The sequence below is a fragment of the Rattus rattus genome, chromosome 4 (genome assembly GCF_011064425.1).
Source record: "Rattus rattus isolate New Zealand chromosome 4, Rrattus_CSIRO_v1, whole genome shotgun sequence".
NCBI classification, from domain to species: domain Eukaryota; kingdom Metazoa; phylum Chordata; class Mammalia; order Rodentia; family Muridae; genus Rattus; species Rattus rattus.
Genome location: NC_046157.1, coordinates 180,607,615 through 181,184,330, shown reverse-complemented (window position 1 = coordinate 181,184,330; position 576,716 = coordinate 180,607,615). Strand labels below are relative to the sequence as shown.

The 576,716-nt window shown below is 42.1% G+C and overlaps 5 protein-coding genes, 1 non-coding gene and 4 pseudogenes across 10 annotated transcripts; 5 read left to right on the top strand and 5 right to left on the bottom strand.

Moving 5' to 3' along the window:
• Positions 1–177,807: 177,807 nt before the first annotated feature.
• Mettl4 (methyltransferase like 4) lies at positions 177,808–197,972 on the bottom strand. Of its 2 annotated transcripts, XM_032901761.1 has the most exons (8): positions 197,430–197,972; positions 194,046–194,108; positions 190,596–190,965; positions 189,478–189,547; positions 185,184–185,358; positions 183,169–183,275; positions 182,715–182,806; positions 177,808–178,573 (listed from the first exon to the last, which is right to left on the bottom strand). In XM_032901761.1, the coding sequence occupies exons 1-8, from the start codon at positions 197,820–197,822 to the stop codon at positions 178,425–178,427; spliced, it is 1,419 nt and encodes a 472-aa protein (XP_032757652.1). In that variant the 5' UTR covers positions 197,823–197,972; the 3' UTR covers positions 177,808–178,424. The 2 variants fall into 2 exon arrangements, with proteins under 2 accessions (XP_032757652.1, XP_032757653.1); XM_032901762.1 differs by lacking the exon at positions 182,715–182,806.
• A 1,954-nt stretch (positions 197,973–199,926) lies between these two features.
• Positions 199,927–231,321, top strand: Ndc80 (NDC80 kinetochore complex component). Its single transcript, XM_032901760.1, has 17 exons — positions 199,927–200,063; positions 201,264–201,373; positions 202,957–203,034; positions 204,272–204,395; positions 204,489–204,661; positions 205,904–206,006; positions 210,719–210,808; positions 212,066–212,159; positions 213,754–213,860; positions 214,884–215,028; positions 217,513–217,718; positions 219,231–219,383; positions 222,137–222,226; positions 225,718–225,810; positions 226,905–227,035; positions 227,915–228,017; positions 230,286–231,321. The coding sequence occupies exons 2-17, from the start codon at positions 201,273–201,275 to the stop codon at positions 230,421–230,423; spliced, it is 1,929 nt and encodes a 642-aa protein (XP_032757651.1). The 5' UTR covers positions 199,927–200,063; positions 201,264–201,272; the 3' UTR covers positions 230,424–231,321.
• A 22,013-nt stretch (positions 231,322–253,334) lies between these two features.
• Positions 253,335–381,242, top strand: Smchd1 (structural maintenance of chromosomes flexible hinge domain containing 1). Its single transcript, XM_032901759.1, has 48 exons — positions 253,335–253,856; positions 264,826–264,901; positions 266,513–266,674; positions 273,204–273,286; positions 273,960–274,090; positions 277,242–277,356; positions 277,453–277,572; positions 282,315–282,481; positions 285,858–285,948; positions 286,488–286,698; positions 289,440–289,560; positions 294,593–294,776; positions 295,950–296,144; positions 297,447–297,560; positions 298,232–298,338; positions 299,141–299,223; positions 299,428–299,541; positions 304,195–304,272; positions 304,680–304,799; positions 309,718–309,862; positions 319,800–319,896; positions 325,146–325,218; positions 326,344–326,483; positions 327,200–327,334; positions 329,358–329,585; positions 332,676–332,824; positions 333,678–333,766; positions 334,318–334,436; positions 335,916–336,083; positions 339,708–339,833; positions 341,842–341,921; positions 342,124–342,281; positions 343,554–343,669; positions 344,679–344,743; positions 350,937–351,024; positions 351,599–351,730; positions 351,981–352,133; positions 356,170–356,296; positions 356,446–356,565; positions 358,524–358,609; positions 359,700–359,822; positions 360,446–360,636; positions 362,230–362,339; positions 362,478–362,548; positions 371,738–371,909; positions 375,978–376,136; positions 376,856–376,970; positions 380,335–381,242. Exons 1-48 carry the CDS (start codon positions 253,671–253,673, stop codon positions 380,360–380,362), a joined length of 6,021 nt encoding a protein of 2,006 aa, XP_032757650.1. The 5' UTR covers positions 253,335–253,670; the 3' UTR covers positions 380,363–381,242.
• On the bottom strand, positions 370,036–371,216 carry LOC116899718 (annotated as a pseudogene).
• A 19,411-nt stretch (positions 381,243–400,653) lies between the features above and the next one.
• Positions 400,654–400,802, top strand: LOC116899946 (annotated as a pseudogene).
• Positions 400,803–404,146: 3,344 nt separating this feature from the next.
• On the top strand, positions 404,147–462,685 carry Emilin2 (elastin microfibril interfacer 2). Its single transcript, XM_032899792.1, has 8 exons — positions 404,147–404,265; positions 404,349–404,543; positions 435,735–435,910; positions 439,799–441,715; positions 458,336–458,704; positions 459,031–459,063; positions 459,639–459,767; positions 461,769–462,685. The coding sequence occupies exons 1-8, from the start codon at positions 404,147–404,149 to the stop codon at positions 462,104–462,106; spliced, it is 3,276 nt and encodes a 1,091-aa protein (XP_032755683.1). The 3' UTR covers positions 462,107–462,685.
• Positions 462,686–465,004: 2,319 nt separating this feature from the next.
• Lpin2 (lipin 2) lies at positions 465,005–538,727 on the bottom strand. Of its 4 annotated transcripts, none has more exons than XM_032901757.1 (20): positions 538,601–538,727; positions 502,851–503,051; positions 495,284–495,379; positions 492,282–492,583; positions 486,279–486,386; positions 485,316–485,439; positions 484,147–484,486; positions 481,854–481,953; positions 477,632–477,819; positions 476,488–476,581; positions 476,044–476,113; positions 473,872–473,961; positions 473,040–473,122; positions 472,028–472,172; positions 471,370–471,518; positions 470,788–470,874; positions 470,093–470,245; positions 469,641–469,755; positions 468,473–468,576; positions 465,005–468,180 (listed from the first exon to the last, which is right to left on the bottom strand). In XM_032901757.1, exons 2-20 carry the CDS (start codon positions 503,040–503,042, stop codon positions 468,036–468,038), a joined length of 2,685 nt encoding a protein of 894 aa, XP_032757648.1. In that variant the 5' UTR covers positions 503,043–503,051; positions 538,601–538,727; the 3' UTR covers positions 465,005–468,035. The 4 variants fall into 4 exon arrangements, with proteins under 4 accessions (XP_032757648.1, XP_032757649.1, XP_032757646.1 ...); XM_032901758.1 differs by lacking the exon at positions 538,601–538,727 and adding an exon at positions 538,289–538,368; XM_032901755.1 differs by lacking the exon at positions 538,601–538,727 and adding an exon at positions 513,939–514,067.
• LOC116899717 lies at positions 519,069–519,665 on the bottom strand (annotated as a pseudogene).
• Positions 519,656–520,376, bottom strand: LOC116898597 (annotated as a pseudogene).
• A 1,573-nt stretch (positions 538,728–540,300) lies between the features above and the next one.
• Positions 540,301–540,407, top strand: LOC116899747. The gene has a single exon (XR_004387762.1). It is a non-coding gene; the product is annotated as a U6 spliceosomal RNA (small nuclear RNA).
• Positions 540,408–576,716: the final 36,309 nt, after the last annotated feature.

Here is a 576,716-nt window from a genome sequence, read left to right as displayed (position 1 = left end):
AACCCCCAGTGTAGGGGAAAGTCAGGACAGGGAGGGAGGAGGAGGGTTGACTGGGGAGAAGGAACACCCTTATAAAAGGGGGACACTGATGGGATAGGGGGCTTATGGACAGGAAACCGGGAAAGGGAATAACATCTGAAATGTAAATAAAAAATATCCAATAAAAAAAAAGAAAGAAAGAAAGAAATGGTGTCTAATGAGAGCTCATTCAATGGTTGGAATTGTGACCAAAGATGGTCACAGGACTCTAGTCCCTTCCTCAGCCTGTCTTTCTCTTACTGGGACAGGAGATAGGCAATTGTCTGCACTCCTGCCAGTATATCCTGTCTCAGCACAGGAGTAAAGCAGCAGGGTCAACTGATTCTTTGTAACTTGATTACCCAAGATACTGTTCTGTAATGGAAGGAGAATAACAGATAACAGTGCTAGCTTATACTACTGTTAATCAGTATCTGTTATATGATTGACCTTTGACACCCTAAGGTTCACTAACCAGTTAAAATTGGGAAGTCCATTTCAACTGCCGGAATTCCTTCAAATATTATGTGTCTTCAGAGAACGAAAAATGCAGGAGCACCCTTCCCTAAGGTAGCCCCCAATGCCTGCATGAGTGCTTAAGGAACAGAGTGAGAGTGTGGATGGCCAACAACACGTAGAGCTACACACATTCATAAGGTAACTGTAATAAAGAGTCTGGATTAACTAGAGCAGTGGTTCAAACTATTTATGTTGCTGCTGATTAAATATTTTAATTGGACTGAATTGTACTCATTCTACAGGAATCTTGGAAGCTAGAAAATCTCTGGTATTTTATATTCTTCCTCACATGCTTTCACACATACTTTAAATGTATCCTCTATAAATGCGAAGAAGTCTCTAAATTTTTGTGTGACATTTTGTTTCTCTATGAAAAATAATTCTGAAGCCAATAGAGCAAAAAAAAAAAAAGTTAAATCTCCCTGTGTTTTTGCATATTTAAAATTTTTATAAACTTCATCTCTCCCTTCCCCCTAGCACCCACTTGGAGGAATTTATTCTCAACAGTAACAGAACATCGGTGTTTCTCAACTTGCAACCAGATTCCCATTATTAAGAATAAGGCAAAGTGGGTGAAAGGTGATGACTCCCTTCTGTCTGCTGTGCTGTGCAATTAAGCACACAAACGTGTACATAACAGGATCACAGAGAAGAGGGAAATGGAATGGCCCTAAAGATACCTCTGACATTTTGTTCCACATATCTATGTTCTCTGCAATGAGAATTATAAAATCAAAATATTGATCTACTCTGGAAAATGTTGAAGATATTCTATGTCTTGCAACATTGAATAAACTCTTAATGTAAGATTAAACTCTTAATGTAAAAATAAACAAGTATTATCCATCTTATTTTATCCATCTTGTTACTATGTAAAATTATGTGTATGAAAATTGTTTTTAAAACCTTTCATTGTGATTTGTTATTGGTAAAGAAGAAGGAAAGACAAATGAGCAGAAACATTTCTTGATAATATCTGAAATTTTCTAAAATGCATTGAAAACAGCGCACCCTTGGAGTTGAGTCTTCAATATTTGGGTACCGCACACTGGGAAATACTGGGTCACTTATTACTCTGGTCTAGCACACGACTTCCACGGAAAATTGAAAGATATTCCAGCTATTGGAACCTGTCCCTCAGCATCTTTAAGCAGGCAGTTACCCACAGAGAAACTCAACGTACTTTACACCTTTAGTTCCAGAGCCCTGACTCTGACTCTATCTGAGAAGCATGGAGCTATTAAACAGATACATCCTATCCCTGAAGGAGCTGACTTCATTGTCAGTGGACCATGAAGAATTTTCTCTATGAGGAAATGTCACAGCAAAAGGGATGTGGGCAAGTTTGTAATTTTAACAGTGATGTAACCAAGACTGAGACCAGTGATGTTCAGGAGAGAATTAGGGACTAAGAAAGCACCAGGGAGTCTTCCTAAAGGGCAGAATGAAAACCAAATAGTGACCTCAAAAACTATCTCTGAAAAGAAAGCAGCTAGAATCTGATTTTATTGTTTTAGGGCTATTCTTGCTTGAGGAAATTAATGAGAGTAATATAAGACAATCTCTTTGCAACTGGTGTCATTTAAAATGTGGGCATATGCCCACACTATTCCAACCTCTCTACACGGCCAGATCCTGCTCATCCTTCTCCAAGGTCTAATGCCATGAGTCTTCTTGAGCCTCCCCTCAACCTACCAGTTCTAACACAAGTCCCACATTCAACGTCCTGGCCAGGCTTAGCCACATATGCCCGGGGAATAATTATCTAGGCTTTTGTCATTGCCCATCCTGGTTACCAACAACCCATAGGCCCCTGTCAACAACCTCTACCCAGCCAGATCTATACCCACACTCCAGACTTGAACCAGAAGACATATTCTGCAAACCAGTCAAGAAACTTGTCCAACCCTGCCCATCTAAATCATTTCCAACCCCCAGACCAAACCTGCTCACACAGCCTCTCTCTCTTTCACCTCCAACCTGCTCTGTCAGTATCAGACTGAAAACTAACAAAATAAGTTCACAGACTAAGATTTCATCACAAAAATACAAATAATATGAAAGGTACAGCCAGTATCTCCCCCTCAGAAACCAGCCAATTCTTTTGAAATGTCTGTTAATGAGAATTATCTAGATGAACCCCAGGACACACAATTTAAAAGAACACTCATAAACTTCATCAAAAAATTCAAAGAGTTTAAAGACACAAAGGAACAGCTCAGTGAAATTAATTAAAGAGAAAAAACATCTGAGAGATACCCAAGAAAATATAGGTATAAAACTGCATATATGTGTGTATACATGCATATATAATATATATAATCATATATGTGTATATATAATATATATAACCATATGTGTGTGTACTTATAACCATATAGATACAAGAAGCACTAGACAAATAAGAAAAGAAACACCCCATGTCCTGTCATAACTAAAGCACTAAGTTTACAGAACAAATAAAAGATGTTGAGAGCTGAAAAAAACCAACTTAAATATAAGGGGAAATTTATCAGAAAAACAGCTGATTTCTCAGTGGAAACTGAAAACTAATCAGAAGAGGAAAACTCCATTCTAAACAATGAAACATAACCAAGAAAACATTACTCTCCTAAACATGTATGAATCAAACTTTGGCCCACCCAACTTCATTTTAAATAAATTATTAGTGGGTTAAGAGGCACAGATTAATATCAATCTAGTACTTGTAGGTAACTTCAATAACCACTTTCTCCAATAGACAAGTCATCTGAACAAAAATAAACAGAGGAATACCAGAATTAATTGGAATCATATATCAAATGGGCTTAACAACTATCTATAGACTATTCCACCCAACCACCAAAGAATACACATTCTACTCAGTAGTTCATGGAAACTTCTCTAAAACAAGCTACATCCTGAAACACTGAACAAATTTTTACAAGTTCAAAAAGATTGAAATAACTCCTTGTATCCTATCTGACTACAATCCAATAAAAATTCAAATTGACAGCAAACAAATCTCTAGTAAATAGCCAAATTTGTGGAGATTAAATATCTCATTACTGAATGATGAGTGGATCAAAGAAGAAATCAGGAAAAAAATAAAAACTTTTCTGGAAATAAGTGAAAACAAAAACACAACACATGAAAACTTGGAAGCGGTCCCACAAGGGATATTTATAGCTTTAAGTGCCTACATTTAAAAAAGAAGGAAGGATGACTTAATGCAACTCAAATATGTGGGATAAAATCCAAACACAGTTGATTGCAAGAACTAAAAATCAGAGAAAAAAATCAATCAAATAGAAAGAAAGAAAAAATACAAATAATCAACAGATTTAAAAGCCAGTTCTTTTGAGAAGATAAAATTAATGACGCTTTGACCAACTAACCAAAAAGAGAGAGAAAGAGAGAGAGACCAAAAGCAGAAACAAGTGAATGGGGAAACCTTACAACAGACACAAAGGAAATATAGACTACCATAAGAGAATACTTTAAAAACCTGTACTCTGGGAGGAGGGAAGAAGGGTACTGGAGAAAGAAAGAAGCTGCCATTAAAGGAGATGAACCATGAGCACGTGGCCACGCAAAACAGAAAGTATTTGGGGTACACCACTGGAGAAGTAGCCAGTCCAACAGTTAGAAAAGGAGATTAGGGGTTGCCCCCCTCCCGGAATTATCAAAGTCAAGTAAAATAACTATAGTCTGAGTCTCATTCACTTATAAGCTAAATCAGTATAAGTTTAGATTGGTTCAACTACAATTAAGTTGTAGGTTGCCAGCCATAAGTCCTACTTTAATCAGTTTTATGGTCTCTGTTCTTTCATTGTGAGGCACACAGACAGAAAAAAAATATGTAAATGAATTTTTCCACAAAAAAAAAAAAAAGAAACCTGTACTCTGATATACTAGAATATACTGGAAAACCTAAAAGAAATGGATGGATTTCTAGATTCACACACATCATCAATTTAAACAAGGAAGAAGTCAACAATCTAAACAGACTCATAAAAATGAGGAGACAAAAGAATTGAAAAGCCTTCCTACTCAAAAGTCCATGGACCGAAGGATGGACAGCATAATTCTACCAGACTTCCAAAGATCTATAGACAATCCTTCTTAAAATATTTTTTCAAACAATAAGGAGTACTTCTAACTTCCCTCTATGAATCTAGTATTGGTCTAATACCAAAATAAGGTAAAGACACAATAACAACAGAAGAACCAGAAACCAATATCCCTGATGAAAAGATTTTGAATTTCTCAATAAGGTACTTTCAAACATAATAGAGACATACATCCATAAAGTCCCACCAATATGGCTGCCCAAACATGAGCTGGCCATGAAGGATGGCATACCTAACTGAACAAGAAAGGGTCCATGACATTTCAACCCCACACAAAAATCAACAAGTAACTAAGGAACACTTACAGTGTGAGAAATAGCCTTCCCCAGGTAAGAGCAAACCAATTCATTAATCAAGACCAAAATGTCAGCCATGAAAACACACATACAAGTAATATTATACAGGCTAAGAAGGTTATGATTAGGAATATATGTGTGTGTACATATGCATACATGCATGCAATAAAGATGGTGAGAAAGAGGTGATGGATTTGAAAGAAAGCGGGGAGAAATATATGGGACAGTTTGGAGGAGCAACAAAACATGAGAAATCTTGTAATTATAGTATAACCTCAATTTGTTTAATTAACAATTAAAAGATTATCCACCATGACCAAGTTGCCTTTACCTATTAAATGAAGAGATAAATCAACATATGCAAGTCAACAAATGTAACAAACAACACCAGTTATTTTAAAGTAAAAAAATTCATGGTTATTTTAATAGATGGAGAAAAAAAACCTTTGATAAAACACAATGGGCCTTCATGATAAAAGACCTACAGAATATAGAAAGTGGAAGAGCATGTCGCTATAGGACAAAATTTTATATGATAAACCCACAGAAAACATCTCCCTAAATGAAGAAGAACATAAAGCAAACACATGGAAGTCAGGAATGAGACAGGAATGTCCAATATCTCTACCCCTTCTCGGTATTGCGCTTGAAGCACTAGCTGGAGCAATAACTCAAGAAAAGAAAATTAAAGGGATTACAAATAGACAGCTATTCCTATTTGCAGATGACACAAAATTAGACATTTGAGATCCCAGAAATTCTGTTATAAAACTTCTAGAAACAATGAGCAAATCCAACAATGAGGCAAGATACAGAATCAAATTGCCCAAATAAATAGCTTTTTTCTATACACCAACAACAAACACAGAGAAAACAACTATGGACATATTTCCATTGACAATACCCTCAAAAAATATTTTAGGAATAAGCTTAACCAAGGAACTGAGGGACCTCTACAATAGAAACTTTAAACCTCCGGTGGAAGGGATAAAAACACCAGAAAATGAAAAGACATTCATGCTCATAGAGTGGTAGAATTAAAATTAGGAAGATGACCATTCTATCAAAAACTATCAGTGCAACCTCAAACAAACCCCAATCTCATTCTTCATATGATAGATAAAAAGATAGATGATAGATAGATAGATAGATAGATAGATAGATAGATAGATAGATAGAATAAAGTTCATGTGAGACAACCTAATATGGATGTCTCCTGAGAGGCTCTGCCAGAGCCTTACTGATACAGATGAGGATAACTGCAACTAACCATCAGACTGAGCACAAGGACCCCAATAGAGGAGTTAGAGAAAGGGCTGAAGGAGCTAAAGGGGTTTGCAACCTCATAGGAAAAACAACAATATCAACCGACCAGAACCCACAGAGTTCCCAGGGACTAAACCACCAACCAAAGACACATGGAAGGACCCATGGCTTCAGCCACATATGTAGAATAGAATGGCATTATCTGGCATCAATAGGAGGAGAAGCCCTTGGTCCTGTGAAGGCTTGTTTGCCCAGTGTAGGGGAATGCCAGGGTGTTGACGTGGGAGTGGGTGGATGGGAGTGAGAGCATCGTCACAGAAGGAGGAGGAGGGGAGATGGGAGGGGGGAAGGCAATAACATTTGAAATGTAAATACATTAAATATCCAATAAAAAAGAAAATAACATTTGACATTGAAAACTATGGATTTGATATGTTCAAAATAAACCACAGAATTATAAAAAAATAAAGTTCATATGAAAACACAAAAACCCCAGATAACAAAAACAATCCTGAGTGGGGAAAGAAAACATGATGCAAAGATTACCATTCCAGATCCCAAGATACCTTATGGAGCCACAGTGATAAAAGTAATACACTACTGATAGTATTGGCATAAAATAGACATTTAAACTAATGGAATAATATCCCAACCATAAATATGTGTAACTTTAACCATTTAATACTTGATGAAGATTAGAATATCCCTGGGGAAAAGAAAGTATCTTCAGAGAAAAATGGTCATGGGAAAACCACCCGTGTTCACCTGCAGGAGAATGAAATTGGACCTGCTTCTATCACCTGGCATAAAAATGAACTCCAAGTGGATCAAAAACCTAAATGTGAAATCTGAAAGTGCTAGAAGAAAACTCAAGCAATACTGTACGTGCTACAGGGTTGAAAAAGGACTTTCCGAATAGGACCCCATTTGCCAGAGAATTAAGTCCAACAATTGGCAAATGGGACTTCATAAAACCTAAGAAGCATCTTATAGTTAAAGGAATGGTCGATTGGGTGAAGAAGACGCCCCCCAGAATGGAGCAGAATCTTTGCCACCTATACATCTAATGCAATATTAATATCCAAAATATAAAGGAGCTCAAAGAAGAGAGAGAATAAAGAAAATGACACATTCAAAAAATAATGGGCCTGGAACCCGAACAGAGAATTCTCAAAAGATGAAAAAAAAAAAAAAAGACTCAAAAAAATGTCAAAAAAAATATCCATCATTCTTAGCAACTGGGGAAATGCAAATCAAAACTACTCTGAGATTTTATCTTACTCAATAAAAGTGACAAAGACCAACAAAACATCTGACAAGTGCCAGATGGATGTGGGAAAAGGAAGCCCTCATATACTGTTGGTGGGACTGCAAACAGAGTTCAGCCACTCTGGGCATATGCCCAAAGGATTCCACATCCTACACTACAGAAGCATGATCATCCACATCCCCTGCTGCTAGGAATCGGAAACAACCTAGATTTCTTTCACCCAGTGCATGGATAATGAAAATGTGGTATGGAATACTATTCAGTTGTAAAGCTTTGCAAGTTAATAATTGAACCAGAACAGATCCAGTGAGGTAGCTCAGATGAAGACAGACAGATGTTACCTGTTCTCTCTTAGTGGAAGACCATAGCTCCAAATCTTCAGATGCCAGTAGAGGATGGGAATAACTGCAAAAATAAAGTAAAAAGAGACCATTGTTAGGGTGGAGGTTGAAGAGGGATAGTGAGAGGAATAGTCAGGTACCAGTGATCTGATGGGGCAAATGTGGAAAACTGGGATGTTTAATTGAGGAGGTATAAGAGATGTAAGTAGAGGAGAAAGAAGGGTAAAATGACAGTGATGATATCTGAAAAGCCATAAGGAATCATGCTATTAGCCATCTGTCTTAGCATACCTATAATATACATAACTGTGTATACATAAAATATATAATTTAAATGAAATTTTCTAACCTGGGTTTGACAATGTCCCCTCCAAGAGTTAAAAACTAACAAAAAACCCAATAGCAAGCAGGAGAGTCCTCTTTTGAGGTTTTGGTCAGGGTTTTTCAAGAGATTCCCAGAACATTACAGTCTCTTGTTATTATCCTTGATTTCTATCCCGCCCCCAGAGATGGAAGCTAATTTCCTGTTGATAAAGACACCATGACCCTCAGAAACAAGTGTACAATGACCACTGAGCTAGAACTGACCAGAATGCCTCCTCCATGAGGACTGGCATTAGAAGGTGCCAGGAAAGCAACCAGCACTTCTACCCAGCTGTGATGCCTATGAACCAAACATTGACCAACATGGCACCCCTAAGGGTGCAGTAGTTACATTCTCTCATTGGGCTTAAGGCCTGTGCAGCCAGAGAAGAACCATACACCATATTGGAAATGTAGCCAACTAACCAGGTTTAGCAAAGTCATATATCTTGGAGGAGAACCTACAACTGTCACTTTACTAAACCAGCAGTATATATTTAGTATTTATACCTCATCAAGGAAATTTCCATTTGCAACAGAAGGCGACCATTACAGAAAAGAACAACTAATCAAAATACATAACTGTTGTGTTTTATAAAGAAGCCAGGAGTATGTTTTGTAGAGCACTGTATGGTGTGTTGGGAGGGGATACCTCAGCAGGCCCATGCTGAGGCATCCTTCCCCCAGGTACTAGCCTAGTATAGGATAGGGTTTATTGGGGGCCATTGGAAGAAGGAATGAGAATGGAGTAGAGGTAGAGAAAGAGAGGAGACAGAGGAGAGAGGGAGGAGAAGGGGGAAGAGGCCTGCCAGAGCACTTGGAGAGAGAGGGGAAGAGAGAAGAGGAAAGTAGGGAAGGGAATCAGAAAATCAGAAGAAGGAGCAGGGAGTGAGGAGGAGTCAAATAGTCCCTTTTGTACCAAGCCAGGACTATGTGGCTGTTGTTAGGTAACTGTTGGGCAGAGTATAAAAGGAATGCCAACAACAGTGGAGCTCGTTCCCAAGGGATACACCTACAATTTAACCCCCATACTTAAGACTCAGAGATCATTGTGGAAGAGAGAACCAAAAGTAGGATTGGGGAGTTTGCAGCAAGTGTTGTGTTTTATAAAAAGAAAGAGACCAGAGATACGTTTGGTGGGGGTGCAGTAAGGTGTGGGGGAAGAGGGTACTTCTGCAGGCCCATGCCAAGGCATCCCTTCCCTCTGAGTGACCATAGTATAATACAGAATAGAGTTTATTCAGGGTATGGAGAGAGGAGTTGATGGAGTAAAGACAGAGAAAGAGGGGGGAGGGAGAGGGGAGAGAGGGAGAGGGAGAGAGGAGAGAGAGAGAGAGAGAGAGCAAGAACAGGGTAGAGGACAGTCAAGCACATGGAGAGAGGGGAGAGGAATGGGGAGAGAGGGGAAGAGGGTAAGGAAGCAGGAGCAAGAGAGCAAGAGAGAGAGAGAGGAGGGGCAATTAGCCCCTTTTATAGTAAGTCAGGCACACCTGGTTGTTGCCAGTAACTGAGGCAGAGCCTAGACGAAATGCCAACACCAAGGAACATCAAAAAGCTACACCTATAAAATCTTAACAATGTGACTATCTGAACACAGCTGAATAGGAACAGCTGTAGACATGCTAATGTGAGTGAGGAAAACTCAGCAGGTATCACACAACACATACAGAGAGAGAGAGAGAGAGAGAGAGAGAGAGAGAGAGAGAGAGAGAGAGAGAAACTACAAGCAACTAAGGAATGCTGAGAGTGAGAGAAATAGACTTCTGGGCAGAGCATACCAGTTGGTTATCGAATACCAAATGGTCAGACCTGAAAACATACATAAATAAGTGCCATTATAGAGACTGAGAAAGTTGTGTTTGTGTATTTAGAAATATATATGTTCAAAATGACAATTAGTGAAAACGAAGAGGCCAGGAATTTGAAAGAGAGCAAGGAAGAGTATATGAGAGGTTTTGGAGGGAAAGAAAGGAAGGAGGAAATTATATAATTATACACTTTCTCCAACAAGGCCAACTCCTAATAGTGAAACTCCTCATGAACCAAGCATTCAACACAATTCTACTATGGCGGCCATTCCTATTCGAACCACCACAGAAGGTACCCCTACCTCCATCATCCTAGATTAGGCTTTCCTCAACCCCCTGCCCCGTTAGTGCACTGTCAACGTCTCCTGGCATATTTAGCCACAACTCCGTGAGTTTGACAAGAATAACCATGCTTCTATTTCTACTGAAACTTATAAATGTAGATGAATGACTGAAGGAATGAATGAGGCAATGGGAGAATCTTTGGCACTGAAATGATATGACGTCAAACTTCATAAAATAAAAACCTTTAAAAATGGAAGTAGAAATGACAGTTATTCGATCATGAGATATTTTAACACACCACTATCAATCTATGACAGGCCAATTCAATAAAGACAAAAGGAGGGCATAGAAGAATTGAACCATATAACAAAATTACATTAATATATATGAACTCTGTAACCCAGCATTGGAAAATGCTTCTATAAATCAAATGTTCACAAACACAGATCATGACTGGACTACAAAGAAAACTTCAGCATACAGCTCAAAACACAATTTACAGAGTGAGTTCCTGAAAGAAACCCCCACAATCAAAGAGGAGAAGCAAAAGGGGCGAAACTTTGAAAGCAGCCAGGCCATTTTTGGAATTAAATTCTATTGTCTCCAACATAATTTAAAATGCTATGTCACAAGAACAAGTCAATGCAATGGCAGAAAAAGTAACAAAAGCAAGCAGACATGCATGCGAATGAACACAAATTTTCTAGTTAGTATGAAATTCTCAAGGAATTCATAAAATTTCAGGTTACATAAATTAAAATAAAATTAGAACACAAAAAATAACTTAATAAAAATGCTTTTTAGATGTGCGAAAGAAAATGTTCATCCTTAAAAGCAAAGCACTTACAGAGAGACCTGTGGAAAAGATCTTAACAGTATAATTTTATTAGATTTGTTCATTTTAGTGGGGTTGGGGGATGGTCATGTAAGCCATGGCACATATATGAACATCACAGGGTAACTGCAGAAATTGGTTCTCTCCACCATGTCGGCACTAGGTAATGAACTCAGATTTGGCAGCAAGTACCTTTACCCAGTAAACTATATTTCTGGCTCCTGATATTCCAACTTTAAAGATAAAGAATGACAAACTAGAAGGGGGTTATTAAATATTTAAATTGTTAACCTCACTAAGAAAAATTTCAGTGTAAAATGGAGTACAATTTTATCTACTAAAAGTTCTTGGTTTTCAGACCAAAGGCACAAAGTGCTGATATACCACAGGATAGATGAATGTGGGCACATGATGTGTCATAGTTAAGGCTTTATTGCCGTGAAGAGATACAATGACCAAGGCAACTCTTATACAGATAAACATGTAATTGGGGCTGGCTTACAGATTCAGAGGTTCAGTCCATTATCATCAGGGTGGGAAGCATGACAGCTTCTAGGTAGACATGGTGCTGGAGGACCCAAGAGTTCTACGTCTTGATATACAGACAAGCAGAAGGGGACTGGGTTCCACACTGGGCATAGTTTGAACGTAGGAGACCTCAAAGCTCGCCCCCACAGAGACACACTTCCTCCAACAAGGCCACACCCACTCCAACAAGGCCACACCTTCTAATAGTGTCACTCTCCATGGGCCAAGCATGCAAGCACATGAATCTGTGGGGGACCATGCTTATTCAAACCACCACATTATGCTAGGTTAAAAACAACAAAATACATATATGGCCCCATCTATGTGTAACCTATAGAATAGGCACATGTGTAACTTAGCAATAATAGGAAGTAGGAAGCAGGTGCATAGGGAAGTGATCTAAGGTTTCTTTGGGATGGCAATAAAAGCTTTCTTGGACTGGGTAGTGGCAATAGTTGTGCAAACTTGTGAATATGCTAAAAAAAAAAAACACAAAATCAAATAAGGTGAATTTTTCCAAAAATGTATTTTACATATATACATATATATGTAAATATATACATATGTGTGTACATATGTAATATATTGGTGTATATATTAATTAAGACATATTTTGTGTGTGTATATATCTTAATTAATATTTATATACCCAAGAATATATACCTTAGTTTTATTGTTGACTTGTATTTACTCCTTTGTTTCTACAATGCTTGTTCTCAAAGCTAATGAGGTTACAGTGAAATTCCTACTCTAGCAGTCTAAAGCAAAGCTAATTAGACACACATAGAAAACAATTGAGAGTGGTTGAAGAGGTAGCTCAAAGCACTTGCTCCTTCTGAGAACTGTGTCCCCAGCACCCTCCTCTAAAAGATCATCACTACCTCTAAATCCAGCTCCAGGGAATCTGATGCCCCCTGCTGGAGTCCTCAGAGATGCACATGCTTGGCAGGAAGCATGGCAGCAGGCAGACATGGTGCTGGAGGAGCCGAGAGATCTACAGCTTGATCCAAAGGCAATCAGGAGAGACTGGCTTCTGCAGGTATCCAGGAGGAGAGTCCCTTCCACACACTGGACAGAGCTTGAGCATAGGACCTCAAAGCCCACCCCCACAGTGACACACTTCCTCCAACAAGGACACATCTCCTAAATGCCACCTTCCATGGGCCAAACATATTCAAATCACTATGTGACCTAATGAAATAGTCTGAAGCCACTGAATATATATTTATAAAAATCTTAAGAGTCTGTAACTAATATTATGACTGGTTGCTATGTAGCAAATTACCCACAGCATGCAATGTCTTAAGGCGACCATGGTTCACCTTCCATATTTCTGCAGGTCGCCTGTGATTATCCAGAGCTTCTAGTGCTTTTTGTCAAAGATTTTGGAACAAATGAAATGTTCCAACTACCTCTCATATAAAATTATATGCATTTTTATATTTCTATGAATAAGAAAAAGCTATGGTTCTCCCTCAAAAACTATTAGGATTTGTTTCAGAAACCCTACCCATAAAACAGCCCTGAGATTTCACCTCACACCAGTGAGAATGGCTAAGATCAAAAACTCAGGTGACAGCAAATGCTGCGAGGATGCTGGGAGAAAGAGGAACACTCCTCCATTGTTGGTGGGTTGCAGACTGGTACAACCATTCTGGAAATCAGTCTGGAGGTTCCTCAGAAAATTGGACATTGAACTGCCTGAGGATCCAGCTATACCTCTCTTGGGCATATACCCAAAAAGATGCCCCAACATATAAAAAGACACGTGCTCCACTATGTTCATCGCAGCCTTATTTATAATAGCCAGAAGCTGGAAAGAACCCAGATGCCTTCAACAGAGGAATGGATACAGAAAATGTGGTACATCTACACAATAGAATATTACTCAGCTATCAAAAACAATGACTTTATGAAATTCGTAGGCAAATGGTTGGAACTGGAAAATATCATCCTGAGTGAGCTAACCCAATCACAGAAAGACATACATGGTATGTACTCATTGATAAGTGGCTATTAGCCCAAATGCTTGAATTACCCTAGTGCCTAGAACAAATGAAACTCAAGACGGATGATCAAATTGTGAATGCAGATCGCTCCTGAGAGACACAGCCAGAATACAGCAAATACGGAGGCGTATGCCAGCAGGAAACCACTGAACTGAGAACAGGACCCCTGTTGAAGGAATCAGAGAAAGAACTGGAAGAGCTTGAAGGAGCTCGAGACCCCATATGTACAGCAACGCCAACCAACCAGAGCTTCAGGGACTAAGCCACTACCCAAAGACTATACATGGACTGACCCTGGACTCTGACCTCATAGGTAGCAATGAATATCCTAGTAAGAGCACCAGTGGAAGGGGAAGCCCTGGGTCCTGCTAAGACTGAACCCCAGTGAACTAGACTGTTGGGAGAGGGGCAGCAATGGGGGGGAGGGTTGGGAGGAACACCCATAAGGAAGGGGAGGGGGAGGGGATGTTTGCCCGGAAACCGAAAAGGAATAACACTGAAATGTATATAAGAAATACTCAAGTTAATAATAATAATAAAAAAAAAAAGAAACCCTACCCATGCCAAAATGTGTTAATGCTTGATTCTCTTTCAGAATGAAATCACATGTACTTATATGCACACTTTCCCACGCCTTGGACCATCTCTATATTATATTTATTATATTTATTAAATTATTGTACCATATCTGTACCTGTTCAATGCAGACTTAATTTTTTTCCAATATTCTAAATCCATCACTAGTTGAACCAAAAAATATGAGGAAAGACCTGCTTTCAATTTCTTTTTTAAAGCTTTATGATTCTTTCAATTATGGAGATACAGAGAGTGAGAGAGAGGGAGAGAGAGAGAGAGAGAGAGGCAGAGAGGCAGAGAAACAGACGGACAGAGACAGAAAGACAGAGATCCATGTTATGTGACTATATTACTTTTACACTGGAATATAAACATTTTAAAGATATTCTGTCCCTACATCAAAGCACATGCAGTAACTTCCCATGACCAACTATAAAGGGCTACATAAAATTAACTGTGAGCGGGGCACGGTGGCACACACCTTTAATCCCAACCCCCGTGAAATGGAGGCAAACTACAGAGCGAGTTCCACACATCCAGGACTACACAGAGAAGCCCTGTCTTGAAGAGCCAAATAGAAATTAACTCAGAACCAGAGGAAAAGCATGATGAAATTAAGAAATAAATTGGCAAAGAGAAAGACTAGGCAAGCCTGCATTATCCTTTTCTTGGCTTCACATAATAGTAAGATATTTCAATCATCAAATATTTCATAGCAGTCATAGCCATATTGGAAAAAAGCTTAACTATTTTTGCTATGTCATTATAATGTTATTACATATTGAATGTTTCTGCTTCCAAAGAGAAACCAATAAAGCAACAACCGGATAAGGCACTGATTGTGAGTATAGCAAAATATCATTAAGAATCATTTTATTCATTTTTTTAAAGACCAGTTGTGCTTGGTTCTACCCTAAGTCTCTGAGCTATCCATTCTCCAGTTTATGGTCATCCAAACAATGTTGGGTATGGGATCCCTCACATGGAGTAGGGTTGCCTATGCCCAGGACTACTCACTGCCTAACCCTACAATGACCTTGGTGGTTGGAGGTGAGGTGGCGAAGAGTCAGCGACACAGACTCCAGGTGAGAAACATTGCAGCAAGATAGCTCATCTGAACACTGCTGCAAGCTCCTTTAATACCCTCCACCTGAGCAACGTTGGTCTCAAGAAAGCATCTCTTCTAAACAGCAGTTCCCAACTGGCTGGCATTGTCTGCATCAGCAATCCTTGATTTCTCAGGCAGTCTTCAATTAGGTCCTCCTACAGGAGATTCCTTTGCAGTTGCACAGCTCCCAGCATTTGTGTAGAGGTGGCCACCACTGTTCCTCCTACAGAATAGATCTCAAGTTAAATGAGATATTGGTTGGTTACTCCAATGAGTTCTGCACCATCATTGCCTTAGTGTATTTTGTAGGCAGGACAGATTGTAGGTTAAAAGTTATGTGACTGGGATGGTATCCAAGTCTCACTTTCAGTAGCCTACAGGGTACCTTCCTGCACCAAAGATACTAGAACATGGGGGTAAAGGCTCTGTGCAGGCACCAGCTCTACCTCTCTATGAGCTGTATAGATGTTGTGGAAAGAAACCCTCTGTGCTAGCATCAGCCTAGGTTGTTTGGGGATCTCCAAGGAATCCCCTCAGCCAACAACTCAGTGGAATGCAACCCAGAACCCCCACTGAGAGCCTTGCTTGGCTACAAATGATTCCAAGTTCAGACTCTGTAACCTCCATTACTAGAAGTCCTCAATAAGATCACCCTCATAAATACCAGAAAATTTCCACTGCACTCCATTTCCACACTCTCCAGAAAATGTACCCCAATTCCAGCAGTCTCTCCCTGCCCTCTCTCCCTCTATCCCACCCCCCCTACCTGATCCCTCCTGCTCCCATTCCCACCCACCCCTAGTCCATTCACAAGATCTATTTCCCCTTCCCTGAAAAATCCATGTATCCCCCAGAGCCCTCCTCTTTACCTTTCTTCTATGTGTCTACATAGTATATAGTTTGGTTATTATTTACTTAATGGCTAATATACACTAATGTTGCTGTGATCTATCTTATGCATTCTGTAAGGTTGTCTTTGTATTATTCAAATGTTGACTTCTGTACAGCAGAGAACTGAATGCTATCTGGAATTTGACATTGTTATTTTTTATGACATATCACCTGTCTCGGTGTTTTGTAAACATTCTTTTCCATCACCTTCTGGTTGGTTTAATAAAGAGCTGATGGCCTATACTGAGGCAGGAGAGGAAAGGCAGGACATCCAGGCAGAGATTAAAAACTCAGGGAAAGAATCAGGTACAGGGAATTAGCCAGACAGACACAAAGGAAGCAGGACTCACAGTAACTGAGTTGGAGGTAACAGGCCCCATGGTAAACATGGACCAGTATAGATGAAATTATATATAAGCTAGCTGGGAACAAGCCTAAGCTATGTGGCCTAAGCTTTAATAAATAATAATGTCTCTATGTCATTATTTAGGAGCTGGCGGGTCAGAGACAGTCTAATGATACACTTACAAGTAAATACATCTATATTGTCTTTCTATGTCTGAATTTTCTCATTCAGGATGATATTTCCTAGTTCCTTTCATTTACCTGCAAATTTCATAATTTCACTTTCTTAACAGCTGAGAAACGTGCCATCGTGTAAAAATGTACTACATTTTCTTTATCCATTCCTCTGTTAGGGGACACCTATGTAGTTTTCATATTCTGGCTATTAGGAATAACGCTGCAATGAATATAGTTGAGCAAGTGTCCTCGTAGTAGGACAGAGTGTCCTTTGGGTATATGCCCAAGAGTGATATAGCTGGGACTTGAGGTAGATCAATCCCTAATTTTCTGAGGAAGTACCATATTGATTTACACAGTGACTATACAAAGTGATTTACACAAGTTTGTGCTCCCACAAGCAACAGGGAGTGTAGCCCTTGATCCACATCCTCTCCAGCACGAGCTGTAACTTGTATCTTTGATCTTAACTATTCCGACAGGTCTAAGATGGGATCTCAAAGTAGGTATGATTTGTATTTCCCTGATGGCTAAGGATGTTGAACATTTCTTTAAGTGTTTCTCAGCCATTTGAGATTCCTCTGTTGAGAATTCTCTGTTTAGATCTGTACCCCAATTCTTTTAATTGGAGAAGCTTTCTCCAGCAGCAGATGGGAAGGAGAGGATGCAGAGACCCAGAGTCAAACATTATGCCGAGAGTCACCTCTAGGTCCTTCCCAATGGAGCTCGAGGAATTTGTTTGACTGGAACAGGGAGGAAAGATTATAGGAGTCAGACGGGATGGAGCACACCAGGAGGACACCACCCACTGATTCAGCTAAGCAGGGTCCACGTGGGCTCACACTGCAGGGGTCTATACCAGGAGCTCTGCACATATGTTGTGGCTGTTAGCATGGTGCTTCTGTGGGTTTCCTAACTCGGCAGGCATGTCTGACTCCTATCCTACTCTTGGGACTCTCTTCTTCTTCTTCTTGGGTTGCCTTGCCCGGCCTCGGTGTGGGGGCTTTTGCCTTCTCTTATTGTACTATGTTTTGTTGTGTTTGCGTGTTGTCTTTTGAGCCTGCTCTTTTCAGAAGGAAGACAGAGCAGAGAGTGAGTAGATCTGGAGGAGAAGAGAGGGAGAGGGGAAATTGGAGGAGCAGAGGGAGGGGAAACTGTGGTCTGGATGTATTAGTTGAGAGAAGAATCTATTTTCAAGTAACAGGAGGAGGAGGCAAAACATTTGTGTCTTTGGTAAATCTCAGCCACGATGAAATAGACACAACAAAAGTCATGAGGCAGAGACTAAAACTCAAAACTTTTAAAGTATTCATGCTGTCAAAACCTAAAAGTAAAACAGACGTGCTCATAAATAATACAATGAAACTTTTATTTCTACAATTTCATAAGGCAGGGAAAAAAGGAATTTTTTACAAAGCCACTACACTATTTCAACATGATATAATAAATTAATTTTTCATGATTCTGATAGTTACTTCAGATAATACAGAAACAGAAACATAAAGGGAGAAAATATATGCACTCTTTTTATACAAACCTTTCACCAGAAATTATTGTCAAGGACCCAGAGCTGCTAATAAAGGACTTTTCCAGTCGCAGAGCCCAGCGTCACCTGTGACTCCTACTGTGATACAAAATATAGTATAAAGTCATATATTTCTAGAAGACTTGGAAATGGTATTGGTTTGTACTAAAAGCCATGTATTTGACCAAAGAAAATTCTCTCTCAGAAATGATCCCACCATACAACACAGTTTAAGAAGGAATCACGGGAAAGTACAGAGTGACTGACGTGAGCCACTTTCAGATGCGTACCTGTTGGCTCTCAGAATCTCCCAGTTCTGACCTTCTGCTGATGCACACATACTCGTCCCTTTAACTCTAGGCATTCAGCAGCTCCTACCTCCATTCCGTAGATGGATTCTTAGCCATCTTTCTCAAAACGTTCCCAGTTTGGGGGGCAGGGGCGAGAGCTCCAGCAGGTAGCAATGCACGCTTCACAGAATATATTTTAGCATGTGAAATCATTTCATAGCCAGGAAAACAAGCCCTTCCTTTTGGTCAAAAAGACCAATTAGGTTGCAGACACTGAGTGGAATCTCTGCAAGCATTGAACGACGTTTTGTTGTTTTCCTGTGAAAGTATTCCAGACTCGGTTGTGCTGGTTCCCTATCTATTACTTATTTCCAAGAGCTAAGAAGGATAGAGGCTCTGTGAGCTCTAATGAGACCTCAGGAGAGTATTCTGAAACGCCTCTAATCCTGCCTCATATTTTATCATTGCTCATATGCAGCCTTTTTACCATCATTAAGCTTCAAAGCTCTTTATAATAATTATTTTCATTGTCCGTGGATTCTGAGTTCACTATGGTAAAAGATTGTTTTGTTTGCTTGCTTGCTTGATTGCCTTGCGAATTTATCTTAAACTTCAAATTTGTTGTTGCTGTTGTTGTTGTTGTTGTTATTGTTCTACACTGAATTGTTGACTTATCCCTTTTAAGCCCAGTTTTTTATTAACTTACTATAATAAGACAATGAAAGGAATTTAGGATGTGTTGGGTGATATTTTGCTTAATGGTTAGTTTAGTTCTGAAGTTGGAACTGAAAATTAAAACTTCATGATTTTTTTTTTTCAAAGCTGGGAATTGAACCCAGGCCTTTTGCACGCCAGGCAAGTGCTCTACCACTAAAACTGTACCATCTTGTCAGTGACATATTTAAACAAACTCGTTGAAAAGTACCTCTAGGCTCCATGCAGAAGCAAGATTCAGGGTCCTAGTCCACACTTCTAAACTAATCCCTAATCCACCATTTCCCAGGCGCCCTGTGTTCTTAAACCCAGGCAAAACCTTTCAGTTAATCAAGACCTCGGGGTAGGACAAGCTAAGAAGTAGCAGGTCTGTAGTGTGACAGGTTACCTGGAAGAGAAGCCAGCCTCGAACAAGGGTCTGCAAGAGGACCTAACGCTCAATGTTATCTTGCTGAATTTTCTGCCTTCCTGTTTCTTCTCTCAAAAATGCGCACGTGATCTATCTTGCCCCAAATCTCAAATTTAGTGAGCCAAAACTATCTTCTAATAAGAATATCCCATTCTAAAGCCGAAGAGATAGTGTAACTCCTACTCTATCCAGATGTGAAGTCGGAGGTTATGTAAGGTTCTTCAGAGCGGGAGCCGCTGTTGCACCCGGGACGCTATCGTTTCCCATTACTGCCGCTACTAAATTAAGAACGCGCTCAAAACAAGTTCATCTTACTGTTACCGAAACTGAGCATGGAAAGCAATTACCACTTCCTGTAATGATCGCACCGTCTGCCGCATGAGTTTTATTATGCAGCCTTTGTGTGGGTTTTCTCTCTTTTTTTATTTAAACACAAATCATTGTGTCTCCACGGAAGACAGGTTCCCTCCACTTCAGGCAGCAGTGGAGAAAGTCCCATTTAGAAGGCAGCTTTGGAAGATGTTCTTCCTTAACAAAAGGTAATTTTCATTTGCATATGGTTAATAGCACCCATACTTGTAAGTATATGCAACTCTCTAAAAGTTATGGGCTGCTATTGCATTCTTCTATCCACCCAAATCAGTTGACTAGTTCATGAATAGTAAGGTTTATATTTTAATCACCCAACTCTGTTTTGAGATAGGAGCTCTACCAAAAATGAGAAGGCTTTCCCTCCCATCAGTCCATCCAAAAGGAGATGCATTTTATCCTTTCTGTTCGGGTGCTTTCCTATTAAGAAAGGATCATTGTACTTAATCCTACCACAACCCAGTGAGAGTTCTCATTATTTTCACACTGAAATATTTTACCGCTTATGCTTCACCAAATAAGAATACCAAGCATTCGTAATAAGATCACTATCTCGAAAGAAAACTGTCTGAGATATTAAACAGGAAGGCAGAAAATGGAGCAAGACAGCAACACGGCAGAGGGTATGTAAAGAACTGGGGGTGAAGGAAATCTGCTATTTTTCAGCTACACTCAAATGTTAGCTCTAGTTCATTTTAAATGGTTTCACTTTGTTGTTTTGGATAGAGCAACATAGAGCTGTGAATATACTTCAAACCATAGTTTTACTGCTTAACACTTTAATATTTTATAATTTCAAGACCGTTTTGCTGTTGAGTAACATTTTTTTGAGCAATACTGTGTGAAGCAAAGCATTTATCTCAATATAAGTTCAATGGGTTCCAACAACTACCTAAGTCGCAATGCCCTTGTAACAGGGGATTCTTTGAAGTCAGGGATCTGACTGTGAACCCAATCATGGTCCTAACTGCACTTCACTTCTCAGACTTTTTCTTCCTTTGAACCTTTTTTTTTTCCTGGCTTATCTCAAGTTTAAAGAGTGGAAGCCCAGATGATAATTATCTCAAATCAGAGCCACAGCTACTTCTCCAGGCAAAGATGAATGCCTCCTGGTCCAATAAACCTTCAAAAACCACATCCGAGAGAGTGAGTAGTCAAACTCAATCAGAGCTAGCACTGGAGGCAATGTGTAACTCAATCATAACTAGCACTGGACGCTATGTCTTAACTCAATCCTAGGGAGCACCAGATGCTATGTGTAACTCAAATCTTAGCTAGCACCGGATGCCACCTATGTGTGTCTCTTTCCTCATCCTGTTTCTTCCGGGTATACGTCTACAGTTATTGTTCACATCCAAAGCAGGGTTTAGAATACTTTTCCCTCTCTTACCCTAGGATGACAACCACAGAGTAAATTCCTTTCCTACTGTGTTGATAAAAGACTTCCAGGCTCCCCCTTTGCATACTTAGTATCAGTCATTAAAGAACTTAAACCCAAGGACAATTTTACTAGGGTGGGAGAAAGGAACAGGGCAGGTAAGCCATAAATCTGCACCTCAACAGCTTCTGTGGGAGAAGGGTAGAAGCAGAAGAGAGAAACTCGTTTTGAGCTAGCATAAAGAAAACCGACATTTTGGTGAAGGAGATGACCAGGCCATGCAGAGGGAAGACATGGGTGCTTAGAAACCCCAGAGCATCTGCAAAAAAAGGGGAGGGCTTATGCTTCTGGCCAGTTTACAAAAGGAAAGGCAAGAAAAGTAAATGTTCTGCTTTTCTGAGTTAGAGCCAGAAGGTTTAACAATACCGCCATGAGGGAAGCCCTGTAAGTGGCTGTCTGAAGAAAGGGGATTGTAGAAAGAATAAGTACATTACCTTCTTGAGGGGATAATTATTCCTCCACATCCATAATATGTCTTCAAGTGAATCCGTGTCCCTGGAGGTGCACTCTTAGCCAGGTGATTAGTAAACCTAGCTGGATTAATTCTTTTTTAAAGATTTATTTTTATTTTTATGTGTATGAGTGTTTTTCCTACCCATATGCAAGTGCAGGCAGTGCGTGCAGAGGTGGGAAGGAGGTGTCAGACACACTGGGACTAGAGTTAGAGACTCCTCTATCACGTGAGCGGTGGGAATCAAACCAAGGTCCTCGGCAGGAGCATTACGTGTTAACTGTTGAGCTGTCCCTCCTGCCATGGATTAACTCTCACAATAGCACGCAACATTCCAGTCTTTGAAATGGTCAGAATGTCAAGTCTCTACTAGGACCAGAGGTAGGAGGAAGTAGTTTTCTCTTAATGGACCTCAACAAAGCTCTCGTGGGTTTGACTCCCATCATCCACATGGTGACAGGCAACTGTCTCTCAGGCAAGTTCCAGTATATCTGACACCATTTGCATATAGGTAGGTGAAGCACTCATACACAGAAAAATACATTTTTTTTAAAAAAAAAAATTAATCCAGCTGGATTTACTCATCACTCGACTAAGAGTACATGCACCCCCAGGGTCTCAGATTCACTTGAGGGCTTGTTAAGGATGGGGAGGAATGATATGGTATTTCTAACAATAAGGAAGGGCAAAGTTGGTGCATCCCTTCCTCATGTTACCACGGAAACAGAAGTATGTTCTCAAGCCGACCGTGAGGAAAAGGCCTCTCGCTCAATACCATCTCTCCTGTTCTAAACATTGAGTATGCAGAAGGCAATAAAACAAAGGCACTCCACATTTGGAGAATTTATCCTCAATTTTATGTCATTAACTCTTGACCTAATTATCACTGACTCTCAGTAGACAGTGTTTGGTTGTCACCATTATGACTATTTTGTCCCCTTACTTTTAAGATGAAACAGACATACAGGAAAATTGTGCTGCATGTACATTGAACTCTCCACAACTTTAAAAACGCTACAAACCCTGAAGTACAGGCTTGCGAGTATAGACAGTTCTGAGAAGCGTGCATTTCAATTTTTCTTACCTTTTGTCCAACAAACCCTTAAGCAACAACTTCTTTTATTTGCACAGACGTTTTGCCACATTCAAAACAGAATCTTAGCAAAAACCAGCTCAAGATAGTCTGCAGGTCTGGTCTGTGTTGTTCCTGCAAGAAATCAAGTATTTGTTATAGAAATGTTTCTATGTTCACTCTTAGGATAAGTTAAGGGACAAACAGACTGTACAAGTTTGTTTGTTTTGCTATTGCTGGAAGGAAATAGTGCCTGTATTGACCCTTCTTGTTATACCACTACTGCACTGACAACATAGTTACCAAAAGTCCCCCCAAGGAAGGCATCTTGTGGGTGTTTCTTCCCTTTCCAAGTTTCCCTTTCATTCATAAGTGCAGAAGTTGACATCAGTCTCTATTATTTATTAGCTCCATGGATTCCCAGAATCTTAATTTCCTGGTGATTAAAAACAAGCTAATTGAACTCTCCACAACTTTAAAACACTATAAAAATAAACCTTAAAGTACAGGCTTGAAAGTATGGACAGATCTGGGAAACTTACATTTCAAATTATTTTTTTTTCTTTCCTACAACAAACCCTTAAGCAACAACATCTTCTTTAATTTGTACAGACTGTTTTCCACATTCAAAATAGTATCTGAGCAGAAAATGCTCACGTTATTTTGTGGGTCTGTGCTTTTCCTCCAAAGAAAGCAATAATAAATAAATAATAAATGAGTCTGGCTGGAGAGGAGCCTCCGTAGTCAAAAGCACTGGCTGCTCTTTCCAGAGGACCAGAGTTTGATTGTCAGCACTTACGTGTCAATTAAAAAATTATCTGTAACTCCAGATCCAGGGGACCACATGCCCTCTTCTGGTCCCTATGGGCACTGCATGCATTTGGTATACAGACATACATACAGACAGAACACCCATACATATAAAATAAAAATAAATTTATTTTTCATAAAAAAATAAGGTAATGAGCAAACTATAAGAACAGTAACTTTTTATGAGCACTGAGTAATGGAACTTCATTAGCGGGAACACTCTGAACAGTGAAGTACTCGTAGCTGTGCTGAAATCCTAGAATTACAAGCAGACTGCTCTAGCCCTACCCAGTGAGCTAATAACCCTAGAGAAGGCTGTGTCTTCTTCCTTGGCCAACCTTGCATGTCGGAGGCAGAAGGAATGTGACCTGGAGGAGCTGCTGTGCTCAAGTGTGTGCTCGCTGTGAGTTCTCACTCCAGAGGAGAGCCTGAGGGATTTGTCATCAGGGAGCAAATCTGCCCTGCTGACTCTGTTTCCAGAGTCCTACACACTGGCCCAGAGATTTTAGACACACCCTGCAAATGGTCAGGTACATTCTGTCTTCTAAGAAATGAAATTTATGAACCCAAAGATGCAAAGTGTGGGACTCCCAGCTTCCCTGGGGACAAGCATTCCAGAGGGAAATTACAGGAAACACTGCTGAAGGTTGGAGTTTGTAGCAGTAAATATTTTTTAAAAAAAAAAAGATACACCATCCCACGCTATTGCTAGCTCCGGCAGGCCACATGGCATCTGTGGGGTATTTTCATCTCAGTCAGCAAAGTATTTCAACCCGATTCGCTCTGTTTCCAAATTCCACCCCATGCTGTCCCTGGCTACTCTCTGGGCCCTGTAGCAAGCTCACTGCCATGGCTAGCCCCACGTTGCTGCTGTCTACTCCCTGGCCCCAGCAGCAGTCGCCCTCTGTGACTCTCTGCTGTGAACTCTGCTCACAGTCCAAGCATCTGCCCCCTGTAGTTATAGTCACAATTCCCAGTACCCCGACAAGATCAAAACTCTAGAAGCTTGTAATTTATCAATCAGATTTATATCAGTAAATTCTCACCCCACAAAACGTCCACACAATAAACTCTGAACCAATTCATATAAACTGCTCACCTAGATAAGACAGATTGTCCTGTAAAAATCCATCCCTTATGAAATATTCATAACTACCTGCGGCCCTTTAAGGCCACACAGGTGGGTCGTCCTTCTCTGACTCCATCTTGTCCTTTTTCCTCTCCCCTGCCTTACAAAAACTTTGCCCCCGCCATTCTTTTTCACTGTCCAATCACAGGCCTTGCCTTATCTTATGCCTGCCCTCATCTGCATATAGACAGACATCAATCCACAGGGGTTTCCAAGATTCCTGTTTTCGTGAGCCTTGCCTTCACTGTTCATGAAATGACTCAAATATCAAATTCCTCCCTCAGCTTGCACCAGTCCCATGTGTATAATTTTAAAGATGCCATACTTGTGGACCATGGATCATGGCAGTCATCCATTCACAGAAACTCAAGGGACTCATGCTGCACTATTCTAGTTATAGAAGAAACCTACTGGGCCACGCATACAAAATGTATAATATTTCATTGTCTTCTATTATCTTTCCTCACTCCCAAAAAAAGCCCTGAAATCCGTAATAATAACATCTTTGTGGACAATTGGAGCTTGATGAAAAAGGTGATTGGGAGGTAGGACAATATTTCTTGTGAGGTTTTTTTCTTTGCTGTATTTTCCTGGCTTTTTTTAATTAATGTTTTAAGTTGGCATGCAAAGTAATGGGCTCGATCGGAGCATTTTTATCCAAGTGTGTCATTTCATACTGTTTTAATTCATCCTCTCCCATCCTCAAGCCCTTTTCTTTGACTCCATTACTCCTCCCAAATAGGCTCCTCCTCCTTTCATGTCACGTGTTTTCATTATTCTGTTCCCCCCACTCTGCTCTTAGTGCCCCTTTTCCATATCCATCAGAGAGAGAGAGAGAGAGAGAGAGAGAGAGAGAGAGAGAGAGAGAGAGAGAGAGAGACTTATACACTCATATATCTAAATCTAAGTCTAGACTCCTCATATGAGGGTTTCGATTAATAGGAGGAAAAAACAAGCTCACTAAAAGAAAAAAGAAATCTCACTGTGACTTCGTGTTTTGCTTTGTTTCATTGCTTTGAAACAAGGTCTTGCTCTATAGCCCAGACTGGCCTCCCTCAAACTCATGATTCTCCTAAGGAACCTCGCGATTACCAGGATAATAAGCATGAGCTACAGTGATTGGTTGCTTGTGTACTTTTTAACTATACTCCATATTTATGTAGAATATAAATCCCTCTAGCCTATTGGTTAGAGATAAAAAATTAACATGTACATGGTAGAATATAGGTTTTTTTTAAAGATTTCTTTATTTTATGTGTATGAATATACTATAGCTTTCTTCAGACACACCAGATTGTACGAATAATATATATATATATACATATATATATGGGAAAAATATGTTTTTAAGTATACCGGTTAATGGATGAACATGCTCACAGCAAAGTACATCAAATGTTAACATGGCAATTTATTTTATATTCAAATTACTGCTTATAAAATCAACAGCAATCACCCTATCTCAAAAAAAAAAAAAAACAAAAAAAAAAACCCTGCTTCCATGTCAAATTCTACTGCTGGAACTTCGGGGAGCCCTAGTCATTTTCCTTAACAGTTAATTTTTAAGAAATTGATTCAGTTGAGAGAATAACTTGGAAACTATCTTACTGGTTTTGAAACAGTATCCATATGTCCCAGCCTGGCCTGGAACTCACTGGCACCCTGCTTCAGCCTCTAAGTATTAGTTTCATCGGCATCACCACACTTGGCTCTGAGAATTACCTTAAAGCACACAAAGCAAGTAACAGAATTGTAATTTTTCTAAAGAATTTATCTTAAAGCTGTGTTTTGTATATCACCTTCAAAATCAGTTTTGTTTCTCACTCTTTAAATCCCACCTCCTAACAATTTTCTTTACTTGTCTGTTCTTTCATAATTAGGCGTATGTATAAGATTTATATGAAAATGCAAAACAACTTAGGAAAAGAGTGTCAGAGTTCAAGGACATATAATCTTGCATTCGAGACCCGCAGTGCAGTCACGACCTTAAGACAGGGTGCTACCGCGTTCAGAGCCAACAGGTAGGTCAGTGGAATTGAGTTGTCTGTGCAGAAGTAGATGCTCGTGTGAATAATCGTATTGGTCAGCCCAAACTTCCAACCAACGTGTTACAGACTGGACGACCTAAGCAGCAGTGATGTGTTTTTCAGTTTCCCAGTCCAGGATCCAGGTGCGAGCTGGTTTCTACTATGGTCTTTCTTCCTGGCAAGCACACAGTTGCCATCTTGCTGTACCGTGTGTGCTCCCTCGGGGAAAGAGAGGAAGAGGAAGAGCAGGAAGGAGATAAAGGAGAGCAGGGAAAACAGGCTTGCCGACAAAGAAGTTTTATGAGGAAGGTTTCTTCCTGTGATCGTCCATCAAGATTTAACTTACCGTGTTCAATCAATATCATATGAGATTTAATTTGGGTTGTTCAAAATTGAGTTGAGATAAAATACACACCCACAAGAATATACAGCCACAAAAGGCCATTTTGAACCAAAAGCATCCTTTGGAAATTTTAAAGGCTCAGTATACAAATAACAATATACGGATTTATAGGAAAGTTTAAGGAGAAAAAAAAACACTGTTTCTTATATAAAAAATTCTGGTCAGACTGAATGGGGAAGGTACTCCTATTGTCCACAAACTCCCTGGACACCATCTGGTGTGTTCATTAAAAGAATATCTAGGCAGGACAGCCTGCTGTGTGCTGCAGAGGTTGGAGCCCTTCAGACTTAAGGTGCTTTGCAGGTGGTAAACAGTGTCAATTCATGTTCCAGACACTGAGGTCAAAGGGACTGTGTTCAGTCGATGTGCTCTGAAGGGTGCTGGTGGCGTGCGGTCAGACAAATGCCCTTGGAACTTTGTAGTTTTCTTACAGAGATCAAAACTTGAAAAGAAGAAAGTGAAAGTCTGGCGTGACTGTAATAGGCAGGGCACTGTGATACTGATCTGATTTGATAAACCTCTCCTGTTCTTACTTTTGCTACTTTTATACTGATATTCAGGGAACTTCTGGTTTGTTGTCAGAGGAAAGAATACATGTATGTATCCTGAGTTGGGTAGTAGGAATGAAAACTTGTGGTAGGTGATGAGTTTGAATTTTAGTACTTCTTGGTAACCCTTCACATGGATGTCAATAAATGTCTCTATTGCTTTGCTTTTTCACACCTACAAATGTTTTTACTTCACTGAATTGGGTGGGGTGGAATGAGATTAGTTTTGCAGAGGCATTGTGTAGGCAACGAGAGGCATCTTAAATGCAATTGAGAAAATTCTACCAATGTTCACAGGAAGTAGAGTCAGTTACCTGTCACTGTGCTCAAAAGCAGATGACAATGTTCTCGGTTATGCTGCTGGGAAGAAAATTTAGCTATGGTGGCTCATCTCAATTGGTCCCCACTTTCCAGCTTCCCCAAGAATAACAACTGGAAAGGTACAGTAATAAGAATGCTTTCTTGTGAGAACTTGGAGTGGCACATGCAACAATTTAATTTGGTTCAAATGAATATTAAACATAGTATCATATGGGATTGAAGAGGTGGCTGAGTGGTTAAGAGAGCTTCCTGATGGACCCAAGTTTAGTTCCCAGAACCCAGGCTTTGCAACTACCTGTGATGCTAGCATTCTGGAGGATCTAGCAATGTCTTCTGGCCTCTGAGGACACCTACATGTACATACACACAAATGAAAATAAATCTTCAAAATAATGATGTGTTGCTCGCTCTCTCTCTCTCTCTCTCTCTCTCTCTCTCTCTCTCTCTCTCTGCCTCTGCCTCTCTGTCTCTCTGCCTCTCTACCTCTCTGTGTCCCTGATTATCTACCTCTCCGCCTCTCTGTACCTCTGTCTCTGTCTCTCTGTCTCTGTCTCTGTCTCTCTGTCTCTGTCTCTCTCTCTGTCTCTCTCTGTCTCTCTCTCTCTCTCTCTCTCTCTCTCTCTCTCTCTCTCTCTCTCTCTCTCTCTCTCTCTCTCCAGTAATGAGTTAAAAACAAGAGCCATCAAGACCTGTCATGATCAGGGTTTTACTTACTACTCTTTCCTTGCTCCAGGAAATGCAGGTCTTATACCTTACTCTTCTGCCCGGGATTGGGGCCGTGTTGGGATAAGCAACTCCTTGTTCATTTAGGCTGCTGCTAAGCAGAGTTAGACTGGATTCTCACGGTCGCATGGACCTGGAGTGTCTCAAAGGTTCACCATGGCATCACACAATGCTACTAGTGGTTAGTTACAGCTTAGGCTTCCTTGTTCAGCAATCGGTGCTATTGAGAGGTAAGTGGATTCTAAAGACGTTACCATCATCAATGGGTAAGTCCTCTTGTGAGTTTATTGCTGAATGGGCTATTAGAGAGGATGAGGCTTGGTGAAGTCACCTGTGGAATAACTTCCAATGGTACACTTTATTGCTGGATAATTCTGTCTGTCTCTCTGCTTCCCAAACTCCATGAGATGAGATAAACTGTTCTCCCATACACTTTCTGCCATCACAGGCTCTCTACTATGGTGAGTGTCGCTACCCCAAACAGCTGCAGCCTCGGGAGGAGAGTGGATAAGATCTAGGTCCACTCCAAAGCTAGAAATGATAAAACCCATAACTCATGGCTGCCCCACCTGTACTCGGTTCACCTGATGCTGAAGCTGCTCTAGACGCTGTGCTCTACAACAGAGCCCTTTGCTCCACAGAGAATGGAGTCTTGTTCTGTCATGGAGGAGAGGCAACTGTTGAAGTCAGCCATTCAGCCCAGCGCAGTTCCAGACTCCCAGTGCAGCCCAAGGATGGAGGTTGTGGATCTTCGTACAGTGCAAGCTGTATTTCATGGCAGACCTAGACCTGAGTCTCTTCTCCTCCCCCAGAACCATAGCCATCTCTACCTAAGGTGTGTTGCTCTGACTCGAAGGAGAGGTGACAGGAGAAACAGTGGCTTCCCTTCTGCCTTCTTTAATGCATCGTTTCTTTTGTTGTGCTAACCAGGGACAAAGTTCTCTCACTTTGTTCCCACAGCCTAAGTGAAGATCTGTGTGTGATTAGCCAGTCTGTCTATCTCTGAGGAGATGCCCACTGATGGAGCTTCTCAGCCACCATTGCTAGTGGGATTACAAACTGGTAAAAACACTCTGGAAATCAGTCCGGAGATTCTTCAGAAAATTGGTCAGAAAATAGTGGAGGATCCAGCTATACCATTCCTAGGCATATACCTGAAAGATTCTCCAAAATATAACAAGGACACATGCTCTACTATGTTCACAGCAGCCTTATTTATAATAGCCAGAAGGTGGAAAGAACCCAGATGCCCTCAACAGAGGAATGGGTACAGAAAATGTGGTACATCTACACAATGGAGTACTACTCAGCAATCAAAAACAATGACTTCATGAAATTCATAGGCAAATGTTTTGTAGGATGATGTCATTTTGCAGGTAAAAGCAGGTACAAGATAGAATGAGGCCTGTCATTGGACAAGAAGGAAGAATGGATGGGAGAAAAGTTTTAGAGAGTAGGAGGAGACTGGAACCGGGAGAGAAGCAGCAGAGAGAACATGGAGGCTGATGTTAAGGTTCCTCTCTGCACATTTACAGGTTGTTATGAATGTTCTTAAGGGATGAATGTGTACAGAGCATTGTATGTCTAGGTGTGCAATTATATCTTATCAATTGGGTCAGAGGTTATTGTGTTGCGTGTTCTTTCATGTGGCAATTTAATTGAATTCAAGAGAGTAAGTGCTGGCTGGAGACACTAGGCCACCATGGAATTGGGATGTATATGTCTGGCATGGTGGCAACCTGCCTTGGGAACTCAATGGGTAGAGAGATTGTTGCCAGGCTCAGAGAGAAGCCTTCAGCAGTGTGATATGGAATGGAGCAAAGTGGGTGAGATGCTTTGCTGACTGAGATGAAGATGTCTACCAGATGTCTTAGAACACTATGGTGCCAGGTCTAGTGCGGGATAAAAGACAACAGGATGGAACTAGAAAATATCATCCTGAGTGAAGTAACCCAGTCACAAAAGAACACACATGGTATGCACTCACTGATAAGTGGGTATTAGGCAAAAAGTTTGAAATACCCAAGATAGGACTCACAGAGCACATGAAGCTCAAGAAGAAGGAAGACCAAAGTATGAATGCTTCGGTCCTACTTAAAAGGTAAAAAGAATTATTAGTGTGAGATTCACACTGCAGTCCTAGCACTCAAGAATCAGGGGTTGAAGAATAATGAATTTCAGGTAATCCTGAGCTCTTCTGTCTCAAATAAGGAAACAAATTATTAATTAACCAATAAGGAAATGTAAAAGAATATTGATTTTCTTTAGAAAAAGAAAAGAAGGAAATGACTCATGACCACAGCAATATAAAGAAGCTGGTGAATCTACTTAACAAGTCCAAGACATACTACTTAACAAAGTAACCATGTCAAGATTATCTGATGACGTTATCATGGTAACTGATACATGTTTCTTCTCAAGATTCTATTGAAACTTAGTTAAGAATCATAACTTCTGCTTCTTCCTTCAGAATCTTCTTAGCAGTGTATCAATTGCACTCAAATTCTTTCAGGTAAAGGTGTCCATTTAAAGTTATTTTCTGCATTTACTTTGCCAATGTTACTTAGTATAGAATCATTGCTGTGTTGTTGAAAGAGAAACATCCACAATAAATTCTTTTTAGCTTTCAAAAAAAGAATAATAAGATTATCTGCAATAAAACAAACAAAACTTACTAGTAAGAATATGTGCAAAGGAAATCCCTTTTGGAGGGAATGTAAATTAGTACTTTATCTAGCAACTGTGGAAATCAATTTGGAAGTACTCAAAATAATAAAATTAGAATTATGATACCAATACAGTTCTGGGTAAATATACCCAAAGGAATCTACCACAGAGATACCTACACATCGATGTTTTCTGCAGTACCAGTCACAACAACCAGGTCCTAGAATCAGTACAGATGTCTATCAAGAGATGGACAATAAAGAAAATGTTTCATCCAGCCAAAAATAAGAATGAAATTACACCTGTAATTTGCAGGAAATTGGATGGAACTACAGATCTCTATGTTAAGTGAAATAAGCCAGACTCAAGAAACTGTCATGTAGAATCTTTTCATTATAGATACATATATATGAATATATATGAATATATAGAAAATGTAAAACTTATACTGTAATTATATATGAAAGTACATACACACACACGTGTAGAAGGGAATTTATTTGGAAAACAGAAGAGAACCTTCAAAAAAAGTAAGTGGGAGAAGAAAGTGGGAGGGATAAATAAGGTCAAAGTACATGACATTAACGTATGAAATTTCCAGAATAAAAACTACCTCTTTGCATAATTAATATACATTAATAAAGTAAGTAGCTGATTAATTTAAGAAAATAACAGTGAGAGTCAAATCCCTTCATGCCTAGGGTTGCTTGAATTCACCCTCTCATCCCCACACCAGCTCTACGGGCAAACATTTTCCTGATAGAAGGGCTGCCATCAACCTAGTGATAATAGGAAGAAATCTGTGGGTTCTGTCAGCTAAGACTGGAAAAACCAAAAAGAAACAGACTGGAAAATCTGAAGCTTTATCAGCTGGAAGCTGCAGTCCTGCTTTGAGTGAGCAATGGATTCAACCAGAGAAAGCAGTGAGAAGATGACATTAAGCAGTACATTTTAATTTAAACTATGTTGCAAACTGAATGTGGGAGGGTGGGGGCGAGTGTGTGTCAGGTCCTGGGCATGGTTCGGAAATCATCTCTCAGTCAAGTTCTTTCTGGAAATGTTTGAAGATATTAAAACAGGACCTAAACAATAACTACACCAGTTGACAAGCCAAGATGAATGGGAGAGATGACCATCCTGAGATGGAAAAGCTACAGGCGATTAACCACTGTGGAGAGCGGGAGAACTCGTCGTCCCTGGAGATGAGCACCTTAAATGGTTATCCAATCCCAAATGCTCAGCACTAAAAACTCTGTGGGGGAGGGGCGTGCGTATACACATGCAATACTACATGAACTAGGTAGGTTGCATGTATTCACATATATATGTAACAATAATAATTAAAGAACAAAAAGCAATGAGTTTGAAGGGAGCAAGAGAAGGGTTGGATGGGAAAAAAGAAATGGAAAATTAGCTTAACATGACAGTAAAATAAACAACCTATATAACTTTAAAGAATAAGTTTTACCCTAACCTTTAGAAAAACATTTGTCAACTGGGAAAATATACATGAGAGAGAGACAACAAAAAATTCTTCCAAAAGTTTATCAACAGAGAACAATCCGATTTCAAATCATGTTAATAAATATAAATATGACATATATGTTCATTACTATATATTCTTAGAGAATGTTGGCTAGTATATAATGTTACACTTTTGCTTTCTTCTGTTAATAAGAACCTGCTGGTTAATTGGTATATTCGGTCACCAAAATGATATGGTGAAATTATTTATCTGAAATAAATTGACCATTTCGAAGATTTTATGTAATAAAATTAATTTCAGTAAGACATTAATGACTTTGTGAGTTTAGTAGAAGATCTTAAACAGCAGAAAGCAGCACTGGCAGAAATTAGACCATACAGCTGGCTCTGCATGGTAAATGTTTGACCTATTGAAAGGTAGCCAGAATCAAATTAATCTAACTCAAACATATCTCCTATCAGAAATCCACTCTTGATCCTAACTGACAGATGTACAGAAATGCCACTTCCTAGCAACCAGAGAATGTAAATTCCTGACTGATCAAGTTGCCTGATATGTGCTAAGGGCCAAGAACTGGTGTGTGGATTGGTGTCTATATGCAGGTAAGGGCAGGCACCAGATAAGGCAAGGCCTGTGATTGAGCAGCAAAAAAAAGGCGGGGGCAGAGTTTTTGAAAGACAGGGAAGAAAGAGAGAGAAGGAGGAGGAAGAAAGGAAGAGAACATGGAAAAGGAGAAAGATGACCCAGCCCCGTGTGGCCTTAAATAGCCACAGGTAGTTATGAATACCTTATAAGGGATGGATAATTACAGGACAATTTGTCTTATCTAGGTGGGCAGTTTATACCAATATTAATTGGTTCGGAGTTTATTGTGTGGACATTTTGTGGAGTGAGAATGTACTGATATAAATCTGATTGATAAATTAGCGTTTTGATTTTGTCAAGTTACTGGGAATTGTGACTATAACCAAAAGGGGCAGATGGCTGCATGGTGCTGGCATGGCAGTGACCCGCCAAGGAAACTTAGAAAGTCAGGTGGAGATGTTTCCTGAGCTCTGGGCCAGAAAGTCGGCCAAGTCTGGCTGACCGAGATGAACACACCCCACTGATGCCATGTGGCCCAAGACAGTGCTGGCAATAGAGTGGGATGGTGCTTCCATTCTTTAATATGTACTGCTACACTGGTGTTTTATGCTTCGGTTACTTGTCTTGCAGAATGCAGGGAAGGGGAAATGTTGCAGTTCAAATAGACAATTGTCAAAGGACAAGGTTTATCCTTAACATGAGGCACAGCTCTCGCACAGGATTGTTCAACGCTCTATTGCAAGCCTCAGGGACAGAAAGAGTGTCATCCATGAGGTGTGGCACATGAGAGTGGAGAAACTTGAATTTTATAAAAATGCAAGAAAATTCAAATTCATTGACAGAGTCTTGCTATGTGTGCTATAAACTGATTTGGGGGTGTGTGTGTGTGTGTGTGTGTGTGTGTGTGTGTGTGTGTGTGTGTGTGTGTGTGTGATGTATCCAGGTAAAGGCTTAAGCTCCTCTACCTTCACAGCAGCCAACCTGAGATCTCTGCATTCTGAGCTTTGGTCACATTGCCCACAAAAAGAGTTAGTGCAAAGGGGAAACAAGCTAAGACTAAACTAAACAAACTAAGACCTTTCTACTAGGTCTTTTGGAAAAGACCACAAACTGGAAACTTGAAATTGTTGACAAAGTTTTCTTTCTATCTATCTATCTATCTATCTATCTATCTATCTATCTATCCATATATCTATATATCTACCTACCTACCCATCTATTTATCTATCATCTACCTCATCTAGTTACGTACATATATACATACATACATATATAGTACATAAAGCGCAACTTTTAATAATGTAATGCATCCTCCCTTGTAACTAACTCTAACTATCATATATAAAATGTTTATGAGTACTGCCATTGCTTTCCTAGTTGGACTTGTAAAACTGCCTCCTAAAACTCTCTGTATGGAACAGAGAAGCTCCTTTAGGTTGTGGGTGACAGTTAATGTAGCAATGTACACACATGCTAAGAACAAGTGACTATTGAGTGGTCAGTCCTAAAACAAAGATTCTATGCCACCACCCATAAGGTCCAAGGAGCAACAAAGAAGAGGGATTGAGAATTCAGAGTTGGAGGATGTGGAGGAGTGCCACAAAACGCTGCCATCTAGACGTGACATAGCCATTGCAATCAAGAACGAGCAGCCACCGTGGACACCTGCACAAGATGGGGCCCTACCACATCCCCTCAAAGACGGTGGCTGTACCCACATGGCTCCATCCTTTCATGAGGCACCATTGACTGCCAGAAGTTGCTAGAGGAGGGGGGTGTCATTTTCCTCAATAGTGTACCACTGAGGGACAAAGAAAAAGGGGTTCAGGAGAAAGGACCAGGGATGACAGAGCTAATGAGAGGCAAATGCAATCATAGCCCATTGTGCTTGTGTACTCGTATACGAAAATGTCAGAAAATGCTAAGGTCTCTAATGATCACAAACGTGTTCCATCACCTTCCTGATATATTGTAAGCAAATGACAATTAAACTTCAGATTATCTCTAGAGCAAACCAAATGTCATCCAATGGCACCAGAAGAAAGGGGTCCCTATTTCCACCATAAACCTACGATGAGCCATAAACCTAGTAGCTCATCACCACCATCCCAAGGAGTCATGTTGGGGCCACTTTAGCTACTAAAAGAGGGAAGGCTGCCAGAGGAAGAAGTGACCAACTCTAACTGCTGCACTCTGAAGAGACCACATAACACTCTTTCAACTTACAGACCTAGCAGATTACTGACACAGGGACAGCTATGAGGCCGCTGGTGCATTTCGCAGCAGCTCTTGTGATTGTCAAGGTAGTAAATGCCACACCTTAACCAAGACCCCATTCCAACATCTGTATTCTTACCCCTAACTCGGATAATGACAAGTTAGACCACTTCTTAAATAGTTGAGATTTGCAGGCCATCCTTAGTGAGTAGCCTACATCTCATTCAGTTTCCTTAGGTGCCTCTGCGACCAAGGTTCAACTCAAAAAGTGATTCTCACTACCCATTTTCTCTCTTCCTCACTCCTTGGGCATCTTATCAATCAATAACAAGCCTTTCAGAAACTTTTCTGCCTTTCACTGAATTTTCTGCCTGCTGGGAATCAAAGCCAGGGCTTTGCATACACTCAGAGAAATGCTTTGCCACTCTGCTATATCCCCAGATCCTGAAGGTCTCCTCTACCTATTCATTTTTTTTTTCATTTTATTTCAAGGACTCCAAGAGACATAAGCATATATTCTCTGAATTTGGGGAGTGCTGGCTTGAATACAATGCAACAAAAACTGTTCATATATGCTGTGTGCAGCTTACCACACAAAGAACAGGTATTCAACCAACAGCCAGGGAGGTTCATGGTCCACTAAAGCTTAAGTCCAAGTGGATCAAGGACCTCCACATCAAACCAGACACCTCCAAACTAATAGAAGAAAAACTAGGGAAGCATCTGGAACACATGGGCACTGGAAAAATTTCTGAACAAAACACCAATGGCTTATGCTCTAAGATCAAGAATCGACAAATGGGATCTCATAAAACTGCAAAGCTTCTGTAAGGCAAAGGACACTGTGGTTAGGACAAAACGGCAACCAACAGATTGGGAAAAGATCTTTACCAATCCTACAACAGATAGAGGGCTTATATCAAAATATACAAAGAACTGAAGAAGTTAGACAGCAAGGAGACAAATAACCCTATTAAAAAATGGGGTTCAGAGCTAAATAGAGAATTCACAGCTGAGGAATGCCGAATGGCTGAGAAACACCTAAAGAAATGTTCAACATCGTTGGTCATAAGGGAAATGCAATCAAAACAACCCTGAGATTTCACCTCACACCAGTGAGAATGGCTAAGATCAAAAACTCAGGTGACAGCAAATGCTGGCGAGGATGTGGAGAAAGGGGAACACTCCTCCATTGTTGGTGGGATTGCAGACTGGTACAACCATTCTGGAAATCAGTCTGGAGGTTCCTCAGAAAATTGGACATTGAACTGCCTGAGGATCCAGCTATACCTCTCCTGGGCATATACCCAAAAGATGCCCCAACATCTAAAAAAGACACGTGCTCCACTATGTTCATCGCAGCCTTATTTATAATAGCCAGAAGCTGGAAAGAACCCAGATGCCCTTCAACAGAGGAATGGATACAGAAAATGTGGTACATCTACACAATGGAATATTACTCAGCTATCAAAAACAATGACTTTATGAAATTCGTATGCAAATGGTTGGAACTGGAAAATATCATCCTGAGTGAGCTAACCCAATCACAGAAAGACACACATGGTATGTACTCATTGATAAGTGGCTATTAGCCCAAATGCTTGAGTTACCCTAGATGCCTAGAACAAATGAAACTCAAGACGGATGATCAAAATGTGAATGCAGATCGCTCCATGAGAGACACAGCCAGAATACAGCAAATACAGAGGCGAATGCCAGCAGGAAACCACTGAACTGAGAACAGGACCCCTGTTGAAGGAATCAGAGAAAGAACTGGAAGAGCTCGAAGGAGCTCGAGACCCCATATGTACAGCAATGCCAACCAACCAGAGCTTCCAGGGACTAAGCCACTACCCAAAGACTATACATGGACTGACCCTGGACTCTGACCTCGTAGGTTGCAATGAATATCCTAGTAAGAGCACCAGTGGAAGGGGAAGCCCTGGGTCCTGCTAAGACTGAACCCCTAGTGAACTAGACTGTTGGGGAGAGGGCAGCAAGGGGGGGAGGGGGGGGAGGGGAACACCCATAAGGAAGGGGAGGGGGGAGGGGGATGTTTGCCCGGAAACCGGGAAAGGGAATAACATTCGAAATGTATATAAGAAATACTCAAGTTAATAATAAAAAAAAAAAATACACAATTATTTCTTTATTTGTACTATTTAGACAAAACTGCTAATAGGGAATGAGCATTTCTTCCTGGTTTTTTTCATTGTGCTATTTTTAAAGCATTCTGCATTAATACTTTTATTTAAATGTTTTCAATGACTTTATAATTAAAATTCCCTTTTTTACTGATTTCTTCAAATCAATCTAAGCCTTGCAAGTGGAAGACTGTGCACACCGAAGTGAGCTGAATGAAACCCATCTCTTGAAAGCCACATTCAGAATATTGGACATTCAGCTGTTGAATGCTTCTTTCTCTCTGAAAATAACTCTTGATAGAAAACTCTTCACGTTGCAATTTGAATGGTATTCATTATTCTGTTTGGCAAATCACACAAAGTTCTGTGAATCACAACCAAGGTCAACAGTTTCTCCAAGAACAATTTTTTTGTAGTTAGGACAAAGTCTAAAATTTATAGCATTTTAAACAAAAAGAAAACATAGAATCATGTTGCAGGAATTAAGTTTAGGGAACTGTATTAATAAGCTTTTAAAAACTAATTAGATTTTTGAAAAATTCAGTTCTTTGTTAGAGAGAATTCATTGTGTTTCCTTGAGGTTTAAAGTATTATTTCCTGTTTTTGATAAATTCCATGGAAATCTCCCTAGTGCGGTTAGAACTTCATTTTGCTGCTGTGGATTGGAAAATATGATAATTACAAACTTTGTTCCCATTTATGTAAGTCAAATGTGACCCCAAGAGCTTCCCACTCTTCCAGAGTTCACACTAAGTTTCACATATATAATCATATATAATCTTCCACTGATTATATCTAGGCCTGTCGTGCGCTTATGTCATATCATACAGCTTTCTTACTGTCCAAGAATCTACACTTAACACCATTAGTAGTGGCTCTTTTTTTTTTTTCAAGTAATAAATTGCAGTCAATACGTCATTTCTCAGGGTTCATTTCTCTCCTTCCTTAGCCAAGACAATAAATGCTCCAAGCCAAATGATTTTCTTTCATTAACTCTGTTTTGTGGTGGTCTGTTACTGCCCCATGTAAGTATCATGGGTGATCTCTGCTCTTCGTAATCAATACTCACAGGCAAGACATATTTTTCTTCACTGGATTACATGGGAAGGCATTCCTAAAGTCACTAATTAGAACACTGGCCAGACATTAGTTGTCAAACAGTAAGCAGCTGTCCACATGGCCAGGCCTTTCTTTTCCAGACTTTCCACATTTCTACATGTCTGCCCTCCTTCAGTCCCACCGTGTGATTAATAACAATTGTCTGATAAAGAATGAAATTTGATGGGGCTGGAGAGATGGCTAAGTTTGTAAGAGTGTTTTCTGGCAAGTGTGAGGACCTGAGTTTGAATCTTCAATGCCCATGTTTTTTAAAAAAAAATATGGATGAGATAAAACACATCTACAATCTCAAAGCTATATGAGAGACAGAGACAGGAGAATCCCTGTGGCTTACTGACTGTTGGCCTAGTCAAATCCATGAGCCCCAGGTTCAGTGAGAGATCTTGTCTCAAGGGAATAAGATTGAGCCTGACAAAACATAATCCATGATGGCTTTTCATACATATGTGTACAGGCACATACACCAACACACATAAATGTAAATATACATGTATGTATGTACGTATGTATCAGAATGCAATAGTTAGCATTAGCTCATTCAGAATCATGAATTCACAGTAAAAACTAAAACTGAGGGTGGTTTGTATATGCTTAGCCCAGAGAGTGGCACTATTAAGAGTTGTGGCCCTGCTGGAGTAGGTGCATCACTGTGGGCATGGGTTTAAGACCCTCATCCTAGCTGCCTGGAAGTCAGTCTTCCACTAGCAGCCTTCAGCTAGAACTCTCAGCTCTGTCTGCACCATGTCTGCCTAGATACTGCCAAGCTCACACCTTGATGATAATGGACTGAACCTCTGAACCCAATTAAATGATGTCCTTTATAAGACTTGCCTTGGTCATGGTGTCTGGACAGCAGTAAAACCCTACCTAAGGCACTGAGTAATTCATGCTTGAAGGATTATCAGAGGACATCGTTCATCACCCAAGGAATGTTACAGCATTCACACCACAAGATAACCATACAAATTGATAATATACATCAATAAAATTAAACTAAGGTCTATTGGTATGTGTGTGTAAAAAAAGATGTGTCAGAGAACAACCAAATAGAAACGAAAACAAGCCTGAGATAAGACAGGCAGCATAGAGCATAGAGCCTTCTTTCTGAGCTGATCTCACCATGGCATAGAGAAGAGACATTGCGCTAACACCTGAGTTACCTACAGGATGTTCCAGTAATGAGGGAGGCTCCAATCAGGTTACACTCCTCATTCTAGAATGCTTGCATGACTCAGCTGATGCTGTGTGCTTAAAGGCTAATTTTGTTATCTGCTTCTTATTTTTAATGTAATTTTATGTTTATGCCTATGTGACAGAAAATAAATGATAGAAGGATTAGAACTTTGAAATTCTGAAACTTCACCAGGTATAAATAATAACCTCTGTAGTTTCTCGTTGGTCATTCTGTAGAACCAAAAAAAAAAAAAGATAAATAAATCAGCAACAGAACACATATTCCAGGAGACAAGAAATAGGTTCACAAAAAAGCTGCTTTGAGCAATTTTAAATTTAATATTGTATGTAAAAGGGAATTACCTTCTGCTCGTTATCCCCATCTAAGAATATAGGGAAGGTTCTATCCCAAAACACCTGCAAGGAGTGTAATTTGAAGGTACAGGATCTTCCCTAGCTGTTTTTTTTTTTTTTTCATCAAAGCTATCTTGGAGCCAGGATGATGGCTCAGCAGCTAAGGTCAGTCACTCACCGACAAGCCTGAGGACTGGAGTTTAATCCTTGGAACCCATGTGGTATGTAAAGAGAACCAAGTTCCCCAAGTTGTTCTCTGACCTCCACACTCACACTGTGGCATGCACAGATGCACATGCATCCATGTGCATAGACGCAACACATGAATGTTACACAACTATTAAGGCCTTCTCACAGCAGTATCTATCAACTGACAGATAGGGAGCAAAGTAAATTCATTTCAGACTTTCTCCCACTAATCTAAATATAGAAAACAACCCATGGGATGATCTGTTTTTATATGCTCTTTGTTTTCCCCTATGCATTCATACCAGTGGTAAAATTCTACATATTAAGTGGGTACACTAAAATATTAACAATAATTAATGCCAAAATTGGATGATTATACCAATGTCTTATAATGAGCTATGGGACTCTTGGTCAAAACTCTTTCATAGTCAACCCCTTCCGGTCATCTTTAGAAGTCATGTAACTCCTACTCCATTAAGAAATTCTACTGTTGTTTTTACAACAAATGTATCAAGGTGTTAGAGATTCAACCATCAAAAACAGGTAATATATACCTAATCAGAAAAAGAAAAACAGGTTGGCCTCTAGTCTCTGCCAGTCTACTATTTTCCTGAGATTGGGAGTGACTGTGCTGTTTAGTCCCGTAATTTTCCACCTCAAGAATTTTCATCTCAGGAGAACTTGTTGGGTATGTGTGTCTTCGTGCAAGTACACTTACTTGGCAGGCTACTGAGTTACTTTATCTATGTTATACCTTATCTATAAGAACCACCACTTTATGCTTCATACTGGGAATCCATTACTTTGTGACAAAAGGAGGAGACACTTCACTTTTTTATTTGTGATTTCAGGTCTGTGCCACTGAGCCTGGTTTATACAGTGTTAGGTGTTGAACTGAGACTATCTCCAGGGCCTTTGGTTAGCCCCCATAAGTACATGGCAACACTCTATGGTTGAAAACACTATATAGTTTAGCTACGAGACATAGAGAGATGAATCCCAAACTAATCAGGAAACTTCTTCCCTGTTGATTAGCTTTACTGTGTGGGAAGGTGCTATCCAGGCTTCTGAGGAAGAAGAGGCAACGACTTATTGAGTGCTGGTCTCCATATGCTGCCATACAGACCTGGCAAGCAAGTGTGCCTAACTAAGCATCTTCTATCTGGATTTGAGGTCTGTCCCACGTGAGAGGATCTCACGCCTAGCCTTACAATTCTGGTCAAGGTCAAAGGCCCATGACTGAGAAGGTCATGGGCCCTAGGGTCGATCCTACTGTTGGGATTTTGCTAAAGTACCTTTTAGATGTTTATGTTTGTACCCATAGACCTGGGGCGTGCTCATCCTTGGTCAGAGAAACTTCTGCCTGCAGTGGACAGTAGTCAATGGAAAGAGGCATAATTGATCAATTGCTGAAGATAAAAGACTGGATTGATGCACAGCCCTAATGGGACATTGTATCCTTCTCTCCATTACAAGGATCAAGGAGCATTGCAGAAGAGATGGAAAGAGGAGCCAGCAGATGGAGAGGAATGTTGTAGAGTGCCCTCTTCTGGACAAGGCGTGGATAGCACACTCACAGCCACTCAGTAGTTGTAGTTATCTACACAAGCCCTGTACAAAATCAAGCCAGTCAAGCCCTGACTTACGTGGGATAGAGACTTCTAGCCATACTCCTTACTAAGGAGCTATTGGCAGCAATGGACAGTTTCTGGGGAAGGGAGAATTATTCTGTTTTGAGGATGTGGCCAATGGTAGGATTCCAATGATCCTGTGGATGCCTTCACAGCAACACATATTTGGGCAGCACTAATTGTCTTTAATAGGTTAACAAAGGAGAAAGAAAGAAAAGAAAGAAAGAAAGAAAGAAAGAAAGAAAGAAAGAAAGAAAGAAAGGAAGGGAGAGGGAGGGAGGGAGGGAGGGAGAGAGAGAGAGAGAGAGAGAGAGAGAAGAAAGGAAGGAAGGAAGGAAGGAAGGAAGGAAGGAAGGAAGGAAGGAAGGAAGGAAGGACAAAACGGTTGTCAGTGGAGTCAGTCACATGGGACTGAAATCTCTAAAGCCATGAGCCAAAATCGGTTTTTCTTCCCTGGGAATTATTTCGGATATCTGTCTCAGCATTGGAATGCTACACTAGTGCACATACTCCCACTTAAATTCAAGCTCAAACAAGTAATCTTCTCCGAAATCCTCGTCACAGCTTACTTGGCTCTCAGACTTAACATGCTGCAGTTACACTGCTGCTCAGTCCTCAGTGACTTCCCGGGATGTGCCCACTGGTCTCTTATCAACACCCTAGGAATGTACATTCAATCATTCTTCATTTCATGTCAATGACAATTTTAAGATTATTTTCAATATTTCAATAAGGCTATTTATTCCCAGTGAACTAACCTTTGTAAACCACCATGCTTCCTATGCCTTGACTATTTGATTTATTTTCATGTTCTGTTTGGGATTTTTGAGACAGAGTTTTATGGAGCCTGGGCTGGCCTTAAATTCCTATTGTAACTAACTGAACCTGGCCTTGAATTCCTGGCACTCCCACCTCAACCTTTCAAACGCTAGGATTACAGCCATGTACCACTAAATCCAGCCCTTACCTTATTCCATTTTTAAAAGGAGAAATATGTGAACTCTATTGCATGGAAATATCAGAATTTATCATTTCCTACTGAGCTGCAGCTCTATTTCCAAGTTGCCTTTCAGAGGCAATGGAAATTAATAATTTGTATAACTAAGCAAAGATCTGATGTTATATTCTCATGGTGGCGGGGGACCATAATACACAGATCCACTTGAAGATGGAAAAAGCAATAAGTTCTCTTTTTTTTCTTTTTAGAAAAATCACATTATTAATGAAAAATGTTGATGGGTTCACTGCTGCGAACCGGCAACTGGGACATTGAGGCAGGATGTTGATATATTTGAGGCCAGCATGAGTTACATAACAAAGGTTTGCTTCAAAATAAATGTTGCTCACATCAACTACAAAGGCAGAAAGGCATTTAAAAGTATCTTGTCAGTTGAGCCCACTGTTCCTCACACTATGCTCATAAAACACTTTTTTTTCAATGTCAGTCCACATGCTACCAAATGACCTGACTCTTCCCTGCTAGAATGTTAAAGATTTGAGCCAATCTCAGTGGAATGAACTACAATAAATTTTTAAATTCAAACTTCCTGCTGCAGACACCATAAATGCTGGTCCATGAAAAATTTAGACATTGAACCTCTAATTCCACTCATTTGCGTAATCCCTTCTTGAAACTGATCACTAATCCTGTGTATTCTCTGTTTAAGACCTTTATCAGAATGGTAGAATAAAGATATTAATTCGATTGTATTGTTATCACTCTTTTTTTCTTAACTATGATACAGCTTCCCTGAAGAAGTGGTACATACCCTCACACTGTTTTCTGGTATCTAGTCATTAACCACTGAAGTTATCTATCATAAGTAACATTTGTCTGTATTACAGAGTGGCTCAGCCCCTGCTGACTCTGCTCTGAAATTTTTGCACCTGTGATCTGGTTAAAACACTCTGTCTCTATGAGAAGTCTTTCTGTTCCAAGTGGAGGAAGAGCTCTCAAATAGACTCAAACAAATATTTATTACAAATGAAAAGTCAGACTTACTGGTTTTGTGCAGGTGAGTCCAAATGTGTCTGCCCAGATCTTCTACCTCCTTTCTCCAGTTCTTTGGAGTTGGCTCCATTCTTGGGCTCCCTTCAGGGTATCGGTAGCTTTCAAGTTGGTGCTGCTACGTACAGATGCAAGCCCAGATGAATTATCCAAGAAAAGCTCAAAGTCTTTGGCTGATTGTCTTTAGTTAACTTGGCCTAGGTGGCAAGCACTTTACTTAGAAAGGTTCCTATTCTGGAGATTGCGGTTAGCTGCATTTCTAAGCATGAGGGCTAAGAAACAAAGCAGATAGATCTCCAGGCAAAAATCACAGTAAGGGGAATGTGGACATGAAGGAGCAGAGCTAATCTCCTGCTGACACGGTGACAGGAAGACAGTGGATGACTACTGGAAAGGGCATGAGATAGCCTGAGAGTCAACCAATCTTTTATTACAGCTGAACTTTTATGTATGTGTCTCCCTCCTTTGGGTTCCAAAATCATGTGTTTGGTCAAATCATTCCTCCTTCCTCATTTGTCAGAAAACAGCACAGTTAGGTGCATACATCAACATGAGCCTTCCCTCCAGCCCAGACAAAACCATGACCCAAGAATCCAAGGCACTAGGCTGTTCAGGAAAGCTGAGTTGCCTTTTCCTCCGCTGGGGAAAAGATCCCTGCTTTTGCTTCAATAGATGTCTCTGTTGAAGGTCACTCTTATCATCACCATGATACCACTTCCTGTGTAGGCTAAGAATCCATACGACCAGTGAGGTAGCAGCAAAGCTCTCTGTAATACTGCATCCAACTTGTGTTTGAGGAAATTTGTTGTTATTTTTCCTGCAGAAAGTTGGTTGGGGGAATAGTTGTCTAGGCGATTTGTGCATGGATGTCATGACATTTTCCAGTGAAAAACACTCTCCAGAAGAATATCCAACAAGATCCCAACCTGTTCAGATGAACAGAACTGCCAAATTTGTGGCCCACTGGGATAACGGACATGTTAATGCTGTAACTATATTTCTTCTGTCCTTTAACTGCTGCTTTACAAAATCATGCCTTTAATTTAATTATTTTTTTAAATATTGTGACTAATCCGATATCATATGTAAATACCTCCATCAACTTATACTGAATTTTTTTAGTTATCTTAAGTTCTTAACAGAATCCAAAAATGTTCCCTTGACCTAACAGTTCATAAGCCATGGTTTTAACCATCTATGCCCCCTCTGGACATGGCACACGCTAACAGTGCCTGGGTACTAACAGCTCTTATGCCACTGGGAACGGGTTACCAGTCTGTTGTTAATGTCCTTGTCACCTTTAAGCTGTGGTCCTTTTAGCACTCTCCAAGCTGAGTAGTCATGTTCAACAGCATCTGCCTGTCTGTCTCTCTGATAAACACTTGAGAAATGTGTCACAAATCATGTTACCATTTCTCCCCCATTTGCTTCCCTTTATATATTATAATAAAAAATATTTCCCAGAAATGCATTTGGATTCATTTAACTTTAAAACACTATGTTTGCATATGTAGAATATTTTAAACAGTACTAAGATTTTGGTTTTGTTTTTTTGGCTTGCGTTGGGTCAGGTGCAGTGGGTTTGATTTGATTTTCATTTCCTCTGCATTTGCTCCGGTTCATGAGGTTGACATTTTCCCATTCAGTCTTACTTGTTGACTTTCCTTTCACTTAAGGCTTAGTACTTTCTTAAAGACAATTAATGCAAGTAACTCCTCAAAAACCTAAATAATGCCTAAACCTACAGCAACCATTTAAAATCTTTTTGTTATTTTTCATCTGCATACAGACTAAAAAAAAAAGTAGTCAAAAATCAAATATTCCTAATGTTACTAATATTTCAAATCTACATTTACCTATTCTGTAATAGTATATTAAATGCAGGATAACTTTTGTTTGTTTGTTTTAATTAAATTTACCTTAGTTGTCTAGATTGCAAGTGAGAGACAGAAGAGAAATACATGAAAAAAATCATAAGCATGTTTTTATCCCAGCTCATGGGGGTAAAAAACTAATACGCCACCTCCACAGTGAATTTCTAGCGAGGCATTAACTAGGGATTTGTCTCCTTGGTTACTGAGCCAGGTAGAGATTCTAGTAAAAAACCAATGTGACCTATGAGCTCAGGAAAACAAAGAAGTGAAATTTCTGCATGATAATATTTGCAGTTACGACAAAAAGAAATGAAAAGAGTAAAACTGTATGCCGAGATACAGGGTAAAAAAGATGGTTTAGGTTTTTGACTCAGCACTACAGACATTTACACACATACATTTTTAATAACAGCACTGTGCCTTCTGTGTACTGGCGAAGTATTATAAGGCACAGACCATTCCCATCTCTGAGGCAGATTCCCACCCTAGAAAACAACGCATTCTACTTCTCAGTGGTAAATGAGCCATCCGTTAGCAGAGAGGATGACAAAAAGCCACTCAATCTGAAAGCAAAGTATCCAAGTAGATTTTCAGGCAACATGTCTCGGCGATTTTTCATTATACTGTGTCAAAAAGGGTGAGACAGGAGATAAGCCCAGAGGGTCAGAAGAATGAATAGAAATATGCAGTTGTAGGTGGTGAGGGGGAACCTCTAGGAAGTCCCAAAGACCTGGGGTACGAGAGACTACCAGAATTCAATGGGGATGACCTTAACTGAAATGCCCAACAGTGGAGATATGGAACCTAAAATACCATCTCCAGGAGATAGACAGGGCCCCCAGTGGAGAGATGAGATCACCAAACTACCTTCAGGTTTTTTGACCCAGAATTGCTCCTGTTTAAAAGAAATGCAGGGACAAAAATGGAGCAGAGGTTGAAAGAAAGGCCATCCAGTGACGGGCCCAACTTGCGATCCACCCTGACACTGTTACTGATGCCATGTCATGCTTGCCGACAGGAGCCTGGCATGGCTGTCCTCTGAGAGGCTTTACCAGTAGCTGACTGAGACAGATGTAGGTACTTAGAATCAACTGAGGTCAGTGACTCCTATGGAAGAGTTAGAGGGAGCTGAAGGGAGTGGAAACCACATAAGAAGATCAACAGTGTCAACGAACCTGGACAGGAGCATACATGGGGGTCTGTGGACTGCCTTGTCTGGACTCAGTGGGAGAGGATGAGCCTAACCCTGTAGAGACTTGATGCCTCAGGGAAGGGGAACGTGGGGGTGGGGAGAGCACCCCCTCAGAGGCAAAGGGGAGTGGAAAGGGGTGAAGAACTCTGGGAGGGGGGACGGGGAAGGGGGTCAACATTTGGAACATAAATAAATAAAACAGTTTAAAAAAAAATAAAGTTTACCAGAAAAACAATAGATAGATAGATAGATAGATGATAGATAGATAGATAGAGATAGATAGATGAATTGAGCCTGAAAATATCAGCGGAGCTAAAACCAATGACAGAAACAAGGAGGGTAATCTGAAGAGGTAGTGGTTGCCTGCATAATTTTCATCTCAGGTAAGAACTGGCTATTGCTAAATGCACAGACGAGATTCTGGCAGCTAACAAATCAACCCCGGTGACAGACGGGAAATCACAGAGTCATGTGACTCTCTTTGCCTATTGCCCTTGAAAAGCTTGACTGAAATAGTATCCAAGGCTGACATCTCTAATGTTTTCCACCACAACTCAAAGCTGTTCAATGATTTACCCAAAAATCAAGAGCCACTAATAGAAAGTAAAATACCAACGAACTCACTAATTCCTCCTGGATATGTATTTAATACATAAGGTGCTTCAGCCACACCAAGGACACTGGCAACCAGACAGTGTAGCAGCGCCTCCAGGACCAAAGGCAAGCACTCCGGTAAAACTGCAGAAGGCAGGAACTGGGTGTATGGCTCATGCGGAAGTATGAGGACTGAGTCCACACGAAATCAAATCTGAGTCCCCAAGCTGGAGAGATGGCTCAGCAGGTAAGATTACTTGCTGTATTCGCAGAGGACCTGGATCCTCTCCCACTGAGGCCAGACAAGGCAGTTCACAGACCAGCCCATGTATGCTCCTTGGTTGGTGGCTTAGTCTCTGGAAGCTCCCAGGGGTCCAGTTTAGTTGACGCTATTGGTCTTCCTATGTGGTTGCCATCCCCTTCAGCTCCTTCAATCCTCCCACGGCAGCTAACAGCCTTCCACAGACACACGTGTGCTATACATGCACATACATGAGCCAAGTACTCATATCAGAAAATGAGATAAATAAATCTAAAAAATCTTTTAAAGTTGGATATGGTGATGCATTCCTATAATCTCAGTGGTGGGGAAGCAGAGACAGGAGGACACCTAGAATGCTGGTTGACCAGCCAGTCTCTGAATCAGTGCGTTCCAGCCTCAGAGAGATAATTGTCTCAAAAAGCAAGATAGTAAGCAACTGAGAAATACACACACACACACACACACACACACACACACACACACACACACACACGGATACATACACAATCCAAAAGAGAGAACTCTACAGGAGGCTCTGTTAGGAATAGTCGCACTGTCTCCAGAAGGGTGAATGCAAAGTCTTTAATAGGCACAAACATCCTCCATTTTCATTTCCATCTGGGCCTCGCTGACCTCTGTTTTACTTAACAGGTCAAATTCTTGAAATGTTTAAGCTTGCGACTCCGAAATTTAGCACAATTTTCATACACAAACCAAGTGATATTTCTTTCTTTACTTGTAATATTCTTATTGCTGATCAGTCTAGAAACCACCCCCCAAGTCCCATAAATCACATACACAGGCACTCGAAAATAAGACTTGGGAAGAAGAAAAGCAAGTGTGGTTAACACATGAAGCAAGTTGTGAGTCCCTAAAATGGGTGCCCTGCTTAACGGCACCCAAGCTGGAGTAGCAGCAGGTAAGCCTCATACTACCTTTTCCAGCCTCAGACACCAAGCATCCAGGGTCAAAATTTATTTCAACTGCAAATGACCCTGGAATTACAGTCTTCCAATCATCCTCATCCCTGTAAGTGCAGACTTTCTTTTTCCCAGTATAAATTCAGTTTGGGAAACACACAAAACCTGGACCCAAGCAAGGCACTAGACTAAGATTCAATGAGCGTTCACATGCTGCGGCTTATTACAAATTCAACAGAAGGGGCTAAGATTTGTTTAATTCCCAGGCTGGCTTTGTTCGGGCGGCCTTTTGTGGAAGTGGTGGGCTTTCTGCCTGTCTTCCCTGCCAAGGTTCTGAGACACTCCCTACCTGATATTTATTTATCCTTTACCTTTCAGAGACAGCCAAGTCCTAAGGTATTTAAATATATTATCCAGATTATCCAGACTCATTTTTAATAAAAAATAATTGTCTTAGGGGTTGTGATAACAAAATGGCAAGAATGTCCCTGGGAGGATATCCCTGGGACTCTTGCCTGCCTACTTAGTGGGAACTTTCTTTTTCTTACTTACTCCAGAAGATGAAATCACATTATATTTAATTCACAAGAAGTGATTTTTAAATATAATTAAACAATATTCAAGACTTTGTAATAAATAGTCTTCTCTAGAGGTGAGTACTCTGCAAAGAACATCCTTATTCTATGATCCCCATGTTTTCCTGAAGAAGTTTATTACACAGTTTTGGGCCATTGACTGGTTTAATATCAAATACTGATGTCAATAGAACAAACGTTTAACTTGATTCCTGCTCTCTGGGTTTACAATCTCAAGAGGACAAATACACAGATATGTCATTATCGGTTCACTTTCATCAAACATCTCTAGATCCTTCCAGTGGAAGCCAAGGTAAAGATCTGAGGATATTTGTGGGACACACAATCCTGGGGAGCAAGAAGGTGAGAGGCCAAACTGACTCCATCTTGGGACAGACAGGCTTCCATCTTAAGGAAAAGAAAGAAAGCCTGAGAACTGACCTGCAGCAGAACTCAAGCTGCACCCAAGAACCAGGAAGGACCCCACAGCGTGCCCTTGGCCAGAGTCACTCCCTAGCTACTTCCTAGCAACAGTTAATCAAACATTAGTCTGACTGTTCCAGATGTGCTTTCAGACTGTGGTTGTATAGAGTCTAACTTCAGAGCACCCACCTGTCAACTTATAGTCATTCTGTTAGATGTCTGCCAGACTGGAAACCCCCTCCCTCACCCCCTCACTTGCTTCTATTCTTCTATAAAAACTTGTCCTGCTAAGGGTTTGAGGCTGCTCCACCTTCCCTTTCCGTCCTGCTGTGTCAGGGATGGGTTGGAGGAGAGCCCAAGCCCGAGCTTGTAATAAAGAGACCCTAATGCTATTACATAGGAAATGGTTCCTCGATGGTCTTTTGGGGTTCATGAACACTTCCTGGCACAACAAAGGAATTCGGGAAATGAAGGACTGTGAGAAGCAATGAAGAGTGATGAATTATTACCAACTCTTCATGTTGAAGAAACAGCCCAAGGCTGGCTGGACACTGATCAGCTGCTCAGACGTCTCCAGACACTGCACAGAAACTGAAATCTACAAGAAGAAATCTACAAGAAGAGAGGCCATTTGCTTCCTGGCTTCCCCTAGCCTCCTATTCCCTTCTCTTGGCAATGGCCCCATTGTGTTCTGATTCCCCTGCCTATGAATTTGCATCATCAAGTACAGGAGCTTGCAGCTAGTGGTCTCAGGGGACCTGAGCTAAAGCTGAGCTGATAGGTAAGGAAAGGCAGTCTGGAGTCTGAGCCAACAGAGTCGAGAGAAAAACAATAGCATGACCCAAACAAAGAACCATGAACAAAACCACTGATGAGGAAAAAGGTAAACTGATGAGACTATCTTTTTGATGAGGCTCTTTTTTACTGAAAGGTTATATTCATATTATAAACATTATAAAACCCAGAGTGTGGCCACCAGATCTTGAAGTCTATGCCCTAACCCTGAAGTAATGAATGGGTTGGCTGCTTCCCTAACAAGAATGCTCATGTGGGAGCAGGGGCCTTTACAGAGGATACTGCTTGAAAGAAACCCATAAGCCCTCAGACTAAAAAACATCAAACGTGACAAAAACATCAGAACCATTTTCCAAGTCAGAAATGAAAAGGACAAGTAGCCCTCTTTCTTTATTGTGTTTTGTTGGGACCTGTTTATTCTTTCCTGGATGTATTCTCCCAGAAGAGCAGTTAGATAAAGTCAAATATAGGATGGTCCCTAGCCCAAAGATTTTTCACACAAAAGGTGAGATATTTATAGATGATATCAGTAGCCCTCAAAATTCAGGTATCACAAATGATTGACGACAGTGACTTCACCTGTGGATCCATTGTATCATTTCCTCATTACCTGTGCACTAAAGCTTAGGTGTGTCAGGAAAAAAGTTTAAGTAGCAATGTCAGTTTTGTGAAATCTGCGGAAATGGTTTCACTCTGAACACCCCCGCCTTCTCCACAGAGAATGGAGAGTCTCTTCAAGCTTTTTCTAAATCTCTACTTCAGCTTCTCGACTGCTTGTATGCACACGTCCTAGGCACCAATCTCCTTCGCTTTGTTTTAAGCACCATAAGTTATTCTGGAAAAATCAATCACACCCTTCGCCAGAGCTCAAGTGAAAATACAACAGACTGTCTCGTGGATTGTTTCCTGTGTGTAATTCTCAGCTAACCTTATTCGACCTCAATAACATTCGTGAAGTCCAAACTCTTTGATTACTAACTCTATGGTAAACAGTGAGAGACAAACTGGGGATCTGAGAACAGAAAAGACACAAATGATTCCAAAAGCCCAATGAATCTCACCACCACATGTCAAACAGGCCTGCAAGAGTAGTAAGGACCCTCAAGGACAACTGGAGTATTCACAAAGCATATATTTTGGCCAGAGATACTTACATTTCTTCCTAAAACACACATAATTTCTGAGGGGGAAAATTCACAAAGATAAAGGATTCTCTCTTTCATGGCATGTGGAAAATCCCATGTATTGACCATTTTCATCTTTCTATGGTTTTTATTAACTAAATATTCAAATAAAATCTCTGTAACCTCAACCTGAATTTTTACTATTTTGCTTTGAATTTTTGTTTTCTTATGTGGTTTACTATAGCTGTTATAATTTAGAAGATAGCATTCTCCCCACCAGAAAATTTTTAAATCTGACACTTCTAGCAAATTTTTTATAACAGTAACAAAGTTAGTTTTTAAAGTATGAAATATCCTGTTGATGACATCTTTGAAAAATATGTGGAATAAAATACCTAGAGATTAATCTGGCCTCAAAGGTATGCACTCAGTTATGAGTGGGTATTAGCCATAAAATATAAGATACCTATGGTACATCCCACAGACCCAAAGACGCTGAACAAGAAGGAAGACACAGGGAGGATGCTTGGATCTCACTAAGAAGGAGGAATAAATATTCATAAGAGGCAGATGGAGGGAAGGAAATGGGAGGGGATAGGGAGGATAATGGGAGGTTCAGGATCAGGTGTGGGGATGGACAGAAAGATGACTAGCTATCCATGAAAATGAATGGAAATCTGCAACTGATGGGGGTGAGGAGCTAGGGGCATCTTCAGGATGAGATAGAGACCTGAGATAGGGAGGTTCCCATGTCCTTAGTCGTGACTCATGGCATTGGGAATATGGAACCTGAAGAGGCCACTTCCTGTGTCCAGGCAGGAACCCCAATGGATCGATAGAGACACCAACCCACTACAAAACTTTTAACCCCAAATTTATACTGTCTACAAGAAAGCCAGGTATGGGGGATGAAGCAGACTGGAGGAATGATGAACCAATAATAGGCCCAACATGAGACCCATCTCATGGGCAAGCACCAATTCCTTAACACTATTAAAGATACTCTGTTATGCTTGCAGACAAGACTCCACTCAGCAGCTGATTCAGACAGATGCAGACACCCACAGCCAAATAGTGGATGGAGCTCGGGGATTCTTACAGAAGAAAAGGAGGAAGGATTGCAGGCCTGAAAGGAATGGGAACTCCACAGGAAGATCAACAGAGTCTACTAACATGGACCCTCAGGACTCTCAGAGTCTGAAACACCAACCAAAGAACATACACAGGCTAGACCTAGACAGATATATATATTATACCTCCTCCTTAGTGAGATCCAAGCACTTCAAATATATATATATATATATATATATATATATATATATATATATATATATATATTGAAGATTGGTCTTCATGTGGGTCCCAAACAACTGATCAAGGGCTATCCCAAAAGCTGTCGCCTGTATCTGGAATATGTTCTTCTAGCTCGGCTGCCTTGTTTGACTTCAGGAGGGGATGATTCGCCTAGCCTAACAGAGACTTGATGTGTCAGGTAGGAGGATACCAAGGGGGTCCCTACCCACTCAGAGGAGAAGAGGAAAGAAGAAGGGGAAAAGGATTGAGGGAGGGAGTGGGCAGGGGTGGTGGGCAGGCAGTGATCAGGATGTAAAGTAAATGAGAAGAAAAGCATACTATAGTTGAATAAAAGTACATTTTATAAACATAATATAAGATACCTAGAAATTAACCTAACTGAAAAGGTAAAGGACATCCAAACTTTAAAATATTGACCAAAGAAAGGAAGATTCTAAGAGATAAAAAAGAGACCAAATATGATAGTTCATGCCAGGACTTAGGAGACAGAAGCAGGCAGGTGTCTGTGAGTTCAGGGCCAGTCTGGTCTGCACAGCAAGCTCCAAAACAGCTAAGACTATAGAAAGACCCTGTTTCAATAAATAGATGAAAGAGGAGGGGGGAGAATATGACAGAAAGAGTATTCATGCTCATGGAGTTGCAATATTAATATTATGGAAATGGTAACATTACTAAATGAAGTTTACAGACTTAGTTTAAGTCCCATCAAAATTCCACTGGCATCAGTGAACTAGGGGAACAAAAATTTAAAGCAGGTGTGGCCATGCACGTCTTTAATTCCAACACTGGAGAAACACAGTCAGGTGAATCTTTATGATTTCAAGGACAGGCTTAGTCTCTGTAATCACCCACCAGTTATTGAGGGTTCTATATAGAGAAGATGGGTTCCAGCAGGAGAAAGAAGGAGATGAAAAGGGAGGGAAGAGATAGGAAAGATCAAAACTCATTATATAAATGCAAGAAACTGCAAACAAGTTTAAACAATTTTTAAAAGAAATACACTGTTTTCAAAAGATGCAGAGTCTGCTGGAGGAAACAGATTAACCAAATGTGTTTCCAGGTGATTGAGTGCATTGGGTCCCATGGAAATCCAAAGGAGTCCCTCACCCGGTCAGTTAAGAACAGAAGGAAAAAGGACAAAACAGCAACCAGTAGTTTGGGAAAAGATCTTTAGTAATCCTACATCCGATAGAGGGCTAATATCTAATATGTACAAAGAACTCAAGAAGTGAGACTCCAGAGAGCCAAATAACCCTATTAAAAATGGGGTACAGAACTAAACAAAGAATTCTCAACTGAGGAGCACCTAAAGAAATGTTCAACATCCTTAGTCATCAGGGAAATGCAAATCAAAACAACCCTGAGATTTCCACCTCACACCAGTCAGAATGGCTAAGATCAAAAACTCAGGTGACAACAGATACTGGCAAGGATGTGGAGAAAGAGGAACACTCCTCTATTGTTGGTGGGATTGCAAACTGGTACAACCACTCTGGAAATCAGTCTGCAGGTTCCTCAGAAATTGGACATTGAACTGCCTGAGGACCCAGCTATACCTCTCCTGGGCATATACCCAAAAGATGCCCCAACATATAAAAAAGACACGTGCTCTACTATGTTCATCGCAGCCTTATTTATAATAGCCAGAAGCTGGAAAGAACCCAGAAGTCCTTCAACACCTCTGTTGAATACAGAAAATGTGGTACATTGACACAATGGAATATTACTCGACTATTAAAAACAATGACTTCATGAAATTCACAGACAAATAGATGGAACTAGAAAATATCATCCAGAGTGAGGTAACCCAGTCACAAAAGAACACTCATGGTATACACTCACCGATAAGTGGATATTAGCCCAAAAGCTTGGAATACCCAAGATACAATTCACAAATCACATGAAGCTCAAGAAGACCAAAATGTGAATGCTTCAGTCCTTCTTAGAAGTGGAAACAAAATACCCACAGGAGGATATACAGGGACAAAGTGTGGAGCAGAGACTAAAGGAAAGGCCATCCAGAGCCTGCCCCACCTGGGGATCAATCTCATATGCAGCCACCAAACCCAATCACTATTGCTGATGCCAAGAAGTGCTTGCTGACAGGAGCCTAATATGGATGTCATGGATGTCTCTGAGAGGCTCTGCCAGAGCCTTACTAATACTTGCAGCTAACCATCAGACTGAGCACGGGGACCCCAATGGAGGAGTTAGAGAAAAGACTGAAGGAGCTGAAGGGTTTTGCAACCCCATAGGAAGAACAACAAAATCAACCAACCAGACACCCGCCAGAGTTCCCAAGGGATTAAACCACCAACCAAAGAGTACACATGGAGGAACCCATGGCTCCAGCCGCATACCTAGCAGAGGATGGCATTGTCTGGCATCAATAAGAGAAGAAGCCCTTGATCCTGTGAAGGCTCTTTTTCCCAGTGTAGGAGAATGCCAGGGTGTTGAGGTGGGAGTGGGTAGGTGGGAGGGGTAGCATCCTCACAGAAGCAGTGGAAGGGGATATGGGAGAGGGGGAACCAGGAAAGGGGATACTATTTGAAATGTAAATACATAAAATATCCAATAAAAAAGTTAAAAAGAAAAAAAGAGAACAGAAGGACAAAAGGAAGCAAAGAAGAACTGGAGCTAGTAAAAATACTTAGGAGAAAATGGAAGCAAAATATTCACAGGGAAGAGCATAAATGAAACAATAATATCTCTGTGAATATGTATCCTTGTGCACATGCACATGTGTTTGTGTGTACACACATGTGCTAAAGAAGCAGTATATAGTCACAGCACATAAAGTGTGGGACACAGTAAGCAGAAGACGAGATCTTGTAGGCTCCATAGTGGACTTTGCGTTTATCCCACAGGCAATGTATCATTTACAGTTTGTGAAAATAAGTGACCAAGTTAGATTGTGTTACCCACTGACAATGAGTTATTTGGGAAGAATTCAGTGACAGTTTCAGTTAGGTCTTGGTAAATGGGAAAGGTGTTTTATATCCAGAGTCTAGAACATAAGGGCAAGTGTTGTCATGGTGTCCTTTCCAGAAGAGTTCATTATTTTCTCTCTTCCCATATCTATACACTAAAGAGAGTTTGTTATGATTCTTATAGCTTGTAGAATCATCTTTAAGACTTATAAGAACATCCATACATAATGTTGCAGGTTATACAGAAAAAAATAGAGTAGAACCAATAAATATAACTCTAAGAGCATGTGATCTAGATGTCATGTACAGCAAGGACTCTAACCACTATGTCTCAGGGACTAGCAAGCTATAAATTGCCTCTGAAACAGACATCAGCCCTTCTAATATACCATCCATTAAATGTCAGAATCTTCAGAAATATCAAGAACACTCAAGGTCTACCTAGCCTACCTAACTAAATATAGAAACCTTCAGGATGGTTCTTTCAGTCAAGAGCCATGAGTAGGCCAAGGTGCTCATTGAGAGTGACTCAAGCCACATGCATGGGCCAAGAGCTTCATATAAATGTAAATAATAAGCAATGAGGTTCTGGAATTGACATTCAAGTCCTCTGAATCCACCGGCAAACATATGCCACTGATATGACTAATAGCACAGCGGCAGCTAAGATTTGTGTGACACCATCTTCCTGAGAGGCACCAGATGTGCAGTACTGTCTCACACCATGATTGTCTTGGAAATGGAACCTGTCAAAGTACCTTCACCTGTTGATGGACAGCAAAGCTTTGCTTCATTCTGATGTGCAGGTTCCTTTGTTTCCTGACTGTTGGAAGAGCTTGTATCTTACTGCTGGCCTAAACAACTCGAACATGAACTCCTTATGCAGAATTCTCTGCTACATTCTGTTTAGGGTCTAAGGACACAAGGAAGGTTCATTTTGTCCCCTTGCCAGGGGGAGTTCCCATAGTATTAGAGCTCCATCTATAAACAGTCTACAAGGCCACAGACATTTCCTGCCCTAAATATTTCCTCATCAGGGGTGAAAACTCAGAAGCTAGTCCCATACGAATTATACTTGACAAATTCCATTAACTACTTAAGGTGATAGTGTTTGCCTTGTTATCAAAAGTGATTTAAATAAATATAGCTTCTAGAGACAATTATTGAGCTTTTTCATCTAAGCTTGGAATCCTATTCAATACTCCCTGGTCTCTGGGCTTATCTTATCACCAACATGGGCTTAGTTCAAAGCTGTCCCATTAGGTAACAGACTATGTTACTACTTAGACTGGATATAGAAGTTTTTGTACTTTCTGTATGTTTTCTGGGCTGTGATAAATTTTAGTGGCTAGTCAAAGTTTGATTTAGGACCCTGGTCTTTAAATTCTACATTGGTTAATAATTACCAAATTTAATATGCCATCATTCATGTCTGCTGTCAATTAAGGAACACATTAGATTGTTTAATATTTAAGCACAGTTTGCTCAGCACATTTTCTCTTTTTTAACATAAATTCAGAGGATAGAAGCTATTGCCTCTTTGGGTAAATGTCCAAGTGGAAATATAACATGATCTTACACAGAAGACCCAAAGTCGAGAGACTGTTGCCTCCACTCTGTCACTGCTATCACCAAATTTCTGAAAGTCCTAGGATACCCTGGTCCATTACAGAAAGAGAAATGTTTCTGCACATCATACTCTAGTCTTGGTGACTTAAGCAAGAATGCTAACCATTCTGACTTTAGCATCACAATAGGAAGCTCCATTACTGCAAAGAATACTTTTTTGGCTATGCCTTGACCTGCTCCTGGTTTTCTCTGTGGCACTACCAATTAACCACCCACTGGCTCTCTGCTTCAGGTTGCTGTGACTGGGGACACATAAAATCTGACTGATTCACCCTCTGCAGGCTAATTTATATATGTAGAATTACTTCAGAAGCTATGCAACATGATAAACAGAACATCCCTAGAATGGTTTCAGAAGTGCAAAATGATTTACCAGCATGGTGAGGGAACATGTGAAGCCAGGGTGGAAAATGAAAAGTGAAGGCTGTGGATTGACACTGGGGAATTACCACTTCTGACCACTATCTAAGTTTGGTCCTCCTTCCAAGACAGAGATAGTAGAGCTAACTTTAAATAAACTAGACACACAGATGTACTCTTTGTGGGGGTCAAAAAAAAGTTCTGAGTTAATATGAGATAGCAAATAGCTCCCTCGTGGCTGTATTGATGATGGTGGTGGTGAAAGTTGTGATGGTGGTGATGATGGTGATGGTGGTGATGGTGGTGGCAATGGTGGAGGTGATGATGGAGGTGATGATGGTTGTGGTAGAGAAGGTGATGGTGATGGTTGTGGTGGAGGTGATGATGGTGGTGGTGGTAGTAGTGGTGGTGATGGAGGTGATGGTGGTGGTTATGGAGGTGGTGGTGATGGTGGTGGTGAAGGTGATGGTAGTGGTGGTTATGGTTGTGGTGGTGATGGAGGTGATGGTGGTGGTGGTGGTGGTGATTGTGATAGTGGTAGTGGTGATAGTAGTGGTAAAGGTGATGGTGATGGTGGTGGTGGTGTTCGAAGTGATGGTGGTGGTGATGGTGATGGTGGTGGTGGTGATAGTGGTAGTGGTGGTGGTGATGGAAGTGATAGTGGTGGTGATGGTGGTGGGTGGTGATGGAAGGTTGTGTGATGGTGGTGGTGTGGTGGTGGTGGTGGTGGTGGTGATGGTGGTGGTGGTAGTGGTGGTGGTTGTGGTGGTGGTGGTTGTAGTGGTGATGGTGGTGGTGGTGGTGGTAGTGATAGTAGTGGTTTTGATGGTGGTGGTGACTATAAGCATCTTTATTAGAGTTATATAACCTCGGAGATGGAAGAGCTATTAGCCACCATCTCTATCTGCCTCCATCTAACTGCCTTATTCTGAATAAGACGATATCAAGGCTTATGCAGCTGAAACAACAGCTAAACCACATGACTGCTTAACAGTGTGGTCACAAGAAGAAACCCAGGTTATTCTGTGATGCTTTCTTCATTACATCCATCGCCTGTATCTTCCATCATTCCTCCATTATTTTTTTGAATTAGCAATTTGAAAGGGTGTTTTGGTTATTCATTCACTCAACAAATACCGACTGTTTGCTTTGAGCTAGATATATTCAAAGCACCAGGGATCCAACAATAAATAAAACATAAATACCCTGTTTTCATAGAACAAATACAAAAGCAATTGCTAAGGAGAAAATAAATAAAACAAGAATAAAGGAAGTAAAATTTCTAAATATCTAGGGGAAATGTGTTTTAAGGAAAGATCTAAAGAAAGTGAAAGAGCTAGTACTATAAGTATATAGCCATGAGCATTCCAAATAGAGGGCCAAGCAAGTGCAGAGGTCCTGAGGTAATATTTCTTGCTATATTCGGGGAACAGTGAAGAGGCCAGTGTGCAAAAAATGAGTGAATGACATGGTGAAGTCAGAGATGTGTGACAGGAACTAAGTCTGCTCATATCAAGCATTCATAGAAGGGCTGCAGCCGAGATGCTGAGTCCAGTGAGATGCTCCATAGAGCAACATGTTGATAGAATCTCAGGGGGGAAATGCTAATGAGCTAAGACTACAAGGGGGAAAGATTGTTAGGATCATCTGGCAGAGAATTGGCAATGGTGTGGACAGTTCTGGTGACAGCCAGAACCAAGGGGAAAGATTGTCATGTGGACCGAACAGATTCAAGACACGAAAGTCAAGTCTAGCACAGCTGAAATATTTGCTATGAATAACTGAAAGGACAGAGTTTATATCAGCAGAAAGAAGGCAGAACTGGGCAGAAGCTAGTTTGAAAGGGAATATAGTACACATGCTCTCCATGCTAGCCATTCACATAAGGAGATGGTTAGATGCCTGCAGACAGAGTCAACTAATGCTTAACTAGTACAGCATCCAGAGCACAGGTGCTGGCTGACCAGCACAAAATTCCAAACATTTGATTTTACCACATGACTTCGGAGCCAGATGTTACCTAACCAGGAGTTAGGTGTTACCTAACCAGGAGTTAGGGAAAAGAGAGATACCAAAACCATGAGAACGGAATAGCCACCTAGAGACTGAAGATGGATAGAGAAGAGGATTCCACAGCCAGCTCCAGGACTCTTCAGCATTTAAACGTTTGTGGTAGTATGGAATGCTATGGAGCTAGAAACCCCACTAAACCCTGGCCCAGTCTCTCTGAAGGAGTCCCTCTCTCTGCACATGCCTTCATACCTAAACTGTTCTTTCCTTTTATTAGCTATTTTTCTTCAAAATCATATGCTGTTTCATTTTTTATGTCTTTACTTTATAGGACTAGTTATGTTTTCCAAAATACAAATCCTCTCCTATCCTCTGAAAGGAAAGATTCACTGCCATCAGTTACCTTCAAAAGAATACATCTATGCCTCTCAGACTCTGATGGTAGTTTATATGGAGAGACACCAAAATAAGGAAAAGATAGCACACATTTCCTCTCATGTGAGGAATCTAGAGATAGATAAATGATAATGATGATGAAGAGAGATGGAGATAGACAGAAATAAATAGATGATAGATAGTAGATAGATAGATAGATAGATAGATAGATAGATAGATAGATAGATAGATGATAGATAGTAGATAGATAGATAATAGATAGATGACATAGATAGATATATACATACATTCATACATAGATACATACATATATACATACATACATACATAGTTACATAGATAGATAGATAGATAGATATTATAGGTCATTTTATCACAGTGCGAATGCTAAGATTGTATACTGGAAAAACCTGTACCTAGTTGTAGTGTGGCTCAGCCCTGGCACACAGCTTTAATCCAAGAGTGTTGCAGGATACTTGATTACACTGTGAGGTTATGTACTAGAAAAACCTGTTTGTAATTGTGCTGTGGTTCAGCCTTGGCACACACCTTTAATTTAAAAGCTTTCTATTTATTGTAATTGAATAAAGTCAAGCATAGGTGAAGAGGCTGAGCAAGCAACCAGTTGTCGGGGAGTAAACATAGGGGAAAAAACATATAGAGTGAGAGGAAGTCAGAAGGATGGATACAAGAAATACCAAGGACATTCGGTTTGAAAGGTTTTTAAGGCAGTATGGGGAAGAAGTGGTTTTTCCCTTCTTGGATGTCAGTTAAGGAGAAAGGTAGGCTGAGTGCTTCCTCTCCCTCTCTGAGCTAGCAGACTTTCACCACAGCATCTGGCTCTGAAGTCGTCATGTGGTAAAATCAAATGTTTGGAATTTTGTCTTAAAAACAACATAGATTGATAGATTGAGAGATAGATAGATAGATAGATAGATAGATAGATAGATAGATAGATAGATGATAGATAGATAGACAGACAGACAGACAGATGTATGGATAAATATCCAAGAGGGATATGAAAGCAGACAGGGGCAGAGAAAGGGTACCAATGGAAAGAGAAGGGGGATCAAAGGGTAATTATGTCATAGTGAAACTCACTCTTTTGCATACTACAATGCTTTTAAATAAATAAGAAAACCATGAGTCAGTGAAACCATAAAAAATAGGGAGGTACAGAAAGCAAACAATGACCAGGTATTTGTTACCAGTGATGGTACAGCTTCTCAAGATGGTACTGAAGGGCAGGAAGTGGTCCTTTCATTCACATGTGTACAGTGCAGTTAAGTTCTGTTAAATATTCTCCAAGCTGCTTTCCATATAACATGTCATCTAACCACATCTCCAAATCCTTGCAATAACCCCAAGAAGAAAATTTTCTGCAGTTTGCTTTTGGGATTTCTTACAGTGCTGGGGTGAGCCCAGGGCCTTGAGCATGCTAGGCACACACTCCTCCACTGAGCTACATCCCAGCCCCTCACTAGCTACATTCTAAAAGAGAAGAATGACATTTGAAGCATGGAAAATAACTATTCCTCGACTACTGAACTGGACAATTTGACTGTATAGTCCCCACTATAAAGGAGCTCAGAGACTGCAAACTGGCCGTGAACATAGGATACACCTCAAGTCTGTGGTCTGCCGGGTGTTTTGAGAAACAGTGATGGGTTGGTTTTGAATGCCTTTTGGTGGTGTTTGACTTCCCTGTACCACAGCCCACACCAATCACTTCAGCCTTCATTCTCACACTGCATCACCTAACTTACCAGCTGTAATAGTGTGCCTGGGCTGTTGGCTATTACTCCAACAAACTTCTATCCCTGACAGGTTCAGCATGACTTTAAGTGAAGTGCACCCCTGTTCTGTTCCACATGTATACACATATTCTATACATCCTATCAACCAACACCATCAATAGTATCATCAAGTAAAATAACACAACACAGAGATCCTTTCCATCACAACACTTTGAAGGCTTTGCTGTCATTGTTGTTTGAGAGGGTGTTTTGTTTTCATTTGCTTTGGTTTTGTCTTTGGTTTTGATTTTGGTTTTTTGGTTGGTTGGGTGGGTGGGAGGGTGGGTGGGTGGGTTCATTGTTATTTGTTTGTTTGTTTGTCTGAATGAGACAGAATCACATGTAGACCAACCTGGTCCTGAACTCACATGCAACCCAGCTAACCTTTAACTAGCTCCCTCCTCAACCTCCCAAGGTCTAGGATTGAATACATCTTTGAAACACTAGACCCAAATTCATCTGGATACTTTTCCCTACAGAGGTCATTCACAATGCCTGAGACACCTTCCCAGACAGATCTGTCCAAATACAAATCAAATCAACTTCCATGGCTTAAGAACAAGATTGGATACTGTATAAAAGCAGAGCTCTGCCAGGAATATCTGTAATCATGAATTCAAATTTTTTTTCTTAATGACAAAGTGTCTGCAGAGAAAGGTCTTTAAAACCGAAGAAATGAAGTTGGGAGGGGACATTGGGAAGGGTTCGAGAGGAATGGGATGGAGGCCAGGGGCCCAGGGGGACTAGAGTTAGATGTGAGTCAGGTATCGTGGTGCAAGTCTTTGGTCCCAGCACTTTGAAGGCAGAGCAGGAGGATCTCTGTGAATTTGAGACCAGTCTGGTCTACATAGTGAGTTTCAGGACAGTCAGAGCTCTGTAGAGTTAGATATGAACATAGTATTGCAGACATGGAGAAATCATCTTTTTATTAGTCTTCTGGTTTTCATACAAATAGTAGATTTAATTCTGATATTTTCTTACATGTTTATCCTTTTAGTTTCCCTGTTACAAATCATTAAATGTCTAGCACTTATAATTACTTTCTTGTATTTCTGTACCATCAAGACAGCATATTTATTCAATACTGTCTGACTCTAGGATCGAAAAGAGCATTCTGATTCTGACAATTTGATGGAAGGAAACTTGTAATTAAAGTTTGCTGTCAGTTTTTTTGAAGGTTCTTTAACAAAAGTCCAACTGCTATGAAGCTTTCTGGAAATGATAAGGGATGAGGAGTTTATCTGAGGTTCTAGCATCTTGCGAGTATTATCTAACAAAGGCATGAAGACCAATTTTCCAAAGGCTACTCTTTTCTTTTTTTTTTTTTTTCCGGGGCTGGGGACCGAACCCATGACCTTGTGCTTCCTAGGCAAGCGCTCTACCACTGAGCCAAATCCCCAACTCCCAAAGGCTACTCTTTACTCTGCACGTTCCAGCAGAGGAAAACACAACTGGCTGTGACTAGCAGGGGGTTGTTTGTACCTGAGTGGAGAAGCAGCCCACTTATTAGACTCATCAGGGCTCACTTCTTCCTTCTGGAAGCTTTGTTATTTTTCTTCTCTTTACTCATAACATTAAAAGATTATTTTGGTTAGAAAGCTACAGAGCTACCTACAGTGTGTTTAATAACTCAGTTCAGTGATTAGAATACCAAGCACGTACTTGCCTAGAGTTTACAAAGAACTTTAAACATGTTTTAATAATCAAAGACATAATGTCATGTTTCCATGCACAGAGTACATACAATTTAAAAATTATATAGTACTAAGCAGCAATTACATTATCCCCATACAAACATGGAGAAACTCGGAAAATTAAATGATACTCCCAAACTCACATAGCTGCAAGAGATCCCAGAGCAGAGATTCCAACCCATACCCCATGTTCTTTCAGTGAGGTACTTGTCCTTGTATTTTAGCTATCATGATATTCGTAACATAATCCTGAAGCCAGTGGGCCTGACCACTCAGTCATCCATCAGGATTAAATATTGTTTGGGCAGCTTAAAGAAGTCTGTAACAGAATGATGTTGTACTAGTTTCTTGTCTTGTTGTGATAAAATACCTACTAAAAAGGACTTAAGACAAAAAAGGTTTATTTTGGTTCAAAGTTTGAAGATACACTCCATGAGAATTGAGTGATCCTAGGGACAGCAACCTGAGGCAGCTGGTCACACCACCCACAGTCAGGAAGCAAAAAGAGATGAAATTTGCTGCTCAGTTCTCCTTCTCCTTTTATTCCTCTGTATCTTCAACCCACAGAATGGTACCTCCCACATTTAGGGTGGCTCTTCTATCTCAACCTAATCTAGAATATCTCTAGAAATTCATTCTGATGGTGATTCTAGATCCTGTCAAGTTGACAATCAAGATTAATTACCACAGACAGTTACCAGTGAGTGGAGAGGACAGAGGGGAGGTAAGAAGAAGGTGGTCAAAAGAAGAAATTTGGCTATCAGGAAAATGCTCCACCGTTCTACTACATGATAGAGTAACTATAGTTAACAATACTAGGGCTGGGGTGTCCCTCAATGATACAGCACTTACCTGACTTATACAAAGAACTCGATTGATTCCCACTGAGAGAGACAGAAAAATAACATGCATTTCAAAATAACTGAAAGAGAGGTCTGTGAATGCTTTCTTCTAAACGATAAATGTGATAAAAGTATAAGGGAACGATGTGTTGGTCATTCCAATTAGGTCACTACACAATGTATATGAGTGATGAAACATTAACATCATACCATCATACTGCATAGGTAAGTACAATGCATATGCCAATTTGATTTTTAATTAAAAAATGTTAACAATTATTGAAAACATTAACTTGTGTGTCTTGAAGAAAAGAGTAGTGCGTGCCTACAATCCCAGTACATCAGAGTATAAAGGAGGAAGATTGCAGGTTACAGGCCCGGCAGAGCTACATAAAGAAAAAAACAAAAAACACAAACAAACAAACAGAAAAGGGAGGAGGAGAAGGAAGAAGAAATGGAAGGAGAAAAGATTGGAGGAGGAGGAAGAGGAGGAAAAAGAGGAAAAGGGAGAAGGAAGTAATTGGAGCAAGAGAAGAACAAGGTCAGCAGGAAGGAAAACATTGCTCTGGTCTCCATGATCTGTAATTGACTTCTTTCCCCTAGTGCATCAGACTTCTATGGCTATAGTAGGTGACCTAAGATTATCCACTGTTAAGGGAAGTTTATTTGGACTCAGAGTTGGGGGCTCCTGTCCTCAATCTGATATATGTACTGTGTTTAATCCTCTCTGGTGTGTGGGGCGGTGGGCATGCAGATGCAGCCTTTCATGCAAAACAACACTGTTGACTTCACTGCCAGTAAGCAAAAGAAATAGGAAAAGATGGGATGTCGTACAATCCCTTTGAGGTTACAACACCAGTGACCTAAAATCTCCCAGCAGGTCCAGAGGTAATTTTTTACCTCTTCACATTGGCAATGGCTGGGAGCGAATCCTTCACCATTCAGGCACCATGAAAACACTGAAGAGCCCAAGGGTAACTGTCTGTATATGAAAATAAAAGGCTCTAGAAACTTGTCCCTAAAATTTCTGGAGCAGTTGTTTATGAAACACTAGCTCTGTGTGGCATCAAATATGAAGGGACTTTGTGAGCACATCTCCCAGAACACATCCACTGTGCTAACATGCACTATGGCCTTCCTAGAAAGGGACATAAAGTGAAGTGTTATCCAAATATATCAGAATTCACAGTGTATGTACATAGGTTGGGACCACAAGGGGTCCTGCATGTCCTCTGTGAATTCTTGCAACTCACCAAATTACAGGAAAACGTGCTAGGATGCAGTTCTTCATTCCAATCTGAGAGAACTTCATAGTAATTCTGATAGTATAAAATTCAACCATCCAAAACTTAGTATAGAACCAAGATAGAGGCATTTTTGTATTTACTTATGAATGATGTGTTTATGGGAGCGTATCATGAGAAACTAACAGTACTACAAACCTAATGTCCAAGGGCTATTTAGAGCTGCCACTGAGCCCAGGTCCAGCCTGCCACTCACAGGTCAACCCCAGCATGGCAGTTCTTTTGTTTTTAACTCAGACTTACTTCAGAATGATTCCCAACACTGTAAACAGGGAAGGAAAGTTTTAGAGAAAGAAAAACCATACTTGAGCCCTCACCAGCATCCAAGAAAGAGACAGAAAAGGAGAAAAAAAGAATAGTTATGTTACAGTGGACAGACCCAACAGAACCTCAAGGTAGCACCTTGAGACTGCGAGGAGAGGAGAATTCTTGGAAGAGAAAGTACCTTATCTTCATTAAAGGGATGATTAATTATTCTGCCCATCTCTTCAGTACACCTTAAAGTGAACTCACCTTTCTGAGGGCCAGTCTGTAGACCAGGTGATTGACCTACTGTACAACTAGATTAACTTTTGCAGGATGAAGCAACATTGCTTCTCCAGGTCAAGTAGACACCATTCTTTTAGGAATTAACAGCTTTCCTTTAATGGGGTTGAGTAGTAAGAAATTCACAGTTGTGGGTAAATGCTGTACTAACCAGGTACTTGGGGTGGAGGGAAAAAAATTAGAAAAAAATGTCTAGGGCTGAGAATTAAAAGCAGGTACAAGGCAGTCAATTTCTGTTCATTACTTCCCTGAAGACTCATGACACTTTTAAGTGGCTTGTGAAACAGGTCTAATGAGATAGCTCAAAAAAGTCGGTTCCCAGTGGTGTGTTTCCTTTGAAATCCTAATTTTATTTCATTGACAGCAATCTTTGGGCCACCCAAGGAACTTTAATTTTCACTGAAATCACCAAGGAATTATTGTAAGTTACCTTTTCTCACAGGTGGAAATTTTGACTGAGAGAAGGAATGTATTATTTTATAAGTAGATTACTTTCCCTAAAATCAAAAGCTTGCCTTATTACTTCCAACTGTTTAAAAAGCACAATTCACAAAAAAGGGGGGAAATAAAATAAAGTCTATTGTTAAAAAAAAGAATATTTTTGTCAAACACTAGAATGTTAACTACACAAAAGATTTCAAAGACAGACTTTTGTAGGAAAAAAATGAGTTAGAGGGATGGGGTTGCTATCCCACCGTTGAAAATTCTGACCCAAAATTGTTCCTGTCTGAAAGAACTGCAGAGTCAAAAATGGAGAAGAGACTGAGGGAAAGGAGGTCCAGTGACAGGCCCAAAGGGGGATCCAGCTCAGGAGGAAGCCCCAAGGCCTGACACTATTACTGATACTATGGTGTGCTTACAAGCAGGAGCCTAGCATGGCTGCCTTCCAAGAGGACCAACAAGCAGCTAAAAGAGTCAGATGCAGATATTTACATCCGATCAATGGACAGAAGTTGGTGACCCCTGTGGTTGAGTTAGGGAAAAGCTGGAAAAAGCTGAGGAGGAGGGTGACCCTGGAGGAAGACCCACAATCTCAACTAAACTGGACCCCCGAGATTGCTTAGACACTGGGCCACCAACCAGGCACCACACACCAGCTGATAGGAGGCCCCATACACATATACAGCAGAGGACTGTGGGCCTTGACTCAGGGAGAGAAGATGCACCTAACCCAAGAGACTGGAGGTCACTGGGAGTGGGGAGGTCTGGGGGGGTAGGGGTGGGAGAGGGGGGACATCCTCATAGAGAACGGAGGGTGGGGGGGAGGTATGGGATGTGGTACTGTCAGAGAGAAGACCAGAAGAGGGATTAAAAACTAGACTATAAAAAAATAGGTTAAAGAATAAAAAAAAGTGGATTTTTTTAATTTTGTAATTTTTTAAAAAACATTTTCAATGATTTATTTATTCTTATTTTACCTACGTCAGTGTTTTCCCCACATAAGTGTGTCTGTGTTAGATCGCCTGGGAATGGAGTTATTGACAGTTGTGAACTGACACATGGGTGGTAGGAACTGAACCCATGTCTTCTGAAAAAGCAGCCACTGTTTTTAACTGCTGAGACATCTCTCCAGCCCTGAGTTTGGATTTTTATGTAGCAATACAAAAGTCTATGGAGACTGATACTTTCCACCATTCTCTAAGACAGTGGTTCTCAATCTTGGGTGGTGGACCCTTTGGATGGTTGAATGGTCCTTTCACATGGCGGAGCAGGGCGCAAGGCCATTGAAAAACACAGATATCTGCTTTATAATTCATAACAGAAGCAAAATTACAGTTATAAAGAAACAACAATAATGATTTTATGGTTGTGGGTCACCTCAACTTGAGGAACTGTGTTAAAGGGGTGCAGCATTAGGAAGGGTAAGAACCACTGCTCTAAGAGCACGTGGCAATGGCAGAGAAAGGGCAGAGGGAAAGGCCATTATCAGGTGCCACAGATCTCTTTCCCTGAAGTGAAAGGCAGAAAGGCCATCTTGCAGTTTTCCAGCACAAGAAGAACACAAAGTATAATCCCAGAGTCGGAACAAAGGTGTTTGTTTGTTTGTTTGTTTGTTTGTTTGTTTTTATTTTTACCATGTAATTAAATTTTTATTGAATATTTTTTATTTACATTTTTTTTTCCGGAGCTGAGGACCGAACCCAGGGCCTTGCACTTGCTAGGCAAGCGCTCTATCACTGAGCTAAATCCCCAACCCCTTTATTTACATTTCAAATGTTATTCCCATTCCAGGTTTCCTGTCCATAAGCCCCCATCCCATCCCCCTCCCCTTCTTCTATTCAGGTGTTCCCCCTCCCCAGCCCCCACTTAATGTACCTCAGTTTTAAGTGCCAGGCGACACAGTAGACATAGTCCTTGCTCACCAACACCAAACGCAGCCTGTTGCTCAAGTGTCTGGATCTACTGCGCAGGGACACCTCTTTGCATTCTAGCCCCTCGTGTTCTAAAAAGCTGGGGCATCTGCTGTTCAAAACCCAAGGTGACATGTCACTGAGGGGATGGGTCAGTTAGCCAAGGAGGTTGCTTGCTGTCTGGATAACTAGAGTTTAATTCCCAAGACCCAAATGGTAGCTCGCAACTGTAACTCCATTTCCAAGGAATCCAGTACAGTGCCCTCTTCTGGATTCCACAGGCACCAGGCATGAACATGATTCACAGACATCTGTGCAGGCCAAGCACCCATACACATAAAATAAAAATAAATAAACCAAAAGTTAATTAAAATAATGGAAACAGCTATTGAACAAAATGACCGACATCAACCTCTGGTGGTCCACACATCATGCTCACACAGGGATGTACACCTACACGCATGTGAGTATGTAGACAAAAATAAAGAGATACAATAAAAACTAAAGTAACATAAGATACTGGTCTCTATTCCATCGCAAAGTGGTTTCAGCAGGAGCAAGGCCATTTTTCTAGCTGCCTTCATGCTAAGCAGCAAGAGGCCTAAGCCTTGCAAAGTAAGGGTGGTAATTCTCTGCATGGTCAGTTCTCCAGAATGCAGAGCCATCTTCAGGATGGAATCCACTCACACATCCAACCCTGCCCAGTGTCTACTCCACAGAGGACTTACTCCATCTATGCATTTCTCTAACGAGGACTTTCAAGTTGCTAATTCTGTTCATTATTAAACCCGCTCTATGCCGGGCTTGGTAGCACAAGCCTATAATCTTAGGCTAAAAAAAGGGGGATCACGAGTTGAAAGCCAGACTTCACTACATCTTATGGACCTGTCAAAACAGCAAGAACACTGGGAAATGGTAGCACACACCTTTGATTCAGCACTGTGCAAGCAGAAGCAGGCAGATCTCTGAGTTCAAGGACAGTCTAGACTACGGAATGAGTTCCAGGATACCTAGGACTAAAAAGAAAAGCCCTGTCTCAAAAGACAAACAAAAACAACAGGAGGAAAATGTTAGGTGTGGGAGTACATGCTTTCATGCTAGCACTTAGGAGCCAAAAATCACAAGTTCAAGACCAGTCCAAAACCCTGTCTCAAAATAAAATGGCCAACAGGATAGCTCTGCAGGTAAAGGGACTTGCCACCAAGCCTGAGGAGCTAAGTACTGGAAACCTACATGGTAGAAAGAGAGAACCAACTTCAGAAAGTTGTCCTCTGACCTTCACACATGTTCACAGGTGCTCGAGCACTCATATACACGTGCATAGACACACACACACGTTTTAAAATATTTTCTAAAGTATTCATGTCTGATTGAATGGCATTGTGATATGAAATTACAAGATTTTTTCATAACAAGGGATTTCCCCTTTGGAACTCAACATACGAATTTTCAATAAATAATGAATGAACGAATGAATGAATGGATGATATTACTAATTTGGAAATTTCACAAACCTACACAGTCCAAAATCGTTCCCTACAGATTGGAGCTGCTGATAATAGCTTCTTGGCCTAAGCAGCTACTAAGTTTTCGGTCTCTTGGTATCCAACTGCCTCCAACGAAAAAAGGATGCCAATCTAATAAATTCCCATTTATAGTACATATGCACCTTATTGGTTCTGCTCTTGTAAAGAACATCGCCAAAAACATGATCAAATCTGGGAAATTAACATTCCCAGTCCTCAAACTATATTGTCTTTTTACTAATTCATCTTCTGAAAAATGTCCTAGACCGTATATGGAATTCATCATGGCCTCTACCTGGCTCAGTCGCTGGAGTATGCTGGACACTCAACAAGTGCTCTGTGAATGACAGCAGCAGACTGACTTGAAGTGACTCTTATACGTCTACAAAGAAGATGGCAGGGGAAAGAACACTCTGTGCCTTTTCCAACTCTGAGCCTTCCCACCCAAGTCAACTTCAAGAACATCAAAAACACCTTCTGTTTTCACTGTCACCCTCTTAGTAAGAAGAGTTATGTTTCTCGTAACATGTCAAAATGCCCTCCTAACACATTATGTGAAGTCATAGTGCTTTCTTTTAAATCATAATTATAATTCAGTGCATTACATGTTAGATCCCTTATGCCATCTTTTTACAGGAAGCAAGAAAAGTTATAAACTGGCAGGCTCGCCCAAAGAATCAATGGGGGCCGACTGCCATCGTTTACCAAACTATTTCATGCACAAAGTTCTATTTTCTTTCAGAACATGTCCATAAAAGCCTGATTGTCATGTAGTCTTGGAAATACTGTTTTAAAGTAACAATTTTAGTAATGGAAAATGATATTATCTGTGACATTAAGCAATGCTATGTGTTTAACATACAGTAATAGTAAATTAGTAACAATAAAGTTTTCACCAGTCCCAACAGAAACAGATAGCACACTCTTGATTGGGGACATAAACAGCAAAAGCAATTCTGTGAGGAACCAGAATACATAAAAAGAGTCATCCAAGGCTGGTAGTAACCTGACTAACTAGTAACTACTGGTAACCGGACTGTTTCTATCCCTATCACAGTGAATGGACAGAGGGCAGGGCACGCTGTCACAAAGAAAGTCAAGTAGAGAATGACCCAGAGAGATATTCTTTTTTTTTTTTTCATCTTTATTAACTTGAGTATCTCTTATTTACATTTCCATTGTTTTTCCCCTTCCCAGTTTCCGGGCCAACGTCCCAGTAACCCTCCCCCTCCCCTTCTCTACGGGTGTTTCCCTCCCCATCCTTCCCCCACTACCATCCTCCCCGCAACAATCATGTTCACTGGGGGTTCAGTCTTGGCAGGAACAAGGGCTTCCACTTCCACTGGTGCACTTAGGCTATTCATTGCTACCTATGAGGTTGGAGCCCAGGGTCAGTCCATGTATAGTCTTTGGGTAGTGGCTTAGTCCCTGGAAGCTCTGGTTGCTTGGCATTGTTGTTCATATGGGGTCTCAGGCCCCTTCAAGCTTTTCCAGTCCTTTCTCTGATTCCTTCAATGGGGGTCCTGTTCTCAGTTCAGTGGTTTGATGATGGCATTTGCCTCTGTATTTGCTGTATTCTGGCTGTGTCTCTCAGGAGAGATCTACATCCAGTTCCTGTCAGCCTGCACTTCTTTGCTTCATCCATCTAATCTAGTTTGGTGGCTGTATATGTATGGGCCACATGTGAGGCAGGCTCTGAATGGGTGTTCCTTCTGCCTCTGTTCTAAACTTTGCCTCCCTATTCCCTCCTAAGGGTATTCTCGTTCCCATTTTAAAGAAGGAGTGAAGCATCCTTCTTTTTTTTTTTTTTTTTTTTTTTTTTTCGGAACTGGGGACTGAACCCAGGGCCTTGCGCTTGCTAGGCAAGCGCTCTACCACTGAGCTAAATCCCCAAACCGTGAAGCATCCTTCTTGAGTTTCATGTGTTCTGTGCATCTAGGGTAAGTCAAGCATTTGGGCTAATAGCCACTTATCAATGAGTGCATACCATGTGTGTTTTTCTGTGATTGGGTTACCTCACTCAGGATAATATTTTCCAGTTCCATCCATTTGCCTATGAATTTCATAAAGTCATTGTTTTTTGATAGCTGAGTAATATTCCATTGTGTAGATGTACCACATTTTCTGTATCCATTCCTCTGTTGAAGGGCATCTGGGTTCTTTCCAGCTTCTGGCTATTATAAATAAGGCTGCTATGAACATAGTGGGAGCACGTGTCTTTTTTTATATCGTTGGGGCATCTTTTGGGTATATGCCCAAGAGAGGTATAGCTGGGTCCTCAGGTAGTTCAATGTCTAATTTTCTGAGGAAACTCCAGACTGATTTCCAGAATGGTTGTACCAATCTGCAATCAGAGAGATATTTCTAAGGGACAGTAAGTGACTCTTACCAGGGAGAAAAATAAAATAAGGAAAAGATGAGCAATCTGTTAGCAGTCGCCTCTCCCTTACCGGTGTTACACCCTGGCCAAACGTATGTAAAGATTCAGAGCATGGAAAGCCATGGATGGGACAGACCGGCCTCCCAGAGCTGAGACTAGAATAGAAAAGGACAGAATGTGGCCAGTGAGCACATAGAAGTGATCCACCCAGAAGGACTCAAGTGAACATGTTTGCCTAGCAAAGATTACTTCTATTTGCCTGTGTCTGAAAATGCCTCCATCATCTGCCTCTTGCAAAAGAGAACATTTTCCTGGGTCTCTCTTTACAAAGCTAAATACAATGATAATGGGTCTTGTGTTCCTGGAGCTTATCAGGGGAGGTCTGAAGGAGCAGTGCAGAAGCAATGCCAGGGGAGGTACAAACAAGCAAAACAAGAGTGAAAGAGGAAATGAACATCTTAATTAATATCCCACATCTCTAGAATTCTTTAGAAATGATTTCATGTGTTTCATAAATTGATAGATTAAGGATAGATAGATAGTCAGACAGACAGACAGATAGATAGACAGACAGACAGAGAGATCTGGGCCAGTTAGTACATTATATTATGACCAAAGACCAGAATATCCAACAGAAACAACCTAAGGGAGAAAAGGCTTATTCTGACTCATGCTTTCTGGGGATTTCATCCTATTGTATCAGGGAAGGAACAGCAAATCAGCTCCATCCTTGGCAGAGTTACTGAAGAAAGCTATGCCAGCAAGCCTATTTTCAACCAGCAAAATATCATTTTGTGATTGATTAATTTCTACTACTTCTCAGTATCATAAACCTTTTTCTCATTTTATGTGTCCATTTATCACATGTGGGATATATGTGTGTATATATATGTTAGAATATATATACATATATGTTATATAGTTAGTTAGTTAGAATAATGTGATACCGTGTCTCACTTCCCAGTTGCACAATAAAGGTAACGGGCAATTGTAACTCTTGTTTTCTAAGAGAATGCTTTTGCAAAGCATAGATTCAGAAATGTACCCTATTATTATATAATCATTTATCACATGTATTTGCACATTGCACATTCACACAAGTACACACACACAAAGCAAGCACATGTGGAGATCTGGAACAACTTGTAGAAGTCAGCTCTCTCCTGTGATGCTACATGAGTTTGAAGATCAAACTCAGGTCATCAAGCTTAGTGAACAATCCTTCCAGCACCTGGAAATATACTCTTAAGCATGACGTTAGGATCAAACCAGTGTCTTTCCATACAACTATTATGAGTGTAAGACATTTTTTAAGGTACAAGATTTTAAAATGTGAGGTAAAAATGTTAAAATCACACGGGCTACAAAGATTCTAGGCAAGCCAAGCCGGATTGGCAAAAACTCTAAAAATCAAACTTGTATTTAGTCATTTTATTTGTTCAATCATTTACCTCCACATCCTTCCTAAAGGAAATGAAATGCATCGTTCATGCTCTTCTTGCTTTTTCTCCTTCCCTAGATTAAAAAGTGATAGCTTAGATCACGATCCATCAGAGCAGTGAAACCACATTCCAGCTGTACATTATTTAAAAGCCAGGATTTGCTCACCACAGATGAAGCCTACTGCTGCGAGAGAGCCTGGTCTATGTGACTTGGCTGTCAGCAGGAGAGAGCCTACAGCCTCTGGCTCCCCCTGTGACGGAGATCTATAAAGGGATTGGATCCTTGCTTCTCACCCCCAGGGTTCTCATTTTACACAGTTTCGGCTCGGGAGTATTTTCAAGAGCAGAACGTCAACAGGTAAAACAAGAAGGTCTTTCATGCTGGGTTAGAGTCATAACAAGTCAAAACTTAGCAAGTATAAGGACTTCACAGAAAAAATACTCTCAACTGCTAGACAAATAATAGGTTCAGGGGAGAAATCTATTCCTTTAAAATTAGCATCACTAATGTCTTTCATAATTAAAATTGTATTGATTAAGTTTTCATTTATTCTGTATACCCAAAGATTACACAAAGATTGGGTTACTCTCATCCTTCTACTAGTTAATCAGACGTTCATAATTAACCTGTTTTGATTCTCTTTATCAGATCAATACTGTTTTTAAATATGCAAATTTGCCTAATACTGGTTGAACTGACCAACACCTGGGATGACAGGTCTTCTATTAAATTATCACTAAATGTTTTAAACATTGCTCTGAGCATAAGTATTATGGAAAATAAAGATTACACTAAGAGTGTGCTTTTCTTCGGATTCATCAGTGCATGGTCGGCATAGAAGAGTGAGATTTCTTAAGATGAATGAATGATTCCTTCTGGGGGTATGATGACTTTCAGACCTGCCTTCCTCGTCTGGAACATGAACAGGTAAAGGTGCTGATCTGTGATCGAGAGTTTTTTGCTGAAACAAAAAGAAAACCAAACAAAGGAATTTGCTTACATCAACTGGGGAGTGACATAAATCTAGAAGGACCTCAAGCCACACATTTTTTTTATCTGATGTGCTTCACCGTCCTATTGAAAAGCTACTTTGTGGTAAGAATGGACTGGAAAGCAGAGTCTGAAGATGACGTAGCTTTATGCTTCTTTTTTTTTAATATTTTTTCCATCTATATTAAATTCGGTATTTCTTATTTACATTTCAAATGTTATTCCCTTTCCTGGTTTCCAGACCAACATCCCCCTAATCCCTTCCCCTCCCCTTCTTTATGGGTGTTCCCCTCCCCATCCTCCCCCCATTACCGCCCTCCCCCCAACAATCACGTTCACTGGGGGTTCAGTCTTGCCGGACCAAGGGCTTCCCCTTCCACTGGTGCTCTTACTAGGATATTTATTGTTACCTATGCAGTTGGAGCCCAGGGTCAGTCCATGTATATTCTTTGGGTAGTGGCTTAGTCCCTGGAAGCTCTGGTTGTTTGGCATTGTTGTTCATATGGGGTCTCAGCCCCTTCAAGCTCTTCCAGTTCTTTCTCTGATTCCTTCAACGGGGTCCTGTTCTCAGTTCAGTGGTTTGCTGCTGGCATTCGCCTATGTATTTGCTGTATTCTGGCTGTGTCTCTCAGGGCGATCTACATCCGGTTCCTGTAGGCCCTGCGCTTCTTTGCTTCATCCATCTTATCTAGTTTGGTGGCTGCAAATGAATGGGCCACATGTGGGGCAGGCTCTGAATGGGTGTTCCTTCTGCCTCTGTTCTAAACTTTGCCTCCCTATCCCCTCCTAAGGGTATTCTCGTTCCCATTTTAAAGGAGTGAAGTATCCACATTTTGGTCATCCTTCTTGAGTTTCATGTGTTCTGTGCATCTAGGAAAATACGAGCGTTTGGGCTAATAGCCACTTATCAATGAGTGCATACAATGTGTGTTTTTCTGTGATTGGGTTACCTCACTCAGAATGATATTTTCCAGTTCCATCCATTTGCCTATGAACTTCATAACATCATTGTTTTTCATAGCTGACTAGTAAACCATTGTGTCAATGTACCACATTTTCTGTATCCATTCCTCTGTTGAAGGGCATCTGGGTTCTTTCCAGCTTCTGGCTGTTATAAATAAGGCTGCTATGAACATAGTGGAGCACGTGTCTTTTTTATATGTTGGAGCATCTTTTGGGTATATGCCCAAGAGAGGTATAGCTGGGTCCTCAGATAGTGCATTATACAGTTTTCTGAGGAACCTCAAGACTGATTTCTAGAATGGTTGTACCAGTCTGCAATACCACCAAAAATGGAGGAGTCTTCCTCTTTCTCCACATCCTTGCCAGGATCTGCTGTCCCTGGTGTTTTTGATCTTAGCCATTCTCACTGGTGTGAGGTGAAATCTCAGGGTTGTTTTGATTTGTATTTCCCTTATGACTAAATATGTTGAACATTTCATTAGGTGCTTCACAGACATTCGATATTCCTCAGCTGCGAATGCTTTGTTTAACTCTGAACTCCATTTTTTAATAGGGTTATTTGTCTCCCTGCGGTCTAACTTCTTGAGTTCTTTGTATATTTTGGATATAAGGCCTCTATCTGTTGTAGGATTGGTAAAGATCTTTTCCCAATGTGTTGGTTGCCATTTTGTCCTAACCACAGTGTCCTTTGCCTTACAGAAGCTTTGCAGTTTTATGAGATCCCATTTGTCGATTCTTGATCTTAGAGCATAAGCCATTGGTGTTTTGTTCAGGAAATTTTTTCCAGTGCCCATGTGTTCCAGATGCTTCCCTAGTTTTTCTTCTATTAGTTTGAGTGTATGTGGTTTGATGTGGAGGTCCTTGATCCACTTGGACTTAAGCTTTGTACAGGGTGATAAGAATAGATCAATCTGCATTCTTCTACATGCTGACCTCCAGTTGAACCAGCACCACTTGCTGAAAATGCTATCTTTTTTTCCATTTGATGGTTTTGGCTCCTTTGTCAAAAATCAAGTGCCCATAGGTGTGTGGGTTCATTTCTGGGTCTTCAATTCTGTTCCATTGGTCTATCTGTCTGTCTCTGTACCAATACCATGCAGTTTTTATCACTATTGCTCTGTAATACTGCTTGAGTTCAGGGATAGTGATTCCTCCTGAAGTCCTTTTATTGTTGAGGATAGTTTTAGCTATCCTGGGTTTTTTGTTATTCCAGATGAATTTGCAAATTGTTCTGTCTAACTCTTTGAAGAAATGGATTGGTATTTTGATGGGGATTGCATTGAATCTGTAGATAGCTTTTGGTAAAATGGCCATTTTTACTATATTAATCCTGCCAATCCATGAGCAAGGGAGATATTTCCATCTTCTGAGATCTTCTTCAGTTTCTTTCTTCAGAGGCTTGACATTCTTATGATACAGATCTTTCACTTGCTTGGTTAAAGTCACACCGAGGTATTTTATATTACTTGGGACTATTATGAAGGGTGTCGTTTCCCTAATTTCTTTCTCAGCTTGTTTCTCTTTGTGTAGAGGAAGGCTACTGATTTATTGGAGTTAATTTTATACCCAGCCACTTTGTTGAAGGTGTTTATCAGGTTTAGTAGTTCTCTGGTGGAACTTTTGGGATCATTTAAATATACTATCATATCATCTGCATATAGTGATATCTTGACTTCTTCTTTTCCAATCTGTATCCCTTTCATCTCCTTTCCCTGTTTGATTGCTCTGGCTAGGACTTCAAGAACTATATTGAATAAGTAGGGAGAGAGTGGGCAGCCTTGTCTAGTCCCTGATTTTAGTGGGATTGCTTCAAGTTTCTCTCCATTTAGTTTTAATATTAGCTACTGGTTGGCTGTATATGTATATGTATATGTATATGTATATGTATATGTATATGTATATGTACTATGTTTAGGTATGGGCTTTGAATTCCTGTTCTTTCCAGGACTTTTATCATGAAGGGGTGTTGAATTTTGTCAGATGCTTTCTCAGCATCTAATGAAATGATCATGTGGTTTTGTTCTTTCAGTTTGTTTATGTAGTGGACTACGTTGATAGTTTTCCGTATATTAAACCATCCATGCATACCTGGAATGAAGCCAACTTGATCATGATGGATGATTGTTTTGATGTGCTCTTGGATTCGGTTCACCAGAATTTTATTGAGTATTTTTGCATTGATATTGATAAGGGAAATTGGTCTGAAGTTCTCTTTCTTTGTTGGGTCTTTGTGTGATTTAGGTATAAGAGTAATGGTGGCTTCATAGAAGGAACTTGGTAGTGCTCCATCTGTTTCAATTTTGTGGAATAGTTTGGATAGTATTAGTATGAGGTCTTCTACGAAGGTCTGATAGAATTCTGCACTGAATCCATCTGGATCTGGACTTTTTGGTTGGGAGACTTTTAATGACTGTTTCTATTTCTTAGGAGTTATGGGGTTGTTTAAATGCTTTATCTGTTCCTGATTTAACTTCAGTACCTGGTATCTGTCTAGGTAATTGTCCATTTCCTCCAGATTTTCAAGTTTGTTTGAATATATCAGACTTTTGTAGTAGGATCTCATGATTTTTTTAATTTCCTCTCATTCTGTACGTTTGTCTCCCTTTTCATTTCTGATTTTGTTAATTTGGACCACTCTCTGTGTCCTCTGGTTAGACTGGCTAAGAGTTTGTTGATTTTCTTGAAGAACCAGCTTCTCATTCTGTTGATTCTTTGTATAGTCCTTTTTGTTTCTACTTGGTTGATTTCAGCTCTGAGTTTGATTATTTCCTGCCTTCTACTCCTCTTAGGTGTATTTGCTTCTTTTTGTTTTAGAGCTTTTAGGTGTGCTGTTAAGCCGCTGATATATGCTCTCTCCTGTTTCTTTCTGCAGGCACTCAGAGCTATGAGTTTTCCTCTTAGCACAGCTTTCATTGTGTCCCATAAGTTTGGGTATGTTGTACCTTCATTTTCATTAAATTCTAAGAAGTCTTTAATTTCTTTCTTTATTCTTCCTTAACCAGGTTATCACCGAGTAGAGCATTGTTCAACTTCCATGTATATGTGGGCATTCTTTTCCTTACTGTTGTTGAAAACCAGCTTTAGCCCATGGTGGTCTGATAGGACACGTGGGATTATTTCTATCTTTCTGTATCTGTTGAGGCCTGTTTTGTGCCTGATTATTGGTCAGTTTTGGAAAAAGTACCATGAGGTGGTGAGAAGAAGGTATATCCCTTTGTTTTAGGATAGAATGTTCTATAAATATGTTAACTCCATTTGGTTCATAACTTCTGTTAGTCTGTCTATGTCTCTGTTTAATTTCTGTTTCTATGATCTGTCCATTGATGAGAGTTTGGTGTTGAAATCTCCTACTATTATTGTGTGAGGTGCAATGTGTGCTTTGAGCTTTAGTAAGGTTTCTTTTATGTATGTAGGTGCCCTTGTATTTGGAGCATAGATATTTAGGATTGAGAGTTCATCTTGGTGGATTTTTCCTTTGATGAATATGAAGTGTCCTTCCTTATCTTTTTTGATGACTTTTAGTTGAAAATCGATTTTATTCGATATTAGAATGGCTACTCCAGCTTGCTACTTCAGACCATTGGCTTGGAAATTTGTTTTCCAGCCTTTTACCCTGAGGTAGTGTCTGTCTTTGTCTCTGAGGTGTATTTCCTATAAACAGCAAAATGCTGGGTCCTCATTACGTATCCAGTTTGTTAATCTGTGTCTTTTTATTGGGAAACTGAGTCCATTGATTTAGAGAGATATTAAGGAATAGTGATTGTTGCTTCCTGTTATCTTCGTATTTGGAGGTGAGATTATGTTTGTGTGCTTCTCTTCTCTTTGTTTTGTTGCAAAAGGCTTAGTTTCTTGCTTTTTCTAGGGCATAGCTTGCTTCCTTGTGTTGGGATTTACCATTTATTGTCCTTTGTAGGGTTGGATTTATAGAAAAATATTGTGTAATTTTGGTTTTAACATGGAATATCTTGGTTTCTCCATCTATGTTAATTGAGAGTTTTGCTGGATAGAGTAACCTGGGCTGGCATTTATGTTCTCTTAGGCTCTGTATGACCTATGTCTGGGTTTCATAATCTCTGGTGAGAAGTCTGGTGTGATTCTGATAGGTCTGCCTTTATATGTTACTTGACCTTTTTCCTTTACTGCTTTTAATATTCTTTGTTTATTTTGTGCATTTGGTGTTTTGACTATTATGTGATGGGAGGCATTTCTTTTCTGGTCCAATCTATTTGGAGTTCTGTAGGCTTCTCGTATGTTTATGGACATCTCTTTCTTTAGGTTAGGGAAGTTTTCTTCTATGATTTTGTTGAAGATATTTACTTGTCCTTTGAGTTGGGAGTCTTCACTCTCTTCTATACCTATTATCCTTAGGTTTGATCTTCTCATTGTGTCCTGGATTTCCTGTATGTTTTGGGCCAGTAGCTTTTTCCATTTTACATTATTTTTGACAGTTGTGTTGATGATTTCTATGGAATCTTATGCTCCTGAGATTCTGTCTTCTATCTCTTGTATTCTGTTGGTGATATGTGTATCTACAGCTCCTTGTCTCTTCCTTTGGTTTTCTATATCCAGGGTTGTCTCCCTTTGTGCTTTCTTTATTGTTTCTATTTCCATTTTCAATTCCTTCACCTGTTTGTGTTTTCCTGTAATTCTTTCAGGGATTTTTGTGTTTCCTCTTTATAGGCTTCTACTTGTTTGCTTGTGTTTTCCTGTATTTCTCTAAGGAAGTTCTTTATGTCTTTCTTAAAGTCCTCCATCATCATGATCAAATGTGATTTAAAATCTAGATCTTGCTTTTCTAGTGTGTTTGGATATTCATTGTTTGCTTTGGTGGGAGAATTAGGCTCTGATGATGGCATGTAGTCTTGGTTTCTGTTACTTGTGTTCCTGTGCTTGCCTCTCGCCATCAGGTTGTCTCTGGTGTTACCTTGTTTTGCTATTTCCAACAGTGGCTTGACCTTCCTATAGACCTGTATGTCAGGAATGCTGTAGACCTGTTTTCCTTTTTTCTTTCTGCAAGTTTTGGGAACAGTGTTCTAGTCTCAGGCATGTAGTTGTTCCTGTCGCCTGGCTTTCAACTGTCCCTGTGAGCGGGAACCTGATGGGCCTGGTCCCTACTTCTCCTAGGTCAGTGTGCTCAGTGGGCCCAGCTCGTGCTAGGTGTTTTCCTCTGAGTCAGAAATGTGGGCAGAGAGTAATCTCCTCTGGTTTCCCAGGTGTGTGTCTGCCCCTCTGAAGGTCTAGCTCTCCCTCCCACAGGATTTGGGTGCAGGGAGCTGTCTAACCAGGTCCACTCATCTGAGTACAATCTGGACCACAGGGCTCCTGAGGCTTGACTGCTCCTAACTTCCAGTGCCCAGAGGCACTATACAGTTTCCTCTTGAGCCAAGGGTGTGGGCAAAGGTGGTGGTCTCTCCTGCCCTGCAGTCTCAGAATTGCCCACATTTCCACTCTCTCTCCCACGGGGTTTGGGAGCAGGGAGCTGTGGGCCACGATCAGCGAGGTTCCGGCGCCAGCTAGAAACCAGAAGTAGGTTTATGCTTCTTGAACCACAGACTCCCACTCTGAGTCAGAATCAAAAGCTCTCACGAGAAGTTTAAAAGCAGAGGTGACCTGGAGTTAATACAAAACTGCAGCTCAAGAGTCACTCAGCTAATAACATTTTTTAAATACTTTGTAGACGCAGACGACCACAAGTTCAAGAAAGCCTGGGCTACACAAAGAGACCCTTTCTCAAAGAAGCAAAGAAAGAAATCACTGCTCTCTAGCTTCTTTTCAAAGGAAAAGGGCAAGGTCTTCTGCAGACAGAAACCATACAGACCATATCTACTTCTCCCTTTCTTCTTCCTTACACACAGTATGCAGCATAATACATCAAAAATTATGAGGCACAGCCTAAAAGTGAATATATTGGGGAAAGGAGCAATAGATGCAGATCATAACAGGTTGAGGTGTTAGGATGAGAACCCTGGGACCTTTGGGCGGTTATTGTAAGCATTTCAGAAAATAGAGAAATTTTTGGACAAAATGAGTCATCAGTGGAGAAAAAGGAGCTCCAACGAGGCTTTAAGAAAATCAAATGGGAAAATAATGTCAGATAAAGATTGAAATCTTGAGGTAAACTATTCACTGGATGGGCTGAAAAATGGGTCAGACATATCAGGATAAAGAGCAGGGAACTTGTAGATAAACCAAGAGGATTATCAAATATGGTGAACCCAGAGGTCACACAATCAGCAAGAGATTTTACGGAATACTAGAGAGCTTTGAGAGGATAGCATGGGATTGGAAAAGACAGACTACAAAAGGAGAAATGTGAAAAGACTACGGATGATTTTTATTCTGTGAAAATCAATTTAAACACTCATAATTTTTAATAAGAATCATCCCAAAATAGACAGAATATTTATTGATATCATAAATACTAAAAACAAAATAAAAGTTGAAAATCTGAGAAGCATCAACAAGAAAGACACTAAGAGAATCATTGGCATGGGAGTGACATCAGCAGCTATGGAAAGCTACAGAGGAGGTGTGGACAGAGCTGGGTGTCAAACACCAACTCACACAAGTATGGAATCCTAGGGTCTTAGCTACTGTGATGAGCTGTCTCTCTTCTAAAACAACCGCTTAGCACATCACTCAATGCAATACATCAAAGACAAGAATACAGCTAGAGTTACCACTCAGGGCCAGACATCAAAAAAAACTTCTGTGAGGTGATCAATGGTAAAACACTGCAGGACTTTTCAATACTAGCACTTGAGCAGGATGTAAAGGGAATAAATAAATAAATAAATAAATAAATAAATCTTTAGGTCTTTGTTGTCACTGTTTATTTCTTACATGTGTCTCAAATCTGCTAATAAAATCATTTTTGTTGCTTTCTGTCATCAATTATTGATACTGACATGAGATTATTTAGAGAAATAAACGTGATTTTGCTTTACTGCTGAATTAAATTGATTTGGTGCTAAGCTCTTTTACAATTGGCCTTGGGTCAAGGTACCATTGATTAAGCCTATATTCAAATAGGCTTATAATAAACATCAAAATAGTGATCAATAACATCAATTTCCTTTGTTTTAGCTGTTGGTAAAGTGACTAGTAAAATCTGTGACTGTTTCGTTGGAACATTCACAATGAAATCATCTTAGTAACATATCTATACACATACATGTTTGGTATTATGCTCTAATTACTCATTGAATTTTTTTACTCAAAATTTACACATTGGTGTGTCGATTCTGTTTCTTACCTGCTTAGAAACCATCTGAAACTAGTTTATTTTTCAACTCTAAAAATTGGCACGGTTTATAATACATGAATGTTTGAGGACCTCATTTATAAAATAACTGTATTGAAATCAAATTTTTAAAAAATCCTATCTTTAATCTAATGAGACGCCAAGCAGTTATTCATTAGAATTGAATGCATGTGGGAAAATTTTTGCAAGATTCAAACAGTTGATTCAGAAAAAAGTAATCTTAGGTGAGATTAAAACAAGAAAAACTATAAGCATGCTAATCTTCGTAGGGAAAACAACTGCTTAATATTTTTAATTTGTCCTAAGAATGTTTAATAAATGTTTCATTGAAAGCTTGATGTTTGTGCCAGCTCAAGGACATAAGAAAACATTTTCAGTTAATACATAGAAGTAAACAACCACCAATGACTTCTATTTAATTCCATTTGCAACTCATAAATAATCAATCTCTGATTTTGATGATTGACCCCTTTCTTATCACAGTAGCTACAGTGTTTTATTTTTTATCTCTTGTGAATGTGTGTTAATATGTGTGTGTGCTCACATGTGTGTGCTCACATGTGTGTGTTTACTTGCATGTGTTCACATGTGTTCACCTGTGTGCATACTTTCACACATCCAAACCTCAGTTGCCCTTGGGTGTCTTCCTCAATTGGTCTCCACCCTACTTTTTGAGATAGTGTCTCTCGCTGGAGCTTGTTCATTTGGTTGAAGCTGGACTCAGGGAATCTCCTGTCTCAACATTCTTAGCTCTGAGATTCTAAGCCCTCAACACTCTGCCTATGTAAGTGCTGCGACTCCAAACTCAGGTTCTCATGGTTACACAGCAAGCACTTTACCAACACAACAGCTAGTTTTAAACTTCAACTTCAGTTCATCATGTAACTAAGACAACCAAGGTTGGAAATTGCCATGAAGGCAACCATCATAAATGTTTCTTGTAGGAAAGAGAAAGAGACGGAAGACGTTCTTAAAAAACAAACTTTAATTTCAGAGAACAAATAAAACAAGGGATCAAACAATAATAAAAGGAAAGCACTGGAAATCTACGAAATTAAAGAGAAAAGTGCCTTAGTTTCTCTTGGTCAGATGATGCAATTGTACTTATATTTTCTTTATACTTGATTAAGTATAAAACAATTAAAAATAATGACCTCTAATGTTGAAATAGAAAAACACCCCATATCTATTACTAAATAATCCAAAGAATCACATATATTTGTGAATATTATTATAGGAAATTTCTTTAACCAAACCAACTTATCAATATGCAGACAGAACTATCTTGTAGACTGCACACCCAGCTATAAGAAACTTTTTTCAAAGGAGAGAATCTGGATCACTGTAATAAAAGGAAAGTTCAGTGCTCACTCTAGGCAATTCTTTATTGTTTGACTTTTCAATAGAACTCTTTTATGTACTTCCTACCAATTTACCTAAAAAAAACTCTAAGTGTCTAAACATGTGATGAATGGGCTTAACCTTTTTGTAAGCAGGTAGTGCTATCAACTAAAGGTCACCAGGGCTACATTCTAGCCCACTGCATAGCTGTGTAGAATCCAGTCCCAGACAGCCATAGCTAGCCATGTAGGCATATGTATGCATGACCAGATCAAGCTCTAAAGACTTCAGTGCCATGCTTAGAAAAATAAAGATAACGAATCCAATAATATCATCAACTTTTTCTGCATACATTTTACTATTAAAAAAAAAGATTCCAGTCACTTTTCCGGCTACTGTTTCCTTAAGGAATTTCAAATCCTTTTACATAGTTCAAAATTATTTTGATAGTTTAAAATATTCCACTGCTTTTTATGTGTATGAATGTTTTGCCTACATGTATATCTCTGTGTCACCTGATAACCAAGGAGGCTGTAAAGGGCAACGGATCAACCAGAAATTAGAGATGCAGACTGTTGTAAGCTTCCAGATACATTCTGAGAATCAAAGCTGTGTCCTCTAGTAAGGAAGCCAGTGCTCTTAAATACTAAGCCAGCTCTGTCCCAACTTTTTGCACACACTTCCAGGAAGCACATATACACACTGCCTTCTAAATACATTTATAGGATGCACATGTGCACACTACCTTCTATACACACAGGATGCACATGTGCATACTACCTTCTATACACACTTACAGGATGCACATGTGCACACTACCTTCTATACACACTTACAGGATGCACATGTACACACTACCTTCTATACACACTTACAGGATGCACATGTACACACTACCTTCTATACACACTTACAGGATGCACATGTGCACACTTCCTTCTATACACACTTACAGGATGCACATATGCACACTACCTTCTACACACACTTACAGGATGCACATGTGCACACTACCTTCTATACACACTTACAGGATGCACATATACACACTTCCTTCTATACACTTACAGGATGCACATGTGCACACTACCTTCTATACACACTTACAGGATGCACATGTGCACACTACCTTCTATTCATACTTACAGGATGCACATGTGCACACTACCTTCTATTCATACTTACAGGATGCACATGTACACACTTACTACCTTCTACACACACTTACAGGATGCACATATACACACTTCCTTCTATACACACAGGGTGCACGAGTACACACTTCCTTCTATACACATTTATAGGATATACATATACACACTGCCTTCTATACACACTTACAGGATGCACATGTGCACACTACCTTCTATACACACTTACAGGATACACATATATACACTACCTTCTATACACATTTACAGGATATACATATACACACTGCCTTCTATACTTACAGCCTATACACACTACCTTCTATATAACTTACAAGATGCACATGTACATACTGCCTTTTGTACACACTTAGAGGATACATATACACGTACTCCCTTCATGGAGATCTTGAGAACAAGATCATTGTCTAAAGCCTCCCACAGCCTTACCTGCAGGACTTTTAGAATTTTTTATTTTATTAAACTGGTTTAGACAAAGCCATCTTCATTCAAGTGCATCGTAACCTTGGAGCCTATTCTCCAACCCCACACCACTCCCGTCTGTCACCTCATCCTCTCTTCCATAGGACAGCTTTACACTCATTATCACGTCATTTGTGCATTTTATGTAAGTACATAAAATCTAGGACTCACAAGAGAGAACTATGTGACATGTGTCCTTCTGAGTTTGGCTTATTTGCTTAATAAAGTTATTTTTTGCAAATGTCACAACTTCGTTCTCCCTTGTGCCTGAAACGCCCCGTTGTATATATCACAATTCTTTTCATCCATTCCTCTATTGCTAAGCATCTAGAATGGCTCCATTCTAGCTGCTGTGGCTGGTACTGCAATTACATCAGTGTGCCGGTGTCTCTGTGATGACTTGGAGTCCTTTAAGTACAGGAGTGGTTTAGCTGGGTCATGTGGTATGCTTACCTTTAGCTTTTTGAGAAACCTCCATACTGATGTCCATGGTGTCTGGACCGGTTTCTCACAGGGTTTAAGGATTCTCTTCTGCCCATATCCACCAAGCACTCCTTTGTTTTCTCCATGATTGACATCCTAACTGAAGTGAGGCAGATTTGCATTTCTCTAATGGCTAGTGAAGCTGAGCATTTTTCCCTTATGTCCTTTTGTCCATTTGTAATCTATCTTTTAAGAAATTCTGCTCATTTTGTTCACCCATTACTGACTAGGTCATCTGACTTTTTGTTTGTTTTTTTCTCCCATTTGTAGATTGTCTCGCCACTCAATTAACTGTGTCCTTGGCAGTTCAGAAACTGTTTGATAACCTAGGGCCCCACTCTTTCATCTGCTGGCACTATTTCGTGAGCACTCGGCATTCTGAGCAACTCAGAAAGAAAATCCTGACAAAGCCAAGTCTTTAAGTTCCCTTTTCCGCTATCATCTTCAGGGTTTCAGGGCTTTAGTATGGCTTTGGATACAATGGCAACTTTTTTTCCATACAGAATGAGAACTATAGATCTGGTTTCACTCTTCTATGTATCCAGTTTTGCCAGCACTATTTGTTGAAGAGGCTGATCACCAATGTGTATTTCTGGCATCTTTATCAAAACTCAGTTGATTATAGCTAGTTTGATCAGGCTTTTATCTGGTCCACCTATTCTATTCCATTTATCTATATGTCTGCTTTTGTGCTAGTATCACATGTTTTGAGTATGTTGCCTCTGTAGTTTTTAATTGAATGTAATGTTAGCCAGCTCAGGATTGCTTCATCCTCAGTAGGTTTGTAACTGGTACATAAGGAAGCTACTTATTTTTGAATGTTGATTTTGTATCCTGCCTTTTTGCTAAAAGTCCTGATTCCTTCTAAGAGTTCTCTAATAGCATATTCAGAGTCTGCTATATAGAGAATCATATCAACTATACATAAGGAGAGTTGGGCTTTTTCTTATGCCTTTGTATCCATTTTTCCTGCTCTTGTCTTAATGTTCTAGTAAGACGTCAAGTCCTACATGCAGACAATGAATACCTTTTCTTGTTCCTTATTTTAGTAGTGATGCCTTCCATTTCCCCCATTAGTATAATATTGACCATATGTCTGCCATATATTGCCTTTCAATAGCTCCAATTCTCTACCTGTAAAATGAAAAGGGAGGTGTGTGTGTGTGTGTGTGTGTGAGTGTGTGTGTGTGAGTGTGTGTGTGTGTGTGTGTGTGAGTGTGTGTCCTACAAGTAATTATAAAGTATATGAGAAGTACAAAAATGATGCTTGGAACTTAACAATTATTATTATTGTTATTATTATTATTATTATTATTATTATTATTATTATTATATGGCCCCAAGTAAGTCTTTGCAAATGATCCTGAATTCTATTTTCTCCATGAACCTACAGTGTTTTAATGGCATAAAAACATTAAAATATAAGGAAGCGACCTTTACTTGCTTTTACCCTGTTTCCTACTCTAGATGGAGTGAGCACCCTGTGTTCTCCTCCCTTACCCTCTATGGCAGTGTGCAGGAGCCTGTCCTCCCCATGTGCCTTGGTACTCTGGGCCCACTGTCTAGTGTGTCATTTTCCTACTGTGTCACAAGCTTTGTTTTGTCTAGGGTATTCTATAGCCTAGTTCACCATCCCCCAAATATGACATTCTAGGATTATTTTCAGTTGACAGTTATCCATTAAAAATAGGCTGTCCTGCTAGATCTCCCTGAAACCAGATCACTGATTCCCTTGAGAGAGGGTTTCCAAGATACTCCACTTCGCATCAGGAAAAGAGTAGAGGGCACAGAAAGCCAACAGAAGGATCCGTCCATGTAACTTGCAATGGCCTGGCATTATTTTTCCATGTTAGCCTTCCTATAATTCAACTCGAAGCTCAGATGCTTTCCTTCTGTCTTTTCCTTCCTTTTAAGATCTTCACGCCTGTCCAAATGGTATAAAAGCCTCTGAGCCCAGCCATTCCTTTGGGATGTTCTTTGTTCTTTCTACAAGGTTTCCCAGTGCCCTGTGCCACATAAAACTTTATTACCACATACACTGCTCTGCCTTTTCTCCCATGAATATGTTTCACCTAAAAGGGTAGAGAGTATTTCTCTTTGGCACATAAAATCAGTCCCCAACATTTTCATTTGGCCACCATTGATGGCATCTTCTCATTAAGTGAGGAAACTGTATTATAAATATACACATATTATTAGAACAAATGAATTTGCATGCAATAGTGTGACTCATACATAATCCATATTCATAGGTTACTCCCAGAACATTCTCAAAGCAGAAGCACGGTAATTATAAGACATATTGGGTTTTTTAAAATAAAAAAGAATGAGATTTTGTTAAGGATTTCATATTATGGATTTCCTCAAAGTCATACTTCAAAATACAGTCACAAAAGAAAAATGTGAATGGAAAAGAACTGAGATAGACATAACCCTTAATTTGTTGAAAGACTCTCAAGAAGGGTGAGGTACACACACTCCCATTGTGACCGCTAATGGGTAAGAGTCACAATGGCAGAGTCGCTCAATGTAAAATTTTTCCACAATGAAAAGATCTTCAGCCAGAATACTACGGTCCTTGTCTGTGGAATGCTGAAGCCGGAGTTGGGTCATTCTTCTCAGGGTATTGTCTGAAAAGAAAGAAGTCATGCAATTCAGAGACAGCCAAAGAATTTGAGGCGGCTGCCAAAATCTAAGGGTCTGAGATCTCTGCTTATCATAAAGCACGACAAAGATGTTTAAGCCATGGACCTTATAAAAGTGGCAATATTCTGCAGCCTAGTTGTGTAACAGCTTTTTCTGAGAATGGCTGCCACAGAGTTAAGAATCAGTTTAAGGGTAGTCATCAAGATCCAGTATGTTCCACAGGCTGGGTGAGTGCAGAACTTGCAGAAGGATGGCAGGCTCATAAAAATGTGTTCTTGATGCTAAGACAGATGCTAAGCGGAAGGACATTAACCAATAAGTGTACTTAATGAGCTCAAGAGGGAAAGCAGAAGAGGCGAATGTCATCCCTGAAGCACTCGGCTACAGTCCTCCTCCAGAAAACTGCTTCGTGACAGTTCTCACGACAATGAGGTGGAACACCTCACACAGTGGAACGGAAATGTTTTGTATCATGGAAGTCAGTGGGAAGCTTTGAACTTAGTAAACACTGAACCAAGGTTAAAATGAAGGAATTGTGGGCAAGGAACAGAATGTACCTGTTACAAATCTAATAATGATAGCATGACTAATGAACTCAGAATGTGACGAAGAATGGTGGGAGAGTCATGGTTGACCTTCTCATCCCACTGGGAAGTCAGTACAGACTGTAAATATGCAGAATGTATATCGTTTTTAGAAATGTGTTGATGCTTGCAGCTAGGAATACAATAGATGATAGATAGATAGATAGATAGATAGATAGATAGATAGATAGATAGATTGATTGATATAGGTGGATAGATAGATAGATAGATAGATAGATAGATAGATAGATAGATAGATTGATTGATATAGATGGATAGATAGATAGATAGATAGATATAGATAGATAGATAGATAGATAGATAGATAGATAGATAGATATGGATAGATAGATAGATAGATAGATAGATAGATAGATAGATAGATAGAAGATAGATGATAGATCTCACCATGGATTTTTAATGTTTGCACTATAAATAAATAACACATTTGAGGTAACAGATGTTGATTTTAAGATTGCACAATAGACTAGTAACATGGCTCAACAGATAAAGGCTCCTGCCTCTGACCCTGGTGATGTAATCTCTGGGACCCACATGTTAGGAAAACAAAATTGATTCCCACAAGCTATCCTCAAACCACCACCCACCACTCCTTGGTACACATTCACACATACACACACACACACACACACACACACACACACACACACAAACACAGACACACACACTAAACACTAATAATAATAAGAAGAATGATAATGATAATAATAATAAAGTTGAGCATGGTGGTCAACACCTTTAAAAGCCAGCATTTTGGAGGAAGAAGAGTCAGGCAAATGTCTGAATTTGAGGCCAGCCTGGTCTATGGAGTGATTTCCAAGACAACAAGGGCTATGCAAAGAAACACTGTCTCCAAAATAAAAAGTTATTGTTTTTATTATTGTTGCTGTTGTTATCATTAATGTTGATCATGATGATATAAAAAATTAAATTAAAAAACAATTGTACAGTGAAGCAGTTTGTGGGGGGTATATTAATAGCTCAGGTTGATAGAGCACTTTTCTAGCCTGAATAAATCCCTGAGATGGATCCACAAAACTGTATAAAATGGTATGTTGGCACATGCCTATAATCGGAGCTCTTAGAAGAGTCAGAAGTTCCTGGTTGGTCCCAGGGAGGTGGCTTAGTTAGTAAAGTGCTTGTCAGGTATACATGAGGACACTAGTTCAGGTCTTCAGCCTTCACATAAAAAGCCAGGCTCAGCAACACTGTTACATAATATCTGCGCTGGAGGGAAAGGGGCACAGACAGGCAGACACCTGGAACTCTTGAGTCTGACACCCTATCCAGTGAGATCAGTTCAATGTGTGAACCTGTCTCAAATAATACAGTGGAAAACAATAAAGGAAGAGACCCAGCACACACACACACACACACACACACACACACACACACACACACACACACACACACACTTCATATACACAAAATGAAAATAAGATTTAAAAGAAGGTCCAGAAGAGAAAAAATGGAGTCAGCTTGCTCTTAACAGGCCAGAGAGGGGAGGGTGTGTGTGCACTGTGTATCCAAGTTTCTAAAGAAACAGTCGGATTCAAGTGAGGTCCCAGGTTTTTTTAACTATTTTCTATGCTCCCCAATGCTCAGGTAAAAGGATTCCAAGTTTCATATAGTCTATACTAAACAGTAAGCCAAAGGTACTCTGAGATGCATGGCAAAACTCTCAGTCAATCAAAGCAGAATCCAGGTATGTGTTCTCAATACTAAACTCTAAAATGCAATTCCCAGTGATGAATTAAGGAGCCATTTGCTTCAGTAGTGATGGTCTGAGAGTGGGGTTTGGGTGGGGGTCCTAATTCACTGTGCTTCATAAGAGAGTCCCAAAGAAGCAGCAGGAGGATACAAATTGGGAAAATAACCAAAAAGTCAGAAGAATGCACTCTAAGAAAGCTCGTGAAAACAAGTCCTTTCCTTGAGATGCATAAATTCCTTATATGCCATGAGTCCTCAGAGGGCAGAGGAGCTCAGTGGTAAGATCCAGAGGAAGGGGTGAGACGTATGACAGAGACTCTGCAGGTCTCACAGCTGGAGAACATGGAGGCCTCCACAGTTCTGTGTCTACTGGATGCCACCCAGCGTCTACTACCACCTGCACACGTACACTGAGTGGCACCACAGAAGTCACAGTGCAGACACTGTTCTGTTGAGAGGGACTAATTATCCTGGAGAATATCCTTATTCTCAACTGAGAATGCTGCCAGCATTTGTGTCCTCTCTGAGTCTTCTCAACTCCAGAACCCATCTGGGTGAAGGAAGGGAGGTCTTGAACCCCAGTGTGCATAATGGTTCCTTCTCTCCAGAAACCAACAATTTCTTCCCCTGGATTCTCTCTTCTCCTCTTCAAAATTCTATTTTTTGGATATCTTAGCCCAATACAATACTTTCTTTTCTCTTCTATTTTTCTTTTCTTCTCTAGTCCATTTGATTGGAGGGGTTTGTTTGTTTTTCAAAGTTTTTAATATTCTAAAATTTTATTTCTGGAAAATTAAAAAGATTTGTTTTTTGACAAATTTTTAATCCTTCCTATTGTGTCTACAGACACTCATCACCAGTGGGCATTAAAAAATTACTCAGGGCCAAAAAAGGGGGGGGGGTCCTGGACACCCTTAGCTACAGAACAAGTTCAAGGCCAGCCTGAATTACATGAAATCCTGCCTCGAGCAAGAGCAACTTCCAAGGTAAATGGTAAAGTAGAAGCTGCATCTGAGTGAATAGATTGATGTAGTCAGGAAAAATGCAAAAGACCGCAGAGAAAGAGGCAGCAAGACAGACAGGGGATGAGAGAGAAGGAGGGAAGGGGGGAGGGAGGCACAACTAGTAAGGTGCACAAGACTTGCACAGGTCCCAGCCAGACAGGGTCCTAGCATGAGACTGGAGAGTGGACACAGTGTTCCACCTCTAAAGGAAAATCAGCTTTCTCCAAGGGAGTGTCACTAAGAAGGCTACCCACACTCAAGGCAGGCCCCACATCCTTCAGGAGTCAGCCAACAAAGCAAATTCCATGTTTGTTGGTTGGTTGGTTTGTTAATTTTGTTTTGTATTTTTGTGGGGGTATTTTTGGAGAGAAAGTAAGAACATAAAGGTAGGTGGGCAAGGAGATAGGACAGATCTGGGAGGAGTTGGAGGAAGGAAAAACATGATCAAAATATATTGCATGGTAGACTTGAAGTGCCAGGATCAGGGCACTCGCTGAGGGAGGCACCCACTCAGAGAATAAAGGGAGGAGGGACAGTGGAAGGATTGTTGGAGGGGGTGACCAAGAGGGGGCGTCGGTGAATGTATATAAAGAAAATAAGTAAAAATTAAAATGCGTGTGTGTGTGTGTGTGTGTGTGTGTGTGTGTGTGTGTGTCGCAGTATCGCATGGAAATATTTAAATGAAAACAACTTTTTACAAGAAATTTTAAAAGGGTAAGCTTTTGGCTTTCTGGTTTTGGTTTTGTTCTAAGTATACTGCTGCTCATGGTAAGACATGCTTACAGCAATCAGGATACTGACGCCAGAAGATCACCATATATTTGAGGCCACCCTGGGCTACAAAGTATAGAGTGAGATCCTAGCTCAAAATACCAAAAAAGAAAAGGGAAATTCAAAAGAAAACATTAGCCAGGCCAGGCCTGATGGTATAAGCCTGTATCCCAACACTATGCAGAGGTAATTAAGTAGGGGAAAGACTGAGGTGGAAGAATCATGAGTTTTTGATCAGCTTAACCTCCATAGCAAAACCCTATCTTCCCCATCCCAAAAGAAAACCAGATAGATAGATAGATAGATAGATAGATAGATAGATAGATAGATAGATAGAAAGAAAGATAGATAGATAGATAGATAGATAGAAAGATAGATAGATAGATAGATAGATAGATAGATAGATAGATAGATAGATAGATAGATAGATAGATAGATAGATAGATAGAGATAGATAGATAGATATAGAGAGATAGATAGATAGATAGATAGATAGATAGATAGATCTTGCACATAACAGGTCTAAAACTGTGAGCTCCATGAACGTAAAGTCATTATCCCTCTCCTACATTGCTGAACCCTATTGAATAAATAATGTGGAAATTTAAATAGTTTTTTAAAAACATGAGTCTTTGCTATAGAATTTTAAACAGTATGCCAGCCTGAATTGATTGCAAAATAAATAATTCACAAATGAAAAAAAATCATTATCATTATCCCTATACCATAAATGACTTTCTTAGTCAGGACTTCCAGTTAAGGTAGAATCTTAAAAGTATTCACATCACTCAAAAACACAACAGCAGCAAATCCCATTCATAGTATATGAGGCGGCAGCTCGCAGCTTCAAACGCAATTCCTCGCTCAAAGAAGCAGACTCCTTTGGTTGTTTATGGTGTCTTACGAATATAAGACCGTGTTTACGCAAACAAAAGAAGCAAAAGAAGTGACAAGCGGCCAGAGGACCTAGCTCAACACTGAAGTCTCTGGAAAGAGGGCACGAATCACAAAAGCTTGGGGTCTAGTAAGTCCTGGACAATGAGGGAGAGAAGGCACAAGGAAAGACGGGAACACACATCTTTAGATGACAATGAAATGAGAAGGAACATCTGTACGAAGGTGTAAAAGAAGAGTTGGGTTTACAATGAGCTGTGCCTTCGGTGGGTCGGTACACAGCTGTGGACAGCTATCCTACAGCTCACAAACTTAGCACTGAGAAAAGCCCGGGATCCGAAGGAGAGAGGCGTGTCTACAAGTCCAGACCGGAAAACCCCAGCAAAAATGAACTCGCAGAGCCCCCGGGCAGGAAACACTGAAACCACCCGAGAAAATAAATTCAGTCCGTGTGTTTTCTTCTAAAGACATGCCTACAGTAAAGGGAGAAGAGGAATCTTGCTCCAGAGTAGCAAAGCGGCTGGTGTGTGACCTTCTGCTGTGATTACGCCTATCGGAGCTGATCACGGAGGCGACTCTTCATTACATTTCGTTTTCTAAGTGCTTTACAAGTACTGTATTAGCTAATTAACTGTGGGAACCCGATGTTTCTTGGAGAAAAAAAAACTGCTGTTGCTACTTCTTTTTTTTCAGCTCTTAGGTGAACATTTCTTTTTAAACCTTGAGATACAAAATGCATACTAGCGGATGATATTTAAGCATTTCAAACTAATGATTACAGCAAGCGGCTCGTTCTGCTGGTACCTCTAAAGTTAGGCTGCAATTAATAAGGACATGAACAAACCACCTGAAGAGAGAAGCAGTTCCGCTCATAAATGCCCCGCTGTGAGAATCGGTGAGCTCTGTAAAGGATGAACAACAGCAATCTGGAGGATGTCACTGTTGCCATGGTGGCCGCATCTTCCAGAAGCATACGGTGGAAAGATGTCTGTCTCCACCGTTAGTGAGAATTCTGAAATTTTGGTTTCTTTAAAAAACACAGAACTATTATAAGAATATGGTTGGTTTTTTTTTTTTTTCATTTTAATCCCAGGTATAGCGATGTGTAGCTGCTTTGGACTGTCCACAGCAGCTGACTATGCCTTGCCTCATGCTCTAGCAGAGGCCTGGTTTTGCACTGCTGTGGACAGTGTCTGCTGGTGTATGACATTTGGGATTCTGGGAGCCTTTCAGAGGTACATAAATGCTTGAGCCCAGATAGGGAAGAGTGTGGTTATTGGTCATTTGGGGAGGCTGTTTGTGGCTTGTTAGTAGCTATGGCCCAAGAATAAACAAAAGGAAAGAAATTAGATTCAGGGATTTTTCTGATTCCTCTCTCCCCTCTATCCTTGTTTCTCTCCTGTCTAATGTTAGTGGGTGAAATGGAGGGGCCCTGATAAAGAACAGACAAAGTAGCAAAGCTCAGCTACACCCACCTGCACAGAGCATCCTGTCATGGGTGCAAACAGAGACCTTCTTTCCTTATGTCAAGCAGTCTTTAAATCAATGGCAAGCGCTAGTCAAAAGAATGCTGGGAGCTAGGGAGATGATTTAGTAGACAAGAGTGTTTGCTGTCCCAGCACGAGAACTTGAGTTCGAATCCCCAACACCATGTTTTAAAGGAGCAGCATTAATCCTACCACTGGGAGGAGGGAGCAGAAACAGGAGGATCCCAGGAACTTGCTGGCCAAACAGGAGCTAGGTTAGCCGAAACAGTGGGATGAGTTCAGCAAAAACAAGAGAGCAACAAAGGAAGACACCAGAATTCACCCTGAGCTGTCCGCATATGTTCTCACGGTCACACACTCATGTGTTTGTGCCACACACAGAGTAGAGGGAGGTGGGATGAAGAGAGAGACAGAGACAGAGACAGAGACAGAGACAGAGAGACTGAGACTAAGGTATTCCCTTTGAACACAAACTTCTGGTAAGATGGCTCTGTGGGTAAAGGTACAAGGCTGTTGCCAAGCCTGAAATCTAATCCCTAGGAGCCATTCAGTAAGAGAAAGTCAGCCTCCACAAACTGTCTCTGACCTCCATAACCATGTTCTGGCCCACGGGCACCCACACACATACACACAAAATAAATCAAAAAACAAAATGTAATCTGAGGGCAAATGAATTTGTGCAAACGTCTATTAAAGGCTCAGTAATGAATAAAATTGAGGCGGTCAGGGACACTTGCTCCAACTAGCATAGACTGAGGCTTACAAAGGCAAGGTCCCATAAGCAGGGATGACGTTTGTTTAGTATAAGGATTGTCATCTGTCTAATTTAAGAGCTGAGTGATCATCAGCATGCCTCCTCCTCTCTGCTCATAAAACTCCTGTCTGTCAAGGCCTAGTTCAAATCCCCATTGCAGAGAAAAGCTTCATCAGATACAAAAGACAGCCTTGGGATAGGCTCTTCACACAGGGCTGATTCAGTACACACTTAGGAGGGTTTTCTGTTTACCCTTGTGAACTGGTGATTCCTTACAGAAAGTGGAAACAATGTATCAATAGCTGTACAGGAAGAATCTGTATGTAGAGTTGGACTAGCTTTGCTCCTCGCTTTGTATCTTGTGCCTTTGGTTTTTTTTAAAAAGTTTTTCGTTGTTATAATGTGATGAAATGTCAAGCTTGTCAACAACGTGCTCAGTTATTATAGAATTGAACACAGCAGTATAGTTTTTAAAAAATGACAGTGATGCACTATATATATTAGATTTAGAGTAGACCCGGTAGAAATCCTCATTATAGCAAGGTGTGGCAGGACATTACTTTGATCCTAACATGGGGGAGGCAGACACAGGTGGGTAGATCTTTGTGAGTTCAAGCCCAGTCTACTGCACATAGTGAGTTCCAGGGCGACCAGGTCTACATGGGAGACACTGTCTCAAAAAACTAAAAAGAGGAGGAGGGAGGGAAAGGGAGGAGGGGGAGGGAGGGGGGACAGGAGAGGGAGGGAGGGAGGGAGGAGGGAGGGGAGGACAGGAGGAGAGGAGAGGAGAGGAGAGGAGAGGAGAGGAGAGGAGAGGAGAGGAGGAGAGGAGAGAGGGAGGAGAGGAGAAATCATTGTTATAGCTGGGTTGTGGTGGTACACACCTAAAACCTCAGCACATGGGAGGCTGAAACAAGAGGATCGTCAGTTGAGTCCAACTTATCTCCAAAACAAAAAGCAAGAAGGAATTTGCTTAGTGAGCAAGAGCCATGTAGCAGCACCATGCCTCACTGATTTTTGCCCTGCACCATTAACAATGTTTAGTATATACAAATATTAAATATTTGTTCAGTGACATTGACTCAGTCTTATAAGTATTCATTATACATGTATACTCATGTATAGGACAACATAGAACAGAATACTGCATAATCAGCCTTCCTCCAGTTCTAAAAGAACCTTTGAAATCTTCTTGGTAAAATTAGCCCTCAAAATTAATGGGGTCATTAAGGTAACATTTCTGAATTATACCCGTTGTGGCCTCAGCATCTTCACAACTTGATGCTAGGGTTAGTATCAAACTTGCCCTTACCCCATGACCTTAGTTTTAAGAAATGGGTACCATGAGCTAGCAACATGGCTTAGTCGGTAAAAGCATTTGCAGCCAACCCAGACAACCTGAGTTTAATCCATGAAACCTACATGATAGAAGGAGAAAAATCTACTCCCAAAAGCTCTCCTTTAATCTCCACATGTATGCTGATGCATACACATGTCCATCCATCTACATGCATAAACATATATACACACAAAAATAAATGTTAAAAAAAGAATACAGGTACAGCAAGCTTTAGAAATATTGGGATTTCCTTTATCTCGGGTTATCTATGTGCAATACCAACTTTCTATTTGTATGTATGAGTGTTTTGCCTAAATGTATGTCTATGCACCTCAGGAGTGTCTGAAGCACTTGTAGGCCAGATTCCCTTCTGCTAGAGTTCAAGGTGGTCCTGAGCCACCATGTGGGTACCGGGAATCATGGGCCTTCTGAAACAGCAGCAGGTGTTTCTAACTCCCGAGCCATCTTTCCAGGCTTGCTATTCCAATTTTAAGGACTATTATTTCTGATCTCTGCTTCTGCACCCTTCAATAATTTATTCCAAAGGTCACAATGGCAAACACAATGAACATAGTAAATATTTTCCCAGAATAGCTCTCTTTCTCTCAGTCTGCCCAGTCGTCCTTTAATCAAAACAAGGCCTGAGCAAATATGCACAAATTCCAGTTTGCTCTATTCAGGCAAATGTGAAGTCCCTCTTGACTATTCCTAACTTTTTTATTTATATTTATTATATAATATTGGTTATATTTGTATACATATAGAAAATAGCAATTGCAAAAAAATACATCAGGAATTCTCTTTGGAGAACTGTTCTCATAATAAGCAAAATTGCTAGCATCTATCACCTGTGATGTAATCATATAAAAGCCTCTTCTAGCTTTATCCCCATAAGGTACTTCTCTCTATTCCATTATCATGACAAATGGAGAGGTGTTTGCACAACACTGAGCCATTACAGAATTCTGCAGGGATACTAGAACAACACCAATGGCTCCTGATACTCACAACTAAGTCAGCCTCGTGGGCAACCAATGGCCTCACTCACAGTATTTGTTTCTGGACAAACAGCCTATAACTAAAATCAACTATATCCCAAGATCATTACAAACAGGGGTCCAGGATTAATGAGTCATTGTGCGTTGGAACAGATTGTGATCAAGTATTTGTCTCGGGATGACTGTGCCACAGTTTGTCCCCGGTGGCAAGAGTCATGTTAGTCTACCCTGCCGTGTAGCAAACTCCCAGTGACACCTCATGATCACATAGGAGCAACTAGGATTTGGAGGTGAACTCAGATTTGTATTAACCTACAGTAAAATCCAGTCATCCAGTTTTTTTTACTTTAGTACCTCTGGTAAATACAAATGTTGACGGGTTCACTCTCAACCTTTGTCCTACTTTCTCCCACCCTCAGATTATATATAACTCACTCTTTTCTACAAGATATTCTGAGATCATAGTACAATAGAGTGCCATGCTTCTCTGATTGCAAAATACAAATTTTTGTGCTAAAACAAAACATTTTGTGCATTCCTTCAGAGAATTTTCTCTGCGTCTTTATTACAGCTTTTATTTTCATTTTGAAGCCTACGGGGTTGGGGATTTGGCTCAGTGGTAGAGCGCTTGCCTAGGAAGTGCAAGGCCCTGGGTTCGGTCCCCAGCTCAAAAAAAAAAAAAAAAAAAAAAAAAAAAAAAGTGAAGCCTACACTGCGTAACAATCCGTATCTTTCAGAAACTTGTTTTAGCCACTTGACGGTGTTTTATACCTTCCCTGTGGCTCCTGTCTGTGAGAAGCTGCAGCATCTGCCATACCCAAATCTGCCACTTTGGTATAAGCGTTGTCTTGAGCTGACGACAGTTGAGAAGAAGTAGATACGAAAAAAACACCCAGAAATCCTTCTACTTTGCAGCCCAAAAGCACAACAAAAGTCTATTAATGTGCCCCTCTGCATCCCCCAACACAGGAGAGGGAAGCTCGGTCACCTAACTCAGTATTCTCAGTCTGTAGCTGATGTCACAGAAACAAGTACAAAAAAATGGTGCCACGTAGCCTTCGTCCACTTAGTTTCCAAAATACTGGCCCTGCCACATCACTGGCCCCAAGACTGGGGACTTCTTTGTCTTACTCCTTCTCTGCAAACATTGTTCTTTATTGAAGACTACTACATAAACCAGTCCTAGGCCATCTCCATGAAAGCAGCTCACTCTGTGCAATACCTCAGTCCTCGTGCTAATGGCTCTGTTTCTTGTCTTCTAATTGGTTTCTTGTCACGGGGAATCCCAAAAACTACACATATTCTCCAAGACTTGCATTCTCCGTGACAGCCTTATGATAGACAGCATCTGTGAGGTGTTTAACCTGTGCTGTCCATTACACCGTGGGCAAGTGGTTTTATGGCTAGGGCTGGCTCCATGCTGAAGTACTTGCTGTGCACATGTGAAGACCAGAGTTGAGATCTCCAGAAGTCACACAAATGCCAGGAAAACATGGCAGCCCATCTGTAATTATAACAATCAAACAGTGCAGACAGGGAATCCTGGAACAACAAAGTTAGTTAAATTAGTCCACCTCCATGAGCTCAGTGTTCGTTTGAGAGATTGCCTCTATTAATACAGCGAAGAGTAACTGAAGGTAACTCCTGATGTCAGTCTTGGGCCGTCACATGCTGACACACTCACATAGACTCACACACATGCAAACACACATACACACATGTGGACCGTACATATATATACACATGAAAAAGATTTTTTTAAAAATACATATCAGATTATTATCAAGAAAATTAAATGACCTCATCCAGATGTGAGAGAAAAACAACTGGAGTATAGAAGTGAACAAAGGTGTATGTATCCAGTGCTAATCCTACCGTTTGGACCTTTTCTGTGCTCGGTGTTTGTTTCGTCATGCCTCTTAGTGGCTTAACAGCTTTTGAGTGTAGCTTGACCTCCCAGATAAGTGTCACTGGAGTGCAATAAACCAAGTCATATGCTAAAGTAACATAATTAGGGCTCAGAAACACAACTGTATGGGCAAAGGCACCTGGGACCCTGACACCTTGAGTTCAATCCCTGAGACCCATGTGATAGCAGAGAATTGACTCCCCCATGTTGACCTCTGTTTTCCACATATGCTGTGGTACAGGTGCGTGTGTGTGTGTGCACTCACACACACACACACACACACACACACACACACACACAAAATAATAAAAGAAGAAAATATATCTAAAATACCTAGCCTTCTCATGCTATACCTTAGCAGTGTAGCTTGATGTAGAGTACCAGCTGCTTTACCCCCTGATTATGTGGCTGGCTGCAATTTTCTACTGATGGTACCCAGAGGCACAGGGGATGTTGTGCTGTATGTCACTACCAGAAAGCAGGCAGATTCAAAACTTAAATTCTTGTTGCTTTGGCAACAATGCTTAAAATCATAAATCAGACCATCACAAGTCAGGAACTAGCTGCTTACGTAAGGCACATAGATAAACATGTGTGTATACATAAATACTGGGCATGAATATTCGTGAATATCTAAATATGCATGATAGATATAGATATCCAAGTACAGGGAGAAAGTGCCCTCCCAGGGGTGACTGTTACCCACCACAAGAACAAAGGGCTATGTTCTGAGATACGACACTATGAGTAATTACTGCCTAAGGTCTAGCCCATCCCCGATCATTAATACAGAGTATCGAGAGATGGGCACTACCCCACTAAAATTAGGTCTAAGAGCTTCAGTGGTTCACTTGAATTTCAAAGCCAGTTGCCCTGATATTCATCCTCTACCCCTAAAAATAGGAACTCTTTTTGTTCTGAAGCCATAACGAGGCAGAAAATCAAGGCCTCTGGCAACTGCTCTCATAGTGAGGACATAACAAGGATGACCAGGGACCCAACGGGAGTAGAGAACGAGAGGGGCGGAGCAATTTAGAAGGATTTAGGCAAGGAGAGTGTTTGGAATTAGGAATGACTCCGGGCTACTGCAATCTGGGGACTTGCTTTAGAGGCCACAGCCACTATGCTTTCCCTAGGAAGGTACCCCAGAGTCTCTCCACCATGCCTCAGATCACTCCCCTTCCTCATCTCTTCCTGATGACCCTAACGTAGATCCTCCTCGCATCCAGTCTTAGCATCTCTTTCCGTCCCCTGACAATCCAAAGCAATACTTTCCAGTAAAAGGAGCCACACACTGCACTGTTGACAGCCAGGTTTTGTGGTGTTGGTTTTTTTTTTTCTTTTGTTTGCCCCAGTGATTGTAACCATGCCAAACTCCAGCCAGGAAGTGTGGCACATGGAAGCATCAAGTATAAGAGCAGCTACTGAAAATCATCCTGCATATCAGATGTGCTTTTCATGCACGGCTTACGTGCTTAAGCAGCGCTGCCTTTGTGCCACCGACATTCGTTTTTTTCTGTTTGCAAGTTTTCACAAACCTACTGCTGCTCTTTTTTTTAAGATTTATTTATTATATATAAGTACACTGTAGCTGTCTTCAGACACACCAGAAGAGGGCGTTGGATCCCATTATAGATGGTTGTGAGCCATCATATGGTTGCTGGGATTTGAACTTAGGATCTCTGGAAGAGTAGTCAGTGCTCTTAACCACTGAGCCATCAAAGTAGAGAACAGGATTGAGCAGTTTATCTGAAGTCCAGGTTTTCCCAGCCAGAAAAGAAACAATGTGAAGGGATCTGCTCACTGCTTAGCTGAGAGAGGGATTTTTCTCTCCTGAGGTGACTGAAGGATCTCCAGAAGAAATATGGGTGTGGAGTGATGCAGACTGGGGAGTATGGAAAGGGCAAACACACAGCAAGAGGCCACAGGGGAAGCAGGGATCGGAGAGCACTGGGGTAAACACAGACACAAGCCCAGAAACCCCACGGAGGGAGCAGCTGTGATCACAGCTGAACCACAGCATCCTGTGGGAACCTGGAATATTTGGGTTCAGGAAAGCTTCTGCTGCTGCTGCTGGGTACCCTACAGTGTAAAGTGCTTCATTACAAACCCTTCCCAGAGTTAACTAAAGAGCCACTTCCCATCGTCTCCTCCTGTTTTCAGAAGGCGTCCTTGAATGTGTCAGTGGAAGCGTCTCTACTTACACCCTCCACCAGCTTCTTGGGACTCTTCTGTCATGTTAAGTCCATTGCTCTGTTAGTGCTAAGAGAGCCGTGTCCCTCCCTGGCTCTAGTCTTGCTATTTAGCTCAAGTTTGCCCCCAAGCCTGTGATATTCCTGCATCCTGACCCAAGTGCTGGGATTATAGACAGGCACTGCTTCTTTAGCCATGATTTCTTTAAATAAAGAAGACTTCCTAAGTGGGGACAGAATTAAAATGTCAATACAGTTTGCCTCTTTTCCACTCACCACTTTTTTCCAAGCCAAGACTTCCAACATCCAAAAAGACTCTGACCGACCATGTTCACACTTTTTATCTTTTTCTTTTTTCTTTTCTTTTTTCTGTCTATTGCCAAAATCTCAAAGCAAAAAAAAAAAAAATACAGTTAATGAAAAGTTACTCAGCATCTCCAACTATTTGTGAACTAACAAATCAGTAGTTGAATTTTAAGCACCAAGCACTTCCTGGTTTGCCCCTTGTTTGTTCCTAATAGTTCCTGCAATAGAACCCCCAACCTTTCAACTCTTTCCATCCCCAAAATAGCTTCACTACCTTCTCCACTTAGAGCAAAGGACAAAGAGAATCTTTAGCAAAGTCGTGGTATATAAGAATAAACGATTTTCTTTTCACATCCCACCAAGACTCACATCGACAGTCTAATTTTCTTTAACTCGGAATGTGACCGTACTTGGAAATAGGTACTTTACAAGGGTAATCAAATTAAAATGAAGTCATGAGCACAGGACCTAATCAATATGACCGGTGCCCTTACAAAGAGGGGAAATTTGGACTCCGAGACGCAAATGGGAAGATGATGTCAATGGGGGAGAGGAAGAAGACAGCACCAAGAGAGAAGCTGGAAACAGATTCGACTGCGGATCACTGGAGCAACCAACTTGACAGTGCCTTGAACTTGCAGCCTCCAGAACTGCGGACTAATAGAACTAGATGTCAAGCCATCGACTCCACGATACTTCTTTGTGCATATCCGAAGGAAATATTTTTAAAAACGTCTTAAAGAGATATCTGTACTCTTGGGCAGGTTCTGGCATTGTTCAGTGTGTTGGCTTGTCGTCTGTTGGTGTGAGAAACACCTTAGTCAAATGCAACTTGGGGAGGAGAGAGGTTATTTGGGTTTCAGGCCCCATCACAGTCCTCAGCGTGGAAGGAAGTCAGGGCAGGAACAGAAGCAGGAACCTGGAGGCAGGACCTGAAGCAAAAGGAAGAGTTTACTGATCTGTTCTCCCTGTCTTGCTCAGACTGCCTTCTCGTGTAACTCAGACCACCCACCAGCCCAGGAGTTGCACTGCTCACAGTGGACTGGGTGCATCAATCATTAATCTAGAAAATACTCCCACAGGCAAGCCCTCAGGCAATCAGATGGGGGAAAGTCCTCAGTTGACATTCCAGATGACTCTAGGATTTGTTAAATTGACAAGAACTAACCAGCACATTCACAATATATACTCAAGATATGGGGGGAATCTATCGATGGGTAAATGGATAGAAAAATGTAACGTATAAATTGTGTATGAAAATTGCTTAGTCCTTAAAGGAAAGAAAGCTTTTCATTTACAACCACAATAATTAGCCTAAGGAACATGATAGCTAAGTTGGTCATAGAAAGATAAATACGTGATAACCTCATGTGTATGTGTAATCATAAGAAGATAGAGCTCATTAAAAACAGAACATAGAATGACAGTTATCAGGGGCTTGGAGGCTGACAGGAAAGGGAGAGGTGGTAGCCAAAGGGTAGAAACGTTTAGCCAAAATGCTTCAGTTCTGAAAACCAAAGTGTAAGGAAACAGTGAAACCTACACTTCCTAAGAGCATGGACAGGACTACAAAATTATACGTGTGTGATATTTTTTTTTATTAACTTGAATATTTCTTATATACATTTCGAGTGTTATTCCCTTTCCCAGTTTCCGGACAAACATCCCCCTCCCCCCTCCCCTTCCTTATGGGTGTTCCCCTCCCCCTCCCCCCATTGCGCCCTCCCCCAACAGTCTAGTTCACTGGGGGTTCAGTCTTAGCAGGACCCAGGGCTTCCCCTTCCACTGGTGCTCTTACTAGGATATTCATTGCTACCTATGAGGTCAGAGTCCAGGGTCAGTCCATGTATAGTCTTTAGGTAGTGGCTTAGTCCCTGGAAGCTCTGGTTGCTTAGCATTGTTGTACATATGGGGTCTTGAGCCCCTTCAAGCTCTTCCAGTTCTTTCTCTGATTCCTTCAACCGGGGTCCTATTCTCAGTTCAGTGGTTTGCTGCTGGCATTCGCCTCTGTATTTGCTGTATTCTGGCTGTGTCTCTCAGGAGCGATCTACACTTCTGCACTTCTTTGCTTCATCCATCTTGTCTAATTGGGTAGCTGTATATATATATGGGCCACATGTGGGGCAGGCTCTGAATTGGGTGTCCCTTCAGTCTCTGTTTTAATCTTTTGCCTCTCTCTTCCCTGCCAAGGGTATTCTTGTTCCCCTTTTAAAGAAGGGTGAAGCATTCACATTTTGATCATCCGTCTTGAGTTTCATTTGTTCTAGGCATCTAGGGTAATTCAAGCATTTGGGCTAATAGCCACTTATCAATGAGTGCATACCATGTATGTCTTTCTGTGATTAGGTTAGCTCACTCAGGATGATATTTTCCAGTTCAACCATTTGCCTATGAATTTCATAAAAGTCGTTGTTTTTTGATAGCTGAGTAATATTCCATTGTGTAGATGTACCACATTTTCTGTATCCATTCCTCTGTTGAAGGGCATCTGGGTTCTTTCAGCTTCTGGCTATTATAAATAAGGCTGCTATGAACATAGTGGAGCACGTGTCTTTTTTTTTTTTTTTATATGTTGGGGCATCTTTTGGGTATATGCCCAAGAGAGGTATAGCTGGATCCTCAGGCAGTTCAATGTCCAGTTTTCTGAGGAACCTCCAGACTGATTTCCAGAATGGTTGTACCAGTCTGCAACCCCACCCAAAAATGGAGGAGTGTTCTCTTTCTCCGTAAGATCCTCTCAGCATTTGCTGTCACCTGAGTTTTTGATCTTAGCCATTCTCACTGGTGTGAGGTGAAATCTCAGGGTTGTTTTGATTTGCATTTCCCTGATGACTAAAGATGTTGAACATTTCTTTAGGTGTTTCTCAGCCATTCGCCATTCCTCAGCTGTGAATTCTTTGTTTAGCTCTGAACCCCATTTTTTAATAGGGTTATTTGTCTCCCTGCAGTCTAACTTTTTGAGTTCTTTGTATATTTTGGATATAAGGCCTCTATCTGTTGTAGGATTGGTAAAGATCTTTTCCCAATCTGTTGGTTGCCGTTTGTCCTAACCACAGTGTCCTTTGCCTTACAGAAGCTTTGCAGTTTTATGAGATCCCATTTGTCGATTCTTGATCTTAGAGCATAAGCCATTGGTGTTTTGTTCAGGGAAATTTTTCCAGTGCCCATGTGTTCCAGATGCTTCCCTAGTTTTTCTTCTATTAGTTTGAGTGTGTCTGGTTTGATGTGGACGTCCTTGATCCACTTGGACTTAAGCTTTGTACAGGGTGATAAGCGTGGATCGATCTGCATTCTTCTACATGTTGACCTCCAGTTGAACCAGCACCATTTGCTGAAAATGCTATCTTTTTTCCATTGGATGGTTTTGGCTCCTTTGTCAAAAATCAAGTGACCATAGGTGTGTGGGTTCATTTCTGGGTCTTCAATTCTGTTCCATTGGTCTATCTGTCTGTCTCTGTACCAATACCATGCAGTTTTTATCACTATTGCTCTGTAATACTGCTTGAGTTCAGGGATAGTGATTCCCCTGAAGTCCTTTTTTATTGTTGAGGATAGCTTTAGCTATCCTGGTTTTTTTGTTATTCCAGATGAATTTGCAAATTGTTCTGTCTAACTCTTTGAAGAATTGGATTGGTATTTTGATGGGGATTGCATTGAATCTGTAGATTGCTTTTGGTAAAATGGCCATTTTTACTATATTAATCCTGCCAATCCATGAGCATGGGAGATCTTTCCATCTTCTGAGGTCTTCTTCAATTTCTTTCTTCAGTGTCTTGAAGTTCTTATTGTACAGATCTTTTACTTGCTTGGTTAAAGTCACACCGAGGTACTTTATAATATTTGGGTCTATTATGAAGGGTGTCATTTCCCTAATTTCTTTCTCGGCTTGTTTCTCTTTTGTGTAGAGGAAGGCAACTGATTTATTTGAGTTAATTTTGTACCCAGCCACTTTGCTGAAGTTGTTTATCAGCTTTAGTAGTTCTCTGGAACTTTTGGGATCACTTAAATATACTATCATATCATCTGCAAATAGTGATATTTTGACTTCTTCTTTTCGATCTGTATCCCTTGACCTCCTTTTGTTGTCTGATTGCTCTGGCTAGAACTTCAAGAACTATATTGAATAAGTAGGGAGAGTGGGCAGCCTTGTCTAGTCCCTGATTTTAGTGGGATTGCTTCAAGTTTCTCTCCATTTAGTTTAATGTTAGCCACTGGTTTGCTATATATGGCTTTTTACTATGTTTAGGTATGGGCCTTGAATTCCTATTCTTTCCAGGACTTTTATCATGAAGGGTGTTGAATTTTGTCAAATGCTTTTCAGCATCTAATGAAATGATCATGTGGTTTTGTTCTTTCAGTTTGTTTATATAATGGATCCACGTTGATGGTTTTCTGTATATTAAACCATCCCTGCATGCCTGGGATGAAGCCTACTTGATCATGGTGGATGATTGTTTTGATGTGCTCTTGGATTCGGTTTGCCAGAATTTTGTTGAGTATTTTTTTCGATGTTCATAAGGGAAATTGGTCTGAAGTTCTCTTTCTTTGTTGGGTCTTTTGTGTGGTTTAGGTATAAGAGTAATTGTGGCTTCATAGAAGGAATTCGGTAGTGCTCCATCTGTTTCAATTTTGTGGAATAGTTTGGATAATATTGGTATGAGGTCTTCTATGAAAGTCTGATAGAATTCTGCACTAAACCCGTCTGGACCTGGGCTTTTTGGTTGGGAGACCTTTAATGACTGCTTCTATTTCCTTAGGAGTTATGGGGTTGTTTAACTGGTTTATCTGTTCCTGATTTAACTTCGGTACCTGGTATCTGTCTAGGAAATTGTCCATTTCCTGTAGATTTTCAAGTTTTGTTGAATATAGGCTTTTATAGTAAGATCTGATGATTTTTTAATTTCCTCTGAATCTGTAGTTATGTCTCCCTTTTCATTTCTGATTTTGTTAATTTGGACACACTCTCTGTGTCCTCTTGTTAGTCTGGCTAGGGGTTTATCTATCTTGTTGATTTTCTCAAAGAACCAACTTTTGGTTCTGTTGATTCTTTCTATGGTCCTTTTTGTTTCTACTTGGTTGATTTCAGCTGTGAGTTTGATTATTTCCTGCCTTCTACTCCTCCTGGGTGTATTTGCTTCTTTTTGTTTTAGAGCTTTTAGGTGTGCTGTCAAGCTGCTGACATATGCTCTTTCCTGTTTCTTTCTGCAGGCAATCAAGCGCTATGAGTTTTCCTCTTAGCACAGCTTTCATTGTGTCCCATAAGTTTGGGTATGTTGTACCTTCATTTTCATTAAATTCTAAAAAGTTTTAATTTCTTTCTTTATTTCTTCCTTGACCAGGTTATCATTGAGTAGAGCATTGTTCAATTTCCACGTATATGTGGGCATTCTTCCCTTATTTTATTGAAGACCAGCTTTAGGCCATGGTGGTCCGATAGCACGCATGGGATTATTTCTATCTTTCTGTACCTGTTGAGGCCCGTTTTTGACCAATTATATGGTCAATTTTGGAGAAAGTACCATGAGGAGCTGAGAACAAGGTATATCCTTTTATTTTAGGGTAGAACGTTCTATAAATATCCGTTAAGTCCATTTGGCTCATGACTTCTCTTAGTCTGTCTACGTCTCTGTTTAATTTCTGTTTCCATGATCTGTCCATTGATGAGAGTGGGGTGTTGAAATCTCCTACTATTATTGTGTGAGGTGCAATGTGTGTTTTGAGCTTTAGTAAGGTTTCTTTTCGTATGTAGGTGCCCTTGTATTTGGGGCATAGATATTTAGGATTGAGAGTTCATCTTGGTGGATTTTTCCTTTGATGAATATGAAGTGTCCTTCCTTATCTTTTTTGATGACTTTTAGTTAAAAATTGATTTTATTTGATATTAGAATGGCTACTCCAGCTTGCTTCTTCTGACCATTTGCTTGGAAAGTTGTTTTCCAGCCTTTCACTCTGAGGTAGTGTCTGTCTTTGTCTCTGAGGTGTGTTTCCTGTAGGCAGCAGAATGCAGGGTCCTCGTTGCGTATCCAGTTTGTTAATCTATGTCTTTTTATTGGGGAGTTGAGGCCATTGATGTTGAGAGATATTAAGGAATAGTGATTATTGCTTCCTGTTATATTCATATTTGGATGTGAGGTTATGTTTGTGTGCTTTTCTTCTCTTTGTTTTGTTGCCAAGACGATTAGTTTCTTGCCTCTTCTAGGGTATAGCTTGCCTCCTTATGTTGGGCTTTACCATTTATTATCCTTTGTAGTGCTGGATTTGTAGAAAGGTATTGTGTAAATTTGGTTTTGTCATGGAATATCTTGGTTTCTCCATCTACGTTAATTGAGAGTTTTGCAGGATACAGTAGCCTGGGCTGGCATTTGTGTTCTCTTAGGGTCTGAATATGACATCAGTCCAGGGATCTTCTGGCCTTCATAGTTTCTGGCGAAAAGTCTGGTGTGATTCTGATAGGTCTGCCTTTTATATGTTACTTGACCTTTTCCCTTACTGCTTTTAATATTCTTTCTTTATTTTGTGCGTTTGGTGTTTTGACTATTATGTGACGGGGAGGTGTTTCTTTTCTGGTCCAATCTATTTGGAGTTCTGTAGGCTTCTTGTATGCCTATGGGTATCTCTTTTTTTAGGTTAGGGAAGTTTTCTTCTATGATTTTGTTGAAGATATTTACTGGTCCTTTGAGCTGGGAGTCTTCACTCTCTTCTATACCTATTATCCTTAGGTTTGATCTTCTCATTGAGTCCTGGATTTCCTGTATGTTTTGGACCAGTAGCTTTTCCGATTTACATTATCTTTGACAGTTGAGTCAATGATTTCTATGGAATCTTCTGCTCCTAAGATTCTCTCTTCCATCTCTTGTATTCTGTTGGTGAAGCTTGTATCTACAGCTCCTTGTCTCTTCTTTTGGTTTTCTATATCCAGGGTTATTTCCATGTGTTCTTTCTTGATTGCTTCTATTTCCATTTTTAATTCCTTCAACTGTTTGATTGTATTTTCCTGGAATTCTTTCAGGGATTTTTGTGATTCCTCTCTGTAGGCTTCTACTTGTTCTCTAAGGGAGTTCTTCACGTCTTTCTTGAAGTCCTCCAGCATCATGATCAAATATGACTTTGAAACTAGATCTTGCTTTTCTGGTGTGTTTGGATATTCCATGTTTGTTTTGGTGGGAGAATTGGGCTTCGATGATGCCATGTAGTCTTGGTTTCTGTTGCTTGTGTTCCTGCGCTTGCCTCTTGCCATCAGATTATCTCTAGTGTTACTTTGTTCTGCTATTTCTGACAGTGGCTAGACTGTCCTATAAGCCTGTGTGTCAGGAGTGCTGTAGACCTGTTTTACTGTTTTCTTTCAGCCAGTTATGGGGACAGAGTGTTCTGCTTTCGTGCGTGTAGTTTTTCCCCTCTACAGGTCTTCAGCTGTTCCTGTGGGCCTGTGTCTTGAGTTCACCAGGCAGGTCACTTGCAGCAGAAAAGTTGGTCTTACCTGTGGTCCGAAAGCTCAAGTTCGCTCGTGGGGTGCTGCCCATGGGCTCTCTGCGGTGGCAGCAACCAGGAAGATCTGCACCACCCCTTCCGGGAGCCTCCGTGCACCAGGGTTCCAGATGTATTTTGGTGTTTTCCTCTGGAATCAGTAATGTGTGCAGAGAGCAGTCTCTTCTGGTTTCTCAGGCGTGTCTGCCTCTCTGAAGGTTTAGCTCTCCCTCCCACGGGATTTGGGTGCAGAGAACTGTTTATCCGGTCTGTTTCCTTCAGGTTCTGGCGGTGTCTCAGGCAGGGGTCCTGCCGCTCCTGGGCCCTCCCCCACGGGAGCCCAGAGGCCTTATACAGTTTCCTCTTGGGCCAGGGATGTGGGCAGGGGTGGGCAGTGTTGGTGGTCTCTTCTGCTCTGCAGCCTCAGGAGTGCCCACCTGACCAGGCGGTGAGGTCTCTCTCCCACGGGGTCTGGGAGCAGAGAGCTGCTGCAGGTCAGGATCCGCGGGTGTGGGACTCCCGGTAAACAAAGGAAGTGCCTGGTCCTAGAGGAATTCTGCCTCTGTGTGTCCTGATTTCACCATGCTGCTTTCTTGCAGCAGAAAAGTTGGTCTTACCTGTGGTCCCGAGGCTCAAGTTCGCTCGCGGGGTGCTGCCCACGGGCTCTCTGCGGTAGCAGCAACCAGGAAGATCTGCACCGCCCCTTCCGGGAGCCTTCGTGCACCAGGGTTCCAGATGTATTCTGGTGTTTTCCTCTGGAATCAGTAATGTGTGCAGAGAGCAGTCTCTTCTGGTTTCTCAGGCGTGTCTGCCTCTCTGAAGGTTTAGCTCTCCCTCCCACGGGATTTGGGTGCAGAGAACTGTTTATCCAGTCTGTTTCCTTCAGGTTCTGGCGGTGTCTCAGGCAGGGGTCCTGCCACTCCTGGGCCCTCTCCCACGGGAGCCCAGAGGCCTTATACAGTTTCCTCTTGGGCCAGGGATGTCGTGTGTGATTTTTAAACCTAAACTCTATCGTTATGCTAATTAGCTTGAGTGTGGTCATTGTTGCAAAACACATCTACATATCAAAGCATCATTGTGCAAACAAATCAGAAGAAAGGCCATCACTTCGTATACCTTAAATATGCACAAATTTCATTTATTAATCATAACTCAATAAATTATAAAAAGGAAAACAAAGTTGCATAAGTACAGTTTAGAGCTATAAAGATGAGCCTGTCTGAGCGGATGGGTTTGTATGTGTGCAAATATTTAAACAGAGGCTCACGCTCAGATCTCAGTAATCACAACAAAGAGGGATCAATCGCATACCCTGCTTTATTGGATCCCAGCACTTCCAACAGGAAATACTTGTTAACCTGGAGGTGTGCATGTTTCACAAATAACAGACCCTGAGGGAGAAAAGGCCAAATGGCTTTGCAGAAGGTGGCAATACCTGTCCCTTTGGGAAGCCCTATTACATCAGCGTCTTGTTCCTGTCCCCTGAGAAACTGTCAGGACTAACATGTGAAAGGGCCTCCACCCACTACTCGCCTCTATGTCGTAATCAGGAAATAACCCCCTTTCTTCTATACCCCACCTGTTTTCACACCAACTGCACTGATTTTTTTTATATCCATACCTTTTCATCTCTTTGCTTGGTTTGTTTGCTTGTTTGTGTGTTTTAAGATGAGGTCTAATGGAGCTGGAGAGATGTTCACTCTCAGTTGAGGGAACTGACTACTCTTCCAGAGGACCAGTGTTCAGTTCCCAGCACCTACATAGGGTAGCTCTCTATAAGCACAGCTCCAGGAGATTCAGCGTGCTTTTCTGACTCCTGTGAGTACCTGCACGCATGTGCATATGCCCACACACAAACACACAGATATACATGTAAGTAAAAATAAAATAAAGTCTTTATTTAAAAAAAAGACAGAATAGAGAGTGTTATAGTACAGGTTGTCCTACAAGCTCCAAATGCTGGAACCACAATGTTGACACACCTTGCCAGGTTAGGTTATCCTGTCTTTAGTGAGATCCCAAGTCTTTCTGACAGAATCCCAGTTGTCTTTAGTGGCCCTTTTACTGTTAGTTACAAGGTATTTTCAGAGTCACCTTGCACGTTTTCAGCCCAGAGTCTGAGCTTAGCTGTTTTTCCAAAGACCTGAAGTCCTTTGAGGGCAGGAAGGGTGCTTTTGCTGCTAGGTCGACCACTGTGGTTCTAGCTTTTTTGTGGATATATCTAGGACAATTTCTGGAGTCCATGCTGAAGTTTCCAACTGAGACTAAATTTGGAGGATTTGTGTCTTTATTTGATTTATATTTCTCTGACACTGAAAAACAAGGCAATTCATGACACTAACAAAACTACATACTTTATCAAGTCTATGTTATTATATTTTTAAAATGAGAACACTAGTGTTAGTAGTATCATGACATCATGCAGATAGATAGATAGATAGATAGATAGATAGATAGATAGATAGATAGATAGATAGGTAGATACAAACAATGTGGTATCTTTAATTGCATTCTATATACTTGTAGGTAATTTTATACTTGTAGGTAATTTTATGTGTGAGGGTTTTACAGGGTTATTTTTGTAGTTTATTTGATTGTCTGTTGAGACAAGATCTCACTGTGTAACCCCATAACCTAGACTGACTTAGAACTTGCTACTTGTAGCCCAGACTGCCCCAAAACTTAATTCTCTTTCTGCCTCAGCTATTACAGGTGTATGCCTCCACATCAGACAATTTATGTATTCACTTGGCTGGACAAGACTGGATATTTTGTCAGTTATAAAGTGATTTCCATGTGCATATTTTTAGTGAGATTTACATTTAAGTCAGTAGGCATTAAGCAAAGCAGAACGCCTTCCATAAGATGTGTAAGCCTTATCGAAACAGGTAAAGGTCTGAGGAAACAGTAGGTAAAACAACCCTGAGCAAGAGGAAATTCTGTTAGAGGCCAATATCAGCTCTTCTTGAGATCCTATCTTGCCAGCCTTCCTAAAGATTTTGAACTCAAATATTCTTAGTATGAACTCATGCTTTTATGTACACATTTGATTGGTTTATTGTGTGTTGTGTACTGTATATATGTGAACATCACATATAAATACATAGACTGGATGTTCATATCCCCCTTATACATTCTGTTGTAGAGTGTTCTGCACATAAGGACCTTCGTCTTTCCTTCCTATATCTACTTAACCAACCGTGATATAGTGACACCAAAAGGCATCCATTCTCTATTGATGAATATTTGGGTTGTTTCCAACGTTTTTCTGATGCATATTAAAAGACAGTACATTACACTGTGGGTCAGAAATTCTGTTATCAGTGATTTTTTTCCTCTACTTTGGTTGTGGAGGTGTGTGTGTGTGTGTGTGTGTGTGTGTGTGTGTGTGTGTGTGTGCGCGCGCGCGCGCACGCACGCGTGCTCCTGCGCTTGTGAGATCGGGTCTAGTCAATCCAATGGCCAAGAACTTGCTATTTAGCACAAGCTGGCTTTTGAACACAAGATCCTCCCATGGTGCCGCCACTCTCCTGCCGCTGTGTATTCTGTACCCTCAAACCATAAGCCACAACAAACCTTTCTCTCCTTAGCTTCTTTTGTCACAGAGATAAGAAAAGAACTAGCAACAACTCCTTTTTCCTTCTGAAGAGCATCATGCTGGTTCACTGACAGCCCTGTGCTGATCAAACTGAACAAGCTCTACCTGTGTGGATAAGAAATGTGAGGGTCTATTTCAGAGTGGTAAATATTGTTGCTTAAACATTTCTATCCAGGCATGTTGGTGTATGCTTACGATCCCAGCACTCAGCTCTAAGCACTTGGGCGATTTCAAGTTTAAGACCAGCCTGGGTTGTAGAGCAAATTTGAGGTATATCTTCAAATTTAAGTTATCTCCCAAGTCCAAGGCCAGCTTGGGCTATAGAGCGAGTCTCAAAGAAAACCAGTTAAATTCCTAACAGTCCAATAGTGTGGGGCATGTCGATTTGTCCCTCTAAGGTGAAAATGCATGGCTGCATTTGACCCTTTTAAACCCCAAAAGGGAAGCCTAAGCAATAATGACCCCAATGTATTCTGAAGGAGACAATGTATCCCTCCTTTGTGTATGGTACTCTGATCCACTTACCATAGAGTCCACCGAGCTGCTACGTTTGAATGAGGCAAAGGGCTCTGAAGTATGTCCAGGCTGCTGCACAAACTTCTCTGACAAAGTGGCCAGGCCATGAGGAGGCCAGGTGTTTGGCCAAATATTATATTGTCATGGTGCATCTGGGAGGGTGTTGCTGGGTGAGGTGAACATTTGAGTCAGTAAACTGAGTAAAACAGACTTGTCTCTGTGGTTTTAATGAGCTTTGTCCATTCCTTTGAGGGAGTTCACAAACAGAAAGGCAGAGTGCAATAGAATTTATCCTTTCTGCCATACTGCTTTGAAGCTAGGACGTCAACTCTTTTCTAAAATTATATTTTATTTCTATTATCTAAATACGAAGTTTTTGCCTACCTGTGGTCTGTGTACCACATGAATGCATTGCCTATGGAGGCTTGAAGAAGGTGACAGATACCCTGGAATGGCAGTTACAGGTAGTTTTGAGTCCTCATATGAGTCCTAATAACTGAACTTGGGTCCTTGAGAGCAAGAAGTACTCAACAACTGAGCCATTATCCTCTATCCTCTATCCTCTCTATCCTCATCTCTCTATCCTCTTTCTCTCTTTTTTTAGAGCTCTTGTGTACTCTATAGTTATTCCCTTTCATATGATAGTTATTACATTCTTCCCAGTGAGATTGGGGGGACAGCAGAAGAATGAAATAATTTTTATTCCCTCACCCCTAATAACTACTTCATATAAATGTCATTGACGCTAACAATAGAGATGTTACTGAAATTAAATTGTAAACACCAAGGCCAAAGAAAGCATAAATCTTACACTACTCATGACTCTGTGTGATGTGGTCCCCTTCCCTGCTCCTTCCGGTTTCTACTTTAGCCTTTTATTTTAGTCTGTTCATTTGTACCATAAGGGCTTGGGGTCAAATACAGGATTGCTCCTGTAAAATGGAGCTTTGTGTCTTCATCTATCTCCTAGGGAAGACAGTTCCTCTTTCATTGAGACAAATAGTACATTCTGCCTAGACATTGGTCTCTGAAGGCTTGGGCTCCGGAAAGTGGAAGGGCCACATTTGTCTTCTCTGAAAAGGTTAAACAGCATGCTATGGGGGAGTGATTTATTGGAGACTTTGATTCTGAATGAAACAAAGTCAGGAAGTCAAGTCTGGGGATCCAGGCAGGATAGGGCAGAATCTCCAACAAGACTCATTCTGATATCTAAAAAAGATGTCAAATGAAGGGAGCAGAAGAAACATCAGATGTGTGCACTGTGTCCAAGCACCAGATGTGTGCACTGTGCCCAAGGACCAGATGTGTGCACTGTGTACAAGCACCAGATGCATGTGCTATTTCCAGGCACCAGATATGTGCACTGTGCCCTGGCACCAGATGTGTGCACTGTGCCCTGGCACCAGATGTGTGCACTGTGCCCAAGGACCAGATGTGTGTACTGCCCCCAAGCACCAGATTTGTGCACTGTGCCCAGACACCAGATGTGTGTGGTATGCCCAGGCACCAGATGTCTGCACAGCGCCCAAACAATACTGCATCATTTCACTTCCAGGGTCTTTGACTAGGTCATAAAGACACTCTGGCACATTCTCCAAATATAGCAGTAGAGGAGCAAATTAAAGTCAGTAGTGAAGAATAGGGAAAGTTACATAGAAGGATCCTTGATGTATCTGTGAGTGGATACTAATGGCAAATTCAGCAATGAGGGTGTTTATGAAATTTGTTTTTAATGAGAACAAACCTTTTATTCTTCTACAAATAAAACAACAAAAAGCAAACAAACAAACAAAAAAAACACTTAAAAGTAATTATGACCCAACCATGGTGGGGTAGGCCTTTAATCCTAGCACTTCAGAGTCCAAAGCAGATGGATCTCTCCATGAATTGGAGACTAAACAGGGATAAAAGCCTGACTCAAAAATGCCAACATTCAGAGAGAAATAAATCCACGTAATATGAATAGATATTGATGATATTCTTTCCTAATGGCAAGAATATTTTTTTCTGTTTATGTGTTTCCCTTTGGTTCTTTGTTGGTTTCATTTGGCTTGAGTTTCATTGGGGATTTTTGGTGTTGTTGTTTGGTTTGGTTTGGTTGAGGTTTTTTGTTTGTTTGTTTGTTTGTTTGTTTTGTCTAATGTTGCCCAAATTGGTCTTAGACTCTTTAGCTCAGGTGATCCTCATGCCTCAGCTTCCCATGCAGCAGGGATTACAGGTGTCCTCCACACCACCTGACTCAAGAGCAAGCCTGGATTAGGGTTCCCAGGAGGCATGGGTTATTAATGAAAATCTAAGGGCCAAGTACAGGTTATCTCCTTATGAATCATGCTCAGGGAAGCCCAGAGCCTCTTAAAATACTACAAGCTATCACCATTACCCTTGGTTTCCCATATTAACTAGGTGGTAAGACTCTATTGTTAAAGACATCACACACTTTGGTTATAGGATACAGGGAGATAAATCTTAAAATGAACCCATTGGCTATTCCAGTGCAGGAAAGTGCTAAAAAGACATCAATAGTTTTATCCAGTACTAGATCCTGAGTGCTTTAATATCAACCTACCAGGCAAGAGGTACCCACTGGTATGATAGTTATATGACTATGTAATCATCTGTTTTCTTGATTGGAATTGAATCATGCTCTATGGGCAAGAGTTCATGCATAATACTATAAGCAAAGTCAAAACTCGTGGTAGGCCTTAGGGGAAAACCTATTGCTGTTCTTTTCTGAGTCACTATGTTATCAAACTGCCATGCAAATATTTATGTGCGCAGATTTGTGTTTCTCCCAACCCTGGTTTGAGAAGCTTCTATTAGAGTGACTAACACAGAGACTCGTACTGTTGAAAGTCCTGAGAAATCATGACAGAGTAAATGTTCAGCCTGTAACATGCTGTTCCCTTGACATGACATAGCTGCTATACATATAAACTCACAACACTGATTATGTACACAAGACAAAGCCAGTTAAAAATTCAAGCACAGAATGGAAGAGAACTTCCTAAGACATGATTCCTAGTTGAGAATCTCTTTGCAGTTGATGGTTGCTGGGGAAGGGAGAGTCATTTTTCTTTGGGGGTGTGTCCTCTGCTATGTTCCCCATCTCCCCATGGATAACCCCTCACACATAAGCATATGGACATCATTAATTAAACTCAATAGATTAATTCATTAAATGTTTAAAGTTGTTTTTCGTTTTATTGATATGATTATTTTTGCCCGCGTGTATGTAAGTGCCTGTTGAAGTCAGAAGAGGATCCCTGAATCCCTGGAACTGGAGTTCAAAGAGGAGTTACAGGAGCTCTACCCCTAGTTAATTAATGTTAAAAGTATATGAAGTTTGGACTGAGATGGGATAGCTGGAGAGGGAATTCCTTGAAGGATTTAGGAGCAAGTGAGCAGTGGATATGATCAAGATACACTATAAACTTGTATGACATTTTCAAGGAATGTGTCCTGTCCTAGGCATAAATGTTACTAAAAATCATCCTACATTCTTCTGAGAAAAAAATGGAAGAAACAAGAAAAAAAACTGATAGACTTGAAAACTATATGAGAAGGAGAAAAGGATTTGTTAAAGCAGGGAGTGTGCTTGGTGATCAGTAGACAGGAGTGTTTGGATTTCATGTTGAACTGGTCCACGGGGAGAAAGAAGCAGATGGCACTTAGTACATGCAGGGAACAGGTGCTGATGAGGCTGATGATGCTGTGAATACAAATGGCATCCCAAAGGATGCGGGCAAGATGGGCATCACATAGCCAGCCATGCAATACTGGGCACATACACGTCAGATACTGATGAGAACCAATTAAGCAAAGGTTCTGGACGTGAGAAAGAAAGTGGTGAAAGGGGTGCTAAAGAAGACAAAGAAGAGGACCAAGAAGAAAACAGAGCTGTTGGGCCATTCACGTTGAAGATTTTACTGTAGAAGATTTAGATGAGAGCTCCCTGCTCCCAAACCTCATGAGAGAGAGAGCTCATCACCAAGACAGGTGGGCACTCCTGAGACTGCAGGGCAGGAGAGAACGCCAGTACCGGCCACCCCTGCCCACATCCCTGGCCCAAGAGGAAACTGTATAGGGCCTTGGGGAATGGGAAGATAGGGACACTCAAGCTGCAGGAATGTTGCAGTCCAGGCTGCCATCCAGACTGTGCCCGGATCTGAAGGGACACTGTCAAACAGCTCCCTGCACCAAAATCCCATGGGACGGAGAGATAGACCTTCAGAGGGGCAGACACACCTGGGAAGCCAGAGGAGATTACTCTCTGCCCACATTTCTGACTCTAGAGGAAAACGCCTAGCACCATCTGGGCCCCCTGTGCACAGGGTCCCGAGAGAAGGCAGGGCAGGCCCTTCTGGTTGCTGCCCTCACGGAGAGGTGAAACCCAGCTCTGAGGAGTGACTTCAGGAGCGAGAACAGAGGTAAGACCAACTTTTCTGCTCCAAGTGACCGGCCTGGTGAACTCAGGACACACGCCTACAGGAACAGCTGAAGACCAGTAGACAGGAATGACTACAAGCCTGAAAGCAGAACACTCTGTTCCCACAACTGGCCAAAAGAAAACAGGAAAACAGGTCTACAGCACTCCTGACACACAGGCCTATAGGAAGATCTAACCACTGTCAGAAATAGCCGAACAAGGTAACATTATGGCAAGAGGCAAGCACAGGAACCCAAGAAACAGAAACCAAGATTACATCATGTCACCAGAGCACAATTCTCCCACCAAAGCAAACACTGAATATCCAAACATACCAGGAAAGTAAGATCTAGATTTTAAATCACATTTGATCATAATGAAGGGGGAATTTAAGGAAAACATAAAAAAAACTCCTTAGAGAAATGCAGGGAACACAAATGAACAAGCAGAAGCCTATAGAGAGGAAACACAAAAATCCCTGAAAGAATTACAGGAAAATACAATCAAACAGGTGAAGGAATTAAAAATGAAAATAGAAGCAATAAAGAAAGCACAAAGGGAGACAACCCTGAAGATAGGAAACCAAAGGAAGAGACAAGGAGCCATAGATACAAGCATCACCAACAGAATACAAGAAACAGAAGAGAGAATCTCAGGAGCACAAGATTCCATAGAAATCAATGAAGAAACTGACAAAGATAATGGAAAATGGAAAAAGCTACTGGTCCAAAACATACAGGAAATCCAGGACACAAAGAGAAGATCAAACCTAAGGATAATAGGTATAGAAGAGAGTGAGGACTCCCCAACTCAAAAGGAGCAGTAAATTTCTTCAACAAAATCATAGAAGAAAACTTCCCTAACCTAAAGAAAGAGATGCCCATAAACATAAAAGAAGCCTAAAGAACTACAAATAGATTGGACCAGAAAAGGAACTCCACCTGTCACATAATAGTAAAACACCAAATGCACAAAACAAAGAAAAAAATATTGAAAGCAGTAAGGGAAAATGGTCAAGTAACATATAAAGGCAGACCTATCAGAATTACACCAAACTTCTCACCAGAGACTATAAAAGCCAAAAGATACTGGACAGAGGTCATACAGACCCTAAGAGAACACAAATGCCAGCCCAGGTTACTGTATCCAGCAAAATTCTCAATTAACACAGACGGAAAAACCAAGATATTCCATGACAAAACCAAATTTACACAATATCCTCCTACAAATCCAACCCTACAAAGGATAATAAATGGTAAACCCCAACACAAGGAGGCAAGCTACACCCTAGAAAAAGCAAGAAAATAATCGTTTTGCAACAAAGCAAAGAGAAGAGAAGCACACAAACATAATCTCACATCCAAACATAAATATAACAGAAAACAACAAGCACTATTCCTTAATATCTCTCAACATCAATAGATTCAATTCCCCGTAAAAAGACACAGATTAACAAACTGGATATGCAATGAGGACCCAACATTTTGCTGCCTACAGGAAACACACCTCAGAGACAAAGACAGACACTACCTCAGGGTAAAAGGCTGGAAAACAACTTTCCAAGCAAATGGTCTGAAGAAGCAAGCTGGAGTAGCCATTCTAATATCGAATAAAATCAATTTTCAACCAAAAGTCATCAAAAAAGATAAGGAAGGACACTTCAGATTCAACAAAGGAAAAATTCACCAAGATGAACTCTCAATCCTAAATATCTATGCTCCAAATACAAGGGCACCTACATACATAAAAGAAACCTTACTAAAGCTCAAAGCACACACTGCACCTCATACAATAATAGTAGGAGATTTCAATACCCAACTGTCATCAATGGACAGATCATGGAAACAGAAATTAAACAGAGACATAGACAGACTAACAGAAGTCATGAACCAAATGGAGTTAACAGAAATTTATAGAATATTCTAACCTAAAACGAAGGGATATACCTTCTTCTCCCCACATCATGGTACTTTCTTCAAAATTGACCACATAATCGGTCAAAAAACAGGCCTCAACAGAAAAAGAAAGATAGAAATAATCCCATGTGTCCCATCAGACCACCATGGGCTAAGGTTGGTCTTCAATAACAATAAGGAAAGAACGCCAACATATACATGGAAGTTGAACAATATTCTACTTAATGATAACCTGGTCAAGGAAGAAATAAAGAAAGAAATTAAAGACTTCTTAGAATTTAATGAAAATGAAGTTACAACATACCCAAACTTATGGGACACAATGAAAGTTGTGCTTAGAGGAAAACTCATAACTCTGAGTGCCTGCAGAAAGAAACAGGAAAGAGCATATGTCAGCAGCTTGACAGCTCACCTAAAAGCTCTAGAACAAACAGAAGCCAATACACCCATGAGGAGTAGAAGGCAGGAAATAATCAAACTCAGAGCTGAAATCAACCAAGTAGAAACAAAAAGGACCATAGAAATAATCAACAGAACCAAAAGTTGGTTCTTTGAGAAAATCAACAAGATAGATAACCCCCTAGCCAGACTAACAAGAGGACACAGAGAGTGTGTCCAAATTAACAAAATCAGAAATGAAAAGGGAGACATAACTACAGATTCAGAGGAAATTCATAAAATCATCAGATCCTACTACAAAACCCTATATTCAACAAAACTTGAAAATCTGCAGGAAATGGACAATTTCCTAGAGAGATACCAGGTACCGAACTTAAACCAGGAACAGATAAACCATTTAAACAACCCCATAACTCCTAAAGAAAGAGAAGCAGTCATTAAAGGTCTCCCAACCAAAAAGTCCAGATCCAGATGGGTTCAGTGCAGAATTCTATCAGACCTTCATAGAAGACCTCATACTAATACTATCCAAACTATTCCACAAAATTGAAACAGATGGAGAGTTACCGAATTCCTTATATTAAGCCACAATTACTCTTATACATAAACCACACAAAGACCCAACAAAGAAAGAGAGCTTCAGACCAATTTCCCTTATGAATATCGATGCAAAAATACTCAATAAAATTCTGGTGAACGAATCAAGAGCACATCAAAACAATCATCCACCATGATCAAGTAGGCTTCATCCCAGGCATGCAGGGATGGTTTAATATCGGAAAACCATCAACGTGATCCATTATATAAACAAACTGAAAGAACAAAACCCATGATCATTTCATTAGATGCTGAGAAAGCATTTGACAAAAATTCAACACCCTTCATGATAAAAGTCCTGGAAAGAACAGGAATTCAAAGCCCATACCTAAACATAGTAAAAGCCACATACAGCAAACTGGTAGCTAACATTAAACTAAATGGAGAGAAACTTGAAGCAATCCCACTAAAATTAGGGACTAGACAAGGCTGCCCACTCTCTCCCTACTTATTCAATATAGTTCTCGAAGTCCTAGCCAGAGCAATCAGAAAACAAAAGGAGATCAAAAGGATACAGATTGGAAAAGAAGAAGTCATAATATCACTATTTGCAGATGATATGATAGTATATTTAAGTGATCCCAAAAGTTCCACCAGAGAACTACTAAAGCTGATAAACACCTTCAGCAAAGTGGCTGGGTATAAAATTAACTCAAATAAATCAGTAGCCTTCCTCTACACAAAAGAGAAACAAGCCGAGAAAGAAATTAGGGAAACAACACCCTTCATAATAGACCCAAACAATATAAAGTACCTCGGTGTGACTTTAACCAAGCAAGTAAAAGATCTGTACAATAAGAACTTCAAGACTCTGAAGAAAGAAATTGAAGAAGACCTCAGAAGATGGAAAGATCTCCCATGCTCATGGATTGTCAGGATTAATATAGTAAAAATGGCCATTTTAACAAAAGCGATCTACAGATTCAATGCAATCCCCATCAAAATACCAATCCAATTCTTCAGAGAGTTACACAGAACAATAAGGAGAAAGAGGAACACTCCTCCATTGTTGGTGGGATTGCAGACTGGTACAACTATTCTGGAAATCAGTCGGGAGGTTCCTCAGAAAATAGGACATTGGACTACCTGAGGACCCAGCTATACCTCTCTTGGGCATATACCCAAAAGATGCTCCAACATATAACAAAGACACTTGCTCCACTATGTTCATAGCAGCCTTATTTATAATAGCCAGAAGCTGGAAAGAACCCAGATGCCCTTCAACAGAGGAATGGATACAGAAATGTAGTACATCTACACAATGGAATACTACTCAGCTATCAAAACCAATGACTTTATGAAATTCATAGGCAAATGGATGGAACTGGAAAATATTATCCTGAGTGAGGTAACCCAATCACAGAAAAATACACATGTTATGCACTCATTGATAAGTAGAAATTATCCCAAATGCTCAAATTACCCTAAATGCACAGAACACATGAAACTCAAGAAGGATGACCAAAATGCAAATGCTTCACTCCTTTTTTTTTTTTTTTCGGAGCTGAGGACCGAACCCAGGGCCTTGTGGTTGCTAGGCAAGCACTCTACCATTGAGCTAAATCCCCAACCCCTCACTCCTTCTTTAAAAGGGGAACAAGAAAACCCTTGGGAGGGAATAGGGAGGCAAAGTTTAAAACTGAGACTGAAGGAACACCCATTCAGAGCCTGCCCCACATGTGGCCCATACATATACAGCCACCAAACTAGATAAGATGGATGAAGCAAAGAAGTGCAGGCTGACAGGAACCGGATGTAGATCTCTCCTGAGAGACACAGCCAGAATTCGGCAAATACATAGGCGAATGCCAGCAGCAAACCACGGAACTGAGAACAGGACCCGCGTTGAAGGATTCAGAGAAAGGACTGAAAGAGTTTGAGGGGGCTTGAGACCCCATATGAACAACAATGCCAACCAACCAGAGCTTCCAGGGACTAAGCCACTACCCATGGATTGACCCTGGGCTCCAAATTCATAGGTAGCAATGAATAGCCTAGTAGGGGCACCAGTGGAAAGGGAAGCCCTTGGCCCTGCCAAGGATGGACCCCTAGTGAATGTGATTGTTCGGGGGAGGGCAGTAATGGGGGGAGGATAGGGAGGGGAACACCCATATAGAAGAAAAGGGGGAGGGGTTAGGGGGATGTTGGCCTGGAAACTGGGAAGGGGAATAACAATTGAAATGTAAATAAGAAATACTCAAGTTAATAAAGATGAAAAAAAGAAAAAAATGGTCATAACAGAAAACAATTGATCGTTGCTATTGTCAATCAATGAAGATTAACTGCTCTTCTGACTTTTGGTTTTCAGTAGGCAAGTGTTATTAACCAGGAACAGCATATATGTATGTGAAAATTTCAGTTTTAACGTCTGATTTCCTTTTCTTCCCTTTGTAGGTATCCATTTGAAAGCATTCCCAAAAGGTGAGCACTGTGCTTGGTAAAGGGGCCTGCATATGTAGATTCAACGTTATATAGCTTTGTTCAACTCAAGAAACACTTTGAATGGACTTGTTCTCATCTGAGAGGCTCAGCTTATATGCACTGTATGACGCTGCTTAGTTTTCTCTATTTTGCCAACAATGTTATAAATAATATTAAAATCTGAAATGCAGATAGATTTTTTTAAAGCACAACATATAAGTTTGAACATAGACACACAAAGGAAAATAATGAAGCCACGTGATAACAAAAACAGACAAGGATGATGCAGACAACACCCCAAGAAACTGCAGAGACAGCTACCCGCCAACATCCAGGAAATGATACAATGAAGATGTGGAGGACACAGTGTCTCGGAGAACGATGACCCTGCAACACTTGATCTTAAACTTCTAGCCCCCAAAGAGTGAAATAATATTTCTGGATTTTGGAGTTGATGGCATAGCATCACTGTAGTGCTACCTTACATTAGTGAATCCCTGGGTTCCATCTTGTACCACAAAATAAGTAAATAATGTACATTTATTTCAGTTATATTGTTTAAGGTAATACAAATTCACTTGGTGTTTTGCTGAGGCAAGACCCAGGGGAGAACAAGTGATGTTTGGAGAGAGTGTAACCAGGACTCAACTAACAGTGACAGCAGGCTTGAATAGCTGGTCCTGCAACGCTTGGTCGCTCTCCGGCCTTCCTCTTCACTGATCTTTACTTCCTTGAGAGAGGCACATCAGAGACATTCTGGCATCCCGGCTGCTCCTGGTCACTCCGACTCATGTGGATTTGGCAGAGGCCTGGTGGTTTCTGCTACACCGTGCCACTGTTGCTGATTTATGTTTGTTATCCTGACACCACTAAACTGGACGGCCAGTTTCCTGACAAACGGAGATTGGAATTGCCTCAAGGAAATACATCTAAGCAGGTCCACACCCCCTTATCCTATTTACCATCTTTTCTCTCCCACCTTTGAACGGTGCACTAGAAACAGGGTCAAAGCACTTGAGAACGCTTATTAACAGTAGGTTTTAAAAAATTCTAAGCCGGGTTTGGGGATTTAGCTCAGTGGTAGAGCACTTGCCTAACAAGCGCAAGGCCCTGGGTTTGGTCCCCAGCTACGAAAAGAAAAAAACAAACAAACAAACAAAAAATTCTAAGCCTGTAGAGCATTCTTAGTTGTTACAAGTCCAAATGTTTCGTCCCTTCTTTTCTCCTGTTTTAAAGTAGTCACACAGAACATACGTTATACCTCTTGTAATTGCCCATATTTTGTTATGTTCTGGGTTTTTTATTTCTGTTTGCTTGCTTTTCTGCATGTATATGCATGTGTGGTGTGTATGTATTTATACAGGTGTGTGTGCATGCATATACACAGGTGTGGGTGTGCTTATATACAGGTGTGTGTATGGTAGATATAGATATATATATGTGGGGTGTACACATACAGGTGTGTGTGTGTGTGTGTGTGTGTGCATGTGTGTGTGTGTGTGTGGTAGGTGTATGCATATATACAGGTGAGTATGGTAGATATATATATAGATAGATATAGATATAGATATAGATATATATAGATAGATATATAGATAGATATATAGATATAGATATAGATTAGATTAGATATAGATATAGATATAGATATAGATATAGATATAGATGTAGATATTTGTGCGTGGATACATACAGGTGCTATGTGTATGTGTCTTTCTCTATGTGTGGATGCCAGAGACTGCTGAATGTCTTCCTTGATTGCTCTCTACTTTGCTTATTAAAACTGGAGCTCAACAGTTTGGTTAATCCAGCTAGCCAGCTTTTCCTGAAGATCCCAAATCACCACCTCCTGGGTACTTGGGTTACAGGTGAGACAAGACACCCACCTGACTTTTATGTGGGTGCTGGTGATCTGAAGTCCAGTCTTCATGCTTGCATAGCAAGCTCCTTATCTATTACACCATCCATTTGTCTGTCTTTTACAGCATTAAATAACAAAAAAAGCACCATCCCACACTAGCGCCTTCTGGTCCCAGCAGTCCTGCCGCTTCCATGGCTAGCCCCTTGCAGTGACTGCCCATCTCAAGATTCTCTTGTGCGGATTCTGCTCACATTCCCAGCCATCTGCCCTCTGTGGTTAGCAGTTCAAATCCCTGTAACCCAGTAAAATCAAAATTTATCAATCAGATTTCTATCAGTAAATTCTCACCCCACAAAACGTCCACACAACTACTCAGAGCCAATTGATATTGATATAAACTGCCCACCCAGAGAAGACAAATTGTCCTGTAGTAAGATATTCATAGCTACCTGTGGCTACTTAAAGCCATGAGGAATCTGGATCACCTTTCTCTCCCTCCATCTTCCTTCCTTCCTTCATCTCTCCATCTCTCTGTCCTGTCTGTAATTCTCAGCCCACCTTCCGTTTCCACTACCCAATCACAGGCTTTTGCCTTACCTTGTGCCTGCCCTCACCTGCATATAGACACTAGCAACCCACAGTCTTTACCCCTACCCAGTCTCTCTATCTGTTGGGTTTCTTCATTTGTATGAAGAGACATCTTACTATTAAGGGGATAATGCTTCCTGGTCTAAAATTTCCTATTTTTTTTATTGTTTGGGAACACATTCCACAACATGTATGTGGAAGTCAAGGAATAAGTTGCAGTAGCTGGTTCCCTCCTTCCATGTGGATCTCAGGGATCCAACTTGAGCCATCAAGCTCAACAGAAAGTGCTTTTATCCACTTGGCCATTTTGTCAACCCCAGAACGTTTACTTTTGAAAGAGGAAGATATCAGTTCTTGAAGGAGATGGAATATATGTGTGGTGCACATGAGCATACAGGTGTGTGCATCTGTGTACACACATGTGAAGGCTGGACCAGGATGTCAGGTGTCATCCTCCACAGTCCTCTACCTTCTGTCTCAAGAAAGACTCTCTCTGAACCAGAAAGTCTGTTTCTGCTAGACTGGCTGGCCAGCAAGTTCTTTCCATAGACTTCTCTTTATCCCCTAACCACCAGTGCTAGGGTTGCAAAATGCACGTTCATGCCCAGTTTTTTATTTGGTTGCCAGAGCCTCACGCTCAGGTCCCCATGCCCGAAGAGCGGTGCTCCCACTCACAGAGCCACCTCCCCAGCTGATGTTTTCCTTTTCGATCTGGAAAGATTTTATTAATATGTTTTCAAGCTCACTGAGTCTTTCCTTGGCCATGTCCAGTCTCCTGTTGGGCATTTTTTGTGTTAAAGGGAACAGCTTTTCTCAGAACATCCATATTTCTTGTCATATCATATACATGCTCATGTATGTTATAGTATTTTCTTTTCTTTTAGACCTCCTAGTTACCTTTTATTTTTTCTTTTTGAGAAGGTACTTCACCATGTTGGTCATAACGGCTATGCTGGACAGTCTCATGTCAACTTGACAGCGCTAACGTCTTCTGAGGGGAGGGAGCCTCCATTGAGAAAACAACGCCTCCACAAGCTCCGTCTGTGGGCAAGCCTGTAGGGCATTTTCTTAACTGATAATTGATGTGGAAGGGCCCAGCCCTTTGTGCGTGGTGCCATCCCTGGGCTGCTGGTCCTGGTTCTATAAGAAAGCAGGTTGAGCAAGTCATGATGAGCAAGCCAATAAGCAGCGCTCCTCCATGGCCCATGTCTGCATCAGCTCCTGCCTCCAAGTTCCAGCGCTGCCTGAGTTCCTGTCCTGACTTCCTTTGATAGGATGAACAGTGATGTGTAAGTGTAAGCCAAACAAACCCTTTCCTCCCAAACATGTTTTTTCGTCATAGTGTTTCACCTCACCATGAAATCCTAACTCAATCATTGATCTTAATACCATGGATTCAATATATTCCCACCTCAGCCTCTCAAGGAGCTGGGACTACAGCAATGGAACACTGTATCTGCCACTCCTCATTGTTTTAAATTCCCATTCTGATAATTCCAAAATCTCTTTCTTTTCTAATTGTGGTTCTGATATTTGCTTTTTCTCTTCAGAAAAACTGGCTAGTAAATAATAAAATTTAGATGAAAAGGGAAAATATCCAGAATAGTCAACATAACATGGAAGGAAAATAATGCTGGTGGGTCAATACCATCTGGTATTAATATGCGAATAAGAGGGGCACGATGTCACATACCTACCACCCCAGCCCTGATAGGCTGAAGTAGGATTATGGTTTTGTGGCCAGTTGGACTACATGATGAGTTCACAGCCTGACTGGGCTGCTCAGAAAGCCCTGCCTCAAAAAGCCCAGACATGAACTGGAGAGATGGCTGAGCAAATACAGTGCTTGAAGCAGAAACACCAGGACTTGGGCTTGGGCCCCAGAATCTACATAGAGCTGGACTTGAGTTTGGTTGCCCAGAGCCCACATAAACTGGACCCAGGAGTACACACATGTAATCCCAGTGCCCCTGCAGTGAGATGAGAGAATACACAGAAATTCCTGGACTAGCAAGAGCAAACAACAAAAAGGAAACTGTTTCAAATATGTTGGAAGTCAAAGACTGACTCCAGAGGCTGTCCTCCGGCTTCCACACCATGAAGAGGAGAGAGTAAAAAAATATAGGCTAAGAAACGGAGACAGAGAATAGGCTATGATGATTACGACAGTACGGATATTTTTGCTGAAAATATAACCAGGCGAGATGTGGTAGTGCATACCAGCTATCCCAGCACTTGTGAGGTAGAGGCAAGAGGATCAGGAGTTCAAGGCCAGTCCTGGCCATATAGCAAATTTGAAGCTAGTTTGGGATCCATGGAAACTTGCTTAAAATTAAAGATAGATAGATAGATAGATAGATAGATAGATAGATAGATAGATAGATAGATAGATAGATAGATAGATAGATATAGAAGATGGATGGGTGGGTGGATGGATAGATATATGATAGATAGATAGATAGATAGATAGATAGATAGATAGATAGATAGATAGATAGATAGATAGATAGATAGATATAGAAGATGGATGGGTGGGTGGATGGATAGATATATGATAGATAGATAGATAGATAGATAGATAGATAGATAGATAGATAGACAGACAGACAGACAGACAGGTGGATGGGTGGAGCAGGATAGGGAGCCTATGCATAGACCTACACAAATAAAATCAACTAACACTTTTATTTATTGACTATTTTGAAAACAAATGTATACAGTGTATCTTGATCATATCTACCCCAGTTCTCCTCTCCTACTCTGACCTCAAATGCCCTATCATAACCACCTCCTAACTTTATGTCTTTTTTCTTTTAGTTTTATAACTTGCTGAGTCCAATTGGTGTTGCTCATAGCACACACACGAGGAGTCATTCACTAGGGCATGGACAACTTATTAGTGGCCACAGTGGCCACACCCCTGAGGAAAAATTACTGCACCTCCCCAGCAGCCACTGAACTTCTACTAGCTCCTCAGCTAGAAAATGAGTCCCATTAAGCCCTCTCTGATTCATTAATGCCAAAAGAGTCAACTAGCGTTTGACAAGAGTAAAGTTAATTCATTCAAGACAATAGTGGTTTTCAAGGAATAGAACAATAGGACATTCGCATGAAAAAAATCTACACACAGACTTTATGCTAAACAAAATTAACTCAAACCCTTCATACACTGAAGTCAGCCTGAATCAATTAATGAGTGCCAGACCACCCTAAACTGCACAGCAAAATTCTGTATTTTATTTTAACTATAACTTTTATGACTTCTGGAATAAAGTATAAGAGAAAAACAGGGTAAGCTGAAATTTATCAATGAAAAAATTTGTTTTTGTAGGATATTTAATAAATCTATTAGTTCTTATTATGACCTGGCCAGGCCCCCAAGAATCGAGACAGAGGCCTGTTTCTTTCATCAGATTTAGCATAATTACTGGTCAGTTGCCCCTAAACTATGCTAGACTGCCTGTTTCCCAGCTGTGTTCCCCTAGTTTCTTGCCAATAGCCACTCTATCTGTGTTGGATTCGCTACATCAGGACAATTCCTGGTTCCTGATTCTACATCCTTTCTCCCTCTTCCTTTCCCTTCCCCTCCCTTCTCCCTCTCCCCAGCTTCATGGTCCCTACAATGTGTCCCAGGGCCCAGTAACTGAAGCCCTGTCTATGTATATTCACCCAAGAAATTGGCTGTCAGCCACTTTTATTTAACCAGTCGAGAAATTGGCAAAAGTTTACACATTTGGTGTATGTGAAAATGTACTCATTGGGACCTCAACCATTTCTTAGTAGCCAGTATTTAGCATTTGAACATATAACAACATCAGACCAATCCCCCAACAATTTTTAGTACAACGAAAGTACAATGAAAAAAAAATCAAATGGACTTTGTTGAAATTACAAACTTCTCCACAAACCTGCTGTTTCGAGAGTTCTTTCTGTTGTGACAAAATGCATGAGATAATCAAGTTTCAATCTGAGAAAGAAATATTTAATTTGGCTTATAGTTTCAAAGGTCTCAGCCAGCAGTTGATTGGTTGCCATTTAGGGGTTAGTGTGAGACAACATCACAGTAGAAAATGCCTAGTAGATAAGAACCACTCACTTCACAACAGCTGAGAAGCAGAGAGAGGCAAGGGACTGAAGCCTTAAGACCCTTTTCAAAAGCTAACTTCCTTCTGATAGGCCCTTCTATGTGAAGGCTCCACCTCATCCCAGCAGCATAACCACACATAGACTCTGGGGGACATTTATAATCCAAGAAAGAGTACCCCACACACAAGGAGAAACTCTTGTGAAATGAATAATTGATAGAAAGTGTTGTGTCTAAAACACATTGGGAATTCCTAAAATACAGCATAAATAATACAATGTTGCAAGTGTTTCAGAAGGGCAAAAAAAAAAAAAAAAAAGCTGAATACCTGCAAACCAATGAAAAACTGTTTATTGAAATAAAATGTTGCAGCATTTCAGATAGGCAAGAGACCAGAACAGGTGTAAACCCATGAAAAATTGCCCTGCATTGAGCATCATTAAGAAAACTCAAATTAGCACCAGTGGAAGGGGAAGCCCTTGGTCCTGCTAAGACTGAACTCCCAGTGAACGTGATTGTTGGGAAGAGGGCGGTAATGGGGGGAGGATGGGGAGGGGAACACCCATAGAGAAGGGGAGGGGGAGGGATTAGGGGGATGTTGGGAGGATGTTGGGGGAGGGATTGGGGAATAACAATCAAAATGTAAATAAGAAATACTCAAATTAATAAAGAAAAAAAAAGAAAACTCAAATTAAAGCAATCTTAAGGTGCCACAACATGTTTCTAGGAGAATGCAAAATTCCAAATACTGAAACTACCAACATGAAGCAACTTTTCTCCTTACTGCTGGAAGTGAAAAATGGGACTTTAGTGAGCAGCAAGAAGAAACAAAAAGTCAAGTCCTGAGAAGTGGAAGGCCCTTCAAGCACTAAGTGAGAGAAGTCAGGCTGAAAAGGACTCATGGTATATAATTACGATCATACTCCTGGATAGAATTCTGGGAAGGCAAAACTAAGTAGAGAAAGAGCATAAAGATCCTTGGCTGTCACAAGCTGAGGTGAAGAGATGGATAAATACATAAAAGCAGGGTGTTTTATAACAGTGGAAGAATTCTGTGGAACTGTAACAGAAGACATGTGTCATACATTTGCCAAAATTTATAAAACACAGTGAAAGACTAAACCATAGAGACTTTATTAATAATAACACATCACTATTGGGCCAGCAAGATGGCTTAGCAGGTAATAGTGCTTGCTGCAAAAGACTGTTTCCCTGAAATAGATCTGAAGAAGAAAGAAGAGAATCAAAAAAGACTGGCTCTCAAAAGATGTCCTCATCAGTGCCATAGCAAACCCACATGCATGTGGAATTACAATAAATAACTTTAAAAGAAGAATACTTTATCAGTACTTGTGGAGGAATTTCAGTCCAGCAACATGGCTGCTCTGATCACATCCAAAGACCTTCTATCTCCCAAGATCTGGATAGAATGCAGACATGTCTTTAAGACACAACTTCAGTGCCAAACAATTTAGGTAAAGTTAGTTTGTAGAAGGTGTATTTGAGAGGTAGACAAAGTGATAAATCAAAGAAATGTTTGACAGAATAGGATATTCCCAAGGGTCATGAGATCAGAGAGGCAACATAAGGGAGCAGCAGAGGGAGAGGAGGCATTTTTACTGGGACAGTTATTCAGAGACAGGTTGAAGAGAGAGAACAAGATAGGCATGGGTATAGACAGAACAAGCCAGAAATGAGAAGGAACATATTGATTAGAACATATTGTCAAAGTTAGTATGAGTCCAGGCAGAGCAACTAAGTCAAAAGCTGAGAGAAGCCGATTTGAATCAGGCAGCTTGGAGAGGAGTTTGAGCTAGAACAGCTGTGTGGACCAGCCAACAGCTTACAGAAAGGACAAGAAAGGGTGACATAGTCAGCAATAAGTCTCAGAGACTGAAAACACGCTAGACCTAGATATGATTGTATCTTCCAGGATTAGTCTTGGGCTAGCAAACAAAGGTTTAGGAGGCAGTAAGCCTGGAGATGACAATTACATCAGGCAAATAAAAGTTACTTTCATAAGTTCTGGCTCACCAGTTGTAACAATGTACCGCAGAAATGCTATTGCTATGGAGGGAGACTACCAAGCAAAAAGGAAGCCTGTGGCAACTGCATAGTTTCTGTGAAATTTTTCTAGAAAACAAACGACTCTACAAAAACATCGATTAATTTTTAAAATCCTGATAAAGGCAGTGCTCTAATGTTGAGTCTCAGAGCAAAACCATTTATCAAGCTGAATGGTGTCTATGTGTAATTTCCCAGCAGTGGGATTCACTAAATAACCGTAAGCTGTTTTCTCAGACTTGAGTAAATAAATAAGTCCACTTTGGGCTGTGGCCTGTGATTCATCCTGGCCTGTTTTCCTCTGAAGAAAAATCTCCCTGCCAGCTCCTTCTCTGTGTTGCTTCTTATGTCTCCCCATCCCCAGAGTCCTCTGAAACCCATGTTTTCAAGATTTTCCTATCTGGCATTCATCCCTCCATTATCCTTGTTTTGTTAGCTCAATGTGCTGCTTTCCTCCTGAAAAAAAATCAACTCCCACTCTCTTGGGCCCTGGATATCCCCGTGTGTTGCTGGGATATGCCAAAATTTCTTGTTCCGTACCTTCCTTGCTGTCTTGCTACTCTAGCTTCCAGGAATTATTTTTCCTTTTAAATCTTCTCCTAAATCTTTCCTCTGTTTTAAGGACTCTCAAATAAGTCAGCTCATTGAGCAAAGAGACATCCAATTTTTGGAATATTACTAACAAATAAAGAATATAGGCCCAAAAATTACTGCAGGGTCAAGTAACTCTAGTTTTAATAATTTTTGTTATTTATTACATCTTACTGTATCATTTAAAAAATTCCATGCGTTGGTGGCACACACCTTTAATCCTAGCACTCTGGAGGCAAAGGCAGGTAGATCTCTGTGAGTTTGTGGACATTTTAAAGGCTCTTAAATCTATATGATTAATTTAATTGCCAAACTTTTTATCCAAACTTAACTCGTCATAAAGTCGCAGGAACCTCCTCCTGTCTGGCCTCTGCGTCCATGACTGTGCTAGCCTTACATGAGCATTGGTGACTCTGAATTGATTTCATTTTGTTAGCGATGAGTGAGAATAAGTAGTGCTCATTATCGTTAGCATTTGTACTTCCTGCTCCAAAAATCCCTTCATTCCCTTCATCCTCATTTTCTGTAGGTTTATATGTGCTTTATAGTCAAGGACATTAACTTTCATGGTATCTTAGGCATTTTTCTCAAGATAGCATTTACCTTTCCCCTGAAGTTATGATATCTGTTCACAAATGAGGAAAGAGCCATGGTCATCATTTATTGGGGTGAAGTCAGATATCCATTGATGACTCTCTAAAGAATACACTCAAATACACACACCCGTGATCCCAGGAAGAAAAGTGAGGAAAGGGCCATTGTGGGGAGAAAAGAAAAAGCAAACTATGTGTGCATGAAAACACATTTGTGAAATTTTTAAAGGGCTCATAGCTCACTTAAAATCTATCTCTGACTCTTACCAATAATACCATGTGTCTAGCCCAGGGTGCATTCATGGCAACTACTTACCAACTTTTTTTCTTTGGAGACAGTCTTGGCTGTCCTGGAACTCTCATAGATGAAGTTGATATCAAACACAGCGATCTGCCTGCCTCTGCCTTCCAAGTGCTGGGACTATAAGTATGTCCTACCATGGCTGCTTACCAATGTTGGTGTATGAAAGACACACGCAATGTGTGCTGTGTCATACTATATTTATGACAGGCAGCAGGCAATGGTTTGGGGTCAGGATCCCCAAGAGCTTGTCCTAACTCTCCAGTAGCTAAAGGAGGAGCTTAAAACTACTTAGTTTGCCTCTATCTCTCTATCTAGCTCTTCGTCTATAAAGTATACCCGTGTGTACGTTTTTATCTACATACATGTCTATGCATGTGTGCACTGAAATGGAGAGAACTGACATTCTCTAAAGCCCTGGCTACATCTAAAATATACATAGGTTATATAGCAAAACAGTGCTCCACTATCCAGCACTTTTATTTTGGAGTCATTAAAAAACTATCCTGCAGAAAAGACAGGCCAAGGCCAAACAGCACAGCTGTTCTGCACAGCTCCCTTAGTTACAAGAAGCTATACCACCATTTAATGATGTCATTAAAAATACATTGTCACCATAGTAACCACAACACTATAGATACCAAATCTCTCCCAGCGACGCACACACTGCAGGACTTACCTTTGCACATTTCCTTTCTTTTTCAGCACGCGCACCACTCTCTTTCTCCCCAACTTCTCTGTAATCAAAAACATCAAGAATCTTCTTTCGTAAAGTAAAGGAGCTGTCTGATACCTGGAAATGTGCATCCTCGGTGGTCAACAGTGCCACTCTTTGTGGCCGGGGAAGGAAATGCTCCCACTGTGAACAGAACCGCTGTTACTCTCCTGCCATGGCCTTTGCAGACCTTTCTCCCTTCCTGCTTTTCCTCCCCGGGTGGGCCTTTGGCTCTGTTGTGTCGTTCACCACTTATGATACCGAGCTGCTTCACGTATTCTGTATCTCTCTTTGAGAAATAAATTCAAGGGACTATTTGCATTTCGAGTAGGGAATCTTGGAGGCTACACATTTTACAAGACTTGAAAATGCCTGTGTTCTAGTTCATGGTGTGGGAAATAGGATCAGCAGTTTGGAGTACAGCAGCTCAGCCCCAGGCCCTCCTCAGTTCATTCCAGATTAAACTTTCATCCACACAATCTACCTTGGAGGTCTCTCTGTTCTCCATTAGCAGGGTTTGCTAGGCATGTACTAAGTTTCGTCTTAGGCACAGAAGATATACTAGCTAATGATTCTTTTAAAAATTAAGTACACATCCTCTTGTCCAGTTCAAAGTGGAACAAGAAGAAGAAGAAAAACAGCAACAATAATGGTAACAACAGGAAAAAAGGGGTATGGAAAGAAGAGGAAATTCTCACAGTAACCAAACCGTCTTCTGAGGATTGGAGAGCACTTTCCGTGCACAGGACTTCACTGTACCAAGTTCTGAGACAGTGAAGATTCTCACATACTTTTGGGACAACAAAAAGCCACTGCATCTGGTAGATGGTGTCTGAAGTAGCAAAGTGTTCAGAACAGGATCAGAGAAGGAAGTATGTATGGGCCAGTTCAAGTCAGATCTTGGAGAGGAAAATGGGGGATCTGGTTTTCATTCTCACTCTAGTAAGAGAGTTACAATCAAAGTATAAATCATGTTCCTTTAAGGAGCTGCCTTGGCTGCCACATGGCCAGTGACTACAGACAAGAGAAGGAAGGAGACGGCAGAACTGGCTACAGTGATGGTTGAGCTGCACCAGGAAGAGTGGTCACTCGGGCACGGGAAATGTCTTTGCTATTACAAAGAACCTTTTGCGGGGCGTTTGAAAGTTGTATTTGCTTTTATAGCTCTCCAAAACGCCATCATGGCTGCTGTTATTACACCCAGTTCTGAGAACAGATGAAAAGAATCCAGTCCTTCCTCTTCTACTTCAGGGCTTCTGGGTCCAGCTCTGCTTTAGCCAAATATTCAAGTGAAGCACAAATTGTGAAGGATCTCAGAACTCTTAACAAGCCACAGGGAACGCAGTAAATACGATATTACACAACAGGGTCAGAGCAGGAGCAGAAACCCAGCCTTCTCTCCTCCCACTTATGGTTTCGCCTGCTGGCCCGTAGTTCCAGGATTCCAGATTTGTTCCCTTTTGTCTCTCAATACCTCCTCCAAAAGTTCTGATCTGTGCAGCAGTCATCCAGAAAGAATGCAACAAACAAGTGAGGGAAGTAATTAGTGGCTAATTAACCTTAAGGGGTTGTGAGAAACCTTTAGCAGAAGTTTGCCTGAATATTTTGTGCTAATTGAACCTGTCCCCCATTACTGTCTGAATTACGTGCTACCTCTGTGATGAATCATGGGGAGTAGACAATGGAATCTTAGGGTAAGACACCGGTAGAAACATACAGTATGTTCTAATCTAATTCTCTGATTGTATAAGCTACATATTTAGGTAATTTTCCCCCACATAACTTACTAATATCCAATACAAAGGAAGACACCTGGGCTACCTTTCCTCAAAAGCTAACTGGGGTGCACTTGTCTGACCACTGTCTCCAAACTCCTAGTCTCCTCGTGTCAGCACCCCACACATACACTTCAGGGGCTCTTATTCTTGCAGTCTGTGATTGTCTATTGCAAGCACTCCCCTGCATGAGTGCTCAATTATCTTGGTCTATTATACCCCCACGGTCTCTATTGTGAGTAAACTCAACCTTCTATCTCTGCCACTCCTCTACTCAGTCTAATTACGAATGACAAAAAGCACGTGATTAACAGGCCCCATTAAGTGTGAAAACACCAACTTCCAAGACCTCTGGCTCTATCCTGTGATCCTACTAAATTACTTTCCCACTTTTGAACCCCCTTCACCTTTAGCCTCTACCTCTACAGGTCTATAACATAATATCCTCACACTAAATAAACAGAAGCCACTGGAATTACAGAATTTCCCACCAAATCCACCCTCCCACCTTCCAAAATATCTGTAACATACATGGCACTGGCAAATTCTCCTTTTAGACTTGGAAGTGGATTCTCGGAGCAAGGAGGCCCTCCCCAGTCTCAGCCTCGTGAATGTTTATGTCAAGTGCCCTCCAAAAATCGCTGTGCTGGGTCAGGCTGGTCCTTGCCTCTGTAACAGAGAGAGAAGAAGCTGATGTCCTTGAGAACGACTACAAGATAAGCCACTTTTAACAGACATAACTGTGGTTCATCCTATGGTATAAAAATGCCTGTATGGGAACAGGAAGCACAAAGCTCTCCATCAGGAAATCGAGCTGACCACGTCGACGCAGCCTCCCCAGTTAATTTCTGATGGATGTTATACATCTTTTTTTTAAGATTTATTCATTCATTATATATAAGTACACTGTAGCTGTCTTCAGATACACCAGAAGAGGGCCTCAGATCCCATTACAGATGGCTGTGAGCCACCATGTGGTTGCTGGGAATTGAACTCGGGACCTCTGGAAGAGCAGTCAGTGCTCTTAACCGTTGAGCCATCTCTCCAGCCCCCACATCTTGATGATGTCATCTTTCTTTGATCTCTGTCAGGCCACTCCATCCCTTGGTTCAGATTTGGTGATGTTGGGATCCATCTGCTGTGTCCATCCACCTGCTGCTTGCTGCTTGTTGTTTTACTTTTGTTTGCTGCATGCTTAACAGATTTATCTGGAACTGTTCGAATGTCTTAGATCATTCTCCAGGCCACACAAAGCAAAGCCACAGTTCATTGGGCTTCACTTATGATAGCCAAAGTAACTGGCTAGAGTTACTCTGTCCTTTTCTATATAGGATTTCTCACTGGAAAGCTCCAATGCTAAGCATTCAACTGGGAATGAGTGGAAACTACGAGATCTGTCAAGACATTGCAGAAAACCCGCATCATCATTTCCAATGCAAGATACAAAGCCAGCTCAGATTAAGGAGATGGAAAAGACTCTAAATCCTCTTTGAAAGGACTGCAAAGAGTTTGTGGCCATACTGTACATGCTTAAAATCTACAATACCATGTAATAAGTTTACATATTCTGTCAAATGGTTTGCAGAACAAGTGGACATATCCATTCTCTTACTTTGTTACCTTGGCTGTAGTTGATATGACAACCATCAAGAGATGTTAAGACAAAGCAATGCCTCGTTTCCTGAAAATCCAAAGAAGCCTACATATACTCTTCACTGATTTGTTTTTGGTGCTCATGTGTCCACGCTGAATGTTCAAAGGAAGAGCTGGGCCTCTTGCTGTATCTTCTATACTAACCAACTCTCTCTTCAGAGTCCCCGTCAAGAAACACTGGAAACCACCTAAGAAAGTCTCCTCCTTCCTAGCCTCCAACAATTCAGACACACCTCCATTTTGACAGCAAAGTCACTCCTGAGAATATCTGTGGAGGGTGAGGAAGGGGAAGGGAGGGAGGAATGGCCGAGCACGTGCAGGAAGGACATCTATTCTGAGCAAGATCACAAGTCATGTCAAACACTCATTCAACTGAGTCACAAAGTATGTGGAAGTGGCAGGCTTTCAGAAATTCTTCAATGAATATAAAAGAGGATGTAGATTGTATTAGTCAGCTTTGGAAGTAAGTGGGAGAATCTGACAGGGGGTGTGTCTAGGTTTGCCTGGGAAATTGGGTAGAAAAAGATACAAATTAGCTATTTAGAAGAAAGGGTGCTGAGATAGGGCCTTGGGAATGTCAGGAGGCAGCTTAGATAATGAGGGGAAAGAGCTAAACTACAGTGCGTATTCTAACTTGGAGAAAATGGTCTTCTTTTACAAGTCTGTTCAAAAATTTCTTTGTAGAGAGAATCTTGCCTTCAAGATTCCATTGTAAACTCATTAGCTGTAGGGACAGATTAACTGGGCTTTGGTTTGTTTGGGGAAGAGGGAAAGTCCTCAGTATTCAGCATATGAGAGAAAGAAAGAAAGAAAGAGAGAGAGAGAGAGAGAGAGAGAGAGAGAGAGAGAGAGAGAGAGAGGAAGAAAGAAAATTGTTTTATATGAACAGAAGAAAACTCAGATTGCCCAAGCAGAGGAGACTTGGTATACCTGAAGGAAGACACTGGGCTCCTAAGAAAGGGGAAACTGTGGTTTCAAAAGGTGCACATTGGGCTGGAGAAATGGCTCAGCGACTAAGAGTACTGACTGCTCTTCCATAGATCCTGAGTTCAATTCCCAGTGACCACATGGTGGCTCACAACCATCTGTAATTCATACAAGACTCCAAGGTGGCTGGCACCCTGATCTCAGCCTCCAAAAGCAATACATTTCTGTTGTTTTAGTAATTTACCCAAATTAAGGTATCTTATTATGGCATCAGGAAATACTAAGGTATATACACTATAGGTTGTATGAGGAAAATACTAAGGGCCTATCTCTGCAGGCCAATTAGTGATAGACAGAGTAAAATCAAGTCACCCAACATTCCATGTTACAAAACCAAAAATAAAGTTACATCTTTTTTTTCTGGTGCCATGGATTGAACCCAAGGCTTCACAAAGGCCAGGCAAGAGTTCTACCATGGAGCTGGCTGATTCCATCTCTAGTAACTTTTGAGAAACAATTTAACCACATAATCACTACTTTCTGCTTTGTCATCCAGTACATTACATCATTTGTTTCATTTTGTTTATCTGTTTTTTTGAGACAGAGCTCGTCCTATAGCCTAGGATGCCCTTAGTCCTGAGAGTTGCCCTCTAAGCCCCTGAAGTACTAGAATCACAGTCTTTTTCTCCCAGGAGTTTTTATCAAACAGGTTAGGGCTCCATATGAGTAGATATTAACCAATAAATAGGAAAAATTAATTCATGTTAATTTCTTTATTATTTATATATTCACTTTACATCCCAATGACAGCCTCACCTCCCTCCTCTCCTTTCTTTTTTTTTAATTTATTTATTTCCTCCTCTCCTTTCAATCCCACCTTCACATGTCCCTCCCCCCATTACTCCCTTCCTTTCTCCTCAGAGAAGGGGAAACCCCCTCAATGGGAAATCAAGTCTCAGTCAGACTAACCTCATTCTTTCCCACTGAGGCCAGACAACGCAGCCCGGCTAAGGGAAGGAGATCCAAAGGCAGGCAACAGAGTCAGGGACAGCCCCCTCTCCAATTGTAGGGGCCTAGGTCCAGCCAGTGCATGCTCTTTGGTAGGTAGTTTAGTCTCTGTGAACTCCCATGAACCCAAGTTAGTTGGTTCTATAGATGTCCTCGACCAATCCTCCCTTGTTCCCCGCCCTACTCTTCCACAGACTCCCCAAGCTCTGCCTAATGTTTAGCTGTGGGTCTCTACTTATGTTTCCATCAGCTGCTAGATAAAGCTTCTCAGAAGACAGTTTCTGCAAGCATAACAGAGCAGCAGGGTAGAGTACAGTGCAGTACAGTACAGTTCAGTATAGCAGTATCAGGGGTTGTCTCTCTCCTACGGGATGGGTCTCAAGTTGGGCCAGTCATTAGCTGTCCATTCTCTCAATTTCTGCTCTATCTTTGTCTCTGCATTTCTTATACACAGGACAAATTTGGGGTCAAAGATTTTGTGGGAGGGTTGGTAGCCACCTCCCTCCACTAGAAGTCCTCCCTGGCTACAGGAGGTGACCACTTCAGTCTCCATATCCCCAGCTGCTAGGAGTTTCAGCTAGGGTCACGCCTATCCCAGGAGCCTCTCTCATCCCAGGTCTCTAGCTCTTCCCAGAGATGCCCCCACTGATTACTGTTCTCTGTCTAAGCCTTCTCCCACCCCCTCTTCCCACACCTGATCCCCTTCCTCATTCTCCTTCCCACCCTGTCTTCCATCCAGTTCCTTCCCTCCATCTACCTCTGGTGTCTATTTTAAGTCCACTTCTCAGTAAGATTCAAGCATCCTCCTTTGGGCCCACCCTGTTACTTAGCTTCTCTAGGTCTGTGGATTGTAGCATGAATATCCTGTACTTTATGGATACTATCCACTTTTTTTTTTAATTTTTTTCATCTTTATTAACTTGGGTATTTCTTATTTATATGTCGATTGTTATTCCCTTTCCCAGTTTCTGGGCCAACATCCCCCTAACCCCTCCCCCTCCACTTCTATATGGGTGTTCCCCTCACCATCCTCCCCCCATTACTGCCCTCCCTCCAACAATCACATTCACTGGGGGTTCAGTCTTGGCAGGACCAAGGGCTTCCCCTTCCACTGGTGATCTTACTAGGATATTCATTGCTACCTATGAGGTTGGAGCCCAGGGTCAGTCCATGTATAGTCTTTGGGTAGTGGCTTAGTCTCTGGAAGCTCTGGTTGGTTGGCATTGTTGTTCATATGGGGTCTCGAGCCCCGTCAAGCTCTTCCAGTCCTTTCTCTGATTCCTTCAATGGGGGTCCCATTCTCAGTTCAGTGGTTTGCTGCTGGCATTCGCCTCTGTATTTGCTGTATTCTGGCTGTGTCACTCAGGAGAATCTACATCCGGCTCCTGTTGGCCTGCACTTCTTTGCTTCATCCATCCTATCTAGTTTGGTGGCTGTATATGTATGGGCCACATATGGGGCAGACTCTGAATGGGTGTTCCTTCTGCCTCTGTTCTAAACTTTACCTCCCTATTCCCTCCCAAGGGTATTCTTGTTCCTCTTTTAAAGAAGGAGTGAAGCATTCGCATTTTGGTCATCCTTCTTGAGTTTCATGTGTTCTGTGCATCTAGAGTAATTCGAGCATTTGGGCTAATATCCACTTATAAGTGAGTACATACCATATGTGTCTTTCTGGGTCTGGGTTGCCTCACTCAGAATATTTTCTAGTTCCATCTATGTGCCTGAAAATTGCATTGTGTCATTGGTTTTTTCAATAGCTGAGTAGCACACCATTGTGTAAATGTACTACATTTCTTTATTAATTCATCATTTGAAGGACATTTAGGTTGTTTTCAATTTCTGGCTATTAAAATAAAGCTCCTATGAGCATACTTGAGCAAGTGTACTTGTGGTATGTGGTCCCTGATTTCAAGTTGTACTACAGAGCAATAGTAATAAAACCCACATGGTATTATCATAAAAACAGACAGGTAGATCGATGGAATAGAATTGAAAACCCAAAAATAAACCTATATATCTGTGGACACTTGATTTTTGACAAAGAAGCCAGAACCATACAGTGGGAAAAAAGAAAGCATCTTCAAATAATGGTGCTGGTCTAACTGGAAGTCAGCATGTAGAAGAATGCAAATCAATCCATTCTTATCACCCTGTACAAAACTCAAGTCCAAATGGATCAAAGACCTCAACATAAAACCAGACACACTAAATCTAATAGAACAGAAAGTGGGAGAACTGCCTTGAGCACATTGGCACAGGAGACAAAAAGAACACCAATGGCTCAGGCACTAAGATCAACAATTAATAAATGAGACCTCCTCATGAAACTGAAAAGTTCCTGTAAGGCAAAGGACACCATCAATAGGACAAAACAGAAACCTAAAGAATAGAAAAAGTTCTTCACATCTGACAGAGGTCTAATATCCAAAATATATAAAGAACTCAAGAATTTAAACATCAACAACCCAAATAAACCAATTAAAAAATGAGGTACAGAGCCAAGCAGAGAATTCTCAACCGAAGACTCTCTAATGGCTGAGAAGCACTTAAAGAAACGTTCAACATCCTTAGTCATCAGGGAAATGCAAATCAAAACAACTCTGAGATTCAATCTTACACCTGCCAAAATGGCTAAAATCAAAAACTCAAGTAACTACTCATGCCAGTGAGAATGTGGAGCAAGGGGAACTCCTCCATTGCTGGTGGAAGTGCAAACTTATACAACCACTTTGGAAATCAATCTGGCAGTTTCTCAGAAAATTGGCAATAATTCCACCTCAAGACGTAGCTATACCATTCCTGGGCATATACACAAAATACATTCTACCATATGTTAATTTTCTTATGGAGTCTTAATTATATGAATAAATATACATATATTTATTTCATATTGTTAATACCCATATATGTTCAAAGAAAATATTTTGGAAAAGTTTATTGGCATCCGAATGAATCCCAAAAGGGTAGGAATCTTCTTTTATACAGTTAAAGCAAATAGAATTGAAATAGGGGTATTTTGCCAAATTAGTACATTTCTGACCTACATGGTACAAAATCATTTTAGGGTTTTTCTAAGTTTATCTACTAAACCCAAGCATTTCGTGTTTACTTTTATCTTAAGAGAAAAACCAGTTAGTTCTGGAAATCTGCTAAATATTTAAAAGAAGCAAAGCCAACCAATATTTGTCTTCAAATGATGGTGATATAACAGCTGTCACTAAAAGACACCCCTCCAGCTACAAGCTTTGTGTCCTCCATATCCCAATATGCATTTTCACACACCATACTGTCCAGGAAGAGAGGAACCACCTATGTCTTATAGCCTTTTGGTCTTACTGCTTAGAATAGGAAGGGCCATAGCCACAGGTAGACTTGTCATTGCTGGAAAGGTAGCAAGGAAGACAGATGTTACCTTGATGTTACCTCTTTTTAAACTCTATATGTTGGGGTATGGGGGTAGGAATCCTTCTTATTCTAGCCTTGTTGGATCTTAGTCCACAGAATAGCAAAGAAAACCAAAGAGAAAATAAAATCATACTGTGAGAAAATGAAGAAAGACTACGTAGATACATTTCAACTGGAGTGGCCACATACACACTCATCTTTTTTTTTTTTTTTTTTTTTTTATTATTAACTTGAGTATTTCTTATATACATTTCGAATGTTATTCCCTTTCCCGGTTCCGGGCAAACATCCCCTCCCCCTCCCCTTCCTTATGGGTGTTCCTCCCAACCCCTCCCCCTTGCTGCCCTCTCCCCAACAGTCTAGTTCACTAGGGGTTCAGTCTTAGCAGGACCCAGGGCTTCCCCTTCCACTGGTGCTCTTACTAGGATATTCATTGCAACCTACAAGGTCAGAGTCCAGGGTCAGTCCATGTATAGTCTTTGGGTAGTGGCTTAGTCCCTGGAAGCTCTGGTTGGTTGGCATTGCTGTACATATGGGGTCACGAGCTCCTTCAAGCTCTTCCAGTTCTTTCTCTGATTCCTTCAACAGGGGTCCTGCTTCTCAGTTCAGTGGTTTCCTGCTGGCATACGCCTCTGTATTTGCTGTATTCTGGCTGTGTGTCTCTCATGAGCCATCTGCACTCACATTTTGATCATCCGTCTTGAGTTTCATTTGTTCTAGGCATCTAGGGTAACTCAAGCATTTGGGCTAATAGCCACTTATCAATGAGTACATACCATGTATGTCTTTCTGTGATTGGGTTAGCTCACTCAGGATGGTTTTTTCCAGTTCCAACCATTTGCCCATTTAATTTCATAAAGTCATTGTTTTTGATAGCTGAGTAATATTCCATTGTGTAGATGTACCACATTTTCTGTATCCATTCCTCTGTTGAAGGGCATCTGGGTTCTTTCCAGCTTCTGGCTATTATAAATAAGGCTGATGATGAACATAGTGGAGCACGTGTCTTTTTTATATGTTGGGGCATCTTTTGGGTATATGCCCAGGAGAGGTATAGCTGGATCCTCAGGCAGTTCAATGTCCAATTTTCTGAGGAACCTCCAGACTGATTTCCAGAATGGTTGTAGCAGTCTGCAACCCCACCAACAATGGAGGAGTGTTCCCCTTTCTCCACATCCTCGCCAGCATTTGCTGTCACCTGAGTTTTTGATCTTAGCCATTCTCACTGGTGTGAGGTGAAATCTCAGGGTTGTTTTGATTTGTATTTCCCTTATGACTAAAGATGTTGAACATTTCTTTAGGTGTTTCTCAGCCATTTGGCACTTCTCAGCTGTGAATTCTTTGTTTAGCTCTGAACCCCATTTTTAATAGGGTTATTTGTCTCCTTGCTGTCTAACTTCTTCAGTTCTTTGTATATTTTGGATATAAGCCCTCTATCTGTTGTAGGATCTGTTGGTAAAGATCTTTTCCCAATCTGTTGGTTGCCGTTTTGTCCTAACCACAGTGTCCTTTGCCTTACAGAAGCTTTGCAGTTTTATGAGATCCCATTTGTCGATTCTTGATCTTAGAGCATAAGCCATTGGTGTTTTGTTCAGGAAATTTTTTTCCAGTGCCCATGTGTTCCAGATGCTTCCCTAGTTTTTCTTCTATTAGTTTGAGTGTGTCTGGTTTGATGTGGAGGTCCTTGATCCACTTGGACTTAAGCTTTGTACAGGGTGATAAGCATGGATCGATCTGCATTCTTCTACATGTTGACCTCCAGTTGAACCAGCACCATTTGCTGAAAATGCTATCTTTTTTTCCATTGGATGGATTTGGCTCCTTTGTCAAAAATCAAGTGACCATAGGTGTGTGGGTTCATTTCTGGGTCTTCAATTCTGTTCCATTGGTCTATCTGTCTGTCTCTGTACCAATACCATGCAGTTTTTATCACTATTGCTCTGTAATACTGCTTGAGTTCAGGGATAGTGATTCCCCTGAAGTCCTTTTTTTATTGTTGAGGATAGTTTTAGCTATCCTGGGTTTTTGTTATTCCAGATGAATTTTGCAAATTGTTCTGTCTAACTCTTTGAAGAATTGGATTGGTATTTTGATGGGATTGCATTGAATCTGTAGATCGCTTTTGGTAAAATGGCCATTTTTACTATATTAATCCTGCCAATCCATGAGCATGGGAGATCTTTCCACCTTCTGAGGTCTTCTTCAATTTCTTTCTTCAGTGTCTTGAAGTTCTTATTGTACAGATCTTTTACTTGCTTGGTTAAAGTCACACCGAGGTATTTTATATTATTTGGGTCTATTATGAAGGGTGTCGTTTCCCTAATTTCTTTCTCGGCTTGTTTCTCTTTTGTGTAGAGGAAGGCTACTGATTTATTTGAGTTAATTTTATACCCAGCCACTTTGCTGAAGTTGTTTATCAGCTTTAGTAGTTCTCTGGCATACACACTCATCTTATCCCTGTCACATGGGCCTGCCACTCTTTCACTGCCATCTGTCCAAGTGGTAGCTCTCAAGAGCTCTCAACACAGCACAAATCAGCCCAGAGTCTCCTAGGAAAGAAGCCTGTATGCCAGCTATCCTACTGCATCAGACGGCAGTCTGAAGATCTGAGAAAGACGTTACCATTACCCACAGGTCTGATGTCATCTGGCTTTGTCCTATGTGTTCTTCATTCTCAAGCTCAGGCACTAACACCAGTTCAACATGTGTTAGGGGACAACTATTTGCTAAATAAATCAATCTCATTCAGTAATGATACCCATTATATGTCAAGCAATCATGATTTCTTCTTTAATTTGAAACTTTTTAAACTTCGGGAATAGAGAATACAGAATAAGATAGTAAACACATATACATCCAATGCCTGTAATTAGTTAAATTTAACATATTTTATATGATTTGACTTAGACACAGGTTTTCAGGACAATGTCTACTGAATGCAATGGAGTATGGTTGGGTTGATGTTGAGAGATACAGTGCTCTGTTAAACCCTTCCGAGTTCAAATACAACTTGGGAAAATTAGTTGTCATCTAATTTTTCAGTGTTTTGATGATGGGAGATTTTTCTGCTCAAGGATTTACCTGTGCTTTTTGTATTTTTCCGCAGGGGTTTCCTTTATGCTTGAGTTTCCTTTAGTGATTGCACTACATGCCTCTGATGTTAGCAGGCATTCAGCAGCATCAACCACCCAAGAGGAAGAAAACAGAAGTCTCTGTCTTGCCCTTCATCACAGCTTGCATTGATTTAACTAGTGGGTACCTTGGCTGTTCCTCACACCCATTATTTCTGAGAACAGTTAAGCTAGAAAAGCTTCCAGAATCTAAATTTTAAAATAAAAAGGACATCTTCCAAGAAGAGGCGTTTGGAAGCAATGCATTGATTGCAAATCCTTGTCAGTGGCTGAGGGAAACATAAAAACTTCTAGATTCATTTTATAAATTGCATTTTCAAAAGGTTTTGGGACCTTCTCTTTAAAAAGGAAGTATGTTCCATGCTATACCTGTTAAAACTTTATACTATACATGAAGATAATTTATTTCTTTCCTTGAATTCTTGTTGCCTTTTTTAACCTTCACTTTCTAAAAACACCAGCCCACCTAAACGTAGTAATTTTTCTGTTATGTTGAGCGTACTACATCAAAAATCAAAACTTGATTCACAACTATGTACTATGTAGTCTGACAGAATAGGCAAGGGATGGGGCTGGAGCTCAGGGATAACCAAGGCCCCTCATCTGATCTTCAGCACACACGCATACACACACACACACACACACACGCACACACACACACACACACATACACACACACACATACACACACACACGCAAGGCAGCAAGAAACACTATCTTTTGTCTCCAGGAATCACACTTAGTTAGCACAAGATGCACAACAACTGAGTATCAAAGGATGAAGATCAAGTTACCAAGACGCTACAAACAAGAAGATGTGGCTATTCTTGTATCTGGTATATCCTTCAAAACTAATCATAAGAGACAAAGAGAGCACCACATAGTTTAAAAGGGAACAAGACAACAAGAAGACATAACAAGTGTGAATATTTATGCACCAAATGCCAAAGCCCCCAATTGTATAAGCAAACAGTAAATCCATAAAAGACCATATAGGTCCTGATACAATAATAATTGATGACTTCAATTCCCCAGTCTTCTGTGAGAGTAGATCTTTCAAGCTAAAATTCAGCAAGGAAAATTCAAGGTTAAATTACACTGTAAACCAACTAAACTTAATACCTATATACAGAGCATTCCAACCAACACATAAAGCAGAGCATACACATGCTTCTCAGAAGCACATAGAACCTTCTCCAACATTGATCACATGGGCCACAAAGGAAATCCTAACAAGTAACAATAAAAAAGGCAACATAACTCCTTGCACCTATCAGATCACAATATAAAACATCAGAAACCAGCAGCAGAAGAGACCGTTTAGTACACAGAGCACTGGAGACAGGACAGCACACTTTTGAATGAACAACGTGTCACTCAAAACGCTGTAGAGGAAATTCAAACATTCTTACAGCCAAATGGAAATGAGAGTAAATCTACCAGAACCTCGGGAATGCAGTCAAGATAGCCCAAAGAGCAAAGTTTCTATCAAGTGCTCATTTCCTCAGAGAGAGAGATTCCAAGCAAACAACCTAATAATGCACCTCACGGCTCTAGCAGAGGACAAGACATAGCAGGCTAAGGTAGAAGTTAATGAAACGGAGACTGAAAGAACAGTATATAGAAACAAACAAAGTAGGTGCTTTGAAAAAATTAACAATATTGACAAATCTTTACCCCCAAAAAGAAAGACCCAAACAAAATACAATATAAAACAAATAAAAAAAATCAAAGCACAAAGATTAAAGGGGATGTTATAATTAACGCTGATGAAATCCAGAACATTATTAGGGAACACTCTGAAAACCTGTAGTTCAAAAAAGTTGGAAAACCTAGAGGAAAAAATGAGCGTGTTTCTAAATGCCTGTGACAAACCAAAATTAAAGGCATCAGAATAAATAACTTATATGGACTCATGAGAAGCAATGAGGCTTGAGTCTATAGGGGCCAGTGAGATGGCTCAGCAGGTAAAGGTCACATATGTCTAATGACCTGAGTTCAATCCCTGGAACCTACCTAAAGTGGGAAAGAAGGAACCAACCTGATGGAGCTGTCTTATGATCTCCACATATGTCATGACACTGGCACACACACACACACACACACACACACACACACACACACTAAAAAGAACTGAATCCAGTCAGCTAGATCTAACCACATGACTAAATAGAGCTTCCCATGTGTTAAGATGCTGTGAGAGCATTTCTTGTACCAAGCAGTAGACGTATCTGAGGTGTTTAATCATCCCAAAGGACTCAAAAGCAGAAAAACAAATTGTATCACTGATTATCATGAGCTTTGTTCTCTCATTTCAAGCTCCTGGACTTAGGTAGAGTATGAAGAACTCAGACACACTCCAGGTTCAGGACTAGCCCCACCCCTGAAAACCAGCAAAACCATCACATCAACTACTTTACCAGGTATTTCTCCTCATCTTTGAAACGGAGTGTAGCACCTGGCACATAAGTGACTGTAAGGATTAAATCAGTAGAGCAAACACCCACTGTGCCTGAGCACACGTTCTTTTGGAACATTTTGGATTTTCTGCTCTGGCCATTACACAATAACCAACTTCATGCACTACTATCTGATAACCCAGTTCTATGACTTGGAGAGTGTAGTGAAAACAAAAAGCCAAAGTCTCTGATTATAAAATCATTCAAGCTTTCAAGACATGGACCCTTGTCAGGTTGCACGGGTTGCATATCTGACACCAGCTCCTCCCCTTTGCTGGGTCAAAATCATCTCTCCATTTCTGTCCCAGGGTTTCTTTGAGTGATTATGACCTAGAGGTCAAGGTTGGAAGGAAGCCAGTGAGTAAACATCGCCATCTGCTCTCACATGGATTGACAATTTAGAGGACTTGTATAGGAGTTCTCAGTCAAGTAGAGTCGAGCTTCAGCCATCCACAGCCACAACAAGCCTGCTGATGTCAAGGATCAATTTCCCTTAACTTTCTGACCTGCACGCAGGTTTTGGTCTTAAACACTGTCTTGGGCTTAGACAGACATACTATGGCCAACTACCATATGTACTTCTCATCAACCTCATCAACATGCTCTTTGTCCTCTTCTGTATTGCAAGAGCCAGTGACCAGAGAAGAGTAGTAGGGATCAAATTCTTCTTCACTATTAGAGTGAAGAAGAAAACAAAATGTTCATCCTCTCTTCAGGTATAAACACCCTTTGCTTCAAAGTCATATACTCATTTTGTCTCTATCCCAGACATTCCATTTATTGAAGTTCTGTTTTCTCTGACATCCAGTTAGCCTTGATCCTATAATAATCTCACTGGAAAAGAAAGCATGATCATGACTCAGGCTCTGAATAGGGCAGGAGAGCAAGATTCATGATCTTACCAATAATACAGTAAACTAATTTAAAGGAAGTAAAGTACTCTCAAGACAGCGCTTTAAAAGAATAAAGGACAATTGGATCCTTGACCAGCTGAGAACCTCATTCTGATAGCTATTAAAAATTTATAAATCCTACTTGCTTTATATCCTGTGTTAGACGATTGTACTTTTCTTTCTCAAAATAGAATTCTTTATCTTATGTCTTTAATTCCTCAACACGGTTACCCAACAACGTGTCTCAGAAACAACATTAGAGCAGGAAAACTACACCAAACTCATCTGCCAGTTCAGGTCCAGCTACCTGCTGGACGTCTACCCTCAGACACATTTCATTAAAAGTTCAGTTCAGCAAAGCTAACCTGAGTCTCCCCTAGATCATTAGGTTTTTCTACACCACTGGTCATCAGGCTGACCACTTTGGACCTGAGCAATTATCACAATGCTTCTCCCTGAAGAAAACTGACCTTTGGTCCTTTCTCAGCTCTTTAGCTAGAGCTCTTCTGGGATCTTTGCTGAAGTGTTTATTGGTATGGCCTCGTGTGGGTCTTGTGCAGGCGACCCTACTGTTGATAGTTCATGGCTACAGCATCCCTGTCATGTCTAGAAAGTACTACACGTTTTTAACATATAAAACCAGATTATTTACTTTTGCCTAACTATAACACATATGTGATAGAAACATACAAAATAAGAGAGATACATGTTAAAGCAATATTAACCTCAGTTTATACACTAGCTGGACAACAAACAAGACATTCGGGGACACACTGTAAGTATATGTAGAAATATCCAACTAATTAAACCTTCCTGCAATAATCTACCTTTAAACAGGAAATTCCTTGTCTAGGAATTTATCTTTTAGATACATTGAAACAACTACTCTGTTTTGAATGTATAAGATATTTACCAAAGCACTATTTGACTTAGCAAAAGTTTGAAAACAACCTGTCTGTCAATAGATGACTGACTAAATCAATTTTTTTTTTTTCGGAGCTGGGGACCGAACCCAGGGCCTTGCGCTTCCTAGGCAAGCGCTCTACCACTGAGCTAAATCCCCAACCCCGACTAAATCAATTTTAATATATTTATCCAATGAAATATTCTGTAGCCATAAAATTTGGTAAGATTTTTTGTAACAATATGTAATAGTTTTAAAAGCTAAGTGTTTTTAAACCACAAGGTGTTTCAAGGGGCGAGTATTTTATCATCTGCCTGAAGAAGATGAAGTATATTCACACATGTCTTTTTGCACATAATTAGATAATTCTGGAAGCACATTATCAAAGCTAATAGCACAGTTTGTTTCTGAGGAGGAAGGCTAGATGTTCAAGAACAAAATGGAATGTGGATTTTCACTGCATGCCTTCTGTAGCTTTTGAAGTATATGAATATATGCTGTAATTCAAAATAAAAACAGAAGGTTCTGGAGAGATGGCTTGGTGATTAAGAGCATTGACTGCTCTTCCAGAAGCCCAAAGTTCAATTCCCAGCAACCACATGGTAGCTCACAACCATCTGTCAGCTCTCTTCTGGTGTATCTAAAGACAGTGATAGTGTACTCATATAAAATAAACAAATAAAACGTAAAGAAAAACAAGGCTGAGGAGATGACGTAGTGCATAAGAGCATTTGCTGTGGGAACAGGAAGACCTAAGTTCAAATCCCTAGTGACCATACACAAAGCCTGCAACTCCAGTGCACTGGGGGATAGAGGCAGGAGGATCAAAAAACTTGGTGGCCACCAGCTTAGCTCCAGATTCATGAGAGACCTTGTCCTCAGAGGAGTAAGATGGAGTGGCAAAACAGGACACCAGACATCTTCCCCAGCTTCTGTGCACATGTATGCCCATATATAACACACATACACACACACACACACACACACACACAACACACACACACACAAACACACACACACACACACACACACACACACACACACAAGCACGTATGCACACACTTTTTTTTTTAAAGACAGAGTCACACTATATAGTCCTAGCTGGGCTCAAACCCAGAAATATACCTGTTTCTGTCTTGCTAGTGCTAAGATTAAAGGCACACACTGCCACGCCCATGAATTATTTTTTTTATTTTAGTAAGGAAGATGGGTTGGCAAATGCTTAATGTCTTACTTTTAGATTTGGAGGATCCCTAAAACAATCATGAAATTTTTGCATTTTGCATATGAGTCTGAAGAGAATAAAGGCTGAAAGGGCCGGAAAAGGTTTAAGCAACACGGCATCAGGGAGGAATCTAAAATCATGTAAGATGGGCTTCATAAAATCCTGAGGAACCATGAGAAAATAATAATGTGGCTGTTAAGTAATGTTAATGTGACTGATATCTAAATAGCTCTAGCAAAAAGGCACTGCCCTGTGGCTCTCTTTAAAATGTCCTTGGCACTGAGGCACCTTTGCCAGTGGTTCCTCAAATATTCTTTCCTCTCCAAGCTGCTTCCATTCTCCATCCCTGGCCTTTGAACTTGGCCCTGTCAAAGCTCAATGGTGGCTTGGCCCACACAGTTGTGCTTCTAGTTCTTTATAATCATATAGCAAGAGCCCAAGCTCTGAGACAGTCTACTGTCCCCTCACAAACACATAACATTAACACAGTCTTTATAAAACTAGACATAAACATGCACGATGCAGTGATCACATGACAAGCAAAGAAATACCTGCAATTCCCCACCTCAGGACTCCTGAAGATAGTTACTTCTCTTACTACACTTCACGTAAGCAGTGTCCAAGACCGCAAGACCTAGTCAGCTCACCCACTCTCAATGCACAGAAAAATCTGCCTCCTTCATATAAAAGTCTGCTGGGAATGGGACTAGAGAGACGGCTCAATGGTTAAGAGTACTGGAGGCTCTTCCAGGGAACCTTGGGTTCAGTTCCCAGCACCCACCTGGAAGCTCACAGACATCTGTAACTCCTGTCCCAGGAGAACGCAGTTCCAGAGGTTCTGATGCCCTCTTCTGGCCTCCATGGGCAGTACATGTATGTGGTACACTGACATACATGCAGGCAAAACAACCATACATATGACATAAATAAAAATTAAGGCTTAAATTTTTTTAAAGAATAAAATAAATTTAAAAATATGCTGTGTTAGAAGAGTAGAGGCCAGCCATGAGCACATGAAGAAGCAGCCCCTTTTATAATGTCTGGCACACCTGGCTGTTGCCAGGTAACTGTGGGGCAGAGCATACCTGGCTGTTGCCAGGTAACTATGGGGGTGGAGCTTAGACAGAATGCTAACACAGGGTAAATCATCCTTGTTGTAAGAAAGATTTAAAATTGCCAGCATTGGGAGTCAGAGGAGAATCTGGGAGGAGTTAGGGGAAGAGAAAGAATATGATCAAAATATGTCATATGAAATGCTCAAAGATAAATAAAAAACCAAATACTAAAAAAAAAAATGCTGTGTTCTATCTGTGTGGAAATTTTGTGGTACACATGTAACTTAATGGTTCGGGAGGGAGTGTCCATACATCTTTGGGCTACTTGTATGTAATAAAAACGGCCAAGAATATAGTTTTTGTACATAATACTTAGGATGTAGATGCTAGAAATTTGAACTCAACAACTCACCGCAGTTCAACATTCATTTATAATTATAAAGCAGAGGGTAAGAAGCCAGGCAGTGGTGACTCGTGCCATTAATCCCAGCACTCAGGAAGCAGAGAAAGGTGGATCTCTATGAGTTCAAGGCCAACCTGGTCTACAAGGGAGTTCCAGAACAGCCAGGGCAGTTACACAGTGGAACCCTGTCTCAAAAACCAGAAAGAAAGAGGAGAGAGAGAGAGAGAGAGAGAGAGAGAGAGAGAGAGAGAGAGAGAGAGAGAGAGAGAGAGAGGATCAGTGACAGAATAAAGCAGGAATAACGCTTCAGATATTTAAGCATTAAAGACTGGGATAGCTATTTCTCTTGGACTTGGGGGAACTGCACTGGTTTCCCATGTAAGCGAGCATAGTGAAGGCCCTTGCACACGTGTTAAGAACTACTCAGTGTGCACCCCAACCTTGGTCATCCAAGTCTGCAGCACACGCGTTAAGAACTACGCAGTGTGCAACCCAACCTCAGTCATCCAAGTCTGCAGCCACAGCTCTCCTGATAAGGGAATCTACTTGGCCAATCCTCTCTTACGAAACCCAATTTCAGTTGCTCTTAACACTTAGAAGACATAAGTAATAGTTCTAATGTGTAATCTAAAATTTAGAGGCAGCGAAATGTTTTGCTCTACCTCCCTCATTTGCAATATAATAATATTCATTCTTACTCCAAGGGGTCCTTCTGAAGATCAGATGATGTAATGCACTCTGGCAGAATTTTACAAAATACAATCAAATCTATACACTTTTCAAATGTCCCCTCTCGGAGGACCTTTCTCCAGTGGCCATGCAACCTTGAGTAACCATAGCCAAAACTGCTGAACCATAAAAGACCTCAAAGGACCCCCTACTGGGGGAACTTGGGGAACTGGGCAAACCTAAGCTTTTAATCTAGTAATCAAAATTAAAGCTATCAAAAACCATGGTTAAGAAATTAACGTATTGAGGTTCTGCTAATACGTCTAGACAGTGTGCCTGTATTCAATCAACACAAACAAATTTCCTAGGAAGAAGGAAAGGTTTATTGGTACACCCAAACCTCTAGCATCTGACAATTAAAATGAGCCAAATTTCACGTCCCCCCACCTTGGAAAGATGCCCCACAGATACTTAATAACACTGTCTCTCTTCAATCATACTAGTATATGCAAATTCACCTTCACGGTCTGTTTTAATTACAGGAGTGTCACACATAGAACACGGGGACTCACTGCAACATGTTCATTGCCCTGTGTTGCATCGATCAGTCTGCACAGCAAGTGTACTTATAGGATATTCGTTAATTCTTAGTCTTGAGATTTCTACAGGTTCAGCTGAAACTGGAAGCAGGTGCCCCTTACTGGGAGGTGGTGTAAAAGTCTTGGGAACACCAAGGCCATACTAGTCTATGCTGCATTCCCTAGGACTCCGATTATGGAAATAGATGCATATATTTTGTTTATATTAGTGGCCCCAGTTCTTTTTCAAATGAAACCTAACGCATTTGTGAAGGTTAGGGCTGATCTAACACTTTGAAACTTTCTTTTATATCAGGCAGAGAAAGGGACTGCCATCTCACTGTGCACTCTCAAAACTTTGCTAAGGTAGAAATTCAATATGTTGAGGCTATTTAACTCTTCAAAGCCTCAGCTTCTGCGAATTAAATAACTTCAGGGGGAAACATTTTCAAAGCCTTTTTTTTTTCTTCTAAATCAAAAGCAATTTAAGAAATCCCAAACTACCCAAGGCCAGAGGTAGTAAAATATAATTACATGATAGATACACTATTGTCTTAGACAGCAGATGAGAAGCCAAGTAAAATGTCAGTGTGGAAATAAAGAGACAAATTGTAGATAAAGCTGAAGGACTTCAGAAGACCAAACAATAGGAAGTTATTAGAATTGAGTAGTGGCGTTAAGCAACAAGGGCAACTTAGGTGATATATATAAAGTTAGATGCCCTGAGGAAAGAAAATCTAATTGAATTGGTGTGCAGGTGTCTAAAAAGAAAGCAATTTTGATCAGCCACCAAAAAAAGTACATTTGAGCCCCAAACCAAAAGGATAAAAGACTTCCCCATTGAGGAAAAAAACATGAGACCAGACATAACCAAGATGTCTTCATTTAAGTCCTATGTCACTGTGTGGCACAGTCATCCACTCTGGAATTCCAATGTACAATTGGACTATCTTAGCCAGACAAGCAGCACTCTCTCTCTCTCTCTCTCTCTCTCTCTCTCTCTCTCTCTCTCTCTCTCTCTCTCTCTCTCTCTTCTTCTTGTTGTTGTTGTTGCTGCTGCTGCTGCTGCTGTCTTTGGTTTTATTTTGGTTTTGTTGTTTTGGGGTTTTTTTGTTTTGTTTTGAGAAGGGTTTCTCTGTGTAGCCCTGGCTGTCCTAGAACTTGCTCTGTAGACTAGGCTGGCCTCAAACTCAGAGATTTTGACAATTCTTTTGACAATTTTTCTCCCTCCCCTTCCTCTCTCCCACCCAGATCCCTCCCTCTCTCTGCCTCCCATGATTATTTGGTTCCCCCTTCTAAATGGGATTGAACTATAGTGTGAAAAAAGTTAATTGTTTCTCACTTGGATTACACTTCACAAATATTTAGACAACTCAAGTTGTTTCTGTACTCGAAGGGAGGCAGGTCAAGCTAGAAAGGACAACTGTAAATTTCCAAAAGAAAAAAAAAAGCCAAAATGTCTCTCTGCTTGTCACTAAACTCATGAAATTCCAAGGGTAAAAGAAACTAGATAGTCCCCCTAAACTGAATGTCCCTCTTTTCTACTTCCTGTGTGTCTCTATGTCCACCTCCTGACTGCCTCTTACTCTCTATGGTATATTCCTATGTTCATTCCCTGTCAACTGGTTATCTGTTCTACCTCTTGACGTATGGTTGACTTTATTTATCCCTGTTTCCAATAAACAAAAAGCTCTTAGATTATAAAGGTGTGTGCAAGAGCTCAGCCACACCACGACTAGAAGGAGATTTTTGCACTAAATAACACAATCAGTTCACAGTGTGATCAAAAAGAAAAACTCAGGAAGCTCTGAACACCAACACTTACTTGTCCCTTACCCCTGAGAGATTCTGCTTTGCCTGGGAAATTCCTAGTCATCTGTCATTCTTCAAGCTCTCCAGAAGAATACATTATATATCCAGAGTTGAGAGCTATTTGGCTAAATGGTGAAAACTATAAATAAGATTTCTAAGAGCATGATCACATTTTGCCTCCATGTATGTGCTAATTGATGTTTGCCATTCTTTATGTAAACTTCAATATTAACACCTACAGTACACAAGTCCATAAAGTCTCAATGAGAGTCATCTGTCAAACTTATACTGTGTCATCCGAGTCAAAATCGTAAACGTTGTGTCAAGAACGATAGATCTTCAATTTTAGTGCACCTCCTTGGACTGTTAATCAATCTGAAACAACAGAACAACAAAACCTTAATAGAGAAAATGCCTCCATAAGATGGGGCTGTAGGCAAATCTGTAAGGCATTTCTTAATCAGTGATTGATGTGGGAGGGCCCAGCCCATTGTGGGTGGGGCCATCCCTAGGCTGGTGGTCTTAGGTTCTATAAGAGAGCAGGCTGAGCAAGCCATGAGGAGCAAACCAGTATGCAGCACCCCTCCATGGCCTCTGCATCAGCTCTTGCCTCAAGGTTCCTTTCCTGTTTGAGTTCTTGTCCTTACTTCCTTCAAAGATGAACAGTGATATAGAAGGGCAAGCCAAATAAACCCTTTCCACCTCAACCTGCTGTTTGGTCATGGTGTTTCATCACAGCAAATAAAAACCCTAACTAAGACACACACAAATCAAACACTTACTGAAAATAAACCATAAAGAAATTTATTTTAAAACAATTCTTTGGTATACATATACTTTTACTATATAACAAAAATTAAAGAAATATTGTATAATGTGGAGGGTTTTTTAACACAAAGAATTAAATTGTGGGGGGCTGGAGAAATGGCTCACTGACTGCTCTCCCAGAGGTCTTGAGTTCAAATCCCAGCAACCAATGGTGGTTCACAACCATCTGTAATGGGATCCGATGCCCTCTTCTGGTGTGTCCGAAGACAGTGACAGTGTACTCACAATAAGTAAGTAAATAAATAAATCTTTTAAAAAAATAATTAAATCTTGGGTGAATTTTTGATACTGAAGCATACAAAACACCTTCAATATTTTTTCAAGGTTGATAAGTAATCTGGTTTTATAATTGTTAATATTGAGGATGCCACTTTATGTAAATATGTGATATAAAACTGTGAAATGCATGTAGGATAACTTCAGAAATTGCTGAAAATTCTGTCATAGTCTCATTTAGTGTCTTTTCTCCATAAAACTCAAGTCAGTATCTCAAGGAGTAACCCTTTGTGTGAGGCACATGTGTATGAGTGTGTGATGTAGGTGTGTGTTCATGGGCATGTGCTCATGCACATGCCTGTGAGTGACAGGGTTGCGTGTGTGTGGACCAGAGGTGTCTTCAATTGCGCTCCTCTTTGTTTCTGAGACAAGGCCTCCTATTCAACCTGGAGCTTGTTGTTCTGGCCAGGCTTTCTAGCTAATGGGTACAAGCTCCTGTCTCCACATCCCACCCCCAGAACAATGGACATTTTTAACATGGCTATAAAAATGGTGCTATTAAAGTATCAGAGAAATGCATGGCTTTGAAAAAATATAATAAAGGAGGGAGTATGGTGATTTGAATGAGAATGGTCCATGGAGGCTCACAGGTTTGAATGCTTGGTCCAGAGTTGATGGTACTGTTCCCAAAGAATTAGGACATATGGTTTTGTTGGAGGAGGTGTATCACAAACGGTAGGCTTTGAGGTTTCAATAGCCCACACATCCAAGTGATAATCACTCTATCTATCTATCTATCTATCTATCTATCTATCTATCTATCTATCATCTATCTATCACTATCTGTATATCTCTCTGTCTCTTGCTTATGGATCAAGATGTAGGCTGTCAGCTACTGCTCCAGTACCATTCCTACCTGCCGGCTGCCATGCTCCCCACCATGATGGCCATAGTCATATACCTCTGATACTGTAAGTCCCCCCCCCAAACTCTTTCTCCTATATGTTGCTTTAGTCATAGTGTCTTATCACAACAACAGAAATCCAAATAAGACAAGAGGTGACCCAAATTCAAAAGGAGAAGAAAACATGAGTTCTCTCTCATATTTGGACTCAAGCCTGTAATGTGTACATATGTAAAAGGATATAGACTGGGATAGACCCTAAATACACTAGAAATACAAAGGAGATCAAAGAAGTAAAAGAGATACTGAGGAGGTGGGGGAGGGAAAGACACATGTCACATGAAGGCAGAACGGAGACTAGGGGAGAATACAAGGATAGAAGGGAGTAGTCGAGATGAGGAGGAAGAATCTACTAAACTATGCTTCATTTGAAAGTGACAACAGTGAGTAACAAGGATTAAATTTCCATTACTCTGGCCAGTATAAATGTCACTTCTTCAGTCCTAAATTGCAGAGAACTATTTCTTAGTATCAAGCAGAAACTCGCTTCTCTAAGGGCCATTCAAAAGATGCCCTACGTAAACCCAAAAAATAAAAGAAAAAAGAAATTGACAAACGATAGCTGACCTTCAGTGTCAACTTTACTGTAAGCAACTAAAATGCAGTTCACCAAGGACTCCTGTGAGGAGCTTTCCTGGCCAGACTACGTGGAGTGGGAATACCTACCCTACAAACTAACAGCACCTTCTAGTGATAGCCCAGATAAAAGGACAGAGAAGAAGGAGCCGATCTTTTCTGCTTGCCCTTCACGCCAGCTGGCAAGTTCCTTTATCCCACTGCTGTGCCATCCCTTCGCCAGATTTAAGATCAGTGTCTCTGGGCTTCCAACACAGACTGAAGAGGACCGGTTCTGCAGGAATCCTCCAGGCCTTCAGTACCAGATTGGGACTATTTAGACATCCAGTCTCAGGGACTGAGCAGGTCCAGACTCTCAGTCTATTGAGACGGCCTTTTTTAGAATATCCAGAGAGTATGGATAATCTAATAAATCTTCTTTTAATAAACAGAGACACACAGTCAGGCAGACACACATACACAAAGTCTATCAATTCTGTTCATCTAGAAAACCCTTACAAATACAATAATACCTAATTCCTTGTATGCTAAGTCTTTAATTTAAATAAAAAAGAAAAGTATGAGTGCCCACTGACCCTGGGTCCTGTCCGTTTGTCCCTGTCTTTCAGTCTTTCTCTTCCATTGTTCATGACTATTCTAAGTAAAGCAGAGATTTTTATCTACTGTCCTTTTAAATCTTTCAGCAGCTCTGAATACTCCTTGTAGAAAACTCTTTTTCTATTTGGGGAAAAAGAACTGGGTTTGAGACCTGACTGGCACTCTAGGTAAAACTGAAGACAAGCCTCCTCCCTCTCTGGACCTTGGCAGTGAAAGGATTGAAAGACTCTCTGCATCACAGAATTGAAAGGAAACAGCAGACGCCACACATAGTGGCAGTTGAATAACCACAAAGCTTTAGCAACATTAAAACCTTATACTTGTTGACTAAAATTTCCATTGACTCCAACACAGACCATCCCTTCCCTATATTAACCTTCAACTTTAATTAAATGTCTCCAACGTAGCATTGACACAGACTTACTGAGTTCCTATTATGTGTGAAGCACTGTGCTAGAAGCTAAAGATTCCGATGATGAGCTGAAATTGCATGAGCTCAGCTGTGCTATTGAACACCACAGAATAGAGCAACCTTGAGACATGTTGTACACAGTAATGTTTGACATTCTTATCACCGAAGGCTTTCCTCCTCCTTTTTCTCTTTGTATTCTCTTACTTACTAGATTTCATGAATGCCAAGAGAGCAAACATGTTTTCATTTACTGAAATGGCCATGGAACGCTGTGTGCTCAGACACAAAAAAATCTTCCTGCTTATCAGCCCATTTAAAAATATAGCATGATATAATGGCAAGTTATACTTCTTACTCTTAAATGGAAAAGTTGGCAGACACTCAGAACCTTTTCCCTTAACTATGTAGTTCTATCCCTACCAAGAAGAGCCTGGTCCTGGCCCTAAAGTCCTAAGATCTCCCCAGTATGGTGGGGTTAAGCAGAATGTATGTAAAAGCAAAGCTTCTTTGCCTAGGCCAGGGTGAGATTCTGTGCATCCTCTGGATTCCACCATCCTCTCTGATGGGCTTTCCAAGAATCTCCTTCCCTAATTAAAGTGCAGATAGAGCCGGCCCTGTTTTCCTAGTCGTGTTGGATAAAGATGGCAGTGGAAAGAAAGGGAAAGAAACAGAGTGGTACAGGGAGTCATGCAATATAGGTCACCACCTCAGGAGCCAGCATGTGAAATGGTCACTTCTGATATCTTTATGGCCCTCTGAAACTTCCCCCATCATGCTGGGTTTAGCCTTGTGGTCTACTTTATGTTCCTGAGGACTACATTGGAGACTGAGTTCATTTTTTCTGGGAGAACAAAAGCACAAATATGAGTTTCCTGAGCCGCAGTCTAATACTCTCTACCCATGAGATTTGAACAAGTCAGGCTGCCTCATTTGGCCTCAAGTTCCCTTATTTGTAATATAAAGAGAAGTGGATTGTTAGTCAGCTTTCCATTACTATGAAAATAAAATACCTGAGAAAATTTAACTTAAATGAAGAAGGATTTTGTATCAGTGTTTTAAGGGTTTCGATACATGGGTCCCTTGGTCCCATCACTTTGGACCTGAGATGAAGAAAGCAAATGGTTAACTAAAGATGTTCATATCATGGCAGGGGTGGGGATGGGGAGATGAATAAATGATGAGCCTTTCGATAACTTTATCCACTGATAAGTCCAAGGCCCCTCATAAGTCAATCACTTCCCAAGGGCCTAATCCCTAACCACTGCCATATTAAGGACTATGCCTTCAACACTTGAGCCTGCTATAACAGTTGGTCTAGATGTTCCAATGTTCCTCTCCATCCTAAAACAATCTGCTTTTGAAACATCCTGAAACAAGTTTTACAGCTTCAGCAATGTTAAAAACTGATAAATTGTTTTTAAAAATCACTGATAAAAATTATGTATGGTCAATCGTCTTTTATCACTGTGTTTCAAGAGCTGATTCCCAGCCAGAGGCAGGCTGCATCCAGGATCAATGATGTGTGGAGAAAGGGCGTCTCAGTGGGAAGTGTGACCATACTTGTACAAAATGGGATAAATAGATTCTGTGGTTCATTTAAACACTGTTCACAAAATTGATTCCCTCTTCATAATTAATATATATATATATATATATAGAGAGAGAGAGAGAGAGAGAGAGAGAAAGAGAGAGAGAGAGAGAGAACCATATAACGCCCTTTGTCATGCAGCGCATTCTACCTTTTGCACTGGCATTGAACGTGGCTGTGACTTGTTTAGCCAACAGTATATGTAAAAATACGATTTGTTCAAATATGAGTGAAAACATTGATTTTGTTTGATCCAGCAAGGTCTCTTTCTGCCATGACCTTATGCCACAAGAAGGGCGCATCTCATTAGTGACCGTTTCTTCAACCAGAGTCACAGAATCAAATGACACATGTAGTGGCTGAATTTGACATGCAGTCTGAACCAGAACCGTAACTACGAAGCCACAGCCACAAGAACGTAAAGTAAGAAATAAATCTTGTTAGTAAAAGCTGGAAACACTGAGGTGGCTTACTGATATCCAATAGCCCACAGCAGCACCTGCTACAGCTCCCATAATGAAGCATATTAAAAGTGTGCTTGCCCGGTGACGGGCAGCTGACCCATTCGCCTGTTAGCTCTGCTAGCCTCACTCCTCTGCTGTTCTTTAAAAAGTGTTCCATTAAAAAGTTATTTGGTCACCCTCTCCACCTTCTCCCCCTTCACTGAGTCTGCAACTTACTCCTGTCAGGCTTTTGTACCACTCTTATCAAATTGAGTTCTCATTTACCAAATATGATGAACAATCCTCTCACATCCAGATGAATGGATGAGGAAAATGTGGCGCGTGTACACAAAGGATTATCCCTCCATTCACAGGAAATCTGAATAAAAAATAAATCATGAAATTTTTAAGTGAATGGATAGAACTTCTGAACACAATTATATTGAGTGGGGCAACTCAGGCCCAGAAAGGCAAGTACTGATACTATATGTTATCTCTCATATGTGGATCCCAGCTCAAAATCTTATGTTTTGTGTTTAACTAGGAGCACAAGGGAAGCCAGGAAACTAAAAATGGGCTTTTTATCAAACCCTGACACTATTACTGATGCCATGTTGTATTTGCAGACAGGAGCCTAGCATGGCTGTCCTCTGAGAGGTTCTACCAGCAGCGGAATAAGACAGATACAGATACTCATTGGACTGAAGTTGGGAAACCCTATGAAGAGTTAGGAGAAGGATTGAAGGAGCTAAAGGGGTGAAAACACCACAGAAAGACCAACAGTATCAACTAACCCAGACCCTGGGAGTTCCCAGAGACTAAGCCACCAACCAAAGAACATACACAGGTGGCCCCCAGCACATATGTAGCAGATGACTGCCTTGTCTGGCCTCAGTGGGAGAGAATGTGCCTAATCCTGTAGAAACATGATGCCCCAGGAAACAGGGATGATTGGGGGGGAAAGGGGAAGCACCCTCTCAGAGGCAAAGGCGATAGGGGATGGAGTAAGGAACTCTGTGAAGGGGGACCAGGAAAGAGGGCAACATTTGGAATGTAAATAAATAAAATAATTTAGTAATAATAAAAAAGAAAGAAATGAGCCTTTTGAGGAGGGTAAATAGTAAAGGATAGGTAAATAAAAGTAGTACAGTGGAATCGTGATGGGAAGGCTTAAACAAGGAGCGGCATGGGACTATGGCAGATAAAGGTAATGGAAGAAGGGATTGTCTCTAGGTAAGGAGGTATAAAGGCCACATGGAAGCCTACTATCTCACAATGCAAATTTAAAAAAATAAGGATGGAATCACGGATTAAGATAAGCAGCAGAGGTGCAGGGACTGGAAAAGGGGAGTGGTTGGGGCTGAGTTAACCAAAACTAAGGATGTACGAGAAGCCTTATAGAAATCTACCAGCTAGTGAGTTAATTTCAAAAGGCAACTTTAAACAAAATGCAGCTCAAGTGGAATTCCTAGAATAAACGAGTTTTTGAGTGAAGACTGCAGTGTAGGATGCCTTCGTTTGAGTTATGGGTCAGAGAGGTCCTAGAGGCCTCCAAAGCAACATAGCCTGTTGCCACTACCCTTAGATACCCACTGCAACTATATCGTAAATTCCTACTGCTGAAGACATACCACTCACTGGCTGCAGGACATAAAGAAATCAATCTCAAGATAACAAGCTTCTTGTCTACTAGCTAGCATCCATACTGCTAAAAGGTGCATACGTACGAAAAGGCATCCATACACACTGTAACAATGACCTGCCAGGCAAGGTGGCAAGGTGTTCCCCCTGGTATAAAACTGTTACGGGATCTGGGCATGGGTGGTGTACACCTTTAATCCCAGCACTTGGGAGGCAGAGGCAGGCAGATCTCTGAGTCTGAGGCCAGCCTGGTTTACAGAGAGATTCTGGGACAGCCAGGGCTACACAGAGAAGTCCTCTTTCTAAAAATAATAATGATGGGGTTGGGGATTTAGCTCAGTGGTAGAGGTTTGGTAGAGAGGCCCTGGGTTTGGTCCCCAGCTCCGAGAAAAAGAAAAGAAAAAATAATAATGATGATAAAGTGTGTGAGATAACCAACTTCATTCTGGTTGGATTTGAGACCTGCTGCACAAGAAGGAACTTCATGCCTGGTACTGTAATCCTGGTCAAAAGCTCATGGATGGGGAGATCATAGGTCCTAGGAATAGAACCTACTATTGTCGTTTTGTTAAATGGTGTTCTAGTTTGCTTTCTATAACCAAAACAACTTGTGGGAGAAGTGTTGCATTATTTGCCTTCAAGATTACAGTCCATCAAGGCAGCAGTAACCTGGAGGCAGGGATTGAAGCAGAGACCAGAGTGAAACACTAATTACTGGTTTTCTCCCCATGGCTTGCTTTCTTAACACAAATAAGGACCACCTGCCCAAGAATGATACTACCCACAGTCAGCAGGGGCTTCCCACATTAATCATTCATCAAGTCAATGTCCCTCAGATGTGCCCACAGGTCAGTCTAGTAAAGGCAATTCAGTAGAGGCTCCATCTTCCCCAGTGTGCCAGGTTGAAATCAAGATTATCCATCACACATGTCTATGCTGTCAAACTGCCTTCTAAATATTTGTATTTACCGTCCTAGACCAGGGCTGCTCTTGAACTTGGATAAAGAAGCTTCTTTTTGCAGAAGGCAGCCATTGATAAAGTGGTGTGAAGCTGGCCAAAGAGCTGAAGAGTAATAACCTGGTACTCTCAGCTCTGAATGGGGCGTGAAAACTAAGCTCCCCACAACCAAGACACGGGGAACAGGACAGAAGCTGCAGAAAGAACGTTAGAGCTGGAGGAGTTAGAAAAAGGATTGAAGGAGCTGAAGGGGTTTGCAGTCCCTTAAGAACAATACCAACCGACCAGAGCTCCCAGGGACTAAAACCATCATCCAAAGAGTATACATGGACTGACCCATGGCTCCATCTTCTGCTGCATATGTAGCAGAGGGTGGCCTTGTTGGGCACCAATGGGAGGAGAAGCCCTTGGTCTTGCCAAGGCTTGATGGCCCCCCAGACTCCCAGTGTAGGGGAATGTCAGGGCAGGGAGGCAGGAAGGGGTGGAAACAAAAAAAAAAAAAAAAAAAAAAGAATGCTAGAGCTTAGAGCTGGTGGATAAGAAGTACTGTGAAATGAGGTCTTTTGGAAATGACATAGCCCCTGTACTCATGACTCCACAGTTACTTACACAAAACCTGCACATGATCAAACCAGTCCAATTCTCAGTATAGGTTAGGTAGATCTCTAGGTCCATCCCTGACTGAGTAACTAATGGCAGTTGGTAGCTGCTGGGAGGGGAACAATCTTTTTAAGGACATTCGTACTGGAATAGATAGATAAATAGATAGATAGATAGATAGATAGATAGATAGATAGATAGATAGATAGATAGATAGATAGATATTCATGAAGTTGAGATGAAAGGATGATGGAGATTAAGAGTTGGGGAGATGGGAAGTAGATATGATCATATTTCAATATAAACATGTATGAAACTCTAAATAACAAATATTTTTAAAGAGTCAACAAAATATTAGCAACTAACAATATACTTAAAAAGACATTATTTGGGTGGGCTCAAACCTAATCAGAAACCCATTAAAAACAGTGATTTTTTTTTTATCCCCACATAACATTTTTATTGATTCTTTAGGAGTTTCACATCATGAACCCTGATCACAATCACTTCCCGGTCCTCCCACATCCACTCCCCTTTGTTCCCCCTCCAGAAAAAAAATTATAAATAAAAATAAGAAAGAATAAGACAAAGTCCAATTTGTGTTATCTGTATACTCTCTGAACCCTTAAATAGAACTGAGTCCTTCCCCTCCCATACCTTTGCCAGAAGCCATCGACTGTGGAGAGCTCACTTCAGTGTCCTTACCACACTTGGTGAAAGTTCTGCTCAATGGCTTCCTGTTTAGGCTGCTACTTTTTAGGGGGTCTGGAGTGGGGTAGGGGTTGTCACAAAAGCCTTCCGTGTCCCTCCCTCTCGACTGTGAGTCATTGATATCAGAACAAAAGTACTCTCCTGTTCTTCACAGTCAACAGCAGAGACCATAAACGCACCTCCCTGCTGTACCACTGATTCAGACAAGACCCTTGGAGGCTGCTCAGATGGCAGACATCAACATAGCCTCAGGTGGCAGCATGGGCCGCCCACGTCAATATGGCTCCCAGCAGCAACATGGTTTACAGACATCAACATGGCCTCAGGCTGCAACACTGTCCATGCACTTTGTATGGCCCTGGTGGCAACATGTGCCACAGACATCAACCCAGCCTCCAAAAGGGTGCAGCCCAGTGGGCTCTGGGCCTGGCTGGCTCTTCTGCTGCAGGCCCACCCACCAGGGCAGGGTGCAGGCTCCAAAAGTAGTGATTTTTTTTATGGCAGCATAAATGAATGTCAGATGCAAATAACAAAACTTTTAACTTCTGCTACTCAGAAGGCTGAGGCAGGAGGATCAAAAGATCCAGGCCTACCTGGGCAACTCAGTGGAACTGAGTTAAAATTTTCTTTTTTTAAGAATTGGGTATGGCTCAGTGGTAGAGCTTGTCACATCAAGTTCAAGCCCCAGTTTTGTTTTGTTTTGTTTTGTTTTGTTTTGTTTTGTTTTGCCTTGCTTTGTTTTAAGTAGTATGCCATTGTGGCTTTAAGCTGGAGGGCCAAGTGCAAAGACTAGACAGTGGCCCTTAGGTACTATGAGAGACTTTCATACAATGGCCAAGGTAACAGGCAGCATGGAGCAGTGCTGAATTTTTCTTCCCCAGTGTGAGCTTTTTTAAAAAGGCATTCCTCCAATGTCTATTTTATTTCACCTTCTGAGTGAGATTCAAGAATCCTCCCTTGAACACCCCTTTTTATTTAGCTTCATTGAGTCTGTGGATTGTAGCATGATGTGGTGGTTTGAATATGCTTGGCTCTTAGGAAGTGGCCTATTAGGAAGTGTGGCCTTATTGGAGGAAGTATGGCCTTGAGTGTGTCACTGTGGAGTCAGGGCTTTAGGTCTCATATATATCATTCAAGTCTGGTCAGTGTGATCCAGAGCCTCGTCCTGGCTGCTCGTGGAATCCAGTCCCCTTCTGCTGCATGCACAAAACATGGAACCCCCAGATCCTTCTCCACCACCATGTCTGCCTGCATGATGATAATAGACTGAACCTCTGGAACTATGAGACTTTATAAGAGTTGCCTTGGGGGACTGGAGAGATGGCTCAGCAGTTAAGAGCTGACTGCTCTTCCTGAGGTCCTGAGTTCAATTTCCAGCAACCACATGGTGGCTCACAACCATCTGTAATGAGATCTAATGTGCTCTTCTGGTGTGTCTGAAGACAGGGACAGTGTATTCATATACATAAAATCAGTAATAAATCTTTTTAAAGAGTTGCCCTGGTCATGATGTTTCCTCACAGCAATAAAACCCCAAACTAGGATACATGGTTATTCTATATTTTATGGCTAATGCCCATTTATAAGTTAATACATACCATATATGTCCTTTTGAATCTAGGTTACATCACTCAGGATATTTTCTAGTTCTATCCATTTGCCCGCAAATTTGTTGTCCTTGGTTTTAATAACTGAATAGTATTCCACAGTGTAGATGTACCACATTTTCTTTATCCATTCTTCAGTTGGGGGATATCTAGGTTGTTTTTAAGCTTCTGTTATGAATAAAGCTGCTATGAACATGGTGGAGCAATTTTACTTGTGGGATGGTGGAACATCTTTTGGGTATATGTCCAGGGGTGGTATAGCTGGGTCTTGAAGGAGAGCTATTCCCAATCTTCTGAGAAGCTGCAAAATTATTTCCAGCATGGTTGTACAAGTTTGCACCCTCGGCAGCAATGGAGGAGTGTTCCCCTTTCTGCACAACTTCGCCAGTATATGCTGTCCCTTGAGGTTTTGATCTTAGCCATTCTGATTAGTGTTAAGGTGGAATCTCCAAGTCATTTTGATTTGCATTTCCCTGATTACTAAGGATATTGAACATTTAAGTGCTTCTCAGCCATTTGATATTCCCATTGAGAATTCTCTGCTTAGTTCTGTACCCCACTTTTTAATTGGGTTTGCTGGTTTCTAACTTCTTGAGTTCTTTATGTATTTTGGATATTAGCCCTCTGTCAGATGTAGGTAGGGTTGGTGAAGATCTTTTCCCTGTCTCTAGGCTGTCATTTTGTGCTAATGATAGTGTCCTTTGAAGAAGTCAAAGGTTCAGTCTGCCAAGGCTTTTCAGTTTCATGAGGTTCTGGTTATTGATTGTTGATTTTAGTGCTTGAGCCATTGGTGTTCTGTTCAGGAAGTTGTCTCCTGTACAAAGTTCAAGGCCATTCCTCACTTCCTGTTCTATTAGATTTAGTGTATCTGATTTTGCATTGAGGTCTTTGATCCATGGTTCTATCAGAGAGACTCTAGCTCAGACTCCGAGTAGTGAGGGATATGAATCCTGAAGTGGTCACTTCCTATAGCCAGGCAGGATTCCTACTGGAGAGATAAGGACAGGAACCTACCTATAAAACCTTTGACCTAAAATGTGTAATGCCTACAAGATGTGCAGGGACAAAGAGCAGAGACTAAGGGGATGGCCAACCAATGACTGGCCCAACTTGAGACCCGTCCCAGGGGAAGCACCAGGCCCTTACACTATTAATGATACTGTTATGTCTGCAGACAGGGACCTAGCATAATTGCCCTCTGAGAGGCTCCACCCAGCAGCCAATGGAAAGAAATGCAGAGACTCACAGCCAAACACTAAATGGAGCCTGGTGAGTCTCATGGAAGAGTTGGGGAAAGAACTGAGGGACCCAAAGAGGGCTAGGACTCCACAGGAAGACCAACAGAGTCAACTGACCTGGATCCCTGAGGGCTCCCAGAGACTGAAGCACCAACAAAAGAGCAAGCAGGAGCTGGACCTAGGCCCACTGCACAGATGTAGCAGATGAGCAACTTGGTCTTCACGTGGGTTCCCCAACAAGAGGAGTGGAGGCTGTCCCTAAATCCATTGCCTGCCTGCCTGCCTGCATGCATGCCTACCTGCCTGCAGTTCCTTGTCCTCTAAATGGACCGTCTTGACTGGTCTCAGTGGAAGAGGACGTGCCTAGTTCCCCTGCAGCAACCTGATCTAGAGGTAGGGGAAGGTACCTACTTAGTGAGACCTAGAGGGGGCTCCCTCTTCTCAAAGGAGAAAGGGAGGTAGAATGGGAGGAGGATCTGCATGAGAGATACTGGGAGGAGAAGGGATTGGTACTGTGGTGTAATGTGAGTAAATAAACTTTAAAAGCTTCCAGCTCCTCCCCTACAGCCTTGGCAGGCTGAACCACGTTATTGTCTTGGTTGGGGAACTGCAAGTCAAGTCAGTAGGAGCTGAACCATTTCACCTTTAAGATGGGGTAGCTCAAGGCCATCAGCAGACATTGCCTCGTGTCACAGAGCAAAGACCACAAGACCTTTCCCAAGCAACTTGCCTTAAAATAGGCAGGAACTTTCCATTCTTTAGCATTCTGATCTACAGACCCTTTTAGAGGCACCCAAACTGCATCTCTTCCAAACAGACCTAACTGCATCTGACATCTATTTAAGCTTTTATATTTTGCTAGCAATTACTTTTTCTATATACAATAATCAAATATCCTGTAGTACATGGTCTAAGGATGGAATGGGGTAGTTAGGGAAGATGGGTTATGAAGGTCCATGAGAAAATTCAGGTTGTGATGAGTACTATATAACTAAATTAAGTTTATTATCTCTTATAAAATGGTAACTTGATGTAAATACACATGAATTAAAACTCAAAAACTACATGTTTTAAATACTGTAATTTATTTTAAATGGGTAACGTAGAAAAAGACATCTTTAATTCATCAGTAAATTTAATATCATTTTATTAAAATGACAAAATCATGTGCATTCGCCATATCTAATTTTTTTCTAGAGGACAATGTGTCTTTGTAACTCTTCTGAAACAGCACATTCTAGCTGCCTATTGTCTCTTAACAACATTACAAGCACAAGCCTGAGTTAGGAAATAAACTGAAATTTAATCAAGGTGCCCCTTCATTTCCCCTCTTAGTGATCCCTAAGCTCCCACCCACTGCACAACTCCAGGTCTGACTATGCTGCAGAATGCCACAGTCTGTTAGTTTCTTACACAAGTCACGTCTATTCAGCCAAGTCCAAGGATATATTAAGGTAAGAGCCTGCTCATTCAGTCATTATAAATTGGCAATTTTGGTGTGGTACAAGGGAGGGAAAAAAATGTTCCCTCTATCTGTATAAATTCTTGGCTGGGGCCTCTGTAATAAAAGACAGATTAACAAGAAAAAAACAAACAGAAGCTTATTAACATGTGTATTTCAAACCCACATAGGAGTTACCCAGGGAATAAGAAATACCCACCAGTGGCTTAGCAGTCTGGTTTAGAACAGTATCTTCAACAGAGAACAATAAACCAGAGAAGAACTAAACAAAGGAAAAGGTCTGAATCTCTTACACCATCTTCTCAGATGTGGAGAAGCTGGTGCTGGGGCCTTTCTGGGGTATTGTCCCTGGCTGATAAGGACAGAGAATACCCTCAGGTTTGTGATGAACTTCAGCCCTCAGCCTTTCTTTACAGACAAGGGACAGCCATCTTTATAGACTCATATCCTGCTTTTCAACACATGAGGTCAAGGCAGGGATCTTTCCTTATTTCTGATTCTCAGCCTGCAGCTTAAAACCAACCTCAGTCCAAAGCACAACTTGGCAACTTGGGCTGCCATGCATTGTATGAGAGGCTACTGAAAAGTGGTCCTACCTCACACAATCTAGCAAGGAGAGAGAGAAATTATCTGAGCCACACTGAAAGGTTCCAAAAGCAGCCCAGCTGTGGCCTGACAGTTCCCCCTCTGGTGTGAGCACAGCTTTCCCCTGGTCTTGCAGCAGTGTACACCAAGTGCAAATCTTAACAGACTCTGGATGCAAATACCATCCAGAAGTAAGCCAGAGCAGGTACCTCAACTCGAACTGGTACTGGGAAAGGCAGAGGAGACAGATGTTAAAAAGGAGACATAGCATTTCCTGATGCTGCTACTTCTCCATGGCAGGAAAAGTGCACCTGTGTTCTGCTGTTGCTGCTGTCACAGTCATGAGTAACAACTGGGAGAGTAAGCTGCAAGCCGCTTAAAGTACTAAGAAACCATTTTGGCTTCCTCATCCCTGTGGCAGCACACCAGACATAAACAACTTAAGGGAAGGAAAGCTCAGCTCTGCTCAGTTTTCAGTTTATTATGGTGGGGTGGGGAGGGCATGGCAAAGCTGTGCAGTTTATATGACAGCCAGAGAGCAAAAGTATGGTCATGTTAGCCATTCCCTTTCTCCTATTTCACACGGACCCTCTAGCAAATCAGATGGAGCCTCCCAAATGCAGCAGGAGTTTCCCCCCTGGGTTAATACTCTCTGAGAACATTCTCAGGCACACCAGGTGTGGTTTGTGACTCTTAAGGCACTTTCAATCAATGAAGTATACTGTCAGAAATAACCATCACAAGACTGGTAAGATGGCTCAGCAGTTAAAAGTATATGCTGCTCTTGCAGAGGACCCACATTTAATCCAGCACACACACAGGGAAACTCACAACTCTCTATAATTCCACTTCCAGGGTATCTGACAGCTTCTTTTGGCGTCCCAAGGTATCTACCCTCATATATACACACACCCAAAACAAATGTAAAACTGAACAAACATGACATTACAACCTCAAAACTGACTGTAGTGCTGTTTGGCAATACATCCCTCTCCAATCCAATTCCCTCCCTCCATCCACCTCAGATGACTATTTTATTTCCCTTTCTGAGTGAGATTAAAGTATGGTGTCAACAACCCACTGTTGGCTCTTTGTGTAGTTCCTGGTATCATATACTTCAATTAGGTGACGTTAGCTAAATGCCTCCAAACTTCTGTTTCTCATTTCACAAGAATTCTGCACCCATTAGATACTATTGAGCACATCCTTCCTGTTTTATTTCATATCCTACATCACAGTAATCGAGAAGTGCTGCACCTCATTACTAAGGTTGTAGTCTACCAAGTCCAGATAACAACTCTGAGCTTGGCACAAAATAGAGGACACCCTTTTCTTAGCAGGGCTTTCTCTTCTTTTACTGATCTGGGGAGCCTGACCCCCAGTTTTCTATCTGAAGAATGTCACATAGTCCTTGACAAACCTACAAGTTCAACTTCCTCTTTCCCAATAGGAACCCACCCAACAAGAACCTGAGAATCCTAGAATGCTTCTCTATACAAATGAGGCGTTCACAGTATGTTAAGCTCCTGCCAATGATTTTACAGTCACCATGAAACTCCTTCCCTCTCTCCAAGGTTCATATATAACTCTCAGTCACCCCAAACAAAGCATATGCACACCAACTGTTTCACTGACGATCATCCAAGAGAGCTGTTCCATTAAGTATTGCCTAAAAAATGCTCTAACACTAAAATCCTTGGAGACCCCACCCATTCAGGCAGCACCTAGGCACCCTGAGGGAAGAAAGGGAGGGTACCCAACTGCAACTGGCCCTCAATACACATACCACACAGAAGCACTAGCAGGTAGCAGCTCAGCTACTTCCTAGCCTACAGATCATCCAGATGCACACACTGAGACGTTCATGGAAACAGGTGTGTCTAGTCTAGAATCTAGGAACTACTCAACCGACAGTGTGCCTTTGCAGAAACATAGGAAAACACTGTTACTAAAATATGAACATCTCAGGTGTGATAGAGGGAGGAACAGTTGATGTCCTTCCCAGACTACTACCAAACCGGGCAACTAGCATTCAGAAGGAATCCGCTCTGTAATTGGCCATCAGACCAGATTTGTGAATCATGGATAAGTCCTATCAACCACTGCTATTCTAAGTTAAACCTTAAAACACATGAGCTATATGAGCTGTGTATAACTATGTAAGTGGTGGAACACTGAACAGGTTTTAAACCTCATTCAATGTGGTACAATGTTACCATCAGTGAGTCTCTTAGCAGCTAAGAACATCAAGAACATTCTGCTTCTTCAAGAGGCCACTTCAAGTGTCTTTCAGGCTCCTGTAAAACTACACCAAAGTGAAAAACTTACAACTAAACAACATGGGGCTTGGACAGAATAAAGCGCTACAGACATGGAAAACAATGTAAGGCAATTCTCATGAAGCAACTTTCAAGTGTTACACAGAAGAGGATAGGACCCAGCAACCTCCAAAGTCTAAGATCAAGATGCATGAACCCGAGGGGCTTTGCCTTTGGACTATGTATCTGAGGTGGTGCTTGTATCTGTGTACTGTGATTCGTAAGTCTGTCTGTTCCTCTAGTAAAAATGTTTTTTAGGCCAGGCTTATTGAGTAAAAGTTTCAGCCTTAACTACATAGCAAGTTCAAGACCAGCCTGTGCTGAATGACAAAAGACCTGGATGTTATATTATTTTTTAATGACACCAAATAAAGCAATCCCCATACTGCCACCCACCATTCACTTGCCTGAGCCATCACTATAGGGTGTCCTGCTGTCAACACTGGATACTTAGGTCTGTCAAACCTGAAAGACCAGTGGACAATGGTGCTCCAGTTCTCCGATCCTACAAGTCCATCTGCTCTTACCTGGTCCAAGGATTTGGATTGATCTTGGGGAAAGAATCTGTAGATGCTACTCAGGTTCACAGGAACTGGGAGATCTAGATTAGCTCTAAGAATATTTATGCAGGCAAACCACTGAACTGAGAACGGGACCCCCGTTGAAGGAATCAGAGAAAGGACTGGAAGAGCTTGAAGGCGCTCAAGACCCCATATGAACAACAATGCCAAGCAACCAGAGTTTCCAGGGACTAAGCCACTACCTAAAGACTATACATGGACTGACCCTGGACTCCAACATAGGGAGCAATGAATAGCCTAATAAGGGCACCAGTGGAAGGGGAAGCCCTTGGTCCTGCTAAGACTGAACCCACAGTGAGCGTGATTGTTGGGGGGAGGGCGGCAATGGGGGGAGGCATGGGGAGGGGAACACCCCTATTTAGAAGGGGAGGGGTAAGGGTTAGGGAGATGTTGGCCCGGAAACCAGGAAAGGGAATAACATTCGAAATGTAAATAAGAAATACTCACGTTAATAAAGAAAAAAAAGGAAAAAAAAGAATATTCATGCAGAAAAGGCTGAAAGGCTGACGTGTGGTTCAATACCATGACAGTTCTGACCAGTCCTCAAACTCAAGCAGACTAGTAACAGAACTAGCAATTAAGACTCTCTGTGGAGTTTTGAGTTGCTTCCATACATCCAAACAGACAACATGATCATTTGTAGCATCCTTGGGTTGTGGAATCTCCCCCTTATAACCACCTGTATTCTGTGTTTTGTAGAACTTCCTTAAAAAGTGACGAGTAGAAAAACTCGAGGTAATACTAACATTAATAGCTTAGTCAAAGGAGTTACCAGCTCATTAGATCTTAAACCTCTCTCAGGCTATCAATTCACCTAAAAAATCTCTAACAAGAAACACTGGGGTTGGGATTTAGCTCAGTGGTAGAGCGTTTGCCTAGGAAGCGCATAAAGCCCTGGGTTCGGTCCCCAGCTCGAAAAAAAAAAAAAAAAAAAAAAAAAAAAAAAAACACTGTGTCAGGAACTTAAGAAAACTGATGCTACAGTACATTGAAAAGGATATGTTTCCATGACAATGTAAGAAACATTACACACACACACACACACACACACACACACACACACACACTAATCCCTTTGAGTGGGAGCTAGTATCACTGTTGTTAGGATCTCAGGTTCAGGGAAAGAGAGACACCTCTATGGTTAAGAGTACTTGCTGTTCAAATTTCAACACCGTGACAGGTCACACCCACCTGTAACTCCACTTCTAGAGGATCCAACATCTTCTTCTGGCTTTTGCCCACACAAGGCATACATACATGCAAATAGGACACTCATACGCATACAACTTTTAAAAATTAAAAGGAGTAAACATGAGGATAAAGCAAGATGATTAGCAAGATGATTAGCAAAACTATGCACACAGTGCTCTGGCATGTCCCAGGATGTGACAGGCAACCTCTTCTGCACTGTGTGGAAGCTTCACCTGTCAATAAAAAGCTGATAGCCTATTAGCTGAGGCAGGAAATAGAGGGGGGGGGACATTGGGCAGAGAGAGAAAGGATTCTGGGAAAGAGTCAAGAGCAGTAAGATTCGCCTGCAAGATTCAGAGGAGATGGACATCTGAAGCTGAGCAGAGGTAACCAACCACATGACAGACACAGACTACAATAGATTATATACGTTACAAGTTAGCTGGGGAAGCAGCCAAAACCTATGGCTAGGCATTTACTCATAAATAAGTCTCAGAACCATTTCAGGAGCAGGGCTGCAAGTGGAAAACCCCAATCCTGCAACAAGTCAGTGGTGCACGAAAGGAAAAGTGAAGGGGTGTGGAAGCCCGGGGCTGAGGGTGGCTCAGCAGTTTAGAGCTCTGATTGCTCTTCTAAAGGACATGGTGGCTCACAACCACCTGTAACTCCAGGGGATCCAATGATTCTTTTGGCCTCTGCAGGCATCAGGCACATACATAGGCACAGACATCCAAACAAACAAAACACCCAAATACATAGAAATAATACTTTGTTTTGAAAGTTGAAGAAAAAAGAAAAAGAAAAAGCACAGAATGGCCCTTTGAAATAGTTATAATCTTTTAAATATCAGTAGAAAAGCCTTAACCTCATGTGTTCTTGAAAATAAAAATCCCTTCAGGGTTTATATCTAGCACCTTGTATGGTAATGCATGCCTGTAACCCAGGGTAGCAGGATTAAAGTTGAAGGGCAACCTGGGCTACATCATGAGAGTCTGTCCCAAAAGATGAACTGTGTCTAGAGTGAGGAGCTTGAGCAGGGAGGCTTGGGACCCCAGTGAGGAGGAGTTTGAGAACTGGGATGGACACAGTGGTAAAGCCCAGTGAGGACAGAGCAAGGGCAGCAACTAAGCCAGGCTCAAGCGAGGTGTGGCCTTGGTTTTATTTTTAAGGCAGAAAGTCAGGTGTGGGTCAGGATATCCGGTGCACGGAAACAAACAAACAAAAAAAAAATTTAGACAGGAAAACTCCATAGAAAGCTTAAAGGAATATACTTAATAATTCAATGAGTCATGTATTCAACTGGCAGTTTAAAGTAATAATAAAAGGCATTAGCCTTACGCCCTCAAAAGATGAACAAACCTCAAAATTAATGTCTGGTGAAATCAGTGAGTAGGTGAAGCGAGCTTGTCCAAGTGCTTTCAGTCTAACCATTTCCTAAGTACACAGGGAGCGGCTTATAAATGGTGCTAGTGGTTTTCCTGAATACTAAGTGGAAGAAGCCAGACTCAAGGGTTTCTGCACCACATGGCTCCACATCCAGAGGTTTCTAAACAGGAAACACTAACACTAACATGAGAAAAGAAACCACCAGAGATCAGGGAAGGAAGGGAGAGACTCACCGCAAAGGGCTGTGGGGGATGTATATACATTGCTACGCACACTGATTGATTGGTATAAAAGTTCCTATGTCTAACACACGGCCTGGTACAAGGGGAGTGAGTTCGGAGAAAGGAGCTGGGGTAAAGGCAGCACACCTTTTCAGTCAGGTCCAGACCCCAGAGCAATGAAATAATCCATGTGCTGAAACTTGAGGACTTCGTTGCCCCAACTCATCCAACCTGGCTGTAGATTTCGAGCAAACAATTCCAAACACTGGCCACCTGGCTTGATGTAGTCTTTCAGAACTTCTGTCAAATTAAAAAAAAAAAAAAAAATCAATCTTAAAAAAGAAACATATTTTTCTTTTAAAAAGCAGGGAAGAGTAGAAGAGGTGGATATTTCAGTTTTTAAAACAGACAGCAAATTAGAGCCAAACTTGTCACGGCCACTCTGCTACTCATGTCATGGCCACTCTGCTACCCATGTCAGGAGCCAGAAGAGCAGGCATCCACAGTGCGGGAGCAGCACCACTGAACCTGCTGGTTCTGCTTTACTGCTTTTCGTCTGCAGATGAGAATTGAGGGCTGCAGCGCCCACACACTGACTCGTTTTCCAATACTCTCACATCTCCTGAGAACTAATTTACTTTATTTTTTAATAAATGCAATCCATGCACTAAAAAAACACAAAAATAATATGGGGACAACCTGCTTTAAAACAGAAGGTAAGCTGTGAGTTTAGTTTTAAGCACATACATTAGTGAAAGAATTAAGCAATAGAGCTGTACACAGACAGACACAAGCATCGGAAAGCATCAAGGACAGCTCCACAGCTTTAACCTGCAAGGACGAAGACTTCCTTGCTTTCACACTGTAGCTCTGCCTAAATTCCACCATGCCATTCAACTAAGGAGTCCTTACCTAAAAATTCATAACTACTACACTGAAAATCCATCTTTTGTTGGAAAAAAAATTACATAGTTGTGATCCGCACTGCCTGAGAGAAGGAAGACCACCGTCACGTGTTTTAAAAGCCCATCCACTCAGAGGCAAACAACCAAATCACTGCAACCCTGGTCATGTTCTGGCTGCTCAACCACATAACAGGAATTGGATATAAAAATAGTTCCAGGAAATACGTACTTTAGCACGTAGAACACAGTTCTAGGTTGCTATTTTGAGTTGGTCTTAGAAGCCTATCAGATTCTAAGAATGACAGGCAGGCTTCTGCAGGTTTTCTTTTTTTCCTCAGGAAGAAGGATCCAGCCCAGGGCCCTGCACATTCTCCCCTCACTTTACCCCTGACCAATACTTCCAGCCTTGTGGCTTCTTTAGAAATAACGGAAAGACTTTAGAGATAACAACTGCAAAATTTAAAACATATTATGGTAGAAAACATATTATGGCAGGGTAGATCTAGGAGTAGTTAGGGAGAGAGAGTAAACAGGATTAAAATATATGAAACTCTCAAATAATTAATAAAATTATTATACTATTATTAAAACATTTTTAATTTCAGAATGTTCTTTGTCTGAGAGTATACTATTACTTATCAAAAATCAAAAAGATATTTAAAGCTGTTATTGCCTGCAATTGAACTAACCCAAATTTAGGTTTTGATAAGTTTTAATGTTGACATAAAAGATTCTACTTATCTAAGTATGGAATTAAACACTAGACAACTTGAAATAGATTTTCCTAGAGACCTAAAGGACAAAACCCAAAATCTCCCTTTTAATTTCTAGAAGTTAATATGGTCTGAGGTATGGTAATGAAGCTTTTACTTCAGTTCCTCAGTCTTTTGGCACAAAGATGTTCTCTTGATGATGGGGCTGAAGGGATGGCTCTGTGGTTAGGAGCACTTGCTTCAACTGTGAGAGCGCGAACTACTCTGACTCTGGCCTGCATTTAGGACTCTTCCTCATGAAGGGTTGCCATGCCCAACTTTGAAGTAATAGCTCTTGCTTAATCTTATTTATTTAATTTTGTCACATTTGGTTGTTGTTTCTTTGAGGCCTGCTCTTTTTCAATGAGAAATGGAGAGAGGATCCGGAGGGGATCTGGAGTGGAGGGGAAGGGAGAGGAGGGGAGGGCAGGGGAGAGGAGGGGAGGGGAGGGCAGGGGAGGGGAGGGGGAACTGGGAAGAGGAGGGTGGTAGATGACACTGTGATCCAGATGTATTGTATGAGAAAGGAATGTTTTCCATAAAAACGAAACAAACAAAACAAACACATGCTGCTCTTACACAGGAGCAGGATTTCATTCCTGTACCATCTGGGACATATAAGGTATACAGATAAACATGTAAACAAAACACCTATGCATACAAAAATTGTTTTACAATTTTAAAAAAATATATTTTATACTTATATTTTATATTTACATTCTAAAATATTTATAATTTAATTAAAAAGATATATCTTGAGGTTTTGAAGCAAAAGAGAACAGTTCATGTTTTGAGTAAAACAAATTAATAAGATTCACAGGAAATAATTCTAAGTACTATGTACAGACTAGGGTTTTGACTTTACTGTTAAATGCACAACAGGAATCTTTGAGTTACTTCCTAATAGCTTTAACTTGTACCTGTCTAAGCTAAAATACATACACTAAACTTACATGAACTCAAAAACAAAAAAGTACTACAAATACTTGTCGTATATTAGTACGTAACCAAAACTTGAAGATTAACTATATTGAGTCATTCAAATTTTCCCCACAAATACAACTTTGGGTTGATAAGTTTTTTGATTCTAAAATGTGTTTGTGCTGCTCTCCACTGGCAGTACAGCCAAACTGCAATTTATAGACTCACTTAAGAGTAATCTTTAAACATATTTTTATTCTATTTTAAATGAAATGACAAATAGATTAAAATTTATTTCAGAATAAAAGGCTTAGGGTATTATATTTTCTGTAAATCTTTTATAGCAAACAATAAAAGCTAAGTCAAATGGCTCATAAATTAAGCTTTGGTACACAGCAAACAATAAACAAAATTAAAGTATACAAATTAGATTTCCTTACAGTACAACTGATGTTGGATAATGTTTTTCTCTCAAGGAGCAGTAAAGTTCACCTTCATCCAGGTCATAGACTAATGCATTAGTAACATTTATGCAGTCCCAAAGGTGAGGTTTCAGAGGATCCTTCTAGGCCAAAGAATGGTCAAACATATATGGATATTTCTCAAATTAAAGGTACTGTAAGGACTCCTTTGAAAGTTATCCAAGGTAACAGAAACCCTGAGTATACTTCCTCTTGTTTGTGGTGTGTCTGCATGTATATCTGTGCTGTACAGTCTGGTACTAGCACAGAACACGCAAATACCATAGTATGCTTGTAAAGGTCAGAGCAGGCGTCCTCCTTCATGAGTCTCTGCCTCTCACTGCACTGGACGCACAGCATTTGGCTAGACTGGCTGGCCAGTGAGCGCTCTATGAAGCACCTATCTCTGCTCCCAGTGAGGGGCTTACCAGCACACATAGCCATGAACGACTTGAATAACTCTTACCCACAGAGCCACCACCCGAGCTTTTACTTTCTTATGTTTTCTTTTCCTAGCTCATGGACTATATCCTATAAAAGTAAAAATGACAAGTGGATCACAGTTCTCTGGAGTGGCAGCTTATAGAAGTTCTCTTGCTATTTGGTGGCTTTGTTTGTTTTGTATTTGCCTTCCTTGTTAAGTAGTAATAATCAAATTAATAAAATATTTTCCTGAAGAAATTATCTAAAAAATATACCTTGACTATCAAATTCACACTCTCAAGGACTTCCATGACTAAACCCCCATCTGAAAGCTTGAGCATTTGTTGACTTTTAAATACATTCTAAGTCATGGAAGCAGTCCTTACCCCCCTGCAAGACTAGATATCGTCACTCACTCTTGGAATGAGGGTGGCGGGGGATGGACTTAGATAACCTGCCAGAGCAGCAAGGCCAAGACTCCCACTCATGGGAGCCGACGCCCAAGGCCAGCACTCACCACTGATCCTTGCTGCTCAGTTCCACCCAATGAGGAGGGAACTGCAGCCTTAGCAACTGCCTTCCCCATGTTGCAAAATGGTAGCCTGCCTTCAGAAGAAATAAATTACCACATTCAGGGGATCCTAGACACCTCTGTTATTACCCTGGGCTCCTGGTTTTAGAACAAGCAAGGGATCTTCTGGCTCTGAATCCTAAACCTGAGGGCAAAACAAGGCCAGTCACTGAACTCCTCCTCTGAGGCCCTAACGGCCTTCACCTGTCAAGGCCACACCTGGAGGGACACAGACAGTCAAGAAAACCTGAGGTAACATTACCTAACCGGTGCTCCAGCTCATAAATTCTGCTACGGATTTTCTGTAACACTTCAGAATATTAAAGCAAACATCCAATTCATAAGCCTACAAAACACCCTTCTTTGAATATTTTCAAGTTCTAACAGTTCCGCTTCACAGAAACGTACCGGCGAGAGGCGGCTTGTGTGAGTGCAGAGCACAGGGCACACTGACGATCAACCTCTGATCTGGAACCGGGGGCGTTCCTACAGCTTCATTCCTACTGAAAACACAACAACCAGCTATTACTCAAAGGATAATTTTTAATTATGTGCTATAGTTGCATTGATTTTTTTGTCTCTCAAATAGTAATTAATTCTACTAATAAATAATTTAAGGATAGAATCAATGAGAGAAATCAATTTAAAAATTCAAACATTTTTAGAATGTCATTTTTCATATTAACCACTATATCCTTAGTAAAACAAAAGGTAATATAAATTTTTTATTTATTATATAACATACTTTCAGCTCTGGGCCATTTTCAGATTTCAAAAGTATAAAAATTAAGGAAAATCAATGATCACTGTATTAATTTTAAAAGCCTTTATTTATATAACTTTGAAAAATGGCTTTTCTTACCTTAATGCTAAAGCAGTTTTTTCTTTAACTCTCCCCAGAACAAGACACTCATAAGGCTTTTTGTGTAGAGAATCCAATGGGAACACAAACTCCCCTGAATTTGTGATCTGAAAGAAAGGAATCAAGGAAAGCCATTATTTTTTAGCATCATTATACAGTTTCCAGCAAAAAGAGGAGTTATTAAACCTCCAGGCTAGTATTCTCCAATAAAAAATATTATATGAGCCACAAATGCAAGCCACATATATAATTTTAAATTCTCTAGTAGTAACATTAGAAAGAAGCAAAAAAAAAAAAAAAAGCAAGGTAATTTACTTTAATTGCATTTAATCTAGCATGTCTGATACAGAATTCCCACATGCAATCAGTTTTAAAAGGTACCATGATGTGTGTCGTTAAGTGGGTCCTTCAGGTCCAACACACATCTAACCCTCAGCAACACCAATGTGAAGAGTGAACTCGAGAGCCACCTGTCACAGCAGCTGCCACACTGGACCACGCAGCCATAAGGCCCGTCTGAGCGCTCTAGAGCGACCTCAAATACATTGTGTTGTCCTCTCACACATAAACAATCTCTACTTTTCAATGATTACTTGTTCCTGGAAACCAGGCCATCGTTAATTCAGCCATTAATTCACTGAAATGACACTCACTGATTACTGGCCATGTGACCAAGTAGTTAAAAATAAAGCCTTCCGGGGCTGGGGATTTAGCTCAGCGGTAGAGCGCTTACCTAGGAAGCGCAAGGCCCTGGGTTCGGTCCCCAGCTCCGAAAAAAAGAACCAAAAAAATAAATAAATAAATAAAGCCTTCCACAGTTAAGAGGGCAGAATGTCAGAGTCACAGTTTAGTCAGGGAAGGAAGTGGAGTAGGTGATGAGGTAGAAAGAACCTGGTGCAGACGCTGGCTCTTGGTGCTATAAATTCTAGCCTGGAAACTTAGCAGGATCCTATCTCCAAAATAAAGTAGCAGAGACTGAGAGCCTAGAAGGTAGCTAACTATGGTTACATAGGTTGATAGTCATCCTTGGCTACACAGCAAGAACAAGACTGTGTGGATTACAGGAGACCCTGTCTCAGGGGAAAAAACAGAGAATGACAGAGTCTTGGTCCCTGCGCCTTCCCATAATTCTCCTCCGTGCTCTTGTTTCTCTGCCTTCACCCCCAGAAAAGGGGGAAACATGGGAATGCAAAGGGCAATGAGATTTCGGTATATGACAGGGAGAATAAAGGCAGGGCAGTCATAACTTCTTCTTTCAGCTACAGTTATCACGTGGGTGGGAGTGCACATGTGTGTGTACACAAACTTTTTTTAATAAATTCGAGCTTTTTACAACTTTATTCTGATCTCTCCCTGATTTCCCAAGGCTGGTGCTGCAGAATATTCAACATTGTAAACAGGATTAAATAAAGTCAACCATAGGTCAAGAGGGAGAGCAAGCAACCAGTTGACAGGAAGTGAACATAGGATTTCTAAGAAAAAAACACAAAGATTAAGAGGGCATCAGGAGGATGGATAGAGAGACACACAGAAGTAAAAGGGAGGGACTTTCAGTTTGAAAAAGGTTTTTTGAGATGGTGTGAGAGAGGGGATTTCTTGTGGGATGTCTGCTGAGGAAGAAGGTCAGTTGGGTGTGTCTCTCTGAGCTAGCAGGCTTTCACCACAACATCTGGCTCCCAAATATTCATTGGTAAAATTAAATGATTAAGATTTTGTTTAAAGGGCTGGAGAGATGGCTCACCCGTTATATATATATATATATACACACACATATACATACATAAGATTTTGTTTAAAAACCAACAGGCCAGCAGTTTTGGACCCCACTACAGAGACACAGGATAAACAACGCCGTCAGAGCAGGAAGACGGGTGTCCAGATACAGAGCATGGACAGGTCTCATCAGAGCCTGAGGACAACAACAGTGCCATGGACACACTAAGAGCAGTCAGCGTCTTCCTGTGAGTAGAGAGTGACGCTGAGCTAACAGACGCTGAGCTAACTTCTGAACTCACTTTTACCCAGTACCACTCTGCAATGACTTCCACAGACCATGAAGGATATAGTTCCTCCTTCACAAAACACAGATGCTTCTGCCTGTTGGTCACCCAAGTAACGACAAGACAGTCAGGAGCAGCCAGCTTAGGGACAGGCATTCTCTTTATCTGCTGTGGTGATAAACTATTGTACCTAAAAAATGAACAACAACAAAAAAAAAAAAAAAAAACTGTAAGAAAATTCACCCAGAAGACATATAAGCAGGGGAAGGACTCCACAAATACAAGGGTCTGGGAGCCATTCACGTGTGGTTAAATATGGAGTCACACTGACACCTGGTGGGCTCACCAGCACTTACACATGCACCCGTTTTTCTTACTAGTTTTAAATTGCTAGGCTGTATGTCTTGTGTTTCTTAATTTCATATGATTTACATTTCAGTAATTTTTCTACATCTAATATGCCTTTTCTCTCATTCAGAATTAAACAATATTGTCTGGATTTTGTCACCCTGTGTTTTACAGGAGCCCCCTCAGAATGAGCTTGAAATTGATGTCCCGATAACCAAATGGTGACATCACTTGACACAAAGAAGCACGGGCATGGCCAGGGATGCAAGAGCAGGCTGGCTTCAGCAAGGAGCCCCGCCCCATTGTAAGCCTCAAGTGTGCAAGCCCCAAGTGTGCAAGCCTCAAGTGCGTACGTCTCAAGTACGTAAGTCTCATGTCTTGCACACACTGCTGACCCCTAGGTCACCTATCACCTCTTGCAACCTCACCTTCCTTTACACCAGCTCCTGTCTTCCAGCTCAATCAGTTCCACTGGGCTCTCTCAAGTCTTCATGCTCTGTCTTATTTTATAGGTCCATTGTCTTACACCTAACCCTAACCCTAACCCTAACACTATAAAATAACCAAACAAACACAACTCTTTCTCCAACAGTTCCCATACAACTGGAGATGACAAGCTCTATTCTAATGTCCCATTATTGCTTCTGGACTCTTTCAATTTTGGCACATTCTCTTCTTCTCTTTAAGAGGTACGTTATCCAACCACATTAGCCCCAAACCTTCCTCAATGAATTCATTTTGTCCTTATTCTCAACATTCAGTGTGCTGAATCTCTGAGAGCCCTCTACCTCAAAAGGTAAGGCTTTGATACTATCCTGGGCAACTTTAAAACACAACCCATATAATGTACAGACGACTGTTAATCCACCTGCACAAATAACTACACTCACTCCCCAACACCCCAATGCAATTACATAAGCTAGACCTTGTCATCACACATGCATGTGATATGTGCATGTGCATATACATACACACAGTGGGGACTGAACCCAGGCCCCTGTGCATGCAAAGCACACACTCCATCACTGAAGTATACCCTCACACATACTAATACCACAAAGGTATTCAACTTCTTCATACAGATAAATGAAGTGAAGAAAAACACATAGCAAAAGAAACTCTGAGTCTATTCTCCAGTTCTCAAAACAATCATGGATTTTTTTTACTTACCCATAGTTAAATACTGCAAAATTCTCACCACTTTTCAGGTCCTTTGCCCATGCCTTGACAGATGAAGTTTTCTCAGACTTTAGTTAAAATAAAAGCCACCAAGTCTGTCTCCTACCAGACTATCTCCCTCCTCTTTATAACTTTATTATCTACATCAACACATCTTCTCTACTGGGAAATGTATGACATTGTCTACTGAAGTTTTATCCTTCCGACTCTGTCTTCTCATTTCTATATTCTGACATCCAGTAATGTCAATCACTCCCCTGCTTCTGCATCTTTAACCTCTCTGGTAGTTCATTATCAACCTGTAAGCATTCTTGGATTATACAATTTGAAAAGAAAAGAAGACAAGGAAAGTGAAAAAGATGGAGAAAGCAGGAAAACCAGGCTTTTTAAAATTATGTTTGTTTGTCTGTTCATTGGTATAGGTGTTCACTTATTGTAGGGTGTGTGTGGACGTCAGAGAACAATTTGAGGGCGTCAGTTTTTCTTCCATCATGTGAATTTTAGGAACTAAAGTCAGGTCATCAGATTTAGTGGTAATTGTGTTTGGCCAGTGAGCCATCTTGCAGGCCCAAATATTGTTTTAACCTGGACTGTCTCCCATGCACTGTTGAATACTAAGTCTGGATTGTGGTGGTGTTCTAAAGACTGGAGAGAACCTTAGGAGTGGAGACTGGCTGGCTGAGTAGATCAATAGAAGGGGTGGTAGATCTAGGAAAGCTAAGCCCACTCAAGGGTCCTAACCTAGTACTCTCTACTTCCTGTCTGCTGCTACATGCTCCTAAAGCTGTGAAAAGAGGTGCCAACCTCTCCTAATATGAAGGACTGACATTCCTAAAAGCATGAGCCAAAATCATACCTTTCCTTCTGTACGCTGCTTCTATTGGGGATTTTGTCAATTTCCTCCCATCAGTAAGTAACTAGGCTAGGGATGCATGGACTTAAGTCTTCCTCCACTTTGTTTCATTCCTCAGTCAACTCCAAAGAAGCTTGTGCAACTCTACTCATTCAGGGGAAAAAAAAAAAAGAGTCTCCCAGAGGGCAGGCTCAGGCAGGCATCTGGTGCCTGATCTAGGCAACACTACATTAAAGGGGTCAGGAATGGCTGACAAACCTTCCTTATTAAGCAGATAAACAGGTTGAAAGAACCCAGATTGCAAGCACCCTGGGCTCCTGCCATCCACCATCACACTCCCAGCACAGCAGCTATCCCTTTCTCAGAGGAAGACGTTCAGAGACTATTCTGTCACAGTAGGAAAAGTCGAAACTCTGCACTGACATGTTTTCAATGGCTTGACTCCTTTTTGGAGCTAAGAAAACTTTCATGCTCCCTCTGGTATCTCAAATTTTTAAGGATAGGTTCATCACAGGGCACAGCAACTTTATACCTAGGTAGGTGTCCAAGAGAACTGAAATGTATTGCCACAGCTAGCTGAACTATAAGGTTTGAAGGCACGGTTTTCACAACTGAGCCCACTTTTAAAACCAACTATTGGTCTCTAAAATCACCTCAGACTGCACAATCTGTCAGAAAGTTTCATAGAACTTACTACCTGTTATTACAGTGCGGTTATGAGTCACAGAGGACCCACTGGACTCTGAGGGCATACATCTCAGCACAGAACATGATTATGGGTGGTTTCTGTGTGCTACAAAAGTTTTCTACAACAACTGGTGAACTCTGAATAAACTCACAGATGACACTAACATGTCCATAGGAGCTTCACAGTTATCTACTTGACAACATTATGATGAAGATATATAGCACCTTTGCTTTTTTTAGATATATGCCAAAATTGTAAGAATAACTTTCTCTTCTTTTGGAGCTAGAGAGATGGCTAAGCAGCTTAGAGCACTGACTGCTCCTCCAGAGGATCTGGGTTTGATTTCCAGCGCCCATATGGTGAGTCACAACTTTCTCTTATTTTAAGTTTTTATATTTCAGTCCATATTTCAAGTCTATATATTTCAGAAAAATATATAGACATATATAGAAATACAAATACACACAATCAGAATAGATACTTGAATTCTTTGCACAATTCTTACAACTTAAAAAGAGAACTATCATGCATTATAAGCATATTCCTAAGAAAGCTAAAGATAACTCTTGAAGAAAAACTTGTCTAAGTTTACAACAAAACAGGAATTATTATGTCTGGAAAACTGAAAGCTGAGGAAAAATGTAACTGGAAGCATTCATTGAAAGTAGGAGGGAAGTGAACGTGATTGTTGGGGGGAGGGCGGCAATGGGGGGAGGATGGGGAGGGGAACACCCATAAAGAAGGGGACGGGGAGGGATTAGGGGGATGTTTGCCTGGAAACCGGGAAAGGGAATAACACTCGAAATGTAAATAAGAAATACTCAAGTTAATAACAAAAAAAATGCATTAAAAAAAAGTAAATGCTATCCTAGTACCTAGCCCAGCTCATTCTATGAGGTGACATAAACTAAAAGTACAGAGGATGGCTAGATGAATTTACTCCCAGCACATTGTTATAAACTACAAGTGTAGCACATATCTGAGCTTCAAAATGTGGCTTCATAAGGAAGCCTTGGTGTCACTGAGTCAGCCTTGCATGGCTCAGGCCTTAGTGACAGCTGCAGACACTGTTACATTAGTTACAGATAACTAATATGTAGAGACACATATATCCTCTCCAAGTCAAGTACCTAGAGTTAAGGAAATTAATTTTTGATAGGAGCATGTTAGTGTACTAAACCAGAATGTACAGGGGACTGCAGTTCTAGAACACAATCTGACAGATAACTGATCCCACATACCTGTTACTTCTTTTAACCGATTTGTTCTCCCATGGTGGATCAATCACAATCACATCGAATGTCTTACCACCTGAAATCAAAAGCACAATTTCAGAAACGCCCTCTGTATGTGACGAGTCTAAGGGCTAAACACAGGGACTGAGAACATCCCACAGAGCCCACACTCTCATAAGGAAAGCCGTGATCTGAATACACAGACTTCTTCAAAAACAAAAATTATACATGCTCCCCAAAATTAAAGCACTTGCACACGTGTGCACACGCACATGCACACACACACAAATAAAAATACTGTTAAGACAAAAACGTTTAAAGAGTGACCAGCAAAATGATCTGCAGATAAAGGCTACCAAATGTGCTTATCTTGGATGGGTCTCCAGAACCCACATAAGGGTGGAAGGAGAAGGAAGCACTGACTGCTCTTCCAGAAGTTCAATTCAGACTCCAAACTGTCTGTAATGGGATCCCATGCCCTGTTCTGGTGTGTATGAAGACAGTTACAGTGTATTAATAAAAAAAAAATAAATTCTTTAAAAAAAAAAAAAAAAAAAAAAACTGTCCTCTGACCTCTACACACACAATAGATGTTCACAATGATAATAATAAATTAATACATTTCAAAAGTACAGTACTTTTTTTTTTAACCTGGGGCCTTGGGCATGCTCAGCTGAGCCACAGACCCAGCCCAAGAGAGGACTTTCATTATAAACGCAAACACAATGGAATACCACAAAAGAGTTTATGGGATTTATTCAAAGACACTGTAACTCTGAACCTCTGAGTTCTGAACCTGTAATCTTAGCACCTAAAAAGCTAAGCCAAGGGTTGGGGATTTAGCTCAGTGGTAGAGAGCTTGCCTAGGAAGCGCAAGGCCCTGGGTTCAGTCCCCAGCTCCAGGAAAAAAAAAAAAAAAAAAAAAAGCTAAGGCAAAATTGAGGTACCAAGGCCTGGGATAAACAGCAAGTTCAAAGCCTGCCTGAGCTACTTAACAAGACTCTCTCAAAGATAAACACAGAGCAAAAGTCAGCGTTAAAACTGAACTTGCATTCAAAGTTCATACTCTTAACTTCTGAGACAAGAGAAAAATTACTTTGTTCTAAAACACATAAACTACTTACAGTTAAGAAGTGGCTGCATACAAGAAATGTCAGACAAAAGAAAGCTGCTTTTTGGTGGCAGCAGATATCTCTGTCCCATTAAAGTGATCATTTTGGAAAAGCTAGAGTTGTTTTCAATGATCCGTGAAGATAAGTCCAGCTCTGTAACAGACACATCATCTCCCATCAACTGTAGCGTTTGAAGCTCCAAGTCATTCACGGAAGGCAAATGCTTTGCCATCTCGCATAACTCTGACAAATTGCAGGCATCAAGCGGTAAAGTGATGCGTCCACTAATGCCATCATGTTTTTCAACAAGTGGGAAAAGGAAACCACTTCTGAGACCTTCTTGGATTAACTGCGAAGATCCATCCAAAATCAGCTCTCTGATCTGTTAAAAAAAAAAAAAAAAAACTATTTGAAGTACATTCAAATGATATTGGCTTTAAAATCCTTTTCCAGGCCTAGAGAGATAACTCAGCAGTTCAGAGCACTGGCTGTTATTAAAGAGAATCTGGGTTCAATTCCCAGCTCTCACATAGTCTCATAACCACCTGTCCATACAGTTTCATGAGATCTGTCACCCTGTCTGGCCTCCAAAGGCATTAGGCACACACATAGTACACAGACATGCATGCAGACAAAATATCCATATACAAATATAAAATTTAATTTTTCAAATAATTACATTTCTAATTTGAATAATTAATATATTTGAATCCATTTTTTATTAAGTATAGAGTAATTTTTACTATAATGAGATTATAAGACTACTAATAGTATACTTTTGAAGTCTACAGAATGAAGCACACCACATAAGCTCACTAGTAAATAGTGTGACAATCAGTATATGAAATGCTGAAACCTGGAGCCAAAAATGCATTCTCCTTGCTTGGGTTGTTTCTGTCAGGTATCTGGATGCGGTGATGAAAAAAGTAACCACCACACACGCTCTGCACAGCAAAGCCTCACCACACCCTTAGAGGACAGGACGTGGGGTACAAAGAGCACCTGTGAACTGAAGCCGACCACAGAGCTCTGTGTGCTGGCCCTTCTACACCTTCTGCCATCTCTATGAAATCATGGTCGACCACCTTGTTCACTTCCTAAAATCTCAGCCTTCACAGGGTGCTAGGAACCACAGCTCACATTTTTCAGCATGGGAGAAATACTGACCATACACGCTGTTCTAAACCCATCTTTTAAAACCTATCGGTGGGACGTCCAGAGGAGAAAGAATTCTAGGATAGAGTCAGGCAGGAGATCTGCCTGGGAAGAGGTGAGGAGACAGATGCATGGTACCTGAGCACAGGTAAGCAGCCACATGACGTAACGTAGGGTAGAATAAATGGGTTATCCTAAGTTATGATTCTAACCTGAGAAGAACCTAGCGCTATATGGCAAAGGTATATGTAAATATATTTTGAGTCTCAGTCTGATTTCTGGGCACATAGGACTGGACGTAGAACCAAGACCTAACTTCTACATGAATGTCCCCTCCTTCTACTTCCTGTGTGTCTCTCTATCCATCCGCCTGACTTCCTACCCTCTATGGTATTTTCCTATGTTCACTCCCTGTCAGCTGTTCGCTTGCTCCACCTTTTGACCTATGGTTGACTTTATTTAATCCTCAAAACAATAAAAAGAAAGCTCTTGGATTAAGTGTGTGCTAGGGCTGAGCCATACCACAACCAGAAACAGGTTTTCCAATAAATACCACAATCTCAGGGTTCACGGTGTGATCAAATATCCAGCAACACTACCCAGTAAGAGTAGAACAACTAACACAAGAACACAATTAACACACAGAACTGTGCAGTACTGAAGTACTCAACACTGCCCATAGGAGCACTTCATCCAACAGTTACTGAACATACATCCCATATAACATATATAACACACCCCACAGAGTACAGTCTCCAAGGTAATTCATGTGTGGGCAATGAAACAACGCTCAGTAAAGGCGAAAGAACTAGAATTTGTTTTTATACCCCAAAGGACTTAAATTGGAAATCAAGAGCAAAATGATACTAAGATCAACCCCAAATGCAAATGAAATAAGAGTTCTCTTCTAAATAATTCATGCAGGTCAAAGATAAAATCACAGGAGAGATTAGAAAATGCTTTTCTCACAATGGAAGTAAAAATATAAAATGGCAAGATACACAGAATCACAATAAGATCGCATTCTTACCCACTAGGATGGCAATTTCAAAACAAAATAGAATGCTTTGGTGAAAACACTGGAACCTTTATGTACTGTTAGTGGTAGCTATAAAAAAATATGATGGTTGTTTCTGGGAGGAAAAAGAATTCAATATATAACTATTCCATGACTTCTATATTAGCAATCTGAACATACCTACCAAATGTACCAAATGTTCAAACCAAGAGAAGAAAACTGGGGGAAAGGGGAACAAAATAATGCATGCTTTCTCTTATACAGAGTGTATATTTGATGATGTACATGCATATTGGTATTTAACTCTGTGTGTGTGTGTGTGTGTGTGTGTGTGTGTGTGTCCTCAAGCGCTCATCATGAAAGAAGAAAGGGGACAACTTGGAGGGAGGAGGGACTAGCAAGAAGGTTAAAAGGAGAGAAGAGTAGTAGATTGGGTAGTAGAGGTGGAATGTGAGCAAAGTACAGTGATCCATATGTATGAAATGTCAAGATAAGTCTCATTTTCTAGGCTAACTAGAATAATTAATTCAAACAAATCAACAATTCATCATGGTATAAGGCGTCAAAATATGATCATGGAGCTGGCCCTCTGTAGACTACCCCATGCAGCTGTCCATCTATTGCTATAGTATATTTACTCTGGTATTTCATATTTTGGAAATTTTCTTGTTATTTTCAGGGATTTTTTTTCCTACTGTAAATTGTCAGCATTCTTTTCATAATTTCTCATGTTATATATTTCAACCTCACATTATTTTCAATACTGAAAATACAGATTGTGCAGACTTTTTTTTTTAAAGTTCTAATTCAGTCTATGCAATTTTTAGCCGATCTGACTCTACAAAAGCACATTACCCTGCTGACTTCATGGATAAAACAGCCTCATTCCACTCTCCTAGCACTGGTCCCCTTCTTACCCCTAAATAAATCTCTGTTTTCATGTCATATATACAAATATACAGTCAGAGAACAGTCTGTGCTCAGCTGTTTGTTGTTGAACTAAATTCAACACATGAAGGGAAACATGAGAAAGTAAGAACACTGAAACATCCTCCATGAACTCAACCAAGGTCATGGTCCATCAACCACCTGAGCCGACAGAAATATGTACAGTGTTAATAAAACTGGCCTAAAGTGCTCATTATGAAGAAGAAACAATAAACCGCTATCGAATTTTAACTCTGACCAAAACAAATGCTTTATTTCTAAGACACAGTCTTATTGATTTTGGTCATTTTTTTATACTTCTTCACACTAATCTTCTTGCATGATCAATATTTTAGTCCTACCTTTGTATGATATTCCATAGCATCCAATTCACCTCGATTGAAAGCAACACATCTTTTACGTTTCTAAAGAGAGGATGACAAGAAAAAATAATGTTGTCTATCACAAGGCTGACATTTTGAAACCTGCTAGATTTTATTTTTTGTACTACATTTTTAATATTGTATCTATTTTTAAAAGGTAAAAAGTTCCACTGAGACCAAAATAAATGCAAAGGGTACTAGTGCCCATGGAATAAGAACTATGATTTTTCATAGCAATTGACATAGTTACCAATCAGTTTACATGCATATGACATAATTACTCTCAACTTTCTTCTGAACATGAACCATCTACAAGCTATCAAAGAAAATCTAGGGTTGTAGCAAAGGACCAGTGGTTAAGAGCATTGCTCTTGCAAAAGACCCAGGTTTACTTCCCAGCACCCACTTGGTGGCTCATGACTATAATTCCAGTTGCAGAAGATCTGACGTCCTCTCCTGGTCTCTGCAGGCCCCAGACATACACACCGTGCACAGAGGTTCATACAGACAAAACACTTACACACATCAAATCAAATAACTAGAAAGGAGGGAGGAAGGAAAGGAGAAAGACAGGGAGAGGGAGGGAGGGAGAGAGAAAGACAGACAGTCAGACTAAACTTAAAACCAAATATGGCATCACAAGCCTGCAATATCAGGAAATGAAAGATGGGGGCAGGAAGGGTAGTTCAAGGTCATCCTCTGCTATACAGTGGATTCCAGAACAGCCTGGGCTACCTGTACCCTGTTCAGAGAAACGACAGGGGAGGGGAGGTGTATAGCTATAATCCCAGCAGCCAGGAGGTAGGAGGGTCAAGTTCAAAACTAACCTTAGCAACATAGCAAAACTGCCTGGGGTGGGGGGGATGACAATTTTAACATATTTTAAAAGGTATTTAGAGAGCAGTCAAGATAACACTCATCAGAACAGAGCTGTGTCCTCTGACCTCCAGATGTACACCATTGCACAAGAGTACCTACACAAACACACAAAATAAGTGGAAATGTTTAAAGGCCTTTAGAATTGATCTGAGGGTTATAGACAAACCAATTGTATTAGTAATACCCTGACTACACCACGCATGAGAGCAGGAACATAGAGCTGTCACTTCTTTCCCTTGCTGACTCGCTATTAACATAGTATCAAATTCTCAACAGGCTAAACTATATGTTGGCTAATTACACAAAAAGATGTAAGATTAGGCTAACTCTAACTTCATTAGCATATCAGAAATGACAAATTTCACTAGGATAGTATTAATTACATATGCCCATCTGTATCTTTCACATTAAAATGGGCAGTTTGTCAGGCATGGCTGCACCCACCCATCACCACAGCACTGCAGAGGCAGAGCCATGAGTTTATAACAGCCTGGGCTGCACAATGAGTCCAAGACGGCCTGAACTTCAGTCAGTGTCTCATTAAAAACAAACAAAAAAACCCAACCTCTTGCCCAAGCTAAAGTCACATGCCTGGTGGTCTGAATTAATGACAGTGACACATCTGACGTTTTCTTTTCTGTGCTTCACATGTAGATGAATCAATACCTGCTTGTTAAAAAGGAAAAACATGACTGGAGAGATGGCTCAGCGGTTAAGAGCACTGACTACTCTTCCAGAGGTCCTGGGTTCAATTCCCAGCAACCACATAATGGCTCACACCCATCTATTTGAGATCCGATGTCCTCTTCTGGTGTGTCTTAAGAAAGCAACAGTGTACTCTCATACATAAAATAAAATAAAGACTTTAAAAAAGTAGAAAACGAAAAACATGTCCAAGGAAAAACCATGCATTTCTGACTGCATTTCAGGTGCGTCCTACAGTGGAAGAGATCTCTATGAGTAACTTCCTTACTCTTGTTCTTAGTATGCTTCCTAGTTTTCTAACCCATTATAAGGTACAATGGATACAGACACTGTGCTTATCTGTTTCATCATTATGCACAAAAGTAGATGGAAAGAGCTCACACATTTGCTAACAATCATTCATTCATACCCCTAACAAGACAACATCTAAATGGAGTTTGCACAGTCACCTCTGGACTCAAGAAACACAGCCAAAAGATTTCAAGCACACTTTGAAGGTTCTTGCTGTTGAGCCTGACAACCTCAATTCAATCCTCAGGGCCAAGCATCAACGTGGTAGAAGGAAAAACCCTACTCCCACCATTTAATCCTATGTAGTATGCTCAAATGTCTATTTTCGGTGCTGGGGGGAAGGAGTTGTTGTTGGGGTGGTGTTTTGGGAGAGGATCTCATATACCACAAGCTGACCACGAACTCTCTGGCCAGCCAAGGGTGGCCTTGTGCTCCTGTTCCTCCTGCTTCCACCTCCCCAGTGCTCAAATTACAACTGTGTACCACTGTACCATACTCAAACTTCTGGAAAGCTGCTCCAAAACATATGCTCAAACACAAGTACCTTATAAATATGCACAGTCCACAGAAGCTCTCCTAGTCTCATCATAGAAACCTTTCCAAAAATACCCTCCTCTCAAACTTTTATTATATGAGCCTATTCCCAAAAGACAGGACTTTAAAACTCCATTGAATAATTGGAAATTTGTCATAGAAATTTTGAAAGCAAAAATAGGTGTAAAAACATTTAGCATTGTTTACCACTCTTGCTGGCAGTGAGACCTGGGAGAATGAAGCCAACAGATGAAACAGATTAAAGTCTCATGCAATCGCCAACTTTATCAGTTAATCAGAGTATCAGACAATTTATATTCTGAGGATTAAGAAGAGTCACGTGAGTAACATGTACAATCACAAAGGCAATCCAAATGAGGTTGACAAGCAGGGTGTGGTGACAACATGTTTTCCCATAAAGGCATATAAGCAAGTAACAAAATCCAGTTATGATGAATAAATTCATTTTTACCTGCCTCACCTGGAAGGGATACAAAAGAACAATTTAATGATTTTGAAGAATCTGAGGTCACAAAACTCTTGCTTTCTTTGAGGTTTCTCTCACAAGCATGTAGAATACATTTATTTATTTATTTATTCATTCATTCATTGTGCCTTGTAGGGAGTGGTGCATAAGCCTTACCTGCTGGGGCATCTCTTCGGTCTCTGTTTAGGCTTTGAAGCATGCAATGTGTTGTCCTTAAACAGTAGACTGTTAGAATGTAAACTGGGTGACAGCGCCTGCTTAGAACCCCAGCACTTGGGAAACGGAGGCACACAACGAGTTAGAAGGCAACCCACAACTGCTCTTGGATGTGCTAACACCTTCTGCATTATTAACTCTTTTTTATACTTAGAAAATGGGAAGATGTTTGATTTACTTAATTAAATTTGTTTCCTGTAAAAAAAAAAAAAAAAAAAAAAGAAAAAGAAAAAGAAAAAAAAACCTCTTACCTTCCCAACAGAAACAGAGACCTCTTGTTTTTCACCGGTCACTAGATTTTCATCTTTCTTACTTTGCTGGTCCTTTTTGTGAACGGCTGGAGTTATGTAAGGTTTGGTGACATTAAATAGTTCGGACCGAAAAACATATTTTTGGGTGATCACTTCACAACTTCCACCATCCTCCTTGTCTAACACAGTAGTGGAGTCAGGAGCAAAGCACGGAGCAGGAGTTCCAAAAGGAGACACGAGATCCGGCTGAAGAGAATCCAGGTAGACAGAAGAAGTGGGCTTGTTTTTGCTACAAAAAGGCTCTTGATGCTGGCAAAGTTGATAGTTGACTTTGTTAATGAAAGAAAGATGATCCAGTAACCATCCAGGTGGCAAATGATGCACCACAGACATTCTGGGTGGGGGAGGGGTCTGATAATCAAGAATCAGAACAAGGACTGGGAGTGCTCGGTATGGGAGTTCAGGGTTTGATACCCAATGTTGTAATTACATTCTCAATGTCCTGTATCTCGATGATGTGCTTTGTGCCCACAGTAGGTTTTATATCTAAACATACAAGGTGTGTGCACATGCCACCCCTAAGGGGCAAAAATGAAGAACTTTAAATGTCACTTAATTTCAGAATTGGTCATTCAAAATTTTCAGCCAACTTAGCCAAAGACGCATTTCAGTTTGATCCTCCTTTCTTTGGTCCTCTATGGTCCTGTTTTGGTCCTTGAATCAAAGCACTAGTCCACATCGTCCAAGTATTCAAGTCACTAACTCCTTAAAAGATGAGTGTCCTGTCAAGTCAAAGAATAGAAATTACCTACAAGACACCGCCCTTTTCAACTAATAGAAACCTCTGTAGAGAGGGCCACAGAATCTCAAGGAAAAGGAGCTGCTGTGCTTTCAAACAAGCTCGCAGCAGGAACTCATTCCATTACTCAGATCCCTGCCCTACTTAATCAGTACCAGTGGAAGGGCAGATTAGGACTGCTCCAGACAAGCGAAGTGCAGCATGAATAGCACATCAGAAGCACACAACTTAACTAGTTTGCTAGGTCAGAACCTCAAGATTTATAATCTGTCTGAGCCCCAGTGCAGTAACTATATTTTCTGGAACTTCTTTATCTTCATGTAAAATATGCTCTGCATTTCTGGATATAGCTTTAGTATAATGTAGTGGAAACCTTAAGAGGGCACAGAATAAGAAATAAACTAAAGCTGCATCTAATAACATTTATAGTCAAATATCTTATGCAATTGACCGTTAGCTAGTGTTGGGTTTTGCTTTTTTGTTTGTTTTGTTTTGTTTTGTTTTTGTAGACAAGGTCTCACTAGGTTGCTCTGGAGCTCGACAGGTAGATCAGACTGGCCTCAAATTCAACAGACTGTCAGGGATCGACCAGTCTCTGCTTCAAGTACTGGTAATAAAGGTGTGTTCTGCATTCAAGCTAAGGTACTTGATTTCGCTGAGCCTCAGAGTTATCTTTTTTGTTTGAGGATTTGTTTGTTTGTTTTTTTTGGGGGGGTTGTTTTGTTGTTTGGGGTTTGGGGGAGGTTTTATTTGGTTGTTTTGTTTTGAGACAGTGTCTTTACTATGTTGCGCTAGCTGTCCCTGAACCCAAACCCAGGCTGGCCTCAAATTCAGAGGACGGGGACACACACACACACACTGCCTCCAGAGCGTGGAAAGTAAAGGCGTGTACTACAACGCCCAACCAAAACGATCACTTTTGTGTTGTTGCCATTAGTTTGGAGAAGTAAATAAGATAATCCCCCATGAACTGCTGCTCACAAAGTCTGAACTATAACACCGGCTAATATGTCTGCTGACTGCTATTTGGTGATGGGGATCTTCGTGATACCTGCGATTTTGGTTCCCCGGTCGAGACGTGAGCTGAGGAGACACTTGACCGCTAGGGAACCTCTACCTCGAAAGACTGTTTAGCCCAAAACTACACTTCCCTAGCTAGTGACACAACAGCTCCGATATCCGGGAATCTAAACTTTAGCCCAGGGACCCGCCACCACCGTCCGGGAACTGGCAATGCCTCCTTGTAGTTCCGACTCTGGGCAGCGGTAATCTACAGCACTTGGGGCAGGGCAGCCTGATGATAAATATCCGTCACCGCACTCGACAGCCTCTCCTACCGTTAGGAAATCTCACGCCGCCTCCTAGACTCGCCCCGTGGAAACAGCACTCATATAAACCTGGTCCTGGCCGCCATCTTTTCGGAAGCAAACCCTAGCTTCCCTAGTTCCAGGGCGCAGCCATATTGCTGTACGGAACCCGACTCCAGGAGGACTCGGGCCGCTCGGCCCCGTGGCGCTCGCTACTCGTCCTAGACGCCAGCTCCCCAAAAAGGGAAAGATTCCCCTCCGGTCACGGACCCGGAGGACGACCCGCGAGGGGTCCTGAGCGCGTCACAGCGCGGACGTGCACACTTCCGGCGAAGAGGGCGGACGCGGATGGAGCGCGCATGCGTACTCGCCGCCGCAGGCGTCCTGATGTCAGCGCTGGCGGAAATTTTAAAATTCAAACCGCCCAAGGTTGGCCTAGACTAAAGCTCTTTGGCGGCTGTTTTCGCGTGCAGTCGTGGAGTTTACTGAAAGCTGGGCGCTGGGTCTCGTTGAGAAGCCGAGAGAAAGGTAACTGCTGAGGTAGAGTCAGCTCTGTCTGTGCTAAAATGCTCCGCGGCGCTAGAGCTAACTGTTGTGAGGAAGCTGGAGTGGGACCTGCCCAGCTCTGCTCTCTGCGGGCAATGTTTGTAACGGGAGAAGGGGATGCTAACAGGTGGGGAATGACAGGGGAAAGCTGATTGCTGTGCTGTGTTCCCGTCCTAATGCTGCATCTTAAAAGTGTACGGACAAGGTCTGGAAAACAGGGAAATCATGAGAGTAAAATTAAGTGAAATGCAAGCCGTCAAAATAAGGAGGGATGTGGCTCAGTGCACAGCCTAGTGTGCTAAAGGGCCTGGCTCTCCATCCCCAGCTCGAAACAAAACAACAATAAAATGCGGTCTGTCTAACCCTCTATGGAAGCGAGGGCTGAGTGCATAGTGTCTAATGCTGCAGAGATGAAGACAGGATTCGACATAGACATTCTTTCGATACTTGTTTTGAAAGTGGAAGCAGCCTGTACGTCGTGTTGGAGGACCGGATTGTTTACCTTTGTTAGAAACCAGAGAGACAGTAGTATTAGCTGAGAAACAGTGGGTTAATCGTAAACCAGGTGTAGTGAAGTAGATAGGGGATGATTTTGTGCACTGTGTAGTTAGATGCCGATTTTAAAGCCCAGAAATCTGGGTGCAGTCCGAAGGTTGATTTGGTCAAGCATCTCCGGTCTCAGTGTTATGTAAAAATTGTTTTTCATCTCCTTTAATTGATTAATTAAGAGCCCATCAGCCAATTAGTTGGGCAGGATTCTAATCCCAATCGGGGGGAAATACTTCTACACTTTTTGAACCAAAGGAAACATTTTGAGGGAGGAGTAAAGGAACCTGAGATTTCTTGTCAGGCAGCCCATGAATTACCATTGAAATAGACACAAGGTCAGGGCTAACAGAGTAATTTCGTGATCATGGATTGCTGTGTGATGCAGAAGTCATACATTGTTCTTTCTTGTATTGTACATGTCTAGTGTTTGAGTGTATTTAATACTTGAACTTGCGTAGGTGTTCTTTGTGGGAACGTCAGTTTACATGAACAAATAAATATAGCATACAAGGAAAAGGTTGTCGTAAAGAAACAAACTTAGTTGCCTTCCTATTCGAGAATAAAGATAATAACTGTTGCTCCATGAACTACTTACATCTGGAACATTTTCCTAATATTGAAATCCCGAATTAGGTTACAAGCATGAAGCGCAGTTCAGTTTCCAGCTGTGGTGCTGGCCGCCTCTCTATGCAGGAGTTAAGATCCTTGGACCTCAATAAACCTGGCCTTCATACCCCTCAAACGTAAGTACCTCTACCTGTGGTTCTCCACTGCCTACTTTCCTGTCTAGAGTAAGGACTGGTTAGTACAAAGGTGTAAGTGATGTCTTGGTGAATGCTGTCTCTTCCCAGTAGCGCTAGACTGGGGGCCAGTGAGATCTAAAGGCCGACATGACGCTAGGCTTTAGCTCGTTGTCACTCCAATTCCCAAAGTCAGATTCTTTGCCAGGCAGGCTAAAAGATGATTGACAATGCTTGTTTTCCTCTTTTTCCTTTGAAATTAACCTCTTGAGTAGGCACCATGATATAACTCATCATTATTAAGATGTTTCCAACAACTAAAGGTAGTAATAAAATCAAAGTAGATTTATTTGTTCTGGGGATAAACTATAAAGTTATTTTCTCAAGTTTGGGGATGGGTGTTCAAGTGAACTTGCTACATAGCTCAGTGTATTCAATAGGCTCTAGGAAGATGTCTCAGTGTGAGTTCAAAGCCAGCGTGGCTATATAGTAAGTTCCCCAAACAACCAACCAAAGAATTTCTTATGGTGAACATCATCAGTTTTTCACTCTGAGATTGCTCTTCCAGTTAGCAGAAGGGTGTGTCCAATCCACTGTGTACCCATATCCTATAAATCCGCTGTGTACCCATATCCTATAAATTCTGCATATGAACTAGCTACTTAATAAGCCATTCTTAAATCACGTGGATTGATAGAGTATGAGGCTCTACTGCTTTTAGAAATGTGAACTATTTGCCTATTTTCCTTCTGGATACTTGAAGCACTTTGTTTTAACCACCCCACATTCTTACAACAAAAAAGATTTCTGTTGAACTGTATTAAAAGCAAAACTGTTGCCATTGCCATTTTTTATAATAGTTTAGGAAGTATGACGTAAGTGGCTATACCTAGTACCGTGCTGAGAGGAAAACTTTGAGTCAGAGGCTGACCCAAACTACATAGTAAGTCCTAGGACACCCAGCACACAGACTACATAGTGAGTCCTAGGACACCCGGAACACAGACTAAGACCCTATCTCAAAATATTAAAAGTAGGATTTAAAAGAAAAAATTTCAAACAAAGCTGGCAACCATAATTATTTCTTATATTTTTATTCATACATAAAATTTTTATCCATACATAAATGAATTTTTAAACCTACTTTAGGGGTTTGGGGTGGGTTTTTTGTTTTGTTTGTTTTGTTAGATTTATTTACTTTATATGTGAGGACACTGTCACTGTCTTCAGACACACCAGAAGAAGGCATCAGATCCCCTTACAGATGGTTGTGAGCCACCATGTTGTTGCTGGGAATTGACCTCAGGACCTCTGGAAGAGCAGTCAGTGCTCTTAACCACTGAGCCATCTCTCCAGGACCACATAAATAAATTTTAATATAAAAAACATGGACTGAAATTTTTAACATTTTACAATTATACTATCTTGCAGCTCATCGCAATGATAGCAGCTAACCAAAACTTATGATTTTCAAAAATTTTTGTGGGTAGTAGGAAAGAGGTATTAGCTCTAACATATTATAAAAATTACATAAACTGGTATTTTTACATTTATTTTAAAGAGTTATTTTCTATTTTTCTTTAAAGCAGAGAGAGGTCAACCTTTGGAAAACTGAGTACTCACAAGCCTACATCTGAAAGAAAAGTCTCAATATTTGGGAAAAGGTAATGAGGTTTTTAATTATATTTAATGAGTAGCTTCTTATAGACATTCATTCATTCGCGTGGAGATCAATAAGAATAATAGATTGTAAAGGTGTTTTCAAGCAGAATGATCCAGTTTTCCTGTGTTAGTTGGTCAAATTCTGGGTGGTGTCTGCTTTACATGACGCTGGAGATGAACAGATTGTGTTACAAGGAGATGGTCAGGTCCTCTGTGCTCTGTACCTAGCTCTCAGAATCAGACGGGAAGAGAGGCGCCATCTGCTCGCTTATCGTTTGAGTTTCAACTCTTTCACATTCTGAAGGCTAGTGTGACTTCAGAGAGCTTTTATTTTATGGTAGATATCTGCCACTATTGATTATATTAGAAACTAAACTAAGAAAATGTCATATAAACTTGATTTTAAGTCATAATAATCTCATATGGTTACAAAAATAAAATGATTTTAATTTTTAAAAACATTTCTGGGCCAGCGGGATGGCTCAGCAAGGAAAGGTACTCACCTCCTGCAGGCTGTTCTCTGTCCTCCGTGTCTGTCTGTCTGTCTGTCTGTCTGTCTCTCTCTCTCTCTCTCTCTCTCACACACACACACACACAGGCACACTGCTCACAGATAAAAGCAGATTTTTTTTTCCTTAAGGGAAATAATTGCAGCATCTCCTTTTAGAGCAGTTCTAAGGATTGGTGGATAGAAATGAATATTTACAAGATCTAATATTTACTGAGTTTTCACAAAGGCCCCATGTTTTTAAGTTCTTCAAGTATGTTAACTTAATACCCCAAGACAATTTTTCCACTAGGAGTAGTGGCAAGTGAGGAGAGGTGAGGAAACAGCAGTGGGTCAGCAGACATGGGAGTGCTCAGGCCGTTGAACAAACTTGCACAGAAGACCTGTGCACTGGAAGCACACCTTCAGGGATAGTGCGTGTGTTGGCAGTGTGGTGCACAAGGAACTTTAGCTTGGTTCGGTTTGGCATTTGTGGTGCTGGGATTGAGCACAGAGGACTTCCTGCTGAACAAACCTGAGCTGTATCCCCAGTCCCAGGGCACGTTTTATTTCCACCTCGTTCTATACCTGAAACATACTCCTTTAACTCCTTTGCTCTCTCCTTCTGCCTTAAGTAATACGATTGTGTTTAATTATTTAAAAATTAAAGGTTGATGTTAGTTGATGTTGTTACAATGTGGATGTTATGTATACCCTTGAAATAATATAGACTTTCTAAAATGCACTTCTAGGACTAGCGAACATGGGTCCAGGAATAGTCAACTTGGTATATTTTCCAGTTCTGAGAAAATCAAGGACCCAAGACCCCTTAATGACAAAGCATTCATTCAGCAGTGTATTCGACAACTCTATGAGGTATTCAATAATTTAAATTGTCTGAATTGAGTGTTTTTATATCCAAATTTTTTCTAGTCCAAAACTTTCAATGCTTCATAAGGGTGTTTGTAGTTTCTTACAGAAAACGGTTATGTATATAGTGTATCCATGAAGTCTCTACAAGCTCCATCTACCAAAGATTTCCTAAAGATCTTCGCCTTTCTTTATGGCTTTCTGTGCCCATCGTATGAACTTCCTAATACAAAATGTGAAGAAGAGGTCCCAAGAATTTTTAAAGAACTTGGGTATGTTTTCCCTTAGTCTAGAGGCCTTATCAGGTCACAGAGAAGAAACAAATGAGGATTTGTAATAAGCTTGTCAATAGTTTAGATTAGTCTTAAGATGAGCAGTATTTGCAGAATAAATTGAAGAGAAAGGAAAATTAATAGATTCTTGAGCATACGACTTTTTTGTTCCTATAGCAAAACACCAAATGCTCAGTAATTCATAAAATGTAGGAGTCATTGAACTAAAGTACTCGGTGGTTAAGAGTGCTGGCTGCTCTTCAGAGGACTCAGGGTTGGGTCTCAGCACCCACACGGTGGCTCACAGTCACATATAACAGTTCTTCTGGCCTCCACACACATATGTTATATACACATGCAGCCAAAACATACATAAAATTAAGGATATAAGTACATATATATATTGTAAGATGTATAGATATTAGACTGCTTGATACAGAAAATCTGTGGGCTTGAAACATGTGAGTAGGTGGCTTAACTCTTGGTTATGATGGACAGGAAGCCCCAAAGCATGGCTTCAGCATCTACTCAGCCTCTAATAAGGAAGGGCTTTCTTGGTGGGGCATGACATGCTAGAAGGTACTATATGGCAAGAATGAGCAAATGTATCAAAGAGATGACATTTCTAACAAGGCTACTCCTTCACTACCCCATTAATACAGAAATGGATTCATTCATGTGGGCTGTAACAGTCACCTCCCAAAGGTCTCATCTCTGTATCATTCATATATAACTGGAGACTAAGTTCCTGACATGAATTCTGCAGAATAAACATTCAGACCATGACATGACTAAGCACAGACCAAATGTGTTACCATACACCTCTTGGCGTATGATCCCAACTCTTGAGGAAACTGAGGAAGAAGAACTATGGGCTATAGAGTGAAATCGTCTCCAAAAACAAAAAAGGAAGAAGCAGCACAGGGAGGGAAGTAGATTAGTGACAGATAATCACAAATGTATAATAGAAGTACACTGAATTCAGGAGAATAAGAGTATTTCGGGAGATGTCTATTATACTCAGTTGTTAAACACTGCAATGTAAGGAGTTGTAGGTGCAAAGTAATCTGTGAAATTGAATAAATATGCAAAATTCTCGATGAGTCAGTTCACCAGAATAGATTCAAATACCTTCACAACAAGCGAGGACTACACCAGTGTATGGAGCTTTAAAATGAAACTTCTAGTGTAACTGTTGTGCTTCCTAATGTGATGGCACCTTTCCCCCCTGATTTCTCACAGGTATCCCTTTGCACTGTCCAAGAGCTCCATGTACACAGTGGGAGCCCCTCACACGTGGCCTCACATTGTGGCCGCCTTGGTGTGGCTAACAGACTGCATCAAGGTATTTTGCCAGTGATTTATGTGTTTCCTTTATACATTTATGTGTTACCTTTATACATTTGGGTTTTGTTCTGTTTTTATCCTCACTAAGACTTTCTGTTTCTCTCCTCAGTCTTGCTTTTGCAACTTGTCTGAAAATCTGCTTCAGTTTTAAAATCATATTTGATTTGAAGTTCTTCCAACTGTTAGCATCATAAGAGAGGCGGGCAGTGAGAGGTTCTGCCTGACACAGAGCTTTTCTCTTGAGGTGTTACAGCTTAGATAAAAATGAGTCCATAGTTTTTCTACATGAAATTCATTTTCTCCTTTTTTCAAAATGAAATCAGTTTCATCCAAACTTAATAATTTGGGGAAAATGTACAGTGAGTGTTCTCCCAACTTACAGACAACTTAAATCATTATTTTTGGATAAAATTTTATTTGGTTTTGTGGTATTAAGAGTTGAGTCCAAGGTGGTCCTACCATTGAGCACTTAAGCCCTGGGCATAGGTTCCAAAGTCCTGTTTACTCTATAAACCATATGGTCATGTTTCAAATTCTGGCATTTCAGTCACCGGTGGACGACATGGTAGTCCCATGAAATTAGCACAGATATGAACATTTCTATCACGTGCCTGTCTCTGATGATTCTGATATAAACGTGTGAGGCAGCATATAAAAGTGTATAGTGTACGGAGTAATGCTGCCCAACATGCTTAGAGTATACGACTTACTAAAACAAAGAGCGTTCACTGCAGAATGGCACCATGTTATTCTGGCAGCCTCATGTCTCTTGACTAGAGCAAGGGGCCACATCAAACTGACTATGCTGCCTAAGTCTGCATACGTACACTACCGTGTTCACACAGCAAAATCACCCAATTATTAAGTGGTGGGCAACTGTGTATTTAAGCCACATCTTCCTCCAGGGATATTTGTGGCATTTAAAATTCCTCAGTCACCACATGTTGCAGTGTACTCCTTTAGTCCTAGCACTCAGGAAACAGAGGCAGGCAGATCTTGGAGTTCAAGGCCAACCTGGTTTACACAGAGAAGCCCTGTCTCTGCTCATCTCTGTGAGTGTTGCATGCCTGTAGATAGGCATTGTTTTAAACTCTACCTATTCAGAAGCTCTGAAACAGCTTGTTTTCATAGTTTTACATCGTACTATCTGCCTCTGCTATTGGTGTAAACCTTGGCCTAGTTGGTTGGTTGCGTTTTTTGAGAGTGGATCTGACTGAGTTGCCTAGGCTGCACTCAGACTCTGAGCTCAAATAATCTTTCTACTGCAGTTTGGTGAATAGCTGGAACTATAAGTGTATACCACCGCATCCAGCTTTTAACCTTTTGTATGAAACTCCTTACATCTCAAACTGAGTCAGTGATTTAGGGAGATGGGGGTTTTGTTGTTTTATGTTTTATTTTGTTATCAGGTTGCTTTGGATTTGAAGAAGGAGGCTAAGATATTGTGAGTGGTTATTTTGCTTTGTCTTTTGGAGTGGGAACTTTGTGTCTGTGTTTCACAGCTAGTCTTAAAACCTTCCCACCTCAACACGAATGAAACTGGGACCCCAGTGTTTAGCTTATGTCCAGATTTCAACTGACTTCTTATTCCCTAAACTTACTGCCTGCCCCCTGCTCCTCCCTGTTAGTGTTTGAGCTTCTTGTATGCTATGCAAGCACTCTTAAACTGAGCTGTACCTCCCAGCCCTGATTTCTTTTTAGTGTATTATCTCCGTGTATGTAAGCTATGTGTAGATATGCTTTTGCCATGGCACACATGGGAAGGCCTCTTGGAGTTGGTTACTGAGCCAGGTCTCTTGTTCATGTTTTTAATAGTTGACAATGTGACAAGAAAAAAAGAATATAGCTAATTTTTTTCATATATTTTGTTTTTAAAGTTGGACGTAAAAGTTTCATACAAGAGTAATTGCCTATCACTTTTTTTTCTTTTACATCATCGTTACCGCTACCCCATGTGTGCATGTGCATGTGCAAGTGCACACACATGGTTACAATGGCATATGTGTGGGATCAAACCCAGGTTGCCAGGGGCTTGTATAGCATGCTTTACCTCCTTCTCTCCGACCCCTTTTTTTTTTTTTTTTTTTTTTTTTTTTTTGGTTCTTTTTTCGGAGCTGGGGACCGAACCCAGGGCCTTGCGCTTCCTAGGCAAGCGCTCTACCACTGAGCTAAATCCCCAACCCCTCTCTTCCTTTTTTATTATCAATGTATTCAATATACAAGAATGCTGGTTTGGGGGGAAGCTTGTTTCTGGTTAGGGTGCAGGAGACAAAATCAAGGCTCTGTACACTCTGGACTCACACTGTGACAGCTTTACCTTTAGCCCATGAGGGTCATATTGTGGATCAGACGTGGATCCTCATGTCTCAGCAGCCCACCCAACCTCCCACTGCTGGGTTCACAGGGACTCACAGACTTGTCCAGGTTTTACATGGTGCCAGGATGCAAGCTGAGGTCCTCATGCTTATACTGTGAGCACTTCACCCACTGAGCCCTCTGCCCAGACCGCAGAATCCACCAGTCTCTACCTCCCAGCACTGATTACAGATGCTCAGGTCCACATTTGTATAGTAAGCTCTTGATCCATGGAGCATTTACCAGCCTACAGATACTATTTAAAGTTCTACTTCTTGTTACCACACACACACACACACACACACACACTCTCTCTCTCTCTCTCTCTCTCTCTCTCTCTCTCTCTCTCTTTCTCTCTCTCTCTTCTATGTTTTCAGACTACATTAAAAAACACTTAGGGAAGGATTCCCATCTTAACAATTTGGGGTAATTGTCACTTGGGACAATATTGATTTTATTATTTCTTCATTTCTTTGTTTCTTCAGTAAAATATAGCTTTCTTCATAGGATGCAACATGTTTAAATCCATTCACTTTGATGTTTCCATAATGATATTTCTAAGTTATTGTGGCTGAGCCTTTTGTGTCTTCATTGCTCTTAATGAACAATATTAACCCTGTTGTAAATTATTCTCTATTACTTTGTTTATAAGTATAGGAAGTTTTTAAATATCTAGTCATGATATATTCAGATAGAAGATAATGGTTTTCCTACTGAATTAAATCTGCTTAGGCCTATAATATCAGCTCCTTAGGAAGGAATCATGGCGTCCAGACCAGGCTACTCTACAGAAAGAGAGGTTAAGGCCAGCGTGGGCAACTTAGATCCTGTGTCAAGATAAAAAGTAAAAGAGAACTTAAGAATGTCTGTCTCCGTGATAGGCTGCTGGTCTAACGTGTGTCATACTATATGTTCAGTTCCCAGACCTCAAAATAAAAGTTATTATTGATGTCTGGTGTAATGGTGCTAGCAAGGCAGCAGAGATCCACCTGGAAGATAGAGTAGACTTCTTCCTGAGCTCCGTTCTCCCCTTCTCTCAGACTCCATGAGATCTGTCACTTTGCGCCTGTTAAAGAATGGCAAGCAAGGAGTGCATTTCTACCACTTCCCTGAATCTGCCCAAGTCTTAGAGAAGGTCTTCAGCGTGGTCCTTCAGCATAGGAAAAGGTGGCGGGACAAGCACCTCTGGCTGAGTAAAAAGCGTCTTCCTAAGTTTCCATCTGTAGATTGAGCTGTTTTCAAGTGAAACCCATCTTTGGGTTGTTTTGTTTGTTAGTTGTTTGAGACAGGGTCGTGCTGTGTACCCAAGTCTGGCTAGAACTCCTATTCCTCCTGCGTTAGCCTCCTGAATGCTAATATTACAGACAAGCACATTCTTAACTGTTTCAGATTTAAACAACTGGAGTGTTTCCAAAATTTCATATTGTAAAACTCAATCTAAAGTTCATATTTGTGTCTAAAGTTGGAAGTTTAAGAGCTGAGTGTGGAGTAGGATGCACACCTTACTCCTGGAATTTGGGAGGCAGAGGTAGGCTAATCTCTGAGTTTGAGGTCAGAGTGGTCTACATATAGAGTTCCAGGATAACCAGAGTGACAGAGGGAGACCCTATCTCCATAGAAAGGAAGGAAGGAAGGAAGGAAGGAAGGAAGGAAGGAAGGAAGGAAGGAAGGCAGGCAGGCAGGCAGGCAGGCAGGCAGGCATAAAGTTTATGTTTGAATGTATGTATATAAGCCAATTAATCCATTTGAACATCTAAATCAAGTTCATATAAGAGAATGAATTGATTTACCCTGTATGTGGCCATTCTGTTTTGCGTTCTCGGAGTTACATTAAAATGCGTATATACAGCCAATAAGTTGGCTCAGAAGGTAGAGGCACTGGCTGCCCAGCATGGCCGTGTGATAGTCTGCAGAGCCCACGTGGTAGAAGGAGTAAATGAACTCACACAGACTGTTCTCTGGTCTCCACGTGAATGGTGTGTTACATGCACACGCATCTGTGTGTGTGCACACATTCATACATACATACATACATACATACACACATACATAAATATAAAAAATATATATGTACTCTCACTGTATTAATCATAGCACAAACGTCTGCATATTTCCCTCTATGGACCAGAACTAAATACAGAACCCATTCTTTTCTAAATCCCAAAGTGTTTGGTTATTAAAATATGAAGGAGCTAATAAAGATGGAGAAAAAATATGAAGGATCATATTTAAGACTGAATATAGTCTTTTTTAGAACTCCTAGTTGTATGATTAAATGTTTCTAGAAATTACTCAAAGTGAATTTTACAAATCGTCAACTCAGCCAACTTGATGTGTTGCTTGTACATTAATTAGATTCATGATGCCATGAAACAAAGCTCACCTTTGTTTGATGATGGGCAGGCTTGGGGAGAAGAAACTGAAGATGGAATTAAGCATAATAAGGTAACTATACATTACTGTAAGTAAGATGCAAAGAGCTTGCTCTGATATTTAACTAAAATTATTTTATAGAACTTTTTTGCTTTCTAACAAATTTTGTTTGTTTGTTTGTTTGTTTGTTTGTTTGTTTGTTTAACAGACTGAATTCACTTTATCCTCAGGTAGCCACAGTAGGAGCCTGGGTCTTCTGAACAGGGGCTCTGTCCTGGTGTGGGTTTTCACAGCATGGTCAGTGAATTCCTGATAAGGAGGCTTGGTGGACACAGTCTCTTTCCAGAGGTCAGGGGTCAGGTAGTTCTAGGTATTGGAGGTGGCATCAAAGGTGACCTTGGCAAAGGTGCCCAGGTTCTCACTATATATCCCTGACTGTCCTAGAGCTCTCAGTGTAGACCAGGCTGACTCCTGACTCACAGAGATCTCCTGCCTCTGGCTTCCAAATGCTGGGATTAATGACATGAACAGTCATTGTCAAGCAAAATACACATAAAAATAAATCAATTAAAAATGTTTTTAGTAAATTGATCTTTAAAAAAGATACACTTAATAGTGCACTCACAGTGTATGGGTGCTTTGCATGTATGTGTCTACCTGTGTACAGTGTCTGTGGAGGCCAAAAGAGGATGTCAGGTCCTGTGGACTGCCGCCACGTGGCTGTTGGGACCCAAAACCAGGTCCTTACAGTAGCAACAATTGCTCTTACCCACGAAGCTGTCTCTCAAGCCCCAGCATTCTTTTTTTGATTGGTTGGTTTGGGTGGTTGATTTGGTTTATTTTTCTTATGTTTAGGAGTATTTTGTGGTGCATATAAGTATGTGCCTGGTGTCCAAGGAAATGAGGGAAGGCATCAGATCCCTGGGACTGAAGCTGTGAACGGTTGAGAGGCACCATGCGGGTGCTGGAGCCCACGTCTTCTGCAAGATAGAGAAATGCTCTCAGCCACTGGGCTTCTGCAGCCCCAGCTAAATTTGTGTATTTTATGTTGAATTACATTTATTAGCAAGCTTTCTGGCTTGTCTTCAGAGCATCTTCTCTATCCAAGTTAGATGTTTTTACCCCTGTTCATATTGAGAAGTGATATATTGTGTACATTTTGTATCATAGTTAGTGACAAGCTTTTAATTTTTTTGTTCTTAGAAATTTATATAACTGCTTACTATTCTTGGCTTAATTTTCATTCAAATTTGAATTTTCAGTCTGAAAAAAATGAAACAAAGTAGGGAGTCATGTCTTTGTTTTTAAAAATCTGTTTAACTCAATCAGTTGTTTTTGGACTACACAAAAAAATGCTATGAGAAGTTCATGACTGGAGCTGACACCTTCGAAGACGTGGATGCTGAACTGCAGGCGAAGCTGAGTGAGTGTCCCCTGGCTGCACTGTCACTTCTTTCTGGGGGGTTGTTTATCTTGCCATGCTGATTTCTCATGAGCTACTTTAATGGGTGGGTACCTACAAAGTGCTGGGGTTTTCTTAAGATTTTTTTTTTAAGGTTTATTATACTTATATAAGTACACTGTAGCTGTCTTCGGACACATCAGAAGAGGGCATCAGATCTCATTACAGATGGTTGTGAGCCACCATGTGGTTGCTGGGAATTGACCTCAGGACCTCTGGAAGAGCAGTCGGTGCTCTTAACCGCTGAGCCATCTCTCCAGCCCCAAAGTGTTCGTTAATGGGGGGAAAGTAATGATTAAACAAAAAAATAACTGTTACAGTCCGGCCTGAGTCATAACTCTTACTGGTGATATGAGTTTAAGAAATGCATCATCTCTTGGAAGCTTTGCACACTAGAGAGCAGTGTAACAAAATACCAAACGAGCTAGACAGTGATGGCACATGACTTTAATCCCAGTACTCAAGATACAAAGGAAGGCAGTTGCTGAGGTCAAAGCCAGCCTGGTCTTCAAAGTGAGTTCGAGAACAGACAGGACTACATAGAGAAACCTGTCTCAAAAAGATGCAAAATAAAATACAAAATGCTCTGTGTTGGGAGCACAAAAGACATTTGTCTGTGCTTTAAGAGATACTACTTAGGGAAAGTATATAAAGTCTCTCTTGAAGCTTGGAGGGAGTTAGCAGGCCATTGCATTTCCAATAAATTACTTCTAATTCAGTGTTATGCAATGATATGGGAAAGTCACCTTAATACCCATGTCACAAAAGGTGAGAGGGAAACCAAAAGCATTCCTTTAGGATTTCTAGGATTGTATCATCCTAAAGAGAGAAAAGGAGAGTTCCAGCTTGTTCACAGGCACAAGGAATAGATGGATAGATTTAAGAAGGCTAGAGAAATGGTTCAGTCAATGAAGTACATCCTCAGCAAGCATGGGGCTCTGAGTCTGCATCCCAAAGGAAGGAAGATGCTTGAGATCCCTAGAGCTTGCTGACCAGCCAAGCTAACCAAATTAGGGAGCTCTAGGTTTGCAGAGACAGCTTATCTAAAACTGTAAGGTGAAAATGACTGAAGATGCACAACCTCAAGTGTTGGCTTCTATGTGCACACATGTAGACTCATGATACATAGGTGTACATAACACACACAAAGGAAAATTCATTTTAATCTAATATGGAAATCACTTACTGAATTACTTAATATTTTTACATGTGATTAAACAAACAAATGAATCCACTCAAATAAATGTTTCTCATGTGCCCAAGTGTCAAACCTGCAGGGATGAGGAGCATAAGACCCTGGTGTCAGGAGCTGGTACTCTGTTAGGTAGAAAGGAATAGTAATCCAGGGAGGAACTGTAGGCAAACAGCAGCAGTGCCGTGGAAGGAAGCTTTAAGCAAGCTAAGGGCAACGGGACATTCCAGGAGGAAAGCAAAGGATGGCTAGTACAGACAGCAGTGTGCCGAAGTCCTGGTCTGGGGAGTGAGGGAATCAGCTGCTGAAAACACGAGAGCACCGTGCACTGATTCTGATGAGGTGTTTGGGCCTTGTCTCCAGAGGACTTGTATAAGGTAGACGCGTCCAAGCTGGAATCACTCGCGGAGGAAAACAAGGCACTGAATGAACAGATTGCAAGACTGGAGCAGGAAAGAGAAAAAGAACCGGTTAGTAAACGTGTTTCTGAACTCTCGAGCCTCTCAGGAAACTCTTACGGAAGGTGTTTGAAATGGGCTAACAGATGAGCCCTTAAAGGTTAGACTTGTCACTATTTATTAATTCATTCATCGTACACATTATGGACCTTTCAATGAGACCATGCATGGTGTGTGGTGCTTTGTTTCCCTTGTGGTCCCTCAGCCGTGGACTAATGGTGATCAGAATGTGATGAAAGATTCCTGCCTGTTTACATCTTTTAAACAAGGTCCCTGAAGTATTTACTTGCAGGGAGCACTGTTCTCACGAGGCCCTGGGTTTCAGTTGGTGAAAACAGAAAGGTAACAAACTGGCTTCTAGTATAGAATAGCATAGCGAGAATAGCCTACAGAATTCTATAGGGGTGAGATGAGAATATGGGTTTTGTTTTGGTTGTGTGTGTGTGTGTGTGTGTGTGTGCTGCCTGCATGCATATCTATGTACCACGTGTTAAAAGTGGCCATGGAAACCTGAACTCAAGGTTCAGAGGGCGGTTGGCTACCATGTGGGTGCTAGCAGTCTAATGCAGGTCCTGTGAAGAACACAACCTGAGCCTCTTACAGCCCTGAGAGCAGCATCTTAACTGTACCTTGTGTTTCATTAGTGGAACACCCAGACTGTTCTGCATGGTAACCAGATTTAGATACTTGAGCTTCTACATTGTCTTTGGTTTTTCCTATCCTAAACTGTTTGAAGTCTCTCATTAAATTAAGTTACAATAATAATACTATAGGGGGTTTTGGGTTTGTTTTTTTTTTTTTTTTTTTTTTTTTTTTTCAGAGCTGGGGGGTTGAACCCAGGGCCTTGCGCTTGCTAGGCAAGGCCCTACCGCTGAGCTAAATCCCCAACCCCGGTTTTGGGGGTTTTTGTTTGTTTGTTTGTTTTGTTTTTGTAGTTCTTTTGACTTCCTCTGAGATAAGTGTAAATAATATTGCTTTCTTTAAAATACAGAGTGCTTTTTGGTGAAAATAACTAATTTAATATGTTCTTTCAAGAACCGTCTGATATCATTGAGGAAACTGAAAGCTTCCTTACAAGCAGATGTTCAAAACTATAAAGCATACATGAGCAATTTGGAGTCTCATTCATCCATTCTGGAGCAGAAACTGAGCAGTCTTGATGAAGAGATTGGTAGACTGGGTAAGCAGAGCCATGGTGCATGGGGTCGCTCAGCTTGGCCTGGAAACAGCAGGCAACCTTTTCCTTCTGTGATCACTTCTCACAGTTTTACAGTGATCTGCTGTAGCATTATCACATCGTTCATGGATAAAACAATTAGAATTTGTTCTCAGCCAGACATAGCGGTGTGTGTCTTTAATCCCAGCACTTGGGAGACAGGTGGGTGGATCTCTGAGAGTTCAAGGCCTGCCTGGGCTACATAGTGAACTCCAGGACAGCCAGAGCTATACAGTGAGGACCTGTCTTGAAAACCCAAAATAATAATACACTTTTACTCTCACAATTATAAATGTAATCTAAGATTCAATAAATTTGTGCTCACCAAGCTACTCAGAAAATTTGGAAAATACATTTTCCAGCTTCTGAGGCTGACAACATTCCTGAGTTTATGTCTAGATCACTCCTGATCTCTGCCTCTGTCTGTCCATTGCCTTTTCTCTGTTTCCTCTTCCTTCCTCCTTTTTAAAGACTGTCTTTGCATCCCACACAAAATCCTGCCTCCTCAGCTACAATTATAAATTGCCACCACACCCTTCAATTATCGTCTTTCTCCTCCTCTTCCTCCTCCTATTCTTTTTTTTTTTTTTTTTTTTTTTTTTTTTTTTTTTTTTTTTTTTGAGTGTTTCTCCTGCTTGTATCTAAGTGCACTACTATGTACTTGGAGCCTTCAGGTCAGAAGTGAGTGTCAGATCTGCTGGGACTGGAATTGTGGGTGGTTGTAAATCATCCACGTAGGTTCTGGGTTTTATTTGCATGAGCTCTCCCTTTGCCTCTATCTCACCATGGTGGTACCAATGATGATATTGAAGGCACACCTGCACAGTCCACTGTTGTCTCCCATCAGCACTCTCAGATGCACCTACAAAGACCATTTTCCAGATAAGGTGATATTGACATGTTCCAGAGACATGTAGCCCTTGCTCACCCACTGTGACTCATTTATAGTACATAACTTTTTTGGTTTTAGACAGGGGCTTGCTGAGCAACTCAGGTTGGCTTCAACTCACCTCCCAAGCACTAGGGTTATAGGTATGCACTGCTGTTCCTGCCCAGCTTGAGTGCATACCTTCTGAAGCCAAAAGACAGGCTATTGAAGAACAGAGGTCTTCTGAAGAGGAACTTGTATGTGATTTTATATGTATATAATATAGTACATTGTATATGAATATTTTATATGATAAGCTAGATTCCTTTTTGATAATTTTCATATTTTTATTTAGCATGTATATGTCATATGTACGAGACATACCACAGGGCACACATGTAGGTAAAAGGACAGTTCTCACAGAGTTCGTTTGGTTCTGGAAATCAAACTGTTTGCCAGGCTTGCACATCTTGGGTCTCCTGGCTGAGCTGCCTCACTGGCCCTAGTCAGCTAGGTTCTTGATGTCTTATCCTCTGTCAGTCCCGTGTAAGTAAGTGAGCAGCTGAAACAAGATGGCAGCCTACACATGCACCATCCTATAAAATCAGAAACACATCTAAAGAGGCTCATGTGTACCTGTGTCTTCGTAACATCTGTTTAGAAACACATGGAAACCGTAGTTAAGCTTTGGGAAACGTTATGCCCTATTGCTAACTTCTGTGACACCAGAAGCAGAGCAGAGGTTACCTAAATTCCCAGAGCCATCAAACTGCAGTTTCAAAGTAAATCTATGGACAGATATCTACAGTTTTCCTGAAACTCTGCAGTTTCTCACGTAGGCACTTTACCAACCACATCATTCCAGCACCTCCTGTGTCTTATTCTTATCAGAATATTTGTCCAAAAAATTGTAAGTTGAGTTGAAGAAAGAATAATGCTTCATCTGTCATTTGTTTTAGTTCTCTAAATATTTTAGCTTCCTTGACTACTGAAAGCCATTTTTGACTACAAATGATTACGACATATTTAAATTCTCTACATATGTCATGCTTTTGTGCAGATATGTAACATATTCCTAAAGTTATGTAAACCAGTTCAGAGGTAGAGCTTACCAATTATACTGTGAAAACCACATTTCTGAATAATTCAAAGAAATTGTACAAGAGTATTGGAAGCACTTAAAATGAGCATTGACAGAGTCAGACTATACCTGTTTTAAGTGTAACCTTAGATGGGCTCCTTTGTCGCATGGTTCTTTCTGAATTTGGACCGAAGCCAGTGGGAAAAAGTCAACATAAAACTTTAGTTGGGGGGTTGGGGATTTAGCTCAGTGGTAGAGCGCTTGCCTAGGAAGCTCAAGGCCCTGGGTTCGGTCCCCAGCTCCGAAAAAAAGAACCAAAAAAAAAAAAAAAAAAACTTTAGTTGGATTGGCTTATATCCTTATTGAGGTAGGATCGGTTACTGGAAGAAAAGGTGTATGTGTATAAAATGGATATTTAAATGTCAACCATCTTAAATGATGCCGTCAGTTTCTTTGTAGAAATTAAAGAAACTTGACATTTTTGTTTCTTCCAATGCAGAGCTAGAATGTGAAACAGTTAAACAGGAAAACACTCGACTACAGAGTATTGTTGATAACCAGAAGTATTCGATCGCTGACATTGAGAGAATAAATCATGAGAAAAATGAATTGCAGCAGACTATAAATAAATTAACCAAAGACCTGGAAGCTGAACAACAACAAATGTGGAATGAGGAATTAAAATATGCCAGAGGCAAAGAGGCGGTAAGTCATACCACATTCTTAGTGCCCTCATCACAGCTGATGTCAGTACAGGTCTGTGTAACCAAGAGGAATTCAGAAGGTAGAGTGATAAATTTTTCTGGTGCTGACCTTTTTTCACAAGTAAAACACTCATATATGTCAAATTTAAGATAAACTCAGTTTTCAGATGATGAACCAAGAAATTGAGGGGGTGGGGATCCTGTAAGTGATTCTAGCATAGCATTGAGCAAGCAGTCCAGTGTAAGTCGTCACCTACATTCCCTTATCTTCCTGATCCTTGGGGGACAAGCTCCATCCTTGTGTGTAAAGAAAGTTTGTGTACACATTTCTAAGAACTAACAGGTATTCCTCAGTGATAGCGCAGAAGCTTATCGTGCTCAGGAGACCATGTACAGTCGGAATAACAAAGAGAAGGATGCGGCTCCCAAGGCCTTTGAACCTAGAATTTGGTCATCACTGATTGAGCGTTAGCCTCCAATTTGCTGCTGTCTGCATCATCTAACCTTTCATAGCCTCCACTTGCTTCTTTAGAAAATGAAGTATTATTAGACTATGTCAGTGAATCTCAAGTGAGTTATTCCAGGGTACCTTCTCTCTCAAATGCTCTGTAAGAAAGGGAAGGTTATAAACCTCTGGACTGAGTAAACACTGGGTCTATGAAGCTAAAAGGGATAACAGATTTATTTGGATGAATAAGCTGAAAGGGAGAAAATGTCGGAAGGTGGGTACGCAGTGGCCTAGGAAAGGACTCCGGCCACGTGAAAAAGCCTGGTGTGCTCGGTGCTTGAGCAGTGTCAGAGCACCTGAGGACACACGTGATCTAAACAAGATTATCTGTAGGACACAAACGCTCGCTATAGAGGATCCATCTGGAACCTTCTTTCTGTACTAAATTCTTGCCCCACATTTCAACCGGTCACTGCCTTCCAGTACTCCTGTGAAGTCTAATGCTGCAGCTCATCTAGAGGATCAGAAGTGTTCACTGTGGGGAGGAAACCAGAGACATGGAGTGAGCTCCTGGAGCTCTCTCATTAGACTAAAGGCGGAGCCGGAAGGAGGAGGTAGATAAGCTACCCCTTGGTCTTAGAAGGGCAACAGAAGAGGAGAGAGACAGCCAGGCTGTGTTCTAGGCCAGGGAGGGCTATATTTACTTCGGAAGAGCTTACATTCAGCTAGTAACATTGAACAAATACGTTAGGTTAGAGGAGGAAACACTGGAGACTCGATTAAAGGTGAAAGAATACGTTTCTGGTAATGTAATTCAGTGGCACCATTGAAGTCAGAGAGAAAAATGACTACTAAATTTCTCCCATAGAATCAACAATTTGAAATGTAAATATCTTTTCTTTTTAGTAATTAAAGTGTTTTACATATTTCTATCTAGGTTTGAGAACATAGGTTTTGGTTGATCTGAGTTACACGGAGTTAATGAGCGAACAGTGGTGTGCTGCTCACGCTCGCCAACACAGACGCAGGCTGCTTCACGTGGACATTTCTGTGTTCTCTTCACAGATTGAAGCACAGTTAGCAGAGTACCACAAGTTGGCTAGAAAACTGAAGCTCATCCCCAAGGGTGCTGAGAATTCCAAAGGTTATGACTTTGAAATTAAGTTTAATCCTGAGGCTGGTGCCAACTGCCTTGTCAAATACAGGACTCAAGTGTATGTAAGTATGTGTTCCAATTGAGTCTGTCCATGACCTAGGACTACACTCAAGAGCGAGACACTGACTGTTCTCTTTCTAAGGAGCAGAAAACTTGTCTCACATGTAACTTTTAACCTTAAAAAGCCTTGCTCTCTGTGCCTACTTTACTCTATCCAACTATCCACAAGGAAAGTTGATTACAAGTAAAACAGGTATCAAGACTGTGTCAACAATCTGAGGTAACCTTTGTTTTCAAGTTACCTTCAGCCCCTCTTGGGAGAGCAGTGCTAGCAAATGCCAAATGCATGCTTTACTGGAAGCCCTTCATGTTGGTAAACAGATATTCTCTCTGGCCAGAGACTAAAGAGGGGTAGTCTCTACACTGAAATCTTGAAAGATGAAGTATTTGCACTACATCTGTGGGGAAAGTTCTAGGTACAACCACACACATGAAGGCATAAAGTATAATGGATTATTTTTTTAAGGCAAAAAATAAAAGAAAAAAGAAATGTAAGTAATTAACAAGAATAAGAAATGTCTAACTTTGAAATGACCAAGGAGATAATTTTGAGAAGAAAAATTTTTATTGCTGTATTACAATGTTTTGATTATTCATAAGAGTTATAGTTTTATTGTTAGTACTAAAATTCCATCTTTGAAATACTTTTGAATACAAAAATGTAGAGTCAGAGGCTATGCATTTTTCCCTTGGGAACTATTCATCTAGCCTATGGCCGAGCCACCCTGAACCTGCTGATCTCATCTAATCAGAAGCTAAGCAGGATCAGTTCTAGTTGGTACTTGGATGGGAGAATTATTCATCTGTCATGTATCTGTTGTGTGCAAACTGTGTTGAAGACCAGCTGTGTGCTAGAGATAAAATACCCAAGCAGAAATGGCGGTTTATTAATGAACAGACATTGCTTAAGTCAAGCCAGCTAGATCCCGCCCCATTCACAGTAAGAGGCAAGATCTTACTGTGAATCCCCAGCCAGGTCTCAGTCATGACAGTGCTACTCTCCCAGCTTCCTGAGTGCTGGGGCTGTAGGTGTGGGCCACAACTCTCAGCTTCTCCCTATGGAGGATTCACCCTAGGATCTCGCTGGGTAGCTCTGGCTGTCTTGGATTTCCCTGTTTAGATTAGACTAGCCTCAAACTCCTCCTCCTAGGTGCTAGAATTAAAGGATCACAATGTTATAGCATACACATTGTACTTGGTTTAGATTTACATTCACTTAGGAAAAGAAAGTGCATGCAGTAAATGCTCAGTTGCTTACTGGTTTGGAAGCCATTTGTCAGACTGGGTTCATGGATTTCTGTCAGTAGCCACGGTACCAAGCAGCCTTTGTTCACCACTGCCTTGAGTGGTTCGATATGACCGCAGCAATAGAATAATTACCTGGATCAAATAGTCTTGTAGGGGTTGGGGATTTAGCTCAGTGGTAGAGCGCTTGCCTAGCAAGCACAAGGCCCTGAGTTCGGCCCCCAGCCCCAGAAAAAAAAAAAAAAAAAAAAAAGAAATAGTCTTGTAAAAGGTTATTCAGGTACGAGGAATATGCTCAGAAAGGGAGAGAGATTACTTTCATCTCCAGAAATACTTGTAAAGTACACGTGGGTTGCTGGATAGATGGTTAGAGTGTGCATGCCCTTTGCAGAGATCCCAAATTCAAAGTCCAGCACCTGCAGCTACTAATCCACACCTGCTTGTTACTCCGGCCCCAGGGGCTAGGTTTGTGCTCAGGGTAGAGTCCATATTTATTGTAAAAGGTCTTGGGTTTGATGCACAGCACCAGAAAAGGTACTGGTCAAAATTAGAACCTATAATAACTTGAAAAGATTTGCTTGATATACAATGGCCTGTGGCATTTTCTTTTTGAAGAGAGGATGTATTTTAAAAGTGCAAATGAAATTTACATAACATTGTAACTATACTAAATTCACTAAGTTTCATTTCAGCTAAGTTTATTTTCACATAATTCTACTTATTTTAAAGTAGGTATTCTCTCAATTTTAAAAGTACAATAAAAAAAATGTATAGTGTTGAAATAAAATCAATAGATTAGAAGCCAAACAGAAGTCCTACCAAAATTATGAGACTAAATCTTTGTGAAGTATTAAGAGAAATGGGATGGAGAGATGACTCACGGTTAAGAGAGTGTACTGACTGCTCTTGTAGAGGACCCAGGTTCTATCCCAAGCACCCACATCAGTGAATTCATAACCTCCTATAATCCAGCTCCAGAGAGACCCAACTAGGTGTGTCCTCAGCAGGTACCTGCACTCACAGGAACATACATGCAAACATATAATACATAGAACAGGGCTGGAGAGGTGGCTCAGCGGTTAAGAGCACTGACTGCTCTTCCAGAGGTCCTGAGTTCAATTCCCAGCAACCACATGGTGGCTCACAACCATCTGTAATGAGATCCGATGCCCTCTTCTGGTGTATCTGAAGACAGCTACAGTGTACTTATATATAATAAATGAATATATCTTTAAAAAAATAATAATAATACATAGAACGCGTCAGGCATTGTGACACATACTCCCAGCCTGTGGGAGGATGAAGGTTGAGACTAGCTTTTTTTTTTTTCTTAAACGTTGTCTTCAAAATTATCAAAGGTGTTTTCTCCTCATTGGTATATTATATATTATATTTAAAATACCATGGCTTTATTTTATTTCTTTAAAAGTGACTTACATTGTAATGTAGACAAGCTTCATGGGAGAAGTTTATCATCAGATATCTTCTCACTATTTTTCTGTATTTCTAGGCACCTCTCAAAGAACTCTTGAATGAAATCGAAGAAGAAATTAACAAAGCTCTGAATAAAAAGATGGGTCTGGAGGATACTTTAGAACAAGTAAGTATGGTACAGGCGACTGGAGTTAACACAAGTGTGACTTGTGGTTTCTGAGCAATAACCATTTAAATTGTTTCTCAAGACAGGGTTTCTCTGTGTAATCCTGGTTGTCCTAGAACTCCCTCTGTAGACCACCCTGGCCTTGAACTCAGAGATTCATCTGCCTCTGCCTCCCATAAGTTTTAATTAAAATTATGGAAAATGAAGGTTGGTGCTAACCTTGACTGGTGTATGTAAAGGAACTAAGTTCTTTAACCACTTGAGTCTTCATTACCACCATGATAAAGTGGGATAAACTCAGTCTTCTTCACTTGCTTCTTGACATAATCCAGTGTTCTTTTTATATTCATGTGGATTTGAGGTGGGCTTCTTATATCCCATTAATGCTTAGAAGCTACTTAGCTGGGACTGTGAGGTCGTGAAATGAGTCAAGTGCCTGTGGAATGTTTTTAAGGTAGTTTTCAGCTGGATGTGGTGTGACACGTGTGTCACCCCAGCACTCAGGGGGCTGAGGAGGAGGACTGACAGGAATTCCTGCTCTCAGACACCTGAGACATAATGCCTTCTGTAGCCATGAGACACCACCACAGCCACTGTATTCAGTAACTCAGAACAGTGACTGAAGCCCTGGCTAGCACAATTCTTCAGGAACTGTTTTAGCCAAGACTTGGTGTTATCTCCCTGTCTCAAAACAGAAAATTGTCCCTTTTTTTAATCTATAAATAAACTGGCATTTCATAAGTAGCTACCAAAGTGACCATAGAGAGCTGTTTTCATTGTTAACAGCCTCCATGGGATCTGACTTCATAGGCTGCAAACTCGGCCTTGTGCTAAGTACTTCTTAGCATGAGCTTGAGGCCCTGGGTTCGTCCCTGGGATAGAGTTACCTTGTACCTGCAGGTGCAGCACTTTGAATGCAGAGGCCCGGAGGGTTGCAAGTTCCTGGCCAGGCTGGGCCAGAGTAAGATCCTGTATCACAAAAATAAAAGATAGGAAATTTTAAAATGAAACATGAGCTATGGTTAGAAATAAAGCAAGTTAGTTTGAATCATGAAGAAACACAATATAAACAAGTCAATCTTTTTTTAAAAAGTTGGTGAGTTAAACCTGAGTACAATGGTGAGTACCTGTAATCCCAGCTTAGAGGCAGAGAATCCAGTATTGAAGGCTACCCTGGGCTACATAGGAAGTTCAGAGCCAGCCTGAGCTATATGAGCTCATGACTCAACCCCCCCCCAGAAAAACACCCGTGTGTGCGTGTGCGTGTTTGTGTGTGTGTGCGCGTGTGTGTGTGCGTGTGTGTGTGTGCGTGTGTGCGTGTGCGCGTGTGTGTGTGTGTGTGTGTGTGTGTGTGTGCGTGTGTGTGTGTGTGCGTGCGTGTGTGTGTGTGTGTGTGTGTGTGTGTGTGTGTGTGTGTGTGCGTGTGTGTGTGTGTGTGTGTGCGTGTGTGTGCGTGCGTGTGTGTGTGTGTGCGTGTGTGTGCGTGTGCGTGTGTGCATGTGTGTGTGCGTGTGCGTGTGTGTGCATGTGTGTGTGTGTGCGTGTCCGTGTGTGCGTGTGTGTGTGTGCGTGTGTGTGTGCGTGCGTGTGCACACGTATATATGGCTGAAGACTTGGTTAAGAATACTGATTGCTCCTGCAGATGACCTGAGTTCAATTCCTGGCACCACACAGTGGCTCACAGCCTTTGACTCCAGTTCTTCTGATTTTCATAAGCACATGACACACACCTACATGCAGGCAAAACATTTATATATAAAGTAATTATATGTAATAATTATAGATAGGATATACCATACAGACAGACAGATGGGCTTGGAGAGATGGCCCAGAGGACTTGTGTTCAGCTCCCAGCACCCACTTGGTGGCTCACAACCGTCAGTAACTCCCATCCTGGAAGATCCGACACCCTCGTCTGGCACGTGATACAAACATGCTTATAAAATACCCATATACACGCGTCATACATGGATGCGTGTGACAGTGGTAATCCCAGCACTCCGAAAGCCGAGGTAAAAGAGTCTCGAGTTCACGGTTAGCCTGAGCTACATAGCAAGTTCAAGCCCAGCCTAGCGTATAAAACAGAAACCTGTCTAAAAGAAATGAGAAGACTGGTAAGATGGATTACAGCATGAGGAATAAAGATCTCAAAATTGGCTCCAGATGAAAGGAAAAATGAGCAACCAGAAAAAGAATTGGCTCTTGAAAAAGATTTCATTAACAAGTTATTTTAGAGATGAGTGTTTTCAAACATTAAAGGCCAGAAGATTTTAGGACTTGAGAATTTTCAGAGCATAAATATAATTATCATGAGCAGCCTGAATGTCGTCACGGAAAAGGTTAGAGCAGTCACTGACAGGGCCTTGCTCGTCAGCACAGGAGTCTGTAACCCGCAGCCTTTGGGCTCTGCCTTCTAAGTTCTGGAATTAGGTGCATGCGTAGCAACCACGGGCTCGGCCCATGCTTTATACACAACCACACGCCTGGTACTGCAATAGATGTCACCAGTACCGATGTAGCCAGCACCTGCCCTGTGGACTCCATTACAAGTGGGAAGATGGCTGCAAGAACAAATATTTTCCATTAGAAGATTATTAAATTAGCTACAAAGTAGTAGATTTCACCCTGGCATGCACCCTACTGGCTGCCCTCCCCTCCCCTTGCCCACAGTTGCCTCCTTTCTGTATTCCTGGCACAGTGATCCATTGCCGTATCTTAAACCACCCCATCCCTTAAGATCTGTTTTTCCCTCTCACAGGTCTCTCAGTCTCATGAACCATCCCTGCACACACACAAACACATAGAAACTTAAATCCAGGTTTCACATATGAAGGAAGACACGGTATTTTTCTACAGGTACATACTCAGTTTTCTCAGCAACATCTGTCAAAGAGGCTAACTTTTTCCTAATGTTTGTTTTGACATCTGTGTTTAAAAAAAAAATTAAGTAGCCGCTGGAGCTGGAAGACGGCTCAGTGACTAAGAGCACTTGCTGTTCCTGCAGAGCACCCAGGGTCAGCTGCCGGTACCCATGTAGCAGCTCACAGCCGCTTGTAGCTCCAGTTCTGGGGACTCCATAGGCACCAGGTGTGCACATGGTACACATACATACATGCATACATACATGCATTCATGCAGGTAAAACACTTATATACATAAAGTAGAATCGTTTTTAAAAATGAAATTCTATAAAAGTAAACAAAGAGCTGGAGCGTTGACTCTGTGGCCCTTGGAAAGGGCCCGGGTTTGATTCCCAGCACCCATGTGGCAGCTCACAGTCTGTTAACACCAGCCTCAGGGATCTGATGCCCCCTTTCTTCAGTGGGCACCAGGCACACACATGGTCCACAGACTCACATGCTGGCAAAACACTCATATACACAGTAAATAAACAAGTACTCTGTATAAAAGAAAGTATGAAATTTTTATCTTAAAGAAACTTTGGTGTTTTGTGTTAGTTGTGATTTCTCAACCAAGGTTTTATCCCCAAGCTGAACACCGTGAAAACAGAAAGCAAGAGGGCTGTGAGAATGCTGAAGGAAGAGGTTCAAAAGCTGGACGACCTTTACCAACAAAAAGTTAAGGTAAGAACCTGACCAGGCTGTTCATCTCAGCCAAGACTCTACTGACTGATTGTCCATGCACATTCTCTGATGTCACTCTGAAATCTTAGCAGGATGTGGTGGCACAGGTACACTGAGGGGCAGTCTCAAAACTCAACCCAAAAGTCAGGTGTCGTTTTGTCTTACCTGTAATCTCAATATTTGGAGGACCCTGATGTCAGGGAGGATTGGCACAGGCATGAGACCCCCCTGGGCTGCACATAGATAGCAATACCATGTCTCAATAAATAATAAAGTATAATCTCATGTATTTTTATTGAGTTAGTACTAAGTACTCCTAAAGAATGAGCCCCAGTCAGGTGCGTTATATAATTGTCCATTAGGGATCGTTGCAGACTGACTGTCCTAACTAAACGCCCAACTACTGAAGAGCCCCAGAGTGGGTGAGGTGCAGGCCTGGCTAGCGCTGTGCTGACCCACACTGCGTTTGATCAAGCGTGTCTTCAGATTCATTGGCACTTACCATTTTAATGATAACGTTCAGCTGTGTCGTTATTAGTTATGCCAACAGGATGCAAAGTTGTGTCTTGTCCTAGGTTATATTTAGGATGGGCTGTTTTGGTTTGGGTTTGTTTGTTTCTCAGCAATGTGGAAACTTTAGAAAATATAAAACTAATCTGATCTGCATATGAGATATGATATATTTGGTCATTTTTACTTTTATCATGCTTCCTCCATAAAAATTTGTTTATTCTTTGAGACATTTAAAGGGAAGACTTTATAAATCCATATACTTCATCTTCACAAGTTTGGGAGTCTGAGATCGGGCTGCTTTTGCTATACATAGTTAACGCTTGTGTGGAAAATTTGATTCAAAATACCAGGTTTTCTATAAATTAGTCTTGGAACACTATTGAGTTCCTACCCAGAGGCCTCTTGGAAAGGGCACATTTGTGTTTACAACACAGCGTTCTCCAGGGAAATGGCTAAAGAAGGCAGTCAGCATCTTGGGAATACAAATGATACAACGTTATGTTTTGTAAGTGCCTTACACTCTCTCAGTACACCTTGAGCAAATAGAATGTAAATACCAAGGAAAACTGTTTCTCCTGTAGGAAGCTGAGGAGGAAGACAAGAAGTGTGCCAGCGAGCTCGACTCCCTGGAGAAACACAAGCACCTGCTGGAAAGCGCAGTGAACGAGGGTCTCAGCGAGGCCATGGGCGAGCTGGACGCCGTCCAACGGGAGTGAGTTCACCGCACCGAGAGCTGGCTTTGGCCAGTTGCCATGTCACAAGCCTTTAGTCATAATACTTGGGAGGCAGAGGAAAGAAGGCAGATCTCTGTGAGTTCAAGGCCAAGCCTGGTCTTCTAGCCACAGCTATTGCACAGAGAAACCCTGTCTTAAAAACAAAGCAAGGGGAAAAAACTAATTCTGATTTTTTTCTTTAATTTCTATTATAAAGCTTTTTGGGGTGTAAAGAATGAGAAGATTTGAAGAATTTAAGTAGAGAGACAAAATGTAAGATGCCTTCCACTATATAGTTATTGCCTAACTAGATTATTGAATGGCTTTTAATGCCTGGAGACAAATCAATTTTGTTGTTGCTTAGTTTTGTTTCAATTTTTGTTTTTGAGACAGGATCTTTATGTGCAGCCTAGGCTGTTCTGGAACCCACTATGCAGAGCAGGCTGACCTTGAACTCACAGAGATCCACCTACCTTTTTGAAAGTCGTGCTCTTAACGTGTGCAGCTGAGCAAATCTTAAATTGTTAAGAAATACATAAGCAGTACAGTAAATACTCTTCAACTTAAGAAGACCTGCAAAGCCAGGCACTGTAGCCTTGCACTTGAGCTGAGAGGTAGAAATGGGATGGAAGGTGTGCACACAGGGTAGCCGACCACACATGCAATGACCTGAAGCAGCCGGTGTCCCTTACATGGCGTTTGCACAGATTCTACCAGGTGTGGTTTTCTCCTGTTCACCAAATATTTCCTAGGGGAAGTGGTAGTGTAAGTAAAGGCAAAATTCGCATTTTCCTCGGGTTCCTATGCAGTGTTGATTTACTCATTTACTCTGAGACATTAAACAAGTTGTCCTTTTTTCTTAAATCTTAATTCTCTAGATACCAGTTAGCCGTGCAGACCACAACTGAAGAAAGAAGAAAGGTGGGAAACAACTTACAACGTCTTTTGGAGATGGTTGCTACACATGTAGGGTCTTTGGAGGTAAGGGTGGAGGTCTTTACTGAATTCTAAGAGACATTTTCTACTTGTATCTATAAGAACTAAATTACGATTCTAAGTTTCATGAAAACTGGTTATCTATCAGAAGGATCTTGTGTACTGGTGTGGCAGGATTACAAAAGACTACGTGTACACTTTATAAAATAATGTTCAGATACACCACACACAGAGCAGAGGGAAGGGGAATAGGTCAGGCGTGGGCCCTTGCCTGGTCCCAGCATTTAGGAAGCTGAGGCTGGGGAGGTGCTGTTGACGGCCAGCCTGTCTCAAAGAAGGCAAAAGTAGATGTGCGAGCATGGGAGTGGCATTGGATCGAGAGAAGGGCGTGCTGCAGGGTAGACACTGAGGGAGACAAACCACTCTTTGGGGGGCAGATCCTGCCTCACACAGAGCCAAGAGCCATGTGGGCTGTGGGCTGTAGGCTCTGAGCGTCAGGTGAGGCTAGACTGTGAGACTGTCTTTACAACTCAGCAGTTATAAAATGTTCTTAAATCAGGTGCCAGAAGAAATTCTTTACAAATTCAACTTAATTAGAATTAAGGACTTTTTAGCCTTAGTAGCTAAGGACATAGCTACATACGCTGTAATCCCAATGCTCAGAGTGCCAAGGTCCTCAGCTTAAGGCTAGGTACAATTAATGTATGATTATAATCCAAAACCAGGCAAGCCCAGCCAGGAGGCTCACAGGTGTAAGACCAGCTTGAACTACAGAGGGAGGGGGACTCTGTCACAAAAAAAATAAACCCACGTGAGCGAACTATGAGATGCCAAGCAGTGGGCATAGTGGTGCTCCTAATGCTCCAGAGCCTGAAGCAACAGCACTGCAATGACTTCCAGGCCACCCTGAGCTACAGATCACAAGCACACAGTACTGGGGTGCACGCCTTTAATCTCAGCACTTGGAGACAGATATAGGTAGATCTCTGTGAATTTGAGGCCATTCTGGTCTAAAAATGAGTTTCAGGACAGCCAGGGATATTACACAGTGAACCCTGTCTTAATACAACAGGCTGGAGAGATGGCTCAGCCAGTAAGAGCACTACTGCTCTTCCAAAGGTCCTGAGTTTGATTCCCAGCAACTACATGGTGACTCACAACCATCTATGATCTGATGCCCTCTTCTGGTGTGTAGGTGTACATGCAGATAGAGCACTCATATACATAAAATAACAAAAATAAATAAAATGTTAACCACAATCACAAATACATGCAATGAATATGAAACTTAAAACCAAGTCTCAGTTTGATATTACAGTTATGTTTGCATGATGATGTGGTTACATTCTGAAATATGCATCACATCAGCCCAGGCCACTGGGCTGGTTGTGAACATATTATAATGTCCTTATACAACCCATATATAGACCTTATATAAATCTCTTCAGTTCGAGATTGTGTTCTCAGGAGACTGTTCTTCCTATGTGTTGCCTGTTCACCAGAACATCTGCAGACATCAGTGCATAATCATAAATGCACACATACCTCTGAGAAGATTGCAGCTTTTATTTTTGCTTTTTAGTTGCTTTATTTACATTCTTCCATGCAAAGGGCAACACTGTAGTGTTAATCGACACTCACACTGAGTGGGTAGGCAATCCCCAGTTAGAAGCTGGCAACACAATCCCCTCCTGGCGTATGAGAATAACACAAGGCTCACCACAGTCAGACCAGCAAAGGCCTGTCAGGCCTGAATCGCAGTATGAATCCCATGGGAAATGGCCAAACTTAAGGCTGTCTCCATCTCCACCCAACCCATCCTTAATCTGCCTATTGAGTATGGCCCATTGAAAGTTAGGGGAGTCGGCAAGCCTGCCCTCTTTGGCTGTGGTTTGCTGCAGGCTAGTGGCCATTACCTCCTCCCAAAGGACAGTCTTCCTGACCATTCTGCAGGGGCTGCTCTATTTCTACGTTTTTCTGGACCTTGTATTTCTCACATTGAGATGTGCCACTCTTGGCTAGTAGACCTGTTCCGCTAGCCCAGGGCCTGGTGCCCGCCTGCTGTGACAGGGAATCACAGAGCTGGTGGCCAGATGTGAGTCCTTTTTTTTTTTTTCATTTGAGATGTTCTTACTTAGCAGCCCAGACTAGTATTGAACTGTGGTCTTCCTGCCTCAGCCTTTGAAATTACGGTCATCTACTATTTCATCTAACTGATTCTTTTTTTAATTTAAAAATGTCAGTTATATGTAAATATTACACTTGAAACAAATTTGTCTTTATACATTAAGAACTGTGCATTGTTTTCACTAGAAACACCTTGAAGAGCAGATTGTTAAAGCCGACAGAGAGTATGAAGAATGCACGTCTGAAGATCTCTTGGAAAACATCAGAAAGATCGCAGAGAAGTATAAGAGCAACGCTGCCCAACTTAAGGCCCCCGACAAATGAAGATAAATTAATCTTTCAAAGACATAACAGTATTTTATCCCAGAATTATGGTAACATGGTAGATTAACCTTATAGATGTGTCAGATAGTTAATAAAGTGTACTAGTGAAGCGTGGGTGTCCCCTCCATTTCCATGACTCACTTCTGACGTGAGGAGAAGATATGTGGCATGGGCTGTACTGGGAGTTAGCAAATCCAGTCTGAATATGTCAGACACACCCACTCACTGCCTACCCGTTCTTTCCTGCTGTAATGGCAGTTAAGCATATGCAGCAGAGGCTACTCAGCCTGCAAAGCCAGAGGTATCGATCCCCAGTTCCCTGTTAGGTGTCTTTTCCTGGGGAGATGTGAAGAAGCATCTGTTCACCCACATGGAAAAGATAACAACTAAAGGATTCCATCCAAATCCAGCTGAGTCAGTAAGTTCATCGGGCTTACTGGCAGATCAAAAATGGCCACCAGGAAATCCCCTGGACAAGTACAGGCAGTTATACTATGAAAAGTCCCACCCACTGGACAACTCACTGCAACACCACTTAAGAGTCTTGGACACCTTGAGGGAGGCTATTCTACCACAGAATTTTCCTTGTCAGTTATGTGCCTTTTGTATAACCTCGGGGCAGGGCACTTCTGAGGACTCAGGGCTGAACACCGTAAGCCTCCCTACTCCATCCATGGGGGAATGAAGTGAGCTGCTTTCACTTAAGCCTAGAGGAGACTTACACAGTCCTTTAATAAAAAATTTCAGTTTAATTAAAGACTGCCTACTTTTAAAAGTTCTTGCTCTGGGATGTATCCCAAGTAGAGAACTTGCCCAGCATATTCAAAGTTATAGATTCAGTCCCCAGCTCCCAAGAATAAGCAGTTAAAAGACAGTTGTAGACTTAGATTTAAATAAATAAAAAAAAAAAAAAACTGCTTTAATAAGGGTTTTTAAACATTTTGATTCCCTTTGTGGCCCACCGTCCAAAGGTAGGGGAGAAGAAAATGGTAAATAGGACAAGAGGATGTGGACCCGTTTAGTAGACCTGTTTAGTAATTCTTTGGAGCAATTTAATCTCTGCAGTCCAGTTTAGTAGTGTCAAAATACCAAACACAAATCAGTAGCAGGGGTACGATCCAACAGAAACTGCCAGGCCTCCTCAGAATTGACAGGAGTCAGTGGGAGTGACTAGGACCAGCCAGAATGCCTTGAGAACTTCTCTGCTGTGCCTCTCAATGAAGTGAAGATCAGCCAAGATGTGAGACCATTGAAGTGTTGCAAGGCTCGCTGTGCAAGGACCCTGTCATTGTCCATTGGGTCCTAGTTATACTCTCCAAACACATGTCCTCCCATAGGTCTTGCCTCAGCAAAACACAAGGAGACTCTGCATCACATGATACAGCCAGAAACTTATACTTCAGACAGTTATCTTCAGACAGTATGGAGGTAAAAAAGTAAAATAAAATAAATAAAAAAAACATCAAGTTGCTATTTAGAGCCTAGACAAAATTTCAGTTTTAAATCTATTTTTTAAAAATAATCTCATGTAATACATGGTAGTGGTGTGTTAAGAGTAGGCTACTGCTAAAGTGCTTGTCTAGCCTGTCACGGCCCTTGGGTTTGATCCCAGAACTGAGGGGAGAAAAAACAAAACTATTAAAGCAAACACACAGCCTCAATCAAGCTCAGTGAAGGATGCTGGCCAACAGCACTCGTGAAGGATGCTGAGAGAGAGGCAAAGGTCTGGCGGTCACAGCCAGCCTAACGTAGATAGCAGGATAAGGGGATTCTAGCCCAGGCTGGCCTCAAACCCCCTGCATAGCTGAAGATGACCTTGAACTTCTAACCCTCCCACTTCCACCTCCCATTTGTGAGATTACAGTTTGTCTCCGTGTCTGGATTATGTGTTATGGAGACCAAACTCAAAACCTCTTACATGCTAGGCAAGACAACTATCACCAGCCCCCCAAAAGCAAAACATTAATTAGAAGAGAAGCTGGCATTTTAGTGCAGGATCCATCCTTTCAGCAACTGAAGTGAGAGGATCAAGAGACCCTGTTAAAGCTAAAGAGAAAAAGGAACAAGGCAGAAAGACGCTCAGTGGACATGCCCTTCCCTGTCCATAAACTATCAGTTCTCATAACTCATTATCTGGGGCTTAAAGAGGCCCTGATCACAGGCACAAAGTTCCACACACACAGCTAAAGAAACGAGAATAACAGCTTGTGTGATGACTTAACATTTAACAAATTTCAAAAGTACCCCCCCCCTTTTTTTTTTCTTATTGTTTTTTTTTATTGGTTTGTTTGGTTTTTGAAGACAAGGTTTCTTTAACAGCCCTGGTTGCTCTGAAACTCTCTTTGTATACCAGGCTGGCCTGAAAATCAGAGGGAGAAATCCACCTGCCTCTGCCTCCTGAGCACTGGGATTAAAGGCGTGAACCACCACCCTTGGCTTGACTGTTAAATTTTATCAAATGACTTGTAGGGATTTAGACATGAATTGTGACTTTTTTCTAAATATTTTCATATGATCACTTTCTCAGGCTGGGGCTGTAACTCATTGATTAAGCATCTCCCTGGGCTCAGATTCAATTTGAAGTTCTGTCAGAAAAACAAAAGTACATGTACACATTTCTAGAATAAATACCATTTGGTCATGAGATGGTTTTATGCTGCTAGATTTAACACTTGGGTTTGCTTGGATTTGTTTGTTTGTTTTTAATGTGTATGAGTTTTTGCCTGCATGTATGAATGACCCACATACATGCCTATGCCCACAGAGACCACAGAGACCCACAAAGGATGTGGATCTCTGGAACTGGGATTGCAGATGGTTTTCAGCTACCTTACAAGTGCTGGGAATCAAATCTAGGTCCTCCAAAGCCATTTCTTCAGCCCTGTTGATTTCTTTTTAAGGGGTGGTCTGGCAACTCATGACTGACTTCCAGTCTCAACCTATGAGCTAAGAGTATAGACTCTAGATAGATAGATAGATAGATAGATAGATAGATAGATAGATAGATAGATAGATAGATAGATAGATAGATAGATAGATAGATAGATACGCCCAACGTTTTTGTTTTCTTTCTGAGCTAGAGTCTCCCTACCCTGCCCATACTAGCCTCAAGTTTAATGATCTCAGCCCCCCACTTGAGTCTCCAAGTCGCTGGACTAACAGTGTATACCACAGCACAGCACTCTTGTTTTACTTTAAAAAAAAAAAAAACATTTATTTTATGTATATGAGTACACTGTAGCTGTCTTCAGACACACCAGAAGAGGGTGTTGGATCCCATTACAGATGGTTGTGAGCCACCATGTGGTTGCTGGGAATTGAACTTAGGCCCTCGGGAAGAGCAGTCAGTGCTCTTAACCACTGAGACATCTCTCCAGCCCTCTGTTTTACTTTTTAAAATGAAAAAAAAAAAAGTTAAACTTCTCTGGGATAATATAAAAGTATTAAGGGCTGGGAGTGATACTTCATGCCTGTCATCCCAGGTGGCTAAGGTAGGAAGATCTGAGGTCTGAGTCCAGCCTGGGATCCTACCTTACGTGTGCACAAGCATGCATATGCAAAAAGGGCCTGGAGGGAAATTAGACTGAAGGTAAACTTCCTGAATACCAGAGGACTTAGTGCGGCTCTTCTGCTTCAGTCTCAGCAATTAGGTGAATATTTTAGGTTAGCCTTGCGGCTAGTGAGCTGCTTCAGTGGGTCAAAGGCACTGCTGTCCAGGCCTGCTAACCTGAGTTTGATCTCCAGAACCCACATAAAAGTGGAAGGAGCAAAGCGTTTCTGCCAAGTATCCTAGAAATCAAGCTATTGTCCAAGAAGCTGACTTGAGCAAAATGGTAACATGAACAAAAGCAAAAAGAAACTAAACATTATGCAATTTTAGCTTTCATGTTGCCAAAGAACATCACACTAGCCAAGGGTGTGGTATAGTGGGACAGGAAGACAAGGTTAAATGTGGGCTGGTAAAACGTCTGAGTAGGTGGCTGCGTGGATGGTTGGGTGAGTGGGTGGGTGAAGAACAGGCTGCACCCACAGAGTTGTGAAAGGCTGTAATGGTGGAGCTGCTTATCCTTTATAGACTTTCCAGCCTCAGGATGAAAGAGAGAGATAAGCTTTAAAGCAAGCCACTTCACCCACTAGACCCTAGCAGGGTTAAAATACAAATAGAGAAAGTGGCACGTAGCAGCCCAGCAAGGGAAGGGTAGAGAAAGGTGAGCTGTCCTGAGAAAGGAGAAAAACACAGCCTGTTCAGGAACCAAAGAGGCCACCTCACCGGGCTGGAGAGATAGCTTAGTGGTTAAAAGCACCAGTTCCTCTTGCAGAGAACTCTGGTTCACTTCTCAGCCTACCCACAGTGACTCACATCCATCTGTAACTGCAGTTCCAGGGGATCTGACACTGTCTTTAGGTCTCCATGAGCACTGCACACACGGTGCACTTACATACAGGCAGTGCAAACATTCATACACACAAAAATAAATCTTTTTTTTTTTTTTTGGTTCTTTTTTTTTCGGAGCTGGGGACCGAACCCAGGGCCTTGCGCTTCCTAGGCAAGTGCTCTACCACTGAGCTAAATCCCCAACCCAAAAATAAATCTTTTTTAAAAAGAGGCCATCTTGGGGAACTTTGGAGGCTCTCTGTCTTTTAAAAGAATATAGCCAGTTGTAGATATGTGTAATTCCAGCACTCCAAAGTCTGGTGCAGGAGGATAGCCACAAGTTCCAGGCCAGCCTGGACTATATAGGGAGACCTAATCTCAAAAAGCAAAACAAATCAAGAAGGTACAAACAAACCACAGGAGATTAAGGAGATGTGTAAAATGCTTGTTGTGTAGGCATGAAGACCTGAGTTCAGATCCCTAACACCCTTGTAAAAAGCCAGGCTTGGTAGGGTGTCTCTAACCCCAATGCTGGGGGTTTGGACAGAAAGGAGACAGCTCACCTTTCTCTACCCTTCCCTTGCTGGGCTGTTACGTGCCACTTTCTCTATTGTATCACATGGCTCATTTGTGAGCTCCAGGTCCAATAGAAACCCTGTTTTAGAAAATAAGATGTAGACAGATAAAGACACCTACAGTTGGACCTCTGACCTCCATGTGTCTGCACACATGTGCAAGAACATGAATCTGCACACAAAACATGCAAACAGCAGTGTGCTACCAGAATGATGAACTAATCCTTTATTAGGAAAACAAATCCTTTATTATTGTGGTGGTTTGAATAGGCCCCCATAGACTCATATGTTTGAATGCTTGGGACACAGGGAGAGCAACTATTAGCAGGCATGGCCTTGTGGGCATAGATATGGCCTTGTTGAAGGAAGTGTGTCACTGTGTGGGCGAGCTTTGAGATCTCCTATGCTCAAGCTACAACCAGCATGGCAAACAATCTATTTCTGCCTTGTGAAAATCAAGTGGTAGAACGCAACAACAAAAAGGGGGGCTGGAGAGATGGCTCAGTGGTTAAGAGCACTGACTGCACTTCCAGAGGTCCTGAGTTCAATTCCCATCAACCACAAGGTAGCTCAAAAACCATCTCTAATTGGATCTGATGCCCTTTTCTGGTGTGTCTACAGTGTGCTCATACACATAAAATAAATAAATCTAACAACAAAAAAAAAAGGCATAGAACTCTCAGCTCCTTCTCCAGCACCATGGCTACCTGGACGCTGCCATGCTTCCTATCATGATCATAATGGACTAAACCTCTGAAACTAAGCTAATCCCAATTAAATGGTTTTCTCTATAAGAGTTGCGATGGTCATGGCATCTCTTCACAGCAATAAAACCCTAACCAAGAGACTTACCTATCACCATCACGAGTAGAAAAGTGTCTTCTCTCCAGAAACTAGGTAGCACACTCAGGCCCTGAACTCACAGTCATCCCACTTCCCACTCTGGACTGCTGGGATCAGAAGCATATAACAGCAAACCTGGTTTATGTGTTTGAATGAGGAATGTCCCCTCACAGATCCATGTACTAAATGCTTGGTCCCCGGCTGACGGTGCTGTTTGGGGAGGGGGTAGAAGCTTTACATGACGCCTAGGTGTAGAAGTATATCACTAGGGTGGGAATGGCCATGCAGGCTATACCTGGTGGCTTCCTACTGTTTCCTCTCTATCATGAAGTGACTTAGTTTCTGCCACATGGTGTTCAGGGCTAAGTCCAAGTTTAGAAGGCAGGAAAAGAATTCAAGATCTTTTCTCCCCTACACCTTCACTCTCTCCATCATGTAAGAAATGTGGAAAAGTGGAACATGTGTTCTCTTGAATGTTCCATTTTCAGGAGAGAAGGAAAGGATGTTGAATTGAGTTATGCTAGACCTGGAGTTGACTGAAGAGAAGGGAAAATGGCTAATGAACCCTGGCAAAACATATGACACAGAGATGGGAGGTGGTGAACAGGGAGTAAGGGGTGGGGAGTGAGTTGTAGATAAAACAAGCCCAGAAGCTCGAAACCTATGGGGTTTCGGAAGGTTACCCACAGACTGAAAGCTACAGATGTCTTGTCTAGAAAAAAATTTCTATCCTATGGCAAAGAAAGGGACTAGTTCAATTGATAGAGTACTTGCCTGGCATGCTTGAAACCCTGTTTGATTCCCAACACCCATAAACTGAGTATGGTGGTTTGAATGAGAATGAAGCCCCTCATATATTTTAATGTTTGCCTACCTCCTCCCCCGCCCAGTTGGTGGAACTAATTGAGAAGAATTAGGAGATGTATTACCAGATGTGGTCTTTGAAGTTTCAAAAGCCCACTTGATTCCCAGTTGTGTCTCAAGATGTAAGCTCTTTGCTACTGCTCCAGTGCCAGTCCTGCCTGCCAGCTGCGATGCTCCCTGCCATGGCAGTTATGGACATGTCCTCTGACATTTTAAGCCCCAAATTAAGCATTTTCTTCTGTAGTTGCCTTGTTCATGGTGCCCTATCACAGCAATAGAAAAGTGACTAAGATATCAGGTGTGATGGTATCCACCTATAATCCCAGCATCATCAGGGCGATGAATTCAGTGATATGCTGGGATATGTGGTAAATTTCAAGGCTGCCTCATCCAAATAAAAAGGGAGGAGACAAGGGAGAAAAGAGAAGAAGAAAAGGAACTGGGGGGGGGTAATCAAGTAGAAGACATCCAATAATCAAGAAAGCTTCAAAGCTAGCCCATCTGTAGCCCAAACTTGGGAAGCACAGGATTATTCAGCTTAAATTCAGATGTTTAAAAACAACTAGAGCAATGCAGTAAAACTTTACTTCAGAAAATAAATTAATGACAGTTGCAGTGGCATGCACCTTTAATCCCAGCATTTAGGAGGTAGAGGTGGGCAGAGCTCCGTGAGTTCAGGGCCAGCCTTAACAGAACTAGTTTCTGGACAGCCAGAGATAGATGGAGAAACCCTGTCTTGAATAAAACCAAAAACAAACGAATAAAATGGGTTGGAAAACTGGCTCAACAGTTAAGAGCATACATGCCAGGAGATTTCACAACCACCTGTAACTCCAGCTCCAGTGGATCCAAATTCCTGCTTCTGGCCTCTATGGATACCATGTGTGTACACACACACACACACACACACACACACACACACACGTAAAAATTAATTAAAATTGAAGTTTGGAAAGATGACTCAGTGGTTAAGAGCACTGACAGCTTTTCCAAAGAACCTGTGTTCAATTCCCAGCACCTACACATGGTTTACAACTGTCTGTAACTCCAGTTCTAAGGGATCTGGCACCCTCACACATAACGTATACACAGACAAAAACACCAATGCACATAAAATAAATCTTTTAATAATTAATTTAAAATAAACAAGCCTCAGTAGCCATAGAAAAGACCGTATACCACATCTGTCATCTAACTTATGAATAACTGATGAAGGGGTATCTTAATAAGATCAAGCAAAGAAGGCCTTATTACAAGGCCTACTTCAGGTCAACCAACCAAGGACAAACTAGTCGTTTTTGTATAAATGCAGAATAGCCTTCATTATGTTTGGTTAGAATCATATTTCCCTGTCTAGAGGAAAACATCATTTATCGCCATTATCAAAGTTTTCCCAGTCCTGGCTAGAGTTCAGGGTGCTATTTGGGGACATGATTGTGTGGGCTAAAGAGATACAGAAAAGCCTAGTGGGCTGGAGCTCCAAGTGGAACGGTCCATGAAAAATGCATCCAGGACAGAGGGAAGTGGGAGCTCTGACTTGTGTGGAGCCTGATGTCCAGAGCTGTTAAACATCTGGAGCAAGATTTTCCTCCCATCCTCTCGGGCTGTTTCACAAATGTCACAGTTCTCTTCTGGGAGAAAGTTTAGAGGCTTGGAAGACAAAAAGGAGAGAACAACACAATTAGACCTTTTAGAGTCCTCTGTCCTCTCTTCCTTGTATACTTGGTTTTGAAACAATGAACCTTAAGGAATGTGGCTTTGATGATCCTTAAGGAATGCAGCTTCGAGTTAGAAGCAGTATTTAGGTTTTAGGCTTGCAAAGCTGAAACAATATGCTATTTGATGCCAACCGTCTTTTTGTTCTGAAAAAGCAATATTGTTGGGAAATTTTAATACAGCAGGAAGGCAAAAACATTCTCCAAAATGGAAAGGGACTCTGGATCTAAGGTGAGACCCTGTAAATAAACACAGTGGGTGTGTGAAAATGTGAGAACTTGTAACTTGGCTTTAACTTCTTTCTTTTTTGAGATTCCTTTTTTTTTTTTTTTTTTTTTTTTTAAGGTTGAGATCACAAACAGGAGAAGGGACACACCCAGCAGCTGTAGAAGCAGGAAACAGTTACTCTAAAACCGAAAGGGGGTTGGGGGGAAGCATGAAAACTCAGAGTATCTCTGTGTTTTGTTCTGAGTAGCTTGCTTGCCTTCAGAAGTGGGCCTTTCTGCCTGTGACTAAAGATGGGGATCTTAGGCTCTCTGTGTGTAGCACATCCCGGATAATTTTGTAACCATGTCCTCTAGAAACCCCTAACTGAGATTACATTTCAGAAGTGTTAGGAACTAAGTCCAGAGGGACAGAGGGGACACTGAGAAGAGCTGCTGCAGTCACTTCAAGCCAGAGGATGGCTAAAAGGGGTAACTGACCTGGGCTTGGCAAAACTCCACTTGGTATTGGGGGTTGGGGGGTCACTTACCAGGCTGTGCACCTCCCCTAAAACTCACAGCTTTTGAAGTATTCAGGAAAGAACACTGTTCACCTCTCCTATTTCCTGTGGCCATACATAACTAAATGATGCTACAGGTATTGTGTGCTTGGCTTCCAGGCCATATGCAGTCACTAACAAGCTAACAGCCCTGTGAGAACCAGCCAGTTTTCACAGAACACGTGACTTCTCTTTTCAGAAACCGAAACCTAGATGAGAAACAACTGAGACCGCAGAGGGAGGGGTACTGCTTTCTTTCTGCTGCCGTGGGACAGTGTCTGAAAGAATGTATGGATGACTGCAGGTACCTGCCGGATGGAGGAGTGTAAGCTACAGATTACTCAAACTGTCAAATGTTTTACTGTTCTTTAAAAAGGATTTAAACCAGGCTGTGCACCTCCCCTCACTCAGACAGCTCTCGGTCCAAGTCAACTTAGTTTCAGCTAGCAATATTTTTATTAAACCCAAAAGTAAAAAAAATTGAATTTCAAAAGAAAAATCCAGTTCTGAGAAGAATCAACCTTATTTGTAGTTTTAAGCAAAATGAAGGCTGTTTCATGTTGTTTTATACACTCTCATCTTACAGCACCTAGGCAATTCTAACTCAGGCAAGCATTAATACTCAGGCAAGACAGTATATGAAGACCCTCACACATGAATATAGACTTTTACAAAGAAAAATGGGCACAGAGGTTCACATCTGTAATCCTGTAAACCTGGGGATGGAGACAGAAGGATTAGGGGTTGGAAGTCATTCTTATCTACATACTGGGTCCAGCCTGGGTTACAGGAGAACCTGCCTCAATCAAGCAAACAGTATTTTCATTTTCTTAAAGAAGTTTCTGGTTTGCAGCAAAGTTGAAAGGAATTTTCATGCTTCTCCCGTCTTGCCACAGCTTTTGCCTCCCCATACCTATAGCCTTCCCATCCTTAATAGCCTCTAACAGAATGATACATTTGTTACAACTGGGGAGCCTCCCCATCCTTAATCTCCTGTACCAGAATGATACATTTGTTACAACTGGAGAGCCACCACCTGCATCTCATTATCACCAAAATCCTCATTTAAGTTAGCGTTCACATTGTGTGCAGATGTTGTGTGTGCTCGCATTCATGTAATCAAATGCAAGTGTGTGTCAACGAACACACGTGGAGGCCAAGGAAACTTCAGATGTGATCCACACCTTCCATCTTGTTTGAGAGAGGGTCTGTGGGGTTTTTTTTTTTTTCTGCTGTGTACACCAATCTAGCTAACCCTATCTTCCCCACAAGAGTACTGGAATCACAGGTGCTCTTGGTCCAGGGTTATATGGGTTCTGGAGATTCAAACTCAGCTTCTTCATTGTTTAAATTTTATATGAGGTTTATGAATGCACAGCGAATAGCACCCACCATTACAGCCTCGTAAGAGTATTTTTTTACTCCCCCTGATTCATGCTCTTCTTTTATTTTTATTTATTTTATTTATTTATTTATTTTATTTTATTTTTTTTGGTAACACCGACAGAAAATCCATGCTGCCTACTGGAACGTTGACTGCTCCTGTTTAGCTTGACCTTGTGTCTTGGGTAGGCAACAACCTCTGAAGTGAGTTCACAGATTCAATAGCCATGTCATGTCTAGACACAGAAAAGGACATGAAGTTATGATGAGCATGATCTTGCCAAGTTTTAAATTTATAATTGAGAATTCCCCTTGGAGGGTCTACATGCTTGACTGGGGGAGGATGGAATTTGATCTTTTCTTCTGTCTATCCAATCTAGGCCCATAGGCAGAGAAGGCCAGCTTTCCAGTACAGAGGGAGCTCTCCAGCAGAAAGTGGTCATCTCTGTCCTCTGTTCACTCCTCAAGCTCTACTTGTCTTTATGTTTGTTTGGTCCACTGATTATACTCCAGGGAGTGTTAGAGCCCACATCCACATTACACTCCGCAGTGGACAGAGACTTACCAGGCTTACGCTCCATGACCCATACCTCATAGGCTCTTGTTGCAGTTGATCGAAGCCTACTTCAGATTGTCACACAGGCAACCCTTCTCTCAGCGAAGCTTCTAATACTGCTTTGGGGTTGGTAAAAATCCAGGAAGGCCAGGCTGTGAGGCTGGAATTTGGAGCATGAACCCACCACAACAGCAAATTCTGCATCACCCAGCTGGGGTAAGTAGCAGATGTCTTCAACAGCAAGGAAACTCAGCATACCATAGATGTGTCATGGAGCCCAACGGGTAAAGTCTGTGATCAAGGGCTGAGCCATCACTGGGTCCTGCTGATGAGGACAGAGAGAAGCATGGGCCTGTAAACTGTTAGAACTCAGTGGCTGAGTTAGGTAAAAAAAAAAAATGATAGACAGGGCTTTACAGATGCCACCTCTATGAACCCTGGGGTATTCTCTTCATGGCTGTCACTGTACTCAGGCTTGACTTTTGAGACCAGTAGATCAGGCTTACCTGAGACTCACTGTGTATTCTGCCACCTCAGTGTCTGTGCTGGGATTACAGATGTGTACCATCACCATATCCGGTTGATTGGAAATGATTCTCCTTATCATATAGTTCTGTACTGGTTTTCATACATTTTTTTTAAAGCAAAAAGCACAACCATCTCTTACGGGGCAAGGGAGGTTTCTGAATCTAATTGTGTCCCCAGAGGTGGGATTGAAATGGAATGAGAAGAGGCAGCAGCACAAAGCATTCTTATTTGTGGGGATAAAATCTCTAAAGCGAGCTGATTGGTTAAACTAAGGATGTGGGGAGGCCGTTGATAAAAGCCAGAAAGAGCTGGGAAGAGCCAAGGAAAGAGAGACAATTGCTAAGGGGAGCTATAAAAATCTGAGTACCACAGCAAGCCTAGAGACGGGCTCTTCCTGTGTCACTTGCTCTCAGTGCAGAGCCCATTATAGATTTATGTTTGGAAACAAGTGCTAAATAATTTGATGAATAAATTAATACTTCTAAATTATCATAAATTTCTTTCTGTGCTTGTTTTATCTTCTTTTATATTGTGCTCGCACAGCTAAACTGGAGTCAGGTCTAACTCCTGGGAGCATAGGTCTTTACTCCAAGTTTGGTTTTCTTGTCTCTAGCACCACACTGACTCTCTAATATATTGCAAATAAAATATAACATAGGGTAACCTTCTTGGAACTCACCCCATCTCCAGAATTCTTTCCCCTTTTTCCTGACTAAATCTATGATCTCTCTGCTCACAAACAAAAGACCACAGCACAGCACACTCCTTCCCAGTGCACAATCCCTCCCTGTGCATCTATAGGCTCACAAACCACAGCCTTTTTCTGATACTTATTTTCAATTCTCTTTAGCCATATTTCTTTTCTTGAGACACCACCTCGCTATGTAGCCCTGGCTCACCGAGAACTCACCATATAGACAAGGCTTAGCCACATTTCTCACAGGCAAGTTTCCACAATTGCCCTGCCATAAGTTTCAAGAATTTGTACCCATCAGAAACAAAACAACCACCTTTTAACATTGCAATATGATGTCGCTGTCTCCAAACGTGTTGAACAGCATTCACAAGTATCCTGCATTACATGTGACCCATGGGCACAGGATGGACACATTCCCACCCTGTTGGCTGTCATTCTTGTTTTCATGACCTGTAGTTGCTTTATTTACAATAACATGAAGGGTGCTCTGATCTACCATGACACTTCCTGTCTCTAATAGGTGAAATCTGGAGACGAGTATGGTGCACTTTATGCCTGCTTCTCTTTGTATGTATGGTGTGTGCTGTGTGGGTGTGGTTGTGTGTGTGTGTGTGTGTGTGTGGGTGTGTGTGTGTGTGTGTGTGTGTGTGTGTGTGTGTGTGTGTGTGTGTGTGTGTGTGTGTGTGTGTGTGTGTGTGTGTGTGTGTGTGTGTGTGTGGGTGTGTGTGAGTGTGTCTGTCTGTGTGTGTATGTGTGTGTCTGTGTGTGTCTGTGTGCGCCTGTGCATGATCCTGTGAGTGCCTGTGCACGTGTGCACTTGTGGAGACCTGAAGTTGATATCAGACCTTTTCCTTACTTGCTCTCTACCTTTCTTTGAGAAAGGGTCTCTTACTGACTCTGGAGCTCATCCCTTTGGTTAAGGTGGCTGACCAACAAGCTCCCAAGATCTACCTCTCTACAGTCCCATCACTGAGTTATAGATACACATGCATGCGTGCTGGTTTTTATATGGCCCCTGAGATTGAAACTCAGTCTTTGTGCTTGTAGGGCAGGCACTGTATGGACTAAGCCATTGTGGTGATTTGTATATGCTTGACCCAGAGGAGTGGCACGATTAGGAGATGTGGCCTTGTTGGAATAGGTGTGTCACTGTGGGCATGGGCTTTAAGAGCCTCATCCTAGCTGCCTGGAAGTCAGTCTTCTCCTAGCAGCCTTCAGATGAAGATGTAAAACTCTCAGCTCTTCCTGCAACATGCTTCCCTGGACACTGCCATTCTCCTGCCTTGATGATAATGGACTGACTCTCTGAACTTGTAAGCCAGCCCCAATTAAATGTTGTCCTTGTATGATTTGTCTTGGTCATGGTGTCTGTTCACAGCAGTAAAACGCTAAATAAGACAGCCATCTTCCTAGTCCACTTCCAACTTCTGATTGATCAAAACAAGGTCTGTTAAAACTGAAAACCCTCCCCCCATAGCCCCCACCCCAAAAGAACCCTAGGCCATCAACACGGCTCAGTTAATAAAGGTACCTATTGTCAAGACTGAAGACCTGAGTTCTCCTGGGACCTACAGTTTAGAAGAAGCACTGTCCTCTGACCTTCACATACACAAAGAGGCACAAGCATGCCTTCCTCTCCTCTACATAAAAAGTAAAACAATTTTTTAAAAAAAGCTTAAGCTCTCATAAAAAATAGGATTTTGTCCAAATGCCAAACAATACTAACAAGTATTAGAATTACTTTGAGTTATGACTTTTTATGAGATTGTGAAAATTTTTCAAAAGAGTAATACATCATCTAATGTTTCAGTTTTAAGGTTTCAAAGAAGTCTGAGGAAAGTCCAAAATTTGCTGAGCCTACTCACAGATGTCACAGAGAGAACTGAGCTTAGAGAGGGCTCAGTTGAGAGTTAAAAACACTTTAACAATTTGTATATGATGGGTATGTCTTGCGGCCAAATATATTTACTGTGTATCTCCACCTTTCCTAACTATGAACCACGTGACTTTTATCCCACCTCTCTATGTAAGTCACTGAAATAAGTGACTCACTCAGTGAATAGCAATTGTGACACCTTTCTTACTTGGGGTTTTCTTTTATTATCTTTTTATTATTGCGTATGTGCAAGGACATAGTGGACACACATGTGCATACATGTGGATAACACAGTGCATTGGGATAGAGGTTAGAGGACAATTTTTGAGAGTTGATTCTCTTCTTCCACCACATGGGTTCTAGGGATGGGACCCAGGTTGTCAGGCTTGGCAGCAACTGCCTTAACCTGAGGAGCAATCTCACCGGATCCAGGTAAGGGTTTTTATTTTTGTTCTTTTGAAAAGGGAGTCTCTTATTCCAAGCTAGCTTTGGCTTCCTGATTCAGACCTTGAACTCCTCGTCCAACCTACTACTGAGCCACCACATCTGACTCTTGTCTCTGTTTGTGAGGTAGTAGTCCAGGCTGACCTTGAACTCCAAACCCTCCAGCCTCAGTCGCCTAAGTGCTGGGAATACAGGGATGAGCCAGCACATCCGGTTGTACTCTCTATTATTGCATTGTATTTGCTACCGAGCGAATGATGATGGACTTTTGGTGACTGTTACTAGTCCATAAGATATATTTATGGCTGGAGAGGGTAAGTACATGAAAGCACAAGCATCTGAGCTCAAATTCCAAGCACCGTATCAAAAGGCCTGCCATAGGCTCATGTGCCTGTAACCCCATATTTGAGGAGTGAGTGTAGGCAGATCCCAGGAGATTTTTGGGTAAGCCAATCTACCCCCAGAGGAAAAGCTTCAGGATCAGCGAGAAACTCTTGATTCAAGAGAATTGAGGCAGAGGGATAGAAGACACCTAATGTCTTCCTCTGGCCTGAACAAACACCCCCTCTTCCACAAAAGATAAAAAGTATGTGCAATATAGTATCCCTCCCTTCTTCACACCACTGTCGTTTGTATCTTTAGGGCAGATAATATTTATATCAGATGTGTACAATTGTCTTATTGCCTATTACTGCTGAGAATCATCCTTCTCAGTTTTGGAGTCTGGGGAGTTATAGGTATATATATATATATCTCCAGTCCAGATGGTCAACTTTGTGTGTGTGTGTGTGTGTGTGTGTGTGTGTGTGAGAGAGAGAGAGAGAGAGAGAGAGAGAATTTGGTTAAGAAGTTTCCATTTTATTTCTCTTTATATTAAGGAAGAAAAACATTCCCATTGCATTTGGTTGGATGAAAACTGAGGAAGGAGTGGAGGCATGTGCCTGTAATCCCAGCTACTCAGGGGGCTGAGGCAGGAGGTTTAAAAGTTCAAAGCAAATCAGAAAAGTTTAGAGATGCTGTCTGGAAGCACCTGAGAGGCAGAGGTAGGCAGAGGTCTGAATTCAAGACCAGCCTTGTCTATATAGTGGGTTTCAGGCCATATGAGTGAGAAACGCAGTGAGACCCAGTCTCAAAACTCAACCAACTAACAAAGTAACAACAAGCAAACAGCAGCAACAATGAAACAAGAGGACCTGGCAGCACCTGAAGGTAGAGACAGGAGAAACAATTGTTCAAGACCAGCATCACAAACATCTGTAACCCCAGTCTCATATAAACATAATAAAGCTTAGAAAAATAAAAATGAAAAGACCAGCCTCTGTTTCTTAGCTAAGGCCAAACTGAGCTATCTGAAACTTTCAAAAATAAAAAAGTTTGAGAAAGGGCTGAGAGTGTGGCCTAGGGGCTGAGTCTGTACCTAGCATGCACAAGTTCCTATGTTCAGTTACCTCTATCACAAAAATAAAAGGAACTAAGGAAGGGACATTTTGTTTACAGTAGGGTCATGCTATGCAGTCCAAGCTGGCTTTAAATTTTAGACCCACCTGCCTCAGCCTCAAGAGTGCTGAAACTACAGGTAAGCATCACCATGCTCAGCTGGGGAGAAGACGTTATGAAGCAGCACGTGGGTTAAAGAATTGGTCTTCCTGTTTCATTAGGGAACCTGGCTAACAGAACAGCACCGTTGCATCAGAATGTACTGGGTACATTGTGGGAACACAATGAAAGAATCAAGCGTGGCAGGAGAGAGTGATGAGCTTGGGGTGCAACTTTCCCACCACAGCCAAGTGTTTCCAATACAAGCAGTGGCACCCATCGGTTTTAAAAGCTTAGGATGTGGTCTACACTCATCCCGCTTGAGACGGCAACTAACAGACCAGGCATACGCACACAATAAATATTTAAAATGTAATTAAAAAAAAAAAAAGTAGTGGTATCTATGTTCTCTCGTCTCAGGACTTGGTCAGATTGTTACTCCGACGATTCCCAAAGACCTATGCTATTTTTGCCTATAGGTAAAAGGTCTTTATACCTTCAATGTCTTATGAAATGGTCTTATGAATCCCTCTGCCCACCTGCTTTTTTTTTTTTCCAATTAAGTAATTTATTTACTTTACATTCCGACCACAGTTTCCCCTTCCTTCTCTCCTCTTGGTTCTTCTCCATAATCCCCTCCCAACCATCATCCATTCCTTCTCCCTTTCTTCTTCAGAAAAGGGGAGGCCTCCTGTGGCTATCAACCAGCCTTGGCATATCAAGTTGCAGTAAAACTAAGCACATCTTGAATCCTCTCCCAATGAGGCTAGACAGAGCAGCCCTGTTAGGGAGAGGGTCCCAAAGCAGGCAGCAGGGTCAGAGACTCCTGACATTAGGAGTCCCACAGGAAAAACAGGCTGTACTAGGGTTACAGATGTACAGAGGGCCTAGGTCAGTCCCACTCACGCTCCCTGGTTGTTGGTTCAGTCTCTGTGGGGCCCCCTGGACCCAGGTTAGTTGATTCTGTAGGTTTTCTTCTAGTGTCCTTGCCTCCTCTGGCTTCTTCAATCCTTCCTCCCCCTCTTCCACAGGATTTCCCATGTTCCATCTAATGTTCAGCTGTGGGTCTCTGCATCTGTTTCTATCAGTTGCTAGGTGAAGCCTCTCAGGGGACAGTTATGCTAAGCTCCTGTCTGCACATAAGTCATTAAAGAGCCAGGGTTGGCTTCCTCTCATGGTATCGTCTCAAGCTGGATCAGTCATTGGTTGGTCCTTCCTCAGTCTCTGCTTCATCTTTCCCCTCCCCGTACATCTTGCAGGTAGGGCGACTTGTAGGTGAAAGCTTTTGTGGCTCCCACCCACCTTTGAGAACAGAACCAGGTTTTCAGGCAGTGTGTTGTTCAGCAGTTTATAACTAGTAACAGTGGAGGGCTGAAAAGATGCTTCCTGTTGGGGACATATTTCCAAACACCTGTGCCCTTAGATTTTAGGGACAGAAAAAGAGTAAGGATTTACGTGCAGTGATACAGTGCCCTTGGGACAAAGAGGAACGAAAAAGCTGAGAGTGTAGCTCAGCATATATGAAGCCCTGGATTTAATCCCAGGGATGGAGGAGGGGCAATTATTATCCAGATTTAAAATGATTCCCCGTAGGTAGGTAAAAGAGATGGTCCTCCTCCCTCAAATACTTATACAGCTGTATATACAACCTCCCCAGGCAAAACGTGGAATTTGTTGAAGTTGGAATGAGAAAGGACCCTAAAACGTTCTTTACCAGTTTGGTAGGTTAGGGGCTCAGAGTCGCAAAGCTTTTTAGCTGGCAAACCCTGAATTTATGCCACCGAGATTACCCTTTACTTTCCAGAATAAAATAAAATAACGTTTGAGGAGATAAGGACATTGAAAAGACACCCTTCTTGCCCCCTCCTCCCACCCCCCCCTTTTTTTCCTTGCCTCCTTTGAAAGCACTCTTTTTAATTTGGAGGATCAGTCAGCTACGTTTAAATGTTTGTCTTCTGGGAAATTCCTGCCGGAGTTTAATCACTATTTTGAGTAATTAAGAGGGCGGAAACTTAATCCAATTAAGGTATTTAGAGACTGGCCACAGGGAATGATAAAGTCATTAAGGTGTGTGTGTGTGTGTGGGGGTGCCAGGTGAGTAAGCAGGAGACAGACACCTACTCCTAATCCCTTACCACATGGTGCCCTGCACTGCCTAAGGGCTCTACCAACTAGGAGACTAATTGTCAGGTGTGCCCCTTGACCTTGAACCTCTATACCAGCTAGAGAAAAGAAACATCTTCAATTTAGGGCGTAACAAGGAATCGCCAGCCCAATGGGTGTTTTCTATCACCAATCAACCGTATTTTGTTTTCCTGCTTCCTGACACCATCCCTTTTTCTCTTTCTTTTCCGTATTTGATGGTGCTAGGGACCAAACCCAAGGTCTCCTCATACACACGTCAGTATCACTGCTGATTTGTATACCACCTCTCAAAGATGGCAACACAGCATTATTCTGAAAATCGGTAGGGATTTTTGTAAACCTGCTTCTGTCATTGGAGAGGGGACCATAGAGCGGGTTAGCTATGTGACGACTGTTGGCTACTAGGACATTCCAAAGAAGCCAAGCAGGGCCTTGATAAACAGTTGCACACTGATGTTTTTGTTTTTGGGATGTGATGATCAGGTGAAACACTAGGTTTTCCTGATAGAGATGTCTAATTAGAGGAGAACTCATGTAATTAAGCCAACAAACAGCCTCAGCTTGACTGCCAAGCAGGGAAGTGAGCCTATCACGTAGCACTCACCATGTTTAGGATGGCTGATGATTATGTTAAGTAAATCTCACCAGCAGAGCTGCTCAGCCAAACTACAGTATCATGAGCCAGAAATCATTCCTGCAGAAAGCCACTACATTACAGTTTTAGAAAAATTAAAAAAAAAATACACAGCTGGGCATGGTGGCACCCACCTTTGATCCTAGTGCTTGGGAAGCAGAGGCAGGCAGATTTCTGAGTTCAAGGCCAGCCTGGTCTGACAGATTTAGTTTCAGGATGGCCAGGCCTACACAGGAAGAAAACTTAAGATCTAATTTAATCTTTGATAACTTTATATATTTATAAATGTGTTCCATTCATATTCACCCTCATAACTGTCTCTTACTCTTCTTGCTAACATGTTCCCTTCCTACTTTCATGTCCTTTTAAAATATTTTTTTTCTTTTTTCCCACAATCACTGGGTGAGGGTTGCTTCACTCATGAACATGGGTGTGGTTTAATTTACAAGATCCCGGGCAGCTTGCCAGTGTTAAGGCACTACATCTAAATACACTCACACATGCAACGACAAAATCAGGTGTGGTGGTACAAGTATGAAAGGTCAGCTCTCAGAAAGTGGAATCTGAAGTACTGAGATATAGAAGCAGAACTCGATTACATTAGCAAGACCTTGTCTTAGGACAGACCACACACACATTCCCATAAATCAGTATTTACAACAAAGAACTCAACAGATCCTCAGAATATGTTATTGCTTTTTTCTAGCTTCTTCTAAATCACTAATAAAGATACTAAAAGTTTACAAATGGGTGGACGTAGAGCAAAAAAGACGCAGGGTCAATAGAATACATTGTAACAGTCTGTCCAGCTATGTGTTTCAGTAGGTGTTAAAAAGATCACTTTTTTTTTCTTCCTGAGACAGAGTCTGTATGTAGCTCTGGCTGTTCTGGAACTCACTCTATAGACCACAAATGGCCTAGAACTCTCAGAGATCTGCCTGCCTCTGCTGCCACAGTGCTGGAATTGAAGGCATGTGCGCACCATTGCCCATCTTTAACGAGCTGTCTTTAATTGCAGACATAACAGTAACTATTCACTTCAGCTGTTCCTGAAGCAGCTCTGCAATATCTCAGGACATTCTCACCCAAGGCTTGAGTCTCATCCCAAGGGGAAAGGGAGGAGGACTCTACCAAGGGCCACTAAATTTCATTGTAGTTTGTTGTAGAACAACTGGTAATTGACACAAGGCACTTTTTACAATTCTCAGCACTCAGGAGGTCAAGGCAGGTGTGTTTGCGGCTAATCTGGTCTACACAGCCAATTCCAGGACAGCCAAGGCTACAGAGAGAAACCCTGTCTCAAAAACAAAACAAAACATATATCTTCTGGTAAAGGTGACTGCTTTCAATCCTGACAATTTGAATTTGATTCCCTGGGAGCCATACCAGGAAGGAGAGAACTAATTTGCATAAATTGTCCTCTGACCTCAATACCTGCCCCAGGGCCACCATTCAAATAAAAGTGTGTGTGTGTTGGGGGGGTGGGGGTGGAGATAGCAGTGTTTAAAATAAAATATATTCAATAGGTATGATAGCTGATGATAAGTGACCAGAACCAGGGAACTGGGTCATTTCAAACTCACTTCATTAATTTCTCATAAAGAACAGACCCTTCTATTTAAGTTTTTTGAAGAATCAAAGGTGACTAGGACAAGGAAGTATTCGGACACTATTCTAGACTACTACACTGCCATGGAAGCAACTGAATATGTAGTCGTGGTTCGCTTCTGATTTGTGATCTTTTCTGCCTCTACTTCCCTCGTGCTAGGATTTCAAGGAGGCACTGACTCACCTAGCATTAGAGTTGACATTTCTTTCTTTTAAAGGATTTACTACTACTACTACTACTACTACTACTACTACTACTACTACTACTACTACTATTACTGAGACATTATTTTAGGCCAGGCTGAGACATAAGGTTTGCCTGCCTCTTTTTTTTAAAGAAAAAAAAAATGCTGCTCAGAATACTTTTTTTCAGATGACAATTGAAGCTAATTTTTAAAAAAATTATGCTAAACAGAACAGTAACAGGATTGGGCTGTTTTCTGGTGCCCACCCACCCCCACCCCCAATTTGAATGGGGAGTTTTGGATGTCTCTACAAATTTGTTCAAATAACAGCTGGACCTGGGAACACCGCTATTGCTACTGATGCATAACATACTACTCTCATTGTTACATTATTAAGGTGGATATCTACACATACAGGATTTGAATCTTTAGAGACACTAGCTATGCTGTGATGTTTGGGAAGAATATCCTAGTTCACCACGCTGAGATGACATCACAATAGTTAAGATGGTTTAGAAACATTAAGGTTATATTTTTTTATTAGTCCAGGAATCATTCACTGTATTAAATGTCAGGTCTTACCTATGAGGGCTGGGTTACAGGAACTAATGTTCTCTAAATAATGAGAACAAACAAACAACAAACAAACAAAAAAACATCATATTAAGACCTGCTGTTAAGGCTTTGATTCCCTGCCCCTGCATCTGGAGGCTCATAACCACCTACGACTCCAGAGAATCTGAGTCCTTGGACCTTCAAGGAGCTTCTGGTTTTATTTATGAGATTTAAAATTTGGTATCACAGAGAAATTGCCCTGTTGACCCTTTGGCTGTTAAGTACCAATTTGCTGAACCACAAAGGCAATTCATCTTACTCGTTAACTAAGATTTAGAGAAACGACTTGTATTTCTCGAGTTGTTCAAATCAAACTCGGTCCATAAAAGGGACAGAAGGAAGTGGCTGTGTGAGTTCTAAAGATAAAATGTAAAATGTCAGCTAGGAGTAGTGACTCACACCTCTCCAGCAATCAGGGTTAGCGTTTGGGTTACGGTTGGGTCAAGGCATGAGGATCAAAGTTCGAGGCCTGGGCAGCCTAGGAAGACTGACAAAAAGCAAACTACGATAAGGCTTCACAGAAATCTGATGATAGTTGGACATTAATCTTGTGTCTCCTGTCTCCCATGTGTTCATGGAACATGAACAGCTTTGACCACAATTTCACCTGCCACCTACTGTTTAATTTTCTCTTCTTCCAGTCCTACTATTTATGCCACTCAACACATGCCTTCACTCTTTTGTGTGTCAGGCTAACTATCCTTCAGTTCTATACTTGGTGCCAACAACCAGGTCTGTTTCCAAGGTGCACTGACTTTGAGTCTAGCTTTATCATTAATCATAAAGGCTCCTGCAAACCTAATAAAACAACACCCTTAAATCGGATCCAACTTCTAGAAACATAAAAGAACTCAATTAATTAATGGGTTTCATTAATTTACACGTTGGTCTCAAGTACAAAGCATCCAGGTTTTAAGAACCAGAGACCAAGTCAAGCACCCGGCAAGGTTACTCTTGTTTAGCACTCACCGTGCTATCTGTATAGTCAGAAGCGCATCCTCCAATAAGGATGCTAAAGTTTTCGAGGAGGGTGTCGTATGCACTTCGCGCTTAGAAGCTGACTAAACCTCGGTGAATAGGTTAGGCGTTATTCTGGAATCGCAGCCTCAGAGAGCCTCAGAGCCTGGCAAACCAGGGGCGCGCATCGCGGCAGCGGTGACGTCAGAGACCCGTTCCTCCTCCAGGCCGAGCTTTGTCTCATTGTCCCACACTAAAACCCACCCATGACCGCGAAGGAAGCGTGCGCGCAAAGTGGCGCCCAGTGTTTTAGCCACAGTGTCGGTCGTACGGGGACCCAGGTGGTGCACACTTCCAGCCTCCGCATCCGCCCGATTCGGTCGCGCCCAGGAGACCGCATGGCGTGGTGGGAAGGCTCCAGGGCACCGCAGCCGGAGCCAGCATAGACCCTGGGGCGACGCGCCCGAAAGTCGTCCTCCCGCGAGGCCCCCCAGGCGCTGGGAGCGGTCTTCCCGCCGGTCCCCAGTCCCCGCGGTCCGCGTGAGGCCGGGGGGCGTGGCCTGGGGCGCGCGAAGCTCCGCCCCGCCCCGCGGCCTGCTGGACCGGCCCGGTCTTAGGCGTCCTCTTCCTCCTGCGCAGCAGCCGCGGCGGCGGCTAGCTCTCAGGTCAGGGAACTAGGCTCGCGTGGGCGGCGGCGCACGCAGCTGGCGGGCTCCGAGGCGCGCGCAGCGCGTCCCTGTCTCCGCGGGTCGCGGAAGTGACGTGAGGCACCCCGGCAGAAGAGCGTTTGAATCGGTTCCCGGGTTGCTTCCCGGCCGCTGCCCAGTCGGTGCTGCGCGGCCCGCCGAGGCCCCGAGCCGCGGCGGCTGGAGCCGAGGACACGCGCGGAGTCTGCGTCTCCGGGAAGCGCGCCCGAGAGCCGCGAGGTCTTCTCTTTTCCCCCCAACATGGCAGCGGAGGGCGCCAAGGATCCCGGCGGCCTCTCCAAGGGGTCTGGAAGGGATGGCGACATCGACGGCTGTAGGACGGTGTACTTGTTTGACCGGCGCGGGAAGGACTCGGAGCTCGGGGATAGAGCACTGCAGGTCCCGGAGCGCGCGGGCTACGCGGAGTTCCGCGCGTCTGTGTGTCAGGTACGTTCCGGGGCGCTGAAGGGATGCTCTCGAGGAGGTGAGGGTAGGTGGCCCGAAGCCTGGGTGGGTCACCGCCATAAACTTGTCAGATGGCCGGGATTCTGCGGCCTTGGCCTCTGCCGGGTGCCCACGTTGCGGTTGATCCCCGGGCTGGATGTCCCGGCCGGCCTGGCTTTGGCCAAGGTGGTTGGGGTCCCGCCCCTCCGTGGGCCTGTGCTGGTTTAGCGTGGGCCTGTGCTGGTCTAGCGTTCGGGACCTCGAAGTTAGTGGGCGCTTATCGGGTTTAGCTACAGCTTTACGGTTGCGAAGCAGTAGGTGCAACATCCTGTAGGAGAAGCACCTGTGTTTGTCTTAGTTCGTAACTTCAAAAGTAGACTGCCGAGTTGTATCCACTGGACAGTCAGCGTCGCGACGGTTGCGCCGTTTAGAGGGGGTGAGATTCCGGGAGTCCGGGTACCCCAGGTTTCAGGGAGGTGATGGAGTCATTTCCCGGTTGTCTTGTCAGAAAGGTTTGCCTGATCCGTCCCAGCAGGATTCTTCTACAGAGTTAACACTAAGTTAGGTTAGTGTTCAGAGCTGCCCTTCTGGTTTTCTGAGCTCCCAACTTTCTTGGGAATTCCTAAACTAGCTCCAAGTGCCCATAACGAAGAACGAGTTTACTGGTTTGAAAAATAAAACGAGTGACTGCGTAGCAAAACGTGCTGTAGATGCTTTATAGGTTGTTGGTGGTACTGTTGCCTGAGCTTGTGAGTATGTTTGGGGGAGGGGTATTGCGGGGTTTTGTTTTGAGACAAGGTCTTGCTTTGTAGCTCTGGCTAGCCTAGAAGTCTCTGTTGACCAGGATGGCCTCGAACTTTCTGGTTATCCTTCTGTCTTTGCTGGCCAGTGTTGGTAGTCACAGGCGCAACTGCCACCGTTCTGGGCTCTGACCTTTTAAAAGAGGAATATGGCAGTGGCCGAATTAACTTGTGTTTTTCTTCCAGAAAACTTAGTTTAGGATTGGCCTAGGACACTAATTCTCAGCCATCCTTAATGTTGCGATCCTTTAATACCTATGTTGTGGAGACTTCCCAACCATAAAATTATTTTCGTTGCTACTTCACAACTGTAACCTTGCTGTTATGAATTGTAATGTAAATGTCTGTTTTCCTGTGTTTAGAACCACTGAAGATACGACTTTGTATATTTGTTGAAAAACTCAAATTGAGTTTCACTTTGACCAGGTGGGCTTTCTTACGTTTGTAGCTCTATTCCCAGTGTCTTGCTTGACATATGGTAACTGTTCACACAGATAGGAATGGATACATGAATTAAGACAAAACTAGGTAAACCCTGAAATTCATTCTATGCCTGCCACATATGGGGGTAGATTCTCCCTGTCTTGTTTTAAGACTAGTTCTTATACTGTAGTTATAGTCTGCCATGTATCTCAGTACCAGCAATTTAAAAATTAAGGAGCCTCAGTATTACTCCTTTGAGTCCTTCCTCTTCTTTTTATATCACTGTAGTACATGTTTTACATTTAGTTTCTTTCCTTTTGTTTCCAGTTAATTTTGCCAGGAATGTGTCTTTTTACTTTTTTTTAAGTAAAATTTATTTGATTATTATTTTATGCATATGGGTGCTTGCCTGCGTGAATGTCTGTGCACTGGTTCTTGACTGGAGCTTTCAGAGACCAGGAGAGGGGTATCTTGTGTGTGCTGGGAATCAAACCCAGGTCCTCTGCAAGAACAGCTTTGCTCTTAACCATTGCATCATCTCTAGCTCCTGGATCCTGTGCTCTGTTGGTTTATGCAACATCCCATGGGGGTGTTTGCATTACACAGATGAAGATGAAGGACTGAGTCAAGCACCTGCAGTTCATACGTTACATAGTTGTCCTGGCTTGTTTTTTTTTTTTTTTCCTTTTTAAAGTATTTATTTAATGCATTCGAGTACACTGTCATTCTCTTCAGACACACCAGAAAAGGACATCGGATCCCATTACAGATGGTTGTGAGCCACCATGTGGTTGCTGGGAATTGAACTCAGGACCTCTGGAAGACCATCCAGTGCTCTTAACCACTGAGCCAGTTCTTCAGTCCTAGTTTGTTTTCTAGGTTGTGATAAAACATTCTGACCAAAAGCAACTTTGGGGAGAAAAGGGTTTGTCCATCACTGAGGGCAGCCAGGGCAGGTGCTGAAGGTAGGAAGGAAGAATGCTGCTTATGGCTTGTTCACCCTGGCTTCGTTCATCCCTCCTTCCCTCCCTCCCTCCCTCCCTCCCTTCCTTCTTCCCTTTGGTCTCCCTCTTCCTCTTCCTCTTCCCCCTCCCCCTCCCTTACCTAGGACTACCTGCTTCTGTGTTGCCACCCACAGTGGTCTTGGTCCTGCCATATTAATCAAAAAATTGCCCCACAGAGTTGTCAACAGGAGAGTGATGGAAGCGTTTTCTCTGTGAGGCTTTCTCTTCCTAGACGAGTCTAGCTTGTGAGAAAATGACAAAGAACTAATCTGCACAGTGGTGCACAAGAAGTGAAACCAGTAGAGCTGATCCTTTGTTGGTTTGTTTGTGACACTGATAGGTCTAGAACACACGGACGCCTATGCTGGCCCTAAGCTCTCATCCTTCCAACTCAGCCTCCTAGAAGTGCATGGCCACACCCAGCTTAAGAACAACTCGATTCCAAACAAAAACACTCCAGGCACACTGTTATAGTTTTATGTTTCTTTTTCCTGTTTCTATCTCCTCTTCTTCCTCTTTTTTGACAGAGCTCTTGTGTAGAAATCACTTGGTGCTCCAGGCTAGCTTACACTGTGGGCAAACCTTTAGTTCAGCCTCTCAAGTGTGAGGAGTGCCTGGTATGGCTACTGTGTCCATTTAAAACCGTGCCATTCAGCATACACTCGTTCTTCCTCTTTTGTGGCAAGAACACAGCATTTACTCTTAACAGTTTTCAAATATGCAAGATATTTTTATTTTTTAACCTATTAGATTTATTCTGAGTGTATTTATTCTGAGTGTATATACGCATTATACACACACGTACACACATGTATGCACTGCGTATGGACATTAGGGGGCAGTTGTAAGGAGTTGGTTTTCACCCTCCCATGTGGTTCCTGGGTTTTGTTTAAACACTGGTCTCACTGTGTAATCCTTGATGGACTCCAGCTTCTGGTCCGTAGCTTCTGAGTGGAGGAGTCATAGACATGCACCATATATGATAATTTTAATTTATTTTTTTATGTGCATTGGTGTTTTGCCTGTATGTGTTTATGTAAGGATGCTGGATCCCCTGAAACTGAAGTTACAGACATTTGTGTGCTGCTGTGTGGTTGCTGGGAATTGAACCCAGGTCCTCTGGAAGAAAAGTCAGTGCTCTTAAATGTAGACAAAACTGTCTTCCAGAGGAGGAAAGTATAGCCAGCCTCCAGTTTGGAATTTTGACTTAGAATGTTTCAACGTTGTGGTGGCACAAAAAAGAGACATCCAGCAGAAAGTATGCTTTGAATTTTGAATTCTGATTTTTTGTTTTGTTTTGTTTTGTTTTTGTTCTGTGAGAGGGTCTTTCTGCGTAGACCCAACTGGCCTGGAACTCATTATGTACACCAGACTAGCCTCAAACTGACAGAGATATACCTGACTTTGTTTCCTGAGTGCTGTGATTAAAGGCACTCACCACCCATGCCCAGCTTGAATTCTTATCTTTAAGAAAATATTTTATGTCAGTCTATTACACGAATGCTTCTTGGTCTGGGCCGGTGTTACCCATGAAAGCCAGAAGAAGGTGTCAGATCCCTTGGGACAGACAGTTGTGAGCTGCCATGTGGGTACTTGGAATCAAACCCGGGTCCTCTGGAAGAGCAGCCAGTGCTCACCCCAGCCCACTGACACACATGTAGGTAAATCACCCATACACATAAAAGTATCTTAGGTAATAGTCATGCATGCACACCATGGATTTGAGTCAGGTCCACCCCCATTCTCTCCAATCTCCCCATGCCCTTCATCATTTAATATGCTCTCTTCTTTTTTAAGAATACTCATTGAGCCCATTTATTACTACCTGTATGGAGCATGGGTAGCCTGTCAAGGCCCTCTCCCTCAGCAGCCATCAAATTGCCAGGAACTCCTCAGATATGGATGAGATGCCATGAGCTCCTCCCCCAACCATGCTGGGATTTTGGGCTGGTGTGATCTTGTACAAGCCTTGTGCATACAGTCAGTCCCAGCTGCTATGAGTTTGTGTGTAGCTAGTCTGTCCTGTCTGGTAAATACTGTTCTGCCTCCCTCTGCTAACCTAGGCCTAGTCCTGGAAGCTTCTAGCCTCTCAGTCTGATGCAGGCCTCCTAGAATGTTTCTAGTCTCTGAGACATACTGTTGAATGTGCTCACCTCTTCTTAGTTCTTTCTGATATCTGGCAGATTCAATTCGGCTGTTCTGGCTCTGTTACGTGGCAAGAACACAAAATTTACTCATAATAGTTTTCAAGTATGCAAGATACTGTTTTTATTTTTTAACCTATTAGATTTATTGTGAGTGTATTATGAGTGTATTATATACATTATACACACATTTATGCATATGCTGCTGTGTATGGAGGACAGCTATAAGGAGTTGGTTCTCATCTTCCCTTATGTGGGTCCTGGGTTTTGTTTTGTTTAAACCCGTGCTGAGTCTGGCTTCTCTCAGCCTCTCCTGAGTTGCTCTGCTTGGCCTCACACTAACTCTGGCCATCTGTTCTGATCCTCTGGCTCCTTCTCATTCCCTGGCTCAGTCTGTCTCACCTGTGTCTATGCAACCTGTCCCTCCTCTTTCTCTTCCGTAGCTTCCCTTTCCTCTCTGCTCTTGAGAGTTGAGCTATCTCTGATTAATTCTGTCAAATCTTACTCTGGTTCATCACTTTTTCTGCTCACTTTGTCTGCCACAGCACTTTCAAATGTGGGTGCTTCCTTCTCCAAACTAACTGTACCTTCCTTGTGTGGGATTAATGTTAAGGGCTGAGCTACGCCATAACGAGAAACATCTCAGGGTTCACAGTGTGATCATATATCCTGCAATAGTAGGCACAAGCTATACTATTTGTGAAGTTAGGTCTCTGAAACACATTTTTAATTTGCAACGATTTTATTGGATTGTAATCCCCTTATAAAGGAATATTTGTATAGTTTTAGTTGAGTATAATCTAATTCGGGTAACAAAGGTATTTCCATTCCTATCTAGAGATATGTGGATAGGTATATTGATAGTTGAAAGGCAGAAGCCATCTATGAAGTTAGTCACAAACTGGATTAAGTATACTAATCCATTATTCTAGAAGAATCCTTAAAAGAAAACCTTAAAAACAATAGCTTTATAGGTATACTGTATGTAATAATTAGATACGTAAAATATTTTCCAGCTGTACATTAATCTTAAATATTTGTACATAGTTTTGTATATGTGTACATGTGTGGTTGTGTGCATGTGTTGGCCAGAGATCAACTTTGAGTGTCATTCAGCATTGTCTACCTTGGTATGTGCGCGTGTGTGTGTGTGTGTGTGTGTGTGTGTGTGTGTGTGTGTGCGTGTGTGCGCATGTGTGCACTGACTTTTGTGATTAAGTCAGAGGACAACCTTGGTTGTTAATCATAGTGTTTTGAGACAGAGGTTCTCACTGACCTACAGTTGCCAAATAGGCTAGGCTGGCATCTACAATAGGGTTCCTGGGATTGAACTCAGATGGTTGGGTTTGGCAGCAAGCATCTTTAGTAGCTAAGCGGCCTCACAGGTTTGTATTTGGAGTTACCTGTGTTCCTGGGTAGCTCTGTGTAGCTGAGAATGATGTTTCTCTCTTTGCATCCTGAGTACTGGGATTACATGGGTGAGATACCATCCCCTGATTTGCAGTATTACATGCCTCGCCCCCTTGGCTTTACAGTATTGTGACTTCTCTATTTATATATGTGTCCTGTAAACTACATTTTAGCTGAAAGGCTTCATTAAATTTAATTTAATAAGTTCAAGAGGATTCAGGTGGTCTCAGCTGGATTCATCCATTAAATTCCGACTTATTTAATGGCTACCTATTATTGTTGTGTTGTTTTGTTTTAGACAAGGTCTTATTATGTAACCCTTCTGGCAGTCCACCTGCCTCTGTTTCCTAAATTCTGTTATTACAGAGATTTACCAACACACCCAATTTTTATTTTTATCTATTATTTATTTATTTATTTGGTTCTTTTTTTCGGAGCTGGGAACCGAACCCAGGGCCTTGCGCTTCCTAGGCAAGCGCTCTACCACTGAGCTAAATCCCCAACCCCTTATCTATTATTTATTTTTGAGACAGTGTCTTACTCTGTAGCCCAGGATGGCCTCTAATTTAAAGCAGACTTCCTGTCTCCTCCTTAGTTTTGGGATTAAAAGTGTAAGGCCCCATGCCAGATTTGGGGGTTCATCTGTTGATGGTGTTGTTTTGATTTCCCTTCTCTGCTTATTAGCTAGGATCTCCAGCCCCCACTGCATGAGCGTATAAACGGAGCATTTCATGCAGGTAGACAGTGTTTAGCCATGGAGCTGTTATCTAGCCCTAGCTGGGATTCTTTAACAACATCCTTTAGGCTGAGCATGGTGGTATACATCTTCAGTCAGTGTAACTGAAGATTGAGGCAGGAGGATTGCTGCAAGTTTGAGCTACATGATGAGAGCCCTGTTTCAAAAATCAAGTAAATTCATACTCCCTCCTCAAGGAATCAGGGAGGGGACCACATTGCTTTCCTGAACCATAATTGTTTTGAAGGAAAAAAGTGGTCTAGGGGTTAGCATCCCAATTAGTTCTATAATTAATCCTAAGAATTTATTTTGAGGGGCTGGGAGAGGCTCAAGAGGTTAAGAGAGCTCTTAACTGCTCTTCAGAGGACCTGAGATGTGTTCCCAACACATAAGTTGGGTGGCTTACACCACGTGCAGCGCCAGCCTCAGAACCTGATATCTTCTGGTCTTTGAGATTACTCACACACATTTGGAACACACACATTGAGTTAAAAATCTTTGAGAAGAACAGTTTTATTTTGTATCTTTGGAAGATTTTGCCCGATAACTTAAAATTTTCTTAGGCATCCTTAGTTAGGAAGGATTGTTTCATTTTAGAAATAATATGGTTTTTCTTTTTAATTCAAATGAGTGTTAATTTATTTTAGTTATTTTTGGTAGTTTTTGATATTTTTGATTTTGTCACTCCCACTGTACTTTTTCCTTTTTTAAAAAATTTATTTTTTTTTATTATATTCACTCATTAGTTGTTTAGTCTGTAGGGTGTTATCTTTCTCCTTCCGTCACGTGGGTCCCAGGGATTGAACTCGGGGCATCAGGCATGCTGAACTGTCTCATCAGTTCTGTATTTTCCTTCTGATTATTCAGGCTTTTGCTCATTTTGTTGGACTTAATCTTCCTAATTAAGGAAGCCTTTTTGTGGTTTCTTTCAATTCCTCCCTTTGGTTTGTAATTTGATTTAAAAGTTTTGTAATGTTTTTAGAAAAATGTCAGGCTTCTTTAGATATCCTGTAGCACATGTATTCATACTTAGTATAAAACACCTATTTTCTTCCAACATATTTATATATCAGATTTGTATAAAATAAGTGTTATATTAATGTTTTGTTTCAATAAATTGATTCCTAGTATAATGGAGTGGTAGAGCATGCCTTTGAGTGGTTCCTCTTGATGTTTTAAAATCAAGGGCTTTGAGATGACTCAGTGGATAAAGGTGCTTGCCACCAAGCCTCAGGACCTGCACTCCATGTCCAGGACCCACATGGTGGAAGGAGAGAATGACTCTTTCAGGTTGTCTTCCGACTCCCACATGTGTGCCATTGACAGATGTGTCCCCATGAATGAATGAATGAATGAATGAATGAATGAATGAATGAAAGAAAGGAAGGAAGAAAAAAGTTAATCCTTTCAAAACTCACCTAGTCACTAATGGGTTTTCTTATGAGATCTTTTAATTTGTTCTTTAGCAATTTTGTATGTGTATACAATGTATCCTGATCATACCAACCTGCATCTTCCTTGCCTTTACTCCATACCTCCCCAGAGCTTCCCCTCATCTCCCACGGAATGTAACTTACTGAATCCAATTACTGCAACTTACATGCTCAGGCTGGGGCCATCCTACCAGCAGCCACACCTTAAAGAAAAATGACAACTCCTTCCCAGTTGACATCAGTTACCAGTAGTTCCTCAGCTGGGGATGGAGCCTCCATTCCACGTGGGAATGTTCATTGGCTTGATTTTGTGAAGATTTTGTGCAGGCATGTGTAGCTGCTATGTGTGCTGGCCATGTGTGCACTGGCCTCCCACATCCACAGCACTCTTCCATACCTCCTGCCTCTCACACTCTGCTGCCTCTCATTGGCTCCCTGAGGGAAGTGGGGAGCTTTGATGTAAAAACCATTTGGGGCTGAGCATAGTCCCTTTTCCTCAGCCTTTGGTCAGTCATGAGTCTCTGCATTGACTGCTGCTTACGACAAAAACAAACGTGTCTGATCATGAGTTAAATATGAATATTTAGAAAGCAGTTTGACAACATGTCCACTTAACAGCAAGAGAAGCTTCCCTTAAATCCAGTGACCTTCCCAAGTCTTGGACTTATGACCAGATTTACCGTACCAGGCATGAATTCCCTCCCGTGGAGCAGGCTTCAGGTTCAGTCAGAAGCAAGTATGTCACTGTTGTATCAGGAGGGCATGTCTTGTCAGTATCGGAAGTATGTGGGGGTGCACTACTGGGGGAGTCCACTGTGACTGTTCTATCTCATTGACACTGAAAGCTAACCATCAGAAAGGAAGTTTCCTAGTCATTTCCTATTTGATTTCTGCCCTACAACCAAAGTGGGTTGCATCTTCAGTAATAGGGTCTTGGCATCCAGTTGTGGGCAAAGAGCAGTAGCAATAGCTTGTGTTGTTTTGGAGGGCTTTGGGGCCTCCTTGACCAATAGCTTATAGGAGGGTAACCTGTGTCTGGCACTAAGGATTTCTTTCAATAACATATGTCTTCTGGAGGAAGCACTGTCCACCTCTGTTCATTGTCTTTAAAATTCTTTAAAATTGACTATATCTATATCCACATATATATGTATATACACATCTTATTCTTTGATCATTTAGACAGGATTTTTTTTTTTTTTTTGCTACATCCATACCCCCATTCACCCAAGTTTGTGGCCTTTTGATTTTTTTTTTTTTTGAAAAAAACAAAACATTAAGTCTATTGATGTTGCTCATATCCTCATATCCACTTGGGTTTGGAGCTGTCTGCTAGAGCACAGCTGACCTACCAGGGGCTGTACCTTAAATATGATTCTCCCTCTCCTGGCAGCTGTCCATCAGTATTATCACTTAAGCTAGGGGTGGGGTGTAATGCCTACCTCCTTTCTCCATTGCTGGGATTTTGTCTGGTGTGGGCTTGTGCCAACCTGTGTGTTCTTTCAAAACTACTAGGAGTCCATGTGTGCAGCCACCCCCATTGCATCTGGAGAATACTCTTTCCTTGTAGTCATCCTCCAGCCCCTTCCAGAATTGTCCCTGAACCTCGAGAAGACTTGGTGTGATGTAGACATACCACTTAGTGCTGAGCATCCCAGTCTCATCCTCCGTCCCTTGGTCACTTGCAGGTCTGTGTTAATCATTGTTTATTACAAGAGGAAACTTGTCTGATGAGGACTGAGAGGGAATCTAACCTATGGGTCTAGTGAAAAATATTAGAGAATGATTTTATACTGTGCCAGTTTAGCAGAAGAATGGTAGGGCTCCCACTAGGGACCTATCTAGCCACAGGTTCTTGACCCTGGTATGAGAGTTCTACCTTTTGGAGTGGGCCTTAAACCCAATTAGAAGTTGTTTTGTTCTTATCTCACTAAATAGCCCTGGTGGCCTGGAGTTTAGAGAGCTGCATGCCTCTCCTTTCCAACTTCTGGGATTAAGGGTATGAGTCACTAAAAACAACAACGCCAGCTAACCAGAGCTTCCAGGGACTAAACCACTACCGAAAGACCATATACATGGACTGACCCAGGGCTCCAACTGCATATGTAGCAGAGAATAGCCTTGTTGGGGCACCAGAGGAAGGGGAAGCCCTTGGTCCTGCCAAGGTTGGATCCCCAGTGCAGGAGAATATGGGGAGGGCAATCAGGGGATGTATAGGAGAATACCCCATGGAGGAGGGGGAAGGAAGGAATGGGGCTTATGGACAGGAAACTGGGAAGGGGAATAACGTTTGAAATTAAGTAAAGAAATATATCTATTAAAGAATTTTAAGAAAAGGGCATGTGTCATGATCCCAGGAAATTATATATTTGTTACTAGCATATAAAGTAGTTGGCTTTTGTGAGGCTTTTTATACATCCTTAGCACTGGCTATCAAACTTTCCACCCCTCCCCCCAACTCATCCATGGCTGCATCCCCACATGAACCTTTAACTCCAGCATTCCCCTCTACTCCCATATTACATGCCTTCTACATTTCCCTCTCCCCTTTCAGGTCCTACACTGTACCCCCTCTTGTGGACCCTTTTTGGTTTCATGACCTGTACAGACACGCCAGGTTAATTATAGAAATCTTTAAAATCGGAAACTAAGATCCACATATGAAGGAGAGCATGCATTTGTCTCCTTGTTACCCACTTAGGATATTTTCTATTTCTAACCATCATCCTGGACATTTCATAAACTCATGTTATTTACAATTGAATAAAATTCCACTGTGTATGCACCACACTTTCATTATCTGATGATTCTTACACGCTCTGGGTAGCAAAGAGCAGGAAAAAGCAATTTAAAAGGCTTATAAGTGATTGATTTTGCAAAGTCAAAATTTAAAAATGCTGAGTTCTATATTTCCTAGACAAATGAGTGTAGTGTTTGTAATATCAGTATGTTCACATTCTTGCAAATAGTACATTTATTTCCTTTAAGTAATGATTGGTTTTATTTCCTTTATTTTGGATAGACAATTGGCATTTCATCTGAAGAAAAGTTTGTTATTACAACTACAAGTAGGAAAGAAATTACCTGCGGTAATTTTGGTAAGTAAAAAATGTCCTTTTGTATTTATTCGTGTAGTGAGAGAGCAGTAGTTGTAAACCACTGTCTGTCCAGAGCATTGATAATTTGAAGTACTTGGGGATCGAGAGAAGAAAGGCCTTTGCTTCAATGCCACAGTTTTCCTGCTGTCAGTTGGGCCCATAGAGAGCGAGGCCTGGCCTTCCCACCTGGCTCTCACATGGTAGTTTATAACCATCTCTGACTCCAAATTCTAGAGAATCTCTTGCTTTCTGATCTCCACATGCATAAGGCATGCACATAGTGCACAGACATACATGCAGGCAAAACATTAATCTACATAAAATAAATCTTAAAGAAAAAAAAACCCAAGTGTTTAAAACCTAGGTATGTGGTACATGCTTATAACCTGAGCAGTTAGGATGCAGAGTCAGAGGATAAGGGGTTCAAGACATGCTTGGGCTGTACTAGACTCCCCCTCTCAGAACTACGGGTTTTCCAGCCTCCACTAGGTGCCAGTCTTGAACTTTCCAAAGCTCACGGATTATGAGATGTACTGCTTCTCGGCTTTTTGGCTAAGGTCAAGTGCAGATAATGGGAAGTAAACTTGTGTTCTTACTTGCACATCTTTATTTGTGTATGTGTGTGTTAGCCATTTGTCAGAGGACAGCTTTGTGATAGTTTCTCCTCCTCCTCCAGTGTGGTTCCCAGGGGTTGAACTCAGGCTGTCAGATTTGGTAGAACAATCTTGCTGGCTCAACTTGTGATGGTTTTTACAAAATTAAAAATAAAAAAAGAAATGTGTTTTAGCTGCCATGGTAGCTTACACCTATTATCCCACCACTCAGGAAGCTAAGGCAGGAGACTTGCCCTGAGTTGGAGGCCAGCCTGGGTAATACAGTGAGTCCTGGGCAAGCTCAGGCTGTAGTGAGATCCTGTTTCAATAAACAGACAAATGACATTGCGCATGGTGATGCACACTTGTCGTCCCAGCACTTGGATGGCCGAAGCAGAAGGATCTCCCTAAGTTCAAGGCCTGTCTACGTAATGAATTCAAGGCCAGTTGGGGCCACCCAATCAACCCCCAGTAAAGAAACATTCCAAAGGTACACACATTGGCACACTGTTGTCCTAGCGTTCAGGAGTCTGAGGCAGGAAGGTAAGTTTGAGGCCAGCCAGAGATACGTTATGAGACCTTGTCTTTAAAAAGTCAAAGAAACAAACAGAAACAAAAAGCAAGGGCCACTGTGATGGATCAGTGGGTAAAAACACTTGCCGGATCCCTAGACACCACAGTGGAAGGAGAAATCAGACTTCAGAAAGATATTTTCTGACTTCTACACATGTACTGTGATAAGTATTTGCCCACGTGTGTGCTGGCATCAGTGTACATACACATAGACACAAGACACACAATATACACACAAACAAATGAATAGATTTAAATATTTGCGTAGTTTAGAGTTGTGGAAATGTTACGATTGTTTCATTGACACTGTTTGTAATGTACATAAAGCCATTGACAGTACAGTTATACCGACAAGGGCATTTCATAGATACAATTACCTATTCAGAATGTATTCACAGAGTTTCTGATGCTGCTCTACACTTACGATTTTAACTCTCGATTACAGACGACACTGTTAAAGATGGAGTCACTCTGTACCTACTGCAGTCAGTTGACCAGTCGCTACTGACAGCAACAAAAGAAAGAATTGACTTTCTACCTCACTATGACACTCTGGTTAAAAGTGGCATGTATGAGTATTATGCAAGTGAAGGGCAGAATCCTTTGCGTAAGTAATGTGTTCCCCCATGTTTTAAAAGTTGTTAATCTTTTCTCCTTTGGTCCACATGCAGTTCTTTCACATTCCTTTCATTCCACTGTATTACAAGGCATGGTAACTCGTTTTGTTCTACTATCTTAGTTTCTTTGTATGTGTTTGACTAAAATTAGAATTTTTCTTTGCTTAAAAATTTCTTTTTACTTATTCGTGTATATGTATGTGTACTTGAGTGGATGGATGTATACCACATGAGTGATTTCCCAGGGAGCCAGAAGAGGGTGTCAGAACCTTGCAGCTGGAATTAGGAGTCATCTAGGGATGGATGGTGGGAGGGCTAGAAACCAAACTCAGGTCCTCTCTAGAGCAGCACCTGCTCTTGACTGTTGAGCAATCTCTGCAGCCCCAGTCTATTTTCTTTTAATAGTGTGTGATGTGTGTGCAGATATGTTTCTGCCACAGTGTACATGTGAAAGAAAGTCAGAAGAGAGCTCTTGGCCAGGGTAACGGAACCAAAAGCTTCCAGAGATTCTCTTGTTGTTGCCTATAGGAGCCCAAAGATCACAGGTGTGTGCAGTACTACACACTTGACTTCTCCGTGGCTTCCGGAGACCTGGAGTTACTAAGACTGCAGAGCAGACGTTTACCATTGAACCCAGAAGTCAGCTGAGGGTAAACATAGTCACAGTTAACCTACTAATAGACTTAGATGTGTTTTAGTACAATGAGGGATCTTATAGTTAGACATCTTTTTGTGTCTTAAATACTTGTTTCTCTGGGTTTATTCATCCTGGTGGCTCTAAACCATCTCTAGTTAAGAAAATACCTTTTACTTTCCTCTTATTTTTTATTTGCTTATTCAGGATTAGGCCCAGAGCCTTGGCACATATAGGGTTAACATTCTACTTCAGAGTTATAACCAGTCCCTATTTTGTAAATTTATTTACGGAGTTAAAGTGTAAAAATCGCATTTGCGTGCCTGTTGCCTTGTCTTTAATACTTCTTCTAAACCTTGACCACTTGCCTTTTTAACCTTATGGACTGTGGTTTACCAGATCTTTTCTTCAGACTCCAAACTACTTTATGCCATTACCGTGCTCATTATAAACTGTATTAAAGTTCTTTTCTCTTAAATGTGTTTTACTGTCAGAAATTAGAAAAAGATAGATAAGTGAATAGAATGTGAGAAACAACCATATTGCTACTACCTGAGTGTAGTCCTCACCAACATCTGATGTTTATCATTTCAGATTCTTTTCTATTAGTTGATTTTAAACCGTGTATTTTATGTATGTTAAGTGCAGAAGTGGTATTAACAGACAAGTAGAAAGTTCTTTCATGGCCTGCCACCCTGTATGCACCATTGACGGACAGCACCTCTAGTTCTTTATCTACTTTCAGCCCATTCGAACGTCTCTTCTGTGAGCCTGCCTGCTCTCAAGGCTCCTGTCGTCTCTGCTTTCCTCACCTCCAGTCTCCAGTATCTGTAGAGGTTACATTGACCGGAAAGTTTGGAGTGGAAATAAGCTTTTAAAAAGTACTTGTTTTATTTTATGATTGTGAGTATTTGCCTGTGTGTAGGTCTATGTACCATGTGAATGCAGTATCCACAGAGGTCAGAAGAGGTTGTTAGAAGCCCTCAGACTGGCGTTACAGGGTTGTGATCTTCTGTGTGGGTGCTGGGAATTGAACCTAAGTCCTCTGGAGGAGCAGCTAGCCATCTCTCCACCTCCGGAAATAAGCTTCAAAATTTTGTTTAAGATCTATTTTTTATCTTTAATTATGTGTATACTTGTGCCTTTGTTATTTGATCTCTTTGCTCATTTTACCCTATTGCACATACTGCCTTTTAACATGCCCAACAAGTAGAATTTACTTACTTCTTAGTTGCTTTTCACTTGCTGGGAAGAGGCACTGGCCATGGCAATATGTAAAAGAATCTAGAGCTCTTAATAGAAGAGGGCAGTAGCGTCCATGTTCATCATGGTGGCAGCAAGCAGACATGGTGCTGGAGCAGTAGCTAAGAGTTTATACCTGACCTGTAAGCTGGAGGTGGAGAGAGCTAAATGAAATGCTATGAGCTTTTGAAACCTCAAAGCCCATTCCCAATGACACATCTCCTAATTAGGGTCACACTTCTAACTGGGGACCAAGCATTTAAACGTAAGAGTCTGTGGGGCCATTATCATTCAAACTACCACACTTACTGTAATCACTTATTTCTAGTGTTTTTCTGTCCCTGCTCCCCTCTTTGGAGAGTGTCTCACTCTGTAGCTCTGGCTGACCTGGAGCTCTTCTGATGTGTAGACTAATCTGCCCTCAGACTCACAGAGATCTGCCTGCACCATCACACCTAACTGTGGTCATGGATTCTTTTTATTTTAAAATTTTACTCATTCATTCATTCATCCATTCATTCATCTATCTACTTATTTTATCTGTCTGTCTATTGTTTATGTAACCCTGATTGTCCTGGGCCAGTTTTGGCTTGAACTCAAAGAGATCCACCTGCCAGAAGCCAGAAGCAGAATAGGCTGTTGGATCCCTTTGGACTGGTGTTGAGTTGGACCCAGGCCTTCTAGAAAAATAGCCAATAGCTGACCCATAGGTCCAGCCCTATATTATTTTTTAAAGACTTACTTTTTTTAATGTGTGAGAGTATTTGCATATGTATATGTATACCATATACATGTGGAGTGGAGTCCAGAGGAGGGCATTAGATCCTCTGGAACTGGAGTTTCCGGCAGTTGTATGCCACCTGATGTGAAATGAACTCTGAGCACCACGTGCTCTTTGCTGTAGAGCCTCACCTTAACCCATTAGGGCCTGTCCTGGAACTCCCTTTGTTTGTCAGGCTGGTCTTGAACTCTCAGTGCTCTTCATGCTTTGCCTCCCTTGTTGTAGGATTAAAAACACATACCACCATCCTCAGCCTATGATTATGTTTTTAAAAGCTGACATCTACCCATTCATCCATCCATCCTATCCATCCATCCATCCGTCCATCCATCCGTCCGTTCGTCCATCCATCCTTCTTTATGGAGCATATATACCAAGGCATGCATGTGGAGGTCCAGACAGCTAGTAGAAGATGCTTCTCTGCTACCATATGAGTTGTCAGGATGATTCCGGTTGTCAGGCTTGATGGCAAGCACCTTTACTGATGAGCTAGCTACCTGTACCATAATTACATTTTATTTCTCATCTTCCAGTAAAATGTGCAACTCTAGACAAGAACCTTTGAACTGTGCTATCCCTAGAGCAGTGTCTGGCAGGTAGTAGGTACTTAAATATTTGAAATTTGAGTCAATTTTAAATAATTTCCTTGGAGATACATTTCTGAATATATACTGTGTAGTCAACAGATAAATTGTTTTAAAGACTTTCGGAGTAGCTTAATTACTGTACAGACTGTATCAGTTTTCAGTTGTGCCTTCATTATATAGACAAGTGAAGAGTCTCTGTTTAACCTCTGGCTTCTGCTAACTTTGCAGCAAATCCCAAGATCTTCTCTCATTGCTTTGCTTCTGGTGCTTCCTTACTTTGTTGTGGCTGGGCTTCAGGTCATATTCATCATTTCTTCTGTGTATTTTCTTTGAGCAGATGGACCTGAGTTTTATTGTATGTATGTCAGTGAAACAAAGGCATTACCTCTGGCTGTGTAGTATCTTTGTTAAGGATAATACCTGTTTCAGCTTCCTGTGTGATACTTAACACTAACTGAATTCACCAAAGTAATTACTTATGTAAACTGCATATATTTCTAGAGGCAGAAATTCAAACTTGTCTCAGTGTTCCTTTCCCCCTGTCCTTTGTGGGGGTGTGGGGAGGGGGAACATTGGTTTCCAGGCAGGGTTTTTTTGTGTAGCCTTGGCTGTCCTGGAACTAGCTCTGTAGAATAGGCTGGCCTCAAATGCACAGAGATCTGCCTGCCTCCCAAGTCCTGGAATTAAAGGCCTGTGCCACCACTACCCTGCATAATCTTTTTAATTAGAGAAGCGAACGTGAGAAATGGTTAAGTGGTTGCTTTGCAGGGAGGAGAGTGTAAAAAGTGCTGCCAGTAATAATTGAATGTGAAGTTGGTAGTGCTGTAGGAGTCAGTAGCATGGAGACACGTGCTGCCACACGTGTAGGATGTAGTCAGTAGCATGGAGACATGTGCTGCCATTCGTTGTATAGATGTTCTGGAAGAGATATGAACAGAAAGGGCTCCAGTGACAACCAAAGAAACTGTCCCACCCTAGTGTGGGTCAGCAAACCCCAGTGACTTTATTGGGGCCACTTTCAGGAGCATGTGTGATTGAAAAGCAGTTGTATCACTGGAAAGCCCACCTGGCATGGTGGTAACTTGTGAAAGCTGTATCCTGGGGGCTCCCTGCATAGCTCACAGGCTTCTTTATAACTTTGGAAATGAATCTTCTAAGATTCAGGAGTTTTCTGAGCCTTGTTTATTGTTTGGTTTGCTTTGTTTTGTTGTGATACTGGGTCTCATTTTGTAGCTCTGGCTAGTTAGAACTTACCTCACACAGGATGTTTGAGGATGACCTCAAACTCACACAGATTTCCCTGGCTGTGCCACTGAGCCTGACTTGAGCCTGTTTTAGAGTCTAGAGCCTTGTCAGTTTTGCTTACTTCCTGGGTCCTGTGAGTTTGTGGGAGAGAACGTTTTAATTTGGAGGAAATAGTGAAGCAATATTATTTAACATATTTTTGGCTTGGTTTATATAGTAAGAACATAACATTCTTTCTGTTGCTATGATGAAATACCTGACAAAAAGCAGTTTAAGGAAGGGTGTGTTTGTTCTGTTTTTTACTCTTCATCATAGACAAAAAGACACAGCCTGCACAGAAAACAATCTAGTCATATCCCACCCTATCAGAAGAGAAGGATGAGTGTTCATACCTGATATCCTATTGGCTTTCGGATACTCAGACAAATCAATTACTTGAAGCAACTTAAGGGAGAGAAGGATTCTTCTTCTTTTTTTTTTTTTTTTTTTTTTTTCTGGATCTGGGGCCCGAACCCAGGGCCTTGTTCTTGTTGGGCACGCTCTCTACCACTGAGCTAAATCCCCCCAACCCCAGGATTTATTCTTCTTAAACTTCTGGGTCACAATCCAGTGAGGGAATCAGGACAGGATTTCAAGCAGGAATGCATCAGAAACCAAGAAGGAATGCTGCTAACTCTCTCACTCTCTGGTTCTCCTGCTGTCATCTACCTAGGGATGGACCCACCTGTAGTGGACGGGGTCCTTCCACACCAATTCTAATCACGACAGTCTCCCACAGGCATGCTTGCAGGCCGACAGTCTCCCACAGGCATGCTTGCAGGCCGACAGTCTCCCACAGGCATGCTTGCAGGCCGACAGTCTCCCACAGGCATGCTTGCAGGTCCTTTGGGCAGTTCCTCATGTAAGGCGTCCTCTTCCCAGGCGACTTTACGTTGTGTCAGGATGACACTAGAAACTAACTGGTATGCCTACCTGGCTTTACTGATCTTACTCAGTCTGGTAGCTAGGATAGGGCTTCCTACTTAATTAGCTTTATCTTTAAAAAAAAAAAAAAATCCTTCACAGATATTCCCAGGGAGTTGTCTCCAAGCTAATTCTAGATCCTGCCACGCTGATGATTTAAATCATCGTAGGAACTATGTTTGGGAGTGCAGTTTCTCTTTGAGCTCCTGACAACCCTCTGACCTTAGTCCCTGGAGTGCTGAGATCACAGGTGCCTGCTAACTTTCTGTTGCTATGAAGAGACTCAGTGGAGTTTGATGGTGGTACGAGGGCATGTGGAGTAGCAGCTGAGAGCTCATGCCAGGATCTGCAAGCGTGAGGCAGAGGGAGGGCACATTGGGAATGGCAGGAGCCTTTCTTCTGAAAGCTCATGTCCCACCCCCAGTAACACCCCCTCCATCGAGGCCACACCCCCTGATTCTTCCCAAACAGTTCCACCAACAGGAGACTTAACATTCAAATGTAAGTCATAGGGTCATTCAAACAGGAGACTTAACATTCAAATGTGAATCACAGGGCTATTCAAACCATCATTCTAGCTGTACATCAACACACGTTGTCATTTGACATGGCTTTGTTAGTCTTTAGAGTTCTACATGCAAGCCAGCTGTGTGCGTGCGTGTGCTTACAGAGGATTGAATCTAGGGCATGCTCTCACTGGATTACTCAGGAACGCACTTTGTAATCCAGGTTGACCTTGCATTTAACTCTGGCCTCAGCCTCTTAGTAGTTGAGGCTACAGGCCTTTGGCCACCAGACTAGCTTCCCAAACCTGCCCTTTCTCATTGCTGCTGTTTTTTGATACAGGGTCTTAACTGTGTTGCTTGGATTGATGCCTAATGATATTTTTATACGTAGTGATTGATGATGAAACTTACTTGAATAACATCATTAGACTCAGGGTAATACTTAATACTTGTACCTCTTTGGAAAATAAAAGTGGTTGCTTTAAGATACTGGAGTTCCTTCCACTTTTATAAAAAGTTTGGGATGGAGAGGCTAAGCAATGTTTTCTCAATCTCTTCCAGCATTTGCTCTTGCAGAATTAATCGACAATTCATTGTCAGCTACTTCTCGAAATGTTGGTGTTAGGAGAATACAGATCAAGTTGGTAAGAAAATCACACATAAAGACCTTGTAATCTTTCTTGTTAGTATATGGGAAAAATTCAGTTTCTTTTGTGTATGTTGTACTTATTTATACATGTCTTTATGTACTCACTTTTATTTATAATTTCTTTTTTAACACTCATTGTAAACACTTAAATATTCAGTGTTAATGCAGAAGGTTTTGTTAACTCCAGGGTAACTTATGAAATCAGTCTTCTGTTCCCAGACAGATTGTTTTTCCTCCCATACTTTTGCTATAAGAAGCATTGTGGGAATAGTGTATATTTATACATGCCTTTATTATTTTCTTAAGTTAAATTCTGAGAAATGATGTTTCCGTAAAAAACATTAAGAATTCTGAAGCTTTTGATAGATATAATTCAGTGTCTTTAAGAAAATTGTTTTTGTTTGTTCATTTGGTTTAGTTTTTTGAGACAGGGTTTCTCTGTGTAGCCTTGGCTGTCCTAAAACTCATTCTGTAGAGCAGACTGGCCTTGAACTCAAAGAATTCTTTTCCCAAGTACTGGGATTAAAGGCACCACCACCTCCAGGCCACCTAAGAAAACTGTATTCATTTATACTTATACCCGTGATATGAGTAGGCTTACTGAATTTCACACTCAACTTTTCATGTTTTAAGTATTGATTGGAGTTTTCCTGTCTTTTATTTCATAGCTTTTTGATGAAACACAAGGAAAACCTGCTGTCGCAGTAGTGGATAATGGAAGAGGAATGACTTCTAAACAGCTTAACAACTGGGCTGTGTATAGGCTGTCAAAATTCACAAGACAAGGTGACTTTGAAAGGTTAGAAAATCATGCTTTTCCTTCATACTGGTACTTGCATATTTTAATAAGGGTAAGACCTCTAGTGTGCTCTAGGATGAAGATGATGTGTTAGAGGGCTTGATTTTATCAGCATGTTTATTTTATTACAGGATGTTGTGATACATACTCCAAAATAGAACATGTGCTTTTCCACTGAATGATACTTGTGCATTTCTTGAGGTCTGTGTGAGTTATGTTAACATTGAATATTTAATTAGGATGGAAGAATGGTGCTAATCTTTCTAAACCATCTCATACTACTTGAAAATGCCTAGAATTACATACAATTCATTAGAATTCTGTATTTTTATTTCCAGGCTCAGTTTTTCAGACTATCCCAGATATTATAGAACCCAACTTTGTATCAGAACACACTTGTAGACAATGCTTACTGCACAGGGGAGCTGGGTGTAGGAACTCATTCCTGTAACCTGTTTCAGTGCACTCTAGAGTTTCATCAGATGAGCAAAGGTTTTCGGTGATTGTCAGGTTTTTGTGGTGTTGGCAGTAGAACTCAGGCAAGTGCCCTCTGCTGAGCCACTCCCTCAGTCCTTCTAGTCCAGTCTGACAATGTAGTGAATGAAGAACAAGGACCCCACCCCTTGCTATCATTCTACCTGGTTTGGATTACCTGACTATTTATTGGCTGTGGGACACTTGTCACAATACCTGACCTTGGTGTGTTACTTTATATGCTTAGGAAATGGGGATATAGTCTATGAAGGTTTTGTGAAAACTGAATTAAGAAGCGTACCATCTTGACCTAGTGCCTGCCGTACAGTAAGCATGAGCTGTTGTCCTAGTTATTTCTTACTCCTGGTGCAGCAGTTCTCCATAGCCATCCTTTGTACTGTTGTCACAAATGGGTGACACTCAAGAGTGGTTAAGAAGCCAGAATGAAGCTCTGCGTGGTGACATACACCTTTATTCCCAACACTCAATCAGAAGCAGACGGATCTCTTGGGGATAGCCTGATTTACAGAGCAAGTTCCAGGACAGCCAAGGCTGTATAGACAAACCTTGTCTAAAAAGGCGGCTTGGGGTGGGGACACAAGCCTGAAGGTATATGACACTATGATTTTACAGTCTGAGTGTATGATTTTGCATTTGCTTGACAAGGATAAAGAAAATTGATTTAAAAAAAATAAAGAAAGTGGTAGGAAACTGGGGAAAGAAGGAGCCAGGGAATCCTCTTTCTGCCTTTGCAGTTGATTGATCTGGTACAGCCTACAGTCCAGCTACAGTTATGTGTTCACTGGACTCACAAGACACTGATTTTTCTCTAGATCAAAGATTTATTTATTTTATGTATGTGAGTACACTCTAGCTGTCTTCACACATACCAGAAGAAGGCATCAGATCCCATTCCAGATGGTCACCATGTGATTGCTGGGAATTGAACTCAGGACCTCTGGAAGAGCAGTTAGTTTTCTTAACTGCTGAGCCATCTCGCCAACCCCCATAAACCAACTTTTTAACTTAACTCAAACCATTTTTGATACAAAGCACCCTTTTTCTGGATTAATTATGTATATGTGTATGTATGCATACGTACATACATGTATGTATAGTGTCTGTAAATAATTGTAGCTGCTGCATGTTCTTGACCCACTCCAATTTCTGCAACATCATCATGTGTTATCCTTTTAACCCTGGCATCCACTTGCATAGAATAAATCATTGGTTGCTTTTCTGCTCTTTTCAGTTTCAACTTGATACAAGGGTGATATTATAAGAGACAGGCTATGGAAAAAGGAAGGGTCACGGAAGAAAACACCTTTTGCTTTATATTTGCTCTATTGAGAAATGTGAACATTTTAAGTTATTGATGAGAACTGTGAAGAAAATGTGATGAGACCGAGCTTAGCTGTTGTAACCGTATGTTTGAGTTGATTCTTTCTACAAGAAAGAAGGAGTTTCACATGTAATTCCAGTTACTTTCTTCTGTGTGCAGCCAGCATGTGTGTTTGTGTATGTGTGTTCAAGTGCTCACTAAGGCCAGAAGAGGGTGTCATATCCTTTGGAGCTGGAGTTCCAGGTGGTTGAGCCACCTGATGTGGGTGCTGGAGAATGATACTCAGTATTCTCAGGAGCACCAAGTGCTCCTAACTGCTGACCCATCTGTCCAGTCCCACTAATACATTTTTAGCAGGAGGTAAAGTCCTTTGCAGCTTTTAATTTTTCTAGGTATTTTCATCAGCACCTTGACTTATAGTAGTCTAGTTTGGCTTAAACATTTCTAGACCACAGAAATGGTTCGCTCTTTCCCGCTCTGGTTTTTAAGGAAGAGTCTCACTTTGTAGCTCCAGCTGGTCTGGAACTCGATATGTGGACCAGAATGGTTTTGAACTCACAGAGGTCCACCAGCTGCTACTCTCAAATTCCAGGATTCCAGGCATATACCACTAGCTTGGTTTCTCTTTTTGACTTTAAATAGTTGAACTCTGATGTATCTAGCTGTGAATCTTTATAATTTAATCCTCTTTGGAATTAATTTTTAAAAATTTGTGTAAGAAGTTTCCTTATATTTGGAAAGTGTAGCCCATTATTTCTCCAAATACTTTTTTTCTCTATTCTTCTTTTGCAATTATTTACATTTAGGTGCGATGATGATCCTTTAGCCCTCAAATGCCTTGTGTTCACGACCCAATCACTTATGTGCGTTTTACACTTTATTCTTTCCAAATGCAAAATCTAGATAATAAAAAGTATTTATTTTACTATTAATGATTTTTACTGATATATTTGGCAAAATACTCTTATACTTTATAGTTATGGTTTCTGTGTTTTGAATATCTAAATATAGTTGTTTAAATTTTTGTCTTGTAAGTAATTTCTTCTGTGACACTTATCTACTATGATTTTTTTTAAAAAAAACTTTATTTTATGTGTGTTTATATCCATGTGTATTTTGTACCACATGCAGGGCTTTGCAGATGCTAGGCAAATACTCTACCTCTGCATTACATCCCTAGAGTACATTTGATGATTTTGGTAGGGTGTTTCAGTGGGTGGGAGGTTTTGAGATTGAGTTACTATGTATCCCAGGCTGCCCAAACTGGACTGGCTTCTCCCTCTATCCCAAGTAGATTGTTTTAAAGCACTATATTGATACAGTATTTTCTTCTAGTGATCACTCAGGATATGTCCGGCCAGTACCAGTACCACGCAGTTTGAACAGTGATATTTCCTATTTTGGTGTTGGAGGCAAACAGGCTGTTTTCTTTGTTGGGCAATCAGCCAGAGTAAGTGAAAATTTTCCCTGACAGTGAAAACTGATCCAAATATTTTGGGTTTGACAGACTGTCAGGAACTGATGTACTTTTTAAATTGTTTGGCAGATGATAAGCAAACCTATAGACTCCAAGGATGTCCATGAGCTCGTGCTTTCTAAAGAAGATTTTGAGAAGAAGGAGAAAAACAAAGAGGCAATATATAGTGGATACATTAGAAACAGAAAGGTACAGTGCATTTTATAGCTCAAAATTACACATTCACTTCTTTGACCACATAATAGGACAGGGTATTTTCTGACTTATTACTGAGATGTCAGTGTTTTAAAAACTTGAAGGTAAGAGATTTTCAAAATGTTATATTTTCATATTTCCCTTTAGTTACATATAAGTAGCAAAATGATCATTTATGTATTTTTCTTTTTTTTAAGCTAAGACTTTTTATATAAGTTAACTTAGGAAACTATATAAATTACTTAAAAAGTTGCAAACCTTGGTTTGGATTTGTATTCACATTTTTTTGACATTTTATTCATTTATTTTATGAGGGGTGTGTGTGCATGTGCCACAGTGTACATGTGGCCAAAGGACAACCAGAAGGAGAGGGTTCCAGGGATTGAACTCAGGTTGGTGTCAACTGCCTTACCCATGAGCTACCTCTCTGGTACAGAACATCAATTTTAAAGTTTTTGTTATGAAGTAATAATAGGAACCAGGGATAATGTAATTTCAGGAAATTGGAACTTTAGCGGTGTGAGATTTTGTTACAACCATATCCTCACATTTGCATATATCCCTTTATATATACATCTACACATAATAAAAGTAAGTCTTACTGATTTATTTATTTATTTACTTATTTACATATTTAATATATGTGAATACACTGTAGCTGTCTTCAGACACACTAGATCCCATTACAGGTGGTTGTGAGCCACCATGTGGTTGCTGGGAATTGAACTCAGGACCTCTGGAAGAGCAGTCAGTGCTCTTAACCACTGAGCCATCTCTCCAGCCCATAAAAATAAGTCTTTAAAACACAAGTAATAGTTTTAAAATGTCTTTCTTACTTGAAAATAAATTGTGCATAATGCTATAGGGAACAGTAAAATACCTGGGTGCCAAGAAAGGCACCGACAACAGTTTGCTGGATTTCTTTACAGTTCAGTGTTTTAAAAACATGTATACTTAGAGCCTTGATCTCAACATTTCCTACATCAACATCTTGAGTATTCTTCATTTTAGAAATCTTTGTGGTATGCAACACATTTTAAAAAGGTTATGTGTGTCAGTGTTTTGTCTGAAAGCATGTATATATACTGCCTGTGTACCTGGCCACCCTGACACCAGAAGAGGGTGTTTAAATTGCTTCATAAGATTTCCAGTGAAGGTTGTACTATTATTTTATCTGTTTGAAAGATTTCTATATAATGATAAATACAGTGCTTGGTTATCTTTGCGTAACATTTTCCCCAAATTATGGAATTTTTTTCCCTGTAGATTGTTAGAATTTGAATAGCAGTGACAACTTGAACTTTAAATGTTTATAATTTTTTGGTTTGAGAAATGAGACTCATAAATTACATATACTTTCAGTGACTTTGCACTGGAGTACTTATCTGGTCAGTTCCATATTTTTGTGGGTTGTTTGTTTCTGGTCTCCAATTGGTAGAACTGTTTGGAGAAGGATTAGGAGGGGTGGGTTCATTGGAGGAGGAAGTCGGCTGCTGCACTAGCACCACGCCTGCCTAATGCCCCATGATGGTCGTGACCTTACCACCTTTGAACCCATCGACCCAACTAAATGCTTTCTTTCATAAATTGCCATGGTCATGGTGTTTTATCACAGTAATAAATAAAATGGTAACCCGGCAGAAGGTGGAACCTGAGATTATAGTATTTCTATGACAGGCCTCACTGTGCTGTAGTTTGTTTGTGAAATGTGGTAGTCTTTAGGACTTTGGACTAAATAAAGCAATTGGATGCTGTAAACAGTGCTTAAAGGACAATCCTAGTTGAGTGTGGAAATTAGTATTGCTGAGAGAAAGCCCAGCTCAAGGGATTTTAGAGGGCGACAATATTAGCAATGGGCCAGAGACCATTCTTGTGATATTTTGGCACGGAAAATGGCTGCTTTTTGCCGTTGTCCTAAAAATCTGCCTGTGGCTAAATGGAAGTGTTTGGGACTAATTTCCTTGCAAAAAGTTCAAGACAGCCTAATACTGGTTTGTCTTGTACTTGTTAGTCGTCTCTCCTATGTAGATCTATAGTAATGCAGAGTATGCAGGGAGAAAAATAGCACTAAGAAATTAAATGCTGGCCCCCTGGTTTGTGCTGAATGATAAGGAAAAATGGAATAAAGGAAGTAGTGCTTTCAGGGTGAGACTCTTCTAGCTATACCTGCAGTTTGTGAAAGGAAAAAGCCTGTGGAGTTATCTCATCCTAACAACAAAGACAACAAAACTTAACAAATATAATTCAAGGAGGGACCAATTCTACTCCTAACAGGCAGCTTAATTTGCACCTGCCACATAGTTCTAGCTTTAAAGTCATGAAAAATACAAAGAGGTTGTGAAATCCTCCTGTGCCATTAAAGAAAGCAAGCTACTGAGACAAGGCATGTGGATGGGGCGTTTTCACCTGGACACTTGGAGATGCCATTTCATGGATCTGTGAAAGCGAATGCTGGGTTGCACTGGGTGCCGTGAGATGTTTAAGATGCCAGATCCTGGGCTGCCTGCCAGTGAGAGCTGCATTGGCACTGGAACCAGCTGGAGAGGCAAGTGTGTTGCAGTCAGCAATGCTGGAAGATAGAACAAGCTAAGCTCTTCAGCATCAGACGGGAGGCTACAGGATTTGAAGTCTAACCTATTGGGTTTCATTCATATTTTTGTCCAGTATTCCTTCATTATGTACTTTCTATACTATTTTATGCTGGAAATATGGAATTGCTTTTTTATTTTATAGGGGGTTACAACTAAGAGGTTTTCTTGAGTCTCAGAAGAGACTTTGAGACTGTGAAAGACTGGAGACTTCTGAAATGGAACTAAATTCATTTTGCATTATGATGTGGTTATAAGCTGCAGGGCTTGGGAGTGGGATGTACTGGTTTGAGTTAGGGTAGCCCTTCTAGGCTCTTCTGTTTGAGTACATGATCCAGTTGGTGGAACTGTTTAGGAAGGATTAGGAGGTGTGGCCTTGTTAGAGGAGGTGTGCCATTGAGGGTGGGCTTTGAGATTTCAAAAGCCCAGTTAGCTCTCCCTTTGCTTCATGTTTGTGGATCAGACGTTAGCTCTCAGCTCCTTCTCAGTGCCACGCCTGCTTGGTGCTGCCATCCCCACAATGGTGGCCATAGACTCTACTAAACTCTGGAACCAGGATCCCCCCAACCCCAACCTAAATTTTTTTCTTTTTAGGGTACTGTGGCCATGCTGTCCCTTCATAGCAGTAGAAAGCAGCAGCGACTTTTTGTTCATGTATTTGCCTTTTGCTTGCTTGCCTGAGCCAGGGCTTCACATGTTAGTTTAGCCTGGTCTGCTCATTATATAGTCCAGGCTGCTCTCTAACTTAGTAATCCTCCTGTCTCCGTCTCTAGAGTGTTAGAGTTACAGACAGGATACTGATACTGGCTGCTGTTTTGTTGACTGCCTTTTCTGTTGCTGTGACACAATATGATGACAAAAGCAACTTAGCCAGGAATGGTTTGTTTTTGCTAACGTCCTAGAACTAGGTTCACCCAGCAGTGGAGGTCGTTGCAGTACAATGTGTGGGGCAGCCTGCCATACCTTATCCTCAGGCCAGACTGTAGCATACAGTCTACACTGTATGCTTAGCTCTCCTCTTTACAAATCAGTTAGGACCACTGGGTCTCCTAACACCAACCTAATCAAGAAAATCCCTCATAGACATTCCAGAGGCTAACCTTCACCAAGGTAATTGTCTAGAAGGTGTGCCTGAGCGACCTGCTCATGAGACTCGATTCTGTTAAATCGACGATGGCACAGTTGTTTTTCCTCCTGTGCTAAGGATGGAACTCAGAGCTTCTTCATCTGAACAGACAAGCAGTAATATTTGCTTCTTATCGGTTTTTAAAGAATTCTTTTTTTTTAACTCATATTTTTGCCCAGGGTTGGAGAGGGGCTGTGTTTGTGCATTGTCATGCAGCTGCATATGGAGACCAGAGTCATCTGGTCCCCTGGAACTGAAGTTGTAGGTGGTTACCATGGGATACCTGGTGTGGGTGCTCAGAACAAAGCAGATTGCTCTCTTCCTGGGATATCATCTCTGTAGCCCCTTTGAACAATTCTTTTCTATTTCTTCCAACTCTTCTCTCCTTGCTACTGATTTTCAGAATGTGGGTGGATTTGAGGTTCTCTGAGTAGGGAGTAGATGAAGTCTTAAATGGATGTGTTGTTGATGTGAGCTGGCCATGCCTCAGTTCTGTGGAGACATGGCAGTGCCTTCCCTGGACTGGGTTCATGTAAATGACGCCATTCCTTCCCGATGTGAGTGGAAGGAAATGTCGATAATGTATGTGAAGAATGTCCATTGCAGCTCCCTTCTTCTGATGTCCGTGACCTGAAGACTGTCCTATAGGTCCTGTTCTTCGCAGACAGTCTTCCGGCCAGTTGTCCGCTTCCTTGTTCAGTTGTATGAAATAACACGCTCTCCCTGTTGAACTTTTCATAACCGGCTTCTGGGGTGCTGTTGCTTCTCCATCAGCCCAGTCTGCTGATCCCAGCTTTAACTGGCCTGGAGCTCTCTCTAGGAAGCCTAGACTGGATTCTAATTCAGAGATCAGCCTGCCTTTGCCTTTCCCAAGTCCTGAGATTAGAGGCATGCACTACCATACCTAGCACTAAAAATTGTTTTAAAACACTAAAAATAAGATTTTTTTAATCACTCTAACACTTAAATATAATTATACTTCTGGGTGATCTAATCCATTCTGTTTGTATTTACTCTTTTAGCCAGCTGATTCTGTTCATATTACAAATGATGATGAAAGATTCCTACACAATCTTATTGTAGAGGAGAAAGAGAAAGATAGCTTTACTGCTGTGGTTATTACAGGGGTACAACCAGAACACATACAGTACTTGAAAAATTACTTTCATCTTTGGACACGACAGCTAACGTAAGTAATTTGATTCAAGAAATGTTCCCACTTCTTTTTTTTTTTCCTTCTGTTTTCATTTTTCTTTTGGAGACAGGGTCTTGCTATGTACCCTGAGCTGGCCTGGAGCTCCTCCCATTCTCCTCCTCTTTCTTGTCTGGGGATTACAGGTAGGAGTCCCAACTCCAGGCTTACGGTTGACCCTTTTGCTCTCTACTTTCTAAAGATAGAAATAGATGTTGAAGTGGATGACCTCACGTATTCAGCATCAATTGAAGCACAGGGCTTTGGCACCTGCTCCAGGATACAGAGCAGCGTGAGACTTGGCCAAGCCCCACCTCTCACATCACAGTGGCTGCCTCTGTTATGTGGCTGCAGTTTCCCCACTAGAGCCTTAGGATTTGTACCTGTATCTTCAGTGTCTACAGGAATATCTCTGTTAACAGATTCTTAACATAGAAACACGTTGAGCCCATTGGAATAAGACATGCACAAGCATTCCTTAAAATGTGCCATGTTAATAGTAAGTACTACTAAGTACTAAAGTGTGTCACATTGACCACATCAGATTTGCTTAAGTTTTCCTTGTATCTCTAAATATTTATTCTCACTAGATCGTTTACATAGTTTTTATTAGTCTGTAATATGAAGCCTTTTTAAATGGATATAGCTTCACAAAATTAACATTTAAAATCATATTTACTTCAAAGTTCGTTAATACTTAAGTCTGTATTATATATACATACATATTAACAGAGTGTACTTTTTGTTTCTTATATAAAAAATAATTGACTCTTAGGAGAACTGTTTTTCTTTGTTAGTATTTTCAGGAGTAGCTAGGGTGCTAAGTCTCACTGTTCTCTCTGCAGCCCACCCTCTTCCCACCTTCTCTTTCCCTCTCTCTTTAGAGAGAGATTCTCACTCTCTCTCAGGCTGGCCCGGAACTTGCAGTCCTCCTGCTTCTCCTGCTTGAACTGTGGGTGTATACTACCAACCCCTGTAAACTTAGGGTTTTTGTTTTCGTTTTGATTTATGAGAAGGAACTCCTTAAGTCTCTACTTGAGGAATAGTTAAATATTTTATATACTTAAACAGAATGTTATTTTGATAAACCTTTATTTAAAAAATAAGCTAGCAAAGATTCCTGGTGATTTTTAATGCAATTGTGTTGAATTAATTAAATTTTATTTTGAAATGTTGGTATAATTTTAGTGCCAATGTTGAAAAATCACAACTTGTAACTCCTGACTCTGAAGATGCTGAAGGCGTGCATCTCAGTGCTCCCAGACTCCTGAGTACTTTCTAGATAAACTTCACACGCAGAGGTGCAGACTCCTGAGTACTTTCTAGATAAACTTCACACGCAGAGGTGCAGACTCCTGAGTACTTTCTAGATAAACTTCACACGCAGAGGTGCAGACTCCTGAGTACTTTCTAGATAAACTTCACACACAGAGGTGCAGACTCCTGAGTACTTTCTAGATAAACTTCACACACAGAGGTGCAGACTCCTGAGACTCCTGAGGACTTTCTAGATAAACTTCACACGCAGAGGTGCAGACTCTTGAGGACTTTCTAGATAAACTTCACACGCAGAGGTGCAGAGTCTTGAGGACTTTCTAGATAAACTTCACACTCAGAGGTGCAGACTCCTGAGTACTTTCTAGATAAACTTCACACGCAGAGGTGCAGAGTCCTGAGGACTTTCTAGATAAACTTCACACGCAGAGGTGCAGACTCTTGAGTACTTTCTAGATAAACTTCACACGCAGAGGTGCAGACTCCTGAGTACTTTCTAGATAAACTTCACACGCAGAGGTGCAGACTCCTTCTAGATAAACTTCACACACAGAGGTGCAGACTCCTGAGGACTTTCTAGATAAACTTCACACGCAGAGGTGCAGAGTCCTGAGGACTTTCTAGATAAACTTCACACTCAGAGGTGCAGACTCCTGAGGACTTTCTAGATAAACTTCACACGCAGAGGTGCAGACTCTTGAGGACTTTCTAGATAAACTTCACACGCAGAGGTGCAGAGTCTTGAGGACTTTCTAGATAAACTTCACACTCAGAGGTGCAGACTCCTGAGTACTTTCTAGATAAACTTCACACGCAGAGGTGCAGACTCTTGAGGACTTTCTAGATAAACTTCACACGCAGAGGTGCAGAGTCTTGAGGACTTTCTAGAGGACTTTCTAGATAAACTTCACACGCAGAGGTGCAGACTCCTGAGTACTTTCTAGATAAACTTCACACGCAGAGGTGCAGACTCCTGAGTACTTTCTAGATAAACTTCACACTCAGAGGTGCAGACTCCTGAGGACTTTCTAGATAAACTTCACACGCAGAGGTGCAGACTCCTGAGGACTTTCTAGATAAACTTCACACGCAGAGGTGCAGACTCCTGAGTACTTTCTAGATAAACTTCACACGCAGAGGTGCAGACTCTTGAGTACTTTCTAGATAAACTTCACACGCAGAGGTGCAGACTCCTGAGGACTTTCTAGATAAACTTCACACGCAGAGGTGCAGACTCCTGAGGACTTTCTAGATAAACTTCACACGCAGAGGTGCAGACTCTTGAGGACTTTCTAGATAAACTTCACACGCAGAGGTGCAGAGTCTTGAGGACTTTCTAGATAAACTTCACACGCAGAGGTGCAGACTCCTGAGGACTTTCTAGATAAACTTCACACGCAGAGGTGCAGACTCCTGAGTACTTTCTAGATAAACTTCACACTCAGAGGTGCAGACTCCTGAGTACTTTCTAGATAAACTTCACACGCAGAGGTGCAGACCCCTGAGTACTTTCTAGATAAACTTCACACGCAGAGGTGCAGACTCCTGAGTACTTTCTAGATAAACTTCACACTCAGAGGTGCAGACTCCTGAGTACTTTCTAGATCCTGAGTACTTTCTAGATAAACTTCACACGCAGAGGTGCAGACTCCTGAGGACTGCAGACTCCTGAGGACTTTCTAGATAAACTTCACACACAAAGTTGACTTCCTTTAAAAAAAAATATTTGGTAAATTGTTTTTGAAGTTGAATGTATATGGCTTTGGAAGGTGAAAAAGACTGGGTTAAATAAAGCTAAGTTTATCCAACTCTAACTCCGTGGCCTAGACAAACTGTGTATCTGAATCTATAAACTGAAATGTAATAATGGATTTCAGAGTTTATTTTGCCATTAGAATATTGTTTTAAAAAGTTCTGGGAGTGCATGGCTAGATGTGTAGCTCAGTGGTAGGTGGCCCCCTGGCATGCATGAGACCCAGTGATGAAGTGCTGGACAAGTAAGTGTGTTAAATGATGGGAATATACATTTTTTTCTGGTGGAAGATTATGTGAGCTATAGTTTCATGTTAGTAAAGAATAATCTTATTCTTCATTTTAGGCATATTTATCATTACTATATTCATGGACCAAAAGGAAATGAAATAAGTACAGCAAAAGACGTTGGACCTTTCAACAACATTGATATTGAAGTAAGACAAAAGTCTGCCTCAGGACACTACACATATTACCCCAAATGATTTTTTTTTTTAACGATTTTGGTAAACAGCCTCTATTCACTCTTCTGTAGAGATAAGAATTGTGATTGAGCATAAATGTTTTTGAAAGCAAGGAGAACAGGAGATGTGTCTGTTTATGACATTGTGTTTATTAGTCTTGTGGTGGTAGGACTTACAAGGACAGAACATTTAGAACTGGGTTCTGCTTGTCCTTGTCCAAACATGCAGAGGAATCTCATGTAAAATATACTTCTTTATACTTCCACAAGAAAACTTAAATATGCTTATGACTTGTCTGCCCCTCAGTTCTGATGACTCCTTCTGTTTTATAATTGAATAGTGTTTATTGAGCTGCTCCTTAGAGGTATTGACCCATGTGTAAATATGTATATCTTGTGCTGCTATGTATATCCCCTTAACTAGATGACTGCTTTACAAGGCAAGGTGGATTTGGGTTGGGAAAAGTAAAGATTCCATAGAATTTAATTATTTTTATTTTATTTTTATTTTAGATTTCTTTATTTGAAAAAGGGAAGACACCTAAGATTGTCAACCTAAGGGAAATACAAGATGACATGCAGACATTGTATATAAACACAGCATCTGATAGTTTTGAGTTCAAGGCTCATGTTGAAGGAGACGGTGTAGTGGAAGGGGTTATCCGGTATCATCCCTTCTTATATGATAGAGAAACTTATCCTGATGATCCATGCTTTCCATCAAGTATGTTATTCTGATCTGTTAGCTGAAAATACCATGTTGTGTTTTTGGATAGTATTCTCTAAATGATCTCGTTGGGCTAGTAAGACTAGATAAAGTTTAAACAGTTTTTCCTTATACTGTTTAGTGTCTGTAACTTTTATAACTCCTGATAGTCTTTTGGTCTTTTTTAAAATAAATTTATGAATTATCTATGTTTAATTCATATACTTGTTTTACTTTATTTTTGATAGTTTCATATATTTATATAAACACTTAATTTTTATTTATATTCCTTTCTAGGTTAAAAAATAAAGCACTTGACTTTCAGAAACTTTTAATCTCTTACTGAGCTCAATTTTTATGTGTATGCATGTTATTCCTGTTTGTATTCTCTACAATATCTTTCTTTTATATGTATCTATTAAATTTTTATATTTATACATCATACCTACTCATTTTTTAAAATTATGCTACAATTTTATCTTTTGTAAGGCTTTTCATACTTTAAGGTTCTTTTAAAAATCTTATAGGGTTTTGTTTTGTTTGTATGTATGTATGTTGTATGTATGTAATTTTATATGTATTACATTTCTTTTTGGTGTGTGAATGTGCTCAGTAAGATAGTATTTCCCTTAATATTTTCTATACAATGTTCATTTACTTAAAGCAACACAAATAATATCCAGTGAGTGTATTGATGATTGAATTGAAAAACGTTTGTTTTTGATACAGGGTCTGGCCTGTAGCTCAGCAAAGATTTGTTAACCTTCTGTGTTACAAGGATGTGCAGCAGTGCCTTGCTTCCTTCTGTGTTGCAATGTCAGGAGTACCCAATACTGCCTCACATGTGTTGAATTTATGAATTAACAGTATTAAAACTTCTCAGATTCTTTAGTTGTCTTTAGTTTTCTGACACAAGTGCTATTATTGTCACTCTTGGTTTTGTTGTTTTATTCAAACCATTCCCTATGTTGCTGTTGCCAGGTGTAAAATGAGTTTGTTTTTTTCAGTGATGTTATGAGGGTTAAATAAGAAACTAAAGCCAGGTGTGGCGTAATAGTCTTTAATCCAATACTTGTGAGGCTGAAATGGGAGGAACGTTCATGGCCAACATATATGGCCAGACTCTGTCTTCAAAAGTAGGGAAAGGAGGAAACTAAGGTCAGTTGTTGGAACAGTGCAGACATGCTTTAATGAGGATATCAGTACAAGAGTAGCTGTTAGTCAGTGCTGCTGTCTTCCGTGGGCCTGTGCTGTCAGTCAGTCAGTCTGTCTGTCTGTGCTGCTGTCTCCCATGGGCCTGGCCTGTCAGTCAGTCCTGCTGTCTTCCATGGGCCTCTGCTGTCAGTCAGTCAGTCAGTCAGTCAGTCTGTCTGTCAGTGCTGCTGTCTCCCATGGGCCTGGGCTGTCAGTTAGTGCTGCTGTCTCCCATGGGCCTGGCCTGTCAGTCAGTCCTGCTGTCTTCCATGGGCCTCTGCTGTCAGTCAGTCAGTCTGTCTGTCTGTCAGTGCTGCTGTCTCCCATGGGCCTGTGCTGTCAGTCAGTCAGTGCTGCTGTCTCCCATGGGCCTGGCTTGTCAGTCAGTCAGTGCTGCTGTCTCCCATGGGCCTCTGCTGTCAGTCTGTGCTGCTGTGTCCTGTGGGTCTCTGGTCCCTACCACATTTGCTATTTCTGATTTTTTTTTTTTAAATCTTCTAGGTAGAATGATACAGTTCTTCAAATGATGCTGATGATGGTCAGAGAAATTCTTTTAAGACCAAAGTGACATATTGCATATAAGATTGACAGAAACTTTCTTACAAGGGTTGTTTGGGAGGAGAAGGCTCTGTTAACTTAGGTAGAGGACTTAAGCTAGTATGTGTACTACATCAGGTTATTTAAGAATGTATTGCTAAAAAGCACAATACTGTTGATTGTACTGACTTGCTTTTGATACACGATAATGTCATTTTCTCCCTATCTGAATTTGGAAACATTGTAGTTTATATAAAGTTAAGTTGAGTACTCTTGACTCTTGTTGAAAATAGTTGAATTTGTAAATAATCTATTTGTAAAATAGATGACATTGTAAATTTCTCAGATGATTTTCACACGAGCACTGCTAGTTTAATAGAATTGTTGAAATTGTGTTTCAGGTTCAGATTTCAAGAGCCTATTTGTGGAGAAGACAGAATTCACTATAGAAAAGTCTTTTTGGATGTATAACTTTTATTTTTAATTTTTAGAAATAGATTTAAAAGCTGGCTCACTCCTTTAATGCCAGCACTTGGAAGGCAGAGGCAGGTGAATCTCTGAGTTTGAGAGCAGCCCGGTCTATAGAGTGAGTTGCAGGACAGTCAGGGACACAGAGAAAACCTGTCTGGGAATGAAAAGGAAAAGAAAAAAAAACAGGGAGAGAGGGAGGGAGGGAGGGAGGGAGGAAGGGAGGGGGAGAGAGAGAGAGAGAGAGAGAGAGAGAGAGAGAGAGAGAGAGAGAATATGAGAATGAATGAATACGCTTTAAAGATCCTAGTCCTGTCAGCTAGTGTGCTACTCCTATTTCATACTAGATTTTTTGTAGGTAATCATTTATATTAGCTGTGAGCTCTTAGAAATCTGTGTGTCCTTCAGACTAACAAGGTTTTCTGATGCAATTTGAAGGACTAAAGGCTGCGTTTCTCTGAAGCAGCTTCAGTATGCCCTTACAGAAATCGATGTCAGAGGAGCTGAGGCTCGCCCTGGTGCACAGAGATGAAAATGTCCCACTTAACTTTTTGCTTTAGAGTTAAGAGATGAAGATGACGATGACGACTGCTTCATACCTGAGAAAGCAGCAAGAGGGAAAAGGCCTATTTTTGAATGTTTTTGGAATGGACGGTTAATTCCATATACATCGGTTGAAGAGTAAGTTTTCATATTGTGTATTACATCTTTTTTACCTATCTTTTTTTAAATTGAAAACAGATTTTTTTAATACATTATATTCTGATTAGACTTTCCCCTTCCCCAACTCCTTCCAGATCCTACCTCCTGAATCCATAACCTTTTCTTGCTCTCTCTCATTTGAAAACAAACAGGCACCTTAAAGAATAATAATAAAGTTAAGGTAAAATAAAAACAAACAAACCTGAACAGGGCAAAAAAAAAAAAGGAGTAGGAAAAAGATAAGCAAAGAAAACACACAAGAAACACGCAGGTGGAGAGACCGTTATTTACACACAGACATGTCAAAGGCACAGTCTGAGAAGACCTGTAAGGCCCAGAAACAAACAAACCATCAGCAGCAACAATACACCTCAGAAAATACCACGGAGCCCATTCTGTGAGGGCTGTTTACTGCTGGGCAAGGGGCCTTCTTTAAGTGTGGTTTGTTTACCTAGTGATACTTCATTGGAGAAAACTAGTTTTTCCTTTACAAGTGGTCATCAGTTGGTGATAGATAGCTTCTGGGTAGTGATGGGTCTTGTGTCCACTTCCCCTCTTCGCTCTGGAGCTATACCTGCTGCCATACCTGTGAGTTCTTACCTGTGTCAACCCTGCTGTGTCTAGAAGGCCTTGGTGTCTTCCCTCCCCACTCTCTTAAAATCTTTCTATTTCCCCTTATGAGCCCTGAAGGGAAGGATTTGATGATGTCACTTAGATTTTTTTTCATAAATACATATATTTTAAGATGCTTTTGGGGCTGGGGATTTAGCTCAGTGGTAGGAGCTTACCTTGGCGTGTAAGGCCCTGGGTTGGTCCCCAGCTCAAAAAAAAAGAACCAAAAAAAAAAAAAAAAAGATGCTTTTTACTATAGTAAGTTACCATATGACCCTTTAAATGGCTTTAGCTTTAGCTGTCTCTCCCTGTATTTCCTCCCTTAACTCCCTCTCCCTTTCTTCTCTCTATTTAATCTTCCTGTTTTAAGCCCCGTACCCCATCCATCCACACCTGTCTATTTCTCCTTCCTAGGGAATCACTCCCCCAGCCCCCAGTCACCACAATCTCCAGAGCCAGGTAATCCAGAACTTAATAGCTAACATCCACGTGTAAGACAACGTATACCATTTTCTTTTGGAGTCTGGGTTTCCTAACTTAGCATGGTTCTTTTTCTAGATCTATTTACCTGCAAAATTCATTATTTCCTTCCTCCCGTTCTCTCTCTTTCCCTTCCTTTCCCTCTCCCTCCCCTCCCCTTCTGCTGAATAACGTTCCATTGTGTAAATGTACCACACTTTCTGCATCCATCCCAGCTGTTGAAAGACATCTAGGCTGTTTCCACTTTCTGGCTGTTATGAATAGAGCAGTAATAAACATGGCTGGGCAAATGTCTCTGTGGTAGGATGCAGAGTGCTTAGGGCAAATGTCCAAGAGGGATAGAACTGGACCTTGAGCTAGATTTATTCCCAGGTTCCTGAGGAACCACTCTGATTTTCATAGTGTCTATACAAAGTTGTACTCCCACCAGCAATGGATGAGTTCTCCTTACTCTACATCCTCACCAGCATGAGGTGTCATTCAATTCATTTTATTGATCTTAATCTTTTCTCATTCTGTAGGGTGCTGCTTTGCCCAAATGTCCGTTGCCATACAGATGCTTTTGAATTTCATTGAGGTTCTGTTTATTAATTGTTGTTCTTAGTACCTGTGCTAATGCTGTTCTGTTCAGAAAGTCTTCTCCTTTGCCAGTGAGTTCAAGACTATCCCCTACTTTCTCTCTTGTTATATTCAAGGTGTCTGTTAAGTTGAGGTCTTTGATTCCTTTGGAGTGGAGTTTTCTGCAGGGTGATAAGTATTTAGATTCTTTGAATCACAAATATCCAGTTTAACTACCATCGTTTATAAAAGATGCTATCTTTTTTCCAGTGTCTTATTTCTGATTTCTTTTGGTGTGTGGGTTGATGTCTGGATCTTCAGTTTGATTCCATTTTTATCAACATGCCTGTGTTTGTGCCAATAACATGTTGTTTATTTCTGTAGCTCTGCAGTACAAGTTTAAATGAGGGATGGCGACACCTCCAGCACTTCGTTTGTTACCTAGGATTGATTTCAGCTATGCTGGGATTTCTGTGATTGTGTATGAAGCTGAAAATTGTTCTTTCAAAATCTGTGAGAACTTGAGTTGGAATTTTGGTGGGGATTATATTGAATCTATAGATTGCTCTTGGTAGGATGGCCATGCTTTTTTTTTTTTTTTTAAACTATCTTTCCATCTCCTGTTATCTTTGCCAGTTTCTTAAGTGTCTTCAAACTTTTATCATACAAGTACTTCATTTGCTTGATTAGACATACCCCAAGATAAATTTTATATTGTTTGAGGCTATTGTGAAAGGTGGTGTTTCTCTGATTTCTTTCTTAGTCCCTTTGTATTTTGTATATAGGATGACTACTGTGGTGGCTGGTTTCTTCCTTCCTTCCTTCCTTCCTTCCTTCCTTCCTTCCTTCCTTCCTTCCTTCCTTTCTTTCTTTCTTTCTTTCTTTCTTTCTTTCTTTCTTTCTTTCTTTCTTTCTTTCTTTCTTAGCTAACTTTGTACCAGTTATGTGGCTAGAAGTGTTTACTAGCTCTGTGAGTTCCCCTGCGGAATTTTTCAAGTCATTTACATGTACTATCATATCCTCTGCAAACAAAGATGTATTGACTTTTTCTTTTTCAATTTGTATCCTATTGATATCCTTGAGTTGTCCTATTGTTCTAGCTAAGATTCAAGTACTATGTTCAGTAGGTAGAGTAGGGTGGACAACCTTGTCTTGTTCCTGATTTTAGTAGAATTGCTTTAAGTTTCTCTTCATTTAAATTGATGTTGGCTATGGGTCTGCTGTAAACTGTCTTTGTTAAGTTTAGGTATGTCCCTTGAGTCTTTAATCTCCCCACTTTTAACATGAAGGAGTGTTGGATTTTGTCATAGGCTTTTTTACCTTTCAGTTTATTTATGTTAGATTATGTTTATTGATTTTCATATGTTAAACCATCCCTGCATCCCTGGGATGAATGCTACTTGATCATGGGGGATGATCTTTTTGATGTGTTCTTGGATTTGGTTTGCAAGTATTTTGTTGAGTATTTTTGCATCTATGCGCACAAGGGAAATTGGTCTGTAATTCTCTATGTTTAGTATGTCCTTTGGGTATCAGGTACCTGCAGCCTCATAAAATGAATCTGATAATGTTCCTCCTGTTTCTTTTTTGTGCAATACTGTTAGGAATGTTGGCATTGACTCTTCTTTGAAAGTCTGGTAGAATTCTGTTCTAAAACCATTGTTCTTGTTGGGAAGACTTTTAATGACTGCTTCTGTTTCACTAGGGCTTATAGATCTCTTTAAATTCTTTATCTGATCTTATTTTAACTGTAGTAAGTGGTACCAATTGAGAAAATTATCCATTTCTTTTAGGTTTTCCAGTTTTATGAAATGTAGGTTTTAGATATGTCTTTATTCTCTCTGGATTTCTATTTTTTGTCCCCCCTTTCATTTCTAATTTTGTTAATTTGGATATTCTCTTTCTGTCTTTTAATTAATTTACGTAAGGGTTTGTCAATCTTACTGATTTTGTCAGAAGACCATCTCTGTTTCATTGAATCTTTGTATTTTTATTTGTTTTATTGATTTCAGCCTTGATTTTAATATTTCTTGCTGTCTAATCCTTTTGGATATGGTTTCTTCTTTTTCCTTTATAGATTTCTGGAATATTGTTAAGTTAGTAGTATGAGATTTCTAATTTTTTTTTTTTAAAGATAGTCACTTATTGCTATCTTGCCTCTTTAGAATCACCATCATTATATCCCAAGGTCTAGGTAAATTGTGTTTTCATTTCTTTCAATTGTAAAATTTTTAAAATTTCCTACTTAATTTCTGTTTTGACTTATTTTTCATTTAATAGTGAGTTGTTCAGTTGCCATGAGTTTGTTTTTTCTATTGTTGTGGATATCCAGCTTTAAATCAGTGGTGGTCTCGTAGGATACGTGAGTTTGCATCAGTTTTCTTGTATCTTTTGAGACTTGCTCTGTGTCTAAGTGCATGGTCAGTTTTGAAGAATGTTCCATGGGGATTGGGCAGAGAAAAAGGTATAATCTTTTGTATTTGGGAGAAAAAAATATTCTGTAAATGTCTGTTAGGTCCATTTGGTTTATGACATCAATTAACACCAACATGTCTTTGTTTAATTTTTGTCTGGATGACTGTCTCTTGGTGAGAGTTGGGTATTGAAGTCTCCCACTGTTAGTATGTAAGGGTTAGTATGTAGCTGTAGTAATGTTTCAATTTTTTTCTATTTTATTTTCTTTTTTAATTACTTTGGATGCCTTAGTGGTTGGTGCCTAGATGTTAAGAATTGAGATATCCTCTTGGTAACTTTTTCTTTTGACTATATAATGTCCTTCTCTATCTCTTCTGGTTAGTTTTGGTTTGAAGTCTATTGTCAGATATTGCTATGGGTACACCAGCTTGATTTTTAGGTTTATTTGATTGGACTATCTTTTTCCATCATTTTACCCTGAGGAGGTGTCTGCCCTTGATGTTAAGGTGTGTTTCTGTGGTGGAGCAGAAGGATGGATCCCGTTCACATACATTCTTTGAGTTTGTGTTTTAGTTTCCCTTTACTGGGACATTGAGACCATTGATGTTGAGAGATCAATGAACAGTGTTTGTTGTTTTCTCTTGTGTTGTTCTGTGTGGGTTTCCCCACTCTTTTGGTTTGCTAATTAAATTTAATCAACATCTATTTGCAGTTCTAGCTGTACAGAAAGCATCAAACAAATAAAAAACAAACAAAACAAAATCCTTCAACCTAAAGAGGTTAACTACACCCAAGAAAACACAGGGAATAAGTAGTTCCCAACCAGCAGACCATAGGAATGTTTTCTTTTCCATTGCTGTGATTGAAAGTTTGCTGTGTGTAGTGTCTGGGTGTGGGCATCCATTAACCTAATGTTTTACTGACCAACAATGTTGTTCTGTTCCAGCTTCGACTGGTGTGCTCCTCCTAAGAAGAGAGGGCTTGCCCCGATTGAATGCTTTAATAGAATATCTGGTGCATTATTCACTAATGACAAATTTCAGGTCAGCACAAATAAACTGACATTTATGGATCTTGAGCTGAAATTGAAAGATAAGAACACCCTTTTTACAAGAATTTTAAATGGACAGGTATGCCTTTTAAGTTGAATATTGTACATGTAACTTTTATGCTTTTACATATCAGTTAAATTTTTTTGTAAGAGTGGTGGTTTAACTTTTTTTTCAGTTTTAACTATTCATTCTACTAAAAAATTTTTAAGTTGGCTAAACTATGTTTGGGTAAAATTTACCCCACCTTTATTAAATATCCCCCCCCCTTCTTGAAATAGTCTTATGTAGGGCAGGCTTACCTTAAACCTTTTATAACCTAGCCTGGCCTTGAACTTCTGGTCCTCCTGCCTCTACCTCCTAAGTGCTGGAATTACATGCATGTGCCACCATGCCCAGCTTTGTTAGATCTTAATATTGGGACTTTGGTATCATCTAGCATCTCCACTTAATAATAATGTTTAATTGTGTTTCATGGGATGTGAATATTAACTACTCTTTAAGGGTTTAAGTGTGTGTGTGCGCGCGCGCACGCGCATATGCGTGTCAAGCAAGGCACGCCTGTTAAGGTCAAGGTACAGCTTGCTGGAGTAGTATCTCTTTCCACCACGTGAGTTCTAAAGGTTTCCAGGCTTGATGGAAAAGTGTCTTTACTGGGTTAGCTACCTCACTGTCCATTAACTGTAATTTTCATCTTGCTTTGTGAGTTACAGGGGGCGGGGGATATAATAATTGTGGAATGCTTTTATCTTAAAAGTAATTTGAGATTGATCAGTTTTAAGGTTACATGCACTGGTAATGAAACAAAACCAAAACAATTCCATTGTGAAGGAAGTTTTATAAGACTGATTGTGTACTTCCTACCTACATATCTCAGAATCATTTACTCTGCACTACTGTTTCAGAAGTTTAATGCTTAGCTGCCAAAGATAGTAACTACCAACTTAAATTACCAGACAAGTACATCACAGAACACAGTATTTATACTCCTTCATTCTTATAAGTTAAGTTGTTTTGAAATTTGCTCCGTTTTTTGTGTAAAAGAAATCTGTATTAATAAAAGATGTAAAAGGAAAGCATGCCTTAATTTTACAAAATCCCCTAAGTTTGTATAAGAATACATGGCAAGGCAGTTTGATTTCTACCTAGGTTTTCTGGTGTACGTTATGTGGAAGGAAAAATAAGGTGGGTGACAAACCTCTGAGGCTGTGTTTATTAATAGCTGTGTTTCATAGAACATTTTAAATTTTACAGGAGCAGAGAATGAAAATTGACAGAGAATTTGCTTTATGGCTGAAGGACTGTCATGAAAAGCACGACAAACAAATAAAATTCACACTTTTTAAAGGAATAATTACCCGTCCGGATCTTCCCACTAAAAAGCAAGGTCCCTGGGCAACATTCTCAGCAATAGAATGGGACGGGAAGATATATAAAGCAGGCCAACTGGTAGGTTCACCCTGCATCCAAGCTAAGTTCTTAGACTTGCCCACTATTACAGGTGTACTGGGGTTTATTAACTGCAAAAATGCTCTGTTTCAATGGAACCAGTAAAGAATGAAAAAAAGCAATTTTAATATATAATTTCTACGTCTTTTTAAACATTCTATTTATTTGCCAAAGACTTCATTAGCAAAGTATTATTTCTTTTCTTAACATGAAACTAAAAGCAGTTTTTGATGTGTTATAATTTTTTAGATTTTTTTTTTTTTTTTTTTTTTTGGTTCTTTTTTTCGGAGCTGGGGACCGAACCCAGGGCCTTGCGCTTCCTAGGTAAGCGCTCTACCACTGAGCTAAATCCCCAGCCCCAGATATTTTTGTTGCTGAACAGTATTTTCTGATTTTAAATGCGTGGTGAACATAGAGACTGGGATGTGCTTGGATCTTCAGAATAGTCTAAGCTACAGGTGCCAGTCGTATAAGCACAGAAAAGGTGAAGGTGATCTGAATGAAAAGAAGATGCTAGGAGAGGACAGTTGGCTGACACTGGATGATATTAGGACTTAGAAGAAGAAAGGAAATCATAAAATTCTTTGGGTAAAAAGTGGCATTTGAGTTAACCTCAAAAGAGGAAGAAGTTTGGATATATTCAACAGTTGAAGTCAAAAGTAGAAAGACACCCGCTCCCTCCATTATTGTGGATACCAGCATAGAGTTAAGTCCTAGAGGTACCAAGGACCGAGGGAGCAGTGACAAGGGAGACAGAAAGGCTGCCTAATGGCGTGGGAGGAAAGTAGACTTACAGTGTCCATGCAGACAAGGGAGAGTTGCAAGGAGTAGAGAGTAATCAGTTTTCAACTTCTTCATGTACCTGAGTAAATGCTTTTTAGATAACCAGTTCTGAAAGATATAAACCATTAAGCTGGTGGGTTTGTCCTGCTACCTAATATACAGATGAATCAAAATAGCTTATAGTGATTTCTGATTTGTTTTAAATTTCTGAATGAAACTAACTGATACTACCTTTTCAAGGGAAGAGATTCAGAATTTGAGTTTTCAGACAGTGTCACTGTGTGGCTTTAGGCTGGCCTGTAACTGAGCAATCTAGTGTTCAACTCCCAAGTGTAGGAATTATAAACAGAAGCGACTATCACACAGATTTGCTTAGAGTAAGTGCTAAGCCTCACACTTACTATTGGTTCACTTCATTGGTTTTTGTAGTAATTGTTAATAGGAGTATTTTTCATATGTATAAGAGTTATATGAAGTAGTTATTATCAAACTGAATTGTTTTCCAATGCTAAATACTAGGTGAAGACAATCAAGACCCTTCCTCTCTTTTATGGAAGCATTGTAAGGTTTTTCCTTCATGGTGATCATGATGGAGAAGTGTACGCTACAGGAGGTGAAGTTCAGATTGCGATGGTAAGAAAGCAAGTGACAGATAATGTAATAATGATAATAAGTCTCATAGTGCCTCTCTAATGTAATAGTGGAGGAAAGATAATGACATTTTAAAATTCACGTGCATTTTGGAAGTGATTGTTGTCAGTATAATTTTCTGTTCCATATTTAATGTTTGTCATAATCTGTTTCTTTACATATATGCATATTACTATTAGTATCATAATACTTTTGTAAAAGGCAAATTTCATTTAGGTTCACAGACACATAATCTATGGACAGAATTCTATTTCAAGAATAAATAACTCCAAGATTAAAAAGAAGTTTTTTTTCCCTTATACTGTTTCTTCTTATTTGAATTTTGTTAGGATAATGCAGGTCAAATAAAAAGTGAGAACAGTCACTAGAGGTAGAGGAGAGGACTGATCTCCAAGAGTTGTCCTCTGACCTCCATGCGTGTCTACACACCCATTCTGTGTGTGTGCACAGAGGAATGTGTTTTTAAAGTTAGATTTATAAAAGTGAAAATAGTTAAATATTTAAAAATAGTTAACTCTCATTTATATACTTAGGATGAAATTGATGTCTTTGAAAGAAATAAATGGATTAGATTGTTTAGTAACTAAGCAACCTAGCTTTGTAACTAATTTTAAATTGTTTTATTTGCAATGTTGGTGTAAATTTTTATTCAGGAACCCCAGGCACTATATGATGAAATAAAAACTGTGCCCATTGCAAAGCTGGATAGGACAGTAGCTGAGAAAACAATTAGAAAATATGTAGAAGATGAAATGGCAAGGTAAGTTGAATGTCAAGATATAAGTCTGAACAGTATAAGAATTGGGCTGGGCACAATAGCACATAGGGGAGTCAGAGGCAGGCCAGCCTCTACTGTTCCAGGCCAACCAGGCCTACCTAGTGATACTCTGTCTCAAAAAAAAACAAAAAACTTTAACAGTTAATCCAAGATTATAGTGCTATTCAGTATTTTTGTGTCATGTGCCCTGAGGTAAACTCTTTGATATTAAATATTGAGAGTTATAGTTAGACAGGAACATAGATTTGTAGAAAAAGATAAAAATCTTGTCTAAAGTGTCAGGTCTATACCTTGATAAAGGCATTTAAAATAATTTTGTGTAGCTTAGCTAGAGGACATTAGTACTTTGTAAGAAGTAAAGAGCAGTGAAAAAGTAGTAGCTAGTAACATAGTAGCAGAAGGGTCCCCCAGGAAACTGAGGCCAGACATTGAGGGCCAGCCTGAGCTATGGAGTAAGTTCCAGGACAGCGTGTATTAACATAGAGCCCTACCACCATCACTTTAAAAACAAATAAGCAACTTTTAAAAAAAGGGGAAAGAAAATTAAATAGATTAAATTTCTCTTTCTGAATTAAATTAATAATGCTATTTAATTTTTGAATAGAAAATTTTATTTTGTCTTTAAAGTGTATTTTATACTACAAATCAAAAGAAACATGTCTAAGTGTTAATATGAACTTTTTAAAATGTATCAATAATTCCTAATATTCTGGCGATTTGCATATTTTAGTTAATGCTGTAATTAACTGAATTCAAAAAGCATTATATGCTCATTTTGTAATAGGCTCCCTGATAGATTGTCTGTAACTTGGCCTGAAGGAGATGAATTAGTACCAAACGAAGTCAGGCCTGCTGGAACACCGATTGGTATGTCGTTTTCTAATATCCCCTCCCATTGGTTTTGTTTATTAGTTTTTGTTTTTCTAATTGTTTACTTCCAATATATAGAAAACTGTAAAATACTAAAGTGCAGCACAGAGAGCTCCCGGCCTCTCAGTGGGAATCATGACGCCTTTTCTCCCGGACTCTCAGTGGGAATCATGATGCCTTTCTTTTCATTTTGGCTCCCAGGGGCACTAAGAATTGAGATTCTGAACAAAAAGGGGGAGGCAATGCAGAAGCTGCCAGGGACAAGTCACGGAGGCTCCAAGAAGCTGCTGGTCGAACTCAAAGTTATACTACACAGTAAGTATGTGGGTTAGCTTGGCCTTTGTAAATACGTGAGGAAAAGACGAATGTCTTTAATTTTCCACGTCTTTAATATGGTTAACACAGAGGATTTGGCTAAAGTTACAAAATAGAAATTAAGATGTACTCCTCCTAAAAGTCAGGTGGGGCAACCCTCAATGGCTGTGCCCAAAACTCAAGGAGTAAGGAGCCTTTTATTGTTTGGAAAGAGAAATCTAAACTGTAAGTCCCTATGAGTTTTTCTAGGAATTTGGAGTACATTTTCAGGAATTGGGAAAGGAGAAGTGATTTCATTAAAAGTAGGATTTTTTAGAACAAGGCTGGTACCTACCTGCCAGCACAAGTCAAACAGCCTCTGAGAGGGGAACGAGAATTACAGATAGGAAGGGCAGAAAGGAGAAGCAAGAGACAGATACAGGAGGGCTGCAGGTCGATACCATGCCAGCCATGAGTTTACTTTTCTTAGCCTTTCTATGCTGCACAGTACCGTGGAAAGCAAAGCCACAAGCTAACAGAAATAATTGCTGAAATACACACTTACGAGTCAGTTCTCATCCAAAGACTCCCAACACTCTCACTTGTCTGGAGTGCTCCACTTCCAGGAGGGTCACTCACTGTGTCCTCCCAACCCCCACAGTCAAGCCCCATGTTGGGCTCCACCTGCCAGTCAGTCAATGGGAAAATCACAACTGGGGGACTGAGGATTAGAAAGAATCAAAGAGATTAGAGTTCAGGAGGGCTACAGTAATTGCTGCACACCAAGTGTATTCTCTCAGTGTTCTTTAAAGTCAAGCAACACAAAGCATGACCAGTTCCAGGAAGATAATGACCACAAGTGCTTATGTGGCAAGTTTATTTATGGTACACAGTATGTATGTTTGATCAAGACCATTTTCTTCAGGCTTAGACAGTCTCTCAGGGACATATGTGTAAGCAGAGGGACTTGGAAGCATTTAATGCATGTTTTAACTAAAAGACAGATGTCAGCTGACTCATTCATGATTAATCACAAGCAAGAAGTCAGCCATAGTTAACTCTGTGTGTGATCCCCACAGAAGTAATTGCATAAAACCAATACTAGTATGGGTGTTGAGTCTCAGAAGCTGCCCCCCCCACCCCCAGGTCACAGCTAACTCTGCTGTAGTGAATGGCTGGCTAACTACACAGCACAGTGTTATTGCTTTTAACCCAAATAAGGTCAGTAACTGTCAGGTTAAATTTGTCATTCACATCTGCTTATTTAACCAATTAAGGGTAAGATGAATAGGAGTGTGTGTGTGTGTGTGTGTGTGTGTGTGTGTGTCTGTCTGTCTGTCTGTCTGTCTGTCTGTCTGTCTCCATATTGCCTTGAGACAGGACTCTCACTGGAAAAACCTGTCATTTCATTCAGCTCTTGGGATTCACCTGTCTGTACACAGTGCTATGCATTTGACTTGTTGCTCGTGATTCAAGCTCAGTCCTGATACTTGTAAAGCAAGTATTTTTACCACTGAACTGTCTGTACTTCCACAGGATAAAAAGTATGTGGAAGGAAACTCGCATCTGTACTGAACTGTATTTCCCCCTTGTCACTGTTTTTTAAGCAATACAGTGTACAGTATACACTGTGTTGTATGAGGATTGCAGGTATAATCGTTCTTCTAATATAGTGTTTAAAATTCATGTGCAGGCAGTATGCAGGCTAGGCTTGATTCATTTTTTGTTGTATTTCTTTACATTTCAAATTACAGGCAATTAGTGCTCCATAATAATGCTCAGTGAGGGAAGGGAGGTGGAGGGGGGGGGGAGGAGTTGTAATATATGGAGTTTGATGTATTGAACATGTGTTGTAGGTGAGCTTAGAGCCCTCTTACACACGTTCTTGATCCTTGGCCTGGTTCACTCTCTTAACTCCTTTTCTCATTGACCGTGAGGTGTATAGCTTGTTGTAGCTGGCGATGTAGTCTGGGAAGCTCTCGTTAGAGACTTGTACTCAGGCACAGCTTGGATCTGTTGTTACTGTTGTTGTCTGTGCCTGGGTAGCCTGGGTATTAGCTTCATAGCCCTACTTGGCTGGGTTACCCTCCCTCAGAGATTCATCTGCCTCTGCATCTAAAGTGCTGGATTATAGGCATTTGCGGCTGTGCCTGACCCTGTAAAATTTAAATCTTTATTTAAAGGGTAGAAAAGAATTTCTGATTGATACTTCTGGGCTCAAATGGATTCACTGATGAATTCCACCAGACCTTAAAAGAAGAACAAATATCAATGCTTCTCAAATTATTTAATATATCAGGAAAAGAAGCCACCCTGCCAAATTGCTTTTAATAAGTCCAATATTACTCTGATACCAAAACTGGATAAAGATACGACAGAAAAAGATAATTATAGACAAATCTTCCAAATAGACATACATGTGAAAATTTTCAGCAAAATAATTTGCTAACTAAACTTAAGAAAACATAAAAAGATCATTAATCATGATCAAATAGGTTTTATTCCAGTGTTACCTGGATCGTACACCATATACAAATCAATAAATTTAATATATCACATAAATAGATTTAAGGGTAGAAAATAGATGATCATTTTAATAGATTATAAAAGATTATTAACAGTCCAATATCACTTTATGATAGAAAAGCCCTGAAGAAACTTCAAAAGAAGGAACATATCTCAACCTAGTAAAGTCTATATTCTGTATACTGAGAACCAACATTATATTATTTTTAAAAGACTTAATTTTTATTTATGTGTCTGTGTGTGTTTCTGAGTGAGTGCATGCATGTGCCTGTAGAGTCCAAAAGAGGGATTTGAATCCTGAAGCTGGAATTACAGGGGGTTATAAACCTTGCATTGTGGGTGCTGGGATTCAAACTCCAGTCCTTTACAAAGACAGAACATGCTCCTAACTGCTGAGCCATCTCCAGCCCATTGTATTGTATTAAATGTGAAAACTCAAAGCAGTTCCTCTAGAATCAGGAACAAGACAAAGATCCTCTTCTTTTCCCACCCTTATTCAACATGCTGGAAGCCTGAGCTACCTCGGTGTGACAGAGGAAGTGAAAGGGTGTAGATAAAGAAGAGTATCCCTTCTTTGCAGGTAGTAATTCCTTTACTCATAAAGTCTAAGAACTCCACTAGAACAATTAGAACTGATGATCACTTGGGAAGAGGGCATAAAGAGTCAGTATGTCAGAAGCCTGCAGATCTACCAGTGATAACACATAGGCTCAGGAGGGAATCAGGGAGATCATCCCATCCACGATTTCTTTTAAAATCAATACCTTGAGTGAAACCTAATCAAGTAAAAGTTTTTAAAGAGTAAAGTTGAAGAACACACAGATGGAAAGAACTGCTGTGCTCAATCATGGATTGGACGATTGAATACTGTAAAAAGGGATGTCTTACCAAAAGCAGTCTGTAGATTCATGTAATCCCGGAAAGTACCAATGCAGTTCTTCAAGAGACAAAGAAAAAGAATAACTGAAAATTCATTTGGAAACACAAAAAGCAACTCTGATCAAGAGTAGGTCTGGCCGGGCATGGCTCATGCCTTTCATCCCAGTGGATAAGATGCCCAGGGGCAGGGAGGGGCAGGGGCAGGGGCAGGGGCAGGGGCAGGTTTCTGTGCTGTGTGTTTAAGGCTGCAGTGGTGTATGCTGAGCTCCACGGCAGGCAGAGGTCCAGAGGAAGACCCCGCCTCTAAGCAAACAATGGTAAAAACAGCAGGATCCTGGCTCACATACACACCTGTGAATCAGTGGGACAGAATGTAAGACCTAGACTTTTTTGTGAAGATGCCAAAAATAATCTTTTCCTCGGAAACGGTACTGGGAAAACTGTAGAACTGTGCAGCCAAATCCTTATCCCTCACTCTCATAGAAATCCACTCCCAATGAATCCAAGGCCTTCACATAATAGAATCATCAGGGAAAGACTCCTGAATAATGATTAGGCAGGAAATGAGGCCAACAGTTCACGATGGGCCCCAGTGGTATGGACAAGCTTCTGAACATCAAAAGAAACAGCCACATGGAGAGTTGGTATCCAAGCGAGAGAGAATCTCTTATCAGGCACACATCTCATAGGGTCAGTATCTAGAGTATAACTTAGATTCAGAAAACTAAATAATAAAAGCACACACACAAAAATAGACTAAGGAGCAGAATATAGAGTTCTCAAAAGAAGGAAAACAAATGACCAATATTCTGAAATGCAATGTATGTCATGGCAAAGTGGCTATCATCCAGAAACCAGTACCATTTATGCTGATGAGCATGTGAAAAAGGACAAGCCTTCATTCACTATGGGCTTGTGAGCTAGCACACACATTATGGAAGTAAGTGTGGAAGGTTTTCAAATGGCAGGAATAGAAACCATATGACCATCAGTGCTGCTTCTGAGCACACATCCAAAGGACCCTATCTCTTACCTGAGAGGTGCTTTATTTTAGCTCATTACTTCACTTTTCAAATGAAAGCCCTGTACTGAACTAAACAATATAAGCGCTCTCATTGTTTTTGCTCATTTGCATAAGATAGTATTATATAGTTTGAAGCTTCAAAACAGCAAATAAATATAACTGTACTGGATGCTATTGTGATACCTCATAGCTTTATATTTTTACTTAGTTTTTCAAGACAGTATTTCTTTTTTTCTTTTATCAAGCTTCAAGTGGAAATAAAGAAATCATTTCACATATCAGTCAACATGGAGGGAAATGGCCTTACTGGTTTAAAAAAATGGGTGAGTTACTCTGAATTTTATCTTTATTTTTTAGATTAGCAGTTTTTAGTGTTTTGTCTTCGTGTATGCATGTATATGCTTTGCATGCCTAGTGCCAGAGGAGGGGGGTAGCATCAAATCCTGTGAGACTGAAGCTATGGATAGTTTTGAACCAAACCTGGTTCTTCTGCAAGACCAACAAGTGGTATTAACTGCTGAGCCATCCTCCAGCCCCTACCGTGCCTGCCATGGCTGAGTCATGGTTCCTATCTACAGTAGCTCCTCAGGGAACTCCGCTGTGAGAACCGTGTGAGTGTACTGGTTTAAGAGCAGTCTGGGCAGTCTCGTGAGATCCCTATCTACCTGAGAAAGGAAATTGTGAGTCAGTATATGTTGACATGGTTTTTAATTTTTCTTCACTTATCCAGAGAATATCCAGAAACTGGGAAATTACACATTAAAATTACAAGTGGTATTGAATGAAAGTAATGCAGATACCTATGCCGGAAGATCACTACCGTCTAAAGCAATTAAGTTTTCTGTTAAAGGTAAGCAAAAGACTATTTCAGTCTGTTTATGGTGCCATTTTAAATCAAAGGGAGATATTTGTATAACTCAATAAAAAAGACACATAACTGAGTAAACATCTTGATTTATAAATGGTTATAAAAGTACCTAGTCACTCCTGTTCTTTCTGAATTCTGAAGACATCTTTTTAAAAGGGTTTTAAATTAGTTTTACCCTTTGCATAGTATACAGCTACTGTGAGTCTTAAGTCTTTGGATAGTTTCAGGTGTATGGGTAAGTTTTCCCTCAGTTTCTGAAATTCTGGTTTCATGATTACAGATGCATTTTTATCAGCAGCCATGTAGTTTATACACCTTAGTTTTGAAACATTTTTTTTTTTATTTTCCTTGAAATACTTGGTTTTCTATTTTTTAAAAAAATCTAATATGGTTCTGCCTGCACTGAGAGCTGAAAGCCAAGAGCACCTACACACCGGAGATCAGGGGTAAGACCAACCTTTCTGTTCGAAGTTACCTGCCTGGTGGACTCAGGACACACAAAGGCAGAAGTCCTCTGGGACAGAGCACTTCTGGTTTCTGGCTGTGCCTGTAACTGATCTGAACGGATCCAACCTCTCTCTGCACCCAAATCCCGTGGAGGAGAGAGCTGAACACCCAGAAGTTTGGACAACCTGAGACCGCAGGACAGTCTGCCACTTCTGCCCACCTCTCCCATATCCCTGGCCCAAAGGAAACTGAGTGCCTCTGGATACAGGAATATAGGAGCAGTCAGGGCAGAAACCTCCTGGGTCTGTCCTGCGCCCAGAATCAAATTGAACCAATCACACAGTTCCCTGTACCCAAATCCTGTTGGGGAGAGAGCTGGACCCTCAGAAGTGTGGACTCTCCTGAGAACTCAGGAGACTACCCTCTGCCCACATTCCCGACCCAAGAGGAAATAGCCTAGTGCAATCTGTGCTCCCTGGGCTCAGGGACGTAGGAACAGTTAGGGGCAGGACCATTCAGGTTTTTGCCTGCGCCAAAAGATAAAAGCGAGTCGCCAGGAGTGCCTACACACCTGAGATCAGAGGTCTCTGTTCACAGATCTGGCTGAAAGAAAACAGGTCTACAGGAGTGCTGACACATAGGCCTATAGAAGGGTCAAGCCACTGTCAGAGACAGCAAGACAAGCTAACACCAGACAACCTGATGGCAAGAGGCAAGTGTGGGAACCAAGACTACTTGACATCATCAGAACCCAGCTCTTCCACAGAGCAAATAATGGATATCCAAACACTCCAGAAAAGCAATATTTAGATATAAAATCACATTTTATAATGATGGACGATTTTAAGACACACATAAATAAATCCCTTAAAGAAATACAGGACAACACAAGTAAACTAATAGAAGCCCTTAAAGAGGAAACACAAAAATCCCTTAAAAGAATTACATGAAAACACAACCAAACAGGTGAAGGAATTGAACAAAACCGTCCAGGATTTAAAAATGGAAATAGAAACAATAAAGAAAGCACAAAGGGAGACAACCATAGAGATAGAAAAACCTAAGGAAAGGATCAGGAGTCATAGATGCAAGCATCACAAACAGAATACAAGAGATAGAAGAGAGAATCTCAGTGGCAGAAGATACCATAGAAAACATCAACATAACTGTCAAAGATAATGTAAAACGCAAAAAGATCCTAGCCTAAAATATCTAGGAAATCCAGGACACAATGAAAAGATCAAACCTAAGGATAATAGATATAGAAGAGAGTGAAGACTCCCAGCTTAAAGGGCCAGTAAATATCTTCAATAAAATTATGGAAGAAAATATCCCTAACATAAAGAAAGAGATGCCCATAAACATACAAGAAACCTACAGAACTCCAAATAGATTGAACCAGAAAAGTTCCTCCTGTCACATAATAGTCAAAACACCAAATGCATAAAACAAAGAATATTAAAAGCAGTAAGGGGAAAAGGTCAAGTAACATATAAAGGCAGACCTATCAGAATTACACCATATTTCTCACCAGAGACTATGAAAGACAGAATATCCTGAGCAGATGTCATACAGACCCCAAGAGAACACAAATGCCAGGCCAGGCTACTATATCCAGCAAAACTCTCAATTAACGTAAATGGGGAAACCAAGATATTCCATGACAAAACCAAATGTACAGAATATCTTTCTACAAGTCTAGCCCTACAAAGGATAATAGATGGAAAAGCCCAGCACAAGGAGGGAAACTATACCCTTGAAAAAGCAAGAAAGTAATCTCCTTGCAAAAAAACCAAAAGAGAGACAAACATTATTCCACCTCTAAATACGAAAATAACAGGAAGCAACAATCACTATTCCTTAATATCTTTTAACATCAATGGACTCAATTCCCCAATAAAAAGACAGACTGACAGACTGGATACGTAAAGAGGACCCAGCATTTTGCCGCATACAGGAAACACACCTCAGAGACAAAGACAGATACTACCTCAGAGTAAAAGGCTGGAAAACACCTTTAGAAGAAAATGTTCCGAAGAAACAAGCTGGAGTAGCCATTCTAATACCGAATAAAATCGATTTTCAATCTAAAGTCATCAAAAAAGATAAGGAAGGACACTTCATATTCATCAAAGGAAAAATCCACCAAGATGAACTCTCAATCCTAAATATCTATGGTCCAAATACAAGGGCACCTACATTCATAAAAGAAACCTTACTAGAGCTCAAAGCACACGTTGCACCTTACACAATAATAGTAGGAGATTTCAACAACCCACTCTCATCAATGGACAGAAATTAAGCAGAGACATAGAGAAACTAACAGAAATTATGAACTAAGTGGACTTAACAGATATTTATAGAACATTCAATCCTAAAACAAAAGGATATACCTTCTTGGCACCACCTCATGGTACCTTCTCCAAAATTGACCATATAATCGGTCACAAAACAGGCCTCAACAGATACGGGAAGATAGAAATAAACGCATGCATCCTATCAGATCACCACGGACTAAGGCTGGTCTTCAATAACAATAAGGGAAGAACGCCCACATATACATGGAAGTTGAACAATTCTCTACTCAATGATAACTTAGTCAAGGAAGAAATAAATTAAAGACTTAGAATTTAATGAAAATGAAGGTACAAAAAATTCAAACTTATGGGACACAATGAAAGCTGTGCTAAGAGGAAAACTTAAAGCTTTAAGTGCTGGCGAAAAGAAACACGAGAGGGCATACACTAAGAGCTTGACAGCTCACCTAAAAGCTCTAGAACAAAAGGAAGCAAATACACCCAAGAGGACTAGAAGGCAGGAATTAATCAAACTCAGAGCTGAAATCAACCAAGTAGAAACAAAAAGGACCATAGGAAGAATCAACAGAACCAAAAGTTGGTTCTTTGAGAAAATCAACAAGATAGATAAACCCTTAGCCATACCAACGAGAGGACACAGAGAGTGTGTCCAAATTAACAAAATCAGAAATGAAAAGGGAGACATAACTACAGAATCTGAAGCTTTTTGTTCTTAGTTTTTTAGGGTTAATACTAGGAAATCACAAAAGCTATGTTTAGAACTCAACAATAGACATAAAATTCATTTTCTACAAACTAATTTCATCTCATCTCAGAATTTACATAGCAAAATTAGTGGTTGAACAATTTCTCTTAACTTTTAAGGGACGGGCTGCTTCTATTCTTGACCATTGTGTATCATCTGAAAGCTTTTTATTTATTTTATTTACAGTGCTTATTTTACTAGTTTGAAAGGCTTATTAACACACAGCCTCCTGGGTGTCACTTAAGAATGTCTTCATGTATGCTTCTTTGTATTGCGCATTGAATCTAGGCCCTCGTGGATGTTTGGCGAGCCCTCACCAGAGTGATATCTTCACTGATCTTTGTTTTTGGATAGGATCTCAATAAGGTGCCTAGGCTAACCTTGAATGATTCTAGCTAGACAGCTTCCTGAATGTCTCTGTCAGTAGGTCTGGCTATAATAGTTTCTGATTCAGCATGTTTCAGGATGGATTAAGTTTTATTTCCAGCTAATTCCAAGGGACAGTTGAAACTAGTAGCCTAGAGACCTACAGCGATAGACTGTACTCAAGGCTGAATTGACTCCTAACACTGTGAATCTGTGCACACAGGAATGCATATATGTATTTACATTAAATAAATGAGACAATATGAGTAGATCACTTTCCCCTTGGATTTTAGTTCCTTATTGCGTGTGTTACAGTTATCTTCTGTTATTTTTTTGTTGTTGTTGTAAACTTATCAAATCCATTCATAGTTTATGAAAATTGTGTTTTATTTTAGAAATTCTTTATTAAGGGCATAGGTGTCCTTCATTATAGACTTATAATTTGACAGCTTAGAAAGAACTTTAGGTTTGGCATATGTTATATACCTATTTATAATCTAGCCTTCAGAAGTGAGATTGGAGGATTGCAACAAGTCTAGTGGCAGCCTACATAATGGGACTGTTTCAATGATAATCATATGAACAAAATTAAAGACACACTTTAATATCTACCCCCTGAGTTTCTATACTTATTTTTACATTTTGGCTGATGGCACTACTTAAATTTTTGCACAGATCTTTTTAAGCATTTGTTTTAGTTTTAATTATATATAAGTATGTTGGTATGTGTACGAGTGCCCACAGGGGCCAGAAGAGGGCACCAGATATCCTGGAGCTGGATTTACAGGCCTTGTGAGCTGTCTGGCAGAGTGTTGGAGTAGACTTGTCCTCTGCAAGAGCAGTGAGGTGCTTGACTACTGAGCCATCTTTATTCTATACAGATTTAAAACACCATCTTTACTATTTCCCTCATAAATGGGTCTATTTCTGACCTTTAATAAATTATTGAATAAATTAGATGAAGTTTTGTAAATTAGATAAGTTTCTAGGTAATTAATTTCTCTCCCCTTTTGTTTTGTTAAAGAGGGGAAGCCAGAAAAGTTTTCGTTTGGTCTTCTGGACTCTCCTTTCCGTGTTGGAGTTCCATTTAACATTCCTCTGGAGCTCCAGGATGAGTTTGGTCACACCACCCAACTACTCTCTGATATTCAGCCAGTTCTTGAAGCAAGGTAATTGAAGGATTTATTTGTGTTTTGGTTTGTATTTGCTGAGTATTTGGTCTTTCATGTGTAAATTATGTAAGATTAGCAATGGTATTTTGATTCTAGGGGATTTATTTGGCCCCAGGCCCTCCTTTGAGACTACAATGTCATATCTAAATCACTTTGAGGAAGTATATGTAGATTTCCTGTTGAAGTAGTTGGGGTGTTAATCCATTTCCTTTTGCAAGCCTGAAGTGTTATTCTATGGCATTTCTGTTAGTTGTTTGCTGAGTGATGATAGTTGAGGTCTAGAGGACAGACAGTTCAGTCAATAAACTACTTACCTTGTAAGCCTAAACCCAGGTAACTGGACTTGTGTTTGAACATGGAAGACACCGTTTCTTTTCTTTTTCTTTCTCATCTTTATTAAATTGGGTATTTCTTATTTACATTTCAAATCTTATTCCTTTTCCTGGTTTCCAGGCCAACATCCCCCTAGCCCCCACTCCCCTAATATATGGGTGTCCCCCTCCCCACCCTCCCCCCATTACCAACCTCCCCACAACAATCCTGTTCACTGGGGGTCCAGCCTTGGCAGGACAAAGGACTTCCCCTTCCACTGGTGCTCTTACTAGGCTATTCATTGCTACCTATGCAGTTGGAGCCCAGAGTCAGTCCATGTATAGTCTTTGGGTAGTGGCTTAGTCCCTGGAAGCTCTGGTTGGTTGGCATTGTTGTTCATATGGTGTCATAAGCCCCTTCAAGCTCTTCCAGTTCTTTCTCTGATTCCTTCAACGGGGGTCCTATTCTCAGTTCAGTGGTTTGCTGCTGACATTCGCCTATGTATTTGCTGTATTCTGGCTGTGTCTCTCAGGAGAGATCTACATCCAGTTCTTGTCAGTCTGCACTTCTTTACTTTATCCATCTTATCTAGTTTGGTGGCTGTGTGGGCCACATGTGGGGCAGGCTTCCCTATTTCTTCCCAAGGTTATTCTTGTTCCCCTTTTAAAGAAGGAGTGAAACAACCGCATTTTGGTCATCCTTCTTGAGTTTCATGTGTTCTGTGCATCTAGGGTAATTCAAGCATTTGGGCTAATATCCACTTAGCAATGAGTGCATACCATGTGTGTATTTTCTGTGATTGGGTTACCTCACTCAGGATGATATATTCTAGTTCCATTCATTTGCCTATGAATTTCATAAAGTCATTGTTTTTGATAGCTGAGTAATATTCCATTGTGTAGATGTACCACATTTTCTGTATCCATTCCTCTGTTGAAGGGCACCTGGGTTCTTTCCAGCTTCTGGCTATTATAAATAAGGCTGTGTGAACATAGTGGAGCACGTGTCCTTTTTATATGTTGCAGCATCTTTTGGGTATATACCCAAGAGAGGTATAGCTGGGTCCTCAGTTACTGCAATGTCAAATTTTCTGAGGAACCTCCAGAATGATTTCCAGAATAGTTGTGCCAGTCTGCAATCCCACCAACAATGGAGGAGTGTTCCTCTTTCTCCACATCCTCACCAGCATCTGCTGTCGCCGGAGTTTTTGATCTTAGCCATTCTGACTGGTGTGAGGTGGAATCTCAGGGTTGTTTTGATTTGCATTTCCCTTACAACTAAACATGTTGAACATTTCTTTAGGTACTTCCCAGCCATTTGGCATTCCCCAGCTGTGAATTCTTTGTTTACCTTTGAACCCCGTTTTTAATAGGGTTATTTGTCTCCCTGCAGTCTAACTTTGTGAGTTCTTTGTATATTTTGGATATAAGCCCTCTATCAGTTGTAGGATTGGCAAAAAAATCTTTTCCCAATCTGTTGGTTGCCGTTTTGTCCTAAGAACATACAGAAGCTTTGCAGTTTTATGAGATCCCATTTGTCGATTCTTGATCTTAGAGCATAAGCCTTTGGTGTTTTGTTAAGGAAATTTTCTCCAGTGCCCATGTGTTCCAGATGCTTCCCCACTTTTTCTTGTATTAGTTTGAGTGTGTCTGGTTTGATGTGGAGGTCCTTGATCCACATGTACTTAAGCTTTGTGCAGGGTGATAAGCATGGATCGATCTGCATTCTTCTACATGTTGACCTCCAGTTGAACCAACACCATTTGCTGGAAATGCTATCTTTTTTCCATTGGATGGTTTTGGCTCCTTTGTCAAAAATCAAGTGACCATTGGTGTGTGGGTTCATTTCTGGGTCTTCAATTCTATTCCACTGGTCTATCTGCCTGTCTCTGTACCAATACCATGCAGTTTTTATCACTATTGCTCTGTAATACTGCTTGAGTTCAGGGATAGTGATTCCCCCAGAAGTCCTTTTATTGTTGAGGATAGTTTTAGCTATCCTGGGTTTATTGTTATTCCAGATGAATTTGCAAATTGTTCTGTCTAACTCTCTGAAGAATTGGATTGGTATTTTGATGGGGATTGCATTGAATCTGTAGATCGCTTTTGGTAAAATGGTCATTTTTACTATATTAATCCTGCTAATCCATGAGCATGGGAGATCTTTCCATCCTCTGAGATCTTCTTCAATTTCTTTCTTCAGAGGCTTGAAGTTCTTATCATATAGACCTTTCACTTGCTTGGTTAAAGTCACAATGAGGTATTTTATATTATTTGGGACTGTTATGAAGGGTGTCGTTTCCCTAATTTCTTTCTCAACTTGTTTCTCTTTTGTGTAGAAGAAGGCTACTGATTTATTTAAGTTAATTTTATACCCAGCCACTTTGTTGAAGGTGTTTATCATGTTTAGTAGTTCTCTGGTGGAACTTTTGAGTTCACTTAAATATACTCTCATATTATCTGCATATAGTGATATCTTGACTTCTTCTTTTCCAATCTGTATCCCTTTGATCTCTTTTTGTTGTGTGATTGCTCTGACTAGGACTTCGAGAATTATATTGAATAAGTAGGGAGAGAGTGGGCAGCCTTGTCTAGTCCTTGATTTTAGTGGGATTGCTTCAAGTTTCTCTCCATTTAGTTTAATATTAGCTACTGGTTTGCTGTATATGGCTTTTACTATGTTTAGGTATGGGCCTTGAATTCCTGTTCTTTCCAGGACTTTTATCATGAAGGGCCGTTGAATTTTGTCAAGCACTTTTTCAGCATCTAATGAAACGATCGTTTGGCTTTTTTCTTTGAGTTTGTTTATATAGTGGATTACGTTGCTGGTTTTCCGTATATTAAACCATCCCTGCATGCCTGGGATGAAGCCTACTTGATCATGATGGATGATTGTTTTGATGTGCTCTTGGATTCGGTTCACCAGAATTTTATTGAGTATTTTTGAGTTGATATTGATAAGGGAAATTGGTCTGAAGTTCTCTTCTTTGTTCTCTTTCTTTTTTGGGTCTTTGTGTGGTTTAGGTATAAGAGTAATTGTGGCTTCTTAGAAGGAATTTGGTAGTGCTCCATCTGTTTCAATTTTGTGGAATAGTTTGGATAGTATTGGTCTTCTATGAAGGTCTGATAGAATTCTCCACTGAACCCATCTGGATCTGGGCTCTTTTTGGTTGGGAGACTTTTAATGACTGCTTCTAGTTTTCTAGGAGTTTTGCGGTTGTTTAAATGGTTCATCTGTTCCTGATTTAACTTTGGTACCTGGTATCTGTCTAGGAAATTGTCCATTTCCTCCAGATTTTGAAGTTTTGTTGAATGTAGGCTTTTGTAGTAGGATCTGATGATTTTTTGAATTTCCTCTCATTCTGTTGTTATGTCTCCCTTTTCATTTCTGAGTTTGTTAATTTGAATACATTCTCTGTGTCTTCTAATTAGTCTGGCTAAGGGTTTATCTATCTTGTTGATTTTCTCAAAGAACTAGCTTTTGGTTCTGTTGATTCTTTTTTTTATTTTTTTTTATTATTATTTTTTATTATTATTATTAACTTGAGTATTTCTTATGTACATTTCGAGTGTTATTCCCTTTCCCGGTTTCCGGGCAAACATCCCCTTCCCTCCCCCCCTTCCTTATGGGTGTTCCCCTCCCCACCCTCCCCCCTCTGTTGATTCTTTTAATAGTCCTTTTTGTTTCTACTTGGTTGATTTCAGCTGTGAGTTTGATTATTTCCTGCCTTCTACTCCTCCTGGGTGTATTTTTTTCTTTTTGTTTTAGAGCTTTTAGGTGTGTTGTCAAGCTGCTGACATATGCTCTTTCCTGTTTCTTTCTGCAGGCACTCAGAGCTATGAGTTTTCCTCTTAGCACAGCTTTCATTGTTTCCCATAAGTTTGGGTATGTTGTAACTTCATTTTTGTTAAATTCTAAGAAGTCTTTAATTTCTTTCTTTATTTCTTCCTTGACCAGGTTATCATTGAGTAGCGCATTTTTCAACTTCCATGTATACGTGGGCGTTCTTTCCTTATTGTTATTGAAGACCAGCTTTAGTCCTTGGTGGTCTGATAGGACACTTGTGATTATTTCTGTCTTTCTGTATCTGTTGAGGCCTGTTTTATGACTGAATATATGGTCAGTTTTGGTGAAAGTACCATGAGGTGGTGAGAAGAAGATATATCCTTTTGTTTTAGGATAGAATATTCTGTAAATATCTGTTAACTCCATTTGGTTCATGACTTCTGTTAGTCTATGTCTCTGTTTAATTTCTGTTTCTATGATCTGTCCATTGATGAGAGTTTGGTGTTGAAATCTCCCACTATTATTGTGTGAGGTGCAATGTGTGCTTTGAGATTTAGTAAGGTTTCTTTTATGTATGTAGGTGCCCTTGTATTTGGGGCATAGATATTTAGGATTGAGAGTTCATCTTGGTGGATTTTTCCTTTGATGAATATGAAGTGTCCTTCCTTATCTTTTTTGACAACTTTTGGTTGAAAATTGATTTTATTCTATATTAGAATGGGTACTCCAGCTTACTTCTTCAGACCATTTGCTTCAAAGCTGTTTTCCAGCATTTTACTCTGAAGTAGTGTCTCTCCTTTGTCTGTGAGTTGTGTTTCCTGTAGGCAGCAGAATGCCAGGTCCTCATTACATATCCAGTTTTTTAATCTATGTCTTTTTATTGGGGGAATTGAGTTCATTGATGTTGAGAGATATTAAGAAATAGTGATTGTTGCTTCATGTTATCTTTGCATTTGGAGGTGAGGTTATGTTTGTGTGCTTTTCTTCTCTTTGTTTTGTTGAGAAGACGATTAGTTTCTTGCTTTTTCTAGGTTGTAGCTTGCCTCTTTGTTTTGGGCTTTGCCATTTATTATCCTTTGTAGGGCTGGATGTGTAGAAAGATATTGTGTAAATCTGGTTTTGCCATTGAATATCTTGGTTTCTCCATCTATGTTAATTGAGAGTTTTGCTGGATACAGTAACCTGGGCTGGCATTTGTGTTCTCTTAGGGTCTGTATGACATCTGTCCAGGATCTTCTGGCTTTCATAGTCTCACTCTGATAGGTCTGCCTTTATATGTTATTTGACCTTTTTGCCTTACTGCTTTCAGTATTCTTCCTTTGTTTTGTGCGTTTGGTGTTTTGACTATTATGTGACGGGAGGTGTTTCTTTTCTGGTCCAATCTATTTGGAGTTCTGTAGGCTTCTTATATGTTTATGGGTATCTCTTTCTTTAGGTTAGGGAAGTTTTCTTCTATGATTTTGTTGAAGATATTTACTTGTCCTTTGAGTTGGGAGTCCTTACGTTTGATCTTCTCCTTGTGTCCTGGATTTCCTGTATGTTTTGGACCAGTAGCTTTTTCCATTTTCCATTATCTTTGATAGTTGTGTCGATGATTTCTAAGAAATCTTCTGCTCCTGAGATTCTCTCTTCTATCTCTTGTATTCTGTTGGTGATGCTTGTATCTACGGCTCCTTGTCTTTTCCTTTGATTTTTCTATATCCAGGGATGTCTCCCTTTGTGCTTTCTTTATTGTTTCTATTTCCATTTTCAATTCCTTCACCTGTTTGATTGTGTTTTCCTGGAATTCTTTCAGGGATTTTTGTGTTTCCTCTCTAAGGGCTTCTACTTGTTTACTTGTGCTTTCCTGCATTTCTCTAAGGGAGTTCTTTATGTCTTTCTTAAAGTCCTCCATCATCATGATCAAATGTGATTTTAAATCTAGATCTTGCTTTTCTGGTGTGTTTGGATATTCAATGTTTGCTTTGGTGGGAGAATTGGGTTCTGATGATGCCATGTAGTCTTGGTTTCTGTTGCTTGTCTTCCTGCTTTTGCCCCTCGCCATCAGGTTGTCTCTGGTGTTTCCTTGTTCTCCTATTTCTAGGAGTGGCTTGACCGTCCTATAGGCCTGTGTGTCAGAAGTGCTGTAGACCTGTTTTCCTGTTTTCTTTCAACCAGTTGTGGGAACAAAGTGTTCTGCTTTCAGGCGTGTAGTTTTTCCTATCTACAGGTCTTCAGCTGTTCCTGTGGGCCTGTGTCCTGAGTCCACCAGGCAGGTCACTTGGAGCAGAAATGTTGGTCTTACCTCTGGTCTTGGGCCTGAAGTCACTCCTCAGCGTTGGGTTTCAGCTCTCTGTGAGGGCAGCAACCAGAAGAGCCTGCCCCTCATTCTCCGGGGTCCCTGTGCACAGGGGGCCCAGATGGCACTAGGCCTTTTCCTCTACAATTAGAAATGTGGGCAGAGAGTAGTCTCCTCTAGTTTCGCAGGCCTGTCTGCCCCTCTGAAGGTCTAGCTCTCCCTCTCATGGGATTTGGGCTCAGGGAGCTGTTTGTTCCTTCACATCTGGGCGAAATCTGGACCGCACGGCTCCTGCAGCTTAAGTGCCCTGTCTCCCTGTTGCCAGAGGCCCTATACAGTTTCCTCTTGTGCCAGGGATGGTGGCAAAGGTGGGCAGGAGTGCCAGTCTCTCCTGCCCTCCAGTCTCAGGAGTGCCCACCGGTGGATTACTGATAGTCATAACTCTAATGGTTCTCTGCTTGTATAAAACAAAAATAGGTGTGGAACTCCAGGAAGAGCTGGGCAGGTACTCTGGGAAGGCACTGAGGTACAGTGAAGAGTAGGCAGAACAAGAGAAATCCAGAAGTAATGAACAGAGAATAAATGACCCTAAGTTACAGAGCTGCCAAAGTCCCCTCAGGGGAGCTTTAAGCAGACAGAGGTAAATGCCTTGGCGAGCTCCATAAGCAGACACAACCCAGCCCGAGAAAGTACACGTTAACACATCTGTGACCTGCACAAAGGGCACACACACACACACTTACAGCCTGTAACCAGTGTTGTTGTGGAATCATCTTAAGAGTGGTCATAGTACCAGACTTTGGGAAGCAGTTGGAAGCCTTTGTATTTTACTCCTTTTACTAATGGCTTACGCTCTGCTAGGGAAGCACATGCCTGCTCTACGAGTTTGATTATGACTTGGATATAAGCTTGGGAGAATAGGTCTGTGTGGTGAGCAGTGTAGTCCTTGGGCTCCTCAGAGAATACTTGTCAGTCTTTCTCCTTACAGCGGCTAACACTGGTTCCTGACTCGTGGAGGAACAGGCTGGGGATGGGAATGGAGGATAAAGGCGTCTCAGTCCCTGTGTGCTTTGATTTAGGGCTGCGCCTTTTACTCTCTTTAGTGTCGTTGCACTTCTTACCCACTGACTGTTAGCTTGCCTTGTGCCTCTAGTTCTCTTCTTTTCATCTGTTCTAAAGGAAGCGTTAAGATATGTGTGAGTGTCAGAGAGTGGAGATCTAGGATCTAAAGATCCATAGGTATTACCAGTTTTGGGGTAGTATCTGTTACACATTTTATTTCTAGCTTTTTTGTTTGTTTGTTTTAACTATGAATTAAGTTTTCTCTTGGCCTGAATTTTGTTGACTTTGTCTTATCTTACCTTACCTTTTCTTTGTGTTTGCTTTACTAGTCAAACTTTTCTTTCCATGGTGTGGGGGTCTCCAGAGTCAGGGAAAGCAGAGCTCAGCATCTTGCCAGGGCTACTTTGGCTATCACAGTATAGATTTCATGTTGGCCTTTTTAAAGATGTTACAGGAAGCCATTGTTTTAGATAGGCTTCTGCGCCAACAGATTAGTGTAAAAATCAAAAGAGTCACTCATGATAAAATTCTAGTAGCCAAGGAGAGACTAAGTTGTTGATGTATGTGTGAAGGTTACACGTTACCTCAGTGACCCACTCATACCTTCTCTTGGTGGCCTTTATCCTTATCCACTGAGCCACCTGTCCACACTGATCACTTAAAACAACCCCTGGGGCTAGAGAGAAGACTCAACAATTAACATATACTACTCTATTTAGAGGGCCAGATTTCAGTTGCAGCACCCAAGTTGGCCCAGCCCACAACCACTGGATCTTAATTCAGAGGAGACCTGACGTCTCTGACATCCTCAAGCGCCTGCTCTCGCATGCATAGCAACCCATGCAGGGAGAATTAAAAAATAAGGTGAAACGTTAAAACAATAAGTAAATACAGTTATGTTTCTTATAAAGTAAGGTCAGGGAGATAGAACAATAATTAATTAATAAACATTAAGTTATTTCATGTTGCCTCAGTGGTTTAAGAGTTAAGACAGAAAGCACTTTAATAATGTACCAACTGAGTCTCCTATTTGGAACACCCGTCAGTTCTAATTCTGATCTGTTACAAGTTCAGAACAACAACTTAGTTGTTACACCATAAACTTCACGTGTGCACATATATTACACATATAATAAGTAAATTTTAAATTATAATACATTTTTTAGTATCTTTTCCCTCTTCATCTCTTTCTGTATGTAGAACAAGCCTTGATGTTTTGTTCATGAGAACATTTTGTGGGAATAAGTTGAAATGAAAGTGTTACTCAAGTGTTGTAAAATCAAAAGGCTGTCAAGATCTTCATGTTGTCATTTTAAAATCTGTCTATTCAGAAAATACCTGTCAACACTTGCATTCTGAGCTTGGGAGGAAGATGAGGCTTTTTCTTCACTTATGATGAACTGTTTACATTTTCTCTTCACCCGAGGGCTGCAGCTAGGCATCACTGGTACATAGCAATAGAGAAGCAGCTTTGCTTTTGTCAGCATGAATACCACCTTGCCGCATGCCATCTGTCTGTTAGACAGTGTGGGCCAAGGGACCAAGAAGTGGGAGGAAGCTGGAGATGAAGGTGCTCTGGGTTCAGACTGGAGACCAGCTAACGTGCAGACCTAACTTTACTATTATGTAAGCTTATATACAGCTTTTTAGCGTCTAGGTGATGCATAGTCAAGGGTTGCATGTTGGTAGTCTCACTAGGTCACAGTCTTATGGACAAGCCTAGGGAAAGGAAGCTAAGGTAGACCCCAGGGGTGGTTGTTAGGGGGCTGTTCTAGACTAGGGTATACTTTTTGCTTGTATCTTTTTTACCCTTTTTTTCCTTTCCTTTGGTTTGTTGTTGTTGTTGTTTTCCTTTGTTTTAATAACTGTCATGGTACTAGATGCATAACAGCAAAGCCAGTTCTGCATTAGTGCTGCTACGGAGAATCCATTACATTGAAGCAAAGAATAATTAGCACTCAGCCCTCTTGGTCTGAGCCAGTTATGGCAACGCCTTGGGTTTCACTGTAGGAATTGTTGCACAGGGGCAGACGTGCTCTTATGTCAGGTTTAAGTTGACATACAGTTTGTCTCCTCTCATTCCTTATGTCTTGACTAACTCAACGTGCATGATTTCTTTATTATAAGGCAATGTGGTATTATTTCTGCTTACAGTATTTGCTTGGTCATACTTTTTCTATAATAGGAATACTTAGAGCTAAGTAGAATAGCACACATCTGTAACTCCAGTTCTGGAGAGGCCGGTGAGGGAGGATTATAAGTTTGAGGAATAGTTGGCTCAATAGGGGGAATCCCTATCTCAAGGGGGGGGTGGGGAGATCATTTTCTTAGGAATTTTCTTCTTTATTTCTACTTACTTAAGTCCAGTTAAATTTCTTATTAGAAAGATGAATTAAACATGCCAGTAGCACATATGCAAATTTTATAGATGGTGCAAGGGAATTTATAAACAATCTGTTTTTTTTGTTGTTGTTGTTTTTTGTTTGTTTTTTTTAGTGGTCTGTCTTTACATTATGAAGAAATAACCAAAGGCCCAAATTGTGTAATTCAAGGTGTCATAGCTAAGGGTCCAGTAAACTCTTGTCAAGGCAAGGTAAGCATTATAAATGAATGTTATAATATTTGTTATTTGGTTTCTCTTATGGTAAATAGGAAATCTAATGTTAAATGATGTGGGTTTTTCCTTTGGTTTTTGTTTTGTAACCAGAATTATATAATTCTAAGTTGTTGGAAATGTGTTACCTGACTTAGCATATAGATCTCTATGAAAGTTTGTCATTTTTATTATTGAAATCATTTCATCATCTTTGAGTTAAATACTTTTTAGCTGTCTTCATCTTCATTCAGAACCATTTATTTAGCTTTTCTCTGGTAGTATTCCAGTGCCCCCTTCTTGTTCCAGAAACAACAATTCTAAATCAGTGAAACTTTAGCTAACTGTTATAGCTGGTCTTTGCTGCTTGATGGGTTCTTCTTTTTCCCACTCTTTAGCTACCCCTGTTCCCCTGTCCGTCTCCTCCCCCACCCCACCCCAACTCCCCACCTTGTTTTATTCCCAATCACTAGATAGGAGAGAGAGAAATAGAGGGGAGAAATAGAGGGAGAGGGGGAGGGAAATCCTCCAATCTAATGTCTTTCCTTTTGTTTCTTCTTTGAACGTGACTACTAACAAACCACAACCAACCCCACTGAATGACCACTGACCACAACTGGAGTGGGGCTGGGCTTTCATTTATGTACCCTCTGAAAAGTTCTCAGAATTCCAGATGTCACACAGCTGCAGAAACTACCTGTGGCTGTCAAAACCATGCCTCTGCTAGAACATGAGGTAAATCACAGTTAGCTACTGTGGACAGTCCAAAGCAGCCTCACATCCCACACCTGGGATTAAACAAAAATACATTCTTAATAATATTTTTTAAAAAAATCAAAATTCCAAAACTGTCACTACAGACTATCTTAACATTAATTAGATAAAGGGAAGTGTTTGTTTAGTGATATATAGTTAAGAAAGATGCAGATATTTTCCTGACACTACTGTGCTTAAAATAGAACTTGCTAATGCCTGCCTGGGTCCACGTTAGAGTACTTAGAAGGCCCTAGGTTTAACCTCCCAGCACAGCCCAACAAAAGGAGAAGAAACATGTAAATATCTTCAGATATTTCCAGCAGAGCAGCTCTACTCTGAAATGTTTGGAACATTGACATGTACCATAGGTAAAACATTGTACCCCTGACTCATTTGATAGATAGCAGTCAAAATGGACATACCCTGAAATACAAAAGTTACCTGAAGTATAGTATATTATTTAAGGTGAAAATATATATATTTCATGTTTAGATTGGCTTCATTTCCCAAATATCTTTGTTTACACAGATTTTCTAAAATTCAAAATACCTATAGTTGACAATATTTTTATTTTATTATTTTGTGTGCAGGGTGTTTTATCTGTATATACACCTGTGTCTGCAATGTGTGTCCATTTTAAAAAGCATTACTTAGCCCACATACTGCTTCATAATATCAAATGACACTAAACATCAGGTTTATATATCTTCCTGAATTTGAGATTTGTGTCAAATTTTAAATGTTAGATGGATTTTAAAATGATTTCTATCTAGAGTTTCAAAAACTTACTTTGAAATAACTTCAAATTTATAGGAGAGTTCAGAGATAGCATGAGCTTTCAGAGTTTCTATGTTAATGGCTCAGAATATATATGCTAATATACACTAGTAAATTTGAGACAGTACAAGTAAGAAACTAGACTTTATTCAGATATCTCATTCCCTTTCATTTCAGAGTCTAGTCCAGAATTTTACATTTTGTTTAGAAGTTTTTAGGTTTTTTTAATATTTTGTTTAATTTCTTTTAAATTAATTGTAATTATAACATTTTCCCCCTTTCCTCTCCTTTCCTTCCCTCTGGTCCCTCTCATATACCCACCCCCTGCTCTCTTTCAAATTCACAACCTCTTTTTCTTCAAGTGTGTTTGCTCTTGTGTGTGTGTGTGTGTGTGTGTGCACGCACATGTGTGTATGTTGTGTGTGTGGTGTGTGTATGTGTGTGTGCATGTGTATGTGTGTTTGTGTATGTGTGTGTGTGTATGGATGTGTGTGCTTGTGTTTGTGCGCACACACGTGTGCATGTATGTGCACATGTGTGTGTGCACACTAGTGTGTCTTCTGCTCAGTCTATATTATTGTTTCTTGTATGTATGTTTTCAGGACTAACCATTTGATGTTGGAAAATCAAATTGGGATCCTCTTCCCTGGAAAGACAATTTTTCCTGCTCTCAGCTTTCCTTGGTTGCCTCTTGGTCTAGGATTGTGTCCTGAGAGGTTTACCCTTCCCGGTCAGCATGTCAGTTACTCTTATTCAGGTCTTCTTTAGGCAGCCATGTTGCCTGAGACTTAGTGAGCATGACTTCTCTGACATTTCTAGGAGACAGCCTGACAGCAGACTGTTCCTCTGATTCTTAGACTCTCTATGCCCATCTTCCTTGATGTTCCCTGAGCCTTGGGTGTAAGACTTGTATACTTGATATTTCTATCTTTTGGGGTTAGGAACCACTGGATCACTTGTTCTGTGCATTCTGATTGGTTGTTGTTTTTTGTAATGGTCTCTCTAATGCAAAGAAATATGTCTTATGAAGGCTATGGGCATAAGAGTATAAGAGTATTATGAATTATGTTAAGTCATGCAGTGATTGTGGGTTCTCTAAGATTCATGACCTGACTAGCTCTGAATAATTGTGTAGGGTTCCAATACCAGGCATGATTTCCCTCTTGTTGAGTAAACCTTTAAATCCGGTTAGAAAGCTGTTTGTTCCAAGTTGTGCACCCCACTAATGCATGGGTAAGGTCATTGTGCTGCAGATGATCGTTGTGGATCATAGGCGTCAGAGCTGGGTAGCACTGTTGTTTGCCTCCCTCTCTCAGAAACTTGCATAGCATCTTCTGGTACCATAAAGCTAGTTCTGAAGGGATGAAACTTTCAGATCAGATCCTGCTCTGTAGAGTCTTCAGCCGTAGGGATGTACCTTCTGATGCAACCAAGGGCAACAGCAATAGCCTATAATGTTGAGAAGTCTCTTGGACTTCCCGGACCAACACCTTGAAAGCAGGTGTCTTAGGCCTGGTATGGGGGTTTTTGTTAGTCTGTGGCTCTTGAGGGAAACCTTGTTATCCCTGGTGTGAACAATTTACTAAACTATGTATACATGTGTATACACATAGATTTACATGTATTACATTGTAATTTTAGGTAAATAGATAACAATATGAGACCTTAGGACCCTTTCCAGACATTATTATTATACCTTCCTCTCTTCTCCTTTTTATTGACACTCCTTATTTATACTCCTCCCCAGATTTTCTCTCTTCAAATCACCTGTAGCCTGTTATTCCTGTCTACTGCCTGCTGACCATGATATCTTTCTATTTTACTGATTTTTTTGCAGTTATTAGCTATGTACTCACATCTAAAGATTTGGAACTAGGAGTCTTAGATGAGAGAAAGCATGGTATTTGTCTTTCTAGATCTGGGTTACCATACTCAATATAATCTTTTTAATTCTATTCATTTACCTGCAAAGTTCATGACTTCATTTTTCTTTACATCTGAATAGTGTTCCATAGTGTATATGTACGACACTTACTATCCATTCATCAGTTGAAGGACATTTGGGCCGTTTGTATTTCCTAGCTATTGTAAATAGAACAGCAATGAATATAGGTAAGTATTTGTACAGTATAGTTTGAGTCCTTTGGGCATATGTCAAGGAGTGGCACTCCTGGGTCACATGAAAGATTTCCTTTCAGTGTTTGAGGGTTTCCACACTGATTTCCAGGGTGGATGGACTAACCTGCAATGCCAGCAGTGAATACAGGTTCCATTTCTCCATCCCTTACAGCGTGTTCTGCTGTAGGTTGTCCCATTGACCTTTGCCTCTCTGAATGGGATGAGATGAAACCTCAGCGTTGTTTTGCATTTGCATTTACTTAATTACTAGGGGTGTCTACATTACTTAATTACTAGGGATGTCTACATTACTTAATTACTAGGGATGCTCTACATTACTTAATTACTAGGGGTGCTCTACATTACTTAATTACTAGGGATGTCTACATTACTTAATTACTAGGGATGCTCTACATTACTTAATTACTAGGGGTGCTCTACATTACTTAATTACTAGGGATGCTCTACATTACTTAATTACTAGGGATGCTCTACATTACTTAATTACTAGGGGTGCTCTACATTACTTAATTACTAGGGATGCTCTACATTACTTAATTACTAGGGGTGCTCTACATTACTTAATTACTAGGGGTGTCTACATTACTTAATTACTAGGGATGTCTACATTACTTAATTACTAGGGATGCTCTACATTACTTAATTACTAGGGATGTCTACATTACTTAATTACTAGGGATGTCTACATTACTTAATTACTAGGGATGCTCTACATTACTTAATTACTAGGGATGTCTACATTACTTAATTACTAGGGATGCTCTACATTACTTAATTACTAGCTCTACATTACTTAATTACTAGGGGTGCTCTACATTACTTAATTACTAGGGGTGCTCTACATTACTTAATTACTAGGGATGCTCTACATTACTTAATTACTAGGGGTGCTCTACATTACTTAATTCTAGGGGTGCTCTACATTACTTAATTCTAGGGGTGCTCTACATTTTTTAAGAATTCTTAGCCGATTTTATTTCTTCTTTTGAAAGTTGTATACAGTTTCTCTCTCGTTTTTTAAATGGGTCTTTTACTCAGATCTCTGTGGTTACTGTTCAGAGTCCAGTCCATTTTCTTTCCTACTCCTTTATTGTTTCACGTCAGAAATATTTTTAGTTATTTGTGTTATATCTATGCCTTTTACCTGCATGTATCTATGTGCACCACATGGGTGCCTGAAGGCTATGGAGTCCAGAAGAGCTAATTGGATTCCCTGGACATGGAATTATGGGTGATTATAGCCAATATATGGGTTCTGGGAACTGAACGTGGGTTCCCTGCAAGAGCAGCAAGTTCTCCTTGCCACTGATCTGTCTTTCTACTGCTTTTTTTTTTTTTTTACATTTTTAGAAACACTGCCTTATTCTGATAACTACCCAAAGTGGTTATCATTTTCGAGATGAGGAAAGTTTTTCCCCCTCTGGGATTCTTAGATATTTGTAGTGATTTTACTAAGTAAAATTATGAGTAAATTTATGTAATGATAAGAAAACTAAACACAAGTCAGAACTGAAATGTTAAACTACTCATTTAAATCTTGGGTTTAATTTTCGCTGTCTTTTTTTTTTTTTCAACAGAATTTTAATCTGAAGGTTATTCTTCCGGGTTTAAAAGAAGACTCACAGATTTTGAAAATTAGATTGTTACCTGGTAATATTATTTTAAGAAGTATTTAGAATAGTTATTTTTTTAAAGTATTCTTTAGATGGCAGTTGTGGTAACTGGCCAGAATGTGGGAGTATTGAGGCAGAAAAGACTACAATTTAATTATGAATGTGGAGGTGGCATGAGCTCAGTCGGGGATAACAGATCCCCCAGGAATGGCTGTAGATACTCTTGACCGCTAAACCATCTTCCTAGCCTGGAAAAACTGCAATGTTGACACTACAGTGGGCTGTGATAATGAGATTCTATCAGAAAGCAAAAACAAAAGTGAAAAAAATGGTATTGTGATAGAAGTATACTGATACTGTTTGTACTAGCTTAATGTTTGAGTAAGGCTGATAATAGCTCTAAGCTTCTGTCTCTTAGAAAAGAACATTGAAACAGTGTAGAAACAGCTGGCCTTAGACATGCCGTAGGTAGCCAGGCATGGTCTTGAGCACACAATCCTCCTGCCTCATCCTCCCAAATGATGGATTTCGGGCATGTACTGCCATACATACCTGGTCAATTTACTGTGGAAGTGTAGATCCATTTTGTTAGTCTTACAGGAAATGTATAATAAGGACAATGAGCAGTGTACTTACCTGCTTATGCAATTACATAATCACCAGGGATTTGTTTTATTTTGGGACACAGTTTTATTACATAGCCAATGCTAATTTCCAGCTCTCAGGTGCTGGATAACAGGATTGTACCGTCATGCTTGGCTTGAACTAGTCTTATGATTCATGAAGTTTGCTATTCCTTGTGCTGGAGACATCAGTCATTGTATAACTAACAATGATAAGTAAGTTTATCTTAATAAACTTATTTTGCTTCTCATGTGTTTTCCCTCCCAAATATTTTAAAATTTTTTCAAGACTGTCTAGGTCATTTCTAGTATGAGTTAATCACTATGCTGTAGCTTATATAGAACTAAACCTAAGCATCAGATATTCACCTCTGTTATTGAGACAGCTCAATCACTCACACATTACAGTGGGAAGGTAGATTAATAAATTAATAAAAGTTCTGCATTCTTTATTCTTTTCTTATAACTGTTACATACAGAAAAAGATTGTAGTCCATTTAATTTACTGAATATTTTTTAATTATGTTATTTCTCAATAGGTCCCCCTCATCGACTAAAAGTGAAACCTGACTCAGAAATTCTAGTTATTGAGAATGGAACAGCTTTCCCTTTTCAGGTGGAAGTTGTGGATGAGTCAGACAACACAACAGCACAACCAAAGCTGATCGTCCACTGTAAGGTGAGCTTGTGTGATTGTCCCCTGTAAGGTGAGCTTGTTGTGTGATTGTCCCCTGTAAGGTGAGCTTGTGTGATTGTCCCCTGTAAGGTGAGCTTGTGTGATTGTCTGTGCACATCTGTGAATGCATGTGGCAGAGTAGCTGGCCGGAGAGCTTCAGGAGACTCTCTTGTCTCCGACTCCTACCTTGTTAGGAGCAGTGGGATTGGAGAGGTGCAGTACTGTAACTAGCTTTACATGCTCTCTGGGGATTCAAACTCAGGTCCTCCTGCTTACGTGTCGTGTTTTATAACTATGGAGCCATTTCCCTTTCTCCCTCCCCTAACTTTAGGTAAAGTGTTTTGTTTATAAACAGAATGATAAAACTATCTTTCAGAAGTTTCAATTAGTGTATAAACAAAGATGGGTTAAGGTCTATCACAAAAGAAATTCAAGAAAGTAAAACGGGTGGGGGGTGGTACTGAAGACATGACTGTAACATTTGTGACCTAAATTTGTAATTTTTTTTTAAAGAAAAGAATGTTTTTCTAAAAGGATAAATTTTATGTAACATAGAAAGTCACTGTTTTTATTTAAAAAAAAAAAAGTCTAGTGTTTTGAGTTTTATTTAGAACTTTCCAGTATAGAGGCAGCAGTGTTGGCTGTGGTAAATTATTGCAGAATGTGAACAGTTACTGAGTAGTTACGGATAGCTGATGGTCTCTCCACCCTCATTTTAGTTCCTCGGTGCTCCAAACCTACCAGTCTACACTGTGGATTGCAGCAGCTCTGGAACGAGCATCCTGACAGGGTCACCAATTCAAGTGCAGAACATTAAGAAAGACCAGACACTGACCGCCAGGATTGAGATACCTGTAAGCTACTGCTCTCATTGGTGTTACACAAAGTCTCCAAGGTCTTTAACAGCTGTAGACTATTTTATGCAAAGTTGTTTGATACTAAAATGTGTAATATCTGTGGTTCTCTTAAAAACAGTGTGAAGGGGGTTGGGGATTTAGCTCAGTGGTAGAGTGCTTGCCTAGCAACCGCGAGGCCCTGGGTTCGGTCCCCAGCTCCGAAAAAAAAAACAAAAAACAAAAAAACAGTGTGAAGTATAGCAGTATTTTAACGTTTTATATCACACATTAGTAATCTTCTTGATCATTTCTCTTACAATGTTTATAATTACCAGTGATTATATTTTCCTTTTTAAAAGGTATATATTTAAACTGGGGGTTTGTAATTCTCTGTGGGGGTACGTGGATGTGAGGCCAGAGGCATTGGATCCCTTGAAGCTAGAATGACAGACAGGTGTGAGCCACCAGGTGGGTAATGGGAGGTGAATTCAGGTGGATCCACAAAAGCTGTGTGCGCCCCTGATAATAGTAAGCATCAGGAACGTGGGCAAGACACAATAAACTGCATAAAAGCAGGTACAGCTTGCTATTTGTTTTAACTGAAATGAACTCCTGGTCTTCTGATACTGCTGTCTAATTATAAAAAGGCCCATTTGTCTCAAAGGCCAGATCTTCCCCATATCCACAAAACTATAATTCTTAATAGTTTGCAAAATGCAAATGCACACAAATACAAGTTCCTAAGAGTAAGGAGTCAAGTAAGTCTGTATACTTTTAAAATACATTGCTTGATATTTTATAGTATAGGAATTTTAAATAAATTTTAAATCACTCTCCTAAATGGGTTTATGTCGGAATAGCTGTAAATAGATAAGAAAGTGTATTAAGTAATACTTAAAGTTATTCTACGATTAAGTTATTATAAATAACTTTGTGCCGTTGAAGGTATTACAGTTTATTAAAGAAGTAATGGTATAATAGTTTAATTTTCTATGCCTAAAAGTAACTTCTTTATGTGGATCTGTACAATTGTAGTACTAGTAATCAATATAAATTACTCAGTATGCTGATAAGCTGAGCTTTCAGGACATCTAAAATCCTTCTGGCTGTTAACATTTGTTCATTTATTTCAGTGTACTATTAATTTAAAAAGTCCATAAAATGTCAGTAAAGCTTAGTAATAAAAAGTACTGTGTTCTATATAGCAACTTGTCTCCAATTTTTATTGAAAATTCATGGTTTCTTCTTTATTCTGTTTTTAGAATTAGTTATTTATTTACATCCCAAATATTGCCCCCTGGCCCTCCCTCCCCAGTTCTTCATCCCATTCTTCCTCCTCTTCACCTTTGAGAGGATGCTTCCCACTTCTTTATTCTTACGAAGTGATGGTTATTGAATCTGATATAATTTAAATCATGTGACTTTATTTTTTTTAAATATACACTTTTTTTAAAGATTTATTCATTTATTATATATAAGTACACTGTAGCTGTCTTCAGACACCAGAAGAGGACATTGGATCTCCTTACAGATGGTTGTGAGCCACCATGTGGTTGCTGGGATTTGAACTCAGGACCTCTGGAAGAGTAGTCGGGTGCTCTTAACCACTGAGCCATCTCTCCAGCCCGTGACTTTATTTTTTATTATAGATTTATTTTATTATTAAAAATGAAATTCTTAGAAACGAAGGTATTTGTTAGTAGTTTTAGAATATAACCAGTCCCATTTATGCCTGATGGTATAAAATACTATATTCTTACAGTATAATGCCTTTTTTGTCTGTTTGTTTTAAAGGCAGGGTCCCTTGTATATTCCAGGCTGACCTTGGACTTACTGTGTAGCTGAGAATAGCTTGAACTCCTGACCTCCTGCCTATACCTCCCAGGTTGTTGGCATACAGGTGGGTGCCACCACATCTGGCTTATAATGCCTTTCTGATGACAAACCTATGGTGTAACTGGTAAGACGGTCTTCCCTGATCGAGACTAAGTTGTGAGACAATGCCATGGACTCAGTGTCTGTCTCATGTTCTCTCTTCTAGAGCTGTAAAGACGTGTCACCTGTTGAAAAGACTATCAAGTTACTTCCCAGTAGCCATGTTGCTTGCCTACAAATCTTTAGTGTGGAGGGACAAAAAGCAATCCAGATTAAACATCAGGACGAGGTTAACTGGATAGCAGGTGATGTAATGCGCAATCTGATTTTTCAAATGTATGATGAAGGAGAAAGAGAAATCAATATTACAGCATCCTTGGCAGAAAAAATTAAGGTAAGTATTTTAGACAAATTGTTTACTTGTAAAAACTTGTTTGTGTTTTGAAAATTGAAATTTTGTGGATAGCTTATAATAAATTGTTTTTCAAATAAAAATGCTGTTATTAGGTTGGTGCTAAATAAATTGTGTATTGGATTGTAAAAATTAAATCATTATAATTAGATTCAAACACATATTTATTAATAACATTCAAACCATTACAGTCAACACATTTTTGCCAGTGAGAAATGAGCTCTTGTGTGTTTATAAAATAAAAGTAGAAAATCAGTGAACTCGTACAAAGCGTGAGAGGAGGTGATCTTCCTAGGGAGTTCACGGGACTCCCTTACTGAGCTTCCTCTCCAGGTGGTTTTAAATGCTGAGTGTCCATTGAGAGTGGAGCAACATCGGAGCGTCGGCGTCTACACCTGGGTTCAGGTGATCGGTGCCAACTTCTGATGGCTCCGCTGTGCTCTGTGTCCTCTAGACTGTTTCTTAGCAAAACTTTCTGAGCCAGGCAGAGCTGCACAAATATGTTCATTAGTTCCAGGCCAATGGACTGGCAGTGTTTCAAGTTTTTCCTGCTGTTTAATGACTCATTTTGATGGTGAAAACCACTCAACCAGGTGTGATGATGGCTTTTAATCCCAGCACTGGGGGTCAGAAGCCAGCAATTCTCTATTGAGTTTCAGGGCCGCCTGTTCTACATAGTGAGTTCTAGGATAGCCAGAGCTATGTAGGAAACCCTATCTATTAATAAACAAATAGAAAATAAAAACCACCCAGGGCTTTGGAGAGAGACCCTATCTATTCATCCATGCATACATATGAAAATCACTCCAATTTGTCTTTTTGTTTAATGTCATTTTTGTAATATTAAATAAAAAAACAGCAGGTAATTATTCATTTGCAAAATAACATACACTGAGAATGACACTGTGACATAACCACCATTTTTTAAACATGCACTTCAGTGTCAGACAACAAATGTCAATAATACAATTGTTTGCACTGGCCTAATAGTTTAAATTCTAAGCTAAATAGGTTTTTTTGTGTATGGACTTGATCGAAATGTGGATGATTTACATGTGGGAAATCTAGTACTTAGAGAAATGATCTTTCTCTAATGGGTTGGTAAGATGACTCAGCAGGTAAAGGCCCTAGGGCCAAGCCCACTTTCCTGAACTGTTATCAAAGTTAGGATAACTTTGGCTATGAAGGCCAGGTCATTGTTGGACCCCAGGAAGGAGAACAACCCCCGTCTAGAAATAATGTTTGGGAAACTCAGGAGTTTTAATTGCCTCAAGATAGGTAGCTAGGTGGAGTTTGTCTTTCTGTAATGACAGGAAGTAGGGTCTTTTGCCTAGCAAGTATCCCCACTGTTTGTGTCCTTTTTGACATCTTTTCCTTTGGTTGTTGGCTTTTTGTTTTCTTGGTTTCTTTGTATACTGGAGTCTGGAGCAGTTCAGGTTCAGTTAAGGTAACTGAAACCTGGGAGGCCCCACTAGTTCTAGTCCTCCTTCCAGACAGCCAAGTCTGTTGCTTTGTTCTGTTCCGCTTTGGAAGGAGGGAGCTCCTTTTTTGATTTCCTTTTCAGCTGAGGTGAGATGCCCCCTCTCTATATAGAGGGCCCCATGGGTATGAGCCATGGTAAATATAAACTGAATGTCCATTTACTGCCGTGTCCCAGTGCAGCCCCTGGGTTAACAAGAGCTCAGCCCTTTGTTGCTGAGGGGCAGGGCCAATGTTCTATACAAGGTGACAGCTGATTTTATGTTGAACAGAACTGCTCGCCCCAGTGTTCAGGACCTCTTCTACTTCTCGTAGTAGCCATCTAACCCATTCGGGTAAGTCTGATGGTTGGACTTCGGCAGTCCTCCCGCAGCAGTCACTTTGTCAACGTTTTTGTTGTTTTTTTTTAAAGGCAGCTGCCCACAAACAAGTTGGGCAACTGCCAGAAACAGCATCAAGTCTTTTGGACAGATAGGCTATTGGCTTCTTTAAATGTCAGACTAAAATATGTAATTCAAGTGATAAAGAATTTTAAGGTAGACGTACTCAAGAAAGGATTTAGATCAAAAGGTGACCAGAAAGGTGGCCCACTTTTCTCACCTTACAGAGTAACAGGAGTAATAGTCCACAGGATTCACGTTCAAAACCTCCGTCCAGACCACGCAGAAGTGATGATACACACACATGCCTGTTCTTTTCATGGACTCCCTCAGCCGGTGGTTTTTGTTTTTGCTTTTGTTTTGAGATAATAATCACATACAGGCCAAGCTGGCCTGTTGCTGCTAGTCATCTTGCCTCCCTCTCCTACTGCTAGGATTGTAAATACATGCTACACCATGGGGTTTTGTTGTTGTTGTTGTTGTTTTGGTTTTGTTTCTTCTAAAAATGGGGTCTTGATGTTTAGCCCACTTAGGTTTCCACTAAACCTTACCCTGGGGTCATCTACTGCAGATTCCCGGAAGTACCATCTTGTCTAACTGATCTTCACTTTAAAATGTAGTAGGCACAGTGACAGCCTTGTAGCAAAGCTCTAAAAATACACACCTTAATAGCTTTCAGTTTTATTATGAAGATTCAGAAATATTTGCAGCAAAACCAAATAAGTAATATGATACACTATTATTTCTGATCAGCGAGTGACTGTCTAGCTGGGCTTGCTGATGTTGGCCTTTAATGTCAGTGGGAGACTTGGAGACAGAGGGAGGTGGATCTCTGATTTTAAGGCCAACCAGGTTTCTATAGTGTTCCAGAACACTCTCAAGAAAATACACTTTTTTAGAAATGAAGAAAATAGACTTTCTTTTCCTTTGGCTGTGGGAGGGGTAAATTATAATTTAGCTTTAAGCTTCTTCAATAAATAGGTGGGGTGCGGAGGCACATTCCTGTAATCCTAGCAGTTGGAAGGTGGAGGATCATGAATTCATGCCCATCCAAAGCAACATGAGTTTGGGGGCAGCCTGATCTACCTGGAACCCTGTTTCAAAAGATTAAAAAAGAAGAAGTAAAATAAGAAAAAGAATCTTTTGACTGTAAGTGATTATGGGACGGCTTTGAGTGACTTGTAAGCTTTGTGTTACATGAATTCTCTCCTAGGTTAATTGGACTCCTGAGGTTAACAAAGAACATTTGGTACAAGGTCTGCTTCCTGATGTACAAGTACCAACATCTGTGAAAGATGTACGCTACTGCCAGGTTTCTTTCCAAGATGACCATGTGTCTCTGGAAAGTGCCTTTACAGTAAGGTTTGTGAACTTGTTAACATCTTCAAATATTTTCAGACTTAGCATACCACAACAGGATGGTTTTCTGCAGTGCACTCTTGTGGGAAAAAAAAAGTTGCTTTGAGGATTTTAAAAAAAGACACATTTTAATTTCTATAAAATATGGAGATTGTCTTTACAATAAATCTTCATTGTACATAGTGGTTAATTGTTGGGCTTTTGTTAGAGGCATAGTCCTGCTATGCAGCCCAGAATGGCTTCAAACTCTCACAATCCTCCTGCCTCAGTTTCCCAAGTGCTGGAATTACATGTGGTAGAACTGTATATTTCTGACAGTGATTAATCCTTTCATGATTATAACCCTGCACTTATTGATCCATTAATAACTGTAACAGTGCATCAAAGGAAAGGTCCTTCAACTCAAACAACAGAGGTCTGAAAAACACGAAAGACAGGGTGTGGTTTTAGAAGAAAAAGCTATCACATTGATTAGGGGTGAAGTTTGAAACTGAGTTCAGTCAGAAGTTATATTTACAACTCAAAGGGTAGAACTTAGTATAAAGGAGCAGAAGACCACCCTTCTGTAACTCCTAGCACTGTAAATCCCACACCTGCTTCCATGCCGTTCCCTGAATGTGATTTCCTTATCATAACTTCCTTTTAATGCAATATAAAGGATATAATGTAACCTTTTCTTGCAATCAGTATAGCTATTAAGGATATAATGTAACCTTTTCTTGCAATCAGTATAGCTATTAAGAATGAAGCATTTGGAGGGTTTCTGTTGTATTCAACTTTAGGACCTGTGTGTTGCTCTTCACTTTTTTTCTGCAATTAATAGTTAATTAAAGCCTTTTAACCAAACAAATTTTAGACCACTTCCTGATGATCCCAAACATTTAAAATGTGTGTTAAAAGGAGGAAAAACAGTGCAGATGGGCCAAGAGCTTCAAGGAGAAATAGGTTAGTATGCCTACTTACTTGTATGATACTGGCTTCAGTTAATATTTTAAAATATATGGTCTGAAAGATACTTTATGGAATACACTGAAACTCAGTGTTATACTATAGTTTATTTTAAAAATCTTTCATTTGTTACAAGAAATAGTGTTAAAAGTATGAATTAATTTCTCTGTAGCTTTTATTTTTTCTTATAGTTAGAAAATTATATACCATTAAGTGTTTCCTTTAAATTGTAATGAAAAGTCTGATTTAGGCATTAGGCATTAGGATATAGCTCACTGGTAGAGCATGTCTACTATGTATGTGAACCTGTGCTTAATCCCTAGAACCTTACAGATACAAATAATGGTAACATTAGCATACCTCGAAAGTTAAAAGCAGTTTTTAAATAGTCCTGCACAGGTTGTTGACACAGTTTAATGGTTATAAGAGAAATAATTATGTATGTATATTATATATAATATGCATGAGAGTAAATTAAAGCTTCCAAGTATATTTTATGTATAAGATCTTAAAAAGGATTTTAACTTGAAACTTTTTTCTTTTTTAAGTTGTAATAATTGTAGATCAGTATGGAAATCAGATTTCAGCATTCTCACCTGATTCCTTATCTACTTTGTCAATCTCTGGAGATGGGCTTGACAGCAAAAACCTGAAAACCACTTTGGAGGTATGGCTACCCTGTAAAATTGGATTTATGTGTGAGAAAATGTGGAAGTTTAACTTTACATATATTATTTTTAATTTTAAAAAATAATTTAATTTTTAAAAATAATATTTGTGTTTGTGTATATATACTACACTTGGCTAAATGCTTGCCATAGTGCAGGTGTGGAAATCAAGGACAACTTGTGGGAGTCAGTTCTTATACACCATTGGGTGTTTCCTTTAATCGTAGTAAAAAGTCTGATTTAGGACTGACAAGGGAGTCCCAGACACTTGGACTTGGTGGCAGGTATCTTCTCTACCGAGTCATCTTGCATCCTTGATTGACATTAAAACTTGTATTTAAAAAATGGTGTGAGCATCTGTGAGACCCAGATCATTTGCCAGCAAAAGCAAATGGAAAGCAGGTGTTTGCCCCAAACCCACCTCTCACTCCTGGCCACATTGCCTTCCCTTTAAGCGTGTTATTTATGTTGCAGCAGATTGCTGTTGTAATACTTCACTATACATGCTTAGACACATAGTGTGCCTCTGTTACACATGCATGTAAGTTTTCAGTTAGATACTCAAGTAAAACGCTAAAGAAATAGCTAAAGAAAAGCTACAGGGGAGTCTCAGTCACCTGTGCTGGTTTCTGAGGTAAAGAGAAGCACAGATACAGACTGACCATTCCTAACACAACATTCGAAATGTTCTGAAATCCAAAAAGTTTTCACTACTAGCATGGTACTCAAAATTGCCAGCTTTTAGAGTATTTTATATTTATAGACTAGGGCTGTGGTTTTTTGGGGAGGGGGTAGGGCAGGAGGGGAATGCTTCAGGTCAGGGTTTCTCTGGATAGACCTTGCTGTCCTGGAACTCAATCTGTAGACCAGGCTGGCCTTGAACCCCAAGAGATCTGCCTACCTCTGATTCCCAGTGCTGGGACTGCATACATACACTGCCAGTTCCTGGCTAGATTAGGAGCCTTACTCAGCCTATGCAAATATTACAAATTCAGATTGCTCAAGCCAAGCTGGGTATGGTGTGGTGGCATGTGCCTTCACTCCCATCACTAGAGAGCATAGATAAGGAAGTCTAAGTCCAAGGCTACCTGGGGATCTCTTTGAATTCAAGGATGGCCTGCTCCTCATAGTGTAGTTCCAGACCACCCAGAGCTACTTAGATCTTATGTCAAACAAACAAATAAACAAATAAATTTAAAGAACTTGAAAATGTGAGACACTTGATCTTAAGCATTTTGGTCCAAAAAAAGGAGGAAAATTATGAGAAAATAAGGTAAAGGAGTATACTCACAGTCTTTTAGATTCCCTGCCACTGAAAGAAGAGAAAATTATATTTTCCTTCCTAAACAAGAATGGAGCATGCCAGTGTTGGCATGGGTTCAATCTGTTACCCAAAAACAGCTTGTGAACGATACAATCTTTTTTTAAGACTAAACAGTGTCAACCTTGTGCTTTCTCAATGTACTTCTCTTCACTAGGCCAGCACACAGAGTATCAGCGTACAGGGCATCAGATTTACCCCAGGTCCTCCTGGACCCAAGGATCTTTGTTTTACCTGGCGAGAGTTTTCTGACTTCATTCGAGTGCATCTTATTTCTGGACCTCCAACCAAGCTGCTGCTTATTGACTGGCCAGAGCTGAAAGAGGTACGCAGCTTCATGTCTCCATGGGAAGAGCTAGTACACAGGCTCCGTGCTCTCAGAGCCTTGGTGGACTAGGAAAAATAAATTTTGTTTTAAGAAACAATAATTGTAACTGATAGTAACAAGACAAGGTGAGTCTTAATTGCTTACTGTGTTCTAGTTTTCTGAAATTCTGAATATAATAATTTAAACCTTTAAAATCTGTTCTAGACGTGTATAAAAATTAGAACAGTAATGAAACTACTGATTTTGCCAGAAACCCATTTTATCAGTCAACTGATTTTTTCTAATTTTGTTTCATTGTTTCTCTTAAAGAAATCATCTGAACCTAATCTAGAAAACAGATGTTTTTTTCTTTGACTATTAGTCTATTTGTGTGCGCGTGTGTGCGCGTGCGTGCGCGTGCGTGCGCGTGTGCGTGTGCGTGTGCGTGTGTGTGTGTGTGTGTGTGTGTGTGTGTCGGGTGTTGAATGACCACTGCTGTGTACATGCACTGAGGTGTGCACAGAGAAGCTAGCAGAGGTCTCATTGAGTGTCTCCCTCTGTGCTCAGCCTGTTCTGTTCCTTCAAGGTTAGGCTGAGTCCCTGAACCTGGGGTGGTCTTGGCTTGGTTAGAAGCTAGCCAGCCTCAGCACCACCCTACCTCTGCCTCCCTCAGAGCTGAGGCCATAGCTTGTGTTCAACACCTGGCTTCCTTCATGAGTACTGGATTTGAACTCTGATCCTCATGATTACATAGCAAGTGTTTTTAACAGTTAAGCCATGCCCTCCCAGCCTTGTTGAAGTTTTTGCATAGCATATTTTAGGTGTCAGATTAACGCACCAATATGAATTTGCTGTGAAAATACATAAGTCTTAAATACTAATGCAAACATCTGACAAACATTATCTCTTGATTTTTATTAACTGATAATTTTAGAACCCAGTAAATTTAGGCTGGTAGCGTGGTGGCATAAACCTTTAATTCCAGCACTCAGAGTTAGAGACGGATTTCTGTGAGTTTAGGCCAACCTGGTCTACATTGAATCCAGTTTAAAAAAAAAATTCAAACATTTTGTTGAAATAAAAATTTTACAGATTTTAAAATGTATGTGAAATGACTAAACTCAGTACTACAGCTTAAATTTAAGTCTTACTTTACTGAGAAACATTCTTTAGAAGCAGTTAAGTAAGCCTGGAACTTGTGAGCCCCAACTGCACCAGCATTTACGAGGCAGGGCGGGCTGAGACTGGAGGGACATGTGTGCACTCACATGCAGGAGGCAGGGCTGAGACTGGAGGGACATGTGTGCACTCACATGCAGGAGGCAGGGCTGAGACTGGAGGGACATGTGTGCACTGACATGCAGGAGGCAGGGCTGAGACTGGAGGGACATGTGAGACTGGAGGGACATGTGTGCACTCACATGCAGGAGGCAGGGCTGAGACTGGATGGACATGTGTGTACTCACATGCAGGAGGCAGGGCTGAGACTGGATGGACATGTGTGCACTGACATGCAGGAGGCAGGGCTGAGACTGGAGGGACATGTGTGCACTGACATGCAGGAGGCAGGGCTGAGACTGGAGGGACATGTGTGCACTGACATGCAGGAGGCAGGGCTGAGACTGGAGGGACATGTGTGCACTGACATGCAGGAGGCAGGGCTGAGACTGGAGGGACATGTGTGCACTCACATGCAGGAGGCAGGGCTGAGACTGGAGGGACATGTGTGCACTCACATGCAGGAGGCAGGGCTGAGACTGGAAGGACATGTGTGCACTGACATGCAGGAGGCAGGGCTGAGACTGGAGGGGGCTGCAGGAGGGAGGGCTGAGACTGGAGGGACATGTGTGCACTGACATGCAGGAGGGAGGGCTGAGACTGGAGGGACATGTGTGCACTCACATGCAGGAGGCAGGGCGGGCTGAGACTGGAGGGACATGTGTGCACTCACATGCAGGAGGCAGGGCTGAGACTGGAAGGACATGTGTGCACTCACATGCAGAAGGCAGGGCTGAGACTGGAGGGACATGTGTGCACTGACATGCAGGAGGCAGGGCTGAGACTGGAAGGACATGTGTGCACTCACATGCAGGAGGCAGGGCGGGCTGAGACTGGAGGGACATGTGTGCACTGACATGCAGGAGGCAGGGCTGAGACTGGAAGGACATGTGTGCACTCACATGCAGGAGGCAGGGCTGAGACTGGAAGGACATGTGTGCACTCACATGCAGAAGGCAGGGCTGAGACTGGAGGGACATGTGTGCACTCACATGCAGGAGGCAGGGCTGAGACTGGAGGGACATGTGTGCACTCACATGCAGGAGGCAGGGCTGAGACTGGAGGGACATGTGTGCACTCACATGCAGGAGGCAGGGCTGAGACTGGAAGGACATGTGTGCACTCACATGCAGGAGGCAGGGCTGAGACTGGAAGGACATGTGTGCACTCACATGCAGGAGGCAGGGCGGGCTGAGACTGGAGGGACATGTGTGCACTCACATGCAGGAGGCAGGGCTGAGACTGGAGGGACATGTGTGTTTTGTTAACTCAGGTAAGACAGGAGGGCAGAGGAAGTAAAACATGAATAGGCGTGAGATTATCACATCAGCTTCAATTTTTAATCTTTTATTTCTCACCTTAACTTTTAAATGTTTATGAGATTGATGCTTTATATGGTATCTTGCTTAACAATGTATCCTTTGAATATATCCAATATTAATATAGCACTATGTGGATTTCTAGGGTTTCACAAGCCATAGAAAGAATACTTGCTAGAGAGAAAGCAAGCATTTGAACTTACATCATTGATTATTAGTTTGATCCTTAATCAGGGGCTAAGTGTTACTGCTAAATGTCACGATGCAAAAAAGCTTGAAATTGACAGAAGTGTTAAGCCAGAAATGAGTGGGTGCTAGAAGCAAGTAACGTCGTGCTGTTTTTGTTTTTAACAGATCATCAGTCTTTCCTATAAGGTGGTCATTTGTAATACTTAAATTGGCTTCCTAGAGTTTACTTTCATTGATGAAAGTAGTGATTTATAAATATAACAACTTACTGTACTGTTGTAGAAATTATTTTAATTTCAATCAGGGGCTTCTACCTCACCTTTATCATTCAATTCCCAAATGAAAGACACATAACTTTTATTACTATAATAAGATTTAATTAGCACTAGAGCTGGGCAGACATCTACTCTCTATGCTATTATGTCTCCTTCCCTGCCTATGACCCCACAGTATGACTTGCCATGTTCTGTCTGTGCTACTCTTAACTCCAATTGGTTAGTGCTCATGGCCATGATTTCAAGATTCTTACTCCATGGCATCTTCTCCTCTTTACAGACTCCTCTCTCCTCTCTCATGATTTTTCTCTGACCCCAAGCCCATGAACCCCAAACCCTGCTTATGTCTCCTCTTCCCAGGTTTGACTGTCAACATCTTTATTTAACCAACAGCTTAAAATTAAGGATCAAGGTCATATTGTACATGCAGATTTTCTCATCCTGGGGGGCAACCAGGTCTTGGGGGCCAGTATTTTGCATTACAATACATAGCAAAACACTAATCCTCAACCCTATACAAATAATTATGTTGTTTGGCACCTACTTATTTGTGTTTATTTAAATGTTTGATTCTCTTTCAGTCCATTCCAGTGATTAATGGAAGACAATTACAGAACCCTCTTATTGTTCAACTTTGTGATCAGTGGGATAATCCTGCTTTAGTTCCAAATGTTAAAATATGTCTCATAAAAGCAAGCAGTTTAAAGGTAAGTTTCAAGCTTCCTTAGATATTTTTCACTGAAAAGTCTATTTCAGAGCTGGAGAGACTGCTCAGTGTTAAGAGCAGTTGCTACTGTTGCATAGGACAGTTTCCATATCAACATGTCAACTTAGAACCATCTGTAACTCCAGTTACAGGGGATCTGATGCCCTCTTCTGACCTCTCCATAGGCACATAACTGGAGCATAGACATACATGCAGACAAAGCACCTGTACATAAAAATAAAAATGAGTTAATCTTTAAGTAAATTTCTGTATTCTAAGACAGTGTAGTTCAGTAGGAAAGTAATTTCTAGCATGCACAAAAATGTGTGTTTGATCTCTAGATCTCCTTCCCCTGTACTCCCTAAAGATGCAGCATTTTCTCCTCATAGTAGTATCAAATGTCACATTTTTGTCTTTTTAAAAGAAATGTAATCCCGTGTAACCTTCATTTCTGTTTAATATAAATCAAAGAGTCTTTACATTTGATAAAGTGAAGTGCGTAGCTGATAACCAATATAGTGTGGTGCCATCACTGCAGTTAGGATGGCTTCTCTCCTCTTCCAAAGAGCTGCAGGCACATGGGCGGGGCTGATAGGCCTAGGCTGGACTGGCTCTAGGGTAATGGTGCTGTGCCCATCATTCTTTGTCGCTGGAGCAGTTATGAGCATGGTCTTGTAAAGTATGGCACACACATTTCAGGACTTCGTTGTCTCCATGTCTAGTGGGAGAGCTGGCTGGTCAGATCCAGCAGGGACTTCAGGCTTCTGGTGAAAGGTGGAGGCCTTTTTTGCTCAAGGTAAGCCTTGAGAAGATAAGGTTAAGAAGAGAAGCCCCCCCCCCTTTTTTTTTTTTTTTACAATTCATCAGTAGGTTGAAGGGAATTCGTAGCTAACTTGTCGCCAGTTAGTTTCAAGAATGCTCCTGAGATTATGCTCAGATAGTCTAGGGTATCACTGCACAGATGTTTCATAAATGTAGTAGAGTAGTTGATACTGTACAAAACAGACAGACTTTAATTCAGACAGAATCCCAGTCCACAGTTCCCAGGATCTCACAAGTTGATTTCAAAAGTTGATGTGGTACTTAACCAAAATTTTTATATGATATTCATGGTCTGTGTCCCTAGTGAGTCCAAAAAAAATCAGGATTTTTTTAGGGCTATCAAAGAAATGTGATCCAAACATCTCTGATTAGAATCAAGATTGCTGACTGATAATTGGTCAGAGGTAAATTAGCTAGGATACAGGACAGATTTTTCCAGTTACTCCTTATTTCCCCTTTCTAATCCCACTGTCTTTCTTGTTGGCCTGCACCTCTGCAAACTGCTCTTTGTGTTCTCTTAAGTAGAGTTCAGAATTAGAATTTAGGAGTCTGGTCTGGTGCCGAGTCTGGTCTGGTGCCGTGGCTTATAAACTCTCTCTTGAATATTTGTCTCTAAGAAACTTAAGTAGTGATTATTTCTATCTTTAGACTATGGTTGTGGTTCTAGATTCTAGAGAAGCGTCTATTAAAAACCTGCAACTCTTAATCATCACTAGAAAAAGTGTTCACTGACAATCACTTTAAACGTATGTTATCACCATGATGGCTAGTGTTACAGTAGAAATTTAGGAAGCACATTTGAATCTTACAAATGAAAACACACATGCCTGAGTATAAGACCAGAAAGGTAAAAAGAAAGAATAAGGACAGTCTGTGATACCTATACTTGAGGGTGTGTGTGTATAATTATTTCTCTTGTGCTTTCCAGTTATAACAGACGTCGCTTGACATTCACCTGATATCAATACAATTAATATAGAATTCTGCAACTTGATAACTTTTTGAATGAGTTTTAGAACATGTGATTACATGTTTTTTCAACTAATTTTAGATTTGAAATGTTTGTTTTTATAGTTATCTGCATATATAACTTAAAATAAGGACATCTTAGAAACATAGTACTAGACAAGAACTTGATAGATTTCTAGAATTTCCTAATCAACCTTTTTATTTTGTCTTATTTGCAGCTAGTACCTTCAAACCAGCAGCATAAAACAGATGATAAGGGCAGAGCTAATTTGGGGATGTTCACTGTTTTTGCTCCAAGGTAAGAAGTGTAAGTTTTACAGTATTGGTATTACAGAAATTGATTTTTCTTATTAATTTCTGAACATAAGAGTATAATAACTATGCTTCAGTTTAGTGTTAAACAAGAATTTTAATTCAGAGTATGAGTAAAATTGTTCTCTAAAAATGTTATGCTTTAGTTATAACCAATGTAATTTGAACCTTTTTTTCCATTTTGTTAGGGGAGAACACACTGTACAGGTTAAAGGTGTCTATAATAAGAGTACTATAGAAGGACCTACAATTAAGTTAATGATTCTTCCAGACCCTGAAAAACCCATTCGTCTGAATGTTAAATATGACAAAGATGCCTCTTTTATAGCAGGGGACATATTTACTGGTAAGTACTAGAGAGTATTACCATAAGTCGTTAATGATAATTTCCCGTACAGTAATATTAGTGGGACAAATTATGTTTGATGCATGTAATTACCTTTAACTGATGAGGAAAATACATAAAACTGAGCAGTCACTCCCTCAGCCTGTTGTTCTGCAGTTCTAATTTTAAAAATAAAAGTTCATGTATAAACTAGTAGTCAAGTCTAAAGGCACCCACTTTAAATGGGAGCCAAAGACAAGTAAAGCTATGGCAGAAGGATTGCAGCAAATTTGGGGCCAACTTTTGGCTACAAAAAAACAACTTTTGGTTTTGAAAAACAAATAAAAGCTAAATGGTGACTAGTATATAGCTCAGCTCTGTTATATATGCTGTGCCATTGGAACTAGGACAGTTTACCTTAAATAAGGTAGAAACCAGTTGTATCAGGATATATTAAAGTGTTTTAGAACATTGACTATCCACAAAACAACTATGCAGATCCTTTGTTTTAGTCACGAATATTACAGTTTTCAGTAAATACAGACTAATGCAGGGTGTGACTGGCTGTGTGACTAATCACATATGCTGGCTATTGCGTCAATAGGAAATCAGTATGTCCTTTATTCAAGTAACTTTCTGTAAGTCTTATCATTTCTTGGAGAGATGAATGTCTGTATGCACTTATTGCAAAGAAAGAAGCACTCCAAAAGGTTATGGTTACACTGTTTAACAGTAACTGTTACTAATTAAAATATACATATTCATAGGTTTTATACTTTATACATTTTGTGTTAAATCTGGGGGAAATAAAAACCTTTTTCTTTGATTTTTTTTTTTTTTAAATCTGAGAGGTACTAAATGTTGTCTATATCTGGTATATATTGTGGGGAATGTTACCTCTAATACTTTATTTAGCTACTTCACATCATTAAATCATAGAGGAAAGTGAAATAATTTTGTTTTAGAAGTGTATGTGGCATGTAATACTGTGACCAGTTGGCTAATTCTTAGATACTAAGCACATAGTCATGCTATTCTGGATTTGCATGCTAGATTTAATTTACATAATGGCAAACTGAAGCTACAACAAGGAACTATTATTAGTGAAGACAATCTTGTTAGATTTATCTAGAACTTGATGTTCATGCTCAGCCCTAGAAAATTGTCTGTTGTGATTAACAATTACCTTTTTGGAGATTATTGGTTAAGTAATAATCTCATTACTTTTTGTTTTAGTCTTAATTTCCTTGCCAGAATATTATCACATAAGTAAATTTTATGTTTACTTGACAGATTTTATGGTTAGTGTGATTTCTGAAGGTGGTAGTGTCATCAAGAATATTAATCCAACACGTATTTCCATGAAAATGTGGAAGCTGTCCAGTGGCATGAGCCGGCCACCAGCAAACGTGAGTAATGGCAAACAAGGACAGAGGTTAAAACACTATAATGTGTTCAGCCATCAAGGTTGCCTTCAATTCTAATACTAGGGAGGCAGATCTCAGAACAGCCAGGGACACAGAGAGACTTTTCAAACCACACCCAAAAAAAAAAAAATCAAAGAAGTAAAATAATTTAAATATTGTTCATCTGTATATCAAAAATTAGCACTTCAACATGTCCTTGGTATTTTAAAAATTGAGATTGTATGTTCTTTGCCTATTTAACTTTTGTTTGCGCATGTTATAAGCATGAACTCCGTACATGTAAGTGCACAGATAAATACTTCCATGCATGCCCATGCTTGGACATGCAGATGCTGAAGGATGGACGGGTTCAGGTGTCTGCCTTCGTTCTTTTATGTTAGTGCTGGGATTTGAACTCAGGTCCTCATGCTTGCACAGCAAGCTCTCTTACACAGTGAGGCATGTTTCTAGCCTGGTGTTTTCAAACTGTTCAGTAATGATAGTATTTCTTTTTTTTTTTTTTTTTTTTTTTTTTTTTTTTTTTTTAGAGCTGGGGACCGAACCCAGGGTCTTGCGCTTGCTAGGCAAGAGCTCTACCACTGAGCTAAATCCCCAACCCTAATGATAGTATTTCTAACTGCATATCTCAGTACAGAAATATTTCAGGTACTCAATAGTCACTTGCAGCCATTGGCTCCCATAAAGTACAGTATGAGATAAATCTCAAAGTGGAAACAAATCCTAGAATTTGTCAGAGCACACAATTTAATAATTCACTTCAGTGTTACTGGTTCATTTAAATAATCTGTTTTAAAAAGCTAGCTTGTTTAACATACTAAAGATTACCAGCTGGTCAATGGGAATCTTTTACTAATTTAGGACTAGCAGTCCAGTGGTACTATAAGTGTATAAATCCAAATGCAGTCAGTTCATTTATTCACCTGTACACATTTTTCATCCTGAATTCACTCTAGTAACAGTTGTTTCCTCCCTCTTTTCTTCCCCTTTGTAGGCAGAAATCTTTAGTTGTAATAAAATAAAAGATAACGACAAGGAAGATGGCTGCTTCTATTTCAGGTACCACTTAAATAATTTCATGTATGTTTAGTGAATTTGCACTGTTGCCTAAGGAAAAGTAGTTTATGGTCAAGAAAAAAATGTTGACTTTATTTCTTAACACTTTCTTTCAGAAGCTATTTGGAGAAACGGATGTTTGCATTTTTGCTGTTGCTTGGGTTTTTTTTGTTTTTGATTTTGATTTTAATATTGCTCTGTAAAAATGGTTTTGAGGAAAATGGTTGTTATAAACATTAGAACCGAGAAAAATCTCTGGAAAACATTTCCTTATGGTGTCAGAGCACTCAGTTTTTGTTTCTTTAATCATTTATTTAAGTGTGTTGTATGAGTGTGTGTGCAGATGCTCCTAGAGGCCAGAGGCCAGAGGTGGGCATCAGGTGTTTCCTCCTTTGCACTCCGTTGAGACAGGACCTCAGTGAACCTGCAACTTGCCAGCCATGACCAGTGGTGGGGTTGCAAGCGTGTATCCCCATACCCACTTTTGTATCTGGGTGCTTGTATCTGAACTCAGTCCTCATGCTTGTTCAGTGAACACGGTGTGTACTCTGGCTGGGCTTGAGTTTTCAAGCTTTCAGATTTTAGGTTCCCTAGTTCTAGGGTGTCATGTGTAAAGGGCTGTTTTCCTCCTGGGTATCCCCCAGCCCCCAAGCTCCTGAAATAACCACTGTGAGATTCAAAATGTATATGCAAACATTTGGCAACATGCTCTGGCTGTTCTCCAACTAGCTCATAAATTGGTATCCCTTTATTCTATTCTAAGTTTCGTCATGTGGCTGGTTACCTCCGCCCAGCTCCCATGCATGTGCCTTTCCTCCATTCCCCAACCAGTCTCCTGCCCTAGCTCCATCCTGAATGCTTTTTGCCTATCAGACGTCTCACCTTCTATTTCCTGCCTCACCTATAGGCCAGTCAGCTTTAATTGACAGTGCTGCATCCACATGGGACACAGGAGAATTTCTCTACAGAATGTAACACCATGATCTCTGTTAGATATCATATTCACTGTGAGGCTAGTGCCTGCACTCTTCCTGATCTCTTGAACAGAAGTTCTAGATTTTTATGTACTCAGATGTGTTGAATCTCTCTTTTATCATTAATCATCTTTAAGAATTCTTTAGATTTGGATTATAAAAACATTCTCCTATATTATAATGTAGGCAATCCCTATGACTAGCTGGTTTGATGATTCACTAGTAGGAGGACCCACTGCACTTATGTAATTTCACTCACTGCCATAAATCAGTATAGCAAAGGGCACAGAGCAATATCTGCAGAGAAAAAACTGACATGGTAATATCCAAGAGAAAGCAGTTAGAGGCTTCAAGATGCCTCTCCTGCTGGATCTCATAGTGTGTGCTTTAGATAAGTACAAAATAACTCTCATGAATGTAACCTCACAGACAGGGCACACATTGTGAATGGTCTATCTGAATAGACTTCAGATCTGCTGTTAACTCTCTTTATAATTATACCTGAAATTGATTCTGCTTTGGTATTTTGGGTTGATTTTCTTTGACGGGGAAAAGGGAGGATGAGGAGAGAAAGGGAATATTAATATTCTTCAGTGCTGGCTGTGTTATACATCATAAATTCAGAGGTTGGGGAGATGACTCAGTGGTTAAGAGTAATGGTTGCTGGGGTTGGGGATTTAGCTCAGTGGTAGAGCGCTTGCCTAAGAAGCGCCAAGGCCCTGGGTTGGTCCCCAGCTCGAAAAAAAAAAAAAAAAAAAAAGAGTAATGGTTGCTTTTCTAGAGGTCCTGGGTTCAATCCCCAGGACCCACATGGTAGATCATAACTGTCTATAACTATAGTCCCGTGATACACAAACATACGTGTAGACAAAATACCCATATACATAAAATAAATAACTCTTTAAAAAATAAAAGTAAATCATGAATCCACTCATGTATGTCCATCTGTTTCTGGACATACATTGCTTTATTGGCCAATTTGCCTATATTATGACAATGCTACAACTTTTAGAAGTCTAATATCTATTGTTCTCCTGCAATTCTTGGCCTTTTGTTTTACCATATAAATTTTAAAAATAATACAGCAGGTTCTAATATCAAAGCTCAAATGGTAAAATTGATAAGAATTTTGTAAAGATAGAAATGTGAGAGAATTTGGAAGTATCTTCCAATCTCATTTCATGGTGTATATACTTGTATTCTTTTCAAGTCTTGCACATCTTTCCCTGAATTCCTAAACACTTAGGCTGTTGTTGCTGTTGTTGTTGTTGTTGTTCTTACAGTATTATTCAGCAGTTTATGTTCTGTTTACCATGGTTGTAGAAAACTGGTTGGTTTGTGTCTGTTGACTTTGTGTTAAATATCTTTACTCAGTCGTTGACTGTTAGCTTTCTGTTTCAGATGTCCACACACTGTGCCCTTTCTCTTCCTGTGAGAACTGTGTGTTGGTTTTTATTTATTGTTGGTTGTTGGTTGCTAACCCACTAGGGCTTCTCTGTGTCTTTGACGATAGTGTCATTTAATGTCACTCTCGACCTGATAGGGAAGGTTTGACCACTTTTTTGGGTAGGTATCTTTTAGCAAACTCTTCGTTTCTGGAGGCTGGGGAGATGCGGTAGTTGGTAAAGTATCTGCCATGCAAGCATGGTGGCCTGAATTCTTCTTAGGGTTTCTGGCTAACAACTCATGCTACCATCTCACTCCTGGCACTGGGAAGTTTCTTTTCTCTCTGTGCAGCCATGGCTGTCTGGGAACTCCCCTGTAAACCAGGCTGGTCTCAAACTCACAAAGATCCACCTGCCTTTGCCTCCTGGGTGCTGGGATTAAAGGTGTGAGCCACCAAACCCAGCTTGGTATTGAAATATTTGGTTACCCATCTCTTCTTAGATTATCTACATATGATTTTTCCATAGTACCTGATATAAATTAGTACTTAAAAATATTCGTGTGTGCGTGCGTGCGTGCGTGTGTGTGTGTGTGTGTGTGTGTGTGTGTGTAATTAAAATAGTTACTAGTTACTTTTTTTTTTTTGCTTTGATTAAATAACATGGCCAGAAACCAAACAGTTCATTTGGTGGAGAGTTTTGGCAGCAAATGCATAGCAATGAGCATACAGGCAGACACAGGGCTTTGATGGATGAAAAACTGAGAGTGAAGTGGTGTGGCCATTTAAATTCTCAAGCCCAGCTCTAGTGACTGACTTCCTCCAATAAGGCTGATCCTCTTAAACAGCCCCAGTGCCAGCAGTTGGGATCAGGTGTGAACTGAACCCATGAGGAACGCCAGTCAGCTGCTTTACGTTTTTAGTTTTGTTCGCCTCTTCCTCCACTCTCCCTCATTCCTGTCCACACAGCTTTCCTCACTGAAGCCCTTCATTCCACTTGTGTTCTACTGAGGCCTGTCTTCAGGCCTCCCTTACCCACGTGCCCCCTTTCTAGATTCCTGCTCTTCCTTTATACATATATATTCCAAGGTTAAACACACATATATATAAAAATTCAGACCTGCAATCCACATGTGACATAATGTGGAATATTTATCTCTCTGGGTCTGGGTTACCTTCGTAAATACCTTTAATATACCTTCCAGCTATACCTATTCCTAGCACATTTAATTGTTTTATAGCTGAATAAAATTCCATTGTCTGTCTGTGGGACGTTTTCATTACTGTGCAATCTTTTTTTCCCCCCTTTGAGACAGGGTTTCTCTTGTTTAGCCCTAGTTGTCCTAGATCTCACTCTATAGAGCAGATTATCCTCAGACTCAGAGCCACCTTCCTCTACCTCTTGAATGTTGGGAAAAAGGCGTGTGCCACCACTTCCAGCTGCACAGTACTCTGTTGGACATCTAGACTGGTTCAGTTTCCTCGCTGTTATGATCGCAGCAGCAGTGAACATGGTTGTACAGTTATTTCTCTGGTCCTCTGCCCTGTGCATAATCAGTCTGTTGACGGACTTTCTATCGGGCTTTTTATTTGACTTAGTTTTTCATATCCAGAATCATTTCAGTTTGTTCTGAATTCTGTTTTTAGATCCTGAATCCAGCTCCTTATCTCATTCAGCTGTCTGTGTGCACTCTTCTGGAGTGCTTTGAAGATTTGCGATGTTTGAAAGTATTTATAATCATGCTCTTGAGTCCTCAGTCTTCTCAGTTGTCTCATTTGGACCTCTTACTGTGGAATTGATCATCTTTAGAGAGTGCATATTGTCTTGGTGTTGTATGTTACTTGTGTGTCTTTATTGGGACTTGTATATCTGGAGTTGGTTTTCTCTTATTCAAGTAACCTTTTTTCTCAGTGGAGGATGGTCTAGCTTCTTCTGCTCTGTGGGATGCTGTGGTTTCTCTCCCTCCTGGTCTTCTCCTTTGTATTATTTTGTTCAGAAGTGAAGGAAAACTGTTAAACTCTGTAGGTCAATCAGATTTAGCTTGTGCTTCCTTTGTGTGCTGGCAGAATGCTGTGTTCCACCCTGCACTCCATTCTAACTTGACCCTGTTTAGGTCTCTCTCCTTTCTACTTGGTGTCTGGGGTCCCTTGTGAGCCTATCCCAGTAGGTCTATGCCCTTGCTTGCAGCATGGTGCCCTTGCCCCTCCTGGTCTGCCTATCCAACTTTGTTTCACACGGTGGCTTTTGGTTAGCATACCCTGTGGTCCTATGTCCTTTTGCTCACCCTGGGTTCCTACTTGCTCAACCATTGCCTAATATCTTGAGCCCAGCAGGCTTATATGTACTCAAATTCTGGCACACTCTACTCTACATACCCTCTACTATGTGTGTGTGCGCGCATGTGTGTGTGTGCACGCGGGTGTGTGAGTGACCCAGTCCTGCCTTCAATTCTGGATAACCCTTGCCTCAGTCTCTAGCAAACAAGGCCTACAGGTGTGCGCCACTTCCTCTGTGTTCTTGGGGGGTTTTGTTTTTGTTTTCAAAGTCCTGTTCTCTGTTAGTTTTTAAATCTTACTCGTTATCAGCTTGCATGGCAAGTCTGTACAGAGTTCCTCACATTCCTAGGGTGTCTCTTGTCTCTGCTCATTTTCTGTCTAGCTCCTTTGCTTCTTCATGTGCTTCTTTTTTTATATTGTCATTTTATTTAGCTTTTAGGTGCTAATATCTGTGGAGATGCTCGCCTGTTGAGAATAACAGTCCTTGCCCAGAGAAGGTTTACGTTTGCTTCTCTTGTCAGAGATAGAGATAATAGTTCAGAGGTGGATTGCATTTCCCTTGGGAATCTATCTTCTTAGTTTAGCTGTGTTTTAGAATTGGCTCCCAGGAGTAATGCAGTCTTACAGTGAGACCCAGGCCTCAGGGTTCCTGTCCTACTTTGTTATACTTTTTAGCTGTTACCTTGTAAACATCTGTAAGCGATTTTTTAGCATAACTTTTCTGGGAAGGCGGGTTTTGTTGTTGTTTTGTTTTGTGGTCTTTTCCAATTGGAAGCACTACTACTTAATTTTTGCTATAGCTTTCATATTTCATTATGGTTAAGTATGGTTCAAATAGACTAAGTGTATCTTATTAGCACTGTTTTTTTTTTTTTTTTTTTTTTTTTTACTGGTTATTAAATCATAATAAACAGCTTGATTATGTGAAGTCAGAAAATAATAATGCCTGAAAAGAAAGTCACGTGGAAGGACTATAAGATGGCCTCTAACTTTGAAATTATAAAACTGTTAGTTGGGAATTGATAATATAGAAGTGAAACAAAATCCAAAGTACACATAATTTATTATGTTTTTTGTGTTTACTTTTATATCTTTATATTACTGTTATTTCTACTTTTGCTATGTCTAGAGCCTTAGTTGTGGGTCTTGTGTAAACAAATGCAGAGGTAAGAGGGCCCTAGGAGTAAACATACATAAAATACTGAGTTAAACATATATAAAATACTGGCTTGGAGCAGTGGCTCAGCAGTTGAGATCTGCTGCTCTTTTAGGGGACACGAGTCTGGGTCCTCCCACTACCATCTGCAACCCCAGACCCAGCGCTCGGGGACCTAACACCTTCTAATGACTTCTGGTGCACACACGTAGTATGTATATACAAACATGAAGGCAGAACCACTCATAGATAGAATAACTAAATCTAAAATAAATATTAAATGAGTGAAAGTGTGTGCAGTGTCAATAATTCTTATTCCTTTGCTTGTTATGAAAGGAAACAAATATCAATTCTTTGCATTCATTGACTCTGTTAAAAAGCACTGCTCTTACCTCTTTGTTTTAGGGAGAAAACCATTCCTTGCAAAGTGGGGGCGTACTGTATTCAGTTTGATTTCATGATCGATAAAACTAATATGCTCAGCAGTGAACAGGTCTGTATATTTAATTTTATGCTCCATGATATTTGCTCATTCTATAAATGAAGTATTTGTTTTTAAGGTGAATTAGTTATTAGATGCAAAAGTCACTTCCCTAGTCATGGGAGGCATTTGATGAACCCCTGTGGGTTCCTGAAATCAGGGGCAGTACCAGGCTTTCTCCTGTGGATTTATTTGTCTGATCAAGCTTAATAAGGTAGACATGAGATTAGCAACAGTAATAAAATCAAAATATTATAGTGACATATAGAAATAAGTTATGAAATTTTATAATGTATTTATTTCCAGAATTTTCCATTTAATATTTTTAGACCAGTGATTGATGATAGGTAACTGATCCATTACAAATAAAATGCGGTTAAGCACAGCTTTTGCAATATAATTTTCAGAAAAATTAGGATAAAATAAACTTAAATTGTTTTAAAAAAAATTAATGGACATTTTTGAGGATAACTTTTTATTTAATATATGCTGTTCTTTTTTTTTTCTCTTTTCCTCTGAAGTAGTAAAGTACTCATAGAAGGGAATTGTTAATACAAATGTTGCTTTTTTTTTTTTTTTTTTTAAGGTTATAGTTGATGTTCTGCCTAATCAGCCTATGAAGTTGGTTCCTGATACCCAGCCAGCTACCCCAGCCGTTTCTAATGTTCGCTCAATTGCCAGCAGGACCTTGGTCAAAGACCTACGCCTCAGTATTACAGTAATGTCTATGTCTTCCTCAAACACCACAGAGTTTAACAAGAGTAATTGTTTTGACATTCAGGTTCAGAATGGCTACAGAGTAATATTGATCATTCAGTTTAAACATACAGAAAAAAATATCTGTAAACATTTTCGCTTTGAGATATCAATGAATGGAGAATTTGCCTTGTTTTGGATTTATCTATCATGTTCTCATTTGTCCTCTAACCAGTTCTGCTAATTGGTTCTTTTCCGTTGTGTATTTTAAGGATAATTATGGTAATCATACTGGAATGGATCTGATTGGCACTGTAGTAGCAACCATTAAAGGCTTTAATGAGGAGGACACTGATACCCCACTCTTTATCGGGAAGGTTAGGACGCTTGAGTTTCCCTTTGTGAATGGTTCTGCTGAAATCACGGTAAGTTTTTAGATCTTTTCCAACATCCATAATACACCTGTCTCTGTATACAGATAGAAAGATGTTCTGATGATCTGTGCCTGGTGCAATCAGTTTAAAAATCTGGTGAAGTATCTGTGATTTTGCTATTACAGATCGGACCCAGAGCCACCTTTACTCCGCTCTCACCCAGGTGGGATGGCCTAGCTTTCTCCTACTCTGAAATGTTTTGCTGCAAAGTTACTGTCATTATACAGACAGACAACAAGATACAGGCTATAAATTGTTAACCTATCATTGTTATTTTTCTAAAATGAAAATAGTTTTTAAAATGTACTCTAAAAAGACCTCTATGAGCCATTGTTATATTGTTAACCATACAGAAAGAGAAGTGACTGGCCCTCTGGTGCAGACTCACCTGAAATTACAGTATACACACTAGCACAGCACAGTGCTTTTACTGTAGGATACTGTAGGATGCTATAGGATGGAGACTATGAAGTTTTGAGGTTACAGAACTTCTCTTTTTAACACTATAGGACATAGCTTTTGCAAGAACTTTTATTTAGCTTATTGTATACATTTCTTTCTTAAATAAAAGCCTATATCATTAATAAAGTGACTACACTTATTTTCATCAGTCCTTGGTACAAATTTATTTCCTTTCCAAAAAAATTTTTTTTAATCAGAAATGTTTCAGTTTTCTTCAGAGTTTGTTTTTAGGATAGTTGGTGTGTAGATAGAGAAGTAGATATTACGGATTTACTGATCGACTTCCCAGATTACTAGAAAGAGAAGTCCTTGGCCATAAAACAATACACATATTTTAAATGCTTTATCATTATTGTATTTTTCAATTTATGTTTCTACTAAAATTGTGTAATCTTTCGGTAGAAACTGTGTAATGTTTTCCAGGATGACCTTAAACTTCCTGTCTTCCTGCATCCTGGGATTGCAGGACACATGATCATACCAAGTGCTTCTTACATGCATCATTGGATATGAAAGTTTTTACAGATTCTAGTCAGATTTACAATTTAACTTAAGTTTTGGTGGCATAGGCTTGTGTCTCTGGCCCAATGTCAGTGTGCTGAGGCAAGAGGGTTGGGTTTGTCTGATACAGATTAAGGTTCAAGACATCCTTGGGCTTGATTCTCTATCAAAATTAGGATTCTTTATCAAAATTAAGTTTTAAATGAGCTGGGAAGAGCCGGGGTTGTAGCTCATTGTTAGAGCACTCAAGTGTGAGGCCCTAGCTTTGGTCCTGAGCAGTGAGCAGATTGGACAGTGTTAGTTTTAAGTATTTGTTTTCTTTATAGATTATTTATTTATTTATGTTACATTGGAAGCACATGTATTCACAATGCTCCAGTTTTGTTTTATTTTGTTTTTTTAAATTTTTGACTGAAGAGATGGCTAAGCAGTTAAGAGTACTTCTTACTACTGGTCCTCCAGAGGACCAAGGCTCAATTCCCAGGTCACAACTACCTAAACTCCAATTCCAAGGGATCCAATGCCTCTGTTGTCTTTAGGAACTTCACTCCAGTGCACATAGCCACATGCAGGCACACACACCTATGTATACATAATTTAATATATTAACATTATTTCTTAAATCTTTAAACAGACAAAAAGTCTTATTTTGATCCTTTTTCCGATTCATTGACTTTATTTTTAGAATCTTTATTGAATAGTTGTAAATACCAATAGTACTTTTTCTTTTTTTCTTTTTTTGTTGTTGTTGTTGTCCCTCATCCTTGTATGTTATCCATTTTAAATATTACATTGTTTTAGTACTTTAGTATTGTAATCTGGGAGTCTTCCATATGTATCTGTATATCCTAAAGACTTGTTGATCTATTGGACAGTGAATAACCAAATGGTTTCATTAACTGAAATGTTAACATTTAAAAGTGTGTAGTTTTTATATAAAGATCTACATCTGTAATTTGGAGAAGCTTAAAGAGTTGGCATCACCTTGAAGAACTCTTTTAGGGTAGCCCTTGTGGTGCTTGAGTAGAGGCCGCTCCTTTCAGCCTGTCCACCATATCACCTCTGACTCTCTTCATATGGAGGGCTTGCCATTTGCCCCTGTTGTCAACTCTTCGTAGTTGTTTTTTTTATAGTGGAAAATAAGATAAGTTTCTCCTACACAGTGATAAACTGAGGTGATAACAGTCCCTCACCTGTTTCTTAGAGGAGGTAAGCTGGTTTAACATGCAAACGGGGACTGTGTTGGAAGAGTAGTTAGCTCCTTTTTCTGAACTTGAGCCTCCCTCTCCTCCCCCTCCCCTGTATGCATTTAAAATGGCTCTGCCTAAAGTTTAATCAGAATTGTAGTTATTTCCCAGCAGCTGCATACAACCTCAACTTGATGTGTATGAATTCCCCCTGACCACCAGAGGTTCTTCCTGTTCCACTGAATAAACAGGAGAGCCTTGTCTGGCTTGGCTTCCGCATGTCATTGCTAAATGATGGAGAGAAAGGGCGACAGTTCATACTTATGTCTCAGGTGCTGTTTGTCTCTTGGTGGCTGAGTGCTAGGAGCTGAGCACTGAGTCTTCGTCCTTTACTGCTGAGCCAGCATTTTCAAGAATGTGTATGAAACACCAACCAGAATGCAGCTGGTATCTGTGTGTAAGGTTCACCTAGGCTTTGTTCTTTGTCATAGTCTGACATTGTGATGTATCAGGGTCATAGGTTGTATCATTTTATAGTCTGTATTATTTGCCTACATGATTTGAAATCTTCTAAAAAAACAGTCTCATTTTCATTCCGATATGCATGGGTCCATCTCATGGCAAAATCCTTTTCATACAGTTTATTTAACTATTACATATTAAGATCTATAATGAGGATGTAATAAACAGAATTAAAAGAAGTAACTGTTGATGATTTTTGGCAATCTAGTATAAAAATGAATGAAGAAAATTAATGCCTTGAATTAAAAAGAATAAATGGCCATTAAAAACAAAAAGCATTAATTTGGTGATGCTTAAAGAGCAGCTAGTTAAAGCAATAATTATTAGGGTGAAATGCTGATCCTCACCAGGGGAATTGGTATTTTTATACATTGCTAATGGAAAGATAAACTGATAGAGCCTCTTCTCCCTTTTTAAGGGACATTTGATATCTAGTAAAATAAGCTTTTAATTAGCCATATTTCTCATTATCCTAGAAAACTAATCTGCAAGGAAACAATTAGTGATATACTTGTTTCCTATTTCTCAATTGTTAAAATTTCAAGCTAAGTGTTTGGCACTCAAAGACATCACTATAGTGTGGTTTATCAGTATAAATCGGTAACATTTCATGAATCGTCATCAACAAATCAAGTGTAACCAAGGTTAAACTGATGTTACTTTTTTAGTAGAAAGGTTTTATATGTACTTACATTCCTGAATAAATCAGTTTAGGATTTTTTGGTTTTTCTTTTTTTATTGTATTATATTGTGTTCTTCAGAACTGAAAATACATTTGAATTAAAATATCTGTAATTGCATCAGTTGCTAATTATATGCTTTGGTCGTGAGCTCAGGTATATTTTTGTGAAATGAAGAAAAAAATAAAAGTTTAAAAACAGGTCTTTATTATTATCAGGGCCTCTTGTTCTGTCCCCTGGGACTGGTCTCCCATGGTGACAGCTGTAACTTAAACCCAGCTTTGTGCTCTGAGAATTTCTTTGTGAATGTTTTTTTTTAACTTTTACTTCATTAGTGAGTTTTATGCTGCTTCAGGCTGAAGGTTTGAATCAAAATAATTTTGCAAGTTGAGGTAGAAATAGCCATTGATAAAGATAGGGTGATGGGAAATTCAACACTTCCTTATAATTTTCCACTGTATGTAGTTTTTGCTAAGTTGTACTCATTACATCATTTGGGTCTCCAACTAATGTCTTGCATGGTTGTGTTGATGGTTTAGTAAATCTGAAGAGTCAGCAGTGTTTCTCATGGACAATTTTACTGCTTGTTTGGTAGCCGTATGACGACATGTGTAACATTGGGATGTCTCTTTTTTTTTAAATCTTATTTTTCTCATTCCTTTTTTACTTACACAGACTCTAGTGCTGGCAGAAAATAGTCCTGGAAGGGATAGTACTGAATATTTTATTATCTTTGAGCCTCGGCTGTCAACTTTATCATCAACATTAGAATCCTATAGCCTGCCATTTATGTTTTACAATGGTAAGCCTTCAGGAGACTAGATTGTTCTACTCTGCTATTAGTGGTTCTGTAGATGACCTTGCAATGCTTTTCATGTGCATCATGTCATGGCATGTAACATAGGAAAGCCAGTTTATAAGCCATTTAAATCACATGGAAATATTTTCCAGATGTTAAAAAGCAGCAACAAATGGCAGCGCTTACGAAGGAAAAGGATGAGCTATCTAAGTCCATCACTATGTACAGAAGTCTCTTTGATGCCAACAAGCAGCTTCTGGATGAAATGAAATGTAAGTCACCTTGTACTCAAAGGTAACGCAGCGGCAGGCTGTGAGGAGCAGTGAGGCAAAGGTGGAGACCACCTGACTGCTTTCTTGAAATAGAAGTGAAGTGGGGTTGGGGATTTAGCTCAGTGGTAGAGCGCTTGCCTAGCAAGCATAAGGCCCTGGGTTCAGTCCCCAGCTCCGGGAAAAAAAAAAAAAGAAGTGAAGTGGTTAGAACAGCTTGTTACTGGTTGTGTGGAAGCTTTAACACAAAGTTCTCCTTACTTAAGCTTGTAGCAGGCTTACAGATTATAAAAGTTGCGACTTTTCCTCTAGAAGTGTGGACCTGTGGAGAATTTAAGGCTTTTGACAATATTGATAGCTAACTCATCTGGTTCCAGCTTCTGGCAAAAGATATCACTGTGGAGGGATGATAGGTAATTTAAGTTTTAGTTTTAATGATGAGAATTCTGTGTTTTATATATCACAGTAGCATGTGGGTCTACAAGTACTAAAAATAAAGTATTTACTCTTCAGTTAGTCCAGAACATGTTTGCCATCTTTTAAATGATTTTCATATGCAATTAAAATAAGTTGTGTTACCTGTTTTTCATTTTTCAGTTGTTTTTTGTTGTTATTGTTGTTTTTTTCTTTTTTCTTTTTTTTTTTTTAGATTTATTTATTTTATATATGTGACTATACTGTCACTGTCACACCAGAAGAGGGATTCAGATCTCATTACAGAGGGTTGTGAGCCATCATGTGGTTGCTGGGAATTGAACTCAGAACCTCTGGAAGATCAGTCAGTGAACCGCTGAGCTATCGCTCCAGCCCCCAAATGTTTTTTTACTGAGTTTTAACTTGTTTTAGTTTTATACTTTGTTTTTCTTCTCAAGAAAGGGTGGCCCTGGCTATCCTGGAACTTATTCTGTGGACCAGGCTGGCCTCCCACTCAGATCTGCCTGCCCCTGTTCTAGAGTGCTGCTAGGATTGAAGGCATCTGCTGCCATCTCACAGCAAAAGGTTCATTCTATTGTGTGCGTTTAGGCATTTTGCCTGCTTATATGTCTTTACTAGGTGTCCACGGAGGCTAGAAGAGGATGTCCCACCCCATGCCCATTGTACAGGCAGTTGTGAGCTGTCCTGTGAGTACTGGGAATTGAGCCCAGGTCCTCTGTAAGAGAAGTCAGCGCTCTTAGCTACTGAACCATCCCTCCATCTTAGTTTTATGCCTTGGTAGTTTAGTTACAGAGTTTAAAATATATAGGGCCTGGAGACATGCTTCAGGGATTAAGAGCACCAGCTGGTCTTCCAGATAAACCAGTGTCAGTTCCCAGGAACCACATAGCTACTCACTCAACTGTAAATCCAGGTCCTGGAGATCCAGCACCCTCTTTTGGCCTCTACAGGCACCAAACACACAAGTAATGCACATACAGGCATGCAGACAAAACACTCATACATATAAAATGAAATTTAAAATATATTTAGACATTGTATAATATAGTTCAATGGGTTTGGGGATTTAGCTCAGTGGTAGGGCACTTGCCTGGTAAGCTCAAGGCCCTAGGGTTCAGTCCTCAGCTCAGGGGGGGTGCAAAATATATTATAGTTCAAATTTTAAACAATTAACTAAGAACCATGTAATCCCTATGTTACATATTTCTATAACTGTATCCCACTATATTAACTTTTGTTTCTCTTTTTAATGTATCATTGAACCTTGGGACTTACAGCTTACTTGGCAGTTAATACTTGTCAGTTTTCATTTTAACATTAAAAGAAAAAAAGTAGTTGAATTTTTTTCAAAAGCTATGTTTTAAGGACTATTAAAAAAATCGTGTAAGGGGTTGGGGATTTAGCTCAGTGGTGCGCTTGCCTAGCAAGCACAAGGCCCTGGGTTCAGTCCCAGCTCGAAAAAAAAAAAAAAAAAAAAAGAAAAGAAAAAAAAAAATCGTGTAATTTTTTTTTTTTTTTAATTTTAGGCCAAGCTGAAGAAGCAAAATTTAAAGAGACTCAGCTACGAAATGAACTAAAAGCACACAATATTGATATTCCTGCAACACAACAGGTGCAACTCCCCAGTGTTCATTACATTTTTTATTAAATTTAACTCCTTTTATTAGGAATTCTACAGCCACTGCTGTTTTTTACCTTTATGGTGTGTGTGTGTACATATATCCACATGTGCATGGTTGCACAGTGCTGTGGCATACTTGTGCATACATGTGCATACATGTGCAAGTCAGAACAGCCTCCATCTTCATGTGGATTTGGGCTTAGGGGCAAGCATTTCTCCTCTGACCACACGTGTACCATGGCATGCACATAATGCACACACTATGTTCGATTGCGTGATGTAGTTATTTCATGCACGTGAATGTTTTGCCTGCATACAGGTTGGAACACTGGGACTGGGGCCTTGAATTGGTTGAGAGCCACCATATAGATGCTAGAAATTGAACCCTGACCCTCTGTAAGAATAATAAATCCTCCTCATTGCCATGCCATCTCCTCAGCCCCACAGTGTGTTTTTAAGTGCAGAGACTTTTTAGCTTATATTCTTTTGTGTTTGTGATAGAATTTTTTTTTAAAAATTCCCCTTCCCCCTTTCCCCTTCCCCCTCTGTGATACAATTTTAAATAGAAGATAGCCACACAGTGTATTTATTTTTATCTTTTGCTTTGCCGTGTTTTTGTTTTTTGCTTTTTGGTAGACAGAATCTTGCTATGTGATTCAAATTCTTCATTCCTCAACCGTGTGAAGGCAGAGATTACCAGCGAATACCGATGGATCCGGCTAGGCAGTATATTTTGTGACTAAGAATTTTTTTTAAAGCACTGAACAAAGAGCTCAGTGTAGAGTATGAGTTTAAGATGTGTAAGGCCCCAAGCATTCCCTCCACAGAAGAAGGCTCTCTGTCTTGGGGAGTGTCGCTCAGTGATGAGAGTACAGGTGTAGCATGCTGTGGTCTGGTTTCATGGCCCAGAGTCCATGGAATAGATGTCTGTGTAGGAGATGTACATTGAGAGTTTTCTATCAAGTAGTGCCTGTCTGAACAACTTTCTCAAGTACTCCAAATTACTGATTTTTCTATATCCTTGGTTGCCTGTTACAAAAACTATTGGCCTTGTAGATAAATTTTTCCTTATTGATTACAGATACCTCACATTGAAGCACTTTTGGAAAAAAAGATAGCAGAACAGAATGAGCTTAAAAAGAGGCCCAGAAGATTGTGTACTCTTCCAAACTACACTAAACGCAGTGGAGATATTTTGGGAAAGGTTTGTGTTTTAAGCTTTTTAAGAAATAGTACATATTGTTACTTTGCGTTGTTTAGACTATGTCTTTTCTCTCCCCTCACTCACTCCACAGTTCTGAGGACTGAGTCCAGGGCTTCCCATATCCTAGGCAGCACTTTACTACTGAGCTACACCCCGTCTTCCTCTCCTTCTTAATTAATTCTTCCCATTAGTCTATTATGAATTAGAAAAGTAGGGTACATATTATGATATGTCTGTAGTGGAATAAAAATCCTTATTTCTAGGCAGGTTTGTGTTACCAGATCAGATACAGACCTAATTGTACTAGCACAGCACAGAGATTTTAGAAGTATATCCCAGTGGTAGCAGGTTTGAAGCAAGAATGCTTGTGACCATAGGCAAGTATTTGTAAGGAAATAACATATTCTAATTCCCAATGAAACAATGATTCTTATTTGTAAAGGTATTTTAAATATATGCTTAACCTCAAAACTTGTTTTATTGCGTATCTTTAAGTATACTTCATGATGACCAAGACCTTCCCTATTGTAGACATGAAGTGTGCAATAAGTGTGTTTAATTAGCTGACAAATTTTTCCATTTTTTAAAAAATTTCTGTGTGTTTTTATTAAAATTGGCTTTAGATTGCACATCTAGCACAGATTGAAGATGACCGAGCCGCCATGGTTATTTCTTGGCATCTGGCAAGTGACATGGACTGTGTGGTCACCCTGACCACCGATGCTGCTCGCTGCATCTACGATGAGACTCAAGGTCGCCAGCAAGTGTTGCCCCTCGATTCTATCTACAGGAAAACTCTTCCAGATTGGAAAAGGTTAGAGAAAAAAATGGAAGTGGTACTTGTCTAGTTTGTTGTTTTGCAGTGCTGGGGATCAAACCCATGGCCTCATACAAGCTGAATACAAGTTATACTACCTTCTCAGTCAAGGTGATCTTATTGACATAACAAACTTGTGTTTGAGTTCCTGCTTTCCTTCCATCCTAAGTTATAATATTACAGGCCATTACCTACCATTCTGCTGTTAATTAGTACTTGTTTTAGGTAGCATAAGCTATCCAACACATCAAAACAACTGTCTAAATAAGGTGTGTATGTGTGTGTCTGTATCTGTGTCTGTGTCTGTGTGCACATACATGCAGATGCACATGTATGTGCAGGCCAGAGGTCTCACTGACTTTGGTATGTGTGAATACATCTGCTAGATGGGCTAACTGATGAGCTCCAAAGATCCAACTATTGCCACATCACCAATACTGGAATTATAGATTCATGCCACACCTAGGCTTTCATACTTGTACCATATGCACTTTACCAAAGGTGGTAGTTTTTATGAGAAAACATTTCCATTTAGGAAGGCGGCCTATGTCTTCGTAATTTCTGAAGACCCAGTGGAGTTTGTGGGCATAGTGGGGATAGCTGCTAGAGAGGTGACTCAGTCAATAAAGTGCTTCTTGTCTATCAAAAAGAACGGAGTTCAGACTGCCAACACCCACATGAAAACCAGACCTGTCGCTCCTCTGTAATGCCATTGCTGGTGAGGAAGACAGGAGGATCCCTTGAGGGTTCCAGGTTCAGTAGGAGATCCTGCTCAAAACTAAAATGAGTAATTGAGGGAAATAGCGGACCTCGTCCTCTGATCTACACACACACACATCAGAACTGCACAGGATAAAGGTCCAGCCAGTCCATGCGTAGCATGTGAGAAGAAGTAACTTACAAGCACTGGCCTATGACTAAGGAGCTATTAACAATGGCTCCTGAAAGGAGGAGTCTGTTCTTGAAGAGTGTGGGCCCTGGCTGGTTAACGATGCTCCATTGGATAGCCCCATACCCATGAATAAATGGGCAGCACAGATTGGACTCACTATTTATAAAAAAGAAAAAGATAAAAGAGGAGGTAGACAGGGAGGTAAATCTGAGAGGAATTGGGGAAATGATAAGAGGTGAATACGCATGTATTAAATTCTCAAAATAGCTATAAAAAATACTAAAATTTAATGTAGGCAAGATGTTTGCAAGTGAAATTTGCCCTAGAATGTTGGCTCTGTTCGTGTTCAGTGCCCTTACACTCCCTTTTGGGGAAGGAGTATTTCACTTCTTTTCTATGTAGCCCTGGCTGTCCTGAAGCTCTCGAGTGCTGAGATTAAAGGTGCACACACACACAGACTTAAGAACGAGTATTCAGAGGGAGAGAGACCACGTAAGAATCAACTGTAGTGTGTAGCATATGCTGTTTGCCAGAATCTCAGGAGTCACTAAAGCAGATACTTTATATGGCAAATCTTCATTTCTAGGGCAGAATATGTGATTACATAATGTACATACATTTACTATGGTTTTCTAAGTGTATTTTTTCACTTAAATATTATGCCTTGTTTAGTACCTCTCTTTTGTTTTTTATTGTAGACCTCTACCTCATTTCCGAAATGGTAAATTACATTTTAAGCCCTTTGGTGATCCAGTCTTTGCCCGAGATTTGTTAACATTCCCAGATAATATTGAACATTGTGAAACAGGTAAAAGATACTGTGCTAATTTTCATTTTGCTCAACTATTACATTTCTGATATAAATATTATTTATTAACTGAAATTTTTTGTTCTTATAAATGCTACTTTTATGAATATTTAATTTTTTATATTTTGATGTTTTTAGTTTTTGGTATGCTGTTAGGAGACACCATTATTTTGGATAACCTAGATGCAGCCAATCATTATAGAAAAGAGGTATGTACTTTATTTATTCTTTTAAATCACTTTATTTTAAAAGACAGAGACCTAAAAACGCCACACAGACAGGTCAACATAGCCACATAAGTGGTCATTTACCAGACCCACAGTCTGCATCTCAGTGAACTCCTCAAAGTTAGAAGAGCCTCTCGGAGGCCTAGAGCTCAGCTTTGGATCTCACACCTGCACTCTCAGGTATGCTGCTGTGCACACTGCCCTCTGTTCTGTTGTGTGCTGTGCTCACATGACCATTGTGAGGGAGAACGTGAGGTTCTTTTATTTTTTGGGTGACCTTTCTTAATATTTGAGATTCTTTCTAAGACTACCCATTTTCTTGCAAATTTTGTGATTTCATTTTTTTTAAAGCTTGGTAGTATGCCAGATTTTTTTATCCATTCATCTTTTGATAGACAACTAAGTTGGCCCTATATCCTTGCTACAGTGAGTTGAGCTGCAGAAAATTCAGGAGTGTGGGTATAAAAATTGTTCTGTGTAGGTCTCTGTGCATATACCCAGGAGAGAAGTAGCTGGGCTTTCAGTCGAGAGGACGATAGTACCCAGAATTTATAAAGAACTGCATAAATAAAATAAATACCAAGGGACTAAAACTGCCAGTCAACAAATGGGCTAAAAAATTGAATAGACACATGACCAATAACCATTTTTAAATAAGGACTCAGCATCCCTAGGGACTAGAATAATACAAATTAAAGCTGTTATGAGATACGACTTAACCCCAGTCAGAATGGCCATCATAGGAAGTCTGACACATAATATGGAGAAAGAAGAAAATGTAGAGAAAGAGAACTTTGATTTACTGTCGATGGGAGTACAAATTGATACAGCCATTATGGAAGCTAGTTTGAAACTTCCTCAGAAAATTAGAAATAGAGCTATCATATGTCTTTTATTTCTTTTAAAATTTATAGCTTCTAATTATAGAATTTTTAAGTTTTAATGTAGCAGAGCTGTGTGTGTGTGTTTGTGCGCGTGTGCGCATGCGTGCATGTATACGCATGTGCATGTGGTGTGTATAAAATTCCATTAGTCAGGCTTATAGTGCATACTTGTGAGGTAGGAAGAGATCTGGAGTTTCAGGCCAGCCTGAGTTACTTAATAAGACTCTGTCTCAAAAGAAAGAAAAAATGTCATTCCATTAGATGATATATAAACAAATGACTGGCCTTGTGAAAACCAATGCAAAACTTACCATAAACTTGAGACAAATTAAAATGAGATGAATATGGTATCTAAAACTGAAAAGGGACAGTCTCTCATTAGAAAAGCTATAACTTGTGCTCGCTTCGGCAGCACATATACTAGAAAAGCCATAACTTGCATATATAATTGAAATTTTGTATATCATATCTGTTGGCTTAGAAGTCCATATTCAGGGTAGTCAGAGGAGTTGATTTCTTCTCAGAGCCATGAGTGAAGGAAGAGTCTGTTTCAGGGTCTTGTGCTTTTCCTTGTCATTGGCTGACTTCCTCATGTCTCTTCTAATGAATGTGTGATCATGTCTACATTTTCCCGATATGATGAAAGCAATGACATGGGATTAAAGACCGAATAACCTTGGCCTGTTCACTTCTGTAAAAAACCTACTTCTCAGCTGCTTATAGTGGCTGACATTTTAAATTTCAGTTCCTGAGGACGGTGTGAATACAAGGCTAACATGCACAACATACTGAGTTCTAGGCCAGCCTAGGACAGACTGTAAAACCTATCTCAAAGAAAAATACTCTTTTATTTAAAGACCACATCATTGTGTTATAGCAGTAGTTCTCACCCTTCCTAAGGCTGCAACCCTTTAATAAAATTCCTCATGTCCTGATGACCACCTCCCAACATAAGATTATTTCATTGTAGCCTCATAACTGTAATGTTGCTACTCTTATGAATCATAATGTAAACATCTGGCATGCAGGATGTCTAACATGAGGATCACAAGGGTTGCCAACCTGCTGGTTAGAGAACACTACTAGATAGAGGTTTTAGAGCCAAGGACATAATGGGTTTTGGCTTAAAGATTTTGAAGGAACAGTTGTTTGTTGTTAGCAGCTTTGAAGGCCGCTAGGCTCAGCAGCACTTAGCATCTTTACAGGAGGAGGGTTCACCCTTGTAACGTCTTTAACTGTTGCATAACAGTCATCCATGTGTGTGTAGGCTTTGGTGTTAGTTAGGGTTTCTGGTTTTTTAAGTTTTGCTTTATTTTTCTTTTTTTTCAGGTTTTTTTTGGGGGGGGGTCTTTAACTTTATTTAATTTTTGGGTTTTTTTTTTTTATTTTACATTTCAAGTGTTATCCCCCTTTCCCAGTTTCCCATCCATAAACTCCCTATCCCAACTCCAACCTTCTTCTATGAGGGTGTTCCCCCTCCCCAAACACCCACCCCTTCCCTCCTCCCTGCCCTGACATTCCCTCTCACACTGCCGGTCCAGGACCGAGGGCTTCTCCTCCCATCATGTCCATCTGCTACATATGCAGCTGGCGCCATGGGTCTGTCCATGTATAATCTCTGGGTGTTGGTTTAGTCCTGGGAGCTCTGGTTGGTTGGTATTATTGTTCGTATGGAGTTGCAAGTCCCTTCAGCTCTTTCAATCCTTTCTCTAATTTCTCCAATGGCGACCCCGTTCTCAGTTCAATGGTTGGCTGCTAGCATTCTCCTCTGTATTTACATGCTCTAGCTGGAGACAACGATATCAGGCTCCTGTCAGCATGCACTTCTTGGCATCAGCAACATTGTCTAGGTTTGGTGGCTGTATCCCCAGGTGGAGCAGGCTCTGAATGGCCGTTCCCTCAGTCTCTGCTCCAAACTTTGTCTCCATATTTCCTCCAATGAATATTTTTGTTTCCCCTTTTATGAAGGACTGAAGCATCTGCACTTTGGTTGTCTTTTTACTTGAGCATCATGTGGTCTGTGGATTATATCTTGGGTATTTTGAACTTTTGGGCTAATATCCACTTATCAGTGAGTGCATACTATGTATGGTTTTTTGTGATTGGGTTACCTCACTCAGGATGAGAATTTCTAGTTCATTCCATTTGCCTATGAATTTCATGAAGTCATTGTTTTTGATAGCTGAGTAATTTTCCATTGTGTAGATGTACCACATTTTTTGTATCCATTCCTCTGTTGAAGGGCATCTAGGTTCTTTTCAGCTTCTGGCTATTATAAATAAGGCTGCTATGAACATAGTGGAGCTTGTGTCCTTATTATATGTTGGGGCATCATTTGGGTATATGCCCAGGATTGGTATACCTGGGTCCTCAGGTAGTGGAATGCACAATTTTCTGAGGAACCTCCAGACTGATTTCCAGAGTGGTTGTACAGTCTGTAATCCCACCAACAATGGAGGAGTGTTCCTCTTTCTCCACATCCTCGACAGCATCTGTTGTCACCTGAGTTTTTGATCTTAGCCATTCTGACCAGTGTGAGGTGGATTCTCAGGATTGTTTTGATTTGAATTTCCCTGATGACTAAGGATGTTGAACATTTCTTTAGGTGCTTCTCAGCCATTCGATATTCCTCACATGAGAATTCTTGGTTAAGCTCAGAACCCCACTTTTTACTAGGGTTATTTGTCTCCCTGCAGTCTAACTTCTTGAGTTCTTTGTATATTTTGGATATAAGCCCTCTATCAGTTGTAGGATTGGTAAAGATCTTTTCCCAATCTGTTGGTTGACGTTTTGTCTTAATGGCAATGTCCTTTGCCTTGCAGAAGCTTTGCAGTTTTACGAGGTCCCATTTGTTGATTCTTGATCTTAAAGCATGTGTTCCAAGCTCTTCCCCACTTTTTCTTTTATCAGTTTGAGTATATCTGGTTTTATGAGGAGGTCCACATAACTTAAGTCTGCTTGGACTTAAGCTTTATACAGGGTGATAAGAATGGGTCGATTTGCATTCTTCTATGACCTCCAGTTGCAACACCACCATTTGTTGAAAATGCTATCTTCTTTCTGCTGGACAGTTTTAGCTCCTTTGTTAAAGATCAAGTGACCATAGGTGTGTGGGTTCATTTCTGGATCGTCAATTCTATTCCAATGATCTATCTGCCTGTCTCTGTACCAATACCATATAGTTTTTATCACTATTGCTCTGTAATACTGCTTGAGTTCAGGGATAGTGATTCCCCCGGAAGTTCGTTTACTGTTGAGGATAGTTTTAGCTATCCTGGGTTTTTGGTTATTCCAGATGAATTTGCAAATTGCTCTTTCTAACTCTAGGACTAATTGAGTTGGGATTTTGATGGGGATTGCTTTGAATGTGTAGATTGCTTTTAGCAAAATGGCTATTTTTTACTATATTAATCCTGCCAATCTATGAGCATGGGAGATCTTTCCACCTTCTGAGATCTTCTTCAATTTCCTTCTTCAAAGACTTGAAGCTCTTATCATACAGATCTTTCACTTGCTTGGTTAGAGTCACACCGAGGTATTTTATATTATTTGTGACTATTGTGAAGGGTGTCATTTCCCTAATTTCTTTCTTGGCTTGTTTCTCTTTTGTGTAGAGGAAGGCTACTGATTTGTTTGAGTTAATTTTATACCCAGCCACTTTGCTGAAGTTGTTTATCAGGCTTAGAAGTTCTCTGATGGAACTTTTGGGGTCACTTAAGTATACTATCGTATCATCTGCAAATAGTGATATTTTAACTTCTTCCTTTCCAATTTGTATCCCTTTGACCTCCTTTTGTTGTCTGATTGCTCTGGCTAGGACTTCGAGTACTATATTCAATAAGCAGGGAGAGACTGGGCAGCCTTGTCTAGTCCCTGATTTTAGTGGGATTGCTTCAAGTTTCTCTCCATTTAGTTTGGTATTAGCTACTGGTTTGCTGTGTATGGCTTTTACTATGTTTCAGTACGGGCCTTGAATTCTTGATCTTTCCAGGATTTTTCACATGAAGGGGTGTTGAATTTTGTCAAATGCTTTCTCAGCATCTAATGAAATGATCATGTGGTTTTTTTTCTTTTGAGTTTGTTTATATAGTGGATTACGTTGATGGATTTCTGTATATTAAACCATCCCTGCATGCCTGGGATGAAGCCTACTTGATCATGGTGGGTGATCATTTTGATGTGTTCTGGATTTGGTTTGCAAGAATTTTGAGTATTTTTGCATCGATATTCATTAGGGAAATTGGTCTGAAGTTCTCTTTCTTTGTAGGGTCTTTGTGTGGTTTAGGTATAAGAGTAATTGTGGTTCATAGAAGGTATTGGGTAATGTTCCTTCTGTTTCTGTTTTGTGGAATAGTTTGATGAGTATTGGTATGAGGTCTTCTATGAAAGTCTGATAGAATTCTCCACTAAACCCATCTGGTCCTGCCCTGCTTTTTTTGGGAGACTTTTAATAACTGCTTCTATTTCTTTAGGAGTCATGGACTGTTTAGATGGTTTATCTGATCCTGACTTACCTTTGGTACCTGGTATCTGTCTAGAAAATTGACCATGTCATCCAGATTTTCCAGTTTTGTTGAGTATAGGCTTTTATAGTAGGATCTGATGCCTTTTTGATTCCTCAGACTGTTATGTTTCCCTTTTCGTTTCTGGTTTTGTTAATTTGGGTACTCTCTCTCTCTGTGTCCTCTGGTTAGTCTGGCTAAGGGTTTAACTATCTTTTTATTTTTTTTTTTTTTCAAAGAACCAGCTCCTGTTTTTGTAGAACCTTTATAGAGTTTTGTTTTTTGTTTTTTGGGTTTTTTGTTGTTGTTGTTGTTGTTTTTGTTTTTGTTTTGTTTTTTTTTTTGTTTTTACTTGGTTGATTTCAACCATAAGTTTGATTATTTCTTGTCTTCTACTTTTCTTAGGTATATTTGCTTCTTTTTGTTCTAGTGCTTTTAGGTGTGCTGTTAAGCTGCTAGTGTATGTTCTCTCGTTTCTTTTTGGAAGCACTCAGAGCTATGAGTTTTCCTCTTAGTGCTGCTTTCATTGTGTCCCATAAGTTTGGGTATGTTGTGCCTTCCTTGTCATTAAATTCCAAAAAAGTCTTGATTTCTTTCTTTCAGGGTAGGTTTTTCTGTGTAGCGCTGGCCGCCTTGGAACTCTTTCTGTATACCAGGCTAGCCTCTGTCACCACCTGACTCCAGTTCAGCCTGCTCGCTGAGCCCTCTATGCTCCTGCCCCCAGCATCTACCTTCTGTGTTCACATTAGAAAGCATCTGAATCCAAATCAAAACCAATATGTAATCATTTCCTTAACAAAACCAAGTAATTTGAAATTTGAAGATTTTTTTTAGCTCACTACCAGGCAGTGATGGCATATGCCTTTAATCTCAGCAGAGGTAGACAGATTTTTGAGTTTGAGGCCAGTTTGGTCTACAGATCTAGGATAGCCAGGGCTATATAGAGAAACTGTCTTGAAAAAACAAACAGAAAAATTGGCTCATTAAATTTACTATAATTTTTTTCAACTAAGCCAGGCATAGTAGCCCACACCTGTAGTCCTAGCCCTCAGCTGGCTCACAGAGTTGAATTACATGGTGTAACTGCACACACACACACCAGAACAATAAAGTGACTACTCATTTTGTTGCATTTTAATCTTTTTTTTCAATGCCAGATATAACACCAAAAAGAATAAAAGAAACAAAAATAACTAAAAGTGCCAGTTTTCTAGAAGAGCATCTATGAAGTGCTGCTGGAATTATATTTCCTTTTTTTAAAATGTAATTTTTATTTCTGTAAATTGTGTATATCTATGTAAATATTTTATATAATTCAGATACTATTTAAGCTTTAATGTTAGATTGGATTAGATATTTGTAATGTACTAAATTATAATGCTCTTCAGTCACACTTGGGGATGGTGTGTGTGTGTGTGTGTGTGTGTGTGTGTGTGTGTGTGTGTGTGTGCGCGTGCACAAGTTCATTCTATCGGAAGATCTCGAATGGAGTGCCGCAGTAGCCATCCAACTTTTCCTTGAGCCAGGGTCTCCCTGAAAGTGGAGCTTGTGCTTTTGTTTGGTTGGTTTGGGATAGGATTTAGGGACTAGGGGCTGCCTGATTAGCAGGCTCCGTTGATCTGTGTGGATGCTATGAATCCACCATCTATTCCTCATGCTTGTATGGTAAAACACTCTTACCCATTGCCATTGCGTGATCTCCAGAGCCCCTTCAAGCACTTTTTAATGTATGTGTTCTGTTTCCCTGTGGAAGTGCTGTAACTTAGTGAGCTAGCTGTACTTCATTAGGCTATGTTTGATTGCATACCTAAATGGAATTACTGAGTACACTCCTAGAGATCGTAAAATGCTAAATCCAGTGAGATATTTTTATTCTGATTAATTGGAAGAATATAATTCTTTTTTTTATTATTTAAGACCTTTATTAACAGATGCTTACAGTTTGTTGACTTTTTTGAAAAAATCAAGTTGTTAACTTTATTACAAATTAAAAATGAAGTTCTTAAAAATCTCAACTTGACCAGATATGAAACAATTTAAAAACCATTAAAAGTGTATTGAGAAAAACCAGGCCTTTTTTTTCTCTTAAAAAACACGTTTGTCATTACCAAAAAGAGACGTCTTTAGGTAAAAATAATAAAACCCCTGCTGCATAGATAATGCAGGCAGTTCTAGTGGATCTGGTCAACGGGCAAAAAGCAAGCACTTAAGGTCTTTAGCTCCAATCTTTGTTCATTTCTTATTGCTGGAATGTCTTATTCATTTCTTGTTGGATGACCAAACCGGATGGTGGTAGAAATGGTGAGCTGGCATTTACTCAGCCCCGCCCTGCTCAGCCTCGGGAGCAGACGGATTCTCAGCTGGTGGATCGACTGCTTTTGTCTCTTTGCCATCTTGTGGTTTAGTGTTCTCTGAGCGTCTGTGTTGGTAATTGAAGTTGTAACGATAAGATACCGACCCTGAGGTGGCTGCTGACCTTGGGTCTCATCTCCTTGATTTTCTTTGTCCTCTTCATTGCCATCCTCTCTAGGCTGTCTTTGGCGAGGAGGGCCCCTGCGGAATCGTGGTCTGTAACCCCGATACACATTCTGTCTCCCTGGTCTACCTTGCTCTCCTGCACCCTGGTTGTCAGCACCCTCCATCACTTCTCCTTGCACAGGGGGTTGGAATACTGTGGTCGACGCGCATAGGGTCTCGCATGTAGTAAGGTGGGAACCTTCGCCTGCGATAGGGCCGTCGTGGTTGGGCCTGGCCTTCAAGAGCGCTTTCCGATCCCTCGTTCTTTTCCCCACTCTCACTATTCTGGTAATTGTGTGGAGGACTCCTACGACGCGGATAGCGTCTATAATGGTTACGGTCTGCCGCGTATTTACTGCCTTGAACTGGAACTCCACCAGGGCCTGTAACATTTGCTGCCTCCGCACCCTTTTCTCCTTCAACAACGTCAAATTCCACAGTCTCTCCATCTCCTACACTGCGAAGGTACTTCCTGGGGTTATTCTTCTTTATGGCAGTCTGGTGTACAAATACGTCTTCCTTGGTATCATTCCTGTTGATGAAACCGTATCCGTTCCTTACATTGAACCATTTTACTGTTCCCAAAACCTTCGTTGCGATGACCTTCTTTTCCCTGCCGGCGGGCGCGGATGTGAGGCCGCCCGGGCCGCCATTACCCGCGCAGCTGCCGGTGGAGCCGGGCGTGGTGTCAGCGGCGCTGAGGGCGGGGGCGGCGGGCGACTGCTGGGTCTCGGCTTCGCTGCTCATGGTTGCGGTGATGGTGACTGGGGCTGCGGCTCCTCCCGGGTGTGATGGTAACTAGGCCAGCGACTCCTTTTTCACCAGCTTAAGCTAGTTTAAGCTAGCATTTAGCATTTGAAAACTCGTCTGGCTCCCTCCTTGTCTATGGGCTCCCCAGGTCACTTTACAAAGCACTGACTTAATAATTTGTGAAGCCACTGCCACGCTATTAGTTCATTTATGCGTTGGATTTTTTTTTTGTTGCTGTTGTTTTTGGTTTTGATTTGTTTATCTTTTTTTGTTGATATTGTTTTGGATTTTTTTTTTGAGGCAGTGTCTCTACAAGAGTCTTGGCTGTCCTGGAAATCACTTTATTTATGAGGCCCGCCTCAAACTCAGAGATCTGCCTGCCTCTGCCTCCCTAAGTGCTAGAATTAAAAGCATGTGTCACCATGCCCAGTGGATTGTGTCATTCATAGACTGAAGTTTAATTACTCTAGCAGTTGTAGTCAGTTTCTTGCTAATTAGTGTCTGTGTGGCCTCAATATGTTGTTAAAATCTCGCACTGTCCCACACTCCTGACTAGAGATGGAGATAGGATTAGAAGTAATGGGAAGTTTGGGGGCCTTCAGAATAAAGCCCCACCAATGGACAAACTCCGGGGAATGGTCTTTGGAGCTCCAGTACCAAAGCAGTGTGTGGACTTGGGGAAGCAGATAGGTAAGTTAAACATTGGTGAGTTTTCGGGCTTGTTTGTTGTTTAAACACAGTGTCTCAGGTTGGCCAGGAATTCACCATGGGATTAGACATGGCCTTGAGTTTACTGACCATCTTCCCTCCACCTCTCAGTGCTGGGGTTGCAGGTTCTTATCACCCCACACCCAGCATCCCTGCTGTTGGGATAGAACTGACTGATGGCTTTGCCTGCTAGGCCAGCACTCCGCCAACTGGGCCACACCCTAGATCCAGACCACAAAAGTGTCTCCTGTGGGCTCCCAGTTCTTCATCTATTGTATTTTGTTTTGTTTCCCAGTGGGAGGGGAGAGTGTTCTCCCACTGAGCTACAGTCCCAGCTGAATGAGTATCAAAATCCAATTTCTGATTTGACTTTAACATTCTCTTTGGGCTTATGTATTAAGAGTCTAATGTAACAGATAAAATGTTTTTGTTCTTACAAAAATGAAGTAGTTGGAATATGCTCTCTTCTTCCTTCATGAGTATGTTGCCACAGAGCAGCAGTCTAGGCAGGGTTAGTCCTGCCTCTGTCTTATTATGTGTTAAGACATATTCTGCCTTGTTAAATTAATAGTTTATTGATGATCATCTGTCTTGTCTCAGTTTATGGAGTTGAGGTTTGAGCCAGCCGTGGTAGCAGTGCCTGCCCTGACTATTTGGGAGGCTGAGGCAGGACGGCTCATTTGCATAAAAATTTGAGGCCAGAAAAACCCTATCAAAAATTATGTTTTTTCATAAAGTGTGGTATGGACCCTTTTGGCAGCTGCCTCCTTCAAGTCAGCTGACGTAATCATCTGTGTCTGCTTTAAAATATACTGAGCAGGATGTCCATGAGTGCTGTTACTTTACAGACTCCTGTTTTTATTTCATAAGGTCATGATGTACTTGACATCTCTGTTCACCAAACACAGTGATTTCTTACTTTAGCCTTTTTTATGCTATTATTTTATACAATGAAAGTCACCATCTTAACTGTTTTTATTGCAAAAATCAGTACTGTTACATACTCTCACATGAATGTGCAGTCTCTCTCCCAAAATGCACATTGCAAATCTAAAACTTAGTACCTTCCCATCCGTTTTCCCTGGCAGTCTTCCTTCTACTTGAAACTATGAAATTGACTATTGTAGATAACCGAGAGAGGAGAAAGTGTGTGTTATCCTTTTGTGTCTGTTCAGTTGGCCTGAGGCATCAGGGCTTACCCACTATAGCAAATGATCGTTTCCTTTCTTGGGAACCCCAACTGATACTCCATTGTCTATATGTGCCACATTTCCCTCTTTTGGCTTTGTTTGCTTTGCTTTGGTTGAGACCATTTTTATTCTGTTGCCCTAGGCTGTCTTGACACCATGCAGCCCAGGCTTGCCTAGAATTCATGGTAATTCTTGTGCTTTAATCTCCCACGTGTTGGGATTGCAGGAGGAGGCACAACCTGAGGCTACACTTTGTTCTCTTAGTATAATCCACACATAGAAAACTACGCATTTTCTAAGCACAGCACTGATAAGGTTTATCAGAATTACACTATACTTACAATAAAAATTAAAAGTAAGACTTGAGGATGAGGAGGACTGACTATCGTGTTTAATCTGCTGCACTGCAAACAGTTTACAGTGAGTAGAACACTCAGCTCTACAGGAAAGTGCTCACTCCTCCGTCAAGTCTCTGTCTGACACATCGTTCTTCACTTACCATGGCACAGGCTCACTTTGTCCATTTCTGTGCCTCATATGTAAATAGAAATAGCTCATGTCTGTCTTTTCATTCTCTGCTTCATATGTTGGTAGCTGGAGTTTGTCTTCATTATAGAATGATAGTGTTTAAATAGACTTTTAATTCAGCTGTTAAATTTGGGTAGCTCCCATTTGAGATACTACTTTAGCTTTAACAATTAAAACACAGTAGTTGGAGAAGATTGTGGGAGGGTCCGTGCACCTGCTTGTTTATGTTAAACAATTAAAACACAGTAGTTGGAGAAGATTGTGAGGAGGGTCCATACACCTGCTTGTTTATGTTAATGACCTCATACACAGACTTCTGACCTGCCGGCTCTCAAACGATGACACAGAGGCATATATTTATTTATGAAGCCTAGGTCATATAGCTTGGACTTGTTCCCAGCTAGCTTGTTTAGACCTATTACTTGTATACAGCTCTTAGAATACTCACATTAGAATAACCCATTTATTCTAATCTATGTCCTGCCACATGGCCTGTTACCTTTCCTTCGATCCTAGAAATTGTTCCTTCTCCATGACTGCAGGCGAATTCCCCTTACCTCCTTTCCCAGAGTTCCCTTATCTCTGCTGAGAAGTCCCATTGGCTATTCAGCTCTTTATTAAACCAATCAGAAGGTGCCTTAAGCAGGTGAGAATGACAGAGACATACCTTCACAGTGTACAAAGTTATCTTAACAAAAAGCTACATGAAGGTTCCATCTCACTCCAGTCAAAAAAGGGTATCATCAAAACTCTTTTTGTTGTTGATAAGGACATCAGCAAAGTCCTTGTGCACTTATGGTCCAGTCACTATGGAAACCAATATGGAGGTTTTGAGAGAGAGATTAAAAATACCACAGGACCCAACAGAGCTCCTAGAGATTTATCCAAAAGAATTCATTAGCATATTAAAGAGATCACTGCCTGCCCTTAAAGCACATTTCACTATAGCCAAGTTAATGGAGCCATCTTACATGACTATTGACAAAAAAAAATGGATAAAATGTGGTTCGCATGGACTTCCGCTCCATCCATCCTTTTCCTGTTGGCACGTGCGGTTGAGGCGGGGATCGCTGCCGCCAGTCTCTCGTTTTCATCACAGACACTTCTGCTGCAAAGATGGTCAACGTCCCTAAAACCCGAAGGACTTTGTGTAAGAAATGTGGCAAGCCCCAGCCTCACAAAGTGACCCAGTATGAGAAGGGCAGGATTCCCTGCATTCCCAAGGAAAGCTGCGCTACGACCGGAAGCAGATGGCTACGACCGGAAGCAGATGGCTACGACCGGCAGACAAAGCCAAGTTTTCGAAAGAAGGCCAAAACTATAAAGGTTGTGCTCAGGCTTGAGTGTGTTGAGCCCAACTGCAGATCTCAGAGGATGTTGGCCAATAAGAGATGCAAGCATTTTGAATTGGGAGGCGACAAGAAGAGAAAGGGCCAAGTGATCCAGTTCTAAAACTTGTGTTGAAAAATGACCTGCTAGAGAATAAAAGTTATTGTTACTGGTAAAAAAAAAAAAAAAAAAAAAAAAAAATGTGGTTCACATGCACAGTGAAAAATGAAGTCATGTCAGTTTGCAAGGAACTAGGTTTAGTTGGAGACAGTACATCAGAGAGAATATATTGTTTTCTCTCCTTGTGAGCCCTAGATTTGTATACACTGATATAAGGTCTGTGGGCATAAATGATAGGAAAGAAGAAATGGGTCGTGGGAATGTAGGATGGGCAGATGGGTGAGAGAAGAGTAGAGTAGGTGTGAGCTTTCAGTGCATTATATGTGTGAATAGAAAAACCTTTGTATCCCAGGATGATACCATTAATATTTTAGATCTGCACTCTTCCCATCCCCCCTCTTTATACAAACACAAAGGATGTGAGGAGCTGAGTTGTCGTGTGTGCAGTCACAGTTAATACTTTGTTTTATTATAAACCAGGGGAAAGGTGGTTTCTGTCAGTATAGTATTTAGTGCTCTTCTGCTCCTCCTCTTCTCTGGCTTTAACTGTGTGGAATCATATTGAATACTCTGTATCAGACAGGGTGTAAAAATGACCAGGCATTTTCATATAGAAAACTTGTATCTGGGAATGTAACTAGGGCATTTTCCTCATGTGTGCCAGGTCCTGGGTTCTATCCCCAGAACTTTTAAAAAAAAAAAAAAAAAACTGAAAATAAATAGAGGATGGTCATTGAAAATTCATTCCTCACACAGAAATAAGTTAAATGGTTCATGATTTTAAAATGTGTTGTCACGGGTTACCTTGTGTTGTTAGTTCCTTTCTGTAAAGCACGGATCTGGGGTGATATTCGCCCTTTATCAGATGTCTGCTTGTTTGCAGATCTTATTCAGCAGTATCGCAATGCTCTGTGCAAGCTGAACTCCGTGAAGGCGGACTTGGACCATCAGCTGCAGTACCTTCACACACCCGACATGAAGAAGAAGAAGCAAGAGCTCGATGAGCAGGAGAAAAGCCTGAAGCGAATCGAGCAGAAGCTCGGTATGTGTCCGCTCGTGTGAGCTTCTGCTCAATGACGAGTCCGACTTTACAAAAGAAAGAATGCAACAAGCGATTCAGGCCCTGAGCTGATCTCTTCACCACCAGGCCGTGTGGCAGATACATGCTTAAAGCTATCCTCTTACCCGCATAGCGTCTTAGTTAAGATTTCTATTGCTGGGGTTGGGGATTTAGCTCAGTGGTAGAGCGCTTGCCTAGGAAGCACAAGGCCCTGGGTTCGATCCCCAGCTCCGAAAAAAAGAACCAAAAAAAAAAAGATTTCTATTGCTGTGATGAACATCCTGACCAAAGGCAAACTGGGGAGGTCATTTCATTCAGCTTACAGGTTGCAACTGGTCATCCAGGGAAGCCAGGGTAAGAACTAAACGGAGATCATGGAGAAACATTGGCTACCATCTTGCTCTCCGTAGCTACTTTTACTTACTTATACAGTTGAGGACCACCTGCCTCGGGTGGCACCTCCTGCAATGGGCTGGGCCCTCCCACATCAAACTGCCCCAGGCATGCACTCAGGCTGACGGTGGCAAGTCCCCAGTTGTAGTCCTCATTCCAAGTGGCTCCAGTTGGTCTTTGTTGACAAAAATTAGTCATCACAAGAAGTAAGAGTATTGCTTTGAGTGCCTTCTTGCAGGTTTATGTATTTATATACATTTGTTCTTCTTCCTTGTGCTTCACCAGTTCCTTAAACATTCTCTTGACAGGAATGACTCCTATGCGCAGGTGTAGTGACTCACTTTGTCTATCACCAAAGATTGAGGTGACTGAGTGTCCAATCCCCACTAAAAGAATGAGAAGAGAATCCATCAGACAGAATAGGTGAGCATATTTGGACCCGATTATCATTGGTTACTTTATCAAAGATCCTCTGTCGTTACACTTGAAAATCATTATAGATTTATTTCTGAATTTTCTGAGGCTGAGTTATTTTAAAAATAAAAACAGGTTTGGGATGGTAACTCGAGTAGAGTGCTTGTCTAGTGTGTGTGAAGTCCTTGTTTGGATCTCCTTTGTTTCCTGAAGTCACAGAACCACTGTATTCTTTCAGGAAATATCATTTTTTAGTGATACCCTACTATTTAGAAATGTTCATTATTTTTCTGTTATTAAAAGTCAGTAGAATGAAATTGGGGCATAAGTTTTACACTATATTTTATTTAATGAGGTCACCAATTTTCTAAGTAGTAATGGGCACAATCATTTCTGTATTAGTTATTTCTAAAGCTTTATGTTTGATTCGCTCAATCAAATACCACTTGTATTTCATCAAAAACCCAACAGAGCCTTTGGCAACCTAACTTGGGATGCTATCCTTTTTATTTTAGATTTAGTAGGCTGCCTGTCTTAGGGTCACTGTTGCTGTGATGAAACACCATTACCAAAGCGACTTGGAAAAGAGAAGGTTTATTTATTCACAGTTCCATAGAACAGTTCAGCATCAAAAGTAGTGTGAACAGGAACTCAGGCAGGGCAGCAACCTGGGGCAGGAGCCGATGCAGAGGCCATGGAGGGGGCTGCCTGCTGGCTTCCTTCCCCATGGCTTGCTCAGCCTGCTCTCTTACAGAACCCAGGACCACAGCCCAGGGACGGCCCCACCCACAGTGGGCTGGGCCCTCCCCATCAATCAATAGTGAAGGAAATGCCCTACATAGTGCGTATTTCGGATGCATTTTCTGAACTGAGGTTCCCTCCTTCCAGATGACTATGTCAAGTTGACATAAAGTAGCCAGGACGCCACCCCACGAGAGAATAGAGTGGTAGTAGTGTTTATATATATTATTTCAAAAGATTTGACAGTATTGGAAAAACATTCTCATATCAACCATGAAACTTGTTATGTTTGGAATTGATGTCCCGTGTCCTCCCCTCCTGCATATTCAGCAAATACGTGAATGTTCACCTACACTGCTGCTGCTCCATAGATAGAACTGACAGGGCTCTCGCTCGCCCTGTGCCGCAATCCTCTGCAAAATGACCATTTTAAAAGTAAACTGCTGTGTCGGACGGAAGAAAATGGTAACAGATGAAACAGTCAGTGGTCAGGAAAGAGCATTGAAGCAGACCTGAGCAGGGGAAGGAATTGTGTATATGGGGTGATAGTGGTTACAGAGAAGAGCATGAAAGCTCTGAGGACAAGTATACAAATGTCACAAAGACAAAGCCTGGCAACCTTGCCACGACTTTGCCAAAGTAATGGATGTGGGAAGTAAAAGTTGGTTACTCGTAACAGGGAAAGGAGGTGAAGGGAAGTTAACAATGGAGAGGCCACACCACACACCTGAGACCCTAAAAGGCACTTGTCTTTAACTGTACTCAGAGAAAGTAATTTGGTTCTAATGATCCTTCTGGTCATCTTTGTTCAGCTGGGGGGTTTGTGGGTGAATTAAGTGTGATGATAACAGCTCTCTTAGCTTTCCCTAGGGTCTACCTAGTTGGTACCATTCTGGAAGCAAAATGGTACACACCTGCAGTCTTAGTACCCGGGAGGGTGAGGTGGGAGGATCTAGAGACTGAGGCCAGCATGAGCAAAATTGAGTTTGAGAATATTGCTAAGTGATTCACCCCCATCTCAGCCCGCCCTTCACCCCAGGAAAGATCTTATAATAATATGGAAAAGAGAGAATTATTTTAGAAGTTGTTAGTAGTAGTGGTTATAATAATAGTTTACTACCGTCACCAAAGGCATATATGCATAAAAATTAAAGGTTTAGACTTACAAATTTGTATCCAAAGTATTGATTAAATGTGTAAACAATGTAAAAAATTTTATTTTATTTTTGAGACAGGGTCTTGCTATGTAGACCAGGCTGTCCTAGAACTCATTGTGTGGACCAGGCTGACTTCAAACTCACAGAGATCTGTTCACCTCTGTTTCCTGCCACATGTTTATGATCTGGTGATGCGAGGCAGAGGCTCCTTGGCAGGGTTAGTTGTCGTTTACTGTGTGGGGCCTGGGGTCACACTCACGGCGTCATGTCTGGCAGCAAGTGCCTTTGCATGCTGGCCCACAGTCTCCTTAACAGTATAGAAATATCAGAAAAAGAAGAAGTAATAATTACATATCTATAGCTTTGCAGATTGTACTTATTTGTGCTAACTCTTAACAAAAATCCCATATCGTGTTTATTAGCCCCAGTATGTCATTTGCTAGAAGAAACAACTGTATTCTGTGGAGTATTACAGAACTGTAACTTAAACATGGCGTTTGAGGAAAGTCTGGGTTTCAAGGGTACAAGTGTGAAAGAACGTGAGTCTTAGCCTGTGCTCCCATCAATATACGGCTTTGTATTGGCCAAATGTCAAGAAGACACTTGCACTTCTAATTTGTTTTCTACTCGTGGAAATTGTATTAAGGGGCTGGAGAGGTGGCCTGATGGTTAAGAGCACTTGTTCTTGCAAGGATCTGGGTTCAGTTCCCAACACCCACATGATGGCTCACCATTGTCTGTAACCCCAGATCCAGTGGATTAGATACTTCTCCTGATCTGTGTGAGATCCTATATGCATGTAATGCATGTGAATAACTCAGGCATGCACATGTATATACTTAAACTAAGTAAAAGAGCATAAATGTGGGGGTCTTTTAATTACAAGTTAGCAGTTTCTTTAAAATGTGTATCTGTTTGGAGGTACTGTCATCAAAGAATTTAGTTGTGTCTGCATGACAGTACATAAATACCAAGGCATTTTCTGTGTTCATCACTACATGTGAGGGAAGGAGAATGAGAGATGGGACATCAGAGAGCGGCTGAGGCAGAGACCAGGGCTTCACACACTCATCTGTATCCTCAGCCAGTTCTTGAAATCATAATTTCATTCAAAAGGGGGAGCAGTGAGGGAGTAAATAATCTGCAGTTTGTATCTCAGATTACACTGTTCGCTGGAATTTAAATTGTTCATGTATGCTATAGACATACACACATATGAGGTATGTATGATTATTAAATAATTACAAATTAACCATTTACACTAAGGATCAGAGTTAGAGCAGAGTTCATGTGATAGGTAAGCATTCTGAAATGATCAAAGAATTTAGGAAAGGAAGCCACTGGTCTATAAATCATGGCGGTTGTTATGTTTTTACACTTCAGGAAGAGTTGTGTCTGCAGCAGGTGCATCAGCAGAGGTGGGGTGTGCACTGCTGCTGAGCTCACTGAGCGCGCCTCGCTTTTGTCTCTTTCAGAAGACCAAAAGGTGATGTCCCAAACTGAGCATTTCTGAAGACGTCGATGATCCTGGCAAGAGTTTCCTGTTTCTCCAAATGGGCCTGGAAGCAGCTGCTCAACTTTCAGAATCTCATGGGGCAGCACAAATTTACTAGGGTTATTCCAGCCATTGGGCCCTTCAGTTGCTTGCTTGCAAATGTACACTTTTACCCAGTGGTGGTCATTCTAGCACTGAGGCGTTTCCTGCCCAGAGACGTAACTTCCTGTTCCTCAGCATAATCATGAATATATTAGAACTGTTTCTTAAAAACAACCTTTTTTATTGCCTTTTTGTGAACTTATTTAAAAACATGTTTTGTCTTTTGTGTAAGGGAAATTCTAGAACTAGATATTTAATTGTAAATATATGTGGAAAGTTGAATTCTGCATTAAAATGGAGAAAGCACAGGTGCCTGGGAATTTGTATGTTCAGAACACAAAAACATTGATGATGATAAGATATCCTAAAGACTGTGTCCTGTATAAACTGGCGATAGGACAGCCGACAGACTGTATCCTGTATATACTAAGACGTAGTGGCATCAGTTTTATAGGAACTGTCTGAATTTATTAATAATCTATAGCCTCGGCTTCAACTCCACATTTGCATTATTTTCTAATTTTTTACAACTATTTTTAAGAGGTTAAAGAAAACATACATTGAATGCAGAGTTTTTAGGAATCTGTTGTATAAATATCTAAACTGTGCATTAATTCACGCTAACATACGCCATGTGTGTCTATGTAAGTGCAAGACTTTTGCTCTGTGAAGTTATTTTGTAAGGAATACTTTTGGTACAATTTCCTGTCCCAGGAAATATGTGTGTTTAATCCTTTCTGATTATACAGCAAGGTTAATAAACAATCATTTCTCCACCCAAACAAATTAGTGGTTTCATATATTAAAATTTAAGGCTCTGTCGAAGCTACCTTAGTACAACGTACTGACGTGACTCCTCCACGTTGCTGGAACTCAGTGTCTGCACTGTTGAAGACACAGGTCAGCCATGATAGAATCAATTGCAGCTGTGGAGGAGCACCCTGTCATCCTAACATCCTCGGATGTATAGCAAGTCCAAGGCCAGCCTGAATTATATGATACCCATCTTAGAAAATCTGAAAACAGGGTGTTGGCAAAATGGCTCAGTGATGAAAAGCCCTGGCTGCTCTTCCAGAGGACCTGGTTTCAATTCCCAGCACCCACATGGCAGACACACTGTAACTCTAGTTCTAGTTCCAGGAGATCTGACATCTTCACACAAACATATACGAAGGCAAAACACCAAAGCACATAAAATAAAATAAAAAATCTTAAAGAGGAAAAATCTGAAAACAATTTTTAAAAAATTAACCTTGCTCTTGCTCTGAGCTGTGGGGAGGAATGGGGCTGGCCTTGGGGATTCCAGCTCCAGGACCAGCAAGAATTTGAATACATGCTTTAGCGAACGTGGAATGGAATATTTGCTAAGACAAGGGAGGCAGTTCTAGCACCCTGTTGGAACACATGGGCACTGGAAAAATTTCCTGAACAAAACAATGAACTGTGCTTCTGTAAGGCAAAGGACACTGTGGTTAGGCAACCCATAAGGTGCCTAGCATGACCAAAGAACAATGCAGGAAAGAAACACCTGTTCCACTTGGGGATCAAAAAAACAACCCTGAATTTCTCAGAACCTTGGATCCCAGTATGGACATTGCAGACAGCTTAACAAAAAAAAAGTATTAGGAGCAAGGGAATTTGAATACATGCTTTAGACTTTTGCATAAATTATGAATGTGGAATGGAATATTTGCTAAGACTAAGATAGACAATAGATGAAAAATCTGAGAGAGAAGTAGAAGAGGTAAATAATAGACACATTGAACTTGGAAAAAAAATCAGGAAGAGCCAACCAAAAACCAGGAGAACAAAGGAAACCTTGGCTAAAGAAAGCCTTCCTGTGGACAGAGTCCCACATGACACCAGTGGTTAGAGAACTACTTAAAAGACATCCACGCGTCTGGAAGAATTGTGGAAAAGGAACCACCTGCTTTGGTATAGAACCTTCAGAAGCAAACCTTGAGCCTCCAGGCCACTCTAGCCCTGAGTCAAGTTTCTTAATGAGATTCAAGAGACCACAAAGGAAACTGATAACTAGAGAGCACTCTTAGCCAGGAACTAACTCACTACTTCCTAGATGGAGTGGACAAGAGCAGGACACAAAAGTGAGTAAAGTGAAAGCACTTGGTGGTTCCACTGAAAACTAGATAATGTCAAAAAATAAAGGCCAGGCTTTGTGAACAAATCTTTGGCAAAACTAACTAGAAAATTGCATGGTGAATGCAGGACTGCCCTCCTTGGTTCATGAATCTCCCTCCATGTGTGTCTCCCAGTTATAGATGATCCCAGTGGTAAGAAAATATAAACATGAAAAATCTGAAGAAGATCCTGGAGGAACCAGATAAAGACAATGGGGAAAGGGTAACGGTTATGTAAAAGCACACACTAATAGCCCTTCAAGAACAAGTAAGCACTTACAGAAAGAAGCAAGCCAGCAAACAACAAAGGTAGCAGCTCAAAGAGTTGTTGACTGTAATGGTATCTGGACTGCTGACCGTAGGGAAGGCTGCAGAGGCTAGGTGTGATCGTGCACATCTTTGATCCTGACACTTAGGAGACAGAGGCAGGCAGATCTCTGGAAGTTTGAGGACAACCTACTCTACATAGTGAGTTCCAAGTCAGTCAGAGCTATCTAGGAATACTTGTAGAAATTATTTAATCTCAGCCCAGGGTTTCTACTCCACATTTGATTGTTTAGTTCCCAGATATATATACACACACACCCTTTATATTTACTATAAACCTTAAACAGCACAAGAGCTGGGCGAGTACCTACCCTCCATGCAATTAGAATCTACTTTCCTATGGATAATCACAAGTTATTAATATTTACTATGTTTCCTCTGAGCTGCTCTTAACTCTTAATTCACCAGGCCTCAGGGTCATGTTTTTATGGCTCACCTAACCCATGGGGGCTTTTTCCTCCTCCTGCACCTTTTCCCTGTGGTTCTCTGACCCCAAGCCCTTGAAACCTAATCCCCACCTATGTCTGTCTCTTCTGCCCAGCTATTGGCTGTTGGCATCTTTATGAATCAAAAATAACTTGGGGGCGGGGTCACTTAGCTAGCTAGCTAGCATCTATGTGTGGACTCTCTGGGGCAATCAGTCTTGGAGACCCAATGTTAGCATTAGACTATAACCCACTACAGAAGACCATGACTCAAAAAAACTAGTGAAAAATCTAGAATTTTGTGTTCTTTTAAAAACAGGAATATTATAAGGATGTGCTTTCATTTTAATCCCACGTGTATGGATGTGGGGTGCTTCAGACTGTCGGAAGCAGCTGACTATGATTTACCTTGGGCTCTAGCTGAGGCAAGGTTTTGCCAGCTGCAGATAAAGTTTCTGCAATTGTGTGATGTTTGAAATTCTGGGAGCTTTTCAGAGGGTATATGTTAATAGGTCAAAGAACAAAAGGAAAGAAAAAGTCTCCCTCCTCTCTAGTGATGGGGGTGGAACTAGGGAAGGGAGATGGGAAGGAATAGGGGTGGGGACCCACAAGGTAGCAAAAAACCAGCAAGACAAAAGAAACACCTTAATTTGAGTGTTCCTTTCAGGCCTGTGAAATAAGTAGATTCTGAGGCTGTAAATCCAGACCCAGAAACTCCTTTCTGTACTCCAGTGGACAGGGAAGCTTTCAGTTCAGAAGAGTTCAATTTTGTTTGTCTCTGTTCACCGATAATGAGGAACTTCAGAATAAACTGCTTTGTGAAGCACGCACAAGACAGCAGTGCAGCAGACGAAGGCAGGCATCAGAGGTGAGAAGACTTGTGATCCTGAATGCCAAGGTCTGCCAAGAACGCCAGAAGCTGTCCAGCTGAAAACATTTCAGCAGGCTGGTTTTAACCCTCTCAAAGTTAGCCGTTTCCAGAAATCTTAGATCTGACTTGTTCGTCGTACTCTTGACTATGTGACTGTCCTGAAGAAAGCAGGTGAGTCCTGTATCCCTTCCTTATGTGAGGTTGCTGAGTACAGTGGTACTGAAGCCAGGGCATTATACTTCTAGGCCAAAGCAGGAGCTGTGAGTAGTCATCTCTGAACTACTGTCCTGATGATATTCCATAGGCTTGTGAGTGGAACCACCCACAGGACTAGGAGTTTAAATCAGTGATACATGCGTGTAAGGTGTATGATGCCTCCCACTGTACAAGAGAATACTGTAATAACTTAAGTACTTTCTCTGGAAATATACCCATGGCTTCTATACCGACTGTAAATAAATTATGTTCATCTAAGTACATGGCAGAAAAAAATCACATTTAAATACTGATGGGCAAGATACTTCACAATGTTTTTGTATTGTAGTGGGGTTTGTTTGCTGTTGGGTTGTTGTTTTTGGTTGGTTGGTTTTGGTTTGACTTTTCAAGGCAGGGTTTCTCTGTGCAACAGCCCTGGCTATCCTAGAATTCACTTTGTAGACTAGGCTGGTCTTGGAACTCGGAGGTCGGCCTACCTCAGCCTCCTGAGTGCTGGGATTAAAGGTGTGCACCACCACTCCTAGATGTTACAGTGGGTGTTTTCCTCTTCATTTTTAGAAAAAAATATTTGAATTACTGCTACTGATTAACCTGATGGGGTGGTGATCAACAAACTCTCTCTCTCTCTCTCTCTCTCTCTCTCTCTCTCTCTCTCTCTCACACACACACACACACACACACACACACACACACACACACACACACACATGCATACACGTGCCTCAAAAATGAATCTTGCAGCAAACACCTCAGTCCAAATGCTCAGCAGTGCAAGGGTTTGAGATCAGCTTGGAAAATACAGTAAGAAAGACCACTGATTTTTCAGCCAGCACTCAGGAGGCAGAGGCAGGCAGATCTATGACCTCAAGGCCAGCCGGATCTAAGGAGCAAGTTCCAGGACAGCCAGAGCTACATGGTGAGACCTTGTTGCAAAAGACAAAAAAGAAAATTATTTAAAAAAAAAATTAACATTGAACTGAGGGTGTAATTCAACATTGTAAGATTCCTGGTTTGATTACCCAGCACCAACCAAAAATAACTGGGTGATTCATAATAAAAATGTAAATAATTTTATAAATTTGATTAATAGTTTTGTCAATATATTAAGGTATTCCTGCATTTAATCTAATATGGAGCCCCACACTGCGTAGCACACATAAAAAAATAAACCACTTTCGCCTGGCCGTGGTGGTGCCTGCCTTTAATCCCAGCATTCAGAAAGAGGAGGTATATTGATCTCTGCGAGTCTGAGGCCAGCCTATTATCTATCTATCTATCTATCTATCTATCTATCTATCTATCTATCTGCTTATTTTTGAGACAGAGTCTCTCTCTGTAGCTTAGACTCCCAGAGAGCTGCCAGTGCCTTTTTCTCTTGAGTGCACCACCCCTTAGAGAGAACGAGACTTGAACAAGAAGATAAGCATGTAGATGAATAGGAAAAGGTGAGAGTTAAGATACAAACATGCACTCATCACTAAGCACTCGGTAACGTGTAGGACACGGCTGACTTGGTAACAAGTAGAGAAATACATAACAATTAAGTTGAATCCTTACCTCACACAAAATAGGTCTAAGATCTGAATATAAGAACAGAAATGATAAAATAAAGGGGGGAGGGAGGGGCAAGTGACTTCACAAAGATTTTTAAATGTCTCTTTTCCAAAGGTTCTTTGATGAGCATCGGAAAGATCAGTAAGGAGAATTAGAGAAAGGATCTAAAAATCATGCATCTCATAAAAAGTCCTCACGCCTCAAAAATGTAAGAATGTAGCCAGGCTGTGGTGGTTCACACCTTTAATCCTGGCACTTGGTAGGCAGAGGCAGGCGAATCTCTAAGTTTGAGGCCAGCCTTGTCTACAAAGTGAGTTCCAGGTCACTAATGGCTATACAGAGAAACCCTGTCTGGAACGAACAAAACATTTCTTTTTTTAAAGATGAACAAAGATTAGACAATTCCTCCACAGGAGATAAACTCATTCCTGTATACCCAAAATGATGTGTGACATTGTTAGTCATCAGGGAAATACTAGTTAAAATCACAAAAAGATAAATTACATATTTACCTGGGCGACATTAATACAAAGGACAAGTATTCACAGGAACGAGCAGCAACTGGAGCCCCCACGCCCTTCCTGGTGGGCACATGAACTGGAGCTTCCACTGTGTCAAGCAAACCTGGAATTACCTCAGGATCCATTGGTTCCAATCCTGGGAACGCACCTAGGAGAAACAAAACATACGTCTGTGAAGTTATGGAGTATGAATGTTCACAAAGACCTCACTCTTGGGTATGTAAGGTAGGTAACTGCAGAACGATTCCAGTGGACCACTGTTACGATCAGACACAGCTAAGCAAAAGACAGCACCACTGCAGAAGCAAAATGAGAGGGTATGGGGGGAAGAGAGGCCAGACAAGACTGAAGACCTAGCGGAGGGAGGGAGGGAGGCTGTTTCCCCCAAAACCATAACAAGAAGTGAATTCATGGGGCTGGCCAAATGGCTCAGTGGTTAGGGGGATTCACTCCCTTTATCTACACTGAACCTTCGTTCCACAAGCACCTGTAACTTCAGCTCCAGGAGAAGCAACACTCTCTCTCTGGCCTCCCGAGCACCCATATACATGCAACATAACACAACTAAAAAGTATTTTTAAATGTTTAACCTTTATGTCTGGGGGTTTTTGTCTGCATGTATCTCCGTTACCATGTGCACACCCTGCCTGTGGAGGGTGTTGGAACAGAAGTTACAGATGCTTGTGAACTGCCATATGGGGGCTGGGAATCAAACCTGCATCCTCTGGAAGAGCAGCCAGTGCTCTTAATTGCTGAGCCATCTCTACAGCCCCCAAATGAGTATGTCTTGTTCTTTAAAACAGGGTTTCTTTTTGTATCCCTGGCTGTCCTGGAACTCAGTCTGTACACCAGGCTGGCTTTGACCTCACAAAGATCCTTCTTCCTCTAGGGCCCAAGTGCTGGGATTAAAGGTGTGTGCCACCATGCCTGGCTCCAAAGTAAATATTTTTAAAAATGAATCTATAGCATTTTATTCATGTATGCGATCTGTAGATTATATGATAAAATGAGTTTGTTAGCTTATCTTGCCCTTTTTTTTAAAGTATAGAATAGAGTTTAGTGCGTGGGGAAAGGAGTTGAGAGGGTAGCAGAGACAGAGAAAGGGAAGGAGGGCAAGAGAGAAGTAGGGAGAGATAGAGAGTAGAGGCTGGCCATGAGCACATGGGGGATGGGGGATGTAAAGAGAGGGGGAATAGGACAAGAGAGCAAGAGAGACAAGAGAAGAGCACTCTTTTTGTTGTTGTTGTTGTTGAGGATTGAACCTAGCTAGAGTCCCTCACATGCTCATGACTTGTTGTTACCCTGCTAAACTACATCCCCCCAAAGTCTCTGTCTCTCTCTCTCTCTCTCTCTCTGTGTGTGTGTGTGTGTGTGTGTGTGTGTGTGTGTGCGCGTGTATAGTCTTGGCTGCACTGGAATGGACCCTATAGACCAGGCTGGCCTCAGACTTATGATCATATTGCCTCTGCCCCTAGAGCTGAAATTATAGGTGTATGCCACCATGCCTAAGTGTTAGAAGCCGTCTTCCCTAAGAGACTGTAGCAGCCTCTGGAGGACCCTGTAGCCTAGGAAGTTAATAGCTTTGTTCTGTAACTGGCCTTCCTTAGTCCTGTACCAATGGTTACTCATGTGATCTTACTGCAGGTTTCTTGAAAGTTAATACCACACAGTGTTGTGAAGATTTCAAACTTGAGTTGTAGGTGTTTATGCCTTGCAGGATGAATCCGTTCAACACAGGCCGCCCTTGTCATCTGCATTTGACACACCTTTAGCCTTTCCATAGGGCAGTTCACACTCCAGTGAATTCTTCACAGATATAGAAGTTACGATCAGACACAGCTGTGCAAAAGAGATCCAGTGTCTTCCCAGTTAAATGTGTAAGTAGCTTTCTTCATAAGTAAGTGCTTATCACAGCAACAAAACCCAAACTAGGGCCTAGGGTCCCAGTGTGTAGACCAGGCTAACCCTAAAGTCAGAGATCTTCCTGCTCCGTCTCCTGATTCTAGAATTAAAGGCATGTGCTTGTTGTTACTACAAATAGTTACCTCTGGGAAGCAGAGTTTGAGAACCTGAACTTAATTTCACCTTGGGAGCAAAATGGAGACTAAATACAAAATGGCTACAGTTAAGCTAAACGGAGTGAGCGGTGATGGTTTTCTTTTTAGATTTGTCCTCCAGTTTTGGAAGTTTAACATTATTTACCAAGAAGAAATTAAGTAAGGAAAGAATACATTTTATTTTTCTTCTTTTATTTCTTTTCCTCCAAACAAGGTTTCCCTGTGTAGCTCTGTCTGGAACTTGCTCTGTAGACCAAGCTGGCCTTGAACTCAGATATCTGCTTGCCTCTGCTTCCTAAGTTCTAGGATTAAAGGTGTGCACCACCACTGGCCTTAGAATACATTTCCTATCTTCTCACCTCTGGGGAAGGAATAGAGGGCAAGTTGGGGACACCACTCTATTGAAAACAGTGGTGAAGATTTTCTATTAAACTAGTACATTCTCTGTCTCTCTCTGTCTCCCTCTCCCTGTCCCCCCCCCTCGTGTGTGTGTGTGTGTGTGTGTGTGTGTGTGTGTGTGTGTGTGTGTGTGTGTGTGTGTCTGGATGGAACTTGATTTGTGACCAGGCTGGCTTCTGCTGCCTGTTCTGATATTCAAGGAGGACTCAAGGCCTGTTCTACCACACCTGGCCAATGGCCTCAAACTCAGAGAACACCTACTTCAGCTTCCTGAGTGTGAGAACTATAGAAGTAAGCCACCATTAAACTAGTGAGATAAGTCATAGCAAGTCTGTCCTTTAAGAGAGACTACTGCTGCATATGTGTTTAGAAATGGTTCAAAGCTTAAATGATTTTCATTTGTCATCACTAACAACTTTCTGGTGGCTCTTGCTAAGAAATGCCCTGCCAATTCCTCCTCCTCCTCCTCCTCCTCCTCCTCCTCCTCCTCCTCCTCCTACTTCCTCCTCCTCCTCTTCCTCCCCTCCTCCTCCCCCTCTCCTCTCCTTGCCCTTCTCTTTCTTTCTCCTCCTCTTCTTCCTCTACTTCCTCCTCTTCCTCCTCCTAACCTCTTCCTTCTCTTTCTCCTACTTTTCCTCTTCCCCTTCTTCTTTCTTCTCCTCTTCCTCTACTTCCTCTTCTCCTTCTCTTCTTCCTCCTCTTTTTCCTTATCTTCCCCTCCTCTCCCTCCTCTTACTCTTTTCCTCTTCTCTTTTTCTTCCTTCTCCTCTTCTTTTCTTCCTCTTCCTCTCCTCTCTTCCTCTCTTCTTTCTCTCCTCTTCCTCTTCTTCCTCCTCTCCCTCTTCATCCTCTCCTCTTGTCTTCCTCTTCCTATTCTCCTCCTCTTCTTCCTCTTCTCCTTCTTCCTCTTTTTCATCCTCTTCCTCTTCTCCTTTTTCTTTCTAATACTGAGAATGACCCTTATACATCCTGAACAATCACTCTTACCACTGAGCTGTATCTTCAGCACACAATGTTTATTCTGAAATTCACTCATTTAAATAATAGTTGGTTTGCTCTTCGTCTGAATTTAGCTGATTTCTGCACATTTCTCTCCACTCCCTGGGACCTCCATCCTTGGGCCATATTGTATATTGGGGTCTATTGGTGGCCCTGCTTCCTGGAGGATATTCTAGGGAACCTGGGCTAGGGAGAAGGCTAGAGAGGTGTTAAGGGAGCTTGCTGCTGAAGAACTAACCAGCAAAACCTCTTTTCTCCTGTTTCATAAATCCTGCCTAATTTACATAGTTAACTCTTCATCCTTTGAAACCTTTGGTGACTGACCAGTTCTTGTGCTATGGAACTAACACTCGGCTTTGGAGAGCTTCTCTGGCCTGCCTCGTCCCTTACTGCTCCCATTGGGAAGTTACACTGGAACTCTAGGATGAGGCCTATGGTTTCAGTTCTTTAAGGGGTCTCCTCATAGAGTTCAACCAGGTATGCAATTGGTCTCTGGCAGTCAAGGAAGGGGCTATAGCCCATCACTAGGATCTGGGAAGTCCTAAAAGCCAGTATTTGTCAGGGCCAAGCTAGTCCCACCCTGTGACTCTAGGAGAGGGGCCAGGGTGCCAGTCTGTCTTGCACTTTGCTGAATTTGGTTCCCTGGGTGTAATGGTTTGAACAAGAATTGCCCCCACTAGGTCATATATTTGAATGCTTGATACCCAATTAGTAGAACTGTTTGGGAAGGATTAGCAGGTGTGGCCTGTTTGGAGGAAGTGAGTCACTGGGAGAGTGGACTCTGAGGTTTAAAAAGTCCATGCCTGGCCCATTTCCCCCTCTCTCTGCTTGCTGCCAGGGAGGGGATCAGGGTGTAAATCTCTCAGCTATTGCTCCAACACAATCTCTGTCTGCCTCCTACCATGATGCTCATGGACTAACCCTCTAAAATGTAAGCAAGTCCCCAGCTTTCAATAGTAGGCAAGAACCTAACACACAGCAAAGGCAGGTACCCCAGTGGTACGTTTTTAATCTCACAAGTGACAAAGGGAAACATGTGTCATTTACTGGGTTAGTATTATACAAGGAAAAGCCTACCCTACCTCTTGTGGTCTTGTTGGAGGAAGTGTCCCTGTCAGGGTGGGCTTTGGGATTTCAGATACTCAAGTCAGGCTCAGTGTCACTCTCTTCCTGCTGATCTGGTTGCAAAACTCTTAGCTCCTTCTCCAGCACCATGCTTCCTGTCATCATGATAATGGACTAGACCCCTGAACCTGCAAGCCAGCCCCAATTAAATGTTTTTCTTTATAACAGTGTCTTTTCACAGCAATAGAGACACTAATACAACAGCTTTAGGAAGGTGGAAACAGAACAAGAAACCACAAGTCTGATGGTTAAGAACACTTGCTGTGAACCACCGAACTGAGAATAGGACCCCCTTGGGGGGAATTAGAGGAAGAATTGAAAGAGTTGAAGGAACTGGCAACCCCATATGAACAACAATGCCAACTAACCAGAGCTTCCAGGGACTAAACCACTACCGAAAAACTATACATGGACTGACCCAGGGCTCCAACTGCATATGTAGCAGAGAATAGCCTTGTTGGGCACCAGGGGAAGGTAAAGCCCTTGGTCCTGCCAAGGTTGGACCCCCAGTGCAGGGGGATATGGGGGGCAATAAGGGGAATGTATAGGGGGAATACCCATATGGAGGAGGGGGAGGGGAGGGAATGGTGGCTTATGGACAGGAAACCAGGAAGGGGAATAATGTTTGAAATGTAAGTAAAGAAATATATCTAATAAAAAATTTTAAAAAAACAAAACAAAACACTTGCTGTGGCTTCAGAGGATCTGGGTTTGGTTCTCAGCACCCACATCAGATGGCTCGTACCTGCCTGTAACTCAAGTTCCAGGGTGTCTGACGTCCTTTGCCTCCATGGGCACCCGCACACAGTGTATATAAACTTATAGACTCACACATACACACACAAATAACTATTTTTTAATTACTCTTTTTTAAAAAGAGAATACCAGCCATATCGGTGGGTTCTCGGTTTGATTTTGGGACCTTGCCTCAATGACTAACGAAGAAGAATGACCAAGAATGGTTCCCAACATCAACCTTGGGGGTCTACACATTCACCCCATGTTTACCAACACACATGCAGATATGCCTACATGTACACTACACACCACATACATACATCATACATACATACATACATACATACATACATACATACATACAAACAAAGGAAAAGAAAAACAAAAGAAATCATCTGTCCATCAATGGGGGGATAAATAGGACTTTAGGGATAATGGCCACAGGAAACCTGGGGTGCTCACCCAGGGTGATCAGCACTGTTTACAGGGCTCAGTTCTCTTTCTGAGGATTTGTTGTTGATAGAGCTGAGTGTTTATGAATTGTGCACCATGGTGTGTGTGTGTGTGTGTGTGTGTGTGTGTGTGTGTGTGTGTGTGTGTGTGTGTGTGTGTGTGTGTGTGTGTGTGTGTGTGTGTGTGTGTGTGTGTGTGTGTGTGTGTGTGTGTGTGTGTGTGTGTGTGTGTGTGTGTGTGTGTGTGTGTGTGTGTGTGTGTGTGTGTGTGTGTGTGTGTGTGTGTGGGTGTGTGTGTGTGTGTGTGTGTGGGTGTGTGTGTGTGTGTGGGTGTGTGTGTGTGTGTGTGTCTGTGTGTGTGTGTGTGTGTGTGCCTGTGTGTGTGTGTTGCTCGGGATGGAACTCAGGTCCTCAGGTCCTTGCACATGCTGAGCAAGGGCTCCACCTCTGATCTAGATCCAGATAGATTTATAATTTTTTAAAATGATGTATTTATTTATGTATCTGAGTACACTGTCGCTGTCTTCAGACACACCTGAAGAGGGCACTGGATACCATTACGAATGGTTGTGAGCGACCATGAAGTTGCTGGGAATAGAACTCAGGACCTCTGGAAGAGCAGTCGGTGCTCTTAACTGCTGAGCCATCTCTCTGGCCCGATTTACAATTTTTTAATTGAGAACTTTACACTTAAGAAAACCACAATCTGAGGCACCATAAACACAGCTCAGAGGAAGAAAGCTTGTTTAGCTGTACAGAGCTATGAACTTGATGCCCTGTGGCAAGCAGGCGGGGGATGGGGGAAAGGGCACTGTTCAGCACAGTCCTATTATCACAGTGGCACTTGGGAGACAGAAGAATGGTAAATTAGAGTCCAACCCAAACCACACAATAACTCAAAGCTACCTTGGGCTATATAGCAAGACCTGGGTGGGGATGGGGGAGAGGGAGCACTCAGCCCATAGACATCCATTTTATCTACTTTTAAGTGAACTACGTATTTATTAAATTACTTAGTGTATGTCTGTGTGTGTGTGTATTATCTGTGTGTGTCTGTGTCTCTGTGTATTATATGTGTGTGTGTCTGTGTCTGTGTGTGTATTATATGTGTGTCTGTGTGTGTGTATTATGTGTGTGTGTATTATATGTGTGTGTATTATATGTGTGTGTATTATATGTGTGTGTGTCTGTGTCTGTGTGTGTATTATATGTGTGTCTGTGTGTGTGTATTATGTGTGTGATTATATGTGTGTGTGTATGTGTCTGTGTCTGTGTGTGTATTATATATGTGTGTTTGTGTCTGTGTGTGTGTTATATGTGTGTGTGCGTATGTGTGTGCGCTTGTGTGCATGCTTGCATGAGTTTATGTGTACCAGGTATGTAGAAGCCTTCAGAGGGTAGAAGAGAGAACTGGATGTCCTGAAACTAGAGTTAGTTGTGAGCCTCCATGCGGGTGCTGGGAACCAAATCCTGGTCCTCTGTAAGAGCAGTAAGCGCTCTTAGCCGCTGAGCCATGGCTCCAGCTCTGTTTTATCTGTTTATATCCCCAGTAGCAGACTGAACAGTTTTTTCAGGACCCAGCCATATGAACCACGTTCTGAATCCCCTGTTCTAATACTCCTGTTTCTCCCGGAACCCCGGCAGACCGTTGTGCCCCCAAACAGCCCTTTAGAGAGCATGACCTCGGGATAGTTGAGAAATTAAACACTCTGTTTTTATGTTTTGAAAAGTTAGGGGGAGACACGAGAGTGTAATAATAAACCCGAGCGCTTTCTTCTTTGACTCTCCGTGGTGCCTGAATATGAAATGGTGTTCTCACCTCCTATTTTCCATTAGTCCACGGCAATCGGAGGCTTTTATGTGTCTACAGCAAATGCTCTGCTGACCTGGCGTTCTTACCATGCAAAGTGTCCTGAGATGCCGGCGGCGCCTGGGCCAGCCCAGACACGGAAGGGGGCACAGTGCCCCACTGCTGCATGTATTTTCCTGAGGAGTTTAAAGCGTGGTAGAATGAACTGTCTCCGAGTAATTTATTTGTAATCTGATTCAATCCGACAAAACCAGCCAAGGAAAACCCATGCAAATATCCAGCACCACGAAGAACCAAGTAAACAAGCCAGTCTCAAGTAACCGAGTCGAGTTCTTGTACGAGTTTGTTGGAGATGAGGACTTACTATGAAGCCCAGGCTGGCCTTGAACCTACCACCCTGCCTCGACTCTCTGAGTGCTGCACAGTCGGGTGCCACCACACCTAACTGTTCTACTCCTCTTTTTTTTTTTTTTTTTTTTTAAATAATATAAATACCAAAAGTTCTCAAAATGAATCAGGTAGTAAGAACACAGGAGATCTCTAAGATCAAAAGAGATACTAAAAAAATAATTAACAGTATTGGCTGATAGGCAACAGAAGCAAACTGGAACTCACACAGGCAAATCAGGTCTCTGGTTATCCTATCTGTCTTATGATAAGAGAGAAAAACAGAGTGGCTTTGCCCGCAGCCTTTGGGTGACCCCAGCACCCCTGCCCTCCCAGCCCTCTTCACAGTGCTTGGGAGCAAATCCAGAGCAGCGCTGATCTGGATAGATGCTTGCCGCTGAGCTGCTGCCTTCACAGAGGGTTTTAACGCTGCTGTGTCTACACACCTTCCTCAGTTCATGAGCTACTCAGTCTCACCCGGCTGGTGTGCATCCTTCTCTCCCTGGGCACTTACGGGCCATGTCTTGTCCACTAAAAATGTGGGAGCCTGCACGGTGGTGTGTCCCAGGGAAAGATCAAGATCCCCACAGGAGCTGGCGTAGTGGCTCAGTGGTTAGGGCTGCTCTCTGTCCCTCCAGAGGGCTCAGCACCCACTCCTTGAAGCTTACAACTGACTGGAGCCCCAGGGCATCTGGCACCCTTTTCTGGCTTCTTTGGGCTCTCAAATACATGTGGCATCGAGTTCTCAGACACAAACCCATTCCTTGTAAGTACAAATAAATCTTTCAAAATATGTTTTTGTTTTTTTTTTTCCAGTGAGAAACCAGATCTTGGGTTTAGACTCCATCTTGGAGAACCTGACTTAAAGTTGAACTCCAGTTAACTAACAGGCTGGTACCTAGCACCAGTTTCCAGGTTATTCCCCAACAAACCTTCGCCTGCAGGTTACAAGCCTGCCCCTGACACTTCACTTCCTAACAACCAACAACAGAACAACAGAAGAAGTTACGTTTATAGTTTGGCTCCCAGCACCAGAAAATTATGTTAAAGGCCGTAATGGCCCCCAATTAAATGTGTACCAGGCTGGACACCCCTTCTTGCCTCTATAAATATCTGCTTAAAATTGAACTCATGGCTGCTCCCTCCCGTTCTGCTGCGTCAACCCAAGCTCTGTGGCCCAAGCTCCAACTTGTAAATAAAGACCCTGATGTGATTTTATGGAAGTCAGCTCCTGGTTGGTCTTTTGGGGTTCTCGAATACTTCCTGGCACAACACCAGACAGGGTTTCTTTGTGCAGCTCTGGCTATCCTAGAACTCATTCTGTAGACCAGTCTGACCACAGAACCCACAGAGATCTGCCTGCTTCTGCCTTCCCAGTGCTGGAACTAAATGTATGGGTCACCACCACCCTGCTCAGAAATGTTTTACAGGCCAGCATGAGCAACATAGCAAGGTCCTATCTCAAAACAAACAAAATTCACATATTTGGCCTAAGGTATCAATGAGAAAGTTTCCTGAGCATGGGCAAGGTCCTGAGTTCAGCCCATAGCGTCACTAAAATTAAAAAATACCCGTTGACATTATTACACGTGTAAGGTCCCATTCGGCGTTTCTTGTTCTATGTCTGTTCTGGATGCTATGGATCACTCAGACAAGATCAATCAGGAAAGCAAATAGCTTGACTTTGCCCCACTCCAGGCCTTCCTAATCAACAGTCTACTTTTCTCAGTGCCTCTTTCTCTCTCCATTTCTCCAACAGAATCCTTGTAGGTTAAACGATTCTATCTTCTGGTTAGGGCACGACACTAATCAAGGGAAAGGGAAACCAGGTCTGCATTTTTCCTAGCATTGTGACGCCGCCACCTAATGAAACCTCCAGTGTACAAAACTTCCTTCATGTTCCTTTTAAACAAATCCTTTCGGGGGTGGGGGGTGGCACCAATATAACCCAGGCGAAGTACCCTACCATCAAGCTGCATCCCCAGCCTTTCAGCAAATTTTTCCCAGTCACAAACTCTGTTACGTTTCCCTCTCCTCTCACTTTCACTGAAGTGTAATTACTCATAGTTTACAGATTCTCTATTCGTGAACTTCACTACTTAGTGTGTGTGTGTATGTGTGTATGTGTGTGTGTGTGTGTGTGTGTGTGTGTGTGTGTGTGTGTTAATGGTGAGGTGTCTGAGCCACTTCTGCAAGTGTTCCCAGCTGGGGTTTGACAGGCATTGATCACCTCCTGCCCAGGATGAGTAAGTGCTCTCTGTGGTAAATTTGAAGTCACTTTTTATTGCACTTTTGTGCAATTTTTTTTGCATAAAAATTGGTCTTTGGAAACAAAATGAAGTGTTAGAGGATATCTGATCACATGGTGAACCCCGAAATTGTGTTATTTACTGGAAAACATTTTTTAGTTGTGGTGTAGCTCAGCCAAGGGCTCTCTGCCTAAATATTGTATACAGGATTAAATAAAGTCAATCATGGGTCAAGAGGCAAAGCAAGTAACCAGTTGACAGGAAATGAACATAGGATTATTAAGAAAAAAGCACAGAGATTAAGAGTCAGGAGGATGGCTAGAGAGGCACACAGGAAGTAGAGGGGAGGGAATGCTGGGTTTGAAGGAGGATTTTTGAGAAGGCCTGAGAGAGGGGCATCCCTTCTGGGATGTCTGCTGAGGAGGAAGGACAGCTGGGTGCTTTCTGTGCTTTTCTGAGCTAGCAGGATTTCACCCCAGCATCTGACTCCTGAGTCTTCATTTATAAAATCAAATGATCAAGATTTTGTTAAAAAAACAAACAACAAAAAACAAGGAAGCATGTGAAATTATCTTCTATAATGCTTGATTTTGCTTTTCTTTCTCAATTGTGTTGAAAAAAAATGGTTGCCAAGTCCAATGCTGACTGCTGTTTAATAGTCTTGATCACTATAAGACTGCTGTGTGTTGTGAATGAAATGGGTTCATACAGCCAGGAAGTGAATTGTTGGGTGTGAGCTCAGCATCAGTGAAGCAACGTGTATCACCTTGTTTACTCACTCGTTGCTGTGATGAAGTACTCTCTCAAAAGCAACTTGAAGGAGAAGATGTTTGTTTTGGCTTATGCTTTCAGAGGGGTCGAGTCCTCCATACTGAGGAAGACAGGACAGGAACAGTGGGCTGGAATGTGGCAATTGCATCCAAAAGCAGAAATGAAAGAAAGTGGAGGGGCTGGAGAGATGGCTCAGCGGTTAAGAGCACTGACTGCTCTTCCAGAGGTCCTGAGTTCAATTCCCAGCAACCACATGGTGGCTCACAACCATCTGAGGTGGGATCTGATGCCCTCTTCTGGTGTGTCTGAAAAGGGCAACAGTGTACTCACATACATATAAATAAGTCTTATAAGAAGAAAGAAAGGAAACTAGACACAAAGTAGTTGAATGCCTCAGTCTATAGAGGATATTTCCCATTTGAGCCACAGCTTTTCTTGGGGATCAGTGGGGAGAAAGTCAAGAGCCCAGTTCTCTGTCTCTCTCTTTGTCTCTGTCTCTCTCTGACTCTCTCTGTGTTCACGTGTGTGCACATGTATGTGTGGTAGCAAGAGGTAAATATTACATGTCTTTTCTCAATCATTCTCCATCTTATTAATTAATTAACTAATTTACTTACTGTACTGGCTGCTTTTGTGTGTCAACTTGACACAAGCTGGAGTTATCACAGAGAAAGGAATCTACCTTGAGGAAATGCCTCCATGAGATGCAGCTATAAGGCATTTTCTCAATTAGTGATCAAGGGTGGGAGGGTCCAGACCATTGTAGGTAGTGCCATCCCTGGGCTAATGGTCTTGGGTTCTATAAGAAAGCAAACTGAGCAAGTCAGGGGAAGTAAGCCAGTGAGTAACATCCTCCAAGGCCTCTGCATCAGCTCCTGCTTCCTGCCCTGTGTGAGTTCCAGTCCTGACTTCCGTTGTTAATGAACAGCAATGTGGAAGTGTGAGCTGAATAAACCCTTTCCTCTCTGTCTTACTTCTTGGTCATGATGTGTTGTGTAAGAATAGAAACCCTGACTAAGACACTTACTTACTTACTTACTTACTTACTTACTTACTTACTTACTTAATACAGGGTCTCAACCCCATGCACTCATTATGTAGATCAGGCTGGACACTGCCATTGGACGAGAAGGAAAGATGGGTGGGAGAAAAATTTAGAGAGAGTAGAAAACTGGAGTGAGGCAGAAGAAGCAGCAGAGAGAATATGGAGGCTGATGTTGAGATTCCTCTCTGCACATTTGCAGGTTGTTATGAATATTCTTAAGGGATGGATGTGTGCAGGGCTTCGTATGTCTAGGTGGGCAATTATATCTTATCAATTGGATCAGAGGTTGTTGTGTTGTGTGTTCTTTCATGTGGCGAATTAAGTTCAAGAGAGTATGTGGTGGCTGGAGACTAGGCTGACATGGAATTGGGATGTGTATGTCTGGCATGGTGGCAACCTGCCTTGGGAACTGGATGGGGAGAGAGATTGTTGCCAGGCTCAGAGAGAGGCCTTCGGCAGTGCGATATGGGATGGAGCAGAGCGGGTGAGAGGCTTTGCTGACTGAGATGAAGATGTCTACCAGACATCTTGGGGCACTGTGGTGCCAGACCTAGTGCAGGGGGAAAGACAGCTTTTATTTTTTATAATATTACAGCAGCAGCTAACTTTATTGCATGAATGCCAGATGCATTCTACTCTTTTTCGACTTCTTATGGTTTGAATTCCCCAGGTGTCAGCATAAATTACAGGAGGGTGCACACCACTGATACATCTTTTAAAGCTTATTCTTTGCTCTGTAGTCGTTGAGGACTTGTCTTCCCATCATTAGACAAGCAGAGCAAAGAAACAGAAAGGACACCTTAAAGGAGACCAAGAGAATCAGGCCACACACACACATGCACACGCACACGCACACGCACACGCACACACACAGCGAATTCCAGAAAATAAAGGATCAGATCTGGTAGCCCAAGAGCTTGTGCCACTTAACCTCATCCTATATGTAAATTAACACATCGTGTTAAATGCTACAGGCTCTCCACGCCCATAAAACTGCTCCCAGACACCACCTGATGACTGCCTCATTTCACTTTATTTTTTTAAAATGATACAAAAAATGCTTTATTGACAGTTGTAGGCCATCCCGTGGGCTAGGTGATGGTTACCTAGGACCCAGCAGGAAGGTCAGCTGAATGTCTGAGGCTGTCTTTCTGACTCCAACAGGGTGAGCACATTGCCCTCTGTCGCGGGGCCTTTGACATTTCAGATGACAGAGCGACCGATGTCATCCTGAATCACACACACCTGCATGCACTGCCCCGGGAACCAGTCCTGCCCGGCACTTCGGTTACCCTAGACGGCTCGATGGGCTGCTTGTGCCTCATATTCCTGACGGCAGCGATCTGGCAGAGAGGCTCATTTCATTTAAAAAAAAAACATATTTTATGCCTGGCAGTGGGTGCACACACATTTAATCCCAGCACTTGGTGAGTTTGAGGTCAGCCAGCTTGGTCTACATGGTGAGTTCCAGGAAAGCCAAGACTACCCAGAGAAAACTCTCTCTCTCTCTCTCTCTCTCTCTCTCTCTCTATATATATATATATATATATATATATATATATATATATATATATATGTGTGTGTGTGTGTGTGTGTGTGTGTATACAAAATTTGTGATATGTATGTATGTGTATATATATATATATATAGTCACAAAATGTGTGATATATAAATTATCTGAGAATTCCACAGAATGTATTTTGATCATATCCCCACATCCACCCTCCCTTTCCCTATCCCCCAACTTCATACCCTCTTTTTTTAAAAAAAAAAAAATAACCCACTAAGTTCAGTTTGCACCACCCATATATTCTTGGATGCAGGGCAATCTCCTGAAGCTCCCAACACACAGGGGCCAAACTTAAAGAAAACACCTCCTTCTCCCAGAAGCCATCAGCGGTCAAAGCTCCTCGGGCGGGGGTGGGGTTCAAGCACTTCTTCCTACTCCTGCTGGCTGCAATGCAGACTTGATGCCTGTGCAGGCAGCCATGTCCAGGGCACTGTTCCATTCTGGCTTTCTCTGACCTCTGGCTCTCTTTCTGTCCCTTCTTCTGAGATAGGTGTCAAACACCTTGTGTTATAACCAACAAGTAAATGAAGAAATGATTATTACATCGCTTCTCGGCCTTTTGGCTAAGATCAAGTGTAGAAATGATTATTACTTGTCTTTAATTTGGGGTGCTAGGAGTGGAGCCCAGGGCCTCGTGCCTACCATGGAAGTATTCTACCAGTGACACTCCTGGGCAGGAATGGGTTTTGCAAAACTGTTGCGTTTTGGACGTTTAGGGCTGGGGGTGCAACTCGTGGAGCACTGCTTTACATGCATGTGGCCCAAAGTTCAACCCTCACTATCACAAAGGAAAATTCATCTTAGATTTTGTTTTGCTTTGGGTTAACTGATCACACCAAACAAAGGTGCAGGTTATTATGGGGTACTTTGATCTTAAGCTCAGGAGAAAATGCCACCATACTGTCAGAGTAAACTGAGTTTTGAGCATCTGAGGGTCAGCAGCAGCAAGTACCAGAATCCAAATTTGCATTCGGGATTGCTTCCACTACCCTGTGGTTGCTAATACCTCTGAGTGTGCAAGACCCTTATAAAAAGTGGCATAGCATTTGCATCTAACCTGAGCACAAGTTCCCGAGAGCCTCAACCAGCTTCAGATTACATATTATCTACAATGCTACTCACTTACATACGTCTACCTATATGACTTACAGTGGAAATACCACTTAGAACGCAGTGTTGTACTGTTTAGGGACCAATTACAATAGCATATTGAATGCAGGCCCAATTCTGCCTTTCTCAAGTATTTTTTACAGTGTGATTGATTGAATCTGTGGATGTGTAGCCCACAGGGATGAAGGCTGAATAGTCAGTCGATCATCTCAAAGCAGGATCAATTCTCTAAGTCTTGAATTTGTTTTGTTTTGTTTTCTGGGTTGGGAATGGAACATACAGCCTTACATGTGCTAGGCAAACGCTATACCACTGAGTGGCACGCACTTCTGGAATTAGTTTTTCCTTCAATAGAAAAAGCAGACTGTATGACCAGGGCAACTCACTTCCAAGTTTGAGAACTGCCTACACTAAAAGCAGTTGGCACAGAATATTGACTTCCTGAATGCTAGCACTTGGGAGGCAGAGGCAGGTAAATCTTTGTGAGTTGGAGGTCAGCCTGGTTTAGATAGTAAGTTCCAGGCTAGGGCTACATACTGAGACCCTTTCTCAAAAAAAAAAAAAAAAAAAAAAAAAGTAAGAAAGAAAGGAGAATTGACACTGGAGAGTGGAGAGATAGCTCAGTGGTTAAGTGTACATACTGAGGACCCTAGTTTGATTTCCAACACTCACAACTTCCTGTAACTCTGCAAGCACCAGCATTTCACACACACACACACACACACACACGCGCGCGCGCGCGCGCGCGCGCGCGCTGGCCAGTTGTAGATGGACATAACTTGTGGGTTGCTCCCTATTTTCCCCTTCACTCGGTCTCCATTTCTAGACTATATTTTCCCCATGACACTCAGTGGACAAAATGGAGGCTAGAGCCGGGTGACAGAGAAGTCAAAGAGAAAGGCATAGATCGGGTTACACAGGACAGCCTTTTATCTCTGTTATTTCTCCCCCAGTGGCTCTTTTGAAGGCCGGATGACTTCAATCCGTTATTTGCATAATCTTCCACTTCGAAAGTTCATGAAAAGATTATGTCCTTACATGGTACAATTTTCTACTTTGGGAATTTTCTCCGATTTGCAAATCAAAAAGACCCAATGAAACCATCAAAGCAAAGCATATGAGAAATAAAACAACCAGTGGCTTCATTTAGTTTTATCAAAACATACCCAAGCGTCCCTGTCCCCCCAACCCACAAGCAACAGTGTCATGTTAGCTCACAGGTACAGCAGTGAGCCTAGGCGTGCCAGTTGGGGAGTGTAGGAGCAGCAACTGATCTCAGAGGAATCGCTCTCTTTACCATCTAGAATACCACTCCTTGGTGGTGCAGTATGTAGCCTAGGCTAGCCTCTGAAGTGAGTCTCCTGTCCCAGCTTCCCAAGAAGAACACCACACCCTCTGTGGCTGATTTTATCTGTGGCATTATTTCAGTCCGGCTATAGAAAAATTGGCAAAGATCCCTGGAACTTTGGAATAAGCAGAAAAGATGACCAACAGAGGGAGGGAGGGGGGCAGGAAGGCACCAGCAATATCTGAACTATTTAGATGCAAAGACAAGAAAATGTTATAATAAATGGTCTTTTAAAAATGTTTGTCTGCACATACATATGCGTGTGTATGCGCGCGCGTGCGCAGGCCAGAGATTGATGATGTCTTGCATCCTCCTGTCGGTTGCTCTCCCCACCCCAGTTGCTCCCTTCCACCCCCCGCCCTTGAGTCAGGGTCTGGACAGTGAGCCTGCAGTCTTAAGGATTCTTCTGTCTCCACTTCCTTAGTACTGGGATTACAGGTTGGTGAAACCCTGTCTAACTTTTAATGTGGGTGCCCGAGGATCTGAACTCATGTCTTCGTGTTTGTGCAACATTTTAGCGACAGAACCATCTGCCTTTAATACTGATAGAAGGAGAAACATCTGAGCAGAACATCGCTTTTCAAACACTGGAGTAGCAGATGACAGTTTGCTGCTGCAGGGAGGCAAGCTGCGGCGACCACTGTCCAGCTGCAGCCAGCCCGCGCATTTGGAAAGTTCAAGGCGCGTACTGGCTGCGTCTGAGAGAGCTACTGCGTCCTCAACTTTCGCCCAAGACCTTAAAGATTGTTGGGTAGACAGCGGTGGGGCCTCAGAGGAAGGAATTGAAGCTGAGGCCCCCTGCATGGGTCCCCCCGGAGGAACTAACTGATGGAGTGGTCCTGGGCTCCTTGCCGGAGAGAGGCCCCGGGGATCGAGGTGGGGACCGTCCGACGCTCTCTGCACTTCCGGAGGGGCTGGGGGCGCGCTGTTTGGAAGGTGAGAGGCGGAGCTGCTGGCGTTTGGGAAGAGACCAAAGGAATGTGTAATTGGAAAATCTGTAACCGAGACCCCGGTTCCTAACCCCTTGGCTCTTCCCCCACCCGAGCCCCCTGTGGAGAGGCAAAGGGCCGAGAGATGGTGAAGGGAAGAGTCACGTTTCGGAGAGGGAAGTGAAATAAAGAGGGCGGCACCCGGGGGGACCTGTGCGTCATTGAGGGACCTCGGAGCGGCCAGTGCGGAGGCGTGGGGGCAAGGAGCCAGAGGGGCCGCCAAGCACCCGAGTCCGCTGCCCGTTCCCGCGGCCCCGCAGTCTGCAGCCTTGTGGGGCTCAAGATGTGTCAGGAGACCCCGCCCGGACCCCGAGCACCCAGGCGCTGGACGCCGGCCCTGCTGGCCCTGCTGGCCCTGGGCGGCGCGGGACTGTGCCACGCGAGCTCGCAGCCTGGGTACCACCCGCGGCCCAGTGCTAGGAACAAGTAAGTGTCCGCCCCTTATGTTCGCCCCTGGCCCTAGAGTTCCAGGTCTTCGGTGGTCATTCCCGAATCCGCCTGCGGGCTCCGGAGCTGCCCTGCCAATGGCGACAGGCGATAGCAGAGAGATCCCCATGGGCTTTTGGGGCGTCACCATTCCCGGGTGACCATGTGCTCCCCACCAGGCGCCGTGAGCATCCTGAAACGGACCTGGGCAATGGGGAGTGTCCGGCAGGACTCCGGGATCTGCTGCCGAGCCCGAACACGAACACGTCCCAGAGCCCGCGGGTGTGGGGCTCTTTGGTGTTCCACAGACACAAGAAGCACCCAGGGGTGGCGGCTTTGGCAAGCTCCTGACTTCAGTGCGGGTGACTGGGTCAACTGGTCTCCCCCTTCCCCCCATTGTTCTCTAACTTTACCCAGCCCCTTTCTCTCTGTCCTAGGAACTGGTGCGCCTACATCGTGAATAAGAACGTAAGCTGCACGGTGCAGGAGGGAAGCGAGAGTTTTATTCAGGCTCAGTACAACTGTCCCTGGAACCAGATGCCCTGTCCATCCGCTCTGGTGTAAGTCGGGGAGCACGAGGGCCGGACGGACGGGTGGGTGAGGTGGAACGCTGGGCTTCAGCCCTTAAGAAAATCTTTTCCAGACCTTCTATACTATAAAGTCTGAGCTTCACAGCTAGCAGCCACGCTGGGCTACTTAAGAGTGTGCTGTTCTGCGTGAACCTTGAAGATGCGCAAAATTTGGGAGTTTGTGATTCCCTAGGCCACAGGAGAGGATGAACAAAGCCCCCACCCCCATCTCTCTCTCTCTCCCCCTCTTTCAATTTTATTACTAACATAAGGCAGCAGCTGAACCTAATTAGATCCATATTGTATGTTCTGGGTCGCACAGAGATTCCAAAATGTTTTAAATGAAGGATTAGCCGAGAAGTTTGACTGGTTGGAGTTCTGAAGTAGGTGAGTTTTGTCCCAACTATCCTCTTCAGCTTTATAGTTTTCTAAACTAAACTCCCTCCCCAGGATGCTTTAGAACATTCCTTTTCTTCTCAAGTTAGATTTGTGGACTCGAGAGGCGGATCAGCCCTTGAACATGAGCAGAACTAAGTTAAGCATCTTTTTGCTCATAAAGATTCTAGCATCTTAAAAACAGGGGGAAATGATTTGTTAGTGCAGATTCTGCGAACACATTGTACTCGTCCAATGGCGATCAGGAAGGTCTTTGAGTTTTTGTGGAAGCTGGATCTCAGGAGACCGCTGGTGTGGATAAAAGGCTGTTGGGGACACGTGATGATAGGGATTGTTTCCACTAAGAATAAGTTGTTTGTCTTCGAGCACATTGTCAGTGCTGCCCAGAATGCTCAGTGGTGGGCAGTTCTGTCTCTGGCCAGGCTCAGGACAGACTGAGCTTGCATCCCAGCAAGCTGCTTCAGGGGGCAGGGAGCAGACGAGGCTGTAGACACGTAGGTCCTGGGTCCCACCCAGGCTGCATTTGGGAGCCACGAGCAGGGCTAGAGAGTTCCTGGGAGGCATAAAAAAAAAAAAAAGAGTTGTGTAAACTTGCAGAAACACAGGGGAGCCCGTTATTTTGTAACATGTAGGGGAAACAGCTGATGCAAACTCCTTGGGCATCACAGAGATTCAGAACTGTCAACCTGCCTTAAATTGGTCTGTGTTTAGATTTAGACTTCACAGTCCATGGCCAGCTGCTGATGACAGGACAGCCAAGTGAGGTTTTTACACTGGGACAGAAACACAAAACAAGTATTCAACACAATCCGGAAGGATTTGCTTGAAATTAGAACTGAATTGTCACCCCAGACAATTTCATTCGCTGTATACAGCAGCTATATTTTGTACTTTTCTATAATCTTAATTCTTACTATGACACTTCAGAGATAAATTTTTCATTAAAAATAAAACTTAAGAGGGGTGGGGTGGGGAGATGGCTCAGTGGGTAAAGTACTTGCTCTGCAAGCCTGAGACCCTGAGACTGAATCCCTAGTACCCGTGTAAAACTCAGGGGACCGTGACTGCCAGGCAACCCCAGCACTATGGAATGGCGGAGAGTGTGAGATGGCTACTTCCTGCTTGCCACAGCTGAGCTCCAGGTTCAGAGAGAGACCTTGTCACAAGAGGGTGAGGAGGAGAGTGAGAGTCCTGCACCTGACATCTCTGCCTCCACAAGCACCTGCACATGTGTGCACACGCACTGAACACACCTGCATACATGTAAATATATTTGCATACACTTGTACACACTGGACACACATATAATACATGATTGCTTGCATACATACACACATACACACATACATACATACATGCATACATACATATATAGAAGTTTGTGTTTTAGGGGTAGTTTTTTGAGACAGGGTCTTACTATATGATCCTGGTTGGCCTCAGATTTAGATATCTGCCTGTCTCTGTTTTCTGAGGGGCTGAGATTAAGGTATACACCAGCATACTCGGTGATAATTGTGGGGTTTTGTTTTGTTTTTTTATTTGGGTATTTGAAGAAAGGCTTGCTATGTAGCCTGAAATTTACTATATAGCCCAGACTGGTGGTGAACTCAAGGTAATCGTGCCTTGACTTCTAGAGTGCTGGAGTTATAGCCATGAGGCTCTACTCCTTGCTTCGCTTTTTGTTTAAAAGATGATTTGGGGCTGGGGATTAGCTCAATTGGTAGAGGACTTGCTTGGCATGCATAAGGCACGGCTCATCCCCCAGCATGGCATAAACCGGCCATGGTAGCACACTCCTAAAATCCTCAGATCTGAAATTCTTACTGTGGAAAGGCTCCCTCTTGGTCTTAGGCTGGCTTTGGGTATACATTTTGGGAGACAATGGAATTCGTCCTGTGGGATGATTGGGCAGCTGAAGTCCTTGGCACTGAGGCCGACTTACATGCTCTGTATTAGCTATTTTTATAGCAATCCCTGAGAGTCATTAGAAAGTAGCAGAACCAAGTCCAGCTCTTTGCTTTTCTCTCCAGCCTCAGCCTCCTCCTACTCCCTTAACTCAAATACTCAAATAGTTCCTATTGTCTGAAAGTGTCTACATCCGTGTGTGTGTGTGTGTGTGTGTGTGTGTGTGTGTGTGTGTGTGTATGGGTGAATGGGTGCATGTATGTGTATGTGTGTGTGCATGTATGTGTGTATGTATGTGTGCATATATGTGTGTATAGTGTATGTGTGCAAGTGTGTATGTGTATGTATGTATGTGGTGTGTGTATTGTGTGTATGTATGCATGTGTGTGTGGTGTATGTGTGTATGTGTGCATGTATGTATGTATGTGATGTGTGTATGTGTGCATGTGTGTGGTGAATGTGTGTGTATGTGTGCATGTGTATATGTGTGATGTGTGTATGTGTGCATGTGTGGTATTGTGTGTGTGTGTGTGTGTGTGTGTGTGTGCAGTGTGGGTATATACAGTCTGTGTTCAGTGTGTGTGTATGTGTGTGTGAGTGTGTGTTTGTGTGTATGTACAGTATGTGCGTGTGTGTGTTGCTGGCCCCCTCTTAGGTGGGAATGGAGAAGCAAAGACCTGCTGTGTCTTACTCCTGTTTTAGTGTTCACGTTCAGCTGGTTGCTGGTAGCAAATGACTGTGTTTCTTCTCCAGATGGAACTACCCATCCCCTCTTTCATGCTTCATGGCAGAGGTTCCAAATAGTTCCAGAACCTTCTGCTGGACCAACAGCTGTTAGCATTTGTGGCATCTGGAGGCGTCCTTTCTGTGGCCAGGATGTCCAGGGAGCCCAGATGCAAGCAGTAAGCAATGTGTTTGCTTTGCCTTTCAGCTCAGCGCTCAGGCTTTTGGGGCTGGGGGTTTTCTGTTTTCCCACATCAAGAGACTGGGGTCGTCAGCACCTCACCCTGCCCGTACCCTTCTGGTCAGCCTTGTATAATATAGAATTTCTTCCTCTTGTTTCCTTGCCCTTGGCACTTCAATTAAAGTATAATTTCCATGCTGTAATGGTCCCCTTGCAAAGTGTTCCTACTCATGGGTTATGCTACATGTATACAGCTGTGTAGCCACCAGTGTAACCAAGGAGGAAACAGCTTCTGTACCCATCACCTACCCCAATATTTGGTAACAAATGTGCTATCTTCTATCTTCTCTGTCTATCCAGAAGGTGATACAAATGATCCTTTTGACATTCGCTTCTTCCACTTAGCATGAGATTTTGTGTGTGTGTGTGTGTGTGTGTGTGTGTGTGTGTGTGTGTGCGCGCGCATGCGCGCGCACGCGCATGTGCATGGTATGTGTCATTTCTGGTGCTTTGAGATAGGTCTCTCTATATGATCCTCCTGTGGCCTTGAACTCTCAATTCTCCTGTTTCAGCGTCCTCAGGCATGGGTCAGCATGTGTACCCTACCATGCCTGGCTTGCTTATTTATTTTTGAGATGAGGTCTTACTGTGTTGCCCAGGCTGAAATCTTAGACTTGATCCAGGGGCTTACATCTCAAGTTTGGAAGCAGGTTCTGCCTTTCTGTTACACAGTAGCCTTACAATGCCATGGAGGAGTGAGGACGGACTTCCTGCTACCCGGCTTAGGATGCTGAGTGAGGCTCAAGAGAGCGGGGAGAGACTCAGCTGAGGGCAACTTGCAGGTTCGTAGCCCTTTCTCTTCAGGAAATGATTACATTCATCTGGACTCTCTCCTGCTAGCTTCTGGACCTTCATTGGGTAGGAAGGAAATCAAAGATCTGAGAGAATTTCCATCTTGGGCAGTCTCTCCTTCCTTCTTTATATATTTGGTGGGCATAGGGGTGGGCGTGACCGTGCTCAGCACTGGGTCAGGGTCAGAGGATAATGTCAGGACTTGGTTCTCTCCTTTCTACCTTTGCGTGGGTACTGGAGAGGGGAAGCTGAACTCGGGTCATCAGGCTTGGTGTCAAGTACCATGGCCTCTGGGGGTCATCTTACCCAGCCCTCGAGCATTTCTGGAACCCGGAATCCAAGAATTGGATTCCATGCATTGATGCTCATGATCGTTGAGGGGTTCTGCCACTCTGCCCCGGTTAAGATTAACTTTTATGTGTTTTGTCTACAAATCTATATGTGTACTACTCACATGCCTAGGGCCCTAGAGTCAGAAAAGGGCATTAGATTCCCCTGAAACTTGAGTCCTGAGTTGCCAGATGGGTGCTGAGAGCTAAACCTTTGCAAGAGTTGCTATTAACCACTGAGCCATCTCTCGGGCCCTTGGTGCTTGTTTTCTTGTTACTGTTTGGTTAACAATAGGCTGACCTTATACTGGAGGTCCTCTCCTCCCTTGGTCTCCTGAATGCTGGGGCCTCTGTTTCTCTTCCACCTCATCACCTATTCTGTAAAGCTGCAGTCAAGAATGCTGCAGAGGGGAGGAGGGCCTTTGTTCTAATGAGAATGGGGATGATGGTGGGTTGGGGGTGTGTGGCTGCTGTGGAGAATTTGTAAGAGGGCTGACCTTGGAAGTAGGGACCCAGGCAGGATGCAGGGAAGGGTCTGCTTCTGTCTGCCTGTGTTTACTCAGCCTCCTTTCTGCTTTTCCTGTAATTTTTCTTCTGTAAAGATGTTTGTCCGTATTAGATATTAGTGTTCTCCCCTCCCCTTCTCTGCTCAGGATTGGTCCCAGAGAGTTTCACATACTAGATGAGTATCCTACCACTGACTACATCCCCAGGACTATTAACTCCTTAAAAAGGAAAGACAAACCCCGAGAGGGATCTGGGTGGAGTACACTCAGAGCCTGTGCTGCTGGGGGAAAATGTAGACCAGGAATCTGCAGCAGGTGTCGGTTCTGGGTCAAGTTCCAAGACACTTCTAATCTTCAGATTCCAAGGGGAGCAGATGGTCATACAGTTGGAAGGAAAGTTGTCTATTAAGGACCACTCCTTGCCAGGAAAAATAGTTTATTTTAGTTTTTTTTCCCTTCCCCTCCCAAGTACAGGATGCATAAGACTAAAACAAAACCCCAGACAATTCCTCACACATTTGTCTCCAGGAACACTACCCCATCCAATTCAGAGGGGGGTACTTCCTTCCCTTTTACCTTTTAGACAAACATTTGGCACACAGTTGGTGGTTCAGAGCGAAGGCCTTGCTCCTTAGCACTGGAATCAGCTGCAGAGGGCTGAGCTGGTGTCATAGAACACCTGTCAGGGAGGCCGAGGGACCACACATTTAAACCCAAGGGTCGCAAGGCTGCCGTGGGATCTTTCTGGGGGTCTTCTATCCTCCTGCCCTTTCGGGGTACACCTTCCTATAGAACTCAAGATTGTCTTCCAGGTTTCTTGTTCCTGTGTTTGGAAAGATCTTTCCAGAATATTCCCATAGTTATTATTCTTGTTATCAGCTCAGACGGCACGGACTGGGGTCTCAGGAAAATGACTATGGTGTAAAGCCCTGGATTCAATCCCCAGTATCAACAAAACAAAACCCCAAACTTCTGTGTTTCTCTTCCTAACTTTTTTGTTTTTAATCTTGGAGATAAGGAAAACAATTTAAATAGAAGCCATGGTCTTAACAACAACAACAACAACTCAAAAAACCAGCAACAGCTGGCCTGGCAGGGGCGGCTCGGGCCTTCAATCCCAGCACTGGGGAGGCAGAGGCAGGCAGAGCTCTGTGAGTTAGAGTCCAGCCTGGTTTATAGAGAGACTTCTAGGGCTACACAGAGAAACCTTGTCTCCACAAAACCCAAACCAAACGACCAAACCGAAAACCCACACACATAAAAACAAAACAGCAAACAGCAAAGAAGGGGGAAACAACAGTCATCTCTTGTTGGAGTGTTTTATTTCCGTCAATTGGCCTTTCTCTGTTGGCCTGCATTAACACATGGTAGGTATCTGAGTTAAAATACTGAGGCAGCCAGGAAAGGCTGGGTGGCCGTGCGTGTGGTTGTGGGTGTGGGTGTGGTCGTGGGTGTAGGCAGCCTGGTCTATAGGGAGCTCTGATAGGCCACCCAGACCAGGCTCTCCTTGGTGGCTTCAATCCAAGCATGTGGATGGCAACAGGTGTTGGCTAAGAAGATAGGAGGCTCGGTAGTTGGCCTGAGGCCCCAGACACCACCCTCACCACCATGTTGTGAGGCATAGGTAAGTTACCAGGCACCTGAGGCACATGGTTTTCGGGACTAAAGACAGAACTGTGTCAAGGAGGCCCAGATGGGAAAGCTGATCTGGCTGAGAGGACTTTGAAAACATCACTGTCACAGCAATGTGAGGTATACCTAGCCGAATGCTGTGGGTACCCATTCCTGAGCCCTGAGGCTGCTGCCTCATGAGGGCTGCTGTCTGAAGCCTTCAGAGCTGAGGGTCTTGCTGACTGGAGTGCTCAAGAGAGCGAATGACTGAGTGGCCTGAGATAATAAGGAAATGATGTACTGAAGATAAACCTTTTAAAAAGTATTTATACCTCAGAGTTGCTGGGCATGGAGCTAGCCCTGGGGTCCGCAAGGGAGTGCCCAGCAAGAGGTATGCTGCAGTAAGGCCCATCCACAGGCACGTGTCGCTGCTTCTGCAGTGCAGAGGAACTGGTAGATCAGCTCCTTAGTCAGGGTGTTGATGTGGTCCACCAGCACAGCTCTCCAGGTCATTGTCTCTTGGCCGCTGAAATGTTGCTACGTTGCCTGGTTTTTGTTTTGGTTTACGGAGCTGGGAATTAGATCCAGGATGTGCTACACACATCAGCTATACCACCGAGACACACACCCCCAAATTCTTCAGGAACCTCCCACATATGGAGGGCATTAAGATGTACTCATGCTTGCTGAGTTCATATAATGCAGTAGGTAAGAGTGTAACAGTCACACCCTCCTTCCCACGAGGATTTTAAACCTTGGGCTGATAAGCTGCCAATAGGCAGATTGTTTCCAGTCTGTCACAGAGCGTCCTGATTTACTGCTGGTCCTGTGACTTTTTCTTTTTCTTTTTTTTTTTTTTTTTTTCCAACTCAGAATTAACTGCTTTAGTCCTTCCATGAATCAGTTTTCTGGGATTAAAATTAGTAGGGAACAACTAATCAAACGCCGTCGTCTTTGTATCCTTTGTATCGTCCGGAAAGAGCAGCTGGGGAGAGCAGTTTGACAGGAAGGACTGAAGGGAGCCACAGCGTAGTTTTCACTGTGATAGAGGTTCACATTGGAGGATAGTGAGAGAATTAACATTAAACTAACTCTTGTCCTTTCTTATCTAAAGAGGTTGGGGTGCTGGGGTGGTTCAAAAACGCTGTGGAAGGCAAACCTTTTGGGGTGTGTCATTTGGAAGGACCCAGCTGTTCTCACAACCCCCCCAAGAATACCAAAAGATGAGGTAATACCCTTAAAAATGTTGATTTGCCGGGCCAGCCCTTCAGGACAATGTATTTCACTTATGCATTTGGCAAAGAGGAGAGCAGTTTGGGCAAAGCCTTCTTAAGCTGGTCACTTCCAGGAGAGGGAATCTGCTGCTGCTACTCTGTGTTTCTCCTATTTTTGGAGTCGAGCAGGTTTAACTGGTTATCGCTTTGCAGAAATTAGCTCAGCATGGTCCCTTGCACACATCGTGGTGAGATACACACAGGGGGCTGAGGCGGGCAGATCTCTACGAGTTCAAGGACAGTTTGCTGTACACAGGGAGGTCCAGGGCAGGCAAGACCGTACAGTGAGGCCATGGCTCAAGAAAAAAAATAAAATAAAACAAAACCCAAAAAGGTGCTAAGACTTTACTTTTGGCTGTAAGTTGTTTCACTAATGTGCCAGACAGGGATAAATGAGGTGAGGGCATAAAATGCCTTCCAGGCCTGAGCTGGGGGAAATACTGCTTGTTTTTCTGTGAACTGAAGCTTCTCTCTATCTGAGGATAGAAGGTTGAGAGCAGCGGATCCCGATTGCAACAGAGCTCAGGGTGGGGGTGGTTATGCAATCGGGCCCTTCATGGGAGGCTTGTCTCCATTAAAGCCTTTCTCTGGCTCCTGCCAGACCACAGAGCCCTCTCCCATACCCACCCTCCCTTTCACCCTTCGTTCCTCTCTTTTCCTGGTGACAGAACGGAAGCCTCATGTCTGCTAAGCACAGCCCTCTCACATGTTTGGATGAAGGGCTTCGGGAGGGAGGCGGCAGCGAGCCTTTCTCGACGTTTTCAACTTCTCAGACTCCGAATCTGGCCTGCAGAGGTGGCGGTGTCCCGGCCTGGCTTGCGTCTCTAGCTCCGGAGTGACTTCCTGAAGCAGCCTGCAGGGCCAGCACAGCAGTCAGGATAGGACACAGGCTCTTCCTCATGATGATGCACTGTAATGTCGCCTGGCCTTGCAAAGGGAAGGCGTCACAGTGTCTCCCTCAAATTTGGGGACAGGAGGGAACACAGAAGGGCATTCGTAGCTCGCTTTCGAACCAAAGCTTGAAATGCCACTCATTACAATCAAAACTGGAAATCCATGAATCCTGACTGACTTTCAATATTTTTCTTCTTATTATATTTTGGGGTGTGTGTACCACAGCATTCTTATGTGAGTCAGAAGACGACTGCTAGGACGTCTTCTTAAGTCCTGGGGATGGGACCATTGGTCTTGGCCGCTGGTGATTTATCCATCTCAGCAGCCTGTTTGCTACTTTGTTTTTGAGACAGGGCTTCTCTGTACAGCGCTGGCGGTCCTGGAACTCGCTTTGTAGACCAGCATGGTCTCCAACTCCGAGATCCACCTGCCTCCTGAGGGCTGCGGTTGAAGAGTGTACCACTACCGCCTGGCCGTTTTCTTTTTTGTTTTTTGTTTTTTTCGTTTTTTTGTTTTTGTTTTTTTTTTAAAGACAAGAGCCCGTGTAGCCCAGGCTGGCTTTGAACTAACAGCCCACCTGATTCAGTCCTGAGTGCTGGGATTTCAACAGTGTGACACCAGGCCTTTGTCAGTGACCATTCTTTGTGATACATAATTGAATAATAAACCTATGAGAAATCTCAAGTAGAAACTAAAGCCAGAATCACCGGGTCATTTTCAAGGTCTGTTGTAATTTCTTTTCTTTCTGGTTCTAGGGCTTGGACACAGGGCCATGTACATGCTAAGCACTGGACTATACCCTCAGCCCCTGTGTTTTCAGAAGCTAATATCTGTCTATTTTTATACATAATTTTCTTCAGCCTAGTACTCTGAAGGGAGTTAGAGTCTTGACTGTCTTAATCATCAATGCTACACTTATTATTTTATATTTTCAATTAATTTTATTTTATTTACTTGTGCGTGTGTGTAGGGGATTGTTATACAGGCCTGTGTGTATTTGCACAATGTGTATACTTCATGCCCAAGGAGGCCAAAAGAGGGCATCCAATCCCCTGGAACTGGAGTTATAGACGGTTGTGAGTCAGCAGGTGCTGGGAAAAGAACCTGGGTCCTCTGAGAGAACAAAAAGTACCCTTAACCCCTGAGCCATCTCTTCAGCCCTCAAATCTATATTTTAAAGGTTAAAAAAAATTAAACTTAAGTTTCCAATAGGCAAAACGATTGACCGTGTTGCCAAAAAGAAACCTTTTATAAAAATATGGCTCCTCCAATGGAAATTCCCAGGAATCTAGCAGTACAGGATATGGAACATGAAACTGTCACCTCCTGTAACCAGGCAAGACTTTCAGTAGAGGGAGGGATGGTGATACCAACCAAGCCACAAAACCTTCCACCCACAATGTTCCTGCCTATAAGAGGTGCAGGGATAAAGAGGGAGCAGAGACTGAGGGGACAACCAACCAATGACTGGACCAATGCCATGAGAGAGAGAGAGAGCCCACCTCAGACACCGTTAATGATACTGTTATACTTGTAGACAGATGCAGAGACCTACAGTCAAATATTAGGCAGAGCTTGGGGAATCTTGTGGAAGAGCAGGGTGGGGAGATTGAAGACGTCAGAGAGGTCAAAGATACTGTGAGGTTTGAATTGAACCTCTTCTAGGACCTAGGTGGTGATCGATGCAAAAGCAAGAGGAATTTTATTGTTCCAACATGTTGGGGCCGACCCACTTTAAGAGGGAGATGACCCTGAGCAAATTCTAACAGGAAGTTATATATCTTTGGTAAGGGCAGAATTCAAACAATTGGGGCAGAATTCGAACAATAGTAACTGGGCAGAGTACTATGTGCATTTGGTGGAGCAAAACATCTCTTAAGTCAACTCAGTGTGCTGTTCAGGACTTTCCGAGGGGGGGTTCCATTGGAAGTCAAGGGGTGTCCCTTGGGAGTCACAGGTGGCTTTGTTTGACAGTTTGGCTTGTAGCTATTTCAGGAACTAAACTAGCTCTACCCTCCCTGGAAGGGTCTTAGTGCTTGTTGGTTTGTGGTGGAATTTTCTCACTGGCCTTAGATTAACCCCAAGTCTGGCTCTTTCAATACCACAAGAAAAACCTATATAATCAACTAACCTGGGCCCATAGGGGCTCACAGAGACTGAACCGCCAACCAGAGATCATACATGGGACAGACCTAGATTCCCTTCCTACACGTATGTAACCGATGTATAGCTTGGCCCTCGTGTGGGACCTCTAACAGGAGGAGCAGGAACTGTCTCTGATTCTGTTGACTGCCTTTGGATCCCTTTTCCTTAACTTGACAGCCTTGTCTAGTCTAAATAGAAGATGTGCCCAGTTCTGTTTCAACTTGATATGCCAAGGAGGGTTGATATCCATAGGAGGTCTCTTCTTCTCTGAGAAGACAGGGAAGGGGTACAGAGGGAAGAGAGGGAAGAGAGAGGGACTGGGAGGAGAGGAGACAGGCAGAGCTCTGATCAGGCTATAAAGTGAATAAATTAATGAAAAAAAAAAGATGGCTCCTCATTCTGAAAAGGACTTCGTGATGCTGCCTTTAGTTGCTGCTTGAGACTTACGGTCGTTGGTTAAACTGAAGACCAGAGCACTTTGTTTCCTCAAACTTGGAGACTTTATTTATTTATTTTTACTTTTAGGAGCTTGGGTTGATTGGGGGCCTGCCTTTATGTGTGGTAGACTCACATCTTAGCTTTGAACTGCACCACCAGCTAGGCCTGCAGATGCTAAAATACTTGAATGAAGAAAAGGTTCATTTCTTAAAAACAACAACTTTACAGTGTGTGTGGTGGCACACACACCTTTATTCCCAGAAGTGAAGAGGCAGAGACAAATATATTCTCTGTGAGTTCGAAGCGAGCTTGGTCACCATAACTCGTTCTCCAACAACCAGGACCACATAGAGAGAACCGGTATTAAACAAACAAATCACACACACACCAGCTTTGAGGCATAATTTGCATAAAATATATATTTGAAGTCGTGTAATTTACTGTTTCAGCCTGTGTATATTCCCTCAAAAGCAACATTGTGTTTAAGGTGGTGTGCTGTGCTGGCTAGGTTTATGTCAACTTGACAGAAGCTAGAGTCATCAGAGAGGGGGAGGACTCAATTGCGCCTTTATACGACCAGGCTGTGGGCAAGCCTGTAGGGCATTTTAATTAGCGACTGATAGGGGCGGACCCAGCCCTTTGTAGCTGGAGACGCATTCCCGGGCAGGTGGTCCTGTGTTCTATAAGAACGCAGGCTTAATGCCACATGAGGAGCAAGCCAGTAAGCAGCACTCCTCCATGGCCTCTGTATCAGCTCCTTCAGGTTCCTACCCTGTTTGAGTTCCTGCCCTGCTTCCTTCAATGATGGACTATGGATGATGAACTGTTATATGGAACTGTGAGTGAAATAAACCCTTAACACCCAACTTGCTTTTGATCATGGTGTTTCATCACAGCAATAGTAACCATGACTAAGACAAAAATTGGTATTGCTGTGTCAGACCTGACCATATATTTTTGGGGAAGGATTGTGGTAGGACTCTGGAACTTTGGGCTAGAAAAGCCATTGAATGCTCACTGGCTTGCTCCTCATGGCATGTTCAGCCTGCTCTGCTCTTCTGCGGGCTCTTTTGTGGGAGCCTGGAAGACAGGATGTTGGGAACCATGCAAACACTGAAGGTCAGATTTGTTAAGTTCTAGAGGGAAGTTTAAAGACCCTTTCAGGGGCATTTGCTAGGTTGAATTACCATTATATGGTGTCCGGTCGGTTGCAGCTGAAGAATCACCTTTGATTAGCACGAGACAAGAGCCAATCAAGTGAACTCTTTGCTTTGCTGAGTCAATCCTTCTTGGTCACCTGGAAATTAAGAAGAGACTCGCATCACTGAGGTGAAATCTAAGGAAAGTGGTTTCCTCAGAGTCAGCACAGAGTCTGGAAGCTGTATTCCAGAGGCAGGTAAGGTCTTACCTAGTGTTAGCAGCTGAACTTGGTAGTAGGGTAATAGTCACCAGGTGGTACTGATTTTAAAGTCAAGAAGGGGTCACAGAGGGCAGTGGAGGCATGGCACTGTATGGTAGGGTTGTCCCTGAAAAGGGCCCAGGAGAGGCTATTGGTGAAAGTGCAGCCCAGTTGCAGTAACAGACTCCAGAATTTTGGAGATGCCGGAACCATGGGATGCTAGAACTGTGCCTAGTGGCACAGGAGTTGTGATGGTATGCAGCTCACTGGAGTCTAGAAGACAAGCTGGGTTGCTGCAGAGGGTAGGAGTTCATGAGTGGATCCCAGACATTGGGCACTGAGCTATTTACACAGTTGGAGTTTGGTTTTCATTTGTTCAGATTGTGACTGTGTTTTAGTTCTTCCCTCTTGAAGTAAAATAATAATAATAATAATAATAATAATAATAATAACAACAACAACAAATTTTTATTTTACTGGAGCCTATAGTTGAGAAGTTTGGGGTCTTGTAAGATTCTGGATTTTTGTTTTCTTTTGTGAATTTGCTTTGTTTTGCTTTGCTTTTTGAGACAGGGTTTCTCTGTGTAGCCTTGACTTCTCTGGAACTTGCTATAAAGATCAGGTTGACCTCAAAAAGAATTTGTATTTTAAAAGAGACTAGATATTTTAAAGAGATGAGACCAAATATTTTAAAGTGTTTGAGTTTATAAGACTGTGGGTCTTTTCAAGTTTGTACAGTGTTTTTATGGTGATATTGGTATTAATGTATGATCTTGGGATGAACAAGAAAGGGGAGGTTGTGGCTTCACAGTGATTGTGTGTGTGTGTGTGTGTGTGTGTGAGCAAGCTGTCCTAGCTAGCTTTATATCAAATTAATACAAGCTTGAATCGTTTGAGGCTCAAGACACATTACCTCCATAGGGTCAGGCTGTGGACAAGCCTTAGGTATTTCCTTAGTGAATGATGGGGGAGGCTAGCCCCGTTGTGGAGCTATCTTCTGGCTGGTGTCCCTCTTCTCCAAATCTCTCAAACCTTTTGTTAATCCTTCCATCCACCCTTGCCAACAAATCTTCAATGGAAGCTGTCAGTATTTTCCTTCTTTCTTTTTTAATTGGGTTTTTTAAATTTACATTTCAAATGTTATTCCCTTTCTCAGTTTCCTATCCATAAGCCCACTGTTCACTCCCTCTCTCCTTCTTCTATAAGGGTGTTCCCCTCTCCATCCAGCACCTCTTCCAGCCCCCCACCCTGACATTCCCCTACACTGGGGTCCAACCTTGGCAGGACCATGGGCTTCTCCTTCCACTGGGGCCCAACAAAGGCTACCTCAGCTATGCAGCTGGAGCCCTGGGTCAGTCCATGTATAGACTTTGGGTAGTGGTTTAGTCCTCAGGTTGGTTGGCATTGTTCTCCCCCACCCCAACCCCGGAGCTGAGAACCGAACCCAGGGCCTTGCGCTTGCTAGGCAAGCGCTCTACCACTGAGCTAAATCCCCAACCCCCAGTTGGCATTGTTCTTACCGGGTTGCAAGCCCCTTCAGTTCTTTCAATCCTTCCTCTAATTCCTCCAACGGGGGTCCCATTCTCAGTTCAATGGTTTGCTGCTAACATTCGCCTCTGTATTTGTCATGCTCTGGTTGTGTCTCTCAGGAGACATCTATATCAGGCTCCTGTCAGCATACACACTTTTTAGCTTCATCAATCTTGTCTAGTATTAGTGACTGTATATATATGGGACACATGTGGGGCAGGTTCTGAATGGCTGTTCCTTCAGTCTCTGCTCCAAACTTTGCCTCTGTATCCCCTCCTATGAATATTTTTGTTCCCCCTTTTAAGGAGTGAAGCATCTGCACTTTGGTCATCCTTCTTCTTGAGCTTCATGTGGTCTGTGGATTATATCTTGGGTAATTCGAGCTTTTGGGCTAATATCCGTTTATCAGTGAGTGCATACCATGTGTGTTTTTCTGTGATTGGGTTATCTCACTCAGGATGATATTTTCCAGTTCCGACCATTTGCCTATGAATTTCACGAAGTCATTGTTTTTGATAGCTAAGTAGTACTCCATTGTGTAGATGTACCACATTTTCTCTATCTATTCCTCTGTTGAAGGGCATCTGGGTTCTTTCCAGCTTCTGGCTATTATAAATAAGGCTACTATGAACATAGTGGAACATGTGTCCTTATTATATGTTGGAGTATCTTTTGGGTGTAATCCCAGGAGAGGTATAGTTGGATCCTCAGGTAGTGGAGTGTCTAATTTTCTGAGGAACCTCCAGACTAATTTCCAGAGTGGTTGTACCAGTTTGTAATTCCACCAACAATGGAGGAGAGTTCCTCTTTTTCCACACCTTCGCCAGCATCTGCTGTCACCTGAAGTTTTGATCTTAGCCATTCTGACTGGTGTGAGGTGGAATCTCAGGGTTGTTTTGATTTGCATTTTCCTGATGACTAAGGACGTTAAGCATTTCTTTAGGTACTTCTCAGACATTCGATAATCCTCAACTGAGAATTCTTTGTTTAACTCTGTACCCCATTTTTAATAGGGTTATTTGGCTCTCTGGAGTCTAACTTCTTGAGTTCTTTGTATATTTTGGATATTAGCCCTGTATAGGATGTAGGATTGGTAAAGATCTTTTCCCAATCTGTTGGTTGCCGTTTTGTCTTAATGACAGTGTCCTTTGCCTTACAGAAACTTTACAATTTTATGAGGACCCATTTGTCGATTCTTGATCTTAGAGCATAAGCCATTGGTGTTTTGTTCAGGAAATTTTCCCCAGTGCCTATGTGTTCGAGATTCTTCCTCACTTTTTCTTCTATTAGTTTGAGTGTATCTGTTTTTATGTGGAGGTCCTTGATCCACTTGGACTTAAGCTTTGTATAGGGTGATAAGAATGGGTCAATTTGCATTCTTCTACATGTTGACCTCCAGTTGCAACACCACCATTTGTTGAAAATGCTATCTTTTCCACTAGATGGTTTTAGCTCCTTTGTCAAAGATCAAGTGACCATAGGTATGTGGGTTCATTTCTGGGTCTTCAATTCTGTTCCACTGATCTACCTGCCTGTCTCTATACCAATACCATACAGTTTTTATCACTATTGCTCTGTAATACAGCTTGAGGTCAGGGATGGTGATTCCCCCAGAAGTTTGTTTACTGTTGAGGATAGTTTTAGCTATCCTGGTTTTTTTGTTATTCCAAATGAATTTGCAAATTGCTCTTTCTAACTCTATGAAGAATTGAGTTGGAATTTTGATGGGGATTGTATTGAATCTGTATATTGCTTTCGGCAAAAAAGGCCAGTTTTTGCTATATTAATCCTGCCAATCCATGAGCATGGGAGATTTTTCTATCTTCTGAGATCTTCTTCAATTTCATTCTTCAGAGACTTGAAGTTCTTGTCATACAAATTTTTCACTTGCTTGGTTAGGGTCACACCAAGGTATTTTATATTATTTGGGACTATTGTGAAGGGTGTCATTTCCCTAATTTCTTTCTCAGCATGTTTATCCTTTGAGTAGAGGAAGGCTACTGATTTGTTTAATTTTATACCCCAGCACTTTGCTGAAGTTGTTTATCAGGTTAAGTAGTTCTCTGGTGGAACTTTTGGGGTCACTTAAGTATACTATCATATCATCTGCAAATAGTGATATTTTGACTTCTTCTTTTCCAATTTGTATCCCTTTGACCTCCTTTTGTTGTCTGATTGCTCTGGCCAGGACTTTGAGAATTATATTGAATAGAGAGGGCGAGAGTGGGCAGCCTTGTCTAGTCCCTGATTTCAGTGGGATTGCTTCAAGTTTCTCTCCATTTAGTTTGATGTTAGCTACTGGTTTGTTTGTTTGTTTGTTTTTCAGAGCTGGGGACCAAACCCAGGGCCTTGCGCTTGCTAGGCAAGCGCTCTACCACTGAGCTAAATCCCCAACCCCTAGCTACTGGTTTGTTATATATTGCTTTTACTATGTTTAGTAATGGGCCTTGAATTCCTGATCTTTCCAGGACTTTTATCATGAAGGGGTGTTAAATTTTGTCAAATGCTTTCTCAGCATCTAATGAAATGATCAAGTGGCTTTTTTCTTTGAGTTTGTTTATATAGTGAATTACGTTGATGGTTTTCCGTATATTGAGCCATCCCTGAATATCTGCTTTCTTTTCATTTTTATAGCTCAGTTTGGAGTGTTCTAGAATTTTCTATTAATAGTATTACATGGAATACAATCTTCTTTGATCTGGCTTTTTTGTTGAGCATAATTACTTTGAGCTTTACATGTGCTCTACTCTGTACTAGTAGTTGGTAACCTCTCATGACTAAGCATCATTTTTGTTGTAAAGACACTGCTGTTTGTATGCAATTTCACAGCAGCTGAAGATTTAGCACAGGCTACAGAACAGAAGATCATTTACATTGGTCATAAGGTTACTTCTGATTTTTCTGAAGAACACATAGCAGATGCCAAACTTGAGATAAAAACCAAAGTGGGGTTTAAAAAGATACTTCACATGCACTATCTTGGAAATTCGAGTTTAGGGATGCGAAAGTGGATGAACCATTGTGAAGCTCAGTGGGGCTGAGCTACTCCATTCCATTAAACAAGTATTTTTGTGCCGGACCTACATCTAATCCCCAAGCCAGGTGCCATGGGGATGAAACAAGTAGGACCCTTTCTGCCCTTCAGAAATTCATATGCTGTAGATGACGTGAGTCAAGCAGAAGCAATTACGAAATGAGGGGAAGATTGCAAAATGTTGATGATATTCAGAAATTCGAGAGACCATTTCCAGTTAGGAGTCGTCTGAGAAGTTGTTTGGAAACCCTGACATCTTGGCGGGTATTTGAAGAAATGTTTTAGCAATATATATGTCCAAGGCCAGCTTGGAAGAGTCAGGTAAACTGAGGAGGGAAGGGGAGTCAGTGATTAATCACTTAGCAGACCTTTTCTCTGAGAGAACAAAACTTAATTATCTGGGGCTGGTAGAAAGGAAGCAGAGACACGTGCAGACATACACAGAAACACATATAGATACACACACACATAGAAACATACACATACATAAACACACACAGACACACATACAGACAGACACACATACAGACACACACACAGACAGACACACATACAGACACACACACAGACAGACACACACAGAGACAGACACACACAGAGACAGACACACATACAGACACACACAGAGACAGACACACACAGAGACAGACACACACAGAGACAGACACACACAGAGACAGACACACACAGAGACACACACACACAGAGACACACACACACAGAGACACACCCACACAGAGACACACACCCACACAGAGACACACACCCACACAGAGACACACACCCACACAGAGACATACACACAGACACACACACAGACACACCCCACACACACTTGGTAGATGAATCAAAGCTCCAATAATTTTATTTTTTCTCCCATAGCTTATATCCTCCAGCCAAATCACTCAAACGGTACAAAAATTACAATGTGGCTACATTCTTTTTTTCTCTAAGTGAACGATTTCAATGGAAAAAAAAACCCAGCTTGTTTCCTAATGTACTTACATGGTTGTTTTACATATTATAGGTAAAAGACAAATCATTCCCATGAACCCACATACATACAATCATACCTAAGCAGCTTGTTTATAGATTAACAAAGTTTAAGCAACCAAGATGTTTTTCTTGACCAGTTTCTCTTAACCGGCAGGCTGTAATTTGCAACTACAAGGAAAAGATCATTCATCTCATTATTTATCTTAAAAAGTAATCTTATGAGAAATCTTAAGAAAACCACAAATCTAAACTTTTATATAAAATAATCCTTAGGGTGCAGATCTGCTTATTTAAAAACTTTTTTTATTAAATTATATCAGGAAGCTGAGGGCAAAAATGGGTACAAGAAACTGATCATCACCTTGATCCACCAGCCCAGCTTTAGCAAGAGAGGCCTGTCGTCTTATTCCCTGATCTTAAAACACATCCCTCCATCAATAATCAGAAGTGTGCCTTTCTGAACCTGAAATTGTTTCCCCAGATTTTCCCCATCAAGGCCAGTAACAAAAACACCTTAACCTAACTTTACTAACAGCCTACATCTCTAGACTCTAGGGGTGGTGGTTGAATCCCTAATCTGTCCCAGCAGCAATGCTTGGAAAAGGTCAATCACTAATCTTGTAAGTGCCAATGACACTGGGCTGGACGCCCCCTTACAGTTTTCACCACAACTGTGGTGACTATGAAGGCAACAAGTACAGTGGCACTCTACAACAGCACGAAGCAGTGCCACCATAGAAAGGAACAGAACCAAGAACTGAACAGTGAGAAATGAAGAAGCCATGATAGAATGATACATCAAGGTTGCTTCCTCCAGGGCTGGGAAGTAGGGAGGTGTGATGGGCAGAACTGTCCTAGGTCCTCCTTCCTTGGCCTGCTGGAGGTTGCCATCTCCCCGTGACTCCTCACAGCATCGTCCCTCTATATACGTATCCTGTTTTAATCCCCTTTTAATGAGTATGAGTCACTATTGTTGTGACCTCACCTTAACTTGGTCTTGAGTTGCTACAGGTCCTTTTACCAAGTAAGCTCACCTTCTGAGGTGCTGGGATTGAGGACTCGAATGTCCTGGGGGTGGGGCATGATTTAGGTTCACACCATCACAGATGTGAACTTGAGTTTGAGCTTCATTGTGCAACTGAAGGGAGGTTGTCAGAGATGCGCTTCCAAATGCCCATCTGGCAGCACGCACAGGGTCAGTTTGCCTTTGGGAGTCTGGGTAGCAGTTGGAGATGCAGGGAGATGGACTCTTAGGAGACTGGCCTCTGTCTGTGCCAGGACTTACTCATGAGTAGTGGGAGAAATGTCCAAGTTAGAATGTGCTGGGGGTGGTGGTACATGCCTATGATCTGAGGGCTTGGGAAACAGAGATGGGGACTGACACATAATTTGAGACCATCTTCATCTGCATAGTGAATTCTAGGTGGGTTAGTGCCACATAGTGAGACCCCCACTCCACTCCTACTGTCCTGAGAAAATGAATGAATTAGAATGTGAAGGGCTGAGGCCAAGCTATTCTGAACATTTACTGACACACTGTCTGGCCCTTTGTTAAGGGTCTTAAGAGGAAGGACCTGTGTGTTGCAAGGGAGGGAGCAGCTTTGCGATGACGTCATGGTTATAGCTTGATTTTTATTTGTGAATGTGTTGCACAGTGTCTCACTATGAAGTCCAGGCTGATCAAGAACTCTTGATCCCATGTCTACACCCTGTAATGGGTGTGCATTACAGCACTGGGCTTCCAACACCATTTTTAGCCCAAGACACTTGTGCCTGCTCTCAGCTCATCACTGGAGAGCTGGGGCTTCACCCCATCATGTGATCAACTGAATCTATTATTATGGAAGGAACCTGTATTTTAAATTTTATAGCAAGCATGTTTACTTACACACCAAATCTGTTGTTCAGAAGTTCTGTCAGTTATCTCGTTATTATTTCCATATCTGGGAGAGAGAAGAGGGGTAAATACAAGTCTCAGTTTACCTTTGTGGTGACTGAGAATTGTCCTGGTTGCTCTGACACAGCTGATCTTTTGAAGATGGAACAGGTACAGGTCTGATGTTTTAGGTGATAGATTGGTCTGTTTCTTGCGGTGGCTCGAAGAAAGACATTGAGTGGGCCTGGGGACCCTAAAGGGGTGGATGAGAGGCAGAGTGTGCATCTCCCTTTTCTCGTTAAGACTCATAGGAACTGGGTTTGGCTTTCGATTCTCAGGTATAGTGTTAATGTGAACAGCTTCATGGCTAGTTGGGCCTTCTGTGTTCTTGGTGGTTCTCAGAACCACACTGGATGGGTTGGCCTAGAAATGGGTCCCCCATACCTTCAGAGTCTCTCATAAAACTCTAGTCCTGTGAGTCCACACTAGAGTGACGGCTTTGAAGATAAGAACACCAATGACGCACAACATATGGAAGTCCTTGGACTTCAATGTCACCCTGCAGTGAATCTTGGGAAAAGTGTTCTTATTTTTCCATGGGTCCTCTCTATCTCCTGCGCCATAAGAGCCTGTACAATTGTGTGTGTGTGTGTGTGTGTGTGTAGGTCTGTGTGCCCATGTGTGCACATGAGCATGGTACACAGACATGTTGTGGCCAAAGGTAGCTATAGATCATTGAAAATTATTATTCTATTGTTTTCCACCTCTTTTGTTAAAATATAGAGTCATCCATTGAACTTGACTGGATAGACAGGCCAGCAGTTCTCAGAAATCCCCATGTCTCTGGTTTCATAGCACCAGGATTAAAGGTGAATGCTACACCACCAGATTTTTAGTACAGGTGCTGAAGATCTGAGCTCAGGTCCTTCACTCTCGCATGTCAAGTACTTTACTGACTCAACTCTCTCCCCAGACCCAATTCTTTCTTTATCTGGGTGAGCAGTGCCTGGCTACTTGTTATATATTTAGAACTGGTGTGGAGGTTGGGCTGTGACAGCATTCTTCCACAGAGAAAGCCTGCTCTCCTAGCAGAGTGCGGGTGAGTGATAATGACTTCATACCACTGAGTTATTCACGGACTCTGAGGCTGCAAGAGGTGCAAACTTCTTACTTCTGATGCTTTTACCCTTCCTCCCACTGTGATCATAGGTTAGAAAACACAGTGTCCCCATGTTTCAGATGATGATGATTTTAAGGTGAGAATAAATTGGTACAACAGAAGAACCTCCTCTTACACCCACACAGACGCTTCTTCTAGTTTTCTGTTTCTGTCTCTAGTTTTCTGTTTCTGAGTGATTACAGCCTCGCTGTGGGCGTGGTCAAATAAAGGCTTGCCACAGTCCAGAGGCTTTGTTGAAAGGCCTGGAGTTGATTAGTGGCTGGATGGCACAGTCAAATCTTGTACAGCATCCACCACTCCAAAGTAGTTTTGAGAACGTGGATGGGGGTGCATATAGATGGGGGGGTGCACTGAGTTTTGAAATGGGAGGGATGGAGGTTGCAAAGTCATGGACCACCTCAGTTTCATGAAGGAGAGCTGTGGAATTATGGTGATTTTTGTAGGCACATCCAGGAAATTTAAAAAAAGTGATTAAAATAGAGTTCTTAGACTGGATGACTTAGTGGGTGGAAGTACTTGCCACCAAGGCTGGCAGAGAGTCTGGTGCCCAGACCCTGCATGGTGGGGAGAACCGACTTGTGCAAGTTGTCCTTTTACCTGCATATGTACATTGTAGTGTGTGTACACACACACACACACACACACACACACACACACACACACACACAACTAAAAATTAGATTCTACTTCTGAGTAGAAAGTCTGGTTCACAGATCCAGCAGATGTTCTCATGGTCCACACTGTGGGAACACAAGGATGAGTTCATTAGGGAGTGACTGGGAGCTGGCTTCTCTGTGATTCTGCCGCTAGGAATGTGGAAACAGGGTAGAGGCATGAGGACTGAAGCAGTATGTATTGGAGGAACAGCCTACAGCAGAGGTGGGCCTCCCATAGAGAGCTGTTATTTAAAACCATGTGATCTGGCCCGGGGTTAAACTCCCTTTTCTTTCCCAATGCCCAGTGACTTGATTTGGGGATGTATTTCTCAGAGCTAAGAATGTAGCCTCGTTGGAACACAGCCTTAAGCTATAGTTCATGGGCTGGATGCGGCCAGCACCAGATAACCTCGCCTGAGTTACTCAGAAGGCAGGTCCCATGCTTGAGCAAATCCAACGATAACAGCTCCATTATCTGCTACAACTGAGTTGGGGCAGGCTTGACACCAAGCCACGGTCGGTCGTTTTCTTTAATCCTTCCTTTAGGAATGAAGATTGTTGCCACCCCCACCCCCCCAGGATAATTATAAATTGCGGGGGGAACCTACTCATTACTCTGTATGATCAGGGAAAATGCTGAGTGGGTTTTAAATCCTAACTTGCCCCTAAGTGCATGAGGAAATTAATTCAAGAGGAAATAAAAAAAAAAAAAAAGCCATCAACTTATAATCATGCTTCCTTCCCCCAGCAATAGTATCTTCATTCCAAGAACAAGAATGCCTTTTCTAGAAGGGCATTTTCATTCTGAACACATTGCTTTGATCTAGGATCTGTTATTTTAACACAGATACAAAACTCTCTTGTAATCTGACTTTAATCAAGACTCGTGAACCTGATGTTTAGATTCATATAGACGTTTCATATTTCAAAAAAAACTATATCTCACGGCTGAATCATTCTGGCTTGTTAAAGTTTAGGTGACTTTTCCTAAAGAGCCAAGCTACATGTTTGACATTTCTTTGCTTCTATGTCAGGTTCTCCATGCAGTGATCCAATTAAAAATGTGTAATGCAGCAGAAAAAGATGAAAACTTTGATTTTGAGTTTGTGTTTTAAGCCGTAAGGAGGACCTTGGCTTGGAATGGAGCCATGAGAGGGAGCTATGATCAGAGTTCATCCCTAGATCAGATCTATCTTTGGAGATGGCCTTGATGTAAAATGACTATTTTGACTTTTGATCAGACACGAGATTCAAGCGGGGAATGTTTTGAAATTTCAAGATTTCAGTGTCGAAATCACTTCCAACTCCATGGCCCTCGCTGCCTGACTGCATTTGCTTTTGGCAGAGGGTCAGCAAACAGAAAAAGCTCATTTATTTACTCATTCACTGACCGAGAAGAAAAACCCCACAAAAATAAGAAAAGCATGTCTGTGGTTCCTAGAAAATCAGTCTGCCATCTTGTCAGCGTCTCAACTTCGTCTTAGACTTATTTATCTATTATAGACAAGTCCACTGCAGCTGTCCTCAGACACACCAGAAGAGGGCGTCAGATCCCATTACAGATGACTGTGAGCCACCATGTGGTCACTGGGATTTAAACCCAGGACCTCTGGAAGAGCAGTCCATACTCCCAACCACTGAGCCACCTCTCCAGCCCTCATCCAGCCCTCCAGTTTCTCAAGGAGACCAAGTCTGTAGAAGAGAATCGCTTGCTAAAAAAGGGAAGGAAATCCAGACACGCCCTGCAACATGGGAAGAACCCAGAGGGTGTGACAAAAAGGGCTAGATAAAAAGACAAGTGCTTTAAGGGTGTGTGCGTGAGGGGCCGAGAGACAGTGAGTTCACAGAGGAAGTGATGACCAGGGCCACAGAGTGGGGGCTGGGGGTGTCAGGGAGTTCGTGTTTGGTGGCTACAGGGTTTCCGTTTGGGAAGTTAGGGAGATGAACACCATGCAGACCCATAGACTCACTCCAATAATAATGGTCATGATGGGCTGGGTGAGGTCAGAGGTGGAGCATTTGTTAGGATACACAGTGCTCTGGGTTTGAACCCATAGGGCTAATAAATACATAGATACATAAGTCAATGTTACGGCGCTAAATTTGATGTTGTGTGTATTTTAGTGCAATTTTACTTTGAAGAAAAAAAAAATCGCGGGCTGGGATGCGGCTCAGCTGGTCAGCTGGTAGTACTGGCTTAGCACACACAAACACCTGAGTTCAATTCCCTGTTACCACTTACATTTAGGTGTGGTGGTGTACGCTTGTGCTCTCAACGCTGTGAAGGTGGAGAATGGAGGATGAACATCACGCTCAGCGTGACCGAGTTGAGTTGAGTCAAAGGGGAGAAAGTGACTTGGTAGCACATGGATTTCTTTCCTTGGATGGTCTGGGATGAATCATTCTGTACAGTTGCTTTCTCCATCCTCCTAGGTTGACTAGCCATCAGGACTTGCACATGCCAAATTAAGCCAGAAAAGTTGGCTTTCAGGTTGTGGCAGGCCAGAGAGTAGTAGAAGGCAAAGAATTTACTAGAAAGTGTATTCTCTGGAGAAGTCCCAGGCTGAAGTGTGTCCCTATCGGGGTGCTGGGCTTTGGATCCGTTCTGTGTTTTAGTAAATAGAATATAGTTAAATGCCAAATGCAGGGTTAGGAGCCTTGGCTATTGGTCCGCTGTATGGATGGTCCCTTTACAGCAGTCAGGGATCCCTTCCAGGAAGCCGTGAGCTCTATGTGGTGTGTTGTACAAGGTGTCTGTTCCCCTCTGCTGGGCTCAGAAAGGATGGTTTATAGAGTTCAGAAATCAAGGTCTACCATATGAGCCCCTGTAGCTTCCTGAACAAACTTCTGCAGCAAACTCTGGTCAGATTTTCTGTGGTCACATTTATGCTGTTATGTACTTGGAATGTGGCCATTGGAATTAAATGATTAATTTCATTTAATGTAAATTTATATAGTGTGTGTGACTAGTTGAGCACCTTGGACAAAACAGTTCTTGGGTCATCCCTGGGTGTGGAGCTCCTATAGTTTATCTTGAACCTAGGACCATACAGTCTAGTTTAGTTCCGAGAAGACTGAAGAATTCACAGCTGCTTAGACCAGAGGAAAAAGTTTTCTTCTTAAGATGAGATATTAGATCACACAAACTTTGGCAAATACAGTACTTTTGTTTTATTAACCAACTATTAATCTAATTAATGGTTAATGGATGAATTCCTGTAATAGGACATGCTATATTTAGTAATGATGTTTTAGACAGTGTGGTATAATTCAGCCTTAAAAAGAAATGCTCTTGCTGGGTCATGGTGGTGCACACTTTTGGTGCCAGTACTTGGGAGGCAGAGGCTACCTAAAGCTCCGAGTTCAAAGCCAGCCTGGTTTACAGCATAAATTCCAGGATGGCCAGGGCTACAAAGAGAACCCTGTCTTGAACAACAAACAAGCAAACAAACAAACAAAGGTTTTAGGCTTGGGTATATATAGCTCAGTGGTGGACTGTCTGCCTATTGTATCTGTCAAGTCACAAAAAGCCAGGAGGAACTAGAAATGCCCCTCAAAGCAAAGGAAGCCGGACTGAGAAGAACCCTGTGTAACAGCTATGAGACATTCTGGAGAAATGAGGGAGAAAATAAAGACCAGAGACCCTTGAGGAGGAAGATAGGAAGGGTAAGTAGTCAGGGTCTTTTAGGGTAGCAGAACTGCATATAGGACCCCTGCAGTGGTGGCTCCAGGACATATGTGTTTGTCCCAACCCTCATGGCACCAAGCATGAATTGCAGTGTGGTCTGTGGGCTGGCGTGATGGTGGTGTGTGTATACACAGATTCTTTGTCAGAAACAAATGTCAGTCTCAGCTGTAGTCAGGGCTCCTCCACACCTGCAGGGTGCTGACATGGTCCCAACTGGGAGAGACTAGGAGGGGAGCTAGGCTGTGACCTGAGTCAGCCTGTACTCTCTGCCTTGACTGACCCCTGTCTGTTTCCTTGGTGTGTCTGCCCTACACTGGGGACATTAGCTAACTGTCTCAGTCAGCAGCTAGTGAGCTCCTCCCTTGTGAGGACAAATCGGGTGCTGGGGGACACAGCACTGCTTTAGCTCAGCTTTACTTCCCTAGGGCAGAGAGGCTCTAGGCTCTAAGGAGTGGGTGGGTTCCCCGAAGTTCCTATCTGCTTGGGGAGTTCTGAAATGTGCATGAGGTAAGGCCTTGACTGCTTTTGGTATGGCGCTTGGGAAGAACGGGGCCTTCAAGCCAGGAAGAGCTGTCACTAAGCCACACCCCTGGAAGTTTGTAAAAGTTAGTGGTAGGATTTTTTTTTTTTCTTTCTCTGCAGTGCCCTGTGTGATTAGGGCTCCTGGAAATCGTAGTGGCTCCTCCCAAACCTCTGAAGTCCCTTAGACTGGTGCTATGTTAGCGAGAACTCCATTTTAGCTGGGGTTTACAGGGCTTGGCTAATCCTGTACCCTCAGAGGTTCCTCACACAGACCTAGGGACCCTCTAGCAAGGCCCAAGGTCACCTCAGGGGCCTGTCACTTAACACAGGGAGAAATTCCTGAGCTTTCCCGAGTCCAGAGGCAGCTTCCCAATCTTTCCCAGCTGTTGCTGCTGGCGGAATGATCTCTTCCTCACCTTGAGATGCTGTCAGGACCCAACCTGAAGGGCATGAAAGACCCCTGCTGATTTGGGCCGGATGGGCAGCAGACGGTGCAGTTGGAGCAGGGTGGGAAATCAGGCGACTTGGCTGTGGGATGAGCTGGCTGCAGCTACACCCCTCCTTACAGTGACAGCACTTTGAAAGAGCAGGTCCTTCCTCACCCTCGGGCTCCTGGTTCAGGGTTAAGAAAAGGCTCCAGTGGGGTAGGTGGGACGCAGCCTAGCACACTGTTTTCTTCCCAGGGACGTGGTCTGTTCTGCTGGGTGCAGCCTTATCTGAAAGGTTTCCTGCAGGCTGTCATCTACTGGCAGACCCGTAGGCAAACACATTTTCACATTCCACTTTAATGCTCCAAGGAGCGGAGTTTCTCTGAGGTTACGCATTCCTCTAGCGTGATGCTCTCCTCAAGTCTGCAGGATATGCAGGGAAATCATCCCTCTGTGGACAGGGATTCCATGGGTCGGGGTGGGAGGGAGCCCAAGGCTGGTGTCTACCTGGGCCAAAGCAGATGTTCAAGGAGGCCAGATACTCCCTCCCACAGGATTTGGGGCTTTCTGGAGCATCTCCAGGTGGGGTGCTGCTTTGAACCGAGGAAACTGCCAGAGAGTGGCTGGCTGTTATTGCATGCTGGGAGGGTGTGTTACAGAAGAACCCCGAAGTTTCCATTCTCACCACTTGAGAATGAACTTGGGTAACTCACCTTACCTGCAAGCTTCTGTTCTCTCTCTTGTGACAAGCAGGCAAAATACATAGCAGAGCCAACACGATTGTCTTCTTTGTCTTTTTTTTTTTTTTTCTGGAGCTGAGGACCAAACCCAGGGCCTTTGCGCTCTACCACTGAGTTAAATCCCCAACCCTGTCGATTGTCTTTTAATGTTTAAAATTATAGTTATGTGTGTGAATGTGTATGAATGAGTATGTATAGGTGTATGTGAGTCAGCATGTATAAGAGTGTATGACTCTGAATGGCCATGTGTAAGAGTCTCTATGTGTCTGTATGTATGCATGTGAGAGTGTGTGCACGTGTGAGTGTATCTGAGTGTGTATGATGTGTGCCTGTGTGTGTGGTATCTGTAGTATGTGTAAGCATGTCTGCATGTGTGAGTGCAAGTGTGTGTGACTGTGGTGTATTTTAGTGTATATGTCAGTGCATATATGTGCATGTTAGCGTATGGGTATGTTTGAGTGTATATCTGAATGTGTATGTGTGTGCATATGTGTTCATGTGTATGTGTTAGTGTGTGAGAGCATGAATGTATATATGTATAGGATGATGTCATACAGGTGAAGGCAAGTACAAGATAGAACAAGGCCTGTCATTGGACGAGAAGGATGGGCGGGAGAAAAGTTCGAGGGAAGAGGAGGAGAGGGGAACAGAAGGAGGCAGGAGAGAGGAAGCCACTGAGAGAACATGGATACTGATGTCAAGATTCCACTCTGTACCTTTACAGGTTGTTATGAATGTTCTTAAGGGATGGATGTGTACAGGGCTCTGTGTGTCTAGGTGGGCAATTATATCTTATCAATCGGATCAGAGGTTATTGTGTTGTGTGTTCTTTTATGTAGTGATTTAAGTTTAAGAGAGTGTGTGGTGGCTAGAGACGCTGGGTCGCCGCGGAGTTGGGACGTGTGTTTCTGGCATGGTGAAGCCTGCCTTGGGAACTAGATGGGTAGAGAGATTGCTGCCAGGCTCAGAGAGAAGCCATTGGCAGTGTGATATGAGATGGAACAGAGCTTTGCTGATTGAGATGAAGATATCTTGGGACACTGTGGTGCCGGATCTAGTGCGGGGTAAAAGAAAGCCATTTTTCATAATTTTACAGCAACATATATGTGCACATACATGTGTATACATGTGCATGTGCATATGTGTGTTGTGTGCATGTGTGCTGTGGATATGAGGAAGAATTGCCTCTTTTCTTCCACCATGTGGATCCCTGAGGTAAAACTCATATCAGGCTCAGTGGTAAGGACCTTTAATAACTGAACCGTCTCACTGGCCTGATCAATACAGTCTGAACAGTCTTCCCACCCTGAGCTCTTCACCCCTCATGATCATCCTTGCTTTTCCCTTCACTTATTGGGGTTCCTCTTTGGTTTTCTTTGGGAAGCTCAGCTCAGGAACATCTCAAAATTTGCACACTCAGGATCTACCCCAGGTCCATTTCAGAAGCTCCTCTGCAATGCAGGTTCTGACACTGGAGATGAGAACTGCTGACCTAGGGACAGCTTAGTGGGAACTTTCCAGGAATTCTGCAGTGGGGAAAGCCTTCATGGAGGGCTCAGGGTTGTACTTTGTGAAAAACTGCTCCCTGCAGGAATTCCTGATGTTCCCAGGAACATAACTTTGAGTGCACAGCTCCAAAGCTGGAACTTGGCCTGGAGTTGCCTGGTTGACTGAGCCCCACAACCACAGGATGCCACCGTGTTTGTTCCGAGAGTCCCCCTTGAGCAGCACACAGAAACCCCAAGGAAGTGATGCGAAACCCATTTCTCTCTGGAAGTTGGCTCACAGAGAAGTCCAGCTGCTGGCCTAGTGTGGAGAGAGAGAAAGTGAGAGGATGGAGAGGAGACGGCTCAAGGCCAGAAGCTGGAAGTTGGGTCGAGTGTAGGAAGGCTGTCCTGTGTGGTTGGGCTTTTGTCTGTGCTGTGAGCAGAGGTTTGGCTGAACTCCTTGTCTCTGGCCCTAGCCGTGAGCTGCTGCTGGATTGTTAATGTCCCAGGCCCAGCCACAGGATTTTACAGCTCCTTCTTTTTGTTTGTTTGTTTATTTATTTATTCGTGTTTATCAAATCAAATTGCAGGTCCATGCTAGTCAAGGGGGGGGGCTCTACAACTGATATACACCGCCACTCTTGGCACATGAGCTGTGAACACCGTTTCAGTCAGCTTTAAGGAGGGAAGGTTTGCTTTGACTCAAGGTTTCAAAGATTGGTGTTAATACTTGGCTGGCTCTGTTGCCTTGGGGCCTGAGTTGAGGCAGCAGATCATGATGGACCATGTGAAAGGCTAAGGTTTTAATGTCCCCTTCAAGGGCACACTCCCAGTGACCTAACTTCCTCCCACTAGGTCCCGTCTCCTCAACATTCTAACACAGGCTGGCAATCCCACCTTGGTCACATGGGCCTTGGGGAGATTCATCTAAGTTATAGCAGCTTCCAAGCTGCTCTTGGAAGTACGGGTCAAGACACCTTTAGAAAAAGGCCTGAGTGCCCCCTTCCAATGCTCCATAGGGGAAAAGGGACGGAGGTGACTATGGGGACTTACGGCAGGCAGGGTTTCGGGGATGTTTCCTGAAAACACAAAGCAAAACAGTCCAGAGTTGCACAGGAAAAGTATCACCAGAAAAAGCTGTGAATTGCAAAATGGAAGGTGGTGAGGTAGAAACTCATTTTGACATTTGGTTGGTGCCTGTGTTGAACAGATATTGTTGGGGATGGAGTGTTCCCCTGGATGTAATATATGGAAAAACAGATCTGATGGCACTCAGGAGGCTGAGACAGGAGGATTGCAAGTTGGGGGACCACTTTTGGCTACATAGCAAGGCCCTATCCAAAAAACCAAACCAACCAACCAACCAACCAACCAACCAACCAACCAACCAACAGTTACCCACCAAACCGAAATAAAACAAGAGCAGGGAGGGATGTGACCTATGGAACTCAATGTTTGATGGAAGCACCTTAGCGGCAGAAGGATTTATTCTGACTGGCGGCTTCTGAGTCGGTCCATGGCTGCATGGATCCACGCTCTTGAACAGAGTATATTAGCAGTGAGAGCATATGATACAGGATGGTTGGGTGTAGCAGTAGGTGATTAATGCTACTCCAATCGCCCTGGTGGCTGCAACTCATTCCTGCATTCCTCCCCACCCATCCCAGTGTTCTGGGTTCCCAAATGAAACACACACATACACACACGGCCTTAAATTTTAATATGCCTTAAACTCAATGGCTGGACTACTCCAAAACCTCCACGTGGCTAACACCTCCCCTCCAATGTTCCTGAGTTACTACTTACTTTATTCCGTCTTTGCTATCCCTAGACCCAATGGAGGGGGTGACCTGGGTCATTCTTCCCTGGCTCTTAGATGTTGGCTGTCTCTCTGTCCTGTGCTTCTCCCGGCATTGCGGTTCTGAATCCTCTTCCTCTCTCACTTCCCTTGCCTGTGAATCCTAAAGTCCCACCTCTGTCTCCCTGCCCAACCATTGGCCTCCGGCAACTTTATTTACCAATCAGAACCAACTGGGGACAGGGACCCTCAAAGCTTACAAGTGATTCTCATGCAATTTGTGGTGGTGGTGGTGGTGGGGACCTCAATTAACATAATACAAGTGTCAGACCAAATCCACAACAGTTGGGCAGGAAGCACGGAGTGCGTGGAGAGAAATAGTCAGGGATTGTATAGTTCCAGGAGGCTGTCTCCTCCAGCTAGGCCCCCCCTCAGGCCTTCAGAACCTTCCACAATAGTGCTACCATTTAGAAACAAAGTATTTATAGCAGAACCTGTGCAGGGTATTTCACATTGTAACAAGGGTCAGCACCTGAGGATTAGAGAGTCTCTTAGTAACTAACTAAAGTGAGACTTTGTTTTCTCTGTCTTCAGGTATCGGGTAAACTTCAGACCCAGATTTGTCACTAGGTACAAGATAGTGACACAGTTGGAATGGAGATGCTGTCCAGGCTTTAGAGGAGCAGACTGCCAAGAAGGTCCCAAAGACCCCATGAAGACTCCCCGGACCCCACCAGCTCGACCAAGAAACAACCTGAAGAAAGCCACAGGTGCTGTCTCCTCGGTACCCTGCTGAGTGTGGTCACATTTGATGTTCCTGGTGTTGGTACAAACGACAGGGTCTCTAATGGATGACTGAGAAAATACTCATGTGGAGGGAATGTTATCTGAAGAGGCAGGAGTGGTTGGATGACCCATATTTCCTTGCAAGTATATTGCCTCATTGGGCTACTTGTAGATTAGCCAGGAGTGGTGGTCCACATCTGGGAGGCAGAGGCTGGAGGATCACTGAGGACCTGATGCCAGCCTGGGCTACGTAATAAATAAGTCAACGAATGGATAACATAGGAAAAAAGAGACTGGTTCCTTCTCTGGATGAGCTGTTTGCAGAGCCGAGCCCGAGTCAGAATTCTGGCATGCTCTCACCTTTGCTCTTAGGCGTAAGATGGACAGGGTGAACTTCTACAGGCCACTTCTGTCCCTAGTATTTTGCCCTTCAATCAACTTTATTTCCCCTCTTCTTAATTTCAGTGAAATGCAGACCAACTTATTCTGTGAAGTTAAACATTAAATTGGTTTGGTTTTTATTTTCCCATGAGGTACTTCAAGCTTTGAAACTTGTAGTGAGTTGAAATATTTTGTAAAACAGATTGTTAAATAAATTTTATTACCAAAGCAACGCACACCCATTAGTGAATGTTTGTAAAGCACAGGAAAGAAGTATATATTTTACTTTAAAATAGTAAAATTTCAGACATTGAATGTGTTTAAGACATATAAGGATACTCTGTAGGAAATGTGTAGTAGGGGCCTGTTGAATCCCAGAATATTTTTAGGTTCAAGTTTTATTTTATCAAAGTTTAAACATATATGTAGCTTCACAAATCAGTCTGTTTAATGAGGAGTAGTGGAAAGACACGGTGGTCCTTTTCACCTTCTGCCTCAGAGGTAGTTTACCATGAACACAGGAACACTTTTTGTTTTCCTTCCTGGGCTGGGGATTGAACCCAGGGCCTTATCCATGGTAGGCAGATGCTCTACCCTTGAGCTGCATCTTCAGCTCATTTGAGTCCTAGCTGAGTCTAGGACTTTGCCTCATGTCTGTTGTCTTCTCATTATGGACGGTGAAGACCTAACTGTCCACCGACAACAGTGTTTCCAGTTTTTATGCACGATTGCTGTTTGCTGGATACAGTGTAGTAGCTATGTAGCATTTATAGCCATGCCCTGTAGTGCACTATGAATTCATTAGAGTTGGTAATTATACATGTTTTTCCTTTGGTTGGTTTTTAATGCTTTAATCCCTATTTCAACTGAAACTCATCTCTGGTTATCTTTATGGCCCCTCATCCAGGCACAGCACAGCATTTGCTTAAAGAAATTCCTCTGGGAATCTTCTCAGCCATCCAAAACTAGTCATCCTCCCTCAGTCACTCTGAGGTGTGACCTTCCTTTCTTAGTTAGAATCTGTTTTCTCAATCTGTTCCTTTGTCTCACTTGAATGCAACCTCTGGCTGCTGCTTTTTCATTTCTTTCTTTTTATTTCCTTTCAGATAAGGTCTCATGTAGTCCAGGCTAGCCTCAGACTTGCTATGTAGCTAATAACCTTGAACTTCTGATCCTCCCAAGTGTTTACAGGTATAAGCTACCAAGCATGGTTCATGAGGTTTTGGAACTAAAGCTTTGTGCTTGCAAGGCAAGCAGTCTACCATCAAGCTCTATGTTCTAGCCCCCTCTAGGACGTTGATGAAAAGATTATGTAGGAAACGAGCTTTTGCTTTGCACGTGTGTGTGTGTGTGTTTATGTGTAAGACATTGCTCAGTTTTTCTGTAGGTTTTGATACTGCTGTTACCAAGTTTAAATCATTTCATTCCAATTTTTATATGCTTTAGGGCTGGTCTTTTTCTTCACCTCCCCTCCTGCCCCTTATTGCCTTACAAGACAGGGGTCTCACAAGACAGGGAAGAGAATGCTTATTGTCTAGCCTTTTATCAGAAGACAAAGCACACTTACAATCCCAACACATGGAAGGCAACAGCAGGAGAACTGGAAGTTTGAGACCAGTGTGGTTTAACACAGTGAGGTCCTGTCTTGAGAACAAATGCTTGCATTCTGCTTTCTGCATATCATTCATTCATTCACTGGCTTTAGAAAGTACAAGAAGCACAATGCACAGAGTTGGCAGATAAAGTTTTCATTATTATAATTTTATTTTTTGATGGGGGAAGGGTTGGAGTTAGGTCTCACAATGTATCCCTTGGCTATCCTGGAACTCACTATGTAGACCAAGTTGGCTTCAAACTCACAGAGATCTACCTGCTTCTGCCTCTTGAGCACTGGGATTAAAAGTTTGCACCACCATACCCAGCTGTCCCCCACATTCCCCATTTCTGGTCTTTTTTTCCCCCTTTGCTCAAAATAACATTTTAATCATCTTCGTTTTGTTTTTGTTTGTTTGAGACGGGGTTTCTCTGTAGCCCTGGTTATCCTAGAACTTGCTTTGTAGACCAGGTTAGCCTCGAACTCACAGATCCACCTGCCTCTGCCTCCCAGGTACTAGGATTAAAGGTGCATGCCACCACTGCCCAGCCCTTTTTTCCTAGGTATCTTAAGATAGAGTAAAAATTCTAGTATGTTCTTTGTAGTTCTCTACAGGAAAGCACTTGCTCAGGAGTTTGGATAGTTGGTTTCGGGTCTTGTTTTCCTAGTAAGCACACTTTACACAAGAAAGCTGATTGTTGTTGCAGTCTTGTCATGCATTGTATGGAATTGTGACTCTGTTGCTTGGCTTTTTCCTTTCCATTGAATTTCCCCCTGGTTGCCAGACTTGCCATGGGAGCCTTGGCCAGTGCCCTCCTTCTGCTGCCATTCAGGGCACGGCAGCTTTGTGAGTGAGAACTCTCTATTCGGTGGCTTTAGTTTCTGTATCTCCTTTCTTTTTAATTTAGTGCTTTCTCTCTGGTGATGGAATTCCACTTCATGACTCATGACTGTGATTGTTTTCTGTCTTTTGGATTGTTTCCCTGCCTTCTTTTTCTCGAAATGAGATTGTTAGGAATGGAATGTTTACATGTTTCTATCTCTCTTTCACACACACACACACACACACACACACACACACACCCCTCTTCTTACACTTGGATTGAACCTGGGGTTTCAGACATCTCCTTTGCAGTTAGTATCTTCCGTCTTCATAACAAGGCCGAACAGGACTCTTGGCACAATAAGGATGCTAAGCAAAGCAGAGAACATTTCTGGAGGTATTTTGAGGACAACCTCAAGTATGGATGCCATTGCTCAGAAGTTTGACCTCTCTAAAGTGCTTTGTGACATTTTATAGCCAGTAGTCAGTCAGTGGGGAATCTACAGTTCACTGGAAGCGATGTGTTCCTATGATACAGTAGATGATATGATGTGATAAGATGTGATGTGATGTATGATATGATGTGATATGATATGATGTGATATGACATGATATGATATGATATGACAAGGCATGATGTGTAATATATATTATGTGATATGAAATGATATTGATATGATGTATGACATGTATATGGTATGATAAGACATGATATGATATGATGTGATATGACATGATATATGATGTGATATGATGTGATGTGACATGATATGGTAAGATGTTGTCAGGGTGAAGAATATCACTGATTTTCTTGTATCCTGTGCACACTCTGAACAACCCAGGCAAGGGTTCCCATCTTTGTAGAGGAGGGAAGTGTAGCTTACAGAAGTTAGTTAACTTGCATATAAACAGTAAATAATAGACCCAGAACAGCACAGAGGTCTGCTTGACCCCCAAACTCATTCTCTTCCATAGAACGTCTTGCAGTGGGGCAGTCATGGAAAAAATTTCAGTATCTTCTGCAGGCACCTCATAGAAACTGGTTACTCATGTCCAACTCTTCCTTCCTTTCAGACACTGATCCAAGCCAAGTCTCACAGCCTAAGAAAACTTTGTCACCAACAAATGCAGCAGAACCAGGCCAGGTTGCAGATCCAAAGCAAGGTCCTCCAGAATTTCAGCAAACCAAAGTCCAGGTGCTGGAGGAGAAGGTTGTCCGACTCACCAGGATGGTGCTAGATCTCCAGTCCTCTGTATCAGGCCTGAAGGAGAACCTCAAACACACCATCCAAGATGATAGCAGCAAAGAACCCGCCTCCTGGCTCGGTCCCCTGCACCCACAGCCAACCCCTGATGGCACCTTCGCGGGGGACGCAGAGCCGAGCCAGCTTCCCGGAATCCTCAACAGCAAGGAATCTGGCATGAAGGACATCAAGTCTGAGCTGGCTGAGGTCAAAGACACATTGAAGACCAAGAGTGACAAGCTAGAAGAGCTGGATGGGAAGGTGAAGGGCTATGAAGGGCAGCTCAAGCAGCTGCAGGAGGCTGCTCAGGGCCCCACAGTCACCATGACAACCAACGAGCTGTTCCAAGCCTATGTGGATAGCAAGATAGATGCCCTGAGAGAGGAGCTCATGGAGGGCATGGACCGGAAGCTGGCTGACCTGAAGAACACGTGCGAGTACAAGTTGGTGGGTCTCCAGCAGCAGTGTGATGACTATGGCAGCAGCTACCTCGGCGTGATAGAGCTGATCGGGGAGAAGGAGGCGAGCCTGAAAAAAGACATCGCGGACCTCCGAGCACGGCTGCAGGACCCCACAGCCCAACCAAGCTGCTGCGACGGTCAAAAGAACGGCGATTTTGGCCCACAGATCAAGACACTAGATCAGAAAATCGAGAGAGTTGCCGAGGCCACTAGGATGCTGAATGGACGGCTGGACAATGAGTTCGACCGCCTCTCCTTTCCAGAGACAGACGCAGACTTTGATGCGAGATGGAACGAGCTGGACGCAAGGATCAACGTGACGGAGAAGAACGCAGAAGAGCATTGCTTTTACATCGAGGAGACTCTGCGGGGGGCCATCAACGGCGAAGTGGATGACTTGAGGAAGCTTCTCAATGAGAAAATCCACGCCCTGGAAGACCGTATGGGAATCATTTTGCAAGTGACCAACGGCTCAGATTTAGAGTTGACACCTGTGGGCCCAGCCTTGTCAGGACAGCCAGGGCAGCCAGGGCAGCCAGGGGCAGAGAATGAGCAACTCCTAAGGGAGTTGAGCCGCCTGAAGGACAAAGTTCAAGTGGTTGAGGACATCTGCCTGCAGAGCTTGCCCCATGGGATAGATGGAGCTTTGCCTAGTGGAGAGGACCTCACACATGTCAGCCTGAGCCTTTTGGAATCCCTCAACGATACGATGCACAGGCAGTTCCAAGAAACAAGCCACAGCATCCAGAAGCTTCAAGAGGACTTCAGTGCCCTTTATTCTCAACTAAATCGCTCGGAATATACAGGGACTCGCTTGCCGAATGGAGTGAGTGACAGCATGGAAGCAAGTGGGTTTACTAAGACAGGGGAGCATGAGAGGACTGTGGGGACTGTCCCGTCTCCTGGGGGCCCTGTGGCTCCATGCTGTGGCCAGCTGGAGGAGCGCTGGCAGAGGCTGCAGAACCAAGTGCTGGCTGAGCTAGACACATGCAAGGAGAGCGCTCACGGGGTGCAGAGCGGGGTGTCTGCGGTCGAGGGCAGGGTGTCCCAGCTGGAGAAGACATGCAGCAGGTTGGACGCCATCTCAGGGAGTCTGCAGCGGATCAAGGAGGGGCTCAGCAAGCATGTGGGCAGCCTGTGGAACTGTGTCCGGCAGATGAACGGGACGCTCAGGTCACACTCCAGAGACATCTCTGGCCTCAAGAATTCTGTGCAGCAATTCTACAGTCACGTCTTCCAGATTTCTACTGACTTGCAGGACCTGGTCAAGTTTCAGCCATCAGCAAGTAAGTGGATTGACTGACAGCCCCATTCTGTTATACACATTCGCAGGGCATGGCAGAGCTGCGGTTTCAGATGGTTTTGGAAGTAACTATGGCTTCCACAAATCTGATTTGTAGACCAGTGACAGCTTGTGAATCAGGAGCAACAAGCCAACCGTGAGGACACAGACCAGGTTGTGGAACTAGCTCAGTTTCCTAACCTGTAGGAGGCTCGAGTTCAGTTCCCAGCGCCAGCTCGAGGGAGGTATGGCTCATGCTTAGAACTTGGGAAGTGAAGGCAGAAGATGAGAAGTTCAAGGCTTCAAGGCCAACGTAGGTTACATGAGACCTGGTTTCAAAAGAAATTCATGTGCACGTGCATGAATGTATGTATACCTATACACTCACTCAAACACACACTCTTGCACACGCATGCAGACACATATACTCATTCACATGCATACACATGCACACATATGCACAGATATAAATATACTTACATGCACACATTCAACCTGCACACACATACACATACACACTCACATGTATATACATACATATGCACACACTCACATGTACGCACTCACACGTACATGTGCACATACACACATGCAGACACATGCATATATGTGCACATGTGCACACACCTGCATACATATGCATACATTTACATACACACATGTATACATTTGTACACATACACATGCAGGCACATGCACACACCTGTCCATATATATGTGCACATACACACACACACGCACATATACAGGAATGTGCATACGTGCATGCAGGCACATGCATATACACACACAAGGAACTTCTAAGACAATATGACTTCACGGCAGCATCCAAGCACTTGATTTGTGCCTTATAAAAGTGTCAGTTTACAACACATTGAAAATAGAAAAGGAAAATCTAATTCACCACAGATGGCTAGCAAGGAATTGATCTAGGCTACGTGCTGGGGATGGGTGATGGTAAGAGTTTGGGACAGAGTCTCGGGGCAGTGTGTGTTGTCCCTGTGTGTGCTGGAAAACCCTCCATGCTAACCCACGGGGCTGTGAGTCAAGTTGACCTTTCATTGCTGGGAGACCCCCTTTCACGCTAACCCATGGAGCTGTGTGTTGCCCCTCCTGTGAGGTAGACGCCCCCTCCTTGCTAACCCACGTTTCTTCCAGTGTCATATTTTGATTGTGTTGTTATGTCTTTGTCACAGTCATTTTCACTTTCTAAAATATAGTTGGCCATGGCACATAGGGTGACACAGAGTGTGCACACAGATATAGACAGGACAGCAGCCAAAAGCAGTTGTAACTGTTGGAAGTAGCTCAGCCACAGAGCTAAAGCAGTGCTTACTGCCGCACAGACACTCAGCAAGTGTTTGTTGAGTGACTGAGAGATACATTAGTTTTACTTTAAGCCAAACACATACTCCTTGAAGGATAAAGACACTTTCCTCTATCCACAGCCCTTTCCACAGCCTCAGTAACAGGCCATCCCTTTCTGATTGGAGGCCAGAGGAGAGGTGGTCCTAGTCAGGGTCACCATTGCTATGATGAAACATGGTGACCAGAGTAACTTGGGGAGGAAAGGGCTTATTTGGCTTACATGTCCATATCATCGTTCACCACTGAAGGGGCTCAGGACAGGAACCTCAAGGCAGGAGCTGATGCAGAGGCCATGGAGGAATGCTGCTTACTGGCTTGCTTCTCATGGCTTGCTTAGCCTGCTTTCTTAAAAACCCAGGATCTTGGGACTGGAGAGATGGCTCAGTGGTTAAGAGCACTGACTTCCTAGGTCCTGAGTTCAATTCCCAGCAACCACATGGTGGCTCACAACCATCTGTAATGGTATCTGATGCCCTCGTCTGGTGTGTGGAGACAGCTACAGTATATTCATATACATAAAATAAATAAATAAATCTTTAAAAAAGAAACCCAGGACCACTAGACCAACAATAGCTCCATCCAATGGGTTGAACCCCTCACCCCATAACTAACTTAAAAAGTGGTTACAGAATTGCCTACAACCCAGTCTTATGGAGGCATTTCCTCCTTTTTTATTAAACATACATTCTTTTCTCACACAATATAATCTGACCACAGTTTCCCTTCCCTCTACTCCTCCCAGTTCTCTACCCTCCCGTCTAGATCCACTCCCTGTCTGCTCTCATTAGGACAGTCTTCTTAGAGATAACAACAAACTCATAACGAAATAAAGTAAGATAAAATAAAAACCGTCATATTGAAGTTGGATGAGGCAAACTGACAAGAAAAATGAAGGATCCCACGAGAAAGCACAGGAATCAAGAGACCACTCATACACACACTCAGGTGTTCTGTCAAAGCAGAAAGTGGACAGGTGTGGTTTGTATGCTGAGGGCCTGGTGCAGACCTGTGTAGACCCTATGGTTGCTGCTTCAGTCATGAGTTCATATGAGGTCTGCTCAGGATTCCCTGACCTGGGATTTGATGGACCCACCACCGCCCAGGTGGGTTATTGTTTTTTGGATATCCAGTTTCTTGAGTTATTTATATATTTTGAATATCCAATATATTTGTTGGATGTAGAGTTGGTCAAAATCTTTTCCCATTCTGTAGGCTGCTGCTTTGTCCAAATGACAGTGCCCCTTGCCTTACAGAAGCTTTTCGGTCTCATGAGGTCCCACTTACTAATCATTGATCTTCCTGCCTATGCTAGTGACGTTCTATTCACAAAGTCGTTTCCTGTGCCAATGGGTTGAAGGCTACTCCCCGCTTCCTCTCCTGTCTGGTTCAGTGCACCTGATTCTGTGTTGAGGTCTAGGATCCATTTGGAACGGAGTTTTGTGTAGGCTCTGTAATCGCGGCTTTGGTCTCTGAGTTCATATGGGCTTTGCTCAGTTGTTTTAGAGGACTTTGTTCTCCTGGTGTGTTCTCCTCCAGGGTGATGGCTATGTGTAGTTGTAAATATTAAAAAATATCAGCCCAGGGCTTCTTCCCTGACTCAGACCATTTATTTTCTCAGGTGAAACACATACACAGCCTTTATATTTTTAATATGCCTAATGCTGTATGACTGCCTACCCTCCATGTTGTTAGCATTTATCTTCCTATCGATATCCCAAGTTATTACTTACTGTGTTTTATCTGGGCTACTCTCAGCTCCAATTGGCCAGCCCACATGGCCACAATTTTATGGCTCAGCTAACCGATGGTGGCTCTTTCTCCTCTCTTATGTGTTCTTCTTCTATTTCGTGGTGGGTTCTCCTCCCTTCTTCCCTCCTCCTGATCCTCTCTCTCCAAGCCTCAAAGCTACAACCCAACCTATATCTCCTCTGCCAGCTATTGGTTGTCGGCATTTTTATTCACCAATCAGAATTAACTTGGGAGCAGGGTCCCAGGATCTACAGGCAGATTCCAGGTCTTGGGGGCCCACACATAGCAGTACAATAGACATTAAAAGACAAAACTGAAACAGGCATGGCCTCCAGTTTGAACAGCACCATTTACTGAAGATGCCGTCTCTTTTTACAATGTGTATTTCTGGCTTCTTTATCAAAAGTAAGGTGTCCATAGGTGTGTGGGTTTATGTCTGGGTCTTCAGTTCCGTTGATCTATGTGTCTGTTTTTGTGTCCAGTACCATACTGTTTTTATTACTGTAGCTTTGTAGAATAGCTTAAGACTATGAGTGGTGGTACCGCTAGCAGTTCTTTCATTATTTAGGATTGTTTCTGTGATCCTGGGTGTTGGGCGTTTCCTATGACTTTGAGAATTGTGCTTTCAAGGTCTGTGAAGAATTGTGTTGAAATTTTGATGGGAATTGCATCAATCTGTAGATTGCTTTTGGTAAATTGGCCGTTTTTGCTTTGTTCATCCTGCCAACCCATGAGCACAGGAGATCTTTCCATCTTCTGTTATCTTCTTCAGTTTCTTGCCTCAAAGTCTTAAAAGTTTTTATCATACAGGCCTTTCACTTGCTTGGTTAGAGTTACCCCAAGATATTTCATATTATTTGAGGCTATTGTGAAAGGTGTTGTTTCTCTGATTTCTCAGTCTATTTGTCATTCGTTTATAGAAGGGCTAGCAATTCTAGTGAGTTAATCTTGTATCTAGCTACTTTGCTGAAAGTGTTTTCCAGCTATAGGAGTTCTCTGGTGGAATTTTTGGTGTCCCTTATGTATACTATCATATCCTCTGCAAATAAAGATACTTTGACTTCTTCCTTTCCAATTTGTATCCCCTTGATCTCCTCCTTATTGCTTATTGATCTTCTTAAGCCTTATTGCTCAGTTAAGAATTCAAGTTCTACATTGAATGGGTATGGAAAGAGTGGGCAACCTTGTCTTGTTACTGATATTAGTGGAATTGCTTTGAGTTTCTCTCCATTTACGTTGGTGTTGGCTGTGGACTTGCTGTAAACTGCTAAGGCATTGTCTTAATTGAGATGGTCTCCTCCCAGATAACTTTAACTTGTGACATAAAATTAGCCAGCAGAGAGGTCATGTTCATAAAAACACCTGCGTACCAGCATGGTCCAACCCCTTCAGAGCTGATAGCCTATAAGCCCATAGCCATCCCACTTGATGGCAGAATTTTCAAGAGGGAAACGTGTACTGAGTTCTAGAACTGGTAGGTGGAGCTGGGTTGGGAAGTGGAACTGGGGTGGGAGGGGGCAACATGCAAAGATCATTGTGTCACTACCCAGCAGCATTTTGTGTCTCCCAGAGTTGAATGCAGACTTCTATGAGCAGGTGTGGAACACCAGCTGTATGCTAAGAAAGCCATCTCCCAATCTCCTCTCTCCTTACTTTCTCTTCTCCTGTCCTCCCCTGCAGGCCTAGCATCTTTTCTACCAGGGTGACACAAGGCTGGTGCCACCCAGCTGAGCCTTCCTGACTAAGCCCTCACTGAGCAGCATCTATGTGGAGGGAGGGCCATGTCCAGGTCCTGGCACCTCATGAGGTGTGGGGAAAGCTCACAGCAGTTGGGTAGATGTGCTCTGGACTTCGTCCTAGAGCACAGTGCTCATTTTGTAGATAAAGAGTCACCAGGGCCAAGCATGGCTGTGAACTGGCCACTGTCTGCAGGCTTAGGGATCTGTGGCACACAGATCTCACAGCCCCTGTATCTCTGGAATGTAGAGTTAAGGTCATGAGCCCTGTGTGTTCACAGGGTAATTGTCCCTTGTGGTCAAAGCGTTGTCTGGACTGTGTTTTACAATAACAGATGCAGCCAGAAATTTCCAGTTAATTGGCAGTGCCAGACAGCGTGGGAATCTGTGTCCATTCTGAGGCTCTTCTGTGTAGAGTTAGAGATGGGTAACTCTGAAGACAAAGTGGTTTCCATGTCCTGTCACTGGGGTCATGCTGGGAATGCAGACCCTGTGGGCTTGGGAGAACTTGTGATGGATAAGTGAGTGGTGTCCTCTGACCACCAGAGCCCCCAGGCCCAGGAGACATGGAGTCCACAGCTAAGGTTGACGTCACATGTCAACCAATTAAAAGACATCGGAGTATTTGCTGAACACCAAATGCTTGTAAGGCTCTGTGAAAGGCTGCAGAGATCACAGGTGCCATCCTTCCTTAGAAAATATCCTCAGATCTGTGGGGAGAGTGCACAGTTTGTACTCAATGAAGGAGCAGGTATTAGAGTACAGTGAGCTTGTGGACCCAAGCTCTCTGTGCACCCTTGTCGATGGTGGCTTAGCATGTAGCAAATATGAATAAAATAAAAGTTTGGGGGAGAACCAAACAAAAAGGGCCAGAGGAATCGGCTATCCCCCTCACTAGGATACCCAGAGGGCTTCTCAGAGGGAGAAGGCACAGGAGTAAGCCTTCAAGCTGAAGCAATTAATTACTGAACGTAGTTGAGAGTGATGGGGAGGTGAGCAGTGAGAGAATGAGAGAAACTTCTAGAAGAGTGTGAATGGATAACAGAGGACTAGGTAGAAGTCAAAGGCAGGAAGAGAAGGCACTCAGGGGAAGGCTTTGGTGTGAAAGGCTTTGTATTTTGCTGTGTAATCTCCTACCTCAGTCTCCGTGGTGGTTATTTTCCCCTGGGCCAGGGGCTTGCACAGGGGCAGCTTGGCTCGACTGCTCTTTCATGGACTCAGCCTGAGTTGCTTACCCTCTTAGCTATGTTTTGTGTTTGAAGGAAGGTTCAGATTCATGTTAAGCCACAGACCCGGAATCTTGGTGACCCTCCTTGTCACTTCTCTCCCTGTGTGTCCTTGTGGGCTTCCTCATATCCCACCACTCTCACATAGTCTGATTTACAGCAGAAGGCAAAGCTGTGGTCTCTGACACGTAGAGTTAGCTTGGAATCGCTTCTGCCATATTCATTCTGTTGGTCACAGCAAACCAGCCTTTGAAGGTAGCACGGTTATCATATCGGGAGGCACGGAGTTCCAATGGTGAGTCCCTCCTCCCACAGTTAGAACCAGCACAGAGGAGGGGATGAGGACTGTGCTTAAAGTACAGCCCGATTGCAGGTCAAGACTATAAACTCAGGTTCCTATTGTCTGCTCACAGATCTGCTCATAGGTCCATGGGTGAGCTCAGTTACCCAGATGGCTTTGGGTAGATCTGTGTCCTACCAAGACATGTGGTCTTGCCTGGGGCTTAAGAAGGGTTCATATGCAAAAAATATGTTTATATATACACATACATATAGTCATATATATACTCATACATGTATATATATATGTATGTAATATATATTGTATAATACATATAGGTACACAATTTATAATAATAGTATAGTAATATATATTGTGTAACATATATATAGGTACAATGATGAACAACTAATTATTATTACTAATAATGCTACTAATAATAATTACTATTCTTACTCAGACGGGACTTGATCTTGACATTCCCCTGCCCCCTCAATCCTGGAATTGCAGGTAACCACTGTGGTGGTTCATTGCTCTTGCCTGCAGCTCTCCTGACTCCTTACATTTCCTTGCATTCATTCATTCATTCATTCACTCATTCATTCAGTTTCTTACCTGGATCCAGTCTGCCCTTGAACTCATGGTAATGGTTCTACCTCAACCCCCTGTGTTCTTAGGTCACAGGTATCGCCACACCTGGTTCCGTACTTTATTTAGCAGATCTCTCCTAAGCTGTGCCCTGTCTCAGCGTTCATGGATCTGACACTCTAGAGGAAAAGAAGAACAGCCATGGTAGTGAAGGTCCGACTTTAGCAGTCGGTACCTTGAGGAAAGATAAAAACGTAACAGATAAATAACAGGCAGGAAAGATTCATTTAGCTGCGTGGTTAGGGAGGGCTAATAACAGTCACAATGGTGCTTTGTGAGTAGTAGGGAGATGGCAGTTGGTGATCAGTGAACACCCCTCCCCAGCCTGTTTTAATTCACTCTCAATCCAACTGGTGTAGAATCTGCTCCTGGCTGAGCTCGTCTCCCTGTTTCACCCTGCAATGTGCCCCCCTCACTCCTACCCCACCCCCACTCCTACCCCACCCCCACCCCTGCTATTACTAAAAGAGGGTGGAGGCCTGGGATGGGTCAATCCCTTCTAGGGAGAACTAGAGAGAGCTGCAGGGTGATGCCACACGCCTCCCCCTTCCCCTTCTCTCCTTTTCTACATTAGGGGCCAAATGGAGAGTGTCCAGCCTAGAAGTCTCTTGCCAGAACCCACAACATCACATCTTGACACCCTTCTCGACCGCAAGCGTGCTCCCTCTGAATACATTGGGAGTTTTCCAAGCCCCTTGTTCTTTGAGCACCAAGAGCTTCTGTAGTTGGGACCGTCTGTAACCTCGTGGTTTCCACCTGGCCTCTTTGTTCATGAAATAATGTCTCTGAGACTTCTCATACATGAGTAAACACTTAGGCCAACAGCTTTGGCTCTGTTCCCTGACTAGCTCATATCTCAACAATCCAGTTTATTCTATTCTAAGAGTGCCACATGGCTGCTTACTGCCTCCTCAGTTTCATGCATCTGTCTCCTTCTCAGAGTTCAGGGCAAATCTCCTGAGCCCATTTTCCAGAATCCCCTCTCCCTGTGCTGGATGTCCCACCTTCTAATCCTGCCTTCACTCATTGGCCATAGGCCTTTTTGTTGAGTGGTGAAGATTCTGTACATTGCACAAATATTGTTGGGGTGTAGTCCTGGGTTCCCACGTTCCTGGCTTATATTTTCCCACGTTGGGCCACTGCTAGTCCTTTAAGCCAATTTAACACATCTTTGTCTTCTTTTTCTTGTCATTTACTCCATCCTCCTCAAGCTGTGGTCACTCACCCACATGCCCTTGAGCAGAAGCACTCTTGGTGCCCAATGTTAACCCTCCTAGATAAGCCAGAAGGGTGCCAGGGAACCTAGTCTGTAGCACAAATGTCAACAGAGACTGCTTTTGCAAGATCAACTACTTTATGTCTGAGGATGAGCTGATGTTGAGTCTCTCAGGAACCACCACTTCCCCTCTAACTTGTTGAGAGAGAAGGTGTTGGAGTTGAGAAAGAGAGATGTTGCTGTGGTCGGGGAAGTCTCTGTCATGCTTTCAAGAAGGGACAGCCCTGCCTTGAAACAACCACAGACAGCCTTTCGACATCCTGTGGTGAGAAAATCATGGCTGTGGCTCCTGGTCTTGCCCTGGGAATCCCTCCTCTTGGAATCCTGTTCTACCACAGACCTAAGGACCCTATTTTAATTAAGTTTCCTATATAGTAAGTTGTAACAATGAAAACACACAGATTGGTAGAATACTGAACTATGAAGTCTGGCTGGGGCTGGTGCCTGCCAACTGCATCCTGATGATGGCTTTGGCCATGAGCTTGAAGTCCACTGAGTTTGGGGTCAACTTGGGTCCAAGATACAGTGATGAACTATCATAATTCTGTGAACTCACACACAAAAAACTACCCAATGAATATGTATGTCAGGCAGTCAAAACTCACAGTTTGTTCTTCTCTGGGGCATCTGGTTTTTGTTATACCCTAGTTGCTGTAAGTAGAAGCTTTTATTCATCAAAACTTCGAATTTTGTGTCTGGAGAGATGGCTCAGCAATTAAGAGCATGCACAGCTCTTAGAGAGGACGGAGCTCAGTTCCTAGGACACACACACACACACACACACACACACACACACACACACACCACACATTACACACAGACTCACACACACACATTTTAAACAGTCATAATGTTAAAACAAAATTCTGAATTTGAACAGCGATGTTCTAGTCCAGAGCCTTCCACATGGTCACATGTATGAGCCCTGGGTAACTTCAAAGACATGAACCACCTAGAAGATTTACTCAGGAGCGTTGAGGTTAGCCCTGAGAATTAAAATAAAAAGCCACTTCCAGATCAGTGGAAATGGAAGGAAATCACATCACAAGTAACAGGGCAGGTAGAGCCACACAGGGCAAGAGGTGCCCAGAATGGGGCGGGACAGAACAACTCCCAACTCTGACAGCATAGCACTAACACAAGGTCAGCTTTGTGAGGGAGCCCAGGTCATGTACAGACTCTGCTGTCTTCCAGCTTTCACTTTTTTATTTATTATTTTCTTGGGAACAGCTAGGTTTATTATTAATGTACCACCGATAGACATAAGACCCAACAGCCACCTGCCCCAACAAGGAAGTTGAAAAAGCATGACCAAAAGGAGCACATGCTAGACTGACTCAGGAGTCAGAGACCCTGTGACATGCTGTCTCTGCTTTGGTACCAAGAAGGAGTCCTCGGGGTACTGCTGTGTAGAACCCGATGGGTATAGAGTTTCCCAATCCTTGTTCCAGAAGTACATTAAACTGACTCCTAGGCCAAAGTTTGACCCATAGCTCCTGACAAATTAAGACAGAAAAGTATGTTCCCTTGACTCCAACTCAGATGTGTGGGTCTAGGACAACTGCTTGAGCTCCATCTCATGCCATCAACATAGGGACCTAATCCTAATGTCTCCTTTTGTCGTTTTGAATGAGTCAGCCAAGACCTCCAGAGTCTCCTCGTTAGGGTTCGAATCTGTCTCCAAGTGCCCTGTTAGCTCCAGGAACTGCTCACGGGTGAACCCCGAGTTGCCATCCGTGGACGACAGACTCCTAGTTGTCCTCCATCTCAGTTACTTACATCATGGCTGCAGCTCAGTTGAGTCCTCTTCTTCGGTTTCCTACTATTTTATTTTTGACCTCTTGGTTGTGCAGGAGTAGAGCCTGCCTTGAGTGTGCTCACTGAGCACTGTACCAAGAGAGCCACGTCCACAGCCAGTGCCAGCCACTGATGTGTCTCCCTTCATAGCTTATTCATATAAATATTAGAATTAACCGTGAATTTATCTTTTACAAACTTCAAGTGAGGCTGGTGTCATCCCCCGTCCCCCCACCCCCACCCCACCCCGGCCACCATGGGATCAAGTGCTGTGGTACAAAGAGCTTCAATTCTGATGTCACCACACATAGTAACACATGTGATACAGATGTATGGGGATTTCTGTTTTCACTGGTTTGGACCAAGCAGAAATTAGACCCTGGTGCCAGTTTTTGACTTCTGTTCTATTTCATGGGTTTTACTGTCTTCACATCTGACTTCCCTCGACTGGAGTGGCCACGGGTCCTCTGTTTTTGAAGAAGGTCCCTGCAGTGTCCGTTGTGAGTGGTTTGGTCAGGGCAGGGCCTTCCTTCCGCTGGGTGCATTTCCCCTTCTGTGCTGTCAAGGGAACAGTTGAGATCATGTGATTGCCTGTGAGATTTGAGGGGCCTTTTCAAGTGCTGACCTGTTGCTACTTCCTGGCTAAGCCTCCTGTCTTGCTGGAAGGAGGGTTGGTAACCGGCCCTAGTGCTTTGGAGCCCGTGTTTTGAGTAGCCAAGCAACTGCTTCTCTCTCTGCAGGCTGTAATGGTAAAGACTGTCCTGCTAGGCCCGTATTGTTTGACGGACATCCCATGTATGTCGCTTAGCATTCTGTAGTGTCAGTTTAATGGGTTTGTTTCTTTTGTAGCGGGTAGTTTCGGCTACACCGCTTTGAGTTCCCAGCGAGTCGCGCAGATGAAACACGCACATTAGTCCATTTTTAACCTACCTTACTGGCTCAGTGGCTGGGCTCTTCTAACCCTCCTGCAGCTAATGTGCCCTTACCTAGCTCTAAAGCTGCCCTCAGCTTAGTTACACAGTTTCCTTCTGTGAAGCCCACGGCCTCTTTCCCTTTCTCCCCACACCTTGGAAGACCTCCCCTGCATCTCCCTCCGCCAGTGTCTCAATTCTCCTCTTCGCTCCCAGCCTGCGGAACCAGAAAGCCCCGCCTCTTTCTTTCTGCCCAGCCATTGGCCACTGACATCTTTACTGATTGATTAAGAACCAATTGGGGACAAGAACCTTCATTCCTGATTAAATCAGAGCACCAGAACCACTTCTCTACATCCTTTCACATTTTAAATTTTAATTATTAAAATAGGGAAAGTAGAGAGCACACACATTATGTGGAGGTCAGAGGACCGCTTCTAGGAGAGGGTTTGCTCTTCGATCCCTTGTTGAAGCAGGGCCTCTTGTTTCTGCCATGCTATATGCTCCAGGCTAGCTGGTCCTCCAACTTCCGGGCAATTGTTTCTGCCTCCCATTCTGCTGTCGGAGCTCCAGGATCACAGATGTGCCACCGTAGCATCGGCTTTTAAAATGTGTTTTCAAGGCTGGAACTCAGGTTGTCACACTTGGATAGCAGGCACTCTTACCCACTGAGCTAACCTGCTGTCCTTGTTGCTTTTGTGAGACAGGTTCTTGGTGTGTACACCTTACTAGCCACTCTAGAGCCCAGGTTAGCCTTGGATTCACTGCGGTCCTCCTGCCTTGAACTTCAAATGCTGAGATAGAGTATATACACTATACCTAGATAGTAAGTTTAAAGTCTCAACGTGTAGATTCTTCGGCTTTAGTATCCTCTCTCTGGTCAGGCAGGTCTAACCCATGACCCACAGGCCGCTAGCTAAAAATAGCTACAACTGTGGCCTGACACATAGCCATAAATATGGAACATGGTTTGTGTATGTGTGCACATGTGGTTTTGTATGTGGTGTGTGTGTGTGTGTGGAGGTCAGAGGTCAAGCTTGGCGACTTCCTCAGCCATTTCCACCTTGACTGTTTAGTTCCCTTTTAAGGATTATATGTACGTGGATGTGAGTACACCAGTGCAGATGCACCCAGAGGCTGAGCCTCAGGTGTCTGGAGCTGGAGTTGCAGGGGGTTGTGAGCCACCTGACATCGGTGCTGGAAACTGAATCTGGGTCTTTGCAAGGGCACCCTATGCTCTTAACACCAAGGCATCTCTGGTTTTTCTATCTTATTTTGGAGACAGTCTCTCACTGAGCCTGGAAGTCCATTTCTCACTTTCCACCGAGCTCCAGGGATCCAGCTGTGTCTGCCTCCCTCTCAAAGCACCGGGGTTACACGGGCATGCCCCTGCACCTAGTTGCTTTGCATGGGTGGGTGCTAGGGTCTGAACTCAGATGCTCATGCTTGCATAGCAGGCACCTTACTCAGCGGAGTCATCTCCCCAGTTAGTCCTTCTCTCTGCCTCTATGTATATCTCTGTGTCTCTGTATCTATCTTTCTCTGTGTCTCTCTCTTCTGTCTCCCTCTCTGTTCTGTCTCTGTGTCTCTGTCTCTCTTCTGTCTCCCTCTGTTCTCTCTCTCTCTCTCTCTCTCTCTCTCTCTCTCTCTCTCTCTCTGTGTGTGTGTGTGTGTGTGTGTGTGTGTGTGTGTCTGTCTGTCTGTCTCAGTTCTTGAGCAAATGCTAGACACAGGGAAACCAGGTATTCCCACCAGTCCTCTGAGGGACTACACTTGACATTCACACAGTGTGCTACAGTCAGCCCCTCTCAGCACCAGGTGAGTTCTGCCTGGATGACAGGAGGGAGCATTTGGAGGCTGAGAACTAGGAAGGCTTTGCTGGCTTCCCACAGCCAGACCCGAACAGTAACAGTAAGGGTCACCTTCCTGTAGTCTAGACTACACACCATCTAGTTGTCAGGTACATAGCACCCTCCTGCCCAGAGCTCAGCCCCGCTACCCCTGGGTTTCTGAGACAGTAGATAAAAGCCTAACTCCTGTGGATGGGTGGAGGGTGTCAGCTCAGATGGACACACCCATTGTAGCACTCCAGCCTCCACAGGAGTCTTCTAGTAAAGCTGACATTGGCTTTTAATTTGCTCCTCTAATTTTGAGATAGTTTTATTCTATATCCCCGGATGGCCTGAAGCTCACTATGACTCATACTGTCCTCAAACTCAAATCAATCCTCCTGCTTCAGCTTCCCAAGTACTGGGATTATAGGCATGAGATGCCACAATAAAACTTAATCAGAGCTTTGGAAGACAGAGCAGGGTCACCCAGAGTAAAACAACCTCCTTTTCCTCCTCCCGTGCTCCTCCTCCCGTGCTCCTCCTCCCTCCTCTACACCCCTTTGCTGGCTGGACCTGTTGCTCACTCACTCATCAGGTGAGGGCTTCTCTTTCTGAATGAGAGAGTTGTGCATTCAGGGAAACTCTCTCTCTAGATTGAACAGAGTGCAGCTTGGCTCTGTTAGGACTTGGTAATAAAAATCTGTGGAAACGCCATGTGATACTGGGTGGAGCCCAAGCTGGGAGAGCCTGGGCCTGGGCCCCAAGCTGAATCAGGCCCAGTCTTTACACCGTTGTCTAACTTGCATGCAGCTCTGCTCACCCCTGGAGCCCCCCCCCTTTTTTTTTTTTTTTTGCTCAAACAGGATTTTAAATTCTTGCTTTTTTGATAAGCCTGGTATTGAGGGAAATGACTTAGAAGGAATTATCATGGTCCTGTGCACCCAAGCAGTCCAAGTAGAACCCTAGAATGGCAGTGATTTGTGAGTAGAATTGGGGTTCCTGGCATTCTGGCTGAATTAAGTAACGATCACAGCCTCTGTCTCGGTGTTATGTGCTAGGTCCTGTGCTAAATCCTGGGTCAGAGACAGTGAAGGTGAACACACCAGCCAGCTGTAGGTGGAAGAGAGACAGAATCACAAGGGTTCAGACTGCTTCATGCTTTGGAAGCAGGATTGCTCAAGCCCCATTGGGCAGATCCCAGAGGGCTTCACAGAGGTGGTATTTGAGCTAGACCGGAGGGGTGGGTGGTGACCAGGTGGTTCAGGGGGCAGGCACAGCACAGCGAAGGCACTAAGTCAGGGAGGCTCTGGTGAGAGCTTGGCACTAGGGATGGAGCAGGAACTGGATAGTAAAGGAGGTGAAGTTTGGTTTTATAGACAGTAGAAAACAGTGGACTTCTAATTGGTATATATGACTTGCCCACAATGTTCCATGACACTTTTATATGACTGCACGATGCACTTGGATTGTGTACTTTCACCTCCCCCTTACCCTCTATTTCCTCGTTTAAAATTTTTATGTGTATGCTTGTACACACATTCATATGTGGAGGGCAGAGGCCAAGGCCAAATGTCTTTGTTACTTCAACCATCCTTAAAGAAATTATGTATGGGTGTTGCCTGCATGTATGTCTGTGCAATATATACACAAACACACACATCTCACACACACACACTGCCCAAAGGAGCCCAAGAGGGACTGGATTTATGCATAGTTGTGAGCTGCTGTGTGGATGCTGGGACTTGAACTTGGGTCTTTAAGAGTTTATAACTGCTGAACCATCTCTCCAGCCCCAAGATTTTGTTTTTATGTGTATGAGTGTCTGCTTGCGTACACATATGCACATGTATCAAGTGAGTGCCGGTGTAATTGGCTTTCCACGGTGGCACTAAGGGTAAGGCTCAGGTTGTCATAATTTCTAGGCAAAGCACATTACCCATGGAGCCATCTCCCAAGACGCTCTGTGCCTTTAACAAACCACCTCCTTCATTTCTTCTTTCCCCCATCTTACCATTTCTGTTTTTGAGACAGGGTCTCACTATGTTGCCTAAACTTGACCGTCCCAGAACAGTAAGTAGACAAGGCAGGCCTCGAACTCAGAGAGATCCTCCTGCCTCTGCCTCTTGAGTGCTGGAATTAAAGGCAAGCACCACCACAATCGGCTCATGACCTTTCAGGGGGGAAAAGTCCATATTCACTCAGGGGAGAAGGCTCAGAAGTGCCGAGCAGGCGTGAAGAGTTGGGAATCCCCAGAACTCACATAGATGCCAGGGAGCTGAGGAGGTGTGCCTGTAATTCTAGCCTCAAATGGCAAAGACAGGGTATCTATCCGCAGAGCAAGCTGGCTAGCAAGCCTAGCCACATCAGTGAGCTCTAAGTTTGACTGAGAAAACCAGCCCCAGTGAGTAATGGGGAGCCACTGGGATGATGGTTCAATGACATTAACCTCCAGCCTCTACTGCGTTTACACAAAGGTACCACACACGTACAAAGCATGCATCTGTGCACATCACATATAGGAAAAATGAAAATAGATAACACATTTCCTCACATATGAAATCTATCAACTTCCAACAGCCCCTCAACATCATTTTCTATATTATAAAATAAATCCAAGCATTTTGCAGTTGCAGTTCTGTGTTTAAAATATTAGCACATTTTCTTCTGGAACTTCTCTGCTTCCTGGTACTTCATGGGCTGGTCTTTCTCTGGATGTGCCTGCACAAGGCTGTCCATCTGTGTCTTCCCCACCTTTGTCCTGTGAAAGACTGTCAACTCTTTCTCATGGTTTCCTCCCATTTCCGTGGAATTCGTGTAGAGGCTGGCCTAGAACCTGTATGGCCCTCCTGCCTGGCTTATCCTGTCACATATGCTCACTGCCTGCATCTACAGTGGGGTTATCCAGTTATCCTTAAGAGCACTGACAGGGTGACTGCTAGAATTACTTCCTGTGGAGCTTATTCTTAGGAAAACTGGTCAGAAAGGCTGAGAAATAACTTTTGGGGGGTGTTTTGGCAGCCTGCTCATTTTATAGAACTTTAAAGCAGCCCTAGACAGTGGGCCAAGATGCAGTGACGGATGGTGCCTCATACTGTCCAGCTCTGGGGCCCGGGGCATATGAGGCACCAGACTAAGGAAAGAGGAAGGTAGTCTTTGCATTTGCAAGTGGGATGTTTTCAGATGTTTCGTGAGCACGCAGCAAGGGCTTTTTGGAATGCTAGTTCCAGGAATGTGGAAGGAAGAGGTGGCTGAGTCACTGCGGTGGCCACCTCAGACAGGCAGAGGCACTTGAAGCAGGAGGTTCCTCCACTGGTGATCTCAAAGTGTGTGGAAATGGTGGTGGTGTTTCTTTGGGGTCTGTACTAACTGTAGGGGCAGCCAAGGGGGTCTTCACAACAGCCCTTCACAAGTCAGCAGTGAGGCCGCTGGCCTGACACGGAGGCTAGCTTGCTTTAGAGACTGCAGAAGTCGGTGGAATTAGCCTCCTGGTAATGTGACTCATCAATGACGAGAGCACGAGTCGAAAAGACCCGTGGTGCTGGAGCCAGAATCACGCTACTTTGGAGTTTCACCATCTACATCAAGGAGGCCCCAGTTGCGTTCCCAGATCTCCCTGGGTGATTGGAGGCAGCTTCAGAAAATGCCAGGCGAGTTATCCCAAGTACTGTTTACATCCCATCGGGGACAGTGCCTCTAGCTACAGACACAAGTAGTCGATCAAGGGACATTGATTAAAGGTCGTAGAAACCTCACACAGGGGATCTGGAGACATTTGAACCTTCCTTTCTTTCTCACTTCTAGCAGAGGAACCCTTGGAAGCAACTCAGGGACCATCTGGGAAGACCCCACTAGAATCCACCAGACCCTTGGAGGAGGCCCCCACTGAGCCACCGCGGCTGACCCCACTGCCAGAACACCCTGCCGGACCACCACAGATAGGCCAGCGGCCAGTATTGCCCCAGAGGCCCCTGCAGCCACCACCTTTGCCTGCCTGGCCTGGTCGCACGGGGTTGCCCGTCCTGCCTGGCTCTAGTGGAGTCATCATGGAGACTGGAGAGGCTGGGCCTCCAGGCAGGATGGGCATGTCTGGAAGGGGCCTGCCTCAGGGAGTGGATGGACAGATGGGGCAGGGGCCGATTCCTAGCTCGGAAGGCTACGCAGGCGCACCAGGTACGTTTGCCTCGCAGGCATGGGATAGCCTGTGCCTGTTGGTGTGTTCTGTGGGTCCAGAGTTCCACCTTTAGGGGACAAAGTTCAGAAAGGTAGCTTCCAAAGGGCCTGAGAGTTCAGAGGAACCTCTTTCTGCTTATCTGAAATGTGGGTATCAGAAGTACCTCAGAACAGCAAAAGAAATATTTAAAAGTACAATTTCCCCGGGGAAGGGTAAGAATAATGAGGTTGACACGGCCAGAGTCAGGGACTACAGCCATGCTGAAGGGAGAACGAGGACTGAGAAATACCTGTGCAGGATCTGACTTTCCACTCTTTGTTTTCAGGCTACCCCAAGTCACCTCCTGTAGCCACCCCAGGTATGTCTACACAGAACCCTCATGGGATTGCTCTCCTTGGTGGCCTCTGCCCGGCACTTCCTGTCTCCTCCCTTGGGGGGTTTGGGGGGACCTGGCACGGGTAGACAGCCTGGAGCCTAGGCCCTTCCACACCCAGTAGACTCCCTGGTCCTGGCTTCTGTAGACTGACCCTCTAGAGAGACCTCAGAGGCAGGAATTTTCCCTCCTACGTGGTTTCTGTTCATGTTTTTCAAGGGGAGGCTGGGTGGGCTGTGCTTCCAAGCAAGCAACTGTCTAGATGATTCTCTGCACCCAGCAGCAGCCCGATGTAGCCAGCGCATAGCAGCCTCGCCTTTCATTCTCTCCCTCTCTCAGCTTCACGCACACACTCTACACAGACAATCCCTTTGAGGCTTCCAAGTGCAGTGTCTGTGTCTCACACGCATGTCCAGTTCCCCAGTTTCTCTGTGCTAGCCCTTGGTCTGACAAGGGGAGTCTCTGGACTTCCAGCAGGGGGAGGCATAGCTTGTACCTGGTGTCCATCAACACTTTCAGAAGATAGGTAGGTCCACATGTTCTTGCCACTCTCTCCCTAGGGGTGTCGCTGCCTGCTCTGGTGTCCTTTTCAGCTGGTCTTACCCAGAAGCCTTTTCCCAGTGATGGAGGTGTCGTCCTCTTTAATAAGGTGCTGGTGAATGATGGGGATGTATACAACCCCAGCACTGGTGAGTATCTAAAACGCAGTTCTGTCTTGCTCTACCCAAATGCTCGTCCTGTGGTGGCCCTTGGGGCCTGGGGAGAACATACACGGGGCAGTGGATTGTCCCCAAACCTCCGGTCCGTGGGCTACAGGTGTGGAAGAGCAGCACGTGGCCTCACTACACTTTTGGAAGTGCTGCTCAATTTTTAATGGTTGCTAAAAAATATTTTTTCCAGCTATGACCTGTCACACCCCAGCCCCCTCTCTTCCATCTGCCCTCTAGTGGCCAACAAGCATGCTTTATCTACAAAGGGACAGAGGCAGAGACTCCTTCAGAATCTTTTTATGAGGAAGGGGGAAAGGGGCTGAGCCTAGAGTGTTACGCCTCACACACGGAGACAGAATGAAACGGTGGACTTTGGAAGGTGCCTGTGGCACCCATGCCTGTTCCAGGGAACCCCGGAACCTGTGGTAGAAGCTGCTGAGCTCCGACAGCACAGCCTTTTCCCCCTTGCTCCAGCTTGTCCTGTCTCACCTGCTCCCAGGCACAAAGCCCTTCCTGATAGCCACACATGAGTCTCCCCTTTAAAGGAGAATTCTGTCTGGACCAGGGGCAACCCTCCGAGGCTCATGGGAGGTGCCTTGCTCAGTCTCCTTGCCTTTAGCAGTTATGCTTTCATTTGTGTAGGCATGAACATGGCCTTCTCAGAGAGGGAGACGGATTTTTGATCATCTTGGTAATTTTTAGCCATTCTTTCCACAATTTCCAGCCTGGTTATCCTCTGGCTAAGTCGCTGGTACACCTTGGAGAAAGAAGCCAGGTATCCTGGGCTGCCTAGCTTTCTGGTCTATGCTTCAAGGTTCTGTGCCAGAGTTGGGGTTGATTTTGATTGGGAATGAGGGGACCCCTTGTCCACTTACACAGGCTGGTGATCTTCACGAGCAGGCCAGTACTGTCAAGACAATCTCAGGTTGTCCTTGACCTAGGCTTGCCCACATTAGGTAGGGAAATGGAAGCTTGGCCCAGTTCACTGGGGCCTGATCTGTCCTCCGAGTCAAGATTCCAGGAGTTTAAAGAGTAAGCATGGAAGGGGCAGGGTTGACCCAGGCATTCTTGAAGGCTAGACGCTTGAATGGACCACTTTTAGTTTAAGGACCCTAATTTCATGATAACATCTGGCTTTTGGTTAAGTGCAAAGGCCTAATACCCCTACCACCCACTCCTGGTCTATCTCTAGCCACTTCCTTGCCTCCCAGATCACGTGGAAAAGATAGTAGAGCTTCTGGCTACAATTGAATGTGACCTACACCCACCAGGCTGATTCTTTAGATGAAGGTTAGCCTGGCCTCCTAAAGCTGAGCAGTTCAGTGTCTGCCTCTTGGGCTGGGCAAGCTTTGTTTCCATCTGCTGTTTCAGGGATAGGCCTCAGAGACACCAGTGATTTAGGAAGGTGGTTTTTAACATGGCAGGGCCTGGGGCTTGGTCCCAAGTCTCCAGGGCACACATGCCATGTACACAGCAGACCAGGAATTCCGTTCAAACTGGCTGCCTGTCCCAGCAGGGCCATGACTGCTTTAGGTTTCCTGGCCTGTTGTAAACTTAGGCAAACATTGCTGCAAGTCCTGGGCTACTGGAGCTCTTACTGCTTGGATGTTACAAGCCCGGGACCGTGGGCTCTGAACCAAGTGATCGATCAGAGTCTGTGGTTTGCAGGGGTGCGAGGCCGTACTGGGGCTGCTGCTGTGCATGGTGGAATGCTTGTCTAGAATATGCCTATCCCTGGGGGTTGATCTTCATACTGGGAACAACAGGCGTGGGCAGGCAGTACACTCTAAGTCAGGCTTCCTTCTACAGGTTTGGTGACTGACCATCCTGACCTGTCTAAGACACTGGGTGCTAAAACCCAGGGGCCGTCGGAGGCCATCTACAGTGGCCTTGTGTGAGATGGGTCCAAGTTAGTCTGTAACCAGGGTGAGGGTGGCAGAGACAGCAGACCAGCTCACCAGTGTGTCTGGCTCTTTGTAGGGATCTTCACGGCACCATATGATGGGCGCTACCTGATCACGGCCACCCTCACCCCGGAGAGGGATGCCTACGTGGAAGCGGTCCTGTCTGTTTCCAACGCCAGTGTTGCCCAGCTCCATACGGCTGGGTATAGGAGAGAGTTCCTGGAATACCATCGTCCTCCTGGGGCTGTGCATACCTGCGGGGGCCCAGGGGCCTTCCACCTCATCGTGCACCTGAAGGCAGGAGATGGAGTCAACGTTGTGGTGACTGGGGGCAGATTGGCTCACACAGACTTTGATGAAATGTACTCCACCTTTAGTGGCGTTTTCTTGTATCCTTTCCTTTCTCACCTCTAGGGAGGCCAGGAGGGGAAGAGGCTGTAAAAACTCCAGAGCTTTTAATATATTTGGTTATGTAGTTTGCTGCACACACTCTGCCTGCCCCCAGGATAAAAGCCCTCACCTCCCTGTAGAGACGGACACCCCTCATTTCCAGACAGCTGTGGAGGCGACACATGGTTCAAGTCTGTCACTGTAACTGGACAACCAGAAGATTTGTCAAGTCCCCTTCGCTGGAAGCTGGCTTCTCCTGTGCTGCCTATATGCCGCCAGTTCTGCCAGAGGCTCCTGGGTTGGGCCTCTTCGGTGCTACAGTGGAGGCCCATGCTGCTCCCTGACTGGGCTGGGCCAGATGCAGCTGGAAGACACTGTAGCGGACGCGTCCTCCACACTGCATGTAGAAGACTTAAACACTGAAGTGCTGATGTGGCCTGGACCCAGAGTTAGCCTGGGTTGTTCCACACTTGGTTGCTGGTACTGATCTCTGCTACCAAGGTGGATGTAAGAGACATTATTTATGAGGCTTGCCGGGCTCCTTAAATGACATGTACGATATAAGTGCAAAGACAGGGAGCATCAATAAAGATGTCAGAATCACTATGTTCCTTTTCTGTATTTGGTGCCTTACAGATAGGGAGTTGCAGGGGTGGGGAGAGCAAACTAGAGTACTTTTTAATGGATGTAAAAGCTAATCCGGTGTAAATTAACCCCAATCGGTATGTAAAATATCCCATGCCTGCCAGCTTCCAGGTTTTGCACACTTGGGGTTTGATTTTGGCTGGAAAACAAGCCCAGATGTCCTTGAAGTCAGGGCTGACTGTGGCCTCTGTTGGGGAAGTGAGCTAGTTGCAGGCTACTGCTCCACTGCACAACTCACTGGCAGAGACAGCACTAGAACTCGGGTGCCTTAGCAACAAGAGGCCCAATAGAAAACGGATGGCTGACTGCAAACTGAGATCATTTGAGAAGACAGGCGGATTCGGGTCTAGGAGGCCTAGCACCACAATCCTTTCCCAGCAGCAGCCCCGAAGCTCTAGGCATGGGGGCATCTAGCTCAGGGTGGCTTTTGCTAAGCAGGTTTGAGGAAAACCCGGTCTGTCTGTCAGGCAGCACCTGTAGGGAAAGGTAACTCCCCCGGGTCCCTAATGGAAGGTGCAGACAGGGAAACCAGTTTCAATAGCCTTGTCTTTTCTTAACCCAGTTGGCAGAAGAGGCTAAGGCAGTAAAAATACATTGCGTTTCAAGGACTGTCTGGAAAAAAAAAAAGGGATATTTGGAAGGAGGGCCATGGACTGCACGGTTTCTACAGCTGGGGAGTTGGCTACAAAGGTCAGAGCACTCTTGCCTGTCTGAGAAATGACTCACAGAAAACCCTGAGCAGCAGGACTTTCAGGAAAGCCTCGCTCGCTGGCTCACAGGTTTGCTTTTGCCCGTTCCCCTCGATCTTCTTTCAAGATCACATTCAGTGCCAAAGTGGCTGGAAGGCAGGGACCTGTCGGGGATGCCTAGCCACTGTATTCCCCAGCCCTGGACAGGTCTCTCGAGGATTGTCCAATGCGTGTGACCCCTTTACGGGCCTTAGTTCTCTACGTCCAACAGGCAGGGTGGAGTGAGCCCAGTCACATCAGCAGTCACATGCTCACTGCAAGACATAAGGGGATGAAAACCACACTCCGCCCCTGAAGGAGACAGGTTTAAAACGGGAGCCCCGGGCTTTTCTTGGAGATGAAAAGCAGGGACAGCCAGAGCTTGTCTGGGGGAGGGGAGTTTGGAGTAGTGCCCCCTAAGTCACCACACCCCCTCTAGTCATGTGCCACGAGTGAGTCAGAGGTGTGAACTGAGTTTAAGTACTTACTCTACTTTTAATGGGACAGGCTGGTCTCAAGCAGTCCCCCTAAGCAGCAGGACCGACTGGCAAATACCACAGCACCACCAGGTTCAGGGTTCAACTTCTCTAATCAAGGAGCTGTGGTGACCAAGAAAAGGGCAGTACTTTTTAAGAACTGGAACATTTTGCTCTGATATGTACCATCACCAAGCAGTACCATTTAAATGACCAAATACTACTCTTAAATGGAGTCTGCGAGGAGGAATGCTCAAGTCTATTTTAATTCAGGTCTTGTTTCCCACACCTATCTGCTTCATGAAAGTAAGTGGACACCTCAACTCCAGGCCTATGGTCGCAAGAGTGGCATTGTCTTGCCCCCATCCACTTTCTAAACACAATCTTGTGCTATTTACGATGGATGGAAGGAGGTACACAGGCAGGTACAGGGGTGAGGGCTCTCAGAGCATTAAACTGTCCAGAGGAAAACTCCACTGCCCTTATAATCAGACTATTTTCTAGGACAAAAATATAGACGCCCCTGCCTCTGCCCTCAAGATGTGTGGTTTTTGTGCCTCTTATCAGGGAAAGCAGCAAACACAAAATTTTCATTTAAGGACGTGTGATCCAGCAGGTGTACTGTCTCCTGCCCAGTGATCTCAGGGAGGATGATGCCACACTAATTCTTGTCATCACCTATACGATGTGAGGTTGTGGTAACAGATCATGTCCACTTTGTTAATCTGATGGAAACATCAGACTCTTACCTGCTGTGACCCAGGAAAGGCTTATAAAGGTGGGGTATTATAGCTGAGTGCACTCCCAGAAGACTTTGAAGGGCTGGTGGGAACCAGATTGTAAGGAAGTGATGTACGGAAGAATCACTTCTTGACAGAAGCTACAAGGCTGACACAGTCCTTACGGTTGGCGCTTCACTGGAACCAGGCTTTACAAGTGAGCATCAGGAAGAGGCCCCTCCTTCAGACAAGCACGTCAGCAAAGACAAAGTGATGTGTAATACGGCTGGTAACTTAAGTGCCAATCTCGGGCACTGATTCGGTCAAATGTCCCTGAAGAAGGAGCCCAATGCACTCAGTTCACGTTAGTTTATTATTGTAACATTTTTGTGAACATCAAACACTGCACCAAAACACGAGCCGTTCATCTGAAGACAACTTCTGCACCACACTGAAGGTGTGCACTGATGCTTACAATTCATTACTGACGACCAAAAGCTGCTCAGTGGCACTGCTCTCCAATAATCAAGTCCTTCATCAGCTGAGTGTAATTATTAAAAGGGAAGTCTTTCCTCTGCCTTCAAGTTTTACATAAACCCCAGCGTGCTCTCGAACAAGGTTTCCCAGGGCTATGTGGTAAACTTGCTCGTCACCTGAACCGCTTCTTCTCTCAGATGATGGCTTTGAAGAGCACTACAGACGGCTGGGCCGCCCCACGGACAGGGGCTGCACAGGACAGAGGCTTCCTGCTGCTCAGCTGTGTCCTGACCCACTCTAGGCTGTTTTAGCAGCTTTTGTTTTTACGTTACTACACCAGCACATTTCTTTTTCCAACTGACTATGCAGACAGACCACAGGAAATGCAGTACTGATCATACGGTTACGTGTGCGTGCTCCAGGTCCACATGTACAACCTCCACAGGGAGAGCAGCCATCACTTCCACAGCAGTGCAAGCGCCAACACTCGACACCAGACACTAACATTAGACTGAACTGGAAAGACATGGGGCCGTAGTCACTGATGCAACACTGATGGAGGGACGGGCGGCTGGTCTGCCATAGTGTCTCTTCAGCATCACCTGTCACTGAAGACAAGGTGACACTGCAACAAGCCATCTAAGGGTTTGTGTGCAAACACACTTAAGGGCATCTCTCTTTCACAGAAAGAACAAATGTCATTTGTAACAAATGGCAATGGATTTTCAGCACAAACCTAACACTCATAACACTACAGTAACAGTAATCATCTACTTTCAGCAAGGAAGACTCCTTTAATTAAGGAAAGAGTTACATTCATTATCCTAAATATTCACTGATCAATGTGCAGTGACAAGAGTCGGGCTAACAGACACACAGACGGACAGAAGGACCAGCCACCCTCTCAGCACAGGCCAAGAGACCCAGAGCCTATGCTGGACCTTCTGAAGAGGCCCATGTGTCCAAAAAAAAAAAAAAAAAAAAAAAAAGGGTTTGTCAGGAAAAGCAAACAGACTAGCTAGGTAAAAAGCTCCCTAAAGGACAAACAGAAGTGGTCTGAGAGAAAACATAAAAGACATTCTGTACCATGAGATCCTACCAAGCTCAGGTTAAGTACACAATTATTTTTCCCTAAAGCGAAGATGTGCTACATCACCAAGGTACTGATGGCTTGGGCATCAAATCCCACGTGGCTGCTTTAATAGGATCTTATTTCACTAACCGGCAAGAATTTCACATAAACGTAACTGAGTTTCCCTACTACCTAACACAAATAACTCACGAAGGAGAAGTGAATTGTATGGGAAACATCAGCCTGTGGAAGCCTGTGTTGCCCCTTCTCTGGGAGCATGTACCTTCAGGTTTTGCCACTGAGAACTATGCTTCAAATGGTCCTTTTTTTCTTTAATTAAACATTGTCAACCATGGTCTCTGCATTCAACTGCAATACTGAAATGAGGCAGGGACACTCAACTCTCCAATCTGGAAAATAACCACCCCTTTTCTAAGCCAACTCTAGGCGAGCGTTATTTTGAGTGAAGCAAACTAAAGCCTGGTCAGGCCAGCCATCCAACTGCAGGGGCATGCAGAGTTGGAACCATCTTTAACGGCAGCTCTCCCTCTGCTCAGAAGCCTCCACTGCCATCTTCCCAGTGGAGGGCTGTGACTGAACCACTGAGGTCTCTGGAACGCCTTCCTTCAATACTTCTCTTGATGTGAGCACTGCAGTGACTGTCCACACCCAGCTGGTCCCGGCTCTGCAGATCTGAGGACATAACTCTCCCTGGTGCTGTCTGTTCCAACATTGACAAGCACTTAACTAGGCCAGTGTCTGGTGCTGCCAGCGAGGTGCAGGGGTAGCCCACTATCAACTGCATAAGGGTCAGAGCTGACAGATGAATCAGGTGGGCTGGGCTCCTGCTGCGGTGCTCGCTCTCAACGGGCACTCAGTGTCCTCTCTCCCACGCCTCCATGGACTTCTTACGTGGCTGGAATCAAAGGACTGGTCAATGCCACCAGCCAAAGGCTTTTTCCTTAGCAAATCTGAAGCCCAGACTTTCAAAAATCCTGTCCTGAAATACCTGCCCCAAGGGCCACCTAAGGCAGTGACAGTGTCAGAGAACAGGACTCCCAAGACCCAAGGCAACTGCCCTACACTTCTGAGGAAAGCCACTGCCTCTCCTGTGATTTAAACCAAGGTCTCACTGTTACTCCAGACATGAAATGTGCATCTGTTCTTCTGCTAGGTCATAACGACAACTTAAACGACTTCTTTCTCATTGCGGCAAGGACAGGTGAGGAGATGATGATGCTAGGGTGCCTTCCCCCAACTTTACAGCCCACGCTGGTGCAGCTGGGCTCAAGGTGCTGGCGCTGCCTGCCTGGCACATGAAGCAGCTGTCCTAGTTCAGTGAGCAAGAGTGGAGGTGTCCGGAGGAGGACATGTACACACAGCTGGTAGCACTAACTGGACCTCTGGAGAAAGCCCTGGTTATAGAGAGAAACGATCCCAACTGACCAGTGGAGATTTTAACTCTTTACTTTGTGTAGTCATGTGCTGGTCCATTCTTTTTGAGTTTCTGGTTTCTTCCTTTTTAAACTATGCAGCTGACCAGTGCACAGCACACAACTCCACAAGAGGCATGTGAGGCCCACAAGTAATGGAGCACAGGCTTCAGAGCACAGGCTTCTAATGCAGGCTGACTGCCCCTCACTCCTCTGTCTAGGTGCTGAGTGGTGGCTTAGGAAGCTGAAAGAAGGTGGCAGTGCCAGCTTCGGGGACTCTGTCCCTGTTCTGGAAAGCAGGTTCCTGACTGTCAGCTCCTGGGTCTTCATCTGTAAGAGGGCCAGTGACCTTCCCTGCTGGGAGGTGAGTGACAGTGCCCCCACCTTGCCACACAGGCCTTTTTCAAGCTAGGTCATCCAGGTCCACGTCAGGGATTGGGTCTCTCCAGTAGCAGAAGGAACTGAACTCTGGGCATGGGAAGGCAGAATTCTGTTCCTTATTGAGAAGTGGGAACACGTGTTCCACAAGCTCACTCAGCCTGTGATACCTGGAAGGAATCAGGCAAGAGACGCAGCTGTTACGTTACATTTGATATAAAACAAGGCCATGGTGTAAAGCTGGCTCTTCAGATTAAAGGAGGGCTGCTTATTAGCACTTAGAGCCAGCGCTGTCTCAGGGTCCAGGCACACACACAAACACTCCTTAAGCAGTTATCCACAAGGAACAGAACACTCAGAGATGTGCAGCTTTGCCCCTCAGGCTGTGCCCTGTCTTGGTCCTTATCTGTCCTCAGCTATAACCTGGTTGCAGGGTGCTGGCTGCAGCCTGAATGTACTTACGATGACTTGTTTCCTTTGGTCCTTTCTTGTATTAATTCACCCTTTGGATTCACAGTGAATATCCTACAGTCTGGAACTCCGACTTGTGTGTAAGCATAGACATCCTGCAGAAGAATTGACAACTTAGTTGGCTCCTCATAAGCCAAAACCACGACATCAACTGACAAGTGGAAATCTTTAGCCAAACCCAGAGCACACAGGAAGTCAGACAAGGGAACCAACACACCTTTAGGATACCTGAGATACGGAGAAATCCCCCATAGGATGCAGTACAAAAGGCAGAGAAGGGAACTCATGCCACGGTTCTGGTGTGGATCCAAGGGCATGAGAATAGTGGTTCTCAACCCCTTTGGGGAGTCAAATGACCCTTTCAGAGGAGTCGTATATAAGGTGTCTTACAAATCAGATATTTACATTCTGATTCATAACAATATAAAAATGTAGTTATGAAATAGCAATGAAAATAATTTCACGGTTGGGGGCCACCACAACACAGGAATTGTATTTAAGGGTCATACAGCATTAGGAAGGTTGAGAACAACTGAATCAGAACTTAAGGCAGAGAGCCAGCTAGAATGTAGGCAGAACTGCCTGAGAAAATGTTGAAACTGGGCCTAGGGGTGGAGGAGGACATCCTTCTGTGTACAGTGCTGGGGTCAATAGGGAATGCAGGACTTCCCCAAACTGCTAGGGAATTTGAATAACCCTTGCCTCTAGTGCAGCTACTCAGGTGGCTAAGGCAAGAAGGCTGTCTATGCTACAGAATGAGTTCAAGGCCAGTCTGGGTAAGTTTCCGAGATCGTATCTTAAAAAAAAAATTAAAACAGAGCTGGAGAGATGGCTCATTGTTAAGAGCACTTGATGCTCTTGCAGAAGAACCTGGGTTCGATTTCCAGCACCCATACAGTGACTCAAAACCATCTGTAACTCAAATTTTTAAAAAATTTTAGAAAGGGTAAAAGGGTTTGGGATAACACAGCTCAATGGCAGAGTGCATGCCTAGAATGTGCAAAGCTCTGAGCTCAATGGCCAGTCCGGGGTTGGGGGTGTGAGGTGTATCTCAAGTGAAACCCCACTGGGCAGAAAGCCACTGACAGGGCTGGACCCTAAAATGCACCTCTTGAATTCCGCTCACACAGGATCCACACACAATACCACAGACACTTACGTTGGGACGGTTTCCAAAGGCAGCATAGAAGGGCTGCCTGGATGGGGCAAACAAGTTCTTAATATCATTCAGACACTCAATTTTGAACTTCTCTGGTTTCTTTTCTATCACTTCCCTAAAGACAAAAAGATACAATCACCAAATTGAAATGGTAGTTTTTTTAGAGTATGTTCTTGGAAAGATTTTCATGCTCACGGCCACCTACTTTCTTAATCCCTGGGCACTGTCGCGTTCTTCCTTCTCTCTAGCCCAGTCTCCTGACAGAGTATGTGAGTGATAATCAGTGGAAAGAGATACACTTTACCTCATCGTCTCTGACTGAGCACTTCAGAGACAGCAAATGGAGGAAAACAGACCCTGTCAGAGCTCTGCTCCCACAGCGCTGGGTAGCCCTGGGCTCCAGCACCCACCCCTGCCCACAAGAGGCCCAAGCATGCCCTCTGGAAAGCTACCTGTGGAAGGCAGAGAACAAGCTGCTGGGGGACAGCATCAGGGGGCCTCGAGGCAAGATTGTGCCCTTGTCGTTGACCCAGTGTAAATAGCCACGGGTCATGTCGGCCATGCCGATGGCGCGTGCAGAACAGTACAGAAACTTGTAACCATTCCTAAAGACAACACACAGACACATGACCTGGTTAGGGACATCTTTTGGATAAAGAAAAGAATCTTTTTCTTTTATCAGATCCAAATCCAGGTCTTCTCATTTACTTTGAAAATCAACTACTGAACTTAGTTGAAATGGTGAAAAGGGGAACATGCAGAACGGATTATGTCAAACTGCAAAGTCCCAAGAGAGTGAACTAGCTCAGAAAAAGATCCAAATGGTCAAAACCGGACTCTCTTTATGGTATTTGCTGCAAAGGAACTATCCAAAAGGTCTTATTTTAAGGACATTTTGTTGGACAGTCACCATTCTCTGGGACAGGGAGTAAAGTCACATCTGAGTAGCTGACATATTCTGATTTCCTATCATGGTATTCTAAAATGGGCATTATATATCTCCTGATCCATGGACTGTGGACATGCTAAGACCTCAAAAAGGATGGCTAGTTTTTCCTTAAGAAACTGTCTTCTACACACGCCTGTGCCCAGTAAATACACTTAGTCAAAGCTAGGCTGAGGCAGGACACTCGAGAATGGTACTTACTCATTGATGGAATGGTAGAGCCTAGCTATGCCCTGATGAGTCCAGTCTTTACCCAGCTGTGGGAGAATCTGTCCCAAAGCATCAGACCTGGCAAGAGGGGAGAAATAGAATCAGATCCCAGAAATCCAACACATAAAGTCAGTCATTTTCCATACTGGCTGCTAATAAGCACTAAGTGGGGATGCAAGCTGTCTACGATGTTCCAGGATGGTCTTATTCTGATTCTGTGCAGCCGAAAGGCAGCCCTGTAATGGTGTGCCCCAAGGCACTCCTGACAACAGTGTAACAGGGAGTCCAGTATTTACTTTCAGAGATAATTTACCACATCTTCCCCGCCGCATCCCTAAAATGCTAACAGTTTGTCTTCTTTGAACATTAGAATTTGGAGACCAAATAGTCAGATTTTGCATGTTAGTTCATTTGTATGGTTCCACACACCTGCTCTTCAGCCATAAAATGGCTTCACTTGGGCTGCTTCCAGGACATTGTAGGGCATATGGTTTAAAGGGCGCTCTTGCTACTGAGGATTAGGGCCTCCCCAACCCACGTCCTTCCTGCCACCCACAGGAGGCTTGAGCTTACTTGGTTATTGTTCCATCGATGTCAGAAATGATGACTTTGTCATTCCAGTTCCACAGGTAAATGGTACCCGCACACCGACAGGTGCCCTGATACTGGGTTGTGATACTGAATACAACATCATTGGGGCCATCGTGGAGTTTCAGTTTTGCCTTTTATAAAAAGCACAACATTAAAGAGAGCTTTAGTGTACTTTGGAACAGAGTTTAAAGCTTTAGAACAAAGCTCAGGGCACATGATTTCTTTGGTGTTAGCATGCAGTCTAGCCCAAACTCAAGCATGGTCACAACGTGCTGTTTTCTAATCCAAGGACTTCCTGATGCCCCACACAAAACAAAGCCTCCCTCTCCTCCAAAACACCTGAAATTACTGCCCTGGCCACAGCCTCACCCTCCACCCAGTAAAGCCATTGCACAGCATCGTAAATGTCGCTGCTCTGCTGCTATGAGTCCCAAGAGGCAGCTCCTGGTCCTGTGCTGAATGGGGAATAACATTTACCAAAGCAGCCTGCTAAAAATACGGTCCCTGGTTTGCTTCCAGACACTGAGGCACAAGGTCTAGGTGGGGAGGAACCCATGCAACAAGCTCACCCTGTGGGGGGTTGCTGCTCCCCTAGTGAGGGGACACTTACATAAACACAACTCTAGTGCATAACACTTACTATCTGGTCCGAGGACAGTCGGAGAGACTTCTTATATGAGGCTGTTCCACAGTGACTCAATGTCTCCATCGAGATGGGGTCAACTTTGATGGTTTCTTCTAACTCCTGTGACCCCTCGTCACTAGAAGTGTCATTCTCTGCAGGTCTATCCAACATCAAACTAGTTACAAAGTTATCGTACCTGACTGATGAGAGCTTTTATAATTTAGGACAAGAAAATAGACAAGGGCCACATGTCCATAATCCTAGTCCACAGAAGGCTAAGGCAGAAGCAGAAGGAACCGTTCAAGCCTGGGTACATAGGAAGACTCGGTCTCAAAACAAAACCCTTTAACCCTTTCTAGGCCGGCAGGAACTGTTTCCACCACCACTTACCCACATCCATTTACTCATGCCATAACTACTGGCAGCATCACCGATGTAGAAGACCACCATCCTCCTCCTCCTTTTAAGTGGTAGGCAGTTACTTCTCTATCTTTTAAAATACCCCTAGCAGAATGAGACAGGCAGACTGCATGCCAGTCTCCGGACACAGCAGGGAATACTCTAATGTTAGCAAACTCACTTTATACTCCTTCTCAAGGAGAAAGAATACGGAGGAGATAAACTAGGATTGCCATCAGCACATGGGGTTGGAAATGCTAATTACAGGAGCATACAACATGCTCAACTTTTCTCAGGCTCAGCCAACTCAAATGCCCAAATGAAAGGACAGTGCATGGGAGCAGAGATACAGGACAACAGCTCTGATTAAGTTCAGGATCCCTTCCCAAAGTTCTGCCTTTCCTAGCAGCCTGGCTCTGTCAAAGGCACAGCAGTTACTGATGTGTGTATTTAGCCCTTTAAACTGGGAAAGGCAGCTCTTAACTACCAAGAGACGACATCAAGCCACTTCATGTCATACCTCTCTACAGGAAAAAGGTATCTCTGGCTACATGCTTAGCAGAATTGCTTTAACAGTCGAGCGTAAATTGACAAGTGCTGTGAGGTGGGAGAAAGCACAGGGACTCACCTGGCACTGATGGGCTCCTCAGTACCGGAAGGCAGGTCATTTGCTGGAGGGACCTCAGATTTCCCCTCCTTTGTCTCCGGCAACTGCAAAGAAAGATACTGTCAACGTACAATGTCTCCAGACTTCCGTGCAGTCCTTGACAGGAAACAGAGTCTCAATACATGACTGGAAACGAGATAGTTTTCTACTTGTAGCTTGAAGGGCAGAAATCATATTATTCTGCTTATAAAAAGCTGTCCTTGGGGAGCTAGCTGGGAACTTTCATAGTACTGTGATAAAACACAACATATAACTGGCCCAATGACAACCTGAACTGCCCTGCAGAAGGGAGAAAGGCAACCAGAGGCCACACTGATATACACATGGTATAATTTGGTGAAGCAGGACTAACTTTTTGCTATCTGAAAAGCAACAGATAAAACTCCCAGAATCCTCTCCCTTTGAAGGCTTTGGAAAGTGAAGACTCACTGAGTGTGGGTCTCTGAACAAGCCTTCTCTTCTGCTCTCTGCTAAAAGGGATACTCCTCATGTCTGCATGGGTATTTGTGTAGGATAAGCGCTTACTCATGCTGGAGACGTGACATGGAAGTAGAAAGAGCAGAGCTCTGGAGTCATAGTCAAAGTCAGCCCTAGGTCCACCCAGCTCTATGCTAAAAGTCCAACCTCCCCCCAAAAACAGCCGTTCAACCATCTCCATCGCTTTACTGGAAAAAGCAGCAGTGTAGTACAGTGACCCTCAGAGGCCCTGAATGCTGTCACTACAAACAGTGCCTGTGGCCTGCCCTCTTACGAGTGGCAGAAAGAGCTGCTTTGAAATCATCAGATTCATTACCTGTTTGGTCATGCTTTCTTTCTTTCGCCAAAACCACCACCGGCCAGATTTCTTCGGCATCTTGTCTTTAACCCAGGACTCGACTGTGGCCTGCCGAAGTTTAGGGCAGTGTGTAAGACCAAGGGTTGTGAATCACTGCATCCTCACTACAGGGTCGTGTAGACAGTGCCTTACTACAGAGTGACAAGGACCAGCCTTGTCTAGGCCTGGGTTCCTAGAGGGGTGTTTGGGAGCAGCAAAAAGAGATGACTCAAAGTCAAATCGTGAGTCCTCGCTGGTAGCCTAGGTCCTGCTGAAAGGACTTTCTATTTCTAGACTGCTCTCTGTGCTCTGCTCTTTTTTTTTTAAATTGCTTTCCTAAAAACTCTCTGGTTGAGACAGCTAGTTTTCTGCTTGAGATAGCTCTCTCTGCTAGTAAAAATTCTAAAAGCTATCTGTATAACTCATGGATTTTCTGACCAGAGTCAGAAAAGTAGCTATAAAAAATTCTTCATCTTCCGACCAAGTCAGAAATCTTGTTAGAAAAAATTCTAAAAGTAATCCTTGGGTTTTCTGATCAAAATCAGAAAAAAAAAAAAAAAAAAAAAGGAAACAAGGAAACAAGTACTATTGCTTTCAAGCTCATCTCAAGCAGACCAAAAGTCCCGTTTTTTACTTAGATATTAATTGTTTTTTATGCCAGGTTCCCTTTTGACTATTTTATGAGCCAGCATCCCATGACCCCAGTCACTTAATTCTCAGGAGACAGCAAGCACACATTTCCTTTTAACACGCAAAAGAATTCAGAGACCTGCCTGGCTCTGTCACCCACACGTGCTAAGCTAGCTGGGTGGGACCCATCCTGAAATTACCATTCCTACTATACCTGGGGCCTGGACAACTTGTGCCCCAGGCTGACCTTGAACTCAGGAATCTGCCTGTCTTTGTATCTTTCTGACAAGCTGGCTCATTAACGCAGCTGCCTCTGCTCCTTCAGATTCATGAAGCCCCCACACGATCCGTATTGTATCCTTATATTTTTGCATAGTTGAGAAGTTACTTATTTTTGAACTCACACTCACAGCCTTTCAGGGCTATCCTGAAGGCCCCAGTCTGTACCATTTTGCTGAGACATTAAGATACACCTTCACCTCCCAGACTCAGGCTGTTTCAGATTAACATGGAGTCATTCATCTTAACAAAGAAGACATTCCTTGAAAAAATGTAGAGAGCTTTTGGGGTTACTTGGCAGGAATTTGACGCTGGGCCAGGACAAAGAAGTAAGCCTCAGGGCTGGAGAGATGGCGCAGCTGTTCAGAGGTCCTGAGTTCAATTCCCAGCAGCCACATGGTGGCTCACAATTATCTGTAATGAGATCTGATATCCTCGTCTGGTGAGACAGCTACAGTGTACTCATACATAATATAAATAAATCTTTAAAAAAAAAAAAAAAGAAGTAGGCTTCAGGCAAGAATCTGACTTTGGGCTAGGACAGGGAGGTAGGCTCGGGTGTCTTGGTCACCCTGATGAGCCCTTAGAAGCAGTGATCACAGGACTTTGTTTATTGCCTTCTTGTTCCTTAACCTAGAACTGACCTTAGTACTTGCATGTAATTAGAATGGTGTAAATCAGATTGGGAAAAGCAAACCCGCCTCAGCCTCACCTCAGCACTGGCTGGGGTCATGCTACAGTGCTGTCTAATTGTCTTTTTCATTAATCCTCTCCCTCCTGCCCTGGAGAACCTGCTGACTGACCGAGCTGGCTTGGTCGAAGGAAGGATGCAAACATGTGCATTATCACACAGACAAGCCTTGTGCCCATGGCAGCCAATGACACTCTTGAAGGCCATGTCCACTGGCCCTGTCCTCCTCGGGGCAGGAACCGTGTCATTCTGTCCCATCAAGGCCTCACACCACCAAACCGCCCTGGGGCTTTATCATTTCCAAAGGAGTTCACTGCTGCCTTCCCTCTCAGCTCCTGAGAGCACTGCACGGGCTAGGGAGGTGTGCAGAGAACCACTCGTTCTTGTAGAGTCTGGCACGGCCTTGGTGGGGCAAATATAGTAATTTGCCTTAGATTTGATCTCTGATATAAAATATTAAATTTAAAGCCTTGAATAGAACCCACAAATACAGGATGTAAACTCTGTTGTACGTCACAGATTCTTTGAAGATTTCAAATGTGACCACTCACCTTAGGCAGACTCTTCTGAAATACCTGTAAGCTAAGGATCATGGGAGCAGCCAACGCCCAGTTGTAGTAACTGTGAGAAACAAAATTGAGCAAAACCATTACACAGGGGTGTCAGAAGCAGAGCAGGGTTGGGAAGGACAGTCAGAGGCAGGGAGGGCTGGAAGACCAGAGGAAAGGGAAAGAATGACACCAAATTGTTTATTCTTTCCAATAACAAGAGGAGCAACTATATTTGAAGACTTGCTTTAAACCAAACTTCTCTGGACTGAGAAACCCACAGAAAAGAGTAACAGTGTCTCAAGGACCTGGTCACCAATAACCTGAAGCTCGGCCTCACAGCCCATTCTGTCGGCTCACTTGTGGGATCACACACTTTAAAGCCGGGAAACGGTGGCAGTTAAACGCTGTAGAGATCTCGGCAATGGTCGAAGCATCAGCATTTACCGGTTATAGATCCGGATCACGAGGTTCGGGTTGTCGATAAGGCCAGGGTTCTCTGCAAACTCGTGGTACGTGATGATGTGCTCCATGAACTTCTCTGCAAAGCAAACAGCGGGCAGGTGAGTGTGGCGGTGAGTGCACAGCCCCTGCAGGGTGCTCACGTGCTCTGCGGTGAAGGATTGTGGGCCTAGAGAAAGCCATGCTTCCCATACTGGTCAAGAGATCCTTCCATATTTTTAGGACTCGAACAAACTAAACCCCGACACTTGTGTTTTATAACATTTTATAACATGCACCCTGTTCCATTTTGAGGCAGTTCTAGGGCTGTGTTCACCCAGTTTCTCTCTTCTACGAATCTTCAGTTCTCTGAAGGGGAGGAGGCAGGATGGTGCTAAAGTGATGGCGCTGGTCATGGGAAAGAAATCTTGTCTCTTGGAAACAGCCATTACAGGTCAGTGAAAAACTAAGAAAAATTAATTTAAAATGAATACGAAGTTGCCAGAGGCAGGAAAACTGTGGGAACCAGATCTGTCTGACTACACAGTTCAACGTGAGCAACGTGGTTCAGGGTTAGACCAAATCAAGATGGACATGTGCAGCTAAGGCACTGCTGAGTGACTAACTGCTCCATACTTAACACAGAGGTAGAGGACCGAGAGATGTAAGACTGTGGGGCAGACATCTTTCAAGCAGGAGACGGAGGTAATCCCACTCTTTTGCTACTGTCTAGTTGGTGAACAGCCACTGTCCCACAGCTTGAGTCCTGGTGCTTGTCAGGAAGGCAGCTGGGAAAGCCCCACAGGGAGTTCAGCAATTTTTACACACAAGCAGGATCAATGCAGTGTGACCCCACCTTGCTGCTCTACAGAGACCATAGCCTATGAGTTATCAAATTCTGAATTTGAAATCATTCAAGATCGAGGTGCTCACAAAACTTTCCCACACAAAGGCACTCTGAGGATCTAAGGGTATGGGGAAAAGTACCCAATACTCACAAGGGCCAGACAGGAATTTAGACAGCATTCAATGTTTCAAAGTATATTTCTCATTAGATTTTTTTCTCATACCAGCAATTTATTGAATTAGATTTGTGCAGAAGACAGACTTTAAATCACAAGTGATGGCCAGGCATGGCTATCCGGCCTACCTTTAGAAATTTCTCCATTCTCACTGAGGCCTCCACAGAGGGAGAGAGTTACATCAGGCAAGTCCATGGCAGAATCCGAGAGGCATTCGGTGCCACTGTCTGCAGCTGCACTTCCCACAGATTGTGGGGACTGAGAACCAGAGAATGTGTCAGACTCAGGCCACTGCCTAGAACCCGGATCGGTGTCACTGTGGCAGAGGGAAGGAAGGAGGAGGAGGAGACAGAAGTGCTTATTCTATCGTGACTTCTTATATTTTTGGCTTAGTGTATGGTCCTCTAGGGTTTCAAATAAAACAGCTTATCCCCTAAGATGAATAGTCAGAAAATTGAATATAACACACACACACACACACACACACACACACACACACACACACACACACACGTGTGCCTTCCTGAGCTGCAGTCTTGCCATTGGGGTCAGGGTGGTCAGCAAGAGAGCACCTGGATTTATCTACCTGCTTCTACCACTCGGTGCTGAAGTTCAGGCGTGTGAAGCAGCCACACCTTTCTTTGTGTGTGGACTGTGATCTGAACTCAGGGTCTATGTTGTGGGTTGCTGTCTATATGGAGGTGAGAGCAGGCACAAGATAAGGCAAGAACCTGTGATTGGGCAGTGGAAAAGGAAGGTGGGCTGAGAATTTTAGAGACGTGGCGGAGAGAGAGGGGAAGGAAGATAGAGGAAGAGAAAGATGATTCAGATTCCGTGTGGCTTTAAATGGATGACACTGAGTGTCTTACAAGGGACGTTGATTACAGGACAATTTGTCTTATCTAGGTGGGCAGTTTATATCAATATCCATTGGTTCTGAGTTCATTGTGGGGACGTTTGGTGGAGTGAGAATTTACTGATATAAATCTGATTGATAAATTACAAGCCTCTAGAGTTTTGATTTTAACGGGTTGGGTTACAGGGATTGTGACAGCTAACCACAGGGGGTGGATAGCTAGAAATGTGAGCAGGAGAGAGAACCAAGAGATGGGTGGTCACTGCATGCGGCTAGCCATGGAAGCGGCGAGACTGAGGAGGCCAGAGAGTAGCTGGCCCTAGTGTGGGATGGTATATTTTTTATTGTCATACACAAAATATGTTACCATAGAAAAGTGGTCTTATCCACCAAGCCATCTTCCCAGTGACCCCGCTCTTTAGATTTTTAATGTAGTGTCTAAAACTCTAAATGACATTAGTAAGAATGTGAATAGGAAAAACTTAACTGTGTATGTAGAAAACAGTCCATAATGGTAACAAACTTTCAGCTGGGGCCTTCCTGGCTGTATTACAGGAGGAAAGGAATTATAAGCACTAATTTAAATTGCCATTATGAAATAACAGGACAGTTAAGAAAAATCTGACATTTGGAGTGCTTGGACCCTGCCCTCCAGGAGAGAAGTGTGGCGATAGGCAGAGTCAGGAGAGAACTACTGACATTCAGCAAGCTGCTCTCCCACCCGGGCACTCCCTAAAATCATCTTGATACTCTAAAACTAAACTAATTTAAAAAGGCATAAATTACTCCAGAAAAAGTACTCGGAAGGCCAGGCCTTCTAGACAATGACGACTGTTCTCAGCACTGAGGACCGAGACACTACTATTCCTACTCTTCCAGACGAGGCACAGAGAGTTCTGTGCTAGGAGGTGAGTGCATTGCAAACCCTTTGTAATGGAACACAAATGTGAAAAAAGGAAACAGCGCGCTGTATCTCTTACTTACAACCATTAACTATTTTAAACTTTGGTGAGTTTTTAGCATAATACTTGATATGTTCAGATTGATCCTAGAAGCTGGGAAAAAATTTAATACTGGGAATTGAACTCAGGACCCTAAGCAGGCATCTGGACACTAAATCACATCCTAACACAAGAAGGCAAGACTCTTAAAGTTTTATTAAAGCAAGACAAAGCACGGCACATCTGGTGAGACCAACATGAACTTCTGGAAACAAAAAACAAAACAAAATAAAAACAAACCTAAAGGTGGAGTTGTAGGGATGGCAGCATGCAGATACGCAGACATGTTCAGACTCAGAACAAGTTCTAGGTTTTGGGAAGTTGTCTCTTAATTGTAATGCACACCTCCAGACACACAGGAACTGATGGAGAAACTGTCTCTTCACTAAAAAGGGTTAGAGAGCCACACCCAGCGAGCTGGCAGAGCAGCAAACCCATGCAGGGAGGGAGGGGCAGAGAGGCAACCCCACACCTGGGTGAGAAGAGAAGGTGGCTGTGTACTCTTTAACTCCTGCACTGTCTTTCCTGGGCTCCTGAGACAGGAGACTCCTGTTTGGGGGACTCCATTGGCACTGGTGCTGGAACAAACATTCTCCCCAAGCTTTATCAGTTGCAGCAGCTGGTGTCACTCTACCAGTAACATGTCAACATGAGGGGTGCCCTCTGACTCAGCGAGCTGGCAGACCCACAGGGATGATGGTACATGTGTGAAAGTCTAGCTGTATAAACTATGACAATTTAGTAATACAGAGGGTGACAAGCATGACAAAGCACAATTATGACAGGCCCCAGTAGTCAGTCCTCAAGCTAAGTGTGGCTAATGAACAGACAGCAACCTTAACCAGTAAAACTATTACCCAGTACAGTGATATCTCAGCCCTTTCTTTTTGAGACCAGGTTTCTCTATTGTATAGCTTGGTACAGCTATCCTGAAACTGGCTATGTAGACCAGGCTGGCCTCTAACTCAAGAGTCACAGAGATCTATCAGGTTTTGCTTCCCAAGCACTGGATTTGAAGTGTGTGCCACCATGCAAGTCTGGCCTTGCATCCTTGAGTGAAAGTGAAAGGATTGGGAAATATGAGACAAAGTCACAAATCAATCAATCTATCTATCTATCTATCTATCTATCTATCTATCTATCTATCTATCTATCTTGTTTTCGAGACAGGGTTTCTCTATGTAGCCTTGGCTGTCCTAGAGTTGCTCTGTAGACAAGGCTGGCCTTGAACTCAGAGATTCACCTGCCTCTGCCTCCCAAGTGTCAGAATTAAAGGTGTCTGCCACCACCGCCAAACCTGGAAAAGTCACAATTCTAAGAGATTACATTTGAATTTTTCCACCCTTAAAAAACTGGAGTAATTTCAATTCTTCCATTAAAAAACCCATTATTGCAAATGAAGTATGTGGTATTTTAGGATAAGCTGGGGTGTAGAGTTAGGAAGGAATTTTAAGAATCTCCCCAAAAATTTCAAGAAGTGTGGTAAAAAAATCTTAAATATATTTATGTCAATCTCACTTTTTCATTCCAAGTAAAAATGAAGTATGTTTTCCCAATAACTTATTTAAAATAACATAGTTGTGTATAAGGCTCAGAAGATTCAAGCCACCATTCCTGAGAAGAAAACAGTTTTATACCCAGTGTATTAAGAAGTAAAAGAGCGGGGCTGGGGATTTAGCTCAGTGGTAGAGCGCTGGCCTAGCAAGTGCAAGGCCCTGGGTTCAGTCCCCAGCTCCAAAAAAAAAAAAAAAAAAAAAAAAAAAAAAAAAAGAAGAAGAAGAAAAGAAAGAAGTAAAAGAACCTAGGAAGACAGTCAGTGTACACTGTGTTAACAAGGGTGGGTCGCGGTCCTGTGACTCGGTTGGAACTGTGAGCAGCTCCAGAAGCAGGGTCCCTGCATGAGGCCTTACATGACCAAGTTCAGAAGTGGCTCCACACTTCACAGGAGTGAAGAAATTCTTGGTAAAATGCTTGCAAACTGAAATGTACTATTTTAAAATATACAATTACAAAAAAACAAATGCAAAAATTTCCTCGAGCATATTCAGTTTGTTAACTGTAGAGAACACACTAAACTAGGGCTCCAAGATGGCTTAGCAGGCAAAAGTGCTCACTGTGAGAGCCTGACCACCTCAGATTGACCCCTGACCCCTGGAAGATTGACCCGCACGGGAGAGGGAAACCAGACTCCCCTGTCCTCTGCACAAGGAACACAAATGTACACACAAATGAACACACACACACACACACACACACACACACACACACACACAGGAGGTGGGGATTAAATTCTAAAGTCAAATACTTTTATGTGATTTCCACTTGTCTCTCTCAACCAAAGCTTCCAAACTTTCAAGTCACTAGTGTTAAAACAACACACACTATTTATGAGCTCTCCAGAACCGGAAGCAATAAGCAAATTTGGCTAAAATTTCTCTTCCTTTTGCTCAGAATCTCAAGCTGTTCACTCCTCAATGTATGAGCATACACTACCTTTTAGGGAAATAGAGAGCTGCCACTTCAGGCTCAAGAGCCTTTAAGTCATCAAGGTAAATGTCATCAGGTCCCTGGTGCTGGCTTCTTTTGTGAACACCTGTTATTACAACAAAAACATAAGGAGGTAAGAATTTATTCTCTACTTACAATTCTGTGGTAAAATAAAGTTTTCTAAGCAAGATGGACCACTATGTGCCTAAAGCAAGGCCTGGGAATCAAGCCCTATCCTGTTTTCTACCTTATCCTTGTCCTGGTCTGCACGTGCGCTTACGCTTGCTTGTTCGTTCGTTCTCTCTCTCTCTCTCTCTCTCTCTCTCTCTCTCTCTCCTCCCTCTCCCTCTCCCTCTCTCCCCTCCTCTTCCCTCTCCTCCCTCCCTCTCCCTCCTCCTCCCCCCCCCCTCTCTCAGTACTATAGCTATACGGAGAGCAGCAGACCTGGGTAGCATGTCCTGGGTACTTGAGAGTGAAATGTCATGATGTCTAGAACTTGCTTTCTGTTTCTCAGTCAAGATATGGCAGAGAAACAGCCATGCACTGTACCACATGATGACACTTTAGTGAATACAGAGACAATGGTGGTCCCAAAACACTATAGTGCACCTGAAAATGGCTACCACCTAGTGACACCGTGGCTACTATAGCATCTTAGGGTAGCACGTTTGCCATGATGGTAAACACACCCATGGCACTGTCACTCCTATGTCAGCATGTGCATCCAAATGTGTACAGTATCTTGGTAATGGTAACAGACATACATTTATTACAGGGCATACTCCCATCTCTCTACTGATACACTGGTGTGTCATTCTATACTGGCAGCTTCATCATTTCATGTTCCCTGCGTCTCCCAATTGCAACAAGAAGCCAGGTCACATACACTGCTTAAAAACCCTATGATGTTCACACATATTAAACTGCCTAAGGACACACTTCTCAGACAATATCCCTGCCACTAAGTGACGTACCACAGTATGTATAAAACTTTCATAATCAAGTGGGGGTGGGGAGAATAAAGCCAGAAATGGTAGGAACCCTTCTGAGCTCCCATGTCTATAAATTCCTTAACAACGTCCTATTATCAAAACCAAGCGTCTAGCAAACGAGAACTGGTTATGCACCCCGTAACAGTTCTTAGAGCAGAACAAACACTGTGTAGATTCTGGTGAGAGCCACCATCAGCTATGTGTCAGACTTGGCCACAAACACCCTGGACAGCCACATTCTTAGTTCAAACAACTTATTTCTGTATGATCTGAGCCTGTATTCGTTTGTGATAACGGAATGTTTGATTGTTTTCCCCCTCCTTCAAAGTGAAGCAGTTATTCAGCAAGCTAAATTCAGAGTGTAGTTTCTGGCTCTCGCTGGGTAACTATCTTTTCGCAACCAGCCTGATCTAAAACAACTGATGTAGAGTGAGTACATGGTAAGGGCCGGACTGCTCAGTCTGCACACCAGTTTTGGAGGAAAATTACTGAAAGCAGGAATAATCAGTGGACACTTAAAATTTTTTCATTTATTTTAGGTGTATACATGTTTTGCCTGATATATGGCTGTGTGTCTGGTGCCTACATAGGCCAGAAGAGGGCACTGGGTCCCCTGGAACTGGAGTTATAGTCACGAGCTGCCACATAGACACTGAGAATAAACAGGTCCTCTGGAAAAGCAGCCCACGCTCTCAGCCATTGACTCATCTCTCTAGCCCCTAGTAGACATTTGCTTTTAAACCATACAAAACCTATAAAAGTTAAGCAAATGTCTGAGAAAACACTTTTTCTCTGTTCCATTCTTATTTCTACTTAAGTAAAAGGTCATTTACGATTTCATTCACTGACATTCACAGCTAATAATTCAAGACAGCACATGAATCTCAGTAGGACCTTAGTGTAAAAGCACACACAGTCAGTATGCTCATGGAAGACACATATGGTTTCTGTATGTTGACAATGGTACCGTCACTGTGCTTGCTCATCAATGGAACTCATTCATTTACTTCTTACCAAGTACTCCTTAAAAGCCTCCTGAGTGTTAACTCAGAAGACCAAAGCAAAAGTAAGGAAGTTTAAAGTCTTGTTTTGGTGGAATTTAGAGATCAAGAGAAGCCACAATCGATAAGTCAACACAATGAAGTTTGGAACAGGTTCTGACTGGAGAGCACAAACACAAAGGGCTATCACATGGCACTTGAAACCCGGAGACAACATACCAACTATACTGATGGGCTATCAACTGGTACTTAAATCGCTAAAACAACATGCCACCTACACGACGGCATGTGAAGTCACGTAATTACCTTTTCTCTTTGTAGGTGAGTCTACTTTAGCAGCTGGCTTGGGCTCTGAGGGAGCCTCTGCTGATGGGCTGGGAACAGGGTCTGCATCTAATGTAGATGAGATCTGAGGTGCTTCAAGAGGCGATTCAGGAAGTTCAGTGGAAGCTGCATCACTCAGTTGCTTACACAGGGCTCGAGGTTTGGGTTTCACTATGGTACAGGTAGTATCTTCAACAGTAGCATCCTTCTCAACTTCTCTTATGAGGCTGTCTTCACTGGGAATTACCCTAAAATGAGTGTTTTCTGATGGTGTAATTGTAGCTGTCCTTGGATGATAGTCATATCTTTCTCTTTTGCTGACCTGCAAAGGTGAATTGTTTAAAAACTAACTCTGAATGTATTTGTTATGATTAATTTTATTTAATGATAATACATTTATTAGTTATATTTTGTGTGAAATGGGACACCGTTGGCAAAGTAACTATTTTGTTCAATGTCATGATGTTTATCAGAGTTACATTTATATCCATTATCGTCAAACACTGGAGAACAACATATAGACAATTTTCAGAGTCAAAGGCAGAAAATGCGCATCTTAAGGAGAACAGCGAACGGTGTACATGAGAGTCTCATCACACTAAGGATTCCCGTGCTCCTTATGGTGGTCAATCAGAACCAAATACATTCCCGTTTTAGCAAACTGAACTCAACAGGAGATCTAAATGATTTCACGAAATGGATCTTCCAGTCGATTATTCTTTCAGTGTGAGCAGCTGAAAAGTTTTATGAGCCTCCTCCTGCCTGACGCTGGGGACAGAGCCCGATGTCTTGAGCACGGAAGGCACAGCTTTACCAGCCGAGCTATACCCCAGCCTAACTTTAGTCATTAAGATTTCAGTGTGGAAGCTCGAATTTCCCTTAGGTATCTAATATTTTTCCATATTTACTTGTAATCAGCATTATTTGTTAGGTAGGAACAGAAGTATTGAATTCCTTCAGTTACAAGTAAATACACAGTGGACATGTTATGAAAATGCTAATTTTATTTACTTTTTAAAGGACTTTTCCAACCACAAGAGGGCCATGCCGTCATGTGAGCTCGGTAAGGTACAGCTCCCTTCACTAATGGGGGAAAACACTCTTTACTGATAACACTCAGTCACATCCTCGTCTGCCCAGTGGCCCCTTACCTTGGTGGACTCTGGGAACCCACCCCACGTCCACTCCATGTGCGACTCAGATCTGAGGAGGCTCTCGGATGGCTTCACCTCCAGCTCCGAGTCACTCTTGGGGCACACTGCCTGTGGGTAACTGCTGCAAATACAAGAGCAAAGGGAGGCAGGCTTCAGTCTGGGTGAGCCCCACAGAGCAGAGTACATCAGCTATGGGCACACTCCCCTACGGGAAACTGATTATGCATTCCACTTGAGTTCTTTAATGAAACAGAACACCAGCTAGGACCATTAAGGACTTCCTAGGCCCTCTGTAGACCCTTCATGGTTGTATTATTTGTTTATTTCTCAGAGGACGCCAATGACATGGACAATTTTGTAAGACAGAAAACACACAGGAAGGTGGGCTCAACAATCAGTTAATGAGGGACTGGATAAACAGCTCCGTGGTGAAGAACAGGAGACCTGGGTTCTCAGCAACCCCATGGCTGTTCACGGCTGCCTGCTACGTCTATAGTCACCTGTACTACTAACATCCCAGGGGCTCTGACTTCCTCTTCCATGGCTTTTGAGAGCACCAAGCATGCACTTGGTACATAGGCATGGATGCAGACACAACATCCTTATACATAAAATTCACACATTTTTAAAAATCATTTAAAATCTAAAAGTTTGATCACAGAATATAACATGTGTGACCACATTTCTCTCACTATGTTATTTGACACCAAAGACCTAGAATTTAGAGGTAGGTTGGGCAAATTGTAGGCTGATTATTCAGATTTACAATTGGCAAACACTATTAGGGTAAGATTAAATTTAGGAACAAACTGGTTGTTGAAAAACAGTTCATAGTCACATTATATTTTACCTAATGGTTACTCTACACAGATGGAAAGTGGCATTACTATCAAATAACATAAAAGCTACTGATAAGCCTCTTCTTTCCTGTAAGAAAACAGAAATTTCAAGGATACTCACGTTTCCAATGGAGACCAATCTCCATCAGATAAGGGATAGTTATCCCCAGAATGGAAAGGCGGAGGCTCCTTATAGTCCTCTTCCTTTAAGGAAGCATTTGAAGATCCTCTGTGAAAGGGGAAAAACAAAGCAAAAACCAGTTAAGTCAGGAATGATATGTGAGCCTTAAACCCTCTCCACCAAATTGCTGTAAACAATATGGTTGTCACAGCCTCAGCACGGTGATACACAGTGGATGTCATTCATTCAGTTCTTCCAAATTTAAGTGGTAAAATTCCACTGGAAATAGCAGGTAACCAAAGATCTAGAAGTTTAGTATAATCATTTATCCAAAGTAAAAACGCTATGGCCTCAGAACTAATTCATCATGAGTCCTGTCTACTTCTCAGTCAATAGTGAGGTTTATATGGAAGCATGTGGAAATTGCTAAAACCTATGAAAGCACAAAGCACATATTGCAGGTTTAAGGGCTCTTGTAGCACACTCGGCTCAATGGTATAGTGAATGTAAACCATGCAGAACATTAGTGCTGCGATAGTGAACTGGATACAAGTCAGAACATTAGTGCTGCGATAGTGTACTGGATACAAATCAGAATCACATCACTTAATCTGTAGGGCTGAGAGCCCAGAGAGAAAACCACCTTTTCTTCTCCAATATGACTTCCCTTGTTGTAACATACTTTTTATTACTTCTTTAACCAGCCTTCCCATTCAGGTAAAAACCACGTAAGATATAGGAGTGTATGTCTCTTTTAAGTTCTTCCCTCAATGGAATCTCACATACAACCTCACTCAAGAGGAAAAAAATAACTAAGCAGACACTAGGAACCAATCATTATCTAATTAAAATAAACCAAATGTTAAACTTTCTTTAAAGAAAGGGGAAATTGCAACTGGGAAGACAGCTCAGTACGTGGGTTCAATTCCCACTGCTCACATGAAGGACAGCTTACAGCCACGATTAACTACAGTTTTAGGGGATCTGAAGCCCTCTTCTGATCTCGATAGCACCAGGCATGCATGTGGTGCAGAAACACACACACAGGCAAAGTACCCATGTACATGTACTAAAGAAGTAAAATTTAAAAAACAAAAGGGGGAAAAAAAATCAAGCCAAACATGGTGGCATAGACCTTCAATCCCAGCACTTGGGAGGCAGAAGGCAGATCTCTGAGTTTTAGGTCAGCACAGTCTTTACAGTGATGAGAGGGTTACATAGTGAGGCCTTGTCTCAAAATAAAATAAATCTGTGAGCACAAATGCCATAGATTGTACTTCAATTTAAAAACCAACTCAGTCCAAACTGTAGGCACTTAATGCGACGCCAAGCCAAGACTAGGCTTCTCTGCTAAAAACAAAGGACAACAGGGACACTCTAAGACTCAGTGTCTCTTTGAATACTTACACTCTCACCACAGAAACAACAGGGTGTCTCCAGAAGGGCTCTGAGGAATGCAGCTTCTTCCCAGTCATAGCTGTTCTTAGGGACAAGTCCCAGGCTCCCTGAACTCAGCTCCCACATCCAACTTCCAAAGGAAGACTGTTTTTGTGCATTAAATGTAGTTTAGTTCTTTCTTTCTGATGCCCTGGTCCTGGTTCTTTATTTTTGCTATTGCTGGTGGGGTACTGAAATATTTCCAGTAGTGACATGGAAATGATGCTATGTATTTGAGATACATGGTGGTTTGAATAAAAGTGGCCCCATAGGTCCATAGGGAGTGTGACCTTGTTGGAGGAAGTGTGTTGCAGGGGTAAGCTTGGGGTTTTAGAAGCTGCCTGCCGACTTGGATATAGAACTCTCAGCTACCTCACCAGCATCATGTCTGGTTGCTTGCCACTATGTTTCCCACCATAACAAAAATGGACTATACCTCTGAAGTGGGAGACAGACCCCATTAAATGTTTCCTGTATAAGAGCTGTGATGGCAGCCAGAATACAGCAAATACAGAGGCGAATGCCAGCAGCAAACCACTGAACTGAGAATAGGACCCCTGTTGAAGGAATCAGAGAAAGAACTGGAAGAGCTTGAAGGGGCTCGAGACCCCATATGTACAACAATGCCAAGCAACCAGAGCTTCCAGGGACTAAGCCACTACCTAAAGACTATACATGGACTGACCCTGACTCTGACCTCATAGGTAGCAATGAATATCCTAGTAAGAGCACCAGTGGAAGGGGAAGCCCTGGGTCCTGCTAAGACTGAACCCCAGTGAACTAGACTGTGGGGGGGAGGCAGCAATGGGGGAGGGTTGGGAGGGAACACCCATAAGGAAGGGAGGGGGGAGGGGGATGTTGCCCGAAACCGGAAAGGAATAACACTCGAAATGTATATAAGAAATACTCAAGTTAATAAAAAAAAAAAAAAAGAGCTGTGATGGTTATGGTGTCTCCTCACAGGGACAGAAACCCTAAGACAGAGTATCTTAGAAATGTTTTATATGTTCATATTCAAAATTGTATTAGAATATCCTCCAATCCAAAAAGCTTCTTCCCTTAAAGGTTTATACTAAATTCAATGTTGTAAACTAAAAAAAGCACAATTATGTACATTACAAAAGACTCCATAATGATTGTAATTATGTTATTGGTTAATATATTTACTCTACTCTTAAATATTTATTTTTTAATGCACTCATACTTGTAAGAAGTATACTATACTGTCTTATACATAGTACTGCTTTATATGCAGTACTGTTTTACACAGTATGCTGTCTACCTGCAGCTACCTCATGTATCTTTTATTTCTATTTCTCTTGACTTATCAAGAGACCAAAGTGAAGTATCAGACTCTACACTCCATCTGTTTGGCTCTGGAGACAGTATTCTGGAAGGTATTGGTGTCTCTGATGTGCTGACTGAGTCTAGACTATACACTTCTTCAGGAAGCCTCAGAAACACAACTGCCTGATCTAACACGGGCCAGGCTATTATGACCAGTCACAGCACGCTGCAGGAGCCAAGAGTTCACGCTTCCTGGTCACCGGAAGGTTCCTATCTAAGTTGAGTACAGCTTCAGCAGGGTGGATGAAGCTGAGGGCAAGGCCAGTGGAGTGGCTGTGGACTGAATACATCCCAACCGTGGTACCCTGACCATCCACCGTGGTCATCCTCACTAGCCACCTGAAGATTAAGTGCAGTTCTGTACCGTTTAGACTGTGCCGGCCTCTCTATTACAGCATTTCTCAGAACATGCCCCATGGCTGAGGCTGAGGCTGAGGCTGAGGAGCCTACGGCCACACTCAGAGCTTCAGAAGGAAGATTCTACAACCACAACCCTCACACACCAGGTGCCACTGAGTTCATAACACATCCTGAACTCACTCACAGTAGCTAATTCTTACTGTCTAGCTTCCGTTAGATGCATAATTAAACAAGTTTTTGTCCTAAGGGTGACATTCACAGCTCACTAGCCACCCAAAGGAGTGCAGAGCAGACCCCTTAGCCCTGTGCCGAGGCCCAAGCGCACATGTACTGTGACACCCTCTTACCAAGCAAGTAGGCACTGGCAACCAGAGGTAACCATCGCCCCAGTCAGGACCCCACAGATCTGACCATGGAATGACATATGCTGACTGACACCATCTGCTAACGAATTTCTTCAGAGTTGCAGCTTGTGTGCTTGGTAGAAGCTTTGTGTATGTCTTAGAAATACTGTCATTTCCTGAGATAAAGCTGCTCATTTTTAAAGGAATTCTAAACTTTGCTAATTATGTCAACAAGGGACACAATCAGCAAAGCTTTTAGGCTCTGGAGGCAAAAGTATCACTTCAGGAGCTTTAGTGGATCAAAATTTTAGCTGCAAAAGCATTTTCAGGACAAGGCATAGAACGGGCATTAAAACACACATGTAGGTAGCTGCAAAGCCTAAGTATTTCACAGTTTTATAAAAACGTATTTCTTGTCCACGGAAACACTTGACTACAGAACTTTAAAAGAGCTTTCCCAGCAGTGAGCTATCTGGAAGCTTCACAGGTTTTTATGCTGGAGGTAAATAGTCCTTGAGAGACCAGAGGCAGGAAAGAGAGACAGGCTTGAATAAGCAATGCCATATCTTTAAGCAGCTTAAATTCTTCAGGAATCAAAGATATAAAGAAGCAGAATTCATAACTCAGCCTGGTTCATATTTTAATACTAACCAAAGACTTTCTGTTCAGGACTTAACACCTGTTATCAATATAATTTATCCTGCTCTGTGCCTGAAATATTTTCACCATTTCCATCTCTTTTTCCTCCCAAGACAGGGTTTCTTTCTCTGTGTAGTCTAGCTATCCTGGGATTCACTCTCTAGACTATGCTGGCCTTGACCTCGGAGATCTGCCTGCCTGTGCCTCTCAAGTATTGGATAGAGGTGTGCACCAGCCCACCTGGCCACTATTCCCATCTTAAATTGCTTATGTCTAAAATGTATGTGAGTGTTTGGTGTGCGTGCCTGCCATGTCCTATCTGTGCCAGGCATCCACGGAGGTCAGGATAAGACGTGGGACCCCCTGGAACTGGAGTTACAGAGGCTCATGGTCTCTGTGTGGGTGTGAACCAACCCTCGTCCTCTGCAGGAGCAGCCAGGAAGCGCTCTCACCCGAGTCATCCCCCTGGCATCTTAACTACTTATTTCTAACCGCTGTTCTGAACGCTACTTCAGGAGAAATAACAACCTAGTACAGTGACTGGTACTCATGACAGTGAACGATGGAAGGGCAAAGAAAGAATTCTGTTTACATGTTAAAAGAGTACCAACACATGTAAATTTCCAGGATTTATAATCCAGACCTCAATATCATAAGAAATGAGTTAAAAGTTTACTAAAAAAGAATTACTATTCAGAAAATAGTATAATTATAGCACACTAATCATTTATTAATAATAGGTTTCTCATGACTTGACAATTTAAAAAAACAATAAGCAAAACACATCAAGGCGAAAGTTATTCTGCATAGTTTCTGCAGCAACTTTCTCTTTTTTGACTGACAGAAAGTATTCACTTTTCTGTGAAATCAGTATTTCCAGACACAAGTATATTATTTCCTTCCAGCACAGCAGCTCAGCTGAACTATCCAAAGGGGTCAGCATCTCTCTGAGTCCTTCCACAATTCCATAGAGGACACTACATGCAGGCCACCTATAGGCTGCAGCCTCTAAGAGCTGCCAGTGAGAGAACCACTTGTAGATGTCCTTCCAGTGTTTGGGTAACCACTGAGTCAAACAGGTGGAAGAAAATTCTATCTTAAGTGAGAAAAACTACACTCTGCCTTAAACTGTTGTTACCTTAAATTTTGGACAGTGCTGGCTTGAAAAGTGGTATAGGTTTTGAGATTTCTATTAATTGGTATGTAAGTAGTGATCAAAAACCCCCATTTAAAAAAACAGAAGTCTTCTTTAACTTAATAGGGTATTTTGCTCATAAATTCAAAACAGAACTCTCAGTTTCTCGGGAAAAGGTTTGATACCAAATATAAGACCTTGAGTAGGGAGCCAGGAATACTGAAATACACCAATCCCAGTCTCTGGAGTTGGAAGCAGGAGGATTATGAGTTTTAAGCCAAGCTGTGCTCTACAAAGAGACCCTGTGCAAGGAAGAGGAAGCAGAAAAGGAAAGGGGGAGAGAAAGAAGAGAATGGGATAGGAAGTGAAGGGAGGGACAGAGGGAAGGAAGGAAGGGGGAAGAGAAAAGGCAGGGGAGTGAGAGGGAAGGGAGAGGAGAATGGAGAGGACAGAGGAGAAGAAAGCAGGAAGAGGAGAAAGGGACAGGGAAGGGGAGGAACTGGGAAGGACAGAAACCTGCAGGTTGGAAAGCTGCCTGCTCACCCCAAGCCAACCTCAGCTGACCATGGGGGCCACCACTGTTCCAAGGAGTGTTTAGTAGCATAGTCAAAGGTCTAACAGTGAGGGTAGTGGGATGCTGCTCCCACTTGGCCCCGCAGGAGAGCTGGGGGCCCTCTGCTGGGTGCACAGGACATGGCCAGCCCCTGTGGAAGTCCCTGCCACCCTGGGCGGGCACCTTACCTTGCTGTCTGGGCTCTCTTCTCATCATCAGAGCTCACAGCCACATCGCCTACATCTTCTGCAACAGGGGAGGCCGCCTGCTCCTCCTTCCTATTGTCCTGTTTGCACTTCTTTCTCCTACGTTTCTTCTTTTTCACAGAACTCGGAGTGAAAACTGCCTCTGATTCCAAGGTGTGAGAAACATCTGCACTCTGTGGTGGCCTTTCATTTCCACTTGATTTCACCAAAGGGGGGTCAATATGTTTAAAGAACTGGTCTTCAGTTGGAATTGGTGAGGTGGCAAGATAAGCAGGCAGTTTTTCCTTAAAGAACAAAGGAAAGTATCTCAGACAAACTAGACTGTTTGGAGTGCATGACCGTGTACAGGGGTAGGAAAGCGTACTTCCTAGGGGCAGAATGTCGCCTGCTAGACTCACTTGACTGAGCGCAGTCGCAGCAACTGCTTTACGACGTGCAAACGCTGCAGTTAAAGCCAAGCCAATTAAGTTCTGCGAAAGAGCTGTCCCAGTGGCAGCAGCTGAGCAGTACAAGGCCTGACACAGTGTGATGAGGCGGAGGCCAAGTCCAAGGCTGCCCCTGACAGGGCAGCAGGGCGTGTGAGGGAACACAGGAAGCGAGCTGATCTAGAGCTCATGGCAGATGAATGGAAGGTGAAGAGGGTAACTGTGACTTAGGTGACACCTACGATGAATGAGGTCAGTGAATGTCACTCCAAACAGCCTATCAGGAATTCAAAAGAAATTAAACTTTCAACTTAATACTGAATAAATTACTCTAGTGAACTGCTTGGCCATGAGTTTCAATCTTTTATACATTCAAAAGAAAGGAGAGGTTCATAAGACAGGCATAAATTAACCCCACAGAGTAAAACGGTCCAAATTTTATACAATAGTTCATAAAACACGTGAGTTTCCATAAATGGTGCCCACTAACGTTTTGAACTTGGATTTGGTAAACACCCTGCTCACCAGGCTCACCGCCAGTATACAACTTTCGTCATAGCCTGGAGTGCCCCAAGGCACCAGACGAGAAATAGTGCCCTAATTTCTAGAGGTTTCAGTGGGCTTTGTTATTTATCAAGGTGCCCTGCACTTCAGAGCTGTTCTGGTTTTCAGGAGTGTCTTCTAGTCGTATCACACAGTGTCTGGGGAGAGGTAGAGTGCCTGGATGTCTATGCTAGTTGGTTTTTGTCAGCTCAGCTCACACCTGGTGTATCTGGGAAGAGGGAATCTCAGCTGAGGAGCTGCCTGCATCAGACTGCCCTCTGGGCAAGTCTGTGGGGTGCCCAGCCCACTGTGGGCAGGCGGTTGGCTGTATAGGAGAGCAAGCCATGAGGAACAAGCTAGTGAACGGCGATTCTCCATGGCCTCTGCTTTAGCTTCTGCCTCTAGGTTCCTGCTCCAACTTCCCTTCATATAGTAAGCTGTAAGGTGAAATAAATTCATGGTGTTGATCAGAGCATTAGAAACCTAGTGAAGACATCTACCAACCAGTAAGACAGCAGTCAGAAAAGCCAGTAAAACCTCACCATACAAACTGTGCAGCTATTAAAGAGGTTGTTTTAGAATTGCTGACTAAAAAGGAATGTTGATGTGGATAGTCATGTGAGAAAAGTCAGAGAAACAAAGACTAAATAATACCTGATGGTGTTGTTACCTTCTAATTCATTTTAAAAGCAGGTTTTAATTTTGTTTTTATTTTATTCATAGTATATGTCATAGTTTAGTAATTCTAATGTTTGTTTAATGAATCTGGATATTTTTATTTTTATAGTATTGTAGCTCTGGTTGTCCTAGAACTTACTATACTGCAGTGAAATTTGCTCAACTTAGTCATATGTGAAGCAGAAAAAGTGTTACACAGCTGTTGCTGACCTTGCTAAAGCAGGTAGAGCCCAGATCTGGGGGTTATGTGATGGTAGCTAGATAATACTTATGCCTCATCTTGATCTTTGCCTCTGCTTCTGAGGAGGTAAAATGTTCATGTCATGTATATGTAGATGAGGCAGTAACACGCCAGAAAGAGGCCCAGGAAAACAGCAGCCAGAGGAGGACACACAGAGCAGCACCTCACACTCCTAAGCTAAACTCTTGACCAAAATAAAATCATGCTGTTTGCTATTGGTCACTCTTGGTATCATCAGGTTAGTAGCTCTCCTGCAAAAGCCTCTGTGTCCTAATAACTTGAAGCTTCTTATTTTTGCTATAAGATTTAATTTCTCATGGAAAAAGATATAATGATGCTCCTATAGTATTAGAAAGAGCCACAAGGACTGTGTCAAGAACAGTTGTTGCTCCAAGTGGGTTATGTGTACCTGGGAGTGCACAAGGACAGGGACTTGTATAGATTTTTCTGTCTTGTAGAAAAGGCCAAATATATACTAATGTATAAAAAGATATAGGCCAATCAATTTATATCTCTTGATATCACAGTTCAATGGTTCTTAAAGTCATGGGTATAATGTTCCTAACTGAACAAAGGAGTCATTCTTGAAAGCTCTATTATGTGTGCACGCACATGTGTGCGTGTGTGGCGGGGCTGGGGTGGGGACTCCCTCGTGGCACAGCATCTATCTGGCATCAGACAACAACTTGTGGAGTTTTCTCCTTCCACCTTTATGTGGCTCTGAATGCTACACTCAGGTTTGTCAGGCCTATGTAGAATGTGCCTTTAACACGGAGCTCTCTCTGGCCTCATAAACATGTCTTCCAAATGTAAAGGTCACATATGTGCACATGCACACTTAACCTAAAGAGATACACAAGCTCAAAGCAGGGCTGGACAAGTCAAACCGCCTTTGAAATTACAGCAAGCAGTTTTCTCCATGTTCTTTATCCCCTGAAAGCTGGTGTGAGCTCTTTTTGGGAAGTTGACTTCAACATATAATGAAAGCTTGTTTAGCCAAAAATAGTATTCATACAATCATGGAAATAGTGGGACGATTATTTTGTGACATGCTATAGAAGCCTCACTCAGCATGCAAAGGGGCTCTGAGAACTTACATATTCTTCTCCAGTCTCCTCTACAAAGAAGGCTTCTCCATTATCACCCAATTTCATGTGAAGATCCACAGCACTGCCATTGATTTCTATGTCGATCTGAGGAGGAAACGAGTGTGGTTTAGCATAGTCGTTCCTGCAGGATAAACTAAACCCAAATTCTGGGCTCTCTAGCCAAACTTGGCATTGGTTTTCTAGAGCTACAGCCCCAGAGAAACGCTGTAACTAACCCCACAGACCTCCCCCACCAATAAACTTGGGGAACACAGGTAGCCAGGGGTTGAAAGAAAATGTTTTCACATTTATTTTCACAGCATTTAAAACGATTGTTTCTTAATCTCTCAATTTTCTTTTCTTTTTAGAAGACAAGGTTCAGCTATGTAGTCTACTCTGATGTTGAACTCACAATATTCTGCCTCAGTTTTCAAGTGCGGTAGTTACAGGTTGAGCTACCTACCACACCCAGCGTAACCTTCACAATACTGTGAGATGGGAAGATGTGAGATGTGAGATGTACTCCCCAAGTAATAGTATAAGCAGGGTTCTTATTGCAGAATTCAGACACTCAAACGTTTCAGTAACTCTAGTGTTGGGCTGTGAACATACTTTTACCCCAGGTCACTATGCAACAGCAGACACTGCCAGGACTGTGAGCAGTCAGTCACTGGCCTTCTTCAGCCTGTGCTGGTGACTGGTCACAGAGTTCTGTTACTCAGTTGAGCCAGAGTGAAGCCTGGTGGGCATATGTGCATGTGTGTATATGTATGCACATCTTTGTGTACGCGTGTGTGCCCATATATGTGTGTGCATAGGGGTCAGAGATCAACCTCAGGTTCTAAGCTTTTAGGCATTATTCACCTCTTCTAAGACGGGGCCTAGGGCTCGCCTGATCAGGGTGGGCTGGCTGGGTGGAGAGCCTTAGGATCTGCTCTTCTGTCTCCCCAGAGCTGACACAACAGCAATGTCACCGTGCCCAATGTTTACATGGGTTTGAAAAAAAAAAAAAAATCAAGCCTGGGTCCACATACTTGTATAGCAAGCACTTTACTGACCAAACACTCTCTCCAGACCTCATGTAACACTTTGTAAAATTAAACAACTCAAGGAGGTAATTATTGACCAAAATATGAAGATACAGAAAAAAAAAAAAAAGAAAGAAAGACAGACAGAAAGAAAGAATGAACTGACAGTGTTGTAAGAAAAATCCAGCTTTTCCGAGGTCTTGTCTGCTGAGTCAGTGTCCAATCCCATCACGGATGTTCTCCTTGACAGATGGAGACCACTACAGAAAACCACAACCAGCCAAACGCAGAGCTGTGGAGCCCAGTCCCATGTGTACACTAAACTCCTGCACATTGCTGGAACGCTGCCCAAGAGGGGGTAAAATACTGGGAGAGCCAGGCAGGATCAGGAGTTTGCTGCTGTTGGACTGCGTTTCTTAGGAATATCAGAGGTGTCACCTGTAGAGCCAGATGGCCGCCCAAACTGAGTGTGACAAGGACAACGGCAAAGCACACTAATGTGGATGAGGCCTCAGCTCCATGAAGACAACCTGAGGCGACCATGGAACACTGAGTATGGGCGCGTCCTCTGTCGGGAAAGCACACCCATTAGTTACCATGATCTACCCTGAAAACATACATACAGGTGACATTACACAGACCATGTGGGCTGTACCTGTGCTTCAGAACACACACACACACACACACACACCCCTACAATTAATAGCGTCCCGTGTGTAAAGGAGAGTCAGGATAGGCACCAGGGAGACTTGGAGGGAGGAAAGGGGAGGAAAATTATGTTATTTACATTACGACCTCAAAGATTAAAATAGTTTAACAAAAGAGAAACTGAAATCAGATTTGAGAGTTATTCAAGAAACAGCTCACTATAGGAACCATGAGCTTGGAGCTTTTGAACAGACCTAGATATACAGCCAGAAGAACTATATATATAAAAAAGACTTTAGGTATCCTTAAAATGTCCTTTATATATGTATCTGTATGTATTATTTATTTAACATATTCAAATTCATGTTTATATAAATATATAAACATATAGTGTGTGTGTGTGCGTGTGTGTGTATGTGATAAAGACCTGTTTCTTAATCTGCCCAGCTGAGGCTAGAAGCAATGACAGCTCAGTAGCAATGAGAGAAACCTGTGGCCAGATCTTTGCTTCTAAATACAAGTCTTATAAACAACTCCAGCTCTTTGGACAAGTAAAATGAGTGAAGCAGGAGAAACAGATAAGGGAAACGCTACTGTAAAAGTAGGACCTATGAGTTCACAGGACAGAAGCTGAGTAACTGAAGAATTAATTAAATAGATGACAGAGCAAGGATAGCCCTTAAGTTAAAAATTGGAATAAAAATGAAGATACATTATAACTACACAAATTAAAAATTCTAAAGATAAGTTTTATCAATATATGCTAAAATTTATAGGCAACAATATGGGAAACAGGATTATTTGCATAAACCTAGTGAAGAAAAAGATCAAATGCTGTCTTCCAAGTGGATCCTAGCAGATACCATGAATCCAAGGGACTCAGTATCAACAGTCTAAGACACGCAGTGCAGATGACATTACCCTGGGCAGGATGCCCTGAGGCACGAGTGGCCATCACTCTACATTCTCACTCACAGGACCAAGAGCAAACCCAACCTGAGGGAAAATCTACACAGTGACTTCTGCACTGCTTACCAGACAGGCACAGGGAAAAGTGCAAAGTCAACATTAGAAAGGACCCTGGGACAGAAAGCAGACAGTCCTAGACACAATGGTGACATCTGGATAATATTTCTACTTGGTAGTGTATGCCACTATAAATTTCTGGTTTTTGGCAACTCTCCAATGGCAATATAAAATGTTAACATTAAGGAAAAGAAACTGGGTAGCAGAAACTTTTAATACTGGAAACTGGGAAGAGGGTAGAGGGTAGAGGGCAGAGGCCACTGTGACCACATGGCGATTTAAGAATAACTTTCTGAGTTGATATTTTTCTGCTACCAAGTTCCAGGGACTGAACTTAGGTTATCACATTTGAATGACAAACACTGTAACTGACTATTCTCATCTAAAAAAAAAAGCTTTTCTGAATTATATCTGTGACTTGCCTGAAGTAAAAAAATAAACATATTGCCCTTACCTTTTAGAGGAGACGGAAACATATGCCTTTTTCTGTGCATATCTTTTGTGTGTGTGTGTGTGTGTGTGTGTGTGTGTGTGTGTGTGTGTGTGTGCATGCACCTTTCATCATTGCTCTCCACTTTATAGTCTGAAGCAACCACATATCCCACTGGAACCTAGGGTACACTTTGGCTGGTGCACACACAGCTTGCTCCAGGGATCGGGTCTGTCCCTCTGCTATGCTGGGATTACAAATGGGTCACCCATCACTCTGCGGCAAGCACTTTCACCCAGTGAATCATCCCATTCAATGTCAGTTTCCAAAGAGCATTGACCCTGCCTTATTTTCTTTCTTAACACTTTATTTTACTGAATATTTACTGCCAAGAAACCAAGGAGTAGAAATATGATTTCTGAAGTACTTGAGCCTAGAAACTTCTACAAACACAGGATGAATGTTTGCTAGCTTAAAACATTTAAGAGGGGTTGAAGACACAGCTCAGCAGTTAAGGCACCAACTACTTTTGCAGAGGACCTGAAATGAATTCTCAGCTCTCACGTCATACAGCTCACAGCTACCTGTAACTCCAGTTCCAAGCTGACATCCTTTTCTAATCTCCTCAGGCAGCTACACTCACATGTGCTAATGTATAGATACACACATACACATTAAAAATAAAATAAAAAATTTAAAGGTAAATAAAAGTATTTCAATGAAATTACGTATCTCATTAAAATACATTCAGTGTATTTGAATTTTTCATATTTAGATGCTATCCATTTAGCCCAATGGAGATAAAATGATATAATGCTTTTTTTAAAATGAAAATTCAAAGTTTAAATTGCTTAGGCATCATCTTAAAAAGACTAACACTACACAGCCATTATCATGGGTTTCAAACACATTATTCAATATATTCACTTATTTTTTTTTTTTTTTTTGGTTCTTTTTTTTTCGGAGCTGGGGACCAACCCAGGGCCTTGTGCTTCCTAGGCAAGCGCTCTACCACTGAGCTAAATCCCCAACCCCTATATTCACTTATTTTACTCTTGATTTGTCTGAGTAAACTTTTGTCTTTCCAAAACTCTAAACATATGTCAAATTGTGCCAATACTGAATGCATTTAAAACAATGTGCAAGAACTCCTTAGGTAAACAAAACAACCCCCCCCCAAAAAAAAACCAGAAAGCAAAAACATCCAACCCATGCATATGATCATGAGCATGCTTCCCTTGGTGGAACTATTTAGCAAGGATTAGGAGGTGTGGCCTTTTGGAAAAAGTATGTCACTGGGGGATGTGGTGGGGGACTTTGACGCTTCAAGAGCCCATATCAAGCCCAATTTCTCTTTCTCTGTCTCCAATTTGCAGACAAGAATGTAAGCTCTCAACTCCTCCTGCAGCAGCAGGCCAGTTTGTATCCACGATTCTTGCCTTGATGGTCATGGACTCAACCTCACTAGTTAAATGTTCTCTTCTATAAGTTGCTTTGGTAATGGTATATCTTCACAGCAAAGAACAGTAACTAAGACAAGCACCAAGGTAGAGGAAGTGCTTCCCAAGGTTGCTATTCTAAGGAGGACTCTAAATTTGATGTAACGAAGTCTAGTGATACTGTCCAATATGGTGACTCATTATTCTCTACAGTTGTGTTTCCTGGATTGTGCTTTAGTCTTGCTCAATGCTTACAGCTGATGTTAAAACAAGAAGATGCACACAGATAATGGATGTAATGAATGTCTACTTTGATGTGCACCCTTCAGTTGAGAATAGCTCTGATATCTTCTGCGGATCAGCACATCCTTATTTCAGACTGTACATTTTCAAGTGGATTCTGATGACGGTGAGGCTTTTGTTTAATCCAGCCCAATGGACTCCTTTCAGTCCAGCTACAGTGACTAGCCTGGGATGGATATGATCCAAGCATGAACCCAACGCTTCTAAAGGCAGTGTCTCTCTCTCCTGTGCTTGCTGATTTACTGGCAGTGAGCTTGGCAGCAGGACACTGCCTGGCATGAGGAAGAACTCAAACAATCAGAGGCGAGCTCTGAGGTGGGGAACCAGACTCCTGGCAAGAACCCTTGAAACCTTCCTAAACCAGCACTAAAGTAGATGCTCCTGGACTTTGGTTTCAAAGCTTTTCTGCTTATGACAGGAGGAGGGAGGGTTTGGTTACCTATGTTGAGGACAGTTCCAACACATTGAGCCTTTACTTTAGTAAATAATTATGATACTGATTATGTGAAACATTATTACCAAGTTTACTTTCTGAGATTCAACCCCTGAGTCACTGGATGTTACAGGAGTACTGGTCTTCAAACATGAACACACCATGGGAAATAAATGCCTTTCTAAATAGCAGTTTTAAGGTAGTTACGATTTCAGGCTCATTTCTCAGGTGTCACTACATGTGAAATTTTAGTTAATATAAAAATTAATGAATAGCTTGCCCTAATCCAAAAAGGCTTGAGACAAGAGGTTAACGGAAACTATCAGTGTATCCTAAGACAGACATAGCTTAAGTTTTACTGTCATAAGAAACCTATGTTTTGGTAAATCAAATGGACAAATTTCTTCTCAAATATATCTCCTGAGATTCTGGGATATGAAGGAAGGCAACAGAAAAGAAGAAATCATTTCTTTTCTTGGGCCCTGTGTATTATGCTTCTAAAAGTACTGGGGGTCTGACAAGGTAACTTTGACTGGATATTTAACAGTTAATGGTGAATGAAATTACCTACATAACCAGGTAAAGAAACCATGTTTCTGATTACAAAGTGTACAGAGAATACACAGTATCCGCTACAGCTCCTTCTCACACAGAGGACAAGAGTCTGCACACAACTGTTGCAGCTCCACTCTGAAAGGCTAAAAGCCTGAGTCAACATAACCAATTAGAAACCTGGTTCCCGGGATATGGCTCCCTGGTGGTGGTGGTGGTGGTGGTGGTGGTGGTGGGGAGGGTATGGTGTGGTGGGAGAGAACTTCTGGGAAGACCTCCAAAAGACATTTTATAATCAGATCCTTGAACATCTATTGAGAAACAGCTCTAATATGAAAGTACTAATAGTGTCACTATAAAAAACACAAAGAAAATACAAAAGGCACTAACTGTGGCTGGACACGCTGCCCTAGAGCAGAAGCTGCCTGGTCAAGAAGTAAAACCATAGCTGCTTTTGCTCTCTAATGGGATCGAGCAAAGGCTAGTCTGAAAAATCCAGTGAGAAATGATTTTATAACACCTCAAAAAGATGCTTTTTTCAGAAAGAAAAAAAAAGTCTAGTTTTGGGAAATCCACTTTCTTTCACTTTCAAAGGCCTCAAGCCTAAGCAGAGGGAGATGTACACCCAGAAGACCCCAGCAAAGGGCTCTCCACTTGTGTGTGCCGGTCCTTTAGCACACACGTTTCCACCTGTGCTACCAAGTAGGAAGTGTCCGACAGGGCTCCTAAATCTCAGTAAGAGCTGCTGACATCACCTGGGAGTGAACGTGGGAGTGAAATGCATGCTCTACAAAGCTTTATCATTAATTCAGTTCCAAACCTTACCACACACACAATTCAAAAACCTTCATATTGCCCACCACTTGAGGGAAAGGATAATCTAAAAACACCCAACCACTGCCCACCACCATTAAGAGCAAAAGAGGAAAAATACAAACATTCAATTGGGGCATTTATTTCTTTAAAATAAATATAATCGACACTTGATTACATGAGATTAGTCTACCTACTCATAATTAGTACAACAATATTATCATATATGTGTATGCACCTATCAATCAATCAATCAATGAATAACAGGTTCTCATAGATCCCACGCTGGCCTCACATCTGCTTTGTGGCTGAGCTGAAAGTGATCCTGTCCTTCTGTCCTTCTATCTCTACCTCCTCAGTGCTTAGATAGGCTTTGTGCATGTTATGCAAATATTTTATTGACCAAGCTGTATCTCCAGCCTGCATTTTTTTTTTTTTTGATTTTAGAGAGCCTTTTTATATTGAGGTTTTAAACCTTAAAAAGTGCCCATGAGCCACAGGGCACATGTGCAGGCCACTGGATGACTTTTGAATATGTTCTCTTGTTCCACCATGTGGGTCTCAGGGGTTAAACTTGGGTCATCGGGACTGATGGCGAGAGCCTTTCTCACTGGCCCTATGCTATTTTAAAGTGCTATATTAAGTAAAGTAAAATCTCTTTTTCAAAATAAGCCCAACTTCCTTGTTTGCAACTATCTTCAGTTTTGTTCTGAATTTCTTCATGATTTCAGTTTCTTTTTCATTTGGAGAAACTTTCTATAAGAGAGTCTTGAATTTAGAAGCCGCTTGAAAGGCAGTACCTAAAAAGTTGATTTCTTACCCCAGTCTTCAATAGCATGCCAAGTTTTTAAAAAAAAAAGAGTAAGGAGGAAAAGCCAGATCACCATGGCAACTATGCACTCACCACCTTCTCCTTGGACCTCAGGACACCCAGCTTCCCGAAGCGCACGTGAAAAGGTGAGCACTGATAGGAACCATCCTGCTGCCGCACCACGACCACATCGATGCACCCGGATAGAGTGGCTTGGTTAATGCCCTTGTAGAGTTCCTTCACAGTGACAAGCACCTGCCCAGCCAGCTGGCCCACATAATTCATGGTTTGAGACTGTAAGAAAAAAATAATGACGTCAGCACTAAATGTGACAATAGCAATGACATAAAGAGTTGACTAAACATATGCTCTCATCTGCCATTCGGAGCCCATTACTCTCCTGCTGCCCTGGCTACACTGCATGGCTCTACAGGACGATGATGTTTCAGGCTGGAAGAGCCTCTAAGTGGGGCCGAGGCTGCGGAAGTTCTACTTCCTTTCACACTCCAGGGTGGGGCCAACTGACTCCATCTCCCTCCATCAATAGCTCAGGACCTACAGAGAATCACCTAAAAACCCGATTGTCACAGCACACTCCTGCCAAGGTGCTCTGCACTCCACTGCATCCACTCTGACCACAGCAGCCCAGCCTAAAAGGCCCAGGGGACCACCCCCAGAAGAAACTTGAGATTCATCTTCTCAGAGAAACAAGAGATACAACTGATCGTTGAGATGTTATGGTTCAGATACATGCTGCGCCAAGCAAACTGTGGTGAGCTGTCCCAGGACGAACACAGGTTAACCTCACTTCAGAACCTCAACAGAGCATAATGCTTGTCTCCCACAATGTTCAAAGCACAAAGGGGGTTTTTGTTTCTCAACTTCAGCTCACTACTCAAATCAAGATCACCAGAGCCCTGCAATTGAAGGGTGAGGAGGTACATCTAAACCTAGCTTACCCCAACTCTTCCATTGAAAATCCAACCCACACCCAAACAAACCCTTTAGTCCTCAGGCTGTCAGATCTCATTCCAGTGGTTGAACAACACACCATCACTCAGCAGACACCTTAATGTTATGTTAAAGCCAAATCCATGGAGAGTCCTTCCCCTTGATGTAGGATCAAGAGAAACCCTGCAGCTTTAGGCTAATCCAGAAGTCAATTTTTATTGGACTCTAGGAGTAATGAGTCCGAACTATTAACTACACAGAGTGGCCTCTCTAAACCCGCTCTGGTTGCCCTAAGCTCAAAGTTCCATCTCTGCAAAGTTCTAGAGAGACATTCTGTGTTGTCAGGTGAGTCCTAGGTGGAACAGGGCCAAAGTGCTGATCCCCTAAAAAAAAAAGAAAGGGACCATTAACTCAGCCTACCCTCCAGAGACAGGCAGTGCCTACGGCAGGACAGATTCCACTCAACAATACAGAAAGACTTGTAACCAGGGTCTAGCTGCTTGGCAGCCTGAAGCATATGACCCTGATTATTCCCCGGGGTATTCCAAAGTTTCCAACTGCACAGAGCACAGAGCCTGCTTTGAGCAATGTACACAAGCAGCCAAGCTTACTACCGTCTTCTAAGGTGGGAAGATGTCAGAATTATAAAGAAAACACATTGTAGTTATGAAACAATTATAAACAGGGTAGCTTTGGCTTTAGGGTGAGGACGGTTGTTTTGGCTTTGATAGCAAGGCCAGATTAAGCACACATTAAATGCGTAATTTTTGAAATTTTTCTATTTTTGGAGTAGAGTCTCACTGTGCAGCCCTGGCTGGCCTGAAATTCACTAAGAGGACCCTAATGGCCTTGACTCACAGAGATCCACTTGCCTCTGCCTCCTGAGTGCCACCATACCTGGATCGTCATGTTTTTAAAAATTAACATTTCTGGATCACAAGTTTAGGGACAGCCTGTGCTGCATGAGATCCTACCTATAAAATACCAAATAAATAAAAGTAAATTTGTCTTTCTACTGTGAGATCAATGTAGACCTTCAGAGCTCTAAGAAAGATATGGCTGCCCCAAATCCTCTGTCCACTCAACTGAGTGTCCTGAACTTGGGATTGCACCTGCAAAATATCACAACCAGGATGCCAACACTGTCTCAGGGAAGGACCAGAATATCCAGGCAGTATTAATGCACACCTTTAATCCCAGCACTTGGGAGGCAGAGGCAGGTGGATCTCTGAATTTAAAGTCAGCATGGTCTACAAAGTGAGTTCCAGGATGGCCAGAGCTACAACAGAGAAACCTGTCTAGGATGGGGTTGGGGTGGGTAAAGAACCCGAACACCACCATCAGCACACGGATCCTGTTGCCTTATACAGTCACACACATTTCTCTCTTGCCTTTTCCTCCCCAGTCCCTGGCAACATTGATGTATTCTCTATTTCTGAAATGTCCGCCATCTTAGAAAGGAAGTCAGATGAACAGCACCATGAAGTATGTGTGCTGTTAGCACTGCCTTCTTTCACACATATTTTTCTGGAGACTTATCCCGATGGCTGTATCAATGAACTCATTCTATTTTATTGCTGCACAGTATCTAATGGTATAGACTTACCATTAAAAATAAAAGAAAACAAAACCCCCAAACCTCTTTACTTGAAGGACAAGTAACTGCAGTTTCTGGCTATTACACATAAATCCACAGTTGTAAGTATCCACACAGTGTGTGCACAACGGAGTGCAACTTTTCAGTTGCAAACAACTAAGGGCGTGGCTGTTTTAGAACAGCCAGACTGTTCTCCAGAACTGCTCTAACATTTTATCTTACCACCAGCAAGGTCTACAAGGTGGAATTATCTGCACACGCACACAATGAGGCATTACTGTTTGCTCAGCCGTGATGGTTCACGAAGATTTGGATTTCTTTAACAGCTAACAATGCTGAACACCATTTCATGTACTGCTCATGAGTATCTATCTGTGGCATCAAGAGTCCGCATCTCATGAAGAAGGGAAGGAAACGCAGATCTTTGTCCCCACTTCTGTGGTCATGGTATACAGCCATTTTATGTGAAAGATGAATTTTCTACAAACCAGAACTGAGGTGAAATTCACGTGGAGGCACTTCACCTCTTTACCAGCCATGTTCTCTGCCACCCAGCACACCTCCATGTCCCTGTCCTCTTAAGATACACACTCGTACAACATGCTGTTTTATCTGCTGCACCGCACCAAGCAGAACACAGAGTCAGTATTACATGACTCTGGTGATGGTAAAATGAATACTGTTACAATTTGTAAAAAAAAAAAAAAAAAAAAAAAAAATCCTAACAGTATAGACCTTAAAAAAGAAACTGGAAAATGGCCACTTTTAAACATCTCTATTCAGCCATAAACAACCATGTTCTAAATGTGTAACAAGCTTACATCAACCAGAGCATACAGTCCATAATTAAGTATAACAACATCTATTCAGAATGATTTTAATTACTGTGGTTAAGAGATATGCTGTTATACATAAAAATCTATTGTGTAAATTTAGTTGCTAAATGTAGGAAAATACAGGCTGTTTTGAAACTTGTTTTCTCTTGAGAGGTATGAAATCCTTTGGGTTTAAATTTTGTAGGATACAAAAACAAAAGTACATGGAGGCCAGGACCGTAACAGGTCCTAACCCTGGAAATGGCCAGAACAGCCTGCTGACTACACAGGAAACCCAGTAGCAGTAACTCTCAGAGAGCCCACTTGTCCCAGTACAGACCTTATTTTGAGACAAGATTTCATGGTATGATTTTGGCTGTCCTGGATGAAACTTGTGTGTACACTAGGACTAGCCCCAAACTCACAGATACCCATATCAAAGGTGTGCACCACCAGGCCTGGCCTCCACGTATTTAAAGGAACAAACTGAAACTTCAGATACATTGGTGATGTTATAGGGTGGATGTCTCTATGTGCCTCCTACCCCCACCACTCCGTGCACTGAACATGCACTGCAGCCCTAATGCTAAAGTGAAGGTGTTTAGAGATGGGCCTTTAGACCTAGTCAGGTTCAGGGAAGATCATGAGAGTGAACAGAAGTGCCCCTTCCTCACTGGTGTCCTATATAAAGATAAAGTTAAGAGCCAGCATCCCTTTACCTTGTCACGTGAGGACATAGCATGGCATCTGCAAAACTGTGAAAGTGCCAACCACTTGTGTACACGTACACACACACACACACACACACACACACACACACACACACTTTTTAGATACCAGTACCAGTCAACTCAAAGTCCTAAAAGTGATGCTCACACAACAGAAACCAAACACTTTTCTCCAGACACTGGCAACAGCCTCCCTGGGGAAAACCTGCATAGATCTAACTTAGATGGTGACAAGACACTCACCTCAGAATGTTAAGTCTCAAACACACCCGTAAGAGCAAACAACATCCACACAGGTTGTTCTGAAGAACCCTTTACGTGGCCCAGCAGAAAAGTATAGACAAGAGAGTCTGCTGGTCTGAAAAGGAAGTTCCTGTGGGGAGTCAGTGTGGGTTGTTTGGTGACACATGAACAACCCAGACACACACGGTTACACAATGAGAGGTGGGCCAGGGTTATCTCAACACATACAACACTACAATCTATACAACAAGGCTTCAAGAATGTAAAGAGCTACAGTTTTAACATTCAACAATATACCAGGGTATTTTCTCCAGTAACCATGTTCAGAAGAGCAGGAAAAGCTACATGCTTTCTTGTACACATCTTTAGATTTCAAAATAATGAGCAGAGTCTAACATGGCAGGCACTCAGCATACAGGATAGGGAATGTCAACTTCTTTCCCCAACCCCCACCACAACACTGACAAGCCCAGACCTGTTTGATGCTCCCACAACACCATATAATGAAATAAATCATGTCCCTACCTATATTTTCATCCCTATTTCTCTCATTTCTAACTTCAAGACACTGTCTTATAATGAAGTTTTCCAATAGTTTAGTTCTTATCTCTCAAATAAAACATGCCCAGTCTTCATGTCCAATATATGAGATGACTTGGGTACAGAGAACATCTAACTTGGCTGACAAATAAGGAGAAATATAAAAAGTAAAATTACTAGGAAATGTAATGAGTTTTGAGATTTTGAAAGCTATCAAACTATTATTAATTACATCAACCTATGGAATGACTAGCTACATAGGAGAAGTTTTAGATAAATGTTTATATTGACTCTTTTCTAAACTACAATTTTAAGAGTTCAAATGGCTATACCTTGAACTATTCAAAATAGACTTTACAAACAAAAAAATTTATTCTTTCATAGTATATACTTATATAAACTTTTTAAAGAGATGAATTTATTTATATGTGTAACTATATCTGCATGAAGGTGTGCCCAGAGGCCAGGAGAGTGTGTCAGGTGTTATGTGGGTGTTGGGAACCTGTGTATTTTAGGTAAGCATGTATATAGTCATAGCAATCAAGACATAGAACAATCAGATTGCCCCTCCTCCAGTCCCCAATGCCCCTCTGTGGAATCTCTCCTCCTCCAACTACCTATTTTCTGTTCTTAAGTCTCCTGAGTTCATACAAACAGAATTATGTACTATGCAAGGATTTCCTGGATTTAGCACAATGCATCTAAGATTTTTTAAAAAAGTGTTGTATGTATTAGTGCATTTTTTGTTTGTTTGTTGTTATGGGGTTTTGTTTAGTTTTTAGAGACAAGATCACTATGTTGCCTTGGTCGGTCTCAAACTTAAAAAAAAGGCACATGCCCAGCTAGCAGTCTGGTCTGTGATACCAATGTGTGCTACATATTATTTTTCTGGGATGTATATTACTCCATGCATCGTTATTATTCTGTGATGTGTATTACCCCATGCATCGTTATTATTCTGGGATGTATATTACCCTATGCATCGTTATTTTTCTGGGATGTGTATTACCCCATGCATCGTTATTTTTCTGGGATGTATATTGCCCCATGCATCGTTATTATTCTGAGATATAAATGACCTCCAGTTTACCCTTCACCCTGGGTGTTTCTAGCTCTTGGCGAGTCTAAGGCAAATCTTTAGGACTTTATCTGGTTAATACTCAGGAGTAGGAACTGCACCTGCTGGTTAGATACAGCTGTAAAGTTTGTGTTTGCAACCACTGTTTTCAAGGCATCTTCCATGTGCTCAGGGGAGTTTCCTATGTAAACGAAATCACTTCTCAGATTACTTTCAAAATGGCAGTTTTTGTACTTAATGTACTCATTGTGTGAGCTATGCATTGATGGCCAAAGCACGTATTCTTTATCCCCTCAGAGGAGGATGTAACCCTCAGCAATAGACAAGGCATATGCTATGGACTGTGTTTGGTATAAAAACCACAGCCCATAGAGGACAGGTCTCCTACTTGAAATCAAGCAGCTCCACAGAGACAGGCCCAGCCACATCTCCTGGTATGTCATTGTCTTTTAGGAACTTTCAGAGATATGTGTACTAAGAAATCTCAAGGGCTGGAGAGATGGTTCAGCAGTTAGGAGCACTGACTGTTTTTCCAGAGGCTCTGAGCTAAATTCCCAGCAACCACATGGTGGCTCACAACCACCTGTAATGAGATCTAATGTCCCCTTGTGGTGTGTCTGAAGAAAGCAACAGTGTATTCACATAAATAAAATAAATAAATCAAGAAAAAGGAGAGGAGGAAGGAAGAGGAGGAGGAGGAGGAGGAGGAGGAGGAGGAGGAGGAGGAAGAGGAGGAGGAGGAGGAGGAGGAGGAGGAAGAGGAGGAGGAGGAGGAAGAGGAGGAGGAGGAGGAAGAGGAGGAAGAGGAGGAAGAGGAGGAAGAGGAGGAGGAGGAGGAGGAGGAGGAGGAGGAGGAGGAGGAGGAGGAGGAGGAAGAGGAGTAATTGCGGGCCACCCCAGAATACAGGATTTCCTTTTTGAAGCATCCCTCCCTACTGGAGGTTCTTTGCACTGACCTCTAAGCCAAGAATTAATGACTCTTTTAGAATCAACACTTTCCCTGGACTTAGAACCTACATGAAGATTAGACTGTACCCAGGCTGGAGCTGTACTTTGACTCTCAAAGAGTCTAACATTCATGTAGGTTGTAGGCCCCGGGAAAAACATGCTAAACCTCATCTATCTTCCCCTCTTCATTTTCTTGACCTCTCTCACCCCCTTTAAAAGAGGCTTAGTTAAATCCTACAGCCAAGTGATGCTGGTGCTGATGCTGAGAAACTGTGAATTCTGTGTGAAGGTCTCCTGCATCTGATGGTAGCCTGGTAAAGCTCAGGTAGCAATGAGCCCCATGAATTACCACTGCAGTTGGGACCATCACAGCACTTCTACTAACAAAGCAGCTATTAACACTTGCAGGCCCACAGTCCAGTGACATTAACAACTCAAGGCTAAGAACATCGTTATCTCTAAGTCTGACAGGGGCTGGAGAGACTGCTTTTCCAGAGGTCCTGAGTTCAAATCCCAGGAACCACATGGTGGCTCACAACCATCTGTAATGAGAGCTGATGCCCTCTTCTGGTGTGTCTGAAGACAGCTACAGTGTACTTATATATAATAAATAAATCTTTAAAAAATAAGTCTTATAGAACAATATCTTCTTTAGAAAGAAAGCTGTACTTAGAGTAAAAATAGAATTGGTTTTAGTACAATTCTGAGTTTGCTTGTTTAGCTGGCCCTGCTGTATTTAAAACCGCAGTTAAGGAAAAGCAGAACCATCTAAACCTTCCCTGCTGACGATAGGTAGCCAAATCACACTTTTATATAAAAGGGAAAACAGTACTTTTACAGTGTGGGACCCACAGACACTACTATAATCAAATAATCAAGAGGTGACTCATTAAAACGGATTCATTGCTTCTGTGGTACTTTGTCAAAAAAAAACACAAAACCCCAATCTAACTGTGAGATGATACCAGACAAACCAAAATTAATAACACAACATGTCTGTGCTCAGTACATATCACTGAAATGTGAAGACCGTGAAAACAGGAAGAATAAGAAGGTTGGAAGAGACTGACTGAGGACATGGCAACCAGAGGGGGGATTCAAAAATAGAAAGAGAGAGAGAGAGAGAGAGAGAGAGAGAGAGAGAGAGAGAGAGAGAGAGTGTGTGTGAGTGTGTGTGTGAGTGTGTGTGTGAGTGTGTGTGTGGGGGGGCTCCCTACTGCTTCAGTCTGTTATGTGTGAGGGAACACAGTGGGGCTTAGCAGGGACTCCATGTCCTGGGCTCCCTCTCTGGCTCACATCAAAGGCCCCTGCGGCATCCCTAGACCCAGCGTACCACCTCACTACATTATAGTATTTCCAAAGTTCTCAAGTGACTGACTCCAAAATGTCACCTTATTTCAAACTGATGACCAGAGGCAAGCTTTCAGTTACCAAAGTTGAAGGGGACACTTCCTGCCTTTTTTTTTTTTTTTTCCTGTTTCATTGTCCTTGAGGAATTGGTTTTTTCCCAAGATAGTGTCAATCTCACGAGTGAGTGCCAGCCTATGTGGGCTGTGGTACTGTGCTTTGTTGGCAGGTGTGAGAACGTAAGGTGGCAGAGGACCTCTACAAGCCCAGCTCCTGTACCCCAGGTGGAGATTCACTTGTTTGCTGGTCAATCTGTATGTGTAATAACACTTCTGAGATTATACAATCTGTGTGTGTAATAACACTTCTGAGGTTATACAATCTGTGTGTGTAATAACACTTCTGAGATTATCAACTCCTCGTTCAGGTTTGCCCCGGGTTCACTTGAGGTGGATTCATGTTTTTTCTTTACCTCTATTTTGTTTTTCATTTTGAGACAGTTTTAACATATAGCCCAGGCTGGCCTCGAACTCATCAGTCTCTTGAGCCTAGGAGTCACCATACTTACAGATACTTACATGCACGCTCTAGGCAAGCTCCCTTCCAGATGGATATGCAGCTAATGCTAAGACGGTCTACCAAAGGCACCCAGTAACAAACAGGATTTCATCACAGAGCTAAGATGCTACCCTTACAAAATAGCATCAGCAGGACTGATGACTTACATAAGACATTTAGAGAAGTCCTCTGGAGCATAAATAGGATTTGAGGAAGGGGGGGGAGTTCTATGATAAGACATGAAAACTGACAAAAGTTGCCCTGTTCTCAATTGGGTAAAAACAACATCACACGCAGAAGCTATTTTCTCTAGAATGTGAGCCTATGGTTTCCTTGTCCTACTGCATGGGTTTTGTAGAGTACGTAAGTGTGTAAAACACTTTCCTGCCTGAGAAGGGTGCATGGATTTTGTAGAATATGTAAGTGTGTAAAACACTTTCCCGCCTGAGAAGGGTGCGATTTCAGAGCTTTTAGAGTTGTGTCCAGTTCCTTTAAGACTAAGTCAGCAGCCTGAGGGTCCATCAGAGCACAAGTATTTTAGAACACTCTTGGGTGCAAGGATCTCTGCGGGGCCAGCAAACACCCAGTGCTACTCCTCAACAGGGGGAGGGAGGTGGAGGAGGAAAGCCATGGAGCTCAGCTCAGCATGGGAGCTGTGGGGATAGGGGTGGGGAGAGTGGAGTGAAGACATTAACAGAATTTCAAAACTAATTTCCGCCACAAGTTTAGTACTCAGGAAAACAGGACTTCTTGCCTTATCCTTCTGTCTGTCTGCCTGACTCAATACTTAGAGCACTAGTTAGTTTAGAAGCCAAGACTCTATTGCACACACCCATGTTCGTTCGAAAGTCAAACTTCTGGATAATCATTATAGCTAATTAAGCAGATATCAAATCTAGTATGCCAGCCACTAGTCATTCAGAAAACTCTCTTGGGGTGGGGTGGTGACTCACAGCACATCAGTGACATAAGGGAATTAATGCAGTGTAAGCAAGTGTCTATGACTGCCCTTGGAAAACATCAGTAGCAAAACATCAATGAAACGCTCTTGCAATGGGCAGTCTAGTCAGTGTGTGGTGCTAAGTGGACTTCATAAATACTCCATAGAGAAATAAGTGTGTCCATATCCTTTCCTCTGACCTTTAAGACAAATGTGCGTGAATGCATGTGAACACACCCTTTATATTAAACAATAGACTTCAAAATAAAACGGTCTCCCCCAGAAGCTTATGTTATATTCACACTCCATTAATGCTGCTGCTGCTAAGTCAAAAGTCTGCACGTGGACCCCTGGTGAGCTCAGACCTACAAGCAAATGTCATACAGAATATGGTGAACCTCCTACGGCAGCAGCATAAATGCTTTTATATCTTTAAAACTAAAATCAGCCAAGTTAACAGATTTCAGAAATTATTTTTATTTTGTTGACTTCATGCTGATTTCCATAAAAATATTCAATCATATTTGCTTAAAAAAAAGTAACCAAGGCAATTTAATGAGAAGATACAACAACATCAGTACTTTCATTTGGAGTTCCAGATTATCTGAATAGTTATTTAGCCTCTGCCTTACTTTAAAATGAGCATTTAAGCCAGCCCTAGTGGCACGGGACTGTTATCCCAACATTCAGGAGTGCTGAGGCAGAGGGATAGTAAGTTCAAGGCCAACCTATAGAAACAGCATTAGCAACACACCAAGACCCTGTGCAAAACAAAAACCAAAGTAATTCAAGTAAAATGTATTCAAACACATTATTTTCCTAAGGTTCTACCAGCTAACGAGTTAAATGATATTGTCTTCACATCACTTTAACAGACTTCAAGAACTCAAGCTTAGAAGCCAAGTTTGACTTTGTACCTTGTAGCAAGAGAAAACTAGATTAAACAGTTCAACCCCCTCCCACATGTCAAGCATATTTTTGTTTGTTCATAGTCATAAAAAGAGTAGCCTACAGGCATTCTTTTGTATCCAAACAAAATGCCAGTTTCAAAATACTTGCTTAGCCTTATAGGAGATTTGGCCAGGACAATAAAAACCATAAAACTTAAGTGACTTCTACCCCCTCAACTACCACACTGAGATCAAGAGCAGAACTCAACACACTACTCTGAAATCTAGCTGCAGACAAGTTAGAGCAAACACATTTCTTCTCGGCATACAGTTATTAAATAACAGAATAAGGACAGCATAAAGGCAAGAAGGGAGAGCAGGCAGTCTCTTTGCTCTACTAACATTTTAAGAATTAGAAACTCACCACAATACATTTTCCACACTAGAGGCACTTTCTACTTTCATTCAGCAGGTGCTGTCCCTTCCCGGTGCTACCCAGACTGGGCCTCAAGCAAAGAGAGAGAGACATGGGAGAAGGGAACTCACCAGAATACCAGGAGGGGCCTTGCCATGATAAACACCTGCAGTTTTACTCAGCAAGCTTTCCTGAACCTTCTTCTCATCTTCACTATTATCTTCTAGGTAAGACATCTTAAAACTGAAGAAACTTATCAAGCATGACTCTACTGAGGTGAATGCAGCAACACAGTTACTCTGTGGACGACCAAATGCTAACTGACTCAGAAAGGGACATGGTTAAAACTGAAAGCAAACAGGTCTTAAAAAAAAGCAATGCACACAGCACTTTACCAATGAGATTTGCTCAAAATGCCTCAGCCCCATCTCTCCACAGATGATAAGCAGGGGCATGGGGCAGGCTACGGCATGTGTTTACACTGATAGGTACCACGTCCTGCCCAATCACAAGACGGTCAACTACAGTTGCCTCACACACAACAGGGATTGAGTTAATGATTCCTTAAGCCAATCACATTTTCATATGTAGAAATAAAAACAGCTATCACATGTAAGGGAAATGCTTTCACATGTTAGACGCATCACTGTGCTCCTATGGTCTAACTACTAAATACGGCTACCTCACTATACTGGCATAACCTGCACTTCTCACAAACTGGGACATCCCCGGCTCAGCACTCTATAAACGACAACACTAGACTGCACGGGCCTGACACAACAGCATTTAATTCCTGGTCTCTACTTGCCAGCTCTCAGAATGCCACTACACAGCAACCTCAAACTTTTCTAGAACCCTAAAGTACATAATACACATAGGTAAGACACATATATATATATACTTGATTTTTAAGTTAGAATATTTTATTGAAGTCATTTTTTAAGACTCTGGAGTTCATTACAAAGAGCCTCCGCCACATATGCCTGCTGAATTTTCAAGCAGGTTAGTACTAAATGCTGTAATAAAATGAGTGAAGACAGTTACTTGATTTGGAAGACTTGGTATGAAAAAAGAAAGTAAAATTGTGATGTATATGTGAGTTGAAATGATATTCTATATTCTGAATTAAGTGTATTAATTGATTTTTGTGGGTTTTTTCTACACCTTGTGGGTTAAAGTATGGTACAGGTGCACACACTTAGATAGATGTGCACATGTTCAGAGACAGACTAAGTCGGCCTCCTGCTGCACTACTCTGCTCTTCCTTACTTGAGACAGGGTCTCTCATTGTCTGACAGCCAACAAACCCCAGTGATCCTATTACTTCAACCCTGGGCAGTGCTCCAGATGTGCACACGAGCTTCCCATGTGTGCTGGGACCCAATGAGGATCCCTGTCTCACCCACAGATGTGCACACGAGCTCCCGTGTGTGCTGGGATCCAATGCGGATCCCTGTCTCACCCACTGAGCTACCTCTGGCCTCTGCTGCTTCCTTTATAATGTGACAGAGAGGAGATCTGAAATTACACATACAGCTCACATTCAATTTCTGCTGTACACCACTGTACACCACAATCTCGAGAGGCAAAATGTGCTCCTGATGAGGAACAGAAGACACAGGATTTTAATCGTTCTACACAGCATTTGCCATCGACATTCATGAGCTTCACACGAGCAAACCTGTCCTTTGCCTTCAAACTTCACAGGGCAAACATTGCGGCCAAGAGGGGACAGAAATGCTAACTACAGCAACACTCCCTCAGCACCCAAATAGTAACGCTATGGCAAGATGGAGGTATCCCAGTGGGCAAAGCATTTCCCAAGCCTGACAACTTGAGTTCTGTCCCCAGAACTCTTATGGTAGAAGAAATGACTCCCATAAACTGTCCTCTGACCCTCACATGCATGCTGTGGTTCTTTACCCACAAAAGAAAATGTAAAAATAAGGAGAACAATTACAAAATCAACCTGTTCAACATTAAAAATAGAAAAACCCATTATATTCAAGTCATTTTCCCAGCTGCTGTCAGAGAAGACTAACAAAGCATCCACATTCACTTGCCCTTTAATTACACATCACATGCACAACTTTCCCCTCACAGGGGAACCGAAGAGTTCTCACGGCTGAAACATTATGCCATGGACAAAAATTCCAGTCTCTTTCTCCACGACCCTGGCATCAGAAAGGAGTAATAAAACTTCACTCGGAGGTGAGAGACATGAGAGGTCAGCAGAGAAGAATGGGAGAAAAGCGAACAGGGGATTAAGGAGAAATGGCCTAAGATTAAAAAGTCAGAGGCAGAGGAAATAAAATATGGGTAAGAAAATAGACACAGAGAAATCATCAAAGGGAGAACTAAGCAGGAGGGAAGATGGAGACAAGAGAGAGAAAACCACCTATTTTAAATGTGAGGAAGCCAAGGCTCAGAAGGACGTTGAGCAGCTAACTAGAGGTCAGGCACTGAAGAAGGCACAGGTAGGGAGACTCCCTCCAGCGTCTCCAGTTCTTTCTGTGGTTTGTTTGTTTCATTTGCCAACCTGAGGCCCAGAGAGAATGTACTATAGGGGTGGGGAAGCAGCTGACAGACTCAGAGGTGAAGGCTCAAGTGAAGAGTGTGGAAACTCAGCAGGGCAGTGACAGTGGTGTAACAAAGTCTGTGGGCAAGGTCCACTCCAGAGGCCTCTTACATAACACATGAGTCACTGGGTTTCCTGCCCGCCTCAGTGTTATGTCACTATTTTGATGAATACCTCACAAAATGTCCTGCCTGCAAAGGAGCATGCACCATGGACCCATCAGAGACGAGCTCATCTGAACACCGAGGTCGCCACCCACGGGTCCCCGAAGGCCCCTCTGGTGGCACTTCTCATCATGTTCAACACACACTACAATCACGGACAACAGTTTCCAACCAGCCTCACAATGTTCAAAGAAAGTGTCAACCTCTTCTGCCCAGGTTAAAAACAAAAGTAAACCCCGAGGGCTCTGGAAGCGACACAGTTTGGCGGGGGCACATACCTGGCCTTCAGGCAGCCCTGGGCTCAGGCCCTGAAGCAGTCTAATAAAGCAGCCTGTATTGTTGACACTCAGCAGGAAAGGAAAGGGGGTCAGGAGTTCAACACCATCCTCAAGTATGTGCAGAGTCAGCAAAGCCAGCCTGGGCTAAAGGAGGTTTTTTGTTTGTTTTGATTTGTTTTGTTTTTTATGCAAATGGTTGAATCCTGAGAAAAATCTTTTTTACTTTTGCATAGCATCTTTGCCAAAAAAAAAAAAAAAAAAAATTATCTGCCCGCCTTGACCCCCACAGGAGCAGATCTCCCTATTTGCCCAGACTGAACTCAAGCAATACCACCACAGCCTCCTAAGTCTTGAGACTGTAGGGAAATGCCACTCTGCCGGCTCTTTTGTGACTTTGGAAAGTGGGGTCAGAATGTGGTGGTGTATGCCTGCAACTCCATCACTCAGGAGTGCGGAGAACCTTGGCTACACAGGAAGTCCAAAATAACTGCTATAGAGTGAGGCTGTTTGGTGAAAAAAAAAAGGGGGGGGGGTCTCCAAGACTTAAGTTTACATCCAGCTTCAAGAAACAAAGTTAAAATGATGTCCAGAGAATCAGATTCCACCAGATCTGTTTGTTTTGTTTTTCATTATTAAGTACATGGGACAACTAGGTGGTAGGTAGTCTTCTCCTCTCTTTTTCCTCTTCTCTTTTTAATACTTTTTATTGATTTTTTTAATTTCACATCATGCACCCCAATCCCACTCATCTCCCTGTCTCTCTCTCTCTCTCTTCTTTTTTCCCTATTCTTTTTTTCGGAGCTGGGAACCGAACCCAGGGCCTTGCGCTTGCTAGGCAAGCGTTCTACCACTTAGCCAAATCCCCAAACCCCTCCCTGTCTCTTTATATCTGCTCTCTGTCCTTGCAATCTGCCCACAAAAAAAGAAACCAACAAAAAGCAAGCAAACAAAAAAATCCACCTTGCAGTGGAAGCTGCAGTGTGTCACAGTGCTTTGCTCAAACACCATTACTTGCAAATGTTCACTGTAATGAATCACGGTCAGGCTCAGGGCCTCCGGCTTCTGCTACACTATCAATATTGAATCCTTACCCAGGCTCCTCTTGGATATATGTTGTCGCACGGTTTAATGGAGATCCTGCAGTGGCTCTGGGTCTGTAGGACTGGTCCCTTTACCCACGTCAGCAGTTCACAGACGGGATAGATGATGGGGTGGGCCAGCTCAAAGCCCTGGATCTGGGCCTGGGTGTTATCTGAGCTGGTCAGCCCACCAGCTCTCTCACACCCACACTACCAGTGCTAGCTCTCCAGCACTGCCCCAGCTAGTTCTCCCACGTGCTGCAGCTGGGACCAGCTCCTCTCATGTTCTTGGGTCCTGCTTGCCTGCAACTTCACCACCAAGGTCAGCTTTACTGTGCAGCACAGGGAAGTACAGGGCCTGCTCTCCTGCCACCTTGGGGGTCAGAGGTGAGGGAAAGAAAGCATCTCTCCTGCACCACACCACCTCATGGCAGATGAGAGTTGGGGCCAGCTCTCCAGTGCTCCAGAGCCTTGGGGCTGGCTCACCCACGCCCCTGCCCCTGCCGCAGGGCCAGCTCTACTGTGCTACCCAGTTCTACTAGCAGGGGGCCACTCTCCAGAGGGCTGCAGCTGGTGAGGGGTGTGGTCAGCTCTCCCAAGTGCTGTAACTAGTGAGGGGTGGGCCAGCTCTAGGCAGCCCTTGAACATCTACATGGTCCAGGGGCAGCCCAGATCAGGGCTTTCGCACATGGTGGTAACGTGGGGCAGAGACACTGACACAGACCCCTGCTGCTGCACGGCCACAGGCACAGACAAGACCCTCAGAGGCACCACAGACTGGGTTTCATCACCTATTGTGGGTGTGCCTTTGGGTGTCTTCGGCATGTCAGCTCTCCAAGGAAGCAGGAAGATTTCTCCAGGATGCATTTTAATAGGTAATACAATACTGGATAACTTTGTGTTCACATACAAACTTGGTAAATAAGTTCACTGAGAATGCATCAATCACTCAGGATTTCAAGACTTCCAGACCTTCAATGGATTTTCAACTATTGAGAATATTGGTTGAAGTCCTTGGGTGAGCTAAGCCACAGGAGTAGATTTTCCATTTAAAGCAACAGAACATGGGGACCTGTGATCCCCAAATGTGATGTTCCTTTGGGGCAGACTAAAGCCACACAGTCAGAGTTGCTGGTAAACTGTGGACTCTCAGGTTGAAAAGTCAAACCTCATCTTGGTCACCTCTCTGTGGTGAAGAAACCCATCAGTCAGCTAAGAATCACTCCTGAACTTGGCTCCTCTTCATGCATTCTGGGGTTTCCAAGTCTTTGTTATTCATGGTAGAGGGCTCAATCACGTAACATAGCATCAGCTCCTCAGAGATGTTCCCTGAGATTCTGCTCAAAGTGGAGAATGACTTCCTCCAGCTGAAAACCCCATGGAGAGAACCTCATAAAGCTGTCGCCTCTGAGCTCAGTGATGACAGAATAGCGGGCATGATAAAATGGAGGTCCTTTCTGATACAGCAGCAGATCTGTTCTATACTTGAGCCCCACTTTGGGCACCCACTTTTCAGAAGCAGTGGTAGTCCATGTAGGTAAGTCCTGAAGGTGGGCTAGACTATAGTGAAGACTTGCCAGAGCTTCATTACTGTTAAAGGCTCCTTCTCATAGTAAATACTTAAAACATTACAGGGCATACACCAAGAAAAAAAGCCTTTTCGAGGCTAACCTGCAGATCTTCAAAGAACATGTATGGTCTTATTCTGCACACCAGTCTCTCTTTGCAGCAATTTTCCATCTAAGATCACTACCTTCTTCTGTTCCTCTTACTCCTATTTCTCTCTTCCTCCTCCTCCTCCTCTTTTTTTCCTTCTCCTCTATGAACACATATTCATCAGCAGCCCTTGTTTCATCTACTGCCTGGCTGCTGCCTTCTAGTCAAAGGTTGCCCTGGGGCAGAACTGTGGTATCCTCTACCTCATGCCCATTAAGCCACAAGGAGTGTGGCATGGCCAGACCCCTCCTGCAGGCAGTCTAAGTATGTGTTGAGACCCTGCAGGCTATATGACTGTTCTGTACCCTCTGGTGTCACAAAAAGTTTGTAATTTCCCACTCTGCCTTCCAGGGAGAAGTAGACCTCAGAGTTCAGTGGTCGTGCCATGAATTACCTTCTACACAGTGCTCTCACCCTGGTCCTGCGTACGCATGGAATCCATGGCCCATCCCACTTGGTGCCGACACTTCTCTGAGGTGACTGCAGGCGTGACTGTCTGCACACCTTTCCACCTGGCAGCCAGCGTGAGATCAGAGGTTGTGAAGTTCCAACAACTTCTTGAAAAAATGTCTTTTCCAAAGTAACTCTTCCCATATGGCTGGTCCATGTGCTGTGCACCCTTTCACCAGGACATTATTCCTAATCATTTCCACTCAGAATATTCAGAACCAAAGGGGAAGCAGCAGTAGCAACGTCTAGGTCTCGTATGTACCCTCTTCTTTTTCCTCTTTGGCACAGAGACTGCCTCCGCCATTCTTCCAGGGTAACTAACAGGTCTCTTCCTCAGCTACATGTGGCACCCCCATGCTGACTTTTTAGACAGGGTCTCACTGTGTACCTTTGGCTGTCTTGGAACTTATTACATAGACCAGACCAGTGTGGAACTCACAGATCTCCTGCCCTGCTCCTCCCAAGTGCTGGGATTAAAGGCATGCACTACCACACCGGCTCTGTCAAAAATGTAAGCAAGGATAAAGATTTATATAAACTTCAAATAATCAAATTCCAGGTAAGGAAATCCTGTTGACTCAATAGGCATTATTTCAGGCTACATGTCATTCTTCCTTTCTTTTTTTTTTTTAAAGATTTTTTCATTTATTATATATAAGTACACTGCAGCTGTCCTCAGATACACCAGAAGAGGGCATCGGATCTCTTTACAGATGGTTGTGAGCCACCATGTGGTTGCTGGGAATTGAACTCAGGACCTCTGGAAGAGTAGTCGGGTGCTCTTAACCGCTGAGCCATCTCTCCAGCCCGTCATTCTTCCTTTCAACTCTCAAAAACATAGAATAAATGAACTCCCTCCTGTGTTCATACTGAAGAATAACAATGTATTAGTAAGAAAATTAAGAATATGTCATTTTGATTAATAAAAAAAAAATCATTACTTTTAAATGGCAATTACAAAGATTTCCACAATCCCAAGCTAAATGTGGTGATACACAGCACAAGTTCAGAGGAGGCTGGAGGAAGGACTGCTGTGAATGTGATGCTAGTCTGAACTACGAAGTGACACCCTACCTTAAAAGAAATCCATAATTTCTAATAATTCCATAGTTTCAAGGCCACTCATGACAAAGTGACCTACATGAGGAGAATCACATTCACCTGAAATAAGGACACCCTGTTCTGAAGAGATCAGCTACACTGAAGTACACAGTTTCTCCCTGTTATCTGTAATTAGCTACAATTCACTATTTAAAGTTAAAACAAGCCAAAGGGACTGTAATGTTTTATTTAAGAACAAGGGGAAATTGCTCTTGCTACCACTCTCTGTGTAGCCAACCCTGGTCACACAAGCGCTTAGCAGGTAATAGCTGCAGAGCTTGCTTAAGTTCCTGAAGGCATAATTTTTTGCAACCTACTTTTAATAAGGGTTCGACCTCTCCTCTAGCTCACCAGCCAGCAGAGGTAGTGGAAGAGAAGTAATTAGGACGTGGGGAAGTGGACTTGTTCAGCAATAGTTCTTAGACAGTGAGCTCAATCTTCTTTGGCAGCAGTTCAGTCCCATAGTAAACACTAAGTATGACTCAGCAGCTGCAGACCAGTCCTCCAGGCAGACGGACACCACACACGAACCGGCAGCTGAGTCCAGGCCTTTCAACAGGCAGACACCAGGCATGAACCAGCAGCTGTAGTTCAATCCTGAATAAACTGCAAGGCTCGACAACCAAGCTGAGGTGAGGCTGTCGAGGCGACAAGCTGCCACAGGAACCTCATGAGAAGTTTTTAGGCGAGTTTCTCTCAATGGCTGTTGAGAGAACAAGTTGAACTCAACAATGCTATGTAAAGCAAACCAATACATGCACGGCAGGTCGTTAGTGAAGAATAAAAAGCTGCAGGAAACCAAACCGATGTTCAGTGCTCATCTCCCACTGTCTGTGGGGTCCCATCTATATTCCTTCATCACAGGTCCTTTTGCACGTCTGCTCTATCAAAGCACCCTTCCACCTGTGTATGTGTCACAAAACATCATGTGCATAACCGACTCTCCAAGGAAACCAGAAGTTCCCACTCGCGTCCCAGTGTTTCCTCCTCCCTCACTCCTTACTAACACTGCAGCATCAACTATGAATGAATAATGAGATGCAAGCAGGCCCTTCTCAAAACACAACACAAAAGCCAGAGGCTCCGCCTTTCGGTCCTTTTACAGCTCTCTCTCTAGTTCCTACTGTGTTGGAGTAAACTTTATAGGAGAAAGAATTAGATTCCTGCCCAAGAAACTAAATACCTGGAGGACTACTAAAGGGACTTTCTAAAATATTAGTTCTGTCAAGACTCCTCATTTATTATAAGGTAACACATTTTAGGCTGAGGAGGTGGCTCAGTGGTAGCCATGGTGTGGTCCTGGTTTAATGCCTGTCTGGCAAAAGCAAAACAGAACATTTCACATTTTGTTTTGATATCTATTGGTTAATTTAAAAAGTGGTTTCTCAATATTTTCATCTATTAAATTCAAGGATTAACAAATTGTATTTCTCCTGTGGCTTGGGATATTCTTAGAAAACTGGATATACACACCTTAGTTTAAAAACTTTGGAGCAAGCATCCCTCTGAAGTCTACCCCTTCTTGAGCTATGTCACACTTTCCCTGTATTTTGAGGAGCTGCCTGGCTACAGCAGTCAAGCCCACCTGCCCAGTAAGAGGGACGAGCTGGGCAGTCCAATTAAGGGCCAGAACTATGGTCTCTGGCTACAGTGTCTGGGCAATACTACCACAAGGTAAAGCCAAAAGTGAAGAAGGCTTCTGCCCAGCCCAAGCAGAGGTGTGTAGCGTATCCTCTGTCTAAGGTGCACCACTTATCTAACTATACAAACTTGTGTCAACGTCCTTTAACTCCACCTCATCTCAGTGAGCAGTGGTGCATAGGGATGGCATGCTAAGTAGGCCATGTCACCCTATTTCACAAAGAAGAAGTACTGCAGAAGCAGAGAGATGGTATAGCCCTTCATCCCAGCATTTGGGAGGCTGAGGCAAGGGCATCTTCAGTTATAGGCCAGCCTGGATCACAGTAAGATCAGGCTAAAGAAAAAAAAATGTTGAAATATTAAAAGTCTCATCAAACTTTAGAATAGTAATTTTAAAAATGTGGTGGCTCTACTCTTTCCAGAAGTAAATTATTTTCTAGAGATAATAGTATTGAAGCCATAGCAGGAGGAAACAGTGTTAGGTTTACTCCCCAAACATCAAAATTGAAATGACTTAAAACTTGCCAAAACAAACAAACAAAAAAACAAAACAAAACTACAACAACAACAAACCCCAGCAACAAATAGTGGGAGTGTCCACCTCACACCCCTGGACTCCTGAGAGGAAGGGTCAGTCCACTTCACACCCCCAGACTCCTGAGAGGAAGGGTCAGTCCACCTCATACCCCTGGACTCCTGAGAGGAAGGGTCAGTCCACCTCACACCTCCAGACTCCTGAGAGGAAGGGTCAGTCCACCTCACACCCCTGGACTCCTGAGAGGAAGGGTCAGCCTACCTCACACTCCCAGACTCCTGAGAGGAAAGGTCAGTCCACCTCACACCCCTGGACTCCTGAGAGGAAGGGTCAGTCCACCTCACACCCCCAGACTCCTGAGAGGAAGGGTCAGTCTACCTCACACCCCTGGACTCCTGAGAGGAAGGGTCAGTCCACCTCACACCCCCAGACTCCTGAGAGGAAGGGTCAGTCCACCTCACACCCCTGGACTCCTAAGAGGACTGGTCCTCCACAACAACTCCACCTCAAGATCCTCCGGATCCTGAAAAACTGGTAATGGATTATTTTGTTACTATAACCTTTTTCATTATTTTCAACAATTTTTTTTTTTAAATTTAAGAAATGTTAGTAATTAGCAGGAGCCCTCCTCCCTGTGGCCTTTTTCCATCTATGGAAATGGATTGCTGCTGTAGTGTTGACTAACAACTTAGAAAGTGGAAATTCCATTAATAATCTTTCAGGTTGTGGTTTCTCCTGAAAGTGTAATAGTTCTTTCAGATATAGTTTATTATAACACCTAACACAGTAACAATTCAAAACATAAATGTGTGAAGGGTACAAACAACTAGTAAACACGACATAGTACTATCAGTGAGAGACTGTTGGAGCCAGTTACGGATGGTGAAGTAGGGACCCCGGATAAAAAGTCCCACTGGCTCTGGAGCGGCTGCTTTTAACCACAGTGCCCACAGTTAATCAACAGTTTTCTCCTCATTGTATTAATAGACTTGTCAGGAGTGCTGCCAGGAAACGCCCTCCTTTATGGCAACACAGTTACTGATCTGCTATCTGAAACCCTAGTTTGTTCTGCACTCAGTCCCTTTTGCTACTTTCCTGTTCAAGCTTCCAAGACATCGGACCTCTAACTGCACCCCATTATCAGTACCTCACTACCTCCCATTTCATATTCCTGCATGCAGCTTCAGGGAATAAATAGCAGAAAAGATGGCAAAGAGATAGCTACTTGTATCATGTTTGTATTTTTTCTGTTTTCAGTTTGCTGAGAAAGGATTTCAAGCAGTCTGGTTGGCCTCAAATTCCTCCAGATCCTCCTGTCTCAACATCCTGAGTGCTGGTAGCATTGCTGTGCACTACCATGTCCAGCTTGTTTGACAATTCCAACACCATGTTCAAGTCTGCTACCGTGTAATGACTGTATATAATCAGTGAAATTTAGAAGAAAATAATCGGAACTCTGATTTTTTTCTTTTTCGAAAGTTGAATCTGTTTCAATTGAGTTTGTCTGAGAGTACTGAGGATAACGTTTAGGAACACAGTATTTACCTGGGATACAGGGGACTTTGTATTCATTCCCGACATCGTAAAACCCAAGAATCAAACAACACACACACACATACACACACACACACACAAATAAATCACTGTCTAAGATATGTAAGAGAAAAATTATAGCTTTAATACTTAAGGTTTTATCCCTTGACACAAGGTCTTACAGTACAGCCCAGTTAGCTGAAACTGTCAATGCTCCTGCCTTGAGGTGCTTGGCTTTAATACTTAATTTTATATACGGCAGACAATAATTATACATATGAAGACAAATTAAATCCAGGTGGTATGCATAGCTGCATGCTTTAATGAAGTAGTAATAAGGCACTCAGTTAGCCTTTCAATTCCTAAAGGTGAAAGGCAGGTAATATCTGAAGTTTAGCACATCACTGTCAGCAAACAAACAAGATCCAGAAAGCAAAAGGCATAACAGAAACGTCCCCTTCTAAGGAAGAACTGCACTGAAACAGAACAAGTGTGACACTTTACTCTTCTTCTTCAAAACAGGTTATATTGAGTCTCCAGAAATGGAAGGTAGATTTGTATAAAAATTACCAGACTTCTGAACAACCTAAGTCTGTTTTCCAGAAAAATTTTAATACTTCTTTTTTTTTTTTCTTTTTCTTTTTTTCAGAGCTGGGGACCGAACCCAGGGCCTTGCGCTTGCTAGGCAAGCACTCTACCACTGAGCTAAATCCCCAACCCCAATTTTAATATTTCTTAATGTGAAAGACTATAAAGAGAAGGTTAAGTTAAATGTTTGTGAAAAACAGAGCATGTAACACTGTATGTATATGTGTGACGCAGCTCATATGTCTGTATGTGACGCAGCTCATGTGTGTGTATGTATGACACAAGCTCATGTATGTGTGTGTGTATACATCGCTGAAAACAATCCTGGCACACCAGTTTGAATGCATTAACAATAACTCCAGTCCCCGGTGCACCAGTGTCCCTAGTAGGGAGGAGCCATCCTCTCCTTGGTGTAACCTGAGCAAGCCAGACAATCCTCTACCGTGCTCTCCTGTGTCTTCTGTCCTCCCTAACAAAGGCTTCTGGGGCTTGGGGATTTAGCTCAGTGGTAGAGCGCTTGCCCAGGAAGCGCAAGGCCCTGGGTTTGGTCCCCAGCTCCGGGGGGAAAAAAAAAAAAAAAAAAGGGCTTCTGCTTTGTATTTATTGATCAGCAAAGAAAGCATCACCTGGGGAAGGAATGAGGAATGCTTTATAGAAACCTTAACAAGCAAGTGATTATTAAAACACACTCCTGGGTCAGGGGCAGGATCACAGCAGTAAGTTAGCTTAGGTTGTAAACGTTATTTACAAGGAAAATCTAAGGCAAGGATGGTTTCACGGTGTTTTCTTAAAGGCAGGTTAAACAGACAGGCTGAGTACACAGTCGGGTAGCAGTCTTAGTTTTAAATGACCTCAAGCCCTAGCACTAACTTCGGCAGTCTCCGGGCAACGCCATGCTAGCTGCCTGGCATCATTGTAGGAGTAATAGTGGTGGGTGTGAATATGCTCGGCCCAGAGGGGCACTATTAGGTGTGGCCTTGTTGGAGTAGAGGAAGGGGTCACTGTTGGGGGTGGGCTTTGAAACTCTCCTCCTAGCTGCCTGGAAGGAGAGATCTTTCTCCTGTTTGCCTTCGGAACAAAGAGGTAGAACTCTCAACTCCTTCTCTAGCACCATGTCTGCCTGGACTCTGTTATTCTCCCCACCATGATGATGGACTGAGCCTCGGAGCCTGTGAGCCAGCCCCAGTTAAATGCTGTCCTTTATAAGAGTTACCTTGGTCATGGTGTTTCCTCACAGCAATGGAAACTCTGTATTTTAGTGTTTTGCTTGTAGGTATGTGTGTGGAATGTGTGCTTGGTGCCTCCAGAAGGCAGCTGAGGACACTGCATCCCTGGACTAAGAGCTATAGACCGCTGTAAGTAGCGATGTGAGTGCTGAGAGTTGCACCCAGGTCCTCTGGAGCAGCACATGCTCTTAACCACCGAGCCGTCTCTCCAGCTCCCTGCCTAGCACTATTTATCTATAATAATTTATAGTAATTTAATAATGTATAATAATTTATTCATTATAATCATTTCCTGGAGTTAGTCCTTTTATGCCTTCATCTTTGATCCTTAGAATTTGAATCAAAGTTACATTTGCTTACTCCTTGAATCCTCACAGATTTCAACGAGATATCAGAGGAGCTGGAATAATGGTTCAGTGGTTAAGGGCACTGGCTACTCTTCCAGAGAGCCAGATTTGGTTTCTAACTCCCACATGGCAGCTCACAAATGCAGTAGCTTCAGCTCAGATGCTCTCTTCTGGCTTCTCTTGCCAAATCATCTTTGCAATGACATGAACGAACATGAATAAAATATGCCGATAGTGCTCTTTTAAAACTGAAAGCATATTTTATATCAAGGGGCATTATGAAAAGACAACCTAAGAATATAAGAAAACACTTATAGTCTTTGATGAGAGTTTAATATCCAGAATATAAAAAGAATTACAAGTCATCAAAAGAACAATTTATTTATGGCTGGGGAGAGAGCCACCCACCACATGTTCTCAGTCTGGCCTTACACACAGGACAACAGTTCCTAAAGTAGCACAGGAGGCGCACCGTGCAAACCTATCCCTCAAAGATGTGGGCATGGAAATACAATATTCACTAACCAAATATTTCCTCCTAAAGGCCAGGAACCATGCTATTACCCGATTCTGCTCCCCACACTGTAGAAGGGGCTGTAACATTAGAACATCTGAAACATAAAACTTGCCTTTTCTCTTTGCAGACTTCTAGGTAAGCTTTTAAACATAGAATCAATTTGCCAAGAGAATTGGTGGTTAGCATCAGTTAGATTGTCTCTCACGTGCCCTGCATGTCCTGAGCTGCACGAAAAAACAGCTGGAGAACAGGAGAACAGCACGGTGGGGGTGGGGTTAGTGGGGGCCAGGCCACAGGAATGCTGATTGGCTTTCTAACTTTTAATCTATTGTTTAAATCTGGGTTTTCCAGTCTTAGCATATTTCATTTGGGGTCAGATAATTCTTTGGGAATGAAAAGACATTCAGTGTCCCTGGCCTCCAACCACTAGATGTCAGCAGCACCCTCTCCTAAATTGTAACAAAACAAAAACAATTCTGGTTACTTTTTCAAGTCTTCTAGCAGCAAGCCTGCCCCTAGGTGGTCATCACCATTAGTCTTCAACTGTGTATTTAGTTAGTTTGTTTTGATGGTTGGTTAGGTCTGACATCACCATCACTGTTCTTCTGTGTATTTAGTTAGTCCTGTTTGTCTTGATTGGTTAGGTATGACAAGCTTTCTTGTTTCAGTCTTAGCAGGATCTACTAAGTAGCCTAGGCTGGCCTCAAACTCATGATGTTCCTTCCAGTCTACCCACTACTGGTTTTACAGTTGTAGCCATTACACCCAACACAAGAACCACCAATACACACGAATGATATTTACCTTGTTTATGACTGTTCTGACTAGGATCTTAGAAATGTAGGCTGGGTCTTACATCACAGCTCTCTCACTTGCTGTGGACCTGCAGCACATAAGTGTTCTCAGTCTCAGCTTTGACCTGAGCTTCATTAGGGCTCCTATCAGGTAGGACTGTGGTCGTCAGTATCCATGAGGTGGTACCCAGACACTACTAGCAGACAAAGACCAAGCAATGCACAGTTAGGGCTTAACCAGACTGTCAAAGGAGCTCTGCCATGAAGGAGCTCACTATTTAGAGAGGGACACAGGAAAACACACAAAGGACTACATCTAATTTCTCATTGCCATCAACAGTTCTGAGTCTGTTTTAGCTTTGTAAATCATTTTCCCATTCCAAAGAGCTCCACCAACTGAATCCCACTCTTTGGCTCATTGCTCAACAGGATAGGTCTAATTCACAATCCAGCTACAAAGAGGCAGGACGGGACTGAATTGGGTCAGAAGAGCCTAAAGCTATATGAAATGGCTGTAAAAGTGAAGCTAACAGCCTGAGCTCTCCCCGGCTGGTGCTCAGGCAGGTGGGGGCACTTCCCCACCGTGTTCTCCTCTTCCAACTTGTCAAGCAACACTTTCTAATTACACTCGAATCTCTGCAAAAACCATTTAACATGAAGGCTATGTGTGAGTCACCTCTTAAGGCCCTGATAAATCAAGAAATCATCACCCAGCACATTATCAGTTCCTCTTTCCTCAGGACGAATTTTCTTATTTATTTTTAACAGGTATTGTGGAGGCCGGAGGCACTGGATTCCTCTACAGCTGGAGGTACAGGTACGGTGCACCATCTGTCATGAATACTGGGAACCTAACATGCTTCACCGTGCTCTGAAAAGGGCAGTGAGCTGTAAGCCACGAGCCACCCACCTCCTAAGAGTGGTCTTTCAACAGCTGCAATCTTAGAAGCCGAAAATTAGTTCGTTTCTCTTAAATGCATGGTTCATCATCAGATATTGCAGTGAATCACTTTTTAAGCTATTTGTAAAACCTTAATCTACTTTGAAGGGTGAAAAAATACTCTACCTTTAACATTAAAAGAATAATTTACTGGAAGAGGTGTTTTCCAGTACAAAAGGATAATTGAAACGTATATAATGCTGATAACATGAGCAAAGGAGAAGTGGCTAAGTATGTCACTCTGTAGAGTGCTTGCCTGCACTAGCATACACTCACCACACACACACACACAAACACACACACACACACACACACACACACGCAAACACACACGCACACAGACACACACACATGCAAACACACACAGACACACAGACACGCAAACACACACACAAACACACACGCACACAGACACACGCACACACACGTGTACACACATGCACCAGTGAAAGCCACAACAGTCTTTATTCCTTCGGTTGTGTTCTTAATCATCCTCCTTCGTAGCTGCATTTTCATTAGTAGAACCAACAGTTTCCTTACACTACACATATAATAAAGGGTAATACTAAAAACTACTAAAACTGTAAGTAATTTGGTATATAGTAGAGGCTTACATTAATAGTGTTACATGTCATCTCTAATGGGCTACCAATACTCCATTTTCAATATGCAGAGAAGATGCAAAAAGAGCTGCTGCTTCCTTACACCCTAGGACAGCATCCCCCGTATCTACACCTATATCCCCAAACAGAACAATGCCCCTGCCATCAAGTATTATTTGATTCTCCCAAAGACCTTCTCTCAGCCACCAAAATCTTAGAAGGGGAAGCCCCCCTCAGGGTGCCAACCTACACGCACCATCATCCACCCCCTACCTCCCTACAAACTGATATATAAAAGAATACAGATTAGATCTTTAGTAGAGAGCTATTGGAAACACACAACCTCGTCCTGGTGATCAGGGCCATGGCCATCATTAAGTCACATGGCACTTTACCCTCCGTGGTCTTCCTTAGCCATAACCCAGTCTTATCATGAGGAAAGAATAAGAAAAACTTACAGTGAGTGATCTCACAGAACACTAACTAGTAGTTCTCTAAAAGCTGGTCCTCATTCTCAACAGAAGTAACAATAAATTGAAACCATGGAAGTCCTTGAAAATGGACTCAAAGGATGAAGCCACACCTGCAACACAAAAGGGTCACCAACGACAAAATGTCAACAGCCTCTGGAATCCCATGCAGACAGGACCACACTAAGCAAGAGAGAAACATTCCCAATCAGAGGAACAGAACCCAGCACCAGCCAGCCACCTCCTCAACTCCATGAGGACAGGGTGCAGATGATTCTCCGTGTAGGGAGAAGCTCAGGAGCATAACAGTCATCTGGTTTCTCCTGTGCTCTCGTGCCCTCTGGCCCGCAGACTCTGGTAACATATGTGCTTCCTATTCAGGTGTGAGGAACAAAACAAGGTCAGGAGTGAGGCAGGTACTTCCCAGGTGAGGACACGGCTACAAAGTCATAAACCAAGGCACTTCAGTAAAAGAAGACAAAGTTAGAAGATCCAGGTTTAAAAGAGATGGATGAGAGAGAAAGAACCACAAGTTAAAAGAAAAAAAAAAAGTTAATGCCTCAAAGGTAACAATTCCAAATAAGAGGGGAAATGGGCAAAGCTTCAGGACAAGGGACCCAACAGAGCGGGGATGACCGATATTCAAGACGGGACAGACCCCACTGACAGTCAGCTAATGTGAACATGGAGTCATGACTGGTATTCAGAAATGAAAGCCAGCACACCACTGTTCACTACAAAGAAAACAAAATGTGTAGGAAAAAGTAAAATCACTGCACATGCTTAATTCTGAACACGATTTGGCTATGAAAACATAAGCAGTGGAAATTGCTTATACTAGTTAAATATTAAATATTAGATAAGTATTAGTTACATTGAGAAGTTATCTTAGGCAAATTTATCACTTCTCCACAGTCCACAGCCCCACGCCAGGGAACCTCGAAGTCCACTTTCAGATTGGGTCTTCCCACATCAGTAAACCATGACAATCCCCCCGAGCTGCGCCCACCAGCCAACCCAACACACACAAGCCTTTGCTGAGGTGCCCAGGCCATTCCCTACACTGTACCAACTTGACAACTAAAACCGTCACACAGGATTACTAGTATTTCCAAATTCACAGAATTATTTCAACTGCTTCACAATTTTTATTAACATGAACTAGAATTTACACAAAAATACCAATTCCTGACTTTATAAACTGTCAGCCACAAAACTGCTTATATTGTCACTAGGAAGGTAAGAGTCAAGGAAGAAAATCTATGCAAGCACACAAAGTGGTTTCTTAGAAATATTAAAAAAAAATCCTTCAACTAAACATTTGTACATTAAAAATATAAACACAGGAGCGCTCTCCAAGGTATTTCTTTGTCTCTCATCTTCCATTATCTAAGCTGAATCCTATTCCTAACCCTCAATGCCTCAGTTTAGAAAACCCTGCTTTACATGTGAGATGGCTAGTTCACTTCTCCCAACAGCATTACAAGTTACTTTCAGACTGGAGGAACTTTTGTTTCCTTTTGCCCCACGACTCTCTCGACTTCAAGGTAAATATGCTTTTAAGACACACCCTCATCTAATATCAGACGTAGCCAAGCGGACAGGCTGGCAGATCTCTGACAAGAGACAACCGAGTCAATCATGTACCAAAAGTATCATGAGAAAATGCCTCAATGAAATCAGTTATTTTGCATGATTAATATATGCTAATACATTTTGGTTCTAAATATATTTCTTTTAATGAAAATATTCTTAGCCACTCAATGATTCTAATACACAGAGAAAAGTCACATCACAGAGACCTTATCTGCAGGCGTAGGTACTGAGTGGGTCCAGTGACACTGTGAGGGGAGCCTTGAGGGACAAACATGATTACCTGCTGTACTGAGGTCTCAGCTGGGTACTGATGTGATGGAACCCAGACTCTGAACACAGAAAGGGACGGGCACGCCTGCATCCAATGCTGACAGGTTAGTGCTCTTCTGCTGAGGACTGTACTGAGGGGATCTGGTGTCTACTCTCAAGTCAGGAGCAGTCAAGATTACTAAAGGAAATCCTTCAAGGCAGCAGCAAGTAGCTACTCACAGAGCGTGTATCAAACAGTCCAACAACCACTTTTCCTCCTTCCCAACAGTGACACGGAACCACCCTCCATATTTGAAGAACAGTTTTTAAGTATTCTTTCTGACCCAGTCTCAGCCTGGTGATGGGTGACAGGGAACGTCAACTGGATGACGTCCAACTCCTCCCACAACAGGCACCTAACAGGCATGGTAGGACCTCTTCAATGCCATTATTTCCCCAGCTGTTTCTCTCTCCCTGGCTCAACTGGCCTTGTTCACATCACATCAGTTAGGTGGGCTACTTAACTAAGTAAGCCATGAGCCATCAGAAAGCCTTATGACTGAAAACCAACTTTTCAATTAGGCATTTTGTCCAATACTCTTTGTAAATCACACAGTTTCTCTCTTTTAAGTCATCCGTCATAGTTAATTGGATGCTACGGCTGGCAGACTGCTGCCTCTTACTGACAAAAGGGCAAAGCAGTTTAAGGAAACTTAGTATGTGGATAGATGTTTTGGTGTATTCAAAAAGGAAAACAGGGACAAGTGCAACAAGCGCATCATTTAAATAAAAGGTGCCCCCCCCAATAGATGCTTCATGAAGCCCAGACACTCCTGACTTACAGTCCCTAAGAGAAGCACTTCCTTCCCTAAAGACCACAAGTTTACAGACTCAACCGCTGGGTAAAATATCACAGCACAAACCAAGCAACACCAATACAAGCTCCAAATTCATATTAACTACTGACATGGTGGATAATAGTTCAAAGACTCACATAACCAAGACAGATAACACTGTTCCGGTTCAGTCCTAATCAATGAGCTTTTTGTTTAAGATTGGTAACTTTTTATTTAAACAGGCATGATAGAACACTTGGGAGGTGAAGAAGGAAGACTAGGGGTCCAAGGCCAGTTTGTGCTGCATACAAATATTTCCAAAAAAGAAGTCATTGTATTGTATAGATTTAAAAACAGGTCTTTAGGTAAATATCCTTGTGTCAACTCCCCCTCCATTACATCTCAGGAGTTACACTTCAGAACATAAAGCAAATGCAGCCAGCAACTGAAGAAGCTACTTCATACTACACACCTATCTTCTATGTAGTACCAGATACTGCACACCTATCTTCTATGTAGTACCTGATACTGCACACCTATCTTCTATGTAGTACCTGATACTGCACACCTATCTTCTATGTAGTACCAGATACTGCACACCTATCTTCTATGTAGTACCTGATACTGCACACCTATCTTCTATGTAGTACCTGATACTGCACACCTATCTTCTATGTAGTACCTGATACTGCACACCTATCTTCTATGTAGTACCTGATACTGCACACCTATCTTCTATGTAGTACCGGATACTGCACACCTATCTTCTATGTAGTACCTGATACTGCACACCTATCTTCTATGTAGTACCAGATACTGCACACCTATCTTCTATGTAGTACCTGATACTGCACACCTATCTTCTATGTAGTACCTGATACTGCCGGACACACTATCTTCTATGTAGTACCGGATACTGCACACCTATCTTCTCTTCCTGGACCAATCTTGGCTCTTCTGAAGGATGCTTTTCCCACCTGAAGTTCCTCCTCTTTATCTGGTAAAAAGAGTGATGTAACTATGAAGATCAAAGCTAGAATCTTCTCATTGAAATACTCGTCTCTAATCATGTTTCCTAAACTTTACAACTCTGGTCTCTTTTAAGCCCCACTAAATGCTATTTAAATTTCAACTATTACTCCAAAGACAATGAGAGAACATCCAAACCTTAAAACACACCCAATGCAATGCAGGTCTCTGCAGTGTCTCTGCCCCCACTCCTGTGCACATCTGCTCTGAGGTCATCTCTCCCTAAGGAAGTGTGTGCAGCTGACAGACCCTACCCACTGCACCTTCTTCAGGTGTCAACTCCCCAGCACCCCCAAGTCCTCTTTCTCACTAGACTGCGCTGTAACCCCAGGACTGGCTTCCTGGGACTTGGACTCACAGTTACCGCTCCTTTAGTTTGGCATCTAAGGAAGAGAAGGATCAAAGGGGCTCTGCTACACAGAATTTCAGGAAGCTTCAGAGGACTGAGTTATTCATCCTGATGATGACTGACAGGGACTCCAAAGCCGACTCCAGAGAACTCCCCACGCAGCACAGAACATAGAGTAGTGTGTCACCACCTGTAAGTAACATGTCACCACGTGTGAGGGGGTCGGTGCCTAAAGGAGAAGTTAGTCAAGATGCAGGGAGCTGGGGGTATTAGTGTCTGGGAAGAAAAAAGCAAAACCTCAGAGAACGAAGATGAAAACTAAGGATGAATCACTGTGTATTCCAGCGCAGGAGAGGAGAGTGGGAGACAACTTCGGGTCGAAGCCACCGCTGGTCAAAGTGAAGCGGTGAGACAACACACACACTACTCAACAATCACAGAGGGAACACAAGAAGCAAGTGAAATATGAAATGAGGCAGTCAGGTGACGTCCAATCCAGTGTTCAGTTACAGCTAGTAAAGTCAACAGAGAAGTGAGAGCCCTTGAGAAACTGGAGGAAGGCTGGGGGAGGAGAGCACTCCACTGCTGCCAACCCCCGCTAGGTCTGCTCTTCGGGAAGCCACTGTCCTCACACCAAAGATACAGAACTTACACTGGACAGCAGCTCCTACTCAAAGTGTGCGTCACTACCAGATTACAAATTCTAAGCTCGAAGAGTGAGAAAAAGTGCCGTCCTGTAAACAGCTTTCGAAAAGCTCATGTCTCCAGGGCGGTTTTCCCACCACACCACCTTTCTCAATTGTGACCCTAATAATCGGAAAGAATTCTAAAATTTGCAGTAGGACACTGCCTTGGCTTTGCACAGAGGTGAGGTGGGACAAGTAGACAGTGTGACCGTTTTTGACATGATATGCAAGTTAGCATTCTACTTTTCCTTATTTCTTAGTAACATCACTAACAGCTATGTAAATCCACCAATAAGAAAAAATTCACTGAATGTTAATTTCCAAAAGTTAATATCCTCCGAGGCCAAGGACTCTAAAGCCCATGAGATGGCTCAGCAGGTACTTGTCAGCAGGCTTGACAACCTGAGGTTGATTCCTGGAACCCCTGAGGTGGAAGAACTCGGGCTCCAGAAGTACACATGGACAGGGTCACAAATCAGTAAATGTAAGAAGCTGTTTTAAAAGACTCAACTGTAGTCAATGAGAATTGGAAGAGAAATGCTGGTGTCGCTCTGTACCCTAGGCTAGCTAATCATGAAACTGGTGAACTTCTTCTGCCTCTGGATCCCAAAGTGCTGGGATTACAAATGGGTTAACCTCTTTTCTTCTTTTTCTTCCTCTTCTCTCCTTCCACATTATAACAACAGTAGGAGGAGATCATTGACTCAAGCGTCCTGCCATAAACAACAGGGTTGGCAGTGAGGAAGACAGACTAGCATGGACAGGGTAGTTGTATTCTGGTCAGCCCACCATCACACACAGATCACTACCCATAGCTAGGGATCCCTACTGACTTCGCGTGGTCCCTGAGAGTGATTCTTCCCTCCTATGTTCATCCTGAAAAATATAGGACATGTGAAGGGTTGAGTTATTAAATACCCTGCTGTGCCTGGAGAGATCCATCAGTGGCTAAAAAAGTTTACTGTATGAAGACCTGGGCTCAGATTCCAGCACCACTAGTCTCTCACACACCCGCTACCCCAGCACTGGGCAACTGGAGTCAGACTTGCTGGCTTAGCAGAGTAACTAAATATATGACCTCTAGGGTCAGGGAGAGACTCTGTCCCAAAAGAATATGGAACAAGGGAAGAGAGGACACTGACTCCCTCCTTTGTTTACGTGAACACAAGTGCACACATTGACCTATGACATAGGTAAACCCCCAAATTAGGTAACTGTCAGCAAAGTGAGTAAGAAAACTTAATCAAATACGTTATTACAGGGGGCTTAGGATATAGCTCAGTTGGTAGAGTACTTGCCAAAGCCCTGAGTTCAAGTCCTGGAACCTCCTAAACCAATCATGGTGGCACACAATACACACTAAGTTCAAGACCTGAACTGTCTGTCTGAGACTGTCTCAAAAACATATAAACCTTATCGTCAGGACATTATCATCACTCTAGGGTGTATCTTCCAGCTCTTGCCATGTTCAGTGAAGCATAATTCACACAGAATTCAGCCAACTGAAGCCCCGACTACAAAGCTATGAGCTATTTTGCCATGAAGGTGATATGATAGGTCCTAGGACCCTGCACCTAAGCCAAAAGCAGTAACGTAGCTAGCAATGAAGGGAGTCAGACAGAGCTAAAGCCAAGTTCCAAGTAAACCCCTAAAACAGGTACAGCCCCACCCCTAAACAAAGTGACAGGCCCTAGGATCAGACAGAGTGCTCCAGTGAAAAGACACGAAGACTTAACGGAGACTTAAAAGCTTGCCCCCAGGCTGCTAGGGACCTAAGGGAGGCAGCCCAGTACACCTCTCAGCAGGAAGGATTCCAGGTCCGTGTTTCATCACTGAAGTATATTATACATGCAATCAGAGAATAGCTGCAGTGACCCGTACTGGACTTAAGTCAAATATTAATATTTAAACCCAACAGAATGTCCGCTGTCATGTTCACTGGCCTAACCTTTGACCACCTCTGACCTGGGGTAGCACCAAGATTATCCACCCATGGCATACCATACAAGAAAATTTGATGATTTCATTTCAGGAAGATCCACTGGCTCCCAGTGACCTACAAGGACAAACTGCTTGCTGCTGCTTCTGTTCATTCAAGCAGCCCCAACCGAAGCTCTTCTAAAAGCCAGCCTCTGTGCTTGGTAAGGAAACAGCTACTGGAGTCTTGCCTGCAGAGATTCTGTGCCCAGTGCAGGGAATAAGTCCAGTCAGTAAGCGCCCCCCCCCCAAAAAAAACCCAAAATGCACAATGCTAAGTGATGAGGGCAGGCACACAGCAATTCAAGAAACAAAGCCCCAACCTTTATCCCTTTATCTGCTTAACTGCACTTGGCGTTCAAGGGTTTTCAAATGCTCCCATTTCCAGAGCCTCTTAAGTACAGAGCTTCTCTGTTGAGTCTCAATTTTGCCAAACGAGAAAAGCTGAGCCAACCGTTTCATTTCTAGCATTCTACAGCTATTCTGCTACTACTTAAAACATGAAGATCCGCGGGACCGATAAAACACAATCAAGAACACATTCAGCCGAGGAGGAAGCCCGTAGGTGGCTACCCACGGGCAATATGAGAGGGCACACAGGGCAGGGCAGGGCAGCCAAAAAAAAGGGCTAAAACACCTGTTTCCTCCCACACCTGGTAGCTGGCTGTGTCGCTAAGCCCAGTCCAGCATCACCTGCCACACTTCTTAGTCTTAAGCCTGTGAAAACCACCAACGTCAGATCAACACATAAACTAAGTGGCAAATAATCCCAAAATAGACTTCAAAATTGAACCTGTGTTATCATAACGTTTTAAATTAGTGAGGCGAGGTTAAGTAATAACTTAACCGGCATCCCTACTGCTGGGCAAATGAGCTTCAGCGCCAAGCAAGAGACTCAGTTTCAATTTTTAATTTTTTTGTTTCAAAGATGCATTAAAAATAAGTGTGGCCGCTTGTTCAGCAAACCCCCAGAGCCTCTCCAAGTATCCAGCGTTCCAGTACTTTCTGAAAGCGAGGGCGATCTTCCTAGTCTTGTTCTGCATAATTATGTCTCCGAAACGCCATCCTAAATTTGAATGAAAATAATTTTCTTATGCTGGGGTGGATCCGCGGCGCTCAAAACTGGGCCGTAGAGCTCCGGCTCCCACAACAACCAGGACCTCCCAGTACCCCGGGGGTCGCCAGCAGCAGGCTACTCACATCTGAACCCGGTCCACGGCCTGCAGGAGGCGGCGGCGGGCAAGCCAACGGCCTGAGGGAATAACTGCACCTCGCCAGCCCCGACCGGGGGATGACCGCGACCGCGCGCCGGCACCCCCTCCCCCAGGCCCGGGGCTGCGGTCCCCGGCCGCGCCGCGCAGGGCCCTGAGGACCGCGGCCGACGTGGGGGTCTCCGCAGATGCCCGCGCGTCCCCAGGCGGCGTGGCCGCGGCCACGTAGCCCACGCGAGGAGAGGCCGCGAGCCGGGACGTGGCCCCCGGGAACCCCCGGCGCTGTCTCCGGCCCGCTTACCTGCGGCACGGCGCGCGGCTCTCACTCGGCAGACTGTCGGGCGGCCCGGGAGGGCTGTGGCGAGAAGCGGGCGAGCAAGGGGCGGGGCCGCCGCCTCAGGAGCCGCAGGCCCAGCGGAGCCCGCAGGGGCCTCGCGAATGGGACACGGCGGCGGCGGCGGCGGCAGCGGCGGCGGCCAGGCTGGCGGTAGACTGCGCGCACGCCCTGCCCCGCCCTGGCCACGTGACGCGAGGCTCCGCCCCGCCGGCCGCGCGCCGCGAGCCCAGGGCCCCGCCGGGAGAGCGGCTCGACGCCGGCGCTAGCCTCGGGAGAGCGCTTTTAAAAGTTTCCTCCGGTCCCCTGGCAACCTTTGCGGCGCTGCGCGGGGCTTCAGAGCCCAGCAGCCAAAAAAAAAGTGCAAACGGTCTGCCGCGTGATGGTGTGCAAACGTTGTCTCCCGCGTAACGCGAGTGCACCATCATGGGATCGCTGCAGAACCCGTATCTTTCCTTATTTACCCTTGGAGCTCAGTGATAACACCTCCTACTTAAAAGTGCACTTCAGCGGCTGCGGCTGGGAGTATTAGTGGCGTCTCCAGCTTTTTGTCTTGTTTTTCTGCAGCCGGCCCTTTCGATGGGATGGGAGTAGAGGTGGAATCCCACGGCATCACTGCTAAAGGCTTGTTAATGTCTCCATGTGCACCGCGAGCGTGAGCATCTAGGGGCCGCTGAGCCATGCGTTTATACCGACTCTCTCTGGGATGGACCCGGGCGCAGCAGTTTCTATGCAACAATGAAGCCTGGTGGGCATAGGTTATGCTGGGACCCAGGAAACCTTTCACTTCCCGGCCCAAGTACCTCCGTGTGAAATTCAACCAGGTTGCCTCAATAAGGCCATCCAAGTTTACTGGGATTTTTTTCACCTCAGTGAGGCTTTTTATCTGATTCACCAGTGAAAGAAATTTTTTCAAGGTTGGAAGTTTCCCGTAAATGTTCGAGGGATGTTACTCCGCTATGGGGAAGTGCAATTAAAGAACCCAGTCCTCAATCCCCAAGTTGATGCACTGGAAACAGCAACGCCTTCCCAATGGGGCGCTTTGAGTATTAAACGTGATTCCCATAGAAAGCCCAGCATAGCTTCCAGCCTGGACTGTACAACACGCCGTTACTATTTGTTTTCTAGCTTTTCATTCTCCATCTTGACTTTTCCTGTTTCTCTCGGGATAGTTTCATTACCTCCTACCCTGGGAGGGAAATATTCTCAGGCTTCCTTCCTTTCATCATGCAGGAAGTACCAGACAACCCGCCCTTCCTCTGTCACCGCCCCCTCTGGGATTTGACACCTTACTCAGAAGGATTGGTTCATGTTTCTAGTATTTTCCTCATTCTCTGGTGGCTGCCTGATTTTATACTACTACTGAGACAGAGTGGGAACTAATTAAATATTCATTGACTGTCCCTCAACTTCCTTCCGCTGTGAAGTGGGGGCACACCCAACTCCCATCTGCTTCAGTGCCCAAGTCTCTTCTCACTTTCTGACCCTACCACCTTCCAGGTCCATAGCCAGGAACCTTCCCCCACCAATCATGTCTTCTAGTCTAGATGTTTCTTCCTTCATTTCAAAGCGAGAAGGCCTTGCTGACCCTAATGTAGTTTGGTTCAAGATGTTTTGACTCTGGAATTTCGTGCCGTCTTGATATTTTGTTTAAGAACGGACATCTTGGGCTCGCTTTGGCAGCACATATACTAAAATCGGAACGATACAGAAAAGATTAGCATGGACCCTGCGCAAGGATGACACGCAAATTCGTGAAGCGTTCCATATTTTTAGAGGCCAATACTAGCAGCAAACCATTGACCTGAGAACAGGGTCCCTGTTAGAGGAGTTAGAGAAAGGATTGAAGGAGCTGAAGGGGTTTGCAACCCCGTAAGAACAACAATACCAACCAACCAGAGCTCCCAGGGACTAAACCACTACCCAAAGACTACACATGGACAGACCCATGGCTCCAGCTGCATATGTAGCAGAGGATGACCTTGTTGGGCACCAATTGGAGGAGAAGCCCGTGGTCCTGCCAAGACAGGACACCCCTCCCCCAACATACACCAACATATAGGGGAATATCAGGGCAGGGAGGCAGGAAAGGGGGTTGGTTGGGGAGGGGGAACACCCTTATAAAAGAAGGGGGAGGAGATAGAGGGCTTATGGGTGGGAAACCAGAAAAGGGAATAACATTTGAAATGTAAATAAAAAAAATCCAATAAAAAAACAAAACCAGACATCTTTCCATGTACTTTCAGGATTTCCCTCCCTGTGCTGTAGCACCTCCCGGTTACAAGCCCAGGTAACATTCTTCACAATAAGAAGTGGAATTGGCACGCCTTGCTAAACTATTTTTAAAATGTTTCTAGGTAGTACCTGAGCTCATCATTGTTGGGTAATGTAAGAAAATTAATTAATTAATTAAAGTCAGCGTATCAAGAAAACCAAAATGACATTTGCTAAGTACGGTCTTGAGTGATGCCTTACTACAGTGGTTCATCGGTTTTAATATTGGAAAATGAGTGTTTTGAATATCAATAGGCCACAGTTTTCAATATAAGCATGACTGTTATTTCAACTAGTATTTACATAAGGTGTTTCCTGGGTCAACAAAAACCTGGTTCCCGACAAAGTTTTTAAAAAAATTAGTGGACATCTTCTCCAATCTGATCTTCCTCGAACTCCCCCTTGCTCCTAAACTTCTCTGTGTCCTATATGTGAGTTTGTGATCTCAAACAGTGGACTTCAAAATGCATGTAAAGAGAGCCCCAAACTTTAATTAGGTTTAATTTTCCACAAAGATGTGCTCATCCAATCGAACACCTGGAGCTCACTAATGTGTGTCAGCTATCTTCCATGTGAGGTGAGTTTGTCTTTATTCTTTCCCTGTTTAAGATCAGCAAATCTTAGAAGGATTTAATGAGCTGTGAGATCTGTAAAGTTGGACCTCCACCATCTTCCTTCTCTCTAACTTAGACAACACTCCCATGTTCAAGCTGCCTGCTTTCCCCACCGAAGCCGCACTACCAGGCCCATGAAGCTTCTCTCTTGAAAGACTGTCCCTCCTCCACCCATGACACTGCCCAGGCTAAAGTCACCAAGGTCCCTTTCGAAGCCAAACATGGTGGACTCCTTTTGGGACCTGCATCTTGAGAGACTCTCTTGACCACCATTTCCTTGAAGCTCCTGCCACCTCTCCTCAGCTGAACACCTCTGAAATCTATGTGCATGTGCTAGGTGGCTTTCACAACGGTATCAGACGTTAATCTACCCTTTGACCCAGCCAACGGCACTACCAAACATTTAGTCATCTTAGTCAGAGGCCTAGGGAAGAGTCTCAATTCCAGTACCATCATCACATGTCCATCCTACCTCAGCATTTCTACTGTCTAAAGTTCTCTGCAGAATGCCCACAACAGCCACATGTCACATCCTCTTTGGCTGACCAACATTCGACCTCTCCCTGGTTGCAGTAAATCTCTCCATCTCTCTGTAAGTCCAGAAGGGCAAGAGAGTTTTCTTTCCATCTCGCCAGCCAGTAATCCTAACCGCCTACCCTGGTTTGGGCAGATCTGTCCTTGCCAGTTCTTTGCCTTCAAGAAAAAGTCTGACTTCCCTGGGAGCACATCGCCAGTGTTCCCCTTTGCTCCAGTTTTCTCTCCTGTTCTACGTGCCTCAGCTGGTCCTTCTGCAGTGTGGTAACATTTTCAACATTAACTTCCATATTTCTCCCTGCACTCTCCTCTTTACAAGAATTCAGCAGGCACACCACTGGTCCTGGGGAAGTCTGCTGGGGAGATGAAAAGCAGAAGTTGTCTGCAAGATGTTTCCTTCCTGCCTTTTATTTCCCAAACTCTAAAAGCACCAAAGAACCCAAGACAAGAGGGAGAAAAAAAAATGTGTCTTTCAATCCAGAAAGAGAGCTTTCTCTGGAGTTAGGAGGAAAGCTACTACACTCTCCTGCCTGGCAGTTCCGAGGACAGGGTGAGGTAGGGAATGAAACTTTAGAAAAGCAGCTTTTCTGTCCTGGGTCAAATGACAACCCGGATTTCCTAAGCTCCGCCCAAGGTATGCCCAGCTCTTTTTGTAATTACATTCAACTGAGACAGAGACAGGAGTGACGCAAGTCAGTTCCCACAGCTGAAAAGTGGTGCTGAAAATTGTCCTCTGTGACTCTGAAAGCTGTTTTTGGAAAGATATACTAAATTTCTTTTTTTAAAACAAAAGATTTATTTATTTGTTTCATGTATACGAGAACACCGTCTTCAGACACACCAGAAGAGGGCATCAGATCCCATTACAGATGGTTGTGAGCCACCATGTGGTTGCTGGGAATTAAGCTCAGGACCTCTGGAAGAGCAGTCAGTTGCCCTTAACCGCTGAGCCATCTCTCTAGCCCAGTAGTGTAAATTTAAGGTGATGGAGCATGACATTTCAATACATTTGTAAGAAGTGTAATGATAAGAAAGCTGGCTTATGTTTAGTTTCTTGGTCTTAGGAACACTCATAGTGTTGTCTACAAGTAATTCTAAGTATGCAATTAGTTGATGTAAACCATAGTTGGAACTCTAGAAGTTCTTTCTCCTATCCAGCTACACTCCTGTCCCTGTTAGCCCTCCTTTCTCCATTCCCAGGTTTTGCAAACATTGTGCCCACTTGCTCTCTAGACCTAACGAGATTGGCATTGGCTTTCAAGTGTAAGTGAGAATGTTCCCCAACCTGTATTTTTAGTCACCAGTTTCCATCACCTTCTCTCGGTGGCTTCTACTGCTCTTCCCCAATCAATGACTCTTTTTTTCCTTAGGCTTGTAGCTGACCACATAGAAGTAACAATCTTAGCTCTTCTTCTGGGCATACCAGGCAAGCAATAAACACTGGATGAACAGTAAAGATGGGCTTTTCGTTCTAGAAATATACTTGTCTAGGGATCCAGACCACCTCTCCCTCTAAAGCAAAAAGTACATGCTCTCTGCATGGCTCCAGGGACAGACCTTCCTATGGTGACAAGGGGATGAGAATCCCTCTACTACCTTCTTAACTCACTTCTCCATGCCCTGAATAAACTCTATTCTATACTAAAAACAAACAAACACAGATAGAAATCTGGGACCGGGTGATCTGGACTCTCAATGGGAGAAACTGTAGCACCCAGGAAGCACAGTGTGTTTATTACACAGCTGAACACGGAAGCAGGGTTATCGCAAACAGCTGAACAAAGAGGTGAGGCTATTACATACAGATAAACAAGGAGACAGAGACTGTGGTCTATAGCTGGATCAAGGAGACCGATTCTAGTCTTGGTAGAAGCAGCCTTTGTATGGGTGCAGTCTTCAGGCCCTGAAGATCTCAGGAGAGAAAGCCACAGAGGACATTTTCTGCACTCCACTCACTGTCAACCTCTATATACAGATCAGAAGGGAACACTTTTCCATTTCCTTTGGGTCTATGGCTAGGCTCTTTTATATGGCTGATCCCCTAACAACAGCTCACACATTTACTCAGGACCCTACATGCTCAAGGCTTCCTCCATGCCCTACATCAGGTGAAATGTTTAAAATATATTCCAGAAAAGTCTACAAGTGGGCAAGAAACTAAGACATCAAGACAGGACAGAGGCCAGAGGCCAGAAGGCAGAAAGTCAGCACTATCCTGAGTTTAAACACTGCTTCCTATAGCCCCAGGTGTCTGAAAGGTCAAAAGGAAAAGATACCCTATGCTTAACAGATGACCAATAAAAATAGACCCAGAAGCAAAATAAAAGAATGAGGAAAAAAATGTCAGTTTTCCACAAGCCCACTCGAAAATCTCACTGAAGTTGACATAAGCATTTTGAAAAGCATGGATCACACCAACTAGAGTCTCTGACTGTTAAGCAACTGAGACAAGCCACTAGCCTGGTGGTGCCTGGTTGTAATCTCTTGGATTCTCTTGGGAGGGAAAGGCAGGGGGCCAGCTTGGGTATAGAGTGAAACCTTATCTCAAATGATCATGAAGTAATTCAGTTAGAATTAAAGAAATAAAAAAACTAGACAAACTGATTGACTAGCCAACTTGTGGTCAAGGAACAAAGCTGTGTGGAAATACTGCAATGGTGTGTACCTCAGTTATTTGATACTATGTATCAAAGCTTTGGAGCAAAAAATCGGACAAGTAACTAATGAGACTTGTAAAAGAAACCCTTTGTAATGTAAAGAGCTCAAGGTTTAGAAAAAGAGCAACAAAATAAAGTCCAATAGAACAAAGTAATAAAGATAAAGTAATATAACTGGCAACAACACACAGAGCAGAAGGAACACCCACCCCAGTTTGTTTATCTAAGACTCACGAGTTTACAAACCTTGTAGAAAACAATGAAAAAAAAAAAAAAAGGAACAAGCCAATGTGAATAACAAAACTATAATCACACACACACAATCTAGAAATCGAAAAGAAAATGTGGTAGATTTTTTTTCATGTTAATTAATTTGAAAACTGGATGAAGAGGTCAGGACAGAGTCATAATCATGTAAGGACTTTTATCAGTAATTATTTTCTGGAAGAAAAATTCAGGCTGAAACTGTTTTGCAAAGGCTTTTGGTCAAACACTGAAATGGTAAGAAATTCTAATCTCATGCAAGCTATCCCAAAGTGCAGGATAGTGGGGTTTCTTTTTCAGTCTCGTTTCATGGAGCTAGTGTATCGGGACACCAAAATCTGACCAGAAGAGTGTGAGAAAGAAAAAAAAATAGGTCCAATTTCACTCAAATATAGATGCAAAAACCCCAAATGAAATTTTAGCAGTTTCAACCTGGCAAGACAAGACATTATATCCAAGCTAACTTCTTGGATAATGCAAGTTGTACTACAATGACCAAGCCAATTAATGTCATTCACCACATTAGCATAATGATCTGAACAGATGCAGACTTCATTACCCAACCCAAGGAATTCACCTACTTCCACCTCCCCAAGTGCTAGGATTAAAGTCCTTAGCCACCACATCTCTCAGGAATGCTTCTCGAGATACATGGCATTCATCAACTCTTACAGCAAATATCATAAGCTATGCTTCCTTTGAAAGTTGGGCACAAGTATTGTATTATCTATCTATATATATATATTTTTTGCTCGGTGTGATATGAGAAGATCAAAGTGGAGGAGTAAGGTAAGAGGTAAAATGTCCATACTGCAGTGGGGAAACCACCAGGATGCGATGAAGTATGCAAATGTGCAGAAGAATACATACTTAAAGAAGTCCAAGCCTTTACAATGTTGTTGGACGTCAGAGTCAACATATCAAATCACTAGCAGTAAATAGGGAGTTTTTGTTTGTTTTAAAGATCCTGTTGTGCGTCATATTCTTTGAGACAAACTGCCACCATCTTCATCAGACCAGCTGTGCCTGTTTTCAAAATGTCCATCACAGTTGGGCTTGTTGACTATCAGCATTCCCCCAGGAATATCAGGAGGAAGAGCAGAGAAGGTCATGGAACCCTGACCCAAGGATCCGGCCATGCCTCTCAACTGGTTGTTTGCCATTCTCCTCTAACTGCACATGGCCTTAGTAAGGGGCTGGAATATATAGGAAGGACTAGAGAAGGGGCTCCATCTTAGAAGTCATTGGGAAGTCATCTTTAATGGTATGGAAACCTTCTGGTATGGCTGCTTACAAGTCACACACATTCCTTCCCAGAATCCCCCACTCATAGCTCTGTAAATCAACCTAAGAAACTCATTGGCACCCCTGGGTACAAGTGGAACTGTACCTTGGCTTGTTGGAAGCTTAGGATAAGAGGGCAGACGTTGTTTTCATCTTCCACAGGGAAGAAATTTTAGCAACAGGTGTATTTAGAAAGATCTTTTTAAAAGAAGGGAAATAAAACAAGATACTTAGGGACGATTCTGACAGAACATGTGACTGACCTTTATAAAGATCACTCTCAAACCTCACCAAAGGATTATGAGGAAGACCAAAGGACATGATAATGTGTGTGTGCAGTTTTGTGTCTGTATTACAGAGGTTTTAGGAGTGGAAGCGAAAGCCTTGGACAAGCTGTGCCCTGAGCTACCCTCTGACTGCCATTGGTTTTATGAAACAAAGTTTTTCTTTGTATCTCAGGCTGACCTTGAAGTCATGTTTTTCCTGCTTCTGCCTCTTGAGTGCTCGAAGTTATAGGTATGTAACATTAGACCCAGCTAGAAATAACAGGCAGAAAGGTCTCTATAGTTACCCTATGGAGTCAGTGCAACTACACAGAGGCCCACTCTTCCAAGAAAGTCTTAAAGAACATAAAAGTAAGAATTACCTTGTAGTTATCAAAACATTCCTAAGGAGGCAGGATGGTGTTGGTCCAGGATAGAAAAAAAGACTAATTAAACACTTTAGAGTCAGGGAAGGGGAGTGAGAAAGGATAATGAAGACTAAACTTGACCAAAGAACATGATTTTATGTGTGTGAAATGTTCTAATGAAATCCATAGTTTTGTACAATGATTATACACTAATAAACACAATAGAAATGCCTTGACAAATGCATGGGCAAGCACATGAGTGTTGGACCCGTATACATGAAACTTTGAGTTCCATTCCCAGAACTTTAGTACTAGACAGGGGAGGGGAGCATGCCTGTAATCTTATCACTTGGAAAGTAGAGGTTAGAGGATCAGAAATTCAAGGTCATCCTTAGCTACTTAGCGAGTTTGAGACCGAGGTTTGAGGCAAGTTTGAATTTGAGGTCTTGAGACCGAGACCTCGTATGTGTGCGTGTGCGTGTTTGGGGGGGGGGCTGGGTGACAAACGGACACAGAAAGAAACAGAGAGGTTCCATTTTTAAGAAGACAAGTGCATGGCTATGTTAATTAGTTTGATTTAGTATGGGGAGCAGAGAGAACCCTGAGTGGGTGGTGTCCTGAATCAATGTGTATTGTTTGACATCACACAGCCATGTGGAGAAGCTCAGCCTTAGACCTATGGGGAAATGGCAAAGCCTTCTCTTTAGGTGAGGCTCAGTGGGGCAGCAAAACCTTTTTGTGTGGATGTTATAGGGTGTGCCCAACATGTCCATCATAGCTTTCTTCCTACCGTTTACCATATTTATGGCCTAAAGACTGTTCCTACCAAGATAAGCTAAACTTGCCTCCTTGATCCAGCTGAATACAGCTGTACATAACAAACCCTGCCTCCTTTTTTATCTATATGCAATAACCCTATTCAACTGTATATAAAATACACTGAGCTTCTCAGTGTATGTTGATAAGTTTGTCTTTTTTCCCCATTCCCTCACTGCCTGTGGTGGTTTGAATAAGAATGACCTCCATAGACTCCTTTGTTTGAATACTTGGTTCCCAGTTGGTATAACAATTTGGGAAGGATTAGCAGGTGTGGATTAGCAGGGTAAAATGTCAACTATCCAATGTCAAGATAATGTTGTGACCAACCTAATCTCAGATAACGCTGCTGGCTCTCACTCACATTGTAATGGTTTCAGAAAACAGTTTGGTATTTCCTAGATTCAAAGTTGACAGTCCATATCCACAAGCTGTTCCAGAGCTAGATTCCTGCCCTAAGGAATTAGTGCACAGGAACACGCAAAGACATACATTAAGAATAGAGAAGAATGTAGAAGCATGGATCAGTCTGGAAGATACAATGTTAAGCATCAAAAAGAGCGATGTTTCATTCTGCCAACTCTGTTCCGTGATACATTGTTTAAGGATGAAAGCAAAGGCAACAAACACCAGAAAGAACAAGAAAATCAACAGCTTTCAAGAAAGAAGTCTGTAATCCCAGCATTTGGGAGGCAGAGACCAGAAGATCAAGAGTTCAAGCCTCAGCTATACCATGATTTTGAGGTCAGCCTGAGCTACAGGAGACCTTGTCTCAAAAAGAAAAACAAAAAACAAAAAACAAACAAAAAAAAAACCAAACAAACAAAAAAGACCCAACAAAACAAAACTCAAAGAAACAATAAATTTATTCTTTCTTTCTTTTTTTCTTTCTTTATTTCAGGAACAGACTGTCTGAGAAATAGGGAGGTTGCTGCAATCTGAGAGAGGCACACAGAGTATCTCTGTACTGGTCATGTGCTATTGCTTAGACTGTAGCATTGCATCTTTATTTCACAATACAATTTAAGATTATTGTAAGACAGGAAAATGAATTAAATCAATATATCTCTATAGTTTTTACCAAGTTATTGTGTACTTTTAAGCTTTGTTAAGTATTACCTTCAAGACAAAATCTGTATACTTAACAATTTTCCTAACACCTTGCAAGAAATAGCCTTTTAAAAAAAAAAAAAAGCAGAGTGTTATATAATTTGTTTTGTAAGAAACCCTTCTAAATGATGAGGAAAGAGTTATGTGAAATGGGTCAGACAGGCAAAAGAGAAATAGCTGAAGCATGGAAGTCCTTTTAACAGGTTGTACATTGCATATCTCCAGTGTGTTATGTGTACGTCTCTGCTTTTGTTTTGTTCTCTTGAGACTAGAACCCCACAGTACCAGGTATACTAGGCATGCATATTTCTACTGCATTGCATTTTCAGCCCCTTTGGTTTTCTTTTCTTTTATTCATCTATTTTAAAGTTATTTTATACATACAACTGTTTTGCCTGAATATATGTCTATGTATCATGTGCGTGCCTGATGCTCATGGGGGCCAGAAGAGGACAGAGATCCCCTGAAACTGGAGTTATGGAGGATTGTAAGCTACTATGTGTGTGCTGGGAATTGAACCCAGGACCTCTGGAAGAGGAGCGAATGCTCTTAACAACTGCATTGAGCCATCTCTCTCATCCTACTAATTTATCTTCAAGATAGGGTTTCCTGTGTATCCCAGGCTGGCCTTGAAGTCACTGTACTCGAGATCTAGAACTCATGATCCTCCTGCCTCAGCCACCAACTGCTGGGATTAGCCCCTTGGTTTATCTGCTTTCTTTCAGAATGGTGGTTATAAATCTTTGTCCCCAGAACACCCAACCTTCTAGTTATTTTGTAGGCTTTCTTATTTTCACCGCCATCTTCCTCTAGCTCATAAAATTACGCTGTGTTGGAACGATTGCTGAGGATGAAATCCCTGTGGACTGTCTGGCAGAATTCCTTGGGACATGTCTGGGGGAACTTATGCCATGGCCAGCACTTAGGACTCTTGCCCTGCCCAGTAGACTGATCTATCTATGGAAGGCTGAGCAGACTCTCTCAAAAACCATTAGCTGTCTGGAGTACCCACTGTCTCCCACAGTTTTCAACTGGCCAGTCTAGCCAATTCTGTATAAGAAGGGGGCATCGGAGCTGTGGTGACCAGTTTGGCCCTTGTTCTGAGTTACTTCATACTACCTAGAACTGTGTCTTTCAGGGTGTCCCTTGCCCTGGGTGACTCCATTTTAGGTGTAAATGCTGAGGCAGAATGATTGTGCAAGTAACCAGCCACTATCTGTCCAGAACAGACCATTAGGTTCATCCTGATAACTTATTCATATAAATAAAATATTATTGACAATGAGCTTATGAAATTCAGTCAGGGAGACACAAACACATGGGCTTATCAAAATCATATCACAGAAGCCAGTCTGTGAGCTCATTAAGAACCAGATAAAGGATATGACTCCTTTATCTAGGACTGTAAAAGAAGGAGTACCCCCAAGCTGAGTCATGGCAGCAGATTGACCCATCACCCAGTCACTCATAAGTTTTGCCCAGGGGAATTGCCACAACTAAGGACCTCTGCCTCAGTTCCTGGACTCCAGCTCAAGTTCAGTTTTTCCTGCCCAAGATAAAGTGCCTGCCTCCTGCACTTTCCAACCTTGGGCCCTGAACAGTTCTATGTCCCTGGTTTTTCAAGCTTCCTAGCCAGTCCTATTCAGAGGTTTTTCCTGGTTGGTGTTAGCTCATCCTTTTTCCTCTCTCTCTCTCTCTTTTCTTCTCTCTCTCTTTCTGTATATTTATATGTATGTGTGTATGTATATATGTGTGTATGCATGGAAATGTGTATGTGTAATTGTGTGCATGTGTATAAGTATGTGTGTTATGTGTGTGTGTGTGTGTAAGTATGTGTAAGTATATGTAAGTGTGTGCTCTCCCCTCCAAGATGCAACTCATATGATACCCACACTTTATCTTAGCTGAAAATAGAAAAGATAAAAGAAAAAGTACAAACAGGAAGGAACGAGGGAAAACAAGACAAAAAAGCCACTCAGGCCTACCTCCATGAAAATTAGAAAAAAAAATTTGTGGCCATTCTGTAACTAAATACGTATGTATGTATGTGTCCCAGATACATTGTTAGCGATTAAGATTGAGTGAAAGAGGGGCTGGGGATTTAGCTCAGTGGTAGAGCACTTACCTAGGAAGCGCAAGGCCCTGGGGTTGATCCCAAGCTCAGAAAAAAAAAACCAAAAAAAAAAAAAAAAAAAAAAAGATTGAGTGAAAGAACCTGTGTTTGCCAATAGCCGTGAATACCTTGGTGAATGTGCTGGTGGGTTTTTGTCAGAATGACACAAACTTAGACATACACAGAAGACGGAATCTTAATTAAGAAAATGCTTCCATACGATGGCCATTTTCTTAATTAGGGATTAATGTGGGAGGACCCAGCCTGGGTTGGCACTGTACCTTAGGCAGGTGGTCTTGACATCTATAAGAAAGCAGGCTGAGCAAGCCAGGGGAAGCAAGTCAGTAAGCAGCATCCCTCCATGGCCCCGGTTACTACTTGCCTGAAGGTTTCTGCCTTGAGTTCCTGTCTGGATTTCCTTTGGTGATATACTGTGACCTCAGAGTTCCAGACTGTGATAAGACATTTCCTTCTCAAGTTACTTTTGGCCATAGTGTTTTAGCAGGTCACTAGAAACCTGGATCACAATAGTGAATTAGGCAAAATATAAAATGAAAGTGACCCGACTTGTGAAGCTATTGTTACTCAATAGACTATGAAACTGTGAAAAGATACAAATGTGTCTCTTTCAGTTTACTCCAACCAACAGCCTCAACAGGGTTCCACCCATTCAAAAAGGTATCCAGGGCCAGAGGTATAGCTCAAAGTGCACTGCTTACATTTTGTCCAAAGCCCAGGGGGAAGGGGAGAAAATGAATATATTGATATGAATATACTGATCACTGGAAAGTAATTAGAAATCTGCACTTTTTCCAAATAGATTAACCACATGGTGATATAGATGATATTTAGTCCTTGTTAATAGAAACTAATGGTTGTTCATGAGAGGCACTGTGTGGTTTTTCTGTTCCTTGGCAGTAAACATTTGTGTTTATACAATCCAACAACTAATGACAAAATCATTTTGTCAGCTAACAGGGACAGGAATTTTGAGCGTCACTCACCTCAGAAGGAATGGGCCCACAGCAAGCATGGAGGCTTTCAGGGAGACCACTGTAATGCAGCCATGATTCTTAGCCTGGCCTAGAAAACCCTGGCACGTGAGTCTTAACTGTCCTGCTCTTCCAGACTGCTTATATCAGTGACTAATATCTAAATTTCTTTTCAAAATAGTTCTTAATTTGAACGGAATGCCTGGGCTGTTGCCAATTGTTTTTAAGAATGTGCTGCGGGAAGATGGGCATTTGGTCTCTGAAATTCTTCCTAAGAAACTTCCAGAACCTCCCTTTCTTCCTTGGAAGAGCTGAGGTGCGCTCTCGCCAGGACAAGGCCTCATTGTTTTAGGTAAGCGATGCGACTTTGGCAGCTGTATGGTGTTCTTCTTCCTCCTCCTCGCTTACTCTCCCCACCTCTTTCATGAAAGGTCTCCTCACCCATGTTTCTCCTGTCTCCCTTATATGTCTCTAAATGGCTTATTCCTGTTAGACAGATGACCCAGCTAGAGGAGGGGCAGACGGCTTTGTAGGCTGGCCTCTACTCTGCCAACTTTATCCTTTCTCGCCCAGAGATTCTTCCGCTAATATTCCCCAGAATTTTCGAGATAAATACGCGGCCGCTTTACAGTGTGCATGCGTCTTAACTGATCGGTGAATATACATAGGGTAACCCCTGAGCTAGTTAGCTAATTGTTCACCATCCACAAACTTGGATGAGAAGAGTGTACTCCTCAGCCCAGGGGTGGACCACCTTGTTAGCACCAATATCTAGGCAGAGAATTAGTCAAGACTTGTCTCAAAGAGCATACAAAGAAGGAATAGGGACAGCTGGGTGGGGATATTGCAAGTGTGTCCTTGTTGAACAGCTGCTGTCCTCAGCTCTATGCCGGCAAACAACACATCCTGCTCCCACGGCATCCTCCACATCCAAGACACAGCTCGCAAGATATTCAGGCTTTGTTCTCATCTAGAAAGGAAATGTACAAACAGGGGAGGGACAAGGAGGACCAGGATAAGAAAGTCCAGGCTGGATGCCTCCAAACAAGAAAATAGTTTTATATTTCGGAGGAGGAGGAGGAGGAGAGGAAAACCTTCCCCAAGGCTGAAAAATATCGACATCCAGTAACCACATTCTTTCCCAAACTTTATGTGCCTTCAATTTTTGAAGAAGTCTCTGGAATTTTTCTGCAACCTGGTGCCAGAGAGCACAGCTCGGTATAATCAACAGTCCAGAAACAGATGAAGCCGGGGAAGAAATACTCAGGGATGATTGTACACAAGACTCAAAGGGGATGTGGAATCTGCAGGGAAAGGGCTCCTCATTTTGTTCTCAAATTGGAGGCTAAACATAGGTCCCATATAAACAAGTGTGTGCATGCCCAGAAGGCTCTTCATGCTGGGCCAGCACCTCTTCCCTCCTCCATTTTTAGCCTCCCGGAGGAAGTTTTATGTTGTTCCTGTTAGAAGTTTAGAGATAAGAGAACCCCTGAGAAGACAGGCTTCAGAGTGGCTTGTCAACTGATCTCTGTGCTGTATGCAGTGAAAACCACTAGCCATGTCTGTTAAAATGCTTTCTTTCCATGTTATGAAATGGGACTGGAGGGCACTTGGGATAAATGACCTAGGTTAGGAGCCAAGCACTCACACTGAGACTTACAATCTCAATTGCTCTTCATCTGTCCTACTTTGGAACTTCTAGATCATAAAATGTTAGCACCATCTATTTGGTACCCAGCCTATGTAAATTTTCAATTTCGTTCATTTTTCCACATACATGGCTGCTTTATACAATGCAACTTCCTCAAGGACCAAAATATGCCCTTCAATTATTTACGGTTCTGTTATTAGTTTAGGAAATTATGACAATGGTGATTATAAGTGTCTGTTCCTTTTCCTGCTACCGCCTTTGTCACAAATACCCACTATACTCCTGGAATGTCAGACACACACACACACACACACACACATACACACACACACACACACACACCCCACATGCACACACATACATATATACACATCACATACATACCACATGTAAACACATACACCACACATATACCATATGCACATACATACCACACACATACACATACATACCATACACACATACACCACACATACACACATACACCACATGCACACACATACATATATATACATTACACACATATACTACACATACACATTTATCATATGCACAAATACACACACACATCATACGTACATACCACATACACACCACACACACTTATACCACCCATGCATATACATACACCACTCATGCACATACATACCACACACAATACACCACACATGCACACTATACACCACACACATACACCACATGCACACACATACACACACACATACATATACACATACACCACATACACACATATATACTACACATACACATTTACCATATGCACATACACACATGCATATATACACATACCACACATACACACCACACATGCACACACATATACCACACAAGCACATACACATAAACACACACATATATTACACACACACACACACACACACACACACGCAAGCCTGTGTGTCAGTCTCTTCCTGTGTGTACCTTACTCAGATCTGAATGATCTTCCTGGTTCTGCTCATGCTGCCTCATGCTCAGCCTTCATGTTGCCTCTGCTCAGAAAGCCTGCTCCACATGAGACTCCACGTCACCATCATTTTCTCCTGTGGCCATCACCCTGCTTGTTCATTTGCCCTCAAGCCTGCATACATAATTAAACAGCATCTCGCTCCCCACAGTACCAGCAGTAACAGGGCAGTGTCTAACATTTACTCAATGAACACTTATTAGTTCAATAACCCAAAACCTAAAGTCTCAGTGTACTTTTCGCTTTTGGGCTAAAATCTATGTCGATTATATAGAATAAATCAGTAGCTTGTTGTTAAACCCCTCATGTATTACAAAGAGATTCAAAACGGATTTCAAAAAGATGTTTCCCTTTCAAAAATTTCTTTTGTATCTCAAACGTTACTCAGAAACATGGCAACAGTATCACCTGAGGTGAAGAGTATCTTCCTTACCAACATACACAGCATTTAATTTATAGCAACTGCTAATGATAACACTGTGTCTTCTAAACTGCTGGCACTTCTAATTAAAGCTTTTCTTATCTCATTTCATTGAAATTAGCCGTAAAGCAGCAAGGCGGATCAATGAACAACAGTGGTCCTCCTCTTAAGCCTAGTTTCATAACATAAATCATGGTGGGACTTTAGACTGCTGTAGTTAGTGACTGTGAGTTGCTGTTTACAACAGTCTAAGGGAAGAGCAGGGAAGGAGCCTCCTCAGGTGCCTGTGATGAATGGGTATGTGCTCAAGTGTGCAAAAGGAAAACTGACTTACTCAGCCTTCTGTCACTTAGGAGAGCTGGAAGGAAACATTCGGAGGAGACAGAATTAATACTCACAGGAGTATTACTACTTCAGAAGTAATCGGGGAATTTCCACATTTCTCAAGGGGTAGAGCATCTAGAACAGAAATGAGAACTACAAAAAAACAGCATGAAGGATTCTAGACAAAACAAAATCAACAAACAAGAACAGCAAGAAACAAAGCTGCCCCATGATCCATCTGGGCATATATACCCAGTGGTTCCATATTCTAGGACAGAGATTCATACATGTCCACTGCTGCTCTACTGAGAATGGCCAAGCAATGGACCCAGCTTGGATGCTCATCAACACGTGGATGGGCAATAAAAATGTGGTACATGGACAAATCAGAATTTTACTAATCTGTCAGGAAAAGGGAAGTTACAAAGCTCGAAAGATAAAAATCCTCTTATATCTCATGTATATAAATATAGGCAAAGCCTGAAAAACTAAAAGAGATGGTGAGACCAAGAGAAGGTAAAAAGAAAGACGGAGGAGCTGGAACGATGGTTCAGCGGTTACAAGCACTGGCTACTCTTCCAGAATCGCAGGGTTCTGTTCCCAGCGCTTGCCCACCAGCTCAACTGTCAGTAACTCCACTTCCAGGGGATAGGACACTGTCTTCTAGCCTCATAAGGAGCCAGGCATGCAAGTGGTCCCTAGAACATCCATGCAGGCAGAACGGCAACACACATAAAATCAATCAATCAAATCAAATCAAAGAGAAATGCTGAGGAAGAGGGTGGGGGAGGGCAAGAGGACACAAAAAGGCAGGAAAAAGATGAGGGAAGGTTAAAGATGGGAGCATGGTGACAGGGAACATGAAGGAGGAGAAGAACAGAGTATGTTTGAAAACGATGCAGTGCTGCCTAACACTTTTTATACCAATACATCTTTAAAATATGGGAATGAGATGAGTAGAAGCCCCTAAAAGGGAAAAGAGAGTGCTTAACACAGAGTAATAGAATAGGAACTGTGCAGTTTAAATACATGTATCTTTATTATTTTAAATCATACCTCTGTGTGGGTGTGTACACATGAGGACAGCCCTGGGGAATCCAGAAGCATTGGGTCTCAAGGAACTTGAGTTACAGGGACTGTGAGCCACCAGTGTGGGTCCTGGTGAGCTCAGGACTTCTGCAAAAGAAATCTATGCCTTCCACTCCCAAGCCTGGAACTACAGGGTTGGATTAAATTGAAACAGTGGCAATTATTCCACAAATTCCCAATTAAATAAAAGAGATGTTTGAGAATGCTTGCCTAAATATAAAAAAAGAAAACCCTGAAATTTTGGAATTTGGGCACGTGACAAAAATTTTATTTTACTTTATTATTCATGCCAAGGATAAAATTAATTGAAAATTATAAATAAATTAGAGAAATTTGTAGGAATGCAACTAGCCCGATCTGAAAATACTTAGTTTTAAAGTAAACATTTCTTACATTTTTCAGTCTGTAATGTAAATAACGCCTATTTCCTGTTATTTTCTACTCACTCACTAATCTTTACAGGGATCCAGTTAAGTCACCGGGTTTGCTTCCTTTCGATTCATGCTGATGTAGCGCACAGCAGCCGCTGGGTGTGTGGTATGACTTGTTCAGGCTACCCAGCTAACCACGCATAGCCAGCTGGGGATGGAACAGAAAGGCCTGACTCACTCTGTTGCCTTTCCAAGTTGTGAAATCTTCCTTCTTCCTGTTGACAAACCTGGCTTACCCACAGATAGGACCTAGCAGAGCGCTGAATACGACATGAGATGGAAATGCAGCCTGGAGTCCTGTGAAACGCATAGAGTGAGGTCTTCCCTGAACACAAGGAACCTGGGCCCTCACCAAATGGCAGGTGCTGCCGCAGGACTGAAACTCTGAGCAGATGTTGGAAGGTGAAAAAAAAACTTTTTTAATAAATGCTACTCATTAGTAGTATACGTGCGCAAATAACTTGCAAAAGTAATCCATTTTTCCTGTTTGGGCATGTGTATGTGTATGCTGTAGTACACATACGTGTATGTATGTCTGTACGTGTGTTCATGAATTCCTGTGCATTTGCATGCAGAGGATAGAGGCCTCTCTGTACTAGTTGACTGATTTGCATCTCATGTGTCGAGGCAGGGCCTCTCACTTGAACCCAGAGTTCACCAAGTCCACTAGCCAAGCTAGCAGGGCTCCTGGTCTCTGTGACTACAGATAGACCACCACATCCACCTGGCACTACGTGGGCTCTGGGGTTCCAGATCATGTATTCAACAGCTCACAACATACGTCTGTAAGAAACCTAGCTGGGTGTGGAGGCTCATGCCTGTAACAGAAGCACTTGGGAGGCTGAGGCAATACAAGTTCTAGGTCAACCTGAAATTTCAGATTTGGATCTTGTCTGAAAAGCAAATAAATCAATAAACAAGAAAGAAGAAAAAATTGACACGTCAGAAAAGAACCTCCTTTGCTTTCCAAACCTAAATCAATATAAGACCCCGCCAAAAAAAGAAAAAGAAATAAAGAAAAGAAGAAAAGAAAAGCATAGATTTTTCTTCTCCTAAAGGTTAGACACTAGTTAGTTACACTTGAATTTCTGTTTCTGCCTTGGTTAAATCAGAAAAGCCAAAGGGCCTGATCAGGTCAACTTATGCTGATCGCCCCATAAAAAAATCATCTGAATAATCAATTTGTTTCCTTCTTGCTCCTGACCTTTACTGTTGGAAACCTGCCTCTGAGTGTATTCTATATGTTACTCATATATTCCATATATGTGTTATATAAAATATATGGTACATTATACACAACATAGAATATAAACTATATATTATAATATATAATACAGTGTTTTTTATATTTTTCCTCATTTATATAATATATATAACATTTATTCTATGTAGATATATATATATCTCATATAGCCTCTCTTGCTACTTCCTCTCTTGAATTTCATGTCTTTTTCTCAAGCTTTCACTGATTTTGTGCTTGTCTGGCTGACTGCTATGCATTTGTCCTCTGTGCCATTGGACCTGGAGGTCATGGTTCAAGTTCTAAGAAGACGATCTTTTGGGAGCTGGCACTGAGGTGATGCTTACATCATATTATTTGCTACTTCCATAGGCAATCAGTTGCCTCAGCCAGAACAGCCTGACAGGAATTCTGAAGGATCCTGCTCCTCTAAGATGTGATCCCTACTGGGGATTCTAAGTTTGAACATCAGACCCTTGGCTAAAATGTGTATTTTCGTGGCTCAATTGGTAATGTGCTTGCAGTACAAATATGAAGACCTGAGTTCTGTTCCTCGCACCCATATGCAAGGTTGGGTGTGGCAATGCACATCCGTAACCCCAACACTGGGGGTCGGGGAAGGGGTGCACATCTGTAATCCTAGCACTGGGGAGGTAGGGACTGGCAACTTCTTGGTACTTGCTAACCAGCCAACCTAACATAATCAGCAAGTTCCAAGTTCAGTGAGCAATCCTGTTTCAAAAAAATTAACATGGAAAGTGGCTCTGGCCTCCACACATACCTACATATGTGCATGCATGCACACATAAACACAAACATGCATACATACAAAATAAAAATAAAGTGTGAATTTTCAAAGGGTATTATTACTATTGATTTTATTTTTGTTTTGTTTCGTTTTCTTGACACAGAGCCTCAAGAAATATAGTGCTTGCTTGCTTGGAACTCTCCATGTAGGCTAGGCTGGCCTGGAACTCAGAGATCCTTCTGCCTCTGCCTCCTGAATGCTGGGGCTCACCTGCCACCACACCTGTCTGGACATGTAATATTACACTAGTGACACATAGCACAGTTTGTCTGGAGCTGGGCCTGGTTTTTAGGTCAGGAGGACTGCTGTGACAGACAAGCCCCAAGTATGTCTGAAGCCAGTCCAAGCTGCAGGACCAGATGTTTGGTCAGCTAGACTCTGTCACGGGCTTATGAGTGAACGAACCACAGTAAGAGAAGGTGTGTGATATAAAGTGGGAGATGGGTAAAATAATTCCCCTGCTTCACGACCTGCTCTGGGCCTACTCTGATTCTACCTTTAGTAAACACTGACTGTTACACCTTATATATTAAATATACAGTTTAGTGTATAGTATACAGGGCACAGTATACAGTATGTAATATAGTATATAGTAGATAGACAGTAGACAGTATATAGTATACAGTGTACGGTATATAGTATACAGGGTAGTATAAAATATATAGTATACAGTGTACAGTATATAGTATATTAGTATATAGTATACAATGTGGTATATAGTATACAGTGTAGTATATACTATACAGTGTAGGACACAGTATACAGTGTCGTATACAGTATATAGTACAAAGCTGATGATATATATTATGTAGCAAGTTATTATACAATGTACAAATATTATGTTTCAATTTTAAAAAGCAGCCCAGAACGCCAAGTAAAACTCATGTCACAGAGATGCTTCTTACATAAAATGAATGCAGAAACTCACTGCCTTAATTATCCCGACACTAAGGGTAAATCACGATCCACTATATTTATTTGCCTAAAACTCAACTCCACTTGTCAAAACAAGTCAAAATGAAGGAAAAAATTGGCCTTGAAAACATTTTTTTGCAGACAGCTGCCATCTGTGTCCACGGGACCATGAAAAGCCTGCTCATGAAAACTCTTGTCCCGATTCTTCCGCTTCATCCCTCCCACGTGTAACTTGTCTTTTGGGGAGCAGAGCTTTCTCTCCCTTAGCAGGTGATAGCACCTTTTGAAAGTCAGAGGAGGGTCATGGGAATCTGAGGCTTTCCAAGGCAGCAAAATAGAGGAAGTTGTTGTGTGTTAGTGAGGGCCATCACTCCTTCTAAGTTATGTGATATAAGACGTGTGTTTATATTACTCCCTTGTGTGTGTATGTGTGTGTGTGTGTGTGCGTGTGCAGGTGTGTGTGTATGATGTGTATGGTATATTTTTGTGTATGTATGTGTATACTATGTGTATACATGCATATTTTTGTGTGTATACTGTGTGCACTCCCATGCGGGATTTATGCATTTCAGGCAAGCACTCTATCACTGAGCTAAGTCCATAGCCTACATCTTCTCCTTTATACTCAGAGAAAGCCAGAATTCATCTAATACAGCTAGGTGCCCACCTTCCAGCCCTGGGCTTTAAAAGGCCAGTATCTTAGCATAGCCAGGAGAGGAAGCAGCTTGTGTGGAGGTTTAAAAAGACACTCCCTTCTTCCCTCACAACCACTGATTACTTCCGACATTCCTCCTCTGTTCATCCACACTCTATCAATACTTCATGTACAAGAAATGCTGTCCCCATTACAAAGCTTTAAAAATGTGCTTGATTCAACAATAATAAAATAGTTGCTGTAAAATTCTGGGGCAAGGTAAGTAAAAATGTCATATATAAATTCCTCATTTCATATGCTTGAAAGACTTTTTGGGGGGGCACAGAAGCTCTCTCTATGTCTTTAATATGTTGTTGTCTTTTGAAAAGGGGCTGTCCCTAGCTCTGTGATCCTGCTACTGAGCAATGGCAAATGTGATCCTTTACCCACAGGAAAATCAGTAACAGATTGATAATGAGCAAAGCTGGCTCTCCCCCAAAGACTTGTGCTTATCCCAAATGGCTGTTAATAGGTTAGCACAAGACAAAGAACTTTTGGTGGCAGGCAGCAAGACCGTGAATGGGCTCAGCTCTGGGATGTGCATGCGTTTCTGCCTACATTGCAATGGTCAACAGGATAGGAACTGTCTGATGTAAGAGGTCCAGGGTTACCTCTTGTCACAGTTGGGAGCTCTGAGTCTGGATCTTTGGTCCAGCCAGGTGACTACTCTGTAAATTATCCACTGTGTTGACTTCTCAACTGTGTTGTAAGCTGGAACCCTGCATAGGAAATAAGGGAAAGCGTGGCACTGTTTCTTCTTGTCGAAGAGTTCTGTGGTATTCCTGTGGCATAGAGGACAACATGTCTGTCCTTGCTGCTTTTGCTGCACTAACAGATTTGCCTGGAGTTGCTCAAGCCCCCAAACTAGCCCCTTAACAAGGCCTCTATTGTGGAAATGTAGGCAATAAATTCCAGAGCAACAGATTTCAAAGGTTTGAGGATTAGCAGCAGGTCCGGTCTAGTTTCTGCTTGCTGAATAGGCAAACTGTGCAGATGGGCCACCCACCCACTGACTGCCTGAGGTTGGATTCAGCAGGGATAAGTTAAGTATTTATTCAAGGTTGTCTGAGCAAGGACCCTATCCTGTGGAATGCAGCCAAGGTCTAAACGGGCTACACTAAGCATCCTAGGAGGATATTGAAGGAGGACCAGTCTATGACATTTAAAGGTGTTCATTATAAGGGCCAGCAAGAGTAGAAGGAACAGGGGCTAATAGGTGCTGAATGGAGGCTGCTCGGGGAACTAGAAAATGGCCAAAGCAGATTGCATGATGAAGCCGGGGAAGGGAGAGGAAAGAAAGTGGAAGGCAAGGTTTCTATATCCGAAGACACTACCTGACATATGAACAGCTAAATAAAAAGCAAGGCTTCTACCAGTCATGCTATGACTGTACTAAGAGACCAAACATCTGCTTTTCCTGCATGACACTAAGCCAGATGCAAAGAGGGAGACTCAAATAAATCTAATGAAATAGGCAAAGGAAGTACAGAAAAACAGCACTCTTTCGGGAAATAAACCAAGAGGAAGTCTCTGCATGGTGTCTCCTCAGCTGACCCAACAGCCAAGCCTGAGGTAACCTCTCTCACTTGAGCCTGTCTATTACCCACCGACAGGCACTGTGTGAATATTTTCTATCTTATGTCATAGGTCCCCCCACCTTTATCCATATTTCACTTTCCAAGGTTTTGGTAACAGGTAGTGAAGCAAGTTTCAAAAGAAATAAAAGGAAAATGCCAGAGACAAACAATTTGCTGTTTTAAATAATTTTTATCCTATTATATTATTTTTTTCTACTTTATTAGTGGTTACTGTTGCTACTCTCTTAGTGTGTAAGCCTCTGTTCAGCACCTATTGTGTGTAATCTACTCTGTAAGCTAAACTTCGTCATGGGTCTGGATATAGGGAAGAGCATGACTGTGTAGAGCTATACAGTTCTCATAGGCATCTATGCTGTCTGAGGTTTCAGGCATCCACTGGGTGGTTGGTCTTAGAACACAGTCCCAAAGGTGGGGGGGCACTGTACACTGTCCATAATAAAATGAAGCTACTATGGGCTGGGGCGTTGGGAGGTTAATGAGGCATTAGATGTAGGTCTGTGGTAAAGCACTTTGCCCCCTTAACCATCTTCCCAGCTTAGTGAAGAATTAAGGTAGAATTTTGAGGTTGGTTGATGGATATATTTTGCACAGATAGGAAACAAAATGAAATTGGTTATGTTCTTGATAGTTATGTATACTCAGGGTAGCAAACTCATGCTAGCCTTGAACTCTGTATGAACCCTGGGTGGTCCTCAGCATAATCTTCCTGACTGTGCTTCTGGACTCCTGGGATTACAGGCACGCATCATGCCAGATTTTAAAACAAAACCCCTAACACCATAAAGCACAAAGTATCAAAGTAAACTAGAAACAACAACAACAACAACAAACTTCCATAATTCCAGTTTTTTAACAGTTGTATAGACACACACCGCTTTCATCTTTTGCCCCCTACATTTATTTATGTACTTCTGAGTTAAAAACAAAGCAAAGGATACAGGCACAGTGGCTTACCTCTATAATCTCAGCACTTGGAAGCACCAGGCAAGAAGGTCAGGAGATCAAGGTCACCCTTAACTTCACAGTAAATCTGAAACCTTGCCCCAGAAAACCAAACCAAACCAAACAGCATTAATAGTAGCAGCTGCAAAGGCCACAACAGAAACAAGCAAAACAAAGGCTTTACTTACTAGGTAAGATCTCAGTCATACTGAAGGACTGAATAGCATTTCCTTAGTGGATTACTAAGGCTGTTTGTTTGTTTGTTTTTCTCATCAATCTCCTATTCTTTAGTATCAAAATAGCCTTTTGTGGTGGTGTAAATAAAATTGTGATGAACATAATTATTAAACCACCTTCTACTATATTATGCTAAACTGTTTGTTTAATGTAATTTTTTTCTCTGTCTTTAGACACAGACCCTTAGGTACAGTCATAAAGATTTTGTTATATAATTTTTTATTCCCTTTTACAAAATTGTTTTCTTCTACCAGTAGGCTTATTTATTTTTAAAAGAGTGACTATAAATATTTGAACCTGTTTCCTAAGGGGGAAAGTATAACATTCTAATTCAAGAGGAAGTTCTGAATAGTTAACATTTGCTTCAGTGGAGGGCTGTGTGCCTTAGCAGTTGAGGCAAACATGGGGCAAGTAAAAAAGTTAAAATTAGTGACAAACAGCCATTTGGTTCACATTCATTTTGTTCAAACAAATCGATTTTTCTTTTGGAAAACCAATTTTTTTTCACATACTCTTGTTTGATTTTTAATTCCTTCCTTTTTGTTTTTGGACAGGTCTCGCTGTGTAATGCTGCCTGGCTCAGAACTCACTATGTAGACCAGGTCAGCCTTAAACTCAGAGACCTTCCTGCCTATCTCTCTCCAGTGCTGGGATAACAGTCTTGCCACCTCACTAACTCCTATAGAGATTTTAATAGAAAATACCTAGACACTGAAACAGTGTAACTCCTATAGAGGTTTTAATAGAAAATAACTAGATGCTGAAACAATGTAACTCCTATGGAGATTTTAATAGAGCATAACTAGGTGGTGAAACAATGTGATTTCCACCAACCTTGCAGAGATGCATCATATATTTTGGTGTGGTGATGCCCCATTCTTGACATTTTTTTAAAACACTTTTAAACATTATCTTTATTTTGTGGGGGCATGTGTGTAGGTTAGAGGAGACCTTGCAGGGGCCAGTTTTCTCCTTCCACATTTATTTGGGTTCTGAGTAAGAAGCTCAGGTTATCAAGGTTTTGCAGCAAGCACTTGAACCCATGGAGACATCCTGCTGTCTCCTTTCTGGACATTTCTGAATCTCATCCTATGAACTGTTGCTGTTTTCCACAGAGTTACACTCTGTAGCCCTGTCTGGTCATAGTGAGCACCAGCTCACTATGTAGATCAGGCTGGTCTCAAACTGACCCTCCTGCCTCCCAAGAGCTGGGATTACAAGGGTGTGCCACTGTGTTCTGCTTCATCCCATAGATTGCCACCTATTCTACAGATGTGTATGTAGAGGTTGGGGAGGAGGATGCCTCTGAAATTTCAAATGCAGGTATTCCACACTTTGGTCAGGATGCTATCCTCCTCTGACTCACATACAGGCAAAAATTCCAAATGTTTGTTTTCTCAAACATTATGTTCACCCAACATAATTTTCTCTCCTCTGTGCTATCCAGGGCAGTGGTGAAACATTGATTGCCAACTTGATGAGCATCAGATTTATAAGGAATAAAAGGAATCTCTGGGCATGTCTGTGTGTGTGTGTGTGTGTGTGTGTGTGTGTGTGTGTGTGTGTGTGTCTCTGTGTGTGTGACTGTATGTGTCTCTGTGTGTGACTGTGTGTGTGTGACTGTGTGTGTCTATGTGTGTGTCTGTGTGTATCTGTGTGTGTGTTATGTGTGTGACTGTGTGTGTCTGTCTGTGTGTGTCTGTGTGTGTGTCTGTGTTTATCTGTGTGTGTGTGTGTGTGTGTGTGTGTGTGTTGGGGGAGGAGGTATCTAGATTAGGCAGAGGTGAGAAGAATCACTGTAAATGTGGGATGTACCTACCATTCTGTGTGCTAGAGTCCTGAACCAAGTAAAAGGCAAGTGAGCTGAGCATAGGTTTTCGGGCTCTGCTTCCTGACTGTGGATACAGTGGCTAGTGACTGTGGATACAGTGGCTAGTGACTGTGGATACAGTGGTTAGAGACTGTGGATACAGTGGCTAGTGACTGTGGATACAGTGGCTAGTGACTGTGGATACAGTGGCTAGTGACTGTGGATACAGTGGTTAGAGACTGTGGATACAGTGGCTAGTGACTGTGGATACAGTGGCTAGTGACTGTGGATACAGTGGCTAGTGACTGTGGATACAGTGGTTAGAGACTGTGGATACAGTGGCTAGTGACTGTGGATACAGTGGCTAGTGACTGTGGATACAGTGGCTAGTGACTGTGGATACAGTGGTTAGAGACTGTGGATACAGTGGCTAGTGACTGTGGATACAGTGGCTAGTGACTGTGGATACAGTGGCTAGTGACTGTGGATACAGCAGCTAGCCTTCCTCTGTTCTGCTGCTGTGTCTTCCTGCTTCCTACTATTTCCCCTGGTACTGTAAACCAGACTGAATACTTCCTCCTCAAGTTGCTTTTGTCAGACATTTGGTAGCAATGACACAAATAACACTCCCAATCTGAAACTGTGAGGCCCAGCACTATAATTATTTCTTTGTAGTCCTCCCCAATTCAGTTTCCCCATTCTTTCTCTGAGTACTCACCTGCCAGAATCCGTCTTCATCATAATAACACCTGTGCAGCTGGATATTTTGTAGTTGTGCATAACATTGCCCAGCTGTGCTGAGGAGTCTCCTCTGAAACACAGGCCAGGGACCTTCACATGAGCCCTGCACTTCATGGAAACCCTGCTATGTCTCTGCTCTCTTAAGATCATTATGCCAAACCCTTTCTCTTTTTAATACCTAAAACTAAGCCTCTGTATCCTTCTTGATCCCTCACTTTAGGCTGGTGGCTTAGCATCATGATTCCTTAAGAAAATCTGTAGTGGTATATGCCTATAATTTCGGCAGTCAGGTGGCTGGGACTGGAGGCTCTGGAGTTCATGGTTCATGTTCTCTCTTGACCCACTGAAGCTATGACTGGCAAAGAGTGAGCCAAGAGGAAGAGCTGGACACATGCCTGCTTCCCACACGAGCTTTGGTATGCTCTCAAGGTTGCCTTCTACACATATATAGTGCTAATAAACGACTCTCAACCTTCCTAACCCTGTGACCCTTTACTATAGCTTCTCATGTTGTGGTAACTCCCTACCATAAAATCATTTTCACGGCTACCTCATAGTTACTGTTATGAATTGTAATGTAAATATCTGATTTGCAAGATATCTGATATGGGACCCCTGTGAAAGAGGTCATTCACCCCAAAGTGTTGCTACCCACAGGTTGAGAACCACTGGGCTAGTATTTTTCCCCTTTGTTATCTTGCTCATGAAGCTGAATCATATTTTTGAATAAACAACTCCCTTGATAATGTGTATATGGTGTGCAAGTATGTTGTGTGTGTGTGTGTGTGTGTGTGTGTGTGTGTGTGTGTGTGTGTATGATGTGGATAAAGTCTAAAAGTCTAGAAAGGAGACCAAGAAAGTCTAATATTAGGTGATAATGAAGAAAGCAGTCTTGGGAAGATGGGAGAGAGTCAGAGACACCAAACTGACAGAACGTTGCAGTGGAACTGGACAGATGGTCCAGCAATTATGAGTGTCCCCTGCCTTCCCAGAGGACCTAACTTTAGTTCCCAGCACCCACATCAGGTGGCTCACAAACAGCTGTGTCCTTTGCTTTTGATTGTTGTGTTGATGTGCTAAAGATCATGACCAAAAAGCAACTTGGGGAGGAAAAGGTTTATCTGACTTACTTGTGACAGTCGGTCATTGAGGGACGCCTGCAGTTGGTGGTGGTAACCCGAAGGCAGCTGAAAGCAGAGGCCTGGAGAAACGCTGTTCACCGCATTGCTGTCCAGGACTTGCTCAGCCTGCTTTCTTATACATCTCAGGACCACTTTCTGAGTGGTGGCACTGCCCACAGTGGGCTGGGCTCTTCACATCAATCCTTAATCAAGAAAATGTCCCACAGGCTTTCCTGCAAGGTAATCTGATGTAGGCATTTCCTCAATTGAAATTCTTTCTTCTCAGGTGGCAGTGGCTTGTGACAAATTGACAAAAACCAAACAAAACCCCCCACAAACTAAGCAGCATATCGTATAACTCCAGCTCTAGAGAATCTAACATCCTCCTCAGACTTCCTCAGATACCTCTACACATGGCACACACACACACTCACACACACTCACACACACTCACACACACACACTCACACACACACACACACACACACACACACACACACTCACACACACACACACACACACACACACACACACACACACACACACACACACACACACACTCACACACATACACACACACTCACACACACTCACACACACTCACACACACACTCACACACACACATTTTAAAAGAAAGATGAAAGAAGATATCGGAAATCTAGAATATACACATGTGAAAATGTCATAAAACATTAAACTATCACAATGGCAACTAACACGCGAGTTTAAAAATTAAACATAAAATATATTGTATTCTTCTTACTCTCTTCTCTGGAATTCAGCTTGGGTTTATATTGATGTGTTTCATTGTTATTAGTAATTATTACTGCTTTTTTGGAGACAGGGTCTCACTATATGGCTTTGCCTGGTTTGGAACTTGCTGTGTAGACCAGACTGACCTCCAACTCATAGTAATCCACCTGCCTCTGCCTCCTGGGTGGTGGATTTAAAGATATGCAACACCACATCGAGCCTGGTATGTCTCATGTAAAAGATTTATTACCATTTATTCTATATGTTGGGCGTTTTGCATGTGTGTATGTCTGTGTACTATGTTTGTGCCTGTGCATGAGGAGGCCCCAAGAGAGTACCAGATCCCCTGGAACTGGAGTTACAGAAAATTGTGTCTCACCGTGAGGGGCTGAGTACTGATCCTTCTTCCTCTAGAGGAACAGCCAGTGCTATTAACTCTGAGCCATCCCTTAAGCCCCTGATATGTCTCATTTTAGACTCTGGGTCTCTCAACTGATCTTCTATGGTTTTCCTTTTTATATATCTAATCTGATTCATGAGCTATTTACCTTCCATTTATTTTCTAATTCACTAATTAGTTCTCTGGTCAACTCTGTATTGAGCTTTTCTTCTATTTCAGTAAATATAATTTTGATGTTCCTTTCCAAATGCATTTGCTTGTTTCTATGGCAACTGGTTCCTGCTCACAAGCTCCATTTCTTTCTTCTTTCCATATTTAAACACAACTACCTTAAAAATGATTTTCTATTATTCCATCGGTTCTTGCTCTTGCTGAATCTTCTGCTCTGGCGTGCTTCTACACGAGACATCGTTTCCTGAGTGGTTTCTGAGTTTTGCTCATGAACTCATCTGTAGTATTTGTTTTCTATTTCCCACAGTTCTTGGACTGTGTAGACAGACTTCCAGGAGAGCTGGTGGTCTCAGAGGTAGCCGCTTGTCCAGTTAGAATGTTCTAGTTTCTGTGTTACAGAAGCGGCGGCGATTCCTTGGCTTTTACAGGGCTCTCTTCTCACATAGTTTGCATGTGTGTGCATGCCCATGTGCATGTGACTTCAGGAGCCCTAGGAGGCAGGCGATGTCAGATCACACCGGAACTACACTAGCCAATGGTTGTGATCCACTGGACCTGGGTGCTAGGAAGCAAACTGGGGTCTTCTGCAATAGTGGTAACCACAGTTAACCCTGGTGCGTCTCTCAACCATCCAATGGTCTCTTTTCTACTTTATTTCTTTAAAGAACTTAATCTTTAAACACTATCATGTTCTGAGGCACTAGGGTTTGGGGCTTCAATATATGAATTTTGAAGTAAGGACATAATGATTTCTGTTGGACACCTTTTCTGGACGTATCTATTAAACCACATTCTAGGACCTGTCTTCTCTGGGGGTGCTTTCATGACGCTGAGTGATTTCTAGTGGTAATACTTGTCCTTTTGGTTTCAAAATGAGGGAGACTCGCCTGCTATGAAAGCCTGGAGGGAGCGCATCCACCCCACAGAGCCCTTCCTCCATCTTGGCTCCTACCTTTTCCTACACCCTCACCAACAGCAATGGCAGCGTCCTGAGAACACTCATCTGTCTTCCTCATACACACGTGGCTTCCACTCACTGCACTGCCAAGTGTTTAGTAAGCATCCCTAGGGCAAGTGTCCGTGTGGCTCACCTCACAGCTCTTGCTCAATCAATATTTTCTGAAGGATAAGTGATTGTCACAGCAAACCCGGTGGCATATCCTGAGTATTAATATCCCTTCCCCAAACTAAGGTCAGTAATCGACTAATCTGAAGACATTAGGTGCTTAGTGTAACTTTTACGAGCTTCTCCAGGTAAATGCTTGGGAAGCCTACTCTGTCTGTGGGCAGAGGAAGCATGTAATGATTCTGTACCTTTCTATAGGTTAGATGGACAGCCAGGAACAAAGGGAGTAACAAGCTATTGTTACAGATCTCTGAAGCTCCTGCATAGTGCATGCATGCAAGAGCTTTTGGGGGTCAGATCCCCTGGAACTAGCGTTACAGGCAGAGTCACAGGTAGAGTTACAGGAAGTTGAGAACTTTCATGTGGGAGTGAGGAGACAAACTTGGGTCCTTTGTAAAAGCAGTAAATGCTCTTAACCACTGCTACTTACCTATATAAAGTATTTATTTAAATGTTATTATTAGTTTGTGTGTATGCACCATAGGGTGTATGTATGTATGCACCATAGGGTGTATGTATGTGTGCACCATGGTGTGTGTATGTATGTGTGTGTATGTATGTGTGTACCATGGTGTGTATGTTTGTATATGTATGTATGTAACATGGTATATGTGTGTATGAACGTATGTATATATGTATGTACCATGGTGTGTGTGTGTATATATGTGTGTGTATGTATGTGTGTACCATAGTGTGTGTGTATGTTTGTAAATGTATGTATGTATGTAACATGGTATATGTGTGTATGAACGTATGTATATATGTATGTACCATGGTGTGTGTGTATGTAGATATGTGTGTGTATGTATGTGTGTACCATGGTGTGTGTGTATGTTTGTATATGTATGTATGTATATATGTATTACCATGGTGTGTGTATATGTATGTATGTATACTGTAGTGTGTGTATGAATGTATGTATGTATGTATGTATGTGTGCTCCATGGTGTGTGTATAAGGGTCTACCATGGTGAGTGTGTGTGTGTGTGTGTGTGCACCATGGTGTATGTGTGTACTATGGTATGTATGTGTGTGTACGTGTGCAAGTGTGTGCCATGGTGTGTGTGTACAATAGTGTGAGTGTGTGTGTGTACGTACCATGGTATGTATATATGTGTATGAGGGTGTACCATGGACTGTGTGTGCACAACATGGTATATGTATGTGTGTATATTGTATGTAAGTGTGTACCATGGTATGTGTGTGTATATGTATATATGTGTGTGTGTGTGCATGTGTGACTGTGCACCATGGTGTGTATATGTACATGTGTATGCACCATGGTGTATGTGTGTGTGCACTATGGTATATATATATATATATATATATATATATATATATGTATATATATATATCACCTTTATGTGGGTTCTGGGAATGGAAGTCAGATTGTTGGGGATCGAAATTGAGTGATTAGGCTTACATGCTGTTGTGAACCAGCTTCCTCCTAAATTAAAAAATCCCCGACCACTCAAAGTATCTTCAGGAAAACCCTAAAACTGATCAGATTCACTAGACCCCTCCCTGCAAGAGGAAGCTGCATGGTAGCTGAGCTGACAGGACTCAGACAAACTGAGTTTGTGACAACACTCAGAGGCAAGAGCAGCTAGTCGCCTGAGAGAAGCAGAGACCGGCTGAGCTTCCTGGAAGAGGCTTAGAGCAACTGAGGCACCAGGAAAGGTCTTTCTCCATCCTGTTGAGCAATCTACAGGCTGTGTGTTGTGCTCCAGCTTCCCAGCTTTGGGAGCTGTCACCCACGCTGGGGTGGACTTTGGTAATACAACTGTCTTTGAGTCATTTCTGCTTCTATAAGTAACTCCTCACCCATACTTTTATAAGTAATCAATAAAACTCATTGGTTCACCAAATTGGACTTAGGTGGTATCTAGACTTTGATCTGTTGTATGTTCCTTATCTAGGGTAAGTAGACCTTTGCGTTGCATCTCCCCTAGGAAATTTGTCACACAACACGTGCCAAGCACTTTTACTCACTGAACCATCTCGACAGTCCCTATATAAAGTATTTTAAAGCCAGTGGAAGTAAATGAATTCTGATCCACCTCTCCCCCACCCATTTTATTTAAAGGGCATTCCCAGAACTTGACTCTGGTTCTGAAAGATGTCTTTATAACCAACTTCCTGTGTTGACAAGGGGCACAGTGTATATCTATAGCTGTGGCTATGGTAGAAGTGAGAAGCAGTTTCAAATGTTTTATTTATGCTGAATGCTTCACTCCTTTAAAAGGGGAACAAGAATTCCCTTGGCAGGGAATGGGGAGGCAAAGATTAAAACAGAGGCAGAAGGAACACCCATTCAGAGCCTGCCCCACATGTGGCCCATACATATACAGCCACCAAACTAGATAAGATGGATGAAGCAAAAGAAGTGCAGGCTGACAGGGCCAGATGTAGATCTCTCCTGAGAGACACAGCCAGAATACAGCAAATACAGAGGCGAATGCCAGCAGCAAACCACTGAACTGAGAACAGGACCCCCGTTGAAGGAATCAGAGAAAGGACTGGAAGAGCTTGAAGAGGCCCGAGACCCCATATGAACAACAATGCCAAGCAACCAGAGCTTCCAGGGACTAAGCCACTACCCAAAGACTATCCATGGACTGACCCTGGGCTCCAACCTCATAGGTAGCAATGAATAGCCTAGTAAGAGCACCAGTGGAAGGGGAAGCCCTTGGTCCTGCTAAGACTGAACCCCCAGTGAACGGGATTGTTGTGGAGAGGGCGGTAATGGGGGGAGGATGGGGAGGGGAACACCCATATAGAAGGGGAGGGGGAGGAGTTAGGGGGATGTTGGCCCGGAAACCGGGAAAGGGAATAACAATCGAAATGTAAATAAGAAATACTCAAGTTAATAAAGAAAAAAAAACCAGAAAAAAAAGAAAATAAAAAGAAAAAATTAAAGCATTTATGAAATGTTTTTAAATTTAGTTTTATCTTACTTACAGCTCTGTAGTAAACAGCTATAATATAATAATAAAACAATATGCTATTATATCCCCATACTATCTCTATGTAGCAAACAATGCAAATAATAACTTAAAATTGTATCTCTACAACATACCACCGCAGTAAGGTTTAACTAATGAATGGGATTTTATTTCCTTATTTTAACTTCTATTCTTTTGTCTTATTTTGCTTTAAGTGGTTAACAAAGATCTGCTCATTTACTGGGTACTTTGGCATTGAGTGATACATTTTCCTATTTCAGTTTTGAATTAACAAAGTAGAATGGACAGACTGGCTGGCTCTGTGCCCTGGCTGTGCCCAAGACCCAGCTGCTTCCACTTCTTTTTTTTTTTCTCTCTCTCTCTCTTTTTTTCTTCTTCTTCTTTTTTTCGGAGCTGGGGACCGAACCCAGGGCCTTGCACTTGCTAGGTGAGTGATCTACTACTGAGCTAAATCCTCAACCCCACTGTTTCCACTTCTTAAATGTTGCTTGCATGCTGCCCACTCAGATCCTACCAGATACCCCCAAAATGTCCTCCATAGGCTAAAACGACTCTTTGCATGATTGTATTTTTAAATGTTTTCATTATTTTTATTTTTAATGGGGTGAGGGGGCACATGTGTGTGCTGGCGCCTTCAGAGGCCTGAGAAGGTGTCTGATCCCCTGGAGCTGGAGTTCCAGGGTTCCAGGCAGTTGTGAGGCTCCTGACAGGGGTGCTGGGCACCTGACTTGAGTCCTCTGGAAAAGCAGTAAGGGCTCTTAACCACTGAGCCATGGCTATAAAATGTTTCCATCCCTACAGACAAACTTGCTTATTGCTACACCTTTGCTTATAGCTTTTCTGACGCTTTTTCTTTTGGACACTTATATTTAAAGGCATAACCTTTGTTAAAACATAGCTTTTAAAGCGTTCGGCAAGCTTTTTTAAACGGCAGTGACCATAAGGTGACCTCGACAAGAAACTATATTAAGTGTAATGAGCGTTGAGAGATATGAGATTAAGAAGTATTCTAATTGAATAATGATTAAATGCAGCGGACTAATTCTTCATACGTATGATGTTCACACGAGTGGGCCATAATTATGCTCTCTCTCTTCTTTCTTTTCCGTCACTCTGCAGTGCTGGACGTTGGTGAGGAACTCGGTCCTGACGCACTAGAAGAAACAGTTCTGCACCCGGGGGCACTTCCTCGATGCTCAGCAGAATGCGTGCAGGGGTCAAAGCCATCAGTAACTTTCCACTTAGGTTGGCCATAAGCCTTGCTGGATGCCAGGGGTTTCCAGCTGCCGCGCCGAGGGCTCTGTGAAGATAGCCAATATTAGCTGTGAACTCTGTAAATACTTACGAAATGAGCAATAACAAAGACATATCCGACCTAGTAACATGACGTAGAGTGATTGCTTTCCCCTTCAGCTCGGAGGAAATCAGGAGCTGGATTTCGTTTGCGCGAGGTTGTCTCCCCTTTATTTCCTGCCTCACAAACTGGCAGCCTCTGAAGAGGAAGACTTCAGTTTTGCTGGTCTAAGTGTAACCAGGAGCCACTTCGCTTCTTCCTCTGCAGATTTCTCTTCCGTGAAATAAAATAATGAACCTTCCTCTTGGCATTGTGGTCCTTGGTTTGGGTTGCACAGAGGGACACTTCTTGTGTGATTTTCTGGCGAATGGAACTCTACTGTGCGGGAAGTAAAGGAATGGGGTGTGCCTGTGTGGGCAGGTGGCAGTGAGCATGGAGGCTTTCCGGGCCTGGTGAGCCATCAGGGAATGCTAAGGTGTGGAGAGCAGTGAGGAGTGGAAGGACTGCATGCATGGGCTGCATGCATGGGCTGCATGCATAGATGGACTACATAGATGGGCTACATGTATGGGCTACATGCATGAGCTACATACATGAGCTGTATGTAGCTAGCATGGAGAGCTGCTTGGGCAAGGCTTTTGGTGGGCAGGCCCTGAACACTGTTTAGATAGCCAATATTAGCCTAGAGCCATCAGATAAAGGACACAAAACAATACAAGGGACACAGCTGGTTTCTGGAAGGAAATCCTTGAGTTCTGTTTGTCCCAGTGATACGGAACCTTTATTCCAGGCTTAGACACACCAAGGCCTTTTAAATCCAGAGCTGGTTGTATTTTTGTGCTGCTGGAACTCAAACCTAGGGTCTGGCACCTAGTAAAGACAAATACTTTACTATGCTGTGATACCCCCAGTCTTTTCAAACCTTTAAAAGTACAGTCCTCTCCTTTTCTTCAAAATGTAAATACCTGCCCTCAGAGTTGGAGTCCGGGGACTAGAGAGATGCTCAGTGAGTAAGAACAATGACTGCAAAAGCCTGAGGGCCGGAGTTTGAATCCCTAGCACCCAGGTAAAAAGGCAAGCATGGTTGTGTGCACCAGTAAGCCATCAAGCATGGTTGTGTGCACCAGTAAGCCATCAAGCATGGTTGTGTGCACCAGTAAGCCATCAAGCATGGTTGTGTGCACCAGTAAGCCATCAAGCATGGTTGTGTGCACCAGTAAGCCATCAAGCATGGTTGTGTGCACCAGTAAGCCATCAAGCATGGTTGTGTGCACCAGTAAGCCATCAAGCATGGTTGTGTGCACCAGTAAGCCATCAAGCATGGTTGTGTGCACCAGTAAGCCATCAAGCATGGTTGTGTGCACCAGTAAGCCATCATGGGGTGAGGGAAGCATAGACAAGTTGATGGCAGTAGGTACTTAGAAGTAACTTAGAAATAACCAGAATATACAGACTTCGTGAATAGCAGTGCAGTGTTATTAGCTATCAGCTGGTGTGCAAATGTCGCGTACGTAGCATTATGATAACCAACAAAGCAGTATAGAAAATTCCAGAGTCGTAGTTGGGGAAACTTACTTTCAACGTAGCAACAGAACAAAAATCTGCTTGCAGGTGTTATGCCGAGTCCATGAACTATGAGCACGGCACGAGAATGAGGGACTTTGATACGGGGGTGCATGGTAACAGAATTCAGAGTTCCTGGTGTCTTCTCTCTCTTTCTCTTATTTGTTCTTGGACATTGACCTCTGCAGCCATGACCCAGTGTTCTCCATTGCCTTCAACTCGCATGTCTCACATCGCCTCAGGGTTAGCTTCTAAAACTAATTTTTCTGTTTTCACATGTGTGTATGCATGCATGTTTTCATTATGTATAGGCACATATGTATGATTGCATGTGCACATGCTTTAGCTGGTTTGGCGGCTCCCTTGACTCTGCCCTCTGAGGATGGATTTACAATCAGACAGTTACAGCTACACAGCACTCATGTGAGTTCTGGGATTCGTGCCCCAGTCCTCAACTTCTGAGCCATCTTTCCAGGCCCTAAAAGCATAGTTTTTAGTAAACATAATATTTTTTGCCATTATGTTCCCCTTCCACACTCCCTCTCCTTCAGCCTCTAAATGGTCTCCTCTTGGCTTCAGGAAAATCTTCCCGGTTACTCTTGCACATAGGCAGGCAAGTCCTCCTGACCAATTCTCTCTCTTATCATCCTGCAATTCCCAGCCGGGACTTCCTCATTTCACTTCCTAAATGTGTATCCAGCCTGGACATCATCCTCTTCCCCTGGGTCACCACAGCCAAGCCCTGAAGCAGCCTCCCAAGTATCCCTGACCAAGGAAGAATTTGACTTCCCAAAGGTTCAGGTAGAGGGGTGGAGAAGACGTCATGGGCAGGCTGATACCTTTCTCCATGCAACATCCTTGAAGGCTGGCACTGAGGCTGGAGAAGCCTGGTGCTGCTACAGGTTGATACCCATGTGGTCCTCCATGCTGGGCCAGATGAGGTGCACCAGGAGCCAGAGAAGGGACGTGGGAAGAACTGTTCTGTTGTTAGCCAAGAGTTTACACTTCCGTAATGTCCACTTAGTGGATCTGAGCTCCCACCTGGTGCTGGCTGTCTCTGTTGAAGGGCCTCTCTTTACCATGTCCTGCAGCACAGACCTGTGGGTGGTAGACTTCTCAGCTGTAGTTTGCCAGAGAACGTCCCAGCACCTGAAAATGTTGCACATCCTCTCCCCAATATAATCTGTGTCCCCCACAGACATCAAGGACCACCCTCAGCTAAGTTTTTTTCTGATTATGTTTCAGCTGGGCTCTTCTTCTTTTATCAACAACTTTGCTTTTATCTAGACTTTCACGAGTTTTAGAGACAGTTTCTAAAACTTTTGCGTGTGAAATATTTAATTTAAAACATACACTTTATGATTTGTTACCCATTGCCTGTGTAAGTCTCTTTCTGAATATACAATAAACATATGGTCGAAAAACAAAGTCCATTTTGTTTTGATTTTGTATGATATTTACAGCAGATGTGGGTGTGCATGTGTGTGTGTGTGTGTGTGTGTGTGTGTGTGTG

What these genes read in the sequence shown, in the direction of transcription:
- Emilin2 (XM_032899792.1), top strand. Translation starts at nt 404,147, where the DNA reads ATGTGCTCCCCACCAGGCGCCGTGAGCATCCTGAAACGGACCTGGGCA. An exon ending in CAACCTGAAGAAAGCCACAG is followed by an intron (nt 435,911 to 439,798) that starts GTGCTGTCTCCT and finishes CCTTCCTTTCAG; the next exon opens with ACACTGATCCAAGCCAAGTC. An exon ending in CAAGTTTCAGCCATCAGCAA is followed by an intron (nt 441,716 to 458,335) that starts GTAAGTGGATTG and finishes TCTCACTTCTAG; the next exon opens with CAGAGGAACCCTTGGAAGCA.
- Lpin2 (XM_032901755.1), bottom strand. Translation starts at nt 514,043, where the DNA reads ATGTCTTACCTAGAAGATAATAGTGAAGATGAGAAGAAGGTTCAGGAA. An exon ending in GAATGGAGAAATTTCTAAAG is followed by an intron (nt 476,582 to 477,631) that starts GTAGGCCGGATA and finishes TTTGCTTTGCAG; the next exon opens with AGAAGTTCATGGAGCACATC. An exon ending in GTGATCCGGATCTATAACCG is followed by an intron (nt 476,114 to 476,487) that starts GTAAATGCTGAT and finishes TGTTTCTCACAG; the next exon opens with TTACTACAACTGGGCGTTGG.
- Smchd1 (XM_032901759.1), top strand. Translation starts at nt 253,671, where the DNA reads ATGGCAGCGGAGGGCGCCAAGGATCCCGGCGGCCTCTCCAAGGGGTCT. An exon ending in AATTAAGTTTTCTGTTAAAG is followed by an intron (nt 304,800 to 309,717) that starts GTAAGCAAAAGA and finishes GTTTTGTTAAAG; the next exon opens with AGGGGAAGCCAGAAAAGTTT. An exon ending in ATATTCCTGCAACACAACAG is followed by an intron (nt 358,610 to 359,699) that starts GTGCAACTCCCC and finishes TATTGATTACAG; the next exon opens with ATACCTCACATTGAAGCACT.
- Mettl4 (XM_032901761.1), bottom strand. Translation starts at nt 197,822, where the DNA reads ATGTCTGTGGTGCATCATTTGCCACCTGGATGGTTACTGGATCATCTT. An exon ending in TCTCTGTTTCTGTTGGGAAG is followed by an intron (nt 194,109 to 197,429) that starts GTAAGAGGTTTT and finishes TCCTCTCTTTAG; the next exon opens with AAACGTAAAAGATGTGTTGC. An exon ending in ACACAAGCCGCCTCTCGCCG is followed by an intron (nt 178,574 to 182,714) that starts GTACGTTTCTGT and finishes TTAATTTGACAG; the next exon opens with AAGTTCTGAAAGACTACATC.
- Ndc80 (XM_032901760.1), top strand. Translation starts at nt 201,273, where the DNA reads ATGAAGCGCAGTTCAGTTTCCAGCTGTGGTGCTGGCCGCCTCTCTATG. An exon ending in GGCCTTCATACCCCTCAAAC is followed by an intron (nt 201,374 to 202,956) that starts GTAAGTACCTCT and finishes TTTTCTTTAAAG; the next exon opens with CAGAGAGAGGTCAACCTTTG. An exon ending in ATGGAATTAAGCATAATAAG is followed by an intron (nt 210,809 to 212,065) that starts GTAACTATACAT and finishes TAACTCAATCAG; the next exon opens with TTGTTTTTGGACTACACAAA.